Genomic DNA, 576,716 nt, shown 5'->3' with positions numbered 1-576,716 from the left:
TATCCACTAATTGGAGCTGGAAGGAAAAGTAGAGACATTTTTATACCTAACCCATATAACCCTCACTTGCGGCTAAGTGTTTAATTGAATTTCTTATTAACACAGGCTCTAGAAATCAATTAATCAGCATCCAAAGCAACTTTATTGTCTACAACAACTTCAATCCAATGCTCTCCCCCTCTTCTGAAACAAAATATCCAATTGCTCTTACAAACTCTCCATACTTTTTGCAAGCTCTCTTATACCTTTAAAAAAATTGTACTCAACATTTGAAATGTGGTCCCTTTAAACCAAAAAGGAAAAAATACCTTGATCTCTGAAACTAGATGTAGAGTCTCTAGAGTTATTTAATATCATTGCTATGTATCTATTGATTTTTGAAACTTTCCTTCAAAAGAACATGATTTCAGTTGTTTGTAATTTTGGCAAACTTCTACTCAGACAAGTTTTTTTTCTCTTGCTGGATATCATGCTCACATGAGCGTGTCAGAAAATTTCACACAAAAGAGTTTAGTAATTTCAAAGAAAAGAGAAACATGATTTTTCACCTGTTCATCCTTTCTGCAGCAGCTATACTTCCCACATGTTTCATAAATTTGGCATAACAATTCCCAGGCTGTCAAGACTCTCACTTCAGCATTTGCCCTGTGTTTCAACACTTGCTGCTTCTGCACCACTGCTGGAGCACAGTGCAGGTCAGAGTGCCTTGAGCAGGAGTATCACACCTTGTCCCTAGGGCAAATCACACGCAGAGACAAATTAGGACCAAGAACTGGTGAGGTCAGATGGAAGGAGGGAGAGAAACTGGGAAGTTGGCTGGGACATATAACACAGACTGGACACCAACATTAATCTTTCCCTTTATCTGTAGTCCTCTGGTCTTTTTGGTTACATAAATGGTAACTGGAGATAATTCCAAGATTTTTAGATTTGCTTTAGTACTAGATTATGAATTTCTAGATTTGCTTCAGTACTGAATTATGATGAATGGTCACACTCTCACTGTTTTGTGGAGTGAAATATTCTGATGTATTTAGATTCAAAAACATATCCATAACATGGAAATGTAATGCAAACCAATAGCATATTGTATTCACCTGAGTATATGCAAGTCAAGCAGGAACAAAGTAAAACATTTTAATATTGCTGGAACTGCATTTTCAACTGAAAATTGTTGTTGAACTGTTTTAATATGTCCCTATATAGAGGATCAAAATCTTCTTTTTGCAAATGATTCTCAAGTCTTCTGCCTTCAGCCTATTGTACTTAATACAGCCTCTGGCTTCTTTCACTCAGGTTGCAAAGTCCTTCCTCTAGCAGGATTTCCTATTCATATGCTAGAAGGCTTTTTGCCAGCTGGATGTTAACAGAGTTAACAGAGAAAGGAGCCAGACAATTCCTTACAATATTTGCTCTAATCTTTATTCCCTCTTTCATATTATTTCTTTTCCTTCTGTTCTCTGCCTCCACAGAATTCTAAATCTTCATACAGGTCTCACTGTATTGATAATGTGGAGTTATTATAAAGCACAAAATCCCCTTTCCCTAGCCTCATTCTCCAAAGGAAAAGATTGACTTAAAAACCCCTACACCTAAAAAAAAAAAACACAAACAAGCAAATAAAAAATAACCTTGAATTAACAAATGCATAAGAACTAGAGTATGGCTTTGGGGTTTTTTATTAGTCTGGATACATTTTTCCTTAAAATTTTTTTTCAGAGCTTTTAAGTCTGTATTGGTTTTATGTGGCAAGGTTTTGGTAGCGGGGGGGGTTACAGGGGTGGCTTCTGTAAGAAGCTGCTGGAAGCTTCCCCTGTGTTCGAGAGAGAGCGAGCCCATACCAGTCGGCTCTGAGACGGACTTGCCGCCGGCCAAGGCCGAGCCAATCAGTGATAGTGGTAACGCCTCTGTGATAACATTTTTAAGAAGGAAAAAAAGTTGGGAGAGGGAGAAACAGCCGCGGGAGAGAGGAGTGAGAACATGTAAGAGAAACAAGCCTGCGGACACCAAGGTCAGTGAAGAAGGAGGGGGAGGAGATGCTCCAGGCGCCAGAGCGAAGATTCCCCTGCAGCCCGTGGTGAAGACCCTGGTGAGGCAGGCTGTCCCCCTGCAGCCCAGGGAGGTCCACGGTGGAGCAGATCTCCACCTGCAGCCCGTGGAGGACCCCACACCGGAGCAGGTGGGTTCCCGAAGGAGGCTGTGACCCTGTGGGAACCCTGCACTGGAGCAGGTTCCTGGCAGGACCTGCGGATCTGCGGAGAGAGGAGCCCGTGGAGCAGGTTTTCTGGCAGGACTTGTGACCCCGTGGGGGACCCGCGCTGGAGCAGTGTGCTCCTGAAGGACTGCACACCGTGGAAAGGACCCATGCTGGAGCAGTTCGTGAAGAGCTGCAGCCCGTGGGAATGGCCCACGTTGGAGAAGTTCGTGGAGGACTGACCCCATGGGTGGGACCCCACGCTGGAGCGGGGGAAGAGTGTGATCAGCCCTCACCCTGAGGAGGTGAAGCGGCAGAAAATAACGTGTGATGACCGTAAACCCCATCCCTGTCCCCCTTGTGCCGCTGGGGGGGCTTGGTGGAGAAATCCAGGAGTGAAGTTGTGCCCGGGAAGAAGGGAGGGGTGGAGGGAAGGTGTTCTGAGATTTCGTTTTATTTTCTCATTACCTTACTCTGGCTGATTTGTAATAAATTGAGCTAATTTTCCCTAAGCTGAGTCTGTTTTGCCCGTGACGGTAATTAGTGAATGATCTCTCCTGTCCTTATCTCGACCCGCAAGTTTTTGTTATATTTTTCTCTCCCCTGTCCAGCTGAGGATGGGGGAGTGATAGAACGGCTTTGGTGGGCACCTGGCGTCCAGCCAGAGTCAACCCATCACAAAGTCATTTTCAAATTAGCCGTACCCAGAGAGTTCAGAAATTACTTCCTCTCTTCTTACTCCCACATCATGACTCACATTGTGAAGAACTGTAGCTTGGGGGGGAAAACAACAACACTGAACACTTTAAATCATTAGAATGTACAACAAAAGCTCACAAAATTGATCTGTGTGCTGTGTTTCATTTTCTGCAATTACCTATTTTTGTTGCTGTTGTCATTATCAAATATTTAGCACTTAAGTAGTGTCTTGCAAGTATTAGGAAAATAAGTAATATTAACATATTTTACATACTAGGAGTGGTTCAGAAGAAGACAGCCAGCTGAATATGAGCCAGCAATGTGCCCAGGTGGCCAAGAAGGCCAATAGCATCCTGGCCTGCATCAGAAATAATGTGGCCAGCAGGAGAAGGGGAGTGATTGTCTCCCTGTACGTGGCACTGGTGAGGTCGCACCTCAAATATTGTGTTCAGTTTTGGGCCCCTCACTACAAGAAAGACGTTGAGGTGCTGGAGCTCATCCAAAGAAGGGCAATGAAGCTGGTGAAGAGTCTAGAGCACAAGTCTTATGAGGAGCAGCTGAGGGAACTGGGGTTGTTTAGCCTGGAGAAAAGGAGGCTGAGGGGAGACCTTATTGCTCTCTACAACTACCTGAAAGGAGGTTGTAGCAGGTGGGTGTCAGTCTCTTCTCCCAGGTAACAAGTGATAGGAGAAAAGGAAACAGTCTCAAGTTGCACCAAGGGAGGTTTAGATTGTACATTAGGAAAAATTTCTTCACTGAAAGAGTTGTCAAGCATTGGAACAGGCTGCCCAGGGAAGTGGTGGAGTCACCATACCTGGAGGTATTTAAAAGACATGTAGATGTGGTGCTTAGGGACATGGTTTAAGGGTGGACTTGGCAGCATTACATTTATGGTTGAACTCAATGATCTTACAGGTCTTTTCCAACCTAAATGATTTTATCATTTTAAGAGCAAGTCATGTATGAGGGCTGCAGCTGGGATCAGTATTGCAGGCAGAACTAGAAGAGGAGTCAATTCACTACCTGCTTAGTCTCACTGTACTTCTTGGAGGGATGCAGCATCCCCTTCTGACACATCTGTCTCCAACCCTGAGCTTACCCCTGCACTGTAAATCCAACACCAAGCACATCTATCCACTACTCCAGAATAAACACCCTGGACATGCACAGGGAAGGAAGGGTAGATTTACCACACATAACCCATAGAGCCCAGTCTTTCCACACCTGTGACAGAGACTGTTTCTGAACAGACACAGTAAATCTGTCCTATTGCTCTTGCACACATAAAACAGGGCTTCTTACTTTCAACAGCCTCTGCTAATACTAGTACAAAGTAATAAATCTTTGAGGCTAGAACTTGTAGCCTCCAATGGTAAAAGTACCTACATCACAGGCAGCATTTTCAAATGAACTCAACTGGATCCACCTGAAAGTTTAGCCCTAGCACCTGTTGCTCTCCCAACAGGATATAAGAAGAGTTTGAAGAGTTATTAGCGTATTGGTTTCCTCATCTGTGGCTGAAAGAAATCAGTACTTTTAAAGGTAAGGAATTTATGTGGTTTTAGTAGTTGGGGGTGGGGAAAAAGGTAATGAATATCTTCCTGAGGAACTGTATAGATAAGGGTTGCTATCTACTTGGATGAGCACATTAGAAGATAATGATATTTTTTTATTAAGTTGTGGGGTTTTGTTGTTTTGTGGTTTTGTTTTTGGTTGGTTTGTTTGTTTGGTTTTTTAATAAAATAGTGTTACAAAAGACTTTAAGATTTACAAAAATCTCAGATTTTTCTCTTTTGAGAAAGATACAACTGGTAGCATGTAGCCGCTGTAAGCAGCTTCTCATGCTTTTTGTGGAACTCTGTATAAGGTAGGGAAAAAAAACTTGTGTGTTTTTTGATTTGTTTTTGGAATTGTGAGTTTCAAAGTTTTATGATGCAGAAGTTATTCTGTATGACTTATTTAAAGTTATGAGAGAAGCCCTTGTCATTTTTAGTTTTTCATATTAAGCACTGCTCCTTTCATGGTTTTTTTATCTGCCTATCCTTCAGGAAAAGGAAAGAGGATATAAAAATGAAAAACTGCTACCCAAAACTTGCAGAACAATAATGCTGTTCTGTGTTCATTTATTTTCGAATTCTTGATTATCTTTAAGTGTAAATTCCATTAAAAGTATGAAATTAGAACTATTTTTTTCTTATGTAATGCTTTAAACAGTAATTCTAGCTCCTTGTTCTTTCCTTTTTCCAAGGCATCCTTTCAGGTCTCCAGATGTTAGTTATTGTGAGATATGAAATCATTAGGGCAGCTCTAGTTGTAAAAAAACCCCTTTTTTAACATCTGAATTTAAGATTATGTAGACAATAAATAAACAATCAGATTGAGAGCGGGGAAACAAGGTAATGAGAGAAGGTTTAGAAAGGTGCATTTGCTAAAGCTAGTCACAAATGGCTATTAGTCTAATCAGTCCCATCTGGCAGAGATTTGTAGGTATAGCAGGAGAGTTGGGTTTTAAGGAAGGATTTAAAAGTGAATAAAGTGATATGATCTCCAGGATTATCAGTGACATGAAATAGGCAAGAATTTGAAGTGGAAGAGAAGTTTTTAAGTACTCTGTACCTTTAAGTCCAAGACGCACACTGAGAGATAACTGATTTGCGTTCTTCAGTAGTTTGGTGGGTATTGCATGGGTAGTAGGCTGGAGGGGGTTGGTGGTCTGGATATTTATGTGGATGCTTTATCTGTATAGTAATCTCCTGTTTAGGTGAAAAAAAAAAAAAAGTCTGAGCCTTAATAGTACAAGTTCAAGGCATGTGCTTGTCAGGCAAGCTTCTATCTGTGTGTAGGGGGTGGAGGGAAGGCTATCTTCTCCAACTATGCAAGACCTCATCTCTTGTTGGCCGGTGTATTTATCTGTTAAACTGTTATGTTTTATAAATGTTATGAAGTATGATAGCAAGTATTTTGACAAAGGAATGTTTCAACAGTGTTGTTCAACCTTGCTAGTTTGTTTTTCCATTTCCACCTGTTGCGGTTTAACCCCAGCTGGCAACTAAGCACCACACAGCTGCTAACTCACTCCCCTGCAGCGGGATGAGGGAGAGAGTCAGAAGGGTAAAAGTGAGAAAAATCATGGGTTGAGATAAAAACAGTTTAGTAGGTAAAGCAAAAGCCATGCAAGCTGCCCTGGTTTTGGCTGGGATAGAGTGTAATTTTCTTTCTAGTAGCTGGTATAGTGTTATGTTTTGGGTTCAGTATCAGAAGAATGTTGATAACACACTGATGTTTTCAGTTGTTGTTAAGCAGTGTTTAGACTAAGTCAAGGATTTTTCAGCTTCTCCTGCCCAGCCAGCAGGAAAGCTGGAGGGGCGCAAGAAGTTGGGAGGGCACACAGCCAGGACAGCTGACCCAAAGTGGCCAAAGGGGTATTCCATACCATGTGATGTCATGCCCAGTATATAAAGTGGGGGGATTTGACTGGTGGGAATCACTGCTTGGGAACTAAATGGACATCGGTCAGCAAGTGCTGAGCAATTGTATTGTGCATCACTTGTTTTGTATATTCCAATCCTTTTTTTATTATTACTGTCTATTATTATTGTTGTTGTTATTATTTTTCTTCCTTTCTTTTCTATTAAACTGCTCTCATCTCAACACATGAATTTTACCTTTTTCCTTCTGATTCTCTCCCCCATCCCACTGGGTGGGGGGGGAAGTAATGAGTGGCTGCGTGGTGCTTAGTTGCTGGCTGGGGTTAAACCATAACACAACCAAGGCAAAACAAGGGATTCATTCACTACTTTCCATGGGTAGGCAGGTGCTTGGGCATCTCCAGGAAAGCAGGGCTCCATCATGTGTATTTGTTACTTGGGAATACAAATGCCATCACTATGAATGTGTCCCCCATACCCCTTCTCCTTCTTCTCCTAGTTTTATATGCTAAGCATGATGTCATGTGGTATGCAATATCCCTTTGGTCAGTTGGGGTCAGCTGTCCCAGCTGTGTCCCCTCCCAACTCCTTGTGCAGCCCCAGCCTACTCACTAGTGGGGTGGGGTGAGAAGCAGAAAAGGCCTTGACTCTGTGTAAGCACTGCTCAGCAATAACAAAAACATCCCTGTGTTATCAACACTGTTTTTCAGCACAAATCCAGAAGTAGCCCCATACTAGCTACTATGGAGAAAATTAACTCTATCCCAGCCAAAACCAGCACACCACTCAATTCTTCACCCTGTTCAGAGCTGTAATAAATTAATCGTTTAGAAGGTGGATCTGTACAAAGAGGTTTGTGGCATAGAATGTGTCAGAAATGTAAGGTGGTTGTGCTTAAAACCCCGTATGTCAATACTGGTGCAGTAGGCAGCTGTCTCCGTGATCTATTTCAAAATATCTCCTATTCATGCATAGAATTTGAAAGTGGTGTGTTGGGTGTTTTTCTCTCTCCTTTTTTCTTTTTTCCTTTGCCCTCCCTCTTGCTGAGAACACAGCTCTTATGGTCCTTTGAGAAGTATCTTGTGGAGTTTAGTTTTCTCCAGAGTTTGTTGCAGAACACTGCCTTTGGAAGTAGTTTCTACAGAAGTAGATTTTTGGATTTAAAAAAAAGTGCAACAGAAGCATTCTTCAGAACAGGCTACAGAATTGAATGGTGTGCTTGAGGTAAGTGATACCATGAAAAAGTCCAGCATGCTAAGGAGACTTTGAAAACTGCTTAAGGGGAAAATGTCTGTAATGAAAACCTGGCTAATCCAAAAACATATTCTGCTTTCCCCCTTTATACATATGAACTGCAATAATTTGTTTGCTTTGGGCAACTTATATGCTGAAGAAGAGGAAACTGCATAACCAGACCTGCTGAAAGTGCAGCAGGGAGGGGTTGGATGGGGAAAGGTGGGCAAGACAGCTATTTTTAAAAGAAAACTAACATTCTTTAACAGTGGAGCCCTGCCTGCCAGCACAGTGTTCACCGCTGTTCCCTTCAGCTTCCATTTTTACTGGTTTTATACTGCCAGACCTGTCATGCCTCTCTTCTGCAGTTTTGCAATCTCACCCTTTAAACACCATTTTTGCAAGAAATTTCTGCAATGATTGTGTAATTGTGACCACAAAACACAGGTTAAATATTAGAGATACAGTAAGTAACATACTTGAAACCTATCTGAAATAAGGAAGATCACAGCTGGGGAAGTGTAATCATAAGTGTCTGACAATATACAAAATATTTCCATATAGGAATTGTGAACTATCCTTTGTTCTATTCTAATCAAAGAAACTGCTCCCTGCAAATGGTTTACAAGAGCTTTTCAAATTCCACATCTTTCCAAGGAGTTTTATATGGATTATGACTGCTTAATCAAGGCAAAGTAGTGAATAAAGCTAAATGTTAGTAACATCTCGCTCTATATGCTATTGAGAAAAGCTTGTATTAACTGGAGCTATTTAACACACGTTAGTATATATGGTACATATACCCATGTGTGGGTGTGTTATAAATATGTCTGTTAAACAACGTATTAAATGAAACTGTGCTTTTCCTAGTTTGAAAGCCAAGACTTGGTTATTAATGTGCCTTGACATTCACAGCAACACCTGGAATAGTTTCACTAATTGGGATCATAGAATTAGCCCAGGCTGGAAGGGAGCTCAAAAGATCATCTGGAAGAACCTTTTTTGGGAAAGGGAGGCTAGATGAGATTATCTAGCACCCTGTCCAGTCATATCTTGAAAACATCCAGTGACACAACTCTACCATGTCTCAGGGGAAGTTATTCCAGTGATTGCTCTCACTGTAAATAAATAAATTTCTTTCCTATACTGAGATGAAACCTCTTCTGGTGCAATTTGTACCTGTGGTCCCTTGTCTTCTCTGTGTAGCTCCCTGTGAAGAGACACAGCTCTGTCCTTTTTGTAGCTGCCCTTTAAGTACTGGAATACTGTGATGAGGTCCTGCCTGAGCCTTCTCTTCTCCAGGTAGACTTAACTCCTTCAGTCTTTACTCATAGGGCAGGTTCTTCTAGTCCTTTCATCATCAATAGGATGCTTGACTGGAATGGGATTACTCACAATACTCAAGATTAGTACTCTTAAAACTTTTTATATATATTCCTCTTAAAAAAGGATAATATGCAAATGCCTTTTGACTTACATTTCTGCATGATAGTTACCATTCAGTAAACTTTGGCACTCTTTCTTGATAGGTTCTTCATACTTAAGTGTGGCCTGCACCTCTGAGCTCTTAACACTACAAAGTCATGGCATGTCCCACTATCTCATAATTCTGAATTAAACTGATATTTTATATTATTATTATATATTTAAGTAATTAATATAAAAATGAAGAGAAAAGCCTACATTTCAAGTCCTTATGCTCTGGGTGAGTTCTGAAAACAAAAAGAATACTTGTTTCCAAATTTTTAAGTACCTCCAATATTTATTTTTTTTTTTTAAGGCACAAAACTATCATTTCCCCTTTTCATTTGCATGTTTAGCACTAAGGAGGTAACAGTGGAGAAAGTGATGCAGCTCACATGCAGCACCAGCATGGTCATCTACATTGAAGGCAATAGTTAGCCTTAGACTCGCACCTGTAAATTGCGAGCAATACCAACAATTCTGGGTATTGGTTTGTTTGGTTTCTGTAAACATGGTTATAGTGTTGTTATGGACTCCACACATTTGTGTGGTATGTGTGTTTGTGTTGGGATTTTTGTTGTTGTTGAAGTGCTGTGCTATGCCTCTTGGAGTAGAGAGATGCAAATAGACAGCACTCCTTTGCAGAAAGAAAGGTCTGTTCCTGTCCTTCTGTTCAAGTTGAGCCTGTTCAGGTAGGGCAGAAAGCTTCAAAAGTCTGTAGGGGCAGCTGGAAAAAGTCAAGGACATGGGGTCCTTTCAGCTTGGAGAGCCTGAAAAACAGCTGAGAAATGCAGAGTTTAGACAGCTAGGCCTCGGGTATAAGGGAAAGAAAAGCTTCCTAGGGCTTGAATGGGGTATTCTGTTTCTCACCACAGCTAAGCACTGGTGTGTTGTCTGACAGCAAGGTGGAAACAAGAACCTGCTGGCAAGGATAGAATAGGCAGAGCAAAGGACCATATATTTAAATTATGTATTTCTTTTATTTCTGGCCTAGTCACCTCAAAATGACCATCACCTTAAAACATCTGTCTTGTTCAAAGCTTAACAGAGCTTGGCTTTAACTTTAAAAGGATTTTGTCATCTTGAGAAGATGCCTATAGGAGGTAGTCTAAACAGATTTGTTCCAGGTTTCTTGCTAATTTGGGGCTGCAGCTATGATGGGGAAAGGTGGGGGGAAAAGGCACTTCTGTAACTATAATGCTTTTCCAGTTATCTCATGAGGAAATCAATAACTTGCCTACAACAAGCTGTAATTTTTTTATTTTTTTTTAAGCATACAGGATAAGATGGTAGGTGCTAACTTTCAAAAAGAGTAAGAGAATCTCTAGAGAAAGTTATTGCAAAGACAGCCCAAGATGGTCCAAAATCCTGTGACTGGCTTTAAAGGTAATTTAAAAAACAAAACAAACCTAATCTGAGGGAGGAGGAATCTCTTTACAAACTTACTGGCTTCTGAGCCTTTAGGATATATTTGGCTCATGCTTTCAAACTCTTCTCTACAACAAGGAAAGCTTGATTTCCTTTTAAAAAGGAAGATTAAAATTCTTCTTTGGGGGATCTTGGGCTTCAACTAACAGCTCAAATATCCACAGCCCACCAAAATCATGGTAGTTGGGGGTAATTCAGAGTGGTGTGTCTGGTTTGTGTTTTGTTTTGTTGTTGGTTTGGTTTTTCTTTTAACAAAAATAGACCCAACTCCTGAAGTAATTAGTAGGTTTACTTGACAATCATGGAAGGGATCATTTTTTATGTACAGATTTAGTGCTAAAGTGCCATGTACAGAGATTCATGCATTAGGGAATATAGTGTTAAGTCAAAGTATTTGTATATGCAAGCCTCAAAAACAATAAAAAAATAAAATCCAGGAGCACTTAAAAATACTAAGTTTGGTAGGAGTTCAGGCTTCCTTTTAGACTCTTGAACCTTTGCACTTGATGTTGTCAACCTTGCTGTTTACACACAGGGTATGTTTGAAATTTCCTCTTTTGAAAAAAAGGTTTCTGGGTTACTTGTATGACAACAGAAACTTGTGCTTTACGAAATATTAAATGAGTAATGATTCCATTACAGTTTGGGAAAACACTGGAGATGTACTACAAGATACAATAGGAAAAGTTTGAATTTCAATCTGGAAGTCCAGGCTTGGTTTTTATTAAGAGTACTGTTATAACTTTCTAGAATCTCCTAGATTCCCATCTCTGTATGGTGTCTTATTTAAGTGTACTGTTCTGAAGTTTTTCAAAGTATTGAACTTGCACTAAGAAGATAAATCTTGAATAGTCGCTCTTCCTGTGAAAAGAATTAGCAGGATGTAAAGTCTTGTTGAATGGACAAGTCTCTCAAGCTCCTGACCATCAGCAGCCTTAAAGCTTCAAGCATTAACAACGGTCCTGTCACCCTAAACAGCTTAATTTTTTAGCCTGGTTTGCTTGGGAAAAGAAGTCTGTAATCAAAGTATGTCTGTCTTTCTGGCTGCAAATCAGTCTTAAGTTACTTTTGACTGAGTTAGCAAATTCAGAACAAATCTGACAGGAGAATGAAAGCATTGAGTGCTCTTCTCTGTTTCCTGACAAGAGGTGGACAGGTGGTAGAAAGAGTGCCTGTTTAGCACTGTTAGGTAGGGGGAAGCTATGACCTAAAGCTTATGCTTTACTAAATATTGTGGAATACAAACGGAAGCTCAGCTTTGATGTTTGTTGTTTTTTTTCTCATTTCATCACTTGCAGAACTTTGTTTCACAAAATCTAGTGGTTTGGTTTGTTTCTTTGGGGTTTTTGTTTTGTTTTTATGGAAGCACTTGTAAATTATCATTGTCAGATGCTACATTACTGTGAAAGCATGGTCACATCTTCTGCAAAGCAGCACACTCGCCACGTTCTGCAAGACAAGTGTTAGACGGGTTTTCCCACTGTGTTTTCCTCTGGTAAATTGTGCAAAATAGAATGGAGTGTTATGCTTGGTGGTAGATGTGAGGTGTGGTGTCTTACGCAGTCCTACTCTTCCAGTTGCCTTATCTCAAGGTACTGTTGTAGCATACAACACAGCTTCAGTTTCCTTTTAAGGAAATCAAATCACATTGGAAAGGTGGACATCTAGATCTAGTGTGGTGCATACTTGGGTGCTCTTCCAAACCAAACTTGTTTACCTGTCTTGTAATGCAAGCAGAGTCAAAATGTGCCTGCAATACTGATAGTTATGTGAAATTACAGTTTACTTTTTGAGGCAAATTATAACCCAGATATCTAAAAAAATAGATGCCTGCTCCAAGTTGTTCTGAGTTTCCCTTTGGTTTCCCCTACAGTCAATGAGGGAAGATAATCAGCTCAAGACACAGGAGGAACCTAGATAACCTGCTTCAAGTAAATCATTTGCTCTAACTATCTAATTATCTTTGACAGCTAATTTTAGGAGATTTAGGTCTCTTCCTGCTTGTCTGACAATTGTACTGAGGGTTTAGCAGGTATTTTATAAACCTCTGAAAATCTAGTTACAAAAAATACCCCAAAACAAACAACCCCACCAAACCAAAGGGGCTGTGCAAGCCTTTCAAGGGGACTGCTATAACGGAATATATCTGAAACATATGGGGCTTGTAGACTGTTCCTCTGAGTGGTGCAGTCATACTTGTAGTACTACCCAGGACTGTGTTTAAGCTGCATGGCTGGGGTGGTGGTCTAAAAGGTGATGAGGTGAGAAGATGGCTTTTCATTCTCTCAGTTTACTGCTCTGCTCATTATCAGTCTCCAACTTCTTTGAGAAGGGGTAGCACAGGTACATAGAATTCATCTCCACTTTCACATATTGGGAAAGTAGCGTTTGGTATCCAGTTTTTGTGTTAGCAGCAGTAGGCTGCTGTAGTGCATATTTGTACCGGTAACTGTCTAGTGAAATATTCGAGTTGCAAAGGGGAGGAAAAATACAGTGGTCACTACTTTGTGGCATAAACCCTTATGTTCTAATACTTTCTAAACTAATTTTTCCTTGACTTGGTTATAAATGCACTTAAAACTAAAAACGTGTTTGAATTCTACTGTATCCTTTCCTGTCTCTGGACAGGAATACCAGCATGTCTAGCAGGGTTAATGAAGTGAATATACTTCCTTACTCACTGTGTGAGCATCATGGTTCTACCCTCATCAGAAGCAGCTTGCTTCCTATCCTACTCCTAGGATCTAAAGCTGGAAACAGTACCAAGCCAAAGAATGTTTCTGACTTCAGGGACTTCTCATGCAAGGCACTAGGGCTACATAGAAGCACTGTGCTTCTGAGGGTTTTCTGCTTTGAAATGTTCTGTCCTTTGCTCTACATGTGGTTTCAGTGTGGATCTGAACTGCTCCTGGCATCTTTTCCTAAAGCTCTTTAAGGGGAGTAGGGAGTGTATGTATGTACTTTGTCATTATGGTATAGTTCGTTGCTTTTTCATAGAAGCAAAGGCAAAGATAGAGGTGAAGAAAGCTGCAGAATCCTCATGTATACTGAAAACCTGCTGTTATATCTGTAGGTGAAATGGCAGGTGATCCCTTGAAAGCAACAGCTCTCTCTGCCCTGCTGCTGATCTGGTCTCTTATGTAGTGGAGGGAAAAAAACAGTAGCTAACAAGTATAGATGTGCAGTTTAAAGCAGCAACCTGCAATGCTTCATCCTCAGTTCTGCATTCCCACAGCATCTGGCTCTCATCAACAGATGCTTTTCACCAGCAGGCAGCTTCTTGTTGGGTGGGGAAACTGATAGTTGACAGAGGTGACTGAGGAAGTGTGAGAAGAAATGAATAAAAGGCATGCCTCTATTAAAGAAGGGAGAAGAGAATGTATTTGAAAAAGACAAAAGAGGCTGGGAAGCAAAAGTGAGAAAACTGTCACCCTTTAGCCACATATGAAATAAAAGAGCTCAAAGGCTTCAAGAGGTTCTGCAGCAAAGAACAATTCTTGCCAAAAAACAACTGCAATGTTAGAATTTGTGATAAGGGTAGTCCAAGCTATGTAAATTTTAATAATCCTTATATGTATGAATGAGATCTGTAGTCATCTGCATAATGTCAGCAAGGATTCTGGAATAAGGCCTTAAATGCAAGTATCTACTGTTCAGGGAAAGTATATTTGCAGTCACAGTGCACCAGCGTTAGCGGCAATACTTGCATCTGGGTTTTTTTTGTTGCTGTAGTTTTAATAGTTTGGGGTTTATATTGACAACATTCTCCTTGTTGCCTGCCCCAAGCCCTGCATATCATTGCATCTTTCCACTATGTCAGAGTCCTAACACAGAATTTTTTATTTCCAGAATAAGGAGTTAAAGGAACAAGAATAGCCTGCACGCTCACCAGCAACATAATAAAGTATTTAGCATGGAAGGAAGTGGTGGAAACAGTAAAAGACCTGTAGGAGTAAAACTACATAAAAGGACCTCAAATTTACCTCAAACCACTCTTCACTGGGGTGTGGATTTTCAGAAGAATATAAAATTAGCCTGTACAGTTGGCTTCCGAAGAAGACTGCTTAGCTACAGAGCTCAGTTCTAATGCGCAGTAGAGAGGAGGGGAAGAGGACAAAGACCTCAAGCAGAGGGCCAGGAGAAGGATAAGCTGATGAGCGAATGCTGCTTTGAAGAAATAGGCTAGCAAAAGGACATTGTCAAACTTTCTGTATGCTACAATTTTTTCTGCATTTCATGCACTGCATGCAGATTTTGCTAAAGCTCTTACTGCATACTTCTGTTTCTGTATGTCCTGTAACCTGCACCCTTACTCTTCTGAGAGAGAAGAGTGACTAGGGGTCATAGTCCTTGCTGGCATCAGCAGGTACAGCTTGCCTGGAGTCAGTGGAGCTGAACACCCACTCCTAGCAGCAGTAGCTTGTCCTTGTAGATATATTTTTTTCATAGCCGAATGACAACACTTCAAAGTGTTACTATTGAGAATATACATTCAGTAAAGATGATAATACAGTATGTAACAATCTGGATATGTTATTCACTTATTGTTGTGTAGATTACATTTATTACCTGAGATGGAATAATATACTTAAGGCAAAGAAAACCGTACTTTTTTTCCTCTCAGAAAATAATTTTCTAAATGTATTGGAAGAAGAGGCTTGCTTTCCTTCTGGGTAGAATAAACTTCTTTTTTGTCTGAATGAATCATTTTCATCTTCCCATTACTGTGATTTCAGCTCTGCAGAAGCAAGACTCCTGTGGATGGCAAGAGGGATTATCTAGTGATTATTGCATAGAGGTGCATGCATAGAATATTTCAACAGTACTTTGTCAAGTGCAGATGCTGCAGAAGCACAGCTTCTTACCTTTTTTTTTTTATCCCTCCTCCCTTTCCTTTCTTTCTTCCAAGCTATTGTCTGTATTGGGCTTACTAGTGACTGTATCCAGTGTAGATTGGTGGGTGTGAAATAGCCACAGAGAATAAAATCCTAAAGTAACTAAAAGACGATCCTCTCGGATATCTAATGCTGGCTGCCCCAGGCCTTTGAAGACTGTACCCCTAATGGTAAACATGGCTGATTCTTGAATTTTTGGGGGTATCTTGGGTTTGGGATATAGGTCTGTGGATTTTTGTGTTGTTTTTTTTTTCTTGGGGGGATGGGTGGTGTCTCTTTTTTTTTTCTTGAGTGGTTTCCATTCTTTCTTCTCTGTCCTGAGAAAGCAAAGACCCAGAGACCTGGTCAGAGAATGGCACGAAGATTTGGAGCAGGAAAGACAGAGAGGCTTTTGCAACAGGTACGAGAGGGAGGTATTGCCTGGAAAACAGCCTCTCTGAGCTTGCTCACACTCTCTCCCATGCTGTTGTTCTGAATAAATATTGCTGTGCTTATTTAAAGATGGGTGACACTATCTTAATTTTGGTCTTGGAGATGCTGCTGGCTAAAGACTTCTCGCCAGTATGGGCAATGCTGATATGTCTCAAGGATAGGAAAAAACTCAACTTTATGAAAAAACAAGAAAATAAGTTCTGGGAACAGCGAGGATGGTGGGATAGGGTCTGTGGGCACAAGGAAGAAGAGGCAGAAGGCTAGCAGGAGCTGTGAGACCTGAGCAGCTGGAGTTATAGAGGCTGCAGGTTGAGAATAAAGCAGAAAGGGGTTAGTGGGGATACTAATTTGCTGATGGAAAAAGAGTGGAGAGGGATAAGTGAGGCTAGAAATAGGGAAAGGAACTTCAGGGAAGAGAAGTGAGCAGTTCTGGCTGCACAGCCTTTAGAGGAACAGGCTGCTGGTTTTCCTCCTCTTTCTGAGCAACTCTGCTCATCCTGGGTTCTGTTCTATGGCAGTACAGGCACTGAGATAAACCTCTGGTACAAGATCAGTGCAGATGATCATCATGAACTGCAGATGTCTTGGGAATACTACAAGAAGTTTTGAGACTAACTGAAATGTCTGGAACTTAGGATGAGCAATGGAGTCTGGAAAATAAAACCCCACTCAAAGGGAATTAATAGCTTTGCTTTGTTTTGGGGGGGGTGGTTGTAACCTAGAATAGGTAATATCTTGGCATACAAGTCTTCTATGAGTATTTATCTAGCTCTTAAGAATATCAAGAGGAAAAAAACAAGATATAGTATGTGTGGGTTCAATGAGCTAAGAAAGGAAAAGAACTCAATCTTTTTCTTGCTTTCTCTGCTATCTAGAGACTTAGGGTTTTTTCTAGTAGAGAACATGGGGCATAAACAAGAGAGCTGAATGAAATGATGTGCAAGTAGAAATAGAACACAAATTCAAACTGTCAAAATATATATTTTAGTAAAATCAAATGTTCTGTTGGAGATCCAGTGATGGCAAATACTTATTACTCAAACTTATTTAAATGTCTGAATTCAACAAATGCTCACTTATTTGTCTACCAGGATAATAAAAATATTTGGTGTATACAAAAAATACATACACTTTTTTCTTCTATTACCTTGCATTTTTCACAAAGTCATTTTCAGAGAGGTAAAAATTATGGACAGTCTTCATGTTGTGGTGACTGTTAGTGCAGTAGCATGAAATTTCTTTCATCAAATGATAAATACACCATGTGTTCAGATTATAAAAATTCTACTGTACTGTTGTCTTAATTGTTCTGGGCAAGCCAAGAAAATTGAGCAATATGCTTTGATTTCAGATCAGGTAAGCTAGTTGAAACAATTAAAACAACTTATATCTGCATCGCAGTGAGGTCTGGCAGATAGAGATAGGCAGGTGACTCAGAGGTGGAAAAAGAGCCTGAAACTCCTATACCATACTGCCAAGTCTCAGATTAAGTCATAGCTCCTGTTAGGCATTTAAATTCTGGGAATGTGGAGGAAAAGAGGGAAGGATTTGTTCTGTCCTACCTGGCTGTAGCATTATACAATGGATATTTAAGTCTGAGTGAGCCATGCTGGGGTCCTGTTATGGGCAACAAACAAGTCTTCAAGGTGAGGCTCATCTCAGCCTATTTTAGCATTTTCATCTGAAATGATGTGAATCATGCCTGATATTCCTGTTTCTCTTCCCAAATTATATACCCTATATAAATTACAGATCTCCATGTATGAGTTAATGTATTGTCAGGCAGATGATTCCTAACCTATCATGGTCTAACTGGGCAACAGCAACTGTGATTTACCTGAGATTTGGCATCATGTCAAAGCTGTAAAAAAGGCTGATATTCCTAGGCTTAAGTTAGGGTGTTTCATGTCTGCAGGTTACTGTGGGTAAATCCCACAATGAAGTGAGCATGGAAAAATTCTCCCCTTTTTGCATGCTATTCGTCCAAGTAGCAGTTTCTATGTGCTGCTACAAAACAATATATCTATATATATTTGCTGTCACATAAGTCTTAGGCTTATAAACAATAGACTTTGCTTTAAGAAAACACCCCCCCCCAAAAAAAAAACCAAAAAAAACCCACAAAACATTAGAGTCCTTCCTGAACCAACAACAATATGCCGAAATTACCACAGCAGATAAAATAAACTAGATTTTCAAAGTTAAGGTGGTGGAATTGCAAGCATCCTTAACATGCAACACTGTTAATTTGGACATGTACAGTAAACACTTGCATTTGTAAATTAAACTTCCATAAATACCAACAAAAAGTTTGGATACTTAGAAGAAATGTGTTTCAGTTTTGTTTGAATTTTTTTTAATGAATCAGTTTAGGAGAGTTGGGAATCATCCTTTTAAACTCCAACACAAGTCATTCTGGAATGGTGATCTGTATTAGAACTGTCTGAAAAATTAAATAAGTGGGTTCAAGTACTCGTATCAAAGTGGAAAAACTTGTCAAGTGTTCTCCAGGGACTTGACCCCAAGCTATGTAAATCAGAGTTAAGACTCTTATTTATTTCAGTAGGATAGAATTAGTCATTTGCATATCATCATCATTATTGCTTTTGAGGTGGGAGGGGGATATAGTTTTAATGACATTCACAGCTTGTCACAAATTGAGAAAAGTTGGTAGTGCCAACTGAGAAGATGATAACAATGAAACTAACAGAAATTCAAACCAAGGGACTTAAATATAAACTAAAATGTACAAAGGAGGCAGGAGATAAAAATGTGCTTTAATAGAGAAGCAGAGTGGTGGTGGACAGTAAAGCTGGTTGAATACCAAAAATACTAATTCTTAAATAATTATCCCCTAAGGAAATGTCAGCACTTGCAGCTGGTTAACTATCTGGATGGTTCAAACAAGTAACAGATTAGAAATGCATTTGCCTTATGCTGTAGCCTCAAAAAATGGACTAAGTTTCAATATGGAGACTGCAGGTATCTATCACAGAAGTGGTCTGTCTTTCTAGAGCTCTGATGTACTAGGTACTGTGATACCTATCAATTAATGGAAGAGATTTGGATAAAAGTGATATAACAATCCCTGTAGAGTTGGGGGAATTTCTCAAAAGGGATTGAGTGATATGACCCAATTCTAAGTCCTTTGAGAGCAGTAGCTCCTAGCAATTTACTGAGAAGCGATGCAACCATTTCGAAGTTCCCAAAGAGATCGCTGTGGTTCACTGTCAAGCCCATACAAGGGACACTACTGTCATCAGCAAAAGGAATGCCTTAGCTGACACAGCAGCAAAGCTGCGGCTTGCCAACCTGCAGTAAAGATCACGGAAGTTGCTTCAGATGAGAGCTTGCGGCCTGATGTTGACCATCCAAGAAAATTCTTTCAATCAAATGTGACAAATGAAGAAAAAGAAGAGTGGACAAAATGGGAAGCATTAGAAGATGAAGCTGGAGTATCGACAATAGGGGGGAAAACCTGTCTTACCAAAAAAAAAAAAAAAAAAATACCTGATGACTATAACCAGATGGTTCCATGATAAAGCTCCTGGAGGGGTGGAAGCAGTTGCTTATCAAATACAGCAAGTATGGGTGGCATTGGGTGTCTATGCAGCTGCTAAAAGAATTATTAATGACTATTGTGCCCGTCAGAAATTCTCAAATATCAAACCTGAGCATGAATTGGGAAGTTGACCATGGGCTTCTTTCCCATTCCAAAGATTGCAAGTAGATTATGCTGATATGCCTGCAGTATGTGGGTAGACCAATTATCAGGATGGGTGATGGCTTTCCCAATAAGAAAAGCAGACACTGTTGGAGTAAAACAATATCCTTAAATTATTTCTATGGAATTTCTATGGAGTACCAGAATCTATTGAACTAGAGGGTTACATTTCACAGCAGATGTAATTGACTCACTTTATAAAAGTTTAGGAATAGAAAAAAAGACTGCAGACACCTTATTGTCCTCAAGCATCTGGGCAGGTAGAAAGGATGAATTGAACTATTAAGGAAAGTATAGCTAAAATTTGCATGCATACAGGCTTAAAATGGCCAAAAGCATTAAATTTACCCTTATGGGACATTTGAAATTCAGTAATACAAGCCTTAGGATGATTGACTGCTGAAGTCCTCTTTGAGAGACATTTAGCTATGCTAGGGTCTTATATCCCAGTCAAAACCAGCTTCTTGAATGGGGATGAGCATTTAACATACTATGTTCTAAATTTTCAAGGAAGCTTCAAAATTAAAAGGTATCTTGTGCAGTGGTACCAACCCACCCCTCTGGAGATACAGGTAAATGATGTGCAGACTGGGCATAGAGTTTTAATAAAAGTGTTTTCCATAAATCTAAATTGGAACCCAGGGTTGGAGGGCTATATACTGCCTTAAGTTCTTACTTCTATGTAAAAGTTACAGGAAAGGAAGCTTGGATCCATCAGTCACATGTTAAACAGTTGCCGGAGGATCATTCAGTGGATAAACAAAGACTGGTGGAAGAAGAATCTACTGTGGCTACTGTTTTAGATATTGAAACCATTTGCATTTCTTTTCCAGAGCTACTTGGACACCAGATTTCCAAGCACCTGAGGAAATGATAGAAATTCTATGGGTAAATTTAATAACCTTTGTCACGCTTATTATATAGGTAGTGGGAGTATCTAAATCCATACAACCGCATTATAAGGGGAGGGAAAAATCTCTATTTCAACCTATCACAAACCATAGTCCAATTTACTAATAAAACTAACTGTTGGATATGTACTCACTTTCCAAGCCACTCAGCTTCAAGCATTCCCCTGTTAGAGATCTCTATACCAAATAACATATCATGGATTCCCTTATGGACAAATATTACTTTTTATCAAGACTACATGGACTCACAGTTATGGGATGTGGTAATCCCAGAAGCAAAGAACAACTACGCAATGTGTGTAAAAGTCAACTTACGCTCCTCTGGACAACTTCAATGATTGCAACTAAACAGTGAAAGCAGGACTAATGGGAATACTTGGGGATTCTTCCAATACACCTTGGCCTAGACCTGAGGGGAAAAGGTTGTTTTGGATAGCTGGTAAAAGACCTTTCAAAACATTACCTGGAGATCTGTAGGGAACTTGCACCTTAGGAGCTGTTACTCCTAATAATTTTGTGTTCTCAAATTTAACTATGGAAACACAATCATGGTTATAAATATTTGTTCATAGGACCAAATGTAGTAATGCACTAGTAGAAAGGCTCAACTGCATTCTACTCCTTTGCTAGATGGTTTCTTCCCTGGTTGGGAGTGAGTGAATTAGAAGAGGCATTAGTTAACATTTCAGTGGCAAAAGAAATTCTTGGTAATAATCCTGCTGATTCAATTACAGCATTGTAAGAGGTTTCACAACTCTCCCAAATTACACTGCAAAATAGAATGGCATTACATACTTTATTAGCCTCACAAGGGGGAGTATGTGCAATTATTAATACCAGTTGTTGTGTGTATGTTGACCAGAGTGGGAGGATTTCAGCTGATGTTGCCGATGTCCGGAAGTTGTGGGAACAAGTAAAATTAATGCATAAAGTAAAATTGGATAGTACTTCAGCAGGATTCCACAAAGTATGGTCTTGGCTCACCTCCTAGATACCAGGTTTAGGAGCCTGGGCAAAATGAATTCTTTATGAGTTATTGATTTTTATAATAATCTTTGTAATAATGTTTGTATTCAATGTTGCAACATTTGCTGTACCCAACTGTGCTCATCTTAGAGGCTACAAATATTCTGCTCCTGTATAATAAATAACATGAGTGTTAATAAAAAAAAAGGCATGAGTGTTCTGGAAAGGACTGTTATATAGCTAAAACTTAGCAATAGTAGTTTAATGTTAGCAGGCAAAGCCTATAGGTCGTGGTACATGAACTGTAACAACCATATTACAACATGCCAAAGAGCTAACTACAAAGTCTGTTGAAACTGACTTAAGAGGATGTGAAATGGGATATATAAACACTGTATATTGCATAAAAAGATAACTGCCTAGTAACAAAGCAATGAACAAACCAAACCAGTAAGAAGAAAGAAGACCCTAGACCTTAATATTACTATTGATCCAAACTATTGTGTGAAGGGTGGGGTTCTTAGATTGTAAGGGTATAACTGCCCAGGGATTTCTTTGTTTGAGGTCCCTCTTCAGAAGCACTCAGCTTGAGCTGTAGAGCTATTAATAGAATTTGTCTCTCTTGGCTTGCTGACTCAGCAGAATCCTAGAGTTGAACCATGTTACCGTGGTTGGCATGGAACATTTCCATAGCATTAGGCAAGCCTCATGATGTCTGGTGGGCACGTAGACAGGTCAAGTGTCAAAAGGATTATGCAAGCACAAGTACTGGAATTAATAAAGGAAAACTTTTAAACTACTTTTTTAAAAATAAGTAACTAAATGGAAAAAAAACAACAAGGACAATCCCAAAATACTTGAATTGAATTTATCTTTCATTTCACTTGCTAGTTATACTCTAGAAGAGTAAACTCTCCACTGAGAAAAACAAGATCAAAACCCACATACCTCAAATCCATGATACCATTCCATATTTTTTAGTTATGTATTCAAGTATGTTAGATCCTGATTACAGATTTAATCAATAGCTGGATAGCTTAATTTCCTGCACTTTCAAAGTGGGAAATTAGGCTTTCTTTGTTTAGTTTCTGTGTTTTAGTAATAACTGTCTTGCTTGTGGTTTGGCGGTTGGGTTTTTTGTTGGTTTGGAGGTTTTTTTATTTTATTTTTGGAACTTACTAGTTGAACTGTCTTTGCAGGTATGGCATACTCTGTTGGGTTTTGAAGGTGATTAACCAAATCAAACTGTCCAGTAGGAGACCATGGCTTAGATGTATGCCTTTGCAATTCCAAATCTGAAAAACAAAGAAAACTAATGATTTGTGTGAACACATGGTTATTTAAAAAAAAAAAAAAGTACTTACATTGTTGTGCTATATATTCAGGGATATTTTTTTTTTAATCAGAAAAATATACATGTGAATTTAAGATAGACTGTAGAGGCCTCCTTACATAAGAACTCAGATTGTTTAAAGAATCTGTGAATCTACGTGCGTAAAAAATACATCTGTACAAATACACATGAAAGGCAAAACTTTAGCATGCAGTCTCTAATCCACTATGTAGCCCTATTTGAGTAAGGGTCAGATTTCCCTGGTCAGTTGAAAGAAGTAGTCTTCATTTCCCAGGCTGCAACTCTTCAGTGAGCTTTAGTATCTGTAGATTCTGTATCCAGCCTGACTCCTGATCTTGGACCTGAGGCGTTATTCCCTACTAGGGTGGTGGTGGGGGCAATCCATAATTTGTCTATTAGCACTTTTATTCTAAATCCACTCAGTGCTACACTTCCCACATCCACAAGTGATACTCTGTGCACTACTGAAGTGAACACAAAAGTTTTGCCATAACACATGCCATGCTTTTTTCCCCTTCCACAGAGCTCTGCTGAAACTTCCCTGCCTGTGTGACTTTTAAGAATATCAACTGATAGAGGTCAACTGATGAGAAAATGCATCAGTTGTAACATTGATATTGTATATGGACACAGTCTGAGGTTGCTGGTACATACACAGTCTGGTATTTAGGTTTTTTCCATACCAGCAAGCTGTCTGGGAAGGAAGCACTTACAATCTAATACGTATTCTCTACATGTGCATGCATCCTCTATATTTACAAGCAAGAACATGAATTTTCCACAGCCAGAAAAATTATCTTCTGGTTTGCTGTTCACAAAAGTCCTGAAGCAGTACGCACATTCACAGTGTCAGATACTAACCCAAACTAACCAAAGTTTATCTCGAGGATGATGTCTATGATGTCTACAGGCTGCTGTAGGCGGTGAGATGCTTAATGCAAGTTGCAGTATCTACTACTACTTTTAATATCAAGGTGAATCCAAGAAGCAAGCTGGGGAATATATATAGGTCTACTAAGGGTGAAGAACTAAATAAACTGACTTAAAACCAGTACTATACTGGAAGCATTTCATGTCCTTACACACTGCTTGAATTTTGCAGTTAACAGTCAACAAGCAGAATTTTACAGACCATTAGCCTATATGTGAATTATTGCCCCTGGGTGTTGTAGAAATGAAAAACACTGTTTCATTTTAGAAATGCTCTTTTCTGTGTAATTAAAATTTCATAATGATATTTAGGCACATCAGTTTAGGACATGTGCCTAGTAACTGGATCAGCTTTAAAGACTTTAACATTGCCTTTGGAACTGTTGGTCTCTGGATTTCTAACCCACAAAATGAAAGAATTTAGACAAAGGATAGGAGCTGCTATTGTCCATAGTAGTAAATGCTTTTATGTAATTGATAAGTTTATCAAAATACATACACTCAAGAGCCCTGAAGATTGTTTAAAGACTATGTTGCAAAACTCATGTTAACCAGTTAAATTGTAAATCTTTAAAAAATTCTCAGTATGAGTTCAACTATTATTGTCTGTCTGTCATCCAGGGAGGCTAGAATGGCTGCCACTGAATGTTTGTTTCACAACCTTTAGAGACTCTGTAAAGTACATTTTATATGTTAACGTTGGACAAAAGAGAAAAGCCACTCTCAGAGCATACAAACAAGGCAAACCACAAAAGCCAGAGCTTTCAAATTTAAATATGTAATTTAAAAGATGCTCTTGCTTTTGAATTTGCAGGGTTTTGTTAGCATGTATCTGAGCCATAATGCTATTTAAATGCAGGTTTTTGTCTGCATCAGGTTTCTGATTGAAACAAGATAAAAAGCTGTTTGAATTCATTGTTCATGTGGGTTTGTGGAGCAAAAAGCTATCCCACACAAGTGTCAAGCTAGATTTTTTTTGCCTTCTACTTGATTCATGAAACACAGGGATTGTGATTCCTTTTACATTTAAGACTGAAATATTCTTTCAATTGAAAATGACATTGTGAAGATATCTCTTTCTTAGCAGCTACTTAACAGCATGGTTTTGACTTTTTTTTTCAGAATATAAAGTTATTTCTAGAAAGAATATTCAAGTCAAGTATAGTAGAACTGATTTGTACCATTATCAAAATTATATGATGAAATATTATTATGTAAGCATATAACCTTTACTCAGAAAATTCTTCTAAAGAGGTAAATTCTTAACACACCTGTTCAGGCATATCCAGCAGGTATGCTTGTATTTCTGCTTGTTACGTATATAAATGCTGAAGAATTATTAAAAGTAGTGAAACCTAATTTGAAAATCTTATCTCTAAAACCAGGTGCTTCTTTGAGTCACTGATTTCTCACTACCATTTCAGATTGCCTCACAAACTGGACAAGCATGGTCTATGTTTCCCATCTTCAAAACATACTTGTCTCCTGTTGCAAAATAATAACTTCTCCTGTCTTTTTACTTCTGTCCTTTGGGTTCAATGCTTAAAGCATTTGCTTGAAGTTTTTCAGTCTCCATTCAACTTATCTACTCTTATACCCATTGCAAAACACTTTCTAACAGCCTTTTCCCAAAGCATGTGCTACACTATGTCCATACCTCCTCTGCTTGTGCAATTTTTGATGGCAGATTCCTTAAACTTACATTGCTGGCTCTTTCTGATTTTTTATTTTTTTTAATTTATTTCCCTTTACTCCCCTTTGTCCTGGTTTCAGCTGTGATAGAATTAACTGTCTTCCTAGTAGCTGGTACAGTGCTATGTTTTGAGTTCAGTATGTGAAGAATGCTGATAACACTGATGTTTTCAGTTGTTGCTCAGTAGTGTTTAGACTATGGTCAAGGATTTTTCAGCTTCTCATGCCCAGCCAGGGCACCTGACCCAAACTGGCCAACGGAGTATTCCATACCGTGTGACGTCCCATCTAGTTTAGGAACTGGGAAGGGGGGAGGCAGGGATTTCGCCGCTCGGGGACTGGCTGGGTGTCGGTCGGTGGGTGGTGAGCAATTGCCCTGCGCATCTTTTGTACATTCCAATCCTTTTATTACTACTGCTGTCATTTTATTAGTGTTATCATTATCATTATTAGTTTCTTCTTTTCTGTTCTATTAAACTGTTCTTATCTCAACCCAGGAGTTTTACTCCTTTTCCTGATTTTCTCCCCCATTCCACTGGATGGGGGGGGGAGTGAGTGAGCGGCTGCGTGGTGCTTAGTTGCTGGCTGGGGTTAAACCACGACACCCTTCAACTTCTCTAATAATTTTTTTTCTAGGTATGTTCTTGTAAATTATAAGGTTTCAGGTTCATGCTTCTTCCTTAATAATCTTTGCTGGAAATCTCATGTCCACATGTGGTATTACTTACTATATCTCTGTCAGTAACTTAGTGCTCTACTTCTGACCTCTGTCTCATTTCTTCAGTCCTATATCTCCTATATCCTGATGTTAGTCCTGTATAACTGACTGTCAGACTCAACTCATCAAAGATAAACCAAATGCACATATCTCTCTGGAACTGTTCAGTTCTTTACTTGCTCAGATTTCCTCATACACAGGGAAATAATGGGTGTCTCGGAGTGGGGGGGCATTGGTTGTGTGGGTATTTTTGGTTTTTTTTTCAAGCAGTGTCATGGGCTACTTAAGAGCAGTGAAGAGCACTTCCCATCTCTCATCTAAATACACAGATACATGTCTCTGAAGTAATCTACTTATTTTACAACAAAGGGTAAAATCAGGCTGTGTACTCATTTAACTAAAACCTTACAACACAAACGAATCCCCTCCCCCAACATACACACTTCTGTAAAGTGAAAGAATATTTCTTTCTCCTTCTGCCCTGGGAACAGGAGCTTGAACCCTGTAAGGGCCTTTTACATTTAGGTACTGCTCAGTGAGGTGCATTAAACTACAGTCTTATAAGAGTTATGTGGACATTCAATCCAAGAAAGCTCAAGAGCAACCAAGATGGGAGAGAAGGCTTAGGCTGGTGTTTGTATCATGTTGCCTTTTTTTTAATAAAGGCAACTACTGACACTTTGAAGTGTCATGAGGATTGTTTAAAGCTTTATGTTGATTCCACCAAATTACTTTCTGAAAACCCAGTGTGTAGCAGGAAACATGGCACTTCTTTAGAATGAGTTGTATCTGCAGATCCTTACTAACTGTATCTCTGAAGGACTTCAATTACTACAGGGTGATGATTTTAATGTGCTGTATTGAATGGTGCCCTCCAGGTTAACAAAATGTAATAAAGAATACACATAGTGTGAATAAAGTAAGGGGAAAAGGGCTTTGGGGGTTTTGTTCCCTCCCTTTAGTTCTTGGTTTTGGGGGTTAGAGTGGTAGTTGCTAGATAGAGAGCAGAACATGGTTAAGGAGAATGTTTTTTTTCCTGAATGGTTTGCTCTGTGGTGGACTAAATTTAGTTTAATTTTCTTTGCTTGCTTTCTCTTCTTTGTGTTACCAGTGCAATTATATTAAAAGTCTCTCATCTTAACTTCCTTAGGAGAATAGTCAGTGCCCAAATCCCAAACCTGGATTTTTCCTTAGTAACTTTGTTGATCAGAGGGAGAAACTTTTTTTTTTCCCCATTGAGTAACAAGAAATTATGCTTTAAAGCCTTAGAAATTCTAGAGGAAAATGTTACAAGGAGCCCTATTTTGCTTTTATTCAAGACTTCAAGTTGTGTTTATCAAGACTTCCTATCAGAGGAAAAGGCATACCTTTGAAGAATATTGAACATGACCTACTTGTATAGGTCTTAAGCTATTGCTATATCCATCCGGTATCTTCTTGCTAAAAACTGACACCAGAACTAAGGGAGACAAATGTAATATGTAGTCTGACGAGATATTGTGTCCCATATCCCCATGGCTCCCAACCCTTATGGGTCCCAATCTCCATTCCCCATGGCTCCTGCACCGCTCAGGGATGGGGCGGGGGGGGAGGGTGGGGGTAGAGGAGTTGAGGATGAAGGACTGAAGTTGAGCCTGGGAAGCAGGGGGGAAGATGTTTTAGTTTTTTTGCCTTCATTTCTTGCCATCCAATTATTTTTAATTGGCAATCAATTAAATTAGTTTTCCCCAAGTTGATCCTGTTTTGCCTCTAGTGGTAACTGGTAAGTACTCCCTGTCTTTATTTCAGTCCATGAGCTCTTCCATACTATTTTCTCCCCCTCTTGCCCTGTTGAGGAGGGGGAGTGAGAGAGCAGCTGAGTGAAGGGTTGGCAGTCAGACAAGGTCAACCCACCACAGTGTGAAAGCTTTGCTCAGTGAAGTTGAGGGAGATCAACATAAAGGGTACATCAGCAGCCATGAAAGAGGCATAACTAGGACAGCTGTTCTAATAAATTAAACTTTTCCCTAGGCAATTTCACACCCTCTTTTCTTAAGGTGGTAGTCACACCTTCCAGATGCATCCCTTCTAGCTCTCCTCCCCGTGGGATGAAGGACAAACAGTATAGCGGCAATATTATGTTGCTCCCTGTGTAGCTGTAAATGTCCTCAACAACCAGGGGACAAAGGGGAAGCTTGTGTAAAAAACCAGAATGACTTCCAAAGCTTTAGCTAGCATTATCAGGCCTGATATTTGAACATCATCATCAACACTAAACTGCCAGAATACATATAGTGATGGTACTCTATACGCTTTTTTTAATAACTTTAGGAAAGCTGGTTTGGGGAGGGGGGGGGGGGGTGTAATTTGGATTTAATGCTGAGGATGTGATACCAAAACTAGACTTTCTTAATTATGATTGCTCATCAAACCTCTGGCATCTGCAGGTTTTAGTCTGTCATTCTTTCTTATTTGGGCCAAGCACTATAGTGCCTCCAGTACATGTACTGCCACACTTGAGCTTTAAGCAATTCCTTTTATAGTCCATCCTTTTTTTTTTTTTTTTCCTTCTCCCTCTGATTCTCTAATAAGGTTGCAGTTATATCATGATGCTCCAGAAATATGTAGCAGCTATACCTCTCATTGCACTGGTCTTTATCTGTTAGCTTCCTTGTCTGCTAGCCTGCTGAGCTATCAAGCAAGCTTCTACTATGAAGATTCTGAAATGATACACTTTTGACAATAGAAGAACAATTTATTCCCATTACATGTAGCCTCAAGTATACACGTTATTCACACCAACACTGTCATTTATTGACAGTGTTTAACTGTCAGTGATCTAGTTAGCACAATTAAGTGCTGCAGCTTCAGTTGCTAGACAGAATGACATTTTGTTCATGGAGCTTGTTATTATATTTTGATTTTATACACTGGATTAAAGCCAAAACACAGGCTGGTTTACAAGAAAAAAATAAAAATCAATCTAGTTAACTATTTGCACAATGTTTCACAGAATTTGGAGATAGATCAGAGCTTGCACCAAACTGGGGAGTTGAATTCTGTGGGTGGGGTTTTTTGTTCTTTTAGAGAGGCTTACATCTATAAATGTGAAACTGTTGAATATTAATGAACTTCAACCTAATGGTTCAATTTAGATCATCTGACGGCCTGATGTTAGAATGGAGTACAAGGGGTTCATAAGAAGATTCTTCATTCTGAATTCAGAAGGTAATTCTGTAGAGATTTGTCAAAAATATGAAGAAGTAGGATGAATGCAATACAAATGGGAACGTGCAAATATGTGTTTAACAGGGGTTAAGAATGGAGTGTGTTGGTAATGGAGAATACCATTTCCAGGACACTGCTCCCAGGATGCTGTTCCTAGTAGTACAATGGAGAAATGTTGCCTGCATCAAGGTGAGAAAGTCTGCACCATGGTAGGACCATACTATAGGTGATTTGTCAGCAGTTAAAAGTAACTCAAGAAACATGGTGAGGATGTGACAGCTGTCTTTTTTTTTTTTTTTCCATGTTGTGTGTGTGAACCTGGCCAAACCATTCTGATGCATTTATTGGCACTTGTAAGTCCAGAAAGTCATCTTGATTAAAGATTTAAAACTAAAAAACCCTTTCCCCTTTATAAGACCATGCATTCAATTTTGTTATACTATTTTCTTGCAATTCCAAACTTTTAGGATTTTGATATTCCAGAAAGGCATGTTTGCTGACTGATTTTAATAAAATTCCTAGATTTTAGAAACTTTGAGAAAAACACACTTGACTTTTAACCGACTTCAGGTGTTTCGGTCCTGTTGTGGTTAGATTAAGGCAACTGTAAGTATTTTCAGTCTGTAGGACTCTAGTCCTACAGTAATTTACCAATGTAGTGTTCTGAATGTGAATTTCATGAAAAATGGGAGGAATGCCTTCTAAAATTAATCCTGACCTAAAAACCAACATCAGTACACTACATTCATTTGACATTTATGCTGAGTCTAGGCAAGTCAATTTATATTGAATACTTGTGCCACTGGCCTATGCAGTACTGGTTTAAAAAAAAAAGTATTATTCCCCACCTCAAAAGTTCAAAAAATTTTGAGTCAAGTCTCTAAAAGTACATTTGCTTTCTAAAAACAGGGTTCACTGTGTTAATTATCTGGTTTCAGAGTCTTTAGGATATATTTGGGTTGTGATTTTGTCACATCTATTAAACCCCTAGTTAGTAAAGTGCAATGTTCTTTTTTTTGATCTGAAAAGCAAGCTCTTCAGGGAAACACCAAATGCTGAAAGACAGATTGCACTTTCATGTAGGAGTGTAAAGCATCGATGCTTCTAAGTGCTAGAGAAGAGTCACTTTGAGCCTCTTGTTGCATTACTGAGGCTTGTGGCTTAGTCCATGAATAGAAGCTGAACACAGTGGTAATCACCATTCAAATTTAGAAAAATCTACATTTAGGTCTCTTTTCCTACCCTATCTTTTCAATAAATTTAGGCAAGTTAGAACAGTGCAGCCATTGTTTTCTGATGCCCCTGGAATTCTGTTGAGTGGTACACATCCAAGACTTATCCTGACTGTTTGGTGGGAAGGGACCTGAACACACACAATCCTCTCACATATGGACATGTTTGAACAAGAAGAATTTCCCATGATGTTTGCCATAGCCAATCATAAAGGCTAAATTTACTTGCCCTTTTTTCAGTGCATTTCAAGAAATTGCACAGGTGCAATAGGCAAAGAGTTTACAAGGATTTACGTAAGTGCAATGAGAAGCCTGTATAGTCTAATAAATATACCTTCATATCAGATCACCCTCTCTACACATGTAAGGGTTCACGCATAATTTAGGAGCAGACACATCAAGTAGGATGCTGAACTGGTGCTGCCTCAGCCTGTTCTTGGTACCATTTGTGCAGCCGTCTGTCTTCCAGACAGTGCCTTTTCAGCATAGGAGAGAGAGTCTCTCACCACAGATAGTATTGATTTAGCTGTGCAAGGATGGGAATACACAGATTTTAGATCTTTATTTAGGGGCAGTATCTTGGTTCTCTACTACCTTTAGCCATAAGGCATACAGCAGTACTTTCCCTGGAGTGGAATGGCTAACTCACTTGCTGTTTGTCTTCTCAAAACTGGCTTTGTCCTCCACTATCAATAATATAAATAAAAAAAAAGTAAAAAAAAAAACACAAACAAGCATCAGTACTTTCTGAAAACATATAAGAACTTTGTGAGAAACTAGATAGCAAAAAGTAAATAAGGGAGGGGAGAGAGAGGAATTAAGGAATTGGACAGGGTATTAATTCATAAATTTTAAGGTCTACTCAAGCCATGTCATTTACTATTCTTTTTCTCTATTTCCATGCAGATAATGCTCACTGTATGCCATCAGGACCTTTAAAGCTATAAGAAATGTTAAGAGATCGAGAAGCATAACAGACTATTTTTGGCAGGTTGTAATGTCATAATGTCCTTGGACATTACACACTTCTGTTCCTTCCAGTTTTATAACACATTAGGGATTTGTGCAAACTATATCTGTTCTGTAAAGCTACAGCATATCTGACAGCAACCCCCTTGTATTCTTCCGAAGTCTGTTTTCTGTGTTAGAGTGGGTTTTGCAGTTAGGAAAGGATGTTCTAACAGCATAGTCAACTTTCATAGAAATGTTTCCTGGCGTGCATTTCCATCAGCTGTCCCTTTAACACGGCAAAGTTAAGAAATTGCAGACATAAATTAGCCATCTGGTAGCTGGTGATTCATCTCTGTCCCTTAGAGATAGCAATTTTGCTTTGTTTTTCCTTAAAACCTGGGTTTGCTTGTGCTCACAAGAGAATAAATTTTCAGGGGATTCACTGAGCTCAGGACTACTGTCCTCCTCAACATACTCTCTCTTTTGCAAAAGCACTGGTAGTGACAGTTATTTCTAGGGCCAAATCATTTCTGCATGTGAGTGAAGCCATTGTGGGTTTAGGCAGCCATGGATTTCAAAGCATTCAGTCCTGGTCTCCTTGACATTCAAGTTATTAAATTATGCTGAAACAGAGCTGCCAAAAGTTCCCCTACCTGCCTGTACACACTTTCAAACACCCTGCTTATAGATAATGATGCTAACTCTTCCACTCTTCCTCAGCATTTTTTAATGAATAGGGGAAATCTTAAAACATTGCTGAAAAGGGTTTTGCTTAGTTACACTCTCTGCCCTGACCTGCCTGTTAATCCTAGAGAAAATTAAATGTGAATGAGGGAGGACTAGGAAAAGATCATTCTTCAGTCTCTAGAAGTCTTTATTTTACAGGAAAATGACCCCTTGTTATTTTAGCACTGTTAGCACACTTGCAGAAAAAAAAAAAAATCTTAAATGTTCTAGTTCTGCATCTATGGAGGAATGAACCTGATATTTGTATACTAAAAGGTGATAACTACTGAAGTTATAATTAGAATGTTTGGGAAGGGGGGAAAATGGTATCGTAATTAAGGTTGAGTTGTCCTTTAAATTCATCTCCATAACATTTAAATGCATTCATTAACTCAATACATAATTGGGAGGCATGCCATTAATGCAACAGTTCTGAATGTTTATCAAATTACTTCCAATCAGCGGTGTATCTTGATGGCACCTGGCAATCCGGTGTATGGACATCAATAAAATACTAATTATGAAATACTAATTGTAATCACTCCATAAGGTCTAAAAAGAAGCATCACTGTTTAAATTAAATTAAGTTAATTTTATTGACTTAATTATTGAAGGATGTGCTGTTCCAAGCTGTAAAATTCTGAACTGACATTTCAAATTACTTCCATACTTATAATTAATGCCAATTCTTCTAAAAGCAAAGACCACAAACCAATAGAAGTTGGGGATAATAGGTCATGCAAATTAACACACACTTGCTAACCAACTGTTGAAAATTTGTTTAAAAATAAGTTATACAATATTTTTTTCTTTTTAGTAGTGAAAAAAACAGAAGATCTATAATTTCAAGCTGGTATTTAAGTAAGACTGCTCTATTTGTCATGTAGTCAGATAAACTACAATTGCAGTAGGAAGTTTTTCTTAACAGCTAGGTAAAATATGTAGGTAACTCAAAACTTGATCTGATTTATTTATTTACTTATTTCTCCTTCCCTCTCTGCAATCTCATTTCCCAATGTCTGGACTCAAAGGTAACCCTAATGCAATGTACTTGATCATTAATCTTTTCATTCATAAAGTCTAGAGCATTAATAAAGTAGTGAATAGTCTGAGTTGAAGGAAATGATACTATCAAAACCTTACAAGTATTTAAATAATCCTAAATTTGTTTTCCACTGCATTAGGAGATATTTAACCCATGTTTGGCTTCCACTTGTAATAATTAAATAATTAATTATAGGCATGTTTATAAACTTTATCAGGATTTGTTCACAGTTAACTGATCGGTTTGTAAAATGATTACGCAAGAAAATACAGTTTTATATTCAGAGCTTTGTTTTGTCTTGTCCAACAAAATAACAGGGCAGTTTGGAGCGGATATGGTGGTGTGCTGGTTTTCTCCATAGTAGCTAGCATGGGGCTATGTTTGGATTTGTGCTGGAAAGTGTTGATAATTCAGGGATGTTTTTGTTATTGCTGAGCAGTGCTTACACAGAGCCAAGGCCTCTTCTGCTTCTCACCCCAACCCACCAGTGAGGAGGCTGGAGGTGCACAAGGAGTTGGGAGGGGACACAGCCAGGACAGCTGACCCCAACTGACCAAAGGGATATTCCAGACAATATGATGTCATGCTCAGCGTATAAAGCTGGGGGAAGAAGGAGGAAGGGGGGGACATTCGCAGTGATGGCGTTTGTTTTCCCAAGTAACCATTACGCGTGATGGAGCCCTGCTTTCCTGGATATGGCTGAACAGCTGCCTGCCCATGGGAAGTGGTGAATGAATTCCTTGGTTTGCTTTGCTTGTGTTCATGGCTTTTGCTTTACCTATTAAACTGTTTTTATCTCAGCCCACGATTTTTCTCACTTTTACCCTTCGCATTCTCTCCCCCATCCCAACACAGAACGACTGAGTGAGCGGCTGGGTGGTGCTTAATTGCCAGCTGGGGTTAAACCGGGAGGCACTACTATGTAGGTATGCTGGGGTTATGGCAAGGTTTTGGTGCCTTACAGAAGAAGTAAGGGCTGTTTGCTGGCTGCAGGCTACTTAAAAGGCACATTACTGTGTTTCTTTATGCTGCCAGAGATATTGCATCTGTGCATACGAGGATAATCTGACTGTTTTTCAGGTCAGGTCTTCTTTAGCACATAACTGAAAGCTAAGCTTTATTCTTAAAGACATACTAACTGGGACAAATGGGACAGAGCTAAGATATTTTAGGCAAGCTAAGATCTAGGTTTTGGCAGAATGTGTGTTGACATTAACTAAAACTGTACCTGTTCTGGAGTATTTCAGAGTTAAACTCCTATGAGTGTATAGCTTAAATCAGGTATCTCCAAATAGTCTCAGACATCTTTAAATCTGTATCAAATGTATTTCATGTTCTCCAGGTGTTCACCTATAATTATTAATAATTAATTGAAAGGAATGTGATTGAGTTTCCATTACTTTGAAATCATGAGGTGAAATTATATTATGAGAATGTTTTCCAGGTAAGGTGCAATCCATTATAAAGGTGAAAGTGAAGTCTTTCTTAACTCTTGGTATACTTTCATTTGGAGAGTATGACTTTGAACTATGGAAAATCATAAGGTATTCAGACCCCCTGATAAAATATCAAAAGCTTCAAAATCCGGTATTTCTAAGTGAAGTTAGTTAATTATGTTTACTGTAAAACCTATTCTGATAGGAGCGTACTCTTATGCAGAACCAGATGTGTACAGGTTCAAGCAATCAGCATTAAATTTTTACAGCCTTGTAATGAAATTAGAAGCTTCTTTAGGACAGGATCAAAAAACTAGATCAATGTCTGTTGACCACAGCAGACTCTCAGCACGGCCTTTACGTACAGAAATCTAATACCAGAAAGGATAACTGCAAAATACACAGCCATCAAAAAAGCAGAATTGTTATTCCTGCCTTTTTATTGGTGGTAGCTTATCAGAGTTGATGAAAAATTTCGCTTTTCTAGGTTTTCAAGAACTTTCTTGGGGCAATATCCTGTGAGGTGTTAGCCTTTAGATTTCCCTGTTGTTATATCATAATTACAAATGTTTGTGTAAATATGTAGCAACACATACTCTATGCAGGTGTTTGTTTAACTTTGTTCTCACACCCAACCTCATTTTTACAAGTAGTTATCGATTACTAGTGTTAGTAAGTTGTGCTTCTTTCCTTTCCCTGCCTCCCCCTCCAAAAGGCACATCACCTTGATATACTGCATTTCTGTTGGATTATTTACATTCCAAGACTTATTAATGGTTTAGACTGGGATGTTTCAGAAGCTGAGATCTAGTCTAAGAATTTTTAAATCTGCTTTCTTTTTTTTTTTCCTGTGTCATTTCATTCCTTTATTTGTGTTAGCAATGTTTTTAAACTGCCATTGAGCTATTCCAACAGAATTGATGGCATAGGATTGGAATCACAACGGTGATAGTCACCTTCTAATTGAACTCAGCACAAAATGTTTTTTTTGCAAAATATTTGATCTTTGACAAATTGGTCTAGGTTAACTCAATTACTTTATTAGAAAACTTCTGATCAAATCTACACAGAAGGCAGTGGACATCTTGGCCAGCCACCATGCTATGCAGAACTCAGTAACAGAATAAAAAGTATAAGCATTTGTTCTTGCTTTCATGCTGCTATGTTGCTGTTGATTTTTGCATGTACTATCTTTGGCCTTGTTCCGCCACTAGTAACAAGTAGTTAGGGTACTTAACATGATTGAGACCTCACTACTTGGTGACTTCAGTGGCCTCTGTCTTCCTAAAACATCTGCTACTGGGTTGTTTGATTCTTCAGTTGTTTTCTAGATGTGCAGAATAATTATTTTCCTCTGTGAACATAGGCACCTCTATGCTTGCCTTCAGCTGAAGTCTGAGGCATCTTCTCTGTAGACATCCTTCTCCCTGTGAGAGATTTTGTAATTTTATCACACTCTGATAAACAGATATTTTTTTTTTAAATGTCCCAGTGTATTATTTCAGAAGGCAGTCCTCCCAGGCTGGTATCACCTAGGCTGTAGGTAGAGTCTCTATTCCATCATCCAGATTATCAGTGATGAACACTGGACAGTTTCAAGGTCTCCACTGCCGTCTTCTATCAGACTGACTACAAAATGTGTGCAGATAACTTAAAGTAAACTTATACAAGTATTTGTGTGTCTACTAAATATAAATTTCAGCTTGACTGTGGATGTGTGAATCACCACAGCAGGGTGAAAAAAGTTTTTTTTTCTAGTGACTTTTTTAGAAAGTAACTTTTGCCACCCTGAAATTCTGAAGTCATCTCTGGTCATTGCACATCAGCAGGTCACAGATTCACTAACACTAATATAACATGGAGTAGAGGAAAATCATAAGTGGAGGGTTTTCAGAAAGGAACAGCTGGTTTTCCTAATGAAAAATTGAAACTTAGTGTTCAGTGGTTTCTGAATACAAGGGTTACTGATCTTAGTCCTGTTCTTCTGTCTGATTTAATTTTTCTTGTCTTCCTTGGTTAATGAAATCCTTTACTGAACATTTGGATAGATGAAAGGCCTATTTTGTTATAGCCAAAGTAGCTCTAAAATCACAGCTGGGTATGTTTGGAACACTAAGAGGGAAATGGAAATTTCTAATGGCTATGAAAATGCTGAGCAATGTCTACCTTGTCGTATAAGAGCTTACTGTATTTTCTATGGTGTGGCATATTATACTGTACATTTGCTGCAGAGATCTTGTCATGTTAAACTTTTCCTCTTAAAACACTATGCAATTGCAAATACTTTTTCTTTAATCCTCTGTGACAACATGTGAAAAATTTCTAATGAAACTTCATTCACTTCTTAGGAAAATTACTGCTTTAGAAAACAGTGGAGGTAATAATGATATTAGATGCACAAACTGTCAGTCAGAACAAGAAAAGGCAAAGCAAGCCAAATTTTGGATTGACACACTATAGACAAACAAAGCTGTTCAAATTTTATAGCAGTGAGAAGCACACATACAAGATTACATCTTGAAAAACCGGAAGATGAAGACTTACACCTACAGTAATTTTGTGCCTAGTGGAAACCCCTGAAGAACGGGGTGGGATTTTCAGAACTCATCGCTCTCCTGATCCTGGGTTATGAACCAGGCTTCTGGGCAAAAGCCTGTGGAGGGAGCTGTTGTTTTCAGAAAGCAGAGTTCACTATAGGATGAAGGATATAACTGGGTTCTGACAATGCTTGTAGTTGTGATGCTTGTAAAAATATTTCTTTAGCACAATCTCCAGCAAAATGATTGTCTTTGGCCTGGTTTTCCATAGTGCCCATCCTTCTCCTTTATCACTTGTCTGTCTCTTTCCTCACAGCAAGGCTCATCGTTTCTTCTTAGGTATAGACTGGGAGGTTGACCACTGAGGCTGACTGAACACTATTCCGACTAGCCCAGAGGTTTTTGGCCTTGGCTGTTAGCAGGATTCAACTTTATGTTCTCAGGTACGTTGATGAAATTTAAAAAGTTGTTATTGCACCTGTTTCAGTTTCCATGGGAACACCAATAAAATGTTTCACTTCTTCCATAAGCTCTTCTCATTATCTTCCAGAAGATAAGTAATCTGCTACTTAATTTTCTGGGCATCGAAGCACTTATTTCAAGTAATGTCTTTTTTTTTTTTCTTTATTAGAGAAAATTTGGGAGCTGCTTGTATGTCACTCATACAGTCTCACCACAACTGACTTTGTATGTCACTAGTTAGAACAAAGGGTGGACAGAAATCAGAGTTTGTGGGTAGAAGTTGTGAGATAAGGAAAAGTGGGACAGAATTAGGAAATAGAATCATAGAATAATTTAGGTTGGAGAATACTTTTAATAGTTTTAATAGGTTGGTATTCCTTCTACACTGGACTGGGAAGTGCTTCCATCAGAGATGTGGTATAAGCAACTGAAGGGAGGGGGTTGTTCATGCACTCAAAGGACAGAGAAGTAGCACCAAGGTCATGGTATGTCTTGTCATGGTATGCCCTAGGATGCTATGGGACCTCCAAGATCCCAAAATTGATAAAGAAGTATGAAATGTCACTGTTCCATTGCATTCAGACACCAGTGGATCAATTCTGTGTCTGAAGTTTTGTTTTATATGACAACACAAGGTGTACCACAGAAGTTCTGCAGTGGCAGTCCTGTATCTTAGGAGATAGTTGTCTTAATAAACTATTGTAAGTCAGGCAAGTATCTGAGAACCTTGATGTACTGATATTTCTCTGTCTGAGAGTAGCACTGAACCAAAGAATGAGAATAGACAAGAATAAGAATTAAGAATTTCTGAGAATACATTGTAAGCTAAAGTAACTTTTATATTGCTTTATTTTTATTGTATTATATAGCAAGAAATTTTTACATGAGAGTCTTTTCTTAGTTGTAACCAGCTAACCTTGGGTTTGACACTGGAGAAAAGTGGCTAAAGGAAGTTGACAATATAGGGAGAAATCTCAAATGGGTATATTGGGTTTACATAGTGTATTGGGTCTGGCTGAGAAGGAGTTAATTTTCCCCATAGCAGCTCTCATAGTGCTGTGCTTGGTATTGGTAGCTAGAAAGGTGTTGATAACACACCAGTGTTTTGGCTATGGCTGGGCAGTGCTAGCACAGCATCAAGTCTGTCTCTCCAACATTCCCCACTCACCAGTAGGCTAGGGGTGGGCAAGATCTTGGGAGGGGCCATAGCCAGGACAGCTGACCCAAACTGACCAAAGGGATAGTCCATACCATATGACATCTGTTTGGCAATAAAAGCTAAGAGAAAGGAGGGGGAAGGGGAGCATTTTTTATTATGATGTTCATCTTCCAGAGCAGTCTCTCTGTGTACTGAAGCTCTACTTCCCGGGAAGTGGCTAGACATCGCCTGCTCATGAGAAGTAGAGAATAAATCTTTTGTTTTCCTTTATTTCCATGCTGTCCTTTGCTTTTGCATTATCAAACTGCCTTTATCTTGACCCACGAATTTTCTTCCATCTTATTTTCTCCGCCCTCTGTCCTGCTGAGGTGGGGAGTGATAGAGCAGCTTGGTGGGCACCTGGCATCCAGCCAAAGTCAACCCACCACAGCCCTTTTCTGGCACCCAACCTGGGGCATGAGGAATTTGAGATAAGGATAGTGATTGGGAGAGATAATGGGCAAAACATAAACTGAACAATGTCAGAGAGTGGAATGATCATGGGCAATTATCGGTTGTTGTAATTGTGGTGAAGGAATGAGGGGTGGATTGTGTGTAAATTGTCCACTTTTGTTCAGTGTTGTGATGATGTTATTTTGATTTTGGTGTGGGGAATTCTTTTTTTTGATCATCTGAGTGAAGTTTGTGAAGATTGTGTGATGAATGTGGATTTTAATAATTCTTCAATAAGTGATTCACAGAGGTAAGGGGTAGAATGTATTGGGTTTGTGTGGCAAGGTTTTGGTAGTGGGGGGATTACAGGGATGGCTTCTGTGAGCAGCTGCTAGAAGCTTCCTCTATGTCCAATAGAACCAATGCCAGCCGGCTCCAGGATGGACCCACCGCTGGCCAAGCCTGAGCCTATCAGTGATGGTGGTAGTGCCTCTGGGATAACATATTTAAGAAGGGGAAAAAGTTGCTGTACAACAGAAACTGCAGGCAGAGAGAAGAGTGAGAATATGTGAGAGAAACAACTCTGCAGACATCCAGGTCAGTGAAGAAGAAGGAGGAGGAGGTGCTCCAGGAGCCAGAGCACAGATTTCCCTGCATCCCGTGGAGAAGACCATGGTGAAATAGATATTTCTGTATTGGAAATATTCTCCTATACGGGAGCATTTCTTAAAGAACTGCAGCCTGTGGGAAGGACCCACATTGGAGAAGTTTATGAAGGACTGTATCCTGTGGTAAGGACTCCATGCTGGAGCAGGGGAAAAGCATGAGGAGGAAGGAGAGACAGAGATGAAGTTTTATGAACTGACCACAGCTCACATTCCCCATCCCCCTGAGCTGCTTGGGAATCAGGAGGTAGAAGAGCAGGGAGTGCAGCTGAGCCTGGGAAGAACTGGGTGGTGTGGGGAGAAGGTGGGTTTAGTTTTGTTTTTATTTCTCACCATCCTATTCTGTTATTAACTGGCAATACATTAAATTAATTTCCCCAAAGTCAAGTCTGTTTTGCCCACGCCAGTAATTGGTAAGTGTTGTCTCTGTCTTTATCTCGACCTTCAAGCTTTTCCATTGTATTTTCTTCCTCTGCCCTGCTGAATAAGGACAGTGATAGAGCACTTGACAGGCATCTGGTGGCCAGCCAAGGTCAACCCACCACAATGGAGCAGAAATTGATATATTGAGAATGAAGACTTGTCTGCTGAAGAGTACGGAACTGTCAAAAGCTCTGGGTGCTCTGTTCTGCAGTAGGACTAATGTCCCATGATTGTAATTTTCAGCATATAGACAAAGCATTCAGAGTTTGAGGTCTTAGTCTCCAAATATCACCCCTGTCATATATATATATAGCTTACAAATGCCTTAATTTTATCTGTAATTAAATATCAATAAAGCAAACTCATTTCCAGCTGACTTTCCCATAACAAAGGACTACAGTCATCTTGGCTCTCTGCTAACAGTCTCTCAGGTGCCACCTTAGGCAGTGGTGAATGAAAGATCTGCCTAAGACACTGAGCCATGCCAGCACCCACTTTAAGTGCTATCCTGTAGAAAGTAAAGTTCATTGATGGCCTCTAGAAAAAGGATGTTATATCCCTATAATGCAGCCATCTAGAGTGCTGTCAGAGTAAAATAAGAGAAAAAAAACCCCACAAAACAGGACCCAAGTGTGTCTGAGATTCTTGCCATTGCTACATCGAGTACAGTCTAGAGTGTACCTTTTTTCCAGATTTGCTGCCATAGGCTTTTCTACTGTAGTGGCTGTTGTTATGCAAGTGTGTGCTTTTCTCTTCCCAGTGCATATTATGTTATTAAGGCACACGTCTCTTGGAAGGTGCAAAGGCAAATGCTCTACAATAAGCTTTGTCCTGTCAATTCCAGAGCAGAGTTACAGTATAAAATGCTGGAATAATACAGACAATGCAGGAAAGTAGTTGGAAGACTGCCAAGCTAGAACAAAAGGTATGCATGAACCTTAGTCATACTGAAATAACAGAAAGAACATAATTCATCTTAAAAGCCCGTTTGAGAATTTGTACCAACTGGCCAGTTAACTCAAAGTAGGGATTGTGCTATATGATCACAGGGTATTATAATTTGGAAGAAAAAAAAAAACACAAAACACAAACACCCAAGAGTTGATGAAAAATTAAATCTCTATCTAGATAAAGTCTTAAACATCTGTGACCTTCCAAACCTTGCCTTGACTTTGTAAGGAAAATATTGATAAATTAAATATAGAATAGGATATGTATTTTTTTTTATTAATGATAATATTCAACTCGGAAGGCATCTCTGAATATTTAAAAACACAGACTCTTTTGCTATTCCTACCCTCATTTATTTTTCTTTTTGTCATTAATCTTCAACAATTTTTTCTATAATATCTTAAAAGATCATTCATGCAAATGATCTATGGTATGGTATTACAGCTGTATGCAACCAAATATGTAACTCATATATGCATATTTGTATTTTGTTTGCCTTCCTATACTCAAATCTATAACTACCTTATTGTCTGCTATTCTCTCTACTTTTATCTTCCCCCCCCACCTCTTTTTCCCTGTTTATAGCTCCATGTACATGTGCAGAACTTCACAATGTTCACAAGTCCAGACAATTCACCCCTTGCCCCATTCTTCAAAAACATTAGCATTGGTAAATGCTGTGTTCCTTCCCTAGGAGTCTTATCTGGCAGGAATTCCTAGAGCACTTTTAGGCAATACTCACATCATCCAGCTTCAGAAGGCCAGTTTAGGTGCTTTGGACCTGGGAACATCTGCTTCTCTCTATTGACTACTTAAAAAAATAAGTAATTATAATAGAACAAAACCCATTTTTCACTCTAAAGTGTATATATGGTGTTTTTAACTGCAGAAAGTGAGTGTCATAAGTAGAACTGTGATTTCCACTATGTGGATATGGAGCCAAGGGATTATGCCGTTGTCTCACTCTATAAAATTCTACAAGTTAGATCAGTCGCATAAGACCTGGAACCATTTCATACAGCTTCTTTCCTTTTTGAGAGCTTAAATCCAATCCTTTCTTAGAAGTAGTTGGTAGTGGGATACATGCTAGGCTTCATGTTACTCTGGAGTGAGGTCTACCTTAGTCGCATCTATCAAAGTTGCTACATCTGGGAGGGTAGGTAGTCACTGAGCCAGAAAAAGTGCACAAAGGATTCAACGAAACTCCTTGTGCAGACATTAAGTGTTGCCTAATACATGGTTTGTACCTATTTCTATTGCTCACACCCACAAGAAAATAATAAATTGAAACTAGTAGATGGACTGAGTGATGTGATACTGCTTGTGGCACAGGAGCTGCTCATTATTGCTGTCAGTGGACCGGCAAAGATGGGGGTATGCTTTATTGACCTTAGTCCCTCTGAAAGGTATCATTATGGTAATGGAGGTCACATAAGTACCTTAACTTCACTTACATTTCAACTTTTTGTTACTTAAAGAAGTACAGGAAGTCATTTACAATCTCTGGTAGCATGTAGAAGTGTAACTCTAATTTTTTTTAATGTAGCTGAATTTCTATATTATTATATCGCAGATTATATCCACTATATCACCCCTTTTGACTAGCAGCAGCCTTTACTGTTAGATTGTTAAATCAGAACTCTAATTAAACCCTATATCTCAAGCATGTCATAGTTCTTTGTGATTAAAAAAAGGCCTTCTGGGTTTGGAAGGGGAAGATTAGTACTCAGAAGAAAGGGCTGGATTTTTAGTTTCTTTTGTAGTGTCTGTACTGGACAACAATAAATTAATCTGTGGAGCTATGATTTGGAGGTGGGTGCTATTTCATTTTTTAAAAATCTTCAGGCATACCCGTAAAATCATGCAAGCTGAGGAAAAAATAACTTCTACTACTAAGTGCAACCCTTAAATTTTGGATAAAAATTAAAGGCAAGCTCTTGTTGATTGCTGCTTTCTGTAAAAAGAGTTTTCATTTTTACATCCTAACCCAGCTGCAGATAAAATATCTACATATGCTGTTGCCTGCTGAGATTCTTGTGAATCATGGTTTAAGACAGACAGGAATTATATCGCGCAGGAGATAACTCTGTGTTTCAGTAGTGCAACGTCACAAGATGTCAAGTCACTCCCCACCTGATGCATACAATTTGTGTCAAGTTTTTATGCATGGAAACCCACAGGACAGCTACCCTTGGCCTTCCATGAATGAAAAGCAGGCCCCCTCAAGTGTCACCTCCCTTCCAAAGCATACAGGAGATGTGGGGCTCACATAGGAGTTGCTGTCAGAGCTTTGACCGCAGCAGCTTCAGCAAACCAAGACACCAACTCATTCAGAGCCATTGTGGCAATGTGTGGAGTGGGAATGCCACTGCTTTGACCAAAAAGGTCACTGCTTGACACCCATAGGTGGTGCTCCTCATGCCCAGGGTGGAGGTGATAGTAACGTAGCCAATCTTCTATTGATGTTGCTCCACAGAACCCAGAAAAGTCAGTGATCTCCCTGTACTGAAGATGTGCAAGGTCCCAAATAATGCAAATTCCCTTTCTCTGTTGTGAGATAAGGCATAATGTATGCAGACAGCTGAACTCTCTTATTCTATCACATGCAATAAAAACAGGGGTTTTTTTTAGACAGCGTATTGAGTATGTAATGATTATTTAACCCTAACATCATTCAGTTCTGGTGTTAAAATTTGCTTTATTTTTATATATGCTTTTCTACTGGTTGAATGATAAATTGGCAGTGAAATATTTCTATTTCAGCTGAGCAAGATATCTGTGCTCCAAACAATTTACAGAACACATGACACTAGATCCACTATGACTTTATGCAAAGAGCAAGACTGATCTTTCTGGGTGAATGTGCTAGTTTGCCTTCCTTGAGTGGATGCATTACTCTGTTATTATGGGCTATTTGATGCCTGAATGTTTCTAGAAGCTACTGCTGTTCACAAAAAGGCTGTAATATGGCGTCAAAGATTTGTAAGTCTAACAGAAAATATGAAGATAAACTAATGAGACTTTAAACAGCATACAGTTATCTGCAATGTAGACATATTGTTTCTAAACTGATACAGAAAATATTTTGCAAAGGTATTGAAGCTCAACTATCAAACAGTAGATGCAACTACATACGCAGGAAAGATTTTCTTACTTATGCTGTGTAGCTTAATCTAAAGTCCAAAAGCTGCATACAGATCAATCCTCCAAATTGCAACCAATTTCTTCTTGGCATCTCTCCAAGAGTCCTATAGACATCAGCAGTCATTAGCATTCATCACTCCCACGAGTTTTAGTTGTCTTTCCTGTGGATTTGACACATAGCTGGATGCATACTCCCCAGTCAATTGACAGAGATTTATCTCTGTCTTATGACTAGAACGTCAGTTCACATGAAGTACATACATCTTCTATATGCTTGATTCAGTGGTAGGAAGTGCCTGAGCTGGCTGGGCCTGAGCCCCACAGCTGCACCATGGGGAAGTAGTGAGGGATTGCAGTGGGAGACTCCATGCTGGGGAGGGATGGAGGTCACTGTCTGCTGACCCAGCCTGCTGTCCAGGAAATTTTGCTGCTTGCCAGGGACTCAGAGAGGACATCCCGGAGAGGCTGCTGAAGCTTGTTTGGCCCTTAGATGGTCCTCATAGGTATTTTGAAAAGCCACAAAGATACATCTGCCATATGAGGAAAGGCTGAGAGCTGGGACAGTTTAGCCTGGAAAAGAGAAGGCTCAGGGTGGCTCTCTAATCTATATAAATACCTGAAGGGAGGGTGCAGAAAAGATGAAGCCAGGCTGTTTTCATTGGTGCTCAGTGGCAGGACAAGAGGCAATGGGCACAAAACAAAACACAGGAGGCTCTGTATGAACATCAGGAAACATTTTTTTACTGTCAGGGTGACTGAGCACTGGAACAGGTTGCCCAGTGAGGTTGTAGAGTCTCCATCCTTGGTGATATTCAAAAGTCATCTGGACACTGTTCTGGGTAACTGGCTGTAGGTGGTCCTGCCTGAGTAGGGGTATTGGACCAGATGACCTCCAGAGGTTCCTTCCAACCTCAACCATTCTGTGATTCTGTCAGTCTACGACATGTCTTAATTGGTATAGTCAAGTAGATTCTGTATATAAGGCACCAGCATTATGGTCATGCAACTGAGTCAATATCTGAATAAAAATACTTTGCTTTTTATTTTTAAATGTAAAAATAACTTTTCTTTAATCTCAGTTTTTGGAACTGAAATATGTATTTTTATCTCCTAGCCTTCCCTCATGGATTTAAAAAAAAAAAAAAAAAAATCATTCTGATAAAAGTGTTTGCAGTCTGACAAAGGGCAGATTTGGTAAAGCATTATTGGCAGATCATTTAAGCAAATGAAAAATTTTAAACAAGTATGATAGGTATATGCTTTGAATGTTCGCAGACAAGTGCCAGAAAATGAATCCTTGTGGAAGATGTAGGCATATAAAAGTACATAACTTTGCATTCAAGAGCATGCCAGGAGTATACCTGTATGGAAATTTATCCCATTTGTACTGGCAGGGGACCTGGATATCGAAATACACTTAGAAAAATACAGGGGTTTTGGTCTTTTTTAAAATAATGGCTTAAAAAAAAAGTTAGATATAGAAAGATACTAGGTAGCTGTTCCTTCAAATTAAAGGGGTATTTCTAATAAGATATTGTTCTGAAAATTTGGCATAGTTGATTTTTTTTTTCCTTTGGTACTATTGATATTCTTAAAGTACTCCTGTAATATAACATATGTCATGAAATTTTCTTTATATAATTATCCATGGACACTGTACAATCATGAAATTACAGGAATACATTTCATCATTCTCAGCTCAGAAGAATAGCAGATGGTGTTTGCTCTTGGATTACCCTAGAGAACTCTTTTTTTTTTTTTTTTCCCCAGGCTTGAGTTTATATTTGAATTTATATAAATTCCACGATTCAATTTATATTAGAGAGAAAGAGACATATAAGCATGCAAGGCATAAAAGTGATAATGGCATTGACCTGTAAGTAACATGTTGCTTTAATAGCCTTAAATACTGTTATTCCAGTTGAGATGTCCTGTATCAAAAGTGAAGAGTAGTGGTAAGGTGTGGAGTTAGGGGAGCAATTAAGTGAAAAAGTTGGAAATAAAATTGAAAATGCAACAGAGGTAATTGAAAATATATTTTGGATGCCAGATTGCAAGTGCTCCTAGGAAAAGTATGGAGGTAGTGCCTCTAGGTTCCAGCTGTCCCTTGCCCTGGCAGCACAGCAGAGACTAATGTCAGTACAGGCACCTGAAGGAAAGGCCTTATTTCCATATTAGTTGCCTATTTCTGCAACAAGGTCCCTAGGGACCTTGTGATGATTAGGTTTAGGGCCAAAATGGTGTGGCTTATATCAGAGAGTGACAAATGCTTCAAGAGATGCCATCTCTTGTCCCATTATAAGGTTAATCCTCACAGTGCAAGGCTCTCTGAGGGAGGAATAACAAAGAGAACCCAATTCTCAGATCACACTCAGTGCCTCAGCTACATTTCCTAGGGAAACTGTCATGGTTTAGTAGTGGTTATGTTAATAATTCTGATATAATGGAAAATGAAAGGAATTGATTAATATCACAAGTAGTGGAGAAACCACTTTTGAAAAAAATTCTTTATTGCCTTAGATGCTATACAGAGAAGTACAAGTATATCTGAAATTTATCTTTAGATTATTATGGCTGTTTATTTTTTTTTCTGATGCTGCCTTTTACCTTTTTCCCATTGCCTGCTTTTCTTTTCTTCTCCTTTTTCCTATCTCTTTATATAAAATAGATAACACTTACCAAAATTGAATAGATATTTTTAAATAACTCTGAAATGGGAAAAAAGTCTGTATTTAAAAATAAATTAACCACAGTAGAATGTCTGAGGCTTTTTTTTTTTAACATGGGAAATAAATGTTGGTATTAATGAGTTAAACATGAGTAAGATTAGTGTCCTAGTTTAACCAGTATTTTGCCATTGGTAGTATCGTATTTCTCCATTTATTTGTGAAAGAGATGTGTCAATGTGACACATCACCAGTCTTGAATTCTGAATTAATGTAACTCCTTGCATATACAAGATATTAATGCATAGACTTATGCTGATTTACTTTGTTTTATTCATTTTTTTTTTTTAACTAAAAAGATCATAAAATTCTTAGGCATAATTTTGGTGTCTCCTTGTAACAACTGCCAATGACTCTATCCTGCTCTGTTTTAATTTTTCCTCGTTTTAATGTTTTCTTAGTCTACAGAACAGATTATCAAGTATAGCCTAAGTAGGAATGAACTTAGACTAGAATACATTATGACTGAAAATACAGTGGGGTTTTTTGAATATTCTTTCAAATATTTGTTAGCATTTTAATTTGTGCACCATCCACCTGTTAATAAACATCAGAAATTTTCATGAAACTTGCTTCTGCTTGCTTAATTTTTAACAAAATATAACCCAGCATGCAAATATTAAATAATTGAGGATCCAGGTCTGCTGTTTCCTACATGCCACTGAAAAAAGCTGGTGAGTTGAGCAGCATGTACTATAATGTATGAAATCAGCCTTCATCCTGTTTTGTGCCCATGTGACACAGAGCACCATGGTAAATGTGTGGTTCATGCCTTCTCTTTGTGTCTTAAGCACAAAAAACAGTGTGGAGCCCACTCACATATCAAGTTACTAATGAAAAGTATTTCTTCTTCTTTTCAGAGTGTTTTGGAATTTTCTGCCATCTGCAAGTTGTTTCTTCCCTGCAACATGCTGGAAAAAAAACAAATTCTGGAAAGAGGAAGACAAACATCTCTGTGTAGCTAGCTCTCAGTTCTGCGGACTCAGTCAATATGTTATGATGGAAATGGATGACACCACGAATTCCTCTAGTGTAGTCATATGTTTAAAAGAAAAGTGTAAGGTGAGCATCCAAACTGAAAGGAAAAATAGTAGTATGTGTTGAAGGGCAGGAACCGGTTTGGGATCTGAATTCCAGTTTTACATACGTCTGGGAGAGCAGAAGGGTTAATGATTAGTTCCTCCTCTTGGCTTTTCTGATTTGCCAATTTAATTCTCCATTGGTCAGTTGTTTATTTAGTTGGCTTTTTTCTTTTGTTTGGACTTGGGGTTTTTTAGGGTGTTTCCTCCTGGCTGTCCAAATTCTCTCCCCAAGAAATGAGGTAACTTGGCAATGTTTAATATTGCTTTGAGTATGTGTGTATCTAGGCTAAAAAACTTGCTCTGCTTGCTCTTAAAAATTAGCAAGTACAAAACTGGTATTTACTAGCTTGTTTAGCCTAGTGCCATTTGATAGTGCTTGACTTTTTTTGATAGATTGACTTTTTTTTTTTTTGCTGCTTATGGATGAAAATAAGATATATGTTAGAGAGCAAAGGGCTAGCTCTCAAGTCCATGAAATCAAATATACTGAATTGTTTAGAAGAATGTACTAGTTGAAGCATCTAAGAATGTACCTTTTTCAAGACCCAACCAAAACTGTAAATATACTCCTATTTATCTGATAGTGTACACAAACACAGATGTGGGCACTGGGATTTGAAAGGGGGGTTTTGGCAGTGGTCATCTGAATATGTCAATATGAAATAGAAGCTCCAACACAGCTAGCGGGAGGAGATCCTAGTTTCCTCAGTTTGCTTGTCATCAATCCAAAATGCAGTTCATGGGAAGTAGTTGTGGAAAGAGAGGGGAAACCATTCTTCTTCCTATTACTATGAACCCATTTCACTCATTTCATAGCTCCACTGGTTTCACCCAGAATGACCTTTGTGACCAGAATCAAGTCTGCAATAAAACAACATGACCCTGTGCACAGTCTGTCTTGGCTCTAGTTAATTGTCATCTGTTTTATTTCAACATTCTTACAAAGTTATATTGAAAACAGTTGTTCCTTGTGTTCACTTTTAGTTGAAACAAACCTCTGGTGTTTGTATGTTACTTTTGTATGTTACACACATGGGGAAACATGTCTAAAAATTGCATAATACCAGAAAGCCTTCTGAAGAACTGTAAACACAATTAGCAACAAGAATCACAGAGCGACCCGTTTAGGTGACTGCATATATAAATAAGGGACTAAAGTTAAAAGAAAGAAAATCACAACTAGATTATGCTTTAGAAGTAGAACTTAGCAGAGGAAAGGAAGGGAAAGTTGTGTTAAGGCTGTCCAGTACCAGGTGTTTTGCTGCCCATGCAGTCTTGCCATGGCAGCATACAGCACAGTGAAAGCTGCCCTGCTTTCCTTCTCAGGTAATGTAACATGCTTTGAAATCGTTTCAGAAGTTATTACACCTTGTCTCAAAATGATGATGATGTGAAAACAATTTAAATCCAGACACCATCACAACTGTTTTGCTGCCATTTCCGTTGCTTTTTGTATCCTAAACTTAGTACAAAACAAGAGCTGGAATCTTTGCAAGCAAAAATACAGTATTTTGAACAAAAATGCCTATCCAAGTAAGACAAATGTAAAAATACTGTGTCTGCCAGTCTCTTTGTTTATCTGCCCTGCATAAATAGTTTTGGATCCCATTGGAAAACATATCCAAGCCTAGACACCTCGGTTTTGTAGAGAATACAGTGCTTTGTGTATACTTTCTCTAAAGTTATTTATCAGTTATTATTAAAGCTTGATTTATCAGGAACTTAAATTTGCCAACCATTCACTTAGTTGTGTTAAGTCTTACACTTACGTAAATGACCATTCTGGCTAACAGGATATACTTTTTCTCTCAGCCTTTCTGAACCAGTAGTTGCTGGCATTTGGGTTGTACCTGGTATCCCAACCTGCATTATGTGATGTACTGAAACCTACTTTTTCTGTCTTGACCCTGTGCAGTCTAAATCCTTGGAGGTTTTCAAGACCTGGCTGGCTAAAGCCCTGAGCAGCCTGGTCTGACTCCAGAGCCAACACAGCTCTGGCCAGGAGGTTGAACCAGGGACTTCCTGAGGGCCCTTCCAACCTGAATCTCTTTATATAAGACAGTTTGAGAAGATGCAGTTTCCTAACTAGCTGTGAACAAGTGTTATTGAAGATATGAACTTAGAGAATGAAAATGGGAAACATAAGCCTAAAAACTAGATTCTGCCACACTAAGAGAAGTGTGCTAAACATTTTGCATTTCCAAAGGAACATGGAGTGAAGTTGGCAGGAGGAGGCTAGGAAAGAAGCTATTTTTTTTTTTTTTTTTTAGCCTGTAGTAAAAGGACTTGGCTTCAACTGGGATACACTGGAATTTAATTGTCAAAGTCCAAAATGTGGCCCTGAAATACCCTCTACAGCTTCATTAGGTTTTCCAAGTCATGTAATACAATGGCTCTGTCTGTCAGTCACTTTTCTTAATATCTGTGAACTCAAAGGAAAAAGAAGTATCACAAAAATTGAATATCCACAAATTTCATTTAAATAGAAAAAGTAAGTGTACAAGAAAAGCCTTGTAAGTGGATGTTTTCTCCCCCCACATGACATGGGAGTATCCTTCATTGGTTACTACGGAATTCATCCACACCAAGTGCTCTTAGAATTGCTCTTCATTCAGAATAAGCTCTGATCATAACTTGGACAGTTGTTAAAATCAATTGACTGCAAGACATAAATCAATAGAAATTATGATCTTTTTATTCTAGCACCCACTTAGAAGCTTATTTCATTGTTCCAGTAGATTTACAATGTCAGCTGTATTTGAACATTTTAAATGTTGCAAAAGCAGATTCCAGTACATGAGATCCTGTTGTAGCAGGAGAGAAGGCAAAAAAACCCACTGCGTACAGAGCTTCAATGGCAATTCTAATGCCAATAATTTATAATTTTGAGTTCTGTCCTGTGATTGCTATCATTTTTGTTGTTCAGCTTTATAAACATGTCTTTTTTCACAATTACTGAATATGTATTCTCCCTACAAAAAGTATCTGTGGTATATAAAATTTAAAGACAGGATTTATTTACTGTTCAAGGCGAATTGCCTGTAGAAATATGTTTTCTCTAATTAGTCTGTACATTTCAAATAGAAGACGAACAGATCAGATCATTAAAATTTTGCTTGGTATTTGTACATAACAACTGATCCCCTTTGCAGTCTTTCTTCAGGAGTGGTAGCTGTCTTTCAAGGCACTATTATTTCCAAAGATTCCCAGATACAGAACAAATCAATAGCTAAAAGTAAAGTTGAGGTTATTCAGTGAGAAGACATAGCTTGAAAAACTGAAGAATTACATAAGTAGATCTTTCTATCACCTTTGTTTAGAAGTTTGGAGGAAAATAGTTGAGGTTGGATGTGGTAACATATAAAATTACTCTTGTCAACAGTAGTGCTAGCTAGTATATAGGAATGTATTGCCAAAAGAAGGTTTTGAGATGGGAGTATATTGCCTGAAGTTCTGAGATGAATGAGTTATTTTTATTCCTTACCAACTTACTGCTGCCCTTGTTACATTGATATATTCTTCTGTATACCACATATTTGGCTTAAGCCTGCTTTTCCAAAATCCCCATCTCCTCTTGATTTCAACTGCATTGTAAAGATCCAGCCTATCTGGAAATCATGGCTGTAATTACTTCTATAGAGAAAATGTAGATGCTGAAAGCCCTTACACAATAAGAATATCACTTTAACTGCAGCATCTATCAGTCCTCAGAATTACTCAATTATTTTCCCAGTTCAGAAATCACAAAAGGGAAGGATACTTATTTTTCTCTTCTTATCTAGATATCAGTCAGGAGTATCTCAGTCTAGTTGATTTTTGGAAGAGATAAATCTAATCTAAATTCTGGATTATAACAAACATTGGTCATCCCCTGCAAAAATGGGAAGACAGTAGACATCAATAATATCAAATTTACTATACAGCATGCTAAAGAGGATGTTAGCATAAATGTCAGTAGGTTGTGTTTTTACATCACTTTGTCAGTAAGAGGAAATGCTGAAAGCATTAACCATAGAAAGATATGCCATCACTCTAATTCAGTAAGTTATATAGTTGTGACTTCAATAAAAAACACTCATGTAAAAAAAAATAAAGTGACAAATTGGAATAATGGAGCAATTTCTTTGGACTCTAAAGTAAACAAGTGTAATTTTTTTTTTCTGATCCTCTTGTTTCTTCTCCAGAATTGCAATTACTTACAACACAGAAGAAAGCATTTTCTGCGAAAATCTTAAGCAGCATTTCTGGAGGTGGAAATAAGAGAACAGAAAGGAATTATTTATTGTTTTGCCTAGTGCTGTGAGATGTTTTTCTGTATCTGTTTGTTTTACGTGCCACTCAAATACGTTCTCAAGCAAACTTATTTGACACTCTGATAGTGACAAATGGAACTTGCTTTTTACTTTTTTCATTCCTCTAAGTTGCAATAAAAATCTGCACTATAAATGACCTTTGAAATAAAACATCCACAGCAATGCTCTATAGCTCTCATAAAATGAAGTCTCTAATTAGCTGGATATTTTTTTCTGGAGGAATGTGTAAAAGGGCACACTAAGTAGAATTGTACTGCTGCTGCTCATTCAGGAGCCTAAGTTTTCAAAACCACAGAAAGCAAAGAGAGGCAGAATGTGGCACTCTGTACATGCAGCTCAGCCCTGTCTGGGTTTCTTAGTAAATACCCAGCTGGAAAGTACATTCTACAGCTCTTTTATAAGGTTTTAGGCCTTCACATGACTGCTAAATAAATCTACTGACAGGGAAAAAAATCAGTCCCCTGCTCCCGCCATTAAGACATATGGAAAAGGTTTGTTTGAAACTACTTTCATTCAGTTACATCTTCTGGAACAGTACAATCTGCAATATTTGTGATTAGGCAAAATATAAAACCCTGCTATACACCCCAAAGAAGTACCGAAGTGCCTGAGGTGTGTGGTGTAAGCAATCTTTTGTCCTTACTAACAGATTGCTTTTCTGTAGCCCTGGGGCTGCAGACTACAATTGCATAGCTTTTCTTGCTGTCTTTTTGTCAGCAGAGCTTTCAGGAAAGTGCAGACTGTGTACAGTAGTACAAAAGGTGTAGTGCACTGATCTGAGGAAGCCAGGAACGGACATGCAGATCAGATTAGTACTCGATCCTCTCCGGTGTCATTTTAGGAGTTATATTAATTCTGAAAGTTTGTATTATTATTGCTTCCATTATATCTGTTCTGTTCATAAATGTGGAGCTTTCTGTCAAGGTTTTCATTCCTAAACCTTTAGTAGATATGGAAGAGGCAAATTAATACAGATGGTAATAAGCAAAGATACATGTAAATGTTATATTTGACATAGACTACCAGCACATATTAGCAGCATTGGATTTCTAGCAGAATTTGGTTAGACTGTTCCGAGTTTCATGGGTTAGAGCTTTTTTGCGTTGATTTTTTGTTTGGTTTTTGTGGCCTTGTTTTGTTTTGCCATGAGGTTATAAAAGAAATTTTATGCTTTGAAGCATTTTTCCTAAAAAGATACCTTGTGTAACAGGCTAGTGTAAACAGTAAATTGTTTGGGTGGTAAAGTACTTTACTTCTGCCTTACAAGGAAAAATATGCTGACTGCCAGCCATCTCTGTTCTGCTAGGAGAGCTCTCAGAAACAGACCTCTCATCACAACTTGTTGCCACCAGTGGTTCTGGGGGTGCAAGTGTGTGGTGTCGATCTAAATGTTCTGATGCACGGTGACCTGTGCAGGTACCGGGCAGTATCGGTATTTCTTTCTCTTTAAATTACACCTGTATTTCTTTATTTCAAAACTCGTTTTTATGCAAGCCAGAGCTTGTTTTCAAGCAAGGTGGAAGAACAAACATGCACAGGCAGTTTCGATATGGACATTCCCTAAATTCTCAGATATTGGCTTTACAAAGCTGTTTTGGTACAGGGTATTTTTTGAGAGAGATGTTATTTCTTAGCATTCCAGATATAATCCGTATAGTGGAGTTACCTTTAACTGCATTTTTTTGGGTGGTTTTGGGGTTTTTTTTTTGGGGGGGGATATGAGTGTGCATTAAGAGGAAAACACACTTCTCACTGCCTTTACTTTGTTTTTAAAACTGGTCTAATTGATGCAACTGGAACCTTTTTATCATCATGTAGGAGACTTTTTCATAAAAGAAAAGGAGCTGAACTTTTCATAAAGATTAGTCTAAATGTCACGGTAGTGGCAGCTCAAAATAAAAGGTGCTATAAGTAGTGTATTTGTGCTGTCAGTAGTGTATTATGGGACTAATTTTTAGTTTTCTTCTAAAGTTAAGAGTTTATTTATCCTGTGAAATCTAGCCATTTCAAACTTTTTTCCAGTCCCACAGTGAAAAAGGTTGAGGACAGATATTCAAACATGAATATTCTGTGTCTTAGCTGAGGGGGTTTGATCACTATAGACTCAATCTCTGCTTTTGAAGAATAACTCCCAAGAGAGACTGAGATCCACAAGAGAATAGCAAATTAGCTAGTAGTTTCTCGCCCCTTTTTTTCCCTTCTCTCTCTCTTTTTGATCAGAAATTCCATCCTTGTCAAGAGACATTTTCTGAGTCAAAAGTTTTGATGAAATTAGTATGTTTTCAATGGACTAAAAGACAGATAATATTGTAAAAATTTTTCTGGAGAGCTATGCTTTTAACAAAACTCTTATTTTTAAATCCAGGAAAGATTAGATTGTTAAAATCAGTGAAATTCTCCAAATAATTTCAAATTTAATACAAATACACGTAACATTCTCTGTACACAAGGACATACATTGAAATTCTGAGTCTAATGACGTCAGTGGAAATAGTTTCTACATATTTTTCCATGGAGCCAAGATTTCATCCTTTTATACTTATAATCTTGTTTATGGGCAAAGAGGAAGCACACTTGTATGTAAGTGTCGTGGTTTAACCCCAGCCAGCAACTAAGCACCACGCAGCCGCTCACTCACTCCTCCCCCCCATCCAGTGGGATGGGGGAGAAAATCAGGAAAAGAAGTAAAACTCCTGGGTTGAGATAAGAACGGTTTAATAGAACAGAAAAGAAGAAACTAATAATGATAACACTAATAAAATGACAACAGTAAGTAATAAAAGGATTGAAATGTACAAATGATGCGCAGGGCAATTGCTCACCACCCGCTGACCGACACCCAGCCAGTCCCCGAGCAGCGAAATCCCTACCCCCCCACCCCTTCCCAGTTCCTGAACTAGATGGGACGTCACATGGTATGGAATACACCGTTGGCCAGTTTGGGTCAGGTGCCCTGGCTGGGCATGAGAAGCTGAAAAATCCCCGACCATAGTCTAAACACTACTGAGCAACAACTGAAAACATCAGTGTTATCAACATTCTTCACATACTGAACTCAAAACATAGCACTGTACCAGCTACTAGTAAGACAGTTAACTCCATCCCGGCTGAAACCAGGACAGTATGTAAAGCCAAGAATTTATTTTTAGTATAATTGAAATCTTAAGTTTTATCATTATTAGGCTAGATGTAATTGTTACAGAAAGAGAAAGAAACATAATGCAGTTAAAATTGTTAAACACACATGTCTTAGTTTCTGCCCATCTCCTGGAGCTATTCTCACCCTCCCACTGCTCCTCTGGATCCTGAGGTCAGGGGTTTCGTGCTAGTGCTGGGGGCGGGGGGTGGGGGGGATGTTATGGGGGTCCTGAGTATCTGGAGTCCTTTACTGGCAGGAGTATGATGCTGATGTTGATAGTTGCTTCTTCCTTGGACTAGGATCCACTTTGGGTTATTTTTTTAGGTTTGGTAACACACTTTTACACCTTTCTGCTTCTTCAGTGTCATAGCAGGACTGTGTTTCCCTACACCATGTCTTTGTGTTAGCTGTATATGTCTTGTTCAGCGCAGAGTAACTTGTTGCTGCTATCTATAAAAAACTGCAGTTGTATCACACAAAGATAAACAAAAGTAGGGCAAACTAGCCATTGACACCTGGTCAATTAGAGAAACTGCTGTCACAGCTAAACCAAGTAAAACAAAGCTGCAGACAAGTGAAGAGAAGTTCACACAGAGGAGGACTGAAAACCTCAGTGCTGAGGCCTTGTACAGTGTTTATGTCCCATTACTAGCAATGGCAATGCCATGCTACAGGATTACAATCCTTAGTGATAAGAACATGTGCCATAATTGTTATGAGATGGGACTATTCTGACAGTCTGCTGTAACATGTTTTCTGTGGTGCTAGGAGAAATAACTGATCAACCAAGGATGAGCTCAGGACACCTAACAGCCAATTCCGTGCACAGATCCTAGGGATACTCTGTGTTATAAGGATTGATTTTTAGGAAATTGCAAAGACCTTGTACATTACTCAAAAATAGATAAAAGACATGGAGCAGAAGCCAATAATGTTTTCCTTGCCTTTGACCTCCCTAGGGAGTTCAACAGTCGCCTTGTAATTAGTAGTAGATTGGACACAATTTTTGAAAACTACAAAGCAACTACAGACTCTGAGGCTTGCAGGCTCTTCCAGAAGAACTTTTGAATCTTGCAGTGTTGGAGAACAAGTCAAAAGTGGCTGAAACTTTCAAAAGTTTGATTAATTAACACTTACAGTCTTGATCCTTTTCCAGGTGAAAGACCACTAAGTAGCTGCTCTGTCTTCTAATTGAAATGAAGTAACAGTTACCATCCCTTGCGCGTGAAGGATGCCAAAGGCGAAAGCAATTAAAACCCTGTTACATTATACCTGTTGGCAAAGCTGATCATTCACAGGTAGCTTGCAACATGCAGCTTGAATAACAAGGTGTACAACATTTACAAGTCTGGGCAATTAAACTAATATGGCAGTAGTTCCATTCAGCTACTCTGTCTGAAGACGAGAAGTTTCATTAAATTACTGTTACATATAGTGCTACAACTGTGGGAAAACATGTGAATTGCTGAAACTACTGTATGGAATAACAATATGTAGGCATTTGTCTGAAAAAATATTTACATTCAGTGGTTCAGAGAAAATTTAGGTTTGTTTGATTTATGTAATCATTCTTAGTTTGTCAGAAAATCCTTTCGGATTTGATATGTAACTCTGTGGCTTCTCTGTTGGTGAGCTGAAATTTTGTCTGCTCATATCTTGCAGTAGATACTATGGTATTTGTAATAGGGAATGCAACCTATTAATTTTTTATTACAAGGTTTTGTTATGCATGAGATTGTCTGCTTTTACAGATTGGTATGTTGCACACTAACCCTAAATGACTGAGAAGTTTAGAAAACAAACTTTGCTAATCATGAAGACCCCAAATCTAGAGATGGGCATACAGATAAGTGCCGTAAGCTGAAGCTCTTCTCAGTAGTCATGCTGTCCTTGGCTCTATACTGGCTTTGTGAACAGAGAAGCACTTGATGCACTGTGAATCCTCACAGAAGGTTAAGTGAATTGTTTCTCCCTGTTTTTCCCATCTTGGTTACTTCTGACTACATTCTTACAGTTGAAGAAGAAAATTGCTGTAATTTCATTGCTTGATTTTTATATGAATGTAATATATATATATATTCATATATAAAATATATATGAATTTATTTTCTTTCTGCATTTTCTTCAGACCTCAACGTATTGGAAAAATTGACTGGCAGTGTATAACACTATTCAAAATAAATTTCACAGAGATAATATGCACACATATGAAATTATTAAGTACTGTACACAGAGAACAAAATCATTATTAAATTATCATAATAATTGCTATAGTTACAGTACCTGGTACTTTCTTGTAACCTCTAGGAAGGGACCCCAGTGTTTCCTTGACTTCTATACAGCTCCGGGTGTCAATAGATACTCTTATCCATCAGGGAAAATGATGGTCACAATTTGTAGGGATATTATCTCCTGACAATAACAATGTCCTTTATCTAACATGCATAAGCAAAGTGAAGTTGTGTGGTTTGAGGGAAAGGGAAGTCTTGCAGAATTAATATAACATATTTTTTTATCATAACTTGATGCTTTCTAAAGTACTTTCACATTACTTGGTACTTTCTCATTTTATAGATCATTATTATAATATTTTTCAACCCAAATATAATCCTAAATAATGTCTGCTCCAAACCCTCTTCTATTATTTACTTAAGAAAACCTATTTTTCTGAACTTGCTTTGACAGTGGCTGCTCACCTCCTATGAGATAAGCAGCGTTGCTCAAGCCTACCTCTAGAAAAACAAAACATTGGAAGACTGAAGTACTTTCTGACTGAGTTTTCTAGAACAGCTTCTAGAAAACTCTTATCCAAAGGCTCCAAGAAAAATAAAGCAATAAAAACTTAATGTCAGAGCAGTTACAACAGATTGGACTGAAAAGCCTTCCCCAGTGTAGTACAGAGTGGCTGGTCAGTGTGAGGGAGCCCCTAAGCTTTGATTTTACCTCCCTCCCTATTTATTCCTTTTGAGAATTTAGAGTGCCATTGATATCTGGCCTATCACTAGGTTGTTTTAAATCTATTAACAGTTGTAGTTTTCTTTTCTTTTTCTTCCTACCCTTGAGCATCCAGAAAGTGATTTTTGTTTATATTTATTTAATGATATGCAGGAAAATCATGTCAGGAAACCTATGTCAAAGTGTGTTTTCTACATTGTATCCTGAGAGCAGCAAGATTGCTGGTTGTTCTGGGCTCCAGTGCTAATGAGTTATCTTGGCGCGGATGTGACACTGACTAGCTTTTGCTAGGAATGCTTTATCCTAAGAGTCTACTGTCTGCAGTGAAAATTCAGTAGTGGGCGTGGAAAATTATAACATTGGCTTACCTGACAATAATAAGCTGATAAACTTCTAAAATCAATATTCAGATTTACCTAGTGTCTCTTGCCAAATCAAAATCATAATTGAAAATTTATGGCTGACTTATTTTACATGTTTTAAGACTTAGTTAGAATGGCCTCAAGCATTTTCTTTCCAGATTCAGATTACTATCAACTAGATATGCATCCACCAACATGTAATATGAAGGAAGTGATGATTCATTGTCAGAATCCAATGAAATAGAGTAACTCTATCTCCTTGAAAAACCCAGCTAATGTTTTCTTAGCTTGCATAAAGTATTATTACATTCTTACTAAGTCAGCTGATGGGAATTGAGATTCTGATGAGTGTATGACTATCAGCCACCTGAAATGGTACTTCTCAGACAGAAGCTGATGATATTCAAGGTAAGTTCTTGTCCAGCATTTTGCTTGCCCTTTTATCAGTTCAGATTTCTAAATAGGAAATAGGCAGGTATTTATGGTTTCCCTACATTTAATAAAAAATGTAGACACTTTTCTGGGGTTGGGTTAAAAAAAAAAAAAGACAGAGAATAGAAAAAGTATCTGTAGAACAGATATACAGCAAGATCTAGGGAAGGTCTTTTGGCTGAAAAAAAGCCAAGTGTGTTGCACTTAGTCATGTTTCCCTTTTTTCTGTCCTTTCACTTCTTTCTACTGGAAAAATTTCACCCCTCAAAAAAAGAAAAAGAAAAATCCCTTGGACCTTTCTGTGGTATTTATGGATGGTCTAAACCAGAAAGAAAATTTAGTGGCTTTAAGATCTCCAAGTCCTTAACCTTTTCAATGTTGAGAAGAAAGTAGTAATGAATGAGCTTTAATTGTAGTCTACAACTTACTGTAGCCATCTCTATCCAAAAACTTAAGGTGGCAGCTATCTAATGCTGTTATGCTTAAGATCCTGTCAACACTGGCATTGTAAATCCCATTTGACTGCTCTTTGGAACTTCACCATAAAAAACGTGCTTCAAATTGAGCCTTGCTGTGCACGGCTTTAGACTAACAGCTTTTCCCTTTTCTTCATACATATTTTAAATTAAATGGATTTTCAGTAAGCAAGAATAAAAGAAAGCTATACTTAAGAAAATAGGAGTTCTCATGGTAGTTCATTTATTTTGCCTTTATTGCTCAGACACTAAAGAAGAAATAGATGAGATAAAAGCATTAATTTTATTTCTTTCATATCCTGTTTCTCATTCGTATGGGTGTATTTATCACTACCATCATTCAGGCACACAGCATCTCTCCTTCTCTTTCCTACCTCCCGTCTGTTTCATCTGTATTTTTAGTTTGTTTCATTTTTTCAACACTTTCTCAAGCTTTTCTAGAGTCTTCCAAATAACTTCCTGGTTATATTCAGTTACAGTTATACTGCTGTCATAATGGAAAGCCTATGACAGATCTTTAACTGCTGCAACTGCCCCTTTCTTTCTTACCTATGTTTCTTTATTCCTTTAGTATTTCTCACTTAATCTGACTTTTACATTCTCACCTTTCTACTTTTCATTATCATTGCTAAGCCTGCTGATCGAAACATGAATGAGAAATGCTGGTGTCTTCAAATATCTAGCTACCTTTCTGTTTGTCTGTCTGTATATCTATTTATCTATCTGTCTATATCTTCTTGTGAGATGTAGATTAGCAGTGGTTGAAACAAAACTTTTCCTGTCTGTTTTTTGTTTGTTTTTTTTTTTTTTTCCTTTCTTTCATGGAACATTTCTTCCCATTTGTGATACACCATCTTCTTCTGTACAGGTCTAGTTCTGCACTGGAAGAAACCAAAACATCTCAGATAACAAGCATTAATAACTTCTTTTCCTTGTTTCTCCCAATAAAAGACCCAGCTCTCAAAGAGGTTCCAGCATACTTTTAAGAGCCTTTCCTAAAGACACCATTACAATCTGATGGAACACAAATCACACTGGGCAACAGATAAAAGAGGAAAATACATAAGACATTTTAGCAGAAAATAGAGAAATAAAACAGTAAAATTAAAATGACAATATAAAATCTATTTGTAGGTAAGGCAAATTTTTTTATTAGGTAATGACACAGTGAAAAATACCATAACACAGACAAATTGTTTTTGTCTGAGAATCCTTATATTTGACACAGGAATTAAAAGAAAAGGGGCACCAAAGATGAGATTTTCTTTAGTCAAATTAGGACTGATTAGTCACAGTATGCAATAGCACTGAGGCCTTTCATATCCTGTGTGCATGGTAGAGAGAAAACAAGTACAGAAATATGTCCAGAGTGACAATGATTGAGTATTACCATATTAGCACTGTGATATCACCAAAATCTTTGGGACCCATCAGTGAATTTTGCTGACTATAAATGAACTGCATATTCACAATTGCACATCTGGAAGGGAGAGGAAGAGTAGAGAATTTTAAAAAAAAAAAAAAAATAATCTAAAGCTCTGTAATCTTGAAAATATATCAATACCTAAGAAGATACAGGGGGGAAAGAATACTAAATTGAGTTGAGCCCTCTTCAGTAACTACATGCATTTGAACAACTTCATAGTGTATATAATATGGTTAACTCAATAAAAGTATTGTTAAGAAATCCTAATATTTAAAATTGTTTTGTTTATTCTTTGAATCCAAATGTACAATAGTATGCTTTTGCTCACTGTATTAATATTCAGGTATCCATGAGAAGGTTTTACATGGAAATCCAATCCCACCAATGACTTTCATAATGGTCAGTTGTTATTTTTACCACCTGTGTTTATAAAAGTTAGAAAGCTGAAGATATTTGTTGACTTGCCATTTACATCTACCATCCACAGTGTATTATCTTTATTGCTTTGCCCTATAAATACATTAACTGAATAACTGTTAGGTATTAATATTTAATCTGAAAAGTTTTTCACATTCTTACAATTTTATCTGTAAAATGTAGTAATTCTGACTACTGACAGGACCAGTTACTAACCTGATTTTTCAGAAACTAAATTTTATTTAAAATATTTCCCTAAGTGAGCTTTATTTCAATGATCATAAGCTTGGTATCTATGGTACACCTAAAGCATTTTGCTAACCAAAAGCTCCAGTTCTAGTGTCAATTGCTAGTAACAGTACAGTATATCATCACCACGAATTAATACTATCTGTCAATATGATAAGTATCAAGCTGGGTTTTTCAAACAGGCCAGCTTTTCTCTCATTAAAGTATGTGCAGAGAATAAGCTTTCTGAAAATGGAAGGAAGAGGCCAATTTCAGTAACATAGTTATCAGTACATCATGAATAAAAATGGCAGAACAGGATTCTGCCCCCAGCAGATAACATAATAGTATAATTAAAATCATGCACAAAGTCTGCCTCTATAGATTTTTTTTCCTCCTTTTAAAAATAACTATTGCTTAGAACTGTCACAATGCTTTTGTGTTTAGTAAAGGTCAGTTGTGCACCAGTCCACTTTCTTATGGTCACTGGATGGCCTTTCAAAAGTTACATTAGGTTTCTTTCCAATTTTGTCTGAAAACAGGGGAAAGCTACCTATTGGCAACCAACTGCTGTATCTATTGTTCTGCCTTATCAGAGGAGTGATTATTCTCAGCTGTAATGATGTAAAGAGATACTGCAACTAGGATGACCAGATATCTTTCTGCCAACATGTGCATTTGGTCTTGCTCTGGCAAATGCTCCATGGAAGGGACTATAAGGAGGATGTTTAGGTCTGGACCTGCTGTCTGTGCACACAACAGTTTCCTTTTTACTGTCTCTATTCTATTGAATCTAATACTCAAGATTCAGATTATAAAAGTAACAAGTAGCATCTTTGTCTCTGGAACTTTAATCCATGCCTGCCACGATGGTGGGTAACAGCTTTGCCCTGTGACACCAGACTTAGACTAACAGGCAAAAAAATGAAGTCGTTGTGCTTGAGAACCAAGTCAAGAACTCTTAAGTCATCCTTGTCCTCTATATTTGAAGAAATATCTGAGTTTTGCTTTTTCAAGTTAGGGCCAAAATAAAGCCTTAAAGTTGTTACATGATGTGCTGAAGGTTGTTTCTGAGTAACAAAATATATTAAACTCTCCTGCAATACTTTAGTATCACTATACTACCTTAAATAAATACATACTACAAAGAAAATAATTCCAATTTTTCCAAAAACCTAGTAAAAGATAGAAAAGGTCAAATATGGTTTCTTTAGGCTGGCTGCTAATGTGGGTGAAAATAGCTTCTGTCTCCATGTGGAGATAGAAAGCAAAAAAAATAAAGCACTTGGAGAAAGAGGGAGATTTCTTCAGACTCCTGCACTTGTCCCACAGCAACAAGCCAGAATAGAAGAGGAAAGCATGTAATATTCTTATCACAAGGCTGCATTGTGCAGGTCTTTGAAATGTGAAGGAGCTTTTTGCTTACTTGAAGTGACAATGTTGCCAAAACTGGTATTGTCAAATTAATTAAGTACAATATTTGCCAGTTGTGATGCCCAGACAGACACCTCCAAATTTTATGTAAAGGTGGAATAGGGAAATTGCCAAGATCTCAAAACATTTTTCTTCTTAACCTCATAAGCAATTGTCAGCTTGTGTCATATTTTTTTAACTAGTTTGCCATTTCATAGAAGAAATTATTAGTGATATCATGCATCATTAACTATGTGGCTGAAGTTTAAGCTGCAGACATAGTGAGCCAAATTAAGTTTTAGTGCAGAACTACTGACTCCAGAGTGTTACTTCTTGAGTCGGCAGAGGCTGAAATCACAGAGAAAGTATAAATTTTAGATCCCCTAAAAATGGTGCATCTCATGTAATTCAACTGTTATCACCTGCTGATTCATCAGAAATGCTTTTCAGGGAGTTCAGCCTTTCTTGGCAGAAGACACTTATTGATGTAGTGGTAATAACTTATCTAGGTATTTATAATGTACCCAGTACCATGTTACCTTAATGCTTGAATTTAATTACTAGCTAGAATTTTCTCTTTCTGTTCTTATTTCATAATCTGAAGCAAATGAAGATATTTGGATGGTCTATCTGTGAAGGCAATCAAGCTAAGTATTATACTAATACTGGGCAAAAAGCTTTTCTGTTTGTTTTTTTTTAAAATACTCATTTTTCTATTCTGAAATGTAAAGACATCCTGCCAAATGACAATGAATCTTCAAAATACTTTGGATTTGTCATTGTTCCAATTTTTATGCTGTTCTTTGAAACTTCTATTTTAATTTACAAACTTACAACTGACTTGTTAGGTCATTATTGGTTGAATCACATTATTTATCATTGAGTTAAGCCAGGTGAATAAAATAACCTGGAGATTCCATAATTCATGACTTTTCAGTAAAAAAATCCTCAGACTATTGAGACTGTGTGTGCAAACCAGCTCCTGTGAATTGTTCATTTGACTTACGTTTATAGTGTAGAGAAACAGGGGAACCAGGTTGAATCATTTATATGCATGACCATCATTTCTTTTTTTCTTTTTGGTTGGACCCATTATTACTCACTTCTATAAATTAGCTTAGGGTACAGTTCCCAATTGACTTCTTTTCTTTGAACAAAACTCCTCTAAACTCCTTGATACTCGTAGATGAAATAGCTAACTCTATGCTATAATGTCCTTGATTTTAATGATACATTAATTGTACTTTCCCGTTAATGATATCGCTATTATACCTCTCCATACTTTCTCCTTATTATCTTGTTATCCCCTTAAGTCACAGCTAATGTTAAGATAAGATCCCAAGGCTTCAACTGGAAAAATACCTCTAAAGCCAATTTCAGGAGTCCCAGACAAGCCAGAAGGCTCTCACTCAATGAGTTTAGCATTTTATAAGAAATTTGTATTTATCAGTTTAATAATTAAAGATTAAAATATAAACAAATACAAAATACAGCTTAAATGAAATTTGACTTAATTGAAGCAACACATTTCAATATTATTGAAATAATAGTATAAATGATTCAGTTTGTCTTCTCATAAGTGTTAACCTTACCATGGAACTTTCTGATAAGCTACACTTTGGTTGCATCATTGGCAATATATGTGTTAAACTGATATTCAGTTAGGTTAATATTCAAGTTTTACACTAAAGACTATGAAAGATTTCATTCAAATATTATTAAAAGGGAACAGAATTAAATAGATGTTTAATTAATTTCTAGCTTTTACTTTTCATTTTTATCCACAAACTATACATTTATTAAGCTGTTTGAAAGGTTATTCACTCCATGGTTGCTTTGTCCTACAACTTTATTTTCTTCTATACAGAGATTAAAGTATCTTAAATGCTTATACACTCTAACTTTCTGTGAATTGCTCTGTTAATGAGAACAAAATTTATTAACTGCAGGCACCTATGTTGCTGTTAGTAAGTTGCAAAACCCAAGAACAGTCAGAATGTTTTGTTAAAAATTCATGCAATGTTACTCTCATCAGTATTACATCAATTATGACTTATGTTGTACATGTCATCTAATAGCACCCACAACATTGTAAGTATTTTTCAAGACCCAAGCAAAGGTTCAGTCCTTACACAGAACAGCCTACAATCAAAAGCAAATTTGAACAACTCCAAGCAGTGGGGTGAGAACAGGTTGAGGTACAAGAAGTAAAGTGAGATGACATTGTCTCCCAGCTGCCCAGCCTATATATAAGTTCTATTCACATGTGTTTTCAAAACTGAAGTAGGATTTATAACTCATAACCTCCTGGGTGATGGGTGTTTAAAAAAAAAGTTCACAGAATTAGAGGGAGATGAATGCAGGGCAAGCTGGGGATTTTGATCTATTTCTAAATGTTGTGAATGCAAGGATGAAGAAGGAAAAAAGAACAACTTGCAAAGAGTAATGAACTGGTGCTTTGCTAATTAACTATTAGAAAGAACTTTTGGTTGCCTGATGAGTGCATTTAGCACAGTGGTGATGACAAATTGAAATTCTACTTTGGGGGGGTCTTAAAATTTGATAGCCTTTACGCCACTTCCATGTTTTGAGATGATATGGGGATACAGAGCTATAATGGGACTTTGGGGAGTGGGCCATGCAGTACCTTTGCTTCTCTGTATCTGCCATCAAGGGTTAGTCCCTTCCTTACAGACCTTACAGCTCCTAGGGTCACACATCTTTCACATCTTCTGGGCCTCTTCCACATGCCCCATATTCCCTTGCTTTCCCAGAGGAACCCAGACTGAACACCAACAGAACAATGAAGCAGCAACTCCATAAATGTAATTGAGATTTTAATTGGCCAGAGAAAAGCCTGAGCAGAGGTGACAAGTTTGTTCTTGGTGTAGTTGAAAGGATTAGATTGTGGAAGCTCCTGCACTCATGCCCTATTGATTTTACAGTTGTTGATGCGATATATGCATCTTTGTTTGCTGAAAGCATACCTACCAGTATTTAATTGGATTCTTTGCTTGCTTCCTATAAAGCTTTCTAGTAGATTCTTGCCTCCTGAGGAGTTTTAAGAACTGAGATTTGAAGTTGGGAATGAAGACTTTCAAATATGAAAGGCTATGGAGTATATTTGAAATGTAAATGCAAATGTGTTTTGCTACTTTTTATAAAATTTCCATGTCTGATTTTGTGCCGTTAAGCTGGTGCATGTAACTTGAGTTTTCAGCTGGACTAAGTGCATCTTCTCAATGAACTCTTCTGAAAAGTTATCATTTTGAGTCCTGTTCACTTGGAGTTATCACCAGGCTTGTTAGCAAATGAATATGGTGAGGACAGGGAAGAAGACAATGGGATGTAGAGAAACAAAAACCCAAATTTGAAAATCTCAGAAGCTCTTCCACTGTGAAAAGCTCTCCAATATAATTTTTAAAGCTACTTGGGAAATGCCTGCAAATGGTCACAGCATAAAAGTTGAAGTTGTCACCTATTTGATCAAATCCAGGTAATCTTAATAACAAACTTATAAGAGCATCTAAGGACAGACTAAGTTCAAAACTATCATAGCACAGATATCATGTTTTCAAACCCAATCTATTCTCCTTATAGAGTTGCTCATGTCATGGGAATATTTAATTGCCAGTTAATAATGGTCTATGATGATTTTTGCATCTCATGTTTGTTTGATGTAGTTGTGTTGTTACATGCCTACAGCAGCTGAAAAAAAAAAAAAAAGCCAAAGGACAATTTTAAAAGTACAAGACAAATCTGTAAGCATAAAATATTTCCATAGTGGACCCAGTAAAATATTTCTGAAAGGACATATATATCTTTGGAAATGGTTTCCTTTTCTTAAGGTAGAAACAATTAAAAAATGCATATTAATAACACTGAAAATCCAGTTACAGCCTAGGTAGATCTGTGTAGCCCAGGTACAGAGTCTAGGTATATATTATCCTTAGCAGTAGTTAATATGAAAAGAGGTTAAAGAATAATTTCTTTGTAAGTTTCTTAATTCTGTGTTTTGGTGCTTTTCTTTGTCTATCCCCCACCCACCCACAGCCCACAATTTATTTGGTGCTTCACTGGAAAGAGAAAAGACTGGCGGGTGGTGGTTGGAACCAACATCCTCCTGACGCATTCCTCCTTCCCACAGTCACAGCTTAGGTAAACTGGACTAAGCTAGAAAAATGGGCCTGCCATCATTTAATCAATGGAAACTGAATGAGTTTTCATAATGAAGAAATTGCTTTTTCTTTCTCATGTGCTGATTTTTCTTACAGTCTTGCTGATTTACATTTATGCATCTCTCATCAAGCTATTAAATGCCATAATAGATTTTCTTTTACTGTGAATCTGTACTGCTAACTTTGGAGAAGAAGATAATCCCTCTTTTCTAATTGATGCTGTAAAATATAGTAAACTGGAGGATGAATTAAACTTTCTGTGTAAAAGAAAGATCTTATTTATGAATAATGCATTAGGCTTTGTTTAAACCATATAGATTTTATTTGCATTTTATTAACTGACTACATTTGACACTGCTTCTTCTGCATTTCCCCACCCCTTCTCCCCTAAGAATGTCTTCTAATAAGGCATTTCATAAAGTGTATAATTTCTTTTTTTTATCTTAAGTAGCTCTAGATGCAAGGCAAACACTTTGTTATTGTAGAAGTAGCATGTTTACAACCCCTGGGTGGGAACTGTTTGCTATGGAACATTTTTAATTCATTTGTATCTATATCAAAGATCACCTCATTTTTAAAACTTTGGGCCTAACTTGTAAAACTCACTACTGTGCATCATATTTGCTGTATTCTGGCCCCCCTCTAGAGTTTTTTTAGGTACATATAGTCAATTATGCACACAGGTTTAATAAAAGGCGGGGGGAGGGGGCTGTCCCTTGTCACACATGCACCTATGACAATAGCTATTGTTATTTTCTATTTTTTTTTGTCCAGTAGTACATTGGTGTACTTGCGGTCTTTGACTCTCTCGAGCTAACCATTGTTAGACCTGTCTGTGCATTTGTCTATCTGTTGCTGCCTGAGCAGTTAAGTCTTGATCGATTTTACTGTCCCTATCTGCTGTGAAGATGGGATACGCTCCCTGAACTTTACAGGTATAATTTTTTATGAAGGTCACAGAGGCATGTGGTTGAGGCAAGAACTAAAATCTTTCTCCGACATTTTCAGTTCTGCACTGATGGCAGAACCACCTCCATTTAGGTATATAAACAACGTATAGTATGACATATATTAAGAATATATTGTAGCTATATGAACCATAGGAGGCTTCCTTCTGTTCAAGTCATACAACATACTCTTTGGAAGAAGCCAGCCTACTGCCTGTCAAAGGGGTATCAAGTTAAGGAAGGGTCACCCTGCTTTCAAAGTATTATTGCTTGTTAGACTGCGATTACCATTGTTCTAGTCCAGGCTTTCTCCATCAGAGTATTCTTCCTTTAGCAGCTATAGTCTACTTTACCTCTTCATTTGTCCCTGAATAAAGAGAACCCAAAAGCACCAGTGACAACCTTTGAACCTACTGTAACTCTTTACCTATGTTTCAGACTTTTTCTCTTATGTGTTAATATAGAATTGATCATGTGTTCATTTACTCTCTTAAATACCAATTAAATAGTCAGAAGGCTAAGCTAGTTTTTCTGAATTCCTCAATATCTGGATATTTCCATGTGTTCTTCACCAAATATTTTCATCACCAGGCCCGTAATGAAGATATGAATGTGGCAAATAAACAAATAAATACAACACAATTTAATGAGAAAACAAGAAAATCAAATCCCTAGGTCATGAAATAAATGTAGTACTAAATACATAATTGCACCAATTTCAGTAACATATTTCAGGGACCAGTATAGTATTTGGGCATAGTGTTTTTCATAGACTTGTGTTAGGTCAGACTTCACAGCTACTGGAATGAATAATTAAAAATGCATAGCTCATTGCATATGTTTAGCATACAATTTACTGACAACTTAGCAGCATTAGCTGCAACACAGATTGAAAAAATCCAAGTGCATAAGAAATGTGTTTTTGTGTTTTGCAGTGGCTGTCTAGATGGGACACAACTCAGTTGACCTAAACAAAATTACCAACATCTGTCTCTAAAGCTAGATGCCCTTGGTGTTCTTGTGTCCATGGAATAAACATACACTTCTGGGACACAACAGATATTGTATCATGCTTTAAGTGTCTCCTTCCTTCTGCTGATTATAAAGGTAGCCTATAGGTGATCAGTTCAGATATTGATGTCTACTTGGTTCTTTGATCCTAACACCTGTGTGCTTCAGGCTGATTGCCTTTAAGCAGAGTGTCTCCTTAAAGGTGGCAACTTGGTCCTTATTTGCTCCTGTGAAAAGCTAATTGTGTATCATATCTGCCAAAGCATTGCTTATTGTGTGGGATCAGCACACCCTCTTAAAAAAAGAATGGCAAACTGATTAGCTTTTTTTACTTAGTTTTGTATTCTTCATATTTATTTACATATATTTTAATTCGAATGATCTGCCAACCCAAATCTAATTTAAGAAAGAATATATATATTGTGAATATTTAGGTGGGGATTGGAAACACAGTAAGGGAATGAGAGAGAAATGTGAACATGTGCACATATAAACACCAATGCATTCATTTCTGTCACAGCACTGTATGGATAACATAGGAAATCTTCTTGCATTGCATGTTACCTGAACACAAAGAAGATGGAGTCATTTCAGACAGTTGTAGCCAAAGTTGTTGCAAGTGCTGCAGTCAGACCCAATGCTAGTTACACACAGGAAGAGTCTAACTCTTAACTCTTGCAACCTGCTTCAGTCATGTAAGGACACAGTAGTACCCAGCTGTAATATTGTTGCACCTCCCTTTAAAATTGTCTGTAAGTGTCCCTCACCTCTTCTCTTACTCCTCACTGCATACCTGCTCTCCTGTGTGTTTTGAACAGATTTACAGGAGACATAAAGCCATCTTCCTGCTATTGTGTTTCTAATTTTTATTTACTGACAGTGACTTTTTTCACTTCTCTCTATACTTCATCTCTCTTTGGTTTCAAGTATCTCCCTTTATCATCCCTTCTTCATTTTTGCCCCTTCAAGAAAGACTGGGCACTTACGTATATCGATCTGACGAGCAAGAGTGTAATCCTGGAGAAACCAGGAATGTCGGATACTAGTCAAAGCTCTGTAGCAGTAAGTATGCGATTTCTTGCCTTTCAAGCCAAGAAAATGTGCAAAGACTATAGGTACTAGACTATAATATAGACTGATAATGAGTTTCCAAAATCAAACCATGAGAACAAAGACAACTCTAAGTTTTAGTTCTGGGGTCTGGTTTGTTTTTTTTTTTTAAATTTCTAAGTTTTATTTTTCTTCCTTATAGGACAGAATAAGAAGAGAGAAAATGAAGGAAAAAAAGATAAAAAAGAGCAAGTAAGGGCAGGGGGGCAGGGGGAGTTGTTTCTGGTTAGGCAGATAGGAAAAGATCCCAGTTAGTGGCATCTTTTCTCCTAAAGTCACATAGCTCTCTGATGATAATGAGGTAGTTAGCAGTGCTTATCCATTATGTCTCAATAACCCAGGTAGGAACCAAACAAGCTAAAATACATTTTCAGTATTCCCTGAATTGATTTACACTTGCAGCTTGGTTTCATTTGTGTGTTTTTTTAATCCAAAAATAGCAGGAGTTATGCATTTAATTCTCTAAATGTAGGCTTTAGAGTGTACCTGAGGAAATGCATGTTTTATCTAATATATTAGTTAGAAAGCTGTCATTGCAATGATGAATTTGTTTTAGTTTTTTTCACGGCAGACTATAGCTGTTTTGTGCATCAGTGTCCAAAGTGCATAGGCACAGCAGCACCTTACACCTAGTTATTTTGAACATGATAATATCCTCACACACAGTAGTCAAAGATAAGTCATTACCCTTGCAGTGATGCTTAGAAAAAGATAATACTTCTTGGTCTAACATTTAATAATATAAACACATTTCCAATTCTTTTTTTTAGAGGGTTGTTAGTGCTGAATAATTTGTTTATAGAGTGATTTGCACCCTTAGACTTGTTCTCAGCCACATATTTCAGTGTAAAATCCACGACCAGAACAAACCTGAAAGGTTTATAATCGTACTTATTTGAAAGCATGTGAACCGAGACACAGAAAGGTTGTGACATGTCCAAGATTATGCAAGACAGTGTGAAGAGCAAAACCGGAACTCAGCAGTAACACAGTCAGCCCTGTATCTCATTTTCTTCCCTGCTGTGTTCCAGCTGTCCTAATATTTTAGATAAATTGGTGCCTGAAAGAAACCCAGGGAGTTCAAACTGAATGTGAGTCAGATGTGGGGGATATAGAGAAGGAAAATAGTTTGAGGAGCAAGCTGAAATTATGGATTTATTTTTAACTGAGGAGTGTCATCTTCTGAATCTTGAGAAAAGGTCTTAATTTTTCATTGTTTCTTTAAAGAACCAAAAGAAAGCATCTAGAGGAATACTTTTGTCAGCTCTTAGTTGACTGATGGAGCTTTGTCTTCTGGTTTTTTTCTGATAAGACTTTCATAAAGTCCACAGCTGGAAAAGCACCCAAAAGTGTCCTGAAGATTAGCAGGAAAGGCAAAATCTCTCTGCCTCATGTTACATTCCCTCTTCTCAGAGGACAGAGCTCTTTAATCATGCCTGCAGGAAGCCTCAGGAAAATGGATGCTCCACTGCAGCTTCACAGGAAAGCTGTTGTCATCACCTTCTTCATGAACAGCCATGGATCCAGCAAATCAGTCCTGCTTCTGGGACGTGCCCTGGGAGACGCGGGGTCTGAAAAGTTTTCTTTTTTTGCAGGGGGATTTGGTCTTTGCTTGTTTCTTTACCTACCTTGCCACCACTTTCTACCTCTGAGGGAAAGGAACTGGGTTTGTTTCTCCCAGCACTGTCTGGAGCTCTGCAGCTGGAAGCCTGCCCAGGTTATGGTCCACCAGTGCAGATTCTGAGCATTTTCTAAATCCAAGTAGTAGCCACAGCAGGTCTCACTAGCAAGGGACTCTGCCTCATCTCCTTGCTGAGGACCATAAGAAGCCTTACTTTCCTTGGAGTGCATATACGCTTATATACTGCTAGCAGTATATAAACCTGAGTCTTGACACTGCTTGCTTATCCCATGAGAGCTCTCCTTTGAATAAGCTTGTCCAAAGAAAACTGCCAAGCTGTCCAAAAAAAGCCTTATCTATCAATCCTGATGTTAACAGGAATTTTGCAGTGAGCTTCTCCTGGAATAACATCTGACTTCCAGCCCAAAAAATATGTGAGGCAGGTGTGCTCTGTAATGCACCCAGCAGTCTTGCTTCCAGAGGGTGCATCACAAGTCCATTCTTGCTGGGTCTGCAGTTCCTCTCCAACTGAAATAAAAAATGTGGAGGAAAATGAGGATGGAGTACAGTCCTCTGACAGGATGCAGTAAGGACACCCCTCAACGTGTGCCTGAACTCAGCAACTGGCAAGCGTTCCCATGTCCTGAAGTTTAGGAGTAACAAGAATGAAGAACCCAAGGGAGAAAATTCACAGAGAAACCTATAGTCTGAATTTATCAGGCACACTATTTATGATTTCAGCTGTGGACGTGAATTTTGAATAATACAGAGTAGGTTTTCATTCTTTCTCTGTATCCATGTGTATTGGTTTTGTGTGGCAAGGTTTTGGTAGTGGGGGGTGGGGGGTTACAGGGGTGGCTTCTGTGAGAAGCTGCTGGAAGCTTCCCCTGTGTCCGACAGAGCCAATACCAGCTGGCTCTAAGAAGGACCTGCTGCCGGCCAAGGCTGAGCCAATCAGCAATAGTGGTAGCACCTCTGTGATAACATATTTAAGAAGGAGAAAAAAGTTGCTGGGACAGACAGAAACGGCAGACGGAGAGAGGAGTGATAACATGTAAGAGAAACAACCCTGCAGACACCAAGGTCAGTGAAGAAGGAGGGGGAGGAGATGCTTCAGGCGCTGGAGCAGAGATTCCCCTGCAGCCCGTGGGGAAGACCCTGGTGAGGCAGGCTGTCCCCCTGCAGCCCAGGGAGGTCCACGGTGGAGCAGATATCCACCTGCAGCTCGTGGAGGACCCCACACAGGAGCAGGTGGGTTCCCGAAGGAGGCTGTGGCCCCGTGGGAACCCCGCGCTGGAGCAGGTTCCTGGCAGGACGTGGATCTGTGGAGAGAGGAGCCCACGCTGGAGCAGGTTTTCTGGCAGGACTTGTGACCCCGTGAGGGACCCACGCTGGAGCAGTTTGTGAAGAACTGCAGCCCGTGGGAAGGACCCACGTTGGAGAAGTTCATGGAGGACTGTCTCCCGTGCGTGGGACCCCACGCTGGAGCAGGGGAAGAGTGTGAGGAGCCCTCACCCTGAGGAGGATGAAGTGGCAGAGACAATGTGTGATGAACTGACCATAAACCCCATTCGCTGTTCCCCTGCGTCACTGCAGGGGATAGGTAGAGAATCCGGGAGTGAAGTTGTGCCCGGGAAGAAGGGAGGGGTGGAGGGAAGGTGTTCTGAGATTTGGGGTTTATTTCTCATTACCCTACTCTCATTGATTTGTAGTAAATTGAGTTCATTTTCCCCAAGTTCCGTCTGTTTTGCCCATGACAGTAAATGGTGAGTGATCTCTCCTGTCCTTATCTCGACCCACAAGCTCTTTGTTTTATTTTTTCTCCCCTGTCCAACTGAGGATGGGGAGTGATAGAACGGCTTTGGTGGGCACCTGGCGTTCAACCAGGGTCAACCCGCCACACCATGAAGCCTTCTTCTTGGATGTTATGATTTTCTATTGAAAACATAACATTAAATTAGTAGTCATTGTAAGTGGAGAGTAATAAATGTTCCTGATTCTGAGACCTGAAATCAGACTTCATTTGATAATATTGTAATTTAGATAATTTGCTGAAGTTCTGAATGCTCAAACTGGTAAGAAAAGAGGAATATATTGGTGATGAACTAGCAGTAATTTAGTCTTCTCTGAAGGTAATAGGTTTTAATGAAAATGAAGTAGTATGAACTGCCATAGTAGGGTTAAAACAGCTTTAAGAAGTACTACATAGAATTAGTAGAGACCTAATAGTGTGACTGCAACGGCCAGGACAGTATTATAAATAGAGAAAGCCAACAAGTCAAAATGCTGATAATACATCAGAGCTCTATAAATTGTTCTACTCAAAAAATAGATTGATTTGTTAAATAAAATACTATTATTACATCATCCCTGCTTCATCTTTGTTTTTTGTTCTTCCCACTTAGAAATTAATTGCTCTCTTGGGTTAAGATTTGTAGTGTCACTGACAAATGTAAAAAGTCATTGCAAAGACTGAGAAGAACTAGTAACAGGTGTTATGACCTAGCTTTTAAGAAATGTTTTCCTTCTCTGGTGCAATTAATCTTGCACAACCATTCTTTGTGCAGGGCCATGGGTTTTTCATTCAACTTTGATACCTGTAAAATTATTGTTTTAAAGCTCCTGTCATGTTAGAAAATAGTTATGCATGAGGAAAGCAACCATCTGTAGGCTGCAGATAAAAAGTAGTAATATGCAGGTAATGACAATGTTAAGCAGTCACACTATCCTGTCAAATACAGTCATACAATTGCAATTATAGTTGGAGTCATATTGCGATATACATTTGTTGTGTAGTTATGAGTTTAACTTCTACACAAGGTCTGTATTGGTGCACCCTCTTTGAATGCTACTGAAACCAAACCAGGATGTAATAAACTGTGGACAGTAGAATTAGAGCTTTGGAGAGGAGGAAAAGGAGATTCATCATCATTACTGTTGATTCATTTAACTGACAACTAGGAGAAAGAAAACACATTGAAGACTAGGGAGAAGCTATAACTACATGAGGGAATGTAGCTTTAGCTGGAAATTCAGGAGGAGGCTATGCTGTGAGGGCTTATACAGGTCTCTGAGAAAGAATCAGACAGTCAAAATGGAACTTAAAGAACAGTTTATTATGATCCATTAACATTACTTTGTTTTTACAAATATCACCACAGCTAATATAGTACTTTAAAACAAATTTAAGAGTATACTGTAAGTTGCTGACAAATGCAAGTAAGGTGAAATAGGACTGTTCAGGAATTGGTACAAAAATACAAAAACCATAATCTAGTTTTCTTGGTCAACAGAGATCTAGTTACATCACACAAACTCCATCAAACTTCCAAATGTATATACTAAGAGGGAAACAATTTTCTCCATAATGGTCTAATAGGGTATTCTTACCATTGCAAATAAAAAAAAAAAACAACCCACACTTTTTTTTAAAGAAATGTGTAATTTATTTTGTTTTTTATGAACAAAATTTCAGTTTTACAACTTCTTTTTTTTTTTGCTTTTTCAAGAAGGTTGAAGGAAAGGAAATACTTTTAAATAACAGTTTTACCCTTAGAATACATGAAGAATAGATGAACACTTAGTTTTATTGCTAAAGTGTAAGTTATAGCATTTAAGATTACCTTAATATTTATCAATTTTCTCAAGATGTAAACACCTGCATTTATTTTTCTAATAGATAGTATTTTCAGTATTTTTGCAGTTGGTTCAGTGGTGTACTGTTAGTTTTCAGTAAAAAAACATGGCATAATAAAGCCTTCTACATTATGTCATAATTTTTATTTGTTTTGTCAGCAATAAATTGGTTAGCATTACATGAGAGAGTAAAAAACTTTCCATACATGTACACACGTTCTCTCTACCTCTTTAATTCACTTTCACTCTTTTCTCCAGATAAAATTTTTGTCATCATATAGTTGAATTTTCAGAACTGGGAAATCAAACATATTTGATACCTGAGAGCTGTATGCAATGTAATTAAAGCCATTAGTAACTGGCATCCTTTGGAAAGGCATGCAGTTGGAAATGACATTTTGGTCATGGGATAACTTCTAAATTATTTCATGACTATGCAAACAGTAGTACACATCCCTTATGAAGATCTGTTTGTTTCTTTCTCATTTTTCCCCTTCTTAGGTTATTGTTGGGGTTTTTTTTGTTTTCAATTTGTCAACAGAAAAAAACTACCAGCATTTTTGCTTCACATTCCAAGGCAGGAGTAATGGAAATTTTTTAAGCAATGTGACTGAATTTCATTTCCAGTTTACCAAAAAAGCCATCATTGAGGTTATGGTCTTCCTCAGAACAAATTCTTTTACTGTTATTTTGTAACACTCCCAGTGAAACTGTAAATGACATGGAAGTCCTATGTCATATGTAGATTTAATAGGTGAAGCAAACCAGGCTGTACAGCTTGTCACATTAAGTTATATTCTGGATCAACAAACCCTTGCGTAATTGGACATTTGTATATTTGACATTTTTAAGGCTGAGTTTTCATATAAGTCTACATGTTCTATGGCATCTGAGTGGGAGGTGAAGTTTCACAAGGGACCTGGCATATACTTATTGGAAGGAACTGTGTAAAGCATTGAAATGACAGGTTCTGTTTGAGGGTGGTGAGGCAATATTAACAATAGAGTTAACAAAGGAAATACATGTGGTTTGCTAGCTCAGAACCTTATTAATAATAACAAATAATATATCATTTTACTTCTGTATGCTTGTATACAAATAGACAAATGTGCCTAGTCTTTCAGACAGACTAGGTTTGAGACGTCAAGAAAACCTTCTCAATAGGAACAGAATATAGGAAATTAATATTAGCTGTTAAAGCTTTTGGGAAAATAACACTTTTAAAAATATTTGCAGAAAGTTTTATCAAGTTTTGAAGTATACATAGCAAAAGGACAAGGCAACAACTGAGAACAGGCCTTGTGTTTTATCAGCAAGCATGCAATTAATACAGTTCATTCCTGCTTTGTAATAAGGTTCAAAGTATTTTGAGTTAAGTTTCTAGTGGAAGGTACCATGACCTGATGTGAGAAATAATTCGGACGAACTGGTCAGGTTAATCATTTAATATCAATGTAAACAGATTTTCTATTCACAGATCATTTATAAACAATATAATGATTTCAGAACTGTCAGCCTAAGGGGAGTGTGGCTAAGAGGGAGGAGGTGATGAGCTGTCATTTGGCTATTCAGTGTTTGCTATTGGCACATCATTATATACTGCCAGTCACCTAAATCTTGTCATTGTTCTGCTCACTAATTTATTGAGAAAAGAAGTTTTGCAACTAAAGCATGATAAAAACTCCTATTGCCATAGGGACAGTGTGTTTCATGTGGTACTATGGATACTTTTACTTAACAGCAGGCTTTTTTATTAAAACATTTGTGCAAACAGTAATGTATTCACTCAAATTCTTTCAAATAGCAAGAAATAGAAGTCATAAATAAATCAAACTGCCATGTGGTTATGAAAGGCGTTTTATTTTTCAGTGTTCTATTGTACTTAAGTGTTACTAATCCAAGTTTTGTAATTGATTTGTCCTGTGTCACTGATAATTTTTTATGACTCAAATTTCAGAAGTGCTGTGCAAACTAAACTACAGGTCCTATTGACTTGGGAAGCTGTATACACTCAGCTTCACTGACCCTCCCCCGTACCTAACTGTAGCTGTAAAATGAAGGTAATAATTTCTAACTTTCCTAGAGGCTGCCACAATGAATAAACTAGAAATATTATATACAGATATGAGAATGTGTAAATCTGCCTAGGCACCAGATTTTGCCAAGGAAAGGAAAAAAAATTCTCCAATCTAGTATCTCTTTAAATGTAAGTTCTTGGGTCAGTAGATAAGACACTACACAAAGTACTTCAGAGATACAGCAGAGTAATTGAGGTACAGAAGTACTTTGGTTTTGATATACTGAAAGTGTTCCAAATAGTGATATTAATGGTTTTGCTTGTCCCTTTTACTCTCTGTGCACACTGTCAAAAGCTGAAGAAAATCATTGTTTTCCTATGACAGAGAATGGGATAAAGCTGAGCCAAATACAGCTACCATACAAAACATTTTTTGTGGTCTTTACTGTATCTCTGGCTTCTAGTCCATGCTGTGCCTGCGGAAGGGTTGCTCAGACTATTTGACATGCAGATGAATCATGTATCAAGTGTGATAAAAACTCTGAACACACCATTGAACTTACACAAACTTGTTTCATTTGCTTAAATTTTAACCTATGTTTGAATTTTCTTAGGAAACTGGACTGTAGTATTTTGTCTTCTCAACTATACTTGGCATTTTTCTCTATTTGTCTAACTCATTGCTCAAACCATTCTTCAAGCACTTGTCAGAACTAGCAGTGCCTATAGTAACACTCATGCCTCCAAAGATGAATGGATTACAATTCAATAGTATGTATTCTTTCAGTGATGTAGCATGATGATATTAAGCAGTTATTGCACTTTCTGCTTCTGCTCTTTTCTTTTTTTTTTTAAATTGTAGTGATTATTAAGTCACCACAGGAAGTTGAGTCACTCACCTTGAATGGTGCTGGAGAAGTCTGTGGAGAGCTTGTGTTGTTTTGATAGAGCTAAATCAAGGAACAAAGAAGCACATATACCTAAGTTCTCACTGTCTCAATTTCTTACTGGATATAGACTGTCATATAGAATTTGTTCATATGAACAGGCATGTTGAGTTGTTGATTGATCCTTGAATAAAACACACTGTAAAATTTTGGCTGTTTACAGACAACCCAACTACTTTCTGTAGGGAAGAATAGACTTGTTACGGAGCTAGGTAACTACATAATTTCTGAATTTCAATTCCTCATTTTGTAAGCCAGTGAAATAACACTTCTTGAAGCTGTAGCGTGAAAAAGTTACTTGATATCTTTGTTTACTTAAATGAAGGTGATATGTAAGTCTGAGTCTATATGTTTCCTTGGTCTGATTTGTAAAAGACAGGTAGTTCTAACAAGTTCTGTCATGAGCTGGAGAACAAGGAGCTCCCAAAGGAGCCCAGTCCCCTGCTTTCTTGGCTGCTTTTGTGGTTTATTCCCTCCTGAGAACCATGGGATATGACTGTAGACATTGCTGCTGCTGCGCTCTCTTAGGGCAGTGCATCATCTGAGAAGGGACCCTGTGACCATGTCCTCCTAACATTTTCCTACTGAAAATCAGTCAACTGTCTTCTAACTTTCACACTGTAAACTCTAGTACAGATAGAATGATGGATGACTTCCCGTTACACAGACAATTAAATATTTTACCCTGAGGCAAATCTTCATGTTGACATTCTTAGTATAATTCAAGGTGTTTTTGTGACCTTTAAAGCTCTAGGTAGACCACAACCCTGTTACCGCAGCTAAAATAAGCTGGAAGAAAACTCATGTCTGTGTCTCAGTTTGAGCATGCCATTCAGAGGACTGCCTCTGGAATCTGCCTCCTTTGGCAGTTTATCAGAACTCAAGTCTAGTGACCTTCAGATTAAAAAGAATAAATCAAATGTTAAACATTAAAAAGAAAGCAAACCATATCTACTTTTTCTTCTGATTTTTTAGCTCAACTCTTGACTGCCATAACAAAGGCCAGAGCTGATATTAATATAAATACAAAGGGCCTCCTCCCTTTGGATTACTTGTTTTGCATGTCTTTCCAAAACTGAACTTGTTTCACAGAATAAGGTACCACAAAATATTTTCATTTCTCAACACGAGATAATGTTAATTAACTTGTTTTCTCAGTAGCTTTGTATTTTTCTTCCAGTGGCTGAATATGTTTATTCTCCTGTTTTCCCAGTAGGAGATTAGCACATATATTTTAATATATTGTATTATTAGTGCCATTCAGAAAGTCTGTCTTAAATAGCACTAGAGAAGACATTGTTCTTGTTTCCCCAGGGAATTAGGTTAGTGAATACTGCATGCCAATAATTAATGAATGACCAAGTTTCCTCATTTCTTCTGGGAATTTTGACAATTTCATTTGATTTTTCACTCCAAGATTATCATGTTTATTGCTAGAGTTTCAGTGGTCAAAAAAGTTTAAACATCAGAGAAAAGAAACATGAGACCACCACAACAAAGCTTATAGTAAATATTTGTAACATATGCTCTTTTGAAGACATACATCAAGTGCAGATAATACCATGTAAGTCTTAGGACCCAAAGGAGCTCTTATTCAAGCTGTTAAACTGTCAACTGCTTTGTGGCCCTCAGTTTGTATGCATGAAATGTTTTAAGGCTATTGGAAAAGGTCACAGTCCTTAAAAAAAAAACCAACAAACCAAACAGCAGATTTATCTCCTTCTTAGAAGAGTGGAAGCATGATAAAGGAGGGTTGCTTCTGTCCTTGGGGTTTTGGAAAAACTCTAAGGAAACAGCACATTTATAGCAATACAATCCTGAAGATTTTTATACAGTCAAATCACCTCTTGCCTTTGACAATGGTCCCTCAAAAGCTGCTTCAGCTTCCTCTGAGTCAGTGGAAAACCTTCTAGTGATTTCAAGAGAATTGGATACGTTTTTAAATGCAGTTATCCAGCTGCACAATTAACAGCCAGAAAAGCACATTCTATAAATTATTTTGCTATTTAGGGATACATTTAGCATGTCCTAGCAATATCAATTAACTGGGAGAAGAATGACTCATGCAAGCCTTCTCCAAATCCATTAAGTCAATATCTGACTCACTTTTTGTGGTATGAAATATGGTCTATTTGCTAAATTCACTCTGGATTTTTATCAGATCATCCAAACGGTATTAAACTGAACTGCAATTGAGGCAAAAAATTGTGGCCAAAACCTGCCAAGTTACAGTAGAAAAACAACAGGGGTTAATCTGCCATACTGCTAGGTTTTGCCATTTGGCTGAAGACGCCTTGGCCCTAAGCAGTGTGGGAGCTTCAGGAGGATCCCTAAGGGCCAGGTCGTGCAGCAGTGCCTGCATGGCACTGCTGCTGGAGATGCAGGATGCTTGTCCTCACAGCCAGACCCCTCAGCCCCTCTCCAACAGCCAGAGCAGATTCCTTGCAGTGATGGGCTTACAGGCCATTTCCAAATTCCTAGCAACAATGTTCTTGTGCTCCCTTTGAGGAATTTTTTATTTATTTTTTGTAACCTGTAAGAGCTGGGAGACATCCAGATGTTTTTTTCTTGCTCTTTGGATGAATAAAGAATAGCTTGTTGTCTTATGTCAGGGGGCTTCTGGGGATGAGTTTAAGAAAGCAAGCGGTCAGGGAGAACGAACTCCCTGCAGCAAGGCTTTTAGAGAAGGAACAACAGTGGAGGACACACTGGAGGCAAATGTTTAACACATGGCTTAGGAAAAAACTTTCAACACTGGTCCAACAAATACAGTTGGTTAAAACTTGAAATGCTTTCAGTACAATCCTTATCCTCCCAGTTTCATGTTATGCTTAGAGAATGTGACCACGGCTTGAATATATTTTACATTTTCAGTTACTGAATGCACAAACAACATTATATTGATGTCAAAACATGCAGAGGCACTTTTTTGTTGGTCAGCTGAAAGGTGATCGGTAAAGAGGTAGGTTTACATATCATAAGTCACTGAAATTAATCTATAAGGCAGCACTTTAATAAATTAAATGCATAGCCAAAGTGAAGTTCAGACTGAACAGTTATTCCAGTGAAGTTTTCTTGGGAAACTATTACAATTTTTTCCCCAAAGTATGCTGTGGTAATTCCTATGGTATCCCAGTTTAGCTAACTTTGCCCCTGAAACTATAAAGATGCTTATGCCTAAAATCATACATTAAGGACTATGATAATGCTCAGATAGGAGTCCTAACCATTTTTTTACTTAATCACAAACTCTTCTTAAGTCTAACTTATTTCAAAAAACAACACTTCTTCTTCAGTCCAAGTACAGATTTCATGTTACATGGGAAAATAATATCATACATGCTCTCATTTTCATTTGTAGTTCTTTCTTCCACAAAACTTTCCCACACTTATTATCTTCATTTCACTATGTAGAAGCTTTATCTTTTGTGATCATTTAGGTCTAATATTCTGTTTCAGCAACCGCCTTTTCACATATTCCTTAGAGAACTCTTTCCTTCCTATATGTACTAGAAAAAAATATATTTTATTCTCTACATTTGTGATTGTATGTGATCTTATTGAAGAATACTTTTATTTTTCTGATTTGATACAGCAGGCCACAGTCTTTGGCAAAGGCTGCTTGGCCCCGTTTTCAGATGTTGCTCTTGCTGGGCAATGATGTGTCTGTTTTCCTGTCCCCCTGGACTATTTACATCACTAATTATAGCACTTATATTTCCCTTCTATCAATAAGGGAAATACGAGAGTGACTTAGAAGAACAATGGTCTGAATAGTCAGAAAAGGCCATGGGCTGTTTTTGCTTTGTTTTGTTTTGATTTACTTTTGGAAATAAATAATACCTTAAGAAAGGGACATGTCTAGATCATAGGAAATCCGGGGACTAAGAACTCCAAAGGGACCCTTCTTGCTGCTGCAGCCCTTTCTTTCCTAGATAGGAAACAGAAGTTTTTCCAGCCTCTTCAAGAAAATCTTCAATGATATAGAGATTTTACACTCTTTCTGGGCAAAAATTCAGTGCTTTATTATCTAATCTTTACAAAGATTTTTCTGATGTCTAGCATCTTTTTTGCTGTAATTTCTCTATCATGGACATGAAGAACTGACTATTCCCTTCCTTGTGGAAGCAACCTTTGCACATCAGAAAACAGATATAATGTTTTCTCTCTTCTTTTTTCTCCTTTTAGCTAAGGAACCCCGCTTCAGTCGTTTGTTAATAGTATCTTTACTGTTTTCCTCTGAATTCATTCTAACGAGTCCAATTTTTCTTGGCCTTTGGAGACCAAAAGCCTACAACATTTTTATCTATTTCATGCTCTGAGATCCTACCAATGCAAAATAAAGTAGTATTAATACAAGTTTACATATCTGATAGCCTATGCTCTTTTTTATTGTCTCTAGTTCACCTTTTCCCAAGCAGCCTGAGATTGATGATGATGAATTACAACCACAAATCTTAGCTTCTCTGCTAGAAAGCTAGTAACTGACATGTTGTACTCAAGTACCATATCCTTTCAGCTGAACACTGAAACTTTTTTTTCGTACTTTCATTATTTTTTCTTTTCTTTACAGACCACTTCTTCAGTTTGCCAAGATCATCCTGAATTCTAATCCCAATCCCGAAAAGCTTGCAATCCCTGCGATGTCGTGTGCTCTGAGGTAGCTGGTATCTTGAAATCAATTTCATTCTATCTTGGTATGGAAAGCAGCATCCTCTCAAAATGCCACAGAATGTCCTGAAATTGAGGCCATAGTTTGTGTAATATGAAGATGAGGAAATTCATTCTTTGCCTTTGAGCAAAGCAATTTGCAGCCTGTCTAGCAGCAGCAGCATTATTCTCAGTCTGAGCATTAGCTGATCTATAATAACATGTAGTTCTGTATGCAGTTCATCTCCATCAGAAGCAGAACATGTATGTGTGAAGCATTATACATTTTTATGTGTGCTAATGTATTTATACACATGTACCTGTGTGTATGTGTGTTAATACACAGATTGGTCTCCTGCCATGTGTCAGACACTCCCAGTTCTCTTCAGCTCATTAAAACTCCATAGAAGCCTGCAGAGTAGCATTTTCCTGGGAGCCAGAATGAAGGTGGCACATGTCTTGGTCTGGCTGCCATTTTATTGTTTGGCAAGCAGAGAAATATGAATGTAAGCCATAAATTGGTCTGCTAACATTTCTATGAAAATAACCTCCAACTGCTTTGAAACAGATTCTGTTTGTAAACAGAACTTGCTACTCTTTGGATGCAGTCCATCCACTCCCCCTTCTTTCTCTGTTGTATTTCTTTGGTAAAGAACTGTGAGTGCTGAAACTCACAACCTACTTAAGCAACGCTTAAATGCCAGCCTTTCTGTATGTGCTATATTTTTCCTTACATAATGCAAACTATGAACACAGAAAATTCAGTACTGTACCAAATATCTTGGCCTTTAGTTTATCATAAAGTCAGTGAGTAATGCATCAAAACAAAACTAAATAATACTATTTCACTTCCTTTAACATAGATATTTTATATTCACTAAAAAGACCACACTAGCTCCTGAACTATGAATATAAATCATATTATAATAATTCTAATGTCTTGCCTTGCCAGGATTAAAGTACCAGCAAATTCCCATTCTGAATCAGTTTCAGAATTAAAAGAAAACTTTCAGGTTTAAATTGAGAACACTCTCATAATTTGATTTTTTTTAATCAAAAATCTAAATCTAAAATGCTTCCACTTGAGAAAATATAGGGTAAGAAAAATAATCCTTTGTCTTTAATCACCCACCCTTGGTTCCAAAATGGTGTTTTCAACATTTCTGGAAACTATTATGATACTTTTTTTTTCTTTTCTTTGTTGTTGTTGTTGTAATATATTGTAATTATTAGAGGAGGAGGATGTAAAAACTACTTGGAAAAATGTCTCCAGCAAAGATGTTTTAATCCAGCCGGAAGAGAAATCTGGTGCTATGCTTAGAGAATGAAACTTTTAAGTATCTTAAAAGAAAGTAGAATTGGATTTCTGTGATTAATGTTTGTTCTGCCCCCTTGTGGTTATGGAGTCCAGTAGGGCATAGGTATGATTGTCTATTTTTTAAATATTTGTGACTACTTAAAAAATAAGCCTTTTGTACAGTTCAAGCAATGTACTTTTTCCAGAATCTGTATAGACCAAGAACACAAGGAAAAAAATCCCGATAGTTACCAGACTTCACATATGAACAATGGATAGATGAATGTTTATAATTCAAAGTAGTTTTCCAAAAGGATATGTTTTTAGGTTGTGAAAGGAAGCTCAGTAACTTTAAATATAAGCAATAATTTACTCAGAATGTAATACTAATGGAAACAAGATAGAAATAAAGAATAATTTCAACTTTACGCACAGCTTTTCCACTGTGGTTTTAAGGATGAAACTCAGCAGCAGGGACGCTTTGCTTTTCCACAAGAAAAAAACAATTACCTTTGCAGTTTAACTCACCCAAAGCCAAAATTCATAATGTAATTCTATTATGTTTGTAAGAGTGCACATCTATATGCCAAGTTTTCATTTATATAGACAAATTCTGGAAATATTTCACATAATTTTGGAAAGGTCTTACAGTTAGTTTGTCAGAGATTAATTCTTAGACAGCAGGTCAGATTTTTAAATCAAGAGACAATGTAGTAGACAAAGTCAGTGACTCTCCTGTCAGTGATGACTTATTGTCCTTTAAAGACTAAGAATTAGCTGGCCATAAAGAGAAATTTTCTTATCTTTTTCTGGTTTCTGCTACACAGAGAATATTACTACTAGTAGCATTACTACTTAATTTACATTCAAACTTTCACTAGAAAATATATTAAAATACTTTACATTTATAGGGTAATCATTGTTCAATTCTAGTGTACAGAATTAATCATTAAATGGTATTCTTTAATTTTTATTTGAAGTAATAAAGTAAATATTTTTATTAGTCTTCAATTTTTCCAAAAACTCTGCCCCGTTGCCCCCCAAATCCACATTTTGTTTCAGAACAGCTTCAGAATAACTTAGTTTTAATCTTTTTTTGTTTTGTCTTTTTTTTTTTTTTAAATGGGGTTGTAAGTTCTATGATTCCATGTAAAAGGAGTTTCAATACATACAGAAAGTTAAGCCAAGCCTCTCTCATCCTTACGCACGCATCCACAGGGCATATAATATTAAAGTATGTATAACTGAATTTTTTATATGAGACATATATGTCTCTGTATAGTTTTTAATCCAAATCAAGTCCTGATCTGTACAACCATAAAAGGCACTGTAGCAACTGAACTATACAAGAAGCATTGGCTGGATAGGTATCACACCATAGTTTGTAACCTGACTAAGTTAAAACACCGACACGGAGTCTGTGCAAGCCATTATGTTTTCAGCTTGATTGCCATGACAAACATGTCCTCTAGGATCAAACTCTTTCCCTCTAGTGTCCCCTTCAACCCAAGTTATGAACCTATTGGCTTAATACAGTCACAGCTATCTGGAGGAAAAAGTTTTGAAGGTAATCAAATGTGTAAAAAATAGACAGCCTGAAAAAAGGAGAGATTTCTGTCAGTGTCATAATTTCAAGAAAAATTAAAACATGATCTAGCATGTCGTTAGACTACATAGTCAAAGTCTTGTTCAGTATGGATCAAGAAGTGAGATGCTGAACTTTAATCACAGAATATTCCTGTGACCTTGTATACAGAGTAGACCTCTTCAAGGTCCTTATTCCGGAAATGATTGCCCATGGTGACTGTACATGTGAAAAGACTGATTTTCAAAAAGTACCACTGTAATGGCCCTTGGAGGAAGCTTATGACATTGTGAGGCACCAAGGCTTTGGGGAGACTTGGAAATGTGTCTCTGTATCTTCTACTAATGATTTTTAATACACTGTCTAACATTAGTGAAATTTCATAAAGATAAGTAGCAGGCCAGCAAAGTAAACACAACTTGAAGAGTCACAAGTTCACTGTTAATAGCTTTTATTAGCTCAAATGCTAACCAGATATTTTGCATAACATCAAAGGAAGCCTGCTACTAATGGATATAGCACTCATATTGGCAGCAAAGTACTCTGTGGGAGATTATAAAGTACATGCAGCAAGAGCAAAAGATGTTAGTCCGTTCCAGTTAAATAGTTAATCATTTAGGAAATGCGAATCTGTTGGAAATCAGACCTCAACAGTGCTTTATCTCATGGAGGCTGTAATTTCATATCCATCATCTGCACCTCAGATAATTCATGCCTGTTAACATAGTGTTCCTTGGAATAAGTCTGCAGATAGATCACGTCATTGGGTGACTTGCAAAGAATTTGAAGTAAGGAGATCAGGGACTTTTGGAAAGAAGGGTTGTCTAGAGAGGTTTGTGTAACACAAACGCATTTATAGTAACTGCTGCTGAATTTGGGGTGGGGGGAGTAATTTATGGGTTATACATGTTACAATATGGTACTTTTTCCTCTTTCTCACAGAAAGTGATTTGACGTTAGGAGGTGTCATATCCACTGCAACTATTGGGCTGATGTGAGGCTTATGAAGCAGCTGTACAGTTTTCTTCTCTTTTCTAACTGCTCATCTGCCACCATAGAGCATAATGGTGCCAGGCTTTTTACAGAGCATTTAGTTATTTGTACAGTTTTGTATTCACCTAATATAATGCATTCCTAATGAACTCTTCACTGTGAAATTGGTACTTTCTTGAATATGAAAAGAGTAAATCCTTGGAATCCCTGCCTGCTTTTCAGACTAAACTGAGACCATGTGACATTAAACATTTGTATTCATGAATATTTAAGCCTATTTGTTCTTGTATTGGTTTTGTACAATGTCTTTGGCTGTTCCCTAGCAGGACTCCCTATGTAAACCTAAGTGAGTGACTTATAGGGACGCAGGGCTTGAGAAATCCAGAAATATGTATTTACCTAAGTAAAGGATATAGTCAGTGTGTTAACATTTCATTTCCTTGCTGTGCTTCCATTCTGTGTCAAAATCTTAATGTTAAACAAGCACTAGAGTTCTTTTCATGTTCTTGAACAGTCTGATCTACTCATAAAGATATCTAATGTTCTACACTGCATAAAATACATATTCTTCTTACTGTTTTAAAACCTCTCTTTCCAGGCTATCAGTGGGTTTTGTTTTTGTTGTGGTTTTTTTTTTCCCTTGAATCATTCATCTGCTATTTTTATTGTGCATTAACCTTGTAAGATGTTTTAACAGATGTCTGTACGATAGCAAATACTGTAGACTCCCAACTTGCTTGGCCAGAATGGGGGATTGGGGAGCAGCTTCTTCCACTCTAGTATCGAGATAAAGTTATGTAGCTAGCTCTGTGTTATGCTTCTCCTTTCATTTGGAATAGACAGATTATATTCATCTCTTCATTCTTATAAAGGATAACCTGATTATATTCCTATTCCTATTGAAAAGTTTTGCTGAAACATATAGTATTATTTATAGCTGTGAGATCACAAGAAATCCCAGGGCCTGTATGCTATGTGCATGTTGTAAGTGAACTAATTTACTAGCATTTTGTTTCATTTGGTTAACATGACCTCCAGTGATGTGCTAGGTGGATTCAGCAAAACCTTTTAACAGATGGTAAAATGGAGGGTTGCCCTCTGGTGTCACTGTATGTGATGAGTGCTTAGCTGCATCTTGGCATCACATAACACACACTCTATAAACAGCTGGCAAGAAAGAATCAGCAAAACAAAGAAACATTGCAATGCTATATGGCACTTTCTTGATTAGTAAGGGCCATTGGCATGCAGTATCCAGACGATGATATGTATTTAAGCACATCATTCTGAAGTCTCTGTCCTCTGCAGCATAAACTCAGATGGGACACAAAATAAGATAGCTCCACCAGCTCCATTTCTTGATAATAAAAGTGATGGAAATTATTTTTAGAAGGTTGAACTATCAGTGATGTCACCAGCTACCATAAACAATCTCTTCCAAAGCAGCATACCAGAAAATCTCTGAATTCAACTTTCTCTGCAAAGGTCTTCTGTCCTGTCTTACATATTGGAAAGATAACAGCTTACTTTTTCTTCTTGGGGTGAAAGACAATAGTCTTCACTACTGATGGAAAATATGGAACATTTTGGAAAACATGGATTTGTTTATTTTTTATTTTAATTGTTTATCAGCCTACACTGATATTACTGAGATGATTATGTTCAAAAAAGACACCAAGAGAATCAGATTCACATTTTAAACACTGAAGAAATCTGTTCAACTCTTTTTGCTAGAATACTCTGTTAAGAAATGTCATGTGATCTTTTCTCCAAGGAGTAGAAAATTATTCAGTGCAAGTTACATGAGTTTGAACAGTAATAAGCAAAGACTATCTTCATTTCCAAATACTTTCAGACCTTCCTTATCCTTGAAATCTAGCTGTTTCTTAACTAAAGTTTTAACAAGCAGAATTTGATATTACAGCACCTTCTATTGAAGAAGTGTCACTTTCACTGAATTTCCCGGGCCTAGTGCTGTGTTTATGTCTAATGATTGATGATCCAACTGTAGAGAAGCTCAAATTTTCTTAGCCAGTCATGAGAATCATATCCCTTATTTGAAATCGGTATTTTCTGAGCTATATTTGGAATGAGCTATCTTTGGAATACCACTTCACACTAACCACATTATGCTGCCACTAGAAGGTTAAGCAAGAGTCACAATTTATGACTTACACCCACCAACTCTTTTTAGATACAGCTATGACCCTTGAATGTCCAGTTCAACTCCTATTGAATTGTGATGATTCCGAAGTATGAGGCTGCCTGGTGCACAGCAGCTAAAGCATCTGATGACTATTTTAATCCTATCTGCAGCTAAGACAAAAATGATCCTTACCTCCTTAGATGCACATCATCTCTACCACTTAGTGAAATTTCATTACAGAATTTGCATAATTCCTCTCATTTCTTCTCCTTTCTTAATTGTTTCTCTCATGATAGTGCACTGTCCTTACTCAGATCATAAATGTATTATCATTTACAACAGAGCAACTGCATTTTTATTTTGAACTGTCAATGTTTTAACTGTAAATAAAACTCCCCAGAAAAGCTGGGAAGAGTGTTCCTTAAGGACTACATGCAGCACTAAATCTAGTGGGTATAGGTTGTCATCAGCTGATATTAGTGAATGATTTAACTCAATACATACAAACTGACTCAGTGCATTAATATTTGCAAATTCAGGGCCTTACATTTGAAAGGCTCCTGCAGATGTAGGATTGTGAAACTCTACTCCTTAGTTTCCTGAGAGCTTGAAACACGTTCACCTTCTATAATTTATTTTAAACTCCGTTAAAAATAAAGTGTTGTGAGCAACAGTTTAGGAAATACTTCTGCTTTGGCAGGGAGACTAGCAAAATAATCTAATAGACTTTCTTCATCAGTAATTTCTGTGATTCAGTTAACTGTGATAATATGGCTAAATATATTATTTTAAACTAATTAAACCTGTAAACATTCCTTTCTCAAAGGCTTACGTGCTTATGTACTCTCTGACAAATTAAACAGGCTACTGATAATAGAAAATGAACCAATTACTTAAGTAAAATCTATTCTCATATGTTTTGTTCCACCACTTTATCAGTAGTTCTTGAAATCAGTCAGAAATTTACATTAAAATTTCAGGTTTTGAAAAGAAGGACACTTTTTTTCTGTTTCTGAAGTTTCGGAGGGTTTTGCTTGCAGGAGAGGTATTGATGCCGTAAAGAAAAAAAATATATTTTTTGGGTTAGATATTGACACAGTATCTCAAAATCTAACACAGTATGTCATAATCTACAGAAGTGAGTAGATTATTTCCCTTAGCATATATCAAATATTTCAGCATACAAAGACTAAAAGGTTTAATAATTACAACTGGATAGAAAGCACATGTCCTTCCTAGAAAATTAATTGTAAATGAACTGCATCTGAGATGGATTTAGATGGACTGTATCACCCAGAAAACTCCTATGTTTAGCCCTTTAGGAAGAAATATCTGCCCATATTTGCCCATAGCCCATAGTTTTCTTGTTGAAAGAAACCAACAATAAATGGGGTGCTTTAAAGAAGTCCATACCATTTTCTTTACAATCTACACTACCTTCTAGACAGCTCTAATTTAGGATAAAATATGGTAAGATTTGAAATCCAGATGATTTGTAGGAAGGTCAATTTCCCAAAGCTGACTGTATTTTGGATATTAGTTTATAACTAATGTTTTGGTTTGGTTGCTTATTTGTTGCTTGTCTTCTATTGATATTTATATTGATTAAAGGTGATTTTATCTTTTTAGTACTATCTAAAAGGATAATTTTTGTGTAAATACTATTTTAAATATTTCTAAGTCCTTTAAATTTAAGTAATCTATAAGATTTATGGTCAAAAGTTAATTTATTATTTTATTTCACAAGATTATTTTAAGCAAATTTATGTTCACTCTAACTTTGTGTTACTCTAACATACTTCTTGATAATAAGTATCACACATCTAATGATTTGAAAGCTTCAAAGGCTTTCACAGAATATTTTTAAAGTGAATTTACAATGATTGTCAGTATTGAACATTTTAAATACAGAATCACAGAATGGTTGAGGCAGGAAAGCATCACCTAGTCCAACCACATGCTTAAAGCAGGGTTAGCCAGAGCAGGTTGCTTAGGATCATGTCCAGTCAGGTTGTGAACACCTAAGGATGGAGAGTCAAGAAATATTCTGGGCAACCTGCTACCGTGTTTGGTCACCCTCACAATAAGAGGTGGTTGTTAATTTTAAGTGGGATTTCCCGTATTTTAACTTGTGCCTATTGCCTTTTTCTTCTCACTGGGCACCACTGAGAACAGTCTGGTGGTACATGCACTAGACTTGGGTCCTCCTGAGTCTTTCTGCCCCAGGATGAACTATTCCAGCTTTCCTAGCCTCTCCTTGTATGGCAGATGCTCCAAGTTCTTAATCATCTCTGTGTCACTTCACTGGATTCACTCTAGTAGATCTCTGTCTCTTTTACTGGAGAGCCCAGAACTGAAAGGAGTACTCCAGATGAGTCTCACCAGGGCTGGGTAGAAGGGAAACACCTTCCTTAACTTGCTGGCAATAGTCTGCCTAAATGCAGCCCAGGAGGCTTGTTTTGCTGCACAGGAGCGTTGCTGGATCATGGTCTACTTGGTGCCAACCAGGACACCCTGGGTTTTCTCTGCAAAGCTGCTTTCCAGCCAGCGGACTATCGGCCTGTACTGGTTGTTCCTCCCCAGGTGCAGGACTTTGCGCGTCCCTTTGTTGAACACCACAACATTCCCACCAGACCATTTCTCCAGCCTGTCAGGTCCCTCTGAATGGTAGCACAACCCTTTCTTGTATCAGCCACTCCTCGCAGTTTTATATGATCTGATCACTCTGTCCCATCATCCAGGTTAATGAAGATATTAAACAGGATTGGCCACAGTATGTCCCAATCCAATGTCAGGGAAGGTTTCGATATGATCCCAAGAGCGAGATTAAGACACAAACGAGGTCAAATGCCGTATAGTCAAAATAGGTTTTATTATCAAAAGTGGAAAATGGTAGCGATAGGATAGAATGGAAGAAAAGGTAGAAATTAAGCAAGCAGTCAGGATAGGATTGCTAGGATAGTCACCACCACGGATCCAGCGGTGTCCCATTGGTCCTCAGGCAAGCAGTCAGTGGTGGGGATTGTAAGGACGGTCACCACCACGGATCCAGCGGTGTCCTGTTGGTCCTCAGTCTTCAATTCTTTGGTGGTGAAGAAGGCTGCCCACAGTTTGTCTCTGTGAGTTTTTTATAGGGCATATTTCAATGATGTCATGCGCTGCAGGTTTCGTCCATCACACGACCTTCGCGTGATCAACACCTGAAACCAGTATCTTATCAGCTCCAGCCCGGTTTCCTCCTCTGGATGCCTCAATGGCCTGGTAATCGTCCTTATCGACAGAGGAGTGTCCTGCTTAAACAGGCCATCTTAGAGACAAAGGGCTCAAGATAAGCAGTTCAGTTCCTTGAGATGATGGTCCAGTCCCCCACATCTGACAATCTTTGAGGCAAATGGTTCAGGATAAGAATTCAGTCTCTTACACAGTACTAACCCTTGGGGTACGTCACTAGGGACTGTCTTCCAGCTTGACTTTGTGCTGCTCATCACAGCCAATTTTCAATCCACCTTGCTGTCCACTTTTCTAGCCCATGCTTCATCAGCTTGTCTATGAGGATATTATGGAAGATAGTGTCAAAAGTCTTACTACGGTGAAGATAAATAACATCCACTTCTCTCCCCTCATCCACCAAACCAGTCATCTCACCAGAGAAACCTATCAGGTTTTTCATGCATCATTCTCCCTTCACAAATCCATGCTGACTACTCCCAGTCACCTTCTTGTCCTTCATGTGTTTGGAAATGGTTACCAGGATTATTTACTCCATCACCTTCCTGCAGACTGAGGTGTGGTCAACTAGCTTGCAGTTCCCTGGCCCTGCTCTTCTTGAAGATATAGGTGATATTTGCTTTCTTCCAGTCTTCAACAATGTATTGATTTTTTGTGGCAAGGTTTTTGGGGGAGTGGGGGGTTACAGGGGTGGCTTCTGTGAGAAGCTGCTGGAAGCTTCCCCTGTGTCCGACAGAGCCAATACCAGCCAGCTCTAAGACGGACCCGCTGCCAGCTAAGGCCAAGCTAATCAGTGATACTGGTAATGCCTCTGTGATAACATTTTGAAGAAGGAGAAAAAAGCTGCTGAGATGAAAACGGCAGCCGGAGAGAGGAGTGAGAACATGTAAGAGAACAACCCTGCAGACCCCCAGGTCAGTGAAGAAGGAGGGGGAGGAGATGCTCCAGGCGCCAGAGTGGAGATTCCCCTGCAGCCCGTGGGGAAGACCCTGGTGAGGCAGGCTGTCCCCCTGCAGTCCAGGGAGGTCCACGGTGGAACAGATCTCCACCTGCAGCCCGTGGAGGACCCCGCGCCAGAGCAGGTGGGTTCCCGAAGGAGGCTGTGACCCCGTGGGAACCCCGCGCTGGAGCAGGGTCCTGGCAGGACGTGGATCTGTGGAGAGAGGAGCCCACGCTGGAGCAGGTTTTCTGGCAGGACTTGTGACCCCGTGGGGGACCCACGCTGGAGCAGTGTGCTCCTGAAGGACTGCAAACCGTGGAAAGGACCCATGCTGGAGCAGTTTGTGAAGAACTGCAGCCCGTGGGAAGGACCAACATTGGAGAAGTTCATGGAGGACTGTCTCCCTTGGGTGGGACCCCACGCTGGAGCAGGGGAAGAGTGTGAGGAGTCCTGCCCCTGAGGAGGATGAAATGGCAGAAAATAACGTGTGATGAACTGACCATAAACCCCATTCCCCATCCCCCTGCGCCACTGGGGTGTTGGTAGAGAATCCGGGAGTGAAGTTGTGCCCGGGAAGAAGGGAGGGGTGGAGGGAAGGTGTTCTGAGATTTGGGGTTTATTTCTCATTACCCTACTCTCATTGATTTGTAATAAATTGAGTTAATTTTCCCCGAGCTGAGTCTGTTTTGCTTGTGATCGTAATTGGTGAGTGATCTCTCCTGTCCTTATCTCGACCCACAAGCTCTTTGTTTTATTTTTTTTCCCCTGTCCAGCTGAGGACGGGGAGTGATAGAACGGCTTTGGTGGGCACCTGGCATCCAGTCAGGGTCAACACACCACAAGTAACTTCCCCAGATTACCATAGCCTTTCACAGATAATTGCAAGTAGCCTCACAGTGTCATCAGCTAGTTCCCTCAGCACTTGTGAGTGCATCCCAATACACCTGAGAGACTTGGGTATGTTCAGTCAGTTTGTGTTCCATAACTTGATCCTTTTCCACAGATGGTAATTTTTCCTTGCTCCAGACTTTCCCACAAGTCTCAGGGCCTGGATTCAAGAAGACATTATTGAGTACCTCAGCCTTCTCCATGTCCTTTGTCACCAAGAGTCTGACCCATTCAGCAGTGGGCCCACATTGTCCCCAGTCTTCCTTTTTTTAACAATGTGCCTACAGAAGGCCTTCTTCTTTCTCTTTATTTCTTGATTACCTGTGTCAGGAAGTTCAAGGCATCTGTGTACTCCAGAAACCCATTCAAGGTATCAATACAATTCAGAAACCTCCTAGACTGCTCATGCTCTGCTGTGTTGCCCATCCAGCATGTATCAGGGTAGTTCAAAATCCCCGTGAGGGCTACGGCCTGTGAATGTGAAGTTTCTTCCAGTTGTCTGAAGAAGGTCTCAGCTGCTTCTTCCTGATCAGGCAGTCTGTAGCAGACACCCACCAGTGTCACCTATGTTGGTCTGCCCTATAAACCTGACCCATCAGCTCTCAGCTGGCTCATCACTCTTCCCAAGGCAGAGCTCAGTGCAACCCTGCTGCTCTCTCACATAAAAGGCAACTTCCTCTCCTCACCTCCCTGGCCCATCCTTCTTAAGGAGCCTATATCCATCAATGGCAGCACTCCATTTGTGTGAGCTATCCCACTATATTGCTGCCGTGCCAATGAGATGGTAGCCCTGCAGCTGCACATGCACCTCTAACTCCTCCTGTTTGTTCCCCACACTCCATCTGTGAGTGTACAGGCAGTTCAGAGAGGTGCCCAATTGCACCAATTTCCCAGAAAAGTCATGAGAACTTTCCCCATCATGCTGTCCCCTCAACACTTATTTATGTGCATATGCTTGGACAGGGTCCCTTTCAGCCCTGATTTGTTGTTTTCAAAGTCTCTCTTTTCCACATCATCTTGTTCCTTTCACTTGTCAGCCAGGGCTACCACTTCCCTACTTGAATGTGGGTGCTCATCTCCCACCCTCATAATTTCTAGGTTAAAGCTCTCCTAAGCAAGTTGGCAAGCCTGTTGCTAAAGATGCTTTGCCCCACTTGGTTGGTGAATCCCACTTCTCTCTCAGTCCTCCATTCCCAGAGAGGGTCCCATGGTCATAAAGGTGAAATCCCTGTCATCAAAACCATCTGCACACTGAAGCATTGACCTGCAAGATCTGTTCACTCCTCCTCAAGCCCCTCTGCCTCACCGGCAGGATCAAAGAGACACCACCTGTCACCCATGTCCTAGACGCTCTCCCCAGAGCTGTGCAGTTATACGTGATATACTCCAGGTCTCCCCTGGCCATATTGCTGGTGCCCACATGGGAGAGCAGTGGGAGTAACAAGACAAGGGCTGGACAAGCCTCAGCAGCCTCTCCATGATGTCCTGGCTCCAAGACCCTGGCAAGCAGCAAATCTCCCTGGAGACCCTGCTAGGTTGGCAGGTGGGGGCCTCTGTCCCCTCCAGAAGAGAGTCTCCTATCCCATTCCCTTGTCACATCCCCTGGTGCTGCCACTGCAAGCGCTCTGCTGGACACAGCTCCCAGCTCCTCATCTGCAACCCAGGGAGGGTTGGAGAGGTCCTGGTGCTAAAGCCCTCCAGCTTCTGCAATCAGGGGATCTCTCAACCCCATAAGCACAAGTGTACCCCCCTGTGTGGGTACACTTGGGAGTTGAGGCTTACCTCACACCTGTATATTCTCGAAGATGGGCCTCAGATGGTGGTCCGTCTCTTCTGTGCCACCCCTGGTGCTGTACAGGCTGCTGTCCTCCTCCTGCAGCCCCTCTGCTGGGGGACACGGACCCCTTGCCAGCAACCACCTTTTTCAGGCAAGGATGGATCTCCTCCAGGTGCAGTGGGAGGCCCCTGCTTGTTCCCACAGTCCCAAACCTACAGAGCTGCATCCTCTCTCAGAACTGGGTTGAGCCGATTCCCCCAACACACCAGGCAGCTGGGTACAGGGGTGCTGGAGGCTGTGCCCCACAGGGCCTCATCACCACTGCTGCATGCAGGGACATGGGGACACTGCCTTCAGCAGAGCTTCCTCCTCCTTTCCATGGCCCCTCCAGTGCACCCTGCTCCACAAACTGCTGCATCTTATGGCTGCCTCTGTTAGCAATACAATGCATTTTAAAGAACTGTATGGTTTGCTTGGATGTGATGTAAAAAGTGACTTCAGGTGTTAGCTCTTTTACACAAAACCTAAAAAAGTAGTTTACTTCTTCATACTAGTTTAAGCTATCTTGGATTCTAAAAGTCTTAATCATAATGCTATAAAGCTTCAGCAATGCGGCTTCATGAATACTTTTTTTTGCTACATTTTCATTCCAGTTGTCCACTAACATGTTTTGTTAGAAATATTTCAAAAGTAGTAGCAGAAACAGGTGAAGGCATGGTATTTTTTCTATGACATTGTAATGACAGAAAGGGATTCTGAGGGTCTCTTATTGAAGTGGAAAGTAAACCAAAAACTAAACAAAATCAGGACTAACTCCCATGTGCCTCACAGAATTGGATATATATATCCAATTTACAAATATTCCTGGAAGAAAAAAAAATATTTACCGAATGGTTCAAACTTGCCAAAATTATGTCTGATTCCAAAAATAGTTAATGGAGAAAGACAAAACAAAAAGTAGAATGTCTGAAAAGGGTGCTTACTATTCCCCTTTCATATGACAGTGGTTGAACCTTATGATATATGGCACTATACTCTTACAACTATGTAATATTTGCAAAATGCAAACAATCCTATTAGGAAAAAATCTACAAAGCCAATTTATTGCAGATAAGGGGAAAATACTTCCAAATTAATAGATTCTCCAACTCTTCATTTCTTCATTCCACCTAAACAAATAAATGTAATGTTGCCATAATCACTTGTTGTTGCAGATCAAAGAAATGCTTACTTTCTACATTTGCAAGATACCAGAAAACTGCAATAATGGTCAACTTACTGTCTTGACTTAGCGAAATGTCCACAATGTTTTGGACCAAACTACAGTCTTTATTACAAAAGTTACATTACTCACCTGCTAATTCCCCATAAAATAACTCTTCCTTGTCCTGAAAGAAATTAGCTTTGTATAACAATTTATTTTACTATTTAGATAGTCAGCCCTGATTTGATCTTTTGATCATGCATGAAATTACTTTGTCCTCACTACTAGAAAAGGTATGATTCCCAAACCATTGTAAACCTCAAAGTAGGTGATGATTATTTTTCAAAAAAAATTGGATTTTAAATATTATTTTAATACTTATTTCTTCATTTTTGTTGGTGAACTATATTTTAATAACATTTTCTGACTAGCTCTGGGCAAAAAAAAAAAAAAGCATTTTAATTGCATTTAAGTTGGTTTACTACTCAGGCTATTTTAAGTTAAATTGCTCTTCTTTGCAGTTTTTTTTTTAATTCCTGTCTTCCAACACTGTTCATTTTGCTTCCTTTTTGTATTTTGTGACTAAATAGAACATCCTTCTCTTGCCAAGCATAGTGAAAAGAGCAGGACCCAAAACTGATGTTTGCAGCATCGCACTTGTCACATATATCCATTTCTGCCTGTTTCTTCTCACTCATGCTGTTTGTCTTTACTCCTCAAGATAGCTCCTTATCCTTATAAACTGCATATATCTCCTGCAATACCAGATGACCTTGCTGAAAGTCATCTTTGGGTGGTCTTGTAATAGAGATTTCATAAGGTTTCTTTTAAGGCAGTACATTCTGTTCCAAATTTCTCTGACAAATCCTGTGTATTAATTGCTCGTATGTAACTGTTATGTTTGTCACCAAGAGCTTTTGTGAAACCATCCTGATAATCCTTAAACAATGTTGCTGTTTGTTAGTTCTCCGTTTTATCTTTACTCAGTATTGTCTTACTTGCTTTATGTTACTCCAGACTTGGATGTTTGTTTTGGGTTTTTTTAATTATTACTTCTAATTGGAAAGGCTATCACTATCTCATTTATTGTTTTTCACCATTTTATAATAGGACCTGTTGATTTTACTGTCTTTCTTAGATGCGTTTCTTTTTTCAAAATTGTTCTTTTTTTTCCCTTATGTAATGTTATGCTACTCCAGTTTTTCGCTCTTGTTCTGATTTGGTATAAGTATTTCCCTGTTTTTAGTTCTCTCCTCAGCCTTTTTTCCTCTTCAAGAATGCTGAAGCAACAAGTTTGTGTAAATAGCCAGCGGTGGCAGTCACCTTTTCCAATAAATTAGCCCTACTGTCTCTTAAAGGGTTACCCACTCCAAGACACTCCCTTTCTCCTTAATATTTCTGCAGTAATATTTCATTTTTTGTCTTCACATTTCTTTAAAATTGTTTTTCCATTCATTTGTTCTCATTCTATAAACTTCCCATTCTTTTCTGTGCTTGAAGTGTTTTATGGTTTACACTTCTTTTTTTTTTTATAGTATAATAATGCCCTTCCACTTCAGTAATGTGAAGACCTATATGCTTTATAATAACTAATGAGTTAAGCTTTGTTACGGAAATTACGCATGCCAGCCACCATAACAGGGTTTGACTCTAGGTTTCCACATAAGCTAAAAGATAGATTCCTTTCTGAAAATACTTTTTATTAATAGTGCTACAGCTTGAGCTGGGTGTCTCTGAAGAGGGACCCCGAACAAAGAAATCCCTGGGCAGTTATACCCTTACAATCTAAGCACCCCACCCCTCATGAGATAATTTGGACCAACAGTAATAGTAAGGTCTGGGGTCTTCTTGTTTTTATTGGTTTGATTTGTTTGCTGTTTCATTACTAAGCAGTTGCTAAGTGGTCATTCTCTTATACAATATCACATCCTCTTAGGTTGGTTTCAGCTGATTCTGTAGGTAGCTATTCGACATGTTTTAATATGGTTGTTACAGTTCATACACCATGTCTTTGTCTACTCTAGCTATTAATGTTTAAGCTGTTAGCTTTGTCTACTCTAGCTGTTACTAATGTTTAAGCTGCTAGCTCTAAGTTTTGACTAACTTTTTCTACAACAGTTCTCAGTACAGTGTAAGAAGTAATGTCTATTATTGCCATATTAGCAAAAGGAAACTGAGGCACTGGAGCAAGCCAACTGACTTCTTGGAGATAAATACTAAGTCTCAGTCAAGCTGTAAGAAATGTAATCTTGTTTCCTTGGGGTTTTTGGGGTGGGTGGTGGTTTGTCTGTGGTTTGGTTTTTTTTACTGCTCTGTTGATCACAATATGCTTCTCTCACAAATAAGGTATTTCTATAATTATCATTTCCTGTTCATTCACTGATAGTAGTCCCTGTGACTACTATATGGTTTGCCATTTAACCTCACAAACTTATCAGAAAAGAAAGAGAACAAAATTTTAAAAGCTCTTTCAAGCTCTTTATATTGTGACCTTTCTCATATTCAGCATAACAGCACCTCTAGTACAAGATACTCTTCTGAGTATTTATTGTGTTTATATATGTTTGCATACTTTAAAAACTCAAAATCTAGAAAAAAATAATTGATATAGTATTCCTTTCTGTGCATGTATGCATTACATTTGAATTCTTAATTACATGATGTCACTTACATTTCAAGGTTGTAATGCAGGCAGCACTGTCAGATTGATGTACAGCTAGTTACCCCTTAAATTGCTTGTTTTGATGTGTCTAATATAAATGTTTCTGAGTAGAGACCACCTTACTAAAACATTAATACAATTGATGCCTTTACACTAATATGTATGTTTTAACCTTGCAGTAATATATAGGGTTTTTTGTTTTCAACGGTTTTTAAATTGCTGTGTTCAGTGTTGTGTAATGCTATTTTGTGCTTCTTATGCTATGTGTCTGTGCTGGTTTTGACTGGGATAGGGTTAATTTTTTTCCATATTAGTTTGTATGGGACTATGTTTTGGATTTGTACTGAAAACAGTGTTGATAATTCAGGGATGTTTTTGTTATTGCTGAGCAGTGCTTACACAGAATCAAGGCCTTTTCTGCTTCTCACCCCACCCCACCAGTGAGTAGGCTGGGTGTGCACAAGAAGCCAGGAGGAGACACAGCCAGGACAGCTGACCCCAACTGACCAAAGGGATATTCCAGACCATATGACATCATGCTCAGCAATAAAAAGCTGGGGGAAGAAGAAGGAAAGGGGGGACACTTGGAGTTATGCTGTTTGTTTTCCTAAGTAACCATTACGCGTGATGAAGCCCTGCTTTCCTGGAGATGGCTGAACAGCTGCCTGCCCATGGGAAGTGGTGAATGAATTACTTGTTTTGTTTTGCTTGCCTATGCAGCTTTTGCTTTACCTATTAAACTGTCTTTTTCTCAACCCACGTGTTTTCTCACTTTTACTCTTCTGATTCTCTCCCGCACCCCCAATGCAGCAGGGGGCAGTAAGTGAGCAGCTGTGTGGTGCTTAGTTGCTGGCTGGGCTTAAACCACGACAGTATTATAGCAAATTTTCATCACTACCCTGGTCTCTTTACTGTCAGATATTGAGCAATGGAGATTTTACCCAATATGTAGTTTTTTCCCAAGATGCTTCCAATCCCTGCATGCTTTCACAAATGTCAGTTCTACCTAATTATAAAACATGATTCTATTTTCTGCCAATTCAGTGATGTCTTTGGAGAGCCATACTTCCACGCTCTTAATGTAGTCAATGCCTGCCTCCGCATCAAAAATAGTATGGGGACAAACATGAAGTACTGCATTGTGCAAATCTGAACTAGTCTTCTCAGTAATTCAGTTTATTTTTTTATTTGCCTGAGAAAACTGCCCTTCATTTTTGGCAAGGAATATTGTGCTCTCAAAATTGTTTTAAAGTGTTTCCTTTGGAGAAGAAAGGGTGAGGGAAAGAAAAGGAAAACAAGTTATGTTGTTGTTTGTGTGAGGAGTTCTCACAAAGCCTCACTATGGCACATCATGACATAAAACACCAAACAAAATATCAACCCCTGGCCCAAGGTGTATTTGGTTAGTAAATATCATAAAGGCTTGATTTTGTCATCCCTATGGAAGAGATTTTCACTTTCCTGCATTAAGAATCTAATCAAAACCCACATAAGTACAACTCTACTTCAGGATGAATTAGAGCAGCAAAATGTAACTCAGCTCTTTCATTTCCAGACAAAGTCCTTCTGAAAAGATGACAAGACAAAGAGAAGCAAATGCTGTCATGGAGAGGTATCTAATTTTAGCAGCTTATCTAACTGAATAGTCATCTCTAACTTTTATTTGAATTGGATTTATTTGAATTTGGATTCAGATGAAGTAAACGGACCGAGGTCTTCACAGCCTGATTATGGTATCCCCACTGTACCTCTGCAGCTGTAGATGCATACAGAGGATGTGAAGTGCACTGGATAATACATGTTATTGGTGTATACTTGCATAGTGAAGGCTTAAACATGTGCAGATACATTAAAACTTTAATGTGAGGGCTGCAAAAAGGGGAGAAACAAAAGTGGCAGCACTTAGTCTTCATATTCTTATCTAAACGAGCTTGCAATATTCCTCTATGCTTGAAAGGAAAATTGTAATAAACAGTATCTGCTATACAGCCAGAGGAAAAATACAATATCTTATAGAACAGAAAAAGAAGTATGAAATATAAAAGATAAAAAAACTTATTAATCTTTAATCATGTCCACTCTGAAAGAGTCAATACTTCTTCCTGATGCTGGAGTCGTCCTCTTCTCCACTAAACCCATTAACAGATTTCTTAAAGACAATGTAGAAGATCAAAATCTAAGGAAGGTCTGTAATCCACAGCTATGTTTTAATGTGGGTATAGTGTTTATACACTAAGGATAGATCTGATTGTGACCTTTGCTGCAGAAAATAGTTCAAGTTCTCTTATTTTGTCTGAGTTTGTTTCTTGGGCAAGAATCACATGCCATCGAATTCTCTGCCAGACTAGGGCAGAGGTTCTCCAAGGCCACCAAGCTTGACTAGCTTTTCACACCGAGCTCTTACTCTTGAATTATGAATGGGCTTTTTTTGCAGTGTGCCCCTTTGAGAATGGCTGTTTATATCTGGTATATTCAAAGAGCATTAGAGGCACTGTAAACTGGAGGTGCCATTGGCCCATTGGCTGCTTATTAACCTTTTCTCCCCTTCTAGTTGTTTTGCACCAGTGTCTCTCCTGTTACGGTTATCTTTCCTGAGTGAAAAAAACAAACAAACAACTTCTCTACATGCATCTTTGATCAAAACTGTTCCTAAAAAAACCTTTTCCTTTTAGTGAGAGTGCACCAGTCTTAGTAAAAATGTTCAATTTATGTTCTTCCCTTTGAGACTTAGAGGGATAGTATGGAGGAAATACTTCAGTTAGATGGCTAATACTAAAGCCAACTATTACCTTTTTATGCTGATGCTATGAAATAATAAAATGCACTAAGTTGTGCACTAAGTAGAGGTGGAGAAGAAAGTGATACTCAGTGTGTCTACTGAGGCGATATGAATTTTTGAAAATTTTGCAGGTGTGAACTGAACTTTAATGAGAAACTCTAAAAATCTAAACAAGTAATTGCAATATTCTTCTTTTAGTGCAGATGTCCCTACAGTTCTCCTAAAGGCTCTGTACATTAGTCCATTATACTTCAGTTTATATATTCTACAGCAAAGTTAATTTACATCACTTTCTAAACTATAAGACTAATTCACTCTGTTCCTGAGGAGCAGGAGAAGCAGTCTGCTTGTACCTGATTAGCAGCTATGCTGAAGGATGGGCATAATTCTGCTGCAGATTTTTTTCTAACTTGTAACTGGTCAAAGAAGGGTCTTCCCAATAAATCCACAATAAATCACCTAATTGCTTCCGGAATGCAGTCCATGTACAAACAGGGAGAAACAGCACTGACATGAATATATTCTTCCTTATATATGTACATATACCTATATAAATATGTATTTATGTATCATTTTTAAACATAAACCTGCACACACAATCATGGAGACACAAATATATGTGCATATTTCTGTCTACCTAAATAGATTAATGCTGAATAGATACAGGATTGAAATGTAGTGGTACAGCTGTGCACAGGTATCCTGTAAAGATAATTCTTCAGTAATAGAGGGAATAGGTTAATACAGCTTGTTTCTACTAAATGTTAAAAATTGTGTTTCTTGTGTCTAATGAAATATTGATATGCTACTCAAAATGAATCATTCTGTCCTGTAACAGATAAACACAAAAGAGTATCTAAACATGTCTTGTCTTCCTCTCACTATTCTATCCACTTTTTCTCAAACCAACTTCAATTCAGATTTTTACTGCCAAGAAGAAATTAAAGAAAATGTGATCTTCATGGAGTGCAGTTTCTCTTCCAATCAGTCAGTAAACACTTAGCTGCTTTTAATATTTTCACGCCTTTGGCAGCCACCTGTTTTGTTTGTGTGTTAAAGCCTAAGATAATTCTAAGAAATAAACATTCAGCACACAGTTCAGGGAATTCAACAGATCATTCCTATAACTGATAATTGAAGAGTGCCCTTAAAACAGGGTGCGAAAATTATGTGTGGTGGAAAACAGTGTTGCACTGAATGACCAGAGTACCTTCTTAAAAATGATCCCAGCAGTCACAGGTACACTTTTCTTATTCAGCCATTTAAGACCAAACACCTTGCAGCAGCTTCTTTTTCTCCTTCCCACCACCAGTAATCTGGGATTTGATTAAATTTATCACTTTATGTTTTATTAATCTCTTGGATTAGAGGAATATAGCAGAGCAGTAGAGTTACTCACGTGTACTGGTATGGACAGTTAACTTCAATTATAAGGCATGCAGTTCCTGATGAGCAGGCCAGACACAAACAGAAGAATCTGGGTTTAGTGGGCTATTTTATGTTTTCTTCTTGTTTTTTTTAATTTCAGAGAATAAAAACTGTCCTTGCAAATATAACCACAGTCTCTAGGCTGGAAGCTGAAGAAAAAGAGCTTCTTTTGTTCTTTATTAGAGTATTCCTCAGCAGAAAGGTAGTAAGGTACAAATTACAGCCCACCACACACACATAGAATTCTCCCAAAACTGTTCATTGCACAATCGTGTCAATTTTTAAACTCAAAACTTCATCTTTTCACTTGAAATTAATTAATATTCTGGGAACTTAGATAAGCACCCATTTGCACAAATCTCAGTAGGATAAAGGGCCATTGCTGGGTCAGACACAAGCAGTGAAATTATGTTGGGTTGCTATATTCTCAAGAATGGTGGGTACACTGCCCTTTTTGTTGCCTAAAACAAGACAGAAAGTTCCAGCTCTTCCATAGGCCAATCAGAAGGTTTTTGGTCAATGTGTGTGTTATAAACTTTTTACAGGTGTAAGGCCTGTAATTAATATAGTTAATTGAAATAAACTATTTTTATTTCATTTTTATATCTGTTTTAGTGTGTGCCAGGTGCACCTGCACTGACAAAGACTGTGGCTTTCCAGCTGTTGAAATATTGCAGCTATTGATTCTTTCTATGCCCTGACTTTTGCACCCTTATTTTCATGCCTATACAATAATTGGGGCCTTTAGCCAGTAAGACCTGACACGAACATATATGACCACAGGTCAGATTCGACTCGGGTGTAAAGAGAGTCCTGTTGGAGGGCAAATCGAGTCAGTCCTCCTTGGAGCAGCAGATCTGCAGTCGGGGACTCTCCCTTTGGGTTGGGAGGCTGCCCAAGGTAACTCCTGCAGGTTGAGAGCCCTCATCCTTTAGGTGAGTGATTGCGCATTTTGGGTCATCGTTTTAAAGCTTAGGAATTCTTAAGTCAGCTGTGTAGTATTAGTTTCATTTAAATAGCCATTGAAACCTGTAGTTTGTTAATGTCGTTGAAGTGCTAAACAATTTTTCTTAGAATAAATTTCATTTCCAGTATCTGCCTCATTTATTTTGAAAGACTCCATGACATAGTGAAACATCATTCTTAAGTCAATTTTTGGTTAAAGCTAATCCAATGTAAAGCATTTGCTAATAGGTTAATTCTTCCCCCCTTTATTTGTCAGCTATAAAAACCTTTTTCCTCCTTTAAAGAATTAAAAAATACCCTGGCTAAGACTTAGTTGCATTTTGAAAAAATCAGACTCTTTTTGTATAGTTGAAAAAAGTAGTTTTCTGTAATAGTAGATCTTCATATCATTGGAGAACTCATTCATAAAGGTACCAACAATTGATCATAAAAAAAGTATCTATCCTTACATGAGACACAAAGAAAATAATAGTTTTAGAACAACAGCAAAAATCAGAAACTTAGAGATGAAGACAGAAATCAAGACTAAGACTTAAAATTATGAGAAAAGAATAAATAGAAACAGACTTATAATAATATATCACTACTTCAACTATGTCAAGTTTGATCGAGTTGAAGCTACTGTCAGAATACCTTTTTTTCTCAAGAACTCCTGTCTGTGGATATGAATGTGGATGTGAATGCACTGAGGTCCTATGAGCTTCCTTTTTCTTTGCTTTTCAGCAGATATAGTGCCCAATGTCCTTCTGGTGCAGTATATGAAATCAGAAACAGACTATAACAGACTATCTAACCTTATGATACTTGAAACTGGGGAGATTGATCTGTATTCTAGCCTTTTTATGGCAGTCAAAGGGACAGGAGGTTGCAATTTCTTCTTTGACCAGAACTCTGGAGTGCTTGGTCATTCTGTTTTTCAGACTATTGCTCTCCCAGATACCCCCTAAGTAATCAGCCTTACTTAACGTAGTGCTGTTTGGTTTAGATATGATTATTTTATCATTAAGCATACCTTTCATTTTTCATAGATCAATTTACAGCCGCAGATACTTTCAGACAAGAGAAAGTATCTTGTCCTTGCATTGCTTAATATATACATTATGATGGAAGGCAGTGCAAATCATATCATGATACCATTTATATGTAGTAGAATAAGACATATGTAAATTCAGAATGAATAAAGAAAATACTTTGTTATACAACTTTGTCAAACTAGTTGCCATAAAGCTTTGCTAAAGATGGAAACTTAAAGAGATTTTTAAAATGAATGAATCTTTCATGTGAACAAGAATATCTGCAATTATCAGCTATTGCTTTTGGAAAGTATTAGACTTACACCAGATTATCTACTGCTGGTTTGGAGATTTTTTGAGCCATCCATTGAGTTGGCCGCCAATGCATAAATAACAGAGAACTAAATGGACAAATTTTCTGTTCTACTGTGGCAATTCCGATGTTCCTACACCAAACAAAGTTTTTAGAGGTATCTAAATTCACTGCTGTTTAAAAAAATAAAAAAAAAAACCCCACACCAAAAACTTCAAAAATGCTTTTCACATAATGCAGAGCACAGCAGCCGTGTCTGATTCTCTACTTAATAGACTACAATCCCATTAAATACCTATCTTGTATTTGCTACTCAGGAGAATGGCAGTCCCTCTGTAGCCTTCATAAGGCCCTGAGTAATCTAATTTAATTTTGAAATTATCCCTTTTTAAGTAGAAAAGGGAAGACTACATGACCACCATGCAACCTAATTGGTTTTTTTCTTTCATGATTTGCAATTGTATTCTAAACAAATCACAATTCTGTTGTCCAAGCTAAAAATGATCAAAGATACACTAAATGGAAATTTCTGATCAACTGGATCTAGACTATGGAACTCTGTATTCCAGGAATAAAACTCATAAAAAGGATGACAACAATTAGAATCAAATGCAAAATCCATGTCCTTGTTTAGCTGTTCAAGGGTACCTTCTTCCTAAGTGTGAACATACATGTACATCAGCACGTACATCTGTTAGTCTTCAAGGGGAAGTGTATCCCTTTTCCCAGCTGAGGGTTTTCAAACACTAAGATGGTAAGTACTTACATTCAGTCATTTAAGAATCATTTGCCTCTCAGCACATAACTAGTAGTACACACAGGGAAGTAAAATACTTGCTTTGCTTGAATTGTAGGCTCTTAAGTGAAAATATTGCAGCTGTTCTGAACATATATAAAAACTTAATTTTCCAGAGGACTTGACTCTCTATTTACTTTCATATTTTTGTGAAAATACTCTCTTTTCTAGATTAATATTTTTTCTTTTTTTGAATGCTGCATGTGCATAGATGATGGAATGGAGTATTTAAGATATTCTACCATTTTGGTATTTAAAGTGGTATAGCTATAAAAACATAGATGTATAGCTTTGCACTTCAACTGATTAGATAAAATGTTTTCAACACTAAAGTAAAAATAAAGGGTATCTGCTTGTATGCCCCGTCCTGCCTTTTTTATTTTATTTTTTTTTTAAAGAAGAAAATAAGTACCTTACAGAACACAGACAAAAAGGGAGACATTGTTTTACGTAGGAGTCTCAGTAACACATTATTGTAAACCTTCTGGGTGTTAAAGCCAAAGCAAAAGCAAAATCTCCAATATTTTCCCTCTCTTTTCCTTCAAAAGGCTTCTGAGGATTCAGGAGCCCTCAGAGAATGACTGCTCTGTTGACTTTTGTGGAAAGGGTCATCTATGAAAAGGCACCCTCTCAGCTCTGCAAATCTTATTTACTGTGAATAGGAAAAAAGACTGAAATCACATTGGATGCCACAGGAGGTTTTGCTTGATCACAGAAAGAAAAAAAACAGCTCCATATTTCCAAATCCCACTTAAACCACAATTAAAACACTGATACAAAAGAATTCCTGCAAGCTGACTCCCAAGTAGAAACGCTGCAAGCAAGAACAATAAAATAATCAGGAAAGGTTCAGTGGCATTATACAATATATTACTGGCTGTCGGGTTTGTGATTTCTGAGACAGTTTAAATAAATGACATGTGAGAAATAGAAAGTTTGGCTTCAAGTCATATGTACTCTTAATGAGATTTTGGCAAATACAGTCACAATATTTATTATAATATCTTGGCAAATGTTAATATTGTGGCCAATTAAGATTTCTAGAATTCTTTGCATGTTTTTTTATACTACAGATCTATCCCAACCTTTGAACTAGAGCTGTACTGTGCATCACTGTGCCATCTTCTATACACATTAGTTCAGTGACCTGCCTGTCCGTTCTTGTAACGGAGAGTAAGCACATACTTCTTGCATCCTCAGGCCATTAGAAAGTTTTTTAAAAATGCATGCTCCAGTTCAGTAGCCATGTTAGCACTGTGGATGATAACTTGGGGCAGAAAAATATTTTGAGTACCCAGCTAATGTGAAAGTCTGGCCAAAACATCATCTGCAGAAGTATAAAAATAAGGAGCAAACATGGACTGCAGTCACAAATAGCAGGCAAATTACATTTTTATGGGTATCAAAGGATGCTAAGGCAACAAAATTATATTAGGGACTATTAAAGGAAAATACCAAGAGAACAATTAACAACTCATCTAAAGAGCTTAAAAAAAAAAAAAAAAAGAGAGAGAAAATGGACGAGTAATGCACAGAAATAATAAGAGTGGACTGAGATATGGACATCAAGGGTCAAAGCTGAACATATCCATGTCATGGTTTAACCCCAGCCAGCAACTAAGCACCACGAAGCCACTCACTCACTTCTCCCCACCCGGTGGGATGGGGGAGAGAATTGGGAAAAAAAAAGTAAAACTTGTGGGTTCAGATAAGAACAGTTTAATAGAACAGAAAGGAAGAAACTAATAATGATAATAATAGCAATAATGAAATTACAATAATAATAATAAAAGAATTGGAATATACAAAACAAATGGTGTACAGTGCAATTGCTCACCACCTGCTGACCAATGCCCAGTTAGTTCCTGAGTAGCGATTCCCCCCTAGGCCAAGTCCCCCCAGTTTATATACTGGGCATGATGTCACATGGTATGGAATATGCCTTTGGCCAGTTTGGGTCACCTGTCCTCGCTGTGTCCCCTCCCAACTTCTTGTACCCCTCCAGCCTTTTTGCTGGCTGGGCATGAGAAGCTGGAAAATCCTTGACTTGCTATAAACACTACTGAGCAACAACTGAAAACATCAGTGTGTTATCAACATTCTTGTCTCTAAATCCAAGACATGACATTATACCAACTACTAGAAAGAAAATTAACTCTATCCCAGCTGAAACCAGGACAACCTATGAGCCCTTATAAAAGAATCACACTGAGAAGAGTTTTATTGTGCAGTAGCATGTATAACACAGGATGAGGCTGATTGCCCTATCCCTAAAAATGGGCTGAACCATTACTTTGGTTAAAGCCGTCTCATGACAGCAAACAAAAAGTATTGGATTGTGGTTCTGACACCTCATAATTCTCCATAAGACTCTCCCAAAATTATTTTACTACAACCTGAACTGTTAAGGGTAATTGTTTTTTTAAGTGACATTCCTAACACATAGTATTGTTCTCCTGAATCAGAGTCATTCCTTCTTCTTTACTATTTTTTTTAATAATTGCCAGTTTTCCTGGAGCTTATTAATAATTACTATTATTATTTAAATTCATCACACATATAAAATGCAACTCGAGTTCATACTGATCATTATTTACAACTGCTTGGAATTTCACAATGAGGATGCTATTAAGAAGAAAAAAGGGAAGAAATACTTTCATGCTTCTTGTGCTTAAATGTTTTCAAGTGGTGAATTAGTTGGCAATTAATGTAAATGAAAAACCATGAACACCTCTTGACACCCTCTATGGCTGCTATCTGTGGCAACACAGAAAACACTCAGTAGGAGGAAAGCTTCTTGAGGCAACCAGGATGCTAAGAGAAAGGAAAAGACTATAGAAAGTTTTAAAGAATTCTTTTTCTTGCAGCTTGGGAATCGTATGACAGAGTCACAGAATCACAGAAGGGCTGAGGCAGGAAGGTACCTCCTGAGATCTTCTAGTCCAACACCCTTGATCAAGCAGGGTCAGCCAAAGCAGGTTGACCAAGACTGTGTCCAGTCAGGTTTTGAGTATCGCCAAGGATACAGACTCAACAACTTCTCTAGGAAGCCATCCTCAAAGTAAGAGTTTTACCTTAATTTTAAATGGTACTTCCTGTATTTCAGTTTGTGCCCATTGTCTCTTGCCCTATCACTGGGCACCACTGAGAAGACTCCGGCTCCACCTTCCTTCCTGTTGTCCATCATGTATTTTTACACACGGATAAAATTCCCCCGAACTTTTGCTATTCCAGGCTGAATACTACTAGCTCCCTTAGCCTGCCCTCATGTATCAGATGTTCCAAGCCCTTAATCATCCTCATGGCACTGCACTGGACTCACTCCAGTACATCTCCTTCTCTCTGGTACTGGGGAACCCAGCATGGCACCCAGCACTCCACATGTGTCTCATTTATCATCCAATATGATCTCTTCTGCCAAAATGGATAGTCCCAAGTCAAAAAATAATTTTTACTTCAGCAAGTACCCTGGGTCCAAAGCAGGTAATGCCATGGAGGTACTACTTTTTTTTTTAACATACCCCTTCAATGGGTCTTGATCCTCTATATATCTGTAAGTAGAGGGAACAATCCAGTACTAAAACAGTTTTGAATTCTTTCTACAGGTTTTGTTTATGTTCTGCTGGGTTGCTAAATTAAACGAACAAACAGAAAATCCTCAAGAAAATATTCTTTTAAAATATTTTTTATTAATCCCTTATATAATATTTTTCCTTTTCTAACTCTCCTTCTGACAAATATTGATCCTTCCCAACCCTCCACCCTTTCTTTTTCCTATGAAGTAGAAGTCAGCACAGCAATATATACAGTATACTGATTTCTCTTGCTTGTCAAAAACATAACTGATGATTTAATCAGTGTTATTGGTACAGTTGTTGCAAAAAAGGTTTTCTTAGCTTGTTTTCCCTGACGATCTTGCTTCTTCTGCAGTAATGTAAATATTCTGCAGTGTCATGCTTTATCTGTGGCAACTGTGAGATTTTAAAATGTTCTTTTTATTTTCAAAGAATGTATCTAGAACTCAGAGGCTTCTACCTATGAAGTTGTGAGAGAGGTTTCTTATAATTTTAAAAATATTGTTAAATGCTGGGTCTAAGTTAAAGCAGAAATTGCCAGAAGGATGACCTGAGCTTAATTCTGAGTACTGATCTCATTTACTGTGCTTCCAGCTGTTCTGGGGCATAAATAAACTATCACTGTTGAATAGTCCAAGTTTAAAGAGCCTGAATACATGCATAGATATTGTGTGTACCTGAAAACAGGAATGGAAACACCTGGAAGCTAGATCTTTGAGGACCTTGTTTTATAAGTATTTCAGTAGAAAGAGATCTTTATGCTTTCACAGGGCCAGTCAGGCTCTCAGAAGGTTGAGGTCTGCTCACATAAAACAGGAAAAATTAGGCCTTCATATATTTTGAAATTTATTTCCCAGCTAGATTTTTCTCAAGTTTTCAGCTTGTTACACATAGATCTATAGAACAGGTTTCTCTGTATGATAAAATTCCCAAATAAAACCCCTCCCAAACCAACATATTAAATTAATTATTCATGTAATTTCAGAAATTCATTCAAATTTTAACTCTGTTAAAGTTGGTGTAAAAATTCTCTTTCAAATTTATTTTTCAGTCCTTGTTATTTAATTATAACTACATCTACACAGAAGAAATTAATCATAAAAAGGCATAAGCAAATGTATTGTAAAACCAACCATTATTATTTTAGATACATTTAATTTCAGTATGATTCTCACCAACATATCTAGGTACTGTTGGTTGTTTACTCCCCTATTTTAAATTAAATGTCTTTCCAAGTGAGTTTTTCCTTGCCCACAGAATTTTTAGTGCCCTACAAGATTTACTGCTCCATAACTATTGTTCTTGATTTACCATACTCTGTCAATGTGGATAAAAAAAAAAAATAAAAAAAAAATCTTGAATGGCTGAAAAAAACCTCTGGAAAATTATGTATCTCCAAAGCAAAATCCTATTTTATGTGTTTATGTACTTCAGATAACATAGATTTTCTTAACAGTACAAGATTCCCCCCCCTCCCCCCCCCTTTTTAAGAGAAATACCATAACATCCTGACATTTGCCAACTCAAATGGTTATTTATTAGAAAGCATTCATTATTTACATTGAAAGTCTGAACAAGAAAGAAAGGAGTTCCCTGTTCTACTTAAGGATCTTGGAAATTTATTTAAAAATTTTCTATAAAGATGATTTTTTTTTCCAAATTATGGAAGATATGATGTGCAGTATTGCAATCTGGCTTTGAAGTGAGTTGACAGGTGACTGAGGCAGTTGTTGTCAAAAAGACACTATCTGTGGCTGTAAAAATAATTCACTATAAATCAGGAGTTCATTCTCATCTGTAGTACTGTGCTTAATTCCTTACCTTACTAAGAGTCATAGCAGACATTGAAGGATAATGAAAAAGATAGAAAGATGGGAAGTAGGTGAGATAATGAATAAATTGGGATCATCCCATTTAAAGAAGATATAGGAGGATGTTTATTCTTACACAGTGTCTAGAGAAACCAAACAGAACTCTGATCTTTCAAAACTCATCAAATTTAAAATTAATGAAAGAAAATATTGTGTAATCAACATGGCTAACCTTTGAAACTGATTGCTGCATCAAGATGCTAGAAGATGTCGAAAGCTCAGAATATCTCAGTAAAGGAGCAGATGTCTCCTCATGAATAAGAACTTCAAAGTTGTGGGTCTGAAACTAAATTAAAGGTAAGTGTTGGTATAAACTATAAGGTTTAGATCACATGCCACTATCACAGTCTGGAGTTAAAATCCACATTCTTTTGAATCTTCCATCATTGTTTAGTTGATAATCTCTTTCTGAATTCACAGCTGAACACTTTCATCATCACCTTTCCTCCATGTTGAGAATTGGAGATGTGGACACAGTTCTTTTCTTACCTGGAGAAATCAATATACTCAAAATTATATGTGTTCCGTTTTCCCCAATCTTATTTATGTATATAAATAAAGACTTATTTCTAAGTCCACCATAAAGGTTTCACTGAACGTTGACATCCCTCATATCAGCCATCATACCTCCTTGCTCACTTGTATCACATATAAATCAACAATTTCCCAGTTCCAATGAAAACCGGGACAGTGATGTGGATTGGGGTAGTTGGGCGGCTCTGAATCTCAGATACTCTAATCTGGGCAGTGCTTAAAATGTGCAGCACATTTAGCACCACAATATAGAAATGTAACCCAAAGGTATCAATAAACTTTCTAATTTTCACTTTATGTCTAATTTTACATTCTATAGATAACTTTTCTTTCTTTGGTCTGGGGTTTTGTATGTTTTAGTCTTTGCTGTTAATGAAAGCCTGGATGGCTGAATAAGTGTGATTTACATTTTGTTCTGAATGTCTCTGAAATTCATCACAATTCAAAGCACTTCAGGGAACAAGTTTCACAGTCACAGAACAGCAGCTGAGAAAGGCCTATGTTTTGCACACACAACCACTTTAAAAACTTTTCTTCAAATTCTTATCATGTAGGAACCATTCTTTGCTATTCCGCATGCTGAAATAACTTCTGCACATCTTGGCTAATGCCAGTAAATGCTGTTGTCTCTTCTTCAGTGTTGCAGTAATAAAATATTCTTGAAGGTCCCTTCAACTAACTTAACTGATATTGCACCAAACCAGATATTAGTACTTGCATGATCTGGTAATACAGTTCATGGAGGAATAACTTTTATCTAGGAGATGGTAACAAATGGCTGGTGGGACTTCAGTAACCAAAAGCAGGTGTTTACAGTTGTCAGGCATGAAGATGACAGTTCTGATGAGCTAAGGAAATATAGTAATCTATGAAACATTGTTTGGTAGCATCCACGATATTCCCAGATTTAAAAAAAAAAAAAATAAAAATAAAAATTTGCTCTGGAAATTGTATGAAATAAAACGCTGCTAACTAATAGAAATGAAGGGTGCTAGCATGCAAAAAAGTTGCATGAGGGTGTTCATAAGCAGTCCATAAAAGAGGTACACAACTGCCATATTGCTGAGTATGTAGGCAGTTATATTTGAGCCAGCTGGAGCACCTTAGCTTTGGCAGTTTCATTCTCTGGTAAAATAATCAATGTGTCCATAATCCTGCCCAAATATCTGAAGCTGATAGTGACGGGATAGTAACTGTTGAGAGTTCATGTTTTTTGAGTAACTGATCTGAGAAGAGGAATAGAGTCACACATCTAGAAATGCAGTAACCTGGAAGATATGAAAATCTGACTCCAGAGTTCAGATGAGTTTCCTTGTCTCATCTCTCAAATGCTACTTTTGCTGCACTAGACAGAAGTGTACAATATTTCCTTCAGACATATAAATTCAGCTTATTGATTTCTTTTGTCAGCACAATGTTTTATATTGTAACCAAATTAGCACACTGTACTTCAAGCAACCTTGCTCTCCTCAAAAATTAAGCAGTCGTCTTTACCTGGACAAAATTATTTTACACATGCCCTTGTCACTATTTAGTTCCAGAAATGATACAGGAAATTATCCTCCCTACACAAAATCCATGAGTGTCTTCTTAGTATCTGAATAATTTCAAGATTGTTTTAAGTTTCTCTAACAGGAATGAGAGTTCTTTATTTAAAGTGACTTGAAACAGTTTTTGCCTCTTTCTCATAAAATGTTAATCCAAAATGATAGTAATTTTAGATCTTTATGAAAGTCTCTATAAGACATCAAGAACTTGAAACATAATAGTAGTGCAAACATTTATGAAACTGTCTTTTGTTTATTGTGCATCATTTCCTCAACACAATAATGTTGTTGTTCACTGTTGTACAATTTATCTTAGTGCCATTTTAATTGTGTTTTCAGTGTTCAAAGGAAAGCATCCTATCTGGGATAATTACTCACTTTGGAGATGATCAGCGATTTGGTTCATGAGCACCTCTGAAAATTACCCTGTCTGCAGAAGGCATTTTCCTGCAAGTGAAACATACTGGGTTTGCAAGAAGGGGTATTTTGTCTTTTCTCTTTTCCTATTCTTTCTCCTTTCCTGTCCCCCAAAATATTTGATAATCACTCTAGGATATGCCAATTTCCTTACATACTATCTCTCTGTGCTTTCTTTGTAACTGTGCCATTACCATAAGGTCCCCTAAATTTCTCAGTTAATTTTAAGGTGCTTCCTTAACATTTCAGTTTATGTAAGACAAGTAAGCAAATCCAGCTGGATCTCTTGGCAACTTGGGTGTCCACAGGGAAACATGTATTTCAGTATAAATATCCATTAAGAAATCATCACGAAGATTTAAGTTTCTATATTTAATTACATTTACATTCAACATGCAATCATAAATCAATTTAAAAATAAAGTGAACCTTGCAAAAACACCATGGAGATGTTTCTTGACAAACAAGTTTAGTCACAGCAAGTTTACATATCCTCAGTTCTTGTAAACTGACTTAAGTGCTGTGATGACAACTTATAATGGTTTTGCTGCCAGGCCTAATTATGCCACTTCCATTCATACTAGCTGATAGGCTACTTGTCATGGTTTAACCCCAGCCAGCAATTAAGCACCACGCAGCTGCTCACTCACTCCACCACCTCCCCCCCCCCCCCCATGGGATGGGGGACAAAATCAGGAAGAGAAGTAAAACTCGTGGGTTGAAATAAGAATGGTTTAATAGAACAGAAAAGAAGAAACTAATAATGGTAATGATAACACTAATAAAATGACAACGGTAATAATAAAAGGGTTGGAATATACAAATGATGCACAGTCCAATTGCTCACCACTTGCCAATCGATGCCCGGTCAGTCCCTGAGCGGCATTCCCCCCACACCCACTCCCCCCAGTTTATATTATATACTAAATGTGACATCACATGGTATGGAATACTCCGTTGGCCAGTTTGGGTCAGCTGCCCTGGCTCTGTCCTGTGCCAACTTCTTGTGCCCCTCCAGCTTTCTCGCTGGCTGGGCACAAGAAGCTGAAAAATCCTTGACTTTAGACTAAACATTACTTAGCAACAACTGAAAACATCAGTGTGTTATCAACATTCTTCTGATACTGAACTCAAAACACAGCACTGTACCAGCTCCTAGGAAGACAGTTAACTCTATCCCAGCTGAAACCAGGACACTACTTTATAAACAATCTCACTGAGTGAAACAAGTAAGTACATGGGGGAAAATTAATTCTTGCTATCTTTTTACTAACTCCACAGGTAGTAAAACTTTGTAGGAGAAAAGCTGCATGACAGCACAGTTGCGAAAGCTGGAGGCTATGGTGTGAAAGATAAAAGACAAGGAATTTACAGATATATCCACTTAGATTCTGAGTATGGTATCCCAAAATATCTAAGGTACTAATCAAACATGTATGTAATGTTAGGTACTATTTTTCCCTTCTTTTCCCTGAGATTTTTCTGGCAAGTTTTTTCAGTCACAGCAGTTGTATTTTAGTTGCTTCGAGAACATATCAAAGTTGATTTCCCCACCTTTGGAATAACTGCCCCAACAGAATGACGATTATACTTCTTGATGTTGCACCTCTTGGCCATTCACATGGGATAATACTCACTGTAGTTTATTTCTGGTCCTATTTTTAAAACTTACATACCATGAAAATGTGTTTGTTTTCTGCCAGCATATTTGTTATGCATGTGTTATTATCCAGAAATCATGTTTTCTAATTCCCTAGTCTAAGTACAGCCATTAAACTCCATGTCAGGCTTCCCCACAGTAAACAGCGCACTCAGCTTGTGTTCTATGCTATTTTTCTAATAGCATTGAAAAATGCTGTTAGCCAAAGAGTGGCAAATACTACAGGTGTGTTGTTACTAATACCGATTAGCATTTTACAGTACTTCAGAATGCTCATCTTTTGGTTCATGTAATGTATAGTCATAAACTCCAGAAGTCACACAGGTAAGATGGCAGAAAAGCTGAGCACTTTTTCTACATCTTTCTGATCTCTCTTTGCATGACCTCAGTGTGATATGCTGTTGTGGTTTACTATGATACACTTTTTTGCAGATATTTCTTCCATAAAAAATGAGTTGTTCCATAAGCAGCAGAAGCAATGAAGCCCTGCATACGTCTGTACTTTGTCCCCTCCTCTCCTCTCCATCCCTTCCACTGCATGGTCTCGGGAGCTGTGCATATACCTTTCAGGTGGTTTATGTGACAGTGTACGTGGAGCTACATGTCTACTGATGGACAAACCAGCGGCTGCCTTTTCCTTCAGTGAGGTCTCTGTATTTTACAGTAGTACTACAAGAATGTGATTATCTTTGAGATTTATATCCATCTTTTATTGTTCTACTCCACTGCTTCAGAGAGGGGAAGAGCGTGTTCATCTCTTCCTTGAGAAGCTGCACTAAAACCAGATTTCTCCAAATCCTGTAAGCAATATGGTGCTGACAGTCTACATGGTGGGCTCTGTTCACTGCCACAAACAAGTAATTAGGAAGACTTCTCAGGATAAGGAATTCTGTTTGGAAGCAAAGTGTCCTCATGCCATTTCAAAGGAGCAGGAACTAGCCACCGAGACCTGACACTGGTGATACTCTCATCATATGTAAGATTTGAAATAAGCAAACTTGGGATAGTAGCATTCTTTGTATTAGGTTTAGTTATTGTGGGGCAAGAGACTTCCTACTTGCTTCCATATTGTCTTGGTGGGGTGTCTGCTGTACATGGATTTCAGTCCTTGCATGTATGCACTTGTGCAGATCAAGGTGTTTCTGTACTACTTCTGGCCCTTAATTAAAGCAGACTATAATAGATGTTAAGGTATGTGCAGAAGTTATTTGGGTTTATTTATTAATACTGTTTTAATTGCTGGATGGTCATGCTCCAAACACCTTCAAACCAAAGATAAATTTGACAAATTTGGCACCCTCTCCGCTTCATACTGAGGGTTTCTTGCTTTTTGCCCAGTATGATTTATATTTCTTTTTTAAGGTTTTTATCTAATATTTGTTTTCATCGTCTTTCTGTATTAACCTATTAACGATGTCTATTTCTGTAGTTTGGTACTGGGGCTGACAGAACCTTTTTACCCGGGACAACTCCTTCATAAAAATACTGCCTTTTGTTGTGCTTTCCTGAATCCACACTAAAGGCCCCAGCCAAAAGTTTCTGCAATTAGGCATCTCTCCCGACATCCGGGAGCAGAACGGCTCCTAAATATAAATCCAGTTCTCACCTAAAAGGCTTTGCTGAAGGTGCCATATTTGGGATTTCCAAAACTGTATGAGGAATTACAGTTCCATTCCCACTTAAATATACACGAAAATGAATCTGTTCGTTTTATACTAGGTTACAAAAATCTTTAGTTTCAAGAGCAGGGCCATGTGATGTGTGGTCGAGCAATAAGGTTCTCATTTACGTGGTGTAGATTAACCACCCAATGGCACAAAATTCTCACTCTCTCCTGTACCAGCACTTCCTGTACATGTTCCCAAGTGTCCTAAAACATCATCTTCTGAGGAAAAACCTTCAGTTTTATCACCCATCTTGTTGTTCCCTGCAAGATCTGACTACATAATTTCTTCCTCCTATGTTTCATAATTTTGTAAGACTACTGTGTAGCAAGAGTCAAGCTGAAGATACCAATAGTGTCATTTGTATTAGTTTTCTGCAAAGGGACTTCTTGTCTCCCTCCTCCTCCCCAAGACCCAAATCCTCTTGAAAAGGGCAAAGAAAAGGTTGGAAAAATTATTAGGGATGTGTTAATTTGGATTAATCTTTTATTAACTACTGTCACTGCTGCTTCACGTTAATATAAATCTACTTCTATCTCCTTCCATCTATCATACAGGTGTTAAGGTGACAAATTTATAGAAGCTACTTTGGAGACCATAGCTTAATTAAAACAGCCCCCTCTCCCCCCCCCCCAATTACCTCTTTGAACTCCAGCTGGACAAAACCCCACCTCTTCTCTTTAGCACAGGTTTGTGGGTTTTTTCCTTACAAAGCAAGATCCTCAGTGAGACAGCACTGAGGCATCAAAAAGGTAAGCAATTTATTTTTTATCGGTTTTATTTCACGCAGTCATAAACAGCAAAGGTATTTTTCCCCTCTGTACTAATAACAAGTCACAACAAGTGAATTCCGAGACAGCTAAATGAGCACGTATAAACCCAACAGCATCAGCTGACGACGCCCCCTTACGCGAGGCTCGCAGCGCGCCCGCATCCCACCGACGCTGCAGCACGTTACCGCACGCGGGAGGAGCGCGCGAGTGGCCGGGACCCGCGCAGCCCGCGCGCCGCCCCCGGCCCCCTCCGCTCCGTTCCACTCCCGGGGCCGGCCGCTCCCGCGCACGGGCGCCTCGCGGCACCGGGCGGCACGCACCCACCGCCCCCTAACGGAGGCCTCACGGGCAGCCGCTGTGGGCGCAGCCGCTGTGGGCGCCGCCGCCGCGAGCCAGGGCATTACGGGGGGGCGGGGTGGTGGTGGGGGAGAAGCGGGTGCCAGAGCCACGCCAGCCCCCTTGGGGCGCCGCTCTCGGCTCTCCCTGCCAAGGAGGCTGGGGCTTCCCCCTAGGATTCTCCGTCGTCAAGCCGCCGCCTCTCCCTTTAGGCTGTCTCCCCTCAGGCGACGGCGGGGGGAAGCAGGCTCCGAGGGGCCGCGGTGCCGTGGCGGGGGAGTTGCCTCACGCACAACCCCCCGCCCTGGGAGGGGCTGCCGGCGGGCGAGGAGGGGGGAGAGGCTTCGAGCCTGCAGCCGTCTCTCAGAGCGGCGGAAGAACCTGCCGGCGCAGCCGTTCTTCGGTTGCGCGGAGGGATTCGCGCGGCCCTCCGTGTGCCCGCCTCCTGCGCGGCGGCCGCTGCCTCCTTGATATAGTGCGGCACGGGAAGGCGCTGGCAGTCACTTGGCGAGCGGCGCTCCGCGGCGCGGGGCTGTGCAGGCAGGCGCGGACGGCAGCGGGGTTTGCCTGGGCTGGTCGAGCACCTCCAACGTGGAACTGTCCACCGGCGCGAGCTCCTGAACATGAGCCTCCTGCCTCTCTACCTGTTCGGATTGCTCCTCAGTAGTGGGCAAGGTAGGAGCGGGACTACCTCCCCCCCTCCCCCCCCCAAATTATTATTCTTATTCTTACCTATGCTGTCTGCTCGCTCAGATTAACATATAACCGGAAAAGAAATGGAATAAAAAATAAAGCAATGTATCACCCTGGAACCAAATTAAAAAGGACCTAAAACTTGCTTCATCGTGTCCGTGTCCCCCCCCCCCCTCGTTTTTTTTTTAAGTCTTCAAGAGGTATCATTTATGAGGGAAAAGAAAAAAAAAGCTGGAAGGTGCTAAGTGCACTTGGCTGCTTTGTATGGGGTTTCGCCTTTTTTTGGGTGATAAATGTGGGCAGGAGATCAAGCAATTAAAAAAATGTATCTGTCGGGGATCGCGCTTTTAAATAAGCGTCCGTTTGAGGGGAAGGCAACGTGAGCTTCATTTTTTGGACCGGAGAGGAGTGCTGTCGGTAGAGCCAGTGAGAAATCTGACCTGAAATCTGCCTGTCGGGGTTTCTCCTCTTCCCAACACCGTTCCTCTCGCTCTGCGGAGACACCGAGCGCCGCGGCTCGTGGCGGCGGGGTGTGTGTGTGTGTGTGTGTGTACGGCCGCGGGCTTGTGCGCGGATGCAGAGACTTTTTGCAATGAAATAACGCCACGGAGGCAGGTGTGTGCGGAGACGGGGCGTGCTAGGGTTGCGCCTCTGGGCACTGTTCGTCTTTTGCGTATGTATGCGCATGTATACGTTTAGCGCTTCGTAAAACACGGACTTGGGGGCTGCGGTGTGGCTGGGTTCTTGGAGTTTGTTTTTATTTTTTTGATTGAAATTTTATTTACTTATTTATTTCGGATGTTAGCGGTGTGATTACTTGAGGATTTGTGCTACTTTAGGAGACAGGGAGGGGAAAGGCCGCCGGGAGCGCGTTCGTGCGTGGCGTGGCACGGGGAGGGTGCCCCTCGGTGAGGGATAATCGCTGTGTTTCGAAACTGTTCGGGCAAGTTTCTGGCGTTCCTTGGGGCCCGAACCGGGCTGCCGGTGCCTCCTGTGGGATGCCCCCTGCGAGACACGTGAAAGCGCTCCATTGCCTGCACCTGAGAGGGTGGGCGGGGGCTCACGCTCGGGGCCTTTTTAAGGAGGTTGGGGTGCTGATGGGGGAATAAAACCCCACCTGGGCCCGTGGAGGCGTGGGAGCGGTAGGGATCGGCTCTCGGCCCCTGGTGCTGCCGCCTTGCAGCAGGGGGCGGCAGAGCTCCACAGCGGCTGCCGGTGCACGGGCACTGCCCCGCGCCGGGACGGGGGCGGCTTCGCCCCCCGTCCTCCACGAATGCGGGCACCGAGGGGGCGCGCCGGGGGGCGGGTGGGTGCAGGCACCCGAGCTCTGGAGCGCCGGGGCTGAACGTCTCACCCAGATGCTACACGGTGTCTTGTGAGGTGGTAGTGAGATCTGTTGCGCTTGAGTCGGGGTGGGGGGATTATGCCTTGAGGTATTAAGACTGCAGCTCTGAAGGTCTCCTTCAATGCATTTATCGCTAAACGTCATACCATATAGACGTTTTGTCTCCGTGATAGGCAAAGAGCCACTAGATGTGCTCAATTTATATGGAAATCCTTCTGTGCTTTTGGCACGTCGGGATGAGCTCTGGAGGTCTCCCGATTAGCAGCGATTCAGAAACACTTCGGAGGCTTTTCGGCATAGCCAGCACTGGGATGGCAAAAGAGGAGGAGAACGGGAAAGCTTCCTTCGGGATTCGCGTTGATCTACCTAGGTGTAGTGCGTACAGAGATGTGGTCTGTGCTTCCTAACGGAGGAATGGTAGAAAGCTAGTTTGTGAAGTGTGACTACTGCAGCGTAGGAGGATTACATAGTTTTGGTATCTTACGAATGTCAGGAGATAAATAATGGAATGAAATTCTAGATGCTATTAAACTGAGTTTTAAAAATTAGAGGGGATACACGTGAGGGGGAGATGGAAAAAAGAGGAGGAAAGCAGACTAAATCTAATATTGATAGTAAGTTGTTTAGTCTCAATTTAAAAAAAAAAAACACAGCTGTTTGTTTTTTTTTAATAAAGGGAGTGAATTGTATTGGTGGGGGGGAAGAGTAAGATTTTTGAACTGGCTGTAGAAATAGCAGGAACATGCAGCCTCAATCCACAGCAGGGGATAGTAAATGGGAGTGGGAAAACACCTGCATATGGAACATATTACCATTTAGGTTGCTAGGGGAGAGGAAGACTCTACAGTGATTTTTTTATTTTATTTTAATAAACATCATTGTGGTGAAGGATTTATTATGCATTTTTTTGATGCCTCCTTGAAGTAAACTTGAGAACTTCTTGAAGTGATTCAAATATTTTGAGAGGCTATTCCAAAAAATCTCGGGATTTATCTTTTTTGGGGAATGCAGGGGCAGGGAACACTTAGATCATCAACTGAAGTCTGTGGTGTTTGTGAGGTGGTTTTTTTTGTTTGTTTGTTTTTAAGAAAACTGGTGTTATCTGAGTAATAAATTATGATTATTACTTTTTTGATGTTGAATTAGAGATAGAGTGTGGATGGTTAAGAAAAAACCCAGTAACTAGATTTGTATCATTCACTTTGGAAATATTGAAAGTCTTGGGTTAAGGATTTATATTTCTAAGAATATAGCTGCAGTAGATTTTATGAAGAATGACTGAAGCTTTTTCTTTCTGAAGTGCTGGTGTTTAAAACTGGGGAGAGGAAAATGTGAAATATTTGTTCCATTTCAGAAGATCAGAGCTGTTTGAAAACAAGTAGCAGACAGCAACCCCCTCCCCCAACCCCTTAAATTAAGAGCTTATGAATGTCATAATTATCTACCAGGGCCAAATATTCCCTCTCCTAATTTCATCACAAGGGAGGATTTTAACTGGCAATGTTATTAGGCTAAACCAAAAGGTTTCTTAACCTTTCAAAGCTGTCCAGACAATTCATCCAGAGTGAAAGGCTCAAATTTACTTAGCTTTGCTTTAATAAAAAATGAAACAAAACTCACACACAGACCCTCCACACCCCGAACCAACAAAATAGCCTATTCCACTCTGTAAATCTGCTTTTTAACATGGGTAGTAATACAATGCTTAGAAGAGAAGGCTTCATTGGTTTTTACCAGTGTGTGGGGACACCAACTTAAAGTGGATGAAATGGACATCTTCCCAGATTGCAAAATCCTATTTCTTTTACCACTCTGCATAATACACATTTCTTTAGGTTAGCAAATTTAAGTTGCAGTAGAAAACGTTTTGCTTGTAGAATTTAATCTATTTTGTGCTCAGGAGATTCATTGGAGTGAGTACTAGTTCAGTCATGGTGCTTTAACTTTCTTCTTTTCACTGCTTTGATACTGAGTTTGGTTTTGTTTTTCCTGAAGAGTTTCTCTTTACAGGTGCTTATAAGGGACTGCTTGTTTGTTAATAAGGAACATCCCCCCAAAAGACATGCCAGCATGTGTGTCTTATTCACCACAGTGCAGTCACTTTCTAGAATCTGGTTTCTTTTGGCTTTTTGCGTAGGGAATCCATGAAACTTTGAATTTTTGAAATCGGTGAGTTTGTCTACTGGATTAAGTGGAACTAATATTTTATTCCAGTTATATACCAAAATTTGAAACATATCCCGAGACTCCAGCTAACCATTTTTTTTCTGCTACCAGTTGATTTATACAACTGCTCTAAGATTAGAATACATCTACTATCTTCTCTTCTCCTTTTCACTGTTTAAAAAAAAAAAATTCAGACCAAAAGTAGTGTTGGATTTGCTGTTTTAGCCTATGAACCCCTCTTCAGATGAAGATGAGAATCAAAATAGCTGCCTGAAAATAAAACTTGACTGATGAGGTCTAAAAGATTGACTTAAGAATGGATGGTTGAGAAATACATATAGAGTTTTGTTTCATGCACTCCTATACAAAATGGAGTTAGAGATATTTTTATTGTTTGCAGTGGCTCTAAATAATGATATGTATGAAAGATAAAGTCATAGAGATAAAGCTTTAAAGTCTTTTCGAAGAGGTTGTATAGCATCATTTTGACTTTGTCTTTTACAGCACAGTTCATGTATTTATTTAGGTAACTCATTATTTTTATCTATAGGAATGTTATTGGAGTGTTATGACTAATTTATGTATGATTTGCCTTTCATGGCCTTCTTTTTTCAGCAAGTATTTTTGAGAACAAATACCATATTTGTTTGCCCTTTCATTGACCTTTTCTTTGAGGCACCTTTCCCAAGTGATTCATGTTTACTTACTGATTTTCTTCCAATTTACTTCAGTAATCCCCCTAGTTACATTCAGCACATGCCATTTGATTCCATCACAAGTGAGTCAAGTTAACATGACATTTTGGGAAACATGTTTTGACTACACTGTAATTTGTGGCTGTGAGTTGAAAATCCATTAATTAAAGAGTAGGACATAGACCTCTCCAGATAAAGAATCTGGATTATAACTGGTATTCATATTTTAAACAGTTTATACCAACTAATTCAGGCCAGATGTTTTATCTGGTTGGTTTGTTTGTTTTTTAGCATACACATTTGTTTTGTAAAATAAGGGCAGTATACTTGATGAAATGTATCCTGAAGTTTTACATGTCACAAGTCATTTGAATTTTATTTTTGATGGCTCTTGAATTTCAGAAGTGGGAGAAATGTGAGAGAAAACTTAAGGATATCCTGATGTATTCAAATCTGAAGGCTCATTGGAGTCTAATAGACTAGACCCAGGCCTACTGATATCTAATATATCTTATAATCACCTTTTGTTTTGACCTAATCCATTAATCATGACCTAATTCTGACCTAGTAATTATGTCTCATCCCTTCCCTTCCCCCCAACCCCCCTTAGTGTAACTGCTTTCTAGTTTAGGTATTTGACTACAGTAATTCAATTTTTGGTAACTAGTTTAAAACTGAGAATAATTTTGAATATTAAGTAGAGCATTCAGAGCACTACTTGCTGTTACTTCAAGAATCTGAGTATGTCCAGCTTCAGTAATACAATTCTGCATTCTTTCACAAAATATTTTTATTGCTTTTGTAGCTCAGATTCTCTTAATACCATGATTGTATGGATTTGGATATTTCTAAAGGATATCAGGAAAATGAAAAGAATTAGTTTAAAATAGCAAGGTACTCTTTAGATATCCTGTATTATGCTATAACATCTTGAATGCGGTACCTTAAAAAATAAAAGTACCAAGCTTCTTATTTTTGTTTTGTGGCTAAATTTTTATATTGGTTTTTATCATTTGACTGATGACATTGTTAATTGGAGAAGATATTTTCTGATTTGCTTTGCTGTAGATGAGCTCAGAATCTACCTCTTAATTTATTGAATGGAAAGAATAAAAGAGTTAAAGAATGTAAACAGGGAGAGTCATTTATCTGGCTACAGCTATTTGTGGTGACAGGTTATGATATTAAAATCTTTTTGTGCTGGAAAACAAATCCATTTAAAAATTATGTGGAAAGGAAACAAAGAACACATGTGCATACACAAGCGTACTTTTTAGTAAACCCTGTTTAACAAGACCCCTAAGCCTTTGAATAACCTGCATTTGAGCAGCTCCATAGAAGCACTGTTGGTTACATTAATCCAGAGGCTGTCACACTGAGCAGGAGTCAGTTGACTTCAGTGGTTTTTGGAGCTGTGGAGTATGTGAAAGCATCTTTTGAAATGGCAGGAGGTAAACAGATTTCATTTTTGAAATAGCATGAGATTGGACAATACTATCCATTTATGCTGCTGTTGTGATTTAGGAATGTCTGATTAACAGAAAATTTCTCTCTTTGCATCTGTGCATCGAAACCTAGATCATTAAATGACATGACATGGGAGCAGTGGCTTGGACTGCAAATATAAAGTAAGATCTACTGCAGTATGAGCTATTTATAATGTAGTTATTAAATATGACTATGAGCATTGTGGCCAAACTCTACGGATTCTAGTCAGAGGAGAATTTCCATTGACTTAAGTCTATGTTTGCGTGACAAACAAACAAGACCAGTTCTTTGAAAGCAATTATTTTACTGTCTCAATTAAGTTAATTTGTGAAGGAGGTAGACAGTGAAGTGTATAAACTAAAAATTCATTACATGGTTTCTGCGTATTTAAGAACACTACTACCATTTAAAAACCCAAGACCAAACACCTTTTGAAATGTTTTACCTGTTTTCTGCTCCTTTTAGAAAGGAAAAACAGTTGATTTCTTCTGTTCTTTAATACTATACACAGGGAGCATTGCAAATAGGATGAAGAGATCAAGTCTTTTAAATACCTGTTTGAACAAATAATTTTGGTAAGCCTGGAGATCTACTAACCAAGGCTGTCATTTGCCACCAGTTTCCGTGATCTAAATATAATCTTATCTGAAACAGCCAGTTTGTGGATGGACAATATCTGGATAAACTTGGGAAGCAACATTAAGTACTATTTAGTCATCTTCTTCATTGGTCTTGCCTATTATTACTGAAATAAATTTCCTCTTACCCAAGGACTATATAAGGTCCATCTAGAACTAGCTTTACATAAAAAGCATAAAACATTGACATGTTTATTTAAGATGTAGTGGAACTTTACAGAAAAAAAAAATGAAGAGGGGAGTAGAAGTGGCTCTTTTTTTCTTTGCCCAGTTATTTTTTTCCTCCTATCTTAATTTTTATTTTTACTTTAGAGGTGTACACTGGTTTTTATTTAGTGTTCTAATTACCCGAGTAGTATTGCTAAACAGCAGACAAAGTTTGATTCATAAAATTCATAATTCAGCAAAATCCAAAGTAATACATAATATTCCTGTAGCATATGAATAATTTATTAGCATATGAATGAAAATTCCCTTTTCAAAATTCCCGTTCCAATTAGCTAATATTAAACTGATTATTTTCATTGCAGTTGTAGCCTAAGTAACAATAGCAGTTGTTTGGCTATAAGCTGAAATTCATACTTAGAATTCATATATGAAATTCATACAAGGAGTTGCTGTCCTCATCACTTGGCCCAAGAGGTGCCATTTGCAGCATACGATGAATTCAGTTTAAAAACAAAGTCATTGCCATCAATTTTCTTGCTCCTAAAACACATTGTACCATATTCAAACTGCAAGCAATTTCAAACCCATTAACTTCACAGACCTTTGTACCACAGCTGAATTTGACATGTATCAAGTCAGGTCTATACTTAAAATAATGAAGTATTTAAAAAGAGAGAGACTTAAAGTATGGGGATCCTTGTGGCGTGTGTCACAGACATAAACACATAGGGACAGGTAATTCTGTCTCTTACTATGAATAGTTCTCTGTACTGACCATGCAAAATGAATTTTCTTCTTTATTATAACAGGAAAGATGTAATCAAAACTGAAATGTTATGTCAATATTATGTTGTCTTATCTTGATTAGTCAAAGCAAAATAAACTAAAGATCCAGGGTTTGGGTGAGAGGGTAGAAAGGTGGATGTGTTAAATGTACTGAAGACCAGGCAACAGGAATAACATAAAATAGCATTATTTTTTAAAGTTCTTGAACATCCCATATTCATAAACTAATGTGCTTACTGGATCAGAACAAAGTTCCATATACTCCAGTGACCCTGATCTGACAGAGGCTCAAGGCGAGAGTCATAAAGAAACAGAATAAGTACAGAACAAGAACAGTGTGATACCTCTGTCAGTGCACCCTACAACATTCAGGTATATGTCAGGTTATATCTATGTGATCTTCTGTAGTAATCTTGGCAAAACTTTGTTGCATGAATTTGTTCTTAAACCTGTCGATACTTTGATCTACTTGGTATGCTGTGTCAACAACTTGAACAAGGGAAAAGTGATGAAAGAAATCTAAAAAAACCCAAATGTTCAGTCCCTTAGTTGCAGTGTTGTAAGTAATGGAGTAATACTAATTCCTTGCTCAACTCTTCCATGATAGTCATGCATACCATAGAGAAGCTGCCCATCACTTGTGTGATGGGCTCTGAGCTACGTGTTAGATTCATGGACTTTTCAGCAATTTAATTACATTTTTTGTGGTGTTTCTTTCCTACCTTTTTTAGCATTTTATTTGTTTTCCTAGCCTTTTGGTAGTGGTTATCTTAATTTAACAAATGGTAATGTGAAGTACTTAAATTTTAAGCTGATCTGCATCAGGCCAATTGTAAAAAAACCCCTCATTGTTCTTAAGTATCTCTTTTGCACTGTAATCAGTGTTGCAAGTTCTGCTTTACAAGGCGGTGGATGCTAAAAGTGTTTGAGCAGTTACCCTGGCAAAATGAATTGTGAGAGAGATTTGTTTGCTAAGAAGATGACTCCCAGGGATGAACATACAGAGAGTGCAGAGGTACTTGAAAGCATGATATATGAGTAAATGGATATAAACTGGTTTAAAAAAAAACCCAACCAAACAAAAAAAAAACAACCCAAAACCAACTTCAGGATGAAAATTAATTTGTGGCCAAACAAGTAGGACTGTAGAGCATTATATGAGCAAGAGGGAAGATGTATGGTTGTTATTAAGATGGTTCTTTATTAATTTATGAAAGGATTATGTTTAATGGGTCCCCAGAATGTCCCAGGAGATCCCGTCAAATTATGTGCTTCTAAGACATTGTTCATATAAAGATTCTCAAGATGGGGGGAGGGGGGGGAGAGGGGGAAATAATTTTCAAATTACTGAATTATACTTTCTGGAAAATATAATTGAGTGTTTCTCATCCATTAATAGGTGTTACACAGCAGATATTACTTCTTGATGCAGTAAGAATTGCCAGAGTTTCTTTGGTAGCTATTGCAAATTCTGCTGGTGTCACTAGATGTTGTTCATACATTAAAATAAATAAATAAATAAATAAAATTGCTCTCCACAGTTGCTTCTGGGAAAACTTCAAAAAAACAGATGCTTGGGTGTCAGAAACTTTTTTTCTGTTTTTTATTGTCTCAAAATTTTTTCTCACTTGCTTACATCTCTGAAAGTGGAAGAAAACTGTTCTTAGAAAATGCAGCCTTAAATTATTTATTTGCATATATAACAATAATAGAGAATTACAAAGATAAAATTGCACAACTTTGAAACATTGTGTTTTTTTGCTAATCACCTGAATGATATTTTTTTTGTCAAACATCCATATTTCACAGTAGAAGGTTTGCTTTTGTTTCTTTGTTTGCTTTTTATTCCTGAATTCTAATTTTGTTAATCTTATCTGGGATTTGAAATTCAAGATGAATTATACCCAACTGGGCATTGCCATCAGTAATAAATAATGCAATAATTCACATACTCCTGTGCTTTCTGTGTTGGGGAATAATATCCGAACTTTAGATTCATGAAAAAACAAATGCTTACTTTGTCTAATGAAGACTGTCTATGGTGTAATACAAATGCTACATCTATCTCTAGCCTGTATAGTTTATTTTAAGAAAACCATGTTATGAGAGATGAGTTCTGCTGACAGAACTGTACACACCCTGCAGTCATGGAACTCCCACTGAAGTAGATGGGAGACTTGTGTGCCAAGAGTACTGTTTCAGGGGTTGTACTGATTGCAGCTTTCAGGGTCTGATTGAAGCTTTCAGGAGTTGTGTAACTCCCATATGAGTATGTGGGAATTTTGATTTAGCAAAGAATAGAAAATCAAGCTCTAACTTCTTGTATATTTAAGTAGTGGGCATGTTTATAAGTTAGGGCTGAGAAAGTGTGGGGCTAATCCAACAGCACAGAAGAACTAAGAACGAAAGGGAGGTTCTGGTGTGCTGGGTTCTGTTCAAGATAGTATGTGAGACAAAAAAAGATATTTTTGTCTGTTTTTTAATAATAAACGCAAACACATATTGTAGGTATTGTAAGCTACTGATTTCATTTCCTCTTTCTGGGAACATATGAGAAAGCTGAGCTTTGTAAAATTAATCATCACTTAGTTGTTGCAGCCCAGGTTGTAGCTGTGTTGGAGTTTACTATTCAGTATAAAAATTCATCATTTTGTTTTGTTTGTCGTTTGAGAGTTTTGATTTACTTGCTTGTTTTGGTCTGTGGCATTGCGACACTACTCAAAATTGTTCCTTAGATGTTCAGTATTCAGGTCATGCCTGTAGGTCTGTAAGCGTACTGTCTGAGTGATCAGATGTTAAATGGATTTGTGCCAGTTTATGGCCGTGCCACACATTGGGTTCAACAGCTTTTAACGTTTAGTCAAAAAAATCTTCCCCAGCACCTTTGCTGTGACAGTCTTTGGATTATACAGCCTGTGTACATACAGAATTTACATTGCTGGGTTTGAGAACTCTTTTATAGGTGATGTTTTCTATACAGTTCTCCTAAACTCGTGGTAGACTTATTCTGATTTTACCATTCTTAGAAGTAATTTAGAGATGTTTGTTTAATGTCATGGTAGTAGTTTTCAGTTCTGAGTGCACGATATGCTTACATGCTGCTAATTTTAAAATTAATTTTGATCTTACATTCACTTTTTCTGTATCATTTGCAAACATTAGTATAAATCAAAAGATTCCTAGGTGTGTTCTAAAATCTCAGGAATCATCTGCTTCATTCTGTGCAGCCCTTTATGTGCCACACTGATAGCCTTTTGGTTTTTTTTTGTCCTAGGTACATGAATGAACACTTTATCTGCTATATATAAGAGCAGATCTGGATGGGGAAGCTATTGTTTCCTGTAAAAATGTTGATGAAAACAAATACGCTTTCCTACGAATCATGTATTTTGCATTTTTAGCTACTCAGGATCTCATTTAAAAATCAACAACCAACCACAACTAATCAAAACCAATAAATAGTCCTTTTTCAAGAGAAAAGTCCTTTTGCTGTTACATGGAGTTCTGATATCTGTTCTTCTGTGCCCATTTTAAACCAGGAAAGACAACTGTAGCCATTGAATGGACTGAAAAATTAAAAGAGAGAGACTTTATTGTCATGTAAATATTACAAAAGCTATTCTAAAGAAATCTTACTTGATTTTTTTTTATTGTGATTAATGAATGTTACTATTGCTTTAATGCACCTTAAATGTGTTTGTGACTGTTTCCCAGGCTGAAGCCCACTGAATACAGTCCTGAAAGGTTTCTAGATAGTCTCTGTTTACACCCACGTCAATGAAAGTTAGCCCTGCAGAAAACCTTTTCTTGTTCATAATCACACTGAATCTATTACATGTGACCTGCAGGTAGTAAAGAAGTAACATCTCTATCTGACAACTTATAGAACAGTCTGTTCTGCAGTGATGTTATATTTTTACCTATGAAAATGGCTTAATGAATTTTTTAACTACATTTGTGAATGTTTGATCAGAAAAAACAGGGCTGTAATGGGGGGAAAAAAGAGGGGAAACTCAAGCAGCAGAAAGGAAGGAACACCTAATATTTATTGAAGGCGCATGTTTTCCTCAAAGAAGAGACGATTCTCTCTTTGCTTATTGTTGTTTTTCTTTTTGTTAGTGTTTCTTTTTAATTTTTTTTAGAAGGGGGGGCTGTTAAAAAATAAAAATCTGTTTTCATAGCCCAGGTTTGTTTTAAAGCATCACAGTTTCACATAATGGCTCTGAAAGATTTTATTCTTAAGACTGGAAGACAAGCCTTACTCAAAGGTATCTTCTGCATGACAGGCCTTTTGTGTTTAGCACTGAGTTGTGTTTTTTGTCTTAAGAACACTGAAGATGAACAAAGGTCAATTGGACTGTTTCCAGGAGACAGAGTGAACATTAAGAGCCATGTTTGTAGAAATCATGACACACAGTGTGGTGTCATTTTCTGTTTAAAATCTGATTGTATCTTTTTACATACTGTTGACTCTTAGCAAACCTTGATCACTTCTCTTGCAAATAGGGTATTGTGAGGTTTTTAAAATGTTGGGAAGAGGTAATCCAGGCATTCTCACTAGTGTTCATCAGGTTCGTAAAAACCTAGAATAGCTCTGCTGTTCATATTTCCATTTGAACATTTGCAAATATACGTGTTCCAAGTTTATTTTGCTTGAATTTTCAAATAAGTTTAAAAAGTAATATCTTAAAATTGTTACCTGAGGTTTTTCTGAAATTCATTCCTAAAAATAACTGCATGTGTCTATGACAAAGAATTACTAAAACAGCAAAAGTAAGACTATAAGCTTTTCTAAGCAGCTATTAGGAAAAAAAATGCACAGTGAAGCAAAAGCTTTTCACAGTAAACACTTTTAAACAAACAAAAAACCACATTTGTATTATAGGTCTGAGTTTAATTGTTCATGAAATATCTTTGTGTAAGGCTTAATTCCTAACTACGTGAAGAGGGGTTTTTTTTTTGTGTTGTTGGTTTTTTTTTTTTTTTTTTTTTTTTTTTTTTTTTTTTTTTTTTTTAGTTTTTAAATTGTAAAAATACTTTTTGGGTCCTGCTGTCTTACAAGAAGTAAAATGAGAGTGGAAACAGTTAGGCTTCTCAGATTCATTGAGTTAATGCTAAGCTTTGCCTTACATCTGTTTGGCAGAATTTCTCTTCTCTAGCAATGTTTCCATTCACTTGCATTGTGCAGTGTAACTGCATTATCTAAACTGAATTTTTGAGGTATGATATTAGGGAGGTAAAAATTTCTGTGGTATGTTGTGGTTTAACCCCAGCCAGCAACTAAGCACCATGCAGCTGCTCGCCCAATTGCCCCCCCCCCCCAGTAGGATGGGGTGGGGGGGGGGGGGCGACAAAAAACAAAAGGTAAAATTCTTGGGTTCAGATAAGAACAGTTTAATAGAACAGAAAGGAAGAAAATTGTAGTGATAATAACAACAAGATAATGACAATAATACTAATAAAAGGATTGGAATATACAAAACAAGTGATGCACAATGCAATTTCTCACCACCTGCTGACTGATGCCCAGTTAGTTCCCGAGCAGTGATCACCCCCAGGCCAAGTCCCCCCAGTTTATATACTAGGCATGATGTCACATGGTATGGAATATGCCTTTGGCCAGTTTGGATCACCTGTCCTGGCTGTGTCCCCTCCCAGCTTCTTGTGCCCCTCCAGCTTTCTTGCTGGCTTGGGCATGAGAAGCTGGAAAATCCTTGACTTGCTATAAACACTACTTAGCAACAACTGAAAACATCAGTGTGTTATCAACATCCTTCTCATACTAAATCTAAGACATAACACTATGCCAGCTACTAGAAGGAAAATTAACTCTATCCCAGCTGAAACCAGGACAGGTAAAACTTTTAATTCTGACCTCTTATATTTGGTAATGCAGATGGTCAGTTTACAACCTGGCAATAAAAAGGGCCGATTCAACTGAAAAATGAAGTACATGATTTGCTGGTAATGACAAGCAACAAGTTAAACATGTTTTTTTGTTATTAAAGTATAGTACCTGTCTTTTTTGAAGGTACATGGTCTGTCCATTCAATGTCTTATGTATAGATATTCACATAGCGAAGTCTATTATCATAACTGACACAAATGGCATCTTTGTTAACCTGAAGAGAGATGCTAAAGAAGGCTAAATAAGGATGGAGTCTTTTTTTTTTTTTCTTTACTTGAGAAATAGTTTCTGCAGATCAGAGAAGTGAAGAGCACTTTCTTGTTTCTGTAAGGTTCTCTACTAAATAATGTGTTTCCCATAATTATTTTTTCAGTATTATTGAAGTCTAAAATTGCTTCTATATACTTGTCTTTGGAACATGTATGCCACCCAGTATCAATAACACACTGAGGAATGTGCTAACCCTCACAACACCTCCAGCCTCACCATTGGAAAAGTAGGGAATTAAGTTAGCAGGTATGTCTACTTGTTCTCTTCTAGGCAGATGCAAATTCTTCTTGCACATGCTCTCAGTCAACTAAAGACAAACTAGCTCCAAAATGAAAACTGAAACTGCCATTTCTGTGACAGTGCTTGAACAAACTGCTGTTACAGCTTATTAACATTAGCATAGTGTTGTGGTAATTACAGATGCACAAATTGCCATTAGGTTGCATCTGGCCAACTCAGAGCATTCATCTGCCTGCCAAAGATTGTGTTGACATACCCACAGCAAGATAAAGGCAGGATGGTGCAAAGATCCTCAAGTTAAAGAAAACCTAAACCAGTAAATCTAAATGGCACAGTATCATCCTTATGGTACAGAGTACCCAGTCCTGTCAGGAACAGGAGAACTGGAGGAGGACTTCTGACTCCAAGGAAGTAGTTTCATTTGCCATAGGCTATGACCATGTTGATGTATGTATATTGTTTCCAGACTTGAGATGAGTTAAGGTGTCTCTGCATCAGACTTGCTCACATTTCTGATGCTGATGTCATAGGCACAGCTAGCTTGGTCCATAGCTGTGCATGTGTGACTTAAAAAGGGGAGATGTCACACAGTGCAATAAATTCAGTTCAGTCTCCTGAGTCTTTAAGGTGGTACCCTAAAGGTTGAACCATCCTTTTGGACACTCAGTGTTATTCCATAAATTCTAGGAAGCCATACTGACCTCTATTCTAACTTTATTAGGGGCACTTAATATGGCACATTGTTCTGAGAGTGCCCGTGCAGTTTATATTCATTAAGTAAGAGTCAAACAATATCCTTTTGGAAGTCAGTCCAGTACCAGATTCAAATTGGTGTAACTGAGGACATGAGCTACTAGTGAGAAAGGAAATCCTAGCTTTATTAAATCAGTAATCCTTGAAAGGTGTTTTAAATTTAAAAGTAATTATCTTCAATCAAACTGTATATTTTTGTTTTTCATACAAATAAAACCAGAGATTAGATCCAATAGATTGAATACCAACCATTTCTAGACAACAGAATAGATATCCATTTAAACAGAGAAGAACGATTTCATGAAGAAGTATGGGAGACTATAGTTTTCTTGTTAGAATGTTTCTAGCAGGCAGAAAACCTGGGTTCTCCCACTGTGAAGTTTTGTGACTTAATACAAATAAATTTATTTGTGCCTCAGGAATTTTACCTGTTGATGAATACCCTGAATTGGCTAATTCAGGCACCAGAAAGAAAAAAAAAAAAGTTAAAGTTGCTTCTTAGACAGGATTCCTTACTTAATGTGTTGGATTTTGGTTTAGTTCTGTCATAGTCTGAGAAACAGAAATACTTGAATTTTACTTCCTTGGTTTTGCTAAAATTTGTTTCTCTTCTTGCATTAAAGCCAGGATGTGAATGTGAAGTATTCCTTTACAAAATGAGAGAAGTCATGCCCCTGTGGATGCTTTTTTCTTTAATTGTGCTGAGATTCCCCATTTTATTGAAATGTGAAATGAAACATAAAGAAACTTGATCAAGGTCAGACAGAAAGTCTGTTGTGAATCTAGAACTGAACCAGCTGTCCTGATTTCATTCTAGTGCTTTAGCAGTCACCCTGCTTTTATTTTATGATAAGATATGGAGTCAAAACTGACATGAAAATACAATGTTTGTAAACTGATTCCACTTGTTGTTTAGGGTTGTGCACGCTGATTCCAGCAGCTCGGTCTTAAATGGGCTTTATCTGAGGCTAGAGTGTTTGGTGGGTGTGATGATTTAGCATTCCTTTAGGATCCTAAGGAGTATCCCAAAAATCCTTATTTAAATCTGCAGGTTAACAAGTGGAATGCTCGATTCTTCTTTTTAAGATGACAAGGAAACAAAATAGAAATGTGTTTTTTGCTGGCAAACTAGTTTTGGGGGGCGGGGGAGGGGGAAGGAAAACAAACAAAAAACCGCAACACAAAACCAAAAACCACCTTACAGATTCTGTAAGATCTGTATTTAAATGTTTTTTATGTTCCTCACTCACTATTCTGACACTGCATCAGAAAGTAATTTTTTGTAGCTTTGAAATAATAGCTGTCATCATTTATCTCTTTGAAGAATGAAAGTGAATAACCAAATTGTTTTCTTTCCATGGTCAAACAGGTTGTTTCAGTGTTCAAGGCTGGCTGTGAATGCTGGACTGGTAACACTTTAAGTAGATGAAATTGGGTGAGAAAGATGCTGTCAGTATTGATAGGCTCAGAATCTGACCAAACTTTTTTCTTTCTTGCAAACTCCACTTACTAAAATTGCCAGACTGGATATCTGTAGTGTTGGGTTTTTGTATCTGGTTTTGGGATGAAGATGGACCTACTTTTGTCTTCCTGAGTTTTATTTCCTTTTATTTAAAAGTGGGATGGTGTTACATAGCTGTTTTTATATGATCCTCAAACACATTGAAATACTAGTACAAAAGTGCTATATTAATTACTCATAATATTAGTTTCAAATATAGAAATAGCAAAATAATATCAATTCCATCATCTGTTAACATAGAAAAAAATAGGCAATAATGTTACTTATGCAAGTGTTTTGAGTGAACATTTTACAGGGCATGAAATGCTGTTACAACCTGTGTAGATTCTTTAATCCACACAGTAAAAATGGGGAGGGCTCTGAAATGCTGACTGGAACACACATTCCCTGATCCCCTAGCACAAACGAGAAAACAGAGTAGTTAGAGAAGCAAAATTTATGTGTTCCTTGCATTGTTTGTACACATAAGAGGTTATCTATTGCTGCAAATTGGATTAGCTGTATAAACAGCAGGATAATTTATTTAAAGTCAGGTCTCAAAGACTTGGAAAAGAATGGTGGAAGAACAAGAAGAGGATTGTAAAAAGAAGAGAGGTACAGAGAATGCAGCTGTACTTGTGTACAGGTAACTCATGTATAATTGAATGTATTTTAATACAGCAGAATTTCTTTGTGTTTTAACTATTGGCAATGTAGACAGTTTAAGACTCAACATTTCAGCGGGAGCTTTGAACCTATATGTAAGGGCTGTTGAAATTACATATTTAAACCCAATCATTTTTCATAAATTCATAAAATCAATCACCACCTCCTTCTGAGTATCTATGAATATTCATACTTGTACTTCTTCCCCAGATGACTTGCAGAAAGTGATGCGCCTTCTAAATGGATATATAATATATTTGGTTCTTTGAAGTCAATAACATAACTTCTATTTAACTTTTCTAGTGCTTGGATTTTGTTCAGTGTACTCTGACTTAGGTACTGAAAGGAACGTTTTGGGAAGCTTCCCTGCCTGCAGCCATGGTGATAGCATGAAACGCACAGACAGGTGGCTCTGCGCTAGTTCTGCAGAGATCCCTTAGCAGTCTGAGATGCACTGCTACTCCCCTAGGTTCCACAGGGCTAAGAAGAACAATGTGTTCCTTCGTTCCTGTAGGGACTACTCAGGTGAAGAAAAGTATAACCTATACTAACCCAAACAAGTTAAACTTGTTATTAATAATGGTAGCATTTACCTCCAGAATAACTCCATACAGAAAGGTAGTGCAACTTGGTCAGAGATACAAACACATTTTCTTTTTCTTTTTTTTTTTCTTTTTGAGAACACTTTTAATTTCTCTATTCAGTTGGATCTTTAATATATATTTTTTAATTTCTCTGGTCTTTAATTAGCATCTTCTTCAGTGGGGTTCATTATATTTTTTGGGAAACATGAAAACTGTAAATGCTTATAAGTTTGTGTATCACTTAAAAACTTCTTGAAAACGATGTGGGTATCTGAGTAAAAAGTATCCTTTTTGTTACTTAAATGAAAATGGTTTTGTGGTTTTTTGTTTGTTTTTTTTCTTTTTTTTTTTAATGTTTAAATAGGCTGCTTGACAAGAACAGTTATGATTTTCGTAGAAGTTACGATTTATTGCATGTAACATGTACTTTGATTTTCCAATCTTGATTGTTGAATTTACAGATGAAATCTGTCACTTCGGTAAACGAGATGTTTTATTTAATCTTCAGTCTTTAATGCAGCCTTCTAAAAGAGGGATCTTTTTGAGTGCAAAGTTCGTTGCCATGTTGCTAGTGTGTGTTTCTGACCAGAATGCAAAGTAGCTTTAATCCATACATTCTTTTTTTCCTGTACTGGGATAGCTGCCAAATCTATGTCAGCAATTAACTTCTGAATGAGTCAGCTGTAACAAATACAGTTCACTGTTTCTTGACTAGTTAACAGTTAGTTGAAAGGCAGGAACAGCTCAAATGAAAGGGAAGTACTGTACATTTTGTATTTAAAATATTCAGGCTATTAAAACTACTGAGAGAAAAAAAAAAATCAGTTCTAGGAGGGATTTTTAGGTAGACAAAAATACTTAGCAGATTCCTCAAATCAAATCATGCCAGATCACTGGATAATGAGGTTATCTGATGAAATTATGGCCAGTTAGAAGTAATTTTCAATAAAGGGTTATATAATTCAATATTAATACCTCTGTTTCACTCGTGTGAAAAGCAAAACACCACCCCCACCCCACATGCCCCCCAAAACCCCACAAACCCTACAAGAAATTTCTCTCAAACTGTTAGAATAATATCTGATGTTTTGGTTGTAAAAAGGACATCACAAGAAAGAAAAATACCTCAACTTATTTGGAGAATCTGAGAATATGAAAATTACTATCTAGAGCAAAGTGTAAAATCACAGTTTAGAGGGATGAATTAATGATACTCTTCCTCCTTACTGACATACATTTTCAGATTATTAATGTCTTTTTTGTTTGCAGACTGTTTGCACCAAGTCTTAACAATTTTATGTTTATGTTTTGCCTCTATTATTTGTGGCAAATTTTCCTCTGCAAATGAAATGTGAAGGGTTTGCTGTAAAATTTCTAAAACCACAGTGTATTTAATTAGTTCTTAAAGCTTCATGTAGACCTTCCTTTCCTAAATTTTATATCAACTATCCCAGCAGAAAAGTTTTGCAATTCAAACTGCAATTTTAGTATATGTAAAACTTTTTTTTTCTATAATTTTACCTTAAAAGGTGTATTTTTGTATATTCTGTCTTGTTGAGCTTAATGTGAAAATAGTGGTAGTAAATGAAGACAAAAGGATCTGTTGTAACAGGTGTCATATTGAATTTCTTGCATAAGAGAGCAGATTCAGTTGTTTTCTCACAATGATGAGAGGTGCTAGAACTCTGCAGAGATACAGAATTATTTTTGTTGACTAGCTCATTTGAGCCCTGTTATTTTTCAAGTTGCAGTAAGTGAAAGGTTTGAATGTCCTGTAAGCTAACAGGAAGCTATGCAATGAAATGTCAGTAATCTAATACAAGCAGAAAATTTATATGTTATATATACAAACAACAGCAACAAAAAAAAGCTCTCTGGAAAACACAAATTGGGATCATACTGAATGTTCTTTGAGTTAGAAGAGTAACTTCAGTGACTGACAGTGAACTATACTGCTGGGTGAATTTTTAAATGCAAGGAAACTTGTGAAAAAATCTATCATTTGCTTAGCTTTTATTTTAAAATAAAAGTTACATATTTTAAGAAAGTGAAGGAGGGAGGGAAAAATGGTCTTTGCATAGCTAGAAATCATAGACTCTCTGTATAGATTTATGGCATAAAATGTTACCTCTCAACTCAATTACAGTGGTGCAGCCAATGCAGAAAGCAGTATTTATACCTAACATACGGATTGTGAATCTACAGTCCCAGTCATTCAGCACTTACTCATCCTGCTCTGTGACACCCCCACCATCATCCCCCTAGTTTCCTTCTTACACAGAAGTACTGTTTCATTTAAAAAGGGACTCTAGACAGTGGTTTCCCCTATACATGAGTCAACGTTTTATATTTATAATGTGTAATTCTCCATATCTGTAGAATAGTGGTTGTGAGTCATGAGCAGGATTTGTCTGCCCTCAACTTACTTGGTGTACATGGTAGAAGACAGAAGTGGCACTCTCTCTTCTCCCCACTCCCCAACTTATGGTGGAAGATCTGTGAGCCTTAGGAGACAAAACAATTTGAGATACATAAATCAAGGTATCTAGTAATTCCTGTCTGATACACAAACTATCTTTGACTCAAGTTATCTACTTACAGCACAGTTCTTTCTGAAATCTCAACCACTTTCATCATCATTTCATACTGCTACTTTTTGTAACTCTTCTTGAGTATGCTGGTGACTGTGGAACACATCCTGAGGTATACCATGCATTCTTGAATCGAGGATCTTTGAAATTAGTTGTTGAAATACCAAGATTTTATAATGAGGGGAAGGAGGTATTAAAAAGGGCAAAGAGAAAATGAATGGGGGGAATAACGATTGGAAGATTTCTGCATTGCAAGTGGAAGCCAAAATTAATGAGTAAGTATTCTCTATCCTGTGATCTTGAATGAAACTGAAAGATTTAGTGGCAAATGCTGTACCTTTGTTTAAAAGGTAGGAGAAAGATGTCTGGCTTGCTGCCCTAACACAAATAGTGTGCAAGGCTGTATATATGTGTGTATGTAAATATATATATCTCATATAGTTTAAATATAAATAATTTTATTTATGTAGTTATGCAATTGTCCCAGGTTCCAATGAAATCTGTTCTTTTAATGTTGTATACAAGTCTGCTAATCCATTTTCAAGAATAATTTTTTGTGCAAGATGAGAAGGCATCAGAGCATGAGAGAAAATGGGCTTATTTACTTTAAAGTGGAGAGGGATATGTTTGGAGTGCCTGAAAATTCCAGAGTAGTAAAGTGGAAGGAAGGAGAGTTGTCCTTTAAGTTAAAGTACATGCTTGGTGCAGGAACAAATGGGTTTGAACTGACTGAACAATTTTAGTCTGAAAATGTAAAGATTACTTCCATCCATAGAGCAAGGAAAATGTGGAACAGCCTTTAAATTAATGGTTGTATAAAACTAAGTGATTTTAAGAAGGAGATAAAGGGAATTGAGGGTGAAGCTGTAATGCTGTGCTTACAGAAGGATACTAAATCTTTCACCTAAAAAGTGCTGTTCTCCTGCATTCTTGATTCAGTTGTTAAATACTGAAATTTCTCCTTTAAGTTTGTATTTAGTAAATAAAAAGTACATTGAAATGCACTATTTAATTATGTAATAACAGTTATTAATTTAAATAATCCATATTAAATAATAGCATATTTGTGTAAAATCTGTGCAGTGATTTACCATGCAATGAGAATTAATGCTGTTTTCACTCATGTCATGTTCTTGTTATGAATTAGCAATGATTTATTAAGTCCAAAATCTGAGATTAAAAATAGGCAGCATTTCATTAGTACCCTGAAGATATGGCTGTCGAGTCTTACACACCGAAAGAAATGCTTTCTAAATGCCTTGACTTCTCAAAATAAGTAGCAGTTCTTAAGCAATGGAAGTAATAGAAATTACGACCATTAGAAACACAAAAACATGATTTTTTTTCTGTGGAATTGACAAAAACTGCTCTGGGGGTGTTTAAAGAAGAATCTGGTATCTAGAGAAGTCATAGCCAAGTAAGCTTCACCAAGCTGTCACTGAAAACATGAAATCAAATGATCAGTATTTGTATTCTCTGCAGAGATGATCTAAGAAAGTGATTCATCTTGAAGACCAAGAATTTTACTTGTGACTTTTGTGTATGTTTTTAAACAATTAATGATAAGGTGCTGGAGAATCACTGTACTATCAGCAAAGAAATATTCAGAATTGCTGATTCCATTCATTAGTCATAAGAGGATTATAAAATATAAAATAACTTGGAACTGGCAAATTATTATGGGTGGAAGAATTGGAAAAAATAGCTGATTCTTCCTTTAATGTATTTTTACAATGTTTTTATAAAGGATGTCAGAATAGATGGCCTCCAATTTACAGGAATTATGAGAGTATAATAGAGTATAACAGAAAAATGCATTGATTAAGAAGACACCATAGATGGGCATATATCATAGAGATCTTGAAGTCTAGGCAGAGGTACCTGACAAGATAGTTTCCTGGACTATAAGAACTTTACAGCAAGTACTTAGTTGTGCGTGTGTGTTGGTTTTGGCTGGGATAGAGTTAGTTTTCTTTATAGTAGCTAGTATGGGGCTATGTTTTGGATTTGTGCTGAAAACAGTGTTGATAACACAGGGATGTTTTCGTTATTGCTGAGCAGTGCTTACACAGAGTCAAGGCCTTTTCTGCTTCTCACCCCACCCCACCAGTGAGTAGGCTGGGGGTGCACAAGAAGCCGGGAGGAGACACAGCCAGGACAGCTGACCCCAACTGACCAAAGGGATATTCCAGACCATATGACATTGTGCTCAGCAATAAAAAGCTGGGGGAAGAAGAAAAGGGGGGGAGTTACGGCATTTTTTCTTCCCAAGTAACTGGTATGCGTGATGGAGCCCTGCTTTCCTAGAGATGGCTGAACACCTGCCTGCCAATGGGAAGTGGTGACTGAATTCCTTGTTTTGCTTTGCTTGTGTGAGCAGCTTTTGCTTTACCTATTAAATTGTCTTTGTCTCAACCCACGAGTTTTCTCACTTTTACTCTTCTGATTCTCTCCCCCGTCCCAATGCAGGGGGAGAGAGCGAGCCACTATGTGGTGCTTAGCTGCTGGCTGGGCCTAAATCACGACAAGACAGTATTCACCAGAGATTCCTGGGAGAAGTCACAAATGACATAGCGCAATGAAATACAGAACAGTGGCCATTATAAGGGAGAATGAATTAATGTTATGTGTTGGCATTTAGGACTATGTCAGTTGTTTGTTGTGGTAAGCAGTCTACGGTTTCGTATTAGCGGCATGCATAACTAACCAGATTCTAACAATTTGTATTGGGAGGGTAGGATACAATTGCCAGAACTCAGACTTCCACATTTGACACATCACAAGTGCCAGACAAATTTCTGCATTCCCCCTATAGTAATGTCATTAATGTCTTCAATTTACCTATTTTTTCTGGCTTTCCCAGACAACACAGAAGCTTGGAACCACAGAAGATAGGTAAATATTCTGCTAAATTTGTTCTTTTTATAGTTTCAATTAATGCTATAGAAGCAACTTTGCCTAAGAAAAAAAGAATCATAGTGCCAGCAAGTAACTTACATTCAGCATGTCGAAGTCTAGTTCCATACACTCATTAAAAAGAAAGGACAAATTGAAAGATATGTTAGTCTGGAATGTTTCATATCCTGTCTTATGAAACATCAGTGTCCTTGGCAGGACATACTATCCAAATCTTGCAACTTAACAAACATTTCTTTCTTTTCATTTATAGGTACTCCACTCATGCAAATAAAAGATTTTTAGGCTTTAATTTAAAATTGCATTGCTTTGTCATTTAGATTTCAATAGTTAACCAAAAAATAATTCATACAATATTGGCCACGTTTTTCTAATCAGATACATCTGATTTGTATTACTGTAATAAATAGAGGAAAGAAATTGATGTCACTACTAATATTAAGTTCATATGATTTGGAAGTATATCAAACTATCTATGTATATGTCAAAGTACTGAAATTATTTGTAGTTATAGTTCGTGGCAGGCAATGTTTTCTTGTCTTTTTTCCCAATTCTGTTGAATCCTGTTCACCACCTAATAAATGCTTGAATGGATTTTTGTTTGAGTATTAATGTTAACCTTGGACCCTAGTATACCCAGATGAAAGTTTGTAATGTAGATGAGCTTTTCCAAGTTTAGAAAATGCTAATATGTTACTGCTTCCATGTAACTGCTCTTCACTTTGCAACCTTGTATACCTGTTATTCTAGTATTTAAGACAGACTGAGTGTTCTCAAGTTTCTGGAAACATCTGGTTTCTAGTCCTGGTTCATGTTCAAATGCTTTTCCAGGCTCACATTAAATCATTAAATGGCATCATAACTCCAATTTAATATGTTATTAGTTGATACATTTCATCAATGATTCCTTAATAGATCTGAATCTTTAGCTTTTTGCAAAGTACTAACCACAGGATTTCTACCTGTATTCTCTAAACACACTAGGCTAAATTTAATTCAGTGAGAGCCTTCCAATTTAGAAATAATGTGCTGCTTTTAAAAACACCTCTGAAACACATAATCTTCACTTTGATAGTTGATCCTTCATTTTATGACATATTAAAACTTGTGTCTAAGGAATACAGGGCAAATATTTTAAGTTAATTCATTTGTGTTTATTCTCTGCTTGTAATGTCATAATTCTATGTTTTTTTAAAAAGGTAACTAAGTATAATTAAAAAGACTTCATATCTCACATGATATCACTACATTTTGTATTGTGTTCTCTGCCCAAAGAGGAAATTACAAATTAAAGCAAAAAGAACACTTAAATACATACTAATGAAAGATTAATTTAAATGAAGAATGTAAAGCAGTGCTTTCAAGAGCAATTACATGTGAGGATGACTTTTTTTTAAGTCCTGAAGGACTAAACCAAAACAAAAGTGTAATGAAGAATAGGGAATGACATCCTAAATATGAAAAAAAGACTAATGCCCAATTTTAGTTTTTTTGTAGTATTAAATATCTGCAAAATTATGTAAGTCCACAGCTAGACATGTAAAATTAACAGGCATTTTTCATATGAGAAACTGTCTCCATCTTTGCTTTGCTATGCAATTTGTAGTAAAGCTAAATTGGAGGTTTGATGCTTTTAATTTTGTTTTGGCATGGAGCCTGTTGTGAACTTCACCACCAACCTAACTCCTTATAATCCTCCTGACAGCAAATCTTTTCTACTGGTGTCTGCCCTTGGAAAAGGGAGAAGTGTACAAAGAAGACGATGTGTTCTAGATACTACAGTGTCTTCAATTGGAAATCTCCAGAGGGCCAAATGCTGATATGGTGTCTTCCTTGTTTCTCAGCCTTCTTCGCCTTTTCTTCCTTGCTTTCATTACCTTTATCCAGCAAACACTTAATGATGAAAGAAATGCTTGCTCTTCCTTTCTGTTACCTAAAGCGGGGAGGTGCATATGAGTGGATTGTGCTGCTAGTGTAGATCATGAAAATGGTGAGGTGACTCTACTACATCATTCAGATGTTGTATTTGCTTATGTTTGTTTTCTAAAGCTGTTTGTATTCCCCCAAAGTACATACTGCATTGTGAAGCTATGCAGTACAAGTGCCATGACAGACCTTGAGGAAAACAATGTGCTGTTCCTCATGTAACACTGTAATCTGTCTCTGGGAAGAGAGCAGCCATGTATTGTCTTTGACAATTGGTTTTTTTTTTTTCCTGCTATCACTTAAAATATACACTTGCCTTGTTTCTATTGGATATTGTTGGAGAAGCAGCAATTGTCTAACCAGTCTCATGACTCAAATTGCTTTGTCTTGTGTTTCTGTTAATTCACATACACACGCCCTCCTTGAGGTGAAACAATATAATGCTGCAGGATTGCATTTGAACTGGTTCTCCAGTTTAATGACTGCTGCTGAGGCTTTATAATGAATTTATGTATGTTCTGAATTTTTAAGATAAAATCCTGAGATTTTCAGAATATTTTTTAATCAAGTTTTGGAGTCTATATGTGTTAATATTGGCAGCAAGTACAATGTATATGCCAGAGTTAAGTAGTTTAATTCAGGTTCATTTTCATTGATTGTTTCATTTACAGTAACAATTTGAGATTATGAAATTCCTCCCACAGTCTCTATACATAAATAGGTAGCTTCTTATTAAATTATCTCCACCTGGTGGCAGTATGTCATAGCCAGCAACAGAGTAACAAGCAAAACTGGAGCACTTTTTTTTTTTCCTTACAGAAATATAACATCAAAGCTAGTTAAATCAGACGAGTGATTTATTGCTGAAAAACTACTTTAGATATGCATGAAATATTTTAAAGCTGAACTGTGGTGTCTTGTATGTAATTCGATGCAAGCATGATATGGATCTTTAACTGATAAGTATCCAATGCAGAAGTGCCTTCAAAATGCAAATCAGTTGCCAAAAGTTCTGTTAGCATAACTGTACTAATGCCTGCATTACTTCACTTAAAACGAACAATGCAGGTATCTTGATGGGTAAAGTCAACACTCAAAAGTGTTTCACACATATATTCTGCTTATTTCTGTAGTTATAAAATATGGATTAGGTTGTGCAAAGTTTGCATAATGTGTTTTCTTCAAGCATATTTTTATAGTCAGTTGCAAAGAAATGCTCTTTGCTGAAGTGCTGAATTGCTAGTTTTCCTCAGTGAAGAAAAGAAACATTTTCAGAACAATAAGCACAGTATCAACCTATCTTATCAAAATATATTTTTAATAACTTACCTACAAGACTTTTCATATCATAGTTGTCAGAACAAAGTTTACATTTGAAGTTATACAAGCAATGCCATATTATTTGAGAAAAGTACTACACATGATTAAGATCTTTACAGAAAAATATAATTATTTGGTTATCCGCAGCTGAGTGGTTATTTTGTCTTACAAATAAAGTAATCTCTTAAATGTTACAATTTCAAGAGCACTCCAGAGTGATTCTGAGGGTTCAGTTGGAAAGGAAATTAGACATTATGCTGTATTTTCAAAAATTCCTATGACCAAAGGAAGCTACAGTATCCCTGGATCATGTAAAGTGCTAAGTGCTTTGACCAGCTTAATTACTGTATGAAAGTTTCCTTTAACATTGGGAGAAACTTTTATGGCAATGGTTATGTCTTTTCCTATGGAAAATACTTAGATTTTTTTTTCTTTTTTTTTTTGTCAAAAATACCAAACACAGTTTTAGTTACTATAGCCTGAAACTACAATGGTCATGAAAATATTTACTTTCTTGATATCCTCTTCCCTCGCCCCTAAGAAGTAAGTCAGTGTCAAAATGTTTCTGATCAAAGCTAATTAGCAGCTGAGAACTTGTAGAAAATCATGTTTTGTTGATTCAAAAGCTTTTAAATTTATTTGTTTATTCGTAGTATTATTTGTCATCTGACATAAACGTTAAATCAAATGCAACCAATATTTTTTAAATTTTTGTTTTTTTAAAATAGACCTCTACTTCCCTTAGGAAAAGTTAGCCTTTTTATTTTTGAATTTAGGTGGTAGCATACATTACCTTGTTGAACAGTCTTTATGCAGTGTAATTATTTTGATGTAGCTATTTACAAAGTATACTGGCTTGTGATGCATTCTTTATTGGTTTAAACACAATTGTGAAGAACTTACAGCTTGAGAATCTCATATGGGAAAGCTAAAAAGTGTTTTTTAAAGATGGGGAAGAAAAACCAAAGAAGAATAGACTGGCAGCAATCTAAAAGGAAGCTTGTATCTTTGTGGCAAAGTCCATGCTCTGTTCTCAGACCTTTACTTGATGTGTGCGTGTGTGTTGTTTGTTTTTTTTGTGTATAGATGAAATACTGCTTAAATCATCATTCTGGGTGAGAACTAAAGAATTCATCTTTGCTGAAGTCATTTTAGGCTTAATAGGCCACAGAAACTGTGGTCTGCAAGCACTTAATAGAGCAAGGGACACAAGATAGTTAATTACTCACTGAAAGCATCATTTATATGTGGTGAGACTTAAAACACTCACCTTCTTTTTCTGTAGGGTAAGGTGCATAAAACATGAACTCGGGGGAGAAAAAGGAAGGGCAAAGTATCCCAACCAAGCAAATAATATTTACATAGCAGAACAACCAATCTCCCTTACAAGCTATAAATATGGGAATGCTGTGTTGATTTGTCAAGCTGCACTCATCTAATGGAGTTGGCTGAGGCAAAGTTTCTATTAGGGTCTCTTTTTTTCTGTATATTAAGCTTTTGTGTGGAAAAAAGCTTCCATTTTTCTTTGATCCATCTAGGCTGATAATGTATTTCTGAATTTATCAATCTATTGCTAGTCATTACTTAAGAGCTATAAAAATGAAATTAATATTTAAAAAATATTAAATGCTAATTGTCAGCTTGCTTTCTTCATTTATATAGTAGTATATTTCAGCCTGCAGCTGTTGAACTGACCAGCTCTAACTAGATCAGGTAGTATCAGCTATAGGGTAGTTAATGTGATAGAAATATACTCGTTAATAAAAGTTATATTTAAGCAATAAAGAATTTCCTGCTTTATAGGTTGCAATTATTTTTATTATAAAAAGCTATCACTACTTTTAGCTTTTTTAATCTTACAAAAGTGATAAAATAAGAAACATTTAAGATTTGTTGAGGAGGATTTGATTTGCATGATAGAACTCTAGCTGGAAATTTAGGGCCCAAGTCCAGTAATATGATGTCTTCATACTGCTTCAGAAGTTCAGACCACCAGATCCCCAGTTGCCCATTTTCTCTCAGAAAATTATATCACTTGTAGGTCTGATGTTTTGCGTTGTCCTTCTGGGAAAGCAAGAAGGCTTCTGCTGTGGCCTGTTCATTCCTCTTTACTTGTATGGGGTGAAGGGACACAGCAGCCTTGTTAAGCCTGCTTTCTCCTTTCTCTTTCACTTTTTGTATACCTTCTCTCACAGAAGGCCTATGGGTGCCTTATTTCCTCTGTGCAGCTCCATATCTTGAGTCACATTCATGTGTTGGTGGTTGTGTGGTGTTGGTTGGTGTGCAGGGTTTTTTGTTGTTGTTTTGGGGTGTAGGGTTTTTTGTGTGTGTGTATTCACAATGCTGGAAGACACCAAGACTTTTTTGATTTAATTTTGCCACTTGCTATGTTGAGGAAAGAAAAACAAGGAGACTTTGAGGGGACAGTTGTCAAAATAGACAATAATAGACTTGATGAGATACTTGAAAATCTTATTAAAGTAAAACCAATACTTGAGCAAAAATGTTAGCAAATAAATACTTACTGTTAAGTACTTTTAAGTACTTAAAATTTATCTAGTTATACGTTCTATCAGTGTTGTAAGGATATCTGAAATAGTAGAATAAAACGTAGTATTTGAATTCATTTCTTTACCAGAGATAAGCAATTCATTCAAATAATGCGTATTTGGAGATTGTGAAGTTCTTACAAAACATAAAAAGATAAAATAAAACCCTACTGGAATTGGCTTGGGAATCTCATTATGTAATACTTCAATAGCTGTGTAATTTAATACTTTTCGCCACTTCTTTCTGACTCTTAACATCTGATTGCTCATAACTTGCACTGAATTCTGTGCTCTTTTCTTAGCAATTTTGTTAATGTTTAGAGTGAAAGAGATTCTTTTGCAAAGTCTTTTCATCCTGATTTTTCTCAAAGTACTATTTGCCCCCCCACCCCACCCCAAACTATTTTAACCTGAACTAGTCTGTGAAAAAGGGGCAGGCTTCTGAAAGCAAGCAATTTTTTAGAGTAAGAACAACAGAAATATAACCAAACAACTGTATTGCTTGAAGTCATGTTCTTGCTTCTCCCATAAAGGGTATATGCATTCAACTGAATTGGTAATGGACCTTATTCTGTATACTGACTTCTAAGCCCTAAAATAGTTGACTTTTGATGCTACAAGTAGGCTGTGAACTTATGGATACCCTTTGTAGATGTCTATTTAGAATGACATTTAATAAAAATTCTTGTGCTGTGGCATGGAATTTATAATTTCTTCTTACCACCATTCATTTTAATATTGAAGAAATTCAGCAAATCTAAACAGCTGAGTGTTTATAACTTGATGTACCTTTACCTATGCACTTGCTGCTACCTCCAAAAAGAACTGTGTAATCAAATTTTGTGGAAAATATCTTATGGTGATGTACCATATAGTTTAGGACTTACAGGATATCACCACATCCCTGTTGAGGTTTAAGGAGTTATTTCTAATTGTACAGTATTTAAGACTGGTTCATAGGCTTCTACTAATAAAGAAAAATTCTCCAAAATCTTAAGTACACTAACAAACTTTTTTCTCTTTTTTTTAAATTTTTTTGCTTTTTTTGCACTTCTTTTCAAAAGCATTGGAATATTTTGAGCTTTATTATCCTTCCAGTAAGAGTATAAACAAACTGAAATTCCCATGGCATATCCTTGTCTGTCACTCTGTGTACATCCTAGTATTTAATATCTTCTTACAGAGAAAAATCTTTATTCATAAATGTAAGGTTTTTAGAATAATCATGGTTATGCAGCACCATTTTAAATATATACTGCATTTTTCATACCTTTTTCTGGCCTCTAAGTCAAGACAGGAGAATGAGGTAAAATTTTACATTACTAGTTTTTTACTAAAGGAGTGAAACCAGGACTGGTAGTTTATTGCTGATGTTGCCAGGAAGTTTTCATTTGTGAGAGACTGAATCCATACTATGTCAGAAAGACAGATGAACTCTTAAACACTCAATTGCTTTTCTGGTGGTTCTCAATCTTGGAGTTCATCCAAGTGTATTTCATGGTGTGTGTCAATATAGTGCCTGGTGCTTTGGGCTGAAACAAACTTTAATAGCTGTGTTATTACAAGGAGTAATGTGAAGCATTGGGGTTTGTTTTTTTTGTTTTGTTTTTTTTGTGTGTGTTTTTTTTTTTTAACTTTCTAGTCTTAAAAAGGTATATAAACTTTTTTTGGTCAGGAATTCATTAAGAATATGTACAGTGTTGAAAATAAGTAGCTACACTATTTTAGAAAAGTACGTGTAAACATTTAATAAGACTGAAATTTCAACTGCCTAAGCCACTATGCACTTCTGGAAAAGTTAGAAACTGTTAGTAAGCTTTATTTTATAAGAAGTCAGTGATAGGTGCAGCTTCTCAATTTAAATGGATATTTGGGGGATTGTCCTGAATACCTAGGACTCATGTTTGCGTTCCATACTCACTCTGAAGTCATATCTATATTGCTTACATATGTAATGCTGCTGTTTATGATTTTGTTGCTCCTTTTGCTTCTGTGTACCATTAATAGCCATATTTGTGGCTAAACTAACAATGGTTTAAAATTAAAGCTGTAGCTCAGTCTACATTGTTTTATCACTTAGTAATCCATACGGAAATTCTGTGTTGTCTTGTGGCTTTTTTTTTTTTTTTTTTGGTTCTCAGCCCTGATCACCCCACCCCTGGCAAAATACTTAATAGTGCTATCTTGTTAATAAAAACAGAAGTCAGAATTCGTATTGTGTCCACCTGGCTGGGTTGCAAGGTACATAAAACAATAGAATTCTTCTACATTGTGGTGATTTGAAGATTTTGGAAACAAAATAATTGGTCTTTGGATCCTTTAATTGATTCCAACAGGAATGAGTTAATGGAAAAGTGTGGTACTGAGATCATCTGAAGATTCTGGTGTGCATGTATTGTAACACTCAGAGGGACCTCTTTTGTAATATTTGATGTGAACCATCATACAATCACACCTACATCCGGTAAGTAAAGCATATGATACTTTATATATCTGTGATATTAAGATAGCTACACTCTTGTTCCAGTTGGGGAAAAAACTAAATTGCTGAGTTCCAGCTGTCTGTAAGTTTTCACTGCATACAGAGGAAGAGAAAGAAGGAATCTTATCCTTACAAATAGCAGGAAATCATTAAACTTTCACTGTCCATGCATGATCAGTTTGGGGATTAAAAATACCCATATAACCATCTCTAGCTTCGAAATGAGCAGTAGTCAGTTCAATATTCTAACAAGATCTTTCTTTAACGTACTCAAAAGATTTTAACCTTCTGTCAGTCGCAATAGTGGAAAAACAGGACAAGTCTAAGAGGACGAAGTATGGTAGATTTTCATATCTCTGGATAGATTTGAGGGAATAGAGCTGAAAGATGTTTTGAGATTCAGCAGAAGCCTTTTCAGCACAGAAGATGTTACCTGTATGTGACTCATTGGGATTGACTGTACAGAAGACAAAGAAATTTGAGCAGCTCTGAAAATTTTCATGTCCCATTTCCCTGCCATGATGAAGGCTTAAGCCTTCATCCTTAGTTCTTATTGGCTCCTGAACCCCATGCACTACAATGTTGAACAATTACATGGGGAATGTGTGGCTTTTCTACCATGCCTGTCACTTTGGCATTCTTCTTGAATAAACTAGACTGGCTCAGCTCTGCCATTTGTGTTGGGAATATAGTGACCTTGGTCACCAGGGAACAAGTGATCCCAGTTATCAGACAACCTAGTGCATTTCAGTTGTTCTGGTAGGCTCTGTTTGCTCAACTGTTAAGCATTATAAAAGTGTGAATAGTTTTACATCCATTACCTCAAAAGAAAAAGATTTCTGTTATGTGAGTACTCAATATAGCTTGGTGATGCAGATTCTATTGACTGAGCACTACACAGATTTAATCCTTGCAGGTGTAAAATATGAGGAGGGAGGTAAGCAGTGGGGTTTATGATTAAGTCTCTACCTGAAATGTACCAAAATCCCCAGGATTAAGTAAGTTTTCTTTTAAAATGGAACAACTGACAAAAACTTTGAGAATAAATATATTTCTGAGAACTTTGACATCTTGTTCTTGTAGGTTGGGTGGGTTTTTTGTGTTGTTGTTTTCGTTTTTTAATTCCAATTATTTTCTTGCCATCGTATAGCATACCATTGATTTTTATTAGAAAAATGAAGTAATAATATACTTTTAAAATGTTCTATTCCAAGATAGGCTTGAATGTAGAACTGTGGTTTGGGACATCTGTGCCCAAAGCAGAAGAGAATTCTGTCCTTCAGTCCTTAGTTCTGTCCTTCACTACTTTAAATGTTGCCTGCTAGAAAAATTAGAGAAGGACTAGCATTAAACTGTGTCCTTTTACACTCAACATTTTGTTAAGGGCAAAAAGGAAACACCCTATGTGTGGAGTTAATTTATTATTACTCCCATTATGTTTACCAGTATAGTCAAAATGGTACAAACACCTGTTCTTATTAGGGTTGACAACTTCCATAGTCCTTAATACAAGTGGAAGGAAAGGGTTAGTCATCATCCCAAAGTCTTTGCCAGCAGAAGTGTGATGTCTGTGGTGGTGTTGTCTTCCTCAGTCTTGGGTCTACTTGGAGTATTTTTAATGTTTACTCTAAACCAGCTGCTTATGTACTTTTCCTTTGTGTTTTTTTATGTATTTTCTTTATTATTCCTAGGGCCACTAGCAGAATACCTACTTGTTATGAGTTGTTGGCTAACCATAGGATTATGATTGCGAGAAGATCAACTAAAGCTAAAATTAATATAGGAGAAAGTTACCTGACCACTAGATGACTGCTGTCACAGCTTTTGGGGCCCCACTTAGATCCAAACTCAGATTGAAGTACCTTCAATGCCATTAAAACTCTAACACCATTGTTGCACATCTGGATGTTGCTAGTTACAGCTGTAGAAGTGTTAGGACTTGAAAGATTTCTCCATCATACACAGCTGAGTCTCAATTTTACAGAGGTGATTTTATATGTTAATATATTTTTAATTATATTAAATTGGATATGTATATGCCTGAGCAGAAACAGTTAGGAGAGGGACTGAGAAAGAAATAGGTATGTCTCACTGTGGTGCATTTATGCAGTTCCTGTTCCTTGGTAATGTGGCAGGAGAAAGATTCCATACCAAGCACTCTGAAATTGTAATATTAGTGTCTGATTATATTAGTAATGTATACTAATTTGAAATCTAAATAAACTCAGTTAATGCTAATTCTAGTATTAAGCCTTGTTAAAGTGATTAACTGACCTCTCCAATTTTTCTGTTGCCTAACATCATTTCCATTTCTCCCACAGTCACTATTTCTGCTTTCTAATGACAAATGTCCAGTGTAGTAAAACATTTTTGCAGTTTTTCTGTACATGTCCGTACATATACAGACTCACAAAATTCTTAAATGTTTTTTATTTAACAAGGCAAACTCTATAATGGTACCCAAAATAGAAGCAATTTCTATGAGTTCGGATTTTCAATTTCTCAGACTGAATTAAAGAAATCAAACAAGCCAAATAAGTGCTTCTTAAGGCCATCCCACTAGATAAGAAAGTTTCTCTCCTCAGGAAAGGGGAACAGACTTTTTCTTTCTCATCCTCATATGGTCAGGAAAAAATTCTTAGTTGTTTAAGCTTCTGTATATTAACTATGAGATATCAGCCACTTCCTACAAGACTTCTGATAACTTGAAAAGGTCCTTGTTTTTCTTCCCTAGGAAGCATCTGCAATGGCAGGAGAACAGCTTTCCTAAATGTTAGTACCCTGCCATCTCTCACCCTAGTCTGACCACAACTAAACAGTAACTTGTATTTGGTGATATTTTTAGTGATAGCATCTCAGGGAAAGATAGAAATATTTTTCTCTTTCCCCCAGCCTCAGGGACTCTGTCAAATATTAGCTCAGATTCTGTGTGATTTTTTTGATGGAGAAAATCCAGCTGTGAATTCTGAAATGCTATCTAGTAGATAAATAAATTGAAATCAAATAACCGTCAACAGGGAGTAGAGGCATAAGGGAACACACATATTAAAGCTCCAGTGTGAAAAGATAGCTGCTGAGTGAAGATGTTACTTGGAAATAAAGTTAATTGACCATAATCTTACTAGAAATGCAGTGGAGAGCAGTAACATGGAGTAGGACCATTTTGGCTGAATTGTCTGTAAGAAACAGATGAGGCTTAGATGGGGAGATTTTTTCATTGACATTACTCAGTGACTGAGGAAGGATCTGAAAAAGAGAGAGCCTATATGGTAGATGGGATTAGAGTAGTGAACACTAGGCAGAACAGCAGTCTAATGAGAAACTGTATTAGCAACTCTTAAATCCTAAAACTGAAAAGAGTGATTTGCATAATAGTGTTTCTTATTTCTTTACTTTAAATCCTGGGCTCTAGAATGCCCTCTATGCTTTTACAGAGTTAAAAAAATAAGAATTAATTAAGGGTAAAGAGCATGGAAAAGATGTTTCAGTTTCTTACATGGCTGAAATTCAAGGCATTATGTCACAGTAAGTTATGAGGAAATCTCTACTTGCTCCGTTTTTTCACTGATGGGATAGTCCAGAGAAGTCTTGCCTTTTTTCTTTACATCTATTTTTCTGTGCACTGGTAGGATGGAGTAGCATCTGCCAGAGGAGTTCCCTCCCTGTTCTGCTTTAAGTGCTGCTGTAGAGACAGCCTTGCTTTCCATCTCTCAATAGAGTAGGAGGTCCAAATATAGAAGTACTAGTTTATTCTCATTCTAAAAAGTAATAAACCATTTTAATTTCATTGTCTCTCTAGTGTAATTAGTTACTATAACAACATCAAAAGGATTTATACTGGACTGCATGTTGTAGCTGAGAAAAATATAAACAAAAATAAGTTTAACTAGTCAAATATACTTAGAAAATCTTTAAGACCTGAGATAATTTGCATACCATAAGGTTCTTTCCATATGTCCAGAACAAGTATTTGTTTCTAAAATGTCAGGGCTTTATGCAATTTTTTTGTAGAACTTTTAATGTTCTGGTTGTTACAGTTTTTCTTTTGGATGCTGTTACTCAGCAAAGCTTAAAATGTAAGAAATACATTGTGCTCCCTTAAAGATTCTGCTCTGTGTTTTTATTTTTCTTAAATGAGCTACACATTCACAGGTATGGTGCACTTTCTGTTTTGCTCTTTTCAAATTTAAAGAATTTTGATGTAATCAGCAGAAGACTTGTATGGCATTCATAGAACCATAGTAATTTTTTTTTTCCAGATACTTTCTCAGCAAAAAGCTAAGTCCAATCAGAAGACATGATTTCAGTGACAGAAATTTGCTCTTTGAATTTAATATCTTGAAATGCAATTTTGTTTATCAAGCAAATGTCAGAACAAATAAAAGTTGCTTTCACTCTACTTTGACAGTAGTTTCAGAATAAATCTTGGAGACAAGTACACATTCTCACTCCAACTAATGCTGATATATGAAATTGAAAAAGTACATTCATTAATAACTCTTTTTTTATTTTGTGTTGCTGTAGAACATTAGTTGTAATAATAGGATCTTAAAATGCACAAAACAAGTTTTGCTATTCCCTTTTATGCTTCTGTGCGGAGCTGACTCAAAATGTGGATATAAGATTTAGATAATTAAGTGACACTAAACTGTGAGCATGATCTCAGCAGGATCAGACCAGCTGAATTACTGAATAGCATATTCTTTAAATTGTGTCTAATGCAGAAAAAAATTATGTCTCTTTGGTAATTTGACTTTTGTGATAATTTATTACACTTAAAAATTATAACAAGTTTTTGGATTTCATCTAAACCAATCTGCTACTGTATGTGCTGTATTATGAAATATTTTCAATATCTTTTATAAAAACAATGAAATTCAGTTCTCTATCTTTATTATTTGAGATTAACATCTGTACTTTATTTAATAGTCTGAATTTTGATATTTATAATTTGGACATTAAAAGGATTGTGGGAATGAAAAACAATAGCTTCTTTCTAAATACAAGTAGAAAATGCAGATTGAGCAAAGTGAACTTCCACAATTATCAGTATGAAAGAAGCAGGTCATGCTTATAAATTAATCTAAGAACATGCAAAGCAGGTTAAAACTGGATATCCTAGGTCTTTTGGTATTTCAATTCCTATATACTTCAATCTTTTCTTCTTTCTCTGTCAACTATTTGACTCTGTCATTTTTTTGAATGTGATTGTGCTGGTTGTGGCTGGGATAAAGTTAATTTTCTCCATAGTAGCTAGTATGGGGCTATGTTCTGGATCTGTTCTGAAAAAAGTGTTGATAACACAGGGATGTTTTCGTTACTGCTGAGCAGTGCTTACACAGAATCAAGGCCTTTTCTGCTTCTCACCCCACCCCACTAGTGAGTAGGCTGGGAGTGCAAAGGAGTTGGAAGGGGACACAGCTGGGACAGCTGACCCCAACTGATCAAAGGGACATTCCAGACCATACAATGTCGTGTGTATAAATGCATATAGAGCTGGGGGAAGAAGAAGGAGGAAAGGGGGTATGCTCAGAGTGATGGTGTTTTTTCTTCCCAAGTAACCATTATGCATGATGGAGCCCTGCTTTCCTGGAGATGGCTGAACAGTTGCCTGCCAATAGGAAACAGAGAATGAATTTCTTATTTTGCTTCGCTTGTGTGAGCAGCTTTTGCTTTACCTATTAGACTGTGTTTTTATCTCAACCCACGAGTTTTCTCACTTTTACTCGTCCGATTCTCTCCCCCATCGCAACACAGGGCGAGTGAGTGAGCAACTGCATGGTGCTTAGTTGCCTACTGGGGTTAAACGGTGATGGTGATGTAATCAGTCTTTAGTATTTAGCTTCATTCATCTGGAATGTTGGTTAGAAAATATCAAATATTAAATAAAATTAGACAGTTTTCTAGAGAATTCATCTATCCTATCAATGGACTGAAACTTACTGGTTGGGTGTATGAGGAAACCTGTTTGCAAAGGTAGTGGAATCCCCCTTCTTTACTTGGATCTTGTGGTCTGCTGATCTGTAGGAAACTTTTGCTCCTTACTAAGCCAGTCTCCTTGGCCACAGGATGAGGGGGGACACTGTCTGGGTCCCCAAGTTCCTTACCCAAGTATTTAGAGCTTGTAGTCACCCTCAGGGTCTCCCCTGTCAATGTCAAGAGTACCCGTGTGAATAAGCATCAGAGGGAAGTGGTCTTAGAAATGGATGAGCCTCAGCAGTCTCTGCCATGTCCAAGATCTCAGTTCTGGGTGAGCAAGCCCATTGTTCAGGTCAGAAGATGGGTAACTGCTACTCGCATGATTGGTACCCATTACTTCTGCATTGTAACACTTTTTGCTTCATTGATCAGATATGGCCAGCCCAAGTGCCTTCCAAACAGAACTTGTTCCAACTCTCCTGTTGCCAGGGCTGCTCCTGTACCTGGCCAATAACCAAAGTTGTGCAAGCGTCATCTTTGGCAAAGTGTTTTAGCCCACCTCAGTCCGTATTCTGATGTATCCTCTGGTGTTTTGTTTTGGGTTTTGTTTTTTTTTTGGTTGGGTTTTGTTTTTTTTTTGGTTGGGTTTTGTTTTTTTTTTGGTTGGGTTTTGTTTTTTTTTTGGTTGGGTTTTGTTTTTTTTTTGGTTGGGGTTTTTTTTTTTTGGTTGGGTTTTTTTTTTTTTGGTTGGGTTTTTCTTTTTTTTGGTTGGGTTTTTCTTTTTTTTGGTTGGGTTTTTTTGTTTTTTTCCACAAAGAGATTACATTATTGATTAAATATTTATTACTGAGATAAAAAATTTAATATAAACATTATGAAGTTATTTCATTTTATCTCGGAAAGGAGGCTTGTTGAGAGAAATTTCAGCCCATCTTTGCCACTATTAATGAGAAAGACATCTGAACTGATGAGTAAAACCACTTTTTTGAGGGTAGCATTATTTTTAACCTAATTAGAAATTTAATGTTTAAAACAGATTTTTTTTTATTAATATTTTATATGGGTGGATAGAATTGCTGTGCTGCATAGAAATGTTGGATTAGCCTGCTGATATGTAGCTAGTATTTGGAGCTATTGTGATGTCCTTAATTAACTGTAATTTTGCATAAGATACTATGCAATTAGTTAATACAACAAACACTCATTGAAATAATTATAACTGAGAGAAGAACTGGACCCTCAGTGCCTGAGAGACTTATCTGTTGTAAGAAATATCCTTCTTCTGCTCTGAGAGAGATGTTGCCAGAAAGGAGTTATGTTCCTGGTTTATCACTAAAATGGTCTCCAATATTTCCAAAAGTTTTACATGTGTAATGTATACATGTTGTAATAAGGGAAAGATGGCAATCTGACTTCTGAAAATTTTTGATTACTTGTTGGTGTTAGGAATTACCACTTCTTTAATTGAATTTAAATGTTTGTGATAGAAATAGTACCACTCTCTCACTTTTTTTTTTTTAAATAAAAAGGTAGGATGGAAATGTATCTTTGTGTTGAAAAATACTTGTAACTTAGTAGGCTGCATTACCATGTTTATTTTGCATCAGCCATTGTCTGTTGGAGAATACAATTCTCTGATGAATTTACTACTTCAGTGCTCAGTGACAAGTCTGAGCATTACCTGTTTTTCAGGTTTTAATTACAAACACATAATTTAATGACTTGAATACCTACCTAGGCAGTGATTTTACTGGCTATGCCAATTGGAAATATGCACAGTGAGTGAGATACGTTGACTGAAGCCTGGCAAATCTAATGGAAGGAGTTGACCCTTCACTACTTCTGGTCAGAGGGAGGGTATACAAAGTAAGTGTTGATTTGACTAAGAACATTCTTCCAATTTTACTATTATAATAGTTAATGAACTTGTTGGAACAAACTAATTGATGAAGGTTTGTGGTCTGGCAGTTTTGCAGGCTCCCATGCAATCCTAGGAGACTGTAATATATATTTTTTTTTAAGGCCAGGCAGTTGATTATCTCTCAAGATGTATAGTACAGTATCTTGCCTTGTGACACTAATGGGGGAAAAAATATATATGTTATGCAAAAACTGCTGGTATTAAAGAAACAGAAACAAATACCTGAAGATCCTGGGCAACTGGCTGTAGGTGGCCCTGCTTGAGCAAGGGGATTGGACCAGATGACCTCCAGAGGTCCTTTCCAGTTGCAACCATTCTGTAATTTTAAGGAAAAATGTCTTGAATATCAGTGGCAAATCCCCCCACACACACACACACACTTTTTTTGGTAAAAAAAACAACACAGTACTTCATTTCAAAGGAACCTACTTTCTTTTCAGATAATGCTTATGTTTTTATGCATTTGTCAACTTTTTGTGTTAAAATTAATATATTGTGATTATATGGTAGTCCTGCTCAGCAGCTATTTCTGGTGTCTTGAGAAATTGGTCTTGTAAATAGTAACATATTGTTAGAGATCGCAGAGATGTCAAGATGGTCCTTGGTTGTTTAAGTTTTAATTTGTACTTTTCCTAATTTGTTTATCACTGGTCATATTTTAAAAGTACGTAATGAGTACACAAGCCACCTGCGTAGGAAGACATAAAAGTTATTTTGCATTTTCCTTTCAGCTCGTTAACCTTTATCAAGAATAACAGTAGAAGTAAAAAAATAGCTTTCCCAGAAGAAAGCGTTTGTGTCAAATTACCTGAGCAAATAAGGGAGTAGATGGAAGTTTCTTGCACAGTCTGTTTCTGGGCTTTCTGAGTTGAATGTGATTGCCATGGTGTATTCTCAGACTGTGAAAAGGTTTAAAACTGGAACAGATAATTGTAGAAGCCATTTATAGGCTTTATTAACGTTGCATTGCAGCTTTATGAATGAAAGGTGCTATATAATGTAATGTATGAGACTGCAATGTATGAAAACTTGAAAGTATTAAAGCCTTTGGTCTGCACTCCTTTCTTGGAGACGGATTATATTTGATATAATGCCAAAAATTGGAGTTCAGCAGCTGTTCGTTATTGATGGACATAAAGGTGTTAAGAAAATGACCTCTTGCTTTTGTTCTGCTCTACAGATGAAACTGCAAAAGGTGAGAAGGGGAGAAGGAAAAAATGAAGGGCAGATTTTGATGCATCTGACAATACCAGAAGATGCTCTTAATGGCTTTTTTTTCCATCTTTATAGAAACTGCAGACTTCATAGGTCGTAAATAGAAAAGAAAGAATAGGGGGGTTGGAGCAGGGGAGGTTGATGCCTAGTGGTTGATATTCTGCTGTACAGTTAATGCTTATTCCTGTTTGCTTACACTCAAGTAGGGATGTACCACACTGTTTCTGTCCATAAAGCAAGGTATTCTGTAACCAGAAAATTTGGCACAACAGGTATATGTTTTGTTCCTGAAATTTGCAGTCTGCTTGACTATAGAAGTGTCCAGTAGGTTCCTGAAATTAATCTTAGTTTATTTATATTCACTAATGTTTCTTGTTTAAGAGATTGACCTGCTTCAAGAGTACTTCTTTGCTGTATTTTTTTTGTCAGATATGATAGAATTTAAAATTTAATGGCTTACACATAGTAGATAATAGGAGGTTAGTTAATTCATCTATCAGAAAATGAACTTACAATATTAACCCTTTCCACTGTATCTCTTTTTATCTTTTTATCGTATTAGTTAATGTAACATCAATATTTATGGGTAGGAGCATGTACATAATACAAGCACGTGTGTGATATATATCTGCATATCCAATACTTCTCAGATTATACAGCTATTGGCAGTTTAAACGTATCCAACAATGATTCCTGTGTGATTATAGTCTCACACTGAATTTTTTTTTTCCTAATTTTATTACCAGCAGAAATGGAATCATTTTTATAACTCAGTGAAATAGCAGCCTCAACATAAATATACATATTGTGTTAGTGTGCCCTAATGATGTATATTTGACAAATAAAAGCTAATTCTTCCAGAACAAGAAAGGATTGTGGGACAAGAGTGATGGAAAGAGGCTATCATCTTCTCCCTTAGTTTTCCTTCACTTGGAATGGTTTACAATCAATAAGCCCAAACTAAGCAAAACTCCAAAGTACCAGTATTCACAAATCCTTAGTACCATTTGAAAGAGAACACAAGCTAAATTATAAACCAATATGCATCAAATTGCAGAGAAGGGTACACTTGTAATCAGTAGCTTGTTTGAGAAATATGGGCTAAAGGAAGGGTAGGTTTTTCACAGACTTTCCTGGGTTTTTTGTACAGAGGATAACAATGGAATTAAGTGAAAGGTGTGAATTGGGTGATGACTAATAATCACATTATTCCATTTTTCTTGTTCATAGTATAACAGTTCAGTTTGTGGAAAAAAACCCTCTAAATGTGTTTAAATGTATAGACCTGAAAATTATTTTGGAAATACAGTGTGTAGTTGTGAACTTAGAATTATTTGCAAGACTTGGTAATATGACTAATGAAATAAAAATGAGTCATAACTCTGGAAATAAGTGTTTTGATGCGCTTGTCAAACAGGCTACCAAAATAAATAACAAAATATAAACCTTAAAATCAAAATCTAACTTTTAGTGTTTTCTGAGGTACACTAAAAATTGGAATAATTAAAAATCTGTGTTGTTTATTTGCAAAGATTATATTATGATTAAATTTTGTATTGTCTTAGCATAATAACTTTCTTAATTTTATTAAACAAGATGAAAAACTGAAGAGAAATTGTTAAAGAGCTGAGCATTCTCTCAAATCTTAGTGATTTTTTGGATAGTGTTGGTGATTGAGTAGTTATAAATCAGACAACTAATCTGACCACTCTAGAAACTCACCCAAATACTGACAATTTCCCATTAGAATTGCTATTTGAATGGAATAAGTTACAAAATAAATAGAACAAAAAAATTGCTTTCAGGTAATTTTTTTATTAAGAAACTGACTAAATTATTTTAGTTTCTCTCAAGAATATTTTACACTATTGTGCAAGCATCTTACAAGTCTAAATTACTGAATTTGTCTTATATTTCCTATGTGTAGACTTTCAGATCTTCTAAATAAGACAGTAGATGAGACCCATTGACTGACATTAATCAGCAGATTATTGTGTAATTTTTATTAGAGTATTTTGTAGATTACTTTTGCTTTGGAATTTTCTGATTGATGGGTCTATGATTACTTTTTCAGATCTTAGTGTTCTGCAGTCCCATGGAACATTCCAGTATCCCAATACATATTGAAAAGCAATACTAACTGTAAGGAGAACTCCTTAATGAATTCTTTTAAAAGTCCTTATTGCAAATTATCCAGATACGATGATGTTGAAACAGCCACTACAAAACAACTTCCTGAAGAGCGATAATTTAGAAAATATATTACTGCTACTGTTATCATGGTTTAACTACAATACCTATTCTGGCTATCTCCCTGTGATAATTTTATGAAGACTTGTGTGATTATTGATGGTTCTTTGGAAGTGAGTAGCCATTCTATGTTATTTTAGGATTCATTAAATGACTTTAAATTAATTTGTTGTGGTATGCAAAAAAACTACATAAAATGTAACAAAACTGAAGTATACGCTGTTATTTTACATGGATGATACTACAGGTTTGTGGTTTAACCCCAGTAAGCAGCTAAGCCCCACACAGCCACTTGCTCATTCCACCCCCCCAGCAGGAAGGGAGAGAGAATCGGACGAGTAAAAGTGAGAAAACTCGTGGGTTGAGATAAAAACACAGTCTAATAGGTAAAGCAAAAGCTGCTCATACAAGCGAAGCAAAATAAGAAATTCATTCTCTGTTTCCTATTGGCAGGCAACTGTTCAGCCATCTCCAGGAAAGCAGGGCTCCATCATGCATAATGGTTACTTGGGAAGAAAAAACACCATCACTCTGAGCATACCCCCTTTCCTCCTTCTTCTTCCTCCAGCTTTATATGCATTTATACACATGACATTGTATGGTCTGGAATGTCCCTTTGATCAGTTGGGGTCAGCTGTCCCAGCTGTGTCCCCTCTCAACTCCTTTGCACCCCCAGCCTACTCACTAGTGGGGTGGGGTGAGAAGCAGAAAAGGCCTTGACTCTGTGTAAGCACTGCTCAGCAGTAACGAAAACATCCCTGTGTTATCAACACTTTTTTCAGAACAGATCCAGAACATAGTCCCATACTAGCTTCTATGAACAAAATTAACTATCCCAGCTAAAACTAGCACATGGCTTGTCCTGACAACTTATTTGGAACAATTCAAAATTTTATTTCCTCAATACCTTCTTTTAAAACTTTCATTTCAGAGGAATTCTATGGCTACTTGCCTATATAATAGGATTGTAACACAGAGATCGTCCCAGACTGAACAGATCTTCAAGAACTCTTTTTTTTTTTTTTTTTTTTTCTTTTCTGCTGTAGCCTTGTCTTTTTCTGAATGTTCCTTCTCTACTGTGGTCATGTGTGCAGCCTCTGTCTGTACTCTTGACTGCTTAGGTAAAGGGGTATTGTTTGAATTCTTTCTTTTAAGTTGTTCTTCAGATTATTTTTTGTCTCTTGTGCTTTCATGCTTACCTTTCTGGAGGTTTTCCTTTTCTTTAAAAGAAAAGCAAAAGGAAAGTAATGTTGAGAGACAACTCAATTTTTTTGAAGCATTCCTGCTTATCTTTGAGCAAATCTCCATTGCCCTACAGTTCTGTCATTCTAGCCCAGAGATTCATGGAAACCACAGGGAAGCATTATAAAAATAAGGTAAAGAAAGCAACACATACAGTTAAGTGTGGGTACAATGCAGCACTCTTAATAGATAGTAGGTGGCATTGTTGTGGCAGCTGTAACCAATCATTAAATTTTTACCTTTTTCAAAAGAGATGTCCTGTTCTTCATTAGAATGCAATTTTTCTTTTTTTCTTATATCCTCAGTATTGTTTAAATTGTAGTAATTTAGTTGCTCACAACTGTGAACTGTAATACAGTATAATGACTAAACAGTTCTCAAATTGGCAACTTCCTTAGCAAAGCTGGATGTTTGACCAGAAATTATGGAAAGGGGGAGGGCAGGCGCCATTAAAAAGCAAACCAAAAAAACCCCAACCAAACAAAAAAAAACAAACGTAAAAACGAATCAAAGCCACCAGTGTTTTGGACTAAAAGGAAAATTTAAAAAAACCTAATACATAGGAATGTTTCTGCCAATATTTTTTTTTTTAAAGCAAGAGTGAGGTAACAAAATACTTCAGACTGTAAAGCTTTAACTAACTTTCTCAGAAAATCTTTATAAGCATTCTTTCCCATTGCATTGCTTCCTCCTTGTATGAAGCACTGACAAAATGCAACCCAGCTTCTCTGCTATCTGGGCAATATTAGGCCAAGTTCTTCCTTGGTATAATGTCACTCAAATACCTAGAATTGTAACATAAAAATCTTGGCTTTTCCAAGGGAGTTAGACTGTTCATCATACTTTATAAAATATTACTATTTCTAGTAATGCTATGAATGTTTTCCTTTAGATAAGTATCTTGATTATTCATAGAGAATTTGATCCTGAAGCTTTGCAGCAACTCTAAGAAAATTTGGGCAGCAATTTGTTTTATATAGATTGCTTTTGAATTTTTAATTTGCTTTGCTCTCAGATTGGTAGGGGAAAAAATGATTAAGAGAACCAAAGGAAACATTTTCCTTGACCTTATGAAGAAATAAATAATGCGGTGTGTATTATTCTAGAACTAAATCTCATGCTCCCAGAACAAGAAGTTTGCCTTGTAGGTTACTGAGAATGTTGTTCCTAGGTACCTCTTTTCTAGTTTTTTGTTTGTTTTTTTTTCATGAAATACAGATTATATCTGGGAATCCTTAATAACAATACTGATTTTGAGCATTCAAACAAGAATAAGAATTTATATAGCATTTGTTTAACACTATTTTCTTTCTGCTTTTGAGTTGCATGGTTGTCCAACAGTGTATGTTGTAGAAATGAATTTGGATGGAAAAAGAGAGAAATACCCATAACTTGTTCTTTTTTGTATCTGCTTCGTGTTTAGGAATTTTCTGTCCTTTAAAATGTTTCCTTTGTATTCCATGTTCTAGATCTTCCATTTTCAACTTTCTTACCTGCTTATGTTCCCTAGCTGCCTATCCTCTGCTTTGTCAATGGTAAATCAACAAAAAAAGTCACTCCTAAACAATATATCTTAGAAGAACTTTCAGCAATAATGTTTCTGAGGCTTCTGCATTGGTTTTGTTGTTGAGGTTTTGTTTTGAACTTTTTCATTTGTTTCCAGTGGGACTTCTAGCTTTCTTCCACACTCAGTTTCAGAGCTGCCACAGTTACCCACTTTTTACTCCTGATCTACCCGTCCAATGTGGAAGGCATATCCCTTTCATTATTTTCAGACTAGCTATGCCTGGTGTGTTTCTATAATATAATCAAAAGCAGCAGCACTGTGTTTTCTAGCTACAACAACTAAGAATAGTCTGATGGTATAAAAATAACTATAATAAGCTAATTTGAGAACTTAGCTATTTAAGGCACAAAAAATTTGCAACTTTTCTTAGTTCGTTGATGTTTTTTGAATCTGGTATGACACTAATATATAGTTCTGAATCTACTTCATGTTTCATGGAATTGCCACTAGTTGCTGTACATGCCAAATGTTATTTGATACTGAATTCTTTATCCACAAATAACCATGTTGGAAAACACATCTGAGAATGGAAATGGCCACATGTATCTTCTGGAGGGGCAAAGAGTTGAGGAGTTTCTTTGCTGTCTGATAGGAGGTATGGCTGGAGGATATGGATGAGCATGCAGAGCTTTGATTCATATCTGTACTTAATGGCACCTGCAGATAACCTGCATAAGTAGATAGACAGTGGTGGAAAATGGAAGATCTGGTGTGTGAACTCTTAAGGAAATACAGAAAGTTTAGAGAAGAAAAAGATCTATATATTGCAGCCGAGAGTGGTTGATTCAGATGTAAAATATGTGGGATAAACAATGGTATCATCCTCATTGCTGCTCTGAAACTGATACTATCAGCAATTCTCTTCCTGAAAAATACTGAGATCATTAGGTAGAAATTTTTACAGTGCAAACAATATGTTAATATGTACAGTACTGTGCAAGATTTACTTAAAGAATGCCTTACCTTGAGTCTAATATATTTAAGTCACTGTTTATCTCTTCTACTTAATTCCACAGAATCAAATTCTAGCATGAACACTGTGAATCTTGAATATGTTTCCTCTTTGTGCATCATTAATTTCCAGTAATACATATTAATGTTGTTATATCTGAATGGTAGTATCTGAAGTGAAAACGACCAAGGGAAAGAAAAATTCTTTTAGAAGAGAAACAAATATTCATCCACTGAACTTCACATTTGTTTAGAGAACTTTTAGTCTAAAGATGGGAACAGTAATGGGGCAGGTCTATAATGCAAATAGGAACGTGTTTTAGCTGATTTACTGACTTAAGCTGAATGCTGTAATATTAAAGGAACAATAATGATTTTTTGCCACTCTTCCACTTATAATGGCCAACAATACTATATTTTTTTTAAATAAAATTCACTTCCTATGGTATATCTGCATCTTCTGCTTATTTTGGGGAATAAGTAGAAAGGAATACTGTTGCTTGAAAACAGAACACTCCTCTAGAGAGTAAAAATGAGATGTGAAGAATAATTAATCAGTTGAGAAAAGAGTTCTACAATTTGTTTCTTATTGTCTTTTTCTGGGGAAGGATCAGGAGGCTTCTACATTATTTGGGGACAGTATAGGGAAGGCTGTTTGCTTCCCCTGATTGTTTCTTGGTTTATTGTTTTGTTGTTGTTGTTGTTGTTTTGGTTTTTTTGTTTGTTTGTTTTTTTGAATACACAGATGAGATCTTTCAGACTGATAGCTAAAATACCAAAACGCATGGTATTGATAATCTTTAATACCTAAACAGTTTTCAGAGGGCTGATCAACAGCACAAGGTTAATATTTTGAATTTCTATAAATGAAAACATTTTGGTGGTGAAAGGTAGAGAAATGAGCCTGAGATTTCCCAGAAATTCTCCCTTTCTCTATCTGCTTTCATTGCAGAGCTCAAGGAAGCACTTGAATAACATTCTGTAGGAGTTTTAGCGTTTTTTTTCCATTTTTCATATCTATGTTGCTTAATACTGTACATATTTCATAAAAGTGAGATCTTCCTGCTTTAGACAACATCTGCTTCTTTTGATTATTCTTTTCATGATAATTTGTCAGATTCTTTTAAATGCTATTTGTGTTCCAAAGAAAATACGCTGAACAGAAAGAAAAGGGCAAATATAAGTCACATATGGTGAAACTGGTTTCCTAAAACTGGAAGGTCTTTGGATGGATACCATAGAATTCTACTGTTTCTAAATAACTTAGTGGTGTTAATCCAGTTTTTAATAAATGTATGTCTCATAGTATTAGGACCCTTTGACTTCTGCTAAAAATAGTTCATGCCAGATCATGCATTATCAAGAGAACTTATGACTGTTTAGTCTGGTAATTAGGATACTTAACTGCTTAAGACTATCTTAAGTCTGGTCACTGATGCCAGGTTGGTTTTGTGCATTAAATATTGAACAGTCAAAGGTGAAAAATTAAATAATCCAGGGAGCAGAAACAACCATTGCATTTGTCCTCCAACCCCTCATTTCTGAGGTTGGTATTTTCTGTGGAAGTATGAGTTGTTCTGTAGTGGAATATACCGCTTTCTCACTGCTGCAGAAGCCTACTTAGTAGTTGTTATAGTGGGTATTGACACTGAGGTAGATGTTCAGGGTAGATTAATTCAATGATAAATTGTTAGGCGAGGGCCAGGTCTAATTTATTTGCAGCAATACTTTGTTTTATTCATAGCCGCCTTAGGACAAAAATGACAGTTGGATATAGCCACCCATTTTTAAAGCACTAAATTTAAGCTCTGATATGGTTCAAAGATATGATATTCAAACAAAATATCAAAAAAAACCATACAGGAATTTCTAGGTTATGTTTCAGTTTCTTTCAAAGTTGTATTTTGGAGGGATGAGAACTGTTACAGTCATGATGATTATGTGCCTGCTCCTGCTTCTTAACTGGTTTTGTATGTGGTCCTAATTAGCCGGCAGTTGTCGGAGATTTTCATGTTTACAGGCTGTCATCAGTAAAAAGATATACCTACTTTACATAGTGTTTCTAAATCACAATAGCTTCCACTTTGCTCTTGGATATGCTTTTTGGTTTTGTTTTTTTGGGGGGTCTTTTTGTTTGTTTTGCTTTAGCCTTGCTTCCTTGTTTTTATGCTAGAACTGTTGTTAAAAGCTTGTTACTCTTTTTTCCGGCTTCCAAAGTGGTTTTTTTTCATTGCACTGATAAAATTGTAACTCTCTAGAACTATTAATTTTTTGGATTTGTGAGACAACAAATGAATGAATGAGTGAATGAATGAATGTGAATGAGTGTGATAAAAGCAATTTCAATTGGTAGGGCTTATAATGTCAGTTTAGGATAAGACATATCAATTTTGGATTATATGCAAGTTTGAGACAACTGGAAACTACTGCAGTGACTTCGATGCATTTTTCTTTATTCCAGTGTATATGCAGTAGTTTCTAGGGTATAATGAAAGCAGCCAGAATGACGTTGGAAAGTGATTTTAATAGCCTAATACAGAGTACATTGATGAAACCCTTATGAATAAATATCTTAAACAGCTGAGAAATGTGATAAGAGCTGATAGTGAACTTACAATACATATCTTTTGGGAAATTATGCCCAAAATTATGCCCACTTGTGCTTATAACATTTTCCTAGTTTTTATAAGTACTTTCCATGTAAAATGAAGTTTGAATATATGTAGCTCAGCTAGGATATTCTGTAAACCTCCAACATAACTTTTCATAAACCAGAATTACATTGTTTTTTCTCTTAACTTCCATTTCCCAAATGCATGTTTTGTAGCCTTTTCTAACCATAAATTATATATTTGTATTTGTTAATCATATACATTATATGTGTACAAATTGCACTGCTCCAACTTTTGATGCAAAAGGCAATACAAAATACAAGATTCTATGTTCATTTTTGTTTTTCTTACAGAAATCTTTACAACTTTGAATGTGGAACTCAGAATTCAGACATTATATGGTTTGATAAAACTTTTTTTAATATTTTCAGATTGCATTGGAAGCCACTTCATTATTACACAAAACCGTTGATAATTGATTATGTTTTTTTAATGAGTGGGAAGTTATCTTTATGCAGTTTCTTTATACAATTTTTTTTCCATCAGATGGATGAAACTATTATATTTCTTAAAAAAAAGTTCTAGTTTTAATCTCTGTATTCTCATACCTGATTTTACTTAGTCTATCCCCAGCACTAAGGACTAACACGTAGGTCAAGCATGAATTGACACCTACCACCCATCTTTTCTCTTGTGTACTGGAAGTACAATCATCTAATACTATCCAAGCCAAGTTGTTCAATTCTGTTGTAGAATACGAGCATTGGGAGGTTACAGAGGAGAGGAAAAATACAAAAGTTCTGTTGTGTGTAGTATAAGGATACTAACTGCATATATCCCACTCTTGAGTGTCCTATTGAATCTAAGTCATTGATGTCTTTTCCATCAGGACTATGTGTATTTTTATAATTCAGATTACATCAAAATTTGGTAGTGGTAATTTGTTTTTGTTGTCAGTATTCCAGACATGTAAGTCTGATTAATCATCTCCTGACATACTGTAGATCCTTTTAGGACTTAACTTCTAAGATAGATCAGTATGATTTCTTCTGATAGCAAAATTGGCTACTCATGCTACTTGCATACAAGTGATTTATGCTACTAACAGCAAAGCATTTAATAAACACATCAGTCCCTGTATGACTAGTACAGTACACAAGAAAATACCTCCTATGAGAAAGTTTTCTCTAAGTCTCTTGTGAAATCTTCAGTTAAGAACACTTCTTATATAAAAATGGCAAAATGGAGTTAAAGTTGCTGAAGCTGCTGAAATTCTTTGTATAATTCCTTATAAACTTGGCTTTATTAGATATTTTCCAGCTTTGCAGCTGTGTTTGAGGTTTCTTAACTTTCAGTGCATCAAGTATGTCTGTCAAGCCAATTCAAGTTCAACCTTAAGCCAATAAGCTCTTGAAATGAAAGTTACTTACAGTAAAGCTTTGGTTACCTTGCTAAACTCTCTTTCATTCTGTAACTGGTCAGTTATATGCCAGATGTAGATATGCATTTCTGTTGCAGAGTATGAGCCGAGATTGATACCTAAAGTTGTACAATTTTGCACTCATAATGTTTTTACTATTGCTCTTTTTGAACAGTATGTATGAAAGACTTCATTGCTTTTGGAAAGATTCATTCAATATCTGGTAGTCATGTGCACTGACAGTTGTTTGATACCTACATTCAACTGTATTTAGAGCTTGACAAAAATCCTCCCCTTCCCTCTTTGTTGGGTGATGACGCATTTATTCACCCATAAAGCTACTAGTGAAAATATGTGAAATCTGTCAGATTTAGGCTCTTTAACTTTTATATATCATTGCAACATCTGCATCGTTGCTACTTACTAGGTTTGAGGTACTTTTGAGGGGAGAAGACCACACTTTGAGTATTATTTGGAAGTTCTTTGAGTTTTCTGAGTTTTTGTTGCCTTTTTATTCTTATAAATATCCTTAAATTCCTGTAGTTGGTACAAGATTGTCCTTACATAGAACTTATGTAGGGGAATGTTTTATCTAGCAACTACTAGTCAGATTCTTCCTGCTGAGAGTGGTAACAAAGGGCTGGTGAATATAGTAGTGTTTATTTAAGACAACATATAACCTTTACTTTCTAATGACAATAATTGTTTTTATATAATGAAAAGCCCTCATGGTTGCAATGAATCATTTTTTAGTAATGCTTTTATAGTGTTTTTTATTCATTTCATGTTCATTTGAAATAATAAGAGTTTCTTTTTTCTAACTAAAAACAGTTGGGGTGTGTATGGTGCTCTGCCATTTGGTGATTGTCTGAATCCCCTTAAGTGTTGCTGACTGTTATGACTTGATTTTTTGCTTTTTCAAAAATATGTATTAATTCTACCACGTGTTTTCTAGACAGAGTGGATTTTGGAAAAGTCCTTTCAAAGTAATCTAAACTGAGTCAAATGAGAGTCCAGAAAACACAAAACTCTATTAAACTATGTGGGATGGATACTCAGGTGCCGTTTCAGAAAAGATAGGATCATCTTGGCTAAATGGAGAACATCTAGTAGCACTTTGGGACCCTCTTAAGATATTAGTCATCCTTACAAGACCACAAGATATGATAGGGGACATGTAGGAGACCCATAGCCTTCTGAAGCGCCTCCTTGAGGCTGGGTGGGATATCCTAGGTCATTTAAAATGCTACATTTAGGTAAATGAATCCCGCTGTGTAGCACACTGAGGCCTATGTATATATAGACCCTAAAGAATTCTGGAACACGTTGCAAAAGCTGATGGTACCTATTAGAATAGGGGTGGGAAGGGAAAAGGAGGAATGTAACACTGGTCTTCTAGGAGTAATGGAAGAACAGAGCCAAACTGAACTGACATGCAATCTATATACATCTAAATAGATAACTTGATGCAGTTACAAAATGGTTTAACTAAACAGGAAGCACATAAAGTGTGCTTGTCTTAAGTTTGAAAGTAGTGGTGTCCTTGTTAGCTGAACAAATGTGAAAATAATATTTATGTAACTTAATTTATAATGGATTCAGTTGGCAAGAACCTATAATAGATTGTAATGCTTGCTGTGCTTGTAGTAGATTGCAGTTTGACCTTTTTCAGACTTTTACAGTAAGACATAGGAGGATATTCTGTACACCTAAACCATTTTGATCTCCACTTATAAGGTTGTAATCAAATTATTGATTTCCTCAAGGATTTACAATAATATAGTATCAGAATATTTTTATATATCTAATCTTACTGAATCTTGACACTGTGCAAGAGCAGCAGAGAGACATAAAGAATGCATAAGCAATGGAAAAAATAGTGTTGTGTCTCATAACGATGAAATATGGAGGAATAGAGATCCTGCATTAACTAATGTGATTCCCGGGCTTATTTCAGATCCTGTAAACTCCTTTAACTGTGACTTCTTATTGTAGCATATGCTGTATGAGGGGTGTAAAGAAACCCTTTGCTGCTTTTTTTTTCCAATGAACATTTTTTTTAATTATTATTCCTTTATTTACATTTTTAACAAATCTAATGACCTCATGAAACTTTCCCATTGAACTGAAAAGAAAGGCAGATTTCACCCACACCTGCCTTTTTTTATTATCCATATTTATTCAGATCAAAACTTATGATAGATCTGAACAACATTATCCTCTTTATACTTGAGGAATGATGACTGATGTTAATTGGAAAATAGATGCATTTTACTAACAATAAGCAGAATAATTTTCATTTTGGATAAATAGTACACAACTTTAGGAAAGCTTAAGCATGTAGAACAGTTTCAGTCCAAACAAGAGCAGAATTTGCAGCGAAATGGCTAATTTGATTCCTACTGACAGATAAAAATTGTACAGAAGTATCAGAGAGGGTCCATTTTCTATTAAAATAAGATTAAATATGCTGCTAAAATGTGTATTCATACATGCTCATGATTATTAATGAGTGACTGTCCTGGGTTCAGTTGGGATAGAGTTAATTTTCACAGGAACCTGGGAGGGGGTACAGCCAGGACAGCTGATCTGAACTAGATAAGGAGCTATTCCATACCATGTGACATCATGCTCAGTATATAAATGGGGAGCAGGCTGGGGGGAAGTGCTTGGCTTTTGGTGAGGGAAGTGGCAGATCGTCAGGTTCTGGGTGGTGAGCAGTTGCACTGTGCATCACTCATTTTGTATATTCTTTTATTAGTCCCGTTGTTGTTGTTGTAACATCTTTTTTTTTTGTGCTGTCCCAGTAAATTGTCTTTATCTCAACCCATGAGGTTGTATGGTCCTTTGTTACCGGCTGGGCTGAAACCATGATAGTCCTTTTTGGCTTTGTAGTGTGTCCCCCACAGCCCACTCTCCATTTATATACTGAGCATGATGTCACTTGGTAAGGAATAGCTCCTTGGCTAGTTCAGGTCAACTGTCCTAGCTGTGCCCTCTCCCAGGTTCTTGTGGAAATTAACTCTATCCCAGCTGAACCCAGGACAGTGACCAAAATTAAAAAGTGTTTTATTTCTATAATTATCAGGTAAAATATCTAACAGTTTTGTTGATTGTTCATGAGGAAAACTCCCAAATTTTTACAGTTACTTCTCCAAATTAATCCTTCACCCATATTTGACCTACAGTTTGTTTTATAGCAGTTAAATTGTTCATGTGTGTGAACTTTAAGAGCATTTTAATTCTTTTTAATGTTGGATCATATAAAAAGAAAATCATTTTAGAAGTAACACTGAATTAAAACTGATTCAGCCAGTGTTAAATATCTAATGTCACCATGAAACGTGATTCGTAATTTCTAAACTGAAAATGTGGTATGCTTAATCTATAATCTATTTAGCTATATATAGATAAACATTCAATTAAAGTACACAGAGGATTTATGTTACGAAAGGCTGTCATTAACTGATTTTCACTTTTTCCAGTCTTCCAATAAATAGCTTCTCTCTATGCTAAATCTACAGCTATACCTGAAGAGACTTTTACATTTCAAACTAATTTACTCAAATAAACCCTATTTCAAATGTATATTTACTGTCCTTCTGAGCATGTTTGGAAGTCTGAATGGTGAAAGTTATTTTAGGTTCCTGCTTTCTGCAGAGAAACTGAGAATGGGGAAGAACAGAAAGTAAATGCTATAATATTTTTCTTCTAGCTTGTTTTTGATGTTATCTGTTGTTTTTTAGATTGTTCAGAATGCTAAACATTCTGCTGATTGCTATGAGTAACCCCAAACACAGAATATGTGATAATGGGTGATATTTTAGGATACTCCCATTGATTTTAATGTTACTTCTTCCATATTGAGGTACACATAATGATGTCTAATTATATACTAACAGTGCTGTAATACAGGCTGAGCTCATATCTCTTTAGAATTAGTTTTCCTAAAGATGTCATCCATAGATCCTTGAAGTTCTGTTAGGGTATTTTTCAGTGAAACACAGAGGATGGGCAAAAATTAGTAATAAACAATAACAAAAGTGTGTGTATAAATTATGTGGTAAGGTTGTGATCACCTTAATAGTTCTTCCACATTTATGTTAGAAGCCTGGGCAGAGAGTGGCAATACATTGCTTTTATTTGTTTCTAATTAATCTCTAAGGGCCTCTGGTTTTGGCTCCTGTAGGCCAGAGTATGGAAAAGCTCTACCTAAAGTAATATATTATTTAAAGTATTATTATGAATCCTATAGTGCAATTATTCAATATTTGTTTGGGGTTTTTTTAACTAGATTCTCTCATGACCTTTATCTTTTTTGCTGCTTGGGGTCATTAAAGAAGGAAAAGTTGTTTAAATGTGAACATGAGAATATTTTTCAGTTCTTTCTTCCTTTGTTGAATTTTTTTTTTTTAGGTCTTCAGCTAGCATTTTTGTATTACAGGCTTTGGTCTATAAGCAGTATCTCAAAAAAAAAATCCTTTAAAAAGAATCATTAGCTGTATGTGCTGAGTTTTTGGTTAGCTCAAAATCTTTTCAAAGGCACTTTCAAAGAAGAAAGATTTTTAAAAAAATAGACTTCAAGAAGATTTCTGAAGATGAAAAGTAGCATACCATAGTATAAGAATGTGTTGGGTGTAGGTGGCAAATATTTCTGGTAGTGGAGGATGGGGCCTGTGGGAGTGGCTTTTGTGAGAAGAATGGCCAGCTACGCAATCAAGCCAGTGCAGAACACAGCTGAGCACATCGGTGAAGTTGGTGGTGCCTCTGTGAAAGTATATTTAAGAAAGGACAAAATGCTGCACAAGCAGTGAGGAAAGGGAAAAAGTGTGAGGAGCAATCCTGCAAACATCAAGGTCGGAGAAGGAGGGGGGAGGAGGTGCTCCAGGTGCTGGAGCAGAGATTCCCCCATGGCCCATGAAAGAGACCATGGTGCAGCACTTATCTCCCTGTGACGAGGGCCACACCAGTACAGAGATCCACACTGCAGTCCGTGGAGGACCCCATGCTGGAGCAGGTGGATATTCCCTGAAGGAACTGTAGCTTGTGGAGTACTTGCGCTGGAGCAGGTTCTCCTGAAAGGATCTGTGGCCCATGGAGGACCCATGCTGGAACAGGTTTGCTCTGAAGGACTTCTGCCTGTGGAAAGGACCCATGCTGGAGCAAGTTTGTCCTGAAAGACTGCAGCCTGTGGGAAGAACCAACACTGGATCAAGGGAAAAGTGGGAGGAGGAAGGAGCAGCAGAGAGGAGCTGTTATGGACTGACTAGAATGCATTTTGCACTATGCTGTGTACCACTCAGGGTAGGAGAGGAGGTAGAAAAGTCAGCAATGGAGGAGTGAAGTTGAACCTGGGACAAGGGAGGAAGGGGGAAATTTCTGTTTTCATTTTTGCCTTTGTTTCTCACCATCCAAATCTATCCGAATTGGCAATAAGTGAAATTAGTTTTCCTCAAGTTCAGTCTGGTTTGCTCTTGATAGTAATTGATGAGTCTTTTTCTAAACACACAAGCTTTTTTCATTTTGTTTTGTCCCCCTGTCCTGTTGGAGGAGGTGGAGTGAGAGGGTGGCTGAGGGGGGTAGCTGGCAGTCAGCCAAGGTCAACCCACCACAGAGAAACCATTCTTTTAAGAAAACACTTTTTTTTTTTTTTTACAGTGAGGGTGGTTTAACACCAAAACAAGTTGCCCAGAGAGGCTGTGGTCTCCATCCTTGGAAATATTAAAAACCTTACTGGTCACGGCCCTGAGGAGCCTGCTCTGTCTGACCCTGATCTGAGCAGAGGCTTGAATTCTGTGGTCTCTGGCGGTGCCTTCCTGCCTCAGCCAGCCTCTGACTGTGTTTCTGTGAAGTGCTCCCCCTGCCTAGCAGTGGGACTGAGCCCCATCATTACTTTTGTAACAGGTGAAAGTCTATTCCTTTTTCTTGACATGTACAAAGTTTCTATCAATATATGCTGTTATGTTTTGCATTCATCTTTTTGTTTCATTTTTCTGTTTTTCCTGTTGTGATGAGTTTTTTGATACATTTAGTGCAACACAAGTAGTTCACCAAGACCAAATGCTGTATGAAAAAATAGTTATATAATACCTTTCTCCATAACTCAGAAAAACTGCAGAATGTTACCAAGAGTGAGGGAGGACATGTCCACTCACAAACTTTGTGATCCTCAGTTCTTGCTGCAATTGTGGGTTTAGGTTTGGGGGGGGGGGGGCTGTTGTTTGGTTTTGGTTTGATCGGGGTGGGGGGGTGGTGGTGTGGTTGGAGTGGGTTGGGTTTGTTTTGGTTTGGTTTTTTTCCACTGTGTAGTGCTGACCCTTACTGTATATAGCAGGCAGTTCTACTTGAGTTTAGTGTGAAGCAAGACCATAAAAAATGGTCAAGGCCCATTCCTTGTAAATGGAACTTTTACTACCTTCATTGAGGCAGTATTAAAGTACAATTAACTTTTAAAGTTATGGTACAATGCTACTTTATTAGGTATTAAAAAAATGTAATCTTTTCCCTTATCTATTTTTAATGCTTTCTGTGTATTTCCTTCTATGTAGAAATTGCATCAGCTTAACATTTGGCAAGGGGAAGAGGTGGAAGATACTCCATATTTCCTATTTTGAACTTTTTTCCTGTGCCCTCATTACCAGTTGCTTCTGTAATCAAATACGTGCTCTATTAATAGTGCTTAGTCATGCTTTTGACAAATCATTTCAGTATATGTAAGTCAAAGGGAGCACCAGGTGCATATCTATGTATATATTTATCTATATGTATATTTTACACATATTTATATATTTTTTTATATATAAAAATTCTATGTTGTTGTGGTTTAAGCCCAGCTGGTAACAAAGCACCATGCAGCTGCTCGCTCACTCCCGTCCCCACCCCTGCTGGCCATGGTGGGGTGAGGAGAAATATAAAGGCAGGTTCGTGGGTCGAGACAAGGACGGGGAGGGATCACTCACCACTTATGGTCACGGGCAAAGGACAGGCTCCACTTGGGGAAGAAACAAGATCAATTTAATTTACTACAAATCAAAACAAAACAAGGATATTAGGAAGTAAACCCACACCTTAGAACACCTTCCCCCCAACCCTCCCTCTTTCCCGGCTCAACTCCACTCCCAGTTCTCTCTACCTCCTCCCTCTGGCAGCACAGGGGAACAGGGGATGGGGGTTGGGGTCAGCTCGCCACACCTTGTCTCTGCCACTCCTTCCTCCTCAGAGGGAGGACTCCTCACCTGTCCCCTGCTCCAGCAGGGGATCCCTCCCACGGGAGACAGTCCTTCACCAACTTCTCCAACGTGAGTCCTTTCCATGGGCTTCAGTTCTTCCCAAACTTCCATGGCATGGGTCCTTTCTGCAGGCTGATCTTCGGTCACAAACTGCTCCAGCGCGGGCCTTCCCATAGAGTCATGGCCATCTTCGGGGGCATCTGTTCCCCTGCTCGCCTCCATGGGCTGGGGCGGGACAGCCTGCCATCACACCATGGGCTGCAGGGCCATCCCCTCCTCCAGCACACCTCCTCCCCCTCCTTCCTCACTGACCTTGGTATCTGCACAGCTGTTCCTCTCACATCCCAGTCCCCTCTCCGCTGCAGGTTTCCCCCTTTTAAATTTGTTCTCCTAGAGGCGCTACCACTGTCACTGATGGGCTTGGCCTGGGCCAGAGGTGAGTCCGAGTTGGAGCTGGGGGAGCTTCTAGCAGCTTCTCACAGGAACCACCCCTGCGGTCCTTCCCCCACTACCAAAAAAAACCCCGCACCACACAAACCCATAACATATGTCAACGCAAGTACCATGACTTCAAGTTACAAAGCAGACAAAGGCTGAATCCTACTCCTTCCACTTGACCATAGAGAAAAGTTGATGTGGCCTTTGTAGGTCTACAAAATGCGTAGCCACCTTTTAGTTTGTTTTATGGGAATGTTATGTTACCTTTTCAACAAAAACATCAGTACTTGAACTTGGTCTTTCACTGATATCTTTCAACACAGCAGTTTTCCTGGGACAGTATCTATGATAAAACCTTGTAGTATGGTCAAGCATTAAGTATTTTAAATAATGTTTTAGTCTGTGAGGGGTCAATACCATTTACTACCTATTGCAGGGTCTTGCTTCTTAAGAGTTCTAATCTGTCATATGCTACATAAGATCCCTTCAAAAACCCAAGCATTTGTAAACAAAAAATGGGTTAGCTACAGGGCATATATAATAGATCAGATGCTTCTGTAATACCATCAGATACAGATTTTTGACATTTAGTCTAATAAAAGGCCATGCACTGCCTATTTCCTTATGGTCATTCTTCCTGCTTGTTGAGTATTTTTGGGGTTTTTTTCCCCTTGTCATTCCAGGCTTTAGTTCTTCTTCCAAGGCTGATATAAGTTTCCTTTATCCAGTGAACTATTTTCATATATCCAAGTCTAGTTGACATTGGATTTCAACCTGGAGACTAAGGAGCAGATTTTCTTGACCTGAGCAGCTTTGTTCTTTTTACAAGTTCAGTCTTGGTCATGCATGAATAGAAAAGGACACGTTAACACAAAACTGAAAATCTGTGTTTACTAGTGTGGTTATAAATGATTCAGATATGAAGAAAATAAAATAGTTTGAGAAACTGGAAAGCACTGATTTAGCAAATCAAATTTACTTTTAACTCCACATACCTCTGCTGTATTTGTATCATGAATCTTTTCCCTTATTTACAAAGTCTGAGACTTTCAAACTTGCTTTTTGTGTCCTAACTCGATATTTTATTCTGTATGACTAATAATTTTTTGTCATAATTTATCTTGTGTGAGTACCCACATATCATCTAATTGATTTGTTTTATACTGTCTCCAACCTTCACAAAATTAATGATACAATTGTAACATTAAGGGGAAAAGAAAAAGAACCTTTGTTTTTCTGTGATGTGTATTGAAAAGAAGCTATATATTCAAGCTTGTTATTTCATCAAACTACTTGGCTTGTTCTTTGCATCTTGCAGAGGAGGAAAATGTATGTGAAGTAGGCACAGTTAGAGTTGGCAGTGATGTACAAAAAATAGATTAACCATATCACCTTCAGCTTCCTTGTAAAAATTTCTCAAAATCATCTCTTTGAATAGGAGCATTACAGTGTATCTATCACCTAAAGCTTGTAGCTGGTGCCGTGTTTTTTCTGGTACACATGACTAAATGTACTTCCTAACTGCTAGATTTAATATTAGAAACACATTCTTATGAGTTTCATGTAATTATTACCGAATTCTATTTTCACATAGGCTCCAAAAATTAAAGTAGAATTTATCTGGAGGGCTATTAGACACACTAATATTACTGGATATAATACTAATACTTATTAATACTGAATATTACAAATACTGTTTTTTACAGTCACTTTTATTAAGATCAGGACTTAATTTGCTATGCATATTTGTGAGCAAGTAAGTTCTGAAAACTCAAAATTACTGGGATAATTTATTTGTCGCTATGCACCTTTGTCTCACTTTTTAAAAAAACTTTATATTTAGTAGCCTATTTCAGTTTCTGTTGCATAGCTCTTAGGCTGGTGATGAATCTATTATGAGAAACATTGTCAAGTGCTCCTTGAAAATCTAACTATACTGTATTCACTGAATTTTCTTTATTTTTCATAACAGTTATATTTTCAAAGAACTTCAGAAGGTTACTTAAGCATGACCTCCTCTGTCTGAATACATATTTGCTGCCATTAATCATACTACACTTTGCTGTGTGTTTTTTTTTCACCACATCACTAAAAATAATTTCTAAATTTATCGCTATGTGACATGATAAGTTTCCTAGTTTGCATCAATATGTCTTAAGATATTCTTTCTTTCTTTTTTAAATATATTCATGGTGGTGAGATCTGAGGAGTCATGCCTTTGACACATAAAGTCATATTCTTATGTGTATTTAGAAAAGTTAATTAAATCTGTTGGCCATACTCATGTCAGCACTTGTTTTCACTTACTGGCTGTGTGACCGGAATGCTTTTCCTTGTGAAAAAAGTGCTAGGTGTAAGTTGGATAAAAATGCCTGTAACTGGTTCTGTATGGGAGATTTCATGGAAAATGGGGGACATTTCTTTGAGCCTGATTATTTAGAGTTAGCATAAGTAGGCTGCAGTTAGAATGAGTGGGCCGAGTACGTGACAGCTGCAGTATGAACGGACTTTGAACTACCAGAAAAACAACGGACATGAGGAACTTGGACAGTGGAGCAATTAATAAACAAGATAACAGAACTGCAGAGGCAAGAAGTAGCTGCAAGAGCTTTAATGCAATTAAGAAAGCTGTCATTTCGGCTTACAGCATTTAGCTGCAGGATGGGGACTTAGGAGTTGATTTGTATCTTTGTTAAAAATTGTTTGTTTGTTTGTTTTTTATTCTTTGTATTTTATTAGGTATAATGTTGCTTTTACCATGTTTAATTAATTGTGTTCATAAATCTTTGCAAAGGGCAATACAGCAGGTGTTAATTGTCGAAAAACAAAAAAGGGGGAATTGTGGGGACATATTAGCTAACGGTCACAAGAGCATTCCAGACGCCTTTAGAAGACCTTGAACAGAAACAAGAAGACAAAAAAAGAAAGGTGCCAATTAGAAGAACACAGGTGCGCATTCCACAATAAAGGGAACTTGGCACAAAAGAACCTCAATTCAGCAGTTTATCTTGACCAATTAGCGAAGTTTCGCATGTTTTGGTTGGTATAACCAATTATGTCCTATGTTTATGTGCGTGTACAGAGTTGATATAACCAGTCATATTTTATGCTTGTGCACATGTACAATGACTTTGCAGAATATGTGATTATAAATATGTGTGTGTTTTAGCAATAAAAGTTGTCTGCTTTCAACTTTACAGGCATCCATTTATTTCTACCTCCTGCAGTTCTGAACGAACATTTTAGAAGCAGCTGTTCAGAAGGCACATTTCTGTGTTTGTAATTGCTTATTCTCATACTGTTACAACATTTCCTAAGCATTTTAGTACAAATGCCTGTATCCAAAATGCTACTTTCTCCTGATACAACTGCACTTTTTTTGCTATTAAGACTGTAGGTGCTACTTCAGACAGCACCTGTGCTACCAATTGCTCACTTGAGGAGGAATGTGCTGAGGAAGTGGCACTGTTTGTTTGCATAGTCTTTTCAGACCCTTGTTTCTTGTCATTTCTGAAGACAGGGTACTCTCTGTAGGTACTCTCACTGAAAAGAACCACTGTTATGTAGCTCATGACAACTCATAATGTATATCAGACTGGAGCACTCTGCTTTATACCCAAGGGTGAAAAATACTTCTTTACATTCTAGTTTATTTAGCATTCAACTGTAGCTCAGTAGAAGAAAAAGAAAAATGCTCAAGCCTTTGTGTGAGCACTACATAAATAATTGCTGATTAGTAGTATGGAAAAATAAATAATTTTGGAAAGGAACATTGTGTAAATCCATAACGTTCTAGGTATGATTTTTAGTTACGTTTTTATATCAGAGCAACATTTTCAGTTTATTATGTGAAACTGCAGCGCCATCTAGATAATTTTATTCGCTACCTGCTTATGGAAAACTGAGGTTAGGAAACTTAATATAGTGAATAATTAGACCATAAATTATGAGACTGTAGAAAGAGATACTTTTTTGCCTAATATTAATGTCTCCAGTGCTTTATAGAAGTCTATTAGAAACACTAATGTTTTGAGAGACAAAAGCTCTAGAAGTAATTTTTACAGTCTTATGATTAAAAATATTCAAGTATTTTGTGTGCCCAGTACTTTAGTGAAAGGCTTTGAAGGCTCTCTCTAATTCAGTCTGTCATCAGGGTTGTTGTTTTTTTTTTAACAGTGATTCTATACTATTTACTGACCGTCTGTAAATTAGCATTGATAATACTTCATTTGGAACCCTTGGCTCAAATCAAGCCCAGTCATCATGTTAAAGATATCTGATGGGTTTTAGAAGTTAGAACAGATGTAGAAGAGGAAAGTCACTAGAAAAAAGAGTAACAGAGAACGTGTCATATGAGAAAAGACTGAAGGAGTGTCTGTGTGAATGTCCTTAAATTGAGTGACTCCATGACATTTTATTAGCTCAGGCAGAACACTAGAATCAAATGTGCCTGTACCTTTTAGACCCCCCAACTTGATTCACATCCAACTGGAGGTAGTCATGGGGCCCTCGCCCACCCCAGCCCAACCAGTTATGTAATGGTTTTCGTTTTTTAGCTCAGCAAGATTAATGTTGTGTTTAAATACGATTCCTCCCTGTCACAGAAAAGAAGACAAAATTTAATAAAAGGGTTGCCAGTTCTCAAGAATTAATTTGGCTGGAAATTAGAAGGGAGGCTGCTAAGTGCCAACCAAGTCAGATTCTAAAAAAGGCTTTCAGTGAAAATATTACTGGTGGGTGAGGAGGGGGAAATAGATCTTGGCTAGTTTATGGTTACAGTTACATGAATGAGGAAATTTTCTGTGATAATGCAGAATGGCACTTCCATTTCTTTTGGTTAGAACCCAGTAACTTCTGAAAACATTCTTGTTGTTTTTTTACAAAACAGTTGACAATTTCAAAATGAATAAACTTAAATGGGAAGCATTTAGTCAGGATCATTATCATCACATCATGAAGTTTCTAAAAGATACTGCTGTAGGAGATAAAACAATATAAAAATATTACTTGTTTGCTTACAATCAAGGTATATACATCAACACAAAGAATTAACATGCATTGTTTGCTCTTCCTTCTGTACTTCTTGTATACTCATTGCAGATTGCTTTTTACCTCTATTATTCTACGCTGCTATAGAAATTTATTTTGCCTCTTTTGTAACGTCTACTTCCACTATCACCAGATTTCATCCGTTCTGTCTCTTCTTTCATACAGTCTTTTCTCTCCTGTTTTGATCTTTCTCCTAGCTCCAAGATATATGTTCCAGAAAGTAGGTTATTCTGGACTTCATCCCATCGTCTTGATTTTTATACTTTTAAAATATAAACTTTTCAAGCCAACCTGTGTGTACACTTCTGTAAGGAAATAATGAGACCTCTTGCTCACTTATGTTCTCTGAAAAGTGTACATTCAGGATTTTAAGTCCCTCATTGACTCCTATGTTCTATCCCAACAAGCCTGAAAGAAGTATTTTGTTAAATTTTGTTGACCCTTTTTTATAGAAGTGTACATTTGGTATTATATATTACATATTAATCTCATAATTATATAGCTGTAATATATTTTTAGGTGAGAGGCTGATCCTTTCTGAGTACCTAATATTTTCATTCTAACTTGAGACCATGTAATATTTCTGTGTATTGACCTTGAGAGTGAGAACAGAAGTATCTCTTCTTCCTCTGGAATCAGTTAGGAATGTAAACAGGCTTTGATCTGGCTCTGCCATCTCAGCCCTGTGTGAATGAAGAAGATGGGGAAGGGCAGACCAAAATTAATTTTTTGCTTGCTTTGGTAACTGGTGGCTGGACAGATATAATATAATGAGAGCATCTTATAGGTAACTGTGGCACCTGAATATGGCAATATTTTAATTCTAGATCATTAAATCACCACAGGATGTACAATAAATGTCTTCTGCATTTGTGTTAAGTCTGAATTTCTTAGGCTTTTTCATTTCCTTTATGTGTTTAGGAGTGCCTCTGTATTAGTGTCCACTGGGATTGTTGCATACAACTGCCATTACTGCTGATGGCAACTCACTGCATAAATTCTCATTCATGAGAATGAGGATATATTCCTTTTCATTGTTTCAGCAGACATCTGTGGAGCTTCTTTAAGAAATGTTTTAGGAAAAATTGAGTGCTAGTAATTTAGCAAATGAGCATAAGCTTTCAGAAATTACATTTAAGATGTTAACATGAAAAGTTAACAGTCTTGCTGGAAGTGCAGTGCCTTTAATTTTTTTTCTCCTAGTAAATTGCTGTTCAACTCAGCTTTAAGTTATAATAAAAGAATAGTTTTAGCTTTCTAGCCTTAAGACATCCGCAGAGAGAATAAATTTACCTCCCTTTTGTTCAGCACTAACTGCACTAGTTTGTTAGTGCTCCCCCTTGGAGCTAGTTGGAAGAAGGCATAAGGAGGCAGCAGGTTGCGCAAAGGCTTCACCTTGCTCTAAAAAGGTTAAAATAGGGAACATCCTCAGTTATGACAGAAAGGGCAACATTTGGTGGTCTCATGGGTTTAATTCCCCTTTAGACAAGCCTTTCTCTATTGTCTGTACAGGCAGTCTAAGAAGATTAACCATCTTATTTTCACTTCCTCCCTTTTCAAGCTGTGCTAATCACCAGAACGTGAGGAAGAGTATAGGTGAGTTTAGGTGACTTGCATAGTTTTCCCTGACATATGGGTGAGCAAAGTGTAGGTGCAAGGGTGTTGACTGTGACAAGTATTTCAAATGGCATCCAAAAAGAACTGAAGGTAAAGTTTTTCTAGGAATATGTGTTTTCAAAAGCAAACAATTTTACACACTGGGAGGCGTTTGCTTTGGAAGCTTGGTAAAGCAAAAAGTGAGCATGACTTTCTCATCTTTTTTATGAAAATTAGTTAGGAAGTTTATAAGAGAAGAATACTACAGAAGGTATAAAGCTTTTTATATGTCTCTGTCTTAAGAATGTTGTCATAGAACAGCATTTCTACGGAGGCTGCTTTGTACAGTACTGTGGTCCCACTGAAGACTTTTGAGTAAGTAGTCATAGCTGTTCATTCAAACCAAATAATTTATAATTTAAAAAGTTAATTAAAATCAGACTCTGCTGACTTCCCCCTGCCCCCCCCCCCCCAGCAAAATGGTATGATGCTGTAAAACTCTGCTGTCATTAAGAAATGTTTGCCATCAGGCAAAAGCAATATTTTATAAGAACTGGTCTGCAAATGGGAATTATTATTATCTTCTTTCATCTACCTTATAAACAATGATTTAGTGTATAGCCCATTCTATATAGGTTTTCAGAAGGAATAAATTTTTCCAGACTTGTATAGATTAGTAGTCATTATACCTCTCTCTCTTTATTCAGCAAAAATGCTTTAGTGCAAAAATATCAAGGAGATACGCTAAAAAATATTAACATTGTAAAGTTATTTCTTCTTACAATTTTTTTTCCTTAATATCGTTGTTATAGAGAAACAAGTCAAGGTTTTACTTTCTTTACTTTTTAAGAAAAGACTAAGTAGACTAAGTTTCCTGAATGCTTTTGAATATTCTGAAATGTTTTGAAAAATCAATCTTTGCAGATTTTGCAACTAATTTGAAAGAATGTTTGTTTGTTATTAAGGAACTGGTATTATTGCAGCTCATTCAGAAGTCATATATAAAATTTGACAAGGTAGAAGTTATTTGTTGCATGAATGGGCAAATAATTGAATTTTATCTACTAAAACCTGGTAATGCATCAGCAGAGGATAAGAAACAGCCTGGTTATATATTCTTAAAGGCTAACTTAGTATGCTTAGTCATTTATGGACATCTAAGGTGAGCAAATCTTAAAGGACTTGATTTTCCTTAAATCTGTGATTAAGAGTTTTCTGAGCGTCCCTTTAAGTTGTATCAGTTTGGACATCCAGTAGATGCATATCTATCATTTTATCATCTTAACTGTTTTCTTAAAAAGTAAGCATTTAAAAGTTTAGTACTAAAATCAATGTGAGCAGCATGCAGCTTTTTTTCTTGTTTCCAATCTGAAACTTAAATTATCTAAAGTTCACATAAGTGCATTATATACAAACAAACTAGAACTTGATGATTCCTGAAATTTTAGAGATGTACATTTAGCTGAATCTGATTTGTTATATTTGTGTTGGCCTAGGAGGTTCTGTCATTAATTTTAGACTAGCTTTTGCAGGTTTGTATTCTAGTGATAGATCCAAAGAAGCCTTTGGAACTAGAAAATTGTTTCATGACAAAAAATGATCTTGACAATTTGAAGATGTGTAAGGATTTGCAGAAATTGTTTTGAAATGGATATCACCAATCTAGGGAAGTCGCTCAAGGCATTGCAGTTTGTTTGAAGTCTAAAAAATAACACCAGAATGTTTTTACCTCTAACCCTTTGCAGAAGCGGGGCAGGGGATGAGAGGGGAAGGATGGTATCCATGCTATGTTACCAGGACTGAAATTAAACTTCATGAGCTTGAACAAAACACTTACTGTTCAGGGAGGAAGAGTAGACAAAGAAATGCAAAATTAGATCTACCCAAGCTTGAAGAGAGTTGCTAAGAGCGGAGAATAGTAATGTCCAATTAAGAAAGGAAATAGAATAATCTGGAAAATTTAGTGGACTTACATGTTTATTTAGCAGATCAGTAATGATAATTATGTCACGTTCCTTAAATCTAAAATGAGTTTATGGAGAAAGGCTTTACTAAACAGTTTCTCTTTGATTGCTAAAGTTGGTGTTTGTGTGGAAGGGGAAGATTATCGAGTTTGAGGGCTTTTTTTACCCTGGCCTAGTTCAAAATTTCTCTTCCTAAATTCATAACTTGTCTAGTTGCCTAACTTTGTTAGGTGTAATACAAGCTTGTGACTGGCAACTGAATGAAAACAAAGAGGGTTTTTTTGACTAAGGGGTTTTTTTAGGCCATAAGTAAGAAATGAGCCTGGTGATAGTCCCATAGTTGATACTGTCATACACATAAAGTGCAGGTTGTAATATGTCATATCCATTAATTTGTAGGTTGCATTCTGCTGTTTTATTTGGAGAATATACGTTCATTAAAATTGCTGATTACTATAGTAACTTGTTCTGCTGATGCAGCACATTATCTACATGTCTAAATATTTGGAACCTGTCAATAAGTGTTTCCAGCTAAAAGTGTCCCTTATGCAGTTCATGACCTTCTGTTGGCCACCAGAATAAACTGTTATGCTGTAAGAAGAAACTATATATGGGTATTAATTTTTTTTATGCTTCTCTGCACTTGCATAGTTTTGTGCTGTTTTGTGTTCTACTTTTGTCCTATGGACATTTAATAAATTAAAAAAAATACATATAGCCATGTTTTGATATTGATAAATGCTACTGAAATAAAAGACTAATTATTTTAAACTGATTCTGTTCAGTGTTGGAGAGCTGGAGATTAATGTGAAGGAAACTTTTTGCTAATACACTTCATAAATACTGGTAACAGTAATCTTTAGAACACTATAGAACAGGGCTACCTGGAAAGTACAAAGCAGTCCAGAAGGAAGTTATACTGTAGGAATTCAGCTTGTGTATTTACTTGCACTTGTTAATGTGACGGAAAAGGACTTAACTGCAAGGTTCAAGCAAACGACTTGAACTTCACTCACAGACTTAACTGCAAGGTTCAAGCAAACAACTTATTTGAACTTCACTTACAGACTTAACAGGCCACTATTGCAGGTTTTACAGATACAGTGGAGGAATGCACTATTGCAATTTTTGAAGGCAAGAGTAGTACATTATTACAACCACAAGTGATTCACAGACAACCACAAACGCATTTACAAACTTAAAGCGTAAACAATATTCACTTACCCCTCCAGGTAAGGGCTCTCAATCCCAGGGAAGTTACCTTGACCAGCATCCCAATCAAGGGGGAGGAAGGGTTTCCTTCGGAAGCCAACTGCATAGTTAGAGAAGTGACTCCCCCCATTTCCAACCTAAATCTTAGAGTTTTTATCCCCTGACTTGTGGAATGGTGTGTATGACCATGTCTGAGTGGATTATGGTATATGCCTAAATGGATTATGTATATCTGAGTGGAGTTTCCCCTTATCTTTCCTTCATTGGTCTGTGATTGTTTGAATACACAAGGTTGTCATTTGACACTGAAACCCTCTATTTTTGGGGTGTTTTTTTACCTTGCTTCCTCAGCAACTGGATAGTGGTTCGATTGAGACTCAGGGCATACTATTCGCTAAGGGATTTTGAGGCTCAGTTCAGGTTTTAGTTCTTTGAATGGTGCAGCCACTGCCCCCTTTTACTTCAGGGTTTACCAGACAACCCAGGGCTAAGCTGTCTACACAGCTCCCCATGAGTTGTCTCTGCAGAGAGACAGGGCCTCAAGGCAACCCAAGGCTGGGTCACTTTTGTAACCCGCCATGAGTAGCCTGTGTGCACTAGACATGGTGAAACTCGTTTCACCATGAGCTGGACAATCCACACACTTGTATGTGCTTGTTACGTGAATCAAAAGAGGGTGAAAATGCCCTGCAAATTTCCATGTCCTGACAGAGTTTAATGAAGTTATTTTATCCCTGTATCTTCCAGGAGGGAGTTACAGCATCATTAAAGTCAACTCATAACTATTGGTTAATGCTAACTGTTAAAACAGGAATCACAAAACTATTTTTCTTAGTAAGGCTGTTAAATTTCAGTTCAACTTTTGAACTATTTTATGCAAAAATTAAAATGTAATAGTCCACATATGGTCTTGAATATCTTTATGACAAATATGGGGATGTCTGTCCCCAGTGCTCTGTTGCCTGTTCCACAGAGATTGTTTAATTATTGTGTCCACTCCTCCATTCTTCAATTCAACTAACAAACCTTTCAGATATTTTGGTGTTAAACTCAGAATGTATGCAGCTGCCATCATGGGGAAAGGGAATGAATCTCTCCAAGTATGGCACTTGATTTCTATACTTAGACCAAGAGCATCTTTAGTACATAGAGAGTGGAATTTAAGAGATGTACAGAGAAAGGACTAGGGCATCTCCCCACCACCAAAAAAGGTTATTTCTATTCCTCTCTTTCCAGCTCTCCTTTCATATGTGACTAGAAAACTTGCGGAAAGCTGATGCTGTAGCTGTGAAATTGTATCCAAGTTATGACTTCATGGTCTGTAGTGGCACACAAACTAGATGGGTAAAAAAACTGGTTGGAAAATCAGGTTAAGAGGGTAGAGGTTAGTGAGTCATACTCTACCGGAGATCAGTAACAATTGTAGTGCTGTAGTGGTCTGTCCCGAGACCTCTCCTGTCATGATGGACTGGATGTAAGAGAACTTCTTCCTTGTGAGGACAGTCAAACAGGAGAACCAAGTGCCTAGAAAAATGCTGTTTACATCTTTGGTGTTTTTCAAGATTTGATGGGATAAAACCCTGAGCAATCTGATTTGTGTTCATATTTGACTTTGGAGCAGGAGGTTGGACTAGAGACCTCCTAAAGTCCCTTTCAACCTAGAGTACTCTACTATGCAATGATATGTCTTTGTCAGTAATCATGCTCCATCGCAAGCTCAGAATAATTCTTTCATTATGAAACAGAAGCTTGAATTTTAGATATGGCTTAAACTCATTCTGTACATGGGCAAAACAAAGGTTGAAAAAAGAGAACAGCTATCTCAAACTCTTGGATGAAAAAATGTACAGGGACACAAACATGAAATTCTCTTTTTGAAGTTAGGCCTCTTCCAAATGTACTATAAATTTTCAAACATACACCACAGAATTTGTTTTGTATACCTTTACTAAAAATGAATATTGATTTAACATTTAGTGCAAGTTTTAAACAAAATTGATAGATAATTCTGTTATATTCCACTGACACCATTCTTGCCTGTCTAAAGGACATAGGAATGTTTTGTAGCATAGCTGTATTTTTAATGAGAAAATTTGACTAAAACCCTAAATAAGTTTAAAACTTGATCCCAAACTTATTCAGAAATCAAAGGGAGTGAAAATGCTCGTTTCCATTGTCATGAACAGAAATAGGATTACAAAAAACTAACAGACACACTATTCAGTAACACTTCCATGTTAACCCCAAATTTTAATAGAACATGTTGGTTTTCTTCCAAAGTGAAATGTGGTTTAACTTTTGGTTTTATTTTGTTTAACAAAAAAATTACATAACAGTAATGGGAGTTTTGCTATAAACTTCCATGACTGAAATATTAAATTCAGAATTACAAGCTTCAAAGAAGTGCTTTCTTATGAAATAAAATTTTCATTGAAATGCTTCCATAGTAAAACAACTATTTTCAGATGTGAGCAGCAGTGAATGAGTGAACGTAGACTGCTCCAAGAACTGTTATCATGATCATTGTGTATCAAAAAAGCAATATATATTTGGAACTCAAACTGCCCCAAAGGCAAGAATTTCATAATAATTTCTACAACTTTCTGACATTTCATTTTACATATTATTTCAAGTTTATCCAGAATCCTTTCTGTAGATGATTTATGCTACACTGCTGTTTTTGAAAGGTATTCCAAAGTTATTCACTCCTCTAGTGATAAGCCTTCAAATTTCCTTCTCCTTTTGCTCTGGAATGGGTTGTATGTTTCAGCTTCCTTGTCCTTCTCTTCCTAACTACAGTGTACTGAAGGAGTGACTATACAGCACCACTGCACCATTATTTTTTTCATCTTTTCATGAGGTAGATGTCTATTCCCTAAGCATTCAAAAAGCCTTTCTCTGTAATTGTTAACATTTTTTTACTGTAAGTGATCAGAAAGTAAGCGTATTCCATATGAAGTTTTAGCGTTGCTTTGTTGAATTTCTACGTTAAACACTTCAAAAAGGAATAAGCAGGTGACCAGTGCTGGCACTTATAAGTGTTGTGACATTTAGATTAACATCTGTTAAAAAAGACAGTTTGGTTTTCCTTGCTACTACTTTCAATTTCTTTCTGCAAGCCAATGCTGGATCAGTTAGTTAAGCCATACTTTCGGTGTTTCTTTGCAACTGTAGCAAATTTATATAGAAAAAGAGGTTGAATAGCCAATATGGTTTCAAAACAGCATTGAATATGAAAGCGTTCATACAAATGAGATAGACTTTGAGAAATATCTCAAATGTCTCCGAGTCTGCCAGGAACTTTTCTGTTCTGTTTCCCCTGAGGAAAACACATTTGTACTTGCTAAATGAAGTATAATGATGTAAAATGTAACCATCGAATGAAAATCATTGTTAGCAACTAATTGATTAACACAGGAATAGAAAGAATAAAGATGTGCAACCAACAAAAAAAAAAAAAAAAATTTTGAGAAATTTTATGCAGTGTTATGATCTGTATTTTCTCCTTAAGTGGATTTTTTTTCCAGAATCTTTACAGTAGGGAACTTCACTAAATATGTTATTACTTATGTTGCTTCTTCAGTGTTGAATATAGATGATTTGGGGCTGCATCTCATTCTAATCCATAAGTGGAACATAGCACCCATAAAAGTAGTGAACTGCACCCTAAATTTCTGACTCGATTTCTGCTTGCAGACATTTAGTTGTGGGTATAAATCTGGTATTATGTGTAGGCACTAAGATGCCTGAGAGTATATTAACAGGATGGTAGTAGGTTTTAAATATTACTGCTAACGAGTGCTGTTCCCTACCAGTGCTGCCTGGTGTCAGCTTAATGTGACAGACATCAACAAAGAGTTGGACAGTTTGCCATACCTTTTTTCAGGCTTTCTAGAAACCCGGACAAGAACCATGTTAAGCTGAGTCACCTTTTAAATCCCTATTAACACCTGATAAAAAAAAAAGGTAACTCTTGTGTATTCTAGTACAATGCTAATTTACATATAAGTGCTGCTTGCCTGAGTACTCCCTATGTTAAACATTGAACTAAGTGATAACTTTCCATATTATGATGACAAAAGAGGCTGGAAATAGACATGTAATCTTAGCAACAAAGAAAACAACTGCTTTTGGCAAAAACCCATACCTTGAAGTGTAAACCAAGTGTGAACAATTTAATTTGAAAAGATAATTTTTTTTTTTATTAAATTTTTTAAATAAAAAGTTAGTGTAAAAATGGAAGCCTTTCACAGCTTGGCTGAAATAGAAATGAAATAACATATTTAGTTGACATTATGAAACATCATTTAACATAAGTGTTTAAAAAATCCAAGAGGAAAATAAGTAATTTTTTCAGTATCAAGCATCCAGATAATAGAAGACATTGCTCAAGTAACAGGTTTGGGGCAAGAATCATTCTAGTTCTAGGGACAGTTTCACAGAAGTTTTTAATCTTGGAAATAGTCGATCTGATACATGGAATATATTCATGAGAATTTATAATGTTGGGCAAAAACATGCCTTTCCATGATTGAAACAAACTCAAACATGGTTGGACCTTCAATGATTTATATATACACAGACTAGGATTTTTTTAAGAAATAATAGCATATCGTGTTATAAGGCTGAGAACTTGTAGAACATTGTCTTGATCTCATCATTTTTTTTGTGTAAGCACTCTGTATAAAGAGGTAGATTTTATTTTATTTTTAATTAAAAATATTTTCAAGGTGTTTGATATTCTTTCATCTGCATACTGCTTTTTTGCTTTGGCTTATTTACAGTTTTATTGTTCTCTTTGTAAACGCTGTTTGGATGGCAAGTAATGATTTATACACAAAAAGGTTTTGTTCCATAAACCTGGCACATCACCACTGTCTTCTCTTGAAATGATGTTGGTATGATGAGAACTATTGAGTGTTTCATTTATCTTTTTGAAGTATTAAGACTTAAAAGACAAAATTCTGTCTAATTTTTTTTTTTTTATAGGGGTGATGACAACGGCAATGATAATGAAATTTAAATTAAAAAAATGGAAAATAAATTCTGAAAATATTATGAAAATTCTTTATCAAGTCACTGTAGGATTTCAAGTTACAACTGATTGCTCTGAAAAATAATCAAAATAATATTTCCATTTCTAACAATTTTATGTAGGCTGCCTTATAAAAATATCTGTCTGAATGAAAGTACAGTATGGCAGCTATTTGTAGGAAGACTTGCACTCATTTCAAATTGTGTACTTCATTAAATTTTTTGATAGTAGTACAAACTTGAATCATTGCAACTGCAATTAAAAACTGATTAAATATATTTACCCATAGGATAGTGGTATTACAGTAAAGTTTAAGTGTGAAAAATAAATTGCAGATTTTATTATAGATATGTGAAGACAGTAAATACATTGATGCATATACTAGAGACAAGCTACCTATATATTTATGTTGTTTATTTTTTAAAAACTGTAGTAAGGGACATATTAAACAAAAGAGTCAATATCAAAACTTAAGGAAAAATACAGTTTTTAAATTACCTTTTAATTGGGATCACTCCAATGCATACTAGGGTTTTGTTGGAAACTCCCTTTTACAAATTTGTATGTATTATTAGATTTTCTTTAAAACCCCTTTAATTCTGGAAAGAATTTCTATTGTCTGTAAATAATAATAGATCAAAATTTAATTAAGTTATGTCAGAATAATATTATTGAATGTGATGCTGTTATTGATGTATTATTGATGTGCGGTCTCCAAGAATGATTGAGAGACTTAAAATGAGAACCATCTCCATAAATTTAACTGAGCCAAAGAAAAACATTCAGTTTTTTCTTCTCTTTCTGCCTGCCTGTGGGTTTTCTTCCCTTTGTACGGTCCTCTCTAAGAAATTTTTATTATGCTTTTTTCTTGTCAGGAGAGAAAGGAGAGAAAGGGAGAAGAGGGAATCCAAAATTTGACTTTTCTTTAAAGATAGGTTTTAAAAAAAGTTAATTATTTCTTGAGACCCTAGATCTTAGTTATTGAAATATCTTAGTCATACAAGCATTAAGTGGTGTGATCACTGAAAAGAACTGCAACTATTTAGACTAGTTCAATGTGCATTTTTAGTGTAGCATGCTTGGCATTAAGTACAACATTGATTGTTGTCCTCGTTTCAGCTGGGATAGAGTTAATTTTCATCCTAGTAGCTGGTATAGTGTTATATTTTAGATTTGGTATGAGAAGGATGTTGATAACACACTGATGTTTTCAGTTGTTGCTAAGCAGTGTTTATACTCAGTCAAGGATTTTTCAGCCTCTCACACCCAGCCAGCAAGAAGGCTGGAGGGGCACAAGAAGCTGGGAGGGGACACAGCCAGGACAGCTGACCCAAACTGGCCAAAGGGGTATTCCATACCATGTGATGTCATGCCTAGTATATAAACTGGGGGGAGTTGTCCAGGAGGTGGGAAATCGCTGCTTGGGAGCTAACTGGGCATGGGTCAGCAAGTGGTGAGCAATTGCATTATGGATCACTTGTTTTGTATATTCCAATTCTTTTTTTATTGTATTATTTTTATTATGTATTATCTTCCTTTCTGTTCAATTAAGCTGTTCTTATCTGAACCCAGGAGTTTTACTTTTTTTTTTTTATTCTCTTCCCCATCCCACTGGTGGGGGGGCAGTGAGCAAGCAGCTGCATGATGCTTAGTTGCTGGCTGGGGTTAAACCACAACACTTGTCTACCTTGCAAAGTTGTCAATTTTATGGTGTACTTGCCAGTCTTTTTATTTCACTTTAAAATTACAGATTGGTAATTACTGATTACTGATTTGTAGTCACTTACTATCACTAGGTATTTCTAGTATCTGGTAGCATAGCTAGTGTGCAGTACTGCTTTTATACAATGTATGGAGTTGGGAAATTGCTTTATAATAGGTTAGAAAGCTCTCTACTCTTAAAAATCAAGTATTTCTCTTTTAATCTTATTTTTTGCCAAGTACTTGGTAGTTACTTGTCAAAGTATATTGTGTGGGAATATAGTGAGTGAATGAAACATGATAAAATTAATAACAGAAGTTTACATTTATAATCTTAGTTGTGAAAAGAATAAGCAGCAAATAACATCATGTACAAGTACATGATTGCATTTATTTTGAGGGGAAGAAAACCAATTTAATGTAACTTTCAGAGTCCCTCTATATTCACAGCCAAGTCCCAATTGCAGCAGTTGTAACCATATAAGTAGTATAAAGTGTGTATGTGTATAGTAAAGGAGTGGTTTAGGTTTGTTTATTGCCGGGGGAGGGGAGAAATGTGTAGCACTTTCTTTCCTTCTTTGAAAACTTGTCCTTGACTTCAATTGACATGAGAAGCAAATAAATTGTGGGAGAACACAGAACAGGAAAATAAGAGATTTCAAAGCTCTATGCTGTCTTTCTTAACCTGCTCAACTTTCAAACAAGAAGAGAGAAAAAAAACAAAACCCACACTTGCTTAACATGTCAAGGCTATATGCATTTGAGAACTTGCTTCGATAGAAATTCTGCTACCAGATTGACTTTCCTTTCTGGCCAATTGACCGTGGTTTTTTTTTGTTGTTTTGTTGTTTTTTTGTTTTTGTTTTTCCTGGAAGCAGCTATTACTCTGTATACCCCTTTGAAAAAGAACCTCTAAGTAAGAGCCTGAGAATCATTGGAAGCTGGTTTTCCTACATGTTTCAGATTCATAGAATCATAGAATCATTTAGATTGGAAAAGGCCTTCAAGACCATCAAGTCCAACCATCAACCATGCCCACTAAACCATGTTATGGAGTACCCCGTCTATGCGCTTTTTGAATATCTCCAGGGATGGTGACTCAACCATTTCCCTGGGCAGCCTGTTCCAATACCTGACAACCCTTTCAGTAAAGAAATTTTTCCCTAATATCCAACCTAAATCTCCCTTGCTGCAACTTGAGGCCATTTCCTTTCGTCCTATCTCCAGCCACCTGACAGAAGAGACCAGCACCCACCTCACTACAACCCCCCTTCAGGTAGTTGTAGGAAGCTATAAGGTCTCCCCTCAGCCTCCTCTTCAGACTAAACAGCCCCAGCTCCCTCAGCCGCTCCTCATAAGACTTGTGCTTCAGGCCCCTCACCAACTTGGTTGCCTTTCTCTGAACACGCTCCAGCACCTCAATGTCTTTCCTGTAGTGAGGGGCCCAAAACTGAACACAGGACTCGAGATGTAGCCTCACCAGTGCCGAGTACAGGGGAGCAATCACCTCCCTGCTCCTGCTGGCCACACTATTTCTGATGCAGGCCAGGATGCCATTGGCCTTCTTGGCCACCTGGGCACACTGCTGGCTCATACTCAGCCGGCTGTCAACCAGCACCTCCAGGTCTTTTTCTGCTGGGCAGCTTTCCAGCCACTCTTCCCCAAGCCTGTAGTGCTGCGTGGGGTTGTTGTGACCCAAGTGCAGGATGCAGTGCTTCACCTTGTTGAACATCATACGATTGGCCTCAGCCCATCGATCCAGCCTGTCCAGATCTCTCTGTAGAGCCTCCCTACCCTCAAGCAGATCAACCCTCCCTCTCAACTTGGTGTCATCTGCAAGCTTGCTGAGGGTGCACCCGATTCCCTCATCCAGATCACTGATAAAGATATTAAACAGAACAGGGCCCAACACCCAGCCCTAGGGAACACCACTTGTGACCTGCCGCCAACTGGATTTCACTTCATTCACCACAACCCTCTGGGCTCATCCATCCAGCCAGTTTTTCACCCAACGAGGAGTATACTTGTCTAAGCCATGAGGTGCCAGCTTCTCAAGGAGTATGCCATGAGAGACAGCGTCAAAGGCCTTGCTGAAGTCCAGGTAGACAACATCCACAGCCTTTCCCTCATCCACTAGGTGGGTCACCTGGTCATAGAAGGAGATCAGGTTGGTCAAGCAGGACCTGTCTTTTGTAAACCCGTGCTGGTTGGGCCTGATCCCCAGGTTGTCCTGCACATGCCATGTGAGCGCACTCAAGACAAACTGTTCCATAGTTTTCCCCAGTACTGAGGTCAGGCTGACAGGCCTGTAGTTCCCTGGATCCTCCCTCTGACCCTTCTTGTAAATAGGCGTCACATTGGCAAGCCTCCAGTCTTCTGGGACCTTCCCTGTTGACCAGGATCGCCGATAGATGATGGAGAGTGGCTTGGTAAGGACCCCTGCTAGTTCCCTCAGTACTCTTGCATAGTTCCCATTGGGTCCCATAGATTTGTGAGTGTCCAGATGGCATAGTAGGTCCCTAACGATTTCCTCCTGGATATATTTCATCCTGAGTCTCCACCGATTAGTAGTAAGTGTTCTAAGATCATTAAACCGTGGCACACGAGTTGTTAACAGCAGCTGTCTTGTATGTTGGGGAAAGTGTTTTTCCTGTAGTTTGGGTTTTGCATTGGCAGATATTCTTTCTAAATTCTTTCTAGATTCTTCCTGAATAACACTGAAAAGAAAGCAGTAGATAACAACAACAACAACAACAACAACAATAATAATAATAATAATAATAGATTCTAAGCAATCTGAGAGTGTTTTGGTATAGTGGCTAGTGCTGCTAAAGCTATTCATGTCAGTTCAGAAAAAAATCAGAATGTGGCACATAAGAGAAGAAAATTAAATATTAGTTAAATAGCCTCAAAAAAAGTAAATCCTCAAAAGTTTCTTTTTTTTGTTTGTTGTGTTTATTTTTTAAGAAAAATTTAAGAAGTATTACAGGGAGGAATTAAAACAGAAAATGCATTTCTGAATAGAGTCTTCTAATGAATGAAAGAGACATTTTTAGGCATAACTTTTATATGTTCAATAAATACTTTCACTTGCATAAGCAACACTTAAATCTCTTCTCCAGTTCGGAATGTTTGTAAGCCTCTTTGTCAGAATGACTATTTTCAAAATAATATGAATAAGGTTCTTTTTGCTAGAGTTTAATGATGATTTCTGTTCTTACCTGATATATCAATAGATAGAATATATTTACTTTTTATATATATATATATATTTGGAAAAACAGCACCCTTTCTTTACCAGTTGGGAGAGTTGTTCAAATTCATCCAGAAAAAAATTCATTTTCATTCAAAATTCATTCAAATTCATTCCAACTTTCCCTTGTGATTTTCATCTGCTTTCAAACGCTTTCAGTTTCTGAGCTGTTATTTTATTTCTCTAATACCAGTAAGGTCATTTTCCAGGAGTGAAAGTTTTGGGTTTTTTTCCTCTCTCTCCCCTCGCTGTTCTTCCTCTCCTATACACACATTCCTCATGATGAAGAGTTTAGTTCTTTCTGTTCTTCTGACCTGACAATTTTCCAAGTGGTAATTGTTCTGTTCTCAAACAGCTTTCTTATAAATCAGTGATGAAATGTCTTTCAATTAAAAACTGAAACAAATTAAACTAGGTTGAAAAACAGGTAGGCTTCTGACAATAGGTTTCAGAGTTCTTTCTGGCCTGTAAAATCTGTGGTGTGGAGAAGGGCATTTGGGAGTCTGGAACCCAATGTGCAAGCCATGGCCCTGTAGAATTCTGATCTCTTCCTGCAGTAGAACTTTGTATGTCTGATCTCAGCATCTAACAGCTAAGTTGAGTTTGTGAGTGAGTTGCTCTAACAGACTAAAAACTTCTATGTGGATGAGTGGAAATTTTTTTCATGTCTAGATCTGAATCAGAAGAAAAGCTCCCATATCACCATTACACTTCCATAGTAAAAGACTATTTTTAAGGGTTTTTTTTAGGAATCACTCCATAATTTCCCTCTTCGGATACTTCTGGCACAAAAGATTATTATTCCAACTTTAAGAAGTGTGCTGGTACTTTACCTTTTGTAAAAAATATCTGACAAAATTTTGCAATAATGACTTAAACTGATAGTAACAAGCATTAAGCAATCAGTGATACTCTAATGCCTACCTGATATACTGGCTAACTTTAATTATTGATTGATCTTTTTAATGAGGAAGCATGTGCTATTGATCCATGCAGTGCCAAAGCCTGAAAACTCATGGGTGTGAAAGAACTAATGATGATCATCTAATGGTTCTTGTTTACTTTGACTGAAGAAGTTTCTAACCCTTCTTATACATAGATGCTCTACTCCAGTACTGTCTTGTTTTCTGAGATTTAAGTGTATATGTCCTTGTACTCTTTCATTTTGAATAGCATAGCAAAGCCTTTCTGTTGTTGCTGGGAAAAGATGCTGGTTTTTTTCCCTCAGAGATGAGCTTGAACCTAGTTTAAACTTTCCAAGCCCTTGAAGCCCGATTGATGCATGAACTCTGGCTATTGGGAAAAATGGTGGTCAAAATGGAATAAATTTGGGGTTCCATTAGTTGTTAAATCCACTGAACTTGCTGTAGTTCCCATTAAATTTTCTGACAAGAATATTGTTCAAAGATGAATCTAATCTATTATTTGATGTTTACAGCCAGTAATTTAGAATATGCTCATTTACCACCTCAGGCTCAATACCACTACTTCTGTTACATGAGTCTCATAAGTTTTCATGCTCTGCTCTACTTTCTTAACTTGAACTGATTTAAACTCACATGTGCATTAGTTAATTCAGCAGCCTCCAGTATTTTTTCATTAAAAATTCTCTGATGATGATTTAATATTAAGTGTGTCTCAACCTTTTGAATCATTCATAGGTATATTCTGCCTTTGATACAGCTGTCCATGAGCTCTGCATGATTCTTTTGAAACAATCTAGGTTTAACCTACTATTCTCATTTCTAGTTATTCTGAATATCTTGTGTGGTTGTTAAGCGACAGCCATATCACAGAGTTTACCTCTGACCGTGGTGAATGTCTCGATCTCTTCAGTTGTCAATAATCTAAGCATCTGCCAAATCAAGCCCATATTTTTTATTCTGTCATAAATGAATGCTTTTGAGCTTGCAATACCTTTTAAGGCAGACAAATTCAATAGCAAGATATGAGTAGTGCTTAACAATAAAATGATGAAACCTTGCCAGTTCATCAAGCTTGTGATTCTGCAATCACACTCCATGACTGTAGTTGATACATTTATCTCCAGTCAGAAACTGAACTGAAGATCCACTAAGAATACCGCAGTGAAAACTGGGCAGTTGTATTAACTTGTCTTTGTTTCTTGTTCAAGAAACAAACTACTTTTCTATGTTATTGTATGTACTATTGATTTCTCAAAAACAAAACAAAACAAAACCAGTCCTGCTGATAATCAGTGGGCTGTTGGGAAGAGTACGTTTTGCCAAGTATTCACTGCAAGTGACTTTTCAACACCTCCAATCATATTCCATTCATTTTCATAATGGTAAATATAATTTTAATCCTGGTACAGTATGGACAAGCTTTTCAACTCTAGAGATCCAAAGCTCTTAAATGCCTCAAACATACTTTTAAGAAGAGCAGGAATCATCAGCTTGACACAGATTTGCCTGGTTGACATCAATTTTCAGCTATGAACTTTAGCCAACATAAGCAGTTTCTTTTGGAGGTGCTAATAAATTAAGTGTATATGTAATATAAGAGAGGTGATTTATCCTGTTACTCAGTTGGATTCCTGACATAAAATCTCTCTGCAGCAGGTGACAATGGATGCTAGGAAAGTGTCTTGTATTCTTGATATAAAAAAAATTCAACATTTTCTCATTTTATTACAGCACTATTTTTTCAAGACCATTAGCTGACAGAAATTTCTGAAAAAGTCCAATTCTATTACACATCAGAGTTCTGGCCAGCTTTTCAAGTACTGGAGTAGACATTCATGTTAGTATTTATCCAAAAAGCACCCGATACTCTGAAATCGGCCTGTACTGAAAGGAAATGGATGCATTGAAGTCCTATTATTTGGGACTATTCCAAAATTATTTTTATAGCTCTAAGCCTGTTGTGAATAAGAAGCTTTATGATATGTGGGGTAAAGAACTGATGAACAGCTTGTCTGTGTTCTGAGGGTGGCACCATTACTTTCAGAGTACTAGTATCCTGATAAAAATGTTTATGTGTGACCAAGAGTCTGCATACCTTCATACCACCTTCAAACTCAGGGAATGGGAGATCGGTAACCATGTTTGGTTTCTTGGTTGTTTGGGTTTGTTGGGTTCTCCCCCCTGCCCCAGCATTAACTTACAACTAATTTCTCTGTTGCACACTGGGAAAAGTGCAGGGAAGGTTGGTAGTATGCTTCAAAGATGAGGCAGTTGAGTTAAATGTAGTCAGTTATTCTAAAATTTCCTCCACCCCTCCTCTAGTCTGGCTATCAGCAGAGTAGCCAATGATTCATTTCTGTTCATCTTGTTTGGTTGGTTTTGCCATGATATATTCATTTATTGAATGGTGACCATCCCCAACCACCATCAGTGTTTGAAAGAAAAACTTCTAATGTGATCACCATTAACATAAACAAATAATCAAAGTCAGCTGACCAGATCCTGCAACAGTACCTTTATACTTACTAAAAAACTACTGTCAAGGTGAAGGCTGTCTGTATTCAGGCTCAGTAACACTGCAAATTTTAATTCTTTCTATGCTGTTTTTTCATCTTTCTGCATCCGTTCTCCACCATGACCCTGTTGCTGCTGCTCTGGTTTGACAACTACAAAGAGATGAAAACCTGTCAGTGTGCCCAAGCTATGCATAAATATAACATTTATAACATAGAAGTTTTGGTGTTTGTGGGGAGTGGCTACTAGAAAAAATATTTTCTCTTTTTCCAGTCTTCTCACAATTTAATTACTCTTAGTTTTAAACAGTTTACTTTATTAACAGCCAGTAACATGTGCTCTGTGTCTGTTAGTCTGTTAAACTCCTCTTAGTATTTCATGTAATGTCCCTTAACTATGTTAACCAGCAGCCCCCAGGTAAGTCAGAAGCCTGCCTTTGCCAGGTAATATTCAGCACCTCTAAAAATTTGCAGTAGCTAAATTGTGAGGCTTAAAATTAAAGGAGAATTTGCATACACTGTAGATTGGGATGGCAGGCTCTATAATTAACCTTTGAATCTCATGTCCTAATGTGTCCAAAATTTTCTTCAAAAATTTTGATAAACCCAATGCAAAAGTGCCTGCAGTACTGCTATTTATCTAGGAGTGATGAGATGACTCCTTTAACTGCAGTCACATATTTGTAAGTGGCCAAATGGTACTGAACTTTTAGAAGTCACCAATCCATGAAATGTGAAAAATCCTGTGGCCCGTTCCTGAAACTACACTCACATCTGAGTCTTTAGATTCTGTATATCATATTCTTCAACTTGAATTTTAATGCTCTGCTGCTACAAACTGTGATCTCTGCACCAGGACTCTTGCATATTTCCTTTCTGTAAGGAATGCTAAAGCACATACAGTAATTCTGTTAAAATATCTGTGACATAAAATGCAGCATTTTACAACTACTTTAAGGTTGTAGTTTGGTACAGTAATGAAAGAATAAAAATATTACATAAAATTATCTCACAAAAAGCAGGAGGTAAAATTTTAAATGTTATAAAAATATGTATTAAAGCATTCATATACATCTTGTCTCTTCCATGTGATAAATAAAAAAATTATGATTAATGCCTAAGAAATCAGATTGTCTGGTTTTAAAACACTGATAGTTTTTGTTTGTTTTCATCTGTCATTCTTAAGGTAATTGCTACAAAACCAAGACAGGCCAAATTCTGGCCACATAAAATATTTCCTTATAAACCATTATCTGAGCTGAAAGCAATTTGGATTCACTCAGTTTTTTTAACAGCAAGAAAAAGAAATGTCTTGGAAGGAGTATTGTGAAATTCTTTGGGAAGATTTCACTGCTCAGCTTGTGATTAAAAAGGGGGGGGGGGATTCAACTATACAAATGGCCATCCTGAAGAAAATGTTTGAAATACTTCCTATATTTTGATTGTACAGTGCTTACTAAAATAACTGTATTCTTTTCTATATAGCACCTAACAAGATTGCAAAGTGCTCGGTATCGCCTTTGGAGACTGCTGACAAGCAGCTGAGGCTTTTACAGTTAATGTCTAAAGTTCACAAACGTTAGTCACCTTCATGGCTTGAGATTTTTAAAAGGCAAATTTTCAATTCGGTCAAAAATCTTAATTAACTGCTGTTAAATTTCTAGTTACTTAAGCTTTTAACAGTATGTGGTCATTTTAAGTGGAACTCATGTAAACTATAGTTCTATATTGTGATTTACATAATGTAAGGTAAAATGCAGATAGGGCCTTTGTAATGCTTTCTTGAAAGTGAGTGCTATTGTATTTAGTAATGTAATTCAGTTATTCTAACTTGTAGTGTAAGCATTGGTAGACTTTGACTTCCATAAGCCAATGTAGTGAAAGACAGCAACAACTGATCAACTGAAAACCCACCAAAGAAATAATGAGAAAGAAATTTCTTATAGTTTTTTTAAAAATTATTATTATTTGTATTTGTTATTAAAAAAATAGAAAGAAGAGCCTGTTTTGCTCTCTTCTTGGCATACAAGTTCTTAAAGAATGAAATGCATTCATGGGAAAAAGTGTCTAGTAATCAAAAAGATACAAATAAGCTACTAATAAATTTTAGTTTTAGCATTTGCTGGTAACATGGAAACAAAGGCAAGGTTGGATGGGGCTTTGAGCAACCTGGTCTAGTGGAAGGTGTCCCTGCCCATGGCAGGGGAGTTGGAACTAGAAGGTTCCTTCCAACCCAAACAATTCTATGATTCTATGAAAGCAAAGATTTACAGCTAGCATAATGGAAAATTAATAACAATTACTTTTATCCATTGAGTTTTCTGAGAAGTTATAGTATTATAACTTTACTGTTTTAATGTATTTGATAATTTTGTTTATTTTCAAATTATTTCCTTCTTAAATACTTGATAACTTGAGGCTCAATTTTCAAAATAATTCATACTTGGTTTTCTATGTAGTTTAAACTCAGTGCTATTAATAGAGGGCATGCAAGTAGCCAGTTAAATGTGGAAAACATGGTTAAATAGTATTTACATTATGTTACTATTTGTCACATCCTATTATATTATTGCATAGTGATTGTACTATATTATTACATAAAAAGTGCTATATGTTTTCTTCTTGTTTCCCTATGATTTTTTCTTAATATAGTCACTTAAATATATTTAATAGGAGGATGGAGTTCATACACAATGCAGTTTTGTAAAGATATTAATTTTTCTGCTGCATTGAAAATAGAATACAAATTAAAGTAACAAATAATAGAGTAATAATACAGAAATAATAGAGAAATAGAAATAATAAACAATAGAGTAATAAAAATTGTAAAAATAAACATAAGAAACATGGACCTATTGATCTCTGTTTGCATCAGACTAAGAAATTATAACTAAAATATAGAGGTAAAATTCTTTCCAGAATTCACTAATTCCCTTCTCCATAAGGATAGAATGTATGTATCAATTTTTAATAGTGTTGTTTGACTGCAGGAACACTGCTAATAAATCTCACTTACAGTGTACCAAGGGAGCCATCTGAAACAACAAAACCAGCATTTAACAATTCATATTGCAGACTCCTAATCAGATTTGAGGTATATTTGAAACAGAAGTCCACCTACTTTTCTTGTCAATTGTCAAAATCCTCATTAAAACTAAGATCATAAGCTACACATGAAAGATGGATTTTCGCCATTTGTGAATGAAAAGATGATGTTGGAGTCTGCATGTAAATTATGTTATTTGCATTTGCCTTTATCACAAGGACATTGAAATAATACATGTATAAAACATACATTCATTGTTCAGATTCTTTTATTTTGTTGTGGTCTAAAACATGTATCCTTTTCGTGTTCTCCACTTCTAACTCACTCTTCCCAAATAATTTTGTACCATTCCCCTGCACATACATTTCTGTCCATGTCCTTCAGAAAAGCCATTTCATCTAGCAGGGAAGAGGCATCAACAGGTACCGGTTGAACTAGAGTTGAATAAATAAGTAGTTAGCCCTTAGGATCAGAGAAATTCTTACTGCCCAACAAGCTGCATTTCTTGCCATTCCTTTGCCCCATTTTCACACCTTTGAGACTTGTTTTCTCAAATGATGTACTGCACGTGATTAGGAAAGGGTTGTGACCTCACTTGCTGTATATGCAAATAAATTAAAAAGTTTAAGCATGTTTAAACCCATTAAAGTATGAGTAAAATATGTTTGAAAGACATCTGGCTTTGTTATCAAATCGTTTACAAAATAGGTACATTTGTTAGCCAGCAATGGAGTGAATATGTTTATAAAATGTCTGGTAGAACTTATATGGCCTACATCTTTAGAAGGAGGAAAGCAAAAATGAAATGACTGATCAGACATGCAGTTATCTGTGCACAATGCAAGACTGATTTAGATTTGTTTCTAAACAAGTATCTAATAATTGCAAAATTATATGTACATCTTATATCCATGTTCTAGTCAACATTCAAATGAGTAGGGAGTTTACATGGTGTTTTTAAGAGGTCATTGGTGTCAACTAACATCTGGCACATTTTAAATTTAATCTGTTTGAAGTTTCAGCAATAACAACTCAAAAATGTTATAGGCATCTTTGTTCATGGAAATAATATTTAAAAGCTTTATGAAACAGTTATGTTGCAGATACTGATTATGTATGCCATTGCTTAACCATGTGAGGTCTAAAGAAAAAGCTTTAGAAAAACTTCCATGAGTCATATTAGACAAAGTATCTGGTATTAGATATTTTAGGTAGGTACCATAGATACAATTTTTGAGCAATTGTTTATAAAAAATAAAAGGGATTAAAATGATTACTGGTGTCTTTGTCCTTGTAGATTTTGTAGGAAGTTGCACAGCTTTGCTTGTCAAACTCTTGGGGAAAGCAATCTTTAGTTCAGCAAAGCTTGATACATGATTGACTATATTTTTAACAACATACCTCGCGCTCTGAAAACCACACAAAAAGTCTGGATATCTGAGTAAATGGAAGTAATGTTATGACAGTTTCTGTGAATGATACAGTTTAATTAGGAGAATTGACAAGGAAGTAATCTATGTTTTTTCTCCCCCCCCTCGGGTTTCCATTTTAATTATTCATTGTTGAAATTCTTTTAACAGTTTTAGAAATAAGCTGTAAAAATTACAAATATGTCATTATTGATAAATGTTCTACATGCAGTAATGAAATGTACACAGGTGTCTGCTTAAGACCAGTTTCTTTCCTGTTGTCTGATCCTGGAGGTACCTTTCTAGTGCTAGACATTGTGCCACTGACCACACCTGGAGCCCAGCAGCTTAGCCAGTTTTGAGCTGACCTCACTGTCCACTTATTTATCCCATGCTTCATCAGTTTGTCTACGAGGATGTTATGCATTCAGAATGTTCTGAATGGTTAAATATAATGGATTTATGTGCATAAATCCATGCTGACTACTCACCTTCTTGTCCTTCATATGTTTGGAAATAGTTTCTAGGATTATTTGTCCCATCACCTTCCCAGGGATCAAGGTAAGGCTGACTGACCTGTACTTTCCCAGATCCTCCTTCTGACCCTTCTTGAGGATGAGGGTGACATTTGCTTTCTTCTAGTCCTCAGGCATCTCTCCTGATCACCTCAGTCTTTCCAGGATGACCAAGAGTGGCCTCTCAATGACATTGGCCAGCTCACTTCACACTCATGGGAGCATCCCATCGGGCCCCATGGACTTGTGTATGTCCAGTCTGTTTAATTGGTCCCTTACCTGGTCATCCCCCACCAAGAGTAAGTCTTTCTTGATCCATACTTTTCTGGTGTCAGATGCCTCAGATTCCTGAGGGTGAATTTCCTCAGTAAAGACTGAGGTGAAGTCACTAAGTACCTCAGACTTTTCCATATCCTTCAACACCCGGTCCCCTGTCCCATTCAGTAGTGGGCCCACATTTTCCATGGTCTCCATTTTGCTACTTGTGAACCTGTAAAAGGCTGTTTTGTTGCTCTTCACGTCTCTTGCCAGATTCAGCTCCACATGGACTTTGGCTTTCCTAACTCTATCCCTACACACTCAGACAAGCATCTCTCTTTTTCTCACAGGTCATCTGATGGATCTCTTAAACGCCTTTTCTCTCTAGGACTGTATCTGATGGAATTCTTCCCCAACTTTGTTTTTCTGAGTATAAGATTATTTTTCCTCCATCCTTTTTTCACTCAGAGGTTTTCATGCATCTTCTGAAGCTGTTACTTTTGCATAAAAAAGTTTCTTCCAAAATTTAAAGAGCTGCAATAGTATCCTTCCCTTCAATCCTTGCTTCCTTTTACAATCTGCCAATATTTTGATACATTCAGGTGACTCCTATGCGATCTTGGTTAGTGTTTTCTAGTGCTGTCTTTTTCTGTTTACCAAGAATTTTCTTGCTACTTTTTGGACAATAAATTAGAGAAGCAAAAGAACCTTTTGAGTTTATTATGTACCACTAGGATAAAGGGAAAAAGAATAGTTACAAGGACAAGCTTAATGGAATACATTCTTAAGTTTACAAAAATAGGTAATCAAAGTACCTACGTTACAGGCAGTTCATTATAGCATGAATCCATGAATCTGCGTTCTTTAAAAAGGTAAGGAAAACCTGCATAATTTTAGTACACATTGCTTTTCCAGTGAAGTGATACATTCTTTGTCTTAATATACGATAATTAGAAAATATTGAAGGGATGATAATGAAAGATAATGGATAGATGTTAAAATGTTGTTGCTTGAATCTAGTCAGTTACTGTAACTGACCCCATGCACTAACTTCTTAACTTAATTTGGTAGTCCTTCTATGTGTCTTTTTTTTTTTTTCAAAAACAACTGTGAATCATTTCTATAAAGTCATCCTGCAATTTTAATTTTTTGTTCATGTGTTTTTAAGGGTTAACTGAAGACATAATTGCTCCAACCAATGACAAATTATTTCATATCCACTCAAGGACTGCAAGCTTTATGGACATGCTTTCACTGATACATGCATGCTGTTTTCTCTTCTGGGTATAGAAATCCCTAATTAGATTACCTGCTGTTTATACTTATTAAGTTTTTGGACTTGTCCACATGATTCAAGGTACTGATGTGCTGTCAATCCCTGATCTAGCTCCAGGGTGCTGGCACATTTACAGGGTTCAGTATGGTGCCCTGCAGAGATACCAACTCCAGTTTCAACATAGTATAATCATGTCTTCAGGAGGCAGAGATCAAACTACTAAGTCCCTCTGAGGAACACTTTTCTGATTCAAGTTCTAGAGCTGGCTTGGAGAATGCTAGTTTGAAGTCAAGAGTAAAGATGAGTTATTGACCAGGCTGGCAGATGGTGTTCAGTGGTGTTTCCTTAGCAGTTTAGTTAATCCGCTTTGTATTTCTTATAAGGAGTTGAAATCAGCAAAACTATCAAACTTGACATTTAACTTCAATTATGAATTGGGCTGCAAACTTACTATAAACATGGAAATACTTGAAATCAAATATGAGACACATCATTCTTCTGAACTGGCCATGGCTTAATCAATGGGAAAGAGAAGAAGGTATGAACTCATGCAGTAAAGGATTCTCTAGTGTCTGTGAAGGGAAAATATATGATCTAAATTCCAGTGAGTATGCCATAGTATTCAAGGAAAAAACAGATTTTATTGATACCCAACCAGAACTGGATTTTTTTCCAATCTACAGAAAGAAATATGTGGAAAAAAAAGTCTTTTTACCCTGTGGCTTTTATTATGGAAGTTAATATTTTTCTGGAGTATGGTAAAATAGAAGATGTTTCATTGTAGGAGAAGGAGTCCATCTGTAATCATAGAAAGCAGAAGATGTTTGGTTCAGCAGTACAAGTACTAATACATGTTATGCTCAAGCTAAGAGGCCTTTTATAGTATAGTATTGTGACATTGCTTAAAAATAAATTATTTGATTTGTTCCCTCTCTATTTCTGGAGTGAATACCTGGAGTTCACAAATACATTAGAGGAGGGAGCAGGGAGTAGGGGAAGGATAAGCAGGGAAATGTAGAGGACACCAGTTGACAACAATCAAAAGCAGAATATGTTTGTGTGGGTTTTTTTTTAACAGAAGTTACTGACTTCTTATGTAGTTTGTTATACATTCAGGAAAGATATTGTCCAGAATATGAAGAATTAACCTAACACAAATATGTTTTATTAAAGAAAATAAACAAAATTCTGAGATTAGATATGTTACCGAAATCCAGAATAAAACTCCTTAACAGCAATGAGAAGTTAAGAAGCAGGCACTCCTTTATTTCTGCACTGGGCACACAGGGGATCGCTCCACCTGTCGTGTGCACCTGTCTAGTCTAACTGTGCAGGTTAAATACACACCTGTTATACATATTCACTAAATTTCTGAAAAATGTTATACATAATCATTAACTTTCTGATAAATCATTAGCATATGTAAATGTCTCTTCACACAGGCACAGTGAAGGTCTCTGGTGGTCTTCAGAAGCCCTCTGATGGTCGTCCATAGTCTTCCTCACTTGTCTGCTTCTTGACCTCTCTTAGGTGATTCTCCACAGTACGTTTCTCACCATCATCTATATTAGTTTACATAAAAATGCATACTATGTCTATTCTTAAATTTAACCTTTCTAATAATTGATCCTTCAGTCACACCATCTTATTAATATTCTTATGTTAAAACAATCATTGGTTAATCTCACTTTACTGATTGGAATCCGTGATAATTAGATCGAGGTGGGAAGGGTAAGGGGTTTCCAAGCAGCAAACTGGTGTCCATAACAGTTTCCTTAGTTTCCTAAAACAAAACACTACAAATCAACAAATCTTTGTCAAAGTTTCTGTGGTTAACTGATTTTAGACAATACTTGAATTCTTATGGTTACACATAGTACATTTTCTAAAGTTCCTAACTTCCTGTGACTACATTTCAAACTTAACACTCCCATACCTATGCTTCACAATTTTCTACTTCTTAATCAAACCAAACTCTTTTATGTGATTAAATTTTGATTTCTTTACCAGAATATTTGCAACAGATACTTTCAAAACATATGAAGGACCCCCCCTCTTCACTTTAACCTGAAAAGTCTTAGTTGTGTTTTTATTTTGTGGAGGTTCTCCTTATGTGCTTTCTAGATTCACAGGTGCAGACCTCACTTTTATTCCAGACTCAGCTGCATATATTTAAATATTAAATGCCTTTGACAAAAGTCAAAGGTCTGTGGAAAGAAACTGCAGGAATAAAAATGCAAGATTCATTAAATGCCGTTGTTGTTATGAAAAGAATATATTCACAAAGTAAACCTTGCAGCTTTAAAATTGCTCTAGTACTCCCATTCCTGTATCTTCCCTGTTTGTATTTCCCATATGAATTATCTTCCGGGAACTATCTGAATTACAAAAGAATTTGAAATCTTTTAAAAAAGAGTCTGCATCATTGCATCATAATAATGTAGGAAACAAACAAAAATCCTTTACATGTTTTAGTAATTTTTCAATATTTCTCCACAAAATCTGACCTTAAAATAATACTACCCTTAGTTATCTGAAATGTATCTGTATTTTCCCCACTCTGTTTATTTCTTGCTCTTTCCATTGTTGCTTAGGGCTAGTAAAAGGTCTAACAAGTTATTAAAACAAGTATATTTGGATTCAGCTAGTGAATGAAGTGATATCATGATATAATTTCTCATAATTGTTTTATGGATAAAAGCAACATGAAAATTATTTTGTGAGCTTGTTTCCATTACTTGAAATAGGAAAAGGAGGAAGAGTTTTGTAAGCAGAAGGATGGAAGTAGCTAATGCCATTACTATCTCTGTAAATTAAGATCTGTTGTTTCCTAAAAATTTTTTATACGGCACTTAAGCCAGACTGAGACAGGATCTTCTTCAGTATGCCAGGCTGTCTTTCTTACTTTGAATCCTTATAATCTCTTACTTTTGGAAATGGTATCAAATGTATTATTTTAATCTTCTTGCTCTTCTTAATCTTCTCTAATCTACACCCCCACCCCTGTTTTATCTCTCAACAGCCCCAACTGAAAAGCTGCTATTAAAAAGGGTTGATTGTAGCTGACTGCTAGAGAAAAAACTGCTAGAGCACTTTGCCTGACTGGGGTTAGTATTAGGAATGACAGGAGAAATACTACTGGTATTTATCCTTACCATTACCTGGTCGTTGCCCAATGAATGAACTGTGAAAGGAATTAAATAGTGATTTAAACTCATAGTTCCCATTCTTTGTTCACAGTAGCTAGTTCTTTGTTCACAGTAACAATCTTGTAACAGCTGGGTGGTTAGGTGAAAATCTGAACCCCAGAATGGTTTCTTAACTTCCTTTAAGATGGTCAGAATTTGACTATTTTTTTTCAATAGTGTAGAATTTTTTTGTTGATTGTGGTGCTTCTAGCTATTTCCTTCTTCCTTACTCCATGTGCATATCCTTTTAGCCCATAAAATAGCTGTGAAACTATTCTGTTTGGTTATAGAGATGTAAAATGTGTATGTAATACATATACATCTGCAGACAAGTACTGTTGTTTATAGAAAACATATTATATTAAATTTAAAAAAATGTGTGAAAAGGTTCCCATACAATTTACAGAAATTCAGTTTCCCCACATGTTCTGAAATACTGGATAACTGTGGTTTTAGACAGACCAATTTTTCAGTGAATGTTTTACACATTTTTCAGTATATTTGGACATTTTTCAGCTAGGAAAGTGCTTATTTGCTATTATTTATTTATTCAATAGTGTATTTTAGTGACTCCTGTTATCCTTTGGATCTCCCTTCTCTTGAGTATGTTGAAGATACTCACGTTCAGTAGCTAATGCAGAAAAATGTAAAAGCTAGTTAGGACTGAGTTTTGGGTTTAATTCTGCTGAATAAGGCAAATTTTTTTCTACTTATCCCAGAAGAGGCTACTTATATTAAAATTAGAACCAGAAATATGTGCCTCAGGTTTTCTGAAATTTATCTGGAAGTTATAGTAATAGTAGGATTGCAGCAAGTATTTACTTTGTGCCTCAGGCCCAAATCATATGAGAGATACTAATAATTTAGATTATTTTAGATTATAAAAATTTTTCTAAGTATGCGTATGAAAGTGATGTTTTCCTATAGTAAGGATGAGGGGGTGTCAACATGGAAAAGTGCAAATAGCATATTATGTGTGTGTCACAGTTGAATGAATGGTTAAAAAAGTCATGTCTAGTAGGCAATTATCACTATAGTTATACAAATTTTTCAAGCAAGAGTTTTTAAAATTGATACCCTGTAATAAAGATAAGCTATTCTTCTGTAATTCAAATGTTGTACTAGTTAAGCACATGCTATGAACTACAAAAACCTTGTAGCTGCAGCCTCATATGAGGTCAAATCCAGCTGTTGCGTGAAGGATTGGGGATGAAATTGTTACCTGATGAGAAAGTTAACTCCTGAAACACACAAATATGTTTAGAGAGGAGATATTGCTTTATTCTGCGCAGGGTGCAAGGAGGCAGATTTCCACAAATCGAGCATACCTACTGAGGTTTCCAGTCCATACTTACACACTATAGTTAAAATACTATGCCTTTATAATACATATGTTCCTCTTAACTGTTGCATATTCATTATATTAGAGCAAGCATGATGTGATGTTCTCTTGAGCAACCATCCCAGAGTCTTCTACACCTGTGCGGGTGTCTCTGGTGGTCTTCCGTGGTCCCTTGGGGAAGAAATCCCCTGCTCCTTTTGTCCTTTTATGGGCATGTGTCATCTGAGGACACCAGGGTCTGTCTTTCTCTTGCCAACCCCTCGTTTCTCAATGAGAAGGAGGATGTATGTCCTTAATTAGCAAGTCTGTGACTCAGAAATGTCCATTATCTGGTACCTTGACTATTATCCAAACACTCCTTAAGCATCTGCTATTGTAAGCAGAATCTTAAACTAGATAAGCTTTACCTTGAGTACACATAATCTAAAGAGTCCTTGAATAGCAAGCATAACACACTTCTCATGTTTTAGTTTTTTTTCTTTAAGCTATCACCTCCTTCTTATTTGTTAATCGGTCTTTTGAAGGCTTGAGACAACAAACTGAGCCACAGAAAAGCTGTGGTTGTCACGACTCAACCACAGCAGCCAGTGTTAATGGAGAGAGAGAAAACTGGATGTACCAGTTGTCAGCATATATCCATAACTAAAAGTGGTGGGTGTTTATATATTTCCTAAGCCATTCCTTGTATTTGCTAACACAACTTTTCAATATTTCGTGGGTTAAGTTTCTATTAGGATTTTTTCTTCACCCAGAGATGTCTTGTCTGTGTCTCTCCTTCTGTGGCCTTTTCGTGTACGTGAGCAATGTTCCTCCAATGTTACAGGGAGCACATAGCTCAAGTCACTGATATTTTTCCCACTAAAATTGAAAATGATGCTATCTACATTAGTGTCTTGACATAGCTGCATTAACCCTAGAAGGCCTGAAATACCAAAAGATTGAGGTTTTGGCCTATAAAAAACCATACAAACACGTCTGCATACAGAAAATACCAATAGTAGAAATAGCTGATGCATAGTTCTGTGCAGGAAGATATGTAAAATATCTTACTAAAAAAAAAATCCTTGCATTTCAGCATGTTGATGTGACAGTGAAAGTTTGTATTGCTAAATGTCTTATAGTTCATATTACGTAGTTTTAATTATTGGTATCTGAGACATTGAAGCAAGGAAAAAACCAAAACAGATGCATATCCTGTATTACTTATACTGCAGTAAAGATTTGAATTCAAAGGTAAAAATATAATGCTTAACATTTTATGAAATTTTCAGATAGAACCCTTTATAAATTGTTCTCTGTGTGTTTAAATTATTAATATTCTCAATTTGGATAAGACAGCTGCTATTGTAACTCATTCAGCTCCTTTCAGTATGATTATGTCAGGAAAAAAAGTCTTCTACCTTAATTATGAGCCCCACCCTTAATTTTATGTTCATGCCAGATTTGATGGAAAATTAAATTATTTTGGTCTACTCATGGAAAAAAGTACATTAAGTTGGTAGAATTGACTCACAACATTAAGTCTTCTACTGTGTCTTAGGGCATTGATTGACTAGCTGAAATCAATTGGCCTCCCAGTGACAATGTTGTCCCAAAAGTGGGATCGTTTGCCCGGTGTGGGAAACACCAATATACACACAGAGCAGAGGTATTTTATTCCAATTCATGTTTGCGCAAAGATGGGGGCTAGGTGGTAATCCACAAAGTTAGCACACCTCATACCTAAATGGGCAAGCAATTTATACAGTTCACTTATACATATTTAATTTCCAAAGTTCTTCCCCAAAACTATTAGTGGTAGTTGCTGATCTACCACAGTTTCTATTGGGCTAAAGTCTTCCCCGCTTCGAATTAAAGGTACAGTGTTCTTTTATTCTACAGTACATGCTCAAGGAGAGTGTGGGGGGTGAGTCTTTTTAGTCTTGAATTGAGTCAGTGGTCACGATCTCTCCCTGCTGCCTTTACCTTTCCTCTAGTTATAGAAGATTTTTGCTGACTTCATGCCTGTTAGCAATTACTCAACTTTCAGTGCCTCCTGGGGTAGGATGTTCCTTTCTTATCAGTCTTTTAGTTCTTCTTCAGGGACACAGTCGTTAGCAAGGCATGCATTGGTTATACAAAAGGTATCTTGTTTCACACGACCTTTGTGGCTTTTTTTAAGGTGGCTTAAGTACGTCATTTCTTAAGTACATAAATAAGAACCCTAAATAAGCTTTTTAACTTGAGGTTTTTGTGGATATTAGAATAGCTAAAACTCAAAAAAGACAGTACACAGTCAATGTGTTTCTCAGTGTCTTCTCTTTTCTTATTTGAGTCAGATTTTTGCAAGTGTATACAATAGTTTGAGAGCCCTGTTCTCTTTGATTATTCAGTAGGATTGAGTATGTTATTTGAATCTGCCCATATAAACTCAACTTTCAAAAAACATCATAAACTTTATAGAGTGACTATTCAGTAGTGAAGATAGCTTTTATTTTTAGTGTTTAGCTTTTTCAGGCTTATTAAAATAATCGGACTTTTCTGGGAGTTTGTGAAATTGTCATATAGGTCGAGACGTTACTGAATTAGAGACTAGACTAATTTGAAAAAGTCTTTTCATAGCTGAAAGCTTTCAGCTAGTATAGACCTTCCATGAAGACTTCACGCTGTTTGAAATGAATGCACTGAGTTTAAGGTTGCAGCTGTGTCCAAGGTGTTCCTTGCAGAATGCTCAGAAAATTAGCATCATTCACTCACCTGGAAAATGCAGTCATTTTATATATGTAAACACCAATGTAGATTCTTACTAAGATAGCTAAGGCGTTAGAGTGAGGTAAAGCCAGTCCAATAGCAACTTGTGTTTAATAAGTTCATACAAATATTTTATAATGTTGTATCTAAAAACTGACACAATTCTTCCTGAACAATGTATTTGGAATATAAAATCTATTTGGTTACAGGACTATTAGACTGTATGGAAGCAAACATCAGTATAACATACTCTTTTTGTGGCCTAATTCCTCATCTGTAAACTGGAGATGCTAATCCTTCTTTCTTTCTTATTTGCCTTATTTCTTTAGACTGTCTAGGATCGCCTCTTGCCATGCAAATATCCTGATTTTTCTGTGACTGTAGTATAACTTTCATACTTCAAAATACAGTGTTTTATTAAAAATATGTAATTCATAAAATTTAATATGATTTGTGTATCTTACCGGTGTTATCAAAATTACTGTTTTGCTAGAGAAATTGTCATAAAAGTAAAAGACTACTTGAAAATAAGAATGTCTGAATGGGGTAGTGCTGTTGTCATGAAAGTCCCCCAAAAAATTCAAATTGCTGAATTCTTGCTTAAGAATAGCAGCCTTAAAATGCCTATTCCTGAGAAATTTAAATTTGAAGAAAAGTAATTAAGGACTTTCCCTTAGCTTCTTTTTTTTTTTTTTTCCTGGACATGAGTTTGATTTTGACTTGTAGATTTGTTTGTTAGTGTGGTGAAATAATTAACTTGGAGTGTCAGAAACCACTGGTATGGGAAAAAAAAACAAATATTCTTCATAGAAAAAAAAAAACAGAAGAAAACAAATGATTGTTTTTAGTAAGAGTTTTGCTGAGTGTTAGTGACCAAATACTGTAGCCATTTTTAATTATTTTTGATTTTTTATCTGCTGCTAATTAATCTGTCCAGTTGATTGATGCCTTAGTCACTTGTTATTTTCTTTGGAAATGGTGGAAGTTCACTTATTTCTAGAATGGTACATTTTCTTTTCTCCTTTTCTATCTTTTTTTTTCCTCCCCTCCTTGCCCCCCCGACACCTTAACTCTTAGAACAAGATACCTCCGTCGGTTTGACTAACTCTGTATATGAGCCTTTTAAAAATGTTCTTTTTGTAAATTTTAAATTAACATCAGTTCCATAGCACACCATTTTTTTCCTGCTCCCATGCAGGTTCTTGCAAGCATTTGTCAAAAAATAATTTTCTTTCAATGCTGTAAGAAAGATGTCAGCTAGTTTGAATGGTAATCATTTTATTGCTTTTTGTTTCACTTTTGAAGAAGGAAAACGCTTTTCCAAATTGCTGACTTCAAAGTACAGCTTGACTTGTATGATCAATTTAACTGTACCATGAAAAAAAGTGTATGTTTCATCTGAAAGATTAATTTTCACTCACAGAATTGCAGTTTAACCAGGCTTCCAGCCAAACAATTATTTTAAGTTTATACGTTTTATATGTCCATAGTCTCCAAAGAGATGTCGTTAAAGTCTGGTAATTGTTAGTCTTTTCAAAAGGACATGTAGTTATAAATAAATGCTTTAGCATTAATTTTTGAGGAACAGGCTAGGGGACTTAATTGTGTGGATTTCATTAATGGGATTTGCCCAATGAAAAATCCCTGTGCTTTACATTGTAAATAACATTTTTTGTGTTTACCATTTAATTTGTAGTGTTGCTCCCCCCTATGAGCTAAATAATGCAAAACTCTTGGAAGAAGATGAGATCGTTCCGCATTGTATGGGGTGCATATGCTGCAAAGCCAGAGTCATATTACCATGTCACAGGTCAGGAAAATGTTAAGCTGGGAGCTGGGGGGCAGCAAACAGCAAACAAACAAACAAAAATCTGTTCTTTGTTGTTAGAACAGATGGTGCTTCCACAAATTTTGGCCATAATATGAAAGTCCTACTGCAACAGCGTGCCCTTGGCTTGTAGCCCTTGATTGTTTTCCCTGGTGGTTTTACCAGGCATCCAAGGTTACATTCAAGAACAGCTGTTTTGCACAAATTGTAGCAAATTTGATGTCTGTCTTTCAGTTCCAGGAGAAATCCTGTAAGTCTTGTTGAGACATTAGGCTGCTCCAGGAGTGTCATAAACAAAACATACTGTGTGGTCCAGGACACATCACCATAAGTTAAATGTTCTTATTAGTTGATTGTTTAACCACCTTTTGCTGTTTCTGTCATTTTAAGTAGAGGTGCTGTTCTATTAAAATTCTCTCAGGAGTTCAGATGTAGATCATTTAAGATTTAGTGTTTGTTCTTGGTGTTGATCTCTATAGATTAATTCCTGTTAAAAAGAAAAAACAGAAGCAGTGGAAGTGCTTCCCTCAGATAATTGTGTCACTGCAGAGCATTCAAAATCATCACTAACTTTGTTCATCTTCCTGTTCCGTTCTTTTTTCTCATTTAATTCTGAAACGAATCTGAGAAGAATTTAGAACATGGAAAAGGTGTGACAAAACTGTAGCAACATGAGACACGCAAATGTGTTTAATGAAATTTAGTATGAGACCACTCAATTCATTTTTACTTAAGGCAGATTTGCATGAGAACCTTAAAACATGATACAAACTGGATAAGGTTTTACATTAAGGTCCTCTTAAGTTAAAAGTCTGGTGTGGCACATGCATAAAAAGAGTTTTGAGTGATATGGTCCTAAGTACATGTTTTAGAACAACCATTAAATTGAATCTATTCTAGAACATGTATGTAACAGAAGTTTTGGGAAAAACAAGTTAGCACAGTATGCTGACTTGTACATGTCAATACATTCTAATTTGCAGTTAATAACTATTTTTTATACTGCATTTTACAGTTAGTAATTAGCTGTCCTCACCAAGTTCTCTCAATTATAGATAACAGCTTTTGAAACGTTGTGTCTGAAGTATGAATCTCAGTGGAATTTATTCTAATTCTGAAATACCTTTATTCTGAAAATGGCTGTTCTCACAACTCTTGAGTTCTGTTTTGCTTTTCTCTCAGCATTCTAGGGGGTGCAAGTTTTAAAGGCCAATATCTGTCATACTTATTATTTTCTTTGTCTCAAAAAAATCACATTTAAGCGAGAGGAAATCGCATGAATCATTTTCTCAAATAAGAGCAGTGTGAAAACTGTTGTAAATGCTTCCTCCACAGGCAAGCTTACAGTTTGGTTGTGTATAGAAGTTCCCTACTTTAATTCATCTTACTGGATCCACATTATATTATCTTTGGGAGAGTTTGCAAGGCTGTTTAATTACTGTGTCCCTTCTACTAGTTGTTCTGCCACTAAGATTTGAAAATAGTTTCTGCTTTATAGATGTTATAAGCTATGTGCATCTGGACAGTTCCTACTTTGTTTCCAATATTCGTTGGTTTTCTAAAGCAAAGTGACTTAATAACTAATAAATCTAAATTAGTTTTCCTAAAATAAGTACTGTCTGCAGGATAGGACATATTAGTGGGTATTTGAAAATATTATATACCTCATGGCATACATTAAATATGATTATTGTCCTCTTTTGCCACTCCTGAATTACTAAGCAGTTTATGTATGGTGCTGGATGTTTATGCAGGATGCTTTAGAAAGGACATGAAGCTCTTCAGGATGAAGAATAGAGAAGTAATTTCGATGTTTATTGAAAAGGGAGATTCAAGATAATTATTTTAACTGATAAATTGCACCTGCTTCCTTTTTTGTTTCTCCTGTTTCTTTGCTGTATCTCTCTGTATCTAAACTTTTTAGAATTCATATTTTCTTTAATTTCTCAGATTTTCATGTTTTGTTAAAATGGTATGAAGATGCTTTTTGTTTCCTTTATGATAATCAATTGAATATAGCTAAGGCCAAACTTTGTATGTTTTAAATAATTGGTTCAGTATACTGATTGAGTCATATTCATAATCATCAGAGCAATGTGGGTTTTTTGGAATGAAACTTCTTCAAATGTACGGCATTTTTCAAATTTTAAAAGAATTTATGATTCTCAAAGCAAAGGTATCCATTGCAGTCTGGTCCTCTCATTTCATGCAGTTATTAGTGGAATAACTAAGCCTCAGAAAACATGGTGAAGAAACATGAAAGATGATGAAAAGGGGACACAGCAAAACATAGACAAGTCAAACACTGGCTAGTCATACCCTGGCTGCACTGTGGTGGGTAGAAAAGTTAATACGCAAAAGAACCTTATTGTCTAGTAGCTTAAACATGTTTTAAAATATTTGGCTGAGTGTTTCAGTAGGTTCAAGTTTGTATCCTAAGACCCATTTTAGCCGTCTTGTGACTACTTAGATTTCATAGTCAGTAGATCTTGTGTACTGCTATTTCATTGGTATACTTTTGAAAAATCCTAAAGCCATTAAAACAAATAAACAAATAAACCCTAGAAAGGACCCCAAACAAGTGAAGCCCAAACAACATTCCTTCCTCACAAGATCACACCATTCCTGCCTAACACACGCAGATCAACACATACAAGTCTAATGTCTAAAACATTATTTGTTTTTTAATGTCAAATTAAAAAATACAGGTTAAGTTTTATAAAGATTATTCCCCAATATGTTAAAAATCTAAAATTAAATTAATAATTACAGTTTCTATGCAATTGGACGTGTTTGCAGTTTTGAAAATTTTATTCCACTTTTCCTTGGATTTTCTATTTGGCTTTCTTTTATATATTATATTTTATACTCTTATCCCAGCCATGAAACAGGATTGTTCAATTGCTATGTGCTCAATTTCTAATCTTTGGTAGTTTTCTACAAAGTTGTAGATTTTTTTCTGGTTCTGACAGGGTGGACTGAGTATCGTGTATCTACATTTCCCGGTGATACTTTGAAAAATCCGGGGCATGAGGAAATAGAATCTTTGTGTTTAGAAAGGCTTGGAAAAGGAGTGACAGCTTTCAGCATGGTTGGGGACCTCAGGTCCAGCCTGGGCTGTGACTAGGTCACACCTTCATCACTGTGTAGAGCCCCCCAGCAGGGAACACTCTTTGGTAGTTGTGTCCCCCTAAACTGGCTTCAAGCACACAGGGTGGGGTGTGTGCTGGGACAGACTATCTTGCATAGCCTCACTAATCCATACAATTATAGGTACAGATTCCACTTGGGGAAAAAACAAATATCACAAATCCTTTTTTTCTCAAATGTTGCATTATAAAGTGTAATTCATGTCTGTACTTTTTCTTCAGTCATGAAGTAAAATTCTAACATTGGTTATTTTTTACACAACATTGTCTATTCTTTTCTCTTTGAGGCTGTCAGTGAAGAAGAAATTGGTACTTTAGAAAGATACTGATACCTGTTTAAGAAACCTGATATTTAGAACAAAATAATTAACTGTTCCTTAGGAGGTGGTGTTGCTAGAGAAATGCAGTGTAGCAATTTTTGATAACTTACTTAAATTCACATGCTAAAATTAAATAGCTCTTTAAATATGTCTATAGTACAGAGGAGGTAATAATACTGGACAACGCCTGAGGAATTGTTCAGTGCATTCAGCAATCAGCTCAATCTGTTAGTAGAAATAATATCTACATAACGAACTATTCAGTTAGGAAAAAATACTTTTTTCCTAATAATAAATATTGATGCTATACTTTATTAAAATCAGGTGTTATGAAACAAACAGCTCTGACTTGTTTAATTAAAAATAGCAGCAAATCTATCATATACAGAAGTCTTAAAATGCAAGGCTTCTCTTAAGATGGAATTTGTTTTCATAGCACTAAAACCACATACAGACTAAGTGACAAGAAAATTTTAAAAAATCATATATGGATTACAAAAATGTGTGAAAGTGCTTTGGCTAGTGAGGATGGGCAGTCTGACAAGGAAGCTACATTCGACTAAAATGGAAAAGGCTAGGAAAAAGAAATTGAGAACGGAATATGAAGGAACTAAGTCTTATTTTTTTAGGTGGAAAAAGGAAGATTCTTACTCTCTTGATTTTGCTAAGATTGTTGTTATTATCTGAATACGGAGTAACTAGCTGGCACAGTTTTTCTACTAGTCACTACTGGAATCAAGAGTGCTGTTGCCTGATTATAATTGCAAGCATTTTATTAAACCAAGTGAAGTATAGAGATGCAAAAGCATTCTTTTAGAGACATCCTGGGAGTAATCACACACACCCCCCCCCCTAGATTTTCTTTCTTTCTGTTTTATTCTTCCTTGAGTTCTTTTGTGAATAAAAATAAATAAATCCATGACCGATATTTAATCTGTTCATGGCTGTGATGGATTATTAGCAAGAGTAGCAAAATTCATCTTCATGCAGGAGATGATCACCGGGCTATGAACAACTTAAGAGATAACTGAGTGCCCTAATCTGTCTGCTGCAGGTAATACATAACTGTATGTGGGATTTCTGACAGAGGAGGAGAATAAATCCCCTTCACTTCTGAAAGAATGTTCATTACCGACAGGAAAGAAAGAAGGAAAAAAGGCAGAAGTAGAACAAAACCTAAACTAAGACACTGAAGATTCTTTAATAGTCAAAGCATAACTTATTTACTCAGTGACAAATTTAAAACAATAGGTTTTGTCTCTAAAAGACATTGCAGTGTTGGGTTTGGGGGATGAAAGAGAAAATAAAGAAGGAATTGATTGTTTAGTCTGTCCTTAGCTGTTATGATAATGTGAGCAATTACCACATGCCCTTTCCCTCTCTTTCATCTGTGGCACTGAACAATATTACCCATAATAGTCGTGTGATTTAACAGTGGTGAAAAAAACAAACAAAACCCATCATTTTTTTAATCACCACATTATGTTAAATTCACAGGTGTTATAAAATTAGCATGGATTGAAACGTAGCTGATTGTTTCACTGACTATGTTTTCTTGCTTGCTTTTAAGTTAATATATGTCAGCATTCGTCAAGTTTATTTCTCCCTAGGTTGATGTTTTTCAAACCTTGCTATTTACCTAAGTAATCATTCTGTTTTCATTTGCTGGTAAATGCAACTATATGAAAACAAGCAGATGAGACTACTGACCCATAACCAGCTATACTGCCATTTTTAAACCTTTTGTTTTCCAATTAGTCTTTCCTAATCATACTTGTATTTATTCTTAAGTTGCTGTGCACAGCTGAAGTCAAGAACAGAATGGTCCAATGGCTGATTGTAGGTTTGATTATCGACTGTACTGGGATTTTCTTATGCCCAAGAAATTAATGAGCTGAGATCCATCTAGCACCCTGATTACATTGCAGAGGTAGTCAGGGTACTTTTTGCATTCAGTGATGTTTATACCTCATGCAGGAAGGAATGAGACAGAAGAGAATTTTAAAAACATGTAACTTACTCCTGCAGTCCTTAGAAGAAAATTTCTTTGGCATGTATCATTGTTTTGCACAAACCCAAACATAACACCCTTGGTGAACTGAAATAAATAAGTAAATGTGTTTAGTTATAAATTATACATCACATTGTCCTCTCTACGTCTCCTCCAACAGTTGTTTCTTCATCTCATGCAAATCAAACCAAGTATATACCATCACAAAATCTGAATTTTAAAAATTAAGTTTCCTCAGCATGATGGAAACTGGCAATCATAAAATTTTGAACAGTACACAGGCATTTGTACATAGTTATCTTCTTCTCTTTGTAATAAATATGATCAGAGAAAATAAAGATTCAAAGCCTGTTATTTCTAGGTGGTTTCTGAGCAGCTGGTATTGAGGATTTGTAAGCCAAGCAAAATTCCTTTGAGTCCATAAACCGGTTTGTTCTTGGTAAATGTGAGAAAAATCCAGTCCTTCCTTCCAGAGCTAGGTAACCATCCCAGAGAGCTGAAGTTTCAACTGGTATATGTTGAAACTTGCCATTCTTTTATTTGGAGGTTTATCTTACTCCTTCTTTGTTTGTAGACTGCTTGCTTAGATTGCAGTTAGTCTACCTCAAAAGAGACCAAGCTCTTGTGCATGGAAATGGGATGGGTTTGTACTTACCTGTCAACCTGCTACAATCAATTATGCAGGTGCATGCACCTACTAGATATGTTGTAACTTAAAAACTTCCTAAATTATGTGTTTTGTGCACATCCAGACTAGTTCAGACTGTTTCCTGTCGAAGGCACAGTGGGATCTAGAACTGTTGTTAATGCTTAAGTCCCCCAGGTAGGCAAACCCCTAGGTGTGCCACAAGGCTGGGTATGCCTGTGTGCACACACTTGGGAGCACTCAGCCAAAAACCAACCAAAGTGTGACAGTTTTCTTTAGGGCACAAGTGAAGGCACAGATTTTAGTACCTCGCTTTTATATAACATCTTGGAGATTAGAACTCTCTCCAAGATGATAAAGACAGTGGGTTCAAATCAGTCCAAGAGAAATGCAAATGGTATCTTCTCCCCTTCAGCAGAGTTCAAAGAAAAACTGTCTTATCTGTCAGGATCTATGACTCCTTAGATATGTCAAGGATAATAACCATATATACATTGCTGAGATATTTACATGTACCTTGTGCATGCTGTAAGACTGGCAACACGGTATGAACTTTGTTCTATTGCTGTCAGAAGGTCTTGATTTAGTGTTGGTAGGTCAAACAAAAACAGTCTTTTCAGTTATAAAGTAGGTAAAAATGCATACTTAATTTCTAAATGTTAAGTTTATGCTTAGAATCGCAGCGTATAGAAAATGTTTTGAGTAGCAGTGTCTAAATACAGAATTGTAGTTCACAGGAAATTGTCCAATTACCATATGTTTTCAGACTGGCCCAACTGTATCCAATTATCACTTCTTTATGTATTTTTACCTTTATGTACATGTAAAAGATACTGAACTCAGCAAAAGGTAAATGAAAGACAACAGATCTTTTAGAAAAGAAAGGTCCTTTTTTAATATACTTCGCTTCTTGCAAAATAACTCTGGAAATTAAAGTCTTACACACACACTGAAAGTTTGTTTTGTTATGTTTGTCAAGATTAACCAAGCTTACCTCTTCAGTCCCTTTTATAGGAAGAGTCCTACTGAAGACAACTGGCTTCCCTCAGGGAGGGAAGAGGGGAGGGTTTTTTTGTACAGCTTTAGGATGAGCAAATATTGATTCTTAGTTTTATGCTTTTTTGGGACTGCCATTGAGGATTGTATCAGCAGTCATTATCAGGAAATACAGATGGCTAACACCAAGGTGGTTTTGGTTTTGTGCAAATGAAGAGTATTAGAGCTGGCACTACTTTATCAGAATTCAGAAAATAGGATTGTCAGCTTAACCGGGATGAGTGGCCAGGCGCTGATTACCTGGAATGCATTTAATAGCATTTAAATTCTATTTTATCAAGAGCTGTGAAACCTTGTGTTGGATTATAGGGACAGCTGTATGCTGACTTGGCAGGGTTCTTTAAAATATTCCATTAATACTGTGACCAGAATTAGAGATATAAAGAGAAAACTAAAGCTGTAGTAGTAAATTTTGGCAACTTTTTTGTGCATGTATCACAAAGTGGAACCATTACAAAGTGGGACATCAAGAGTTCTAGCTCACTGAAGTTCTAGCTTACTTAATAATTTGTCAGAAATATTTGATATGCTAGATGTCTTTAATATAGGAGGAATCTCTAATGAAAATAAAATAATTTTGTCCTTGGCCTGTGTGACTTCTAACAGAGAAGTTCTTTTGCTGCCTGAGAAATGAGACACATTCTGAAATGTCAGTGTAAGCAAGAGTTCCACATTTCCTAGCAACCCACTCTTCACCTACTTAAGCCAGGACTAACCCTACACACTGTTGTTTCTCCAACGTCGAGGCCCAGCAGACCATCTCTCCTCATTGGCCTGTCACTTGGGTCATGAAATTGTCTTTGATATTATGCAGGAACCCCCTGGATTGCTTACGCCCTGCTGTGGTGTCCCTCCAGCAGATAATGGGGTGAAGTCCCCCATGAGGACCAGGGCCAGTGAATATGAGACTGCTCCTAGGTGCCTGTAGAGGGCCTCATCCACTTGTTCTTCCTGGTCGGGTGGCCTGTAGCAGACACCAACTACGATGTCGCCTTTGCCTGTCTTCTCTTTAATCCTCACCCATAAACTCTCAGTTGGCTCATCATCCATCTTCAGGCTGAGCTCCATGTATTCCAGCTGTTCTCTCTTAGTATGTTAAGCATCCTTCCTCCCTCCTCTCCCCACCCTTGATTATCCAAGAGATGAGTAAATATTGAGTATATAAAATAATGTGTTGGGAAACATAGATGTATTGATAGAAAACTCTTATTGAAAAGACCTGTTACTTCTTTTGACATGTCAGTCACACAAGTTGATATATATTTTAAAAAGTGCTGCTAATCCAGCATACAAGGAATAAAACTAGAATAATTTCTGCAGTTCATAAGCATTTTGCAAGTTGTTAAAGGCTTGTTGGAGTTTGTGTAAAGGAGATGGGAGTTATACAGGTTTGACTATATATCTGGCAAGCCACAGGATCTAAAGAAAATACCAGCTTGCATTTTATGCATTTCTAAACCTTATACATGTGAGTCCAAAGAATAACCTTTTGGCTAGATGGCTTTTTGCTATAATTCCTGAAGTAAGAGTGGAATCATAGGATAAAGTCTGAAAAAGCTTTGATATGTTAGAAATGTTGCAAACCCTTTTGTCTCAGTTACTACTTTCTGATCAGATTGTCAGAAAAAAAATGCAGTTTTCAGTACCAAGTCTGAAACACTTGGAGGGTGGGGTTTATGTTGTTTTTTTAATTCTATCTTGTTGTGTGGTTTTTTTTGTTATTCTGAAGTCTTTGGGGTAGCCATACATACCTTGTCTTTCAAATTCTACTTTAGGAGACTTCCATTCCCTCTAAATTAAACTAGTGGATTTTAGTTTTAGAAGGGTTGGCTATTGCCGGTTAGAGTCTTTATTTCACATGGACTAGGGAAAGGAAGATTGATTTTCCTGGTGTGCATGAGGCGATGGCTATTTCTGGGAGCTATTTATTCAATTAGAGAGGCAGTTAGTCATGAAAATCAGGCTATTTATGTTGGTTTTTAGAGGCACTTGTCTCTACAGAAGGAAGAGTGTTAGGGGCTTTCTGTGTATGCATTCTTTCCCCATCTCCAGTACCTAGGGATATGTACTAGGTGGCTGCAAGTTTTTACAGCTGTGTTAGGCAGAAGAGAGAGAACACCAGTAAGTTTAAGAACAGTCTAAAGAGGAGTTGTCTGTTACAGAAAAGACAAAAGACATCCTATAATGGGAAGCTGGGATGAGACACACACATCCACATTCTTACCAAAATCTGTGGCTTCTGCAAAACCCTGCAAGAGCCAGTGCATTCTTGCAGAAAATAAATTCTGCCTAATTATCTAAGAAGAAGTCTTAAATTGGCTCTGAACCAAAATGAAAGCCAAAAGCCAGTTAGGAGGAAAAAGAGGTGAAAGAACTCGGGATAAATTACTTGCAAACTGCTTTTGGTCATTGTGTGTTAAGGTTATTTAAGCTCTGTTCCTTGCTCTGTCAAAAGTTCTATTGAGCTCTTGGACAAGATACTGTTCTTCTTTCTGCCTCAATTTACAAACTAAAATTGGAGATTCTTTTACTCCATTTTACCTTTTTTTAAAATCTTGTTCTATTTATAGTGTTCTTCACATGCATTCTCTGTACAGCTGTCTGTACAACTTCTCTATATAAGAAGTTCTGAGAGGAGGGAGTTGCTCACTATTAAGGGGATGCAAATAATAATAAAGTACCATTTGAAAATGTTAATGGCTTGATGTTGTAAACCTATGATTCTCTTTTGTAAAACTGTATGAGGATAGAATAATGAGAATAGAAAAAGTCAATGGGGCATAGAGTAGTATAACATTAGGTATGTTTCAGAAAGTATTACCTATTTAAACATTGTTGGTATAGTAAAATTTAGATTTATGAAAGTTCGATGGGAATTAGAAGGCTAATTGGATTTTTCTACTAGCTTTTTAAATGAGAGGGAGTTGTAAAGTACTAAGTAGGAAGTATTCAGGTTGTTGGAGTCTACCCAAACCCCTTCTCCAATGCTAACCCTAAAATCAACCTCACCCTTGATGTCTAAAAGTGATGCATGTTCTGGAGCAAAGAATGCCTAATACTTTTACCTAGTCTTTCCCATTTATACTCAGAAGTAGTCTGATTGCCTGTCCTGTTCCTTTTGTGTTTTGGAGACTTAAAAGAAATGCCTAATCTCTGTCTAGCCTCTGTTGAAGGTTTAACACAGAAATGACATTAATTCATTCAGACTACATCAAATTCAATGCAAGACTCACCACTTTCATTTCAGAACTCCAAGTGATTGGAGGGTGGGGAGAAGACCTATTTCAAAATTTGTTAATAATGTGAGTACTTGTTCAACAGAAAAAAATTCATTTTCTGTCCCTTGTTTTCTGGTTACTGCTTTGAGCCCAGACAGCCAGATGCATACTGGCATCAGGATGCTTCACAGACAGTTCAAGTGTGGCTATGTTACAGCTGAGAGTGAAATAGGTGGCCAAATGCAGTTACATGAGAATGAGTTTACCTCTTTTTCTAGTGGTGGTTGTGCGTTCACTTTCATTTTTATTAAGTGAAAAAAAAAAGCTTACATGGTCCTTCTAACAAGAACAGGGACAGTTTTACAGTTTTCTGATTTTGGTGTCTGCTTCCCTGTCTGAAGTAAGAGAAATATTTTCATAGAATCGTTTAGGTTGGAAAAGACCCTTAAGATCATCGAGTCCAACTGTTAACCTAACACTACCAAGACCACCACTAAACAATATCCTTAAGCACCACATTCATTATACATTGCATTAAAGGGAATAATTACTCATTCAGACTAAAAGTTTGGGAACACAGACAAGACCTTAAAGGGGTGCATATGGAAGTGGGTGGTGCTGTATTGGTGTAGGACAGTTGAGTTGCTTCACTGTTGAATTAGAATCTAATTTTGTGGTTAATTGCACGTATGTCTGGAGTCTCACATATTAACCAGATGCAGAAATTATTAAAGAATGGGGCAACAGTATTTCAACAGTAGTCCTGAGAGAATTGTCTGTGTATTGTGTACTCTGGTAATGAAACGAGAACTGTATTTTTAAGATACCATTCTACTAGACACCATTAATAAAACTATTGCTGTCTACCAAAGAAATAAATATTTTGTTGATCCTGACTAGGTCTCATTTGGAGTCCCATATTTATCCAGCATAGCAACTTAAAATGACAAATTGAAGCTTAAATAACAGTTCAGAAAATGAAGCCTATGAGAAAGCCTACAAGTGGAGAACCGTATACAGCCATCATAAAAGAAAACAAAAGGGAGAAATAAAATTGATAGTACAGAGAAAGGGAAAGATTTATAAATTGAGCGAGATCCAATAGTTGTTTGATAGTAGGAGCAGAGAAAGTAGGCAGTTATGGAAAGTAAGAGAGAAAATATTAACAGAGGAATGTATGAAAATGCTTAGTCTCTAGAATGAACAAAGCATATTCTACAGCTGCTTTTGCTACAGGAAGATGCTCTATCGAGGCAACCACCACCAAAGACTGATAAATAGAGACAATTTTTTTTAATTCATGTTTCATTAATGGGTTTATTATCAGTATGATTGTTCAAGTAATGCTGCATCATAAGCCTAGATGTTTATTTTGTGGTGTCCTATCAAATATGTATTATCCCATTCTAAATGGTATATTGAAGTAAAAATAAGAATTTGTATGGTTCTTAAGATACTGTTCTTCCATTGACTGTAGCAATTGTCAATTTCACTTTAAGGATAGTTAAAAGGTTCATGTTTACTGCTGCAGTGTCATGACTGTAGGTGCCAAAGATGTTCTCTCTGTCAGGGAGGACTGAAAATTTCTGGAAACGTATTTTGCAGTCATTCATTTGTGCTTTATTGATTTTTGAAATATTGGTAGGTAAGCAAAAAAGTTGACATCATCTAGTGTCAGAGATAATTTATTGGTTAGTTAATACCATGCTTTTCAAGTTTTCTGAAATAATGATCCCTTTGGGGAGTGGCATCTCTTTTGTATGCAATAAACTACCTTCAGTTTGGCAACTTGTTAATCTACTTAAGTGCGCCTTGAAAAGCATTTGAATCAGTACATTTCATGTCAAATGTGTCTTCTAATGCTCTGTTTTCAATCATGTTACCATGCAGATTAACTTGATTAGTGGACTTCTTTTTTGCTTTTAAGACATAATGGATAAGGTGACGAACATCATTTAACATAAGAAATACTTAATCCTCCCCTCTTGGTTGTGATTTTGCAAGCTAAGGAAGAGCGATTTATGTTAGAAGACTACCGATTAAGCAAATAGAGTCTCAAGAGACACTTCTGAGAATCCTGTGTGCATTCTTTCAGAGTGAACATTCAATTGGTTCTCTAGAGTAAGGTGTGCAAGGTCTAAATTGCTATAGAAGCCATGTTTTTGGGTATTCTTTTGAAAAGCTCTTGTCCCTGACAGTCACCACTATTAAAATATTGGGGCCTTTTCTGGGAGGTCAGTCTTGGGTCTTAAATAGATCTTTTTTTTTTTTTTTTAATAGGTACGGTGTACTTTATGTTTGAAATTCCTATTGTTGTTCAAGGTTAATTGCTGACATTTTTCTAATTAAAGTAATTTGGGCACACGGATTAGCTGTCTCTTCCTCATTACACTTTGGGGTAAAAAAAGATCTGAGAAAGTATATGTAGAAGCAAGTGCTTTAATGATGACAAATCTAGGAGAAAAAAACTCAAAACGAGATAAATCCAGAAACTGCAAATCTTTTGTGTATTTCAACATAGATATTAAATGAATTTCTGTTCCTTTTTCTGTATCTCCCAAGCGTTTTCATAGATTTGCCTGGCCAGAATGTTGATCAAATCTAAACACAATTTATGCCTAGGTATCTCTGTACTTGTACAGCAATACTCTTTCCCACAACAGTTTTCTACATGAAGTTCTTTCAAGTTCAAGATATTGCAGAGAGAAGATATTTAGTGAAAGAAATGGCTATGAAATAAATATAAAATTTAAGCAAAACAATACAGTGGTTTCATTCATCAGAGAGTGCAAGCAAAATCAAAAAGTAACCTTCCTAGTCCAGAGGAGAGTCAAAAGATTCATATAGTTACTTATAAGAATGTCCAGGCTATGTGTTACAAACATTAAGGATGGTTATGAAATTAAGTACAATGTCTATATAAATAAGCTTTTACATTTTATGTTTCTGCTCCAGATAGGAAAGCTGTAAGTGGACAAAAAATAGTTTAAGTGGAAATCAAAGGTATACAAATATAGGTATAGCCACCTATAACTCTCATTTGCATGAAGTTTGCCAAGAAGGGAGGGGGAAAAAAAAAGACAAATGAAATTATTAATATATTGCTTTCCTTATGTGAATTTCATGTGCTCTACTTGATCTCGTGGATATTCAAACATATACCAAGATGGATATTTCAGTTACATAAATGTCTAATAAGTTCCTGTTAAGTTACTGAGGTTTTTCTGCTCTTAGAAGTTGTTACTTCTAAAATTGTTTACATTTAATTGACATATTCAATCTTAATAGTCAATGTAAATTTATAAGCTGTATAATCTGTGAAAAAAACAGAATGTATGCTAAACTAAGATTACAAACTTCAGGGCATGCAGTTTCTATGGCCATTAGGTTAACTTTCTGGGGACTTGGAAACATAATGTTCTAGGCAAGGATCTGATACTTTCTCTGGATTCATGTGAGACCAGTTCCTCACCCAGTGTCCATGGAACTGTCAAGAAAATCATTGAAAGCAGAAGGGACTTTTATTTTTTGGGAGGTAGGGTATTTGGTGTGTGTGTGTGTGTCTTTTCATGTCTGCAGCATAAAATTGCTTTAATAAACTTTGCTGGAGGGGTGTGTATTGCAAACAGCAAGGTATACTCTTCTTGAGTATTCCTTTTTTTTTTTTTTTCTGCTTGACTGTTCTTGACTTCTCTGCTTCTTTTTTTCTGTTATAAGGATGAGGATGGATCAGTAGTAGACAAAAATTTGATAGACTTCTGTGAGAAATTCTGCTTTCTGCAGCTAGTACACCTCTATGATTAAGTACTTTATGAAGAACTATGTTCTTGAAGCAATACCCATGACATTTTTCATACTGTAAAACCTAGAGAAAAGAGTAGAGGCGTAGACAGATAGTTTGTGTTTCAGTAAACCAGTGATGTATTAAACTACTAATAACTGTAAGATTACTTTGGGAAAGGTAAATCTATGATGTTTTAAAGATTAGATCATTACAATTTGAAAATAAAACTAGACATCTTGAAAATTTTTTACAGGCTGAAACAGATTTATGAATGTGAGACCATGAATTTGGGATCCCAGGCTATCAAGAAGTCCTTAACTTGAGATGCATTTCTCCTTTGAATTATTAGTGCTTATGTTTTTGTTAGTCTACCTTTGAGGTTATTAAAGAGTTGGATGGTGAAATGGAAAGATTATTTTAGAAATTAATTTAATTTGACCCATCTTTGCAAATATTATTAACAAATTGACAAATTCCAACAAACTGCTTTGGAATGGTTTTGAAGCCTCAGATCTGGACTATACCATGTCATTTTCTGTAGACCAAGAGCTAAAGACCCAGTAATTGAAAATGTGAGCGTTGGAACTAAACTCACTGAAAATAGCATAAATTTGAGTGGAAATATTCTTGTGCCCTGTGTTGTCTGTTGGCTTCACTGTTGCTTTTCATGCAACGTGCAGTTTCTGGTTTAGAGCTTTTAAAATATTTAACAGTTATATTTTTCATTTTTAAAAATGTAAATATTGTAAAAATTGTTGCAAGCATTTGGAAATGTCTTTATGGCTTGGTGACTTAAACTAGAGTTTATTTTACAGAATACTTGGTACAGAAAAGATGTTAGTCTTGTGTAAAATCTAAGTATATGAATCGTTTTGATGTGTCATTACTTGTCATGTTTTTGAATCCTTAACTGAAAATTAGAACAAATCAAGATTTTAAAGATCAAGAGGCGTTGAAGTAGGAAACATTTCCTTATGAAAAAAAATTTTGGCTATTCATATACACCAAGAGTAGTGATGACTATGAATAATAATTTTGATTTTTCTTTTCTCTTTTTTTTTTTCATTAATGTATTTAAATTAACTGGCTTTGTTCATCTTTCATTGAATTGCAATATGGTTGATAATGTCCTGACTGTTACTGCAAATAGGTAAGTTAAAATTCTTTTTCTCTACTATAATATAGCTATTCTGTTGGATGTGAAGAATTAATAATTTTCCAATTCAATATGATTTTTTAGTCTGCTCACTAAACTTTGCATATGATTTTACTAATTAGAAGTTCAAAACAGATTTATGTGTTTTCTTTGCACAGCAGACAGAACAGGATGATCACGTCATTTCTGTTCCCTAGATATGCTGGTTTGGATTAAAAAGTGTTACCGTCATTGTTATTGTCATACAAAACAGCCATTTGGTTTCATGTTTTATATTGTCATTATTATTGCTGGGATCCTATCCTTTGTTTTCCCTCGTAATCCATTATATTACTACGATATTTTTTTTCCTCCACCTCTCCCTGCACAGCCAAAAAGAAAGGGGGGAAAAAAAAAAAAGGGAAAAATACCCTAATGGTTAAATTCTAAATTCTACTGCAGGAATTCTTTTCCTCACCAAAGAAGTTAATATGCAATACCAATGTAATGTGCTGATTTGACTTTAGGTAATATCTTAGAATTAGTATACAAAATCTCCCAGAACTACTTTTTTAAGAATTGATTTAACGATTTCCTCTACTTTAGTGGGCAAATTTATTTTCAGAGCAGCTTTTCTGCTGTTGCTATATTTAAGTAAGAGGAGCACAGATATGGACTGCTTTTGGGTTTTGGCACGAATACATTCACCATATAATTCACAAATACATATTCTTTAGAAAGCGAGTGCTATCTTTTAAAAAGAAATGCAAACGAGTTTGTAAATGACTGTTTTGTTCACTACTGCAACCTCAAAAAAAAGTTCATTTTTCTTTCCTTATTGTCACAGTTTATCTGTTGTTCAACACACTTGTGTTGATTGATTGTTAATATATAACATCACATGTAATATATAATAAATAAGATGAACTCTGATACTAAACAGTGCTTCAGAATTGCTGTAATACTAAATAGTGCATCATCTTCAAATAACTTAATTTCTGATTAGACAATTTTTTTTTTCCTCCACTTTACTGCAAGGTAAAACGATGCTAAATGCTTATTTAACTATAGATTATTACTTCCTTTTTTTTTTTTTCTTAATTACTGAATTGCTTCTTTGCAAAATAGATTATGATGGATGTTATAATTTAGTAGCTGTCTGTCAAATCATCATTTTTACTTCTGAAGGACTGTGTTTGTGGAGTTCTGATGACAAAAAGAAGCATTAGCATACTTCCCAAACCTATGGCTTAGTATTCAAGGTCCAATTTTTCCACAGCTTGAAACAATGTCTTTCATTAGCAATTTATTAGAGCCTGCCATGTACAGTCAAAAAAAGAAGGTAATAAATATCAGATAGGAAAGGCAAAAGTGTTCAGACTGTTAGGACAGATAATTTATCAATTATCTTTACAAGTTGAAATCCAAGGAAAGTGTGCTGTGAAATCTCATCTCTCAATTGCTTTTTCTAGTGATAGGTATTTCCATCCAAAGTACTTTTTATTGTCTTTAATGCAGCGTACAATTAATTTAAACAAATCTGAGCACATATAGTGGGATTAATTTGCTTGGTTTTAGACATCCGAATCTCAGCTCCTCTTATCAGCAATGAAGGGAAGTACTTTGAGAAACTCACTTGATTTATTTTTGTAAAGTACACACCTTCCCTGGAATGGAAGGGATTTGTACTGATGAATTTAGTCATTATAAGGACAAGGCATTAAATTCTCACTCTTAGTGCCAAATAAAGTTGCTCCTTTATTGTTATATTTGGAAAACACAGATAATCTGCATTATGTACCTTGAATTTTGTACCAGTAACTCATACTATCAGCCTCCTCTCTGATCTAACTATAATAAGTTTCTCTGTCTGAGATCCTAGACATCTGAGTTTCTGCAGCCCTTACCTGTATATGTTGATTTGACAGCAGTGCACTATTAAATGTCATTTTCTAGGCTTCCGTTTTAAAGTTAGTTCTTCAAGTTGTTACCCAGAATATAGCAATTTAAAAATGTCTGTACTTGTTCAACATAAGAAATTGATTTTAGTTTATTGATGTCCTACTTCTTTCCAAAAAATTTTAAAATGATGGGTTGTATTTGAAACTAAGTAGTGGTCAGCTGTACTTAAGTATGACTTTTCTAATGGCCTTTCTGTGGAACGAAGAATTTTAACATCAAGAGATGGTGCCTGTTAATGAAGTGATTGTCCTTTCAACAATAATACTCTATGTCATAGCCTGTGCTTTAATTACTTTTTAATTGTGGTGAACATGATGAAGGCAGTCTTGCTAAGATTCACCAAATGTATGTCTTAATCAAGCTATTAGGAGTGAATAATTGTTCCCATTAAAATTATTTAAAATAAAACATACAATCTATTCAAATTATTGACTTCTACCTATAATTACTGTTTGGAAAAGAATATCAACTGAAGTGGGTTTTTTGTTTTTGTTTTGTTTTGTTTTGTTGGGTTTCTTTTGTTTAAATATATATTTAGGTACACTTTAGTCTGAGATTTTCAGAGGGCTTGCCAAAATCAATTTTTTTCTATCTCAGAACCCCTCTTGCCTGTTCTTGCTTACTAGCAAATCTGTTCCTACAATCCTGAAACCTTAACATCTGCGTCACCAGATTTTGACGTATTCCATTTTCAATCAGAGGTTCTCAGAGCACTTATGAAACCTAGTGAGGCAGACAAAAGTGACTTGTCAGTTCTTTTTGGCCAATAATTCGCCTATGTGTAAGAAATCAGTTGTTGATACCTGTCACTGCCCATCATAAATATCATTTCTGGGTGACTGTCCCTCTAGTAAGTCTGAATGTGACAGTGTGAAAACTCCAAGCCCAACCTTCTTTCCTTTGTATGTGATGTGATTTTTTACATGTGCATATTTAGGATATTTGAAAGATGCAGGAGATGGGAAATATGAGGTAACTTTTGCCATTTCTTCATTTCGTTTCTGCATGGTTCATTAGTCTGAAATTTAGTGGGATTTATGTTTACTTAGATTTTCTGAATATAGCGAGCTTTTATGAACTTGGTTATAAATTTTTGAACTTGAAATGTTTGACTTTCCTTTTAAATGAAAAGGGTTCATCTGCCCTACTCACTAGGACTGTGAAATAACCTAGCAAAATGACAACTGCTTAACAATTATACAGTTTTGCTTTCAGACCAAAGTAACAAATGCATCTCGTAAGAGGGTTCTGGGTTTTTTATGATTTAAAAAAAAAAAAAAAAAAAAAGAAAAAAAGCCAGTGTTCCATTTATATAGTTGCAATGATTAAAGTTCTTCTTGAGCTCACCATGGCATTTTCAGCAATAAGAAAGAAAATTAAATGCTTCACATTTTAGGTCTGAAAGCTGTGGGGGCAGTGAGATGGCAGTTTTGCAAAATACAGATTTATTTATACACACAAAACTAAACCAGGCTATTACAGTATCTATTTTTAATATGTAATAATCCCATTAGCAGCACAGTGTTTCTTCTGTCATACACAGTATAAGTGTAACAGAAATGCCTGAGGCTTTCTACTTCCAGAAATTTAATTCCACATCTAGCCCAAAAAGATTCATCCATCATTGTGACAATAAATCCAGATCACCTTTATTTAAAGCTGAAGCCTCACTGTCTTCTGTCCTTGTAATCTCTTAGATTGCCTGTTACTTGGATCCTAGTTATGAAACTTGGATAAAGGTTGAGGGAAGGAGGGAGCAGGGTGCAGCAGAGTAAATGTGAATGAGCAGCTCAGCAGCTGACAGTTTAGGAAGAAGTAGTTCATCTTTATCCCCTATCTCTTCTGCTGGAGATACTGAGTCAATAATAGCAGTCCCAGGCTTTATAGTGGCATAGTTATTTACACTTTTACACATACCTGCACAGAAACATATATGCATTTATATACAGTGCCTATATTCACTATTCCCAGAATTAACTTTATATAATATGTGGCTTTCAAAGAGGAAAAATCCCATCAGGTCTGCTAGGAACAGAATATTATTGGACCTCCAACAACAGAGCAAATCAGGGAGGCTAGCTTTTCTGTACATGCTGGCATCTCTAAACAGAGAAAAATGATTTATTTGGGGGAGCCAGCTACAAAATGCATAAAGAAACAGAGCAAAGCAAAAGAAAAAGAAACTTCACTGTAATCTGTTTGCCACTTAGTCCTACTATAAGTTTCTAAAAACTTAATCTAGGTGTGGATAAGTATATACCTCCTTTAGTTTTTTTGTATATTTCTGTTCTCCCTCTCCCCTTCTCTCAAAATAAAGCACATGTTAAGCTCCTCCAAAAGCTCATCCACGTCTCTCTTTTTGCTCCTTCCCAGACAAGCTTTAAAGGCATATTTGTCAGGGCCCATCACAGGTGAGGGTGCCCGGGGCTGGCGGAGGCTGTGGGTCCAGCAGGGCGCTGGGGTGCCCTCCCTCCCCAGCCAGTCCGGGGAGCCGAGCTGGGCCGGGCCGGGCCAGCGATGGTGACCGAGGTCAGCCACAGCCTGGCCATCCCCAGGCGCTGCTGGGAAGGCAGCCCCTGGGTCAGGACAGGAGGGGTCCAGGGCAAGGCAGCCCCGGTGGCAGCAGCCATCCAAGGAGGCCTCTCCCTGCCCGGGAGCACTGCCACCCAGCCCCCGGGGCTGGCCCCCAGGCTGTGCCTGCTACCACAGGACTGCCTTCCTGTTCTATAAAGGGGGGGCACAGAGATTTCTGCTTATGGGGGATCTTTGCTGGGAAAAAAAAAGAGTAAACTCTATACATTTACTTTTCAAGCTGGAAAATGTGACCAATAATAATCATGCAGCTTAACTTGTTCATTAGGACGTTTACTTTGCTCATACAAATAAAGTAAAAAGATATTTCTTTCACAAGATAAGCCCATAATTCTGGATCATTTACCTATAAAGATCACAGGCAGCGTATATGATTGTAGGATTAACCATTGGTCCTGATATGATTGTTCCTTCTTTAGATTAACTGGAAAAATTCAAAACAGAGAGCAGCTTAACATTATAGTATTACATTTCACTTGAAGTCAGTGGTGCTTGTTTGCCTCTGAATACTAATATTTTGCTCCTTCTGCTAGTTCTTTAATGTGTCTGAGTTGACTCTTTCTAAATGGTGAATTTTAAATAAGGTCAGCTCTGATTTTCTCTGCCCTAGGAAAGTTAGCACTTGGAATGTGTCTTCCCACTGCTGTACATGGTATTCTTCTTTTGTATCCACTCCATGTATTCTTCCATGTAAACTTTACTTTTTCAGCATCCTGGCTAATTCTAATAATTTGATGGTCTAGATTAATTCTCAGTTGAGATGAGTCCATGTTGAAGGTCTGTCCGAGGAGAGAGGCACTGTCTGCAGTAAGAAAAAATGTTTTTCAAAAATTCATGCTATCTGAAAGCCAGTATAAGAATTGCATGAAAAACTACCAAATATTTCTGATGATATGTGCTTGTAGACTTTAAGATGATTGTGCAGCAAAGTCCAATAATAGATTCAAATAAAATGCATTTTCTTTTTAGAATATTTAATTCTGTTAATTTTAAACCCATTTATTCTGTTGAGGCTACATTTATAATAGACAAACTCTTCTGGTCATGTAGAATGAGGATTAGGAATGGAATATTTACAAATGAGTTCATGAGACTCTCAAGGAGAATAAAAATCTTTGAAAGCCAATGACAGTGGGCTTTTTCTACTTATGTGCAACTTAATCAGCTGTGGTGGCTTAGATTTAGATTCCTCTCTAGCTGATCTCAAGATCTTGGGTAACGTTACTAGAATGACACCTGTGCAAAATATAATTCCATAGGTGTGTTTTAGGTTTTCTCCTTCAGAAGAGCCTTTTCCTCCTCCTAGCTAGACATACAACTGTGGCTTTGCAGGCACTTCAGCTTGTGTTTGTGTGTGAGCATATGTGTGCAAGTCTGAACCAATCTATTTAAGTGCAGGCTAAAATAGGCTAAACTGTGTAGGATTATTCAACTTTTTGGCATGATGTAATGTTTTGGCCCTCATTTCACACTGTTGTAAAGAGAGATCATGTGCATCTGCTGAAAGAGGTGAAACTGTAGGAAACTGTATTCAACAGAAGAATTCATGTAAAGAAAATTAAATTGGCAGATATGTAAAAGCAATCCATTGGTATATAGTATGTTTTATTTACACTATACATATGTTTAAACTCAGAAGAACTGAGCAAACATCTTGAAATATTCTTCAAACAGCACTAAAGACAAGTCTAAATATTTGCAAATTTGATCTAATTATGCAGCTATCAGATACATTTTTCTGTAATTAGAGGGTAAGCAGAAGTTGTTGACTTTGTAATTACATGACAATTCTAAAGGAAGTTCCCCTTTAATTTTTCTTAGTAAATACCTCCAATGAAGTCAGATTTGAAATGCAACAAAGTTGTACTTCAACTCACAGGCCATAAGGCTAGTTAAGCTACAGGAAGAAAGATATGAGAGGACAGAATTTTCTGCCTTTAAGACATTTGTGTATTGCAAGAAGTTTTACTTAATTATCTGGAATTTTGTCCTACCAGATCTGAAGCAGTGATTCATTGACTTTCTCTGAGATATTCAGTGTGAAGGGGGAAAGGTATTAAAAAAAGAAAAAAGATATTAATTGCAGTGTGGAACTCAGGAGGAATGTAGATACTTGTTAAAATCTGGAGGGAAATGAGTGATGTGCAAACTAGAAAAATAAGTTGACCAGAAAGAATTGGGAATAACAGGAAATAAAAAGTACTTGCCTTACAAGCTGTGGCATTTTGAAACAAAACAAACAAGAGAAAAGATAATAAAAAAAAGTATACAAACAAAGTCAGTGTTGCTCTGAGAGAAAAATCTCAGTAAATTTTAAATGTGGAACAAATCTCCAAGGAATAGATACAGTGACAGGGTGGCTGAATTTTCAGTATTTTTTCTACATGAAATAGAAGAAAGAAATATAGAAACAATCAAGACTGTAATCTGGATGTAAAAATTTCTTAAATATTTCAGAAAGGAGAGCTAGAGGTCACTAGGTCAATTAGAATGGAATAATTTATCAGCAGAACCTATGGGAAAAAACTTTTAGATCAGTACAAAACAAACTAAGCAGAATACTAGGAAATATACTGAGACATATGTACTGCTGGATATCTGGATATCCTTCTGTATTTTTTCCTATGAACTAGAAGACTCTTCTGTCATGAGGCAAATGGAGAACACAGCCATTTTGCTATTTGTCCAACTGGCAAATGAATTGTCCAGCCTTGAAGGAGTTAAGTTAGAAGAACTAGAAATGACTAGTGAATAATTTTCCTGTCCATAGCATAGCCAAAGTATACTCACCTAAAGTGTTCTGTATTGATTTGATTAATTTTTGCAAAAATAAGTTACATAATTTATGCTAGTTTTGAAAGTGCAGTTAATATTATTTTCCATTTGTCAGTGATTTATCATCTTGAGATGTTCTTGCATTATACACACCCATACCTCTGAGATATTGGTAGATATGTTATATAATTTTGGCCAGAAACAGTGTCTCCATTTTCTATGAGAGAAAAAATGAAAGTTTGAAAGAATATGTAATTTGTAGATTAAGTGTTGTTGTATGATACAATCATACAGGTATAATTTCAAGACTTTTAAAAATTCTTTGCTGTTGAATGGGTGTCCACCACTGCATATGTCACAGGAGAATTGTATTATCTGAAATTAATTAACCTGAAGATGTCTAAGTGTGAGGCAAGAAAGGTAAACAAGAAGAATGTATGATTGCATGCAGAGAGAGCTGAAAATTGACAGACTTTGGGCTTGGTTCACCTGTCATCTTCCATACAAAGATTCTGGAAAAGAACCCATGTATGTGTGCATAACTCTGAACTCTCTTTTTACTTTCATTAATGAGTGAGAGCAATTCAGCTGAATAGAAAATTAATTCTTCCCCCTATGATTTCACTAGCATCAGATTTATTTTGTGTTATTAATTTCAATGTGCATGTCCAGTTATCCAGAGTAATGCAGTGGAGGCAGTGTATAGGTATGGCCCAAGCACATTTGTCTCAGAATCTTGAATTTGTGTTAATTTCATTAATTCAGTACTGTGAGGAAAGCTGGCTAAAGATTAGAGCTCTTTCATGCCTTATTGTTCTTAGAACTGATAGGACAGCTACAGTCAGTAAGCAAAGTTATAAGAAAGTTTTGGAAGCATTTTGGTATAAGTAAATCCCAGAAGTATGGTCAGAAAGACAGACTGAAGTATATGAAGAGGGGGTTCTTCAGTGGAGATTTGAATTGTTCACTTAGTAGCATTTTAAGCCATGCATGTATGTGTCCTGGTTTCAGCTGGGATAGAGTTAACTGTCGTCCTAGTAGCTGGTACAGTGCTATGTTTTGAGTTCAGTATGCAAAGAATGTTGATAACACTGATGTTTGCAGTTGTTGCTAAGTAGTGTTTAGACTAAAGTCAAGGATTTTTCAGCTTCTCATGCCCAGCCAGTGAGAAAGCTGGAGGGGCACGAGAAGTTGGCACAGGACAGAGCCAGGGCAGTTGACCCAAACTGGCCAACAGGGTATTCCATACCATGGGATGTCCCATCTAGTATAGGAACTGGAGAGTGGGGGAGGGGAATCACGGCTCAGGGACTAACTGGATGTCGGTTGGTGGGTGGTGAGCAATTGCATTGTGCATCACGTGTATATTCTAATCCTTTCATTGTTGCTGTTGTCATTTTATTAGTGTTATCATTATCAGTATTAGTTTCTTCTTTTCTGTTCTATTAAACCGTTCTTATATCAACCCACAAGTTTTACTTCTTTTCCAGATTCTCTCCCCCATCCCACTGGATGGGGGGGAGTGAGTGAGCGGCTGCGTGGTGCTTCGTTGCTGGCTGGGGTTAAACCAAGACAGTATGTAAGAAAATGAAACACTGAGAAAGTGAGGAGGATAGGGAAGGAAGATGGAAGGATGGAAATCAAAAACAAAAGTTTGTGAGCTCTGCTTATGAAAGTGAAAAAGAAGGAATGGAACACACCCAATCAACTATAAAAGATCACTTAAAAAACAACCAAACAAACAAAAAGAAAACAAACAAAAAACACCCAAAGAGAGTAGTTGGCATAGTGAAAAGCTTTACAGCAGGAGAGAATCCAAACAAGAGAGGATTTTGTGGGTATGGGCAAAAAGTGGAGTTGCTCAGTGTCCTGGTGTCCACGACACTCAGTTAAGAGAATGCCAGTATCCCCAAAAAGCAGAGAACTGTAGCTACAAAAGTCAGCATGATGCAGGCTTTCTCTTTCCAGCAATATGAGTGGGGGAAATGAACTGAGGATTAAGCCAGAACCATGGTATGCTTCAATCAGAGTGGACACAGAAGTGGGAGTAACAGATGTCTCTTGAGAAGAGAACTCATCTGTGCCATTGTACACTATTTCTTCGATATAGGACCAAAGAATTCTCTTAAGGACACAGATTTTGGCATCCAAAAGTTAAATTATGAGATCAGGACATATTTTAAGCTGTAGTTACAACTTCAACTATTGAAACATCTATCTAGTTTTAAGTACTACTGAGATAGAAGTAGGGTCTTTTGGAAAACACTATTTTTCTGTTCAGTAGATGTCTTCCCACCCATGTTATTATGCCTGTATTACAACTGTTAATTTAAAATCAGTCAGTAAGTCATGCTGGTATTTTCTAGCATGATTCTTGACATATTCTCAATCTGTCTTAAAGTGTGTTTATTCTGTATTTATTCATTAAGGTTGTTAATAGTATCTTCACATGATGCACAGTGTCATAATGTTCATTTATATCCTAACAGTATGAGGGAAAATGTATTACTGATTTGTAATAAGGCTGGCTTAGGTTCAGTTACAAAAGGTAAATAAAACTGAAGTTTTTAATGCTGGTCAGACTTCCAGAACAGTAACACATTTTGTGTATATTGGTCACTGGTAATCTAATTGAAACTGTAATTAAATTGTATTTTCTTTTAATAAAAAGACTGGTTGGGCAGCAACTGCCCCAAGGATTTCCTAAATAGGAGGAAAGTTGAGAAACAATTAATTTTGAATACCTCCTCACCTCACTAGCCTTTCTCTCTGCTACTCTGTGTATATATAGTTTTTGGCAGCAGCAGAAGCAGTCAGATTTCTTCCTACTCTCAACTCAGCTATACTATTAATGTGAATTCTTGCGGTAGTCAATGTACTAGGGCTTTTGAAGATTGCCCCCAAATCTCAAAGTTGTTCTCATTGTTCCGGTTTGCTGGATATGTGATAGGGTGACAGTTTGTTTGAAGTTGTGAGAGCATTTTAAAACCCAAACTTGTTACTACATAGGAAGAAAAGTGTTCTTTTTTTGTGTGTGTTGTATTGTATCTCTTTGATCGTCATAGTACCTCTTGTTACTGTCAACGGTAAGAGCTGTAACAGCATCCTAAAAAATAGGGCACATTTATGGACATGTGCATGTAGGAAATCCAAACTTCTGTCTAGTGGCTATGGAATACTATAATAATCACCAGCTACAAGTGACTATAGCAAAATACTCATAATAAAAATATAGCAAGATGATATTGCATCAACTTAATGAAAGTTCAGATTACATTCTGCAATTGGAGAAGGAATTTAGGTGGGAATGAAGTAAAGAAGAAGGAGGAGAACTATGTTCTAATACTTGAAAGACAATTTGGCTAAATTTTCAAGTTGATTTGTCTTGAAAACATCTTGACAAAATTGCTACACTTCACTTGTGCTATGCTCCTCAGCAGACGAGTTCTTAAAGCTTTTCTGAAATGACTATGCATTATTTTATCTACTTTCTATGAGGATGAACTAGAACTAGCTCCAGTGATTCTACAATACTTGAGAATATCCATTAGCCTTGCTGTGCAGTGGACTGCTGTACTTCTGTCAGCATTACACATTTCACCATTTTCAATTCCTACCAGCAAAATGTCACTGTGACTGCAGTTTTTATTCCAAACTATTTCTCTGGGTTGTCATACCTACAGTTTTCCACATAAATTTCCACTATTATTCACCTGTGGGGTTTTTTTCTACTGATAAATTCATCCTCACAGTGAAAAACTGTTTAAGTTCTTAAACTGATATCTGCTATACCTGAGTGCTTTTGTTTTGTGTAAGTCTAAAGTCATTGCAACATATCTTTTGGGACATGCTGCCTTCTTTGCTGTTGTTTTTCGCTTTGCAGCAGAAAGATCAAAGTTGTGGCACAAAAGGGAGAATAGTTAAATTTGGAATTATTTAATGAAGTACTGAACTTTCAGTCACTTTTTATGATTGTACATGAGTAATTTAGCCTGTTCCATGATTTAGGTTTTGGGTGGGGTTTTTGGTCATTAGGATTTATTTTATTTTATTTTATTTTATTTTATTTTATTTTATTTTATTTTTAAATCTCTAATTATATGCAACTTTTGGGCATAGTTATCTATTCATTAATTTGGGCACACAATATATGTGTGTATTATTTGCATAAAGAACATAGATATATTGGTGCACTTTGAAACAAGTGTAATTTTTAAGTGATTTTTTTTTTAAAGAATACCTCATAGCAATATGTTCCATATGCAAACACGAGATCTTAATCACCAGGTAAGCCCTCTTTCCTCACTACAAACTGGTATTTGCAGTGACACAGGCTTCCTTACAGCTGTGCATGACTAACTTAAGTGACAAGACCAGAAAAAAGTACTGCCATGTACTACTTACCAAAGATAGTAAGTTAATGAATTATTGCTTTCCTACACAGATCATGAGTACGTGGTATTTTATAATAGCTAAAGTGAAGCTGAACTGAAGCTATGTGGAAAAAAATTACATGTTCAGAATGCGGGTGTCCTGGTTTCAGCTGGGATAGAGTTAATTTTCTTCTTAGTAGCTGGTACAGTGTGTTTTGGATTTAGTGTGAGAATAATGTTGATCACACACTGATGTTTTAGTTGTTGCTAAGTAGTGCTTAACCTAAGTTAAGGATTTTTCAGTTTCCCATGCTCTGCCAGCAAGCAGATGTACAAGAAGCTGGGAGCGAGCATGGCCAGGACAGCTGGCCCGAACTAGCCAAAGGAATATTCCATACCACAGGGTGTCATGCCCAGTATATAAACTCGGGGGACTTGGCTGGGAGGGGCGGATTGCTGCTCAGGCATCAGTCAGTGGGTGGTGAGCAACTGCATTGTGCACCACTCGTTTTTCTTGGGGTTTATTTCTCTCTCTCTTTTTTTTTTTAGATATTCCTTTTCATTACCATTATTATTGTTGTTATTATTATTATAATATTTTTATTATTGTTATTATTATATTTTATTTTACTTTAGTTATTAAACTGTACTTATCTCAACCCACAGGTTTCACTTCTTTTTTTCGATTCTCCTCCCCATCCCACTGGGAGGGGAAGGAGTAAGCGAGCAGCTGCATGGTGCTTAGTTGCTGGCTGGGGTTAAATGGCAACAGAAGGGAAAAGATTTTTAAGTACATCTACTTTATAAGATGCATACGTTGAAGCTTTGCAAGTGCCAGCTTTACAAGGATGTGCAATGACTGATTGGCAGTCATTGCAATGGTGATTGATAAGTGACTCTCTTTTTTTTCTATTTCAAGGAGACTAGTTGAAAAGCTGAATTCCGAAATAAAGACTGTCCTTGAAACAAGAACTTTCCTAACTGCTGTCAGCAGAGTAGGATTTGAGGCATTATACTCCATATATATTTCCAACATTTGTTCTTTCTTTTAGAATAGCTAATGTCAACATCAAGCAAACTTTTTGTCTTTCTAATTAACAATTTTACCCTGTAAATGGCATGTTTTGTTCATTTTGTCGTTACACAGATACCATCCACAGCAATCAATGAAAACTTTGTCTGGGAGGAGATGGTTGGACAAGATCATTGTTTATGATTATATAGTCACAGAAACATAGAGATTTGTATCACACATCTGTTTATCTGTATGCGGGGGTGGTTTGGTTTTTTCATTGTGCTGCAGCTGAATATAGGAACTAGAACTGTTGACCATGACATTGCATGGCAGTAATAGTATATAGTAGTAGCACTCCATATATAGATAATAAAATAGTAGTGACTCCATAATAAGATAATAATAAGAAAGGGATAATAGGGCCTATGAGGTTATTTTATGTTTGTGTCAACAATTCATACAACCACTTAAAAATGTTGTTATTGTTACATTGTAAGGTTAATCCTGCCCATCTTCTGGTATTTAATAAAACCCATACTTGCAAATTGCCAGGAAATACAAAGTAACTGTTTCACCAAGTTGTAGCCTTAGATGGAAGGAAAAAGGCTTTACCATTTGTTTTGTGAGCCTGTGTGTACATATATATGTAGATGAACTAAGACAACAATTGAATTTTCTGAGCTGAAAATGTGCCATTCAAAGATACAAAGGCAGAATGCTATGGTAAAAAAAATGGGGAGAGATTTTTTTTTTTCCAATTTTACAGTGGAAGTAGTATTAATCAGTGACCAGATGATGTATCCAAGAATCAGATGGATAAAATTCTAGTTGTGTGGTTTAGGGTTTTTTAAAAATAAAAGCCTACTGGATAAAATTCACTGTGAGTTCATGTGTCATGACAAGCTCCAAAAGAAATTGTTTCCAAATTCTTGCATTAAAAGACTATTTTATGGAAACTTCTCTAGTTTAACTAGGACTATAAAAGATCATAAAATGGAGCATTTTTAGTGTTTAATTCATGCTATGAAATGGTGACACTAAGCAAAAAATACTTTTTATAGTAACTCCTTATTTTGATCTCAGTAAAAATACTTCATTTCCAAAAGTGCTACATTTCACAGGGAACAGGAGAAGTTCTGAAGTTTTTTATTGAGGATATTGAATATGTAAAACTGACTATAAAATGCATGGGATAACACTTGGCAGATTAGTCTACCACTTATCTGGTAAAACTTCTTGGCCTTATTATTCACGAAAAAGGACAGTGAACTGGAAGGTGAATATGTTCAAAACCAGGCAAAACTGACCCAGAATGTCTCTGACTATTTAGCTGTGTAATGTTTGCCTTTAAAAAGCTTTGGGAGAATTCAAGAGTGTACCCAGAAGAATGGCCACACTAAGGAAAAGCAAGGTCTATTTTCTCTTTGGCAATAAGCAGGGATAAGTCTTTTGTGGAAAAGTTTATAAATAAGCAGTGATATTTTCTGAGTTTCTGACAAAACGTCCCTTATGTCTCCAAATGCTATGTGTTTCTTGTGACTGAATGACTTTGTCATACATGTGTGATCAATAATCTTACATTTTCATTTTATTTTGTTGTATTTTGGTAGTTCTGATTATACACTGATATTATGCAATCTGGTGACCTTGCAGTTGCATACTGTGTTATCATTATCATCCGTCACGTTTGTTCTCTTTTTCTTTCCCTAGAGAAGTATGATGAGATTTTTTGTTTCTTTGTTTTCAATTATTTCTAGTTCATGTGCACACAGACACACATACTCATGTACCCTTATGTATGTATTTTTAGGAGAATCAAGGCCAGAGACATATATCTAGAGCTGAAAGCTAAGGAAATGGGATTTCTGGAGGCTCTTGTTTTCTGGTCTTGATCCAAGCTCATGAAGTCTGTTTGGTGCAGAGTCTCATGGTAATCTTACTATCAAAACTTTCATTGCCCAGAGGAGCAAGGCTGCGAACTGTAGACTTCACCTCGAGCTTTAAATCTGTCTGTCTTTTAGTTTGTAAACTTAGTGAGGACTGTTTTAAAGTGTGAGAAGTTTTACATGTTATTCAGTAATCACTGAAGAACAATTTTTAAATTGACAAAACTAAGGGAGTAAAATAATTATAACTTAACATAAGTTCAGGGCTTTAATGTGTCTGGGTTTGTTTTTTTTCCTAGTGCAGGCACTGTATTGGATTAATTACCTATCTTGGTGAATGGGCCAATCACCATCCAAAATTGGAAGAAAAAGTGAAACCATGTATGTTCAGCATCTGTAACAGTGGGAACTTTTGAGGAATTGCATAAGGAGCTTAGAAATATGGACTATCGTATGTACTCTGTTACTACCTGTGAAAAGGCAATATGTTGGCATAAAGTTTTGTAGACCATAACTAACACTAAAAGAAGTCAGAATTCTAGTGGAAGAAATATTTTGTAGAAAGAACATTAAGCAATAATTAAATCCATGGGTTATAATCCATGCATATGTGAGAGAGTACTTATTGCAGATTGATTATCAAACTATACTGGCTTTCTAATTTCATCTATTCTAAGTGGCAGACAACCAAATAATTGAAGAAATAATGTGGATGTAATTTCACAGTTGAAAAGAACAAGGATCCTTTTGTCTAAAAAAAAACCCCAAACAACCCATTTTTGTTGATTTGTTGGCCATGAGAGTAGTCATCACAAAACTGAGGCAGTGATACCTTGTATGTTATATCCCTGTCCTTGTCATAGTCAGTAGCCTCCTTTTCAGGAAGATATTCTGTTGGGACAAGAGGTGGGGAAATCCCACCCTCTGGTCAATTCCTTTGATTTCCAGTTGAAGCTATTCTAGCTTATATTAATATATAATACTAAAAATAAGCTACAGAGAGTTTCCAGCAGTGTTTTTTTCTCCTCTTGCTCTTCATATTCTTACAGTTTAGCACATTTTATTGCTGTTTGCTCTTGTTTGCTTTGGCAGTGAAAATTAAAAATCAGTTCATGCATAACTGGTAATTGTACATGAAATAGTCTCAACAATGATAGAGTCTCAACACTTCCAACCCCTCAGCACTCAGACTATGAAAAATAAATAGGCAGCATATCACTTTGAGGCTTTAAAATTATGCAGATTTCTTAATCTGAACAGGATGTTTATGGTTGTGAACATCACTATCAGAGATTACACAAGCCAGTAAAAAAAAAAGACAAAAACACACACAACCTAGGACTCAAGGAGAATATCATTATAAGAATTAAAAATTGATGTGTTTGACATAAGTTGCCATTTAAAATGGGAAGTGGAGGACACAGAAGCTGGCACTAGGATGAAAATCAATATGGGAACAGATGGGGTATCAGCTAGATAGAGAAGGATCTATAAGCTTGGAATATAAATAATTCTGATATATGTACAAAAGCGGTTTGCAATAAGAAGCTAAGAAATTGAAATTCCTTTTTAGAAAGTATTTGCATAACAGATCTGCTATATAACTCCAATGATCCAATTCCATACCTTTCCTTGAAAAGGGAAAAAAAAAAATGTTTAAACCTTATAATGTTTAGAAAGTGATAGAAAATACATAGAAAAAATAAAATGCTTTATAATAACAGTATTTGTGGCTTTAAACAATTCATGAATGCCTTATAAGAGAAAATGAAAGAGAAATTGTGATCTGATGTGCCTAGTTACCTGTGTGGAAGATCAAAAGAAATATTCTAATTCTCAGAGTTTAGGTAGAAGGAGCTTGTAATTTTAGGGCAAAGTATCCAAGGATTGGTTTGTGTGACTTGTGTATGAATTTGAGACAAAATCACATTCCATTGGCTTATGCAACTGAGTTTCAAAAGTTCCCGACTTTGAAACATGAATAATTTCTGGACTTTTGCAATTATTTACGCATGCTTGTTAAAAGTTGTGAAGCTGGGTTGAAACAATGGGGTAAGCAACAGCTTTACCACATAGGTGTTTTCATAGCAGAAAACAAAGTCTTCATTTTTTTATTATGAAAATAAAAGGCGCCACACAGAGTTGGAATAAGGAGTACCCATATATGTGTGATAGCTACATGAGTTGCTATTCTTTCCAAATTTTCATGTAGTGATGAAAAATCTGAGAATTTGTGCAGTTAAAGGAACTACAACTTTAAAAATAAATAAATAAATAAATTTATTTATTATTCCTTGTTGAGTCACATCTCTTTGACTGAAATTTGGTTTGTCTTTTTAGAACAACAATGGAATGTTTACTTTTTTATTTGTCCATGCTATTATATCATGAAGAATTTATGTCATTAGAATGTCATCATGTCATTGTATTATTAGAATAATGCCTGATTATTAGGTATTACCTAATTAATTTAAAGCACACTGGAGCCTGTTCCAAGAGAATCAAACCTTGGTGTAGTCACTGTCTTGTCTAAATACTAAATTAGCTAACATTTTTCTTCTTCTCCTTTCTTCTCCTTTCTCCTCCTTCTTTCTTATTCATATAAATAAATTTCTCTCTCAAACTGGCCTAGTCTGAAACCTGGTACTTTTTGGTATTTATCAGGAAAAAAGGAGAAATGTTAAGGATTGCTGCTCTTGGAAACTACAGCTGAAATTCAGTAGAACATTAAGCAATTAAGGAATTGCATTAAGCAGTTTTCTTAAAGTCCTGTTAACCTTCATTTTGCTGATTGCAGGGCTTTTTGCTAGCTCTCACATTGCACGAATCTAGTAATAAAGCTGCAATTGATTGTAATGACGCAAGGTGCCTAACTTGAGAAACAGTAAATGTAACTGGAAACTTGCATGCTTTTAAATGATTTTTGAATCCCAACTCCAAGCTACTTCTGAAGGCACTTTAGTATTAGTACTTTTATCTTCTGTTTATGTAAATCTAAATATGTCGCATCTCTCTGAGTATTTTTTTTACTACATATATATTTCATATTTACAGTGGTATTGTGGCTTAAACCCAGTAGGCAGCTAAGACCCACACAGCTTCTCACTCCCTGCCAGCAGCATGAAGGAGAGAATCGGAAGGGCAAAAGTAAGAAAACTCATCAATTGAGAGATAAAACCAATTTAATAAGTGAAGCAAAAGCTGTGTGTGCAAGCAAAACAATGTACGGCATTCATTCACTATTCCCCATTGACAGGCAGGTGTCTAGCCACTTCCAGGAAAGCAGGGCCTCAGCACACATTATGGTTACTTGGGAAGACACGTGCCATAACTGCAAATGACCCTTTTCCTGTCCTTGAGCTTTTATTGCTGAGCATGACATGATAGGCTATGGAACATCTCCGTGATCAGTTGAGGTCAACTGTCCCTGCTGTGTCCCCTCCCAACCCCTCGCCCACCTCCAGCCAACCCACTGCAGGAAAGAGAGAAAGCCTTGAGGCTGTGCAGGCACTGCTCAGCAACAGTCAAAACACTAGTGGGTTATCAACACTGCTTCAGCCACAAATGCAAAGCACAGCACCATACAGGTTGCTATGAAGTAAGTACAAACATTTATCTGTAATTTTATTAATTCTATATTTTATTGAACTGTCTGTTAATATGGCCAATACAGAAGTTAGGCTTTATCATTTTATTGTTTCCCAGTGTTTCTGGAACCCATTTTTGAAGATAGGTATAAAGTTTGCCACCTTTCAGTGCTTGGGTATCAAGGTAGGTTTGAGAAAGAGGTTATATACAGCAGTTATTAGTTGACCTGTTTCATCCCCGAGTTCCTTCTGAACTTGGTTGAGTAGTCCCCCTTTTGAGGTGATTCCTTTCTGCTCATTCTGTTGATTTGTTCCACAACTACTTCTTTCACTGGTGCTTTGATGTGAGACAAACCCTCTGGTGTGTCCTCCATAGAGAAGGCTTCTGATGTAAACATCTTCCATTGTATACACAGAAGCAAAAAATCTCTGTCACCTTAGCTTCTTAGAATGCTTTCTTTATCCTGTGATCACATACTGGTCCTATATATCCTTTGGCAGGCTTTCACTTCTGATGTGTTTTAGAAAGGACTTATTAATAGTTTTTATGTCTTTTCCAAGCTGTTCCTCAGGGAAGAGAGAAGTACAAATTTGCTCTGGTTTTGGTAGAGTTTGACTTAATAGTCTGCGTGCTAGTGCAAAAATATCAATTTCTTACACATCTTTTTAGCTTCTTTTTAACACACTTGGTTATTTTTCATTAGTCATGTTGTATTTCAGGCAATATAGAGTCTACTATGTATTGCAGCATTTCATGCAATTTCTATACTTTGAGGATACCAGATATGAAAGGATGAGACATTCATTTTTTTTTTTTAAGTGGAAAGGAGAAATCATCCATTTGGGAGAGGAGAGGAAGAAGGGAGTAGAGAAAGGATATTTGGAACAAAATTCATCCAGGAAGACTCTTGTTTCATTTTTGATGGGTTCCTTCTATAATGAAACTTTTGGATAACTCATGTAGACCAAATTACTCGAGTGAATTGCTTATTCCTTCCTTGTTTTTAAAGGCCCAAGGGAAAGCTGTCAAAAAAACTACTAAAATCTTTGTGTGCTTACTGCCACTTACTGTGAAAATGCCTTGCTAAGAAAATACTGTTACTTAACAACCTGTGTGTTCTGTACAAAGAAGCATCTAAATCTTTTTCCTCTACTCCACATCTGGCTAAAGTTCTGTATTTAAAATCAAAGTAATGCTACATTTCTTGAGATTTACACAAAACTTTAAAGTTAATATGGAAAACAATTAGATTTCAAGATTGTACTCTATTGTAAAAAAAGCTTTTCCTATTATAATATCTAAGTACTACAGATGTTTATAAGTATGTGAAATAGTTGTAGTTTGAGGACTTGCAGCTGTACAAAGTTAAAATGTTTGAACTTCTGGTGAAGACCCAGTGTCCTTACCTGATCAAAATTCCTGTTGACTGCAGTGTTTCTTTTCCTGAGCTGTTTCAGTAAAAGATCTAGAAAGCAAGACAAACTTCAGATTAAAACAAGGGAAAAATGAAAAATAAAGCCACTTGTGATTGTTTAAATATTAAATATTATTTTAATGACACTATACTACACCTTAGTTTTCCACATCCTGTTTAAAAATATGCTTGCATTAATACATAATTTTTAATGTTAAGAATGTTGCTCCCAAAGAGAAGAATACTACTGTGGTGGGTTGATCCTGGCTGGATGCCAGATGCCCACCAAAGCTGTTCTATCACTCCCCCTCCTCAGCTGGACAGGGGGGAGAAAATATAACAAAGAGCTTGTGGGTCGAGATAAGGACAGGAGAGATCACTCACTAATTACCGTGAAGGGCAAAACAGACTCAGCTTGGGGAAAATGAACTCAATTTATTACCAATCAACCAGAGTAGGGTAATGAGAAATAAACCCAAATCCCTCCACCCCTCCCTTCTTCCCAGGCACAACTTCACTCCCAGATTCTCTACCAACCCACCCCAGTGGCACAGGGGGACAGGGAATATGGTTTATGGTCAGTTCATCACACGTTATTTTCTGCCGCTTCATCCTCTTCAGGGGCAGGACTCATCACACTCTTCCCCCACTCCAGTGTGGGGTCCCACCCACGGGAGACAGTCCTCCATGAACTTCTCCAACGTGGGCCATTCCCACGGGCTGCAGTTCTTCACAAACTGCTCCAGCATGGGTCCTTTCCACAGTGTGCAGTCCTTCAGGAACACACTGCTCCAGCGTGGGTCCCCCACGGGGTCACAAGTCCTGCCAGAAAACCTGCTCCGTGGGCTCCTCTCCACAGATCTGCAGGTCCTGTCAGGAACCTGCTCCAGCGCGGGGTTCCCACGGGGTCACAGCCTCCTTTGGGCACCCACCTGCTCCGGCGTGGGGTCCTCCACGGGCTGCAGGTGGAGATCTGCTCCACCGTGGACCTCCCTGGGCTGCAGGGGGACAGCCTGCCTCACCAGGGTCTTCCCCATGGGCTGCAGGGGAATCTCTGCTCTGGCGCCTGGAGCACCTCCTCCCCCTCCTTCTTCACTGACCTGGGGGTCTGCAGGGTTGTTTGTCTTACATGTTCTCACTCCTCTCTCCAGCTGCCATTTTTGTCTGTCCCAACCTTTTTTCCTTCTTCAAAATGTTATCACAGAGGCGTTACCACTATGGCTGATTGGCTTGGCCTTGGCTGGTGGCGGGTCCGTCTCAGACCTGGCTGTTATTGGCTCTATCAGACACAGGGGAAGCTTCCAGCAGCTTCTTACAGACGCTACCCCTGTAACCCCCCCTGCTACCACAACCTTGCCACACAAAGCCAATACAACTACTTAATACTATATACTTTTTACAGGAATCTTCAAATTTCTAATGCCCTTTTATTATACTGTATTCTGGAAAAGTTTATTTTTGGTGATGAGGAGAGGGAAGATTCCAATAAATGTGATTTACTAGCTCAATATAGAAATGTGATGTGTGACCCACTACAATTTTCATAGTAAATCACCTGCCTAAATGCCATTTTCTGATTTTCAGCTTTAGGAGAATCCTTAAAATATGTATTTCTCATGTGTGATGTTTAAAAATATTACTGTAATAATAGTACAATTCTTAAACATTAAAAATTATTGAAAAAGTCTTTAAAATGAGATAATGAAAATTATTTTATCATGTTTCAAAACTTTTTCTAAATTGTGACAATATCAGGTATTGTAGCCACATTTCATTTTTATAGAAATTGAATGACACATCATGCCTTTATCTACTGTAGGTTCCAATAGTATGTAGATAACGACATATTGAAGTTTACCATTTTGATTCCAAGAACGCTTTACATCTATAAACCTACACACTGGTGTTTAATTATATGTGCTTATTGTACACATAACAAAACAGAGAGGTGTTTTCTATGTGTACCTTGCTTAATTATGAATCACTTCCAAAATAGGTATAAAATAGCACAGCTTCTTGGTAGGCATAGAAATGCACCAAAAAGATAGTACAACATAAATAATCCTGTTCTTGTACTGAAAGTAAGTTTGTTTTCCCCTCACACTGACAATCTGACTCTGAAAATTAAGCTTAACAGAATTTTGGAATGCTTTGTTCAAAATGGTGTAAGACACTTGCTGGTCTTTTTTCTTTTTTAATATTGGTTGATGCATAACACATTATACTGTCTTTTATTTTCTGCTAACACAGGGAATGTAAAACTGGATGGATATGTAGAGCTAGTTCTGTTTGAACTGTTGCAGACAAAGCACAATAAGGCATGGCAACATAATCTTTTTGCCTCCAATTCAGTCTTTCATGTGGTTAATCTGTAAGCTAATTGAGCAGTTCTGGATTGAGCTTCTGAATTTTTCTCTTCTCCATATATAAGAAATTAGTTATAATGAATAGATTAAATAATGAGCTAGGCAGCCAGGAAACCCGAGAAGGTACTGTTAGTTCTGGTAATGAGGCTGGTTTGGTAGTTCAGTTGCTGTGGTTTGCAGCTAGTTTTGTTCAGCAGAACTTTCATATAAACAGAAGGCTGAAAAGATGTAATTATTCTTGTTAGTTTGCTGTCATCATCAATCAGAATTTCAGTTTAAAAAAATGGGAAAAAATTGAAAGAAAAAGTCATTTATGAAATAGAATTTGTTGTCTGACACAGATGCAGAAGTCTGTTTATTTCAGAAATCATTTATAAGCAGAACATATTCTATTGCAGGTATTCTGTTACTGAAAATTTACCCATGAACATAGATATATTCTGAAAACTAATAAAAATGAGTAAAACTTATCTTATCATGGATATTTACTTAGAGCACAGAAAATGGTATGTTTTGAAATTATCTGTAATGCACTTAATCTACTTTGTACTTCATCAAAAGGGTGCTTCTGTAACTACCAAATACTGAATCTGTATGCATGATATAAAAAACCCACAATGATCAGGGGGATTAAATACGCTGACTATATAGCAAGGGATAAATAATGTAATCGACTGCATATACCATGTTCATGTTAGAGGAATATTAAAATCTGAAACATGTTGAGGATTAATATCTGTAAAGTCTTACATATATGAATCTTACATCATTGGTCCCCAGCTTCTTCTCCCAAACTGCTTTTCCATGTGAGGCGGGGAACTGCAGATGTTGTCTGGTCTGTGTGATATATGCCCTTTCTCCCACTGAAGAGAAAATCACTAGAAAAGTTTTTCCAAAACCTGAAACATTGCTTTGAATTCTTAAACATCACAGGACATCCCCACACACCTTCCACTCCAGTTCTCCCATTTTTCTTCAGGCCAGTCCTACCAAATGTGTTTGGTTTATAACTTGTTTGTTTCTTGTATGAAGAATTAGATGAGGACTTTCTTGTGGGTAGAGTTGGGGTCACAGCTCTTGACCTACATGGGGAATCTGAAGTAGTGATCAGGGAGCCTGAAGTTAGTGAAATCTCAGGTTTCTGGTGATTGTCAGGGATAAGATTCTCTGCATATCTAACAGGCACAATGCCTGCTTCAGTTCAGTTCCCTGTCAGGGAAAAAAATAGGTTAGCTGTAGTAACTTTCTGTTACTGTTAGGTAGCTGGTACTGTGCATGTATGTGCAATGATACAGCTTCATTTTCTGAGGGAGCGTTTCTTATGTTTTATGTGTGATGCCTTATGAGAACTTATTTATCAGTTTATGTGAATCACAGTTATACGTGTTGTGAAAACATACCTGAAATAACCCTGAAAGAAGCTGTGTTAGTCACAGGGGCAGTGTTGTATCAGTACAACGTAGCCAACAGCTTGGACCACAGCAGTAGCAATGATCTTTTATTCTGATCACCTTTCTTCCACCCTTGTATGTTAAAGGCATGCAGGTGAGAGCAAGAAGTTGCTTCAGAGTGAGAAGGTGAGCACTGAAACATTGTAATGCAGTGTTCAAAACAGGGGGCTAAGCAACAGAGTGAATTAGTGGTAAGCAAAATAGCTGTAGAAGGAAATGCACTCAAAAAGATCACAGCCAGGCAAGAGAGACTGCCAGAACACTCAGAATAATGCTCAGAATTATATTCAAATATAATCAAGAAAATAAAGCCAAATTTTCAAAGGCAATCATTGCAGAACAATGGAGAAGAGAGAGTTTAAGTGCTAAAGAATAGTGCTGATTTATACAACTAATAGTTCTTAAGTCCCTATTGCCATATTTTAAAACTGACTCACACATACAGTGTTCAGGCTGAAATTCATAAATGCACCTAACTTGAGAAAATAATCTTGTTTTACCAGGGCTTTGAACCCCTTCATTGTGTAGTTTTGACATCTTTTGCTAAGGAGTAGCTTCTTCAATGCTACATGTTGCTGTCACAGGAAGGTTTTCCATTTGCATCTATGTTGCCCACAGAATAGCTGTCTTTTAATTATAGGTCAAATTATCTCGGTAGGTACTGTTTGTACAAAATCCTCTCAGAGAAATAGCTGTGTAAATGTGGTTATAATTACTACATCTAATACACTGTTCCCTGTATGTTCCCTGAATCACACAAGTGGAAGAAAACAATTCTTGAGCAGACAGAACAAATATTTATTCCAACAAGAGTACAGAAATTCAGAAAAAAGGCTATGGTTTCACTAATGAAACTGTTCAAGGAACTATAAAGGCTTCTCAGTTTAGTTAATGGTTTTATTTTTTTCATTCTTCCAGAACAGTAACATATTTTCTTCTTGGGAAGCTAGGATTAATAGCAATCAGTTACTCAGGAATGAGAGATCAAAATCTGAAGTTACATAATATTATAAGTCATTCCTGTGATATAAACTATTATTCATCAGCATGGTCATTCCTCTGAGGCTGTTCATAAAAGAGCATACCTAACCCAAATTCCAGAGTAATGGCTCTGGCCGCTTTCAAAATAGAAGTGGTTAATAGGATTCCAGTGAATCCAGAATTTACCTGCAAATGAACTTGCTAAGTTTTCTTCATTGCTGTTAACTTGGAGAAAAAAAGATTCCTAAAGGTATCTGAAGTCATTATTCTGAAAGTGAGATTTTATTTTTTCACAAAGCAAAATGCTTTTACCAACATAGGAGACAATTGTGGATGTTGCTAAATGCTGAGGGAACTAGTGTAGTTTTCAAGTAGAAGAAAAATATTCTACATATCTATGTGTATGTATGCACACATTAAGTAAGATACATGTACACACACATATAAGCGTCTGTGCACACACTCAAGCTCTATGTAGAGTTTAGCCAATAAACTGAAACAGCTTTTTTCTGAGCTCCTGCTGTCACTAAGGATATCAGGCTTTAAAATTTTGCTTCATTTAGGTAAGATTTAGTGGAGGCTCTGCACAGATTCTATGCTGTAGAATATCAATCAGACTGAAAAGCCAGAGTTGTCACCAAACCTGGCTTTATGATAAAATCAGCTCTTTCGAAATGGGACTTGTTCTTGTCCTAGTATTACCTCTACTGATTGAAAGGTTTGTAGATGTGTAGCCCCTGTAATGCTGAACTGTTATGTATTAGCACATGCAGCATTTGACTACATGAGGAAAAACAGACCATGAGAGAAGTGATTACGTGCAAGTCTTATGTTTTACTTTATTTTTTAAATCTAAATTTAGCTTTTGTATATTTGTAATAAATTCTAGGTTAATTTCTGTATAGCGATGCTGAGTTGTTTTTGTTGTAACAGCAAAAGAGGGAGGAAGCTGACTGCTTTTTTTAACATGTTACTTGCATAAAGAAAAATAAGAGTGACATTGTAGGAGTCAACAGTTATTCTTGGAGTTGTTGCTCCTTCTATTCTTCACATATCAAAGGCCTGATACTGCTGTCCTGAAAACCCTACTAAAACCATTGGTAGTCCTGTAAAGTAAAGATTGGTAAGTTCATGGAGCAAGCACAAACAAGATTTTCCAGTTTCATCACTTTTGTTGCCCAGTTGTGTCTCTTGTGAGTTTACAAGAAGCTTAAATATCTTGAAGTACTGCAGCAAAAAGTAGAGAAGTACTTATCCATGAAGTTGATTTGTTTCCCACCAGGTGATGTGGGACTAATGTACACAGTGTCAGGCTGATGAAATAATCTTCTATACTTAATTAATGTAAAATCCTGAATACTCCTTTAGATACTTACAGCCTGTCAGGAGGGCACTTGTTCTTAACCAATCCTAGTTACAGTATCAGCTTTTAAAGCTATGAAATTAAACAAAGGTATTTTGGTTTAGGAAGGGGGGGAAATACTGCAGTTCTGTATGTGTGGTACAGATGTTTATAAAAAAAGATTCCTAAATGTAAAAGGAGGAAAGTGATTGTGGAAGTCTCCTTATCAGACCTGAATAAGTAATTTACACCGTAGAATTTAATTTCACTTAAAACATGTGGGTTGGGGATTACAATTACAAATAGTAAACATCACGCTAACAGTTCTTTGCTGGTTCAGTCAGTTGTCTTAGGAACAGATCTCTAATCTCTTTTAGTGATTTGGTTTATCAACAGTAAAATGTAAATACTGCTTTATTTTACAGATGTTTTCTATCAACTGCACCACTTCATAGGTCTATGTATTACTGAATTCACTAAGACAAGTTAAATGGCTGTGGACAGGTCTTAAAACCTTCTAAATGAATGTTCAGCACTACAATATTTGTATCAGAATATACATATTATACAAACTACTAATATACATAATATACAAATGTGATGGGTTAACCCTGGCTAGATGCCAGGTGCCCACCAAAGCTGGTCTATCACTCCCCCTCCTTAGCTGGACAGGGGAGAGAAAATATAACAAAAGGCTCAGGGGTTGAGATAAGACAGTTTAATAAAGCAAAAGCAAAGGTTGCACATGAAAGCAAAGGAAAACAAAAGATTTTATTCTCTACTTCCCATCAGCAGGTGATGTCTGGCCAGTTCCTGGGAAGCAGGACTTCAGTACATGTAGTGGTTGCTCTGGAAGACAAACATAAATAATGAATGCCCCCCCCTCCATCTCCCTTTACTTGGCTTTTATAGCTAAGCTGACATCATATGGTATGGAATATCCGTTTGGTCAGTTTGGGTCAGCTGTCCTGGCTATGTCCCCTCCCAAGATCTTGCTCAGCCCCAGCTTCCTGGTAAGGGTGAGGGAAATGTTAGAGAGATGGCCTTGATGCTGTGCAAGCACTGCTCAGCAGTAGCCAAAACATTGGTGTGTTATCAACACCTTTCTAGCTACCAATACAGAGCACGGCACTGAGGGCTGCTATGGGGAGAATTAACTCCATCACAGCCAGACCCAATACAACAAACTACTATATTTTGTATCAGAAATAGTGTGGCCAGCAGGACTAGGGAAATGATCATCCCCCTGTACTCAGCACTAGTGAGGACGCTCCTCAAATACTGTGTTCAGTTTGGGGCCCCTCACTACAGGAAAAACATTGAGATGCTGGAGCGTGTCCAGAGAAGGGCAACCAGGTTGGTGAGGGGCCTGGAGCACAAGTCTTATGAGGAGCGGCTGAGGGAACTGGGGCTGTTTAGTCTGGAGAAAAGGAGGCTGAGGGGAGACCTTATCGCTCTCTACAACTACTTGAAGGGGAGTTGTAGTGAGGTGGGTGCTGGTCTCTTCTGTCAGGTGGCTGGTGATAGGATGAGAGGAAATGGCCTCAGGTTGTGCCAGGGGAGGTTTAGATTGGATATTAGGAAAAATTTCTTTACTGAAAGGGTTGTCAGGTTGGAACAGGCTGCCCAGGGAAGTGGTTGAGTCACCATCCCTGGAGGTATTTAAAAGATGTGTAGATGTGGCACTTAGGGACCTGGTTTAGTGGTGGACTTGGCAGTGTTAGGTTTGCGGTCGGACTCTATGATCTTAAAAGGTCTTTTCCAACCTAAATGATTCTATGATTCTATGTAAGTAGTAAAGGAAAGCATTAAACTGCTGAGTAGAGGATCAGGGATTATGAAGTAGCAAAATGTGCTGCAGAGCAAATTATTAGTACAATCTCTCTAGGCACATAGAAATGTGTGTTGTGTTTGGGTGGCATGCCGAGAAGGTAAATTCCATTACTCCATATATTAATACTAAAATACTACTATACAGAATTAACAAATTAGCTTAGTGGTCAAGCTAGTCTAATAAAAAGTCTCTGGGTGCAAGTCAGAGCTGCTTCCAAGGGCAGTAAAACCTTCGCTATGAACAAATTGTCTTTTGTGCAGTGTCTAAAAAATTTTGAGAGATGCTGTAAACTTCTCTTTTTCATGAGCAGAAGATAACATAAGATAGAGGGAAACTGAGGCTGCTTAGCATGTCCTAGGCATACAGTGAATATCTACTGGAATGGAGAAATCATTTTCTCTGTGATTTGTGACTGTGGCAAAAACATTTTGGGATAGATAAGGACTTCCTTTGGAAACATATAGCATACAGTGTTCAATTAAGTATGTGTGTATGTATATGTTTTTAGTGAGTCTTCATTTCTTTCTTAGAAACTTAGAGTACCACTGCATGCTATGTGGAGGAAAACAACGTATGGAGAATTGTTTTAGGTGACTTTTGAGACTGCCCTGGAACACATGGAATAAATAAGGAAGTCCTAGGGGAGTTGACATGGATATCTTTGTAGGAAAAATATAGCCAGTCAGAGTATTTTGTGAGCTGTTGCGATTGAGATATGTAAGAAGAAACTGGGAGACTGACAGGATAAGCTGCTGTTGTAGTATTTTGTTACTTGATTGTTCCAACAGTATTGGTCACAAAAAGAAAGCATATTTAACAGGCTACAAAAAAGGTATATAAAAACATTGCCTGAATTTACAGTGATGCTGCTAGAAATGCCAAAGCTCAACTTGGATTAATAGTGGCAAATGACATCAATGGCAGCAAGAGCTTCCACAATTACATTACCAGTAGAAAGAAGAGGAAGAACGTGCAGGTATGCCAATGAACGAGCCATTTAACAACAAGCAGGTACAGCTAATGCTGAGGTAATCAATGCCTTCTTTGCCTTGATTTTCATTGACAAGGTCTCCTAGCCTGTACCTAATGACAGGGTTCAGGAAGGAGAGAATCTACAAGTAATGAAGGATGATCAAATAAGTAATCTTTTGAGATTGAGAAATCTTGACCAACAGAAATCCACAGGACCAGACAGGATGCATCTGAGGGTGATGAGAGAGGTCTGTTACATCATTGCAGGAGTACTCTCTATCAACTTTGAAAAGTCACGTACACTGTGGGAGAGTCTCAGTGAGTGGAGAAAGGCAGATGCTACAGCTGTCTTTAAAAAAAACACAAGAAAAATGATCTTGGGAATTATAAGCCATTCAGCCCCACTTTAGTCCCAGGAAATACCTTGGAGTGAGTTCCTTCAGAAGCCATTTCTAGGCTCATTAAGGAGAATAATTAAGTCATTCACTCAGCGGTGAGGCCAGCAGAGGCAATGGTAAGTCGCCGGCTAAGCGGTAGATGGAGGCAGACTGGGAGGTTCCCGAGGCCCAGGAGCCCCAGGGAAGAGCAGAGGGACCCGGCCAGAGCCGCGGCTCTCACAAGAGAGGCTGACGCGGCGTGGGCGTTGCCGGGGGCAACCGCGGGAGATTTAAACGGCCCTGAGGAGCGCCGGGGACCAGGGCGTGGCGGGGCAGTTTGCGAGGCTGCCCTGTCTCCCCAGCTGGAGAAGGCTACTCAAGCGGTGGGCGTCGGCCCAGAGGGAGACCCAGGTATGGTTGCCACTTGGGTGAAAGCCATTCTTAGGAAAAATATGGCAACGCAGACAGAGTTCCCGTGTAAACATGCAGCTGTCCAGGTCTCCGGCTGCAGGGAGTGCCTGAGTCTGTCACTGATGCCGGAGGGCAGCGGGGACACCTCTTGTGTGAGGTGTGACCAGGTGGGTGATCTGCTCAGCCTGGTGGCAGAGCTGAAGGAGGCAGTGGAAAGGTTGAGGAGCATCAGGGAGTGTGAGAGGGAGATAGATTGGTGGGCCCACACCCTGCCGTCCCTGAGGCAGAGGCAGCAGGTGGAGGCTCCGCAAGAAGCGGAGGTTCCCCTGTCCTCTTGCCACGAGGCAGGAGGGGACCTCAGAGATGGAGGGGAATGGATACAGGTCCCTGCTCAGGGAGGCACCCGAATCCACTCCCAGTCTCCCTCACCTTCCCAGTTGCCCCTACACAACAGGTATGGGGCTCTGGAACTTGAGGACCAGGCCAGTGAAGATCAGGGTGTAGATGAAGCCCTATCTAGGGAGGTGCCTAGGCCCAGTCGGGCAGCCCCACACATTCTCACATCCTCTGAAAAAAAGAAAAAGTAGGGTAATTGCCGTAGGTGACTCCCTTCTGAGGGGGACAGAGGGCCCAATATGCAGACCTGACCCATCCCACAGGGAAGTCTGCTGCCTCCCTGGGGCCCTGGTAAAAAACATTACCAGGAAACTCCCTGGTCTGGTTTGGACCTCTGATTATTACCTGCTATTAGTTGTGCAGGTTGGCAGTGATGAGATTGCAGAGAGAAATCCAAAGGCAATCAAAAGGGACTTCAAGGCACTGGGATGATTAGTGGAAGGATCAGGAGCACAGGTAGTGTTTTCCTCAATCCCTTCAGTGGCAGGGAAATACACTGAAAGGAACAGGAAAACACACCTGGTTAATATGTAGCTCAGAGGCTGGTGCCATCAGTGGCATTTGGGCTTTTTTGATCATGGGGAGATTTACACAGCACCGGCCTTGCTAGTGACAGATGGTATCCAGCTATCTCAAAGGGGTAAAAAGAATCCTCACTTGTGAGATGGTGGGGCTCATAGAAAGGGCTTTTAACTAGGTTTGAAGGGGGTAAGGGATAAAACTAGGTGCACCAGAGATGAGCCTGGGGGCAGTGTGCCAGTGTTAGGGGTGGATTTGATAGGCCAGCTCAAATGCATCTATGCCAGTGCATGCAGCATGCGCAATAAACAGGAGGAGCTGGAAGCCATCGTGCAGCAGGATAGATATGACTTAGTCACCATCATGGAAACATGGTGGGACAACTCCCATGACTGGAGTGCTGTAATGGATGGCTATAAGCTCTTCCGAAGGGATAGGCGAGGTAGAAGAGGTGGTGGGGTGGCTCTCTATGTTAGGGAAAGTTTTGACTGTACAAAGCTACACAATTCTGATGACAAGGTGGAGTGCTTATGGGTGAGGATGAGAAGGAAGGCCAATAAGGCAGATATTGTGCTGGGAGTCTGTTATAGACCACCCGACCAGGTTGAAGAGATGGATGAATCATTCTACAAGCAGCTGGCAGTAGTCTCAGAATTGTGTGCCCTTGTTCTCATGGGGGAATTTAACTTTCCAGACATCTGCTGGAAATATGACACAGCAGTGAGTAAACAATCTAGGAGGTTCCTGGAGTGTGTGGAAGATAACTTCCTGACACAGCTGGCAGGTGACCCAACCAGGGGAGGAGCCTTGCTAGATCTATTGTTTACGAACAGGGAAGGGTTGGTGGGAGGTGTGATGGTCGGAGGTCGTCTTGGGCTTAGTGACCATGAAATGACAGAATTCTCAATTCTTGGTGAGGCAAGAAAGGTGGTCAGCAAAACCACCAGTATGGACTTCCAGAGGGCAAACTTTGGCCTCTTTGAGACACTGGTTGAGAGAGTCCCTTGGGAGACAGTCCTGAAGGGCAAAGGGGTCCAGGAGGGATGGACATTATTTAAAAAGGAAAACTTAATGGCTCAGGACCAGGCTATTCCCATGTGCCGCAAGTCGAACTGCAGAGGAAAACGACCGGCCTGGCTGAATGGGGAGCTTTTGCTAGGACTTAATAAAAAAAGGAGAGTTTATCATCTCTGGAAGAAAGGGCAGGCAACTTGGGAAGGAGTACAGGGATCTTGTTAGATCATACAGAGAGGAAATTAGAAAGGCAAAAGCTCAGCTAGAACTAAATCTGGCCACTGTCGTAAGGGACAACAAAAAATGTTTTTACAAATTTGTCAACAGTAAAAAGAATCGCAAGGAGACTATCTATCCTTTAATGGATACAGAAGGGAACATTGCCACCAGAGATGAGGAAAAGGCTGAGGTACTTAATGCCTTTGCCTCAGTCTTTAGTAGGGAGACCAGTTATCCTCAGGGTACTCTGTCCCCTCAGCTGGAAGGCAAGGACGAAGAGCAGAATATACCCCCCATAATCCAGGACGAAATAGTTAGTGACCTACTATGCCATCTGGACACTCACAAATCTATGGGACCCGATGGAATCCATGCAAGAGTACTGAGGGAACTAGCGGAGGTCCTTACCAAGCCACTCTCCATCATCTATCGGCGATCCTGGTCAACAGGGAAGGTCCCAGAAGACTGGAGGCTTGCCAATGTGACGCCTATTTACAAGAAGGGTCAGAGGGAGGATCCAGGGAACTACAGGCCTGTCAGCCTGACCTCAGTACTGGGGAAAACTATGGAACAGTTTGTCTTGAGTGCGCTCACATGGCATGTGCAGGACAACCTGGGGATCAGGCCCAACCAGCACGGGTTTACAAAAGACAGGTCCTGCTTGACCAACCTGATCTCCTTCTATGACCAGGTGACCCACCTAGTGGATGAGGGAAAGGCTGTGGATGTTGTCTACCTGGACTTCAGCAAGGCCTTTGACGCTGTCTCTCATGGCATACTCCTTGAGAAGCTGGCACCTCATGGCTTAGACAAGTATACTCCTCGTTGGGTGAAAAACTGGCTGGATGGATGAGCCCAGAGGGTTGTGGTGAATGAAGTGAAATCCAGTTGGCGGCAGGTCACAAGTGGTGTTCCCTAGGGCTGGGTGTTGGGCCCTGTTCTGTTTAATATCTTTATCAGTGATCTGGATGAGGGAATCAGGTGCACCCTCAGCAAGCTTGCAGGTGACACCAAGTTGGGAGGCAGGGTTGATCTGCTCCAGGGTAGGGAGGCTCTACAGAAGGATCTGGACAGGCTGGATCGATGGGCTGAGGCCAATCGTATGATGTTCAACAAGGCCAAGTGCCGGGTCCTGCACTTCGGTCATGGCAACCCCATGCAGCACTACAGGCTTGGGGAAGAGTGGATGGAAAGCTGCCCGACAGAGAAAGATCTGTGGGTGCTGGTTGATAGCCAACTGAATATGAGCCAGCAGTGTGCCCAGGTGGCCAAGAAGGCCAATGGCATCCTGGCCTGCATCAGAAATAGTGTGGCCAGCAGGAGCAGGGAGGTGGTTGCTCCCCTGTACTCGGCACTGGTGAGGCTACACCTCGAGTACTGTGTTCAGTTTTGGGCCCCTCACTCCAGGAAAGACATTGAGGTGCTGGAGCGTGTTCAGAGGAGGGCAACCAAGTTGGTGAGGGGCCTGGAGCACAAGTCTTATGAAGAGCAGCTGAGGGAACTGGGGCTGTTTAGTCTGGAGAAAAGGAGGCTGAGGGGAGACCTTATAGCTTCCTACAACTACCTGAAGGGGGGTTGTAGTGAGGTGGGTGCTGGTCTCTTCTGTCAGGTGGCTGGTGATAGGATGAGAGGAAATGGCCTCAGGTTGTGCCAGGGGAGGTTTAGATTGGATATTAGGAAAAATTTCTTTACTGAAAGGGTTGTCAGGTTGGAACAGGCTGCCCAGGGAAGTGGTTGAGTCACCATCCCTGGAGGTATTAAAAAAGCAAGTGGACAGGGTACTTCAGGACCTCGTTTAGTGGGCATGGTTGATGGTTGGACTCAATGATCTTGAAGGTCTTTTCCAACCTAAATGATTCTATGATTCTATGATTCTTGTTCCTATGATGTGGATATATTGCTGAGACATCTATTTTTTTTCCTTGTTGGTCTCCCATCTGTTTTGATACAGGTGCTTGTGTTTGAAACCTCTCACGGTATCTATCATCATAAAGCTTTGATGGAAAAGCACAGAAGCCTGTCTTGGCACTGAATTCTCTGGGCAAAGAGCTGCAAAGGAGTTAATCACTTCAGCTTCAAAAGTCCACTTCCAGAAAACTGGCTGCTGATAACTCTGAAGAGGTCATTTGTTTTAATGACAGGTCCCATCACCAGATACTAAAAATAACATAAATAATTCATTTCTCTCACAAAAGTAATTGAGAAAAGCTGAAGCGATGACTGATACATGACTCTAATAGGTTCATGCTCCAAACGTGAGGGACAGGGAACATATGCTTCAACTGACAAGAAGTATGTATGTGCACAGCATGAGTGTACACATGACTTTAATTTGGTATTTGTTTTTTAAGTCAAAATCTCTGAAATATGTGTGAATACATATTCAGAAGTGTATATTTCAGAAGTATACAGAATTACACTTCTGAACACAGGCAAAGAATGGAATAGTGTACCAGCTGACAAAGTTTTTGGACCCTGTTTTTAGAGAGCTCTTCTTTAAAAGAAGATTGGTTTGTGCACAGGAGAGAGGAAGCAAGAGACTGTGCTACCATAAGGTTGAGATTTGCTTACGACACATTCTGTTGTCTTGGGAATGACCATACTAAAATCTTCATTGACCTTTCTGATGAAGCATGGACACTTCCAGAAAACTGAGTTGAAACACATGATTGTTATATGCATTGCATTAACTTCTTTCCAACTGACTCTCTAATTGTTCCTGCACTTTGCAGTACAAACACAAAAACCCTAAAGGGAATCTTCCTATGTGACATTGATTCAATTTTGGAAGCAGAACTGGCATCCTAAAATGCTTTAAATCCTAAACTGTGCTCTGCAATACCTGCTTCATAATGACAACAAGGCAAGGCTCCAGAAGATTTAGGAAAAGAAAGGGCAGTATAACAGATTAGCCACACCTATGCATATTGCAGGTTATCTTCGCAAAGTACAGCCTCACGTGACTTTTACTTGGAAGTCTGAAAGTGCAAATAAACAACTCTGAAACAAAGAACAGCGAAATCTAAACGTTAAAGATAAGCAAACACATTAAACAAGTTAATCTTTCCAATTTCATATTACTGCTGCTCAGTGCAACACCATTTATAATTTTTATAGATTTAATTTAGCTCATACTCTTGAATCCATGATGAAAACAAAGTGCAAAATATTAGATTTTGCTTGTTAATTAAATATTTTTAATTTCATTTCTTAGAATAAAATGAAAACACACTTATATTGTGCAAAAATAAACGTTAAAATGATTGAGGAACGTCCCTATAAATTATGTCTATAGAAGCTAAAATTATATTGAGGAACACATCTAAGGATTGTTTATCAAGTTGCCCTGATTTAATAGGCAAGTTTTATCGACTGCCTTCCAAAATGTTCACTATATACAAGCAGCTATGTTAAATTTACTACACTTTGAGCTAGTGAATCAACTCTATCTCCCTACAGAAATGAGACAAAAGCTGCTTCCGGCATTTATTCCACTTCACTTTTCTCTTCTCTTCTCTTCTCTTCTCTTCTCTTCTCTTCTCTTCTCTTCTCTTCTCTTCTCTTCTCTTCTCTTCTCTTCTCTTCTCTTCTCTTTTTCCTTAAATGAAAATTAATAAACAGACACTATATTATTAACAATGATTCATTTTCCAGATCATTGCAAAACACATACCATTAATCCTGCTTTTGTCCTTAATATCTCAGTAAATAAAGTAGCAATATTAAAACTACTTGAATTCTGAAAACACAAATTTGTGCAAATAATTTCCAAAAACTACTGTTACATGAAAAATTCCACTAATAAAAAAAAAAAGATAAGAAACTTCATAAACATCATTTGTTAAGTCCCTCAAGACTACTGTGAACTAGTCACTATCCTTGCTTTAATACTGCATTGTGCTTCACACTTTTTTTTTTATCTGAAGATATCAGTTTCTAATACTAGACAGGATTCTCTCTTGCTTCGAAGTGTGAGAAGTGGGAGAAAGACAATGAGAAGTTATCATCAACCATTTCATTTATCTGTCAAAAATTCCATACAAGTACATGTGGAGTGTTGTATTCTGTTTTCTTTGAAGTTTATCTGACCTTCATTCCTCCTACTCAGGCCTAATCCCAACCAGATTTTCTCCTCATCCATTTATTCCACCCATTTATTCTCCTGATGTCAGCATCCACTTCTTTCTCCCCTCCTGAACTATGTTTAGCTTGCTGTCCACCAGGACCCGCAAGATGTTTCATATGAAGCTTTCTGTCAAGGAATGTATGCATTTTTTATTTACCATTCCTCCAAAAAGTAGACACTATAAACACTATCTTGAGCCTCTCTTGGCAACGTACTAGATTTCCAGTGTTACTAAAGCATTCTGCAATGAATGATAGTGATATGGACACAGAAGTTTATCTTTCAGATTTGAAATTATCTGCTACATAGTGCTTCCTTTTATGCAAAACCTGGCACATTGGGCTTATGTAGTATTATATTTCTCTGATTTTATTTTTCAGGGGAAAAAAAAATACTTAGAGCAGATTACGTTGCAAGTACTGCTACAGAAGTCCGAAATGATAATCAATTTTCAGACTCTGATTAGGCTGTTTCATTTTCTAATATTAGTGCTGGCTTGCAAATCTAAACCACATTAGCAGTTTCTTTGAACCTTCAGTCTCCAAACCTAATTCAGTCTGCATAAATACAGATTAAATATCTTGGTTTATGTTGTAAAAAAAAATGAATTGGCTTAATGTGATGAGTCTTCTTGCTTATGCTACTTTTTTGTAAAGTACTGATGCTCTAGTAAAATGTCATAATCAGTGAAGTATATGTACACATTGTATCTTCTCCAAGCATGTAGTTTATGGGGAAAAGGCAGCTTTTATTGCTTTATATGGTAAATATATAATGGAAACGGAATGGAAAATGAATAATTTTCAGTTTGTTCACAGCCTTTTTATACAAATAACTGAGGTTGGTCAAACATCTGTTTTTCAGTGGATTAACAGTTAAGATAGTGTTGCTGCTTAGTCTTTGTTTAGGTTTTACTAGTTGATGCTTACAATGTGACTAAGACAAGTCTACAAAATTAAAGATGATGTACACCTGCCATTAGTTCAAGTGGTGATATTTTGTGAAGACAGACAATTAAGTGTTTATTATGTTGATTTTTTTCAGAAAATTAAATATGAAAGGAAACAGTACAGTCTTTTCAGTGAAATATTTTTACATAAATTTAGGCTTCAAGGAAATTCATTGACTTTGCTATATTTTATCACAATAATCTGGACAGTATTAACTTGTTTGTTTGATATCAAAGACCACATCTTTTCCTGATGTGATACCTCTAACTAAACTAGCTTAGACTATCTTATGTTTATAGGTTTTTGTTTTCATTATGCTTAGTACAAAGAAATAGTTTCAAAATGGATTTATAATTGAACACTAAAGTGACAAAAATCAGTTTTATTCATATCTTGTAACAATTATGTTTGATTTTTCATGGGGTTCTCTGCGTGGACTAGATTCTTCAAGTTGATCTTATATACTAAAGTGATTTTCCAATTGAATGACATGTGTATGATAAGGAAGATGGGAAGATACTTTTCCTACTCAGAGGAGCAACACTTGACGTGCATTACGCCATCTACAAGCTGTGTTAATACTGACTGGTTACTACAGAACTCGAACTCATTGTAAGAGTTGCTAGCCAGTCTCTTAGGAGGAGCAGGTTCCATTCAGGGTGTTAAAATGGTAACTCTGTCTTCTGACCTCCAGCCCTAGACAAGGAAGACTTACTTCTACCTCTTTTTCATAAGCTTTATTTCTTTTTGGTAAATCTTTTTCAGGGACAGTTTCACATATAAGCCCTATTTCTAAATTTGATATGGAAAAGTCTTCAGGGTTTTGCTAGTCCCTGCAGTCCCTTCCCTCATAGGTTTTTAATTCAGATTCTTTGTGGTTTACGATCTGCAACCAAGAATAAGCCATTTCCGAAACTTTTTTCCAACATTTCTGCTTCCTTCAGTTTTATGTATCAGTCAGAAGTGGAGCTGAAACTTAAGTCCCAGCCATTGCTATTAGTCACATTATTCCTGGAAAATATATATATTTTTTTTAAAAGAGTATATATTATTATATATGTGGACAATTAATTAATTAATGTCAGCAATTATTACACAACATATCCAAACTGTGGAAAGGAACAGTTACTCATTTAGCTGTCCCTGGATTTCCTCAGGCAATGAGCTGGAAAAAATGTTGTGGTTTATCATAATGGACTAGGTCAGTTGAGCAAAACTACAGATTATTTATTAATCTGTTAGTTCGGTAGGTAACATAAATATTCATAGAATTTGAAAGTATGTTTAAAGATCTATGGGAATTTCTGGGGGAATTCTTTATAATTAAGAAAACATTTGTATTTTATTTTATTTTATGGTATCTCTAATTTTAATTTTCATGTATTATACTAGAAAAGAACTCCAGTGTTTCTGGCTTTATATAGAAAAACAATCTGCATTTTTCCTTAGAGTGGTTTGAATGGGAGTTTTTAATATTACAAGCATTGGCCTCTGTTGCCTAAGCCGCTGGACCTTACCCTTTTCTATAAACCGTATGGCAGAGGAGATGTGAGAAACTCAGTACTGAGTTATATATAAAGGTATGATTTAGTAATTTAGCAGAAATTTAGTATTTAGCAGAAATATACCGAGTGAATATTGCTGGTCCCTACTTATGAACATGTGCAAAAAGCTAACAATTAGGCCTAAGTAATATTTAGTAAAGATGACTGTATTAATGAAATGGTGAGGAATCTAGCCAGGCAATATGTAATGTGTGAGAAATTAAAAAGCGAAAATCAGACAAACATGAATATAGATATGTGTGTGGATATAAGAACTATTACTTCATTCCTAATGCATTCAGTCATGAATAGAGCTTCATTTTCTAATGCAATGAAGGATTTTGCATGTTTCATCAAAATATACTGAAACATAGTCTCATTTTCAAATGTTGGATGTTCAGCACTTCTGTAAATTGGAACCTTTTAAGTTATCTCACAAATATATATCAAATATATATCAATGATCAATATATATCAAGAGTGAAATATATATGAAATGGATAACAAGATAGATATCACAAATATATAACAAGTATCTTGATATATTAGTTCTTGGGAGGTGTTAAGCCTATTCACGTTAGGTTCATTTTGCAGCTAATTAAAAAAAAAAAAAAAAGGGAACTTGGATGTTGTGAATCAACTGATACATTTTAGATACCTGTTTGAGGATACAATGAGTTGGCTCTAAAAGTGTTTATTTCCTTCTGCTGACTACATGTCATTTGTGATGTTACCTAAAATAGGTCATTTAAATTTGGCCATGTGACTGATACCCACAGCATTTCCAGTGCACTACAGTAATGTAGATAGCAGATCATTGTGATATGCAGACTGTGTTTTGGATAACTAAAAGTGATCCAAATAGTTTATAAAATTCAAACTAAGTTTTAATAATTTGTCTATTTTATTATCTGAGCTGATGGACAGAGATTACCTAAAAAGGAGCAAATAAGTTAGATTTTGTCTGCAAATATTCCTAGTATTTTTTTCTGTGTCAGAGCATGTGTCATTTTTGGGAAACTCTGCTGAGTCGTTGTCCTGGTTTTGGTTGGGATAGAGTTAATTTTCTTTCTAGTACCTGGTAGTATTGTGTTTTGGATTTAGTGTGAGAATAATGTTGATAACACACTGATGTTTTCAGCTGTTGCTAATTAATGTTTACACTAAGTCAAGGATTTTTCAGCTTCTCATGCCCAGCCAGCAAGAAAGCTGGAGGGGCACAAGAAGTTGGCACAGGACACAGCCAGGACAGCTGACCCAAACTGGCCAACGGGGTATCCCACACCATGTGATGTCAAGGCCAGTATATAAACTGGGGGGAGTTGGCCCCGGGGGGCATGGGTCACTGCTTGGGAAGTAACTGAGCATTGGTTGGCAAGTGGTAAGCAATTGCATTGTGTATCACTTGTTTTGTAAATTCCAGTCCTGTTGTTATTATTATTATTATCATTATTTTATTGTTGTTATTATTAATTATTGCTGTTATTATTATTGTTATTATTAATTTCTTCTTTTCTGTTCTATTAAACTGTCCTTATCTCAACCCATGTTTTTTACTTTTTTTTCCCCGATTTTCTCCCCCATCCCACTGGGGGGGGGGGAAGTGAGTGAGCAGCTGCATGGTACTTAGTTGCTGGCTGGAGTTAAACCATGACAGTCATACAGTGCTCAGGTCCTAGAGCTGTTTTCACTGATTTTGCTAGTAACAGGCAACAGTGATCTGTTCACCTCCTTTTCTCTGAGGGACATGCTTAGATAGAGCTGTCATATGGAAATACATAGCATGGGTCTGAGGGCTAATCAGAGAGCAATAAAATATCTGGCCACTGACCCCATAAAATAAAGGCTCATAAGGCAAGTAAGTAAAAATATCAATTCTGTCACTGCAAGAAATACTTACAATTTCCTGCAGCATAGAAAGGTTGAACACTTACAGAATCACATGACAAATTTATTGCTATTTCCATTTCATAAAGGAATAATTCATTACCCTACAGAACTTTCTGCCTCACCAGTACTTTCTTCTCAACAGTTATACAAGAAGTATACTAGGATTGACTGATATTAAGGAAGAATTTTGTAAAATCCCTTTTTTGTACATTTTCCCTTTATGAACTAAAACATTCAGAGTGAAAAAATTAAATGGTACGTTTTTCCTAAAGTTGTAAAGGGGTGTCATGTCACATCTGAACAAAATAACCATATATGTAGAGATAATTGCTATGAATTCTGCTTGTGAATTTCAGCCTGAAAGTGAGAATGGCTTTGTAGTATGTTAAGATATAAATGTAAAAGAGAGAACATGTGGCTTCCAGTTCCTGTTTAATTATTTATGCAAAACAAATAGCCTCAGGAGAGAGACTGAGAGCACTCCACTGCAAAGTATCCTGTAGGTTTGAGGTAGAGATTCTATCTTTAAAAATGAGTGGTCCAAATTCAGATCCCTTTGTGTGTTGACACTCAAAATCTTGTTATGGGCAAAAAGGACCATATTATATAAATGGCACCAAGAATTTATTATTAGTCCAGTTAAATTTTAACTTCTTTATAGTCCTAACTAATAAAAAAAATAAAAAACCTCAAAATTGTTATATGAAAAACCTTCTTAGTGTTTATCACTTTTTGATAGTTTACCCTCTGGGTCCTCAGGCTGACAACTTCAGTACTCAGGAAGGGGAGATGAGGGTGTTTATGACAAGTCATCTTGAGTCATCAGCATCTTGAGGTCTTTGTCAGGAGGAGTTCAGTACCCGCAGAGTGGGAGTTCATCCTGCTATTTCAAAAGGAGCATGAACTTGATGCTTTCTTCATACTCTTCCTACTCAGTCTTCAGTACACATCGATTTATTTTTATTTTCTTATCCCTACCTACTATGCCACTGGGAGGAAGGGGTGAAAGCTGCCTTTTGTCCGGCAGGGACTCCCTGGGGCTGTCAGCCCCTTCCCCGGTGGCACTCACAGAGCTGGAGCTCAGACAGGCTGGGCAATGGGCACTGGTAAACCCAGCTCAGCCCTGCTCAGGCCAAGGGCAGCCCAGCCACCCCCTGGGACCTGACATAGCCCGACACCTGCTCCCAGCAGTGGCAAATACATTTACTGGGCCACACAGGTGGAAAGAGACTGAATCTAAAAATTGTACATTCTGTGAGAGTGCATTCACTGAGCTTAAATAAGTCTTGAAAAAATAGGGAGCATGCAGAGCAAGACTCAAAACAGTAGCACATCCCACTTAACACATGCTAAGAGACACTTCTGATATTTCATAGGAAGTCTGGCAGTATTGTAATTTAACAATAAATACTTATTGAATGGATTGGCACAGTAGTTATTTTGGGGGTTTCTTTGCCACCATTATGTATTTACATTTTAAGTGACTGAGCAAACTGACCAAATGTAATTGAACTGCATAAAATTGCACACCTCAAAAATGAGGCTCATGCAATCATTTTTTTCTGTCATTTCCCTTAATAAGTATAGAATTCAATGGCCAATTTCAGCCAGACCTGACACAATCATAGAGGCCTTAAAGATACAGTTATGCTCCTGGGTTTCTTGGAAATATGCAGCAGGATATTTGCCTTTCTAAGGAAGAGCTCTTAGTTAAGGGATATGAGAAAGCATTGGGATAATATGTTAGAGGCTTAAGTGCTGGTAGTAAAAATTATTTTTGTGTGAGAGGTCATATAGGACAAAATGGAGGAAGATGGAATGGATGTTTGGGAAATGTCTTCAGAACAGGTGTGCTATTGATGGAGCAACGTAGTCTAATGACTTAGAACACCTTTTTGTTATGTAATTTGCACTGTCTGTAAAAACATTTTTTGTGTGTGTGTGTATATTAATTCCTGCTTGCTATTAAGGTTTAATTTTTTTCTTCAAGAGATAATTGTACATTCACATGCAAATGTACTGTACAGTATTGGGAGGTGATGGGTGAACTAATTTGCTTTCTGTGAAGAATGAACTAATGCCTTATGATTTGTTAGAAACATGACCTTTTAGTTCCTTTATCTTTCCCATCAACGAGTCCTTTACATACACAATTTTGGATGCTATAGGAAGTCCTATGAAATTCTCATATATTGTTTCACCTCAGTTTTTCTTAGGCAACTCTTTATTCTAGAGAAAAAAACAATTCAGCAGAATCATAGGAAGAAGTGGAACTGACTGTGAAAGATAATATCAATCAGATTGTTCTTTAAGGCTTGAATCAAAGAGATCAATTTATTTTTCTATGGAAGCAACATGTAACATGTAACCTGAAACAAGCTTCATAATTGTTTAATTTAGCATCAGTTACCCCTGCCACTGATATCAGTGGTCCTGCTTTGTGGTGCCCATTTTCTTTTACTGAAAGAAGGTAGGGTAGACTGTTTTGGGAAAGAGAAGGGACAATACTATTGAGAAGTTTGTTTGGAAATATTTACATGAGTGATTGCAGATAGAGGAAACAGTTTGAAATCAGTGCTAGAACAAAAAAGATATATAGATATATGAGTATACAGATATAAAAAAAAGATACGTAGTCCACAGTATGTTATCCATATATATGCAGATATTACAGTTCTGTATGTGTGGTCATCATCACATGATTTGTTGATCTGATTTGTTTATTTGGTTTTTAATAAGGTGTTTCTCTTAGGAAAAAAACCCAGATGAGTCAATGGTTGTTTTGCATTCTAAAGAATAGAATTTCATAGGTAACACATTTCCAAGTGGATTTTCTATTTAGAATATTGTAATGGATTATTTTTGCTAGTAACATGGAGAAAATTCTGAGAAACTAACGCCATTGGGGATGGGAGTAGGAAGAGAGATTTATCCTTGAGGAGTTATAAATCAAAAAAGTCTAGAACTGGAGATTTTTTTTTTTAAGTGTTACGTCACAGTACGTGATAAAGTATATTAATATTAGTACACAAAACTATTCAGTGATCAGCACAGCATCATTTGATACAGATTGTGTTCAGGGATTCAGTAGTGGAAGTAGAAATACAATCCTAATTTATATTCCTTTCATTCTGTAATTATTTATAATGAAGCGTGTTTCTTGGTGGTTGTAGCAAATACAAATTCTGTTTATTCCTTACATATTCCAAAGTAACATGACATAGGAAAAAAACTCCCAGTTACTTATGAAATATCTTCTTTAAAAATATAGTTGTCAAGCATACCTGGGAATTGCAATTCAACCTCCTTCTGACATTCTATCTCATGGTATGTTAGTTGAGAAGGCCTAACAAATTATAATGATCTGGCTGAGCATTGTGCTTCAGTTAGAGAAAAGACTGATTGTAGAATTCTATAAAATCAGGAGATAATGGAGGAAGGGAACAAAAAATTATATACATTGTTATACTCAGAATAGGAGAAGAAAGAAATGCTCAGTGAAAGAATATGACATCAATTGAAGAACAGGAATAACTTTTTGGAAAAGTATAATTAAATAATGTAATTAATTGTCAGCAGTTGTTGAGAAAGCCAGAAGTTTTAAGGGCTTAGATGGTACTGAAGATGCTGTAACAGGATACATCTTGCAGGGGATGTTAAAATTGAATGCTTGAAACAGACCTTTGAACACCAAATTGCCAGCACTTGGAGTGAAAAAAAAAAAAAAAAGGTACAAACTTGTGCTGATTCCTTGGATTGTCTTTTTTCACTGCTCTAAGAACTGCAGTACTGTCTAGTTAGACCTCTGACCTGACCTGTTTTATGGGTTTTAGTCTGAAATTCAGAGTTTATTTGTGCTTATATACCAAAAATACTTATAATCTTTAAACTAACTATAACTTGAGCTGTAAAAGATTTAATCAGAGGAATTATGGCAGCCTTAATAAATATGTATTTAATGTCATGAAAAGATTGATTTTTTTTAAAACTTATGATTATCTGGTATTTATGATTGTTTACTTATTATTTTTTCTGGCTAATTTCATATTAATTGCAACCCTGTTGGCTTTCAATTAGAAAGCTTTCAAAGCAATCCTTTGAGAGAAAATTAGTTTCCTAAATCAAGATAATTAAAGATGGGAACTTGCTAGTACCCGTACAATAACATTCAAAGATCAAAGAGCTTAAGGGTTAAAAGAAAGAGCTTGAAAATCCATTATGATTTCTTATGATCTCTGGCAGTGTCATTTATTTATAAGAATTTCCTTGAACTTTTAATTTTTTGAAACAGAAAGAATATTTATGCCAGAGACTGTTTTTATAATCCAGACAGGGCTCATGAGGCTTTTCTGACTTTTTTCCACAAGTCAAAGAGAATACTTTAACTGTATTAACAGCAATAATCTGGGTTTTATAATACCTTAATAGGCTGTAGTTCCTTTGAGGTGGATTAACTAAATTTTTAAGTGTTTTTTCTTGGTCAATAATACTTCCAATACCAGGTGATAACAATGTCTATTCTTTGCCTATTTTATTTAAGTTTTGAAGTTTCAGGTCATTTTCACAGAAGTATCGTAAAACTTTGCAAACATTTATCTCTTTTCAAGTAAACTGGTTCAGTGAAGGTATTTGAAACAAAAAATGTTTAAGATTGTGAAAAAAAAATTACAAATCCTAATTTATATTTCTAGACCTATGTAGTTCTCATTATTACAATTCTAATTCTTAAATTATAGGGTGACTCTAAATTAGCACTGGATCACCAGTGTGCTTTAGAAGTATATCTCCCAGATATCCATTCCTGCCATGTTTTGAGTCATGTTACAGAATGATCCCAAAGCAAGCAGGGTTCTTTTCTGTTGAAACTGAACTGAAACATATTTTCCTGAAATACATCTAAGGAACTCTTACCAACTGAAGGTCTTTCAGTTCACAGGACCAACCAAGTGCTAGTCCAGAATAAAAGTTCTGAAACTCATGCAGCATGGGCTTCAGGAGGTCAGTCCCAAAGGTTTTCTATTGTACTGTGCTGCTAGCTAATGCAGACACAGGCAAGGGACCTGCCCCTGCCAACATTCTCCAGTTCATAGGTCAAGGCTGCACATTTTCATTTATAGATAACCCCCTTATTAAAAAGATGAAGCCCTCTACTCAAGGAGGCCCAGTGAAAACTTTGCATTTGAGTGTAGAAAGGATACACTTCTGGCAATATCTCATAAATACTATAATTTTATCCAAAACTGAACAGAAATTGTAATTGTTGAGAAACTTGAAATTTACTTGATTCTGCATCTTCATCAAGGCTTATCATGTCCATAATTTGTGTGATTTCTAATACAACTTCTGGATCCTTTGATGGAAGGTATTGGAAACATTAAAAACTATTTTTAATTTAATAATTATAAGTAACATCCTCTGTAGCCTTTTTCTACAGGAATGTCCCCCATGCAGTATATGTGAGGCCAAGACAGTCATTTATTAAAACACATAGTTGATTATCTTTTCTCTGATAGGCATTCTGTTATCTGTGTGAAATTCAATATCTAAAGAGGTATTAGTATTCCCACCAAAGATAATCGATACTGTTAAAATCAAAATCCAGGAGGACTGACTTAATCATAGGACTAGTATCAGGATAATAGTTCCACAATGTATTATAGAGGCTCTTTAACCATAACTTTGTTCGCTGTTGTCTTAGTGGTGACTTAGCTGCATGGATCAAAGGCTAAAAATGATATATCATCGGTAGAAATCTCACATAATATATTGGGGAGAAGTCTGCAAAATTTTATTTAGTATTAACAAATAAACAGATTTTCTGTTGAGTACTTTCAGTGATATCTGTTGAATGTTCAGTTAAACAGCAGCAAAACTTGTTGCAACCAATAGCAGTTATGTCTCATGACATCTGTTTCCCAGATAACTGTTCTGTTTTCCTAGGTGATGTATTATTATAGTTAATTGCTGATTTTGAAGGCAGTAGTAATACTTGCATTGTTAGAAAACTTAAAGTGATAAAGCCATTTACTAGAAATCTACATTGCTTCCCAAAGTCAAGTAAGACCTATCTTCTGGTAGATCTAATGAATCTGTAAAATTTCTCTCTATCCTGACTTTTAAACATAATAATAAATATTCAAATGTGATTTGGAGTATAAAAACATACATGTAGTTTATACCCAAACACAGACAGTCATCTTGAATATAATTTTTAGATATCTAGAGTCTTATTTTCCAGAAGATTGGGAGGAATAATGAATAACAGTTTCTCTAGTGAGATTAAAGTCATTATAAATTAGCTCCCAAACAATTTAATTTTTAGACTTGGAAATACAGGAATGGTTGCTTAACAGTAGAAGTTGTATTTTCCCACATGAGGATTCAGTGTCAGATCATACACTTAAATCTGGTATTATCTTTCTGATTCCATGGGTATTGAAAGACTATAGCAGATATGGAAGAAAAACTTCATTAATTGATATGTAATATAAAACTTTTCTTTGTTGTAATGGAGTACTTTATGTATAAGAAATGTTTTTAACATTTATCCAAAGATCAAAAGCTTTATCATGTGGTTTGCACTTGAACTGCCTAGTTTTATGACAACAGGGAAACAGTGTAATTAGAAATCCAATCTTCATGTCTGCATTTGAAATTTTTATTATGTAATTGTCAGGAGGGTTCTCATTGATGTTAAAAAACTTACTTACATCAGCTGAAGATGTGGCCTTTTTTTTCAGATCAGTGTTACCGGAACAATATCTTTCAATTGTTCTCATCCTTCTTAGGACTGTGCTGCCTTAAGTAAATCAGTAAGGGTAACCTGATACATAGGCTTCCATCAGTTGTAGCTTTGATAACATGGTATTGGGATTGCACATTATGACAAATGCCTGATACTTGGTTCGTTCTGGTGATCCTTCTTATACAAACACTACCTCTACTTACAATGCTTTACAGATAGGAATGATAACTTTCTGTTACAGGAAGAGGAAAAAGACTAACATCAACATTAAATAAAAACACTTGATTTTTTTTCCTTAAATATGAAATGCATGTATACAACAGTTTTGGCTTGGCATAAACATTTTTGTATATTAGGATGTAATAGACTCTTCATATTCTGTCAGAGATACTTAATTCAGATTTGAGTAGCTTGTTAAATCAGTTTGTTTCTTGAGAGGTTTTCTCTGAGCTATTATCTGTCCAGATTATCAACTAGATTATCTATGCCTATTTCTTTCTTTGACAGGCAAAATGATTTTAATTTATCTTCCTGTTTCCTAACTTTTATGATATTTTTCTTAGAATCACAAGATTATTAAAATGTTCATTGGGAGGCATCCCTGGAGGTCATCTTTTCCAATCTCCTCTTTATAGCAAGACTGTCACAAGTACTCAATTGGATCATGTCTGTCTAGTCAACTCTCCAAGGATATAGACACCACAGGTTCTCTGTACAACCTTTTCTGATGCTACACTCTTCTTCTGGTGAATTTTTTTTCATGAGGTCCACAGTTTGTAGTCTTGCCAATTATTATGTTGTCCAACAACATACATACTGAGAAGACCTTAGCTTTGACATCTTTGTAACTGTTTCAGTAAGTTGTAGGCAGTTATTAGCTCAGTACTTAGCCTTCTATTTGCCAGAACAATCAAGCCAGTTTCCTTCAAAATTTCTTCATGAGATGTTTGCTCTGAGACCCTGATCATAGCCCTTTGCTGGACTCTTCCAGATTCTGTGTATCCCTCTTGAACTAGGGGCCCAAAACTGGATGCAGTACTCCAGATATGACCTCATCAGCATTGAATAGAGGGTTAGACAAGAATTCATTCAAAGTAGCTTGCCCACATGTAATTCAGAAATAATTATTTTACTTTCTCAGATAATTTTAAATAAATCAGAAAATTATCTTTTCATGTCATTCAGTATTTTTTCTGAGATACTTCTTTTTTTATGGCATAAATTTGCAATTAAATTGAATGTTAGTCCAGCTCATAAACAAATACTTTCAGCAAGTCCTGAATGAATTGACATAATTAGGGAAAGATTTTAAATTTTTAAAATTTCATCTCTATTCATTTTAGCTTCTAATGTAAGATTCTAAACTAACCCAGACATGAAAGAGAAATTTTCTTATTTGACCCAGGTAACTAATCTAAGTTTGGAAGCAAGCCTTGCTGTGAGTCAGAGATTGGATAAGATAACCTGTAGATGTCACCTCCAATGTAAATAATTCTATGATTTTATTTCAGTTCTTCAGAGATATAAAGAAAAAAATATCAAATTTCACAGCTCAATTAAACCATCCCAGATTTAGTCTGGGCATTTATGTAGATGACCAGTTTTATGCTGAATAAAAATAGTTACCTCTAAGGTAATCGAATTATTTCTGTGCATAGATTATCCTTTCTTTTTTATACTTTAATACACCTATCCTTTTAATATATTGGTCTACAAACTGAGGCAGCAAGACAAGTTCTTAAAGAAATCAAATATATTTTATGCAATGATAAACTGTTTGTTAAAAGTGGATTGGGAGCATTCTGGATTATGGAAGTTCTGTGCATAAAAATCTATCATCTTTGCAAAGGAGTGTGATGTTAACAGCCATAGAGAGAGACAAATACATTCTGCACACAACTGGTGTGATATCTCCAATCACACTTCTGTAACAATGATTTCTAAGCCTTTTTTGGATAGATATTAATTAGATCCAATTTCCTGTTTCTTCAGGATTTAACCATTCATGGTAAGACTTTGTGATGAAGGAATATTTTCCTAAAATATTTTCATTTTTATTGAATGTTGAATGTCTTGAGTTGATTACTAAGTAGAATAATCATCAACTTAAACACTGTCATCAGGCATCTTTTAGCATTGTTCAGGTAAATTATGATTTTTTCTTTATTTAAATGGGTTTTCAATAGTGACTGTAATAGTATCAAACTCATCACTGACTTATTTATAGTTTACAAATAGGATAATATTAAATTACAGATAAAAAAATCATACAACAATAATTCTAGGTTTGTGTGCCATTGAAATATGGTAATATTTTAGAAAGGTTTTCATGAAAGATAAAATGTATTTATACAAATAATTGTACATCGAGATGTTTCTGAATAAGGTTGTCCAAGTACTCTCTAAGTTATGTACTATAACGTTTTTTAATTACCTTTCTTGTAAATTCCAGAAGGAGAAAGTGAAGGAATATGTAGAGAAAACATGTATCAAAATGGCTACTTCTCCCTGCTATGCTTCCAATACCTTTCATTCTAAGCAGAATTTTCTTAGAGTAAGGAAGCTTAGAGGCTGATGCAGATATTATATCTATTCTTAGGATCAATCCCAGTTGATAATATTTTCAAGTCTTGGATACATTAGTAATAATGGAAAATGAGTACTGGATTGTGGACTCCTGCATTTCAAAATGTGGGTGCCAGTTTTTCAAGGACTTGATGGAAGGAAGAGAAAATAAAGAACATTGCTCAAAGTAAGCTATATGGAGTGAAATGATGACTCCATAAATTCAAATTCCAGCCAGTTTGGAGTGTCTTAGGAAACACCTACATTTTATAAGTAGTATGCAAGCACAGTAACTAGTACCAAGAGAAAGGCTGCAAGTTCTTAAATATTAATTTAGATACTACCTAGATCTCTATGCCTGGCAGCAGGAAGTCCCTGTAACCATTTCTCCATGCCCTCATGACATCCGTCCTCAACAGGACAGCAGATTTCAGAAATAGACTGTGAATGGGGCAATTCATTTCTCTTTGAGCTATTAATTCATTTTCTTTAGATGTCAAATAGACATCCTTGGGTCACATTTCCACAATCTCTTTGTCAACTCTTACAATTAAAAATGTGGGGTTTTGTTTAGTTGAAGTTGATATTCTGATTTCATTATGCAGTTTCAAGAAATGGGAATGAACTGCTTACACTTGTATTAAAGAAAATTCCTGACAGAGACTGTAACTGATTTTTGAGACATGAAATGTCTTTACTAGATCAGTCCTTTCTCTGAGACAGGTAATTTTTGGATGTGTTGCCTGTCACAAGAAAAAAAGACAAATCTGTGAGAAAAGCCAATGCAGTTTGTTGTTTAGAGGTTCTTGGAATCAGGGTTAAAATACTTCCTGTTCAGCTACAGAGACATTGATTAGTCAGTGTGTTTTATTCAAGATCTAATTAACTAAATACTGTTCTTTTTGTTGCTGACTTTAGTTTACATATTGTTATGTTTTAACTTATTTGCTGCCTACTGGTACATTTTATAGAAACTACTATATTTTTAGCACAGTTGCCAAAAGATGAGTTGTATGCAATTGCAATGGTTGCTGTATCTGGCCAACTACTTCTTTGTTAATCTCACCTAATAACTTTTGAACTCAAAGGCTAACTTAAGCATTTTTCTGGTGAGAATTGAGGGGAAGGGATTGAGTGTGCTTTTCGTTGCAAAGATCTTTTCTTCTTAAATCAGTCAAGATACACTGATTCCATAATAATGTGATCTGATTTCTTGACCTATCTTTATTAGAATACTGTCTTTTAGCAAGTATATTTTCTTCTTAGAAAATATCTGTTAATATATACTTTACATTAGAAACAAACATTATATGAGTAGCGTGTTCTTGAAGAAGACATTTTTGTGAAGATGGGTTGGTTGTGTATTGTTTAAGAATGGGCCAACTCTTAGTTCCTATCATGGGACATGGAGGAAACCATTCTTCATAATGTTTTCTACTGTTCATTAGAATTATAAGGAACATTGATTGGTTAACTGGTGTCTTGAAATGTACAGGCCTTAGGATAGAATTTTGAGATGATCTTGCAGAGTCTGCCAGACTCAGAAGAACCTTTCCGATGCTGTGTCTGTTGATACAGAAAGATGTTTCCAGTATTTTTTCTTTACTTTTCCTCTTTTTGTTAGATTAGTGATGTTGAATTAGTAGTATGGTCATTTGAAGGGTTACTGTGTTTGGCATTCAACAGAAACATTGCATACAACTTCTGAACTGAAGTTTGAAAAATGTGTTGTTTGGATTTAGATTATAAAGGCCAAGTAGTTAGAAAGAATGTTGGCTCAATCTAGTACCCCTTTGCAATTTGAAGGACCACTTGGGCTATTAGCTGTTTTGAAGAAAGAATTTTGGTAGTGATTCAGATTGGCTTTTTTTTTCTAACTCCTGGTCCCAGTATCACGTTTTCTGCTGCTGTTCAGAAGGCAGTATGAAGGTACTCTTCAATTAGGGTGTCCATATTCAGTTACTTTCTTGGCAGGTTATCAAACTTGTGCTGACTACCAAGCAACAGCACAAAAATGTCATTTTCAAAAGTTTCTACCTCAGCAAAACCAAAATTAAATATAATGAGGAAATATGAGGCACTCTTACAGAATGAGTCCTTCGTTTCAGCAACAGTTCTAAGGTTTGTGGCTTTAAGATAAAGTTTACAGGTTTGGATAAATGTCACTGTTATTTTTTTTTTTCTTTGTATTGTGTCTGATTTACTGTTCTATAATAAAAGACTGCCCAGTGGAGCAGAGGAGAAGCAAGGTAGATTTTTATGTTAGAAAGATCACACAGACTCATACAGACCAGCTGAGGCAGGAAGGTACTTTTGGAGATCACCTGGTCCAAGCCTCTGCTCAGAGCAGGGGCAGACAGAACAGGTTGCTAAGGGCTGTGTCCAGTCAGGTTTTTAATATCTTCAAGGATGGAGAATCAGCGACGTCTCTGGGCAACCAGTTCCAGTGTTTGACCACCCTCACAGTAAAAATGTATTTTCTTATGTTTAAACAGAATTTCCTGTATTTGAGTTTGTGCACATCGCCACTTGTCCCATTACTGGGCACCACTGAGAAGAGCCTGGCTCCCTCTTCTTTACTCCCCCCATCAGGTATTTATACATATGGATGAGATCCCCTCCTGAACCTTCTGTCCTCCAGGCTGAACAGTCCCAGCTCTCTCTGCCTCTCCCCATAGGTGAGAGATGTCTTCAAGTTGCACCACATCTGTGACACAGATACCGTATCCCTATGATACAGTTTATGAACTGCTTCTTGTGAAGGACTGTGCCAATGTTGCATAACAGTAGGTGAGAAGTTATATATTAAAATACACTTAAAATTCAAAGATTCAAAATATTCTTGTTCAACTAAATACTACCAGATGTACCATCAATGATTTCTGTTTATTAAGAGCAAAGTATTTTTTTTAAGGTTTTGTAGTCAGCTTTCATCTCTTTGCCTACAAGCTTTGAAGTTTTGCAAATTTTATTAAATCCATTTTAGATTAGATTAAAACAAACAAACAAACCAACCAAAAAAAAAAACAACACAAAGAACACCATAGAATCATTTAGGTTGGAAAAGACCTCTAGGGTCATCAAGTCCAACCATAAAGCTAACACTGCCAAGTCCACCAGTAAACCGTGTTCCTAAAAGCCACATCTATCCATCTTTTAAATATCTCCAGGGATGGTGACTCAACCACTTCCCTGGGCAGCCTGTTCTAATGCTTGACAACCCCTTCAGTGAAGAAATTTTTCCTAACATCCAATCTAAACCTCCCCTGGTGCAATATGAAGCAATTTCCTCTTGTCCTATCACTTGTTACTTGGGAAAGATATTTAATATCAAAAAAAACCCAAACTCACCAGCCAAGCATGCACCCAGCCTCCCACTTGTTCTACACCTCCCATCCTGGATTGCTGTTACTGAAAAACTATTACTTTGAAGAGGTCTGAATTTGTCAGGTTTATCTTCATTGAGGTACTTCTGGATTTTAGAAGATTCTACCTTGGGTGTAGGAGAAATTATAAAATTCACTGACTACATAAATTTCAGTTTGGGAAGTGTGTCTTTTAAAATTCATAATTTCCTGAAATATCTTTTCTTTCTGTTTATTGCTGCCAAAAAGAAACATTTTCAGATTGTGGAGATTTTGTTAAAGTAGTGTTAAGCTTTGATAAGCATAATTATCCTATTCTATATTATTTTTTCCCACATACCTATTTATTTATGTATGAGATCAATATATGATAAAGATTCCCCTGTATGTTTCTCTACAGTTAAAATAGCTTAATATTCTGGTAAGCAGTGAATTTTAAACCTCGCTGTTCTTTCCATTCATAAGAACAAGCTCTACTGACTTTAGCTAGAATAACTTAAATAGAATTAAATATCTGCATCATGTGATGCCTGACAGAACCCATTTCACAGCTAAAGTCCTCCAAAGTTCACGCCTTTCACTTACAGAAAGTCTTTCTTGCCAAAACCAGACTTTAAGTGAATAAAGTTAGATTTCTTGATTGGTTTTCTTTTTTAAGTTTGGTTATCTTTTAATCTTGATTTTCTGTTATAAGCTTCTAAGCCATAATTAGAAAATGTACATATGGATTAAATATTGATTAAATATTCTTTAAAATATCTGAATAAGGTTGGACATGTAAATCTATATTTAAATATTTACATCATTATCCGATCTCTTAAGTTTTGAGAGAACTGAGCTCCCAATGTCAGCCTACCTGGAAATCTCAAAAAAACTCACAATGTTTATGTTTATATGTTTATTTCTAAACTATAGTTTGCTTGAGTTGGGGGGGGGGGGCAGTAGTGAGTAACTTCTGTTTGAGATAAGTTCTGAATAAAGCTGTAACAAGCAGACTTTGTTTAAGCAATGTCCTCTTTTATTAGTTGTATACTGTCTCTGCTCAAATATTAATAGTTTATCTATTTTACTGTTTCTGCTGCAAGTGTAATAGAAGAGAATATTTAACAGAGGATATTCTAACTATGCTTCACTATTTGTGCCATTGTTGCACAAAACTGGTTCGTGTTGGTTCTCTTGCATCATGCATTTCACCCCTATAATATCTGTTATGCCCCAGAAGGCAGTTTGAACTTCTTGTGACTTCTAGTTCTTCTCATCAGGGAAAATGACATTTCAACAGATGTAGGAACTGAATTCATGATAACACAAAGACTGTTTTGTCTACTTAAAAATAAAAACCTCTGTATTCTGTAAGACAGAAATTCAACAAGGAATCCATAATGATTCCAATAAAACTTTAGAACTTTATATCAGGACTGTGTTTCCTACTGACAAATCCAAATTAATGCTAATGTGATGAAATGGAAAGCTCAGTTATACTGAACTACTTAATTAATCATGAAACTTGATATCAAGCAATTAAAAATATAACTAACATCTCTCAGTACTGTCATACCCTGCAGAAGTTATCCTTTATGATTTAGTAGTAGCCTGCTCACTACAAAGTTGAAAAATAACCAGCCTCCACAGAGTTTAAATTTTTGTTTATTGGCTTTGCAGATGCAGTTTTTCCTTCAGATATTTCTCCAAAAAAATTGGCAGGCAAGCATTCAAGGCCATTGAATGGAAGACAGGCTATCATTAGGCCAGTTAATATATATTTATTCTTAAGAAAAAAGAAAAAAAAAAAGACTATAATGTTATAGTGCTTAAAGGATGTTAGAATACTGTCTGAATAGAAAGCTTTACATAGTTCATTAAACTGCTAAAACAAATGGAGGAAAAAATCTAAAAGTATACTTAAATGATAAAATGTTGAGTGAGTTACATTTGAATAGGCTATTAGGATTAAATTTTCACTGTAGGTTCCCACACACAGAGAAAAAAAAATTATTCTTTAGCATTTTTTTTATTCCCAAAGGATTACAAATGTATTAGGTGTCTTTAAATACTGTAAGTCTCACAGACTTTACAAGCTCAACAAGAACATCATCTCTTTTTCAGTGGGTATGCAGATGATAAGATTTCTTCCCCATAGACAAATCACTTAAATAGAAAAGAGATGTGACAGTATGAGGTAAAATCCTATTTTTTTTCTGGCATTTTTTGTGGATTTTCTGTTTAATGATGATAATTTTAGTAATGATGTCATTACCTTTAATGGTCATCTTTTGTGTAACTTCTGACTGCATGCCATTCCTTCTTCAAAGGTCTACAGTGTTGGAGTCAACTTCATTGTCTATAGGAAAAAAAATAGTACCTTAGGTGATGTAAGATGTTTCTGAACATTATTTCCACTGGGTGATTCCATCTCTTGAGTGCAAACAGCTTAACAGACTTAATTCAGCTCTATTTTGTTCTGTTGTCTTAAGGGAATTCTTTAGGGCAGAGGTATATCGTTCCTGATTGATCACTCATGGAAATAGCTCAAATCAGAACTGTAACTTTATGGATTGTATAATGCTTTTGTATTTCTGACTTTGCTGACTTAATAGTTGAAATAAATTAACTGATTGAGATTTTTAAAAAGAACCTAAGAAAGCATTAGCCTTAAAATAAAATGCCCTTGAATTGTCTGACACTTCACAAGTTCAGTGTACATTTAATAATTTCTGTTTCCTCATTTCATCTTAGGAGTCCAAATAGATGTGACGTATAGTGTTTAAAAACAAAATAAAGCACCCTTTTTGGTGTTTCAAAGTATATTAAAACTAGAAAATACTGAAATTTCAGAGAGGATCTGTTTCTGTAAGGATTGTGTTAGTGTAATTTTCATTCAAAGCCCATTCACTTTTATCTGGGAATCAGTGGATTTAAACAGAATATTCTCAGAAGCCTGCATAATAAAGGGAAAAAAGATTAACTGGGTGAATAGTTATTCTGCGACTGAATTTGATACCAGTTAAAAACTTAGTAATTTATTCATGCTCAAGAATAACAAAGCCAACTTTTCTAAGCATATTAAATATTAAATACTGGTGTAATCATTACTGAAAGCAAAACCACATCACCCAAGTTTACTTGCTACATGAAGTCAAAGCATACAAACCATATAGCCTAGGCTATAACTATGGTCGGAGAACTTATGCTAAACAAAATTAGGACCTTCACAAAGAATACAGTCCTCTCGGCTATATCTTGCAATGTACTTGTTTTTCTTAGAAGCTGCTGCCAAAGCCATCCTAATTAGCTTCTGTAGCTATCACTCCTCTCCTTAGTTCCATGTCGATCCCAAGCCATGTCTTGTTTTATCTTCATAGCTGTATCCTTTCCTTTTTACTGCCTTCACGTTACCCTCTCCCTTTTGGTGAGTTTGAAGGCCAACAGATTTAGAAAGACCCCTCCACAATAGAGTGCTGTCTCATGGCTCAAAAGTAAATTCTAAAATGTATTCAGATCTATTGATGTAGAATAAAACTGTTCAATTGTTGTTCAACTATATTGTACAAAATTTACATTGTGGAAACTGGGGTAGAATATGCTATGGTTTTGGTATCTTCCTGATGTCGTACTTTTCAATAAAACCAAAAGGAAGCTTTTCAGGCTTTTTGAGTGTTTGTGTGCTTTTTTTAAGAAATTGAATTTTCAAGAAGTTGCTGGATGGAGTTACTAGTTGGAGCAGAGCTTTACCCAATATTTTTCAGATTTTTTTCAGATATTGTCTCTTTTTCCTTTGTAGTGTCTTATATATCTTATAAATATGTTTTAAATATCCATTTGTATAGTATACACATTTAACGTATTTTAATATATTGCTAAGTGACAATAGAAGTACATATGTGAGTGACTTACACTTTTTCTAAGCTCTGACTGATGACACCTCACTTCTGTAGCATTAGGTAATCATCTGTGTAGACAGAGCTAGGACAGTTTTGTGATGCTTGTTCTGAAATGTGAAGGATACTACTGCAAATGGGACTGAAATCAATTAGTCTACTAAATATTAGGTGTTATGAATACAGTCATCTGTCTCCATATTTAACAGAACAAATGGACCTCTTATTGCTTTTCTTACTTATCTTCCTAAGTGATTTTTAAACCCATTAAGGAATAACTCAACAGAATCCTTTGAGTGTAGTACAGCTGATAATAATTCTTTTATGATGACTATGATCAAAAGGGAAGGGATTGGTCATATCACCTAGTGCTGATAGTGCTTTTTTTGCTATAAAATTGCACATGTACTGAAGACTAAGTAAAGCCCTGGCTAACTTCACTTTTTCCCAGAACGGCTATACTACAGTAGCATTGCGCTCCACAGTCGTCTACCTGAAGAGATCTTTTAGATCTTGCCTTTTTTAAATTGTTTTGTTTTGTTTTAATTTATAGCTAGGCAGGTAATATTCTTGGAAACATGCAAAAAGGCAGTATTTTGTCAGATCTATCAAAAAGCTACTATTCATATCTGGGCTTGGTTTAACATAGCTAGACACAGCCTCTACTGACTTGAATTTTTGGAACTTCTTCACTGACCTGGTAAAATAAGCATTCACCTGTGTATTCAAAGACCTTCAAGCTGGTCTGGTACAAACATCTTCCTTTTATATTAATCCATTAGCTGTTAGTGTACAGCAATAACTTGAATTGCATGTGCATTGCATGCAGTCTTCATTGGAGCTTATAATAACCTAAGCATCTATGTAGTTCTTCTTGAAATAACTTTGGAATTAATGTAAAACTTTCTGGATGTATTGTCTCTTTGCAATATTTTACTTTCGGTAAGTAATGAGTGAACCTTTTCCTATCTTAATACTGGACTATTTGCCTGACTACCTAATAAGCACAGATTGCTAGATTAATCACTTGGGCAATATTTTTTTCATTCTAGCTTGCATAAAGCAATATTTTTCTATTTACATGAAGCAGAGCTAAGAAAATATAAGACTGGAAAAATTGGACAGATGGTCTTATATTTTTCTATTTTGTAAAAATTAAATTACCATATGTAGAAAATAAGATTTCTTTTTGGTTTCAGAGATGTAGCTAACATGTCTGCACAGAGTTTATAATTGCACTTATGCTAAGAATTTTAGATGGAGTTTGGCCCTTTGCCAAAACTGTGTTAGACTCAAATATCTATTTCATTGATGAAAGAAAAATATTCTCTGACTTTGCTTTTCACTTCTCACCGTGCAGTTCCTTACATTCTACCTGACATTTATTACTTAATCTATTGCATTTACATAGTTTAACATCAGTTATTACAGTTATTGGAACTAAGCAATGAAATTGTCCTTGAAGCAATACTGCTGAAATGCTGATGTATATATTTCTGAAGCATCTCTAACTACAAACTCTATAAAAAAATATTATACCAGAGCAGTGGTGGCATAGGACCTAAAAAGTGAGTCTACAATTTGAAATAAACATCTGGGCTCTAATCTCTTGAAATTCACCAACTTCTGAATTTATTAGTACCTCGATTTCCAGCCAGCAGTTATATGTCCTGCGGTTAAAGTGAAGCTTACCCTGACAGGTAAATAAAGAAGTAAGGCTTTGAATAGCCTTCTAGACGATTATTGCTCCTTGATGCTTATTGCAACAAAAATAAAACTTTGTCTGAAACTAATTTCCTTTTCTACACTTAAGCTTGTCCTTTGCTTCTGGTACCATGGATGTAAAGACCATAGATGAGAGTAAGCACATTAGTCTCTTTCTGTGTCAGTGCTATGCACGTGTTCTGAAGGAGTCTTCACTGTGTTCCTTGCTATTGCAGTGATGATGGTACTAGTAACTGCTCTGGTACTAGATTCAACATTTTTACAGTCCACTTCAGTTTCTTCCTGACCTCTAGGCAGTCATGCCCTCTTCCTGACAGTCTTCATGGACTGACAAGTTTTGATGTTAGCAAACAGAGTACACACAGATATTTAGTTTTGCCTGAAGTAGGATGTGTTCTTGGGGGCTTTTTGTGTTTTTTTTCTTCTTAGCTATTTTCTTATGGGGGACAGGGTATAAAATATTAATAATAATTTAAAAAAAACTCGTAAGTTCAATCATGATGATCTCCTCAGATAGAGTATCCACAATACAGGACATCTGATGAAAAATGTTATTTACCACACAGATATTTAAGTTTGTTTTGTTTTTTTTTTTTTTTTTTGGTACAAAATACCCAATTCTCTTAAATTGATTTTGGCAGACTGATACCGAAGTAATCTTTAGTTTTCCTTTTAATATGACTATTGAAAAAAATCAAATCTGGTCTAATTCTTGCTTATCCAGGCTGATTACATGAAAGTACATCAGTTAATAGCAAATCTATTTCATGATGGTTGTCTCTTAATTGTAATAATTGTCACATTAATATGTATGAAATACTACTTAGATAATTATTTTTTCTGTGCTCATCATTTTTTTTTAATTTTTACTATCAACAGAACCAAATCATTGTGGTTTTTAGCAGGTTTTAGAGTTCTAACATATACATGGGTAAAATTTCTCACACTAAAAGTTAGTTTGGAGTGTAATACTCCCCACCTCTAGAGATGTTTGTCTTGTTGGGCCTTCATACCAATTATATAAAAGGAGTCTACTGAGATTGGGACATTCAGTGTACCCTTGTTTTGCAGTTTTCAAAAAGGTGAAATATTTCCACATACACAGAATAGACCATAATTATTATATTTCAAGACTGAAACCACTAGACTGTTGGAACAATAATTTTTAACCTTCAGATACACCTCAGTTCCCTACTATGTAAATTACTGAATGAAAATTTAGATTACTTTCCTCTCTAAAAAATTAGTCCTTTTTTTGTCTGACTTTTTCTGTCTTGATTAGAGCTTGAAATTAACATGACTGACTTCATCCTTGTTATTGTCCAATCTTGTAAGGTAATGGATATTAAAGAGCTGCAGCTACTCAGGATGATGATAATGCTGGAATTGTGATTATTGAAGTGTACATAGTTATTTTGCAAAAATAAGCCCTTCATCAATAATACTGGCTGTGTTGGGTAGGTTATTCATGGGGTTGTGGGACAATAAGGTAGTTCAAGGTGGAAGGGGCTTAAGAAGGTCTCTAGTCCAACTTCCTGCTCAAAGCAGGGTCAGTTACAAAGATAGTCCAGATTGTTCAAGGCTTTATCCAGTGAGCTCTTGAAAACTGAAATAACCAAGACTGAATAATCTTTCTGGGCAATCTGCTCTACTGTCTGGCTGTCTGCATCATGAAAAAGTTTTTCCTTATGCTCAACCTGAACCTCTCTTGTTCCAACTTGTCTTTTGTCTGTCTGCCATACACCACTGTGAAAAGCCTGTCTCTATCTTCTTGATGAATTCCCCATAGGTGTGGGCGGGTGGCTGTTAGGTTCCGCTGCAGCTCTCTCTTCTGCAGATTGAACAAGCTTAGCTCCCCCCAGCCTCTTCTCACTGGTTGTATGACTCCCAACAGGTTATTCCCCCCCCAGGTGCAGAATTTAGCATGTATCATCATTGAATATTACGGTGTTTGTGTTGATAAATTCTTCCAGTGTCTTTAGGTCAATGACCTCCTTCATGTCATTCATAAAGGTATTAAATAGGACGGATCCCAGGACAGAATCCTACAGTACCCCACTGGTTACTGGTCTCCAGGTAGAGTATGACCCATTAGCCATTGCTCTCTAAGCCTAACCATCCAACAGGTTTTTTATCAGCCTAGCTGTCCACTCATCCAAACTGTAACACCCTGACTTGATGTGGTGGGTTGGGCCAAGCACTCACACAGCCACTTGCTCATTTGCCTCAAACCCCCAGCAAGACAGGGATGAAAATAGGAAGATTGGGAGTGAGAAAACTCATGGGTCAAGGTAAAGAGAGGAAAATCACTGGCAAATTACTGTTGTGGGCAAAACAGATTCTAGCTGGGGAATTTAACTTTATTTATCAACCATTAACATAAACATTTAATTACTGATTTAAGTAATGGGAAACAAAGAAAACAAGTACTTAAACACTTAGGGAAAACACCTTTCTTCCCCATTCTCAGTATCCAGATACCTCTCCTTCCCCGTTCCTAGTCTCCACTCCACTTTTTGTCATCATCAATGAAGGTGATGCTCAGTCCTTTCAGTGAGGTGATGGGTGATGCAGGAGGTTGGGGTGAGGACATAGGGGTTTCTTTCTGCCATTCATTCTTTCTCACTCTTTTCTTCCATTGCTCCTTCTGAGTAACTCATTTCCTCTGTTCTATTGTCGGTTATCCACAGGCCACAATCCTCTTGTGGGCGTAGTTGCTCTAGCAGGGGCTTATGCATGGGCCACAGTCCCTTCAGGGGTGTTACCAACTGTGCCATGGAGCACCTCCTATTGCTCTGGCCTTCTTGTTCCTCTGTCATGGTGTTCTAAGATGTGCCACAAACTCCTCCAACTGTCTTAGCTGCGTCCTGCAGTGGGCCCATTGTAGAGACAGCTAGAACTGGCTGTGTCCGTCACAGTGCCACCCCCACCTCCCTCCCACAGAAGTCACCCCTGTAACCATTCCCTGCTACCAAAACCTTGCTATTTACACCAAATACACTTGAATACGAGAATATTGTGGGAGGCAGTTTCAAGAACCTTGGTTAAGTCAAGGTAATTGCCACCCACTGTTCTTCCCTCATCCACAAAACTAATCATTTTATCCTAGAAGGCAGTGGGGTTGGTCAGGCATGATTTAACCTTGGTCAGTCTATGCTGAGTATTCCCAGTCACCTTATTCTGAGTTTTTGGTTTTATGTTCATGTGTATTTTTATGCCTTTTTCTTTCTTCCTTTAATTTTGTCATCAGTTTTAGCATATGAGGCTGTTATCCTTTGTGTAACATCTTTCATTTATTTTTATTGGTTTTTCCACCTCTATATATACTCCAGTTCAAAAGATACAATGCTTAGCTGAAACTTTTCAGATTTGTTCAAGAGGTTCTATAGTATAGGATAAGAAAATACAAAACCTGAAAATATAAAATTTAAACTGATAAATGCCAAAATGCATTCACAACCATCTTTATATTTTTCAGCTCTACTTCAAGTTACAATTTCACTTAGCAAAGTTGAGCTCAGTGTGGGTGAATCCAAGTTCTTCACATGCACAGGTATGTATTCATTTTACTTGTAGCTATGTATTTTTTATTACATTTTGAACCTTCTACATAATTTGAAACTGAATTAATTGATCACAAGATTAACTTAACTTAGCATATTTTTTGTATATTCACATTGACTTGTGAGAATTGCAATAAATAGTAGATTTTCACTGGCTTCACATTTCCAGTCTAGGAACTAGTCATTTCAGACTCTGAATCAATCAGTTTGATTTGTCTATATCAGTACAGGTAGTTTATATCTGTTAGGATGCTTCTTTAGTTAAAATATTTTCACTATATTCTAAACTAAGGAGTTAAATAAGATACTAGGCTAAGCTTTAGTATCCTCTCCAACCCAATGAGACATCCAAAGAGTCTTTTCTAGTGAAGCAGATACAAGTCAGGAGGAGAAGAGTTTGCATTTGCAGCTACCCGATGTGGATTCTTGATGTTGCTGAGTTGCCATCTTCCGTTGACAATGACACATGGCCTGACTATACTGATAACGCAACTGACTGATGACTTGAACTGTTGATCCAGTGGCTGCTGAACAGCCTGTTTCTTTCCTTTAAGACTTTATACCTTTCTGTGTTTAATTTTTTCCCTCTTGAACCCTTGAGCTACTAGTATGATTGTTGAGCCAGGATAACATCTGCCTGTAGTTTTACCTTGCTTGTCTTTCTACAGACTTTCTCACAACTCTCATAATTTAGCAATTCTCTGACATTGCATAGACATTGTGCACTGGGTAGGCATATATGTTGCATAATGTCTGCCTGAACTTCTAACGTTGAATTGGTTTTTGGTTTTGTTTCTAGCCATTGGTGAGCCTGACAACATAGATTGGTACAATCCACAAGGAGAGAAGATTGTTTCTAGTCAAAGAGTGGTTGTTCAGAAAGAAGGTGTTCGATCACGTCTAACCATTTATAATGCAGATATAGAAGATGCTGGTATATATCGGTGTCAAGCAACCGATGCTAAAGGACAAACTCAAGAAGCTACAGTTGTTTTAGAAATTTATCGTAAGTAAAATATTATCAATTAATAAATGAAAGACTATGTTTTAGAGCCTACTGCTATTGAGAAAGTAAAACCTATCAAAATATCTTCCTAGGCTCTGAATTTTATCTTCCAAATAATTGCAAGTCCTGGAATTTAGTTAATAGATATTATGACAAAGACTTAAATGAAATGCATGGCCACTTTGTAATATTGTAGATCACTTTTCCTTTGTATATTAGAATGCCATCTTATGAGGGTGCACTGTATGCCCCTTATGGAAAAGAGGAAATATGAAAAAAAGTTATGTCAGCCTAATTCTTTTACAAATACATCTACAACCTATTACAAATACGTGCATAAATAAAAGTCCAGGAAGTGTAATATATGTCATTAAAAAAAGTGGATTTTAGACTGAGTTAGTTATTTTTATGTCAGTCTTTTCCTATTCTTGGCCTTACAATGGAATTTTGTCATAAAGCATTTAAGCTTAATGTGATAAGCAACCAAAATTCATTTCAATTGCAAACAACTAATTGAGGAGTATATTTGAAAAGTAAATACATTCTATTGTGGTAAAAGATTCTCTGAGAGGTTGGTTTTTTTTTTTTTACATATTACTTTAATAACAATAACTTTTTACAATAACTTTACATTGTACTGTACTCTTTTAGATCAATCAAAAATGTCTACAAGCAATATATTAAACAAGTACACAGTGAATGTACAAGGCAAGGTCTTTATTGAAAGGGTGGTACACATGCTAGCAGCCTTTCAGCTGAGTTATTCTCTAATTTCATTGGAGAATAGTTTTTTAATATTCATTAAAAAATCTGTTGTGGATGGTCTGAGTACTGAGGAACTGCAATGAGACTGAAAATACAGAGTAGAATCATAAAGCACTGCTTCTGAAAGGTACAGACAACTCAGATAACAAAAGACATACAATTTAAAAAAATCTATTGATAAAACAACAATTAAAATGGTGATCGCAGTTACAAGAGATTACATGATGGCTTGAAAGCTGGCAGTTCAAAGGATTTCAAGTTTTGTGGAATTCATTTGTACGCTTAAAACTGCCAGTCACTCCATTAGCAGACTGCTGAGCAAAATTGAAACCTTTTGAAGTGCTTCCATGTGGTAATTATAATAATTCTGACGTTAGGTAAACCCAAAGACCTACACAAGAAATGTGAAGGTTTATGGGAACTGACATATAAAAGTTTCATTATTGGTATTTGTGATGTATTGTAAGGAAAAAGCATGATACACTGTACTCCTAGGGTCTGGTTCAGCACTCACTGATGTCTGTAAAAGTTTTTTTTCTGACTTACATATGGTCAAATACTTCAAACATTTTATACAAATATTTTGTAAAAGTATATTAGAGATGTATATAACATAAGTGTGGTCCCTTTGCTGTGGGAACTATGTGGATTATTTGAGTCTGTACTTGTATCAATACAAAAAGTTGGAGGTAGAGTTGCATCTCTGACTTATGTTCTCCAAAGTATCCTCTGAAGTGTAATTGGCAGTCTTTGATCCTAGAGAACCTAGATAGGTTTGTTTTTCTGTGTGCAAGAAATTCTTCCAGAATTTTTTGTCAGGCAATTGGTTTCTGCATTAGATCTTGTATGAGATCATGTATTAATGATATCTTGGACTTAAAACACTAAATTCTAATAATACTGAACTTACTGAACCCACTAACAAAATTAAACATCAAGTTTGGTTATTTGGGTTGGAAAAACTAAAAGCCTCATCAGGTCTAAAAAGATTTTGTTATTTCCTCAAAAAAATGCTACAATTTCTTATGACTTAATATTATTTAATTTTTCCCACATAGTTTCCCACTCACTTTTAAGATTTTGTGTTTTGCTCAGCTGATGTTTTTTCACAGTCAGTGAGGCTAAAGTTCCACCTTTTTAATAAGACATTTCCAAATAATATTGGTGGTTTTGATGGAAGTTTTGATGAAATAAAATCATGAGGTTTTAATTCAATAATAACAACATGAGGAATAAAACACACAAGAGAGTAAATAGACTATTAACATGAATATATAAACCTCTAAACACCTAGAGTTTCAAAACTGGGCTCTGGAACATTGAAAACAATGAAGAATATACTTATAAAACATGCTCAGTTTATATAAATAAAAGAAAGATTTTCATAATGCAAAATGATTGTAAAATTATTTCTACAGACAGAGTAGAAGTCATGTGTCCAGGACCATTTGAGTTTTATCTGGGAAAAATTTTTATGGAAATAATTCTGTATTATCACAATGAGAAGGCTTAATAGTCATCTTTATCTGATTTGGTGTCACATATAATTTTAATCCTAAGTGAATTGGAAGACACTTACTATATTCTGTTTTCTTCCTTTTCAGAAAAGCTCACTTTCCGAGACATAGTATCTCCACAAGAGTTCAGGCAGGGAGAAGATGCAGAAGTTGTTTGCCGTGTTACTAGTTCACCTGCTCCCATTGTCAGCTGGTTGTATCGGAATGAGGAAGTCACAACTATTGCTGACAGTTAGTATTTTGGTAACTCTTTAAGTTATACATTCTAATTAATTTTAAAATATTATTGCAAAAGAAGACTAATCACATTACAGTGGAGGATTGATTTTGATTAACCCATCAGCTTAAGTAGAATTTAACGAGGTTTTGTGGTCTATAGAGAACCCGTATGCAATGGTTTCCTTCATGCGTCATTTTTTCCAGTTGGGAATTTTGGCTAGATGTAACATGAGGGTCCAAATGACCAAAAGGTTGCTGGGAGCTCCTTCGCAGGAGCTCTTCCTGGGCTGCCATGTATGTAGGAGTTGAACACATTTTTAAAACACACAGAGGTAAACTTCTCTGTCCACACAAAGCTATGACACTGACCAAACACTGAATTGACTGTGGTATACTTGCACAGTAGCTCAGAGAATCCTGGATGGATAGGCTTTTTGCACTTTTGTGAAAGTTTACTTGTTATCTTACTCTAAGTTTACTGTAAGTTATCTTTTGAGTTACAAACAACTGGGGATATAGGTGATTTGCTTAGGCTAGATTTCCTAACAGCTAGGCTGATAAATTTATGTGAAGATGAATCTCACCTTCCCCACATGCAAGTTCTAAGCCTGTAGAAAGACAATTAATTAGGCATATAGAATTTATTTGTTTTACCCTGTCAAAAACTGTGAACCATTTTTTCATTGCTGTCTCAGTAGTCTTCTTTGCCTTTGTGGAAAACAGGACTTTCCACATTTTCTGGAAATGGAACTACCATTGTTGGTGAACCAGCTTATCCACCTTGTCATCAGTTTTTATCTCTGCATGTACTAAAACTCAAGGTTGTAGTGTATGCGCTTAAAATTCTGGTTCATTAGAAATTAAATATTTTTATTTCAAAATGAAAATGAAAAGTTATATTTGGTCTCTTATGCAATCACATAAACAAATGTGGAGCAATTGTTGGGGGCGGGGGGGGGAAGCTTGTTTGATGTTTCTGGACTCTGGCAGACTCCTCTCCCTTATGAAAGAAAGTTTTGATTAAACTTCTTTCTTATTTAGTATATCCTATCCCTTCTGTCATCTAGACACGAGGACTAAGAAGAAATAGCAAACTTCTACCCTTAGAAAAAATGGGTTGAAATTTTAATATATATCATTAAGCAGTGAATGTAGGTGAGACATAGAGGATTTCAAAAAATAAGAACTCTGAAAACAAAACAAGATTTGACAATGTAGCAAAAAGTCTTTTTCAAGGATGCAGCTCAGCTTGATGAAGTAAAACTGCCTCAAAGATCTCTCTCAAAATTTTTTATTATTGCCATTTTATTTGCTTTTCTAATCAATCTGGCTGCTGTAGGATTAGCAAAGGAAATAAAGCAACTATTCCTTTCTTTTTCAAAATCATACATTTTGAAAATTCTGAGGTTTTGAATTTCAATGCATGAACTTGTCTCATAATGCTTACAATGTGAAAAAGTACAATGATAGAAACAAGTTTTAATTTAAATAGCAGAATACCTTCCTTATGTTCTGATCTACAGTAGTATCCAAATAAGACTGCAGTCACGCATGGGAGGAAGCAACGTTTTAAATCATGTAAAAATAGGACATTGTGAACATTGTGAGTTTTGGCTATGTATATATAGCTTTATAATGCAGGCGGAAAAAGAGTATACCCAAAGTCTTGCAATTAAGAAATTTTTTTCATGCCTTGAGAAATCAAAAGACTTAGTCTCATGTTACATTTCCAGCTTCAAAATCTCCAATGAACAATCAGTACCTGTAACCTATTTGCATAATTTAAAATTAGATAACATCAGATTCTTCTGTCATATTTTAAATAGTACCTATTAAAAAAAGAAGTAACTATTCTTGTTGGGTTCTAGTTCATAGTAAGCTAAAATACTGAATAATTTCCTATCCAAACTGAATTGTATATTGTAGTTTATTTGGGGGCATGAGAAAGCAGCTTCTATTTTAAGCATTCTAGCATTGGCATAATAGGAAGAAATGAAATAATGTCATTGCTTTAATTTCGTGGCTTTTCTGTTATATTCTTGACCATTCTTCTGTTGTATGTGTTACAACTAGCAGGATTTTTGCAGTACAGGCTTTTGACTATTTCAGTTTTGGAAATTCTTGACAATTACTAGTATGTATATTTGTATGTTCCATTTGAACAGAAAGCTGATTTCTTCTCCCAGAAGGCCTGTGCACAAAATCAGAAGTGAATATTTAAAAATTTTTCCTGTGTAGTAAGTCCATAGCTGAAATAGCTATAGGTGAAATAGCCTCTCACCATTCTGAATTAGTTTCTGTATGTTCCCAAAACCTTATGTGCTCCATTGCTAGATCATCCTAGGATTTATATTCTCTTTTGGGTTCTACAAACAAAGATGTAAGAAAAAAACTGTGGGAGTGACTGTCCTTCATTCTTTGGCAAAATAAAAAACAAACAAAACAAACCTAGGTGAATAATGACCTCCAAAAGTCTGTCTGGTCTTATGTTAAGATTTAATAGGGCAATATATAAAGCATCATTTTCTGGGAATGTTCTAATCTTTTCTCTATTGTTATCAATAGCTGAATTGTCATGACTCATAATTCCATTGTATGGGAGTCAGGGACATTTTACTAGCTATAAAAGTGAATGGGATTGTTTTCACTGATCAGTTCTTATTTGGAGTTGTAAGTGACTCACTCTGGTTTTGCACAATTCTGGGGCTTCAAAGGACATTAAATATGACTCATTCCACATTGCTTAAAGCAAATATAGAAATTTTATGTACAGACATTTGTATATTAGTTTATGTTTGGAGTTGACTTCAGAAGAAGGTTAGCTGCCCCTTTTAATACAAATATGCTACATATATATTACCCACTGTCTGTATAAATATGCATGTTTTATTCTGTCACTGCTCAAATCATTAAAGTATGTCAGAATTCCACTATCAGATTAACAATTTTCTATAAACATAGCATAGGAGTAGTATGTAACTATAATGCATGTTGAAAAATGTCTCTTGTATACAACTGGATAGAAAGTATTGGGGACTGGTGCATCCTTCATGTTTCCTGTATGCTTTTGTATATTTTATCGTTTTATATTCTCAAGTATGCAATTCTATTAGGGTTTTTTTTCCCCTTGTAGCTATTTTTAGTTTGTAAAATTATTCTCTTCAAGACCACAATTTATATGAGACAAAAGGCTCTGGAAAACTTAGAATTTACTTTTTGAAAATCCATCTAGTTACAATTCTAGGGAACTGCATGTTATCTTATGATTGATCTGGTCCATAAAAAAGCATTTGCTCTTATTCTGAAAGATTAGATAAGACAGACTTCAAATGAGCCAGACTAACCCTCTAGATCACATTGGTTAGGCTGCGGCAATCCAGTTCTGCTGCTTCCTCAGTGTAGTATAGTTTCTGAGAGCTAGCTTTCCCACTTCAAGTCAGTAGTATGCACAGCTCTAAGTACAGTAGTGGAAAATGTGGTGCCGTTGTTCTACAGAGCTAATGTAGACCATTTAAATGTATTTGTGTAAACTGATGTGGAAAGGTGAGTGTTAGCTTTAAGGTGGTTAACATGCTGTGTTTACATTTGGTCTAGAAGAAAAAATTACAGTCCCCCCATAGAGAATGACTGGTTTAGTTTTATAAGGGACATATTTAATAGAAGTCTTGGTCTTCAGCTTTTGCCTAAAGTTTTGATTTTTTTTCTTCAACAGGCCTTTAGTCATGTCCTAGTCTTAGACAGAACAGCTGTGCCTAACCTTTTTTTAGACATTGTGGGTCATAGGCTGGTACATACCCTAGAACATATGAAAAATTGGAAACCATAAGCCAAAAATTCCTCAAGCTCAAATTATAAGGCACTGAAAAGACATAGGCGATCCCTCTTGCCATCCATACCACTGATTTGACTGAAGGTGGCATGACTGTTCTTCTGAATTAGGCATTTGAAGTTGAGTGAGCTGACTCCAGAAAATAGAGTGATGAACTGGAGGACTGTAATGCCCAGTCACTGTCCACATCCTCCAAATATAATCTGTTTAGGATAGGACACAATTTTTATTAGAATATCCATGGTACAATGAACTTTATCTGTGTGCACACCATCTCTAAGTATTATGTTGTATTACTAGTTTATTCTACTGCTCTGAACCTCCTGAGTGTTTGTCCTAGTTTAACCCCAGTTGGCAACTAAGCACCACCCAGCTGCTCACTCACTCCCCCTGTGTTGGGATTGGGGAGAGAATCGGAAGAGTAAAAGTGAGAAAACTTGTGGGTCAAGATAAAGACAATTTAATAAGTAAAGCAAAAGCCCTGCACACAAGCAAAGCAAACCAAGGAATTCATTCACCACTTCCCATTGGCAGGCAGGTGTTCGGTCATATCCAGGAAAGCAGAGCTCCATCACGCATAATGGTTACTTGGGAAGACAAACGCCATCACTCTGAACGTCCCCTCCTTCCTTCTTCTTCCCCCAGCTTTATATGCTGAGCATGATGTCATACGTTATGGAAAATCCCTTTGGTCAGTTGGGGTGAGCTGTCCCAGCTGTGTCCCCTCCCAACTCCTTGTGCACCCCCAGCCCCCTCACTGGTGGGGTGGGGTGAGAAGCAGAAAAGGCCTTGGCTCTGTGTAAGCACTGCTCAGCAATAACAAAAATAGCCCTTTGTTATCAACACTGTTTCCAGCACAAATCCAGAATGTAGCCCCATACTAGCTACTATGAAGAAAATTAACTCTATCCCAGCCAAAACCAACACAGTGTTCCATAGTACCTGTGTGTGAGCCAATGTAGGCAGGATGCAGGAACAACCACAAAACCACGGATGAAATGCAAAGAGTAAATTTATTCTCATTACCTTGCTAACCAGGAGATGTCCAAGGCAGCACCCAGGCAGAGGCACACAAGTGGGAATGCAGGTACCACAGAGCTCGGTCTTTGCTGGAGAGAGAGATTTCAAACCTGCTGCTTTCACCTGTATATCAGAGATTTTCACAGGCATAGTTTTCCACTGTCCTTTGATCTTTCCCACATTAGGGCAGGAATCTCAAGCTTGTTCGATAGGGTGCCTCTGAGTCTATCACAGGCCTATGTTATCTAAATACAGATGTTCTACTTGTTGTTTGGTCTTGTGTACTTGACAATTAGTATATATATGGGTTTTTTTGACACCCCAGCTGCATGTCACTTGAGCATGTTTACAATTCTCCTCGCCAATCTTCAGTTATTTTCCCACATGTGAGTCCATCACCAATGTCCTCGAGCAAAAGCAATCCCACGAATGAGTTTGCCTTTGCCTGAGGCAGGAGTGACCCAGACTGTCTTCCCTAACGTATTCTTTATGTGCACTACAGGGACTTTATCCCCTTCTACAGTGCGTAAAAGTTTTGATTGGGCAGGGCCAGCTTGATTGGTAGATCCCTCAGTGTTAACTAACCAGGTAGTCTTTGCTAAATATGTGCCCCAATGTTTGAACGTTCCACCCCCCATTGCTCTCAGTGTAGTCTTTAACAGTCCATTGTATCATTCAATTTTCCCAGAGGCTGGTGCATGACAGGGAATGTGATACACCCACTCAATGCCATGCTCTTTGGCCCAGGTGTCTATGAGGTTGTTTCGGAAATGATTCCCATTGTCTGACTCAATTCTTTCTGGGGTGCCATATGGCCACAACACCTGCTTCTCAAGGCCCAGGATAGTGTTCTGGGCAGTGGCGTGGGACACGGGATATGTTTTCAGGCATGTGGTAGTTGCTTCCACCATTGTAAGCACATGACGCTTGCCTTGGTGAGTTTGTGGGAGTGTGATATAGTCAATCTGCCAGGCTTCCCCATATTTATATTTCAGCCATTGTCCTCCATACCAAAAAGGCTTTAACTGCTTGGCTTGCTTGATTGCAGCACGTTTCACATTCATGGATAACTTGTGTAATTGTGTCCATGGTCAAGTCCACCCCTCGATCATGAGACTATCTATATGTTGCATATCTTCCCTGATGGCCTGAGGTGTCTGTCCTGGTTTCAGCTGGGACAGAGTTAACTGTCTTCCTAGTAGCTGGTACAGTGCTATGGTTTGAGTTCAGTATGTGAAGAATGTTGATAACACTGATGTTTTCAGTTGTTGCTCAGTAGTGTTTAGACTAAAGTCAAGGATTTTTCAGCTTCTCATGCCCAGCCAGGGCACCTGACCCAAACTGGCCAACAGTGTATTCCATACCATGTGACATCCCATCTAGTTTAGGAACTGGGAAGTGGGGGCGGGGGAATCGCCACTCGGGGACTGGCTGGGTGTCGGTCGGCGGGTGGTGAGCAATTGCCCTGTGCATCATTTGTATATTCCAATCCTTTTATTACTACTGTTGTCATTTTATTAGTGTTATCATTATCATTATTAGTTACTTCTTTTCTGTTCTATTAAACCGTTCTTATCTCAACCCAGGAGTTCTACTTCTTTTCCCGATTTTCTCCCCCATCCCACTGGATGGGGGGGAGTGAGTGAGCGGCTGCATGGTGCTTAGTTGCTGGCTGGGGTTAAACCACGACAGTGTCATGGACCCACGAAGCTATAAATAATTCACCCTTATGTTGCCAGTCCAGATCCACCTGAGCCAATTCAATCTTAGCAGACTGATCTATCTGCTGGTTGTTTTGATGTTCTTCAGTGGCCCAAATCTTTGATATGTGGACATCTACATGATGTACTTCTACAACTAGATTCTCTAGCTGGGATGCAGTATCTTGCCACAGTGCAGCAGCCCACATGGGTTTGCCTTTGCACTGCCAGTTGCTTTGCTTCCATTGCTGTAACCACCCCCACAGAGCATTTTCCACCATCCATGAGCCAGTGCAGAGATAGAGCACTGGCTGTGTTTCTTGATCAGCAATGTCTAGTGCTAGCTGGATGGCTTTCACCTCTGCAAACTCACTTGATTCACCTTCTCCTTCAGCGGTTTCTGCGACCCATTTTATAGGACTTCATACAGCAGCCTTCCACCTCTGATGCTTTCCCACAATGCGACAGGATCCGTCAGTGAACAGGGAGTATTGCTTCTCATTGTCTGAGTTTATTATACAGCGGGGCCTCTTTAGCACGTGTCACCTCCTCCTCTGGTGATATTCCAAAATCTTTGCCTTCTGGCCAGTCTGTGATAATTTCCCAAATTCCTGGGCAACTGTGGTTTCCTATTCAAGTTCGTTGTGTAATCAGTGTGGCCCACTTACTCCACGTGGCATCAGTTGCATGATGTATAGAGCAGACCTTCCTTTTGAACAATCGGCCCAGCGCCAGCAATCAGGTGCTAAGAGGAGCTGTGCTTCAGTACCAACTGCTTCTGAGGCACTTCTTAACTCCTTCGTATACTGCCAATATCTCTTTGTCAGTTGGAGTGTAGCGAGCCTCAGATCCTCTGTATCCCTGACTCCAAAACCCCAGGGGTCGGCCTCAGGTCTCCCCAGGTGCTTTCTGCCAGAGGCTCCAGGTAGGGCCATTCTCCCAGGCTGTGGTGTAGAGCACATTTTAACACCTTGTCCTGCCCAGACTGGCCCAAGGGCTACTGCATGAACAATGTCCCACTTAATTTGTTCAAAGGCTTGTTGTTGTTCAGGTCCCCATTTAAAATCATTCTTCAGGGTCACTGATAGACTGCAGGAAGTAATTCTTCTCAAAAGAGTCCATTAATATTGACTAGTTATGGTAGATTGACCTTGGCCAGCTTTCAGGTACCCACACAGCCACTCTCTTACTTACCCTTCTCAACAGGACAGGGGGAGAAAATGAGATGAAAAAGCTCGTGGGTTGAGATAAAGACAGGGAGATCACTCACCAATTACCAGCACAGCCAAAACGGATTTTAATTGGCAAATATTAGTTGAATTTATTGCCAGTTAAATGGAGTTGGATGATGAAACACAAAGACAAAATTAAAGCAACACCTCCCCCGTCCTTTTTCCCAGGCTCAACTTCACTCATTTATTGCCGACTTCTCTACCTTCCAAGCACTGCAGGGAGATGGGGAATGGAGGGTGTGGCCGGTCCATAACAGCTCCAGCGTGGGTCCTTCCCATGGGCTTCAGTTGTTCAGGATAAACTTGCTCCATCATGGGGTCTTCCCCAGACTGCAATGTGGATATCTGCTCCACTGTGCTGTCTCCTGGGACTGCAGGGAGATCTCTGCTCTGGTGCCTGTAGCACCTCCTCCCCTTTGGCCCTTCCTCACAGAGGCTGCCCCTGCAGCCCTCCAGCTGCCAACATCTTGCCACGTAAACCCAATACACTAGTTCAGACAGAAAGGAAAGAAAAATTAAATTCAGATTCAATTTACTCTTGCAGATTATAATTTTGCTGCTGCATGTGCAGGAAAGTATATGCACATTTGTTAAGAATCTGGTTTTTTCAATGAACTTAAGCTACTCAAAAAGTCTATTGAATTTCACTTTATGCTGGACTATGCAGAAGGTAGGGTGGTTTCTTAGATTATGTCTTCTCACCCTTCTATGACGTGTTAGACTGTGGTGAGATACATCATTGACTGAGTAATAGTGAATGAGCAAAGGAACAGGAGGAGGGAAGGAGAGCAAGCAAGCTGAGAAATTATTAAATGCCATAAAATGGGCACAAAGGCAGTTGGTTAATCTAGATAGAGAGGGAAGAAGCATTTTCTTACTTATTTTATTATAAATTGCTCAATTTGTCTTTTTTTCAATCTCTTCTATCTTTTTTATATTCTGTGTAGGTGTTCATGAATATTCCACTCATTTTGCAATAATTTATAAATTTAACTAGATTTGATGACTACTCAGAGTAAATAGGAAGTTATGGATGGAAAATCCAGATTGAATTTTAGGAAATGGCAATGTATTTTGGAGTGGGAAAAAAATAAATTTCTCATCTGACATTTTACTTTTAAATTGACAAATGTTTTGTCAATGAGCATTCTGATTGTACAGAGAAAGTAGATAAATATTACTCATTAAGTTAGTGTTCCTTGTGTTGTCTTGATTTACTAACACCACTTAATCTCTTACTTGCCTTTCTAGATCGATTTGCAGTATTAGCAAACAATAATCTCCAAATTCTTAACATCAATAAAAGTGATGAAGGAGTATACAGATGTGAAGGAAGAGTGGAAGCCAGAGGAGAAATTGACTTTCGGGACATAATTGTTATTGTGAATGGTAAGGAGTAAAAATTGTTGTATTGACTTCTTGCTTTACTTGATTATCATACTCTATTTTAAAATATATCAGCTTCTAAAAAATCCTGATTAAATTGGTTAATATAGTTGTCATGTCTGTTTAGTATTGTTTTCCTATAAATGTAATTGCTTAATATTTAAAAAAAACTACTATACTGTGTAAATAGAATCCATTGCATTTCATAGTATCAGTGTATATAAATATGTAAAGCTTGGATTATTGTTTTAAATCATTCACAGAACACTTACAATCACTGCAAGACTTGATTTTCACATTATAATATATAGTCGTTCAGTTCACCCTGTATTTTTCAGTGTTTTGTCATTTACTGTTAAAAAAACCACACTTGATTTTTCATATTCACCTTCATTGCATTAACACATTTTATTAACTGTCCCAAAAGTCACAGATACATTTTATTAAGATTAACAGTATTACTTAGAGATTTTTAACATTTTATTTCTATGAGGAGTAAAATATATAATGAGTTAACTGAAAAGTGGCATTATATATTTTATTAGTTTATAATAAACCTCAAGAAGGAATATGAATGGATTAAGACAAGTGGAGTATTTAGCTCAACCTCTCTCTTGAAGTCAGGGTTGACCTGTTGAAAAATAAATATCTTTTCATATATTGTCCAGAAAAGACACAGTTCATAAAGGGCTTTCTTTTTTCTATGCATTCTGTTTAACGTCAGTTTTTCAATGAAACTAATTCAATCATGTCTATAAGGTTCTGAGTTTTAAATGCTTTGTCCTTGACTGGTCCTTCTTGGCAAACCCCAGTTTACAGAAGTCATTATGTAAGTTCAATTCTCAGTCCATTTCAGGAGAAAGAGCAGATTTTGTCACAGATATTATTTAATCCATATAGTCAAGCAGCAATCTTTGAAGCAGAATTCTTTAGATTGTTGTAGATAGTATACAGACAGTGGCAAGCAAATAGGAGATTATTCTACGTATTGTGATAGAATATAACAGTACATGCCCTACGCACTGTGAAGCCCCCCCAACAAATTGCTTTCCTCTCTGTGCATCGTGGTGCTGCATTACCTTGACTTCTGGTTATGTATGGCTCCAACAGTGCATCTGATAACATTTAAAATGCTGAATGAGATTTTCTGCTGCTGCTATTTATGTTCATGGATATGAACCTACATTTTGAACACCTTTCGCTTCTATATGATACATATATGCAGTTGAGCTGAAAGAGCACCTGTATTTAACCTAAAACATCAAATTGCAAACTATGGTCTGACTTCGTATCATTTATTCGTGGATTATATCCACAAATTTGGTTCTTCATACGTTTATTATGACTCTAGACAAGAATGCTAACACTAACCTCTAAACTTCAGTTCACAGTGTTAGGAGGAGGAGGAGTTGCCAACTGAGTGATTCTGACACGGTTGCTCATGTAGTAGTATCAATTAAGTGCTATTTTCTGTTTCATTTATATGAATAAATAAGTTTTCCTGCACAAAGCTGAATGTACTAAACTTGGCCCAAAATAGCTTTTAAAGTAAAATTAAAAATCGGAAAGAAAAAAAAAAAAATTGTAGATCTCTCTGAAAAGGAAAACCTATGAAAGAATTGGATTCAGAAAAGAAGAGGAAAAAAAAAAAGAAAAAAGAAAAGACAGAGCAATCTGTAGGCTGCTAAATGCTACATGGCTGTATTTCCACCATGTTTCTTTTTCTAAAAAATAAGCAGTTATACTTACTTTGGAGGATAATCAAAGCTTGGTATAAAAAGAAAAAGTTATCATGATAGTATTTGTATGTAGAAACTGTGTGAATTTAGAACTTTACTGTTTATTTACTTATACTGTAATAGTACCTGCAGAATCTACAGAAAGATCTAAGATCTATACACATAGTAAGAAGCATACAAAGTCTCCAAAGCTGGATGAACTGCAGCTAAAGAACATAGAAATAGCAATAGTTCATGAGACCTGGCACACCACATAACACATAATTTTACAGTTTAAAGTTTTTAAGTTTTTGTGAGAGTTTGTAGGGAGACACAAATATAGAGAATTATGACATTAATAATTAATTCAATAATATTACTGCTTGCTCTTACATATGTTTTTAGGGTTTATAGTGGAAATACATTTCCAGGAGGAATATAGGGACTGAAATTGTTGTAGCTTTGCTGATGTATTTTGAGAATAGCAGAATTCTCCATGTATGATGTTTCTTTTCTGCAAACAGTATATGAGTATGTTGCTTTCTAAATGTCTTCTTTATTGTATAGCAAGAGTTGATAATGCTTATATTTCTGAAAATAACATCTGTTCCAAAGCTTATACATGCTATACTCAAAAATGTAAGCTATGGTAGAACTGTGTGAAATCCTGGATTCCCTTTTGCAAGAATAGTGATGAAGATTTGATTAAAAAGGAAACTATTAGCTATCCTTTTGCTCATTGCCCTCTAGTCAGAGTATTATCCATGGTGCTGGTGATCCATACATCCTCTGATTCAGGACGAAGATTTCAATTAAGATCACCTCTTCTGTGAACAAGGACTTTATTTGGTACTGTTTCTTTGCCTCTCTGTCCAACTAAAAAGGGAGGACAGACAGAGTGGAAAAACAGTTTGAGAGGTTGAGAGCACCCAAACATTACAGCAAACTGATGAAGACCAGCCTCTCAGAGGTACATGATATGGGGCCAAATCCTCTCAAGAAAAGGAGAAAATTAAACCTAGGACTAAACCTATGATACTCAAATTTAAGAACAAGAGGTAAGTTCCCTCTTGGGCTGTTTTGGTCATAAATGAGTCATCTCTGCCCATGTGGATGATACTTGCCTGTAGAATGGTTTCTTGTGGTGTGTGGAGGCAAGAAAAATGAATTACCACTAGAAGTATTACTATAAAGTGAAAGATTAGACCTTGCAACCACCAAAATAAAGTGATTAAAAGCCAATCTCCAAATTATTTAAGAGCATGTTGCAAAAGTTCATTATTTCTTTGCCTGAAGTTAGGTAGTTGTACCCATATTTAGGTACCTAAGTAAATAGAAGAAAGTTTCACAGTTGATGAAGCAGCATGTGCAGGTGATGTTGACTAAGTGGGAATGAATTGAACTTTTAAACTTAGATACCTGGATGGAATATTACTATTTTCCTTAGTAACAATGACTTCCTAAGAAGCTGAAATTAGGTGACTTTAAGCGAAGTATTGTTTTGTTTTTTTTTTATTAGTAGAGTCATAAATAGAATCAATTTCTTATAAATTCTTTACAATAAAAAGGAAAATTCTTGTTTGGTAATCATGATATGAATATAGTCTAGAATTTGGGGGAAAATACTGGGCTATAAGTGCACAGTATAAATACACATAAAGATAATGTTGTAGAGATGTACTTCATTTTGAAGATAAGGGATTAGAGAAGACAATGGTGTGTGTCTTAAATATTTCTTCCATTCTCTACTCCATCTGGATGCTAAGCTGGCTGACATAACATTGGCTAATTCACATCAGGGAGAGGTGTAAATAACAGAAAGTAGGGATGACATCGATAGCATTTCCATCAGACTATAGTAGAGTATGTTCTCTTCTATACTCAGTGTCCAAACTAGCTGATGATAGCAGCAGTTATGAGTCAAGCCACATGCACATAGTTTTAAAAACTGAAAGCTGTAAAAGAAACTATTTTGAAAGTGATATTCAGTGTTCTGGTTAGTGTTGCAAGACAGGGACTCTCTGCTGAGGAGTTTGATGGTGAAGGCCTGGAAATGCAACACAGATCCTCTCTCTACTAACTTATGGAAAAGAACAAAACAATAAATTTGCAGAGGAAGCGTTAAAATCTGTTTGCCTAGGTTATTGGCCCATGAATATAGAGGTTTGGTGTTCTGGGGACATGATATTTCCATATCCAATCTGTAGCCTGGGCAATTTCAGGTAGGAAAGAAGTGATATGTGTAACAGTCTTAACATAAAAAGGTGTGAAAGTAATGTAAGTAAATATATGTTAGAAGACCTCTTTAGTTTTAGCTGGATGTTCACTATAGTGGTTTTTTTGGTTTGGTTTTTTTTTTTTAATGTTTTAAAGATTACATATGAACAGAATGCAAATTTACTTAAAAATTGTTAAGATCTTGGAACAAAGTTTGATATATAAAATGTAGTTTCTAATGTACAGAAATCTTTGGGGGTTTATAATAGGTAATAAATTGATATACATTTGAGCTCGAATATCTCTGAAATCTAATGTTTAGGTATCTTTTTCTACTTTCAACACTGGAAATTTTATAGCATTTCTTCTCTACCCATATTTACAGTTAGGTCTAAATGTCAGGGGTTTTGTAAAAAAAAAAAAAAGGTTAACATGAAATAGAACAAAAGAATTCAAGTTCTCCTCCTGAAAACAAAAACTTCTTTTTTTGTTATTTTCTCTCTCTCTCTCTCTCTCTCTTCTTCTAATGGGCTTCTTAGATTTATTTCTTTAAGTTTTCTTTTCTGTTTGGGAAGGTCCATAAATGGGATACACATCCTGATCTCACTGACATAAATGAAAAAGAATTGTTTCCACTTAAATGTGACTGGATTTTGCCACTTTGCTTAAGTGTGAAATGTGAGAGACTTGCCAGTATAGCATCATTTGGCTTTTCCTCTTAGGTACATACTTTAGTTTCATCTTACGTACATATGGGAACAGAACCAAAGGTAAACAGATCTGTTGCCAGAAAGAATGATGAGAAAAATAAAATTTGACTTTTGAAAAGAAAAATAGTATTTCATTTCATTGTCATTGGAGTGTTTCTTGGAAGACTGAAGCACTAGTGCTGGACTGAGTCATAGTACTGTAGTTCTTAGTTGTCAGCAGTGAAGAACCTGCTACTTCTGGCAAAGAATTGCTTCATCCTTTCATGTTACTGAGTATATTTTCAGGTCTAGACATTGGAATGCACTGAAAAATGGCTAAAATGTATTAAACACTTTCTAAGTGACTTTTTTTATGGAAGATGGATAAATTGCTGTTGCACAACAGGAGGGTTTTGTATCCTGAGTAATGGCCCATGGAATTTCAGATAGGAAAGAAGTGACCCGTGAAACACAGATTTCAGCACACCATAAAAAAGTGTGAAAAATACATAACAACATTTACTTACTGATCACTGATAATTCTGATACATTATTTTTTAATAATTTGATATATTTAAGGTTTAGAAGCTGGAAAGGCTTCTGAAGTAGAATACTAAAGCTAAAATATTTGGTGCAAAGCAACAGAAGTTGATTCTCAACAGTTGTGAGAAAAACCTGTGGAAGTGCAATGGGAAGCCAAAAGCAAATTCGTTGGGATTGCCTGTTTCTCCTTTTCTTTAGTGTATGTTCAAGCTAAAAAGAATAACTGAGTCACACTGGTGACAGGACACTCTTGCTAGCAGAGACCTATATTTTATGAAGCTCTAATATTCTTTTACCTTTTCTCTCGCTTTCTCTGACATTCCTTCTTTTTCACATATCCTCTTCCTTCCAATCTGCTGGGATTGTTTTCATTTATTTGCTTGATAGTTAATGGAAACAGATTTAGGACAACTGTCTTAAAATTACCATATGAACAAAGATGTTAAATATCAGCCTGTGAGTTGTTCTGTCTTAAATATTATTGCTATTTTTTTCTGTTGGGTAGAGTTCTCTGCAAACTGTTACAATTTTAGTAATAACTTCATCCCATCAAGAGCAGACAAAAGTTGTCACTCTCAGAACAAATTACAGGTTTTGGAAATAAAATTTCCAAGAATAGATTGTATCCCTTGGGTTCTGTCACATTTCACCTTTTGAAGCTGCTGATACTCCTGCCGAGGAAATATGCAGGACTTAAGTAAAAAGAATTAAATATACATAATCAAGGCTACTACATACTGCACCTGTTTTAAAAGCACTGTCTGATGTTAATACATAGTTGTATGTCAGCTTTATAATTGAATGAAAGAGAAAAAAAGAGTAGAGATACATTTTCATTTGAGATAGTTAAATTACCACCCATCATAACTCTATTGTGTCTTATACATGCTAAGTGTGTAACTTCAGTCACTTTAAAATGTTCTGTAAGAAAAATGACGAACTGCTGAAAAAGACTTTTAAAAAAATAATTCTAGTGCAAAAAAAGGTTATAAATGTTCTGATAATATTAAAAATCTTGTGTTTAAGAAAAGTAAAGAAATACTAGGAACAGTGATTCATAATGTAACTTGATCCCTAAGTGTAACCATAAATTCCAAAATTAGCAAAGGACCCTATCCTGTGCTTTAAATTTCCCTGGAAGCACATAAAAGAATTTATTTTTCCATTAATAGGACATAATGTTTTATTTTTCAGTTCCCCCTGCAATTACTCTGCTACAGAAATCCTTTAATGCCACTGCAGATCGAGGAGAAGCAATAACTTTGTTCTGCAGAGCCACTGGATCACCTCCACCTGAAATCAGTTGGTATAGGTAAGTTCAGTTGAGGTCTGCACATCAGAGCATGCTGCTTTAATGTGTCATGATTTTCTATCACAGTCCATTAAACTGTGCAACCTTAATTTCTTTACTGAATTTTAAGATCATTTGCTGTCCATTTCTGTTCTAACTTCTAAAGCTAGATTCAGCATTAATAAGTGAATGAACTTGCACAAATTCAATTGCACTGAGGTTACAAGTAGGCGAGATAAATGTAAAAAGTAACTAAAATACCATATTGACATGATTTCTTCATATTTGAGCAGAAACAAATAAAGGTGAAGCAATGAGTCCATATCTCAAAAACAATACAAGCAAAAATCTCACAACAACTTTTGCATATCAATGCATGAGGTAAAAACATATGCAGTTGTGCATTACATAAATATCCAATACAGATCAGCAATATTGATAACAAAGATAACATTTTCCCCATCTGTAAAAATAGATTCTAACCCTAACTCTCCATTTCAATGAGATTCAGAAGGAGATATGGTTTTAGACACCCCTAGCATATGAGAATGTTTCATTGGATAAGATTCAAGGGTATCTTATGTAATTTTTAAAATGTAATATGTTTTGAAAATGGAACTGCTTTTAAAGTTCATGTGTGTTTTCTGATGATATCAGTGATATGAACATAGTATAGCTATGTCATTTGGCAACACTTACCATAGTACATTTGTAAAAATTTGAATACCCACATTTTGTATATTCTTTCAATTTTAACAAAGATACGCATCAGTCCTGGGATATAAAGTATCTCAGACACCTCATACCAGTGCACATTTCTGCTTTAGACCTGAATAATTTGTATCTATTTGTATTACTTCAGGTAAATTAAAAGGTCACTGCATTTTCAAAAATGGACATGGAAAGGATTTCCATCAATTCTTAATCTCTTTTGGAATCTTTGAACAATGTTAGATTCATTTTAAATATTAGCTTCCTTTGACTGACACCTTTATTTTAACATGCCATAACTCAAATATGGATTTCAATTTTTCTCTTGTGCAATTTGAATCTCAGGAGATGTAAATAAATAGAATGCAAAGTCAATTCCTTAATGTAGAATTCAAAATTTAGTGAAAAGGAGGAAAAAGAAAAACAAAATATGCAGAGCCCAAATTAAAGAACTGATACTAAATTCAAACTAAGGTTGAATATTTTGATTATTTAATCTCCTTGAAGTAGTTTTTTACAATGTCTGTCTTATCTGGCCAAAATTCTTAAGAGTTATCTGAAATCTGGTACCCTAAATAGCCTTGTTGTAAGACAACCAACATTAATGTTTTATATTCTTAAGAAATAATGCATAAATTTCCACAGTTTGTGGATATCTCTGTTTATAGTTGTGGGGGGGGGTCAGTATTTTATAAATACTACAGTATGTACACAGGCTAAGTGTCTTGGAGAGACACTTATTTCTGTCTCTACTGATTAGAACCTACTGAAGGATTTTCCTTTGTTTTGCCAGCCCCTGAGGCAACTGACTTTTTTAAACTATTCATTAAATATCTTTTCTAAAGATTTTACAAAAGCTTCACAGCCTTGTGTACTGGATACTGAATGTTAACTACAGAAGCTTCTGTTCTGTTTCTATTTCAGGAACTATCTCATAGTGAGGAATATTGGCTTATATGCCTCCCTTCCCTGTTGTTATTTCCACACACCCCCCCTCCTTCATTCACTTTTTATTTTGTCTTATTAGGCTATAAATTCTTGGCAGTAGAAAATATTCCTGCTTTTTTATTTGCCAACAGTGAGAGGTTGTAAAGTAGTAGGTAGAAAAGGCCCCTGGTATCTGTGACAGGATATTATTATTGATATACAAACAGGGAAAAAAGATGGGACGAGCTAAATTATTTTTTCTAGAGGAAGCAAATTTGATTCTAAATTGTATTCCAGTACTAAATTTCTGCATCAAATTTCTGAAATCTCTGTCCTGAACTGTTCAGGTCCCTTTTCACTCACATATAGGTAGCCAATTAAAAGGATTCAGAATCAGCTGATATTTTCTCCTTGTCCTTGGACTTATCTTGCAGATATGTCAAGATAAAGATCTTAGTTTTCTAGAATATTTCAGATGCTTTTTCTTTAGAAATTAGACTGAGCATAGGAAAACTAGAGCAACATAATCCATCTTGATTTTCAGAAAAATCTAGAAAGCATTGTCAGTGGTAGGAAAGTCTATCAAAACTGATTTATTTAATATTAATGTGCTTGTCATCCATTGAGAAACTAATTGAATCCATTTATCAGAATTAATGGCCAAGGTGTCATATTCCAAATTTCATCCTGTTTAGCATACTTTCTGACATTGAATGTTAAGTTGATATTAACCTCAGTTGTATGTGTTTCTTTTTCAATAAACAAGTGGAATTACATCCTGAATTTGATTAAGTGTTAATGCTGATTTTGGAAGGGTTACAACCTTTGGTTACAGCAAGTTATGGGATTCGTGTTCAGTTTTATTCCCAACTGTACTGTTTATCCATGTGAGTTCAGCTATTTTATTTAATTTGCCTCAGGTTAAGCATTTATAAAATGTGTATGTGTAATAAAGTGACTGAATGGAAGTCTGTTTTCTGAATACATAGCTATGCTAAGGAAAAAAGGCTAGTGAGATGCAAACTATTATAACAGAGAATTATGTTTCATTGTAAAACATTCAAAAGTATACTGAACATTCTGGAGAGCTGGGGAAAAGCTCTGATAAAAAAGGTGGGAATGATTTCTACTCCACTCTGCTGGAGGATTTTTGTTATATGGTATAGAAAGTATATCCATACCTGTTGAGAGCGTTCATCAAGATTAAGGACCTGTTTTATACACAGATCAGTGTTCTTGTGTCTTTGTTGACTTTTAAAATGGGCTCTGACACCAATTATTCTCTCATTCACTCTATTGAAGTTTCTTTAGCAAGGCCTGCATAATTTGGATCTATCATTGTGTAGTCTTACCTTCCTTACAATCCACTGATATTTTAGTCAATTAAAAAAGAAATTCTATTGATTTTCTTTTTTCTTGTTTCCTTCTCGGATTGCAATGAACTGATTTAACAGGTCAACTTCAGCTAGGGCATGAAAAATGGCTGTATTTTTTAAATCAAATGACAGTAGAATTAAGGTGGTTTTTATATCCCTCTGTGTTGACTGTAAGCAAGATGCTGGACAAAATAGTAGTTTCAAGCTTTAAACTCTTTAAGACAGAAGCTAATGTGGTAATAGCTTTAACTATTTACGTTGTCCCTTTTTCATTTCCAGGTGCTGACAATATTTGAGATTTTATCAATGTAAAATGGAGGCATCTGAACTAATGTGTCAATCTTTCTCAAAAAATGCTTTAGTTCACTTACAAATTAGTTTGAAATACCTAGTCAAGAAGAAAGGTTAACAAGGTTTAGTTGCTGCTCTATTTAATGTGCATATGTACTTTGTTGATATTTCATGGACTGAGAGAATCTAATTCTTTCACCACTTAACTGATATCTCTATTGAAGCTGATATTACATTAGTGTAAAGCATAACCTTCGGAGAAGCAATATGCTAATAGAATTAAATTAGCCAGGAATGAAAGATAAAGATCCAAATGTACAGGTTATGAACTGGAAATCTTTACTCATGTGAATAGTCCTACTGAAAACATGATGATTGTTTACATGTGTGGAGATAATTTACACTATTAAAGTTTAGCTGGATCAATCCCCTTATCTTTACTGACAGGATTTAGAATTATCTGACAAGAGAAATAATCTGGTTTTAATGTGTAATTCATGTTTTCCTGTTCTCCAATATCAGCATTAATCTGAATTTCTCCAGTTTGCTAAAGGGTCCAGAGAAATGCTCATAATCTCATTTCTGCTTAGAAATTGTCATAGATATAGGTGATGTTTGTGATAACAGGCATTTGGAAACTACTTCTGACCTTGAATATAGACTTTTATTTCCTAACAGAAATCACTAGGGTTGGTGTTTTTTTGGTTTTGGGGTTTTTTGTTTGTTTGTTTGTTTGTTTGTTTTTGTGAAACCACCTATGTGGAAAATAAGACCTTTTCTGTTCTGCAAAACGATTTCTAGGATTTGCTTTGGAAAGGAGATGAACAAGTATCACAATAATATCTTGCAGTGGACAGCTAAGTTGACTAGAGTTATTTACAAAAATATTACTAAAATGCAAGCTATATAGGTGCCAGGGGAAACCTATTAACAGATATTTATGCTCCCAAGAGAGAAGTATTCTCACTTTTAGGGCAAGTATTATTTTAGAAAATATGAAATATATGTAGTTATCAGCATTACATGAGAAGAAAGTGAAAATTGTTGTTGCTTAAATCTTGAAATAAAACTAGGTGTCCTAAACTAGGCATATTGAACAGAATATAATAGAATATTTCACTAATGCATATTGGTTTCATTTTACAAATTGTTTTCAGGAAGTTGGCATTGTCAGCAGGATTATCAATGCTTATGAAAATCAGGCAATTTTTATGTACATGTTTATGAGAAGGGGCTGTTGACAATTCAACAGAAATAAAATCAAAAGAAGCCTAGAGCAAAGTAGGCAGAATGAGAAGTAAAAAAAAAAAAAGAAGTTAAAATTGCACTCTTGAAAAAGAAGCTGTTTTGATAACTGTGTGTATGCCAAGGTGCTCAAATAGACCGGTCAAGCCTTGATCAGCCCTCAGAGTTGTTCACAGGTTTTATTATTTCTGTACCATTTGGTCAGAACACATTCTAACATCTGGAGACATGCCTGCTTAATAAGTTGTGGCTAGCCAACCACAACTGAGAGGAAACAATTTGGAAGGGTTCTTTATGTGCCAATGGGCTCTACGTGTATGTAGTTTAAAACATTTAAGTTGGTGCATTGTTATTAATGTGAACTGCAACAGTTACACTTAGAAAATATTCTTTTAAATGTTTCTCACATACACGTATTTGTCTAACTGATTTCCTTCTATCCTTCCCTGAGTGTAAGCCATATGTTAGAGTTCTATTCACAAGCATTTTTCTAACTTTGAGTCAATATTGAACATTTAAGAATAAAGATATTGTAGCATTTTTAATATATATATCTTTTAGAACCTGACAATAAAATTGTGAAGCTGGGGTCTGGAACATCAAAATGCAATTCAAAATGCTTTCCTTGTGTCTAGAATGTGCACATTCTTATGAAAAAACCACTCTGATCCTGCAGAACAATTTTTGTCATGCTAAAATCAACTCCCTGCTATACACACTGCCAATTTATGCCAAGTGAGTCAATGCATTTTTGAGGCTAGCATAATAGCAGTCTCTTCCGTCAAAGATTATTTTCAAGATATTGATGCTTCCATAGCACATTGTTTCAGAGTTTGGAACCTACTGGTTGATTTATACATCATTCTTATTTTTTTAGGAACGGTAAACTTATTGAAGAAAATGAAAAATATATGCTGAAAGGAAGCAATACAGAACTAACAATAAGCAATATAAAAAATATTGATGCAGGTACTTATACCTGTAATGCTAAAAACAAAGCAGGAAATGATAAAAAACAGACATACCTTCAAGTTTTTGGTAAGTACTGCATAGTGTGTTCCATCCTTCCGTTTTAAATGTAAACAGTAGGGAAATGAGGTCATAATTCACAATTTTCAGTGGAATACTGTTCCAACACTGCAAGATGTCTACTGATTCAGCAAACCACTCTCTGTATAATTTTACAGCTTTTTCCTCCCTGTTGGCTACTTTAACCTTTACAGCTGAATTTAATTTTGAAAAAGGCTATCTGGCATTTGCTTTTCTGCTATTCAGATGCAGTACAATGGAGTGTTAAATTCTTAATTGACTCTAGTTTTCCTTTAAAAGTTGGTTGCTTGCAAGAAAACCAAGAGGAGAAAGAAGGCAAAATTCTGAAAGGGGAAAAAAACAGGTTATTTGGACTTTCAAGCAGTGCTTTTTGGTGTTTTTTTTTTAGATAAGAAACCATGCAGAGGTGTTCCTGATTTTTAATTTGTTTTTCTTTCTTGATTTTTATTTTTTTGAGTGCATGATTCCAGATGTAGTCACAAAAATATTGTCTGATGTGAGTTTCAAAGGATAAAAGTAATAACATGAAAACTCTTATTTTTCTGTGCTCTACCACACAATCTTTGTTCATGATTCTCTTCTTTACATAGAACTGATAATTTCTTTGAAGTTTTGTATAGCTATAACCTAGTGAGAGTAGGCATCTGTGAGAATGTAGAAAACCTCCTTCAGAATCATTGTGCAGGATCAAGGCTGTAGCTTACTTAACGAAACACCTACAAAAAAAAGTCCTGTGTTGGGGCTTTTTACATTAACTTTAGCTTGTAGTAGAGAAAAAGACCATTTGTATTTGAATAGCTAAAGCACGTACTTAGGACCATGGGAAATTAAATTTAAGTCCCAGTTAAAACTAATAGTAATGTATACAAAGTGAAACAGTTCTAACAGGAGAGGGTAATCTGATAACTTGCACTAAAGGAGCAGAGCTGTTGGGTTGGATAATACTGTCATTTGGGATCTGGGAGCCTGAGGCTGAAGCCATGGTGTCAGGTTAACAGGTTAGCTGTGTCTGTGTGCTTTCCACCGTCTTTCATATTTGAGAAACTCTTCATAGCCCTCCATGCTGTGCTGTCTCAAGTGCTCCATACTCCAGATGGGGTGCCTAACCATTGGGCTACTTTGTTCTTCTGAGGTACTTGAAAGTTATTCTCAATTACTTTCCAAAGGAAAGAAGATTAAATACAATTCTAAATTTCATCCCAGCCTCAACATGTACAACATCTTGAACATTTTTGTGGAAAACAAAAACATTTAATTCAATTCTATAGCCAAAATTGAGAAAAAAAAAAATAATGAAAGAATAGAAAAGATTTGCTAGTTTTGATATGTGTTTAGGGAAGTTTCAGCAGAAATAATTTTGCATGTTATTTGAGTAACTTTAAGTATGGCTGAAATTTATGTAGTTTTTGCCTAGGGCAACATAACTTTTGAATGTAAGGTATAGGGAAAAAGATACCCCAGATGTAAGAGTAAGTATTTCCTGTATACATTCTTCCATCTTTTAACAACCACTATTCTGGGGACTCCCCAGAAAGCTAAATCCAAATGATTTAATAGATACCATGAATTTGTTTAATCTGTTTTGAAGCTACACATCCTTTTTTGTTTCTACAATATTGTAAACTCCTGAATTCCTTAAACTATTTCTTTCTTGCACAAAAAATTTCTTATGTTTAAGTTTGGAGCCTATTCATTTCTTTGACTGATAATTCCCATTTCAAGGTAAAAAGTGAAGAATAATTCCATATGTTCTTTACCTCAAATGTAGTTTTCTGTCTTACTAGTTCATTAATTTTCTAAGCTGCAAGGTTCCAGTCTATTTAGCTTCTCCTACTGTGGAAACTGTTATGAATCTCTGAACCATGTATTCCTGTACCTTTCTGGTTACAATTACCTGTTTGTGAAATGGCAAGGCAAGAATGGCATGCAAGATTCGCGTTGTGGGGGGATCCTGGCTGTTCAGCAGCACAGTGCTGCTGCTGCTGCTTCTGCTTTGATCTCAGTGCCTTCTCTCACATCCTGCTCGCCTCTCTGGCTCTTCCCAAGTACTGAACTGGTGTTTCCACAGAACTATCTACAGTGTCTCCCAGGTCTCTTTCCTGAGTGATTATAGCTAATTTAGAGCATATCATTGAGTATGTATATTTAGAGTTATTTTTCCTGTGTGCTTTACTATTGGATATATTTAAATTAGATTATAATAATCTGTGTACTGTTAGTTTGAGCTTAGGGAATAGTATCATAAGTTAAGCCTCTTACCTTATTTGTAATCTCTAAAGCTTAGTGTAATTTTAGTCTAATATTGCGTTTATAAAGTTCACCTTTAACTCTGAAATTGTGGAGCAGCATTGTATTTTCTCCTACGAAGAACTTCACTTTTTCTTTTGTCTCTTTCACACAGATTAAACTCCCAGTCATATACACAGACAACAAGTTACTATACTTTTCTTCCCCTTAAATGTATTCAGAAAACTGCAGTGTGAAAATGGCAAGGCAGGTGGCTGATTATTGTAGCTAAATAGTACACAAACAGCCAATTTGTGTTAAAATGACCTGTTAAATTACATTATTCTTTCCTACTCCTTTAGTTTGCTTGTCTCACATACCTGTTATCTTTAATTTTAATTTACAGTGCAAACTCCTTGGGGCAATGACTATTGTTTCTGCTACAACAGGGCTCTGGCAGGGTTGAAACTTGTAATAACAGTAATGTAACCATAATGCAATAAAAATAACAGTAACATTATAACGTTCAGCATTTAAAATTTCTAGTACTCTGCACTTTTGAATGGACGTGCCCATCTTAGTGCCATCTAACAGCTGCATATGTTTAGTTTTCATGCGTGACTTAAGATTTTTTTAATTAATTTTTTTTTGTTTCCAATATCAGTGTTAAAAAAGCTATTTTGTCCTCATATCAAATTCTTACTCTGACAGTTTTTCTGCAACACTAACACATCCATGGAAACCCATAGGCACACACCCTGCTCTCCCCAATTCTTCGTCTTTGTTAGTGCTCTTTATCTGCTTTACCAAATAAGACATAGAAGAGTAAAGAAAGCCCTGTTGCCCTCAGAGGATTTCTTACTGATCATGATTTGGTAATCTGCGTCTGTCATCCTATTACCTGCTATAGTTCTCTCTGTATCATTATCCATTACTACCTAAAAGATCTCACCCATATTAATGCTTAGGACTTGTACTGAGGTCTTTGAAACAAATTCATTTATGTTTAGTCCTTCCGAACAGCTTGAAACCATAGGTGTGCTTCCTTGAATTCTTTAAAAATATTTTTAGTATTTGTCTCTGCTTGTTAGCTAACTTTATATATCTCTTCACCCATACTATTCAGTTTCATTGTTTTCTTTGATTTGTTTTGTGATTTAATTAGTTATAAATATGTGTCTTTATATACATGTAATTAGCATTTTGAATTATGAAATACAACATTTTTACAGCAATAAGCACCCCAACAAAAATTTCCAAAATAACATAATTACAAGCAGTTGATTTAAAAGCAGTCAAGGAAAATTCAATAACTTAAAGCCTTCCTATACCATCTTACTTTCTCAGACCTAAACATTCATTTCTTCATCATTCCTTCTCCAGAGTGATGGCAGTACTGTTCATTTACTGTGTAATAAAAAATCTGATCAGGCTAAATGAAACAAAATTAGCTTTAATTAAAGACATATTCATGCTTTGTAAGAATAGTGCTTATATTTTGAGGATAGTTTTTATGTACTTATTTGGTTTGTTCTTTCTTCCAGTCCTTAATCACTCAAATGTTTGGTTCTGCCATTCGATGATGCATAAACAGTTGAGGTTTTCAACAAGTTTTCTCTCCTCTGTACATGTACCATAGAAAGAGACATTTCTGTGTCTAATAATTTCTATTTCTAGAAAGAGAAAAAGTATTTTTTCTTTAATCAAAACTGGTAGAAAAATTGGAATGAGTTCTAGCATAAGTTAATTTGAAGTTCTCTAGGTTTTAGGTGTTTTACCTACATAATCAATGAGAGGGTAGTCTGAGCTTATAAAAAATATTTAATTGGCATTTCAGTAGTTTCTGACAATTCATTTCATGAAAGTCAAATGAGGGAAAAATACCTCAAGAAGCATTACAAAACACCCTTTAATTATTGTATAGTTTAAGCACATACTATTTTTATTTTCTAGATGTGTTTTTAAGTATAATCTGAATCTCATATAGCAGGAAGGTTTTTGCAGCTGTGTTCAATGTAACTTTTACTGTTTATTGAGAAAAGTAAATGCTATTATTAATTTATTATCTGTCATCAGGCAGATGAGAGGAAATGTAATGGACCTATCCTGTCTTATCCCTCTTAGATGTGTTCCAAATGTTAAAATTCAAAATGTTTAAGTTAATTTAGGCCCTCAAAAGCCATACATCTTGGAACCAAAGACACCGCAGTGAGTCTATAATGAGATTGGTGTGAGAGGTTGCCTAAACTTTTCCATTATTTTCGGGCTTAATGACTGCATTCCTTTTGCATTTAGAGTGCCTGGAGCACATGTATTTAGTTTTCCTTTGAGCTTAATAAGTAGGTTAATATGTGTTTTGGTATGGTTTTTAGTTGTTGGTTTTGGTTTTTTTTTCCCTAAGGTACTATTCAACATGCATATGGCAGCTCTTTACTTAAATTCACCGATATCTCTAGAAAGGGTTTCCCATGGATCTGTGTATGGAACTATCTATGCCTGCTCATCCCAGATACTATGAAGTATACCAACTGCAGATTCACAAAGTGTAATTCCTCAATTAAAGATGTAGTGTCAAAAGTTCATACATTTTATATATTCCTTCTTCCTCCCTCTCACATCCTTACCTGTTTGGAGCACCTCTACTTTTTAGAATAAAAATGATGCAATCTATACAGGCAGTGATGCCAGTTCTCTCAGAAGACAAGTCTTAAATCCCTTTGAGTGTGAAGTAGTAATACCATTTTAACATGTACAAAGACTCAGGTTTATCATGCACTAAATCAAGTCAACACTTGTGTGTGTGAATCCTTATTATGTCAGGAATCAAGTTTCAGGTATCTGTTTCTTAGATATTTCCTTGTTGATCTCTAGCTCGTTTACTAAATCCAAATTGTACCAGCAGTTTCCAGGAGGACAGGGTTGCAGTTTTGCTATCTGATTCAAATGTGGGTGTGCAGGAAGATAGCATAAGAGTATGATTCCTCATGTGTCATATTAATCAAGAGATCCTGTCAGGTAGCAATACAGACATATACCTCGCCTCTCACCAGTAAATCCAGGTTTGTGTTAATAACAAGCTGTTTAAAGCAGTTCTTTTGATGAGACTATCTCAAGTTTTATATATGTGCCGCTTCCCAAGCCTGATGAAACTCTTTTGTCAAAGATATGGGTAGAACTCTGCGAATTCAATACATTGTATACCTTTTCCAGTAAATTGGTTGTAAGCAACCAATAACAAATCTAGACCCTTAGATTGCTATCCGTGTTCTTAAGCTTTTTGAGCAGTCTGTAGGTACACAGCAATGAACTTGGCCCTTGTCTGCGACAAATCCAGAAGAGACCAAGGAAGGAATCTGAAAGAAACTTGTTTATTGGGGAAGTGTTAGAGAACTTAACATGACCCTGCTCTGCTCAGGGAGCAAACTTTCCAACCAGTAAATGTTATTTCTTTATTTGACAGCATCACTGTGTTAATATTTAAAAAATGCATGTCTAGTAATAAGCAGTTTCTTACCTTCCAAATAAAATAATTTTAATGGAGCTTAAGCATAACTCCTTTCTATATTCAAGCCTTCTTTCATTTCAGTCTGGTCATTCAGTTTACAATTTTTTAAATACATTATGATACAAATATTTCAATATTTTTGACTGAACAAACAAACAAAAACCTGAAGGCTTCCTGGATCTACATTCCAAGACCCTGTATTTTCTTTTTTTTTTTTTCATATTTGCTAGGGCATGGCAAGCAAATACCAATTCAGTTTGAGAATGACCTTGTCAATTTAGAAAGAACAATTAAAGAATTGGGGATGGGGTGTGGGGGGTGGTGGGGAATCAACTGTTTCAGTATTTATGTCAATACTAGTCTTGGCATTCTCAAATAAATATTGTTAATTGCATGTACACAAAAGTATTTTAATATTTTCCAATGTCCAAAATGTCATTAAAAAAGTAGTCAAACAGTGTAAAAACTTCTGGTCAATTGCAAGTTATGACTTGTGACCTACAAAAATGAAGCAATTAAATGAAGCAACTAAATAATATCACCCATATGAGCTCTCTTCTTCGTAGTAGTAATAACAGTCAGCTAGATATATTTGGTGATTAATCAGTGCTTATTCCTTTAAATGTCAGCTGCTCATGTCTAAAATGTCAAGCAAAAACTTTTTGTCTTGTAGTGAATCATTTGAAGAAGGCCTTGAAGAAATTTAGACTATAAGTCTAAGATTAAAAATTAAGGAGTATCCGTTATATGTTTTAGAACATGCATCATCTTGAGCAGATCATATTGTTTGTCATGTTGTCCAGATAGGGAAATCCTCTTGTTCTGATGGAGATAATGTAATTTCAAATTTTGAAATTTTCTGCCATAAAATACGATGTGTGATGCTTTTTTTATGAGTGCCATAGCTCTTTCCTTGTTTCCAGGAATGATATTTTATCAAAGGAAAGAAAGGAAAGAACAAATTATATTGTAGCCAGGAGACATGGCTATAGAAATAGAGTACCTGAGTACCAAGGTAAAATATTTCATAGGCATTTGGATGATCCTGAAAGTGAGAGTAATAACTGAAGTTATTTTGAAGTTTAACATAGTTCTCTTTTATCTCAAATTCCTTTTTGTAGTTCTTTCAACTGACATCACTTGTTACACAACTGAGGAGAGTTTCAGCTTTTCTCAGCCAAATTGATGTCCTGCTGTAATGCTTTGCTTACTACCTTCTCCTGCATCCAATAAAAATGGATCTAGTTGACATTTCAAGGGCCCCTGATCACTCAGGGTATTCTCTTTCTGCACATGATGTCCCTCACCATAGATTATATCTTAATGAAGCAGGATATTAGTTCAGTGCTTTGTTAGGTAAAATATTACTTGTTTTTCATCTCTATGCAGTAAACACACAATAGTTTATTTGTAATAGTCAAGGGTGAACAGACAGTAGACAAGCAACAGAAGGACTGTGGAGATAAGAAATCAGAAGTGAGACCAAGAATGCTGTGGTAGAAATGGATAAAAGAGAGGTAGGTGATGTGTCTGGATATAGCAAGTTTGAACCTGGTTTTATTATTTTTCTTGGTGATGTTGAACGCAGCATCTCTGAGACAATGGTCATAAATGAAATAGTGGTCATAAAATGAAAAAGGAGACTAGACATAAGGAAAACATTCTTCACCGTGAGGACAGCCAGGCACTGCAACAGGCTGGTGAGAAAGGCTGTGCAGTCTCTGTTCTTGGCATTTTTCAAGATAATGCTCAACAAATCCCTGAGCAATCTTATTTGAACAGGGTCTGTTGACCCTGTTTTGATGAGAAGGCTGGTCAAGATGACCTCCTGGAGTCCCTTCCAACCTGAATGACCCTCTTTCCCCTTTTGATCCACTAACATAAGCCAATATTACTCTTCTGCATAGCCTATACTGTAGTAACCCCATTAGAAAATAGGTTACCTCTGTTTATTTTCTGCTTCATATAGAATATACTATAGTAGTGCTCCCTCAAAAGCAAAATGCAGGAAAACTGCATAGAAAATACATTATTTTCAATGAATGTACTTAATGTTGACAAAGTCAATGTTAAGAGCTGTCAAAATTTTATTCAGTCATGTAAACTTAATTCACCTCTTTTGGGTGTAAACATATTGAATCATATTCTTATTACATGATTACATGCTATGTTTTCCAGTGGGATGAGTATCTCATTCGATGTGTAAAGTGGATAGGTTCAGAGAAACTTATTAATGGTTATATATGAGTGAATATATAAGATTGAAACATTTTTTATGAAGATACTTGAACGTCATGGAAGAGAGTACTATTCTATGCATAGTTCTACAACAGAGTTCTTGTATGATACTGTACAGATAAGTTCTCTAAATAAAAGTGTTGACATGTAATCAGAAATCATATTGCATATGTAAATAACCTGACAAGGTACAGTATAGATTGAGAGCTGTAGTTGCTGTGTACTTGTGGCTATAAAGTGGAATGATTTGAAGAATGCAAACAATATCTGGAAATTTTTTAATGTATCTTACCACCAATTTACTCGGTAAGTAAGGATGAATAGCTTTCTATCAGAGGACTCTTCAGTTCTTAATAGTGTTAATACCAGTACAATATGTTTGTTATCAGGGGATTTTGTTAAATTCAGTAATTTATGTAAGGCAGTTAGATATTGCTAAAGATCAAAGTCCAAGAATATTAATAATTCTTTATTTTTTTTTCTAAAGAATTTGTATTTGAAGACAAGCACAGATTATCATAGAATCAAAGAGTGCCTGAGGCAGGAAGGCACCTCTGGAGACCATCTAGTCCAAGCCCCTGCTCAGAGCAGGGTCAGCCAGAGCAGGTGTCTCGGGACCATGTCAAGCTGGGTTTTTAATATTGTAAAGGGTGGAGAACTCAGTCTCCTGGGCAGTTTGTTCTGCTGTTCAGTCACACTCTCAGTACAAAAGGTTTTTCCTCTTCCTGTGTTTCAATTTGTGCCCATTGCCTCTTGTCCTGTCACCGGGCACCACTGAGAACATTCTGGCTCTATCTGCGCTCACCTCTATCAGGTATTTATACACATAGCTAAGATCCCAGGAGCCTTCTCTACTTAAGGGTTAATTGCTAGCTCATCGTCAACTTCTTGTCCACCAGAACCCTCTGGACCCTCTCTGCAGAGCTGCTTTCCAGCCAACTCAGCACCCAGCCTGCACTGGTTCATGGAGTTTTTCCTGCCCAGGTGCAGGATCATCATGGAATCATTGATTCTTTGCTTCATTCCTGAAGTGCCAAAGAGTAGTAAGTGCTGGCTGGTCCTTAAGGGACAGTGAGCCAGGTGCCAAACACGCGAACACAGCCACAAGGGCAGGGGCCTTGTCAGCCAGGACCCATCCCACACTAGCCCAGCAAGGCAGCAGGCAGCCTTGGGGGTGGCAGCCATGCCAAGCCAGGAGTCCAGGTCATCAGACGTACAGAAACAGTTGTTGTGCAACTTAGAAAAGTTGATTGTTTTTATAGATGGTAACATTAAACCTTTAGTTAATTCTAACTAAAAAACCATGAATGTGCTTTAACAACAACAACAAAAAAGTAGCTTAAAAGGTTTTGACATGACGTTCTTTGTGCAGGTTGAATAATGTAGTTTGTATTTTTAACAGTACAGCCTCAAATAATACAACTTAAAAATGAAACCACATTTGAGAATGGGAAAGCCACCCTCATCTGTGAAGCAGAAGGAGAACCTATCCCAGAGATTACTTGGAAAAGGGCCACTGATGGGATAACTTTCTCTGAAGGTGACAAGGTAAATCAGCCTTTAATATCTAAAATATGTAAATATGTATTGTCTGGCTAATCTTTTTGTAAGCAGAAAATTAATTTAGAGATATATTAATTCTAGATTCCTGTGGAATTGGAAGGAATTGCTACTTTCCAAGGTAATAAGAGAGAAACGGAAATTCTAAATTTTAAATTAAAAAAAAAAAACACTAAGAAAAAAACAATTAAAGTGCTGAAAGGTAATTCATCTCATCAGGCCTAAATTTTCATACATAATCCCTGCTAAAATTTTCAATTTTGTTTTGATCACAATGGCTGCCGGTAGCCCTTCTTGACTATATTTGGACTCTGTCCAGTATTTCTCAAAATGCAGTGGAGCTTGTAGAAATCTGAAATAAAAAATTTGAATACTTTGGAGTTCTTTCTTTCCCACTTCTAATGGCTTTTTTTTCCTATTTTTCTCTTTTCTTATATTTTTCCTCACATGGAGCAAGTAGTCTATAACTACAAATTGAGCCTATTTTCCCATTTTGTTTTCCCATTTTCATGTTTTATTACAATAGTAAGTTGAGTAGAGAAAGATTACAGTATGACAATGAAGGAAGTCAGTTACTGTGAGAACAAGAGCTGTAATTAGATGGAATAGTGAAAGCAAAAGGGAACAGTGTAATGTTATTCCTAACCATGCAGATAACAAGCTTTTTCTACAGAGCTCTTTTTTTGTTTGTTTTAAAATAGTTTTCTTTTAGTATTTGAACAAGTATTTTCTTCTCAATTTCCTTACATAAACTGCAGAATTTCTCTGTGCTGGTTAAAGTATGTAAGATACCATCTTTCTGGCTGGCTGATTCAGAATTTTTGCTCCAGATAATCAAATAGAGAAATACAGTCTTCCTGCAGATGTTTGCATATTCATAGCTGTTGCTTAAAAAAACAATTGACAACTCTATACAGTAATCATGCCACTGAGGGAATTAGTTACATAGTAAGTCACTCAGTTTGTAGGGAATTGCTGTATATTAGGGAATGATGTACTTCCATTATTTGTGTTCTGAAGGAGAATGTCTGGTCTGGTCTAGTCTCTGACTTTACCTTTCCTGGAATTGAGGCAGTTTACGTGAGGCTCTGTCTACCATTTTCCTGCTCTGTGATTTCCATTTTGGAGCAATATAACAGTATTTATATAATATTTTTTCTAATATTTTTTCATTAAAACAAAGCAGTTTCTCTCCTCCTTAAATATTTCAAGTCAAAGGTCATCTTTCTGACCCACAAAGAATACACCTGGTTCAAAATTTACAAATGTAGCCTTTCATTTATGTTTGGAATGTTCCTAAAATAACTTTATTATATCAGAAATTGAAAATGAAGGCAAATTGCAGAAACAAGCTAAAAAATGTTGGTGCAGTTGAAACCTTAAATTTATCCGGTGCTTATATAGGACAGTATTACATTCTTAGTTCAAACTGTACATGGTTAATCTGTCTAGTTGTGTTAGTAGCATTCTCTGACCTGTGGTTCAACTGAATAATACTGACAACCAAACTAAAACTTATATTCACATTCTACCAGTGTGCTGACATACAGTACATGGAAGATAAAAAGAATGAGAATAAATGCAGTTATATGGTTTCCTCTTGTTCTTGCCAATGAAAGAACTCTATGTGTATTGCTCCTGGGAGAGGTTTGCTGAATGTTGAATAAATGTTCTGAAATACGGTATATGATCTTGAGCTATAAAATACACTGTTGTGTTTGCCCAGTGGTCCTCCAGCTCTAGGATGCCAAAGCCTTGGCTTGTGCTTTCCTACCAAATCAGGTGAATAAAGAACAAAACTAGCAGTGATTAAATTATTGTATAATTGATGAATAATACAGCAATGTTTTGCACAATGAAAGAGAAGGAAAAGGTGAATTGAAGAAAATGTGGGGGGTGTAACATAGTTTTAAATTGAAATTTTTATTTTTATGTGATAACTTGTGAAGCCATGTCCAATCACCAGACATACTTGCATAAACATAAAAATTATCAGCTGCATTCAGTGAGTTCATCTTTTGAATTTTTTATCAGTTTTAAAACATTTCTTGATATAGACTGCACTTTGTTCCACAATTTTGTTGAATTAAGAATATCTTTAGGTGATGAATTTTTTCCATAGAAGATGGAAGAACTGCTCTAACTATAATATTAACATGATGATAACAAAAAAACACAAGAAGTGTTGTTCGTATTTTTTAATTATATTTTTGTTACTTGTAGCATGTAGCTCCTCAACCATGTTATTCTTGTTTTGCTAAAATGCAACCATACCTCATGTGGATAAGGAAGAGGGCTGAGTGTGAGACCATTCCTAGCCTGCATGGATTCAAAATATTTTCTTTCAAATGATAGATAGATCTTAAATCTAAGGACATAGGCTTTTTCAAGTTTTGGAATTGTTATGTCCAAAAGAATGGAAAATATGCACCAAAGTCACAGATCAAAGAAATAACCCTGCTGGGCTTGAGGAGGATAATGTTAATGAGCAAGAGGTCTATAATGATCGCTTAGGAAAATATAACTTTGATAAAGGATCTTCAGTACATCAGAAGTGTGTATTTGAAAGTTGAAGCCAAGTGAGTTCAAACAAGAAGCAAAGAAGCCTTTTCCTCTCTCCTTTTATCACTTAGCCTTTGGAACAATCTACCATACAGTGTGTGGTCCCTCTTTCATTGAAAATTTGAAATAAATGGGTCTTTCCACTTCCTCTGGCCTCTCTTGAAAGTTTAAATGAAAAGTTTTCCAGGAGGTCACATTAGATGACCTCTGTAATCCTTTTATGGCTTTAAAACCCATAAATACACGAGAGTGGGTAAGCCTGAGTAAATGAATGATTATGCATGAAAGAAGGTGTTTGGCTTATCCTTAAAGATTTGAAAATGGAAATGGAGGTTTAATCCAAGACCAGAGCTTCATCTGCTGTTGCAGTGTCAAGCCAAAACTCTCTCTTGGTGCATGTACTCTGCCTCTGTGCTTCTGGTCCCCGACTCCCCAGCATTGCACATCCTTTCACTAATGTGCCAACCTGGTCATGCCCCTTATGGCTGTGATTTGAAATGGGATGTTCCTACAGACCTCTGTGCATCCAGCAAGTCTGGCCCTTTTCCCATTAAAAAAAGGAGGCAGGAGAAGAGTTGCATTTTGTAGAACAAGAGGCAGGATAGTGATTGGATTTGATTTGCTGTAATCACTTATAAAATGGATTTTGGACATGCACATACATATCTACACACATCCCTGAAGGAGAGCATATCCTGATTCTCTGATACAAAAATGTCATTGACTCCTGTGCATACTGCAGAAGTGTGAGGGCAGAGTTTCATGCTCTACTTTCCTAGTACCTAATTCTAGCAGAAATATGAAAGCTGACCAATGTTTGCAATTAGCATTTCAAGCCCTGTTTTGGAATACAAATGACAATAACAGATGGGGCTTGATATGAGACAATAGCTCCACTGTATGCAGCATGAGTCCAAAGACACAATCTTTACCCTGAAGAATTTATGATCTAAACATGCAAAATGAATGAAAGAAGTCAGCACGGAGAGGCCACAGTCCAGTATCTGATACTCGGTTTTGATAATGCCTCATGTGTGGGGTAACTGGTTAACAAAAAAAAAAAAAAACAAAACCAAACAAACAAAAAATTTGCAACTTGGATGTTGAATTCAAGATATATGAAATGATACCGTATTTTGTATATATTTGATAGAGTTTCACTAAATGTCTTTGAAATAACTTATACTTTTCTTCTTGTATCCATAAATAAAAAAAATCTCTGATTTTTAACTTTCTAACGAGGACTACAGAGATAGCTTGAGTTCTACTTCCTTGCATCTACCTACCATTGCAATAATAATCTGGGTGTCCCTGTGAAATTTCCTGTGACATTGTTTCTAAATATTGCAGACCTCAGACCAATAATTAAATTCTTTTCCAAGTTTGAATTCACTTTATATTGGCATGCAATTCATAACTATTTGGAGCTTGTAGAGTTTTTCATAGTTTTAATGATCAGGCAATAGACAAAGGTAAAGAATTTGGGGTTTGGTTTGCCTTTTTCTTTGAGAGGTCAACTTTGCTTTTTCCCCAAGCCTGTTAACTCCACTTCACCTGTTACAAATGTCAATAAAAAGAAGGTGAAAAATGTTTTACTCCCTGTATATGCTATTGTTGCTGCAGAAAAAGGAGCAGTGTTACAGTGTCAGAGAATTGTGTTGCCTTTCTTTTGAGACAGTAATGAGAACTCTGTTACATTCTCGCTTATTGAGGATCAGGTCTTTATTTTAAGTGAATCACCCCAAAAGAGGAAACATAGATGTATCTAGGGAATTTTAATTGAGTCCAGGCAATTTCTTTCTTTTTCTGAGCTATACAAATCCCACTCTTTGTAAATTAATCTACTTACAATATCACAGAATATTTTTTCTGTTGTAATATTAGCAGAGGCCTAATGCTGCAATTGCATTTGATTATGCAATTAGGACACTCTGCAAACAATTCAATCAGGCGTCAAAGATTTTTTTATTTTGTTTTTAACCCCAAAATGAATCATGGTGGGCTTCACATGTTAAGGCTATGAAATAAAAGAGTAAGAATATTGTGACTGGAAGGAGAAGGTAAATGAATGGACTTGAGAGAGAGCAGAAAGCAGGAGGATGGCCTTAAATATTAGGTAATCAGTGCTGTTGAGATTATACATATTTATACCCTATGACGTATGCAAAACATGGAGCACATACAAGCACTGAATAGTATACTCTCACCAGTCATCTGACCCATACAAATCTGCATATGTTTTGGGGGTCCTTCATCTCTGTGGCATGTTCAGCTACACTCATGTGGACTTGGAACAAACTCTTCAATTAACTAGAAGGAGCTAAAAGCAGAGTGTACAGTTTTGGGGGGTGGCACTATTTTAGTAGGAAGATTGATTTTGGAGGGGTAAGATTGTATGCAGTTAGAAATACAGAGCAGCTTTCCTGGGTGAGCTGAGGAAGCATTACAGTAGGAAAGTTGCAAGCCAATGTGGATATTTCAAACTCCATAAGTAGTGCAATCATTCATCTGAATTCCACACACTCCTTTAGATAACAGTATCTGCAGTGATATGTAAATGAAGCCAAAACTGAAGATAGAAATTATTTTGATGTACCATAGCCTCTTCCCCAATGCAGGTTTAGTTGGTGGTTATATTGACAACTCAATACTAAATCTCTGCCACATGGCCAGAGGGCCCTTCAGATTTATTCATCTTTTAGGAGAGAAATTGAATGCTCTGTTACCCAGAGTAGACCCAAATGGCTTTACATACACATATCCATAAATGTATTCATGTTGCGTGTATGACTGTATTGGTATTACACTAGCTCAGAATTCTCTCATTTATGCAAATTTTTCCTTTCAGTAAAACTTTAAGGTCATTTTCCACTGGGACAAAGTTGTTGATTCTTTAAGGATGACAAAAAGCCAAGAAAATGTAAAATTTAATACCTCTTCTGTATTAAAAGCTTAAACAACCTAGGGAAAGAAGGATGTTTATTTAGGAACATCACTAATTTAATCAATTGTTTAACAATTAAATGCAACTTTTTTTATCCCTTCTGTAAATGGATAATCCTATTTCTACCTAATTTATACTTCAAACTTAAAAATTGTCTCCCATTTAATCCATTTTCTTATGTACTACCTATGCACAAAATAGATATTTTGGGGTACTTTCTGTGGGTTGTGGTGCTGCATTTACTGGCTGAAATAAAGCCATACAGGCTTGGAAATGGCATTTCTTTCCCTTCCAGTATTAGCTTTTTACATTTCGTCATCAGTGATGATATTCTATCTGTTACACTAATGAAGACTGAAATTATCAGGGAACTTTTTATGGACCAATATTTCCTACAATACCAATGCAGCTTGGACTTGAATATTCATTCAGTCCTTCCACTACACAAAAGATTGTTTCATGAGTTTCTGCCTAAGTATCAGTTGTACTATCTGCTAACAGTTTAATAACTTTCAAATAACTGTTACTTGTCTGATGAAATAGAGGTCCTGCATCTGATGATACATTAAAAGTGATACAGCCACACTTTATACACTGGAGTAATTTGGTAGTGTTCACTGATATACTATAGGACATTGTCCAGAGACTTTGGAAATGTTACATTTTCTACATACCATGGAAACTCATAGGAAATGAGCACAATCACTGGTACAATTGACAGTGTAATGCTGGAAAAATGTATTTCACACTATTAAAACCTGTCAGCAGTTTTCCTGACCTGAAAGGCAGTTTGAATACCTTTTTATATTAGGAGAAAATAAATATTTAGACTTTTGGCAAAACCAGTATGAAAGCAAGTGGCCTGGATTCTGTTTTTCGACTTGTTTTTTTTGTTTTGTTTTTTTAAACAAATTATCTAAACTCTGTGTAATAATTAGTTCTTAATAATTTGTTAATGTCCTTAGTATGCTGCTAAAAAAACATATTTTCCTATCACATTTTCACTATACTGTCTTCCCTGTGTGCATCTACTCATACACTATCTTCCTATTAATACCAGTTCTCAGATTTCAAACACAGTCAAATTTTGGCAGTTTAACATGACAATGCTAATGGACCAGTGTATGTCTATCACCTGTGATAGTTAGGAGGCTGTGCAAGTTAACATAAAGCATAATGCAAGAGTCTTATTTCTTTGCATTGGGAAAAATTAAGACTGTTTGCACCATCCCTTACTGACAGCTTCTGGAATTCAGGAAACAATATTTCTTAGGACTGCATAACTGAACCAAAGGTCTGAGCTCTAATTCATGGTCAAAATAACTCTCATCTATGCACAGACTCAACCTGTGTTATTAAAATTAATTTTAATTTAGATAATTATTAATTATCTAAATTAATAACATTAATTTAGAATGTTATTATAAATGTTACAATAACGTAAATAAGATGGTTTTTGTCTTTCTGTGAATTTCTGCTTGTATAAATCAAGTTGTGACATTTATGCCAAAGGTCAATGTATTAATAGCATGTGGTAATCTTCACCTTAATGCAAGCTGATCATCTAACATGCTTTAATGTATCTTATAGGTAGCTGATAAGTAATGTTAAAGCCCTCAGGGTTATATTACTTGCTAAAAATTGATTGAATTAACATAATACTCTATAAATGTTCCTCCTCTTAAAATACTATACAAAAATGGATATTTAATATAGAAATTTGCATTAAGAATACAGTTTTGTGAATATTTAGGGTTCCAAACTGAATAATACAATTTGCCAACACATTTCAGAAGCCTTATTTGGAGTTATGGTCTGTTGATCAAAATATATTTTCTGTTTTAATTTAGAAAATGTGAAAATAAGTACAGAATCTCAACAGGAACTACAGTGGCTTGTTTTAGAGCTTTTAACTGGGCGGGGGGGGAGAATTTGCATGTATTCTGATTAGACAAACATAATATTTACAGTATGAAACTTGCAATGTTATTTAGACCACAGTTATCAGTGCTTCCTTATCACAGATTCAAAGTGATTTCAGTACTACCAAAACTATAGTAATTTTTATTAAGATAGAAGTATCATTATCTCACCCAAATGCAATACTGTAGGGATTTTAAATTAAGACCTCTAAGATTCATGGATATTGTTTAAGAATTCCTGAACTCCCAGGTCATCGTATTTAGCAAATATGCCCTAATTATGTTCAGCATAATCTTTTATTTTTACGCGTACATATAAATAAACTTAGAAGTGTAAATAGAGAAACTCTATTGGATGATGCCAATTAAGTAAAATAACTTGAGAACAAATATTTCTATGCCCTTTCAGATATGTCCAGGTGAGCTCATTTTCTCCATTTTGCTGGCTAGTGCAATAATTTCCTGTTGTTTCTTCAGTTGCAAAAAGCCCTACAGAATTATTGTGGTTTGTGAGCAAAGACTTTTTGATCTGTGAGATCTGGATCTGTGTCCTCCTGCAGACAATTCCCCTGGTCCTCATGACTCAAGTGATGCATTTCTGGCTTTCTGTGCCTTTTCTTCCCCTAAGGAAGCGTTGTTGCTTGCTTATCCCCCTGCAGGGCTCCACTTCATCCCAGTTTCCAGACAGACTTCCTATCTGCTGTCTAGCCATAGTCATTTTAATAAAATATACATCACCTTTACAGAAAACTGGAAAGGATCCCAAACTGCATACAACTACTGAAAAAAACAGTAAGAGAAACTAAAATCATGATCCTTTTTTTCTTTTTTTTTTTTTTTGCTAAAGAAAGCACATGTTGTGCTGCTCTGTGTTATATAACTGCATACCTTCACCACGTCAGTTATTCCTGCAACTAAAGCTAGACTGTGTCATGGTTTGAACCTGAATTCTATGAAAATGAAATGAAAGTATATATAAATGCATTAAGCTTAGTTTGACATTCTTGGAGTAGTTGTCATTTTAAAGGTTATTTTATATTTTTACAGAAGAGTTTTGAGAGCAAGAGGGGGATACAACCAGTATTTATCCAAGAATTTATCAGTCCCACTTTAATCCAAGTTATGTAAGTAATACAGGGTAAAAAAATTAACATTACATTTAAAATTGTTATACAAAAGCTTCCTAGTTTTCTTTTCATTGTTATAGTCACCCTTCCAGTATTCCCCTGAGACCTGAGATTGACAGTGCTCATTTTCCTTTAGGAAAAAAAAAAAAAAGATAGAGAAGGGTTAACAATTCATCAGTATCCAAAATTCTTCTCCAGGGGAAAACACAAATGACTTAACCTCCTATGCCAGCCCCTTAAAAAGAAACCTAACCAAAACCATGCTTCCTTCCTTGCTTTGGGTCAACTTGAAGTTATTTTTGTCCATTTTGTACTGCAGTCAGCTTACATGCTTTGTCTTCATGGGTTTCCAGCTACAGGTTGTTTTGTTGTTTGGTTGGTTGGTTGGTTGGTTGGTTTTTTTACTGTTTTCACCTGTTAGTTACAAAAGTTACAGAACTGCCTCCTCCATTCCCAGTCAAGATAAAGAGCTAATGTTTGTTAGTTAGACCATTGCCATACATCATGCTTAGCACAGAGCTAAGCAGAAACAAATTCAGGTAGTTACCTGATGACTAGGGACTTGCAATCATAAACCAAACTGAAATCACCTCAGACTAAGGCAACTCCTGGCAAGTCCCAAGGCCCTGCACTGGAGCAGTGCAGAGCTTTTACTAGTAATAGGAGAATCATACTTACTGGGGTACACTCCCTGCCTGAATGAAAGCTGGGATCCTAATACTTGATGTTTCCTTGTTCTTTCACAGTTTTGTAACTCACTCTGTATTGGTAGTTAGGTGCAGTACAGTGGTTTAGTTTCACCATTTTAGTTCCATGTATAGTTTCACCATTTTCACCATGTAGTTATTTCTACAGCTGAAATAATATTTACTTCAGATTTGAATCAGCCTAAACAGAAACAGGACTAGGCTGAAGTTCCTAGTCAGAATAACCATACTCGTTGCTACTGATGCTATACATATTTAATAGTGATTATTCTTGTTCAGATGCACAGAGATTGAGTAATCATTGAAGAATAAGTTCTGGCGAATCACAGTTAGCAGTCCTAGATCCCATACTGGTACGTTTGGAGCCGTATGCTTATGCTAGAGTCTTCCTTTACTCGCCTTTTGCAGGAAGACCTTATGACTCCAATTTGCACTGAAGTTACAAAAGCTTCATAACCATTTTAAACCATTTACAAAGCTGGGGTATAATCACCTGTCTCATTCTCACTTATCCAAAGAATCAAGTTACAAGAAGATTTTATTGTCTAAAGTAAGATGTAATTGTATAGTAAAATCATTATTTTTAGTGGCTGTTTTGTGTGAGGTCTGTATTGAATGAGAATGTTGTACTTCTGGTCGTATTCCTGAGAATTTTGCTGGTCTGAATCTATCTGAGTCACCTGTGTTAATGGCATCATAGCAGTGTTTCAGTAGATTCAGATCAGCAAAATTCTTAGGAATAAAACCATTAAATACAGTATTTATGAGTGAATCAGAATTTCTAATTGCAAAGTACATATGTAATTATTACAGTTATAGTATTTCTGTTATACTTATAAACACTTATTTGTGGTTACTATTGTTATTTTTTATGGTCAAAACTAATGATTATTTTCCTCTACAAGCTTTTTTATGTGATGCTAATATTTTTTGCCATTAATAATCTTCAACCTTTTCTTTATTGTGATTTGCATCTTTAGCAGAAGTAATCTTGAATGGCTGATCATCATATTTTCTCTTTATTATTTTTCTTTCATACTCTTTTGTGAGTAAAAACCAATCAAGGAAAGAAGTTCAGTTTTCTGTTCTATGTCTTAGTAAGCGGGTTTGGTGTATCCCGTGTCATCTCATTACATAATAACTTAAGTTTGAAAGAAATGCCAGCACGAATCAATCAAATATCAGTTCATAATTTCTAAAAGATATATGAAGCTTTCAAGAATACATTTTTCCTGATATTGTACATGCTGTTAACAACCAGCATAGAACCCGCTACTATTTCCAATCTGAATTCTTTAGAAGTAACTGCTATGTCTGCAGATGAACAGAAAATCAAAACGACGATATTGTTTTCTTCAAGATTAGTTTTTTGTGACTTCCGTGGTGTTGCACTATAGATCTACAAACAGTAGGTTCTTCAATAATTTCTTCCTTATGGAGAAACAAATTCCTAAAAAATTCAGGAATTTTCAGCATGCTGACATATGTATTTAACAAGCTTGCAGTTCTAAAAGAATTACAAGGTCTCCTATAAAAATCACTGAAGTTCAAGACACTGCTGTAGCATTATTCTGATTCACTGGACATTAAGGCATATGCACGTAGCAATACTCTGGAATTTTCTGCTGTCTCCAACAGGTGCATGGATAGAATACATTTACCTGAAGAGAATGGGAAATATTGTGAATATACCATCCATAATCCAGAAGGGAGCTTCCATCAGCTTCTACACGATGATGGCTGTTGTGACTAACAGCCCTTTCTCATCACCAAAGGTAGATTTTCAGACTAGGAATTGCTGGTCACTTACATTTAATAGACTTCTGGAATTTTATCATCGTTTAGTATCAGCATGTCAGGTTGCAGAAGTTCTTATCTTTCATGCTGCTTCAAGAAACAGTTTCATGAGCAATTATGATCTGCTTAAATCTCACATATAAGAAACGTCAGCCTGAAGTATGTGATCTGAAATTTTCCTCTCATGTGGTTATCAACACAACTCAAAATCAGAAAGTTTCCTAAAAAAAATGTTACTCATGAAGTTCCAAAGATGATTCTGTTAATCAGTATTTGTTTTCTCCTTGAAAATTCAGTGATGCGTACTCAAACATGACCAAGACAACACAATGAGTTGGCAATTTTTGACAATTTGATCTGAAGAAGGAAGAGCTAGGCATAAAATATCTGAAGAAGGAAGAGCTAGGCATAAAATGAAAACCTTTTTTTTTTTTTTTTCCCCCTACCAATGTGAGGATCTTCTACCATGTACATCTGCAGCAGCTCCTTTGGAGCAACTTGAAAAAGTCCTGCAGTTTTTACTCAAGTTATATGTTCTCACAATGACTGTTCTTAGGTATGTTGCACTGTGTTTTACAAAAGAAACAAAACTCTTAATTCTAAGCCACTGGTTCTTAATCTTTTCTGTTGTTAAGACATGCAATGCACATCCAAAATAGCACTCAAGTACACAAGGTGTCAGAAGATGTTTGGTGAATACATGACAGGCAAAACTGACCTGCAGTGGTGTAACTATGGACAGCAATGGCACTTTGATCACAAATAAGCTTTAAACATTAGAAGAAAAACAAATAAAGGTATTTCAACTTGTCTAGATTTACCTGGAGGGATTTTTTGCTTGCATTTGGATTTCAAGGGATGAAGGAGTACTTTGTCAGCCAAACGGTGAATTCTGTAGGAGGGAAGATAATCAACACAGTTACAGCTGCTCTAACCATCCAAGTATTATTACCAAAATCCAGCTGCAAATGAGTCACCAATTTCTGCATCTGTTGTCACTTTCCACTCCTGCTTTCAGCCAACTCAAAATGCATGTTTTGGCGGTCATACAACTTCATCTCATTTGGTGCTACAGTTCCTCAGTGGGAGTTGGAGAAATGGTTTATAAATCAAACTTAACCACTAATCACACCATCCACCTCTCTCCAAGTACAGCTTTCTACAATTGAAAAAGAATGACAATATCTAAGCATCAGAATCAGCTAATTCTCCCATTCTGATAAATTACATTTATTTTTTTTTTTTACTACGGTGGCAAAGGAATTGTGCAGATTGAATACTCCATGATACCTGAATGAGTTATTCTGTCCCAGAAGCTGTTCTTGTCTCTTTGTGGATGTTGTCGTCTCATCCTTATTCTCTCTGCATGTGGATCCCTTCAAATACATGGTTATCATCATTCTGGTACTGCCTTGGGAGCTCTGGAACATGGTTTTGGAGCTGTGCATTGACCAGTTAGGTCAGCATCAGCCAGTCAGGACTTTGGGAATATTCATGTGTGGAACTACAAATCATGTGAGAAGTTTGGGAAGCAAAAGCATGACAGAAAAAGTCAGGTAGTAGAATAGCATATATAGAATGGCAAGAATTTTATCAAAATAGAAAATATTTATTTACTTTTACAGAGTCTGTAGAATTAATCTCAAGTGATAAAATACCTCCCATGTTATTATTAGTGTAGGATTCCTTTGGGTTGAGCTACATATTCTGATAAGAATATTGCAAGTGCAGAAAGTTCCTACTCCTTGGGTTTGGGGTTTTTTTGTTTTTTTTTCAGAAGGCCCTTTTTTATAATTCAGTGCTGTCATTATGGATAATTTTACTTGGAGGCCTGTGTAGAAGAGGGTTTTTTTCTTTGACAATGACAGATAACTAGATTGCTATAAGTATTCAAAATAAAAGGTGTTTTTCTGTGAAATGTTAAATTCTTAATTTAGGGAATATGTTTTTTATGTGGATAAAGTCACAAAGTCAACTTTACCTGAGTAAAACACTATCAAATTCTCTGCTGAAGATTTGTCATGTGTGTTTTAGCTTTATGCTGGTGATCAGGTTTTGGGGGGAAAAAACCACCCACAAAGCCCCCCCAAAACTCACTTTTATTTATAAATTCTATAAAATTATCTGATTAACATTAATGATGAAAAATATTTTGAATTATTAAGATTTTATTATGATTTCCAAAATGCTGTAAAAAGGCAACTTCCAAAGACCTTGTATGTCTTTACCATTTTCAGGACACACAATGGTCTGTTTATTGAAATTATCCTTCCAAAGTCTTAGAGTGTAAGTGCCTGTTAACATACTTGCTCATTGATCTTTCTAAAGAAATATGTATGTGTGTAGGGAATCGTGTTGACCACATATGTTTTTCAGACCTCGCTGATTATTCATGCTCCACAGTGATGCAGAGTAATTCAGTGAATGAGAAGAAATCATGAGTACTGAACCATAGAGACTGTTCTGGTTGTCTAGGGTTTTGTTTTGTCTATTTTTTATACTCATTATTAATACTAAGAAATAAAAGCACATGTACTTATTCAACCTAGCAGAAAACACCATAGTACGTATTGTACATCTTTCCCACTATAACATTTGAAAGGAAAAAAAGAATATTCCAATTTAGTAGGTGTCCATTATTATTTCAGGCAGACATGATTGTTACTGACATTTTTAATTTATAGAGATTATATCTGTATTTTGATTTGTCACCAGTGGCAGCTCCAATGTTTTTTTTCCTGGTGGAGATTTCTACTGAGGACTACTGGGGCAGGTGCAGTGTACATTGTGTTCCCATGTGTGCTGTCTCTTCCTCTTTCTGTTTTGTTGTGTTACAGTGCCAGATGTGGTGCTAATGTGTGCTCACCATACTTAATGCAGAAAGGAAATAAGCCTCAGAAAGATTTTACCAAGGGTTATAAAGTTCTGGTGGGTGCAGACCCCAATGTTAGTGCTGCCCCTGTTTGACGTTGTGTATTTGCTGTTCAAAGTTAAAAAAGAAGACTGATGTTATGGATCAGTATAAATGCAGACTTCTGCTTTGTTGGTATATTCTAGTTTTGCTAATGCCCTTTAGAAGAACAGGGAAATATAACTAACATGGCTTCAATTTTTGCTTCAGGCTAACACTGCCTATTCAATTTTTGTCCCAGCTTCTTCATTGCTCTTTGCTGTAGTCAGCTTCTGTGTCTCTGCTGCATTCCTAAAGTTTGTTCCTAGCTGTGCTTCAGCATGACTGCACTGTTATTGTGCTTTTTGTGTCATCACAATATGTCCTTGATTTATTTACCCAGATCTCTGTTAACTGACTTATACCATAGAATGATGTAATACAGCCACACTAGTATTTTTGAAGTCCTTGTGAAAATTCACCATACTATCTTGCATTTTTCATCTGCATGTGTTAATCTCCAGCATATTCTGGCAATCCTCTCTAGACATAGGCAACTGCTTAAAAAAATATTTATTTATTTATTTATTTATTTATTTATGGAATTTTCTTGGTCTGTATTTGCACTCTTGTTTTATGTATTTCTGTGTTCAGGAATGTCAGCCAAACAGTATATTTTTAATCAGGTATTGCACCCTGTTTGCAGAAAAATTAATGGAATTGTACACTAACCCATCTGCAGAATAGGACCAGATACAGGACTTCTTAAACTGTTCATGAAGAAGCCACAGTGTAATACGCATTCTGAGAAATGCAGCAGAAAACATCTTATTATATATTATGTTATTTTATAATCAATTTCAAAGAGACTATTGTAATAATTTTTAGACAATTTTGAAAGAGTAGAAATTAACTTTAGTAAATACATATTTTTATGATAATTTGGGCCAAATCTTCTTGCCTACAATTGTTACAGTTTTTATTTCTTTTTGTGGACTTTGCTTAACCTAATAGATCCCTCTCAAGATGCTTCTTACCGTATATTTGATGATGAGAATAGATGATGTGGTTATGCAAAAATCTCGTATCATTCAGAGTATTTATTAAGTTGGGTTTTGCCCTTACTATAAATCTAAATATATTACATCAACCATATCTGATCAAATTTTTTTTTTCTCATACATGAGAACATGGGAAAGCTATTTTGGTTGCAGACCAAATTTTTTTCCAGCAGTATTAGAAAAAAAATACAGAAACTAAAAACAAGATTGAGAAGTTATTGTAAAAGTTATTTCATTTTAAGGATCTTTGTGCTTATTTTCATTACCTTATTTTTCAAAAAAACCCCCATCAATTAGCACTTATATCTGTGCTTTGTAATGTATGGAATTAATTATATTGAAATATATAGTGAATTATACAGTGAATTATAGTATTTGAGATTAGTATTGAACTGATAATTTTTTTCTTTGTTATCAAGTACAAAATAGCACTGCAAATTTTATACTTCTGTAAAAATACCTTTAGTGATTTTAGTGAGGATTACAAATAATTTAACTCTTTTTACATGAATCCTGTTGACCATACTGCACAGAAGGTACAATTAGTACATATTTGTTTTTCAGGGAGTGAAGCATTGCCATTTGGAATATATATTTTTAGTGCCAATTTAATTCTTTTTTTCATATGTGCTTCTAATAACCTATTAGCTTCTAATAACCTATTACTGGAAACAGAAAATTGAGCTAGCTGAATAATCTCTGATCTAATTCAGAAAATGTTGGTGAAAGAACTTCAGTGAATGTGTTGTTACAGCTATAGATCAATATAATTATACAGACACTTCGTATTGTGCAAGGAGGAGGTACTAAGAAAGAATTTGGCTCCTCATTGTAGGTTTGTAATATACAATAAGGAAGGGCGAAGAAAGTGTTTTTCTCAAAATACCTGTTCTCTACTACTACTCTCTATTGTATAGAGCTACCTGAGTGCTTTAGGAGGGCAGCTTTTAATGAATCACTAATACAGTGTTTAGTACTGTATCTGTGATTCATAGTCACAGGTTGTTTCAGCATATGTCTTCTCACATTTTTAAATGTGACTTCTTGGGAAAATATTTGTAATCAAGGTAAAATAATAAATAAATCTGCTGAAGTGTATGTACATTTTAGGTAGGAATAATGTAGATTTACCATTTCATGACAGACATGATGTTTTAAAAAAAGGAGCAAATAATCCATAGGTAAATAATACTGTTATTAATTATGTCATAGAAAGTAGTTTGTATATTAGAAATTAGAAAACTATTTAATGTTTTACTTCAAGAACTTCAATTTAATTACCCCAAGAATTCCCTCCAAAACCTGTGACATTCAGTACTGTAGCATGTTTATTAGTAACTTCATAACTTCTCTCTTTCCTTTTTTAAAGGTAAATGAAAATAGAAGTTTCAGCATTAGAATTACATAAGAGATAACTAAGTGGTTTTAGTTACTAATTTTTACCAATCCCCAGAGGATTTTAGGTTTGTTCTTACATTAGAATTCCGTAACTTTAATTTATGTACCTATGCTGTGAGGTTTTCACAGGAAAAAAAATTCAGTGTTCTTGGATTCTGATGTGGGATCAGAATACTTTCCTTTCCATAGAAATTATGGTATACAGAATGCTTTATTTAACTGCTTTATGTCAAATATTTTAAGATATAAATTGCGTGCATTTTTCCTGTATTCAGTGAAGAAACAATTGTACAGAGTTAAAAGCTCAGTCACTTAAATATCAGCTGCCACTTCGTGAGTATTTAGTGTAAAAAGCAGTAAATTTGAGTGTATGTATTTATAGGATTGAACATTGAAGTATGTTTCAAGTTTAAATGTGATACAATGAAATACTTACTTGTTTTCCCTCCCTTTTCCACTTTCCTCAGTAATGAAGGTAGGTAAATATCAAGAGTTTTTATCAGCTTTTTTTTCCCTCAGATGAAAGAAGTGAAACAAAGAAGTAAAGCAAGTTTCCCAAAGCTACAAAACAAGTAAAGAGCAGAACCAGATTAAAAATAACTTCTTTTTCCTCAGGTATACTGCTCCATGAAGTTTGAAGTGTCAAGTGTCAAGAAAAGGATTTTTTTAAAAATTGCTTTATTTAGTTTTCCCTAATGTTTTTATACTCTTGAAATTCAAATAGTTTTGGGGGAGGGGATGGGGAGGTGTTATGGATAAGGATTTTTGTAAAGTTGCAAAATACAGAATTTATGTTCTAGAAGATGAGAAGCCAGCATTTATTTTTTCTCCCTTGCCCTTTTCCATGCAATGATGTGGAAATGAAATCCAGAAATTCCAGTTACATTTATGGATCCTATTTTTTAAAAAATTGTGAGCTTCTGACAAGAAAATGTGTATAATGAAAATAAATCTATAATTGGATTTGTGTTTTGATCATTGTTTGAGGGGTTATTTCTATTCAGTTTCACAGTTACATTTTTAAGGACAAGAGAGATAATGCTAACTCTAATCTAAGATACTATGATTTTACATGTATGCATTTTCATTAACTACAGCATCATAATAAATTGAGTGAGATCATAAACAGGTTTTGAGTATGCAGTTCACTATTCCAGTCATAAGTGGGTACATTTTGTGGTTTACCTTGACAGTGTTCCTTTAAGCATGTACTTATTTCCTTGATTATAATGCCTAGAAACAGAACATATTTTCTATTTTTTTTATTTATTTGAAAAATTTAGAAATTGTTTAGCTGTCAGTAATAACTTCACCATAGGTGAAGAGATGCTTTCAGTCATACTTATCAATGGTGTTTAATATATAAAGCATACATAAATATACATATATATAAAAAACCTTTCTTTTTCCTGAATCAATGTAAACAGAGCCCAGATGGCCGTATAGAAGTCAAAGGGCAGCATGGAAAATCGTCACTGCATATTAAAGATGTGAAGTTGTCAGATTCAGGGAGATATGACTGTGAAGCTGCAAGTAGAATTGGTGGGCACCAAAAGAGCATGTACCTTGATATTGAATGTAAGTTCTAATATTTTGTTTTCTCTCTTAAGTTTGTTTTAAAAGAAAAAAAGTACATTCTTAATGGAAGGTCAGTTTTTCCTGGTAATTGATGTTTAAACTTGCATAATTTAAGAAAACATGTCCTTCTGTAGTTAGTGATACTGAATTCTGTGGAGGAATCTTGTCTTTTCTGAAGTTGACAAGACCCTTGTTGGTGATTTAAGCAGGACAGGATTTCATCTGAAATCATATGCCAGTGGCATTACCCACTAACTTAAGGCTAAGCTTAATAACTTCAAATTTTCTGGCTAGTGAAGACTGCTGTGTGCGAAAAGTATTCAGTGGGATAAGGTAAGAACTGATTTGAGCAACAGCTCAGTCTTGATCTTAACCTTCTAAGATTCTACAAGGTCTTCTGTTTTTTTCCTATTTCTCTAATTTACTAATCCCCAACAACTCTCTAGCCCCTGTTGTAGTCCCTCCTGGAGTTCAAAAGTTCGTGACAATCTCTTTTACAGATTGTCTTTATTCAAAGCTCTTGAATTTTATCCAGGAGAAGAGGAGATTATTTTTGCTTAAAGAGTCTGATCCTTTAGAAGCCCATCAGAGGATATAAATTTGAAATATACAAAAATTCATCGGAAGATTGTCTCTTCAAACTGTTCTTCAAATTCATGAAGCAAAGGTCTTAAAAAAATAAAAAAACCCCCAAGAAAATCCTTCTTTTATATTTCATCATTGTTCTATTTTGCTAGAGATTTTCTAGATACATTTGTTCTACGTTGCCAATATAGCTTGAGTAAGCCTGTTTCAGATTGAGACTCTGAACAGCAAAAGTCTTTCCAGTAGGAAGATAGAAGTTGGAATGTGGCACAGAAAGATAAGTAACAGTTGCAGAGTGTTGAGTGATTTCCTGAGGAGTTCTGAAAGTGACTTCAGTATACAGTTGCATATTCCATCTTTTTGGCAGGCAAGCAATGCATTATGACATAGGAAATAAATCTGAAAGAAAAATAAGAAATGGTCAAAGTTGTAATTGGATGTTAGGAATGGAGAGATTTGCCAACCCAGAAGACCTAAGAAACAAATACAGTATTTATTAATAGTTTTAATATAGCTACTCTTTAATATGAAGGGATTTGAAATGTTGCAAAATATTATTATACATTTGGGAACATATTAATTTACTATATTTGTTGCTTTAATGAGTGCACTGGTGCACTGATAATTATTTATTTTATATGTATGAATATAAATGAAAAAAAAATTACTAGAGAAAAATGCAAGTTCGGTGAACTTCCTGTGAAATTTCTGTAAAATCATGCCCTACTCTACACAGTGATATGAAATATATTGTTTGATTAAGGCTAGCCATTGTGCTTTAAAATGAAATATTAATAACTTTTGTATTCAGAAGACAGAGATAGGATGCACCATATTTTATGAAACATGGGCAACTGAAATTTAAGAATTTATTAACAGCACAGAATTCATACTAAAGGGCATAACAAGATCTCTGGATTGATACAATATGTTATTATAGTCCAAGACACCTTTCAGAGTGAAAGTTCTAGAACAGATGCTAAGAATTTAAAAGTAACATTCTCACTATGGTATGGCAGACTTAATTTTGAATATGTGTGGGAACAATCAAATATAGTGTGTGAGAAAATGGAATAGCATATTGGTTTAAGTCTGAATTTATGCCTTGGTAGACACACTTTTTGATACAACATGAAACTTTCTACAGTTCAGAAATCATCTGAGAGAACACAAGTTTTAAAAGAACATAGAAATATTATTCTATCATCAGAGATATCAAACATTGTAATGACTATTTTTAATGTATAACACAAAATTTTTGTTTGGTGTAGCATAAAATTATAACATTTCTAAAACTGGAGTTTTCAGTTTTAAATATTTTAACTGATAATGAGATTTAAAACAAATATTGGTTTTTTTCCAGTACAGGTGTTCTTTGAATAACAGGAATACAACTTTCTCCATATCCTTTATGTGTCAGGTATTTTTATAATGCAAAGCAAATATTTTGGGGGTGATACAATATAAGTATGTCTCCATTCATATTCTGATTAACAAGTCAAATAAGTTTTTTCCTTGCCTTGGAAATAACTTTGCACTGGTATATGAACTGCAAGCATAGCTTATTTGTCTTGCCCAGGAAAGAAAACACTTGTGTAATGGTAAAGACTTCTGTTCTGTAAAACAGTGCCCCCAGGAGGAAGTGTCTTATTTCGAGCCTCATCTGCCACCAGTCTAGTCTCTGTCATAAACTTCTGTAATGAAACAGTCTCTTCAAATGATCTATCAGTACCTCATTACCACCATTTCCATACAATGCTGTGTTGCCGTTAGGTGCTAAGAGTCCTTTTTTCAACTGCAAATACGTTCTTTTATGAAGCAAGTGTCATCCTTCATTCCAGTTACTTCACTTTGTAAGCTGCAGGCTAGAGACTTTCAGCAAAAGGTACAGGTTCAAAAATTAAAGAACAAATTTGTATTCTTGTAGCAAAATGGGAAAACTGGCGGAAGTGTTATGAGATTCTGTGAACTCAGTATTGAATAAATGATTTGACTCTCCTTGTATTATTTTCCAAGTCATATTTTTTCACGATGTTAATTATAATTTCAAATGTTGCTATCAGGTTTTTTACATATTTTTGACAAATATTCATTTACCAAATTGTATAAAACCCTTAAATTTTTTTTTAATACTCATTTCAATTATTTTGATTTTTTTTCACTTCAAAACCAGTTTTGGGAAGAATTTTTTCAGGTATGGCTGGCTCTTTGCATAATCACTAGTGAGCCATTTTAGTAGAATTTTTATTATTTTTAATAATATTCTAGTATAAACCTCAATAACTATTTTTAAATTAAAATATAAATAAATAAGCAAGACTTAATTGTTTATATTGTTCCATAGTTCCTAGATAGGACTAATAAATGCACCTATGTCATTCTGTAAGTTAATAACAAAACTACAGCAGTTTTCTTTATATGTTTTAATGCATTTGACAGTTTGTATAGTCAGAAGAGGAGCATGCTCCCATCACATGCTTAAACATCAGTGCAATTAAACAGGCCTAATGGAGACACAGAGTGCGCTGGTGTCCCTGTCTCATCCTTTTACTTACTGACCCCTATCAGAGACTTTGACAGTAGGATTGCACAGAGGTTCTGTACTTTATCCTTGTTCTCTGTTGGGGTTGCTCTTGACGATAAGAGCAGTTCTTCGGGACAAGAAGAGATTATCAGGTTTGATAACAATTGAGCACAGTTAACCCTGCCTTTTATCTGAAGTAAATGCTAGGCAGACATGAATTGTAGGGAACCTAGAGGCATTTATAAGGATTTCCTCCTACAAAGTAATTTTTGTGTTTAGTTATATTTAGTTTTCCTTATATTAAGTATGAAAAATAAACCAAAATGACATGAAAAGAAAAATACCATTATAAATATTATTTACTAATGGATTTCATTAACTGCAAAATTTGATTATACATATGAAGCCTAGTGTGTATTGGTTAATAATAATAATAATAGAAATAACTGATTGAAAAGCTCCTGTGTGGTGGCATATATGTTGTATATTAGGTATTGGGTATTAAGATGTGTCTATAGTGATTATCTATATATTTATCATAGAGAAATAGCCATTTCTTTTTTTAATAAAAACTGTGATAGAAATAGGTGAAAAATAGATAAGCAGGAGATACTCTAAGACGAGGTTTTCAGAAGGGCTTGAGGAAGTTAAATGTATAAATCCTAGTGAATTACAACTCAATTTGTACATATAATCCTATCAGGTGCTTTTCAAAGTTAAGTTTTCCTATGCAGATGTTTACATTTCTGTATGGTATTTTTTGTCTTTTTAGCTGAGACATAATTACTCTGAAAAATATGTGCTAGGGCTATAAAGGAATCTTAAAAAGCATAATACAGACCTTACTAAAAGAAGAAAAATTCTGATGAGAAAACACATTATTTCTTGGGTTCCACAAATTATTCACTGCAATGACAGCATTAGAGAATGAAAAATCATAATCTTGACATGTTCGATATGCTGGATCATCTTCCTTCGTAGTACTGTTAGTTAGGACGCACTGATGGCATTACTAGGTTGGAAAGGATTTAAACAAGCCAGTAATGATCAGCAGTCTATGATCTTTAAAAGTGGCTCTCTACTTGCCCTTACAGTTTTCTGTTCATTCTGTTCAAACTGTCATTAACACAGTCAGAAGTATTCACAGCATTTAATTGCGTACCCCTAGGTTCACACATTGTGCAAGATGCTGGTCTTTCTGATTGCTCTCTATCACCAAGCAGAAATTCCTTTGGAGAATAGTCCCGTTACTGGAGAAAGTGTATTAAGCCATGTTCTTTCGAAAAGTCTCTGTTTTTTCCATATACTACCCAGGGAGCATCCTAACTTACAGTCTTTTGTAGCTGCAATTACCAGTTTTCACATCACTCTATTACAGTTAAAATTCCCCAATTTCAATATTAATACTGGAGTTGTTAGATACACTGGATGGTCCAAAAATGCCTACTTCCTCACTGTACACAAAGACTCAAGTTTTGTGATGTAATCAACTATAACAAACATAATACCTTCAGTAATATGGTACATTTTTGTATGAGATCAGCCATGTGAGTGGTTGACAAATATGATTTCTTAGAAAGTAATTTCTAAAAAAAAACCCCATTTAAATCATTTTAAGTGTCTTCCAAAAATGATAAGTTTTTCTTACTACTAGTTTTCCTCCAAACCTGAATTTTGTAGTTATATTCCACATTAGTTAAATACCAACATTCAGTACTACCAAAAAAAATTGTGCAACATGTTCAATATAGTCTTTACTTGTAAAGAAACCTGTGCAGTTTTTATTATACGGCTGTATTGCTTATCAAAACATTCTTTTTTCCTTTTTTTTTTCCCCACCACAATTTGAAATCAACCCCATTACTATTACAATATTGAACTTTGTTTCCCAAGTCGATTAGTCTTTTGGCTTTTCACTTTCTTTTACGTAAGCTGTATTGCACTGCGGTTAATGCAGATTCTTTGGATTAATGCTATTTCATTTTATAACTTTGCGAAAACATACAGCATTACTTAAAAGCAGGTTGAACAAATTGAGCTACAAATTCTATTTACCTTCAAGCAAGCAGGGCTTTGAATTGGTGAAAATAATACTACTGTGTGCAGGATGTCACAAATGTTGTGACAAATGTCACATGTTTCTGCTACCTACTGCTATCATAAATTATAATAAATGCAGACAGTTCATACTTTGGATTTGGTTTCTGTTAAAAGAAGTAAGTGTAGCAACATCCCATCACTACTCACAGAATCACAGAATGGTTAATATTGGAAGGGACCACCTCTTGTCCTGTCACTGGACGCCACTGAAAAGAGCCTGGCTTCATCTTCTTTATATCCTCCCTTCAGCTATTCATCATGAGGGCCAAGCCCTATCTTGTTATCACAGCCAGAAAACAAAACTGATAAAAGCAATCATATGGCCTAACAAAGACACAAATGACAGGAAAAGCAATCAAGAGAAACAAAATGTTGAAATATTCTGGAAAATTTTGCATCTTTGCTATTAAAATACTATTGGCTTTAGTTACATATCTTCCTGTCAAATTTATAGCTTAGGATGAGAAATCAAAGATGGAAAGTGTCAATCTTTACCATCATGAAATACATGTCAAATTGATGTGACTTTGGAGCTCATGAATGTCACTTGTAAGATTTAAAATTTTTGTTCTTTGACTACCTTGTGCAGTTGCATAGAAGCAAATTTGGTATACCATTGCAGTGGCTTAAAGGGGATAAGAATGTTGAATCTGAGCAAAAGATGAGGTTTATCACGTAAAGTCACTTTGCAGAAACTATTTCACCAAAACTCTCTGTACTGAAGCAGAGATGAATGCATCTGTTGTCTTTTTCTGATGTTGCAACAGTAAGTGTGGCAAAGTGGCTAAAATTGTACTTTATTCACCTGTGGAGTAAATCTACCTATTCCTTAGCCCAAAAGGGTATAAAAATATTTTAGAACAGGAATTCCATCTTAAAAACTTTTGTCCTATATGTCTTAATGACTTGTTAAAATGTGATTTTCATGTTAGGAATTTCTCTACATTTTTACCTAATAGAGCTCTCTACTGCATGGTTTTTTTGACCTTGCAATGAGCTTGATGTCATTTTAAGTAGATTTTTAATAACATGTTGGCTATTTTTCTTTTAATAGAAGAACACAATTTTGAATGAATAAAATATTTTAGGTTTTATTCTGTTTCTCTTCTAATAATATACTCATTCTATTATTAGGTATATATGCCTCAGCATCTTTTCAGATTACTGACATAATTTTTCACATAAACAACTGTGAAAAGTAAAGGTAAAAAAAAAAAAGCAAGAAAGAATTTTCTGATGCTTCCTTGAAGATGGTTCTACTTCATGAGTCAGTCTTACAGACTAAACATGTTAAATGTTTACATTGATAATTAATGCATAAATTTTAAACTGGTTTTCATACGTCCAAAATTCAACAGTTTTACAAGTCATTTCATACTATGTTAAGTGTAATTTATATTTTGCAATGATGACCTGTGAATGAAAAAAAGGCAACATGGCCTTTGTCCTTCCCTATACCTCCAAGATAGATCCAGCAGAGCAGAAGCAACGCATCTGAGAATTATGAAGAAAATAATCAGGTGGTATGATAAGTATGATGTTGAAACTTTGAAACTTGAACAAAATGAAATACCTTAAATTGACACTTGTAACCTCAACATTTTTTTTCTCAGTTAACTTCCCTTAACTGCAAAATACTTGCCATTAATTGAAGTTGGTATCTTTAAATAGTCTTCAGTTATGTTGGAGCATCCTGAAGCTGCTAGGTCAGCACATGCTTGAAAGAGAGACCTCCAGTATTGTTTACAGTAAACCTGAGACATGTAGCTTTGGTTGCAGCATCTGAGGCCAGGTCCCACTGCACCACAAAGCCTGCCTCTGAGCTGCTGTTGTCAGATGCACTGGAAGCAGCACAAGGCTAATGTAAAGAGGAAAATACTGCATGAGTTTGAGCACACTGTACTGGAGGTCTGAGGGATATAAAGTATAGGTTCAGGGGGACCACATGTTTTAAATGGATTTGGATATGCAAGGTATTTTCAGCAGTGCCCTTCCTTAAAGACTCTTAGAGAATTTTTGTTGTTGTTTTCTGGACAGCATTGTGCGTAAAAATTAACTAAGGAAATAATGAGGATGAGAGTCCTTGCTCCATACAGGAACAACAATTATGATTTGGGAATATAGGAGACAGATAGATAGATTAGGAGGCATATTGTGGAGGTGAGAATGACAGGTAGGAAAATACAGAAGGTAAAGATATGAAGCTGGATTTTGTTCTGAAAATGTGACAAGTAGGACAGGAAGAGAAATGGGGGTTAGAATCCTGGTTTGAGAAAGGCATTGTAGTTTCTCATTTTTGGCTATAAGAAAATTATGTAATCTAATATATGATATCAGAAGTCTAGCCATCCTAAATTACTCCAGTAATTCTGTCCTGGAACACATATAACAATTGAAATTTTGACACAAATTGGTGCCATCCAAAAATAATGTGTCAGTAATTGGCAATACCTGATCATTTTATTACTAAAATAAAAATTGCTGCTGTTGTGAGAGATCTGTAGGGGGAGTCTTCCTGTTCTAGTTCTGATGGTCAGTGTTCTTGGTGATTTACTGACTTAAAAATGACTGATAGATACATGCGGACAGTTTCTTTTAAATATCACTATTGATATACTTAGCTTATTTTACCTAGCTATGATTTCTTTATAATTTCTTCTCCTATTTTAGACAGGTTTAGATCATTTTAGACAGTTTTATAAGTTCACAGCAGTTATTTCTATGAAACTAAAATTTCTTGGGTTTTTTGTTTGTTTTGTTTTGTGGGTTTTGTTGGGTGGGTTTTTTTGTGTGTTTTTTTGTGTTTTTTTGGTTGTTTTTTTTTTACGTGATCAACCAAATACAATTCCTTAATGTCAAGTGGAACTAAAAGAAAAATAGATACATTGAATTTCTGTGAATCTGGCAGCACCAAGCACCAGGACTATGCATGTATTCATTGCTCATCATTTTTTACGGTTGAAGGTGCCATTATCAACAACATACTTTGCATCTAGAAGAAAGAGACCTTATCTTCATGATAACTAAGTTTAGTCTATGTTTATGGAAATGAAGAAATTAGTGTGGTGTTTGGATATTAAAAATAATATCATAGTCAAGGCTATCAGGGAATAGTACTGCTTGCCAGTAAGAGGAGGCTCTTACTCTTGCATAAACTGTCTAATTTGTAGATAGTCTATGATACTATCGAATAATAATGTTTTAATGTAATGCATTTTGAGAGGAACCAAGAGAATGGGGAGGGGGAAAGGAAACATTACTAAGAGTGGCGTTTCCTGTCACTTGCTGTAAAAGAAACATGTGCCTCTGCAAAAATGATGAGCTTGATTCTGAAAAAAACCCTCTGGTTTTAGCTAATAATCATGGTAATTTAAAACCTAGTATATGATAAATTTCATTTGCTTTTCTATTTGGAAACTTCACATGCAGATCTTGCACATTTTTCTTTGCAGCCACATGATCATGATAGTAGCAGTAAAATTGTAAAAGTTGGTAACCCTGAAGCTTTGTAGTTCCTATCTTCCTTTCAAGGACGGTTATATATTAAAATCTAATCACCTGGCCTCATTTGTTAAGTCTTTCTAATATTATTTCTTGTTACAAGGAATATGTGGCAATTATTGTACCTGTCTGGGAGGTTGTTCTACTTTATCAAAAAGGAAAAGCTATTCATTCCAAAATATTGACTATTGCGAAACAGGTATGAAGGAGAAAATACAAGAGAAAGATAAATGGCTGTTAACCAAATTGTGGCAGAGTTACAAAAAATTAAGGTACTTTTTAGAGGAGTGGTGGCAAAGAAATTACTGGATTTGCTAGAGGATGTGGTTTATTAAAGTCCTTGAAGATGGGAAACCAATGTCAGTATTAACCATCTAAGAGGGAGGCTTCCAGTAATATACTACACAAAATGTTCCAGTGTCATAAACCTGACAATATGTCATGTATTTTCATTTGTATGATCCAGGAAAACAAATTATTTGAGGAACAAATGTCCAAAAGTTTGAAAACCTTAAATTAAGAAGTGCAAATCTGATTCTGTAACACATCCTGAATGAGATCATTTGCCGTATCCAATTTTGTGTATAATGCTGAACATACTCCAGATCTGGATTTTTGAAGTCATTTATTGAATTACCTTCTGGATGAGATAGATGATGTATTAGCCTGTTCTTGAAATCAATGTTCTCAGATATTATACCTAAAAAGGATATCTAAATGCTAGAGACAGTTTTCAGGTCAGAGTTTGCTTCTCTTACTTAGTTGTCTTATGCAGGTTATCCAGAACCACTTCTCCTAATTGGAATGCTGACCTGTCAATTTCTTTCTTGTTTGGGAAAATGAACAGCTTGAGTTTAACTTATGTTAGTGACATAATATTAACTACTCTAAAATGCCATTCTAAAGTTATAATTGCTTATAGAATCCTACTCTCATAGAATAGTTTTGTTTAATTTTATACCTTTGTGATATAGTCTTTGTTCCTTTGAGGCATCTTTTTCATTTGGATTGCCTCATCTGTCCAAAATAATGCTCCATCTTTCACCATTCAAGCTTATAACACTACTTATGAACTTTATCGTATCCTGGGATGCATAAAGAGAAGCATCACCAGCAGGTTGAGGAAGGTAACAAAGCTGGTGAGGGGCCTGGAGGACAAGTCTTATCAGGAGCAGCTGAGGGAACTGAGGTCATTTAGTCTGGAGAAAAGGAGGCTGAGGGGAGATCTTATTGCTCTCTACAACTACCTGAAAGGAGGTTGTAGCGAGGTGGGTGTTGGTCTCTTTTCCCAGGTAACAAGCAATAGGACGAGAGGAAATGGCCTCAGATAGTGCCAGGGGAGGTTTAGATTGGATATTAGGAAAAATTTCTTTACTGAAGGGATTGTCAGGCATTGGAACAGGCTGCCCAGGAAAGTGGTGGTGTCACCATCCCTGGAAGTATTCAAAAAGTGTGTAGACAAGGCACTTGAAGACATGGTTTAGCGGGCATAGTTGATGGTTGGACTCGATGATCTTAAAGGTCTTTTCCAATCAAAATGATTCTATGATTCTAGGTGATTCTGCCCCTCTGCTCAGCTTTTGTGAGCTGTGTCCAGCTCTGGGGTCCCCAGCACAAGAAAGACATGGACCTGTTAGAATAGGTCCAGAGAAGGGCCACAAAAATGATCAGGGGGTCGAACACCTGTCCTAAGAAGAAAGGCTGAGACAGTTGGGATTCTTCAGCCTGGAGAAGAGAAGGCCCCAGGGAGACTTTATTGCAGCCTTTCAATATGTCAAGGAGGCTTATAAGATGGAGAGAGACTTTTTACCACGGCCTGTAGTGATAGGGCAAGGGGCAATGTTTTTAAACTAAAAGAAGGTCATTTCTGATTAGATATAAGGAAGAAGTTCTTCACTGTGAGGGTGGTGAGGCACTGTGATGTGTTGCCCAGACAGGTTGCAGATGCCCTATCCCTGGAAGTGTTCAAGGCCAGGTTGAATGGGCTTTGAGCAACTTGGTCTGGTGGAAAGTGTCCCTGCCTTTGGCAGGGGGGATGGAACTAAATGATCTTTAAGGTCCCTTCCAACGCAAACCATTCTATGATTCTATGATTTATTGTGTGCCTATACTGGCTAATATGAACAGTAGTGTTTGTACTTATTCTGCAGTTTGGTTGTTTTCTTTTTTCAGTAGAGCGCCATAAGATTCAGATGTAATAAATATTATCAGGGTTGCCTTTTTTAAAATGAAGTGTATTCAAGCTCCTAGTTCTGTATTTAGCTACTTAGAAATCCAGTATGTTGTCTTAACTGGTAGTACTTTACGTACAAAAGCTTAAAAAGAACAGTTCATTTACACTTTGAATTGATCTTTTTGTGAGGTGATAATTAATACTGAGTTACACAGAAGCTAAGCAGAGCATATTTTTATTTTTGAATGGTTTTAACTTTCTCACAAAGCGTTGAAGCTTTTTTCTTTTTATACAGTACATATATTGTATTTAAGTATCCTTAACGTATGTTAACATATGAGAAGGTCCACCTTCTCATTTTGACTTGGTTATACTTCATTTCCACTTGATAGAATTTCTTGATAAATGTTCTGTTTATTAACTTAATTTATTTCTTAGTTATTCTAGAAAACTGGAGGGATCAGATTTTGTAGACATATAAAATAGTCAACCTTATGTTTTCAAAGCCTTGGCTCTAGGGTTTGCTATTTTTTGATGTTTTATTTCATATTAAACATATTGTGTGTTTTGGTTTGATAAATACTAATTCTGTAACCATTTAAGCATAATATAATACAGTTAGTGATGAATAGCATACAAGAAAAAAAACCCAAAATATCTTTATAAACTGGTTATTCCCTTCCAACTCATTTTTTTCATTTTCTAAGAAATGTAAAATATCTTTTATTTGTACTGTAAAAAATGATTTCCAGAGTTATTTTTTTTGTGTGAAACATCACTCCAGGTTTCTTAATCTATTCCTGACTAGGAATCAAAAATCATCTGTCTGTCTTAAGACAGTTTTTCTGAATCAAGCCATTAGCACAGTCCTCTTCCTTTTGCTATATTGGAACTTTCAGCTGCTGGGGAAATGGCTGCAAAGCCTTTTTACCCAGACTTTCTGAGAGGGGAAATGTGAAGCTCTTTTTGTTTAGGAATGCTTTACATTTGGGAGTTGTTGATTTTGGGATATATATTTATTTGATGGACTTTTAGTCCCATTTCTGTTTTATGATGTTATAGCTGTCTGTTAGTATCTGTAGTCATGTATAGATGGCAGTCCATAACTCACCTATTCTTTTAAATTATAAATAATCAGATACTATAGGCATCCAAATCTAGCTTTAGAAGAAACAGCAGTCTGAACTGAAAGTGCCTTTTCTCCTAAATGCTTGTACCTGCAATAGAAAAGTGTATGCTACTTCTTCATTTGTAAGACTTTTTAAATAGGATATGAGTTTGCCACATGTGTATTTAAATCAACAGAGAGCATCAAACCACATGATGTTACCTAGGGAGGAAAGTTAGTCAGGTTTAGACAGGACATCTTTCCATCTTCCACGTTCATTAATGTTCATTAATGCAGTGAACTTATTCTGAGAAATTGTGCATTGGAAGAGAGTGCTTATCTAAAATTTGTTGTGAAGTAACCACATTTTGTGCCTCATGAACACTCTGATGAGATTTCTGACCCATATTTTGAACACATTAGGTGCAAAGACTGTCTGCCGGGCAGAAGTCAGTTTGTGCCGTCTTCCTTCAAGTGGCTCCCGCCACTAACTTCATTTCCAGAGGAGAAGCCAAGGCTCTGACTCTTGATATTCTGAGATTCTTGACCATACTTAACCATAAACCAGGCATATGCAGTTTGCTTTTTTCTTCATAGAGGTCCACTAGTGTAAGGTGTCCCATCCTGAAGACTCTTTGATAGTCCATTCTTTGCATTAAGATGTTTAGATGATGAAATATGTTTTTTTAAAGGTCTGTGAAAATCAAGAAGCAATAGAATTACTTATTAAAAGATTTGGAAAAGAAAGATGAGCTCCTGTATCTGGTAAATAAATTCATAGGAAGACATACTTTGCATATTTAGATGAAATCACTTGCTTTCCTACAAAAATAAGGGCTGAATAGTTATTTAAAAAAATGCTGCTGGCATTGAGCAATGTAGCAGCCTTGATCTGTGCTTTAAAACTTCTATTGATAACAGTTCTTTTTTGTCAAAGCCTATATGCATGTATGCAGCAGCAGCATAGTGTCACCAAAAGGTTATGCTTTTTGACAAAAGCGAACACAGAAAGAAGTTGAAAATGTGTACTTCAGAAACAATGAAGTAGTTTTAAACCGTTCCTGAAGCTAAATCTTACTACTTAGTTAGATGTGCTCAGTTCTGGTCTCTGATAGACCTATTAGCAATTTTCTAGCCTAAAGTTAAGCTGTTCGTGAGAAGACTAGAATAGAATTTCCAGAGACACATCTAGAAACATTTAGGAGCTATTTATCAAAAAAAACCCAAACATAAATATATTTTAAATATGAAAAAGAGATACCATGACACTAGCTGTAATTGATAATTCTCTTTTGGAATTAAAGTGCTAGAGAGTTTCCTTGACTTTCAGTAATATAAAGAATATTTTCTTGATACTCTTAAAATACAACAAGAGTGGGATTAAAAAAAAATAATTATTTACAAATAAATATTTGATAGACAAAAAATATGGTTTACCCAAGACATAAGTAGAAGAGCAGGGAAGGAGCTACTGCCTCTCATTTTCTTGCAATCATTAAACTGTTCCTGCTATCCAGAGAAATAGTGAGTAGAATAGAAAATTCTTGTTACTACTGGCATTGTGATCTGGAAATCATAGATAGTTCACAAACCAGCAGTTTCCTCTGTGTCAGACTCACTGTTTGGCTATATGTTTAATGTAGCCATTTATAGGCAGGTTTGTAAGGAAGATGCACCATCTTTTTGCTTGTCTGTAGCTTGATGATTTCATAAGGAACTGGTATAAAGTTTATCCTAAATAGTGTCTTGATAAACACAGTATTTTTTCTGAAGTAGGTAGAATAACATTACAACATTTTAGGTATTCTTTTATTATTCTTTTCTTCTAGGTTTATTCACACAACTAAATAGCTCTCTCTAGAAAGATTTCATAAAGTATAAGATAGTTCCAGTGAGAAATGGATGAAGCTCTTACACATCTATGAAAATTTGGACACTGAATGTAATTTCTCCATAGCAAAAGAAGACACTATAAAATCAGCAAATGAACAGGTTATATATATAAATTTTATAGGTCACCCCCCTTTTTCATACAAGGATCTGGCTGAAGAGTTTCTTATCTTCAGGAAGGAATGTTCTTTGTCATTTCTGAGATAATGGTGCCTGATGTTGCCTAATGCTAAATACAATTAGCAGGTATTCTATTCCTGAGAATTTCAGCTGAAACAGTTTCAGGAGAGGAGAAAACTACCAAAATAAAAGCTCAAGAAACTGAAGGCTGAATACTGATATTTTCATCTTCTGTTATAAATTGATACAGCAATCAATTGAAATTTCTATGTGAACATGAATGCTTGGATAGCAGTATATGGCTTGTTTTACTAAAACAGTTAATATATTTGTGTGTTACTTCCTTTCTCCAGATGCTCCGATGTTTGTGTCAAATCAAACCATGTATTACTCTTGGGAAGGCAATCCCATCAATATAAGCTGTGAAGTGTTAGCAAATCCATCTGCCTCAGTTCAGTGGAGAAGAGGAAAATTAGTTTTACCGGTAAAAAATACAACACATCTGAAGACCTACAGTACAGGGAGAAAGCTGATTCTAGAGGTAAGGCTTAAAATAGAAAACAATGTGGTGACATTAATTTCTTCCTCAGCTTGGTACCATTGCAAGTACTATAGAATGCATTTAAGGATAAGACTTACAATTTCATAACTAAAGCTCTTTTAAAAAAACCCAACTATTTATGAACTGATTTCTCTCCAGATTTCTTGTGAGCAGTGGGAACATAAACCTTATTTGTATGACTTGTGCTCAGTTTTTCATCTGCAGTGAACAAAAATGTAACTTGTGTTTCTTGCAAGTAAATAAATAAATATAAAACTAACCCATCAGGTTAATACTAAAAATGAAAGTGACTACCTGGTAGGTGCTTGGTATATACAAAAAGATTTGTGCAGTTTCAGTCAAGAACAAAGCAGAAGGGTAAAGTGATAATAAACTGCAATTGACTTTGATAACAACTGTGTCCTCACGGAGGCATTGGTAAAATAAGAACTGAACTTCCTTCTGTTATCTAAAAGGTACACGCGAGAACAAAACCTGAGAAAGGCAGAGGACAAAGAATGGACCTTAATTATGCGTTTACTTTATTAACTTGACTAAACAGTGAACGACTCAGCAATAGTGTATAGCAAATCATGGTCCTTAATTAATCATTTCACAACAAAGTGTAAGCAGTGTCTCCAGCCCTGGTCTCACCTGTTACAGGGATGACATACTGTCTTCCTCCACACGTGTGAATAATTTAATTTTCTCCATTTCTATCTAGTACCAGGCTTATGTCTGAGCATAAGCTTCTCAGTTGCCATAGGAAAAAAGGTTGAGAAGCTATAGAGCTAATCACAGTGGGGGACCTACTTCAGATCCCAAAAAAGAGGTGTACAGTCCACTGAAAAAAACTATGTTTTTTTTTCTTAAAGTCCAAACAAGTAGCTTCATTTCTTGTAGTAGAAGATATATATTTAAAGAGACTTACTCTTGTTTGGAGGTCATATTTAGGGTTTTTTTAAGTAAAGCTTAACAACTCAAAATATGCTTTATAGTCTGTGGTTCTCTAAGTGCTCTTCCATTCTACTGTCACCCAAACAGTGGGTCAAGCAACCTGAATTCCAACAAGACATTAGCTCCCTGTGGTATCTATTATCTGTTCTGTCTTAAATCCTTATTCACCTGAATTTACAGTTGAGTTACACCCCTTACATTGTATTTCCCCCCCGAATGTCTGGTGTATTGCAAATCCTGAAACAAGAAAAAGTAAAATATTATTTTTGCATCATCTATAGGAATCAGCATTTTTCAGACCTTTCATTGCTTATTTCAGTCAAAATAACAGTTTGTGCAAACAACATTGGTGAAAAAAATGTGGACTTTATTAGATTTTTTCTTGTTTAAGAGTGAAATTGTAAACATAAATTATTTTCCATTATTTCATTTCCTCATTTGAATTTGAGAAGGGGAAGACAAAAAAAGGGTGTATTTAGATCTGTATTTGGAGAACATACTGGATAGGCTGAATTAAGAATGCATTTGCATATTGGTTAAGGAGAATGTATTTGCATTTCTGATTTTTTTAAAGAACATCATTGATTAGAAACTAATATTTACAAACTATTCATTTTAAAGATTGCTCCCACATCTGACAGTGATTTTGGACGGTATAATTGTACAGCCACAAACAGAATAGGAACGAGATATCAGGAGTATACACTTGGTCAAGCTGGTAAGTTAAAAAGTTGTTTCCTTTTTGTTAAATATATTTTCTATTATAATCAAAATTAAGTTCAGACACACTTTTCTCTGTTTATTTTACTCCAATGGAATGTTTGCAATTGATTTTAATTCTCTGAAAGTTGAGTTGCAATATAAAGTAAAATAAACCAGTTCCCTCAGAATATGAATCTTTGGATTTAATTTTAAGGCTTTCTGAAATTTGAAAAAATGAAATTAGTCTAACTTCTTTTACTTTGCCCTTACTACATCCTACATTTATAACAGTGTGTTTTCATTATTTCAGTGGACAGACATATGATTTGCAGGTGGTAAAAATAAGAAAGAATTAGGAAAGTCTTTCTTTCCTTTTTTCTCCCTGGTATTTTCTTGATAAGCCAAGGATGACAAAAGGCTGAAATACTTCAGCAAAGAATTTCTATCTTCATTTGCACTTTTAGTTATTTAAAAACAGAATTTTACCCAGAGAGCTGGATGGAGTTAATTTAAGCTCTGAGGTGTTCTACAACCAATTGTTACAGAACTTCTGAATATTTTTAGGTCTGTCTATTGTTGTTTAGGCAAATACAAAAATATGACTGTATGTTTGTTCTTTGGCAGAAATAACTATTAACTGAGAGTAAATAAGAGTTTCTTAGGATTTCTTTCAATCACGTTTTCTTGTGGAATGGGCTAACGCTTGTTCAGCAAGCTTTGAGGTCTCTCAACATTTGGATCTACATACTTAGATGATGCAAATTGTTCAAGCTTTAATGACGTCTATGGAGTTATAAAGCAATTTACAGTACCAAAGGTACAGCCATACTGAAAGCTATACAAGCCTTGCAATGCATTGTTATGGACTATTTTCATCATGTAACTTTCAGGTCATACCATACTCCCAGGCTGGCTGATACATATTGAAAGGGACAGGTAGAAATAAGGTCTTGTATAATTTTTTTTTTTTTTTTTTTTTAAAGTAGGACTTGTCTATTTTTTATGATCTTGAATGTTTCAGCTGTAACTTTTGGTTATTTTTTTTTGTTTTTTTTTTTAATAAGCAAATAAACTCTTTGAAGCCTTATTAGAAGGGCTTTTGGAGGTGCATTGCTGAAATGTGCACATCCAGTCATAGGGAGGCTCTCTTACCTGGCCTGGTGTTTTAATTTGTATAGTTTTGCTCAATAGTGTAATTAGTTTCTTTTGGTGTCTCAGGAGTTATAAAAACCAGCTGTTTATTAAAAAATTTCTCAGAAGTTGTACACAGCATTGAAAGTTTTTCCCATTACCTCTGAAGGATAGATTACTAGCACACACTTTTACTGTGAATACTATACTAATTTTTTTGTCTTTGAACAGTTGTCAAAAGAGATGCGCTTCCTAAAATAGGCAAATGTGGGGTTTTATTGAGAAACCAACAGATTTCTATGTGACACAATTTTACATCATCCAGAAGATCCATTCCTCTTCATTTTACAACTTTTTGGGGGTATTAGCTGTGTTGCCAATCTGATCTTCCTTTGATAACTACATGCTATCATTCTTTACAATACATTCTTTACTTTCCACCTTACAAAACTCACCTCTTTTTGAGGATTCACACAATCTAATTCACACCTAAAATAATTTTATTTTTTGTGAAAAGAAATTCCAGACAAGAACAGTTTGTGGAATCTTCAGTCATGTTCATGACCATTTACCTGGTTGATCCCATTTATTTCAATGGAATTGAACAACTGAGTTTCTGTAATAGGGCTAAAATTATGAGTGTAGCAGCTCATCAGTGCTACCTGTGGCATTAAATATGAAAAAAGAATGCTCCCTGTGATGTTCAAAATTGAAGTAGTAATAAAAAAGCTCTAAACTTTAAGGAGGAACACAATTAATTTCTATACCAATTATTCTGTCTCTAATTAAGAAATCTCAAAACTTGCAGGAAGTTAGCATTGATCTTAATAGCTTTGAATAACTGTATCTATTATGTGTATATTACTTTTGCCATCATTTAATTAAGGAAGTAGATATAGCCCTCTAAAAAGCTCAGGACTTGACTTTCTAAATATTCATGACTGGCATAGGATTTGCAGAGTTACATTGAATTCATCAAACAAAAGGACTGCATGTAACCCTCTGATTTTAGTCAGTTACATCTATTTCTCTTCAGTAGCATTCTTTCTCTTTGGGGCAACACGTGCATCTGTTGATTCAACAGCAGCACTGGTTCTGCCTGGCCTGCTGGGCTAGGTGCTACACTTGTCTCTGGAGTATCATCTCTAAGATTTGTTACATGTGAGGATTCACTGGAAGGGAAAAGCAGTAGAAGTATAATGTGAAAGCTGCTAGAATAATTTCTCAATTTCTCTCAAAAACAGACTTGCCACTAGAATTCTTTCTTAAAGCCATGAACATAAATGATAAGAAAGGGAAGGAAAAATCCCACTTGAATCCTTCTGGTGTCTTACCTCTCAGGACAGGAAAAGATGAGAAAATAGAACAATTATGCCAATGAAAACAGAGGAACTCAGGTTGTGATTATTGCTGTGCACTGTTTTTTCATAAAGATGAATACACATATGAGTACAATTAAATAATTTTAATACAAAGTAATTCTAATTATTAATTGAAAAAGAACATGGTATTTTGATTATACATTGTATTTCAGCAAATTCTCACGAGAGCCCCTAGAAATGCAAGTGTGAGCAAATAACTCCATACAAGCTATAATCCTGTTTTGGTATTTTAATATGACTATATCACAGATATTACTGATGCCAGTTTTTTCAAACAGTTTACTATTTTCTATTTTTGCAACAGTTTGCGTAACATTTTTCAGTCAATTCTTCAGAAATATTGATGAACACTTAAAAAACTTAAGTATTGGAGATATAAACATAAAAAGGTAAATCAGGGTATATTTAGTGAATATGTAATAAATAAAGAATTATGGGAAGTTATTAGTAAAGCATGAGCTATATATGGACATTCTCCATAATGATATGAAATGGAGTAAATAGAACAAACTCAAATTTTGTAGTAATAATAATGAACAGGTATCCTTAACATAAGCCATTTGTAGTGTAGTATTTACATGTGCCTGGAAACACAGGGTTTGGGGGGTGTCAGGGCTCCATTATGCTAGGCACTACTTGCAGTAGTGTAATGCATAATATTCAGTATCCTGAAGGATTGATAATTTTAGCATTTTCATTTAAATAGACTTTTTTTGGGGAAAAAAACCAGCAAATAACAAGTGTAGTTCACTGTTAAAAGTTTTGCACTTAAACTAGCATCAGCTGGAAATGAAAAACAACCAGGGAAATGGAGGATAAAACTATCATAATAATTACAGGTATAAAATTTCAAATGGAGCTTTCTTCCGAGTTTTACCATCTCTGTTGCTTTACTTTGGTAGATAAGGAATCCCTAATGATTGATACTTTCCATATTAAAGCCTATTAATTTTTTTCATGCATTTCAATACAGCCTGGATTTCTTTCTGGCTTTGTAAATACTAATGCTGGGGTGTAGCATACTTTCACAATGGCTCTGTCAGGCAAAAATAAATACTATTTCTGGCTGGGAGACAGTATTAAGCAAACGCTGCTGCTAGGGTAAATTTTACAAATAATCATCATTTTACTGAATAATTTTCTCTTAAAATTCTGCAGAAATGACTTGTTGCTTCATGTTTTGTTCCATCTTTCTGCCTTGCTGGTTTTCAGCAGAATCAAACTACCTTTTTTTTTAATTTTACAGCTAGTTAAAACATGATCATACTGTCACAATGCCATTATCTTTATTTCTGTTGCCCTTCTTAAGAAATTAGACTTACTGATGATAGAAAAAGATTTCTTTCAGAATTTAGATGCAATTTGCAACCATACCATTTTGTAAGACAGGAGAACTATGCCTGTTCACTCAAATTATACAGAACTACTGAATCAGCCTGAATTCCAGACACTTTCATTTAAACCTTTCAAAACAGTTGAAGAACTGCAGCCTATTTAAGGTTTGACACTGAAATGTGCTGGCTGTTACTGTTAAATGCTGAGAAACTTCAGTGCTTTTTGAAAGCTTATTCAGATGTGCTCACCACCTGACTTGTGGTGATCAATTTTTAAAAATGCCACATGGTTGACATCCTCCTTTTTCATTGCTTAAGCATTTAAATTGCTGAGTAACATGTACAATGCAAAAAGAACCCCAGTCTTTTTTGTATCTTGCCACTGCAAATTAATTACTTCATGTCACAACCACAACTTTTATTTTAGAAGTCTACTTATACTCTGTTTTTTCTCTATGACAGGCTTAGGCTTTGGTAAGCCATATGAGCTTGGCAGATTGTCCCAATGGCTTTCAGAGCCTGAGGTGAGCACAGAAATTCCTAGATTTGCTGAGATCTAGTTCAGTCATAGTTTATGTGAAATATCAGTATGCAGGGAGGTGGTATGAACTAACAAAGCATTTTTCCTTTTTGTTGAGATCTTAGTGTAATTATTTTAAATGTTTTTGTATAGATAAATAGAAAATCGTATGGCCATTGGTAGTCTAGGACTATGTTGTTAGAATAGATAATTTATTATCTTAAAATGGTAAATGTTAAGGTTGTGACACAGAGAGTTAAACTGGATTTTTCAAATACATTTCTTTCTTTAAATATTAATGTGTATTTTGCACATAGCAGCGTACAGCTGGTCTGAATCCAGAGCCCCTAAAAAGTAAATCATGATTCACCTCTAAGACTCTCATGGCTTTACTCATCCTAGACATCCCTTTCCCTTCCTTTCTTCTATTCTGGGTTCGCAAAAGGGTTAAAAGTCCAGATAAATAGTCTGATTCACCTTTTTGCCTCAGTCTTTCTTTCAGCCTTGGCACCTAGAAGGATACTTTCATTTTTGGTGAAATTTGAGATTCTGATCTCATCACATCATGCCTGGAACTGCAGCTCAGCACAGAGACTTACAGTGACTAACTGTTAACAGGATCAACTGCTGGCAGAAACCATACCAATAGGCAGCGTACATAGTTTACAAATTAGCTACGTCATACAACTCTGATGATGAATTTCAAACGTGTCTTGGCAAATCGTCCCTATTATGTGTTTTGCACAGTATACTGTAGAACATCAAGGATTTTACAGCGTTTAGAGGTGGTGACATTTAAGAATACTTAAAGAGATGGGAGATGCTATATCTGTTTCCTTTCTAAAGCAAAATTACAGGGAATTAAAAAGCAAAATTAAAATACATCCTATGATGTCATTAGATATTGAGAATTCCCATGCTACTTTATTTAATTAAATGTATTTTAAGCATCCCATATACACAGGAAGTCAGTGAAGAGGGAGAATAATGACATCAAAAGCAAATGAAGCAAATTGAGCTTCACAGAAATTACATCTTGTAACCTGTTTTATGAAATCAGGTCATGCTCAAAATATTATAAGGTTGATAGATAACTGACAAGGACTACAACTTCAAATTTAATGGTTTGGTGCTGGCACTTTGGTGCTGGTTAATGGATGTTGTTGCTTTTTTCTCCAAATACATGTGTTTTCACACAGGCAAAATAAAATCAAAGAAATAGGACTTAATTTTCCCTGGAGAAAAATATAATAAAAAAGATAATAAAATTCTGTTCCAAGACAGTTTAATGGGATCTTATTGATTTATTTTTTAGGATTGTTAGATTACTTCTCTGTATAACTTTTCCCTTCCTGCTACCAAAATCCCATTTACCTCCAAAAAAATATGGACAGATCTAAAACATAGTTCTCTGTCCTAAAACTTGCCATGCACCTCATTAGCAGCATCAACTAAAAGATTTTTACTAAAAAAAAAAAGCAACAAAGTTTCAATAAGCATATGTGTGAAACTATCAACAAGTCAAAAGTGTTCTGCTTTGTGTGCTTGTATCTTATTTTCATTCATTATTTATGTATTTATATGCTAGCTGTGCTCCTGTTTCCTAATTAATTCCTTATTTTTCCAGAACTCCCACTGATTTAATAAGGTATCTATTGCAGTTTTCCCCAGGCAAGGACATCAAGGCAAAACTGAGCCTAACCTATAGATTTAATATTGACATTTTTCTCCATTCTAAGGATCATAGAATCATAGAATCATTTTGATTGGAAAAGACCTTTAAGATCATCGAATACAACTGTAACGCAACACCACCATGCTCACTAGACCATGTCCTGAAGTGCCTTGTCTACATGTTTTTTGAACACCTCCAGGGATGGTGACACCACCACTTCCCTGGGCAGCCTGTTCCAATACCTGACAACCCCTTCAGTAAAGAAATTTTTCCTAATATCCAATCTAAACCTCCCCTGGCACTACCTGAGGCCATTTCCTCTCGTCCTATTGCTTGTTACCTGGGAAAAGAGACCAACAGCCACCTCGCTACAACCCCCTTTCAGTAGTTGTAGGGAGCGATAAGGTCTCCCCTCAGCCTCCTCTTCTCCAGACTAAACAGCCCCAGCTCCCTCAGCTGCTCCTGATAAGACTTGTCTTCCAGGCCCCTCACCAACTTGGTTGCCCTTCTCTGGACACGTTCCAGCACCTCAATGTCTTTCCTGTAGTGAGGGACCCAAAACTGAACACAGTACTCGAGGTGCAGCCTCACCAGTGCCGAGTACAGGGGAGCAATCACCTCCCTGCTCCTGCTGACCACACTATTTCTGATGCAGGCCAGGATGCCATTGGCCTTCTTGGCCACCTGGGCACACTGCTGGCTCATACTCAGCCGGCTGTCAACCAGCACCTCCAGGTCTTTTTCTGCTGGGCAGCTTTCCAGCCACTCTTCCCCAAGCCTGTAGCGCTGCATGTGGTTGTTGTGACCCAAGTGCAGGATGCAGCACTTGGCCTTGTTGAACCTCATACAATTGGCCTTGGCCCATCGATCCAGCCTGTCCAGATCCTTCTGTAGAGCCTTGCTACCCTCGAGCAGATCGACTCTCCCTCCCAACTTGGTGTCATCCACAAACTTGCTGAGGGTGCACTCAATCCCCTCATCCAGATCATTGATAGACATTAAAGAGAACTGGCCCCAAAACTGAGCCCTAGGGAACACCACTTGTGACCCGCTGCCAATTGGATTTCACCCCATTCACCACAACCCTCTGGGCTCGTCCATCCAGCCAGTTATTTTTCCCAGCAAAGAGTACACTTGTCTAAGCCATGAGTTGCCAGCTTCTCAAGGAGTATGCCATGAGAGACAGTGTCAAAGGCCTTGCTGAAGTCCAGGTAGACAACATCCACAGCCTTTTCCTTCATCCACTAGGTGGGTCATCTGATCATAGAAGCTTGGTCAAGCACGACCTAACTTTTGTAAACCCATGCTGGCTGGGCCTGATCCCCTGGTTGTCCTGCACATGCCATGTGAGCGCTCTCAAGATGAACCGCTCCATAATCTTCCCCGGTACTGAGGTCAAGCTGACGGGCCTATAGTTCCCTGGATCCTCCCTCCGACCCTTCTTGTAAATGGGCATCACATTGGCAAGTCTCCAGTCTTCTGGGACCTCCCCTGTTGACCAGGACTGCTGATAAATGATGGAGAGTGACTTGGCAAGCTCCTCCGCCAGTTGCCTCAGTTCTCTTGGATGGATCTCATCTGGTCCCATAGACTTGTGAGTGTCCAGGTGGCATAGATGTACCAGCATGAACTATTTCATGGAGATCTTTGACTCTAAAGTCTTCTCCCCAGCCCCATCTCTTTCCCTGCCATGGTCCTGATACCACTTGTGTTCAGCATTTAGACATAGTTACTTTCAGTGAATATATATGCCACATATTCAGAGGCAAGAAAGCTGCAGAACTGCACTAGGAACATACTGACAGGAGACAAGAGCTAACTGGACGATAAATCTCTGACCCCACTACCTACTCTGACACCATTACTTCCTTTGCTTCATTTACACCAGGACTGCTAAATTCTCAGAAGGAAAATTATTCTCTTCCATAAAACTATTCAAAAAATAGCTTGAAAAGAAAATCCCCAGTGATAAATGGTTGTCATTTATTGAACAGGTTCGGTAATAATAGTCCTGGTTTTGGCAGGGATAGAGTTAATTTTCTTTCTAGTAGCTGGTATAGTGTTATGTTTTGGGTTCAGTGTGAGAAGAATGTTGATAACACACTGATGTTTTCAGTTGTTGCTAAGTAGTGCTTATGCCAAGTCAAGGATTTTTCAGCTTCTCATGCCCAGCCAGCAAGAAGGCTGGAGGTGCACAAGAAGTTGGGAGGGGGCACAACCAGGACAGCTGACTCAAACTGGCCAAAGGTATATTCCATACCATGTGACATCACACCCAGTATATAAACTGTGGGGGGAGCTGGCCAAGGGGGGTGCAGATCACTGCTTGGGAACTAACTGGGCATTGGTCACAAGTGTTGAGCAATTGCATTGTGCATCACTTGTTTTATTCCAATCCCTTTACTATTATTATTATTCTTATTATTATTGTCATTTTATTATTGTTACTGCTATCTTTATTATTTTCTTCCTTTCTGTCCTATTAAACTGTTCTTATATCCAGCTACAAGCCTTACCTTTTTTTCCTGATTCTCTCCCCCATCCCACTGGGTTAGGGGGAAGTGAGTGAACAGCTGTGTGGTGCTTAGTTGCTGGCTGGGGTTAAACCACGACAACTTGGGTTTTTTTAATGACTTGTTTTAATTTAAAGTCTGAACTTTTGGTAAACTATCACTTGTATAGATAGCAGTATAACAATAACAAAAACAGCAGTGGAACTTCTAAGAAAGTATACCAGAACCTGTGCTATCACTAAGTGATCTTTAGATCATAGAAGAGAAATCCCACACTTTTTCTACTATATAGTCTACCAACTTATGTCAGTAACAGTATATGAAAGAGTAATCACTGCCCATAGCTAAAGTCCTCTGAGATGCATTTGGTTCGTTGGATCTAAAAGCAAAAAGAACAAGAAGCATCCACAGTTCTATCCTTCCAGACGCAGACTTCAGAGTTCACAACTTTGCAAATTATTCTTCACTCCTGCTAAACATTGAGCCAAAAGCCTTGCAATTGTAACACGAAAATTATGGCAATGCTCCAAATAATTTCAGCTGACAGGGGACAGCTCAAATGCTAGGATGTTTAGCTAGATCAGGACCAGAGGGCTGTTTACCTTGCATGATCAAATTCATCCTCATTAGAGAACTACAGAATTAGATTCAGCTCATTATGCTGCTAATGATCTTCTTTGGGGAAAAAGATATAGATTTGCCTAGTCTGAAAGAGATAGTAGGTATTTTATTCTATCTTAATGGAATTGCTAGTATTTGTTTGTGATTTTGACTAGGAATGTGTCTCCTGTTATACTTTCTTCAGGTGATTCACTCTTTTCTTAAGAACTGATGTAGTTCAACTCTGAAAACTGCTTAAAAGTTACCTACACATGTGGTTGCTTGGACTGTGGGATGCATATTTAAAATAGTATTGTGGATGTAAGTCACACTTATATGAGTTTTAAACATGTTGCATTGTGCTAGTTATGCAAAATATTTTACTGGGTTTTCACAGGAGCTTCATTTTATTCTTATTACCAAATGGAATCATATCTTCGTTTGGCAGAAATTATACTTGAATTTGCAGTAGAGAACATAAGGTTCTTCCTGAAGGATTTCTTCTTCCCTATGCCATGTTTATTGTAGTTAATCATATACAGGCATAAACACAGAAGGAAAAGATATCTGCTTAACATTTTGAAAGTCAAGAATAGAGTGGATATGTAAATAACACACTTTTGTTTCATAACATCGACCAAATAATTGTTTTGATCCAGACTGAAGTAACAGTGAATTGCCTTACAGAAAGAGCATACAAAAGCTAACATAAAAACAGCCTGAGTGAAATTAAATATTCATTCAACCTTAAACAATTTTTTGTTTGTTTCATTTTGAACTCTTTTAACAACAGAAAAGGAATAAAAGTGTTTAGAAACCATTTGCAATATTGTAGGTATCCACAGCAGCTTTGAGCTTGCAATTAAATCCAAAGACCATTCGTCTTCAGTACTGCAGAGCTATATTCATCTTCCCAAGTGATTGGTATCCACATCACTCACATGGTGCCATGCTGCTTTACTTTGGCTATCCTGGATTGTTTTGCTGGCATTCTTATGTTGTATTTTTCCCACCCCTTTCAGAACAGTCATTTGAGCTAGGGAGGGAAGGAATCAGTAGACAGAATGGTGCTTGAGGTACTGTCACTATCAGGGAAAAAAAATAAAATGCTGCTCTCAGCTGTAATGAGAATCTGGAGGAGAAGGGTCACAAGCTGGTTCTAATTCTCAACCTCCTCTGATTTTGGGATCAATGCTTACTTTGCAAGCAACTTATATATCTAATTCTCCCATGTGATCACAGAAAGAAATCTGTATTGGTTTTCAAACATGTTTTCTTTTTTCTAAAAAATCCCAGCTTTTTGGTCAATTTAGAAAAAGATTCAAACACCAGGTCTGTGTTCTCCTGGATGCATAGCATACTGGTTACATTTGGTCACATTCTGTCTGACCATGAATCTTGTATTCCATTCTGCAGAGCAATACAGCTTCTCTAAGAGGGGTGAAAACTTCCTGCAACATCCCATATCCTGATGAAATTAATGTTTCCTGGAATAAGAAAGGATTCGAGGGTTTGAATCCCTCAAGCTGAGATTTGCATTCTACTCAAATCTTTAACGTCATGGATTCATATAGTTGTGTCTCTAAGTAAAAGATATTAAAATTGTTCCTCCATGTAAATAAATCTATGCTGGTTTTAACCCAATGAGCACCAAGCATTGGAGGTTTCAGGAGTCCTATATTCAGAAATGCTAACTGTAAGAATTTACAGAAGTATGATACTAGCATTAAGACACTCAACTCTGACAACTATCAGAGAATTTTTCTGAAAAATTTAGGTGCCTGATAATTAAAAAGTTATACAAATCATCCCCTTTAGAGCAGCTTTGGCAGGTGTTGCTTTCCTGAGAATTCGTGGCTGAATATGTCCTTAAACCCATTATTTAATATTTTATAGACATTTTTGGCTCATTTTCATTCAAGTACCAATATTGGGTGAAGCTCAGATTGACTCTCTTTTTGTTCCCAACTGCCTGACAGCCCTTGAATAAAGACAACATTTTATGTAAATGGTTCAGTACTCACTAACCAAATGATAGGCTTTGGCTCAAATTCTTGCATGTCCTTATAAAAGTATCTTTCATATCATGGAGACAAAAGCAATGTCAAATCTGTAAGCAGGTATGCAAATAATTGTCGGATGTATCAGAAGATAAATTCTTAATGTGTTTCAAATTGCTGTCCACAGAACTAAAATTCTTCCTAGTATTCTCAATACAGGGTTTTTTTGTAATTATAACACTTTAAAATGTAGGACAATTAGAAAATCATAGAATCATAGAATTGTTTGGGTTGGAAAAGACCTTTAAGATCATCGAATCCAACCGTCAATGCAACACCACCATGGCCACTAAAGCATGTCCTGAAAACTTAATCTTTTGTCTTCTATGTGTTAGTTTGGTCATACATTGTAAAAGTAACTTAATGTTTCTATTTTTAAAAATGTATTGACCCCAAGGTTAATTTTTTGGTTTTCTTTCATATCTAGCATCTCAACATCTACAGACACTTGCTTTATTTTTGTAGTTCTTTTCTACTTCAAAAGATATACACTTCTTTTTATTTCAGATAAAATGTTTCTTTCCACCTATTCTGCAAATTATTTCCGAAACTGAAAAGAGAATAGAAACCTTCCATTAATATTCCTTTCTAGTAGCTTGGAATCCAGTCTTTCAAAAAAAAAAAAAAAAGAAAAAAAAGATTCATGTTTTCAGCAGTATTTCAGAGTTTCATAAAAATGGCCAAATTATTTCTGCAATTTTTTGTCATAATCTCATTTAGAAGAATTCAGACTCTGAATGATCTATTTAGCTATAACTATTCCTCTTGTTAAATTTGATTTAAAGTTTGTTATTCTCTTTTATGTAATTATACAGTAAACAAAATAATCTCTTACATTTTCCTATGATGAAATTAGCTATTAAACAAGATCATATTATAAAAGAAAGGCAGAAATGGAAAAATTTTTTGCATTACCTCAGCATACAAGAAAATAAATGTGGTGTTCTTACAGCTCTGTATTAGAAAGCTTAATCTGTTTATCTAAGGCAAACATTATTACATCATATTCAATATTTATCTTTTATCCCTTCAAGATGCAAAGGAGACTTTTTGGAGTAGATTATCAACTGTTTACGTCTGTATAGTTGCTGCTGATTATTAAATTAATGTTTGTACTTTTTTAGATGTGCCATCAAATCCTTATGGAGTACGAGTTTTAGAGTTGTCACAAACCACTGCCAAGGTTTTGTTCAATAAGCCAGATTCACATGGAGGTGTGCCCATTCATCATTACCAAGTGGATGTAAAAGAGGTAGCCTCAGAAACCTGGAAAATAGTTCGCTCCCATGGAGTTCAAAGTAAGTATACAAAAAAATAAATGGAAGTATTTTAACTGAAAAAAATGTCAAGGGAAAAGAATGCAAGTACATTTTAACTGATTCTTTGTTTCTCCATTAGTCTTAGTCCAGTAACTGTGTTTTCAGTTAATTTTAATGCAGACCTCTTTACACCAATTAGAAATCTTACTGTAATCTTGTAAAAGTCAACCATTACTTTTTAGTTTTAAAAAAAGTTTGGTGAACAAATTTACAATTATTTTGCATTTTTCACTGCCCAGTCAAGTAGATATGAAAAATATTTTTGAAGATATTCATTTCAAAAAGATTAAAAATCACAGAGGAGTTAGTTTGAGAATGTGCATTATGTATGCAGTTAAATTAAAAATTTTAAGTAAGCTATTATGTGATATTTAATCCTGGGCATTAATTACTGATTTTGAGCTACTTAGTAACCTTTCTACATACCTGTTAATATTAATGACGTATGTTTCAAAAGCATGTCTATAAGAGTATTGTTCAACAAACATTAAATGCCTTCTTTGCACTTCTCTAAAGGCAGAAGAAAGTATAAACCTCCCCAAACAGACAAGAATTCTTTAAGTACATGCCAAGGTGGGGTGTTTATACATAGTAAAGTTGACAAAATATATTCAACAGATCAGTAAGCCCTTGCATCCATATTTACCCTTCGATATTTTTAACAGGTAGTACAAGTTAAAGTAGCCCCAACACTCTTCTGATTTATACAGGAGGTGAATGGTTTTGCAGCTATCACCACAGTGATGGGAGAAAAAAAGTAGCAAATGATGTAATGTGTGTTATCTCTTTCCCTTTCATATCCCATAATCCACACAGAAAAATTCTGCACTATGCAGAGCATGTTCCAAATTACAGCATTATTTCAAAGAAACATGTAATAAACATGTAATTAACATATATTCAAAGAAACATATAATGACTTTTTATCTTTTGTTTTTCTTAACGAAAAATAGTAACTGTGTGTATAAATGTAATACAGTAAATCATAGTAGCGTTCATTTTAGTCTGGTATAGCTTGTATTTCTTTCAGTACTAGAAGATCTAAAGAAGACAATGTGCTTCCTCTAATTGCAGGGCATGCACATTAATGGACATTAGTGTACCTCTTCCCTTCTTTTCATGTTATGTTTCAGACCCAGTTTGAGACTTTTTTTCCTCATAGCTACTTCCTTCAATGAATTTGCAATACATTTCTCTGAGGAGAACTGCAATGTACCAAATACTAAAACCTGAAGTGACCAGTCTGTGTAGTGGGGTGCAACGTACTCAAATGAGAACTAACCCAGTGACTACAGAGTGCAATCACACAGATGCTTAATTTAAACTTAAAGCCAGAACAAAAAAAAAAAGTCCTCAGTGTTAACTTTGTAGAACAGTGTATTTACCTTACTCCCCATAAAACTTTCTTTCCTATTATTTCTGTTAATGTGAAGTTTATGAAAACTTTAATTACATTAGGAAAGATGTATAACTTGACAGACCCTTGTTGTTATTAGAGTTGACTGGAGCTGCCTTTTTCAAAAGTTCACACTTTGATTTTGAAACATTCTTTCAGCATTACATGTTTTTAAGTTGCTGTATAAAGCTCATTTTGGAGATTTCTGTATAACATGAATTGATCTTATTAGAATTATTTTAGTACAATAGCTGTTTGAATTGTATGGTAATTTATTCTAAAAACAGAATAGAGTGGCAGGTACAAATACCTGCAGTCCTTATGAAGACAATACCACTGTGAAGTAGACTCTGAGTATTTAGGATCTCTGCTGCCATCCCTACTAAAATTGAATATTCAGCTTCTTTGAGAAAAAGGCTGTATTAGTTCCTACATGCTGTCATGTTATTTCCCCACATCTTCCTTTTGTGCAATTTACCTTACTTTTTTCAGTTTATTCTTCTTTCTCACTTGAAAGTTTTCAGGGGGTTTACCTTCTTTTAAACATCTATTTTCCTCTTCATTTCATTGTCCCCCAACTGTAATGCTGAGAGGTTTTGTTGAAAAAACATAATAGGTCACACTGGTTTTGGACATCTTAAAGGTATCTGTGGTGGGTTGTCCCTGGCTGGATGCCAAGTGCCCACCAAAGCCTTTCTATCAATCCCCCCATCTCAGCTGGACAGGGGAGAGAAAATGTAACAAAAAGCTTGTGGGTCGAGATAAGGACAGGAAGAGATCACCCACCAATTACCATCACAGGCAAAACAGACTCAGATTGGGGAAAATGAACTCAGTTTATTACCAATCAACCAGAGTAAAGTAATGAGAAATAAAACCAAATTTCAGAACACCTTCCCTCCACCCCTCCCTTCTTCCCAGGCACAACTTCACTCCCTGATTCTCTACCTACCCCCATCAGCAGCGCAGGGGGACAGGGAATGGGGTTTACGGTCAGTTCATCACACATTGTCTCTGCCATTTCATCCTCTTCAGGGGCAGGACTCCTCACACTCTTCCCCTGCTCCAGCATGGGGTCCCTCTCATGGGATACAGTCCTCCACAAACTTCTCCAATGTGGGTCCTTCCCTCAGGCTACAGTTCTTCACAAACTGCTCCAGCATGGATCCCTTCCATGGTGTGCAGTCCTTCAGGGTCAGACTGCTCCAGCATGGGTCCCCCGCGGGGTCACAAGTCCTGCCAGAAAACCTGCTCCAGCGTGGGCTCCTCTCTCCACAGATCTGCAGGTCCTGCCAGAAGCCTGCTCCAGTGCGGGATTCCCACAGGGTCACAGCCTCCTTCGGGCACCCACCTGCTCCGGCGTGGGGTCCTCCACGGGCTGCAGGTGGAGATCTGCTCCACCGTGGACCTCCCTGGGCTGCAGGGGGACAGCCTGCCTCACCAGGGTCTTCACCACGGGCTGCAGGGGAATCTCTGCTCCGGTGCCTGGAGCACCTCCTCCTACTCCTTCCTGACTGACCTTGGGGTCTTCAGGATTGTTTCTCTTACATGTTCTCAATCCTCTCTCCAGCTGCCGTTTCTGTCTGTCCCAGCAACTTTTCTTCCTTCTTAAAAATGTTATCACAGAGACGTTACCACTATCACTGATTGGCTCGGCCTTGGCCGGCGGCGGGTCCATCTTAGAGCCGGCTGGTATGGGCTCTCTCTCAAACACAGGGGAAGCTTCCAGCAGCTTCTTACAGAAGCCACCCCTGTAGCCCCCCCTACTACCAAAACCTTGCCACACAAAGCCAATATAGTACCTCTTAATAGCATTTATCATCAAAGACTACTCCAAGGGATGACAAAAACTAGTAAATATGAAAACAACCTGAAAAGTCATCTTAGTCTACAAATAGATATACTTAGTAAATAGACAAATATTGGGAAGGTAAACTTTACGGAGAAGACAGTGGACAATTTAAAAATTAATGCTAGGTCCATAATTAATTAATGCTGTTTTCTGAAATCTCTATTTGTATACCCCTGCATAGAATGATTGAGATTGTATATCCTATATTTCTCTGAATGTATCTCTGATCTACTTTAAAATCAAAAACTACTTCAGAATTTCAAATATTTACTAAGTGGGAGGCATCTTTTTGTAAATCTTGTTGTTGCTACACTGTGTAATTTGATAGGGAAATCAAAAGAAAACTGGTTGCTTTTATCGTAAGTTCTTGCAGATATTCCATAATGAGTTAAAAACTTGTTCTATTTGTGAGGTACTATAAGGCCAAACCAGAAAAATGAGATGTGTTACCAAAACACAGACTGAACAGCCCAGAACAGAAAAAGTCTTCTCAGATGGAGATGTCAAAAAATAATATCGATGTCATTTTTTTAAATGAAAATACTGCTAAATGTAACTGGAATCTTTCTGAAAAATTCAGCCTTTTCTTGTTTCCTAAGCATTCAGAAGGTTTCAGCAAGTTTTCTAAAACATCTGTTTAAACTTCATTTATATTTTAGCCTACTTAGAGAGTTATGATAGGATAATATTGAGATAGCCTCTTCTAAATCCCTATTTTCAGTTCCTGAAAGAATTTTTAAAGAAGCTTTACTGAGTGTGAAGGCTTTTATTTTTTTTTTTATTTTTTGAGACATTTGGGATACTTTTGAGTCTTTTGAATGATAAATTTGAAAAATAAATACATGTTTTTGAGACAGTTTCTCACTGTGCTTAAGTAACTAAGGATCACTTTCCTACCATGCCTCAACATCTTCTCAGCTGAGTGAGAAAGATGTTTAGACTACATACAGTTAGTATTCTCTATTATGATTTGTAGTTGGGTCATCATAATTTCCATACTTGGTCAATGTTCTTTAATGGAAACAAAATAACTTTTTTCCTCTGTTCACATTTTAGGGACAGGTTTCTGGCTAAGATTCAGATATAAATGCTGTTAACACAGGGACAGTTAACTGCTTGCACATGTCAAGTAAAGATGCATATATAATGCATGAGTCATGATTTTTTTCCCAGCAGCCAGTAATAAACTATGCTGAAGTTTTACAGGATGTTTTTTTATCAGACTGATTTAACTAAGGAATGATAAAACAGCACTACCGCCCTTTCTTGCCACAATGTAGGTAATGTGTAATTTCCAAGATCATCTTTTAAGGGAAAGAGCCAAAAAAAACTACATGCAGGAGAAAGTTAGTCTTCCAATACAGAGACTGTCAAGGCTAAACTGGGTCTTCTGGTCCCTCTCGACTATGATCAGAAGAGATAGTGTGGTTGTCTTCATACAGTTACAGAGAACAGCCATAAGCTCATAAAATGAATTGAAAATTGTATTATTAAATGAAATAAACATCGTGGAAATGTGCCTTCAGAAGTTAGTTTATAAATAAGTGTTAATAAATGATTAATAAATGCTTCCCAAAGTTGTTGAATGGAATTGCTACTAATGCTAACAAGTTGTTAATTTTTTTATGATTATAACCCAATAACTATGTATAAAACCTTCTACAAGTAGGATTATAATTGTCTGGTTTTATTTATGTGAAAAATACAATAGATGCTTACCAAAGTTATTAGTCATTCTTATGTAATCAATCATCCAGTAAATACAAATAAGTTTAATCAGAAAAAATAAGCAGTATGAAATGGATTCTGTGCAAATTATTCAAACAGCCTGCAATTCTCTTTATCTAGGAAGAACGCTGCTGGTTTCTTCAAAGAATCCCTCAAAAGGTAGCTTTTGTCTCCAACTGTACTAGTTTGAGCTGTTTTCAGATCAAATTAAGAAAGAAAACCCGGTGTCTTGGAGCTGTAGCCAAGAACATCTGTTTCCCTATTCCCTACCCTTTGTCTTTTATAATGAAGATTTCATCTGAAAGTCTGTGCTGACTACAGCTATTGAAGGAGAGCACAGAAAGTGAAGCAATCATTCTGATACACCAACTGCAGACTATTTAGGCATTTAAAAGTCATAATCAACACTATCATAGTTCACCAATAGATCAGTGAGCAAATGGTAGCCAGATTTTTCTGCACTTGTTAGGTGCTCTTCTAAATATGAAAAATGTTTTATTGCAGAATAGCTGCAATTCTCTGTATAGATTCACTTTACAGTCACAGTGCAGTGGGGGTCCCCATGGGCCAGAGCCCCGAGGGGAGGTGGGTGGCCAGGGACAGGCAGGGCTAACAGTGCTCTCAGGGTCCGGACATTTATGACCCTGTCAGTAGTGCAAAGAAGCCCACTAATCTTGAAGTAACAGAACTGCAGATAACATTGGCAAGATTCATTCTCCAAGGAGAGTTTGCATCCTTTCAGCCAGACAGCTGATAAATTCCAGAGTATGGGATATTGCCCATCCACCATCAACAAGGGGATAACAACCAGTGAAGAAAGAGCATTTGCCATGCTTTCCTTGGTAGACACAAAGAAACCAGTGAGAAGGTGTAAGATACCCACACTAGGAAAAATTGTCTTACCACAATTTTCTGTGCAATTTTATTTTTAAAAAAAGGACATTCACTGATCAGTTTCTGAGTAATCAGCAAAGACTTCATAACAAAAAGCCTGCGTTACTTTTCCCTTTCAGGCAGTATTGAGTTTTCCAAGGAAGAAACAGGATGGACTCAGAGACTGTGGGATTCAGTTCTTCAGGTCCCTTCAGTCCTTTAGAAAGCACCACTGGTACATCAAGGTCTTGTTTTGTCTTAATAGCATTATAAACACCAGTAATTCTGGTTCACAGGCAGCAAATAATGCATTTGTAATGAAAGGGACTTAGCTTATACACAACAAGAGTACAAAATACTTTATTCCGCAGTCTTAATTCAGCATGAGTAGTGCCACTAAAACTCTAGCAATTTTTAATTCCTTCTTCACATTTACGGATAGGTAGATAGATAAACAGAGAAACATGTGAATAGAGCTTTCTTTTCAAAGCATTAAATATTTATACCAGAATGTAATACCAAAGAAAACCAATCTCTGCATTTCTAGTGCCACTCAGTTTGCTGCTGATAGAGTAACATGAATACAGTAAAAAACCTAGTCCCATGTTAAGATTACTGTGTAAATTCACCTATGGGATATGTGGATGGTTGGCACCGTCATTTTAGACAAGAGGCATATGTTTGGCGATTTATGTAGCCAATAGTGTCTCTCCTCCCCCGACCCTTGGTTCCTCTGAACTGCAGTGTTATTACTCCCCTATCAGTTTCTATCATGAAAGGGAAAAAAATGCACTCTTCTATTAAGAGGTATTCTCAATGTTTTCTTTATGTCTTTTCATTAGATCAAGAGCCTTGTGATATGATATTCATCTCATACATATAGTGTATTTAATATGTGTGATTGTTCTAGTGTTTGGAAATTCTCAGATTTAAGATCAAATTTTTTTTTAATATTTTCAGCTATTGCCTTTTATTATTTTTTAGGAAAGATTTGGTAGAATTTGAAATTCTTGTATTTTTAGATTTTTTTAAAGTCAATTATTATTATTATTTTATATAAAAACTCTATCAATAGCAAAGACTTCCTAAAGAACAGGTAAAGGAAAGTCTACTCATTTCTTCAGTTTAGCGACTTTCTCTAGGTTCTGGGTTTTCTCAGTTTTTAAGGAAGCTGCTAAAGTAGTAATGCCTAGTTAATTTAGAATTTCTTATGTTGGTAACAAACTGTAGCATCAAACGACTTTGGAGAAATGCACATAACTGGGCTTACAGATGGTAAAGGTGAAACTTCTTTACAATTACACCTTGCGAAACAGATTATTACTAAAAACTTAAAAATAATAAAGGTGGATAAAATTGTAGTTTAGAAGGAAAAAGTGCTTTTCAATCATTCATGTTTTTCTTTAAAAGTATAAACTTCATAAAATAATGGTAGAAGAAAATACAGAATCTATTTTGAATAAATTTGAATTTTTACATAAGTTTTTTTTTTCCTTAAAGCTTTTGCCTACTGGTATATTAATATAAAATTAAGTGTAGTCATGTTAGAGAATGATGAATCTGAGGATGTTAATCTGTAGCAATGCCCTAAAAGTAACTTACTCAAAGAATGCCTATTCTGACATTGGTTTTAATGCACTAAGTTCAGGTAGCTACTCAACATGACAACCTTACAGTTTTCTTAACTTTGGATCTTAAAAAGTGAAAATGTCTTGTGTTGTATATTTTCTGAAAAACAAACAAACAAACAAACAACAGAAGACATCTGGTCTTTACTAGTGTCTCTAGGTCTTGGATTTTTTTTCAGGAGATATTCAATTCAGTTTCAAGTCTTTTAACCAAATTATTCCTGAACTTATAATTCAGCATTTGTAGGATACTAACATAAAATATTTTCTACAGTGGAAAAATTATATAAGCTAAAGTTATACATACATTTCCAAAAGCATGGGGTAGAAGAAAAAATATAGAAAATGAACAAGTTATAAAAGCTGTTTTTTTGAATATATTTGTGCTTTGAATTTTAATGGTCAAGGATGTTTTGTCTTTTGACATTGGAGATTGGATGGCAGAAAACAGAAGCTTTATGAAATAATGTGCCAAATATAATATGATGCTATAATGAATGTATTGCTTATAAATCTATTTCATGCAGTAATATCAAAACACACCAGAGATGCTTTATCAACATATGCTTATACTTTTTTATTGAATATTTTATTGAAGGAGACAATAATTTTCAAAGTCTTGTGGTAGCCTAATCAGGCTATGTACAAAAATCAGTTAAATATTTCTTTAAATATAAGTAGTTTTACAACTTTCCATTATAATGCAAAATGAAGGGATGAAAAATATTACATCCTAAGAAATGTTGAAATCTTTGTACAAGAAAAGGAAATCCGTTGACAGGTGGACTACAAGTGGTACTATGTTACACATCTGAAAAATAAGCATGACGTATAGAAAGAATCAAAGGCATTTTTCTTAAGAAAACAATACTAAGAAAGTTTGTAGATATCTTAATCTTATGCAAATTGAAGACCAATAAATTTATTATTTTGGTTTTAGCTATTAAGGAGTTCTCAAACTTCAAGCACTACTGCTAGTATTTGCTTTCAATATAACTTTTTGTTTTCTCTCTGGTTCTTGACAAGTTGGAGATCAAATTTGAAATAAATAATTCTTTGTAATTTCACATTCAAATCTCTGCAGGTTCAGTTCTTTTTTTTTTTCTTTTTTTTTTTTTTTAATCTAAGTGCATTAAATGTCATGTACTTCATGAAATCATAGAATAATTTAGAAAGTAAGGGACCTTGTGATCATCAGCTCCAAACCCCCCAGGTCGCAGCAGGGCCAGCTTCAAAGTTATGTTAGGGCTTTGTCCTGACCTTTCTATGAATGGAAATTCCGCATTGGTTTGTTTGTGAAATCAGGGATTTTTTAAACAAGGGACTGTCCGTACTATTTTTTCACATGCATTTAACTTTTTTTTAGGCACATTATAGTAGAGAAAGGATTTTCTGTTACCCAAGATCAGTTTTTAAACTGCTGTGCTGTTTGTTATGCTTGGTACTGATGCTCTTTTTACTACATGTATCCTTAAAGTTAGAGGAAGTTCTGTACATACCAGTGTTGATGCGGTAATTAAAACTTGAAGTCATCTGTCTCTGTGTTACATTTTTTACTCTTGAATTGGCTATACCAGTGAGAAAGCATGCATGTAAGTAGGCAAATCTTATTATAATCCTTCTAGTAAAAAATATTCAGTAAATTTAAAATAAGGTCATTCCATTTTCTCTTTTACTTTTTATAATATATATGATGTTCTAAGCAATGAAATAGTGATTTTTTTGTGTGTGTGCAGTTCAGGTTTTTTTGGGTGACACTACTGAACTTAATTTTCTGTCTTTAAACAAGACTTTTTGATAGTCATCACATGAACAGACATTCTTTCAGAAGACTTTAGAAGTTTATAGTGCATGGTTTTCCACCGAGATTTCAGAAACACCATTATGCAAAAAGATATTCTTTCTTATGGTAAAATATAGCAATTACTGTGTCTTGTTATTGTCATGGGGAGGAAGTCTAATAGGCAGATCAGTTAGAATTCTGATGTACCACATCTTAGGTTGTAGGTTTTGTACTTCCTGTTTCTTTTGTACTGAAGCATGAAAGTATGTACCCCATTGATTACTAAAACACTTTCCCAGTGTAACAATACTTCACCATTAAACTGGGAAGACTTTCAAATGGATTCCCGAGAGATATGAACCCCATATAATTCAATAATTTTCTTAATAAGTTTAATGATTAAGTAGAGTATATCTGTATAATTTGTAGATCAAACAGAAATAAATTGCAAGTATTTTGGTAGACTAGGTCAGCATTCAAAATTATTTTTATAGTTGCAAATCTTCAAGGCAGAATTCATTAATGTCTAGTGCAAGCTGCTAAAGCAGAAGGACAAATACATTCATTAACCCGTTTCAGTGGGAAAATACATTTTTAGTAAGTATTTCAGACATTGAATTCCTTGACCTATCTGCTAGATTTGGCTCCCTATGACATGAATTATGATAATATTCAGTTCTGAAATTATACTTGCTATTCCTGAGGAGTGTTTCTGCTTTTCTGGAATATCATGCATGTACTCCAGAAATTTAGAAGTACCAGAAGCGTTGGAGATTTTCATACATGTTAAATGATGTCACAAGTCATTCAGAAAACATTTCTTGGTTGTGAATTCAGCTTTAGAATCTGATTCTCCATTTAGCAGACTGTTAGGAAGACAGTTTAAGACCAGTGAAAACATGGATGAAGAAGACCTGTAAAACCAAACTCAAGAAATTTGTTGTTACTTTATACCCAACTTGTAACACAGCAATTGTTGCACAGTATGGAGAATCTTAAAATGTCACATGGATTGTCACATTGTCAAATTGGCTTAAATTAGTGGTTTAATTTAAGAAATGGTCTGTTGTCAATAGGCAATAATTGATAATATTGTAAAAAAAATTTTGTAGATCATTCCTGATATCCGGTAATATACTTACGATACTATTGCTAAGCCTAAACTCATGGAATTCCTTTTTCAAAAGAAACTAGATATTTAGCTATTTCAAAAATAGTTTTCTCAACTTAAAACCACTTTGAAATTACAAGAATGTGGGAGTTGCATATATATATATATGTTATTAAGCTATGGTGATGTAAGATGCAATACAAATAACACGAATAAAAAGTCTGTAATTGTAATAAATCTAAATTCTTGAGATAAAATCGCATGATAAAATTTGCAAGGTCATGCAATTAAAAAAAAAAAGTGAAAGAATGGATGCAATTTACAACCAATATAGATTACTATTAAATGGTAGGAAAAGGACCACTTTTTATCCAAATTAATTTCTGTGTATACCTGCACATGAGAAAGTTATTCAGCCCTCTAATTCTGTCTCTATACTATTCTTGGCCTCCATCCAGCTTAATCTTTGCTGTAAAAGTCTCATGTGGATGGAAAGATTGGACTGTAAATAAATATCTTAAACTAAATTACATGGATGGATTAGAGACACTGGAAAGTGAGGAGAAGTGTAAAGGGAAAGCTAGGTTTAAATATTTCAGGTTTTTATACAGACCTAAAACATTGGGAGAATGAAATGTACTTCTCACTTTCAAAGGTGAATAAAATGTCATGAGAAGTGAAGAAAACCCAGACAATTTACTTCACAGCATGAGTTCTTAAGTAAAAGCAACTGAGTGTTATGCAGATATAACACTGCCAATATCTGAGGTTACTCTTGTCTTCAATAGCTTGTAATTCTGTGTTTGCAATAGCATTTAGTCAAACAGTCAAAGCTTATTGCAAAACATGTTTTATGTTCAAATGTTGGGTTTTTCTTAAAGACACAGACTTGAAAAATCTGTAAGAACAAATGAAAGATACTTTGATTGCAAGAAGTATGTAGTAAATATTTTAATAAGCAATTAAATGGAGAATTAGTTATTCCAAATATATTTCACATGGTATTCCTCTGTTGTGATAACTCCTGGCTACTCCCTATTTAGACTTTTTCAGGCTTTTTATGATGGCACACTCTTAAGTAAATTTGCAGCGAACATGCTGATTTGATGTAAGGGTCTTGCTGATCTGGCTTGTAAGTGTAAATCTTGTTAAGTAAAGAGTGATGCAATGCAGTATTGGATATGGATAACTGATAAATGAGATGCATGGTGCAACTGCAAATTTTGCCTGTCAAATCTGTATTGTATTCATCTGCATTTATTTTACATTGCCAATTTGCTTACAAAAAGGTAAAGTACCTTTATGAAATATTTATGTGTATATAAACTTCTACTGCATTTTGTAATACAAAACAGAAAAGTGTTCCTGGAGGACAGAGTATTCTTTAAGTATTTTCAAGGCTATTGAATGACAGAGTTGTTATCAATGGAGTTTTCCATCTGCTACATACAACAATGAGCAATGGAGAGATAGCATAGCCCTATCCGTATTACATTTCATGATACCATTAAATGAATCTCCTTTTTATCACTTTTTTTTCTTTACTCTTTCATTTCTCCATTGGCAAGAAATAAAGTATAGTATGCAGGAGTAGGATGGGGATGAGGAAGAAAAAGTTATGAATGAAAATTAACTTTGCCTGTAAGAAGCAAAAGAACAGTTGTTGAAATTATCATTCATGTCAGCATTGAGGTCTTTGCTTTTTCACGGTAGTGAATGTCATAAAAGACACTTTTGGGATCATGTTTTTGTCCCTTTGCTTGTCACTGTGAGGATAGCCTCTTTGGTGATAGCAGTCACCAGGAGCTGGTTTGTTCTTACCTCAAATGGTGGTGGTTAGGTTTTTGCCAGCTCCTGCATTTGGTAACAGAGCAAGTAGAGCCTCTTTTTCTCACACTTTACATGCTCCAGAGTTGAAAATTGCATGGGTTAGAGGAATGAAAGAAGTCCTGTGTCATAACTTGTTTCCTAGGAAGCTCCAAGACTGCAGCAATATACCTTGGTCGTGGGACAATTAGTATTAATGAGAGCTTCCAGTTTAAAAAATCTGGTCAGTGATAATATACAATTCAAGAGAATTGCATAGGAGACTACTTTTGTTGGCATTCAGTCTAAGTGGCTTGTTTGGAACATAAAATTGAGCAAGTAAAATACATAATTTAGAAAAGAAAAAATCATGCATTTAATTTCTAATAATGAATTCAGTGGTAGGTTATAGTACCTAATTCTCTGTACATAGGTAAAACTGAGAGAAAAGATGTAGATTTTATATATGTTGTTCTGTTTATTACTATTAAAATGCAGAATTATAATAAAATTGAAAAGTGTTGGAATTTTAAATAGCGGTCTCAACTGATATGCAAGGCTTGCTAACTTACATTAATTTTCCTGTAAAAAAAAAATCTCTACTTCTCTGAGCACAGTACTAGAAATTTTCATTCTTTTGTGCTCCACAGATATTTCTTTGGCTTAACATTAAGAATTTCTGAATTCTTGACATCTATCTTGGAGCTTTGTAAGAATACTGATATATATGTAGCAATGAGTAAAGAGTAATTAATTGTCTTAGGTATTTGGGTCCATCTGCTTAAGAAAGGCCATCTCTTATTTGTATCTCTTACAGTGTGGTGTTGTAACACCATAAGAAAACTAGTGAATTGCATGATAGGTAAGAAAACTAGTGAATTACATGAAACATCTTAAATCTGTTGCTAAGTCTCAAAGGAACAAAAATATCATTGTAGCTCTGCAGAACTTGGCTGACAATAGGAAGAAGGTGCAGTTGTTAAAAGTGAACTGCTGTCATTTTCTTAGACTATGAAGGCACATGCTCTGAGGGCTTTTTACCTTTTTTTTTTTTGATAAAAGAGAAGATATTTGGACCAGTAATCAGTTATTAGTTTAGGATAAGTTGTTAGTTTAGATTTGAGTTATACCCTGCTCTATAAAAGTAGTCAGCAGGAGCTTGCTGAGTCTTACCAGCTTCAAACGACAGTTGTATGACACTGAAAGAAACCTGCCTGCTTAGCCTTTTGAAAAAAGATCTGAGCTCACTTTGTGAAGTCAGTCAAACAGAAACCAGCTCCAGCTAAAGCTGTGGACCTGGGCACAGTTCTGCCCTCAGATTGGCAAGCCCCATTTGCCAGTGACTATGGTGATGCAGAAGTGTGGAGTCAGCCTTGACTCAAATGGGAGGGCTCACAGACCCAAATGTCGATGTATTGCAAGAATGTCTCCCATACATGCCTTTCTCAAACAGTCATAAGGTCCTTACAACTATGGGGACTTGCTACACCATTAGCCAGCGTATACCCATTCGACCTAACATATTCCAGATGCACCATGGAAACTACTGTGGACTTCATGCTTAGAAGATACAAGGTTCATCTTCTATGAACTCAAGTGAGGCTTACCTCACCTTTTTTTCAAGATCTCTCAGTAACAAAGAACTCACAGATGGAGTTTTGTATGTGGGAAACCCTTTTCAACTCCAGCTTTGTGTTGCAAATTTCAAATGGGACATTAGTTCACAACAGGATCTCCATTGTAGGAACAGCAGAAAAATGGGCAGGAAAAACTGAAATACAAGTAATGCTTGCTGCCCTACAAGGCAGTGTAATTGATTCTAGATTCTGGGATATATGAGAGAGACTGAGATAGGATACAGTTTGATTTATACAGTTGAAGAATGAGAGAAAGTGGTGTAACTGTAGCAAGCATAAAAGAAAGGAAAGTATGCACTCATAGCTAGCCCCCAGTCTCCCCCCTCAAAATATACTCCCACCTTCAGTAATCCAGGGTGAATTCCAGACCTTGATATAAGACAGGGAATACATAGTGGCAGTAGCTAAAATCTAACAACCAGCATGTTCTTTGTAGTCTCCTAATAAATGGAATCTCTGTTCCCCTTAGAAGACCCCATTTTATTTTCTGGGTTGTCTCCCAGTAAGCATTGTTTTCAGCCTTGATGGGTGTTTAAAAAGAGAAAAAAAAAAAAGGGATAAATTAAACTTATTTTGCCCTTCTGCAATGAGATTAACACAGTTATTCCTTTACTACTTATTATAGTATTGTATATTCACTCGGTAATGTATTACTCCTTTAGAAGTCTTAATTCTATTGCCTCTATGTGTTCATATTGCCAACAGAATTTTAGGTGTATTCAGTGGCATAGAAATTTTTATTATAGGAGAATTTTAAAATTAATGTCTACAGAAAATAAATTTTATTTATGGAAAGGTTTAACTTCATCAGATTTTGTATTTAGCAGTGTAATTTGTACTATTAAAATTGGAGCAATTGTAGTCACATAAAAATTTAGCAATGAACCCTCATGGTGCTATGCTGAGAACATTAGTCATATGTTAGAAAGCATTTTGAACAACACCTTCTTTTTGCGCAATTGGGGGAATATCTGTTAGCAGTCCAAATCCCCATTGATTTTACTGTGTTGTTTTATTGTCTCATAAAAAGTTTTACGTGTAGCCCTTTTCAAGTGGCTGGCTGTTTCTTCAAGCAGTAGACTTTAAGATCCTTGCATTAAGAAGTGCACAATAGTTTTATAGCAGAGGAGAAAACGGGGTTGCAAGAACCAAGGTAGTATTCCCCTTTAATTTGTAGAATCTTAGAAAGATTGGTTGGAAGAAACATCTAGAGTTTATCTAGTTCAGCCTCCAGCTTGAAGCAGGACTGGTGCCAATCCTAGATCAGGTCAGGCATGGCTTTGTCTAACTCAGTCTCAACCCCCAAGGATGGAGATTCCTCACCCTCTTCTCTTGGCATTACTGTTTCAGTGCTTCATTTCTCTCCCAGTATATAAGTTTTCTAATATCTGATCTGAACATGCTTCAGTTGCAGCTTGTGACTGTTGCCCATGCTATGCTATTTGCCACTGTTGAGAAGAGTCTCACACCATTGTTTCTATCTTCACTGCACAGGGATGGTAGGTGACTGTTCAATCACCCCTTGGCATTCTCTTCATCAGACTAAATTAGCCTCGGCATCTGTGTATTGTTCATGTGCCCTAGGGTCGTCTTGGTAGCTCTCTGCTGGACCCTATTGGGTTTCTTTTTGTGCCTGGACACACAATCCCAGGTTTGTCCCTACCAGCACTAGCTGGATTGGGACAATAAACTTCTCTCAATCTGCGGGCTCCAAATACAGCCCAAGTAGGCAGTCTGCCATTCTGGTGGCATTGAGCTATGCAGCCTTGGCTGGATGTGTTGGCCTGCTGCATGCATCTGTTCCTATGCAAGCCTTTCAGCCTGACCAGAAAGACCCTTTCACCCTTGACCCAAAGGGCTACAGTTATCTTTGATCTAATCGAGGTTTCTATTGGGCATCTTCTTGGCGCCTGCATGGGTGAACATCGATGAATAGGGTTAGCCAGAGGAGACTCTGCAGTCTCTGATGCTGCAGCTATTTTTCCTTCAGTTGAATTACAGAACTGGGATTTGGGCTTGTGAGTTTTAACTACAAGAGTGTGATCAGTTCTTCTAAGGACTGAGCCAAACTTCACCAGTCTCCAGGAGATTCATTTCCATAATTTTGATTGACTTAAATTAATACTTCTAAATTTTAGGATAGCAAAAGATTAGCCATCAATAAATGTTGTTTAATTTATCATCAAATAAATTTCAATGCTTCAGAACATCCACAATCCTATGCACAAAAAAAATCTGAAAATAGTATTTCTTAGAAGCTGGTTCTAAAATAGTTATTTATTTAATAAGCAAAATGAAGGTCTAATAAGTACTCTGAGGAGACCTGATATTTTAAAGGTTAGGTTATTCAAAGAGCATTTGGTTTTGAAATGCATTTAAATTGTGTGGTTTTAAAGCTCAATATGTATTTCCATTTTAGCCTATTGAATTGTGTAAAGAATTGGTTAAGTATGCCTTTGTTTAGCTTAACAAGATCTTCTTACAGGCAGTATCAACTGTTTCAAGCACTCTGTTCCCCAAACTTTAAATATAGTGCTACCTAGGAAGTTTTTAATTGTCCATTCTTTCTTTCTCCTCTCCTTTTCCCCTTCCATTCCCTTCTCTCTCCTCCCTTTCCTATTCCTTCGCCTCCATTTTCCTTCCCTTTAAGATATACAATTACTTTTAATGGAAGTTAACTGCATTTTTAAAGATTTGGTATTGAGCAGTTGGCTGTGGTCATCATAAAGGTAGTATAGGAAATTTTAAAACTAAAACTTGGAAAAAGGGATAAGAAAGGGAGGGGTTTTGTTTGGGTTTTTTTTGTGGTTTTGTTGTTTGTTTTTTTTTTGTTTTGGTTTGGTTTGGTTTTTTTTTTCAAAAAAAAGATATAATCCCAATACTCAGTAAAGCTTTGAGTATCTGTGTATTTTAATGTGTTTTATTACAGTTGAGGGAAAGAAGCACATCTTATTAGCATGTTAAAAAACATGTTGGCTTTGTTCTCTGCTGCAAAAAATACAATTTTGTAATATACTTCTTACTGAAAACTAAACCAACACCTAATGTGTTTGTGTATGTTACATTTAAATAGAATGTAATCAAAATAGCAACATAAGACATTTATAAAACAACACAACAGAAACAATTGAATAAAAGCAGTATTGTGTCAAATCTGAAGAAAGGGAAGCTGACTTGTGAAGCAAAGTGTTGGGTTTTATAATAATACAACAAAATCAAAGGAATTCAAGAGAAAAGAAAATTAGGAAAATTCGCCTACATCAGTTTTAGTGCTGATATGAAAAATCAGGAAAGTTAGGACAAAATAGTATTATTTTATGGATAGTCAGTATATCCGTTACACACTCTTATAAATTCTCATTTTATACTCTTAGAAGGTTTCTATATGGAAAAGAAGAATAAGTTGGACTTAATAGTGATACCTCATGTGTTCACTGATACAATGATCCATCTCAGTAAATTGCTTTTGTTCCACGAATGTTTCTTCTAGGATTCTTTTTTTTTTCCTAAACTGTTTGCTATGCTGTGATTTAGATTAAATACAAGTTGAATTAAGGGTGCTTTTTAAATAAATAAACTAGAAAATGAACTTCTAAAGAAAACCTATTTATTGTTACATCCTAAGTATGTTAATGACAAAACCCATCTTCCGGAGTCATGACTATTCAATACGTTACAAAAGATGTTGTCAATCCCCAAATTTGCTCTTTTCTAAGGGCTTTGGATTACACATTTGCTTGCTCTATTTTCATTAATTTATAGCACTGTACATTTTGTGAGTATAATTGTCCCATACATTACTTAATCTTTTTTTATTAGTTTTATTTCAATAAAAATAGGTATCAGAGAGAATCCTCTGAAGGACTCTAGTGTGGGGATGCTACTTCAAGTTCCATTTGTATACTGACATCTCAGAATCCTACCCAATAAAAATAAAAATTACATATATGAAGAAAAGTAGATTAACAGGGTAATTGTGGTTTGGGGGCCGTACACAAAATATTAAAGCAATTTTTTCAAAGTGCATTTTTCATATCAACTACTGAAAAATATTTTATAAGGCAATTATTCATGTTAGTGAATATTATATTATATTAATTATACCTGATCTATCACACTATATATCTTTATTCACAGGTAATTGTTTATATTCACAGTTAATTAAGGCACTACAAGTTTTATTCAAAAATAATGCAATAATTATAAATTATAGTGCAAAGAATGGTGGAAATTCCTGACAGAGCCTTTCTCCCTGATTTTTAAAATGGTTGTGTTTGTTTCTGTGTGTACATTTTAGGGAATGACTTAAGCCTTGATATTGTCTCCATATATATTAATGAAAGTTATGCCCATGATTTCACTGGCAGTAGGATTCACTACCATTATGTTTTTTCATATAATGTGGAACTTGAAATATTTTCATTACCAAAGTTCATTTATTTGTGTTAGTTGAATTCTGACATTTATAGCCAGGTGCTTGAATCAGTATTTATGAAAGTAATAGTTACTTGGGCAAGGCAGACAGATGGAACTGAGACAGCATGGCTGTTTCTGCACATGAATAAACATTTTGCCTACTGAGTAGCAAAATCCTTTTTTATTTTTTTCCTGTGTTTCTCCTCCGTGGCAATTTCTAACTTCATTTTGTCAACACTTCTGTGAGCTAACTCTGTAAGGCTCAGCTAGAAAAAGAATTTTTATACTCTTCCTCCTACTGTGCAAACACATAGATTAAACAAAACAGTGTTGCTCACCCCAGGCAGACAGAGGTTTTGGGAGAAGTTCCTCGGATTGTGTGACATCTACAAAAGTCTAAGACATTTGTACAGAACCTTAATGCTATACTACCATAGGTCCCTCACAGCTCTGCTCACATGTCCTACTACCATAGGTTCCTCACTGCTCTCTTTCTGTGTCTTTTTCTTCTGTCCATAAAGAAACATGAGTCAGCATCGCAAAGTAAAACCTGTTTAAGCTTCATAAAAATGCTATTCATTTTTTCCTCTGAAAGAGATTCAATTATTTCCGGGGGGCTCAGTTTTTCCTTGAGAGTAGTAAAATAATAAGTAAAAGGTGCAGCAAAATACTGCTACATCAAAACACTCCACTTATTAACCTGCACTGTATTTGATCTGCATTCAGTCTGCGTAGTAATAGAGATTCAGACTAAAGGGAAAGAAATAGGAAAAAAAAAACATGCTAAAATTTGTAATGCTTGTTTGACAGAAATTTCACACTGTTGCCACTATCTCAAATATGTATGAGTGAAGAGGATATTTCAGCAATGATATGTCTCAGCTACTTTGTTTCAAAGTAAAATTATATCCTACTTAGATCTGACAAACTCAAGGGATTGAATTTGGAACTGGAAGAACATTGTTCTATACAACAGATAGCTCTCCAATGACAACAATGTATTGATGTGATATTTCTCTTAATTAACCTCATATAAGATTTACCTTGAGATTAATGTAGTGTAACTGTACTATTAGTTCCCCTAACCTTCCTTGCCTTGGTGATGGTTTATGTAATATATCACAGTCCTTAGAATATTTCTGAGGTAGATTTCTTTTGGTGAAAAGACAATTTAATATGCCAGACATTTCCCCTCTCATTCTACTGTAATAAGGTAATATAAACAACCTACCCTGGAACAAGAAAAGAGGCTGGGGATTTTTGTTTTGTTTTTACTGACTCAGTTTTATGGTACAATTTATTTCACAGCAAATCTTGTGTCAGATGTTTTCCTATGGTTCATCTTGACAGCAGTTAAAATTCTGCAATAATAAATTCAACTTTCTAGCTGAAATTCTTACACTCTGTATTTGAAATGGTTTTTGCATTTTTGTCTATCTATCTAACATATAACCTTTGTGGGTTTTTTTTCTGTACTGTGTTTATCCTTTAATGTTTTAGATTTGCTTGAAAATTAGAAGAATCTGTAAGATAGAAAATAAGGATTTTATTTTTAATGTTGCTTAAACTTTAGGATTCTTCCCACAGAATAGGTTAAGCTGAATTTTGCTATTAAGTAAGGTTTAATTTTTTTCAGGTTTTGTGTTTCTTTTTAAATTCTGGTCTACAAAATTAAAAAAAAACAAACAATGTTCCTTGCATACCCTTTCAAAAAAGTATTTACAAATTTGTTTTAAACTCTCTATACAGTATGTTAAACCAAAACCAAAATAACTGGTAACTTGTATCATGATCTCCTCTTCCAAGGGTACCATGTGACTTGCAGCCTCCCTGTTTATCTTCTTATAAGTGGAAAACACTAAGGTCTGAGCTGGTGTGCATCATGTTAATTGAGCCCAGCAATACCTGCAGAGTTCACACAAGAATCTTCTGTCTTTTCCTCTTTGGAGTAGTTCTTCAAAGTCTACTCCTCAATGTAAGCATTCACTATGTAAATAATTCCAGCAAAATTGATTAGTCTGCAAAATTGAATTCTTCAGATAAAGCATGCAGATATTGTGATTAGGAAGATAGTATAAAAACAGAAGCAGACAGGTAGTACAGGTAGAAAAAGGCTGAAAAATTTCAAATCATATTCTGAAAGAAATAAAGGAATTTCACTTCCAGTATATTTGGGACTTGATACATGCCAATGAATATACCAATGGCATAATTCACACATATGGTATGCAGTGGACCGATTTTTTCACATTCATATACTGAAAGTCCTATATTTCTTTCAGAATATTATTTGAAATTTTATAGCTAATTACGTCAGTGATCATTGAAAACTGTAATCAAAATATCCATTGTGGCCAGGGCTATGAGCTATGGACTCCTGCGTGCTGGTTTTGGCTGGGATAGAGTTAATTTTCTTCACAGTAGCTAGTATGGGGCTATGTTTTGGATTTGTGCTGAAAGTAGTGTTGATAACACAGGGATGTTTTTGTTATTGCTGAGCAGTGCTTACACAGAGCCAAGGCCTCTTCTGCTTCTCACCCCACCCCACCAGCGAGTAGGCTGGGGGTGCACAAGGAGTTGGGAGGGGACACAGCTGGGACAGCTGACCCCAACTGACCAAAGGGATATTCCAGACCATATGATGTCATGCTCAGCATATAAAGCTGGGGGAAGAGGGAATGTGGGGATGTTTGGAATGATGGCGATTGTCTTCCCAAGTAACCATTACATGTGATGGAGCCCTGCTTTCCTGGAGATGGCTGAACACCTGCCTGCTGATGGGAAGTAGTGAATGAATTCCTTGGTTTGTTTTGCTTGTGTCCGTGGCTTTTGCTTTACCTATTAAACTGTCTTTATCTCAGCCCACAAGTTTCTCACTTTGACCCTTCTGATTCTCTCCACCATCCCAAAGCAGGGGGAATGAGCAAGTGGCTGGGTGGTGCTTAGTTGCCGTCTGGGGTTAAACCACGACGCCTGCAAGAAGAGTTTCGTTTGTATACAGAAAGATGAATAAGCTGGTTTTATACTTAAATAACAGATATGTACCTTAAAAAAAATTAACTAGTTTATTAAGTATTTTCTTTCATCTTCAACATATTTCAAAAATGTAAAACATTTAGCAAGCAGTGAAAGTTTCACTACTCTTAAATTATTCTTAAGCCCTGCACTTTTGTGGCATACTGTGGGACAGTTCCTTAATCTTACTTAATTATTCTAAATATTCTTTTACAACTGCAGTATTTAAAGTATTCTGATCAAGAATGGTTCTTCTCTTTGTTTTCCAGGAAGACATAGTTATAATTTTTCTCTTGTGTATAAAATATATCCCCATCATACCACCACTGATACCAAGTGGTTCCAGTTTTTGAGGACATGTTATGTGATCAGATTTAGTTGGGTTAATACCATAAATGTATTTGTAAGAGTCATTGTATCTAGACATATAGTGCTCTGCAGGGGACTCTAAAGTAGATACTGATTCTTTAAATACTGCATATATTAGTAATTTTATTCATTTAGTTAGGTCTCAGGAGTCACTCAAGTGTTTATAGAATTACATCCTTAGGTTTTATGTAGTTAACACATTCGTGTTTTATAAAGTGTAGACTCCTAGTCATGCTTTTATGTTGTTTAAATTTTAAAAACATTTGCAGTAACACTAACTTTTAGTATACCCTAAGGTTTATTTTTGGTGAAATTATTCAGCCTTGGAGAGTAATCATGGCTGAAAGGCAAGTCAAACACTGCTACTGCTTGGTTTAGATTTTAAATTTCATCTTACCATAACTGAATGTTATTTATCATAATCCTTCTCTTCTCCAAATTCTGTTCTTATTCTCATGATGGTACTTTATTTTTTCCTGACATGGTTATATGTTATAGTTTGATATTTGTAAATCTCATGAAAATGATAAAGCTAAAATATGCTGGAAGACACATGATTCTACTGTTTTGTTTACAAGAAAACAGTTACCATGTTTCGATTGCAAATTCATGCAAAGTACTCATAATAGAGTGTGAAATGTAAAAGTTACTGTTTTTCCAAAATTCATTAAATCCCTTTAGCTCCACATGTAATGGGACCTCTGTCTGCTGCAGAAACTAAAGGAATAGAAATTCTAATAAATCTGGGCTCCAAAGAATAACAAAGAGTACTGACAAATAATTATACTTTCAGTAATACATAACTTGAAAAGCAAGCCCAAAGCAGCTATTAAAATACTCCTCTATAATGAAAAAACTAGACTCCCTAGAGACGGAGAAAGAGACTACTGGCTGCTTCTCAAGACATTACAATTCTATATCCTCTTGTAAGATAATACAGCCCCTGTTTCTCTAGGCAAGACAAATACTGATGTGCTCGAAGTAAAGTTCATCCAATTCATGTCCATTCCCCAGTATGAATCTGACATCTGGAGAGCTCAGCACAGAGCTTGCAAACAGCGAGCAGGCAATTGCTGTAGAGACAATAAAAGGAAGCTTTCTTGTAAAGGCGGGGTAATGGTCCAAGAACTCTGTGTGGATTGAAGTTTCCAAGTGTATATTCAACATTGATATTCATAATATACAGTACTATGGTAATATATAATACTGCATTCCCATAAAGGATCCTGGAATCCAACATTCTTTTCCTGGTTTTTGTGTCTAGATTTGTTGCTGTACATTACAACAACAATATTCTTAGTGCTGTAAAATATTCTTTTTGGCAAGCTCTTTTACCTGTTTTGTGCTTCTGATGGCATCTCCAGGTAGAATCATAGAGATAGGTTTAGGTTTAGGCTGTGTGAAAGATTGCTGCCAGAGATTCAGTCTTGATTTCTGAAAGCATGTCCTAAGTTCAAACCCATTTGCTTCCCAAATCAATTTTTTTTGTTGTTGTTATTACTTAACATGAATTTCCATACACCTCCTCTTAAATATGTGCAAACATGCCTAATTCACTTTCAGGTCCTTAGGATAACTAAGAACTCTTCCTTTGATCATCATAGCCATCTGTCATTTTAGGTCTTGAATACATTGTTGAACTGGCAGAGCATAGCACCAGTAATTCACCACTAATGTGCATGTTGCTGCATCTAGAAGTGTAGACCAAGGATGGTTGATACTGCTCTCCATGAGGGAAAAACGGAAGTTATGAACTGTATGAAGGTGGCTTGAACATGTATCAGATGCCCATTGCCAGCTAAGAGAAAGGAAACTTCCATATTTTTTTCCAGATTCATGTCTCCTGTTGTCACAATCCAAACATAAAATATCAATTGCCATCAAGGTCCTCAATTGTTGCCTATGGCTTCTGTAACACTGACATTAAATTCTTTCAGAAGCATAACTTGCTCAGTCACAACAATGATTTTATGCAGATGGAAAAAAAAAGGGGGCTATTAGCACTTAACAAGAAAGCTAAGTTTGGAACCACTCAACTATTAGAAAATGGGACCCGTAAGTTGCAAGTGAAGCAAACACATTATGAAATTGCCTGACTTTTTTTTTAAATTTATTGCTTCATCAAATTTTGTTCCCAAATTTTTTCTTTCCTTTCCTTTAGCAATGGTTGTTCTCAGCAATTTGGAACCAAATACAACATATGAAATCAAAGTAGCTGCTGTAAATGGAAAAGGGCAAGGAGAGTATAGCAAAATTGAGATCTTTCAGACCTTACCTGTCCGTGAGTAATACTTGTGCTATTAAATGAAAATGTAAATGATTATTAGAATATGTTATCTCCAGATCAGCTAATAATTTAAAGTATGATTCACTGTGGATAATATGTTTTATATTTATACACTACTTCCCAGTGTATAACATCAGTCTTTACATTGTTTATCAGAAATCATGTTTTGTTCCTCTTATTCCCCTCCACCAAGTAGTGTGAATGAACTTAAATTGGAGAATTTATCCCATTATCTATACTTTTGAGACTTAGACAAATCTTTGCTTTATATTCAAGAGCACAAACAATGGAAGAGATTAAGGACTTTTTCTCATTTATACTCAGGGTATTAGAGACATCTGTGAGAAATGAACTGGACCTTTCTAGAGACATTTCTTTAGCAAACTATGCTGCCACACGTTTTGCAATTATTAAGCCTCAGACAGAAATCTTAAGCTATGGAAAAATCATGAGAATAAATGTTTTTAACTACAATTACATGCAAATGATAAATGCTACAAAGCCAATTCTATATTTGTAGTAACCTCTATAGGCAAGAAATTCTGATTTAAATATTAAGGGCTCATGACAGATATTTTTCTCAAATTACTTTTCAATACAAAAATAATAAACAAACTAAACACAAAGGGAGAAATAAAATAACTACTAGATGGCACTGTATAGTACTTAAATAGATATACCAAAATACATCAGCAACTATTACTAGACTAATCTCTCATAAATCTGTTGCAACTGAACTGTTGTCTGAGAAGAGCGTTACTCAATATAGTTATCAATACTGGCCCTAATGGAATGAAAATAAAAGTCACACAACTACAAAGAACACAAAATATTCCTGTGTTACTATATTATGTTCTTATTGATACATTTCTTCTGTCCAAAACCAGTAACTTGGCAGGTTTCGAATTTCTTTTTGATTAAAGCATATGCATATTCTAAATATATTGCACAACAGATAAAATAATTTGCTGTTATTCATATGGAACATTATACCTGATAGAAAAGTGATAGAAACTGATAGAAATTATATATATGTTACCTGACAGAAAGCTAGGCAAATTCTATGTTGAGATCAAAGTCAGTTTGTCTTTACTTTGATAAGGGATAAAAACAAATATTACAAATATGTCTAAAGAACTGTATCTCTCTAGTTGAATGCAAATTTACACATATTTTGAAGGTAAGACACTTCAGAATGGCAACAAATGTTCATTTAGGATCTGATTTAAAACTATAATAGGCATTGTGTATAGAAATGATAATTAGTCTTAATTTCAATTAGCAAAGTGGCTTAAACTGGCTATTAACACTTGAATTGTATGTTTAAGATCATTTGTGTCCTTTCATTACAGAGAAAATTGGTTTTGCTTTTGGAAATGTTATTCTTAATATAGACTACTCTAAAAGTATCTAATTTTCCTTGACACATTTATTAAAGCATTAATTTACCTAATGTCTGTATTACAATTTAGATCTCGACATGGGACTAAAGGTCATGCTTGATGTTAAGGATGCTTTCCTGTAAGATAGTGTTACTCTTAAACTTCAGTGTGAGTAGCAGCTTACCAGCCTTGCTGAATTGATGGCTAAATAATTTCTGAAGTAAATTGCATCTGAAAGTGTCAAAACTTGGAAGGTCTCAAAGAAACAAATACTTCTTTCATACTGCACATAATTTTGTTTCCTTGTGTGAGATAATTAATCTACATTAGAACATACTTTAAGCAAAATATTTAACACACTTCTTAAGGGTGTTCTGCTGTGCTTGGAAGGATCATGTTGCTTTTAAAGATTTTGATTAATAATATTGTGGACAAGTTCCCAGCTGTAATTTAAGACTTATTTTATTGCTGAATTATTAATAGCTACTGTTTTTTCCTTGTTTAGGCGAGCCAAGCCCCCCTTCAATTCATGGACAACCAGGAAGTGGCAAGAGTTTTAAAATTAGCATAACTAAACAAGATGATGGAGGTGCCCCCATTTTGGAATATATTGTCAAATACAGAAGTGTAAGTATTTCAGTTAATCAAAATAGGTGGGTTTTGCTTAGCAATATCTGCTTTTAATGTGAAGAAGACTGCTGATATGATTTGAAATGTAAGAAAATGGTTTGCATACTACAAAAAGAAAAGAAGATACAGTATAGTAAGTTTTCTTTTTTGACTAGGTTGCTAATGTCAGATTGTAAAATAAATTAAAAAAAAAAGAAGCATCTGTATTGATAGATAGCATCCTAGAGATAGAAATCTATATTCTAGTGGTCCATATTAATTTTAATTACAGTAATTATCTGATCATGTTTCCTGTTTTCTATCTTCCTAGATTCCAAGGCTCAACTTACAAAAGCCAAATAATTGACAAATTATTAGCACTTTCATGAGTTTCAGTGTACATATCAGTTCTTTAACAGCCATTGTATAGAGTTTATTTGCCTTCTGTTACCTACAGTCTGATTTGGTGTTCTCTCATCAAATCTGGCAAGTTTAGAAAACAGGCTTTTCTGCAATGGATAATTATTTTTTTTAAAAAAAGATGAAACAAACAAAAACCCAACCAAAAACCCAACAACAAAATGTGGATTTTTAAAAAATTATTAAAGTAGCTAAAATATCTTTCCTTTCCTGATATACTATGTTTAGAAATGATTGGGTTGAAGAAGTAACTATAGATCTGGCAAAAGCAATGAATTTAATTAAGAAGTGTGTATTCTGTAATAACTTCTTTGTGTTCTTTTAGGAAGACTGTACAACTTTTATCTGACTAGACCCACTAAAAATACATTTTACATAGTGTAACAACAGATTTACATGTCTGTTTAGAGAGTCTAAAAGAGATTGGGAATGTAACATCAGATATTTTGACATGTTAATCAGAAGATAGTGAGGACTGTATTTAACAGAAATGAGCAATCTTTGAGAAATTAAATGCAGAAACTGTTTTAGTGTTCCCAAAAAGGAAAAGCCAGTTCCTTATTTTGTAATAGTTTTTGTCACATTTCCTGATGTTTCCTATAGTGTAACTTTTTTGCGATAGTTCTGGGATTATGCAAGTGCTAAACCTGGCATGTAAAATGATTTTCCTAAGCTAAGTATAACCAAAGAAGATTGGTAGGTCCAAATCAATTGAGAAAAATTTGCTAGAGCTTTTAAGAATAGCCTGAGGGAATAACCAGCAGTTATTCTGATATCACTGATCCTTAAATCTTAATTGACCTTCTTAAATGACTTTCAGTCTAGTGAGTACAGTTGGCATAAAAGAAAAGTAATTGTAAAGGAAAGAGAGGCTAGTAAAATATGCAACACAAGATACAATGCAGTTTTGTGGGACTGAGCTTCCTAGTTAGAATACAATGCCTCGAGGTATTTATAATTGACAAGATAAGAAAATAAACTGTTTGGATATAATATATACATGCAGTATATGGAATTCCATCTGTTTCTGTGATTTAAGTAAGCTAAATGATTTTGGATCTATCCTGAATATTTTTTGAAACCTGATTTTGATTTAGTGTTTTGACTGAGGTACAATATTATAGAAGAAAAGACCACTTATCATGTGTATTGTTGAAGGATAAATGTACAGTTTAAGCAGTAACTGGAAACTTAATAGGTTACTGAAGAAGATAGCTTTTACTTGGACCTCAAATCCATATCTCCTTCAGCTTCCAATTGAAAAAGCAATTTGACTAAATTAAAGGCCTTCCTACAACAAAAAACTACAATATATTTTTGGTGTTTTAATCAGAATGAATGGATGCTATTTAAAGTTCTTAATTATCTGTTGACTGCTTCTCTTCTATCTTCCCCATTGGTCATATTTAATTAGCTTTCCTAGAACTCTTGCCAGCCTCATTAGTAGCACCTGGACCAATGTATTTGCTTGCATGTTTAAAGAGCATATTAGATAACAGGCTATACATCAGTCGCTTTTTTCTTCTTTGTGTTTCACAACAGCTTATGTCTTATTAAGAGTCAGTTGCCTCATGTTTAAGTTTTATACAGTTGGGTATTTTGGTTTTTTGTTTTTTTTTGTTTTTGTTTTTCATTGGGAGAAGGACAGCCTTTAAGATATTATAGCAATATTATAGCCTGGATTAGGGCAATTGGTAAGTTTTATTTTTCTGGAAATCACGTGTTTCATTCTGTCAAATATTGCTTGCCTAACATCAGTTTATTCATATTATGGGCAGGAGTTACTAACTATAATGAGATAATAAGAAGCTTCACATTTTGTTCTGTATTCCAGAGAAGTAGGTACTATGCAATTTTTATGAGTAGCAGCCTCAAATTGATTTATGCTGTTGCACGAAGGAAGTCAAGACAGTCTTACAAAGCTTCACTGATGGAATCTGAAGCTGATAGCATACATTGATTTCAAAGTTACCTTAGGAAAGAAGAGGAGAAGAGAGAGAAAGACAAGGGAAAACTGTTCCCTGGTAGCCAGCTGGGAAGAGTGGTGATGGGGATTCCCTAGACATGTGTCCTGTCTGATGCAGGAGGTGACTGCCCAACCACATTTCTCATAGTAACTGTGTAATTTTAATGGGGACCAACTCAAGCTCCCCTTTGGCTGTTCCTGCTTATGGTGCTATTAAAGTTGATTGGGGCACATGTGATGAGGTGCTGGTATTGCACCATGGATGTTAAGCTTTATGTATGTGGAAATGTGTACTGAATTTGTAAATGCTGTTTTCTACTGTGTTATTTACCAAGTACTATAGTAATAGACTAAAAGCTAGAGGGGAGGGTTGAAGAGATTGTGCAGACCAAGGGGAAGGTGAGTTGATAAGGAAGGCCAGGAGGAAGGAGCACTTGGGATACAGGGGAAAGACTGCCACAGCAGCTCAGGGCAAGTGGGTGACCAGGCACAGACCTGCAAGAGAAAGGCAGGCTACAAAGCAGCCTTAACACATGTTAAGCTTAGCTCCAGAAACAGCATGCAAACAATGTGTGATCACCATACAGGAATAATCACTTACACATGACTCACATAGTCACAAACAAAAGTTTGTGCTTACCACTCAAGTGCATTTTGACCATGATGGATATTCTGTAGCTGCACATGTTGCCCATTGTTCTCTGTAAATATGTATCATTATTATCTTGAAGAGATTTGTTCCCAGCCTTCAGTTAAGATTTTGGTATCGTATCCTGAATTACTTCATAATACTTAAAAGCAAGTATTGAAATAGGCTTCTTAGTGATTGGAAAATAGAATTCTGTTTCTATACTTTTCGGTCACAGAATGATAATAGTAAGCTAGAAAAAAAAAGGGGGGGTAGGGTGTTGTTTTTGTTTTTCCCTGGCAGGCCAAGTTTCAGTAAAAATTTTAAATTAGAATGAAATAAGTAAAATATCTACTTTTACAGTTATAAACTTTTAGATAGAAGAAAGAAAAATTAATTAAAATCCTATTTTGAAAAAAAAACCCAGTATTTATTTTTTACTTTTACATCCACAATGATGTTTGGAGGAAATGTGAGAGGAGCAATTAGTTTTGCAGGCCAGAAAGTTGTTAACCATGTTGACCTGTGACAGTGTTAATATTAATGCTCTGAATTTTGGCATTGACAAGTGTTTGACTGATAGGTTATGTGTTTCATTCTTGTTTTACTATGTTGATGGAGGGCTGTGTTCATTTTGTTCCTTTATGATAGGTTCTATAACAAAACTCTGTAAATATGAATCATTTAAAAAGAGATACTTTCTCATTTACTCCCACTCTGATATACCTACCATAAAACAGTTAAATGTGTTTGCATCTCTAAGTTCCACTTTACCTGCCAAATCCTCGGACTTTCTATGCATTTTAACACTATGTACGTTATCAGCCATTTTGTGTTTTCTTCAGTATTTGTCCTGTATTACCCAGACCTACAAAGCACCATCCTAATGTAATGAATTCTTGTGAAGTCATTGCTTTAAACTATCAGGTTGTCTTCGTGAGGATTTCTTGATATTTTTTCCTGCAAGCTTTCAAGACAGTGTGGCATCTCCTGCCCTTTTTTTTATCACAGGGACTACCATAATAACAAGTCAGTTTGAGCTGAACTTTCAGCACAACAATTTAGGGAGGGTGGAGAATAAAGGAAAGTGTTAAAGGGGGTTAATCACTTTTCCTCACTTTTTATGAGCTCCCAGAGAAAGTGAACTTGGGTACAATGTAAAATGACCATTAAAGAGAGAGATGTTATTTTCTAGACTAGTAAATAGTTAGGTGCCTAAACAGTGGATTGGCTTTACTTCCACTGTTGTCAGATGTGCCCTCAGTTTTGAGAAGCAGCCAAGTCATGGTAGACTGGAGTTTCACACTGCTTTGTATACTCTTTTTTTTGTCAGGGTATTTAGGTGCTTAGGTTACTCACAGCTGTCTTACATATCTAGGTCTTAGACACTTCTGAGATTTGACTGGTGCCTATTTTTAAAGCCAATACACATGCAATTAAGAAATAATAATATTTTTTTTTTAGTGTCATTAGTCTGTGACATTGTGGTTTCAGCTGAAATGAAGTTAATTTTCTTCCTAGTAGCTGGTATAGTGTTATGTTTTGGATTCAGTATGAGAAGAATGTTGATAACACACTGATGGTTTCAGTTGTTGCTAAGTAGTGTTCATAATAAATCAAGGATTTTTCAGCTTCTCCTGGCCAGCCAAGAAGAAGGCTGGAGGGGCACAAGAAGCTGGGAGGGGACACAGCCAGTGCAGCTGACCCAAACTGGCCAAAGGAATATTCCATACCATATGACATCATGCTGAGTTTATAAACTGGGGGGAGTTGGCCTGAGGGGGATCACTTGGGAACTAACTGGGCATTGGTCAGCAAGTGGTGAGCAATTGCATTGTGCGTCACTTGTTTTGTATATTCCAATCCTTTTATTTTTATTATTCTAATTTTATTATTGTTGTTATTATTATCATTCTTAGTTTCTTCCTTTCTGTTCTATTAAACTGTTCTTATCTCAGCCCATGAGTTTTACCTGTTTCCCTCTGATTCTCTCCCCCATCCCACTGGGGGCAGGGCGAAGTTAGTGAGCAGCTGCACAGTGCTTAGTTGCTGCCTGGGGTTAAACCACAACAGTTTGTTTCAACCAAAGACTTATACTGGGAAGCAGCAAGATCCCCAGAAATTGCCCATCATTGGTTAGTCTCATAGCATCAATGACTTTCTGCAAAGGAGTATTTCCACATTATATGAAACAAAACGAAAGGCAAATAAAGGAACAGTTTAATCTCTGAGGTTGCAGATCTGATTGCAGTTCCTGAAAACGTGCATTTGTTGGTGGATATTAATGATACAACTGCTAATAATAAGTGATTATTGAAGACATTTGTATTGACTTACCCCTCAAATTAGATGGTAGTTTGTGATTTAGAAGTTGATTTCATTTGTTGTAGAACACTGTGCATATGTGGAGCTTTCTATAAATTTTAAGCAGTATTAATAATAGAACAGCCTAATAAAGTATGAATTGTTCTTTTGTAGTTCCATTTATTGCTCCTTAAGCCCCCAATTAAAGGGTCTTAGCATAAACAGGGAGATTCGTAGGAAGATTTAACTGACAAACTCTTGTTTTGGCTCTCTTTTCATTTCTACACTAATAGTAAAATAAATCTGGACACATTATTGAGCTCTACCTCGTAAAAAGTACTTGAAAATGCATGTGAAATAACACCTATAATGAAGGATATTGCAGTTCTTTTCTTTTTTTCTTTAAGATGCCAAAAGCAGACTGTATTCTGGAAGACTTAATCTGTTTATCTTTAGAAGAAGACAACTTGCTTTCCAGATACTTTCTTTATTCTTCTTCCTCCTAACTTGTGTTTGTCACTCTTCATAAAACATTTTGCTGCCTTTGAGCTCAGGGCTTGGACTTTGTTTCATTTATCTCAATCCACCCAGTTGGCTTTCCTTTCAACTAAACTTAGGGTGTCACTTCTCTGGCATAGCATGCAGGTATCCTGTTACATTTCAGCTCTTTCATTAGTCTTCACCTGACCAAACTGTGGTACAACTGCCTTTTCACTTATTCTTGCATCTGCAGAAGAGCAACCTCATATAGAAATCTGTATAGTTTTCCTTCCAAATTTTAAGCTCATTCTATTCATCACATATAATTCTACAGTTTGTTTTCAAAGTATAGTCGTATATCTGTTTGCAATGCTGTCTTTTCTACCTGCAGGAACCATATTAGCCTGAATTTTTATTTTCCAATTCAGTAATTTTTTTCTCCTTCTGTGATTCTGAATGTCTTTGGAATTCCCCAGTATATTCACACAGTTGTATGTGCACACACCACATTCATGTATGGATCTTCTGATTTCTCTCATGTTGATATTCTTTGGAATTGAGGTGTATTATTTTTTTCTCCCAAACCTCACTAGTTTAAACACCCATTAAAATATGGTGCTACATAACATTGCTATTCCTAATATTACTAAGGAGTATTTGCATATGCATATTGCAATCAGTATTAATGCCTTTTATTTTAGCAGTGCTATACAAAAATATATATTTTGTAAAAGTAGTTTGATATAGTGATAATATAAGTGGATTCACTCAGTGGAATGTAAATATGGGTGGATTCACTCAGTGGCATATCAGATGATTGCAACAGAAATTATCCACAAGGATATGGGAAAATTGCCTTGACAGATAATACCAGTTTCACTGTATGATGAGTAAACTACTTTTCCTCCAGTGTATTTAGGTTCTTTCATGATTTGTAATGTGACTACCATTCTGATGTTTTTCATTGGTCTTCTGCTGCACCAAGTAGGCACTTTTACCCTGCTGCAAATGTTCCTGCAAAGATGTTTTACTGTATTTTAATCGTTCCTAGGACTATCATGGGTCAGTACCAATGCCAGTGCTGAAGAAGCAAGAAAGAGTTTAACAAAAGGTGAAGTCAGGATGGAAAACCCATCACGCTCAGCACTGATAGTGAATAAGTTATTGCAGCTGTGCACATAAGGGAGTTTAGTCTGTCACTCTATTTTCTGAAGACTAAGGGAGTGCGAAACACACATAAGGAACATGACTGAGCCCTGAACTGTCTAATTTAGCTGCTATTTTCTTTGACAATTTTATCAGTCAAGAGCAAGATGCTTCAGCAAAGAGCCTAAATATAAGCTGCTGAGAAGTATGGTAGTCTGCAGAAAAAAGTTAAACTTCCCTGTGTTTGAAGGGTTTCTTTTTTTTCCCAGAAAGTTTATATCCACTGACTGTGTCTGTGTTGCTGTATGAGTTGGATGGCTAGGATTTGGCTCTCAGCATAATTTTTGCCACTTTATTGTACCTCAGTGTTTAGTAAGAATAGGACTGCATGGCTTCTTACTAACTGTTATTGATACTCCTTTGAACAAGATGGCTTTTGTGTTTGACAATATATATATTGTTTTATCCTTTTAGCTATTAGTTATTTTGTAATTCTCATTTCTATAAAGAATAATTAAATATATTATGCACTAAAAGGAGTGATTGCAAAGGTAAGCATTCCAATTTTATGAAATGCCAGAATTAAGATTGCATCTGAAGTCCTCATTTGTTCCCTTTGTATACTTGTCTTAGGTAATTGTCTGAATTGTGAGAACCCTTTTTTTCTCTAGAACACCGTCTTAATGATTTACTTGTATCCTCTCACCAGTAGACATAGGACTGCATACTTTCTCAATGGTGTTTATATTGTTGCATACAACCCGGTTTGCAAATTGTTACTATAGTAGCACATACAGCTACAGTTTGTGTATATTTTCATTATATAACTAATGTATGATATAAGTACAGCTTGCATTCATGAACAATTCAAGTATGGGTTTAATGGCAAGTTTCTTTAAAAAAAACACTGTTCAAAATGTAATTGGAACATCTTTATAAAATAAAACTTTTACAGAATTTATTCTTAACAGCATTTGTAAATAGTTATCCTGCTGTTCCCCAAGATAAACATCAGTATTTGAGCAAAGTGTAAATTGAAGCTAAAAGGTTAAAAGGGATTGCCTACAAAATCCCTAAATCCACATTGTGGAAACATGATTAGGAGTGGTCAAAATTACAAAATGCCTGAGTACTCAGAACTCCAAAATTAGATTATTTGAATGTTCATAACCTCTGTAAATGAAACTACATAGTTTCTGTGCATCATGTAGACTCATAGTTTAGACAAATAATACAAGAGATTCTGAGAATTTAAACTAATATTTACATCTTTACAGAAAGACAAGGAAGACCAGTGGCTAGAGAAAAAAGTACAGGGTAGTAGAGACCACATCATCTTAGAGCATCTTCAGTGGACTATGGGTTACGAAGTACAAATTACAGCTGCCAACAGATTGGGTTATTCTGAACCAACATTATATGAATTCAGCATGCCACCAAAGCCTAACATTATTACAGGTAAGTTGATTTTAGAATGTTTTCTTTCTATGAATTGTTTACTACTCTTAGTACACTGACATGTTTAGTTGAACATAAGGTAATAGAAGTCGTCTTTAACTGACAAAGCCTGAGGCCCCATACTCTATTATCAACAAAGACTTGATTCAAAACCCCTAAATAGGACCCCATTTCCTACTTTTCCCTTAATAATAGTCATTTGTAAGTACAAAACAAGTATTGAATCTTCAACCCAGAAGATGACAGTTAACAAGAAATATAGTATTTAAGAAATACCTCCTATACATTTTTAAAATGCCTTGTACTGCCTATTTGTCTGTTGTAAGCAACTTAGTTGTTAAAATTCCTCAGTCCCATCTCTACCTGTGCTTCAAGATACACATGTAATAAAGGTATTTATTTTAGTGTCTGATGAGGTTAAGACTTCAAATAGTCTTGTTTAGATACTGTCTTACTGATTCACCCTAACATGGTGAGCATACAGCCTTGTATTAGGCCTATTTACAAGCTTTGAAATCTATAGATATGTCGTTCATATTTTTAAGTGTGTAAACAGGAAGGTCTGGTATTTTTTTAAGGAAAACTGCATAATAGTTAAGAGTGAGTGTGTTCCATTAACTAATTTATCAAGTTTTAATGCTTCGTAATGTAAAGTTATATTTTGGTGCAACAATGCAAAATTATTTCATTCAGAATAAACCCAAAATATGGTAATTTCTGATGTATTATGGGTTATTTTAATTTTTATAAAGCAAATGTTATGAGGAAAAGATTTCAAACTTATCTAAATTATGAGCTGATATCTTTAATAATAAATTCCAAATTAGATCAGTGTCATCATTACCATTTTAAAATCAGGTGCTAAATCATCTAACATAGTATTTTCTGTATGCCGTAAATTAAACTATCAGAGTATTAGGATAAGATTAAAATCTTGCCAAATAAACATAATGGCCAATATATTAAAAGGTAAACCATATCAATACCTGTGTTTTAATAGGAGCATCTGACTAGCATTGATCTTGGTAAAGTGGCAATGAGTTTGAATGGGTCATAGACTACTGTGTCATCAGAAAAGTTTGAAATAACTGACTTGAAATTTTGTTTCTGTCTATTGCAAGTTTTCCTCAAATATATTGTCAGGGAAATTATCTCAAGATCTCTGCAACATTTTTTAATATTCCATAGCAATTTGTTGATATCAAAAGCTTTGTTATTTGCATTTATAGAAAGGAATAGGCATTTGTAATTCATTAATAGGTTCAGATCCAGTTTGAGTACAAATATTTGGTTTATGCACTTGAATTGCAGTAGTGAGAGTTGATTTGCATTTTGATTGAAATTCAGGGCCTCAATAGGCCATGTGTACTTGTTTTTAAACACATAAGGCTTTGTGATTGCCATCATTCAGAAATAAAATTTCACTACATGATTGAAAAAGAAAAGCGAAAAAGAAATGTAGGAAAGCTTATTGTCCCAAGGAAATAAAAATATTTATCAAGTAGAAAAATAAATAAAACCTTATTTGGGTAAATGGAAGGGATAAGCCATTTTTCAATTTTGTATATTTGAAACACAAATCTTACTTGTTTTGCAATGCAATCTAACTTTAACCTGTTATAATTATTTAAAGTATTCCATTTTATTGCCACAACTGCTGTAACTGAGAGAAATATGATATGCCTCCGTAAATTACAACATAGGTGGTCTCTAAACATTTAAGTAAAAAGCAGCTTAGTTAATTCAGTTTCAGAAGATAGATAGAATATTTTTCTCTGAACACAGTTTTATAGGTATCTGGGGACCTTTTCCTTTCAGTGCTCTCCCATAACCATAACTCCATAAGTAGTTGTAAGAAGTCTGTTACACTATTTAACATCAGATCTTCTTTATATGAATCATTATTGCAATTATGATTGTGGAACTGATTATTTTGTCAACTGTTTTTGCAAAGCCTGAAAAGAGGTTTTCATCTGTATGTGCCCAAGTCTATGGCACTTCAGCTGAACAGAGTGTTTCTGTCTTCCTCTAAATGTAATTAAAAACCAAGATATCTGTAGATACTATGTGTGCAATCTCATGGATATTACTTAACCCAAGAGAATTTTGGGATCCTCTAAGTATCGTGATGGTTAACTATACCTAACATACTATTCTGGTGAAAATGCATGCAAGCTAATGCAATTAATCAGAGAACTGGACAGAGATGGAGGCAAGGATACATTAATTGTCCTTTGATAGGTGCCTACCAGGGAAATGGGAGTTGTCACAAGAAATAAAACTTTAGTTCTGATTGCTGCAGAAGGAGCTTGTTTATGCTTTCAAGAGCCATTGGATATAAGGCAGAAGTAGTAATCCTTGAGGGCAGGGATTGGAAGCCAAAACCCTACTTACGTGAAGGCACAACTCCTATGGGCACTGAATCCACAACTTCTGCTTGCTAGGGAAGTGTAAGCAAGTACCAGCTCATGGCTGGCAGTCAAATTCTATAATAACAGAATATGATGATCTTCCATTAGCAGTCTTAGGTCTAGGAAGGAGCTTGAGGCTGCAGATTGCTGTCTGGCATCAGTGAGGAGTATAAATGAGACAGACATTCCTTTAAAATTTCACCTGGTTGGCCTCAGCAGCCTCCAACTCTAGATGGACTTGATTTTGTAATTCTGTTCCTAGGCCTGTAACATGGTCTCCATTCACTGAAACACTCAAATTTGTTATTAGTTCTTCAGAATTTGTAATCCTTTTAATGAAAGTTTCCTGGTTTTCTGAAGGGTTTATCAATGGAACCTCACACTGACTTTGAAAAACACTCAACAAACCAACTTCTTAAAACGCTTTGCCTTAAACAAATGTATGTATAAATATATTCATATATGTATATATGTGTATACATATATACATTACTGTATATTATATCTATGTATATATAATTTTACTTCTTACTTTCTTGAGTTATTTTTTCCAGTCAGCAATTCCATCTTTGTATTTCAGATTTTACTTAGGCGTATGAGCATGTATTTAAGAATCATGCTGTGAAGAAAGAGTGGCATAATCTTAAATGTAGTAATTTATATATTCCAAAATCTCACTAGGGATGTTAGCTGGCAGTACTTGTAGGCAGGTGCAATTCTAACATTGTTGTGCTTGCCTCTGAATGAAGTCTTTATCAGATTTTAATTACTCATTTGCGATATTTTTGAAAATTTTGTTCTGGCTTCTCTATAGTGTTAAGCTGCTTCTAGTGCTGTGAGAAAAAAAGGGGATTCTCAAAGGAGTTGTGTGCCTTAGCTCTTAGCTCTTTATCAGTGTTAGGACAGCATAGACTAACCTCTACAGCCATAACAAACCCTCTGACTAGGTGTCACTGGGAGCAGCCAAACTCCATCAGCTCCTGGAGCTGACATTACAGTGCCTTTGTATGGGTCCATTTACTCTTTCTCAGCAGGGCAGAGATATCCTGTCTTTGTACCTTGCAGCTGGTACAAAAGTGTCCAAATCAGCTGTCATTCTGAACCACTACTATTGTAACCTAAAAACACATCTACAGTTTTATATTGAATGAATCTTAAAAGAAGATGTTAAAAGAGGATACTTTCTGCAAGTGTTAGATATATTTTCAGAAATTAGTGGCAGAAGATTAATGCAGGTGCTGTCTTCCAAAGGCTTTTATCCAGTCAGTGCTGTTTGGAAGGCCAGAAGATATATTAAAAACGGCTGCAAGTTGTGTCTTATCATAAGTTTTTTCTTCTTAATAGTGGGAAAATGAGAAAAGCATTTGGGGATAATAAGAAGCCCTTAGACCTATTTTTCTCACTTTGCAATATTGGTTGGTTTGGGTTTTTTTAACTTCCAATACTGCATGGACTATTGGAATTATTTTTTTATTAACATCTCTGGAAAAGTTTTAGTCCCTTGTGCATCTGTTTTTTCAATGCATGTCTGTCACCAATGCTTAAAATCATATAGGTAAAGAGGGACAATTTAATGCATGATATTTTCACTCATCATCACTAGTAGCAAAGATTATATTCTTCATGCCAAACATGATTTTTATCAGTAGTTTTTACAAAAATGCAGCTTCTGCATCTCCAGTGGTGTCAAAGTGAATGAAAAATAAAAATAGCTCTTATCAATGCTTTGGGTATGTGTGTGTATATATATGTATTTGAATTTGTGTATGTACATTTTATGATGTATTACATAGATAAAATAGGGCTTTTGAACTATACAGAAAGTGTTTTATTAGACTAGAAGCTAGGATAATGAACTTTTTCATCTAAAGACTGAAAATTACTAAGTACAGAAAAATAGAAATGTCTCCCTCATGCTCACAATTTTCTCTAAAGGACAAGTCCTTTTCTTTAATTTTACTCTCAGTCAAGCAATTCATTGACTTTTTTGGGGTAGAAAAAAATTCTGTATGATCCCACCTGTGTAGCTGGTGTAGGTTTTTGTTCCTGTCACATCTTGCTGCCAAACAGCAGACTCTCTTGCTACAGGTGCTCTCTTTGTCTCTCACATCCCTTCAACCCTGACCCATAGGCTGCAAGAGTCTCCCTGGGGCACAGCCTCCCTAGCTCTGAAGGGAGGAGTAACCTCCCTTTTCTCTAGAAGCGTTGACTTGACCCTGACAAGGCATCAGCTAAGAGAAGCCAAGAAGCACCCTTCTTCATTCTTGTTCTGTACGCCACCACAAAAGTACATAACATTTGTTGACTTACTGTAACTATGAATAAACTTCCAATCTGAATAGTTCTTGTGTCCTTTGAAGCATTTTTCTTAGATTTCAAATAATTTCAGATCTGTTTGAAATTATATTTTACCTGATTACAACCAAGCCTCAACGTCAGGGTAACACCTAAAAGCGTGCTTGCATGACCAAGGCCTCTGCTCTCATTACCATTAGCCTTCCTTGCCACAAGAGCATGTTGCTGGCTCATGTTCAACTTGGTGTCCACCAGGACCCCCAGAGCCATTTCTGCAAAGCTGCTTTCCAGCTGGGTGGCCCCCAGCCATATACTGGTGTCTGGGGTTGTTCCCCCCCAGGGGCAGGAATTTGCACTTGCCCTTGTTGAACTTCACAAGGTTCCTGTCGGCCCATTTCTCCAGCCTGTCGAGGTCCCTCTGGATGGCAGCACAACCATCTGGTGTATCAGCCACTCCTCCAAGATTTGAGTCATCAGCAAACTTGCTGATGGTACGCTCTGCCCCATTGTCGAAATCATTGATGATGTTGAACAGGTTTGGACCCAGTATTGACCCCTGGGGTACACCGCTAGTCACTGGTCCCCAACTAGACTTCATACCATTGATCAACACTCTCTGGGCCCAGCCATTCAGCCAGTTTCCAATTCCACCTCACTGTCTGCTTGTCCAGCCTATGTATCAACAGTTTCTCTTCGAGGATCTTATGGGAGATAGTGTTGAAAGCCTTACTGAAGTCAACGCAGATAATATGCACAGCTCTCGCCTCACCTACTAAGCCAGTCATTTCATCATAGAAGGTTACCTTGGTGAAGCATGACTTTGCCTTTGTGAATCAATTCTGGCTACATCTGATGTAGTAGTTCTTCATGCCTGGGAACAGTTTCCAGGATTAGTTGCTCCATCACCTTCCCAGGGATTGAGGTGAGGCTGACTGGCCTGTAGATCCCTGAGCCCTCCTTCCTGCCCCTTCTAAAGGCAGAAGTGACATTTGCTTTCCCCTGTCCTCAGGGACCTCTCTTAATCTCCATGATCATTCAAAGATTATTGAGAATAGCCCTGCATTGACAGCTCCCTCAGCGCTTGTGGGTGCATCTCATCAGAGCTCATGGACTTACGTATATCCAGTTTTTTTAAGTATTCCCTGACCTGATCCTTGCTCAGAATTTCCTCAACTCTCCGGATCCTATCCTTACATTTTCAAAGGCAATGATATCTCTGTTATGTTTATTTTCTAGATTTCTCTTTACAGCTGTTCTTCCATAAAACCAAGCCAGATTTTTTTCTTCCTCGCTTTCACTTCAGTAGCAACAACAGCATTCTTCTGGCCAGGTTGGGTTTCAGTTATATTTGTGGTATTTTTTGTCTCAGTACATAATCAATAATCCTTGTGCTTTTGCAGATATAAACTGTCTGTTTTGTTAACTTTAATCAACAATTCTCTAGGTAATGAGCAAGGAAAAGCCTAAAGATATTCCCTCTTGAGCATTTTGCAGAACTGCTGGTAACCAAAATTAGTCATTAGTGACCATGTGTAGCTCAGCTGAAGAGAAGCCCTTTCCAGGTACAATGTGTTATTTCAGAGCAAGGCCACTTTCTGAGGCAGAGTTAGCTATTGGGTAATGTCAGCAGTTGGCTTCTGGTACTTAGTTCTAGGAAAAGTTATGTTGCATCATTAAAAGTTAAATTAGGAGAATCATGGAGATTTGTAGTCATCATCTTTTGTAGTCTCCTTCCATAGAAAAAGCTAAAATGGGTGCCAGTGGGTACTTGAGCCAGGACTAAAAGTCATGACTTGTGGCTTTTAAGTTGCCAGTTTAAATCTCCAGGAAAAGACTGCAGAATTATATTCTGTACTGATTCTTCTGTAATAACATTTTGGCCTGCTTTTCAGCCTATGGTTTGTGACCACACTGCCTATCCATTTATGTGTGTATGTATACCTGTAAAAAAATCCATCAATTTGTGTCTTCAGATAACTTTGAATGCAGTTGATGTTTTCACTAAAGTTGCCGGAGAACAGAGGCTTCAAAAATAATACATTCCTGTAAACTTTTTTTTTAAAAAATAGGTATCTGAGGGTGGAAGTAAAATTCTTTGTAGCTCAGTAAGGAAAATATTGTATTAGAAATTTACACACTTTTAGCAATCGGAATAATTTGGGAAAGAAGACTTGTAACTTTCCAACCCTTGATCCTTGCACTACCTTCGATAGCAACAATAAATTTAAACCAAGAAAGAAAAAGAAAAGCATGGAAGGAGTTTGAAGGTATTTCCAAAGGCAAAATTTCCATTCCAAGGATCAGAAATTTTAAGTCCATGATGGGTACCTCTTTTGTACAACTTTGTGCATTACAAGATTCCTTATTCTATCTCTGCCACTTTGACTAGTTAGGGTTTTAGTTTAATCTAAAATGAAGAACAAAATGCAGTAGTCAAAAAGGAAAGCCTTGAGGACGTTAGTCTCCTTGCAGCTCTGATCACATTCCCAAGGCAAGGAAGAGCTGCAGCATTACCCTTGTGAAATTACCTGCATCATTTTCTCATAGGCTGAAGGATATTGTTATTCCAAAATCAGAACTCAAAAATAAAGACTTTTGTCCGACTTTTGTTCAAATCATAATTCTGAGCTAAAAGTGTAAAGCAAAGTCTTCAGCATGTATTGCTGTATTGGAAGAATAATTTTTATATTTTATTTTCTGAAGAGGGTAGAGAGAAGAGATTAAATGTGCCTTTGAGATCTCATGCTTTGAGAATAGGAGTTGGTAGGAATCACACCAATCAGATAAATTAATATCCAAAACTTCAGAAAGATGACAGCCCCCACAAAACCTATTTGCTTTTGTTTTGCAAAGCAGTACTAGAATTTGCTGAGTAAGAGCCATTTCTCATCAAATCCTGGAGATGAGCATTGTTGTAAATGATAGGGTGTGTTCTTGCTGTAGGCTAAAACCAGCTCTGTTTGGTCCATTCCCTGCAAAGAGTAACTTTTTTACATGAAAAGGGATAGAAATCGCTTACTAAAATTGATAGAACTTATTTGATATGAATCAGAGACAAAAAGGCTTACACTCTCAGTATCATCAGCAGGGTTCATAGGCAAAAAAAAAAAAAGATATTTTTTATAAAATGTCACTCTTACAGTACAGCTATCACAGGAATTAACTAGCACTGAATACTAGAAAAGCAGTGGAACGCTAGAAAAAAACCCAAATAATAGTGAAAAAACTACTCTGTATTCACAGAACTTCTGCTTCAAAAGGAATTATTTTTTTTTTTGCCTTCTGAATTTAAGTTTGCTTATCTTTTTGAATGCTATGAGAAAAAAAGAAAATCATCATAGATGTTGAATGTTAACGTGCAAGGCTACACTTTATAAGTATGGTACTCTTATTCACCTAGAATATTTGTTATGAGTAATTGCTAGCATTATGTTGCTTTATAATTAAAAAAATGTAAGTGCCAATTAAAAGATTAAGTTGATAGATATATTATCTAAAAATACTTAAAATCTGTGCTATTAAAATAACTGTGGAAGTTTAATGTGTCAAAGAATTTTTTGCTATGAATATAAGGACCAAATTATTTAAGTCCAAATAAAAAGAACAGGTTGTGAATTTTGAACAGCTTGAACAGTCATAATTTCTTTAAAAATGTGTATCATTGAAAACACTGCAGTAGAAATATATGTGAGGATGAGGTAAAGTCCATAATAGCTCTTAGTTTATTTATATTGCTGTCTTTTCTACTTGATAGTTACCTACACTCAGATGTATATTTGTGCAAGAACAGGGTGTCCTGGTTTCAGCTGGGATAGAGTTAACTGTCTTCCTAGTAGCTGGTACGGTGCTATGTTTTGAGTTCAGTATGCGAAGAATGTTGATAACACACTCATGTTTTCAGTTGTTGCTCAGTAGTGTTTAGACTATAGTCAAGGATTTTTCAGCTTCTCGTGGCCAGCCAGTGAGAAAGCTGGAGGGGCACAAGAAGTTGGCACAGGACACAGCCAGGGCACCTGACCCAAACTGGCCAACAGTGTATTCCATACCATGGGACGTCCCATCTAGTATAGGAACTGGGGAGTGGGGGCAGGGAATCGCCGCTCGGGGACTGGCTGGGTGTCGGTCGGCGGGTGGTGAGCAATTGCCCTGTGCATCATTTGTACATTCCAATCCTTTTATTACTACTGCTGTCATTTTATTAGTGTTATCATTATCATTATTAGTTACTTCTTTTCTGTTCTATTAAACCGTTCTTATCTCAACCCACGAGTTTTACTTCTTTTCCTGATTTTCTCCCCCATCCCACTGGATGGGGGGGACTGAGTGAGCGGCTGCGTGGTGCTTAGTTGCTGGCTGGGGTTAAGCCACGACACAGGGACATATTCCTGTTATAAGAGGATAATGCATTGGTTAAACTTTATGCATCTATGTCCCAAAGGCAAGTTTCCCGCCAGAACATATTCATGAAACAACAGCTCTGTGATTTAAGCTAAATTTAAGGTGCGTTGCAAAAACCCCTAGAAGATTCAAATCCTAAAACCTAGAAATCCTTTGAGTTTGGGTAGCATTTAAATTCTGCATGTCTTGATCATATATTTGTGGAAAGAGAGAATGATTTTTTTCCACCACTTGCCTTTCTCTTCAGCCTGTGAGCTCTCTAGAGTAAGAGATATATCCCAATGTATTTGTGCTAAGATGTCACAAATCATCCTCTACACTGATTTAAAGCTTAAATAAATATAACAAGGGACTGATATAATACAGTTTAAATGCAAAATGCGGTGCTTAACTGTTTTCATCTACTTCCATTACAATTTCTTAAAATTCACTTTCTAAAGTAAGTAAATTAAGATGTAACCAAGGTTATTGTTTATACTACACAAGATTTTCTATATTTCAATTTCTTTTGAAGTCTATTTTGAAACAGTAGCCTAACACTGATATTAGTCACTATCCATATAATTACTGTGCCACTGTAGCTGAAAAAAAACCCCCTCAATATCCAGTCAAGATTAAGATGTTTAAACATACACTATATTGCATGAACTTGACTGTATTATCTGCCAAAAAGTGAACTTTCAATATAAATATTAGTAGAAAATATATATGCAAACTTCACATATTGCACTGGGTTACATCCAGACATACTGTGAGGACTCGAATGTCTGAGAAGTTGCATGTTTTGAAAAGCAACTTTGTTTTATTCCCACCCTAGTATTAAAGTCAGTATCTAATTACCCAGCTGCCTGTGCTAATTGCATTGGTCATTCATATTTCAAGTGGACTTATGTCCATATTATTGATGACAGTTTTGACAGTGGTCCATTCTGGTCTCCTACGATAATTCAGGAACAAGGTAAACTTACTAGCAAGAAGAAACAGCTAAACCAGTTTTTCTCTTCTTTATCCCCATGCATGATCAGAACCTTCATTTTATGTAATCATTGACTTTTTTTTACAGTTTCTTCTTTCAGCCTATGGGCTGATGTGTGTTGCTGCTTCAAATATTCACTATTTCTGATAGATGTTGCATTGTAGTTTCCTGAGTTCCATGTACCTCCAACATATGAAAGACACCTGAAAGGTAGTATTTAGGTTGGGCTTGGCTGAATGGTTTTGAATCTCAAGGCGAAACAAGAGAGTTGGTAGCATGCTTCAGGTTAAGTCCTTAAATAAATTGTTTTAAATTTAGACCAAAAAGTTTACCACTTTGGCTGCTGTTGAGAACCACATGTTGCTGCTATTAAGGTACACCTTTTCTAGGTTTTGAGTACTTTACTATCCAGATTTGTCCAGAGCACTTCAATGGTTACCATTTCATCCACACTTTAATCATAAATTGATGTTTCTGTTAGAGTAATGTCTTTCAAATGATTGTCTTTGGCACAATGTAAATATTAAATTAATTATTTTTTCTCTTTTTTTTTTTCCTTTCCTACTATCACTGTTTTCCTTTTGATACTTTATTTTTCATGTTTTATCAACTTTTTCACTTTTTTTTTTTCAAATTTACTTCTTCTTCACACTCTTGATTTCCTGTAACAATTCTTATCCGCACAGATAGATGCTGTGAAACTACTAGACGTGAAAATGGAGGCCAGTCCCTGCAGCTGAATGCTGCTGGTTTCTCTTTCATTGTATTCATAAGTTTCTGGTGCATGTTTTGATGCTGTTGATAAGGCAAGCAATATGTTTTCTTCCTTTCCCTCTGAATTTTATATTTACAGGAAAATAAACACAGGCCTGTATAAAAAATGGTACTTTTCTATAGCTCTTCTAAAGTTTCCATTCCTGGTTAAGATCCTAAATACTGTACATACTTCAGTCTGTACATGCAAAATTCTTCATCTGGCTTTTTGGAAACCTTGTAAGTTCTGTGACAAATTCAACAGATGATGCTTGGCTCTTCTGTTTGACAGAACTTGGAGAATCTGACTTATTTAATTTGTTCAATGTGATTTGATTTTATTTTCTCAACTATATTTTGATTATAAAAAAAAATCTATGCATAGACCTTACCATTGAAAGTCACATGGCTTTCTAGGTACACTATCAATTGGTCTTTCATGAGAGCATTTTGATTCTGTATTAATCCTTTTCACAGAGTTGTCCTTACACTAGCTCCTTCCATGATGTACTTTAAACTTATGCTTAATATCGATATGTTTTGTACTTTCTAGTGAATTTTAACAAACATTTCTTCCCTAATTTATGATCTCTGAATTGCTTTAGTTTATAATATTTAATTCCCTATACTTTTCCTGTGCCTCTGCAGCCATGCCTCAGCACATAAAATAGGTCCCTGCCCACCAAACACACTTCTTGTGACTCTAACAGTGACACATTTCATTTCATGGCCTTTGTTGGACTTGAAGCTCCAGGGGGCTCAGTGTTGACCTTTAGTAAAGAATGGGGAAAGTAGGTTTCCCTATTTTACACCTTAAGAGATTGGTTTACAAACTCTGCATCTAGAACAATGTATACAATACCTCAGAAAAAAGTTCATTTAGTAAGAGTTCACATAGACATTTTTCTGCATATTTGATTTTAGAATTTATGTATTTGACTAAGTTTATGGTTCATTCCTCTTCCATACAGAATAACACAAGAAAGCAATGCACTTTAAGAGCTAAGGCAGAATTAAATATCTATTTTTAGATACTTCCCGTCAAATTGTTACTAACCAAAACAAAGATAATAAATTAACAATACATGTTGATTTTTCCCCTCTTATAGTTCATTTCTTTGGAGATTTAATACCATTATCTTATAACTTTGAAATTAATTGGTCAAATTTAAGTTTTTATGTATCTTCACCTGTGTAAGGGATATTCTTATTTCTAAGAAATCGTTATTATGGTCAGTTTTGCCAGTTTCAATTTATTCTTGGAAGTATTTACTTTAAAACATCATTAACAAAACCTCTTCTCATCTAAAACAAATAACAATAATTTTAAAAGACTGGGCTGTCACAAGTAAGATGTCTTCAGAATGCATGTGTGTAAATCTGAAGACTTATTTATTGGCCAAAATACTTTTTTAAAAATTTCATATATTTAGTATAATGAAGTAGACGGAATTCAAGCAAATGTCATTCTAAAAATGTTAGCTTCATTGTGATCTGTAGAAAATCTCTCACCATGTTCAGTGGGGCCACTATTTCATTTGCAGCCCTTGCCACTATGTTATATCACTTTAACCTAATGCTCTGCCATTAATTTGAAATTAATTACATTGAGATGTGCCCGGCATAGTATGGTAAAGAAGTAGAATTTCTATTCTAATTTTGTAAAAGTCAAAACTTTGGGTTCCTAGTCAGAGTCAGTTGGGTGAAAGCCTAGTTTTCCATGCACAAACATTGTGAATACATGGATTAGTTTTATAAGTGTTATTGTTGTAACAAAAACTATGTATTTGTTTAATGCTTAAGGGCTTATTGAATCTACAGACAATAGTTAATGAAGGATAGGGATCTTAACATTAAGTTATCTTTTTTAATGAAAATTTTCTCTTTAACTGTAATACAGAGGATTTGGAATTGCTAGCTACATGTAACAGTTATCAAAAACTTTCAGGTGTGAGAACACGTTTTCAGTTCAGTATAACTCTGATAAGTGCTATTGCTTATGCTAAATTTTTTTTAGGGGAAGAATCACCTTGGGCAGGAACTTTTGCAGAAGGCTTTATTTGTTTCTAACCATTTCTAAAATCCAGATAGTGAAAATGTTTGTTGTTGTCATTATTGCCACTTTTTTCCTGTGGTAACAAAACAAAAAACTGCAAGTACATCTCTACTTATGATCAGAGAACTGACTTTTGGCAAATATGTAGTAAGTAGATGCTGCTTGTATTCCCAAGGGGGGAAAAACCCCAACCTGCCCAAGTCTGGCCTCATTAGAAGCCTCTGAAAATCTCAGTTCACAACTGGTCAACAGTGAATAGTTTGATCTCCACTGAGTGCGTCGGCACAAGCAGACCACAATCTGCTCCCAGGAGCTCTTTCTCAGTTTGCAGGAGCACAGTGGTGCACAAACACTGGGGCTCCTTCTCGGACCAGGGGAGCAGTGAATTCTTTTGAGAGGCTGTTGTCTGCAGTCATGTCCCTTCTGCCATTCTGGTCCCATTGTAAGATAGGGGCTGGATGCATATAAGGAAACAGAATTTTCTCTTATGGACACAACAGAGATAGAGTGCTGTTCTGAATAATAACAATCCCAACTAATGAGCATCTGCCACTGGATTAAAAGGTCTTGAGTAAAACTTAGATGGTTTTATAGAATTAAACGTAAAATAGGGTCTCATTAAGGTTGCACAGACAGTTTGATTCTGGTATTTCCTTGTTTTGCAGCATTTTCCTAATTTCCTAAAATTTGAAACATTTAAGCTGTTCTACTAAACATTTTCTTACATATTTTACCTGCCATCTACTTGTCTCTGTTCTTACTTTTTTTATAAAGCAAGACAGGAGACTACTACAGGTATGTATAAAAGTAGAAGAATTAAAATTTCTAAATAATTTTCTTACTCTGGTTAGACATTTGAAGTACTCTTTACCAGTTATAAATTTATTATCTTAGCAAGTCATTCTAACATTGCTGATGACAAGATAGGAATTAGGGCACAGGGAGTGATTGACTGTGAACTCTCCAAACATGTTGTGAAAGAGCTAATGAAAAGCCTTTAGAAATTTTAGAAGCTAAATATGCATTATAAATGACAAGTTGGCTTTTATCCTCAGTGTCACAATGCCAGTGGGATAAAGAGATAAAGTTGGATCACTTCCCCTGTTAAATGAGAAAAATTTTAGGTCTGCTCCAGTTTATATTCTTCTGCTTTATACATTCTGAGGTTATCAGGTAATTTAAATATGATCCTTTTCTTTTGGCCTTACTCTTCCCGTCAAAGTCCAAAGACGATGAGTTAAGCCAATATTATAGGGATTCTGTGACAGCAGAGCCAGACAGTTCTGGGCAGCGTCCCAAAACCTCTGTAATGAGAAAGAAAAAGAGGAAGACAATAATGTCTTCGGGTTGTCATGTATCTCCTGAGATGAATAACTAATACAGTTTTGTTTGTATTTCTCTTTAAGAATGTTTCATAATTCTTTCTTTAAAAACAATGACAGCAAGATTATTTTACAATATTTTGTGCAATCTGTGGGAAGATACAGAAGATTTTAAAATCTTGTCTTCCTACAGACAAGAATGAGGAAAAAGTGAGAAGAAACATTTGCAAATTAAATTATAATTGGTAGGTATAGGCTGAACAGCTTTAAAATTGCAGTTTAAACTGTATTACAATGATAAATATGTCTTCACAAATCAAATTAAATATTCTGCTGTCATTAGTACTTAAATGTTAGAGAAGTAAATTTGTTCCTTTAAATGTAGTAATCGTAAAAGGGATTTTAGGTCTTATGATTGACAGTGTAAAATGTTACCATTTTTCCAGCATTGTCACATATTTTGAAATGCTAATATTCAACTGCCTATTGGACTGAAGTCCTAAAATATTCTGCATTGAACTTATGCCTTAAATCCAAATTGGTGGCACAGAAACATAAAAAGGGTAATGATTATTCTGTGATATAGCAGTATATCTCTAAGGAACATTACTTTTTAAAATGTTTTAATTTACAACCTTTTGAGACTAAGGCTGGCTTCTTCCCTAATCAGGTTTTACTTGTTGTCTTTCTTGTTTCCAGAGTTTTAACAAGTTCCTAACAGTTGCAAATTATTCATGAATCAAAGTATTTGCATAATACAACTTCAAATGTGATCCTTCATTTATTACAGTAGGGTTATTAGAATATAAATTGCTGTCTAGCTAAATAGGAAAAACATTGCCCAGAAAAAGACATGTATGCTGCATACATCAGAAATAAAATATATCCATCTGTGTGGTTTTATGAGGTGTACAAAACATACCATCACCAAGCAACAAAATAACATTCCATTTAATTTTGTGATGGAAGTATAAGGCCAAGCACTGATGTAAAAAATATGATGTCCATATGAAAAATAGATATTTAAAAGATAAACAGATATAGTGGGTTAATTACATAAGTAACTGTATGACTAATACTTGGATTCCTGGGCCTTACCATGTATTATCTTTCCAGCATGCAAACCTCATTCACTAAATTTAGTAACTCTTTGTGTATGCAAATGTAAAGTTAACTAATTAAGCCTTACAAAACAATTTCATTTTTTTTTAAAGAGGTAATGGAGACTTATATACAATTTGTGATTGTGCTAATAGTCTCCAATCTTCTACCCATTGTCCAGTATCTTGATGATTTCTAATTGCTCATTTTTGGGGGATTTTTACAAGAGAAGGAAAAAAACCTCTTACTTTTAGGAAGTAGTTTGAACAATATCAAGGCAAATGCAGCTTCTGAGGTCTATAATGACATCACTGAAATCTTTGCTACATCTAGAGCTCATCTGAGCTTATCACATTGTACTTCATCCATCCCATTTCTCCAGGCGTATAAGGAATCTTAAGTTTTCCTTTGGTACACATTTATCAGGCTTAATGTATAAGTGATGGAAACTCACAGGGAAAATCCTATTCCTTGTAATGTCAATGACAGCGTCATAATAAAGCTAATGGTGTCAAATATCAAGTGTAGAGAATCTACCAACTTTGCCTCTTTAGAAAAAAGTAGCTGTATGGAAGCTGTGTGCTTGAGAGCTGTGTTAAGTTGTGATGTTTTACAAGAACTAGATCAAGCAACTGAGGTAGGAATATCCATTTTTGTTCATTTTTATATGTTCTAAAGTCCTGAGAAACTGTAGTAGTAATTCTTGCCACCATAGTCCCATTATGTTGTATGATATTCTTATTAATAGTTCTTTATATTTATTTTACATGTTTAACATTTTTGTAGTGGTAATTGCTAGTGAATATTTTATTTTCATATAATTTTAATTATAATGCATGTTAAGTGAGCTTAATACAAGCAAAGTAAATCTTACTGAGTGTATATTTCCAACAAAATTACATTTGAAAATATATACAATGTACTAAAAACTACTTCTGTGAAAAATATTGCAAGCACTGCAGTTTCTGTTTCCAAAAACATGAAAGGCAAGAAAAAAATCTGGATTTAAAGTAGTTTATTTTAATTTGTGAAACAATGGCTTTTTTTTTTTCATCTCATTCATGTTTCACTACCATTTTGCTCCACTGATTTCTTCCATACATGCAGTACTTGCTGTCATCTCTGCTTTCTTCCTGAAGAATGTGTGCATAGTGTAAAAGTGATGGCCCTCAGCATCTTTCCAAACACAGTGTCAAGAAATGTATGTAACCTTGTGCATCTTTCATCTGTTGTTCAAAGTCCATTTTAGTTTATGCAACTTGTCTTCATTTTTGTAATAAACTGACTTAAAGCATTTCTATCTGTATTTTCTTTATTACTGATAAATGCTGTTTTTCTTGTGTTATCTACATTATGTATTTTGTAACTGAAGAGGTTTTTAATCATTGTATCAATATTTTTGTTTCAACAGTAAACCTCAGTTTTTTATCCAGTAATGAATATTTACCCCCCCCCCACACAGAAAGCGCCCCCCCCCCCCCCAAATCATTACAATTAGAAGTCTTCAATTTTTAGTTTGGCTCATATTAGGTGGTTGCCATGCTACTCCACTAATGGAGCAAGTATGTGAAGTGTCTGTATAGATATATGGCCTGAGCGCTTGAACCATATAGATTTAATCTGCCTACTTGAAACAGTTGTATCCCAAAAGGCAGATGTTTTAATACTGGGAGAGACTATATTGGTACATGACACTTAAACCAAGTACAACTCTGCTGACACTTGCAGTTGTACCAGTGTAACTATTTCAAGTAAAAACATGCACCATATACTGGCTGCACCCATAATATTAAAGTTCTCTTTTTGTAGCTAATGCTATAAAATAATTATACATTTAAAATATTATTCCAAGTAATACATCTCAAAACTGTTGGTTTTGCATTTACATGTGTCTTAAAGAGCTAAAAGAAAGTGCTGTCAAACCTGAAATATTTTATCATTTCAAATACAATCCCAACATAGTTCAACATTTTTCAGGTCTCCTGACTATAGTACTCTGGTTACAGCTGTCATCCAGTATAAAGATGCAAAAATCTCTCAGGTCTTTGTGGTATGTGCACCGTGTGATTTTGAATTCCCCTAAAGAAAGCAATTAAAATAATTTATCCTTTTATGTAATAGCAGTACTGAAACCACACATAAGTGTATGTTTTCAATACCCATGTCAATCTTAATTAATCTGCACAGGTTCTTGGAAATTCCTCCAAGAGACATGTTCAGTAAATCTGCTGTCAATTTGAATGGAAGAAAGCAGGACACAGAAACTTAATTATTTCCCTAAGGCCTTCTGAAACCTGGGTGCCGAGCTGATGCCACAAACTCCACAAAAATGCCATCATTGCCCAACCTGTCCTCCCTCAATGCACAGGAGGGCTGGGATCTCTCTGCCCGCTTTTCTCTGGGGCTTCACATAGAAGTAGGCACTGGTAAAAAAATACTCTTTACTATGGTGACTGAGTAAATACATGAAAGAAGGGGCTGTAGCTACCTGATAACTCTTTAGACATGTTAGAAATGCTTTTGAAGGCTGCGTAGGGATAGTTTGATGATGCCAGGAATAATTTTTTAAAACTTTGCTTAAAAAATAATAAAGCAAAACTCCAAATATAATATTTTCACAAGCCAGCACACTTTTTCTAGTTAACACAGCCTTCTTTCCTTTCTCTTATCCCTTAGCGGACACAGACAAGACATTGTTGACAGGAACACTCAAGCTGCTGACTGCATTACAGCATTTGTTTTATTTAGCATTTATGTTTTGTTTAAGACACCTTCATAGGAAAAATGATGTAAAGGGACATTAGAGTAAATAAGAACTCAAGTCCTACTTACTCAGTACCCAGAAAGTGTCATAATAAAATAAATTTTCCTGTAAAATTTAGAGGGAAAAAGTAATTTCAGAAAACTTGTTGGCAAGAGGATCTCTGCCATAATAAAGAAAAGCTCCCTCACTCAGATAAGTATCAGAAAAGCATAACATTTCTGATAGATACCATTTTAGACATGCTCAATTTCGTAGCTCACATCTTTATAATTGATAACCCTGGTTGGTACCACAGACTCCCTTGGCTGTGAATGCCCATCCCTCCTGTGCGCCGTTGTCTATGGTATACAGCCCCTTCTTTATGGCTCCTCTTGCTGCCAGTGAAACCATTAAAACTCCACTGCAGTCGGGCTCAGATTTCATTGGAGACGGTAGACAAATGAAGGTATGTCATTTATGAGTAGAAGAAAGTTAGCAGAAACCATCTCTTCAGTCAGTTACATCGGGATCAATAATACTGTCCTCTTATTTTTCAAAGCTGTGTGTCAAGCATATCTGTCAGAACATATTAGTCAGTTGGGCAGTACAAAGCACATACCTCATGTGCTTGTACACTACCCTTCAGCAGTATCTGTCCTAGCAGAAAGTTATAGGAAAAATCACTGGGGAAGAAAAAACATTAAAATTAATGTTGATTATAGCCTTGGTAGCATCTTTTTGTATTAAGGAACAGGACAGAAAAGGATATTACTTACTGTCATGGTCTCTTTGCATCTCACATTCCCCCAGTAAATGTTGCACAGAATCATAATAATTTTTTAAAAGTTGATACTGCAACTGTATTGATTTGTTTATTTCATTTGAAGGTAGACATGTAGCTCCTGGCCAGTTACCTAGTTACCTGGCTCAAAAGCCAAGTTTTATTGGTTTAAATTGCTAAAAGCAGCTCATGCAGCTCTGGCTTTGGCAGACAAATTATTGGAGCTTGTTTGCATAGGGGGATCATTGGTTGTTTACTCCTTTTTGCCTGATGTGATTTTTTATCTCAGTAAGGAACAGGAGTGCTTAGTAATGGGAAGCTTTTGTACAAAGCTAAGAAATGGTTCCTCTTCTAATTAATATAGTCTTCCAGCATCATACCATTCTCAGTAAAAAAGCTGAATACATGCTACATTCACAGGCTACCCAAGATAGAGTTCATTCTAGGTACCTGTAACTTGTAAGATTTGCTATCCTTACCCACCCCACCCCCCCTACCCCCCCTTGCCAGATCTTTAGCTTGACAATGCTTGTTCTAGCAATGGTCTTAGCTTTCCACCATTATAGTATGAACTGGTAGAAAAACCATGTACAGTTGTTTAACTTTTTGGTACTACATTATGATTGTTTGGATGCTTGTCAATGGATACTGATTTTTAAGATCTATGTTTTCTATCTTTTTAGAGATTTTGAATAATATATACATCTTGTAAGCCTTTGGTTCTAAGAAAAGTTCCAGATCATATCTAAAATTCAAAGACAACATTCATAGGCAGTGGAGAAATACCATCATGATTGGACAGCCTTTTTTTAAGAGTCAATAGAGCAGAGCAGTTCAAGATGATAAATAAGAATGTGCTTTTTTTCTGCCACTACCCAGTGCAGTGTTTTCAAATTCATCCTCTAGCTCATAATTTCCAACTACTTTAGCTCGAGAGCAGTTCCTACTTGAGCTTCAGACTGACCTGAAAGAAAGGACAAACTTATGCATAGTATCCCTGCACACTCATTCTCATCCATTCAAATGTAGCTGCCAGGTGCTACCCTATGAGTGCAGGAAAGTGTTTAATAACATTACTTTTTTTCTTTAAAAATGTAAATTACTCTAAAAGGTTAAGGGCTATATAGAATCATCTATCTTTGATTTTTCCTTTAATCCATGCCTGCTAAGGAGGAGGGGACGAGAAGTAAGGCACAAAAAGGTGCTAACTTGCTTCTTTTTTTCAACAAAACTTAGAATCACTGAATGGTTGAGGTTGGAGGGGACCTCTGGAGGTCATCTTGTCCAAACCCCCTGCTCAAGCAGAGTACTTATTATAAAGCTTGCAATTATTATTTTATTGTACCAGCAGTTGAATATATACAATGTGATTCTGTAAGAGTATGGAGAAATTCTGTTACATCAAAGGACATACATTCATGTAACGTCAGTCCAAATGTCTTAATGTTGCATATTAAGTTCCTGTCTCTTTGTGCAGAAGCAAAAGCTTTTATTTTTCCACATACAAAGTATAACTGTATATTTTGTGTGCATATGTAGATGGTGGCTCTCTTTAGACCTGCTTCCCTTTAGAGTATCTGATATAGACTCCTTAAAGGAATTCAGTCTGAACTCACATTTGAGGGTCCAGAAAATTTATCTTTCCAGTTAGTTCTCTTCACTTTGAAATTCTGTTTTACTTGCCAAAGCTCTTCACTGCTCTTTCCCATTCAAATAATGATTTGTGCAAAAATGTTCAGTTATTTTATTAGAAGTTAGAAACACAACTTAATGAATAAGTGGGAACTTGTAAATTGCCAATACTTTCCATGCCTTTTATAGAAACTTGCTTCAATTTTTTAAATTGCATTTCTGAAAGTTTTGTAATCTTACTTCCTTAAGTATTAATTGATCACCACTGATTTGAGGAAGTGGATGAATGAAGTAACTTTGTTTAAAGTTGACGGTTTCCTTCATTATCATGGCAAGGTGTATTATATTATTTATGTCACATTCTATATAACAAAAAGCATATAATTTTAAATTTAGCATATTTTTGACAAATGATAATTGAAACTTACTCAGAACTATGGAACTTACTTGCACTTTTTTTTTTCAACCAGTGTTTTAAAAAGCTCCACTATGATTAGATTACTAAGTCAGGTATACAGTAAACCTTTTCACAAAATTGTTAAGAACTGATTGTCTCACATTAACATTTTTTTTTTTAAGATTTAAAATCATAAAAGTGTTTTTTTTCAACTAGGAAAAAAAGGCATATAATGTATAAATATTGTTAAAGAGCACAAAGAGGAACTAGTGTTTTGAGTCCATTTGGTACATACTGGAACATTGTTAAAAAAAAAAAAAAAATCATTGCCTTATAATGTGGGGGGTTTTTTTGTTGGTTTTTTTTTTATTGTTTAAGAATTGTTGCAGTAAAGCTATTCCCAATTTAATTTAGGGCAAAACTTTTTGATAACAAAGGTGGTTTTCAAAGTTGGTTGAAAGGCTATATGTAGTATAACATTAACATTTCATCCAGTCACAGAATTAATACTTCCTTTGATTTCATAAGATCTTAAGACAAAATTTCACATTGTTTTGATACCATAGATATATTAAGATATGATTTTTGAAAGCAGTCAGAACAGGCCTAAGTCTGCTTTAATAGAAATTTGCATTAGTTTTACAAGTGACTTTTGTGGGTGCAGATAGACCAGTACAAAGTCACAGCAATTTAAGAAAGAATAGAATTAAGCCAAAGATTAACTTTAAAAAAAAAATTATATATTTTCATTAATATTAAAAATAAACCATAACAAAGGTACTTTTAAAGCCTAAGACAGGTGAGAAGGCTGATGACAGCAGTGCTCCTCACCCCAGAGCAGGATGTGGACACATTCCTGTCACTCTTTGGGGTGTGGGAGATAAAGGAGACAAATGTTGGAAAAGTATTGGCAAACATAAAAAATCAGACTTTCAAATGTTGTGAAAAAGAAACCTGTATGGACAAATGGGTTGCAAGTAAGAAAAATAGGACTCGGGACAAGTAGGGCAGTAGTAAGGATGGGGAATACTGAACAAAAAGGAAATTATCAGTCATAAAGAGATAGAAAAATATGTAACAGTCAAATATTTAGGTCTCAGATGTCTCACCAATACCAAGAAGAAAAACAGTGAAAAACAAAGTCTTACCCACAACTATGGCAAATCAATCTGAATATCACTGTACGAAGGAGTAATATTGTTACTATAAATATTTCCTTCACTTGCCAGTGAAAATGTTGTGTAGGCTTTTGTGTCACTGAATCATTCGGGGCGCGGGGGGGGGAGGCTTGCCACATCACAATATCCCAGTGACACTGGAAATGCTGTTTACATCAGTGAAAATTTTATCTCCCCATGGTAAAGATTTCTTAACACTGCATTAAAAAAAGAAAAAAAAAATCCTAAAAATGCAACAGCAACAAAACAACCCCAAATCCCTTTAAAAATATGGAATAAAATACCCTAATTTTTTCTCCTCCACATTTTATTTAGTGGTTAAGAAGGTATAGAGAGGAAAACTTTGCTGTGTAAAAACTGTCTAAAACTGGACTGTATAGAATTTACGAGTATTATATCTGTTGAAACATATGAGCTTTTCAATAAACTGGAATTAAATATCTATTTATATCTTCCTGACAATTCAGACTGGTAAACATAAATGACTGGCATTTACAAAGGAAGTTTTGGAAGATGTATCAGAAATTATAATATTTAACTAGGAATGTTGATGTTGAAAAAAAAAGAATTCTTGTGAAATGTCAACTTCCAATATTGCTGATGGGGCTATACATAAATGATACATCATTTCATTAATGTGCCATTATTTTTGTTATTTATATGATGTTTTTTAAGTCTTTCTGAAGAAAGGAAAGTAACTTTGAAGTAATATCTGCCTGTTTATCTGCCTATCCATCCATGTAAATATATTCATTGAATTCTGGCTTATTGCATAATAACATTCTGAAGAACAGTTCTATAACAAAACAACCCATACAATAGACTATGAATCAATTACATAAGAAGTAAAATGTTCCCCTTCTTTTGAGAAAATTTTTCCATTTAAGAATTCTGTCACATAGACTAACAGAATATATATTTCTGTTAGTATGTATTGATTTAGAAGTCCTCAAGAAAGTAATTTTCAAATTGTTTGAAAGGGTAAATAGATACTTTCTTAAAAATTAGTTAAGCAGCAATACGAAAGCTTAAGTGATATTCTTAATCTGAAAACAGTCCACAATGTATCAGGGAGGTGGAAGAGAAAGAAGAGGAAGATGGTAATAGTAGCCCCATTAAAACATTTTTATTTTATTACATTATATTATGTTTTGGTGTCTGTTACAACAGTATTTGAGAGAAAAATCTTGCTCCTATTTTGGCAACAGGCACAGATACAGCTGCAAATGGAAATGTATCACTGCACTGCTGACTCATGCATCACTCCAAGGCATGGTAACACTAAGCAAGCAATGCTTATGTGCAACACCAACATGCAAAAAAAACAGTTCCACTCCCCTATGGAGTTTGCTCAGGACATAGCGTCACAAAACGCAATTGTCACTAGCCAATTTCTGAGACAGACTGGCACCTTCTTGATTTAGCTGGGTGCATGAACCATTACTGAGAAGACTTTTTTCCCCCTAGTTTATTGATCAGATACAAGTCCTATCCTTTATAAGGGTCATCTGAGTTCACAAACACAATAGTTCTTTTGAGAATCACACTATTCAAAACAGTCTGTAGCATTACTGTCTGTTATGGAAATGTCAACTGAGTCAAAATATGAAAATATTTTTTTCTGAGATTTGTAATGAAGTAAAATTAGCTAGGCATCAGCTTTCATAATACAAATAAAGAAAGCAAGATCAGGTGTGGTATATGTTTATTTTGAACTGTATGAATGTATTTTCAAGATACAAGACTTTATAAAATGAGTTCCTAACGCTATAATCATTTAATAATATACATAGTTTTCCTCGTACTAATTTATTTAAGACTAAGTGTGTGCAACTGTTTGCAGATTAAATAGCTTGAATTAACTTCTTTGAAGACTTGCAAGAATAAATACTGGTTTGGCACACTCTGAAACCTTTCAGTAACTCTGTGTAGCACCACTGCTAATTAATTATGTTGAACATTTAAAATGTTTTTCTTAGGCTGCATACTGATACTCTTAGTCTTGGAATGTTAAGATGTGATGTTATTTGTTATTAAATAATGTCATTTATGCTCTGTGACCATATTGGAATTTTGGCAATGGGAAAATATTATATAGAAAAGATGTGTTTTGTGATTTTTTTTTTAATCAGGTTGTAGACATGCTTAATCTTCAGGACAGTTTATTTCCATTAATTTCTTAATGATTCATTTCTAAACATCCTTTAGCCTCCTGGCCTACAGCTTAAAAGCTTTAGAAAATGCTATTCTTTGGGATGAATTTTATTAATAAATTTTAATTTTCTTTCCTTCAAGACACTCTTTTTAATGGTCTTGGACTGGGTGCTGTCATTGGCCTGGGAGTGGCAGCCCTTTTATTAATCCTGGTTGTGACTGATGTTAGCTGCTTCTTTGTACGACAATGTGGATTGCTAATGTGCATCACCAGGAGGATCTGTGGTAAAAAGAGTGGTTCAAGTGGAAAAAGTAAAGAACTGGAAGAAGGAAAGGCTGCTTACTTGTGAGTATTAATCACATATTTTGGAAACTTCATTAAAAGAGAAAGTTGGCTGTCCAACTTATATTAACTTTATGGCCATTTTGTGGTGTGACAAAGGGAATTAATAAAATATTTCTATTATTTGGAAAGGTGTTCCTCTGAAATGTATAAAATCGTTTGTTGTCAAATGTTGTCTTAAAAGGAAAATGGACACAAAAAAGGCATTTACCATACCTGACTTTAAGATGGCCTCTTTGTGCAGCTTGACACGAAGGGAATCAATCGTAATTCACTAACAGTTATAGGCACATCTTTGGTCCATGAGGAACAAGTAACAGATCAGTGCAACTCCATTTCTACAAATCCATATTTGAGCTCCTAATACCCAAAAACTCAGTGAATTTTTTTTCAGTGGAAAACAAATGCAAATGACTGATCATTTATGTGCAAATATGTTCTCTTAAATGATAGGAGTGGATAGTGAGATCTCTGCAGAACAGTTCAAGTACTGATTGCATAAAGTAATAGTACTTTAAAGACCCAATGTTTACAGGGTTTTCAAAAGATAAGCTCGAGAGAGGATTACTTATGGTCCCTCATTTTAGGCAGTTCAATATTTTTAATAAAAAAATGCTTAATTTCCTCATTATGTTCATCTGATAGCATGCATTGTAATATTTGTGAGAATGCTGTCTTTGTGTGTTTAAATAACATTTGCTGGTCCAATTCCTGTGTGCTGTAGCTCTTCCACTAGTCAGGCCTTGCAGTTCATTCTCCTGAAGCTTCCCAGATCCCATCCTTCCCCAGATGCCTCTAGAGCAGATCAGATTCTGCAGCCCTTATTATTCATAGCTGTATTGGGCTTCTTCGTTGTCGGTAGTGGAGGTGTAAGTGTCTTTTTTTGGTTTTAGTTCTGGCTATTGGGATTCAGAGACTGTGTCTTTCTTAGGTAACTTGATTACATTTCTTGGTTGGGTTCTCAACCCTTTTGGAAACAGCTCCATAGAACAAAACCGGTCATAAACAGGCACAGAGTATTTACATCAAATAAGGCTTCTGAATAGAAGTTATGCCATAAAATAGCTGTTTCCTAATTCTCCGCAGCTTACAGTAAGAGAAGGAATAACAGCATTTTTTCTATTATGTGAGGCCAGCATGTCCAGGTTAATAGAATCAAGATGTGAAGCATCTTGCTCTGACTCAGCTGTCCTTTCCTATTGAGCACAACAATCCAGTTTGTGATTTAATTTCCATTCAAGAAGTGACCAAGTATAAATTGGTGTACAAACCCTCCTGAATGGGAAGACCTTAGAGAGCAAAAGTTGCAAATGTCACTTGACAGCAGTTTATACCTTGCTATCAACATCTCATACCCAAATGCCATTCCGTGCTGTCCCAGAAAAGCATAAAGCTGGTCAGTTAATATTAATTCCTTCATGACAATTCTTTTGAAGAACAACTATCTTATTTAATTATATTTCTTTCCTTGTTGGGTGAACTTCAGTCAGTCAGATCTTAAGATATTTGGGACTGTTCTTATTTTAGCCTGTTCTCTGCATAAATAAACTGTCAGGCTAAAATTTCAAGACAGGATTGAAGAGTCAAAATTTTAACTTATTTCATGCTAGCTGCCATTCCCTAAAAGACATTGACATTTCCCTATTTTAAATTTGTCCATTCACATACTGGATTTTTGAGTGGGTTTATGGTACAGTTCTCTGTTACATTTTGATTGTAGCATATATATAGTCATTAATTATGTTCCATATGTAAAGAATGTAGATGATATGATGCATGTAACATACACGTAGCCACCTGGAACAGAAGTGACATAATGTGTTTCCTACAAATGACTTTCCCTTTTGTGGAATTTTTAATTGTTACACAGTTTGTACTTTCTGTACAGATCAATTTCTCATTCCTGTGTGAATGCTGTTCACAAATAACATCTTTCATAGGCTTTTGGTCATGCAATAATGTATGTTTGTCTGTAAGAATGTAGATGTACAGACAAACCAAGTAGAACTTACAATTCCCTCCACCAGTCCTGCTATGATCCGTAATCTTGTAACAGATATGAGGTAGCCATGACAGCTATGTGCATCATCTATAGAAATAAGTATTGTATTTATTTGTGTATCTTAAAGTAGAATTGCACTTGCAGAGGTGAATAACCATATGCATTTTTTTTTTTAAATAACGAGAATCTTTTAGACTTCTACCCATTAATTCTTCCTTAGTCAACTTGTTGGCTACACATTTATCTGTGCTACACTCTTATTAAACTGCGAAGATTTTCCTTGAGGATACCTACCAGAGGATGGTAGAGTTTTCCAGGTACTTTCTGAATAGATGGATTATTGTAGTTGTAACAGCCTGTTTAACAATTATCTTCCCAGGAACAATATGCAAATGTGAGACATGAATTAGACAAGGGTTTAACTAGGTTTTTGCTATGGCACATAGCAGTCTGACTGCTCTCCAGAATGTCACAGGTCCAGAAAATAATCTATTAAATATAAAAGTGATTGTGCATCTGTTACTCAGTTACCCTCTGTTTCCAGGCTGCAGCTGATGAAGTTCCATGATATAGTTCCTGATCTGATGACAGTAATAGGGGTGAAATATTTGCATGGAAAGAGGTTTTATTTTGGAAATATCAAATATGTCTTTGGTATCCTTTGATCTTCCTTTTGAGAGTAAAATTATATGCAAGTTAATTAGTACTAATATTGTTAATACTTTTGTAGCAGTGAGTAGCTATTTCCATACCATGGCCATATGATTGAGAACAGCCCTGTGGAGAAGGACTTGGGGGTATTTGTGGATGAAAAGCTGGACATGACCCAGCAATGTGCACTCACAGCCCAGAAAGCCAACTGTCTGCTGGGCTGCATAAAAAGAAGCGTGACCAGCAGTTCGGAAGAGGTGATTCTGCCCCTCTACTCCACTCTGGTGAGACCCCACCTGGAGTAGTGTCCAGCTCTGGAGTCCTCAGCACAAGAAAGACATGGACCTGTTGAGACACGTCCAGAGGAGGGTCACAAAGGTGTTCAGAGGGCTGGAACATCTCTCCTATGAAGAAAGGCTGAGAGAGGTGGGGTTGTTTAGCCTGGAGAAGAGAAGGCTGCAGGGAGACCTTACAGCAGCCTTTCAATACTTAAAGGGGGCTTATAAGAAAGATGGGAACAGACTTTTTAGTATGCTCTGTTGTGATAGGACAAGGGGTAATGGTTTTAAAGTAAAAGAAGGTAGATTCAGACTAGATATAAGGAAGAAATTTTTTACAATAAGGGTGGTGAAACACTGGAAGAGGTTGCCCAGAGAGGTGGTAGATGTCCCATCCCTGGAAACATTCAAGGTCAGGTTGGATGGGGCTCTGAGCAACCTGATCTAGCTGAAAATCTCCCTGCTCATTGCAGGGGGGTGGGACTGGATGACCTTTAAAGGTCCCTTCCAACCCAAACTCTTCTATGATTCTATGATTATCAACAAAAGCATGACAACAGTCACTACTCCATCTTCCTTCAATTCATTGTCCAATTAGCACAAAGATTATTCACTTACTTACATGTGAGTAAGAACTGGCATATGTTCCTAAAATGAGGAAATATGACATAGAAACAAAGAGTTTCTTCTACCGGTGCGAGCAGAAGGGGCTAGATTCTTACCACGCAAGGGCTCTTTACCCCGTTCTGGCAGCTGGGATTATCACAATCTCAGGAGATAAAGTACATTTCTGCAGTATGTATACTAACATAAATGCTCTTTACACTGCCAGAAAAGTTCAAACATAATTAGGCATCAAGTCCTATATTTATTGTACTAGGTTAGAAAATTTTACATCTATTCCCATGAAGAGGCCATCGTCTTATTATTTAGTCGTAAACAAAATGCTCTTTTGGGATGCTAATCCATGATGTTTGCAGAGTTAGGTAAGTAACCATGGATACAGGATGCTTTGAAGACTTCAAGGAATTGGGAACACACTGCTAAATGTGTCTCAGTGGTGTTAGTCACTGATAATTAGTTCTGCCTTTTCTTTGCCCACTTTTGAGAGAAGAGATCTTGGTAATTAGTTATGTGTAATGTATGTGGTTAATATGAAGATATAAGACTAAGACTCTTTTAATAATTTTTAGGAAAGACGGATCAAAAGAGCCAATAGTGGAAATGAGAACAGAGGATGAAAGAATTACTAATCATGAAGATGGGAGTCCAGTAAATGAGCCAAATGAGACAACTCCCCTCACAGAACCAGAGTAAGTAGCCTGACATTCCCCGCAGTTTCACACAAGCTCTTCCTGGCTGCGAGGACGGACTGGGCCTTCCTTCTCTCTGGGAGGGAGATAGACAGCATCACCAGAATGATGTGTTGTGACAATGCAATGTACAAGTGTGATTTTTTTTTTTTTACAGTAATTGATCTAAATCATGGTACCCCACAAACCAAAACTGAGGTTATGATTAGATATTTTCTCTTCTTTCTGTGACCCAGAGTACAACTACATTTAAGCATTATTCAGCCCTTGGTTGGCAATACTGCGATAGCGGCAATCCTGCAGCATATCTTTACACGACCACCCGTTTGGAGGTTAGCGAGTATCTGGGGAAATTTTCTGGCCTGCCCTGATGCCCTGACTCCTGAGGAGTTCCTCCTGTGCTCTTGGTGAAAACAGACCTTGTATCAGGGTGGGGAGGTGCAGGCAGCTCTGCCCTGCCCTCCTCAGCCCACTGGTCCCCCCTGCCCAGGAACCAGGAGCCCTATATCAGCTCCAGCCTCATCAGCAGCCTGTGCCCAGCCCTAGCCCCAATGGGACATGGACCCACATGCTGCTGCTGCCCCCAGCTCTGCTCGCTGCATTCAGGGGTTGGAGGGTGAGGGACAGGGTCTGCCTGCACTCTCTGGCTCTAGGCTGCACCAGAGCTTGCCCCTGGTGCTCCTCTGTCACTCCTGGCTAACCTCCAAACCCATGGGGAACCACGGCTGGCAGAGGCAGGTCACAGCCCTGCCACCTTCTCTCTCAGCCCCGGCACCTGCAGGCACCTCACCCCCACAGTCCTCCCGACCCTGCAGTGGTAGCTGAGCAGGAATAGGAGGATTTTTTTTGTTGGGTGCAGCTGATCTTTGCCAACTACCCAGCAGCTATCAACCACCCTGCAGGAATAATCTCCTGACTCTCAGGAATAGCCTTAGATTGAGTCACACACACATCCCCCCACACACCCTGTATGTAGTGCAGAATGATCCCATGCTCCAGAAACCCACCTCCTCACAGGGTAGTCCCTTCCTGCTTTCATTCACATAACTGAGAGCTTAGCTCAGTATTTAAGTCCACGTGGTCTAATTGGATTAATAGCACTGAAGGGCAGCCATTTTGCTGAGTTCCCTCCTGTCCCCTTCCCATCCCTGCAAGCTGCTCTCAGCACAGAAACTGCAGCAGTTCTCACCCGGGCTTGCAGGCTCTGGTGGCCTCCTGAGTCACAGGGACCAGCCGTGGCCTCAGGGATCCTGGACGCTGGTGGTCAGGTCCTCTCCTCCCTTTTGTGTGGCAGCCCCTGGAACAGATTCAACTGGGTAGAGAGGCTGGTGTTTGCACCTGAATAGCACTTTTCAAAACTTGTGTGGAGGGTAGAATAACATTTGTGATGGGGCACAAGCAAGCTGGTATTTTGCTAAGCTTACTATTACAAAGAGAGCCTCTGATATGATATATTTTTTTTTTAATTCTGAAAATTTAGTTTGAAGAGAAACTATTATTTCAACAGAAGTGATGACAGTGCCATTCCTTCTATTGAGAGCCCACCTAGTGGTGTTAAAAGACGTGAACTGATTGCTCAAGAGTTTCATCTCTGAGCTTCAAAAGTTGATTAATTTGAAATTATTAAAGAAAGCTCCAAGTTTCTTTGGCTTGAGCCCAAAGCTTTCCATGTGTTGTGAAAGTCTCCTACCTCATGAGATCTTAAAGCTGTCAGAGCTATGAAGACACTTCTGTAGTAAATATAGAAACTCACCTGTTGATTATTTGATGGTATCACAGTTGTTTTTTAAAAGGAGAGGATGTTCTTATAAACTTTTTCTCTTTCTGAAAATACAACAAAATTACCTTCCTTGCCATTATCTAGATCTGCAAAAGCCAGAACTTTTAATAAGAAAAAAGCTTGTGTTATTGGCTATCATTGGCATTTGTAGTAAATGGGGGGGGGGGGGTTGGGAGGGGGCAAGTATTAAGTAACTGCACATTAAGCTATATACTTCTTTAAAGAACCTGTACCTGAAGACTTCAAAATTGTGTTAATTAAATAATTATGGAATTTGTTGAATGACTACTGATATGTTTGCTCTTCATATTAGGATTTATAATGAGGGGCACTGTAGAGAACCCACAGTTATCTAAGGGGTCAGGGGAATGTAGCTGTAAACATTGTGCAAGTCCATCAGGCTTTGGATATGTTAGTGGGTAAGGCACCAGGGCCACATTTTTTCGTGCTTCAGGACTATTTGTAACACCAGATCTTGCAAATACAAATGAGATTCATCTACCAAGGGACATGATACCAGGAAAGATTAAGTTCCATTTTTTCCTGCTTGTCCCAATCATTAGAACAGCTGACAGGAGTGAAATATGAGAGTTAAAATAAAAAATGTTTTATTATCTTAGGGGATGGGGAAAGAATCAGTCACTGGTGTCATGAAAAAATAACTATATCATAGGAACAACTGATAAGGAGTTTGATGGGTATTATGTCCTTGGGAGAATAGGACTGCTAGGAGACATTAATAATTATGACAGTTTCCTTCTTGGTAATTTCTTCTCCCACAACCAATGGCAAAAGGCAGCAGTCCAAGGTACAGCTGGACAGAGGTCAGCTGAAGATTTGGAACCTTGTAATTTAGGAAACCAAAATGAATAGAGCATCATGCAATCAGGACATCTGAAGGGACACTGGTATAGGGGAACATGGAAACAACTTCTCCTCAGACACAGGTCATAACCGATGAAACAGAAGCAACATAAAGTACGGGTGAGACACCACTAAAGGAAAGGAGGACGCGGTAGGGTAGAACTAAGTCTCTCAGTAGGAATAACACAAAAACACATTGTCAGTAACAGGTGCTATCAGCCAGAAAGGCACATGCTGAACAGGGTGAGGATGACCAGTAGGGATCTTGGAGGGAAGAGCTTCGTTTGCAGAAAGGAAAATTTTCAAGGACATTCCAGGCAAGCAATGTTCATACAAGATGGGATTCATTCTGACTAATTATGGGTGTCTTAAAGGTATACAAGATAAGCCTTCAGTTTACTTCAGATGAAATATTTTGAATAATTAGTTTAATTATTTTGAATAATACCAAATTATACTCAGAACTTTAAATGCAATTTAAATGCATTTGTGGGAAATAATTAATAAAGACATGAGTTCCTTTTACAGTAATAGAGTATTTTCATTATATTCCTTAGCATATTATTTGGCAATCTACATTTTGATTCAGATGATTCTTGTTAAAGCCAAGTTTGAGATCCATGTATGACAGATGAGCACAAAGCACTTTTACCTGCAAGTCAACAAGTTTTAATAATGCTAGCAGGAAATCAGTTTAAGCTGTGCATTTCATGTTACATTTCTGTAATATAATTAAAATACCACATGAAATGTGGTACTATAATTACATTCCTAGTCTGACATTATTGTGATTCTCTTAAGTTTTTCTTAGTATTAATGAAGCTGAGTGAATTCCAGTATCAAAATGGCTAGAAGCCATTTTCCTATAAAATAGGAAAGTAAATATTCTAGTTAAAATTTTGTATGAGTAATATCAGCAGGCTATTGCAGTTAGGCCACATGCAGCGCTATAGGAAGTCAATATTATTAATGATTGATAACAGCCAGCATCTGATTAAAGCAAAAGAACCTTTTAATGTTCTATAGTCTTTTTTTTTTTCCTTCAAAAAAGCTTTTATTATAAAATACTGTAAGATTTGAAAGGATTGGTCTGCCCAGCTGAAAGATATAAAATTATTTCAAACAAATGTATCTAAAGAAAAAATAGGTGTAGGAAAATTGGTGTAATTAGAACTTTTAAACCTGATTTAGTTAATTAAAAGAGGAAAATTATGGAATCTGTTAATAGAGATTAAATATGAATTAATATTTGAATCAAATGGAGAGGAAATTTCTAAAATAAAAAAATGTTGTCAGAGTAAAAAAGGATAATGTCTAATGATAACTGAACTGATAACTTCACATCATATCCAAAAAACCTCTCAAGTTTTTAAAGGCAGTAAGGTCAAAGAATGGTGGATAGACTTTTTGATGAGGAAAACTTGTAAAATATTTTATTTGTTTTTCATTCTTTTTCTTTTTCCCTTGCTTGCATTGAAAGCAAGGCTAATTTTATCACAGTTTGCATGAGCATGGATTTCAGTAATATCTAGTATCCTTCAACAGGGTTTTAGCAAATCTTCCTATTTCAAATAATTTCTAATTATTTGTAACCTGTTCTTAATCCACTTCACCAAAACCAATTTATTTACATTTCCACACAGTGTATTCTGTCAATTGCCCAGTGTTTACTCTGACTAAATATTTCCTCCCTTTCAGCACCATCTTTTGAGAAATTACTCTGCCTTTATATAAAACTAGATTAAATGAGGTCTTTTTTTTAATAGCAGTTTAAGTGCTTTGCATTATCAGGCCTTTAACACGGGTGCCTGCTTACCTGAAATGCATCTCATGAGCCGTGCTTCCTCTGCCCCAGTGTTTTATCCTCTTTTAAAAATAGATTTGTGTCAATTCTGCTGCTTCCATTCTTTCAGGCGTCCTGTCATGGGCTGAAGTCTGTTTCCTTTGGGTGTGCCATGTGAAACAGACAATTAGCAGAGAACTCCCTCTGTGCTCAAAGCCAGACAGCTGATATATTTCTCACATATTTTACTGTAATAGAACAAGCTAGTCTCCTCTTTGTTTTCTCTGACTTAGATTGTGCTTGTTGTTTAACATCTAGATAAACAGCATCTTTCTTAGTTCATTTCAGACAGCCTAAATTTCATAAGACTGAGAATTTAGGTATTGCTTTGTTTGATTTGTTGTTATTAAACACCGTTATTACAAGACATTCCTAAGGGATACCTCAGACAGGTTTTGAACAGTATATTGCTCTTCGGGATATCAAAGCAATCACAGTGGAAATTTACTGAAACATTTAACAGTTATTATGAATAATAAAGGCATATGCATACTATTCCCTAGTTAAAAAACAGAAAGCAAACCCAAACTGGAATCATGATTAACAGATATTATGCCCAGGAGGCATTATTACAGGAACAGCTGAGTAAAACATACATATTTTTGACAGCTATATTTTTTGACAACTAACTACTGGCAGTAGGGAATCAATGTTTTTCAAGACCTTTTTTGTCGGGAAGAACGGCCGTAGTCAAGAATCACACTCAATATGAGTTAACATCTTGCTCGTTTACTGTTCAGACGTCTTGACATTTATACAAAACTGACTTGTCCACGCGCCTTATACAATACTCTAATTGGTACAATACCCCGTTTCACGCAACACTATCTTATTCTCTATTGGCTGTGCAAGCTTCTTCACGAGGCGTCCAGCAGTTACTTATCTCATTCTTCAGCATCCAGGTGTTGTTTGTCAGGCTCTTCTTATCTTCTTTTTTCCCAGCGTACAAGGACACAGCGTCCTTGTCTGCTCCAGTATTTTGTAAACTTATGCTTTGTTCCCACATAACGGCTGGATTGCTCACATGCCTTTGCCCAGCCAAGAAATCCTCAACACTTTTTGAATGAAATCAGTGTTTTGTCGTTCCTGTAAAATAAGGGTGGGAACTCTTTTGCCATTGGAATTAAGTATTATAAAACTCTTCAGTGTTTTCTCTAAGTTAGTCTTAAAAGAGCTATGTTATTAATGCAGCTAGATTGTGTGATCTGGCAAAAATAAATTGTAGAAGTTTTTAAATAATAAAATAATTTCCATTACCTCCTTGTGCTACAAGAATTTCTTTCCTTTACCTATGTCTTGGCATATCCTCCTGTGATAGATGTCCTCTTTCGTATACAATTGAATTTACATTTAGAAACAGGCATAAAAAAGGAGTATAATCTAGATTCAGCCGAAGGCTTGACTGTAAGTGTTTCATGGTATCCTAGGAAACACATACCTCTGTACTGTCTTGGGTCAAGTTGTTTGGCATTCTATTGTTTCTTTTGTCTTATTGAAGAAACTGCATTTTGGACAGCAGCAATGATCTTATCATGTGCCATTTAGCTTTGTCTGGCTTTATAGAAATTGAAAGAGTTAATATCAATTTCTCTAAAAGCAAAGAACCTCAGTGCTCATAATAAAATAGTTATACATTATTTTCAAATAATTATGGTTTTAGAAACACTATGAACTGTATAAGCAATACATATGTTGTAAACTTAAATTCCAGATTATGTGTTATTTATGTGTTACCATGATTCCTCTTTTCTTCTGACAGGAAGCTGCCACTAAAGGATGAAAATGGGAAAGAAGCTTTAAATCCAGAAACCATAGAAATCAAAGTTGCTAATGACATCATCCAGTCAAAAGAAGATGATAGCAAAGCATAATAAGATAAACTACAGCTGTCTGGATAATGCATTTGGATTAAGTAACCCTGTGACCAAAACTTTACAGCTGACCTTAATTCCTTGGGAAACTTAAGCTTGGAATAGTTAGTACATGTGTACATATGATGAAACAGTTTCTGTCTACAGTTCCTTTCTATTTTTTTTTTAATGGTTTTAGTATGTAGTTTTGCTGACACCAAGTCCCATGGTATAAATTTGAAAAAATCTGCAGAATAAGAACTGTAATTTATTATATGACAAAGTGTGTCTATTTAGAAGACTAGTTACAAAGCACCCCTAAACACAAACAACACATCAGGTCTCTCCAAATCTTACAGTGTAAGCTACATACATAAAGTGCCATATACTGCTGTATTTGTTTCCATTTATAATGAAGCAAAAGTTTAGGTTGCCTTCAAAAAAAAGAAAACCAGTCTCAGTATAATGTTTAAGACCTTAGTACTGGCAGACACTCAGTAGTCATTCCAGCTGTGCTTATCACTTGAAGCAAATAAAAAAAAACCCCACTCTTCAATATAGAGCCAGCTCCACCTGGAGTTTTACCTTAGGTCTTCAGTAAAATAAAAAGATAACCACAATGTACAGATTTAAATTGGCTAAATAATTTGTAGCAGTATATTGGCCTCATCCCAACTACATGAGTGTGACTCGGAAAGGCTCCAGGATTTTCAGTGCTTCATGTTTTCTCTACTAAAGTTTTGGAGGTTGCATGTGAACTAAAATGCAGCAAAGGTGTGAAAAGAAAACTCTATTTTGATCATAATCTTGGCTTCAAGCAAAACCTTACAATAAACACAAGCTCACATTATTTGTCCCAAAATATTTATACAAATACAGTATTCGTTCTTTTAGTTCTAATCATTTAGTCAAGGGTTAAAACTGCATTTTAGTGTAGTAGATACATTTTGTCCCCAAATCAGTACATGAAATATTAAAAGTTGGCCTTATTAAAGTAGCACTTGTTCCTTTATGATTTCATACACTTTGTCTTAACAAAAACCCCCATAAGAACAGATGGAAAGGAAGACTTTGGCTAAACAGTTAGGAACAGTTTTAAATTATTAATAGTATCTTGTATTAGACCAAATACATTTTTTTCCTGTCAAGCATTGCTTAAGATAATCCTTTTTATTATCTGGTTAACATGTTCCACTGAAATTTGACTGATTTATTTGATGCAAAATTAATTCCTATTTATTATGATCGATTTAATGGTGCCACTAACTGGAGCAATATATTTTTTTTCCATTCCAGCATAGTGTATCCACACCTAACAATCTCTTCAAAGTCTTGCTTTGGAAGAAGTAGATAAACTATATAGAAAACTAGACTGAAAAATTCTACTTGTCAGGAGTAAATTGTAAAGTACCTTGTGGATTTTCCACATCTATTCATACCTGAGGTTTAAGCATAGATTTACTCAGCAAATTACGTCCTTTCCATGCTATATCTGAATTTTGCTCATATTTGAAGTCTTTATACTTCCCAATTTCCCACAGAATGTCATCAACCCTTAGCTGATATTTTGTGGTCATGGCAAAGTGGTTAAATTCTGTGTAGTAAAGCCAAAAGTGAAATGTGAAAGAGTATCCTTAAATTTGAGGAAAATGGCAGGTTAACCTGCTTATTAACCCAAGCTTTAGTGCATTTGAGGCAGCTGAGGAGGATATATTTAATTCATAGATCTTTCTTATTTTTCAAAACCAAGTAATTTTATGGGTTTTCTTACAACTTTTCCTCACTTTGGGAAGTACCTACAGTGAACCAAGTAGTTGAGGACATACCAGTGGTGTGGCTAGGATAAGAGGCCAAGTTCCTACAAAACCAGTACCAAAGTGAAAAGAATGGGTAAGGAGGAGATAGATAGCAATGTGGGATGAAAGTTGTGAAAGAGAATAATTTAAAACTGCTGCAAATAAGTTTCTTTAAGTGCTAAGGCACTGCTTCTGGGTGAAGGGAAGATGAAGATATTCCTTTATGACCTCTCACTGCTGCTCCCACATACTGAGCAGACAGTACTACCAAATAGCTGCTTGTCTATTAAATTTCTGTCCTGTTTCTTTCTAAGTACACAGTGAGCAGGACTGCCCCCTAACCTATAATTAAAAGAACCAGTTGTCTCATTTATATATATATATATGAACATATATTCTTTCTACAAAGTATGTATTGCAACTGGGCTTCCTCCCTCTATCAAAATGTAAGGAAGGGGCCTGGAAAATTCCAGCAGTTGAGAGTAACATGGTTGGTGTGGCTTGGACATCTGCAACCCACATCATCTCATGCAGTATTTTTACCAGGATGAGGATGAAGATAGGAACCATCCTTTTCTCTTCTACCTGCCATCACAAAGTTAGGTGGTGCCATGCATATTCACGTAAGTCAAGCTTTGCTAGGCAAATGGTGCTTTTTCTGAAGCCACATGATCATTTGCACAACAAGGTTCCTATACAATGTGGGCAGAGCTAACAGTGTCCAGGCTCAACTGTAGACACATTTCAAATTTTAGTACTTCTTACTGAGACTTACACAAAACACCTTCGTGACCTAACAGCTAAATATTGGGGTTTTTGATTTTGTTTTTTGGTGGTTGTGGTTTGTTGGGTTCTTTTTCCTAATATGGCTTCTAATTACAATGTAAAGGGATTAAAGAATTTAAGAGGTCTTGTTAGCACATTTATTATTAATACAACTGTGCTACTCTTTACAAGTAAAATATCCTGCAAAATTATTTCAATATTGGAAGCAAAAACATTTTCCACTATATTGGATTACAAATCAAAAGCTATTTTCAGGAGTATTTATTTTCTTCCTGCTGTTAAGTCTCTTGCCAGTTGGGCTATGTGAGGGCTGAGAATTAAACAGTTCTAAATTACTCATGGACTGTTCCAAGCATACCTTTTGGTCTGTGGATTAATAGGTTCTCTCTTGTGCTTTGACTGCTGTGCAGGAGAAAGCCAAACTATAACTTAAATGCTTAAAAACACTGATATTTGCAAAAATTTCCAAATGAGGGACAGCACATAGTAATTTGTAAGATATGTGTAGAACTGGAATAACATAATTTCTTTATTTTCTTTTCCTATTCTAGACTAAAAAGAAAAAAAAACAGGTATCTGTATAAATGTCACTTTTACTGTCTAAAAGTAATTTTAAGTGTTAGTAAGAAGTGTCAGAAGAGTTGACAAAATATAACTATTTGTAAAAGTAATCTGAATTGTTATGCTAACATACTCCAGGGATGAGGGTGGGAGGGAGCCACTGAAATTATTAATGATACAGAATGTGGCAGTGACAATCTCTATTCAACAAAAAATAAGGAGTAAAATTAAGTAAAATGACTTAGAGCTTCTTGTTATTATTTTTTTTTTTTAGTAGACCTGAATTTTGGTTTGCCACAATAGTAACAAAATTTTTAATTAATGTTTTACTATTTAGTATACAAATGTACTCTGGAGAGTTTTTTCTGGTTTTGTTTATTTGTCTTTTTCAAATTATAAGATTTTTTTGTGGTTGCAGAAATATTTATTATTCTGGTGATGCTAATGCCTAATGTGACAAAGATTAATTTATTTAGGCCTCAGTCTTGCAAGAAATTTTGTGTGGCTGAACCCACCCCTCATCTGGCACCCCACTGACCTCAGTGGGGTCGATGTGAGCAGGAGGACAGATGTACTTTCATAGGTGAGCTTGCAGGATTGGGCCTACTTTCTATCTCTTCATAGATATATACAATGTAGTTACACAGTGACAGTCATCTACAAAGGCTGTTTGACAACAGTCCCTGGTATAGTAAATTCCATCTGCTGTCTTCAGCCTCTGCATTGATGTTCATCCAAAAAAGTGGCTTTCTTTTTATGATGATAACTACTTTGATTATTTATTTAGGTGCCAATCATCAAAGTGTAGTATAATAATCATGCCATTTTTCTGTTTCTTAGACTGGATAATGGAAATGTATTTGTGCCTTTTGATAGCATGCCACTCTGCTTTATTAAAGAAAAATCTTCAATAATTTGTCTACAAAGCCTGTTTAAAATATTTGAAAGCTTTACCATGACATACTTTTTCTGCTCAAATATGCTCAAATTCTCATATAAAGTAAACTGGAGATAGTATTCTCAAGTCACGTAAATATTTTAAACACAAAATTTGCAAAAATCTATTGAGATCACAATTCTAGTGAGGGTCATCGTGGGTATATTACTGCTGAAAAGATTCAAGTAGATGGAGCACATGGCGGGTGTGTACGGGTGTTTTGACCAATTTATCAAGTTGAAGAGTCAGATAGAAAGTCTCCTTAGTTCTATTTAGGTACTTAGACCTAAACCATTAAAACCTTTTCTCAAATCTGAAGGGTGATGTGGAGCATCTTCCCACCCTTTTACCTCTGGAGTAAAACTGGAGTGAATATTTGTTTCACAGTCATTTGTGGCCTCACCATCTCTGTGTAAGCTGTCATAGGAAGTAATAACTTTGTAGAGTAGTTGTTGTGTCTGTTGGGTGACATTCACTCCTGATTAAAGGGCCTCCAAAAAGACCATTTACTGGAAAAGCTCAAGACCCCTATTATGAATTGATCTATGGAGGGGTGCTGAGACCACTGCAAGAAGGGCCACAGTGGAATCTAGGTCTCACTGGACTTTAAGACACAAACTGACTTCAGTGGGGCCTGAATTTCATTCATCCATCTCAGTGAGGCTCTGCACGTCCTCAGCTGATCGAGTCGCTTTTGTGAATCGGAGTTCTAGATGTAAGTGGAACTTAAATGTCCTGCTAGGCTCCTGCTAACGTTTTGCACAGAGGAGGTTTTCCTATCAGGAGTTTGTACTGATCAGGAAACATTGATAAAAATATCTGATCACAGTTTTATCCCATACATTACTATACGCCCATAAATAAAAGAAATGAAACATCACTCTAAATAAATCATTGTGATTGCGATACTTCTTTAAGTGAAGATGAAAACACTCCAAGAAGTAATGTTTCTTCTTAAATCCCTTTGTTTAACTTCAGATACTTGTGCTGATCAATGCAAAGCTACTATGGTTAAATAAATCTTTTTTAAAAAGGCTCCATCCACTTTTCAGATTTTTTCATATCATCTCCTGGAGTACCCAATCCACTTGACAGCAGTTCTATAGTGGTGGAGGGAAACCACTCACTAAGTTTTAAGTGATCTTCAATATTTCCACTGAGCATAGAAATGTGTTCTTATATAATTTTATTTGAACTTGAGCTAAAAAGAAGCCATTCTATTACAAATTTGGCTTTGGATCAGGCTCTGAGAAATCACAGTTTACCAGTCTATCTTTCCTCTTAACAGGCATTGTAAGCCTCATGATGTTTGACTTTCAAACTTGAATATTGGCCATTTTTAGCCCAGAGAAATGAAATAAATATTTATTGCCAAATTTGTATTGGCAGCTTTTAAGTCACAGGTGAGATCGGGAGCAGGCGAGATGACCAGATGCTGTGCTGACAGAATTCAGGAAAGCCACTACTGGAGAGAACAGGTGCCAAAGAGTGAGCCGAGAGAGGGCTCGCATACTTGGAGCATCTCTCGCCTCTCATTAGCAGTGACAAGGGAAATGGGGAGCTACTGAAACAAGAGCGGCTCTGGAGGGCATTGCCAAAAGGCAGGGTACTGCAGCCAGTGAAAACCAGAGGAGGGGGAACATTAACCCTGCTGTATCCTTTAATTCTACCATGTAAGTAGGCTACATTTTAAATCCTAAAATACAGGGTTAGGGGAAGGGAAAACAAACCCTCAGAGTCTCTATACATCAAATATAGTGACAAATATATAAAGCAGTCAGACCCCCAGGAAGATAATTTTGTTGCTCATGGTGTAGAGTTCTCACTAAGAATTTTGAACTACTTAGACAAGGTTTTTTAAAAAAATAGCTTTCCTGCTACAATGAGCACTCAGTATGTATTTGTATGCTGTGTACAGTATAAGCTAAAACATACCATATATTGTTTTTGTTATTCCACACTTCAACAGCACACTTGCGATATATACCACCTGAATTATATAAGTTAGCTACCAATGGAGCTAGTTTGTTTATTGTTTAAAAATCTTATGTCCCTATGAAATGCTGTGTATATATATATCTCTCTATACTGTAAAAAGAAGTAATATCACAGATGCTGGTTTTGTATTTATGAAAGACATTGAAAGTATGGCTTAAAGTAAATCAATTATTTGTCACTCTTCACCATTTGTATATTAATAGTAAAGATACTTTTACTTTAATGAAGTGTTGTAGTTACATTTATTTTTGCTAAGTGTCTTTCTGTCAAGATGCCTGGTTCATTAGAAGTCTTATTGCCAAAGAGAAACATATCAATTATTTTTCCCCCATTATAGAAGTACTGAATAATGCTCAAGCAGCCCTGCAATTTATTGTTCTCTTTGCTGTCGAAACACATCAGTGCTATTAAAAACTGCTATTGTAGCATCCTGAGTCTTCAGCTGAGCTTGATGCCCATTATGATCAGCCACCTAAATATTAGTGTTGAAAGATAATCTTTTTTTTCCAAAGAATACGAATGCAATATTCTAAAGGTATTTAGTATATGCCAACAAAAGATATTATGAGCAGAAGCTAGCTTGTATTGCTAAACTTTGAGCCTTCCAAAAGTCTTGTAACTGTGTTAGCACCACCAGGAACTGGTGATAACAGGTCGGGCACAGTCTGCAATTAAATGGGCTTTTACTGCAGTGCTGGTTTGTATTCCACTAAGATGGAGGATGGGCAAAGCACACCCCAGACAATACAGCTCAGCCACTTTCTTGTAATGGCAGAGGAACATCTATAACCTCTGTTTTACCACCAACAAAATGAAGCCTACTAAGAGACTGAATTCCTGTGGAAACTTGCTGAATTGTGTATTCGTGCCTAAGCATCAGCTTTCTGAGTGCCATGTAAGCTCTAACAAACCACACCAGCCAAAGAAGGGAGGAGCTGTACATAGGAAAAAAGATAATGTTTCAACCAACAAAGTCTTCAGAGCTGTATCTTCTTCCTTCCACAGTTCCTTAAGCTCTGACCCTGCAGACGTTTTAGGCATGTGCTTCGCTAAATGTCAGTGGCAACATCAAGAATTACCAAAAAGGTCTTGTATTGAAAAACTGAGCCTGAGGGAACTGGTTCAGTGTTCTGTTAACATCAGTGCACCACTGAAAGGTTTTCATAAAGTCATGTCCCTTGGTCAGAAAAAGCCAGACTTCATCAAATGATGCATAAATTTAATTCAGGTATCTCGAGAGTCCATCAGTTCAGTGCACTGGCCGCAAGACAGGTCCCCCTTTAATTTACAGGTGAGCAGTAAATACAACTATTGCAAATTAATGATAATGTAAAGATAATGTATGATATCTTCAGAAACAGATTTAATAGCTTTTTAAAATTCATCCTTGCCACTATATATCATGCTCTGTAGTATTTCAGACATGTTACTCAAAATACAAGAAAAATTGTTTAGAAGTATATTCAGGTACCTTGATAAGGCCAATATATTTACCCATGTCATTGCTAAATTAGACAGAAAAAATATGTCACTTATACATTGCATTCTTGGCAAAAGATAACTATCTTTCTTATTTGAGCCCTAGCAGATCCTGATAAACTATATTTGTAAGCTCTTTCCTATGTGGAATATGCTTATATTTGGAGATACAGTTAAAACTTCATTGGTGATTTATTAAACACTTACTAAAAAAAATAAGTCTAAATTGAGTGTAGTGTCATACTTAAATTTCTGTAAAAATCCTTTACTTCACAAAAAGATGAAACTATCTTTCAGTCACATTGAACAAAACAATGAAACATATCCACAGTTGGTACCAATATAAAGCATTGTCAGTGGTATTGCTGAAGAAGCAGAATGAACCACATCTGGCAGCAGGGTGATCAGGTCAGACAATGAATTTCTAGAATTCATTCAGGCACTCTGATGAACAAAAAAGTTTTGAATTAAAAAGAAAAGCTTTTTCCACTAAGCAAATGCCATCTTTTAGGACTAAACTAGTGAGGAAGAAATAACATATTACTATTTTCAAATTTGAAAAGAAGTTTCATTGTCTTAGTCCATGACATGATGAACAAATTTTATTTTGGCACTTATTTTTATCACAGAGTGGGAAAAGATTAACCATTTACTTGTATTCGAAGGGCTAAATCATCTTTAACCACAAAAAATAGGAAGGTGCTATGTAATGCTATGACACTTTCCAAAGCAATAAAAAAAACAAACTGTGATTTTTTTTTTTAAAAAAGAATTGCTTTCAAATGGATTTGTGAATTACAGATACCTTTAAAAATAAAAGAATTTGGAGAATGTAATGACTCCTTGCACATAGTATATTGCAAGTTTAATTGACAGGGTGCTTGCAACAAAATTCGAACTACTATGTCATAAGTACGGCAGAATGAAAGTAGTGATGTATGTTAGAGGTTTCCTATGCAAAGCTTTTCATTACAGACGTGTTTTTTCATGACACTATTCCCTAATGGGACACAAGTGTTAATTGTTGCACTGGAGTAATAGTTCTGCCCTTCTTGGTATTCATGACATGCCCAGCTGCAGTGTTTTGTTCTGTCCTCTCTGTAAAGTATATATTCAGTAGAAAGTAGTATCTTTTGAAAAATTAAAGGCATTTATTCCGTAAAATACAATTTTTGCTGCTGTGAGTAAAGGAAAACAAATAAACACCACTTGCATAATCTGGTGATACAATACACAGCTATAATATCACTGCCATGTACACTGTCACTTGTGTTCTTCACCAAGGCAATATAAACTCCTTAAACTGAAACAATCTATAGCCATCTGAAGGATCCATGTTTTTGTCTTACGCTGAAGGATGGGGACCTGAAGATCCTGAATATGTGACCAAGGAAAGTGTTTGATTATTTTCTGTGAGTTTGACTCCAGCATCAGTCCAGGATTTCTGAAGATACCACTCTCTATCTGCTGGATACGGGCATGAGAGGGAAGCAGTAATGTAGACACATAAAAGTAATTGAAGCCCCACTATTGATTACTGATGAATTTACTGCTAACTCCACTAAGTAAAAAACAAAAACAAAAAACAAAAAACCACCAAAGCCACTAAAAGTTAGTATTCGGTTTCTCTGATGCTGCTGAAACATAGCCAGTGTCAAGGTGCCATGAGGGCTGGCAGCTCCCTGGTACCGGGGCACTGGGGGACCCATGTGGGGTCTGGGATGCTTTGGCAGCCAGGGTCTCTCCCACCACCGCCAGCCCAGGAGCAGGGCAGCCAGGGGGGCAACTGGGGCAGCCCCAGTCCCAGTGAGCCCATAGGGGTGAGGCAGGGCCAAAGTCAAGCCAGAAGGTCAGGATCAACCTGTTCTGTGGGTGCAGCTGAGATGGGGACAGGCCTAGGTAAAGTGCTGCTGGGTCAGAGGCTGCTGGCCCCAGGAGCCTGACATGGGGTCCTGGGTCGTGGGCAGGGTGGGGTGAGCTGCAGCGGTGGGCAGGGACAGTCAGGGCTTCCCAGACCTGGAGAGTGAGAGACAAAATTCACAGAGAGATAAGTTTATATATTCTCAGACTTAGGTTAAAGGTTTAGAAGTTAAAAAAAAAAATGGTTTTGGAGATGGGAATTGGGTAAGTGCCCATTGCTAATGTGTTAAAGCAATAAGATGTTGATCATTCAAGCAATTCAGGTTAAGCATGTTTCTCAGCTGAGAAAATTATAGTGCTACAAGTAGATTAATTGTACTCTTTGCAGATTGATTTTTTGTATTTTGTATGAGTTCCTTGGGAGATAAACTCCTTGTAGTCCATAATTTGTCTTAAGTGGGAGAGCAGAAGACTGACAGAGAGAAAGGCTGAAGCACTGGATTAGGGGTCAGAGGATCCAATTTCCATTTTGGGTGCCTGTTGCTTAGATTGAGCAAATCAATTGCCAAAAGAGAGTAACGTTTCTTTTCCTCTCCTTGTCTATTTTGTGCTAAAGATTTATGGACCCATTTATCTTACTGATTTCGGTGAGGCTACTCACAATAAATATAAGAACAAGAATAAACTGCTTGCAAGATTTAAACCCTAGATTAAAAGTGGGTTTTGTTGGGTCTTGTGGCAGAGGAATCTTTTTGCTGCTGCTTCATGAAGTGTTAGTACACTTGTGTTTTAATGTGTCAGAGCATTCAGTTCTTGCAATACAAATATTTCTGATCACACATTTAGTACTTGAGTTGTTACCACTCTCTGAGCATGAGGGCAATAGCCAAATCCTGGGCAGAGGATGAGTTCTCTGTATGATGCCCAAGTGGCAAGCCGGACAAAGCAGACCTATTATCAATAATCATGATATCATTAACTTTACCCCAAAGAATTCTGAATTCTTTATCAAATTATGAGAAACTGAATGTCTGTGCTTAGCATGAAAAACTTTTGCTGTCTTGACAGATTATGCTGTCTGTGGAGACATACTTCTCTGAAGTGCTGTCAGTTACTGCTATGTGAAAGGTCAACCATGAATTAGCTTATTGTTCAGAAAATTGAGACAATTTCTTCCCTATACCAGACCACCCAAATTTCCCTAGAAATACTTAAGTAACATAACAGACAACAAAGGAAACACTAACTTAGTAGCAGTATTTCCTAAAACATATTTTTTGAGAACATCCTTAACTATCTGTAACTGCAGAATCAACCTCTTCTAGGATTTTTTTTTCTTACTAGGCATTTTTGAGGGCAGCAGTATAACTTCAAAGGGGTTAAACAAATGCAGGTGTGACTATTTTGCAAATGGCTGGTGCTTTCAACTTCACTCCTTCCCAGAGGTAAGTATGTTTAGCTGTTGTTATAGCTTTCTTTTGCTTCTAAGAAAAGGAGTTATTGGTAGAGGGATTGTAACAGGCAAGCTTTTTGTTAAACAACAAGCTTTGCTGTTTCATTACTGCAGCTTGTATTGCTGGAGTATCTAAAAGCCCTGAGCAGGCTGAGGTGGTGTGGAAACAAATTACAGTCACAAAAAGTCAAGAGTCAAAAAAGAGAAAGCAGAGGAGAGGAAGGAGGGAAAGCTGACATAATAAATCAATAAGAAATCTGTACTGGGGGCAAGAATTATGGGTTTAATAATTTTTAATCACATTTTATTCTGAAGAGGAGTGGGAAGAGTGAGGGAATTAGCAGGACTTTGGTAAAATAGTGTAGAATTAGGCAAAAGATGTATTAGAAGGTTAGTGAGAGAAATAAGAATAAAAGAGAGTGAGAAAAGTTTAAGTGAAACCAAAAAAAGAAATTTGCTGGCAGAAAATAGGGATTTTTTTAAACAATGAAAAGCAAGTGATAGAGAGAGAAAGATCTATCATGCTGATGTAGAGAAGAGTGAAATGTTAGATGGATACCATAGGAAAACTTGTTGTGCTGCAGTGTTATGGGGAGTGGGCAGATGACTGTGTAAATGATTATTTTTAGAGGGTGTATAGACTTCCTGAACTGATACTATTCACTGATAACCCCAGCTAGTGACTAGAAGTTTACCCTAATTCTCGTAACTTTCTGGATATATTTTGTCACTCTATTCCTAATTTTGAGTGGGAATGGGAGGCTTTCATACAGTGGCTGTATTTTCTGCTTAGCTATTATGGTCTTCCTGAGTGCGTACATTGATGTTAGCCATCTCAAATTCTCAGTGAAGTCCTGGTCTTGCCTTACCTTGGCATGTTGGTGAAAACTGATGGACCTGCAGTGTGATTTATTAGAAACAGATTTCAGAAAAGAAGCAGAGGAGGGTAAACCCTGTTTCTCACCTTTTTCATTCTTCAGCCTTGATTAACGGTAAAGCCACTAAAAGGTATAATTGATGAATTCTACTAAACCAAGCTGTTCTTTGTGGAGTTCTTTCGTTTGGGTGGGTTTTTTGCTTATATCTTTCTGGTTTTGTTTGGTTTGGTTTTCCCAAATATTCCTTCAGGATTCTGACCTGCATATTGTGGGCCTATTCTTATAGTACAGAATACAAAACTGTCACTGAAACATTTTCTTTTTTCTGCAAGCAAGTAATTTCCTTCCTCTTAGGCTCTATTTCACTAATTTTAATGACAACCATGTAGCATCTAGCTGTGCTGCAAAGCCCTGCTTGAGGTGGAATTTTTGCAAAGTTCAGATAAATTATATTCCCTGCATCTTGTCTTTTTATAGACTTTTTTCGACTAGCCTTAGAGGTGGGTTAAGCTCAGTGTATGTAATTGGATGTTTATTCCACTATGGAAGTTTTCCTCTGTCAAACTTGAATTGTGAAGAAGACAAACACAAGAAGCATACTGCTGCTTCTTTCTTCCTCTCTTTGTGCACAGGCCCTTTCTTGGGGCCTTGGACCATTCATGGACCTATTAATTCATGGCCCGATTGCATGACTTCCAGTTCTTACCATACTTGTGGTTGTAACAGCTTGTCATGGTTTAATCCCAGCCAGCAACTAAGCACCACCCAGCTGCTTGCTCGCTCTCCCCACAGTGGCGTGTGGGAGAGAATTAGAAGGGCAAGAGTGCGATAAAGACAGTTTAATAGGTAAAACAAAAGCCGCACATGCAAGCAAAACAAAACAAGGAATTCATTCACTACTTCCCATCAGCAGGCAGGTGTTCAGCCATCTCCAGGAAAGCAGGGCTCCATCACATGTAATGGTTACTTGGGAAGATGAATACCATAACTCCGAATGTGCCCGCCTTCCTCCTTCTTCCCCAGCTTTATATGCTGAGTATTACGTCGTATGGTCTGGAATATCCCTTTGGTCAGTTGGGGTCAGCTGTCCCAGCTGTGTCCCCTCCCAACTCCTTGTGCACCCCCCAGCCTACTCGCTGGTGGGGTTGGGTGAGAAGCAGAAAAGGCCTTGGCTCTGTGTAAGCACTGCTCAGCAGTAACGAAAACATCCCTGTGTTATCAACACTGTTTTCAGCACAGATCCCAAACATAGCCCCATACCAGATAGTATTAAGACAGTTAACTCTATCCCAGCCAAAACCAGCACACAGCTCCATGGTTTCAGCTTCAAAAATGTGTCAGACAAGTCATGTTTGAAGTTGTATGTTCTACTTTGGTCATTTAGCTGAGCAAGTAGGCAGATTGTAGCAACATGCTGGACAACAGTGTATGCATCATTAAATTTTGGAGGTACATGGTTTTTTCTTAGCAGCTGCTGCCTCAGACAGGTGTGCCCTCTTAGTCTGGTGGACTTGGAGAGGACATGATGGTGGGCTGCCAGGCTTTGTAAACTTTTACTCAATTTGAATTTTTATGGAAGCAGTTTAAGACTACAATAAGTATATATACATGTTTAAGGGTATGGGCACAGTGACTCACAATGATAAGGTAAGTGAAGAGTCTCTCATACCCCTCTAAGGGCAACTAATTTTGTCTGGGTGCAACTGTGCTGTATAGCACTTAGTCAGCAGTGACCATGCAAGCTAATGGAGCGCTATTTTGAGTTTCTCTAATAATATGGATTAGGCCTCTAGTACACAGTGGGCTACTATTGTGATTACAGGAAACCATAATAAAGGGGTTAAAGGATTTAATTTGACTTACCATTTCTATTGGAACAAACTTATCTATTGGAATAGGGTTGATTTATTTTTAAAGTGATTTCCATTTACTTAACTCTTGCTAGACCTGCTTACAGAATGACCTTGTAATACACGTGTCTTAAAAATCTCTTTACTACTGTAAAATAACAGGTCCCTATTTAAAAAAATGGTTATTTTGTGGACCTTTGATTATTTGTACACTTTCTTTTGTTAACCGTCACCCATATCACTTCAAGTGAGTTCAAATCAGGCTGTGATTTTCTAGAAGCAAAATGGACTGTGAATATCTCCCAATATCTGAAAGCATTGCAGTAGGTAATACTGTTAAGATAGTAATGGAAGTTGCTGCCTCCCTGTAGCCAAGGGTGGTTAGAAAAAATCCGGTGTATTTAGTAATACAAAATACTCTCTAAAAATTAGTTCCAACTCACATCATTAAAATTAATTTCTGTCCTCTGTCTTCTTTACAACCAAATTGATCACTGTTAATTTATCTCTTACTAGGAGTCTGTGAACAAGAGGTTGTCAAACATGCTAATCAGGACTATATTAGAGTATAGCAGAAGCTTGCAATGACAGTTACAGTCTCTTCTCCTTACTACCTTTGTGCCACTGCACTAGTACAGAGCTGCCATCACATCATGCTGCATTTAGAAATGCAAGGAATGATAATTGCCTTTAAAAGAAATTTTTGCTTATCAGTGAAGATATACCATATATCTGGATTTCATAGGTCATTTTGGTTAAGCTTAAAATATAATAGCAGTATAATTTAATGTTTTATTAGATTTAAGTTGGGACGGATGTAGACTACTTACACATAGCCTCTAGGCACAGCTTCTCTTCTGTATTTTTATGTTCCACTACATGTTACTCTGTATCAAAAGACAGCATTTTCCCAAAGCAAAGGTTTTCAGCTTGTTAGATACAGGCAGATAGATATGGATTGTTTGTTTTAGTTTATTTTCATAACAGTTTAATTTCTTCAGTGAGAAAAATCTGTATTCGCACATGAATTAAGATAGATTCATCACTTGCTACAAAATATTTCAGAAATAAACATCATAATTGCTTCCTTTCATCACAATATTTTACCAGTTTGACTTCTTTTGCCAGCCAACCTCCTCAGTCCACGCAGAACTGCCAAAACATCTGAGATGATAATACACATTCAATTACAGTATTATAAAGAAGAACCATCTGTGCTAAGGTTTCCAGTGTTGAATGAGAATGAAAATAGGAATACGCAAAATCCCAGATAGGTTGTTGTAAGTCCCAACATGACATAAGTGAATTGAGCTGTCAGTCCCTAGCATTGTTAAATAGCCATCACAGATTTTACCACCTACAATTAAAACCAAAATTAGAAAGACTATGTCAGATATGCTGTGGAATCCACTGACAGTGAAGAGAAGTAAATTGCTTCAGTGCATTCAACGACTAGTAGTAATTTTATCAAAGCTTTGCTTTTCTAATGGAACCAAATTCAATCCACATTTAAGGAGTCTGGAAGCAGGCTTTCTTTCTGTTATGCCTTACTCCACAGGCATGAAAGCATAATGGACACTGTTCACTATTAATACTTATTCACCATACATATTTTCTCTTACATATTGCACTTAACTTCAGTAGATCTGTCTTTATACTGGTATAACCCATTCCTTATATTGCAATCTCTCTGAGGTTCCTCTTGCACTGATAGGAACAAAGCTGTGTGCAGAAGATGAAGAGCTGTATGCCCCACAGTTGGTGCTTTATATTCATTGATGGCTTATAAATAGGTCTACCCCTCACTGCAGGTCTTGCCTAAGATTTTTATCTACATATATTTTGAGCTAGGTGTGCTGTATTTGCTAAGCTAAAATAAATTCACTAGTATGCAAGAGTTAACATAGTTTGCTAATTTAAAGCCATTTAGTTTTTTTAATGGTCACTAGCATGATTTTTACCTTTTGTTAAAGATAATTAACATCTTCCATTTGTGCAGCAGCATGGGGGGGGCTGAATAGAGGCAGAAGAAAAGTTTTCACTGCCTAGTTAGTTATTATCCTAATGACATTCCCAATGACTTAAACAGAAATGTGGTGTATACAAAATGTTAGCTAGAGATATAAAGCAATTTCTGTTACATGCATACTGTGTTATGTAAAAAATGGAGCAGGAAAAAAATGGAGCAGGAAAGCAGAAAGAAAAGCTGGATAGTGAGCTGCTGGAAAGAGAGTTGTTCCATAAGAAAGAAGTTTTGGGGTTTGTTTTTTTTTTTCTTTCTTTTTCCAGTCAGAAAATAAATTCTTCTGTGATACAACATTAACCCATGTCAGGGTCTGTTCACCTGATGTGTGTGATTTCCCAAGTTAGCGAAGAGAGGATGATGAGATGCCACTGCCATTAGATCCATCCCTCTTTGTATGGATGAGGACTCTAGACACAAAGTGGGGGTGTCCCAGCTGCTCTCACTGGGTTTAGTTGGGAGCACAGCCGACCATCTCCAACTTCCTGAACCCACTGGCTACAAGGTAATCAACAGGAATTCCCTCTCTTCTCACCCATTTCTTCAACACAGCTGCTGCAGGAACTCCAGAGAGTACCAAGGTAAGTTCTTTACACTTGTTCACATTGCAGGGAAGGTGGTTGTTAACAACTTTATGTTGTCCTGTGATACCGCCTCTGAGCAGGAAAGACCCAGCCTCTGAAAAGGCTGCAGTGCTCAGTATAGTACAGGCTGAAACTGAAACAGCTGCTTCCCAATGTGCTGGGTGTTTAAGATGTATGTTCCTCTTTACACTGGGTACGTGTAAAGCTGGAGCACTGTGAAGCCTTGTCATGGTTTAAGCCCAGGCAGCAACTAAGCACCATGCAGCTGCTCACTCACTTCCCCCCCACCCAGTGGTATGGGGAAGAGACTCAGAAAAAAACCCTAAATTGTAGGTTGAGATAAATACAGTTTAAAAGGACAGAAAAGGAAGGGAAAATAGTACTACTAATAAAAGAATATACAAAACAAGTGATGCACAATGGAATCAGTCCCTGACCAATGCCCAGTTAGTCCCCAAGTGACAGTGTCCTTCAGTTTATATACTACGCATGATATAATATGGAATGGAACACCCCTTTGGCTCATTTGGGTCAGCTGTCCTGGCTGTGTCACCTCCCAGATTCTTGTGCACTCCCAGTGTCTGCTGGCAGGGCAGTATGAAAAGCTGAAAAGTCCTTGACTTAGTATAAACACTGCTTAGCAACAACTAAATCATCAGTGTATTATCAACATTATTCTCATACTAAATCCAAAACACAGGACTATCTATACCAGCTACTAAGAAGAAAAGTAACTTTATTCCAGCCAAAACCAGGACAAGCCTGTGTCTCAGATGTTTGTTTTCAGCCTGTTTCAAGGCAAGGCTTTCCTCTATCCTCATTTGTGATTTCAGCCCCTGAGAGGACATATAAGTTTGCAGGGTAGAGAGGTCTGTTTTGTGCCCTAACCAGATGATCAAGCTGCTGGTGTGTGCTGATACAGTCCCACACAAGTCAATCTAGATTGAGCTGACTGCCCCAAAAGGGTCATGCTTTTGCAAGTCTTAAAAGAGGCCTTCTACTCCTCTACCACAAAATTTGATACCTAACTTAGTCCTTCTCTTTCTTTATTGAAGAGAACATAATTTGAATTTTTCGTAGCTGACAAGCTGTCATGTATGAAAAGCTAGTTACAATGGTGATGAAGCACAAACTTCTTAAACTGACCTTATATTTGAAAAGGGCAGTCAATAATATCTTATATTTAATAAGGATTAAAAAGTACAGGAGAGAAAGCTTCAAAATAGCCTCTAAGCAAGTCACATGTTGACTCCACCATGTTAAAGCACAAGGATTCTGAATCATTTTATAATTCCTCACTGCTGTGAGACTGAAGGTGACAACAGAGGCATAGATCTGGACAAGGACTTAGAAACTTTAGTTCTATTTTATTGCCTTTTTTTTTTTTTTGTTATAAGGCAGTTCATTTAATCTCTTTTTTTCCTCTGTGCACTAAATACAACATAGTTGTTTGTTTTCTTAATGTCTTATCCTGGCCCTTGCCTATCATATCTAGTAAGATTGCAACTTTGGACTTCCAGCTCTTCTATTGTCTATGTGCAGAACCTAACACAATGGGACATGCAGATCATTTGAGCTATCCCACTATAGTTCAATAAAATAAACCAAGATGTACATAGTTCTAAGTTATTATTATAGACAAGAAAGAATACACCATATGCAAGAGAGGGAGAAACAAGAATTTATTGTTAACCTAATAAAAAATGGTAAGACCTAATCACAATATGACAGTTATTACTAGTCTAGCAATACAAACACAGTCCAAATTAGTACAGAAAAGCCTCATTAATAATAATGCCATTAAAGTTGTTAGATAAGATAACTTTATTTGGTGTTATTCTTGCCCCTCCAATAACTCACCAGGTCTGATGGTCACCTGTTTGAGCCTTTCCAAGCAAAGAGGTGGGGGCTGTCACAGCCACTTGTCAGTGTCTTCACCAGGATGAATGGGATATTCATGGTCCCTTCCTCCTCAGTGCAGGGGTACACTAGGATTTCTTTTTACACGTTTTCCCATCCCCACCTGCTCCTTTCCCCCTGGACTCCCAGGGAAGGGGTGAAAACTGTCCTGCAGACCCCTATGCCCCCAGGGACCATATGTCCAGCAGGGACTGCCTGCGGCTGTCAGCTCCTTCCCTGGCAGCACTCACAGAGCTGGAGCTCAGACAGGCTGGGCAATGGGCACTGGTAAACCCAGCTCAGACCTGCCCGGGCCAAGGGCAGCCCAGCCACTCCCTGGGACCTGGTCTATGATCAAGTGAACACAAAGCCTGTGGAATTTCACAACTAATCACAGAATTGTATTTATTGGGCTTAGATGTGAAGAAGAATGTTCCTGTCTGAGTTTATGAGGAGGGTATAACCCTTATTACTGCTGGTTTTAAATTGAATTGACTGACCCTTCTCTCTCATTTACTAAAATATTTTTGTAACGGTCATACCCACATGCTGCTGCTGACTTAGGAAGCTTTCAGAATGAGACAGTGAACCTGAATATTAAGATATTTTGAAAGGTGATTGAATCAGCAGTATAACCCTGAGATTTTCAGAGGCATACATCAACATGCAATGGTTAATACTAGTCTCTGAATCTGCATGCAAATCAAACATTGACTGATAGTTCAGGATAATAATCTACATTTATTACATTTAAATGTATATTTTGTGCTGAAACGAGGTTGACTGCTGAACCAAAGCTTCAGCATTGTAAAATTCACACATATTATGGTGTGATAGTAAATGCTGAGCTGAGCTGGTTACAAAGTTACTGTTTATTTAATGGGGAGTTTAGGGAGGTGGAAGCTGATACTCCATCAAATCATATCAGCTCTTTTTAGGAGTAATCAAATAGCACTAATATAAGTGATAACTGTAAGAGTTAAAATTTAATTTTTTGAGTTAAAATGAGTCCTCATTTTTTCTTAGGTAGTGTTTCCTATTTATGTTTAAGAAAGTACTGCTAATCTTTTTTTTTGTGTGTGTGTTGTTGCAGGTACACCCGCACCGATAAAGACCGAAACTTCTCAACTGCTGGAAGGAAAGGGTTAAACCAGAAGCCACGGTTGGGGATCGAGCTGCCCTACACAGAGTGCCCCAGGTCAGGTACCCCAATGACGGAGCACGCCAGAAACACCTCATTCAATGGAACACCACGGTTGAGAGAAGTATGGGGGTGACCATACATGACCACGAGCCCTGATCTGACCTAGGGTATAGATGGAGCCTGCCAGAAGACCCCCTTGTGCCAGTCTTCCTCCGCAATTAGAGACTCTCCGCTTCAATCAGGACACCATCTAAGGTTGAAAGCCTCACCTTTTTGGTGAGTGATGTGCACATTTTGAATCACCATACTCAGCTTAGATTTGGTCACAGTTCATGTAGTGATAATTCCCAACTGACGTCCTGAACCTGTAATGAGTTGTGTTTGTTGCAGTGTTTATGGCCTAATATTCCTGTTCAATCTGGTTGTTACATCTCAATACAACATAGCATTCCTGTTCAATTTGACTGCTGCATTCTGATATCACTAAAAGAAAATTGACTTTTGAAACATATCGCAGTCCTTCTAGTGTTTCTGCAACACTTGTCTCCTAACATACAAAAATTATTTCAAATTCTCTTTATTATTGTGCTGTTCTATAATTAATGATCTTGCTAAGATACTGGGCCTTTATTGTCATCCACGTATGAAATACGGGATATTTTACTGATATAATCTGAAACAGAAACCTAAACTTTTTTTTTTTTTTTAAGGTTTTGCATAGTAAGCCTAGTTGAGCTGGAGGCATTGGACTTTTGTGCTGGTTTTGGCTGGGATGGAGTTAATTTTCTTAATACTAGCTGGTATGGGTCTATGTTTGGGATTTGTGCTGAAAATAGTGTTGGTAACACAGGGATGTTTTTGTTACTGCTGAGCAGTGCTTACACAGAGCCAAGGCCTTTTCTGCTTCTCACTCCACCCCACCAGCGAGTAGGCTGGGGGTGCACAAGGAGTTGGGAGGAGACACAGCTGGGACAGCTGACCCCAACTGACCAAAGGGATATTCCAGACCATACGACGTAATGCTCAGCATATAAAGCTGAGGAAGAAGGAGGAAAGGGAGGATGTTCAGAGTTATGGTATTCATCTTCCCAAGTAACCATTACATGTGATGGAGCCCTGCTTTCCTGGAGATGGCTGAACACCTGCCTGCCAATAGGAAGTGGTAAATGAATTCCTCGTTTTGCTTTGTTTGCGTGTGCGGCTTTTGCTTTGCCTACTAAACTGTTTTTATCTCAGCCTATGAATTTTCTCACTTTTACCCCTCTGATTCTCTCCCACATCCCACTGGGGGAGAGTGAGTGAGCTGTGTGGTGCTCAGTTGCTAGCTGGGGTTAAACCATGACAACTCTCCATTTTCTTCTGTATGAATAACTAATATTTTGTATTTGTTGCAATACAAACTGTGGTACAGAAGAAATAACAGTAAATGAGTGCCTTTGTTCTGTTCATTAACCAGATTAATGAATTTATAGCCTCTTTCCAATTGCAAAAGAAACTCCATGCTAAACTCAGTCTTGTTTATACTTCTGTCTTTGGAATTGATTAACTCCTCACATACTAAGTCAACCTGAACTAAAAAATTTGAGCATGGAAGGGCATTTCTGTGCACTTTTGGGTGTACAGTTTCTGGGTATGTTTCTATGCATTTTTTTCACATGTCAGAAAAATGAGTTCCTCCTTCTCTCTGAACATACCTTTCCATTTCTTCCCCCAATGAAGTAAAGTGAAAGGGGAAAAGACTGTCTCTGCATGGCTCCCCCACAGTGGTAAGGTACCACAGAGAGGTGCAAGCAAGAAGTAGGCAAGGGTGCTGCTGCTAGGGGAAGAGGCAGGCGTGTAAGCCAGTGCTGCCATTGTGAGAAGCAGCTGTTGACCCGTATACTCAGACATCATCAGGATCCTTACTTTCCAAAGAGACGGTTCTCAGCGGGCAGCCTAAAGTTTAATGCTTAAAGCATTTCCAGAAATAATTCCATTCTGGAGAAATCTTTCATGTATATATGCCTATATAAACACATGCCAAGTGCCTGTATTCACTAACCATTCTGACTTTCTGGTGGGGCCCTTAGTCAAGATGACATGGATCCTTGTTCATGAAGGTGGAGAGGAGAATGGCAGGAGAATCTACAGGGATTTTATTGTATCTTTTTTACCCTCATGGCATAAATATTCTATTTTCTAGCTAGCACTCTCTGAAAATTACTTCATCTTTGTTTGTACACTTCAAGCAAACAAGTATTTTCAAAGTCAATCATCTCAAAAATTCAGTGCAAACTCAACCGTACAGGAATGTTTCCATACATTGTTTTTAAAGGTGAGATGAGCAGGCTTCATGTTATAAGCAGATTTTCTCATATGAAAATTATATTAATGGCAGCCCTGTAATTGTAGTAGGTCCAAGAAAAACTTGAACCCCTGGTCTCCAAGGGAAAAAGAGAGAAGTTAATGACTTTTTTTTACAATCTGTGTATGTCCATTGGGACTCCATGAAATCCTAAAGTGAAAACATCTGATAAAATACAAGGGAGGAGAGAAAAACATTAAAAACCTCCAAACAAATGAGCTTGAATTCAGGAACATCAAACTATCTTCTGTTTAGGTAGAGAGATCCATAAAGAGAATTAAGTGTTTTACCACATATGGAGGTGGATGGTTTTTCTGTTAAGTGGTTTTGGTCTACTGGAAGAAAAAGAATTCTCCAAGAATACAAAGAGAGAAAACGTGTATTAATATTAATTCATAGTGCATGTTGACAGGACTGTATTGTCAATTAAAAATGTTAGATTTCATATTTGTGGTGTGAACTCTTCCAATAAAATAATTTTGAAATTGGCTTACATTTAATGTTTTACTTATGTAATCTATTACTTTGCTTTCTTTGGTTTGAAAATTTTAGTTGATTCCTGTCTTATTTAGTATTATTTGGTTGTACTGCCAGCTGGCAGTCAGTGCTGACCATATAATCTGCTGTTAGCTCTGCTTTTTTTCCTCAGCTGAGTAGTAGTTCATCAGGAAGAAAGACCTGAGAAACTGTGTGTGCATATATATACACACACAAATGCATGTGTGTGTATGGACGTACATATATATGTATATATGTCTACATATATAGAATTATATAGTTTTTCTGTTTGCTCTCACTTAAAAATCCTGATCAGTAGTCACACCACAGAGGTCACACAGCAACAATTTGGCACAGTCTAAAAGTTTACTGGCTACTAATGAACTTTTATAATTTTTAATCTGCAGTATGAGGAAGATTAGATGAAAACGTATATTTGTACAGAATCTTAATGATGAAGTTTTCCTCTCTAGTTTTGGTTTACGATCATTCTAGAATATATAATATATAGTCTGAAATTTTGTGCAAATGCTATTCACAGTCTAGATCTTCTATCCCATTTTCCAAATGGCATGTTCAAATGTCATTGAAATAAAAGAATGCAGAAAGGAGCTTTTGTGTTTTTTGCTCTCCGTCTCATTTTTTTTTAAACAGGATAATTTAACCAATAGTAACTTCCAGAAAGAAAAATACTAGAATGAAGAGTATGTTATAAGGGAAATATACAAGTATGTAAGTAACCCTAAGCCAAGTGTATCCAGCTCTGTGGCTTAAAGTTCCCCATAATTTTGTAAAATACATAAACTCATCTTTTAATTTCAAGAGTTTCCAGAGACACTTTCAAAGTTTCAATGCACTTAGAAACTAGCCCTAAACATGTATATAGGGCCTCTACTGTTAGAACTTGCTGACTAATTTCTAAAGAATAATTTATTTGATGAATGTTTTCTCTTTTGGATTGACCAGGGGTAGAATATAAAATAACATCTATTTATTGTTCAAAATTATCATATTAATAGCTTGTGCTAATATACCTGGCTCTGAAATGGAGCGTTTGCCAACAATTTACAGGTATTTAATGATCTGGGCTTGGTAGTACAAACAGAACATATGTTGAAAGCTACTTATAAAATACCTTTTTTTTTTTTCTTTTTTAACCAGTAGACATTTTGCGAAACATCGTCTAAAATAAAAAGCTTTTTTAACTGGTTATTTTTTTCTTCCTTTCAAGATAAGAGATTGGTTTTATTGTTTTTTCTTTCTGTAGTTAGGAATAACAGCTTTTCAGGGAGAAAAATACAAGAATACAGGAGTTTATTTTAAATATCTCTTTAAAAATTATTTTTGTATTTTAAAACAAACTTTGTTTTAACTGCTGGGTTTCTTATTAGGTTGATAAATTGCTACAAATACTTGTTATATGGTTTGGATTTTTTTCCTTAACTTCCAAAATGCTCGTTTTGATGAAACAGATACTGTTAACTGCACCAAATCTCTCAGGAGGAATTAGCATGTAACACTTCTCCGGTATCTTAAGTTCCTGAATCCAGTTACATATTTTCACACATAGGTACAGAGATACAGTACTTCTTTCCTCCAAATGTGGATGATGTTGTTCTTTAATGGAATAGTGATAACCTGGGCTTATTTTCCAACCTTTAACATGTATAATTCAAAACTCATCTTTTATTCTCACATATTTGCAAGTTTTTTCAGTGTTCCAAGCTGCAAATAGATGCAGTAGAATTTATCAATAGCATATTGGTGTTATCCCCACCCCCCACCCCTGAGTCATTCACCTAGGCCTTTTTAGGAGCTGTGTTGACTATAAGGATTAAATCTAAAAAGTAATCACATGTATATACAGCTGCTTAGACCAAAGAAGTATAGACGAATATGATTGCAGTGATAACATACTTTGATGGTTTTCAAGGTCTCAACTTTCCATATGGCCACAATGACCACAATAACTATGAGAAATGACTCTTAATGATGGTTGTTTTACTGAGTCAATATCCTTATAAATAGTTTTGACTTTCACATAATATTTGATTCATATACTAAGACAGAGATGCTTTACTCAGTTTATACACAAGTTGCCTGTCTTATTCTATGCTATAGTTTTTGTTTCCAGCTCTTACCTTCTCTTGTTCTTTCTTCTACCTGTAGTTTATTTATTTCAACTAACCAGTTTCTTTTTCATCTTAAATTTTAATCCAAGTCTGTCATGTGAACAACTGTAGCCAAATTCTAGCTGGAGCCTCTGTTGTTATTGTGTAATTAAGAGAATTATACTACTGAAATTTCTACCATTTACTTGCATCTTTCTCATGTCTTTAGACTAAAATGTGGGAACATTTTGCTCCTGGCATTCAGTATCCCTTTTCCATATTTTTAATCTCTTTCATTCATTTGTTTATTTTTAATAGTGGTGGAGTAGATGATACACATTTTGAGGTCATGCCTATGTGGCACAACAGATACTCATGTCAGCTTTGAATGAAGTATGTTCTCTGAATTCTTAAATTTACTCTGTCCACAGGTGGAAATGATATAGGTGACAGAAATGCAATACTTTGGTGTTTAGATTTCACAACATCCAGTTTGAAAGCCATCTGGAGTCTGTCTTCAAAAGCGGCAGGGAAGGGACTCTGAAGAAGTGTTTGTCTTCTCCATGTCAATTTGCAGGTCTACACTAGCTGAAGTGTGTTATTTGACACAGTAACCTTGAGTCACTTACACAATTTTATTGACAACTGCAGCCCTTTGCCAAACTCTATTTTTACATAACTTCTGGCTGTCCTTGTTAGGCTACATTACTGTCAAACTGAGGAATGCTGATTAGGGAAGACAAGTCAGGTACCATACACAGGCTCACTCTCTCAGTCCCATTTAAATGAAGGTATAATGTCTTTTGGCTCTGTGGAGTAGATACAATTTTAGATGCCTTCTGCTTCTCCCTTCCTTCCCTCTTCCCCCACCCTGTTCTTTAATAAGCAATAGTTTGTTCAACTAAAGGTAATGGTGAAAATTAAATATCTGCCGAGGTTAAAAATAAATAAGTCTGCACAACTAGGCTTGGACTCAAAGCAGGACAGCAGAGAGGAATAAATAGACTTTGGAAACATGCAGTGACCTTGCTTTATGGGTATCTTGTACTCTGGAAGTTGAAGGAAAGCATAGCTTGTCATATAAACTGTCTTTTAGATGAAACCTGTATAATTACAGACAATTTCCTGAGTGAAAGGGGAATTAAAACAAAACAAACAAAAAAAACATGCAATATATGGAAACAGTAATTTCCACTACATTTATCAGGGAGGAGGTGTGAAGCTAGGGACACTAAGCTACATAGGTGGAATAGGCAGAAAAAGATGAGAGGCATCACATTAATGATAATTTTGTTATAATCCTGGACTGTAAGTAGGAATGGTAGGAATGTTTTTTCCTTCCCATTTATTGCTACATAGGGACTTCATTGAGGGCTCTATGAATGCTGGCAGAAGTGAGCATATATAATCACAGTATTGGAAGTGGACTAGTTATTGCAGTGCAGTTGAAATGTCAGTGAGTGATTTTCCAGAATCCAATGTTAGTTTGAGGATAGGTTGGAAAAGGATGCTGCCAAAAAAGCATCAGGAAAAAACCCAAAAGTATTCATGTAAAAAGTATGAGGAAAAGGTTGTAGTGGCAAAGATCCAGAATCTTTTAATAAAAATACACTAATGTTTAAAAAGTTTGGTAGAATAACAGGAATTCAAATTTGTGGATGTCATCAAACTAATGCTAGTATATGCAACTTCTTCCTCCTGTCCTGCCAAAGCTTATGCTGGTAAATTTTCTTAGGCTGAAAACCTCAAAAAGTGGATTTTGCAGTTCATTGTGTTTGGTGAAGGTATTCAATTTATTCCTTTCACACTCATGTTTTCTTTTTCCTTTTATAAATACGCCTGTTGGAGTGATTTATCCTGTGTGTTTAGCTGATATTAGTAATAAGTTAGCACTACATATCAAGTCATCAGCTCCTTCTAATGTTGATGGAATTCTGAAGTTCAGAGGCCTGCCAGCGGTTTATAGTTTTGTGTTGTTCTGCTGTATAAAATAGCTTAGCACAGAAACCATGCTTCTGAACAACCCATCTAAAGGTATTGATGCAGCTTTTTAGCTTTTCACCTTTTTTAAAAAAATACTATTCTAAAAGGATACAAGATGTTATTGAAAAATCAAACACCTGTAAATGATTGAGCATTATCTATATAATAGTAAAAAGCCCATTTACAGAATAACAGAGTGGTTGAGGTTGAAAGGCACCTCTGGAGGTCATCTGATCCAACCCTTCTGCTCAAGCAGGGCCACCCAGAGCCACCATGCCTAGGATCATGTTCAGACGGCTTTTGAATATCTTCAAGGAGGGAGACTCCAAAATCTCTCTGCGCAACCTGTGTCAGTGCTTGGTCACCCTCACAGTGAAGAAAGTGTTTCTCTGTGTTCAGACAGAGCCTCCTGTGTTTCAGTTTCTGCCCATTGCCTCTTGTCCTGTCACTGAGCACCACTGAAAAGAGTTTGGCTCCATCCTCTTTGCAGCTTTCCTTCGTCTATTTACATACATTGATAAGATCCCCCTGAGCCTTCTCTTCTCCACGCTGAACAGTCCCAGATATCTCAGCCTTTCCTCTTGGGAGAGATGGCTCTAGTTCCTTAATCATTGTGGCCCTTCACTGGACTCTCTCCAGTATGTCCATGTCTCTCTTGCAGTGGGGAGCCCAAAACTCGACACATCATGCCAGATTTGGCCTCACCAGTGCTGAGTGAAGCGAAGGATCACCTCATTCCACCTGCTGCTAATCCTTTGCATAATGCAGCCCAGGGTACCATTCACCACCTTTGCTGCAAGGAGATGTTTCTGGCTCATGTAAAAACCTTCACATGCCTTCTAGCTAGCTGCAGTTGCCACTTATTTCTTTTTCCTATCTACAAAATTGGAAAGAAAATCTGCCGGTTTTCTTACTTCTGAAGAATCAAAAGATATCTGAAAAATTATGAAGCTTAAACACTTACACTGACAAGACAGAAATCAAATATAAAATTTTGAAGAGGTTTGTTTCACTTTCTTTTCCATTAATAGAAGGCATATTACAAATAATACAATAACAAGAAGCCAGTGCAAAATGTTCAAATTACAAGAAACTTTCACGTGGTTTTAAAGCAAAACTAGGGGTGACATAACCAGACCTCAAAAATATTCTGAGAAATTAGTTCAGAAAAGCATCTGCGTTTGTACCTCTGCTCTTGAAATTCAGAAATTTAATGTTAATGGAACTATTGTAATGTTTGCCAGAAAATTAAATGGGGAAACAAGAAAATAAGAGAAAATTGCACTAACCTAATGGCAAAGTGAACAATAGTCACCTTCCAAATCAGTCTGTGCCAATGACATCTCAGTACTGAACTTCCCAGAGTAATTCAGACATAGCTTTTCAGGAGCATCTCAGTTGTAGATGAGATTATTTATTGCAACAGTGCTTCTGCAGATAATATGGACCACTGCAGAAAATAGCACTTCAGTGATCATGGCTTTGGTCCGGCTACTGTCTGCTTTGGTTTTGACAGAGTTGAGTTGCAAATGTGTTTGCTACTCAAGCAGTTTATTAGTTGTCAAAATATAAAAAACATCGGCATATACTTGAAAATACAGAGAAGATTTCCTTCCTTGCTGACTTAATATTTAGAACTCTAAATTGGCAACTGTCTACAGGTTGAGGCATAAATTACAAACTGACTAAGAATTATATCTGTTAGTATTCATTGGTAAGTAAAAAGTAAAAATAAGTTTGGGATTTTCCTGGCAGGATTCAGCTTTGCTTTTCAACAAAAACTGAGATGTATATTAGTTTAGAAGAGTTCTTATCTTCCTTCTTGTGGTTATGGTGGTAGTTTCAAACTCATTGTTACTTCTTGAATTCAGTATCTAGAGTTTAGGTCTTAAAAGGAGAAAGATTTTGATGCCACAGTCAAAAATTAATAACTTCTACTATTGTCATATGTTTGTGCTCTGGTAGTGCATGGAGGCTAGGTAAGCTATATTACAGGGCCCCATTGTATTAGACACTGTTTACACATGCCTCCAAAAAAAGGTCCACTTATTAAGGTCCACTTGGTCCAGTTTTGACAAGGTGTAATTGGGCATTTTATTGTTGTGTCTTCATCCATCCATTATTATTACTTGGGATTCAAGTTCAAAAATCTGTGAACTGGCTACTTTAAATTTTAAATTGTACATGGTCTTACGTGAAAAGGAGTTCATGCCCTTTTTTTAGCCCTAAGGGAGTTGTTGATACAAATCCTGATACTAGTGAGGTATGGCATCCCAGCAGGAATTTTATTAGAAATTATGGTAATTCCATGGTGCAATGTAACAAGTAATATTGCTGTCATGTTATATCCTGATAAATATATACAGTTAACTTGTGTAATTACAGTAAATAAACTTCATCAAACCTGGCATGAAGGAGAGAGATTATCTTTTTTTGTTGCTTTTCTGATCATTTGCACCTTAAAAATCTCATTTGTGTAAATTTCTGCTTAAGCAACTTTAAAAAGTAGTTCTCATTTTCAAATTGCATCTTCGGTCATTTTTTTGGTAAGACACAAATGGAAAAGAAAAAATATCTTTGCTCCTGCAGATCATATGCTGCTCAGCAGTCTAAACAAAGCAGATGATATAAAAAGAGATTTTGCAGAACAAATTGCTACTCCCCAACTAACGTGCCCCAGAGACCCTTCTAGCCTTGTATCTTGTTTACTTTGAAACTAGTTAGTTTGTTTTCCTTGATCTCAAATGTGGCAGTATCTCTGAAAAAGGTAAATGATATGATAAATACTGAGTGAATTGCATTTTTCTCCCCCATACATGACTTTAATTAAAAATAGATATTTATGTAGTGCTGCAGTTCTTCAAAGTTTTAATAACTTTGAGCTGACTTTCATGTCTGTTCAAGTAGGTTCATCATGGTAATAACATTTTATAGTCTTTCCAACTTTTCATTTTCACCTATTTTATGAACACCTTCATAACAATGTAAAGGGCTCTTCTTCTATGCCAAAATGCTAATCAAATACCTTTTCTATTACTAATAAAAAATGTAGGATTTTTTTCCCTTTAACTGAAACTTCTGTGTATATGTGTGTACATATAACACATTTCCTGATGAGACTATCAAGAAAAAGGATAGATGAGTTCACAAATCCTTCTACTAGCTTGTTAATTTAATATTTCAAAGAATGAGATCCATGCAACAAAGCACGTCGCATGTAAGTTTAAGCATGTGCTTATGTTCCTTTCTATTCAGCACAGTACTAAAATAATAAATTTAAAATTAAATATATATTTAAGAGTTTAAATAAGTGCTTAATCACTGTTCCCATTAGGGATACTATTTTAACAGGCAGGCTTTAATGATTAAACACCTTACTGAATTAGAGTCTTAAGCATCTGCCTAATTTAAGTAGTAAATCCTATTGAAGCCAATAGGATTTATCCTGATTAAGTCTCTTACTGAACTAGGGTGAAAGTGAGAGGCTGATAATCCTGAGCAACCTTAAAGTCTGGCAAGCAGGCACTGAAACTAGTTCAGACAGTGAAATATGAATTACAGCTCCCCAGCTAGTCATGTCTATAAGCACAAATTTCAAATGTTGCCAATCTCTTTATTTAGCAGATAAATCATACTGGAGAACATCTCTAGAATAAATCCGTTAAAGCAGTTAGCTATATGTAATCTAAAAGAGCAAAAATATGCCAAATTGATTTTATTCTCTACCTCTGTTCCATGCTTTCTTCTCCTGTGCTCTGGAGTTTGTCAGGATTCTGCTTATGTGTTTCTTTTTCCAGTCTTCTTTCCATTTGCCTTTCAACATTGTCACAAAATAAACCAGAGAAAATGAACAAATGAACAAAAGATAATACTATGCGTGCTTCCTGACACATGACACCGTATGAATCTCTCTAATGCCAGGCAAAATTCTCTTCCCTGATATCCTGCACCCAAAGAACAGGAAGTTAGTGGCCTTATACAGATAGGTAGAGGAAATATGACCAAAATGACTCCATCCCAACATAGCTTCAGGAGGTTCGTATTCTACCACCCAGTAAATATGGTATTGCCACTGGTCTTGGCAAATATCAGGCTGTGTGGGGTCCCAGGGGGTGGCTGGGCTGCCCTTGGACTGAGCAGGGCTGAGCTGGGTTTACCAGGCGCCCCTTGGCCAAGAGCCCATTGCCCAGCCTGTCTGAGCTCCAGCTCTGTGAGTGCTGCCAGGGAAGGGGCTGACAGGCCCAAGCAGTCCCTGCCAGACAAATGGTCCCTGGGGGTATTGGGGGGCTGCAGGACAGCTTTCACCCCTTTCCTGGGAGGAGGCCATGGTATGCAAATGTATGCAAAGAAACCCTGGCACTGAAAAGGAAGGGACCCCACCACCAGCATCACACCACTCCCAGTGAGAGCTGAGGACATTAATGAGTGTCTGTGACACCCCCCCCACCTCTCTGCTTGTGGAACATTGAAATTGTTGACCATTGAACCCAGATGGGCTTCAGGAGCATGAGCATAACATAGAAAGGAAGGACTAGGAAGGACTTTTTTAATATAGCCATACATAAATATATGTATAACAATTTTAATCACTACAACTTTTCTGTATTAGATAATTTGGACTAATAGAATGCCAAAACATTAACTAGACTGATAATAAATTCCTGGCTCCTGTAGTGGGTTTGTGTGGTGGGGTTTTGATAGCACGGGAGGGGCTGCAGGGGTGGCTCCTGTGAGAAGCTGCTAGAAGCTTCCCTGGCTCCAAGTCGGACCCGACTCTGGCCAAGGCCAAGCCCATCAGTGACGGCGGTAGCGCCTCTGGGACGACAGATTTAAGAAGGGAAACCAAGTAGTGAGTGGTGGGATTGGAATGTGAGAGGAACCCCTCTGCAGATACCGAGGTCAGTGAGGAAGGAGGGGGAGGAGGTGCACTGGAGGAGGGGATGCCCCTGCAGCCTGCAGTGGGATGGCAGGCTGTCTGCCCCCAGCCCATGGAGGGGAGTGGGGGAGCAGATGCCCACCTGCAGCCTGTGGAGGAGCCCGCACTGGAGCAGGTGGATGCCCCCGAAGATGGCTGTGACTCCATGAGAAAGCCCGAACTGGAGCAGTCTGTGACTGAAGATCAGCCAGCAGAAAGGACCCATGCCAGGGAAGTTTGTGAAGAGCTGCAGCCTATGGAAAGACCCATGTTGGAGAAGTTCATGAAGGACTGTCTCCCATGGGATGGACCCCATGCTGGAGCAGGGGAAGAGTGTAAGGAGTCCTCTACCTGAGGAGAAAGGAGCAGCAGAGACAAGGTGTGGCAAGCTGACCCCAACCCCCATTCCCAGTTCCCCTACATAAAAAGAACTGGGAGTGGGGCTGAGCTGGGCAGGAGGGAGGGGTGGGGGGAAGGTGTTCTAAGGTTTGGTTTTACTTTTACTTTCCATTATCCTGCTCTGATTTGATTGGTAGTAAATTAAATTGATTTGGGGTTTTTTTTCCCCAAGTTGAGTCTTTTTTGTCCATGACCATAATTGTTGAGTGACCGCTCCCTGTCGTTGTCTTGACCCATGAACTTTTCATTGTATTTTCTCCTCCCTGTCCCACTGGGGAAGAGGAGTGAGTGAGCAGCCTTGTGGTGCTTTGTTGCCGGCTGGGCTTAAACCACGATAGCTCCACATATATAATGTGCTCTCTTCTACCCAGAATGAGATTCTGAGTGTAACATTCCCTCCCAGCAAGTGCTGGAAATGCACATTTACTTTTTTGTAGTCATGTGTGAGAAGCACCTTATTCCCAACTGTGAGAGACTGAAAGAGTTAATGTCTCAAACATTGTGGTGGGGCAAGTTCTGCTTAATGAGGAATTCTGCATAACAAGGAACTCTGCCTAGCAAGGAACCCCAGGTGAAGAGGAGCCCATCAGCGCTCATCAGCAACAGGAGGGGGTGGGTGTGCAGGAGGGTGCACAGCTCCCTCTTCTGATGTGCTGAGCAGGGCAGCTCACCATGCAGGGAAGGGGAAGTTACTCCCCAAACGACCCCCAAGCCCAAAGGCTCACAAACCACTCATGACACCCAATTAGCCTAATGCCCACCCAAAGGAGGGGCAAGGAGATGATAAAAGGACACAAACTGAAGCCCCGGGTGCACAAGCCCACTGGAACTGGACCTCTTGGCTGACTGGACCAGCACCGGTGAAATCTTTGTCTTCTATCTCTCTTTCCCTTTTCCATAATCTCTACACCTCATCCCTTTAGACATAAACCATCAACCAAGTCTGGGACTAGGAGTGGATCCAGTCACCCCCAGGCTCCTCTCCTGAGAAGGACTTTAGGAAACCAAGGGGGGCTGCTCTGAACCTTGTGACCCAATGGGAGGGCTCTCCTTAATGGCTTCCCTGAACTGATTCCCGGATAAGCAAGGCCTGTAGTATATGTTTGGTGATGTATGGTTAGTACGTTACACAGTTTACTGACAAAGTTTCATGCCAATTTTTGTTGTGAGCATACCAATTCTGGTGGTGAGGATGCCAATTCTGGTTGTGAGTGAATAAAAGTTGAGTTTTTGTGATTTAAAGGATCCCTGTTGTTGTTTCACCTTAATCCTGACCTGGGAATCTGCAAACCTGAGTCACCATCCTGAGAAATTGGGATGTGACACCAATTCCCAGGGAAGATGGAGAGAAACCTTGCAAATTTGGTTTGAAGAACTTAAAACTGAGAAGGCTGTCCCACTGCCTGACATTGGCTCTCTTTGGCATTTAGGCCTCTTTCTTATTTGGTAAAAAAGAGTACACTTCATCTGAAAGATGTCAGGAGTCTAACTACCATCTGGAATAGCACTTTCAAGAGATGTTTTGTTGTCTATTTGGAGTTCCTAGGGAACTTAAGATGTAATTACAAGATACATGTTTTTAGCAGCTATCGCTCTTGTTTTTCTGTTCTGTTCTCAGAATGACATTGGCTGCTGCGATGTTTTTTTTTGTTGTTTTGTGAGGTTTGATTTTGAGGGGGGATATGGTGGTGTTCGTAAAATATCTGTGGGTGCTGCTCAGAGACCACTTTCACTTCAAATGATCTGGTTTAAGAGTGTTCAACCCTTTTGTATGTCTTCTTGCCTCCCCCCAACAGAGGAAATAGTGTCTGTTGGTCATGAAGATTATTTTAACAGAGATCTTCTTATTGACCTACTCCATAGTTTAGCCCCAGAAAGAGCTGGGGTGTCAGGAGCTTTCTGTATAGCAATGAAGGAACAGCTGTAGTCTTTTTTGGACTGTATATTATTTTTGCTCCTGTAATTTAGAGTATTTGGAAACGTCGTGGCTTAACCCCAGCCAGCAACTAAGCACCACACAGCCACTCACTCACTCCCACCCACCCAGTGGGATGCGGGAGAAATTCAGGAAAAGAAGTAAAACTCGTGGGTTGAGATAAGAATGGTTTAATAGAACAGAAAAGAAGAAACTAATAATGATAATGATAACACTAATAAAATGACAACAGTAATAATAAAAGGATTGGAATGTACAAATGATGCGCAGTGCAATTGCTCACCACCCACCGACCAACACCCAGCTAGTCCCCGAGCAGCGATTTCCCCCACCACCACTCCCCCCAGTTTATATACTAGATGTGACGTCACATGGTATGGAATACCCCGTTGGCCAGTTTGGGTCAGCTGCCCTGGTTCTGTCCTGTGACAACTTCTTGTGCCCCTCCAGCTTTCTCGCTGGTTGGGCATGAGAAGCTGAAAATCCTTGACTTTACTCTAAACACTACTGAGCAACAACTGAAAACATCAGTGATATCAACATTCTTTGCATACTGAACTCAAAACATAGCACTGTACCAGCTACTAGAAAGATAATTAACTCTATCCCAGGTGAAATCAGGACAGTATTTACCCCTTATTCTATAATATTGATGTCATGCTATGTTCCCATACCTTTAGTTACATCCTGGTCAATCATCATGACCTTTTCTGTACCTTTGAGACATATGAACAATGATTCCTTTAGTTTTTGGGTTATGTTCATAAAATGTTCGTTGAATTCATTTAGTTTCTGACTCTGGGCTCCACCTGTCATACCAGTCTTTCTGGGCAGGAGGGATGGTGCAAAGTCCTCTCAGTCGGTAGAGCAGGATTCGGCTTCAGTGCGGTATGACAAGCAGGTGACATTTGATGCAGCAGGAGGATGGTGTGCACCGTTGGATTGTTACATGCTGCAATCAGTTCTGGTTCCATCACTACTGCGCTTTGCTCAGTTTTATCACAGTTCTTTCTTGCTTGATCTAATTCTTACTATAGTACTATGGATATGGCATATAACAATTATAGTAATGATAACATACAGTAGCAGGGTTATATAGCAACTAATATCATACAGTTTAATTCTGGCTATTCTCACCTAAAATCAAATCCCCTTGAGGCACACATCAGACTTCTCCATCTTTTCGCATCACCCACCAAGTGCACCCAGGTCCTTGAGCAAAAGCAATCCCATGAATGGGTTTACCTTTGCCTGAGGCAGGAGTAACCCAGACTGTCTTCCATAACATATTTTTCATGTGCACTACAGGGACTTTATGCTATTCTACAGTACGTAAAAATTCTGATTGGGCAGGGCCACCCCAATTGGCAGATCCTCTGGTGTTGACTAACCAGGTGGCTTTTGCTAAATGTGTATCCCAATGTTTGAAAGTTCCACCCCCCATTGCTTTCAATGTAGTCTTTAACCGTCCATTGTATTGCTCAATTTTCCCAGAGGCTGGTGCATGATAGGGGATATGATACACCCACTCAATGCCATGATCTTTGGGCCAACTGTCTATGAGGTTGTTTCGGAAATGAGTCCCGTTGTCTGACTCAATTCTTTCTGGGGTGCCATGTCGCCACAAGACCTGCTTCTCAAGGCCCAGGATAGTGTTCCGGGCAGTGGCATGGGGTACAGAATATGTTTCCAGCCATCCGGTGGTTGCTTCCACCATTGTCAGCACATAGCGCTTGCCTTGGCGAGTTTGTGGGAGTGTGATATAGTCAATCTGCCAGGCTTCCCCGAATTTATATTTCAGCCATCGCCCTCCACACCACAGGGGCTTTAACTGCTTGGCTTGCTTAATTGCAGCACATGTTTCACATTCGTGGATAACCTGTGCGATAGTGTCCACGGTCAAGTCCACCCCTCGATCACGAGCCCACCTACATGTTGCATCTCTTCCCTGATGGCCTGAAGTATCATGGGCCCACTGAGCCATAAACAGCTCACCCTTATGTTGCCAGTCCAGGTCCACCTGAGCCACTTCAATCTTGGCAGCCTGATCCACCTGTTGGTTATTTCGATGTTCTTCAGTGGCCCGACCCTTGGGTACGTGAGCATCTACATGACATACTTTTACAACCAGATTCTCTAGCTGGGACGCAATATCTTGCCAGGGTGCAGCAGCCCAAATGGGTTTACCTCTGCACTGCCAGTTGCTCTGCTTCCATTGCCGTAACCACCCCCACAGGGCATTTGCCACCATCCGTGAGTCAGTATAGAGATAGAGCACTGGCCACTTTTATCTTTCAGCAAGGTCTAATGCTAGCTGGATGGCTTTCACCTCTGCAAACTCACTCGATTCACCTTCTCCTTCAGCAGTTTCTGCGACTTGTCGTGTACGACTCCATACAGCAGCCTTCCACCTCCGATGCTTTCCCACAATGCGACAGGATCCGTCAGTGAACAGGGTATATTGCTTCTCATTTTCTGGCAGTTTATTATACAGCGGGGCCTCTTCAGCCCGTGCCACCTCCTCCTCTGGCGACATTCCAAAATCTTTGCCTTCTGGCCAGTCCATGGCCGCCCACTTCTAAAATTCCTGGGCGACTGGGGTTTCCTATGCGAGCCCGTTGTGTGATCAGCGCAATCCACTTACTCCACGTGGCATCAGTCGCGTGATGTGTAGAGGAGACCCTCCCTTTGAACATCCAGCCCAGCAGTGGCAGTTGGGGTGCTAAGAGGAGCTGTGTCTCAGTACCAACCACTTCTGAGGCAGCTCGAACTCCTTCATATGCTGCCAATATCTCTTTTTCAGTTGGAGTATAGCGGGCCTCGGATCCTCGATATCCTCGACTCCAAAACCCCAGGGGTCGGCCTCGGGTCTCCCCAGGTGCTTTCTACCAGAGGCTTCAGGTAGGGCCATTCTCCCCAGCTGCAGTGTAGAGCACGTTTTTAACATCTTGTCCTGCCCGGACTGGCCCAAGGGCTACTGCACGAAAAAATCTCCCGTTTAATTTGTTCAAAGGCTTGTTGTTGCTCAGGGCACCATTTAAAATCATTCTTCTGCCGGGTCACTTGGTAGAAAGGGCTTACAATCAGACTGTAATTTGGAATATGCATTCTTCAAAACCCCATGGCACCTAAGAAGGCCTGTGTTTCCTTTCTATTAGTTGGTGGAGACATAGCTGCTATTTTGTTAATCATGTCCATTGGGATCTGACGACATCCATCTTGCCATTTTATTCCTAAAAACTGGATCTCCTGTGCAGGTCCCTTGGCCTTACTTTCTTTTATGGCAAAACCGGCTTTCAGAAGGATTTGGATTATTTTCTTCCCTTTCTCAAAGACTCTTTCTGCCGTGTTGCCCCATATGATGATGCCATCAATGTACTGCGGGTGTTCCAGAGCTTCACCTTTTTCCAGTGCAGTCTGGATTAGTCCATGGCAAATGGTGGGGCTGTGTTTCCACCCCAGGGCAATCGATTCCAAGTGTACTGGACACCCCTCCAAGTAAAGGCAAATTGTGGACGACATTCTGCTGCCAGAGGGATTGAGAAAAATGCATTAGCAATGTCAATTGTGGCATACCACTTGGCTGCCTTTGATTCTAGTTCGTATTGAAGTTCTAGCATATCTGGAACGGCAGCACTCAGCGGTGGCGTAACTTCATTCAGGCTACGATAGTCAGCTGTTAGTCTCCACTCCCCATTAGACTTCCGCACTGGCCATATGGGACTATTAAAGGGTGAGCGAGTTTTGCTGATCACTCCTTGGCTCTCCAGTTGACGGATCAACTTGTGGATGGGAATCGGAGAGTCTCAGTTGGTGTGATATTGCCACCAGTGCACCGTCATGGTAGCAATTGGCACTTGTTGTGCTTCAACCTTCAGCAACCCCACAATCAAAGAGTCTTGAGAGAGACCAGGCAGGGTAGACACCTGTTCAGTGCCCTCTGTCTCCAAGGCAGCTATACCAAAAGCCCATTGATACCCCTTTGGGTCCTTAAAATACCCTCTCCTGAGATAGTCTATGCCAAGGATAGACGGAGCCTCTGGAGCAGTCACAATGGGGTCTTTCTGCCACTCATTCACGGTTAGACTAATTTCAGCTTCCAATATGGTTAGCTCTTGGGATCTCCCTGTCACACGAGAAATACAAATGGGTTCTGCCCCTTTATAACTTGATGGCATTAGAGTGCACTGTGTGCCGGTGTCTACTAGAGCCTTACGCTCCTGTGGGTCTGTGGTGGGTTGACACTGGTCAGATGCCAGGTGCCCACCAAAGACATTCTACCACTCCCCCTCCTCAGCTGGACAGGGGAGAGAAAATATAACAAAGAGCTTGTGGGTCGAGATAAGGACAGGAGAGATCACTCACCAATTACCATCACAGGCAAAACAGACTCAGCTTGGTGAAAATTAACTCAATTTATTACAAATCAACCAGAGTAAGGTAATGAGAAATAAAACCAAATCTCAGAACACCTTCCCTCCACCCCTCCCTTCTTCCCAGGCACAACTTCACTCCCAGGTTCTCTACCAACCCACCCCAGCGGCACAGGGGGACAGGGAATGGGGTTTACGGTCATCACACGTTATTTTCTGCCGCTTCATCCTCCTCAGGGGGAGGGCTCATTACACCCTTCCCCTGCTCCAGCGTGGGGTCCCACCCATGGGAGACAGTCCTCCATGAACTTCTCCAACGTGGGTCCTTCCAATGGGCTGCAGTTCTTCACGAACTGCTCCAGCATGAGTCCTTCCCACGACATGCAGTCCTTCAGGACCACACTGCTCCAGTGTGGGTCCCCCACAGGGTCACAAGTCCTGCCAGAAAACCTGCTCCGTGGGCTCCTCTCTCCACAGATCCGCAGGTCCTGCCAGGAGCCTGCTCCGGCACGGGGTTCCCACGGGGTCACAGCCTCCTTCGGGAACCCACCTGCTCCAGCGTGGGGTCCTCCACGGGCTGCAGGTGGATATCTGCTCCACCATGGACCTCCCTGGGCTGCAGGGGGACAGCCTGCCTCACCATGGTCTTCACCACGGGCTGCAGGGGAATCTCTGCTCCAGTGCCTGGAGCATCTCCTCCCCCTCCTTCTTCACTGACCTTGGTGTCTGCAGGCTTGTTTCTCTTACATGTTCTCACTCCTCTCTCCAGCTGCCATTTCTGTCTGTCCCAGCAACTTTTTTTCCTTCTTAAAAATGTTATCACAGAGGCGTTACCACTATTGCTGATTGGCTCGGCCTTGGCCAGCGACGGGTCCGTCTTAGAGCCGGCTGGTATGGGCTCTCTCGAACACAGGGGAAGCTTCCAGCAGCTTCTTACAGAAGCCACCCCTGTAACCGCCCCCCCCCCCCGCTACCAAAACCTTGCCACACAAAGCCAATACAGGGTCTAACGTGCCAGGCCATGAAATCCTGACAGTCCAATAGACCTGATTATCCCTTTCCTCCACCTGGCCGGAGGCAGGACCCCTCTGATTCTGGTCAGAGTATCCAGTTTTCATTTCTCGTAAAATTGGCTCAGAATTCCCTTCAAGAAGATCAGAATTAAAATCAGCCTTTCTATTCTGTTTGGAAACTGGAGCAGCATTTTTCCTGGTAGAATCCCCTTTTGTGGTGGTTCTTCCTTGCAGCTCACGTACCTGTGCATTTAGGACCAAGGTAGGTTTTCCATCCCATTTCCTCATGTCCTCTCCATGATCACATAGGTAAAACCACAGGGCACCTCGCAGTGTGTACCTTCTATATTCTCTCTCTTGGGCAGAGGAGCGCTCACTCCTAATAGCTGAGACATTGTTCCTTACAGGTGGGGAATAGGACATATCCTCTTTGAATTGCTGGAAATCCTTGGACAGCTTCTCCACAGCCGAAATGCAGTCTTGTAGGAAGGAGGAGAGATTTTCTTCGTATTGACGGAGTTGGCGAGCCACTTCATCCACTGTTGGTGCCTCTTCATCTTTCCAGGTCATTATTGCCAGTGAGTTGGCATAGGACGATGGTGCACTCTGTGCAAACTTCTGCCACATGGGTCGTGTGCATTGGACTTCATCTGGATCTTTGGGTAATTGTGGGTTGTCCGGGCCATGATGAATTGTCTCTAGCACAGCTAATTCCCTCAGATATTGGATACCTTTTTCCATGGTTGTCCACTTACTTGATTGACATATAACATCTTCCTTAAAGGGGTAGCTTTCCTTCACACTTGACAGAAGTCACTTCCAGAGGCTGATGACTTGTGTCCCTTTTCCAATTGCCTTGTCAATGCCACCTTCCCTGGCAAGCGATCCCAGCTGCTTGCCTTCGCTACCTTCTAATTCCAAGCTATTAGCCCCATTGTCCCAGCATCAGAGGAGCCAGGTGATAATATGCTCACCTATACGGTGGCCAAAATCTTTTCGGAAATCCCGCAGCTCACTCAAGGATAGGGACCGGGCTATTACCTCTGGTTCTGCCTCTTCCTCCTGTTCCTGTGATGACCCTGGTTCACCTTCATCCTTCGCTAAGTGAACTGATGTTTTTGTATATTTCTTTTTCTGTACGGGGGCAACTCATACTGGTGCAGGTCGGTCCTCTTTTTCAGTTGCAGTACCGCTCGCTGGGTCTTGGAAAACCACAGTGTCTGTTGCCAAGGTTTGGGTAGCAGCAGTGCTCGTTGCTGGGGCTGGAGGGACCACAGTGCCTGCTGCTGAGGTTTGGGTAGCTGCCGTGCTCATTGCTGAGGCTGGAGGGGCTGCAGTGCCCGTTGCTGAGGTTTGGGTAGCCACAGTATTTGTTACCGGAGCTGGAGGGGCCTCAGTGCCCGTTGCCGAGGTTTGAGTGACTGCAGTGCTTATCTTTTCATTGTTAGGTCCAGAGACCTTCTCTTCCCCTTGAGGGTACTGAGTGGTGTTGAACAGGGCTCGATAGACATGGGCCAGGCCCCAGCATGTTGCAGTGATTTGTATCTCTCTGGAGCAGCCGGGGTGACAGCATTCTTTTTCCAAATATTTTACTAGTTCTTCTGGATTCTGCACTTGTTCAGGGGTAAATTTCCAAAACATTGGAGGTTCCCACTTCTCTAGGTACTTGCCCATACTACCACACACACCCTGCCACTCAGAACTATCCAGCCTTGGGGCAGATCTCTGGGTGATCTTCTTAAATAGTTGTTTAACCTTAAACAAGAGCTGAACCACATTCAGGACCATGCTAATTCCTAGCAGTAGGGCTAGGACCATGCTGGTCTCAACATCCCAAGAGTATTCAAATTTTTCAAAATTCTCAAACACCATTGTAACTGGACTGAAGGAGAAAGGAAAGGGGAAGAGAGGTACCCCACCCATAGAATGGTTTTCCAAGGAGGAAAGGTAAATGGTGTAATTATTAATAGTTTCCCACACATGGCTCCCGGACTATAGGGGTGACAATGCTGAGTGCAAGTACCGGATTAATCCCACAGCCGACGACTTTATCATACCATAAACCAGTGTTATACAATACATCAAAGCGAAAACCTTAATCCACCTCCCACGGATGATAAGCAGCAGAAGAGGGACTACACACAGCAAGTGAGGTGATACATAACAGAACTTTAAAAACCAGAGCAACAACTCTAAGGACACATAAATCAACATAGTGACCAGTGAGTATTAGACCAATATAATGAATGCTTATAACAAATTTGTTTTAACAAGCTGTGGTCAGGTTTGTCATTATCTCAACCCTTCGGGACCCACGTTGGGTGCCAAAAGGACTGTCGTGGTTTAACCCCAGCCAGCAACTAAGCACCACACAGCCACTCACTCACTCCCCCCCATCCAGTGGGATGTAAGAGAAAATCGGGAAAAGAAGTAAAACTCCTGGGTTGAGATAAGAACGGTTTAATAGAACAGAAAAGAAGAAACTAATAATGATAATGATAACACTAATAAAATGACAACAGTAGTAATAAAACGATTGGAATGTACAAATGATGTGCAGGGCAATTGCTCACCACCTGCTGACAAACACCCAGCTAGTCCCCGAGCGGCGATTCCCTGCCCCCACTTCCCAGTTCCAATACTAAATGGGACGTCACATGGTATGGAATATCCTGTTGGCCAGTTTGGGTCAGCTGCCCTGGCTCTGTCCTGTGACAACTTCTTGTGCCCCTCCAGCTTTCTTGTTGGCTGGGCAGGAGAAGCTGAAAAATCCTTGACTTTAGACTAAACACTACTTAGCAACAACTGAAAACATCAGTGTTATCAACATTCTTCACATACTGAACTCAAAACATAGCACTGTACCAGCTACTAGGAAGACAATTAACTCTATCCCAGCTGAAAACAGGACAGGAAATTTCTAAAAAACTTTAAAAACTGTCCCTTAGGATTTCTGTTGTTCCATCAAGAGAAGCAAAGGTCCCTCATAATCTGGACTCAGTTGCTTTACGAGAGATCACCTTCTATTCAATTTTCCTGCCTCAGTGTGTGATGCTTAATTGAATACCTGGAGGGACAGCATGTCCTTTCTTTCAGGTGCAGGTCGAGAACTTTTAGCTTGCTCCAAACAAAAAAACTTGACTTTCAAGTGTGTATGTACGTGCATGAGTTCTCCCCCATTTCCCTGACTGTTCCCTGACAATCAGTCAAACTAACTGATTGTTACTGTGTTTTACTTTTAATTAATTCCATGTTTCCCATCAGGCAAATTTAAAAGAGTAGGTCTGTTTCTATTTAAAGTTCAGTATGGGTATGAAGAGACAGGGGAGAAAAACATACAAACAAACAAAAAGCACAGAAAAAAATCATTAAATCTTTTGAGGAACGGTGAGGGAAGAATATCCTGGTAAAATCTTATTTGTGTGTGCTCCCAATAGGCCTCCTTGTGTAACAGAAATAACATCCTAAGCATTCAGGCTTGCAAAAGGTTCTTGTATAAGCTTGTTTTAGAATTTTATCATGGCCTAATACTTTCCCATTTTATTTTATATATGGTACTAAACTATGGAACTTGTTTAGTATTTGTTTCATTTTTGGCATGACAGAGTACAGGTGGAAGGTGGGGAAAAAACATTGGTTCCAAATTAGAGAATTCTGGTATTTTTCTGTCATAATTGCATATTGCAAGAGTCTCAAGACTAACTGAATTTAGGAAAAATAAGAACAAAAATACCACCAGGTTCTCAGGTCAAATGTAAAAACATCAATTCAATAGTTAGCTGTCAATTTGCCTTTCTTCAAAAACTGAATTCAGACATGTTGATATGCTTGTTTCCCACCTTGTAACCTGTTCAGTGGGAAAAAGAAAACAAAACTTCCTGAACTCAGCTCTTACTGGAGGCTCGTATTGTGATGTCTCACACTGCCCTTGTTTTCTTTGTGTCCCATGAAATCAAATACTATTTCCCAATTATGACATAAAGAGAACAGCTGAGCTACTGCAGGCTTTTCCTCTTGTTGGATTTAGTAAACAAGGTACTTGATGACTGTAGCAGATGTCTCTGATTTGAGCCTTTTACGTCTTTCCATGGAACAAATTCTAGGGATGATCAAAACCTGGAGGTGAGCCCACAGATACCAGGAACGGTGCATTAGCATGGCCAGCAGCCCTAGGAATTCAGCCATTATTCTCAGCAGCTTAATTTTCTGATCAACCATGCTGATCACATGTTCCTTTTTTTTTTAATAGCGTATTCTGCCATTTTCCCTCCCAGCCTGCTGCTCTCCCCTCTCTCAAAATTTATTCATTTATATTTGAATGCATCTTTCCCTCAGTCCCTGGCAGACTCGCCTGTACCCTCATGATCTTTGTCAAGGACATGGACAGTGGGATTGAGTGCTCCCTCAGCAAGTTTGCAGATGACACCAAGCCGAGTGGCATGGTTGATACTCTATAGGGAAGCGATACCAACCAGAGGGACCTTGACAGGCTTGAGGAGTGGGTGCGTGTGAACCTCACAAGGTTCAACCAGGCCAAGTACAAGGTCCTGCAGCTGCATTGGAGCCATCCCCAGTATCAATAAGACTGGGTGATGGATGGATTGAGAACAGCCCTGTGGAGAAGGACTTTGCGGTACTGGTGGATGAAAAGCTGGACATGAGCCAGTAATGTGTGCCTGTAGCCCAGAAAGCCAACCATATCCTGGGCTGCATCAAAAGAAGTGTAACCAGCAGGTGGAGGGAGGTGATTCTCTCCCTCTACTCTCATGAGACCCCACCTGGAGTACTGCGTCTGGATAAGAAAGACATGGACCTACTTGAGCAGGTCCAGAGGAAGGCCATGAAGGTGATCAGGGGCTGAAGCACCTCTGCTATGAGGCCAAGCTGAGAGAATTAGGGTTGTTTAGCCTAAGGAGAAGAAGGCTTCAGGGAGACCTTATAGCAGCCTTCCAGTACCTAAAGGGGGCCTACAGGAAAGATGGGGAGGGACTCTTTATCAGCAAGAATACTGATAGGATGAGGGGTTATGGTTTTAAACTGAAAGAGGGTAGATTTAGATTAGATGTAAGGAAGAAGTTCTTCACTGTGAGGGTGGTGAGGCACTGGAACAGGTTGCCCAGAGAAGCTGTGGATGCCCCATCCCTGGAAGTGGTCAAGGCCAGGTTGGATGGGGCTTTGAGCAACCTGATCTAGTGGAAGATGTCCCTCCCCATGGCAGGGGGGTTGGAACTAAATGATCTTTAAGGTCCCTTCCAACCCAAACCGTTCAATGATCCTATGACCCTGGTGCCTCTCTCAGTAACTCCACAGCATGGTGCCCACTCCTTGTGTGACAAACCAACCACAACAGAATGCCCTGTCAAGGCCACTTAAGTTGCACCTTATCAAGCCTCAGGATCAGTTTTGGGGCAGGGGGGAGGGGAGACTTTGGACTGGCCAGCATGGTGCCAAGCACAGGTGTGCTTGTGCTGTTCATGGGTGCCTGTTTCTTCCACTGCTGCTGCTGGTGTGGCAAGGGGAAGCACAGCTTGTACACAGTGCCTTGTAGCCCTGTGAGGGATATGGCGGCAGGAGGAAGTGGCCCTGGGGTGCTTGACCGTGAATTGTGTGGGGTGCATTTGCTCTTGGTTTGATGTCTTTTGCGAAAAGAAAAAAAAAAAAAGGTGAAAAGTTACACTTGCTACTACTGAGATTTGCTGCAACCTCGTTTCTGCTCCACCCTCCTTCCCCCTCTGCCCCAAAATCCACTGATTTGGTAGCTTTCCTGGTGTCAGGGGTCTCTATGCTGAGTGACAGCTGTGAGATGATAGGGCTTGTAGGGTTTAAGCAGTGTGGTGTTTGTGTTGTGGAGGTGGTGTGGTTTGCTTTTTTTGTTTGTTTTTCCTCTTGTAGATGTTATGCTTGGTCTAAGCTTTGGTGAGGTTGCTGTGCCAGTGTGGTGGTCAGCTGAGTGTAGTGAACTCCCAGATGTTTTAGCTGCTCAGTACTTTACTTGTGAGGCCTGGACTTCTGATCAGATAGAGATAGTGGTGGAGGGGAGGGAACATGGGACTGTGTAGATGGGGAAGAAGACAAGAAAGTGTAAGTGTGTGTTTGTGGCAATACATGAAAGTGAGAGGATGAAAGCATGACATTCAAGGTCAGTAAGTAGTCATGATGGGATCTGAGGTGGAAGGGCCAGATTTGCTGATTGAATTCAGTTTGATTGTGAGGAATTTGCATTTTATGGTGAAAAGCAGAAAGTGTAAGTACAAAATCAGAATTCATGAAGTGGCTAGGGCTGAAAGAAGCCAGTTATCAGAGGAGAGACACCAGTTTACATTCTCTAAGCCTTTCTTGCCAGGCCATAGAAATCTAATTGCAACCTATATCTGCTGTCTTTATTGATGTTTCAGTACTAACTGTTCTAGGTGCATGAAAGCAGAGCAGATAAACTCTTAATAAATTTGTAATGACTTTGAAATTCCTCCCCTCCCTGCTGTTGTGGTTCAGACATAGAATGGTGAGCAGTTATGGACTCAGCCTTACCTAAAACTACTAGCAGTTTTGAATGCATGATGAATTTTTGTCTTCCTTTCAAAGCAGGAAAACAAACTTCTGGTTTTACGGCTGATAATTGAAGTTGGGCTGAAGTTGGGCTAAATTTGACTCATGCTTCTGGTTAGGCTGCTGGGTTTTGTGCGAAAAATGCTGCCTTCCCTGCAAAAGAAAGTGGAGACAGAGGTTATAGCAACTAACAGTTGGCTAACATAGCCCCAGAAGTGGGTGGTGCTGGCAGGGGTGGGTATGTGTTTTGTGTGACTGGTTGACTGGAATGATTAAGGCTGTCTCTGCTCCAGCACAGACATTAAAGGCTTTTTTCTTCTAGTAGACCCTTCCGGAAATGTGACAATATCTATGTCTTAGTATCCACTGTTTACAAATTAATACACAACGTAAGCATACTAAGTTCTGGCAAGGCAACTTTTGTATGTCAAGTAGCACAAAGAGTCAGCTGCAGGGTTTTGGCTTTGTTGTGAGCTCGCACTGACTGCAGGCAGTTCACTGCCAATCTTCTTCTGGGCTTGGCAAGCTGGGATAGATGGAATATAAGGCTCAAATGCGTAAAGTGCTAAGTACTGTTTTGCAGTAAACTTTTTTTGCAGGTTTCCATTTTTTTATTAATGGTATTTGACTGGATGACATTAAAAATCTTGTTCCAGGTTTTTGTTCTGTACAACAGCCATTCCCTCAGTTGGTGTGCCCCTAGAGGAATCATAAATATACCACAGAAAACTGATGTGGGGAACACTTTTATATTTACAATACTGTATAAAGACATGTATGCCCATTTGAAGATTGCTTCCAATCTGGCTTCTCTGTATGATCTAAGCAGTATATTCTTTTTTTTCTGATCATCAGGCTTTTGAAGCATCAGACTTCCTGGTTAATAGTTATCAGTTGCCTCGAGGAATTTTTAGAGACATCATTTCTGTCATGTTCATAATCTTCTGTGGCTCCTTGGGGGGTATGTATTGGGTAAAAATAATCTAAGTGTATTACTCCTTCAAAGAGCAAGGATAATGAAAACTGTCCTGGTTTCAGCTAGGTCAGAGTTAACTTTCTTCCTAGTAGCTAGTACAGTGCTGTATTTTGGATTTAATATGAGAATAATGTTGATAACACACTGATGTTTTAGTTGTTGCTAAGTAGTGGTTATCCTAAGTCAAGGATTTTTCAGTTTCCCGTGCTCTGCAAGTGAGCAGGTGCACAAGAAGCTGGGAGGTAGCATGGCCAGGACAGCTGACACAAACTAGCCAAAGGCATATGCCATACCACAGGATGTCATGCTCAGTAAACTGGGAGGAGTTGGCCAGGAGAGGCGGATCACTGCTCGGGGACTGCCTGGGCATCAGTCAGCGAGTGGTGAGCAATTGCATTGTGCATCACTTGTTTTTCTTGGTTTTATTTCTCTCTCTTTTTGTTACCTTCCTTTTCATTACTATTATTATTATATTTTATTATTATTGTTGTTATTTTATTTTACTTTTGTTATGAAACCATTCTTATCTCAACCCATGAGTTTTACTTTTTTTATCTGATTCTCCTCCCCATCCCACCACAGTGGAGGTGAGGAGTGAGCGAGCTGCTGTGTGGTGCTTAGTTGCTGGCTGGGGTTAAACCACAACAAAAACATACCTTTTTCTTTTCTTCATTAATATCTTAATTTGTTTTTGTCCTCTTCCATTTTATTTACTCCTTGTTGACTTGTTAGTATTACTGTAGATCACTTTCAAACAGATAAGTGGGAGATTTAAGAGACAAAGAGGAAATGATACTAGTTATAAAAATAAAGCAGAGAATTGAATTGCAGCTCCTTTAAAGGAAATATTCTTTTTAAGGTTGTTAGAAATAGGATCATGTATGTGCTACTAAGTATGACTAAAATCGGGCAATGAAATCGGGCAAATGAAAGTGTTTGCTACCCAAACTCTTTTCCTATTCCTTTTTCCTATGCTTTTTTTCTGGTTTAGGATTCATGTTTTCTAGGTAAATCACATATGCTTAAAGAAGTCCATAATGGAATCCTGGAGCCTTGTATCTTTTCCATTTCCTAAATTTTGCATTGTGTTTGTTCCTATGTGTATACTGGGTGACAGTGGTGGTTGTACTGCATGTCTTAATTCAGGGATCATTCTAAAGCTCATTCTGAGTAGTATACATATCCATAAGAAAGCTTTTGCTTTCTTAACCTGCTTTTAAGATTCATGTTGTGTAACATCTAGCAGCATATTGGAATGGGAATGACCAGTGATACTGAATATGATCTTTAACTGGAGAGAACCTTGTACTAAACATGGCTAGCAGATGTCAGAGGGATCAGATGAAATAGCTGCCTGGTCTAGAGTGCAACTATAGTGTACTTTTAAGTTATGTGGCCCCTATACTATTGCTATTTTTTTCCCTGCTAACCAGAAGGTTGATCTGGAGATGCATTAGCTACTTTGCATAGTGCTTTTTTTAGGTAAAAAGGGAGGTGTTCCTACCTAACAAGCTGAGGTTTGAGGTGGCAATATTTTTTTCCACTGATTTTATCAGACTGCTGAGGATAAATGCTGAGCTAATTAGTGCTGTGAGGTTTCCCAAGCCTTTGTTTACAGAAGGGGACAGGTAGTGCCAACCCATTAGGCACTGAGTAGAAGGAAGGTGGCACATCATTTAGAATGCTTTTCTCTTTCCTCTTGAATCAGTTTGAGTCTGTCCAGAGATGATATGGGCTGAATTAATTCAGGAATTACTACATTTTCAAAAATAATGAGGAATGTGATTGGAAAGCGCCATATCATTGGCAGTAAAGAATGTTTTCTCCTTACTTGCTTCATTGGTCTGGGTGATGTTGAAGGTAAAGGGGAAGTAAAATATGTGTTTGAGTAACTTCTTGGGATGGTAATCTGGCGGAAAAAGGGAGGTTATAAATAGCAACTCACAGGGCTGCTTAGGTGAAGGAACACTGCTGTTTGCTTTTCTTTGCCATGCTCATGAGCTATGCATACGTGCAAATGCTATCTTGTCTCACATAGGTTGTCTTTAAAAATTGTGTCCATAGATGCATTTTCCAGAAACAAAAAATTGCCATGTTTAGTGCTGTCTCTGTGGTTTTTGAGGCTTGATGTAGTTAACACCAGCTTGTAAAGTTATTTCTCAGAAAACAAAACTGTTAATATTTTAAAGTATTCAAGGAACTGAAAGATTCTTTTTTTATTTTTTTTTTTGTGTGAATGGATAGTTACCATGTTCTTGGATATTCTGCTTATGTGAAGTATTGCATGGAGACACTTACAGACACTGACATATGAGTGGATGTGTGGGTTTTAAGGATGGGACTTAAGGATATCATTATCCAGAGAGATTAGGAAGTTTATTTGTCCAAACCTGGTTTTAATGAATTCCCTTTGGTCAATTTTTTGTCCTACTTCCATGCACTGAGCGAGGATATAGATATAGTTATATATATATATATATAGTTATATAGTTATATATATATTACTGTGTGTTCTGCTCATCAACTGTTCCTGAAACCACAGTTCATTTTAAGCCAAATTTAATGGAAGGCTTGAGGACACAAATTTAAGAAAATCTTGGAGGGAAACCAAAACTGAGGTTTTAACTGGTGGAAGGGCAATTACCAGTTGGGTCCTGCCTAGGAGTAAAAGCCAGCTGGCTCATGAGGGCATGTGACTTAACCAGTCAGTCAGCATACACAGAGCTCGGTGGTGTGCTTGCCTGCAATTGCCCAAACTTGTCCCAGCATGCAAGGACTTAGGCCTGAGTTGGCAATAGTGTTAATGGCTGAAGGAAGCATTAGTTGTTATGAATCCATAAGAACGGTCTTGATTAATCTTGCATCATACAAATGTCTTGCTTTATTGATGTTTGCTAGTGCAGAGATAGCTGGATCTATTTTGTAGATAATGACTTGAATATTTCTTATGGCTTCTGTGCTTCTGTGATCATTTTGCCTAAAGAGAGGATGAGGGGAAGTCTAGAAACATTATTTTCTTAATCTTGAACATTTCTGTTGGACGTCTTACAAAAAATTTAATTTTGTTATTCCAAAATCATGACTTCCATTAGTTATGGGTGCAATAATGAATAAGTTTAAAAATTAATGAATTTCCTAAATCCATGGCATGTAATGAAAGGAGATTCTTGTGCTGTAAGTGTAACAAAAATTGATGTTGGGAATATAATTCTATGGAAATGAATCATTCAGGGTATGTTGTGAAGGATGAAGATATTTCTACAACTTTCAAATCTAACATTGGAGCCCCCAAAAAGTTGATAGATAGTGAAAATGTACCATTTTTAAGAGCAAATGAATTAGGCTTTCTCTAACTCTAGCATGTTTGAAAAGGACAAAATAGAAACACCAGATAAAATACTAATGGTTGACATAAAAATGACTGATAGTAAAACTTGACTTGATAGTAAAACTTTTTTCTTCTCCTATGACAGGTTAACATAATTTGCAATAAAATGCATGTTTTCTCAGAAATTTTAGAGTTTTTTGTTTCAAAGCCAAAATAGAGGTGTTCAGAATACTTTTGCTTTGTGAGGAAAAATTGCACTCTTTCAAATGTCTTCACAACTGTGTGCTGCAATATGAGATGTTGATCTAGCATATATTAATACAATGAAAATGTAACACAATTGTGATGCTTCTTGTTTCCTCAAACTGTTGGTTGCAAAATAGAACTATATTATGGAGAAAAAAGTATTTGTTGACAAGGAGCTTTGTGGGGAAGAGGAACAGATTATAACAAAGGTGAAAATCAAAGAATAGAACTGTCTGTAATACTTTGAGGGGAAATTGTGCGTGTATGTGTATGTGTTCATATTTCTGAAAGAATAAAAAGTACAGTAAGAAAAGCAGGGGAGGGGCAAAGAGGTTGACGTGAAAAGGAAAGAAAGTATTAAGTTTCATGACTCCCTCACTTACTGTCTGTTAGAAATACTTCAAGTAAAGAGTGAATATCTTCAAAGGGAATTTTAGCTCCCACTGGCAGTGAATTTTTGTAAAGAGGCTTCTTATTTTCCCTGTGGAAACATATATGATTTTAATCACTCTGGTAAGCAATTGGTTTCTTTTATGGGCTTTAATTCAATATGGTTTATGAGTTTAAACCTTTCTTCCTCATGTGAGTTTTGGCTGAGTGAGGCGAGAGGAATTAGGCCCTAAAATACCATGATACTCAGTTTAACTCAGGGTGTACTAAATCATACAATAAAAGCATTTAGAGGTTCATGCTCTCCATGGCATGCATATGTAATTCCTGTAGACATTAAAGGAAATTCTTACCATTACTTTCAAGGTCAAGGGTGTATTAAATGCTGAGTTGGAGCCCTTAGAGTGTCTTTGCACTTCAGTGGTATCTCTGTGACACTTAAGTCAAAGGCAGTTGCTGGTAGCTTTTTTTTCCTGTGAAGGACAGAAAGTGTAAATACAAGGGTCAACTTGAGTGCTGGTGAATTAGGTTGTGTGTAGATTTTGCTTTTGGCCAGAGACCCTTTAGTCACTGCTGCCTACAGGAAAGTGAGAAAAGCTTATGACCATTCCCAGGGATATTCCTTTATTTATGAGGTTTTGGAGCTTTAAGGCAGCCTGTCTTTATGTAAGATAAGCTGCTCTTGTAGACCTTTCTGATACCAGGTGAATCTGCCTCTTAATTGCTGGTAATGAATTCAGTGCTTAGCTAGATCAAGAGTAAAAATTTGATGGTTATAAGCATTATGCTTGTGAAGAGAAAAAAAAATCCAGGAGCTGGTGCAGTGAAAGCGTTTATTTGGGACTTTTATCATGTGTGTTTTAAGGGAGAATCATGCAATGCTGTCAAGACCAGTGCTCTCAACCAAGCCCATAAACCATTTATCCCAGGTTTCTGGGATGACAAAGCAATGTGGGATATCTGCAGTTGTTGACATCCAGGCTGAACTTATTTATGCTACCTAAATATATTTTCAGAATTATTGCTAACTTTTGACTGGCATTACCAATTACACCCATACTGCTGAGGAGAGCTTTTATTATGTAATGAAAAACTATTGTACATTGCGTTGTTTCCCTTGGGCTCCTGAGACTAATACCACAATTCATAACGTAATGCAGAGAATATACTTATGCAGTCACAGCACTTTGGTTAGAGGTACAGAATGGAAAGCAGTGCCACTTCAGTGACAATGCTTCAATTTAACACTAGTGTTTGTGGAAAAAGTCATGTCTGTCCCCACCCCCACCCCCTCCTTCTGGCAAAAATAAATCCTAACAAAATCAGAATTGCATTTCATAGTTTATTTCCATAATTTTTATTGCACTTCAGCAGTTTCGGTAAAGTATAAATAAGGTTATTTTGGCAATAAACTAAGTGCCTTCCAGTAGCCAGTTAGGAAACCTAGGCATAACACTATGGTTAGTTACTTGTATGTATAACTCATCATAACACAATACTCAGGCTGGAAGGTAAACTAAAAATAATATTTCAGTATCTAGTATACTAAAGAATGAATTAAGACACTTGATATGCCATTGGCAAAAATGATCAACAATGTGTAATTATGAAAAAGACAGTTTAAAAAAAAATAAAATACATAAATCCCATCTCCCTGCCCCCTTGCATTATAGCATCTCCATGGTAATTGTCAAAAGGATTCTAGAGAACAGTTCAGGCATGAAGTGGGATGAAGGAATAAATGTTTGATTTATCAGAAAGTATCTAATTATACATGCTGCTGGTAAAGACCTTGATACTGAAGACTATAGACAGTATCACCATTAAAGTTATTGGTGCTATAGTAACTCACAGAATTAACTTGCAAAGTTGGCAAAACTTAACAAATTTTGAAATAGTTGGTATGAAGAAATGCATTACCTTGGAGATGCTGCTAAGTGATCATGTAAAGTTAAGATAAGTAGAGAATTAGAATATACGTGGTATGTAGAACCAAGAACATCTTATTCATTAGTGTCCTGGTTTCAGCTGGGATAGAGTTAATTGTCTTCCTAGTAGCTGGTACAGTGCTATGTTTTGAGTTCAGTATGCGAAGAATGTTGATAACACTGATGTTTTCAGTTGTTGCTAAGTAGTGTTTAGTGTAAAGTCAAAGATTTTTCAGCTTCTCATGCCCAGCCAGTGAGAAAGCTGGAGGGGCACAAGAAGTTGGCACAGGACAGAGCCAGGGCAACTGACCCAATCTGGCCAACAGGGTATTCCATACCATGTGACGTCATGTCTAGTATATAAACTGGGGGAGTGGGGGCAGGGAGGATTGCCACTCAGGGACTAACTGGGCGTCAATCGGCAGGTGGTGAGCAATTGCCCTGCGCATCATTTGTAAATTCCAATCCTTTTATCATTACTGTTGTCATTTTATTAGTGTTATTGTTATCATTACTAGTTTCTTCTTTTCTGTTCTATGAAACTTTTCTTATCTCAACCCACGAGTTTTACTTCTTTTCCTGACTTTCTCCCCCATCTGACTGGGTGGGGAGTGAGTGAGTGAATGAGTGGCTGCGTGGTGCTTAGTTGCTGGCTGGGGTGAAACCACGACAATTAGGAATAGCTAACAGTAGATTAGTCAATGCTGGATGAGAATCAAATAAAGACCCTGTCCTTGCCTTACCTTGCTTAATTTTAATACTAAAATCGACAACCATTTGTGCATAATAAGTACATAAATGTAAGACCACCTTAGCATAAGGAACTGGATAAGAGCATGTGTGGTCGGTTGACCCTGGCTGGACGGCAGGTGTCCACCAGAGCTGTTCTATCACTCCTCCCCACCCTGAGCTGGACAGGGGAGAGAAAAATACAACAAAGGGCTCATGGGTCAAGATAAGGACAGGAGAGATCACTCACCAATTACCGTCACAGGCAAAACAGACTCAGCTTGGGAAAAATGAACTCAATTTATTACAAATCAACCAGAGTAGGGTAATGAGAAATAAAACCAAATCTCAGAACACCTTCCCTCCACCCCTCCCTTCTTCCCAGGCACAACTTCACTCCCGGATTCTCTACCTACCCACCCCAGAGGCACAGGGAGACAGGGAATAGGGTTTACGGTCAGTTCATCACATGTTATCTCTGCTGCTTCATCCTCTTTGAGGGCAGGACTCATCACACTCTTCCCCTGCTTTAGCATGGGGTCCCTCTCATGGGATACAGTCCTCCACAAACTTCTCCAACGTGGGTCTTTCCCACAGGCTGCAGTTCTTCACGAACTGCTCCAGCATGGGTCCCTTCCACGACGTGCAGTCCTTTAGGCACAGACTGCTCCAGTGTGGGTCCCCCATGGGGTCACAAGTCCTGCCAGGAGCCTGCTCCAGCGCGGGCTTCCCACGGGGTCACAGCCTCCTTCGGGAACCCACCTGCTCTGGCGTGGGGTTCTCCCCGGGCTGCAGGTGGATATCTGCTCCACCATGGACCTCCCTGGACTGCATGGGGACAGCCTGCCTCACCATGGTCTTCACCACGGGCTGCAGGGGAATCTCTGCTCTGGCACCTGGAGCATCTCCTCCCACTCCTTCTTCACTGACCTGGGGGTCTGCAGGGTTGTTTCTCTTACATGTTCTCACTCCTCTCTCCAGCTGCCGTTTCTGTCTGTCCCAGCAACTTTTTTTCCTTCTTAAATATGTTATTACAGAGGTGCTACCACTGTCACTGATTGCCTCGGCCTTGGCCGGTGGCAGGTCCGTCTTAGAGCCAGCCACTATTGGCTCTGTAAGACACAGGGGAAGCTTCCAGCAGCTTCTCACAGACGCCACCCCTGTAGCCCCCCTGCAACCAAAACCTTGCCACACAAACCCTACACAGCATGACATGCGCAAAAGATCTTTTCATTATCTAAGTTTGTGTAGCCTATCGCAATTTTTGCTATATGTGTTTCCTTGTCACAAGTTTGTATAAAACCCTCAACCTTTCTTTTTAAAGGTGTGCAGGTATTTGGAGGCCTGGCACCCTATACTGCAGTATAGCAATAAAGACAAATATCTCAGCTCGATGAGTTGAGTGGCCTATTGCACACTGGATGAAAGAACCCAGCTTTTGGGATGACATCAGAAGGTTTGCCTTTGTAAGATCAGGAGAAATCTGTATCTTGATTTTTAAATTCTGTCTGTTGCAGTTAAGCCACTGCCATCAATGGCAGTATGAAAGTTGCACTGTACCTTCAGGAAGGTGCAATGTCCTTAATTCAATCTAGTTATAGGAGGTTGGCAATGTTTCACTCTTCAGCTCAGATCTATAATCAAGTACAGGAGCAGGAAACATGTTTGGCTTCAGGAGAGCCTGAATGTTTTTCAGATTTTGTGCAGAGCAGGGGAGATTATTTCTGTTAACGGTTTCAAATGGCGGTAAGCAAGTTTTACCCTTGCATTTCTCTTAGAGAAGAGTTAAGCATGTTTTGAAATATCCCATCTTAGTGATTCACATTCAGTGTAAATGACATAGATAAGATTAGTTAGTATTGCATGAGGTCCTGAAACATGACATATTCTGTGTGCAATGTGCTTTTAAATTTTTAAGCACTTACTCTGTATGCCAGATTCAGCTGCTTGAATTGCTTTTGTGCTGGGCACATATTTTAAAGCCTTGATTATATATAGGAAACCTAGCAAATAAAATGTTCTATGGTTCAGCTACAGCAGAAGCAGTATTACACTGCCTCAGTACCAGTGCTGTTGAATCCTGACAAGGCTTTTAAGTGCTGAGCCGCCAAAGTGTTCTTCTGAGCAGGATAAATGCAGATTGGGAAGGATAAATTAAATGGTGCAGTGCTTTAAATGTCAGTTGAAGAAAGCATTGCATATACCTTTTGGTTTGTAATGTTACTGTGACAATCTGGGAGAAGTATTTATGTACAGTATATGAATTTTGCTGGTGTTAGGGATTCTGGTGTCAGACTGCAAACTCCGATTTGAGCGTGCATTTTGTTTTCTGCCACGTCTGTCTTCTGTTTTCATATTGAGCTAAACTCACAGGAGGTGCCAGAACAAAATCTTGTACCTGGCATGGAGCTAACGATAGGGGATAGTCTAATTTTAGCTGTCTATTCAAATGAAATATGCTTTGGATAAAAAGATGATTATTGCCCTTCCTAGTTCCTGCACAGGGTAAAATTTCAGGTCTGAACTTGAAAATCAAGGTAAGCAAACAGTGTATCACCTGGAAGGAAGCTGTGATCTCTCTTGTCTAGCGAATTTCTGATCAGCTATGACAGGTCAACCAGAAAGTTTTCACAGCCATGTTTTAATAGGAAAATGAAGATATATTTAGATGTATATGCATTCTATCTTTAGCTTAGTTTGATTAGTGTAGGTAACAGATACACTGGACGTTACTGACAGACTTCAGTTTGTGCTAGCAGTCAGAATTCTTTGCATAATCACTGGAGAGCTGCTGCTGTGTACCAGTGAATGATAAGACATCTTATGACACTTCCTGTTTGATATTGACAGTGCTGTTGTGTGCTAATCTGTCCTTCAGGTACCCTTTTACTTCTCTTCATTGTTGTGGCTACAGAGATTACCTAAATTCCATTAAAGGAGAGAGATCCAGTGCTTTGTAGAGTGAACTTTGCACAGGGTCAAGGACTCTGACTTAAAGGACTAGCACTCAGAGGATGATTGGAAGTAGTATGTGAACTGAGGCAAGGAAATGCATTTGTATTTTTGCAAACCTTCTGACCTGAAGTTGTTTCGGGATTTGTTGCAGGTTTCTGTGCTTATTTGCTTTCATTGATGCATACCTCAAATGTTTGTAAGAGACAACTTGGGACAGTTAAGTGCCTGAGCAGTGAAGGATGTTGGGTGTTGGTGTTCTTGTGGATCTTTGACAGGTGGAAAGCCTGTGTCTAGGAAGGCACCTGGCAATCAAAGACAACAGAGAGGTTGCAGCCTGTTGAGATCGTGGAAACTAATCACACATAAGTCTCTGACTGAATTGTACTAACACTGGTAATGCTCACCACAAATACATTTGCAAGCATCCTGGTGTGGTTTTGGGAGGAGAAAAATCATTGTGCTCTGATGGATTTTTGTTCTTCTCTTTTTTCAATAAAGGTCAAACAGTCTGAAAATACTCCCTCAATGTTCAGAGAAGTGCAACAGCATTTTCAGTGAAACTGTAGGAAAGAATTTTTAAAACAATTCACTGAATGCCCTGAGTTTTCTGGTTATAGAAATCCCGGGGCGGGGGGGGGGGGGGGGGGGAGTAGGGGGAAGAGAACATCAAATGGACTAAATTATCCAGTCTTTTTATATACATGGAAGAAAACTAAAATATTCTGGTTGTTTAGATTCCTGTCATTGTTCCCTTTTAAGGTATTGATTAGATGAAAACATCTGTGGTTGTTATGTAAGAGAGCTAGGGAAGCTGTCAGGGGACATGCTGTTGAACAACAGAAGTGGTCTGACTAATGAATAATTGAAATGCATACTCCTGACTGTTGTAGAATGACCTTTGATTGGAGGCCTGACAAAAACTCTAAATGACAAAGTTGGATATGTTCTTATAAAATAATATAGTTACATCATCTGACTTGCCTGTGACTGTTGCTAGCATGTTTATTTTAAGATGTGCTTATAGTGATGTGATTGGATGCTCTCAGTTTTGCTTTTCAATTTTATCCCCTTCAGCTTTTACGTGGACTGCTGATCCATAAACAGTTTCTGTTTGAGCTTCCTGGCTCTTCTAATAAGGGCACTCAGGCAGATTGCCATCACCTGGATCACTAATAAGACTTGAAACGATCCAGCTGGACTTCAGTTTTTCTCACTGTTGGTCCTATGTCCCTGCTGCCCCCCCCCCGGAGGACTTCTCCTTCTGGCTTCCCATTTGAGAAAGCTATTTGTCTATGTAGCTAAGCAGTCATTTGATTTTTTTTGTGCAACTAATGCATCTCAAGGTGTTCAGAGAGGAGCTATGTGTAGCAGTGAGAAAATGCAGATCTGTCTTTCATCTGACTAGGGTAAGTACAACTTTACTGCTGACTGGCTTTAACATAATAGGCAAATGGTGTAAATTTTGAAATGGGGAAAGAATCCCACAGAAAAGTGTTTACACCTCAGGTTGTGGCTGGCCTTTTAGGGTAGCATACCAAACCTACCTATGTGTAAGGACATTCAGGGTCTGTTTTAAATACGTCCCAAGACCTGAGATTGTTGTATCCTGCTGGAGTTATGTCTTAGAGGTTCTTTCTGAGTCCAGTGAGCCTTGGGAATGAGGGTAGCCTTTTTCATGGTGGGATTCCAGACCCTGTCCTCGACAACTGCAGTGATTAAGGAAGACATAAACACAAAGTGCCCAACCTTCCTAAAAGCCATGGACGGATCATCTGTTGGACGAGAAAAATTGTCCAGTGTGTTATGCATGTGACTACTCATATTAGTTAAGGAGGAGGGGAAGCAGAGGACACTGTTTCAAACATCCTACTAAATTCTGGTACTTGAAAGGCCAGAGAAGGCCTGTTTTCCAGAACATAACATGTTTCAGTGAGCAGCACCTTATATGAGTTGAGTCTTCTGGTCTCCCACCTTCTTCCAGCCTGGGACATCCTGGGGAAAGTGGGGTCCCTGGCAGTCTATAGGGGTGTTCTATGCTCTGAATGGGTGGTGGAAATGGTCAGGTACAATGGCCAGGAATTTCTGCTTGGCAGTTAGGATTAGTAACAACACACATGATCACAACTGAGCAGTACTTTTCTAATATAATGTCATAAGACATGGTACCCTTCACAATTTTTTTCATATTGGACCAATCTATTGCTTCATTATTCTTCTACTTAACTATTTATTGATCCTGAGTAATTCTCTAAAGAGGCACCAACCTACCTACATTTTCACAGCAGAATTGTCTTTTAATGTATTCTGAATCTTTTCTCTTTGAGCAACTGTGGTATTCAGTGGTCATGTAAGAAGTATACGTTTACTTTGGATAAATTCAAATAACCTTTCATCAGTAAAACCATGCATTTCAAATACTGGTTATTTTGCCCAAGATCAATGTGTCTTGAAGACATATGTAAAGCTAAGTAGTCTCATGCATCAGAGTGAAACAAGCTGTACATGTTTCCGAATTTTCAAAGGCATCATCAGTTCTGTAACAAGAAAGAGTTTTTTAATGACACAAGTATAATTACTGAGGGGGGAGGGAGTAGGAATTGTCTAGAGGGAGAACTTGAATTTTTATTATTTTGAGGTAAATTGTTTTCATTTCCTCTGTATTTGCTACAGTAGCTGAAGAACGACAGCATATATTTTATGTATATAAAATGTAGGTATATGCCTGTGCACTTGTCCATGTATTTTGAAATACTGACTAAAAATTAGGAAGGATAAGCACATGAAAAAGTGGGGGCAGCAAGACTTTTTTTTTTATTTATGTTGCAGTAAAATTGTCACTGTCTTCCATAGGTTGTAAGTGTGTTTGAAGTCTGTTTTTCAGAGCTGCCTTCCTGGAAGGAGAAAAGAATAACACATTTCAGTTACCTGATGTATTTTCAAATGTATGTTTACAGATTAGCTGATCGTGTAGGCTTTGCCTGATCAGTGGAGAGTAAGAGAAACCTCTGATTGGAAGTGATTCATTCTATTCTTTGATAGGTATTTAAAGATAGGTAAGTTAGGTGAGATGAATTCTGCCCAAATAGTAGAAGTGATCAAACAAGATCTCTGGGTAGTTGTAATTTTTTAGTCCTTTATAAAGACTACTTTTTACTCTTACATCTGTAGTATGTTACAGGAGTTCAGAGCTTGCAGGAAAACAGAAATGGTGCCTTTGTGTTTGAAATAAAATAATATGATGTAAGTTAGCCCTGAGCTGGCATTTTAAATAAACCAGGATGTTAAGTAAGTTTCAGACCTATTGTGTTATGCTGTTTAAGACATGCAGTAAAAATATTTAAGTATTGTACTGGCAAAGACACAGGGATGCTTAGAGACATTTTTCTGTAGAAAAATGTCTGGGTTTATATGTTAGAATGGTTACCCCTTTTTCTTTTAAGACTTGTTCTTTACCTGTATTTTTGCATGTATTTGCGACATGTTTTGATGTGATTTAGTAAAATACCTGACTGTCATGTCTGATATGTATGCAATGTCACACTGATAATACTGGCTTTAAATTTTACACTTTCTTTCTAAGTGGAAATTACTACCTCTATAAGTCTGGAAATGCCTGTAATGCGCCAAAACGGAGCAATTACTCTCCATTCAAGCCCCTCTTGCATTGAGGTAGAGATAGTATTCAGACTTTCCTGTCAGAAAAGAACATGTGAAAATTCTCTAACCATCTTTGGCAGGCTCATACCAAGAGCACTGTGTCCTGCCATTTTCCTCTGTTTGTCTTCAAAGTTGGAGGGATGCTGGAGGTTGAAGGAAGCAAACCCAGTGCATACTATCTTCCAGTTTTCTTGAGCTGTCCTACTGGCTCCTGAGGGAAAAAAGTTGGCTTCACTTATAGCAAAAGAAGGGTTACTTTGAATTGCATCAGCATCACAGTTTCTTGAATGTTTACTGACAATGCAAACCTGCTTTATAGACACTGTTCAGGTAAGCTGGAGTTCTGGGAGATGTAGTCCTATCTTTAAATATTTGAAATAAAAAGAGAAATATTTTGTCACCAGTAAGATTGAAGTAGTCATCGCTGACCTGTCAAAGACTGGTGGAGGGCTATAGGAGTGACTTGTTTTCTGTGTTCTCAAAGGGCATTTGTTCTCACTCCACAGTTAAAGGTGAGGGGTTTTTTTATATGAATATAGGACAGGGAGACTTACGACAGAAGCAGAGCATTTACAGCATGTTTAGAAGTGAATTGTCAAATATCATACTGTTTCAAATGTTATCTTATGGTAGAGGGTTTTTTTGCTGGTGAGTAGTTTCTGGATTACTTAAATTCCTAATCAGTTGCATACATTACAACTTTAGCTTTTTTAACTTACTACATTTTAGTTGTTGCTCATAATATTTTTGATTAATTGTAAATAGTTTTTTTTATCACTTGTTTCTGAAGAACAGGGAGATCTGAGGTTTAAGAATCTGTAAAAATAATGCCATTTTATGTAGTATTCATAAGGAGGAGACTTCCTGGATAACATCAGCAAAAATGAATTTCATTGAATTTGCTCCCCCTAAATGCTATTTTAAAATGCAGTCTCCTGGTAAGATAAGAGGCTCTGATTCTTTCAGATAACCTGGCTTCATCATTTGGGAGAGCTAGACATTAGGTCCATCTGTTCCGTGAAATTCATTCTACTGATGTAGTGACCTTCATTTCTGTCCTCGTTTCAGCTGGGATAGAATTAATTGTCTTCCTAGTAGCTGGTACAGTGCTATGTTTTGAGTTCAGTATGCGAAGAATGTTGATAACACACTGATGTTTTCAGTTGTTGCTAAGTAGTGTTTAGTGTAAAGTCAAAGATTTTTCAGCTTCTCATGCCCAGCGGGAAAGCTGGAGGGGCACAAGAAGTTGTCACAGGACACAGCCAGGGCACCTGACCCAAAGTGGCCAACAGCGTATTCCATACCATGGGACGTCCCATCTAGTATAGGAACTGGGGGGAGTGGGGGCGGGGGGAATCGCTGCTCGGGGACTAGCTGGGTGTTGGTCGGTGGGTGGTGAGCAGTTGCACTGCGCATCGTTTGTACATTCCAATCCTTTTATCATTACTGTTGTCATCTTATTAGTGTTATCATTATTAGTTTCTTCTTTTCTGTTCTATTAAACCATTCTTTTCTCAACCCACGAGTTTTACTTCTTTTCCTGATTTTCTCTCCCATCCCACTGGGTGGGGGAGGGGGGGAAGTGAGTGAGTGGCTGCGTGGTGCTTAGTTGCTGGCTGGGGTTTAACCATGACAATTTCATTGCTAAACTATTAATTGATATACTACTTGGAAGCCTGTATGTTTTGAACCTTTTTGTAAGTAGCACAGATATGCATTGTGCTTTCACATATGTGTTGTTACACAATGACACCCCCTCCTCCCCTCTTATAAGCTCTGAATACATGTCAATTTGCTGAAGATAGGCTGGAAAATAGTAGAGTATGTACAATCTTGTATTATGCTCTTGAGAGTTTAGGAGAAATTAATGAAGCAGATGTGCAATAAAATGCAGGAGACCACAACAAATCAGGCAGTGTTAAGGATGATGGGTGAGAAAAATGGACTGTATACATCAAATTTGCAATGCCCTGAAAATGAAGAGCAACTTTAAACCAATTTCACAAGCTAACATTCTTGAAGTACTTCAGAATAGTATAAAGCAGCTGAAGTGTTGATATAACCTTAAAGAAAAGCTTAAATGAATAAAGGAAAATATATTTTGCTATTTTTGCCTGCATCACTGGCTATAATAGCTGCCTGCTGCAGCTCTTCAAGAGTTGACGCTAGTGTTGTTACATTCAACTTGCTGCAGCACAGCTAAAACACGGGATTGTTTTGTGTGCAAGCATGTGCAAGCAAGCATGGTCCTGAACACTCATAGAAGCCCCCAGCTGTGAAATATAGTGTGTGCCGTCATGGGCCACATGTTGCTGGGGCACCCGAGTGGTTTTCTTGTGAGCTGCCTGTTGGATGAGGGAGCATGCCATGTTTGCAGCTACCCCAGAGGCTGCTCGGAGGAGCTGATGAAGGAATGTCTTGTTGGTTTGTTGTTTGTTTTTTTTTTTTTTTAAAAAAAAATGTCTCCTTTTCTATTGCACTCATGGTTTACTGTTCACATGACAGGCTACTATATGTATTTTGGTAGGGTAGCATACATATTTTGACATATGTGACGCAGTGCTTAGCCTCTCCAGTCACATTACTTGTCGGTATTTATTTCTACCTTCTTTTTTGTTAAATTTCTTACAACAGTACATATTAAAAGCAATAACAAAGCTGTCAGTGAATAATGCTGCTTAAAAAAAAGTGACTCAAAGCTGAGGTAAAACTTAATGATCCCTTGTTGGCTCACTATTCTTGGATTGTTGTTTCTCATGCCCCCTGCAATATATGAAAGACCAGTTCTAAGAGCTTAAAGGCTGACAATATGAATTTTGTCATTTACTTGATATTAAACATTATTTCAATGTTCTTCAGAGAACAAATGCTGAAAGGATTTTAGCAAACTTTAAATTGTTCCTGTTAGCTACAAATGATCATCAGTGTGAAGGGTTGGTTTCTGAGATGCATTTCAAGTGATAGACAAACTGGTGATTACCTTCTGTTATATGACTACGTATATTCAAATATCTTATTTCAACTATATGAGTTAATGAAACTTAACAATGTTCTTACTGGGGATGCTTTTATCACAGTGGTCAGTATATGCATCTTTGATTAATAAAAGAATTGTTCTTCCCATTTCTGGAAAATGGGGGGACAAGAGGGCACGAAGTTAAGGACAAAATTAGAAATTCTGTGGAAAACAGGTGCTTTAAAAAAATGTTAATTTGAAACCCAAACCAACAACATATTTGACCAGTGATCTATGCAATACAGTTATCTAGTTAATAACACATATTTTCCTATTTTTAAACTACTTGAAAAAGTCTGGATTGCATGAAAGATGTCTTATTTTGGCTCTCTGTTTAACATCATGGTGGATCAATGTAAGTGTGAACAAAAACATTCACTGGTGTGTTATTGGGCATGAGGTTTTCATGAAGATTTGCAGCCCAGTGAAACTCACTGCAGGATCCCAAATAGCATTTGGGTGGGATTCTAACAACTGTAAAGATTTTATCATAATAATTAAAGCAAGGTATAGGCAAGGTAGAACTCTGTTCAAGCATGTACAGAAACTGTTGTTTCTGTTGCTCAGATAAAATGTGCAATTTGACTTGGGTAATTGTTTACATGACTCAGAATAAAGAAAGCAGAATGCTGCAGTAATACCTGCATTGATTATTGTTTTGGGAGTTCTGATCTGAGTAAGCTCATGCTTCTCTTACACCCCATGTGTAAGACTTTCTTAAGATGAAGTGGCTACACAATAACACATGCTGTGCTGTTTATAAGTTGTATAAAAAAAAAGCAGGAGCACCTGTTTCATCTGGATGATGATGTACCCATACATGAATAAAAATAAACTAGGCACTGATCACTCTCTTGAAGAAGCTGTTCTGTACCTTTATGCTGCAGTACCATGCAGGTTTCATGCAGTTTGCTTTTCACATGCTATTGTTCCTCTGCTTGGCTTGTTTTCCTAGTTACTGAGTTTTTGCTTGTTACCTTTATTATTACTTACCTTTGCTTGTTATCTTTGTTCAGTAAAACATTGTCATCAGCCAGATCAAGAAGTAGGTCTATAAAAGGTACATCTGAAAGCTGGTAGCTGCATAATAGAACCCAAAACCCAGACAACTACCTCACATGTATTCAAGAGCAGCTTTTTTTTAAAAAAAAAGATAACTTGCAATGGTTTAGGCAGATTTCAGGTGGTTTCCCTGATAACTTTTAAGTTCCTGGGAAGAAGTCTTGTAGACAATTTTCTCCTTTCTGTGTGAGGGTAGTGTCTGTAGTGTCTATGTGCTGCTGCTTGTGAGTGTGGTAATGTCAGATATTGGAAAACAGCAGTGAACTGTACTTCTTTCTAATTCTTCATTTGTGAAGATCATTTCTCATTTATGTATGCAGCATTGATGATCCTGAATATTTTCATTAGATTCCTGTGGCACTCTTGTAGTGTGGAATATCTTTTCAAATTGTCAATAGATACTAATAGATGTAAACAGAGCCTGATATTTTGTATATCTGTTTCAAGGCTCTATTAAAAAGGCATGTTTTTACCGTGTCCTGGATGTTTCTGTTTGTTTTTTTGTTTTTTTTTTTTAACATCTCACTTCTTTCTACTTGGAAGCATTTACACTTGATTACCAGAAACACTCGTATCTGAATCCCAAAGCTTTGCACGAGCTGTTATTTCCATCCTGTGTGGTATCAAGTTGTAGTCAAGCAGGATTTCTGTTGGTTTATCCATTCCTAGCTTTCTTTATTACACTGTGTATTGCATGAAACCCTGTGTAAGAAGTAATTTTCACAGGCATGTGTTTGGGTACTCATTGAAACACAGTCTGCAAAGCAGGAACATAGCTCAGTCCTGTGTTTTAGAGTTCACAGAATGACAGAATGGTTGAGGTTGGAAGGGACCTCTGGAGGTCATCTGATCTGCTCAAGCAGGGCCACCTAGAGTTACCATGCCCAGGACCATGTCCAGATGGCTTTTGAATAACTCCAAGGTGAAAGACTCCACAAACTCCTTGGGCGATCTGTGCCAGTGCTCAGTCACCTTCACAGTGAAAAAAAGTGTTTCCTTATGTTCAGATGGAGCCTCCTGTGTTTCAATGTCCTCTCACTGGGCACCACTGGGAAGAGCCTGGCTCTCCCATTTTTATTACCCTCCCTACAGGTATTTGTATCCATTGAGGTCCCCCCTGAGCTTTTACTTCTCTAGGCTGAGCAGTTCCAGCTCTCTCAGCCTTTACCCGTAAGAGAGATGCTCCAGTCCCTTAATCTTCTTAACAGCCCTTTACTGGACTCTCTGGTACGTCCATGTCTCTCTTGCAGTGGGGAGCCCAGAACTGGACCCAGCACTCCTAATTTGGCCTTATCACCAGTGCTTAGTAGAGGGGAAGGACCACCTCCACTGGTGGCCCCTCGACCTGCTGGCAACACTCCTTCTAATGCAGCCCAGGATATCATTAGCCTTGTTTGCTGCAAGGGCACATTTCTGGCTCATGTTCAACTTGGTGTCCACCAGGACCTCCAGGGCAAAGATGCCTTCCAGCTGGGTGACCCCCAGCCATATACTGGTGTCTGGGGTTGTTCCTCCCCAGGGGCAGGACTTTGCACATCCCCTTGTTGAACTTCACAAGGTGTCTGTTCGCCCATTTCTCCAGCCTGTCAAGGTCCCTCTGGATGGCAGCACAACCATCTAGTGTATCGGTCACTTAGAGTTGTAGTTGAGGAGACTCAAACCATTTTAGAACCTAAAGTGAAAACATGAAATGTCTTGCCCAGAAATTTGTTAATTGTCACAGCAGCTAGTCAGAGTGCATTGAGTAGGCTTGGCTCAGAAAGAAATGGGTCTAGTCTTTCAAGTATAGGTATCCAAATCCTTGGGTCCCAAATTAATTACTTATTTTCGAAAATTCAGGAATGCAGCCCCAATGATTTCCAAAAATTGCTGGTTTAAAACCACAGGAAAATAAATCCTCTGATTTATGTATTTGGGAACAGTTTTAGTTGTGTCAGGAAGCTAGGAAGTTTTGAAGTCCTATCCACAGAGCAGAAACAAAAAAAATAACTGCTCATACTAAGTGTCATAATTCTGTTTGTGAGCAGTTGTTACAGATTATGAACACAGTTTTCGCTCTGATTTTATTTTTTGGATTTTGCTGATAATTATTTACATAGCATTGTAATGTGTATGACTCTTTAAAATAATTAGAATAGGAGACAGGTACGAAAAAGAGCAGAAAGTGCTTCAAGCAACTTACAGGTAACCCCCAAAACTCAAAAGAGTAGGAGTAAGCTCAATAAAGAACAGATGCAGAATGATTAATGGTTAATGCTGGATTGTTTTTTTTAACAGATGGATTTTGAAGAGAGCAGGGAGTGTGGGGCTACTGGCACATTTTCTTTGGCAGGCAATTTGGAATTAAGGCCTAGATGGTCTCTGGCCAGTACGAGATTGTCCAGGGACATTCACATGAATAAAAACTTTTTTTTCTTTTCTGGCTTATGCTTGTTGGTCAAGGGAGAAGAATGATCATAACCCCTATGATTTGAGGTGTGGGAACATAAATTACTTATAGAAGAGACAAGAAAAGAAAGCAAAATAGCCTGATCATGATTTTTTACTCTTCAAGAACACAATTGCTCTATCAGTGAGGGACCTCTTGCTGATTATAAGAAACACTGGATTGAGTCAAGTAACTGATGTGGTTCACTGTATACCTGAATGTAAAATATTCCAGCAGCAATTTGTGCCCTTGTCTGTTCAGATGCAAAGTTCAAAGTAGAAGGAATTGGTAGAAACATCTGTATACTGAAAGTTAAAACTAAAGTACTTTGAGTTACATGTAAAGATAATTTGGTTTACAAATTTGATTGTAACAGTAAAGGGTAAAAATTTTAATTCACTTAAATCTACAAATATGCAAGAGTAGAAAAGATCAATTTTTTGTCTCAGATGCATTAGTCTGTTGGAAATTGAATTGACAAGGCACCCTTGAGAGCAAGGTTTGATAGACTTTGGAAAAAATTTTGACAGTGATGTTTCATAAAATCAGATGTTAATTCTATTATTAAAGATATTAATGTCTGTCTAAAGCTTTTAAAAAATTGTGGAGACCAATTTAAATATTTAAGTTAGTGACATTGACCCAACCATTATAGAAGTACACAAAGATAGTTATTTCTTCTAAATAAGGAACTTGTTCTCACATAAGACTCTAAAGCTCACTATCTCTGAAGAAAGATTGTATAGGATGTAAGTGTTAGAATGAAGTAAATAAAATTGAAATTACTGAACTTCTTGATCTAAATGCAGTGAATACTAAGTCTCTTGATGAATCATATTTTATCATAGTTCTGCCTCACTTTAGACAACCTTATCTTTGTCCTTAGAGACGTGTCATGAACAGTTTATTTTTTAGCATGACTACAGCTCTGTTAATCACACTAGTGCAGTATCTGGCAATCTACCACTGGGGTTGCTTCTTGCCATATGCAGAAACTGACTTTGTGTCTACAGCAATGACTCAAGCTGATTCTTCACCTTTTCTTTGTTAATCGGAGAGTGAGCATATAGTTAGAAATTGGAACGATGGTACCGCTGGCAATACTGCCCTTTGAAATTTATCTTTTTCAGGGAAAAGTACCTTCGTCCTCTGGCCTTTGTTGGAGGCAATGTCAGTCACTGTGAAGCTTTCTTCCAGCTGTGTGCTTGGTGAGAATGGAGAGAAAGAGCTTGTTCCCCACTGCTCTTTTTACTGGTACCTAATCAGCTTCCTGTAAGGATTTTTTTCTCTGTCTCTTAGGGCTGCTGCTCTTTGCTCTAGGCAATTCCGGGCTCCATGTGGGAATCTAGTGGCAGGCTTTTTCATTAGCTCTTTGTGGCTGCAGAATTTTGTCAAAAAGAGCTGTAGCTAGTGAGGCATGTATGTTATGTACACTCCTTGATGCACAGAAGGACAATGATGCACTTGAATCCTTGCAGCTAGGCTTCACCTTCTTTCTTTCTCCTGCCTAATGTAAGGAATCCTAGAAAGAGCGATGACTTTTGTTTTCTTTCAGTTGAACTCTGCTACACTTCAGAAATCTTTCTCTCCTGAGACTGCAGGTATTCCAGCCAGGCCAGCATAAAGTTGTCACTGTGTCCTAGGCAAGACAAAACATTAGTAGTTTTCTTTTTCATTGGCTACCTGCAGATGTATGCATGTTTTCTTGGATTACCTGTGCTTTGGGAACTCAGAATCAATATATTCTGGAAAAAAACCCACACTGTATCTTGATTTTTCTCATCAAGAAAGTTGAACACAGGGCCAGAAAATCTATATTATGTCTAAAATTCTGCACACTTTAAATTGCAATATTGATATAAATGGTATATGGCAATAGATTTTCTGGGCAGATCTGATAGTGGTGATGGGCAAACCCTATAGATGACATTATATGGGTAACAGCATTACAAAATGAACATAAATTACTGTATTCACTGAAGAAGTCCAATTAAAAACCACTGTGCAGTAACAATCAGCTGTAATAGCTCAAATTATCTACTGCCTAGAGAAAAACTTGCAATTTTGGTACCATATTATACATAAGTCTTACTCTGTGTACTAACAGAAACTTTCTGTAATCTGAAAGGAAAATATACAATACTTGGATTACTTGTGTGTGCAGTGGTAACAGAGTCTCTGATTAAGGTTCATTTTTTCTTTTAGAAGATGAGCTTCCCAAGGAACCTACAACTTCTTTGTAAAAATTATTTCTAACTGAAACTTCACGTGTAATGTATTAGCCTAGGAGCATATGTAATAAATTATGCTTACGTGAAAAAAAAAAAAAGAATATTTCTACTTTATGTTAATCTTTGCCTTCAGTAAATCCCATACAACATCAATTTGCAAATAGCTTGTGTAGTAGCTTTTGGCAGTTTTGTTGCATTGGGATTTTTTTTTTTGAAGGGTGGAGAGTGAAGGCAGTAGATAATGTTTAACTGAGGAAATTCATAGTGGCTTTTTTAATACTTCTCTGCAATTTTTAAATGTGGGGTTTCCTGATAAGGTGTGTAATTTCATTCTAACAGGTAACCAAGTAGGTCTTGTTAATGGTATGTACACACAAATTTATGTTTTAAATATATATTATATATATGCTTTGTATATAGTTTATATACATACTGTATATGGTTGAACTGCTGAACTAACTGGAAGATTTCTGCATGTGTATATAAAAGTATGTGTACACAACATGTAACATGAATATGTGCACACTTAAGCCAACATATGGAAAAAGTACTAGCAAAATGATATGTGTATTTTAAATGGATTTTTGGTACAAATTAGCTTGAAACAGTTGCATAGAAATTAGATTCAGACACACAGTGCTTGTCTGATGATATAAATATACAAGCATTCATTTTGTAAATGCTTGAGCTTTGTATTTCCATATCATTATTATTCTCATAGGAAGAGTATTCTAAGTGCTATTCATAAACCATATAGACACTCTTGACTCATCCAGTGTGCTGTATTTTTTGCTAGGCAGTAAGTTGAATATAGTTTGTTTAACCCTCAATCAATGCTCTTTGGCTACTACATTGAAAGTGGTTTTTCAGCATTTTTCATCATTTATTGTTTTATCCTTTTATATAGTGTTGTATATTGAATGCAACACATCTTCTAATACTCATACACATTTGTCCTAATTACATGAGATACTGACCAAAGTTATGGTGTGTTTTGGTTTTTTTTTTTGTAATATTTAATGGCCTGTGTAATCACTAGGGTACAACGTGGAGAAGCACTTCAGTTTGAAAATAACTTAAGTACTAACTCTGAAAAAGCTAATCATCTTTGTTTTGTTTTCTGTTGGCAAAACATGTTTTGAACCACCCTGATATCTGTGGAGGAGACAGTATAGCAGGGCACAGTGAGGGCATGGGTGATAACTTCCTGACACTGGTGATGGAGAAGCCAATGGGGGAAGATGCACTGCTAGAGCTGGCACTTAAAACCAAGGAAGGACTGCTTGAAGATATGGAGGTTGGGAGCAGTCTTGATGCAGTGACCATGAGATGGTGGAGTTCAGGATCCTGAAGAGCAGTAGCAAGGGAAATCATGCCTGATGAACCCATTAGGTTCACATGATGAGGTGACTGACTTGGTGAATGAGGGGAGAGCTGCGGATGTTGCTGGTTTCAGCACTGTCTCCCATCACATCATAACTGACACACTGACGGAATGTGGACTTAAGTAAATGGGCAGTGAGGTGGGACTGAAAGATGGCTAAACTGCTGGGCTGAAAGGGTTGCCATCGGTGGCAAAGTCCAGTCCTTAGCAGTGTCCTCTAGAGATCGATGCTGGGTCTAATATTGGTTAATATCCTCATTACTGAGCCGGATGATGGGACACAGTACACCCTCAGCAAGCTTTGTAGATAACCCCAAACTGGGATGATAGACCAAACAGATGGTTGTGCAGCCTTCCACAGGAGCCTTGATGAGCTGGAGAAATGGGTGGAAAGGAATGTTATGAAGTTCAACAACAGGAAACATGGAGTCCTGTACTTGGGGAGAAATAACCTGGTGCCCAGCTACAGGCTGGGGGTGGACAGGCTGGAAAGCAGTTTGGACAAGAAGGTATGGGAAGGGCACAGGATGGTGGTGGTGATATCCTGGTGGACCTCAAGTTGCCATGAGCAGCCAATGCACCAGTGTGGCAAAGAGGGGTTTTATCATCCTGGGAAATGCTCACAATTTAACTGGCTGTTGTCCTGGGCACCCTGCCTTGTGCGCCAGCTCTCTGAGACAGGGATTGGACTAAGCAAACTCCAGAGAGGCCTCCTAACCTCAGCCATTCTGTGAAGATCCTTAAGACTACAGGCTACCAGCTCTATTTTGGTGATAAGCAGGTTCCTAAATGCTTTCTGATAACTAAAGCCTTTGTTTCTGTGCTTTCTGTGTCAAAGATTGGAATAATGATTTTTCTTCTTTGGATGTTTCCTGTGAGGACAGATACATTCACATCTTTTAAGTATTCAGATGCATTAGTAGTGGTATCCATGGAAATACTTTAAATACAATGATTCTATGTGCTCTATTTCATTACAAGTTCTGTCTTAGTGCATCAAGCGTCAACATAGATTTCAAGTACTTGAAGGAAGACTCTGTTATGAATTATTAGCATATGTAAAAATTTGAATACATCATTATAATTACATAATTGCTGTACTATATTATTTTTTGTCTTTGAATAGTTCAAAATTATGCAATCAATAACATTAATTATAAAAGTTGGGGTTGACGTTATTTGTGTTGCAGTTGTGCTTAATAATCTGTGTCATGCATTGCACTACTTTATTTCTATCAATATTTTTTGTGTAACCAAGGGTAAACCATATATTGCTGCTTTGTCTCAGTTAAATTTTTTCTGTTGCATTTACTAGGAAGGGGAGAGCATTGCTTTTTTGTTTTCTTTAACAGGGGGAGTGATTAGGGATTCTGTGTTTGTTAGTTTAGCTCAGTGACATTACAGAAGTCTATGTGTGAATCATTGAGGAGCAAGGTGCAAAATTACTGGGAGATGAAGTATGAAACATGAATTTAGAGAGTAAATGACTGATACATCTGTGTAAGTACAGAGTAGTGACATTTCAACTGCTGAAGCTACTAAGCTGCTCAGTATATTGGCCAAATGTTTTTGAAGACATAAGTCATCCTGTACACTGAAGAACTGAGCTCATGCATAGTGTGATAGTGTTCTGTATTTCTATCCATGGTCTGTCACAAAGAAATAAGGGATAATAGTCACAAAATGCAGGGGTGGTCCCTGAAAGGGGTAATAAGAGCTGTAGGTTTTTGAGGCTTTGTGGAAGGAGGACAGATTTGAAGAGGAAATTGTCACCTGTTATTTCCAGCTTTACATTATTTTTAATGTTTTAATGTGTAGACAATTAGATGGAAGAGGAACAGAAAGATTCTCAGTGCCAAAACAGACAGCTGTAAGGTCTGTATCCTCCAGAAAGCCATGGTATACAATTAGCACTTGTCAGTGTGAGGAACAGTAATGCATTCTGTGAACTCATTCTGTGTATAGAAGCACAAAGGAAAAGTATGTGATATATGTCTGATATTTCAGGTGAGAAAAGCTTGCAGCACAATCTAAACTATCCCTTGTTTGATGATAATAGTGGTAGTTTAGAAGATATTTATACTTTTATTTTAAAGATAAGTGAGACAAAAAGGCTAATAGCAAATATTTCCTAGGTGTTTCACTAACATCACAACTTTGTTGAGTTTGTTCTCACTAAATTCCAGAAAAAGCCAGCAGAAGTTGTCAATTAACTCTAGTAAATTTTCAAACAGGGTTTTGTTTTTCTAACTGAGAATAATAGATAGATTTATATTCTCTGATATATTCTGTTTAAGTGTGGAGGTTTTTATCCGTGCATATAAATAATGCATGCATAAGTGAACATTTCCGGGAGGTGTTCAGTAATAAGCATTTTGACTGTAAATTGAAATAACATAAAATTCTTCCCAACATAATTCTAAATGGCCTTCTAAAAAATAACCTGAGTGATGGGCTTACTAATTAGTCGCCAATAAAACAAATGAGTGACTATCTGCCTGTCAGTATTCCCCACAGTAATTAGTCCCTAGTCTCCTTTGAAATTTTACATCTGAACCAAATACAAATTCCAAAGCACTATAAAATACCTTTTTTAGAAATATTTTATGTTGTAATCTCCTGTTTGTAAGTACTGCCTGAGTCATACTTTTTGAAGATGGATGGTTTGAGTTGTGTATGGACACAAGAGAATTTCAGAACCTTAGATGCAGTATTGTATACTATAATGTAAACCTTCTGTTCCCTGTGGGTACTGTGTTCAGGTTAGGTTTAAGATGGAGCAGCTATAGTGAATGAAATCAAAGGTGTAGTAAATCTGTTACCTTTGGAGTTGATCAGAAATGGTAGTCTTGAGGAGAATTGATAGAAAATCGCCACAGGAAAATCCAGGGTCAGTCGCCAGCCCACAACCAAGACACTTAGTGACCGAGAATCCAAGATTTTCTCACTAAGTGGGATGAGCAAAGCAGATGGATAGAAATTTTTGTTGTAGCACACCTCTCTCTTCCCCAGTAAAGTCTTCTGGTTCAGTTATACACAGCACCATGGATTCAGGGAAAGAGGACATTTACTTGATATCAGTAACGTGTCCACGTCCTGTCTGGTAGCCTGACTTTATGTTGCCACTAGACATTCCTCCTGCCCTGCTGAAATTAGCTGTTTTCATGCTTTGTTGCTTTCTAACTCAGATGGTTGACAAAAGTTGCCAACGGCATCATTGGTCATTTGACTTTGACTTTGCACTCACTTGACTTTGTTCATTTGCTTTACCATCACCTTCAGGCTTCTGCCCAAAGTATGTCATAAGGTTGTAAAATTATAAAGAGTTCATCTTTGCTGCTTTGTTTCTTTTCAATGCCTACCCTGCATACCAAAAGCAGAGCACCCAACATGTCCTAATTCTACTAGAATTCCCTCCTTTCTTTAATGTATACATAGAAAGATCTGAAAACATTGATAAGCAAAGCTAAAATATTATGATACTTCATCATGTTAGCTGACATAGCAACACATAATATTGCTAACTCTGTATTAAGTATACTTAACCCTAACTTCTGCAGCTACTGGAAGATGAAAACTCCTGGAATTTAAAGATAAATGAAACCTCCCCATAACAGTTATCTGTGCTTTGTGTATTTTCCCAGAGAATACCAAAGCCATCTACTGAGATTGAGCTACAATGGTGTATTGTCAAGGTCTCACTTAACTGAACAATACTTATGGGTAGCTATATAATGGTACTTTCCTTAGAATACTCCCTCCAACTTTCTGAAAGCTGTTGAAGGACTTTGAACTGTATTTTGAACTTAGCAAAGTTTCAACACTGAAGTGAGGATGTAATTCATGTTCACAATCAAGTGTTACTGAAATCTCATTAATTGTTTTCATTTCTAAAGAAGTTGATGGGTTTAGGGTTTGCATTTGATGTGGAACCCTAATCTGGGGATACGCTGTGCATATACGTATGTACAGTATTGCTAGAAACAAATACAGGTGTCTAGTCTATTTTATCCTAGATATTTGTGTGGGACCTTGGGGTTTTTTTTATCATGTCGGAATTATGTAATTAATATACAAAAATAAAGGATTTATTAAGTTGGAGGCTGCCTTTAAAAAAAATTCAATTTCTTAACAATAAGCAATCCCTCTCCCACAGTCAGAGCACTAAAGCATTATGCCTGGAGTACTACATCCAGTTCTGGAGTCCTCAGTTCAGGAAAGACAAGGACCTGTTGGAGCACATCCAAAGGAGGGCCAGAGAAATGATCAGAGAGATGGAACACCTATCCTATGAGGAAAGTCTGAGAGAGTTGGGGTTGTTTAGCCTGGAGAAGAGAAGCCTCTGGGAAGACCTTATTGCAGCCTTTCAATACTTAAATGGGACTTATAAGAAAGATGGGGACAGACATTTTAGTAGGGCCTGTTGCGATAGGACAAGGGGTAATGGTTTTAGTAAAGTGGTAAATACCAACGTCTTTAAGAATAGAAGATGGTATCACAGTCTTCATTAAATAAGTAGGAATAAAGGCAAGGTGTCCCAAAGTCATCTAGCAGACTAGTAGACTCAGTGTGATCACTTCAGGAAAGGGGGAGATCATCACAGAGCTGCCATGTGGCCCATATTCCGTTACTTTCTTTCCTCATTGCCTCATAGCCCTGTAATATTGTAAACCTAAGAAATGACATTGTTCAGAGGAGAAGAAAGGTGAGGAGAAACAAAGGACAGTACTGCTGAGATTTAGTTGTTGTGTCTGAGATTTTCTTAATGCTTTTCTTTTTCTTGGAGGTAGAGAAGGACTGTTCTCCATTTTAATTTATTTAATTATTCATGTATTCTACAAAACAAGAATTGAGGCATAAAGTAAAAAGTGAGTTGACTAAGGGAGCTGGGAATTTCAACCACAATTTCTTGCCCTTCCTTTGTACCTACATGAACTTGAGTAAGTCAAGGAATGTTTTCTGTTACTTTAGTACCGTTCTATGCTACCATAATTAAAGAAAATGCTTAGAAACTAATCCAGGCTTGCAGGTTGTGTCATTACCCAAATCCTGTGATAAAATGGATATGAATTGCAAAATGATTTTCAGACTGAGTGATTAGGTCTTGTATCCCCATTTGTGGAAAGTGAATGCATCTAGCAAAGACTGTTGCATCCTCAGCTGTAAGGTATCAGCTTTTTTATTTTTTCAGGGAGAAATTAGTGGGAGGTATTGCTGATGACAATTTGTTTTTTATTGGGTTTTTCTTATGAACAGGATGTCTACTGTTGAGTAAGTATTTCTGTCATTGTGCATGCTGCTGGCATTTATTTATACCTACTATTCTCCTTGGAGTATGGCTTTAGTTACACAATTTTCCTTCTGAGCCTCTAAAAAGATGTCGGTGTCATCTTTCATGGTGTGATTAAGACTACTTTCAGTGTATGTGTACATGCTTGGAAAATAAGATGAGAAAGATACAAAAAACATGGAGAGCATAGTGGAAAGGGAAACAAAGTGCATAAATTACTGAAAAGACCTTATGAAACAACTTCCAAAGAAAAGGCAGAAATGAATTCTTGCCCAACTTAGAAGTAATAATACTGGAACCTTTAGTGTTTATAGGTATAAATGTTGCAAGAACAGGTTCTAGTCATTCTTTCCTTCAGTGTGATGCAATATGAGGAACTGAGAGTGAGACTTTACTAACAATAGTTTCTGACAGAATTAAACAAAATAAAACAAGCCCCAGCTGTGTCTCATATGTTTAGCAGAGTCTGAAAAAATTACCTTGGAGAAGTGGCTGCAGGGGGAATGAACAGATGTGAAGTAATAAACTGTTAAGGTATGGCCCTAAGTATCAGTCGTTTTTTTTGTCGAGTTGTTCTTTTTTTTAATACCTAGTTTATGGTTAGGCTATGTCAGGGTCACTAGTTATTAGAACAAAATTCCTGGAATGCAGAAGATGAGTGCTGGCCTTCTGCAAAGGGAAAGCACTAATCCGAAGTCAGCACTCGTATCCAGGTATATGTTAAAATAGGAAATACCTATTTTATGAGTGTAGCACTTAAATAATAGGAATTTACTGTAAAAGGGTAAGACTTGTTTAGAGTGCAAGATGAGTGAGGAGATTAGAATTTATAGAAACACCCCTCATGTCATAACTTTTTCCCGTGGCATTAATTGGCTTTACTAGGAAGCTATGTACCTTCAAAAACACCGTCCTTGAAATACATAGTAAACATCTTCTGAGTAGCAGTGTACAAAAAGTATTTTTGTTCCCTATATATGAAGCTTTATGAAATCTGGAAGTAAAATGTGGGTACCACAAACAAGTTGTATTTAACCTATTGAACTGAAGGACTTGAAGTTTAAAGTTTCAGAATCACATCTTTTCGTGAGAGGGTGTGATACTGGAAACACTCAAGCATGTGAATTACCTTATGATAAAACAGTTTCAAATTTGGAGTCTTGGATTGTACGTTCTGTCCTGCGCTACGTGGTTCCTAGCAAAAGTTTTTTTCTTACACATTCAAAGGCTGATTGACCTTTAGCAGACCTTCACTATAACCTTTACTCTTGGAGTTGAGGTAATTATTTGTGAAAACAGTGAATAAAGCAAACTGAATGCATTCCAAATCTGAACACTTCCTTCTCAAAAGTTTTTGTAACAACAGCAAGTGTAAGTGTTTCTGAAACTAATAGCTTGTCACTTCACAACTCTAATCCTCATTTATGTGGTTGCTTTATGTAAGATCTTAGTCTGTTTTCATACTTTGTCTTCTGTTAAGCATTCCACAACTGTGGGCCTTGGACTTGCAGCAAGAGCTCTGACAGAATCTTGAAATTCCATGTCATAATGAGATATATATGTGATATTGTCCTTTTCCTCATTTTGGGGGCAGAAATTCATGGTTGGTGAAAGAGTTCTGATCACTTCTAATAGATCCTCTGCTCATGGAGCATGTACTGCAGAATGAGCCTTCACCATCATTTACATATTAATCCCCTCCCAAGCTCTGTATAATATTATTTATCAGTGTTTACTGATGGTCACTGTATTTCAGCATTCTCAAAGTAAGCATTGCACTTAAGCTACTTAGAGACACAGGCTAGATTGAATAAAGAATCTGTAGAAATAAGCATTCTTTACACCATCATTGGGCAAAAGTATATGGGAAATCATGCTAATTTTCCATTAGGTAGATGGCTATTATCTCTATTTTACAGAAGACCTCAATCCTGTGATTGAGGTAACCCTGTAATTCACATTTCACAGTCTCAGGATGTACTGTGGTAAAAAAAAAATAAATAAATCCAGGAAATCACTAATAATGTAGTTGACAGTTAACTTCTTTTTATGAAATATCCTCTGGCAGATCATGGCTTCCATAAAGCTATTTGTTACTCAAATCTATTTGAGGGTGGGTTGGTTTTTTTGTTGTTGTTTTTTTTTTGTTTTTTTTTTTTTTTTTTTTTTGTTTGGTTTGGTTGGGGGGTTTTGTTTTGGTTTTGTTTTGGTTTTGTTTTGGTTTTGTTTTTTTGTAGTTTAATTGATATCTGTTTGTACCAGTTCATTTCTGCATTAGTTTGGGCGTATGTTCACTATGGTCATTGCCATGTCCATAGTTGAATTTTAGTCACTACAGTCATGACCAAAAAGTACAAACAAGTGTGTGTACTCTGAAGTGGTACTAAGCACAGATAATACACTATTGTGGCTGTTTTTCCTGGGATCTGAGTAAGCTTACTCAGAAATGTCTTGGTTTCTCTTTACTGTGCCACTTTATCAAGTCCTCAAAATCAAAGTGGTTCTTGAAGTATGAAACTGGTTGTACTGTTTTAGCTGGGATAGAGTTAATTTTCTTTATAGTAGCCTGTGTGGGGCTATGGTTTGTATTTGTGCTGAAAACAGTGTTGATAACACTGGGTTGTTTTTGTTATTGCTGAGTAGTGCTTACACAGAGCAAAGGCCTTTTCTGCTTCTCATCCCACTCCATCAGTGAGTAGGCTGGGGGTGCACAAGGAGTTGGGAGGGGACACAGCTGGGACAGCTCACCCCAACTCACCGAAGGGATATTCCATACAGTATGATGTCATGCTCAGACTATAAAGCTGAGGGAAGAAGAAGAAAGTGGGATCATTTGGAGTTATGTGGTATCTGTCTTCCCAAGTAATCAGTATGTGTGATAGAGGCCTGCTTTCCTGGAGATGGCTGAACAGCTGCCTGCCCATGGGAAGTAGTGAATAAATTCCTTGTTTTGCTTAGCTTGTTTGCGCGGCTTTTGCTTTACCTAATGAACTGTCTTTATCTCAACCCGCGAATTTTTGCACTTTTATGCTTCTGATTCTCTTCCCCTTCCTGCTGTGGGGGAAGTGAGCAAGTGGCTGTGTGGTAATCAGCTGCCTACTGGGGTTAAACCACAACACTGGTGATTTCTTTTTCTTTTAAAATATATGCAGAACTTGAAAATATTCTCCAGTGCATGCATACTTTCCAAGGTGTTGAACGCTTGTCTTTGCATTAGGCTGAGTTACCTGACAGATGGCCAGCTCGTGCAATGGCATAGCTATTTAAAATTTTCCTGTTCATCAATTCAATATTGCCCTTTTGTCAGAGGAGTTACCACTCCCACTGTTCAATCAGTAGATCCACTTCTCTGTGTGTTCTCTTATTTCCTTCAGGCAGGTAAGCTTAAGTGGCTTAAACCAGTGATTTAAGCTAAACCAAAGTATTTATCAGAAGTAGAATAGAGAATGCTTACATCATTTTTTTCTGTCATCAGTGGAAGCATGTAGGTGGTGAGTGTGGTGGGGGAAGAAAGCATTTAATGTCTGCTGCTATGGTAAGAAGAGTTGTGCTGAAGTTGCATGCCTCTTACCTAGCTTTTCTGTAAGCAATATGCAGCTTCTCATCCTCACAGTCTTTGAACTCCTTCCATGTAAAATCAATGATAGTAGTTGACAATATTTTCATTCTTCATTCCCACAAATGGGATAATGTCATGCCATTAAGGTACAGAGAAATCTACTGATCTCTCAATCTTGTCTTAGTCCATATGGGTTTGGTCTGTTTTTATGACAGAATGTTAGTGGTTGAAGGTTACTTTAAACATGATTATTTTTTTTGTCTTGGGGGATGGGGAGGAATTACTACAAGCATAGTTATTTTATACTGAATGACTGTACCTAACATGGAATGTTATCTACTGTTTTATGATAAAACTAGTTATCCTGTAAATCACAAACATGCATGTCTGTCTGCATATGGGTAAGTGCTAATAATAAAGTTGGTGTGAAGTTATCACAGCCTCAGCTTTATCTTTCTGTTAAGATACACATGCTGTTCATTAGAAGCTTTGCCTATACTAGCAAATGTGGTTGTGGTAGGGTGTTGTTAGTATCAGTTTATTATTGCAACAGAAAAAAGGATTAAACATCCTCATTTGTGATTATATGTGTAAACTAGCGACTTTCCCTAGAGAGATACTCTGCCTCTCTGTACCTACCCAACTTGGTCTGAAATGGTTCCTATACTGTCTCTTCTGTGCTGTGCTATTCTGGGAATTTAGGCAGGAAAGTCAGGAAGGAATGAGTAAGCATGTGGAGTAAAAAAAACACAATAATGCAGATGCCTTAAGCCCATTTTGCCTGTACCTTTACAGCATGTTTCAGGTCCAGTAATGGAAAACTCAGTAATTTAAGAAGCTTTTAGTAATCTGTTTTATTCACTTCAATTAGTCCTCATTACACTTATCAGAAGTTTTCTGTTATAACCCTTTAAGACGTAGCAGTAAAAAGTTAAGGCACCAAGATTCAGGAAAACTGTGGTCCTTTTATCTAGTCAGGAAGGAGATGGGCAGTTGAGGGGAAACCCGTTGGCCTCCACAGTTTCTCTCAATCTCAGTGAATCCCATGACTGTGCAAATTGCCCATCATATCTTTGTTCTTGTGATACAAAGCACATCCAGGAAAGACTTAAAAGTAGATGTGTCTTTTTTGTACTTTGGCTATTTCAGTTAATCTCCTCAAAAGGTTCTTGAATATAAAGACTCTAAGACTAATTGAAGCAGGTATCAGACATCAAGTGCCCCCAAGGCAGTCATCATCATTCTGATAATGGCATTTTTATGGGGATGGTTCTTTGAATATACGGAAGGTGGTTTTCCACCCAGTCTGTAATTCCATTGGCATTGCTGCAAAGACACTTTTGCCGTCAGTAACCGTCTTCATGAGCTATTGTGGGCTCTTGGGGCTGACTTAGTATGCGTTCACCAGCCAGACAAGGTTTAGTTGCTATAAATAATTATTTTGTGTCTTGAAAAAAAAAAAATCATAACAAAGTGAAAAATGTATCAAACAACTAAATCTCTTGTTTCTCATGGCATACATTGTTTTGGTTTCATTTATAAGATTTTCTACTGCTGGTGGAAAAAGAAAAAACACCTTTGGTTATAAGCAAATTCACTACAGTGGTCCTGTCTCAAAAATCTTAATTTACCTCCTTTTTCTTAGTTAGTTGCACTTACTGCTCTGTGAACAAATGATGATGCCTTATTCCTTCTATTAGGGAAAACCTATCCTGCATCCTGTTCTCTTAACAGTATGGTAAAGGACCTCTCCTATGTTCTTGGTCAGTATAAGAAACCTTGGTGATCATCATCTTCTTGGCAAGACTTAGTCTTTTCATAGAAAAATATTTGTCTTCTGAATTTTTTACTGCTCCACAGTTACATTTATTTTATTTGATGCTATCAAACTATGCTGTAGTACTTTGAGTAACACAGATTAGGTTTTTGGAGATGCATGTGGGTAGAAGTTGAAATTAACTTTATAACTTTATTCTTTGTTTCTGCAAGACATTGGGGAATTTTAGATTGCGTTGAAGCTTCAGGTGTTACGGATGCATGACTAACCAAATCCAACAGGTGTTAAAACTCAGATTTATTCTTCAGCAAAAGTTAGTTAGAAGTCCAGTAACATTTTATAAAACCACAGGCCAATGATGTAAAGAGAATTAATAGTACATGGCCGACTCAAGAATCCCCAAGATTTAAAGTGATGGCTCAAAATGTGCATATCACTTACGTAAAAGCTGAGGGCTCTCTCTTTTGAGGAGTTACCTTGGGCAGTGCCCCAACCCAAGGGGGAGTCCTCAGCTGCAGACCTACTGCTCCCAGGAGGACTGCCCACATGTCCTCCGGCGGGACCCCATTTATACCCCTGTCGAATCTGACCTGTGGTCATTTAATTCTATTGGCTAGGAGGGTCACCTCAGTGAACCTGGCGCATCTCGATTGGCCAGTTCAAATTTCAACCTGCAGCCTCCAGGGTTTCCTTCCCCTTCTCCCTTCCTGGAGAAATTTTGTTTCCTGCTGGCAGGATGGAGGCGGGGGGCGGGGGAGAATGAACTGCCACATCAGGTGCCTCCAAAAGAAACAAAAAGACAAAGTTATTTAGAAAATAAACATAAGGGAAGAAAATATAAGAAAAATTAACATAGAATCCCTATAATTTTTTTCATATGCAACAATTTTTGCTTTGGGATATAATTGTCACATATCACCTTAATTTGGAATAACAATGAAAAGTAACACAGAAAATGTGCTGGCTTGTATTTCTTGAGGGTTAGTGTGGATAAAAACATTTCCTGCAGAAAGCAGATAATTTAAAAACGTTGACAGCTAGAGGTAATATTGTGTAAAGTAGAAATGCAGTGGAATGAGGAATGGTGTTGCTACATAAAAACTATATTTACTGTTTAAACTATTAGTGCTTTAACCTGTCACTGAAAGGTCAGTCTTCAAGACTAATGGAGAAACTATTGGACTGAAGGCTAGGAAATAAATTGCAAAGGATGTACTGTGAGTGCATTCCAGCTCTACCTTGTTCATAAGGTGATGATAAACTAGCAGCTAGATTTGTTCTTTTTTTCTTTTTTTTTTAATGATAAGTACGCATTAAGCATTTTCTGAATGTGTAATTTTCTCCAAAACCACTGGTGAGTTTTGGTGTTCCTACATGTCCTTATATGTTTTTAATTAACATCTTCCCATATTTTCTAATTTAATTCCATTAAAAAAAAAACACAGTAAGATTGGTTCTTTTCTTCTTTTGCTAACAGAGACAGCATGGATAACACCTGCTGAGTGGATGTTCCCAGTGCATGCCAGAACCAGAATTAAGAAATTTGGTCTTGGACAGGTGCTCAGCATAAAGCTGTGTCCTTCTGCTTATGATTTCTGTTGCCAGTATGCATTACATAAAGCCCACCCTACATGAGTAGTTCTGATCTACTCATATATCTACTCATTGATTTTTCTTCTATTCATTAAGGTCAGTTATTTTAGAGACTATTACATGAGTTTTCAATTTTTTCCACCAGACTTGTGTGTAGTCTTGATTGTCAGTACATATAGCTTCATGACTGTTGCTGATGTGAAGTGTCCAGCTTGTCAGTAATTGCATTAATGTCTCCAGAGATGTGGTAGGGACACCTCTGCATGAAACTTTGCAAACGTTCCTTTTATTTATTCCCTTAGCTGTAAGTGCACTAATGATCTCTGGGAGTGTTTTCCCCTCACCCAGCCTTAGGATTTGGCTGCTCATGCTCAAGGTCAGCTCTGGTATACTGTAGCTGTGTGACACTAAAAAAGTAACACAGCTTTTAAATGTGAAAGATTTGTCAATGTGTGTGAACATGCGGTGGGGTGGGGAGTAAAGCGACGAAGACAGACTTTTGTCAGTGGTTCTATGTGACATGACAGGAAAAGAGCCAATGGGCATGAAATGAAATCAGAAACCCCTTTTTTACTGTGATGGTGATTGAATAGCTGAACAGGTTGCCCTAAGGGCTATTTTCATCCTTGGAGATGTTTACAATCTGACTGGCCATTGTCCTCGGTACCCTGCCTCATGTGCTGGTTCTCTGAACAGAGGATTGGACTAGGTGATCTCCAGAGATGCCTTCCAGTTTTTAAATGCTCTGTGGTCTTCGGTCTGTGGATGCTAGGAAGCTGTCTGATCAATAGTTAGTATACAGTGAAAACATGACATAATAAATAAGTTCAGTCAAAGCAAGTGACAAATGCAAAGCTTTTTTTCCGTTAGCTTCCATTTAAACAAGAGAGGTGACAGTTGGAAAATAAGATGCACAGAAAAATCTAGTTCCTGTTTTTCAGATGAAGCATTTATCAAGACCAACCATCAGTTCATCAGTATTCAGCAATGTAATGTGAGTTTACTTAACATAATACTTAGCTTGCAGTTAAAAAAGATTTTCATTATGCATGTAATTTAGCAAACACTTAAAAGATCAGTAAAAAGACCAGGAACTAAGACCCTGCACTTTGTTCTGTATCCAGAGTGAGAACTTCAATGAAGAAATCTCCATTTTTGCAACTTCTGAAAACATTATGTCATTTCTCAGTATAATGAAATTTATTACATTACAATAGACATTTTAGACCTAGACCTATGGAATTCCATCCTTACAAGAGAAGGACATTACAAAGTCAAAATCATATACTACATAAATCAGTTCTAGTCCTAGAACTACTCCACAATTCTCTGACCAAAAATAAGAAGCCAAAAAAACTATAAATATGCAGAGAAAGTAACAATATCACAGAAAGAACAAAAAAAAAAAAGAAAAGAAAAAACAGATCCCAAAAGAAAAAAAATTTGCTTAAAACCTAAACATTTTAGTTGTATTTAAATGAATTCAGAACATAAAAATGCAGAATAATCTTCTGAAGAACAGGGCTAAATCATAACACATCATAATGCTACAAGCTTAACACTTTATATCATTGTTCGATTGGTTGATAGGGCAGGAAATGAGAAATTAGTATCAGTTAAATAGTTGAATGCCTTTGTTTCAGTTGTAGAAACAAAAAGGTTTGATAGAGTGGAAATGCTTTTCAAGTTTTGAGATGTCACATTTTGTGGCTGAAACTGTTTTACAGGAATCAGATTTCAGATTATAATCTCAGTAAATCTTTTCTAGATGTTTCTACACAAGAACTTCAGGGCCATATGAGCTGGCCTTGGGAAGCCTAACTGGAGTCTGGAAATACCCAGATACATTCAGCATTGTTGCTTCAGAGTTAAGCAGTCTTCAGTTAATACATTTGTTGTTTCAGACTAGTAGGCATCACGAATCTTTGTACCCCACTGAATACTTTAGTTAAAATTTCTTTAGCAACATTAGTGGATCAGCTGTCATATCTAGCTCGCTTTCTTGTTTATGATGGATAAAATCAAGTTTAACTTAACACAATGTGATCTTTGTTCCCTAAAGAGACCTTCTGCATTATATACTCTTGGAGTAAACATTTTGAATAAAAAAATTTCTGAAATGGCAGAAATAAGTCTGAAAGCTGCATCTTGGACCTGACAGAAGAAAAATTACTTAAATTCTGCATGAGGAGGAACTTTTGTACCTGTGAAACAGTGCAAGCCTGCTGACATAAAAGAAAATACACCCTGCACCATATGTTAACCTCCTTTAAGGAATCAAACATGGTTTTAAACCATAAAGCAAAAATATATGTAGGGATATAATATAATTTATTTGGATTCTAAGGTTCAAAACTTTATTGTTCAGCACTCTTCAGGAAGCTTTCCCTTTAGCCAAAAAAGAAGAAAAATCTTAAGTGTGAGTATTCACCTTTAAAAAATGCATAAATGATGCTAAATTTTGAAAATAGGGTACTTCTTTACTTAAAAAGTAAAGCTTTCTGCTTTTTAAAACCAATCACCAGTCCAAATAATTGAGTTGGGGGAAAAAAAACCACAAACAAACAAACACCAAACTGCATTGAGATAAGTAGGGTTTGTGACAATCTATCTGTTGTTGCTAATGCTCTGAGTTTGCATGTAATTTAAGTGTAAATTGTTACCTGAAGACTGCTTTACCTTCATGTAGTTCCAATAGTTAACTGTTTCCCAGAGATTACTGGGATGGATGGGTCTTTAGAGTCTGTTTTCTGGCTTCCATTCTACAAATGAACACCAAATGCAGGAACCTTAGTGTATGTCCTGAAAAATAAATGTTCTAAGTCTATTTTGGCAAGGATTAGAAGGTTTAGAAAAATCTGTTCCAGGAAACAAAATGTTCCTCAGTGAAACTTAATGATTTATAAAAGTTTAGCAGTATAAAAGCCAGTCATGACAGTGCCATGTGCTTTATATATATATATATGTGTGTGTGTGTGTGTGTGTATATATATGCATTTAACTTATCCTTTGTATATATTCTGCCCTAAATAATCAATGCAGGAAGAAGGGTAATTCCATATGTTTTGTCCGCATTGTTTCTAAATCCATTTTCACTTAAAATAGGGGATACAGGCTTCATCTTGTAGTTATGGGTTGCATATTGAAACCTGGGAAAAAGCTTAAGGCGTTCTTTCTTGAAAATGGCATTAAAAGTATCACATATATAATTTAATGAACAGAACAGTCTTATGTAACTGCAGTTGTCTTAAAAAAATCATTAAGGTGGATGTAGAGTGCATTTATGTAGATGGAGGGTGCTACAGCAGAACACACTTTTTAAGATTCAGAGCAGGGAAAGAGAATTATTAAAAACCTTATTGGAATTTTTTGCATACAGTCATTCATGTTAGAAAAATCTGGGGAAATGGTAGTTTGTTTTTGGCGGCATAGGGAACTACTTTGATACATAACACTAAAAAGAACCTAACCTGTATTTCTGATGAGGCTTTGTGTATTGGAGGAAAGAAACATGAACATGGAAATGCAAGTGCCTACTCTTGAAAACAGGTGCAGGATAAGTTTCATTGAAAATAAGATACTTATTTTTCTTCCTAAGAAAATTTACTTTTTAAAATCTAGACATCTTTCAATTCCTACCTCAGTGAAGTCTGCTAGGTGTGATGCTATGGATCTGTGTACCTACTGTGAAGTACAGCTCAAAGACTATGAGCTGTAGTCTCAGGCTATGCCCAAACTGTGAGATGGCTTCTAAGCGTGTGGTTTAGCCATCGCAAAAAAACCCAAGAACATGTCTGTTGTCTTTCTCAATACAGTATTTGCATGTTGAGGAACTGGTTTTTACTCTCCAAGTAAAAACAATTTAAATCGGAATAGTATGATATATTGTGTAATTTTTTGTTCATGTACATATAGATACTTGAAATCTTCAGACAGCAGAAAGATTATTTTAGTTTTTTCATTTTAAATGTACATACTATACTGTCTGCTTTCTGCTGTCCTCCAAATGACAGTGTTGTTTAGTTCTTTGTTCTCAAGTGCTGCATAATACTTGGACTAATACATTATTTTAGTGTACAGTGCACCAGTAACAAGTATATAAATATATCTATAAAGAACATGTATAGGATTGTAAACACTAGTGCTATCTATAATGCTACATGTTGCATACATGTCATTTTCTTAAGCTGCAAGTAGAAATATGTTCTGTTTTCACCCGAGACTTTTTTGACTAAACTGGTTTGAAACTGTTCATTAAGCTTTCCAAGTAACCGATAGAAATATTTTAGAGATTAATCTATATGCAGTATGTGAGGCTGTGTGACTCTCTGCAAGTCATGGTTAGTCTTTTCTTCAGTGAAATTTTCTAGCAAAATTGGTAACAGACTCAAACCTTCATAAATAAACCTTCTTTCATTTCATTGTATTTTAAATATGGTTGTTACGGATGCATGCGTAACCAAATCCAACAGGTGTTAAAACTCAGATTTATTCTTCAGTAAAAAGTTAGTTAGAAGTCCGGTAACATTTTATAAAACCACAGGCTCAATGATGTAAAGAGAATTAATAGTACATGGCTGACACAAGAATCCCCAAGATTTAAAGTGATGGCACCAAAACGCGCGTATCACTCACCTAAAAGCTGAGGGCTCTCTCCCTGGAGGAGTTACCTCGGGCAGTGCCCCGACCCAAGGGGATATCCCCAGCTGCAGACCCACTGCTCCGAGGACTGCCCACATGTCCTCCAGCAGGACCCCATTTATACCCCTGTCGAATCTGACCTGTGGTCATTTAATCCCTGAGGTGGCCAAGAAGGTCACCTCAGTGTACCTGGCACATCTCAATTGGCCAGTTCAAATTTCAACCTGTGGCCTCTAGGGTTTAGGATTTTTTTCCTCCCTGCCTGGACACTGCCACGATGGTTCAGCCTTTTTCCATCAAAGATTGTTCTGCTGCCCTATATACAACTAATAAGACTGAATTATAGAATGAATTAATTCATGTTAATCTATAATTTTGCACTGTTATATATCTTTCCTCAAAAAAATGCTAGCAGAATGTCACGGATCAGTCTGACCTACTTTTTATATAAAAAGCTGATAGCTAAAAACTACTGTCCTTAGTAACAGTGAACAGTATATTTCATAGAATCATAGAAACATTTAGGTTGGGAAAGACCTTCAGGATCATCAAGTCCAACCATCAACCATGCCCACTTAACCGTGTTATGGAGTACCCCATCTACGCGCTTTTTGAATACCCCAGGGATGGTGACTTCACCACTTCCCTGGGCAGCCTATTCCAATGTGTGACAACCATCTCAGTAAAGAAATTTTTCCTAATATCCAACCTAAATCTCCCTTGCTGCAGCTTGAGGCCATTTCCTCTCGTCCTATCTCTAGCCACCTGACAGGAGAGACCAGCACCCACCTCACTACAACCCCCCTTCAGGTAGTTGTAGAGAGCGATAAGGTCTCCCCTCAGCCTCCTCTTCTCCAGACTAAACAGCCCCAGCTCCCTCAGCCACTCCTCATAAGACTTATGCTCCAGCCCCCTGACCACCTTGGTTGCCCTTCTCTGAACACACTCCAGCACCTCAATGTCTTTCCTGTAGTGAGGGGCCCAAAACTGAAGTCCCAGAAGTTCACAGCCTACTGCGTAATACTTCTTAAATCTTCTATTAAGTGCCCCCTACTTCCAGTATTGCAGGATTTGGTTGTAACGGTTTTGCCTTTACACACATAAACAGCATCTTCATGGTTTTTGAAACATTATCCTATCCCTTTCAGCTTTTTGGTCTTCAAAATGAAAGGTTCCAGACCTTTCTAGCTTTTCCTCATGAGGCAGCTGCTCAAGCTGCATTTTGACATGGAGATCGCAACTGTCTGCAATGTGGGCTTCTGTTTTGTTTTCCTTGTATCCTTTCTAGTGATGCCCAATGTGTTGTTGGCTCTTTTGTCTACCACTATACCTTGATTGAAAGAATTCAGAGAACTGTTGGTGGTGACTCCAGAATCCAGAGTCGTCTGCTGGTTCAGAGTTCAGCATCACATAGGCACGCTTTAGATCATCTTTTCCTTTTGTTTACAACTTGCACCTGTTTACCCTGAAGCTCATCTGCCATCTGATGCTCACACACTCAGCTTAGTGAGGTGCTGACCTTTGTTATGGCATCTGTCTACCTGGAAAAGCTTAGTATTGTCAGTAGACTTGAAGATCTGACAGTGCACTTCTTTTTCTGTCATGAATGGTGAATAAAATGAGTCAACCAGATCACTGATGCCTGGAGGGCCCCAGGACTGACTTTCCTCTGCCCTTAAAAGGGAGCATTAAGCTCTTCCTCTGCTTCCTCTTTCTTAATCAGCTTTTTAATTTAGGGAAGGATCCCCAATCATGTGGCAGCTCAGTTTCTGTAGCAGTTTGTGTTGTGAAACCTTGTTAAAGGCTTCTTGAAAATCCAGATTTGTTATGTCTGCTGGATGTCCACGTGGTTATTGACCCCCTTCAAGAGCTCTGGCAGGCTGCTGGGCTAGGATATCCCTTCACAGAAAGCCAGACTGTCGCTTTCCAAATAGGCTGTTTATGTGTAGGCTCAGTGACTGACTGTATGTTTTACTGTAGACTCTCCACCTTACTAGATATGGAAATCAGACTCATCGGTCAGTAGTTCCTGGAACCCTCTGAAAATCCCTTTTGGCAGACAAGGGTTATCCTGGCAAGCCTAGTGTAGTCCCCTGGCACAGCAATACCTTACGCACCTTAGTGTCTGTAGTCTTGCAACTGCTGTGTGAGTTCCCTCAGAGCTCTTGTGAGAAGGCTGCTATTCCACATCTAATTCATTCATTTGATTTAATAATTACTTTTCCTTATAGAAGGAGAACAAACTGATATAGTTCCTCTGCTCTGTCTTCCTCAATCAGTGTATGGGGAATCTCCCCATTGTCCTGAGCTATTAACAGTAATGTATAACTTCTCTGCTTATGTCTTTAATGTTCCTGAGTACACCTTCTATACTTTTGACATAGGTAGTCCCGACAGATCCTGTCTGTCTGCTTTTGAAGTATTTAAAACATCTTAAAGTCACTTTTCAACTTCCTTGTTGCCATTACAAATTGGTCTATCTGTAGGTTAAGTTGATGTTGTTTCATGCTCAAATTTTTGAGGGAAATGTTAACCTCGGTACAACTGAATGGAGTGAGGCCAAGAGCATTAGACAGATATATGACATTAAGTCTAAGTATTGAAGCATCTGCAAGCTGCGAGAGCATACCACACTCCAGATCACTGCTGTTTTCCATTAGCAATTTAAACATGCCTGGTGGCTTTGAAGTACTGCAGATAATGGTCTAGAAAAAAATTAGTAAGCCTCTGGCATTTATGCTTTTCTTCTCTAAGGTGGAAGCTTTGGGAGAACTGAGTAAGCACTATAAGGACCATTAGATACAGAAAATACTCAGGACAGCTAGGAGAACCAGAAAAGCATAGGTTACTGATGTAATTTCAGCCTAAAGGATGAAAAGAAGATAAGTCATTAAAACCAGTTGATGGTATGCAATCTTTGTCATATTTTTACTGATTTTCATGGACAGCTTTTTACTTTATTCTGGAAAACAATTTTGGGTTTATATTAACAAAACCTTAAACACATTTTTTCAGTTAAAGACTCTAGCTGTCTTTTCCTGATTTGCTTTTTTCCTTCCATAAAAGTTTTGATTATCTGCAATTAGGGTAAATACAGGAAATTCAGATCAGTAATTCTATGAACAAACATTTGTCTTGAGCATTATTTAGGATGTTTTATCTTCAGTGTTTTCCATGCAGCTTTGTGAGACAGATGTTGATTTTTAAGTCCTTTAACAAGTTGCTTCTAAGCCTGAAGGAATTCAGACAGAGACCTTATGTTTGCTGGGAAATTGATGTTTCTGTTTCACTGCTCTGCTCCTAAATGTCACAAATGCACATTCTACATAGAAACAATATGAGCTATGAGCTCATATGAAACTTTCCAGAAATATAAATCCAATGGATCAATATCAATTTCATTTTATACAAGTTATTTCATCAGTTCCTTATCTTGGCAGTGAGGAGGAAAATTCAGAGCAGTTTTCTAAAGAGCAACTGTTTAATCACAGTAGGACTTCAGACAGTGGAGTCTGAGAAGCCTACATATATGGAGTAGTAGTACAGTACATTACTGTAGCTGTGCAGAAGTACTGTGTGAGACGCTTGTGGAGATATGTTTATCTGTTTTCTTTTGGTGTACTCAGGATTTCTAATTTACACTAGCTGATCTGTGATATCTTTCACCTGATATTCAGTATATATAGCTAGGTATCTACCTACTTGTCTGTGTCTCATCTTGTTGGAAAATTCAGGTAAATAGTGTCTTGGAGCAGTTGCAAAAAAAGTTTATTTAACCTTTCTTATATTTATTTTACTTAAAATTATCCTCTACTTTGTTATCTTTGATTTATTTTTTTCATATTTACAATCCAGAAAGGAAAGCTTTTTTTTGCCCTTAGAAATTCTGTACAGCTAGAGAAAGGCCAGCGCACTAAATCTGAGTAGTGGGTCTCCTATGGCAGTTGCAGATCCAAGCTGGAGTTGAGTTGAACACAAGGAGAAAATAAAATTTACCTGCATGAATTCTGATTTCTAGGAATGGCTTCTACGTTTGCTGAGCTGGCAGCTGTCACAGGCAAACACTGCTTGGTTAATATAGCTAACCAAATCAGGATCAAAAGGGTTTAATTAAGTTAGTGCTTTATTAATGATGCATAATTAGCTAGCAATCAGTGAAATACACATTTGGGATCAATATGACTAATACAACAGATGAAACAGAATACTAAAGACTTCTAAAGCATTAATAAACTTTACATACTCAAAGCATCCTTTTTCAACTAATCCTTGCAGTTACAGGCACCCCCGTCCCCTGGGTGATGTGGGTTACAAGTGTGCACATCCTTTCTGGGGCTGTGTTCACACACAGCTGTAGGAGATGTGGGCGCTCCAGCCTTATATGTAGTTGTGCTGCTCCCTATCATCTGCTTAAAAAAGAGAAAAAACCAAAACCAAAACCCAAACCAAACAAAAAAAACCAACCAAACAAACAAACAAAAAAAAAACCCAAAACCATGGTGCATAATTTTGACACTATTAAGAGGGTGGATTGGAGAAACACCAGAACAAGATTCCCGGTTCTGCTCAGGATTTGGATGGACAGCTTTATAGACATTGTACCATCTTGTAGAGAATAATAAAGGCTCCAAGCTAAGCTAAATCCTGCATCCTGAACAAGTTATAAGGGAAAACATTAGCTGTGATTGTGATACTTTTGCTCTTAAATCATTCATTTTACAAACCCATTTAAACTAATTGCAAAGTAACTTTACAGAAAACAGTGTCCAGCAGAATCTCATGATTCTGACGTGACTGTTGTTATCATTTACCCTCTTTGGTTTTGGCACTTGTTTCCTCCCATCTCGATAGCAATTTTGTGACCTTGTTAGGAACCAAGAACATCTGTAACTTAAATATAGCCTAACTGAATAGCTGAACTGTAGACAAATAAGTAACTTTTATAGGTCAGCAGAACTTTTTTATTTTTAGTCTAATTTAGACTGCTTGAAGTGCAAGTCTACTACTAATTAATCATTGTAAGTAGACATAATTATCTTTATAGACATTGTAAGTTAGACAAAATTACCTCAGTTTTTATAGTACCTGAAGTCTCAAGAAAAATATCAGATTGTTTTATTTAAAATATGTCTAGTGGTTCTACACCTATAAAAAGTATATTGCTTCGATATACTGTGCTTGGTTATAACTAGTAGAGATATTTTAAATTTATTTCTACCCTTTCATCTGTAGTGTCCTGTTGTTATTATAATAGCATATTAACACACATTTTCCTGCAATTACTACATTTAATTTTACATATGCCTTCTGATATTTTCTGCCTTCAGTACAAAATAACTTCAATTCATCTATTTGATTTCCTGACATGAAGTACACAAAACATATTGAATTTTCTTATCTGAACTTTTTCATTTATTTGCACATCAAATAAAACACCCTAAAAATGTGACTAGAATAACCCTGTTTGCTGAAGTGGGCAACAAAAACTTGAAGATGTTTGATGGGAAGTGAAGAATTGCATATCAAATGTCTAATCTAAATATTTCTAATGCTGGTATTTCTGATATCACACTGCTTAAAAGTTATTATATCTGCTATCCTTCATGCCAAGATAACTGGAGACAAACTATGAAGTGAAATGGAGTTTTCAGGATGCAATAGCATAGTTTTGGATGCATTTTAAAAAAAAAAGAACTGCAAAGTTTCTTTGGGCCCTTCAAGTAAAAATGATATAAACTCATAGATGACAGTTTAATGAGTTTAGGTAGGAAGATGAGGCTGTGGAAAATCAACATAGGTGGTACAGAAACCCACAGATGGATTAATCTGCTGACTCTAAAGATCAATAATGGCAATTGTGATGGTGACTTACTGGTAGAGATACATATTTTGGTATTATCGAGGGCTTATATAACAATGAATAGTCAGAAGATGGATTTAATTGACAGATGTGTTAGCCTACCAAGACAAGACTTACTGTAGTTATGTGAATAAAAGCTGTATTTTCTATCATTTCCTTTCCTTCTGAACTACTTGTGTGGATCAGTGTTTGGTTAACTAAGACTCATAATGGAGCTTTTAATAAAATTTGGGTGAAAAATATTCAGAATGTTTGTCTTCTGACCTGTGCGTGCTGGGGCTTGGTAGGATTAGAAGGAAAATGGTCTCAGCTTTGCTCAGACTGCCATGCCTGGGGTGAGTATGCAGAAGGAATTGCATAGTGCATAGTACTTTTAGTCACAAAATAGTGCAAGTCTCCTCAGTAGCCAGGAGCTAAGGTAGGCAGGCTCAGTAAGGCCATGCTTCTTCACTTGTGACAAATTGGAAGAATGTTTGTTTCCAAGATACTGATGTTTGTTTCACTGCTTCCTGAGATACAGGGGAAGGATTTTTAGGTGGTCATAGTCAAAATAGTACTAAAGATTGCAAGCAGTAATTTTTTAAAACCTTTATTATGAGACTCTTCAGTAATGTTAATGGTGTTGCTTGCCTTTTTAGATATTTAATTGCATCTTAATTTAACCCACTGAAGCACCTTCACAGATTTGCTGTATCTGGAGTAAATCAAGCCCTCTCTGAAGCCAGAGTTCTCTTCCAAACTTCAGTAGGACCAGATTTTCATTCTTGGAATTGAAAACAGAATAGGATATTTTTAACAGAATAGTTTTTGTTTTGGTTTGGTTTTTTTTCACAATACTCTGATTGTCTAATCTTTCAAGAAAGTTTTTGGGTTTGTTTTTGTTTTTTTTAAAGGACAGGGATTTAAGTTTTGGAATTAATTTTTATCTGCCCATTTTAACAAAATTACAAATTCTATGTCTTCTTCACATTTTATTAATTTGTCTGTTTCCAAGAAGATGATTCCATTAATTGGTAAGAGTGTACGGAGAACTTGAGATTTTGCAGAACAGGAATATAGTGGTCCATGGGTGGAACCGTTGAGCAACCAAGGGATTTGGGGAATTTGACCTTGTAGAGCTAACACAGCAGGAACCGCAATCAAGCGCCTGATCAGCCTTGCAACATCTTTGTTACCTACAAGGCGCCTGATCGGCACTTGAAGACTGGGGTACTGCTAGCCGCTGGTCTGGTGCATGCACAGCAGCCGTAGACTGACGGGAGATACGAATGTGGTGCATGCAGAATGCCTGGCCAGCAGGTGCATGCGCTGAGAGCACCATGTGTTGTGACACAAAGTTGGCAAGTGGGATGTGTTTTGACACGTTGGCCCCATGTGTCGAAACCATGCCTCTGTGGATGCATACAGGGAGCTTTCGGAAGAGCGATGGGCAGGCGTACGGCAAGGTCACCGTTGCCTCCATGGGGACGCCCACGTAAAGCTGGCACCTACTGATCCCTGAGCTCGCGACACAAGGATGTTCAGGTGGTCCGTCTCCCTCACAGTCCTTGGGTCAGTATGTTTTGTTTTCTTTATTGCTTTTTAGGACCTATTAGAGCAATACAGGCTTGTAGTTAATAAAACGGGGGGAGGTTTTTTGGCTTTAGACTTTGTGTGTGTGTGTGTGTGTGTCTGTCTACCTTCCAGGGAATCCTCGAAACCACCCTACTAAAGTAATACAGGGAAAAGTGCAGTTGTTATAATTATTGTTACATAACATAGTTATTGTTATTATAATTATTCTTATTATTGTAAGTATTATTATAGTATATAACACACTTGATTTGTTTCATTTTTATAGAATCATAGAATGGTTTGGCTTAAAAGGGACCTTTAAAGGTATTCCAGCCCAACCCCCATGCAATAAGCAGGGACATCTTTAACTGCATCAGGTTGCTCAGAGCCCCATCCAACCTGACCTTGAATGTTTCCAGGGATGGGACATCTACCATGTCTCTGGCCAACCTGTTCCAGTGTTTCACTGCCCTCATTGTAAAAAATTTCTTCCTTATATCTAGTCTGAATCTACCTTCTTTTACTTTAAAACCATTACTCCTTGTCCTATCACAACAGAGCCTACTAAAAAGTCTGTCCCCATCTGTCTTATAAGCCCTCTTTAAGTATTGAAAGGCTGCTAAGGCCTCCCCAGAGCCTTCTCTTCTCCAGGCTAAACAACCGCAACTCTCTCAGCCTTTTTTCATAGGAGAGGTGTTCCATCCCTCTGAACACCTTTGTGACCCTCCTCTGGACCTGCCTCAACAGGTCCATGTCTTTCCTGTGCTGAGGACCCCAGAGCTGGATGCAGTACTGCAGGTGGAGTCTCACCAGAGCAGAGTAGATGGGCAGAATCACCTCCCTCGATATGCTGGCCACACTTCTTTAGCTGCGGTGCAGGATACGGTTGGCCTTCTGGGCTGCGAGCACACATCGCCAGCTCATGTCCAGCTTTTCATCCACAAATACCCCAAGTCCTTCTCTGAAGGGCTGCTCTCAATTCATTCATCACCCAGTCTGTACTGATATTGGAGATTGCCCTAACCCATGGGCAGGACCTTGCACTTGGCCTTGTTGAACTTCATGAAGTTTGCATGGGCCCACTCCTCAAGCCTGTCAAGGTCCCTCTGGAGGGCATCCCTTCCCTCAAGCTTGGTGTCATCTGCAAACCTGCTGAGGGTACACTCAATCCCACTATGTTATTGATGACAATATTAAATAGTATTGGTCCCAGTACAGACCCCTGAGGGACACCACATATTACTGATTTCCACTTAGACATTGAGGCATTGAGTGTAAGTCTGCACTCTGTCATCCAGCCAATTCCTTATACGTCTGACAGCCCACTCATCAAACCCATATTTCTCCAATTTAGAGGTAAGAATGTTGTGGGGGACTGTATCAAAGTCCAGATAGATGACATCCGTAGCTCTTCCCTTTTCCATTGGTGTAGTCACTCCATAATAGAAGGTTACTAGGTTGGTCAGGCAAACGGGACAGTTCAGTTCTGTAGTTACATTTTTGCCAATATTACGTTAATTGAAAAGAATTGTGCATAATCCAGGGTTATTATTATGAAATGTAAGCAATCAGAGTTCAGTCTGCAACTTTTTCTGTCTGAGTCTTATATGTACACTAAAAGTCAAATTTTATAAATTTGTGAATGAGTAATGCTTTTTTGTGAGAGACTGGACAGAGTTAATGCCTTAAACACCTGTCGTGATGGATGGAGAATGGGACCTGGCTTTTGTGGTTGAGGGAAGGAACGGAACTTGCTTGCAAGGCACTGCAACAAGCTACATAGCAACATCACGTGTGAGGGACTGAAAGAGTTAATGTCTCAAACGTTGTGGTGGTGCAAATTCTCCACAATGAACCTGAAGAAGCTGGGCAAACAAAAGGCCATGCTGGAGGGTGCACAGGTCCCTGTTCTGCTGTGGTGTTCTGATGTGCTGAGCAGGGCAGCTCACCATGCATGACCAAAGATCACATCTGGAGGGAAGGGGAAGTTACTTCCCAAATGACCCCCAAGGCCACGGACCCATTTCCTGAAGGTTCTGGAAGCACAAAGCGCTCATGACACCTAGTTAGCCTAATGAGTTTGAGTGCTCGCCCGCAGGAGGGGCAAGAAGATGATAAAAGGACACAAACTGAAGACCCACGCATGCGCCCTCCAGAATTGGACCCCTCAGCTGACTGGAGCAATGCTGGACCCAGGACTGGTGAACACTCTCTCTCTCTCTCTCTCTCTCTCTCTCCTTTTGCATAATCCCTACACCTTATCCCTTTAGGCATAAAGTCATTGACCAAGTCTGGGACTAGGAGTCGATCCAGACGCCCCTGGGCTCCTTGCTGAGAAGGAGTCTAGAAAGCAAGGGGGCCTGCTTTGAACCTCCTGACCCAACGGGAGGGCTCTCCTTATTGTCTGCCCTGAATTGATAAATACAGTTACTGCGTGTTAGGCGGTTTACTGAGGTAGTTTCATTCCAATTCTTGTTGTGAGAAACCCCGCCACCTACTGTTAACATCACCCAAGTTCAGGTTGCTTCTGCCATAAATAAAATGTTCAACAGATTGTTTGGTATCGTTTCACCTTAATTAAGCCCGAGGGATTTCTGAACTCACCACAACCCCTCCCTGGTCTGTCCAGCACGGGTTGTGGTATTTGTGTAATAAAAAACCCAAACCAAACAGTGAAAAGAGTTGAAACCAAAGCTGTGCTGTTGCTCTGCCTTTGGGTTTTCTTTTGGGCATGGAACCAAAGTGATAAATTTCCTGTGCGTGGAGTCTAGGTGATTTGTGATGATGAGCTTTTAGGACTTTTCTTTACATTGAAAAAGAGTAGGTACTGAATATATATCCTGAAAATTGCTGCTAATATTAAAAGTTCTGTTCATTGCAAGTGCTTCATGTTTCAATATGTTAAAAAAAAAAAAAAAGTTACTGAACAACCATCTTTGATCTTCTGACCAAGGTTTTGATGAGTAGGAATAAAGGATATTAGAATACCTTCAAAAATGAGGATTAAATGTAACCTCTTAAATGTTACTCAGTGAATAAGAAGTTAAAAATTAGTCATTTTCAATAAATTATGCAAGAGAATGAAAAGTAAATTATTTATGTTGGGTTATGAGGCTCTCGATTAACTTCAGTGCTGGGACAAAGTGATGGACTGTTTCATCTGCTTTTGAGATTCTCCTGAGGGGAAAAAAAACAACAAAAAAACACCACCAAAACAAACCAACCCCACAGGAAAAAAAAACCCACAGTTGACTTAAAATACGAAGCCACAGGTTGAGTAATCTGGCTTGCTTGGAGTTAAGGTATACATTTATGGTATATCATGTATGTCACTATGAATAGTGTGTTTGAAATTAGGTACGATTGAACAAAGACGCTTTAATAAGTGGCTCTATGATGAGTTTATGTGTCTGAACTCCTAAAATATAATGCATCCTAAAAAGTAAGAGTAATAACTTCTTAAAAAGAAATGTAAATTTGATTGTTGATGTTGCAATTTTGTGTGGATCGATAGCTACGTACAAGTATTAGATCATGTGAAAATTAAAAAAAAAAATACCCTTTTCAGAAGGGCTTAGTTTGCTGTCCTTCATTGAAATCAAGAAGAATTAGGTGTCCAGACCCAAGTATCGTACACTATTTACTGACCTATGCTCAGATATAGGAAAGAAAATGATGCATCTGTGGTCACTTTCAGCAGAACCATCTGACTATATATAGCTAGAAAAAAGTCTGCTTATTCTTCTGTTTCTTCAGACACCAGTCCTTCTTCAACACTTTCATTTCCATTGTGCTGTGTACTCAGAAGCACCAGTGTTTGGGTAAAATACATTGCTTTATTTGAAATGTGCATAATCAGGTTTTCTACAGATAACTCTGACAGCTGTGTGGCTAGGCTAGACCTAAAACAAGGAAAAACTTTAGATTTTCATCCCTTTTTTACAACTGGGGGGTTTTGGGTTGTTTTTTCCTGCTTATTTCTGGAAAACTACCCTTAACTGTCAGGTGTCCCACTGGAGGGGTGGACCCTGATTAGTTTCTGGGCAGAGGGAATGAAGTATCATTCAAAACACCTTGGCTCTCATGGCTCTCCCAGTGGTGTTCATGCCTGACTGGGCCTCCTGCTTGCCTGTCTTCTTGCTTCCTTCCCTTGCAGCACATAGTCTCTTCATGGCAATGACAGTGGCCATTTCAAAATGAGCAAGACTTTGTGCAGTATAAAGCTATTAAAAAAAACAATGAGAAAAAACATAAATACATTTTTTAAATAGGATTGTGTTTTGTGTCAGCCATTTCAGTAATCCTATTAAAAAACATTTATAATGGTGAGATCAAGTCCCACATAATATTTCAGATAAATGGAGGAAGACAGAACACTGTTAAATCTGCTACTGCTTTTGCTTAAGAATAATCTGAAAATATCTTTTTCCCAAGTTTGCTAATATGTGTTTATATAAATTCTCTCAGCCTCGTGGGAATGTAACAGAATTAGTCTCCTTTTAATGGTTGTTTCATAAGGCAAGCTAAAACCAGCATGGTAAGTGTGTAAGTGTACCCAAAGCAACTAAACTAACCCTCATTAAGTAGTTGTATTGTAGGGGGATCTAAGGGGATGTAATGACTGGACTTCAAACCCAGCTAATCCAAGTACAAACTGGCTACTTGGCATAAAGTCTGAGGATTGAGACTTGTTTGGGGGTTGTAAATGATGATTGAATAAATTCCTTTAATTACAAGTAATTCTTGCAAAGGTGAAGAAATAGAATAAATCTATGTCTCAATGTACTCCTTTGTTAGCATTCAAAATTACATAGGCAAACTTCTACAGAGCCCTCAAACCTTTGCAAACTATGCATTTTCTCCTGATTCATATGGTTGTATTGCATTAATTTACTTTCATTAACATTACTTTCACACTTCAGTACTTTTTTTGAAGAGTTAGTAGATTGGCTTTGTGTGGCAAGGTTTTGGTAGTGGGGGAGGGGGTTACAGGGGTGGCTTCTGTAAGAAGCTGCTGGAAGCTTCCCCTGTGTTCAAGAGAGAGCCCATACCAGCCGGCTCTATGATGGACCCATCACTGGCCAAGGCCGAGCCAATCAGTGATAGTGGTAATGCCTCTGTGATAAAATTTTTAAGAAAGAAAAAAAGTTGGGACAGACGAAAACGGCAGCTGGAGAGAGGAGTGAGAACATGTAAGAGAAACAAGCCTGCGGACACCAAGGTCAGTGAAGAAGGAGGGGGAGGAGATGCTCCAGGCGCCGGAGCGGAGATTCCCCTGCAGCCCGTGGGGAAGACCCTGGTGAGGCAGGCTGTCCCCCTGCAGCCCAGGGAGGTCCATGGTGGAGCAGATCTCCACCTGCAGCCTGTGGAGGACCCCACGCCGGAGCAGGCGGGTTCCCGAAGGAGGCTGTGACCCCATGGGAACCCCGCGCTGGAGCAGGCTCCTGGCAGGACCTGCGGATCTATGGAGAGAGGAGCCCATGGAGCAGGTTTTCTGGCAGGACTTGTGACCCCATGGGGGACCCACGCTGGAGCAGTGTGCTCCTGAAGGACTGCACACCGTGGGAGGGACCCATGTTGGAGCAGTTCGTGAAGAACTGCAGCCCGTGGGAATGGCCAACATTGGAGAAGTTCGTGGAGGACTGTCTCCCATGGGTGGGACCCCACGCTGGAGCCGGGGAAGAGTGTGATGAGCCCTCCCCCTGAGGAGGATGAAGCGGCAGAAAATAACGTATGATGAACTGACCGTAAACCCCATCCCCGTCCCCCTGTGCCGCTGTGGGGGGGTTGGTAGAGAATCCGGGAGTGAAGTTGTGCCTGGGAAGAAGGGAGGGGTGGAGGGAAGGTGTTCTGAGATTTGGTTTTATTTCTCATTACCTTACTCTGGTTGATTTGTAATAAATTGAGTTAATTTTCCCCAAGCTGAGTCTGTTTTGCCTGTGATGGTAATTGGTGAGTGATCTCTCCTGTCCTTATCTCGACCCACAAGCTCTTTGTTATATTTTCTCTCCCCTGTCCAGCTGAGGAGGGGGAGTGATAGAATGTCTTTGGTGGGCACCTGGCATCCAGCCAGGGTTAACCCTTCACAGTTACCTAGAAACAAGATTCAAGAACCTGGAGGGCTTTTAACTGAACCTGCTGTTTGGTTATGTAATGTGTGAAAGTGGAAATGTATTGATACATTTGGGAGATAGAGCAGGTAATTCTAAAAAAAAAGGCCAGTGCAGTGCTTTCAGCTCATCAGCCTGTTCTCTGTGGATGAAGAGGAAAATATACAAATATAAAGTGCTTTCAAATTAGGAATAATAGCAGTATTTAGAGGATGCCAGAAGTTTTTTTCCTGAGTATCCAGAAAGGTATGGTGATGAGCAGTTTCGGTTTATTAACTATCTTTTTTTTTCATGATAATCAGTGTTCTAAAAATTTTTGGAATTGTGGCCCAAAAATGCCCAATATTTCAATGTTGGTTTCACTTAGCAAGACTTCAAAAATATTAGTTTTACTTATTCTAACGTTTTAGTAGGCAGTTTTTAACAAGCTAAGATGTGGTGATTCGTGACAATATTAATCAGTGAGCATTCAGAAACCCCAGTAATTTAAAGATTAAAAGGGTGCCATAGCTATGATATAGGGAATATGCAGGTTGGAAAGCAAGCAAACAACAGAAGGGCTAAAAACATAGCTTTCTCATCAGCCAGAATTAGGAAAGATTTGCAAGAAAACTCAGGTAAATATTTATGTGCAAGTAATACATTTTCTGTGCAGTACACTAATGAGGTCTGGAATCAAGCTGACCAAATAATAATTCATATGCTGTTACCACCAGTGATTAATTTCAAACATTCCGTCTTCCCTAAAAATGACGTTGTGTCTTAGTACAGTATGTTGTGTCAAATACAGTGTCTTAGCACTCTAATACAGTACAGTATTAGAGTACAAAATCCATTTCAAGAAGCATAGAATATTGTGAGGAGGATTTTCTACCCTTCACTCTAAGAAAAATTCATATAGGTTTACTGGTACACTTGTTTCCCCAAGACTACCAATTTATTTGGATATCCAAATGGAATAATATTAAGTGTATATATATTTTTAATAACAGGACTATGGAAAACTATTTACCATAGATGCCCAGATTAGGTGTCAGGAATGTAAAGGCTCAGCTTGTCCAAGGTGAAGATGGTGATGAGCAGTTTGTCATACAGGTGGCTAGGTCTGTGGAGTGCTGGTTTCCTCCTAACAGAGAGGAATAGTCACAAAGGTTAAGTTGCACTTATAGTGGGGTGTGAGTCCATTACGGTCTGAAAATAAATGGAAGGCTCGAACAGTGTTCAAAATACTGGTAGTGGAAAAGGGAAGAGTTAATGCTATTATTTTGGGTTCTTCCATTGCCTGGAGTCTTTGGGCTTTGGCTGTGTATAGTTTCAAGTACAGCAGTTTTGATGATTGTGGTGTTCTTTACTAAAATCTTCCAAGGGGAAATTACTGGTCTACAGCTACTAGGAAGATTTTAGCAATCCCATTAACAAGAAGTTATGTACTTTGTACAACGATCGTATCTATGAAGTCACGCATGCTTGTTCAAACTAGCTTTAAACAGTTCTTCAACACTACCTTAAAAGCTTCCTGATGCCTAGCCTAAATGAATCAATTTAAGTGTTGAGATTTTACTTTAGCATAATTCAGATGTATTTAAATTAGGTTTCTTTTAGCTATTTGCCAGAACTATTTTATCTCTATTCAGGAAAAAATATGAATATGAAATGTATTGTTCAGATGTACTTGTCAGTAAAGCACAACTGTCTCTTCTGTTTTCCTATTTTGATTTTAATGCAGTGCTAAATAGAACCAAGTACTTAATCACACCCAAACATTCTGTATTTATCTTAGCTTCCAAAACCCACTGGCATTTTCACTTTGTTAAAAGAAGTTATGTGGCTAAGGACCATGTAGTCTAACATAGCAGCATTTATTTTAATTCTCTTTTCAGATTTCTACTGTTTCTGCAGTGGTCTTTTTCTTAAGATTTCAGGTGCCTGGGAGGCTAGTCTGTCACCCGGTTCTGAGAATGGGCTCTACTGGAATGTGAGGCCATTGTAAAGGTAGCTCTTATTCTGAACTGTTACTATAAAATGTACCTGCTTTCATTGTTCAGAAGCACTGTAGGAAAGGAGTAAAGCTAAGCTACAAAGTAGGACTATGTACTATTTTTTATTGTGTATCTGAGCTACTTAAATTTTTGTGTATAGAGGACTCCTATAAAAATTTTGTCAGTTTATAGAGAATTTGAGGGAAAAAAATCAAAGAACAATAAAGTGAATTTTTCAAATAAGACATCCTTATTAGTTCTAATTTAACTGATTTTTGTACTTTAATAATAGGATTGGATAAATTACAGAGGAGTTTTGATTTCTTTGACAGAGTATGTCATCTCTGAGAAAAGAATGTGTGGGCTTTTACAGAAATTTTTGTGTGACTTTGGGGTTCCTTGGTTGAGTTGAACAAGAGTCTTGTAAGGCTACTGGAACGAGAATTGTGGAAGCACTTAAAGCAAGTCAGGTAAACATTAATAAGTGTGTTTATTATAGTGTTTATTACTTAAAGTGTAGTTAATTAAGGAATGACAAATATTTTCTTCTGTTAGTTACCATTGACAAACAGCATTAGGAATTTTTGCAGTGGGTGGTACTTGCTACCTGTGTAAGTGCTTCCTTAAGCCCAAACCCAAAACCTGTTTCATGTTAGTGGGTGACTTTACAAATGAATAAAATTTTGTGCAGCGTCCAAGTTCTATTGCGTTTGGTAAGAGAGGGGCCTTCATGCTCTAAGTCTTACATCTGTGTTTATATAAATGTGTTTTATATCTGCATTCTCCCAACACTTGCAGCTGACATGTCCGTAATATAGCTATACAGGGGTGCATGTGTTTTCAGTAACAGGTTTTTTTGGGGAAGAAAAACCTCAGATTAAAATGAGTCAAAGCATTGACCCAGAAGTGAAAACTTACTTGTCTGATTGCAATGCCAAGATGCTTCTTACTGCTGTGGCTATTCAATGTGGCATCCTGTTTTGCCCCATGGATGCAGAAGACCATTGGATAACTTGCTTTCAATGATTCATCAAAATCAGAATTATTCAGCCTGGCTAATTAAAATTTTGGTTATTGAAAACATGGATTCAGAGAACAATAGAGTTTAGGCTTTACATGGGAACCCTGAGAAAGGAGAGGGAAACACCTCCAAACCCTATTTTCTATGGAGTTCCATAGTATTGTGGTAAGAATATTTGAGGCTGGTTTCCAGTTTATACTTTGTCAATATATCATCATTCCAAGGTCATACAGTCTTATCAAGATCACTTTTATAATAAAAACAAACATAAGAAGTACTCCCATCCCCAAAAGTAATACGGAATAACGGAATGCTAATAAAAAGGAAGAAGTTTCAGGTATTGTATTCATGTGCAGAGTTTCGCAGTCTCAGCTTACAGCAATTCTAGGATTTCAATGATGGATTTGTGCTCTAATTTGTGGTCACTCTTTTAGCAGAGGATGAAAGGAAAAAAATCTCCCTTATGGATGTATTGAGTTAGATTCACCCCCGCCCCTTCTTTTACTGCACCCCAGTTCCTGCAGGTAATATACTACCTGAGGCTAGGAAAACATCTCTTATAGTGTATTATGCAATCATGACCTACCATTATCATATTTTAGAAAGATCATAACAGTAAAAGCCTTTACAATGTCATACGTCTATAGAGTTGTAACACTTGTATTTAGAGTACTCTTGCTGTTTTCTGGCAACTTTCTTAGTGATGGGGAACATGTCAGATCTAAATAGAATTTATCCCTTTTAGTTGCTGTTATTGATGTATTTTGCTGTTCCTTGAGGTATGCAGTAGCACTTTTATGGAAGCTTAAAATCAGTTCTGGCATAAAAGAGTAAGTGCATCATACATGCAGTGGTTTACATCTGGTGCATAGGCTTCATCAAAACATTCAGAGATCAAGAAAATTGAATAAGATGTTGCTCTGGCAGCTGCTTTTTAATACATTTCTTCTTCTAGAAGAAGTAATGTGTACAACTATGAAAATGTTTACTTTTCCTGGCATCTGAAGCCATGGAGACTTTATTTTCATGAGTGAGATACATGTAGCAAGTGCAAGGCTAGGAGAATTATTATCTAAGCTCCAGTTGCCAGCACAGTTTGTCTTCAGTGTTCTGTATTATTGAAGAAAACAAGTGTATAATTCTTAGCACTGACTCTAGCAGGAGTCCTTTGTTTTCTCTAGTAAGAGAGGGTAACCTCATGCTACTTTAGCCAGCTTCCTGAAAGTGTAACTTTCTCTGTAACCAGCACCACAGATGAAGAATTTGTTGATCATAAAAAAAAATACCAAAAACAATCCTGAGAAAAGCCCAACAGCTTTCTGAAGTTTACTGAACAGAAAAACATGATGGTCTTTAGCTAAATTCAGATTTGTCAAGTCAGCCTATCATGACTAATCACTTAAATCCTTTTGGGTCAGACACTATATCCAACTGGAATTTGAAGACTCCTTTGCAATGGGTCCATTTAACTGACACCAATTAGATTTATATTGTTAGCCATTGAATTATTTTCCAGTGTTCCAATTCTGTGCAAATTGGTATCAAATGATATAGTCTTTGTGGTGAATTTAAGACTGTCTTCTTTAGTGAAGCAATTTAATATTGCAACCCTGGGATAAACATGCTGAATTCTAAAAAGGAGGATTTCTATAAATTTATTTAAATAGATACACCTGTGGCTATATGTTTTTTCACAATTTGGAAGTTATACTGTTTAATGGAAACATTCAATTATAGTAGGATTTTTTTTTTTTTCCCCCGAGATCATACTGTAGAAATCTCTAAAGAAATCTTTAAATCTACAAAGGTGTCTGGCTTTTTTGGTTCATGAATGTATTGGCAGAATCAATAATGCTCTCAGCCTGCTTACCCCTGAATCAACTGTTATAGTGTCAGATTTGGCCTTTAAATATAAGGGCTACCATGGTTTCAAAATGAAAAACAAAAAGCCTCTTGACTTGATTGTTGATGTAGAATCTGTCCAGGTCTGCTTTTTACTTTGGGAGCTTGTAGGACTGAAGTTGCAGATTTTGTTACTGGCAAGGATCCAGATCTCTTGGCAGAACTTGACGGGATTTGATGGAACTGATAATTAGGACATCTAACCCTGCCACTTGGAGTGCTGTGAGTAGCATCTTGGGGCCAGCTCGAAATGTGGAGAAAGTCCCTATACAAGCAGGGCAGTTGTCCTAGCACCAAGTTCATCTACATAAATTTGAGGAGAAAAGAGAACACCTTTATATACTTAACATTGCAGTTTCACTGGTGATTAGTAGCCATTTATTTGTACATCTAAGGATTACCCCACTTCCACAAATCTTCTGAAGGTCTTTCAAACTAAATTTTTAAACTTATCCAATATACTTTTATTTCTCTATTTGCTTTTAAGCACTTTACCATCTCACACTACAAAGAGGAACAGATATTCATTAAACTGGACACAGGAAAATGTCTAAAGAATTAAGAAATAAACAGTGGAGCCCAAAACTACTGGTGATGGGCAAGAAGAATGCAATGGGACTAAACCATTGAAGATGTGACTGTCGAGTGTATTCTGTATTAGAAGATATCTACTTGGGGAATTTACCTTAAGGAAAAGGTTTTGCATTTGTGCTCTACCTCTAGTAGTGTTCATGTCTGGCTCCATAGCAGAAGAACTTCATCTGCTTTATTGGTAGTGGCAGGCAGTGTTTTAGTGTAAATTAATATTGAACTGTGGTATTTATCCTTGGATTTAGAAGAACATATGTGGATTCCACAGTGAACTCTCCTTCTGTCTTGATTGCAGGAGTCTTTTTCCCTTTTCTAGTCCTTGTTGATCAGAATTCCAGGTTTCTCTTCTGTCTACAGGTGAAGCTGTGGATAATACCCCTCCTTCATCACATGTTACACCATTTCAGAGAACTGATTCATTGTGTGTAGTTTATATGAGAAAACAAAGAGATTAATGACTGTAGATAAGAGGTAAATGTAACAGCATTCGTTTGATCATAAGAAAATGTATAATTGTATTTAAAATGAGCTAAGAGAAACACAGTTTTGTTTAACTGAAGGCTAGATACAGCTTTCATATCACATTAAATTCATTAGAAAACTGAAATTGGTTTATTATTTAAATTAGTGGTGGGAGTTCTTTAGTGCTCCATTTTCAGTTTGTCATCAGTTAAAGACAGTTCAATCTATTTATCGGTACATTAATCTCATGGTAATGAGGTTAACATAATGAGTAACCCAGCATTTCATTATATTATGTTTATTTGAATGCCCAACTTGAGTACATCATATTTAATTGAAACAGTAATTGGGGAAAGGTCATAGGTTAGAAATGAAAGTGCAAAGGGAGCTTCCATTGCATTGCATGTGCAGTTCCTGGTTTTGGTCATAGAAGAAATAAAGACAAATTCATCAGTTTAAATAGATTTTATTTTAGTCTTAAATATAAACATAACACCACCCCCAACCCCCAAACAGGCAGTGGTGCACCTCTACTGAAGCAGACAATACATCTGCTTTGATAAATGATTAGATTTCTAGCTTTGCAAGGAAAAAAAGGGTTTATGGTCCTGTAGTGAAGAGGATTGATATTTGGAAGTTGCTGGAGCAGCTGTATCTCAGACCCTAGAGATCCTACCTGCAACTTTCCTTCCTTAAGACCTTGCTTTCCTCACCTGATGGTCTTGTAGCCCAAGCAACAAGTACTGTGGTCTTCCAGAGAAGCAAGATCCTGCTACAGAGATAGCTGGGGTGTTTTGCACCCAATCCTGAATCAGCCATTTACTGTGTCTGCAGTGGGAAGCAGAAGTGCTGTGTCCATTCATATATTTTGAATGCAGACATCTGACTTGAGTACAGTGGTAAGATGCTTTTTGAACGTAACAGAAACAGAAAATGAGTATATGATGCTATGCCTGAGATTGCCCTTTTGAGCAACAAAATCTCTGCATTAATATTGAAGGCTACACTTCTGCTTAAACTGGCAATGCATTTGGCATCACTAAATGAAAGTTGTATGACTGAGGGGAAAACCCACACCTGATTCTGCAGCATCGTTGAACTATATAAAACACAGTATTAGTACATAAAACAGGTATGCTCACTTTGAAAACTTCTTGAGGGCCCTGTGTACAAAACCTGAATAGCTGCTGGATGGGGAATCAGTTGAGCTGAGAGCTGAAATACAAAGCTTTCACTTCTGTAGGTGGGCCTCTGCGTTACAGTAAGATACCATGATGGATTGCAGTAAGATGACTAACTGGAAAAACAAAGATGTTGTCCTGGTTTCAGCTGGGATAGAGTTAACTGTCTTCCTAGTAGCTGGTACGGTGCTATGTTTTGAGTTCAGTATGTGAAGAATGTTGATAACACTGATGTTTTCAGTTGTTGCTCAGTAGTGTTTAGACTAAAGTCAAGGATTTTTCAGCTTCTCATGCCCAGCCAGGGCACAAGAAGTTGGCACAGGACACAACCAGGGCACCTGACCCAAACGGGCCAACAGTGTATTCCATACCATGTGACATCCCATCTAGTATAGGAACTGGGAAGTGGGGGCAGGGAATCGCAGCTCGGACACTAGCTGGGTGTTGGTCGGCGGGTGGTGAGCAATTGCCCTGTGCATCATTTGTACATTTCAATCCTTTTATTAATACTGTTGTCATTTTATTAGTGTTATCATTATCATTATTAGTTTCTTTTTTTCTGTTCTATTAAACCGTTCTTATCTCAACCCACAAGTTTTACTTCTTTTCCTGATTTTCTCCCCCATCCCACTGGATGGGGGGGAGTGAGTGAGCGGCTGCATGGTGCTTAGTTGCTGGCTGGGGTTAAACCACGACAGATGTACAGATATGTTGTGAGAAATGTAAGCAATTCTTGCATGAAATTTGAAATGAGGAATTTGTGTGTACTTAAGGATGCTTACCTCTATTGCTGTCTTGCAGTAAATTGTACACGATCACAAGGATTTCTCTGCATAAAACTTATCGCAGAATTGAGATTTGACTGACCAAAATTTGTTTATGTCTTGGGTTCAGCTGGGATAGAGTTAATTTTCACAGGAACCTGGGAGGGGGCACAGCAGGGACAGCTGACCTGAACTAGCTAAGGAGCTATTCCATACCATGTGACATCATGCTCAGTATATAAATGTGGAGTGGGCTGGGGGGAGCGCTCGGCTTTTGGTGGGGGAAGTGGCGGAGCGTCGGGTTCCGGGTGGTGAGCAGTTGCACTGTGCATCACTCGTTTTGTATATTCTTTTATTAGTCCCGTTGTTGTATCTTCTCTTTTTGTGTTGTCCCAGTAAATTGTCCTTATCTCAACCCTCGAGGTTCCAAGTGTTTTTTGTTTTTTTTTCTTTTCTCCTGTCTGATTCTCCTCCCCATCCCACCGGAGGGGGGCGGGAGGAGTGAGCGAGCGGCTGCGTGATCCTTTGTTACCGGCTGGGCTGAAACCACAACAGTTTGGTAAGCCCATAATATTTCAGGGTAGTTCTGTGTCATTTAATGAATTGATAGGAAGATATTTTGTGTCAAATGACAGCTGTAATGACTGCCACTAAATTTTTCGTATCACCTGTGCCTCACAGTGACATCTGTGCTTGCCAATAATACAGGTTTTTTTATGATAAATATCTTGTAATGGCCAGCAAATACTGATTCTTGATAGGTTCTTCTGCACACCAGCCTGTTAAGGAGCACAGCAAAAATAACTAACTATGCTTGTCAAACACAAATTGATTTTCACACAACCTTATGAAGAAGCTAAATTCAATGAGAGTAATTTTACAAATAGGAAAGTGAGTTTAAAAAATATCTAAGAAACTGTCAAAGCACATTGGTAGTAGTGCCCCCAATAATGATCATGATCTGCATTTTCAGAAATAGATACTTATTAAAAATTTGTAGTGGTTCTGCTTTTTAAAAAGTGTCTGCTCAGCACTTTCTGGAGATTATGAAGTATTATGCCACTAAGAAAATGGAACCACCTGAAGTCACATCATGCTAAAACACCCAAACAATACAGCCCCTGCCCCCCCAGAACTGAGATATTCCAATTTGTTACTATGTACTATAACTACAAAAGCATTTTGTCTTTTCAAAATACTTAACAAGATGCTACAGACATTTAAGATTGCACTTAACTAGTGGTCTTAATAGTGAAACTTAAAAATGTAGTGTAATGTGAGTCATAGTGCTTATTTTTTATTTATTTGTTAGTGTTCTTGGTTTCTCCAATATTGACAATAGTGGTAAAGGGACAGCTTTCAAAAGTAAGGAAAAGATGCACATCAGAAAGTGGCAATGGCAAAGGTAGATTTGGGAAGAATTATGACACTAAATTAGAAAGATACAGATATGAGCATTCCTGCATTCATTTTATTTCAGCTTATCTTTTTGTAGAACATGTGGGAGAGAGATGCTCTAAGTTGGTAGTCTGTCCCAATCCAATATCGGGGAGGGTTCTTAAACAATCCCAAGAGTGAGATTAAGATACAAACAAGGTCAGATGCCGTACAACCTTACAAGTTTTATTTCCTATAACAACTGATAATAGCGACAGGACAGAGGGAAGAAGAAAAGAAAAAGAGGCAGGCCTAAACAAGAAAATGAGAGAGGTGCAGCAAGACTAGTTACCACCACTATGAAGCCAGCAACGTCCCGTTGACTCGGTCTCAGTGCAGGTGATGGGGGTCCAAGTTCCAGGTTGCAGCAGACAGACAATGACAAAGTCCCAGTTCCAAGCACTGATTTTCAATCCCTTGCAGTTCCTTTCAGTTCCTTTTTCCAGTCCCTTGCAGTTCCTTTTTCGAGGGAGGAGTATGCAGTTTTTCCGAAGAGTCCAGCCATTTCCGCAGAAACTGCTAGCTTCAGGTAGATATGGTGGTTTCTTCAGGGCCTTCAGCACATACTCCCCCACAGCAACAGAATGCTGAGGCTAGCAAATGGTCAGCAATGTGGAGACAAATATAGTCCAACGCAGTCTCTTACATAGTCCTACTCCAGGTTTTTGGAATGGAAACTTGTCAAGGGGGAAAGCCAAAGTGCATAAGTACTTCTGTTTAGTGAGTAGCTGACCTTTGAAATTGAGAGTCCCTGTTCTCCATTTTAAAGGAGCACATAATCATGAGAATTAAAGCAATTTGAGTTAGGCTATGGTCTTGCATATATAGCCAGTAGAGGAGGAAGAATAAACCAAATAATTTCAGAATTTGTTTACGTTACATTTTGTTTAGCATTTCTCCTTTTGCTTTGATAAGATAAGGTGAAGTTTAATACAGAAGTAGAAAAGAAGGATTTGTTTGCTGTTTTTTGCTTGTGGGTGGAATATATTGCAACCCTTGCCTATAAACTCTTTTATACAAACCTGTCACCAGTGTGAGGCCCACCCATGTCCTGCAATAGTGTGGAAAGATCCTTGACTAACCAGTCTTCTGCCTGGGAATCAGTTCAAAGATACTGTCATCCCTCAGTCCTCTGAAGTATGTGGTGCATATCCTTTTCGTGATATGAAGATGCTGGGTCATTTTCAAACATTGGGTCAGGACTAATCTTGCTTTAGAGAAGCATTTTGACTAAGTGTGGAATTTAGGCAATTTTTAGGAGAAAAAAAAAAAAAACATGCTGTTTTGGGAGTAATTATTGCTACTTGTATTGTAGTTGCTAGTTACACATGGCAAATATAAGCTATAGGTGTTTGATTTACCACACTGGAGTGTAGGTAAGACTGTTCTGTGGAAACCGTATGGCTAATAATTAATCCAATAATTTTTTGCTATTGTTTAGACTGTGGTTTGTGTTCTAAGATTGATTAAAGCAGATGGAGTATGAAAGAAGTGCTAGCTTCTGCATTTTTGGGTTCCCTCAATTTATCTACACTCCTTTGTTTAGCAGAGTAGAAGACTAAATGAGGATAGTGAAGTTGTAAGAAAACTTGGTGAAATCTCTGATGTCTCTTCTACAGTTATATCATCAACTACTGTGGGCTGTAATTTGTGATAAAATGTGATGTTTTAGTTTGAAATCCATAAAAACTCATTTATTTAAAAATTTCAGGAGAGATGTAGAAGGAGGTAAGCTAATGGAAGAATAATTCTTGAGAGAATGTGAACTTAAGGATATAAGTATCTCAAGACCTTAAGGTGATTATTGCAGGAAAGTACAAGTTACATCATCTCAAAAACCTATAGTTATCAAAAAAAGATTAATTCATCAGCAGCTTCCCTTAACACTCAGTGCCTTTGCCAGGGTTTATAGCATACATTGGCACATGTGCATCTTGTCAGCTTTCCTTTGAGACAGATCTAAAAGCGGATTTCATCACAGTGATGGAAGAGTGGAGTCCTGAAGGGTCTGTGTCCTTAAAGGATGGTTGCTGATGTTTGTTCTTTCCATCACAACTGGTCATCCTCATATTTTTATTTAAAAGAATGAGGGTATGCCATTGGGTGTTATTAACCTTTCTAAAAGTCAGCCTTCTACATTTAGCTCTGGGAAATAGAAAAACTTTCTTGTTTGAAATGTTTAAAAACCCTACAGTGAGATGTTTAACAGTCAGCTTCTGATTCTTTGCTGTTCCAGAAAATTTATCTTAAACCTTTCATTTGCAAGATAGTACTGAAAGTATCTCTATCAGTAATTTTTCTTTAAAATTACTTGTATTAATTCATGCTCTGAAATGTGACTACTGTAAACTTAAATGCACACTTACGTCTAATTTTAGCAACTTATTCTAAAGATCTAAAGATTAGCATTTCCTTTATGGAAACCATATGGGATTCTTCAGCTGTGAATTTCATCATGTACGGTCTGTAGAAGAGACTGGATTAATTTTTCATAATTGGTTTAGACCTGTATATCATATTAATAGCAGTTTGTCACTTCCATTTTTCTTGTATTGTTGATACACAAGCTGCTAGTGTTAAATTGAAATTGGAAGTTAATAGTGAATTAGATGCGGAAGACTAGTTCAAGACTTAGGGTTTTTGGTTTGGATTGTAAAAAACTTCGTTAAATGCTTTAGGGATTTGAAAATGCTGTCTTAACATTTGTTTTATTGTCTTGATTTTCTCAGTTATCAGTATGGTAAGCAGAAGATCTAGTTCCTACAGTTAATGGTTATTTCACTAGTTTAGTCAGTCTTACATGTTCTTGTATTCCAGTATCTGCAAAATGCCAGTCTTCCTTAGGTGATGCTACAGTTTTGAAGTTGTACTATTTGTATCACTGGATCCACTTGGCTTTATATCACTATGTCAGGATCTTCCCTGATCTCCACAAGCTTTGAAAGATGATAGAGTCACCTTGCAAGGACAATGGTGACTTCTCTAGCACGCTTCAATGTGTCTTATCTGATCCCACAGATTGGTATAGGTCAAGCTTTCTCAAATGATCCCTTACTCAATCCCCATCCATTGCTGGTACTCTCTTTCACTGAACTTTCACTAAACACAGAGGCCTAGGAGACCTTGTTGTTCAGGGCTGAGGCAAAGAAAACATTGAGTACCTTATCCTTAGTCTGCCTACTGTTAAATCACTTGCCCAATGTAGTAATGAACGTACAGGTTCCTTGCTCAGCCTTTTTGTACTTGTGTAGCAGTAGATGCTCTTCTTGTTGCCCTTAACGTCCATTGCGAGTCTCAGCTACAGAAGAGCTTTATTTTTGCTAACAGGATAACTAAATGCCTGAGCAGTCTTTCTGAATTCCTTCTGTGTAGTTGCTTTTTTGCACTAGATGTCTGTCACGAGTTCCCTGCTTTAGCCATACTAGTCTCCTAATTTGTCTGCTTGTTTTCTCCAGCATGAGGATGAACTGTTCCTTGTGCTTGGAGGTGTTTAAAGACCAGCCAGATTTCTTGAGCTCCTTTGCTGTTCAAAGCTGCCCATGGGATCCCATTTACCAACTCTCTCTGAATGTAGTGGTATCTGTTCTCTTGAAGTTGAGGTTCTGTGCTCTGCTACATGCCTTCAGTTGTGGAGATAGTTGCTAAGGTACTACCAAGATTACCACTGATTACCACATTCCCTACTAGTTTCTTTCTTGTTTAGTGAGTAGCAGATCCAGGTATGTATCATCCTTGGCTGTTCCATCCAGTAAATGTATCCCTGGGATATGATAATTATCCCCTAACGTCCTCCAGAAACCTTTGTGACTTCTTGTGTCCTGTCATGTTGCATTCCCAGCAGATGTCAGGGAGGTCAAAGCTGCCCATGTGAACGACAGTCTGTGATACAGAGACTTCCTCAAGTTCCTTACAGGTTTCATCTGCTTCCTCACCTTGATCAGGTAGTCTGTACCAGACTCCCACCAGGATGTTAACCTTACTGACCTCTTACCTTATCCTAACCCATGAGTTCTCAACAAGATTGTCTCCCATCCTGTAGAAAAACTCCCTGAATCTGAGCTGCTCTTTGGCACAGAGGGCAACTCCCTTCCCTGGTCCTCCTAGCCTTTCCCTCCTGAAGAGCTAGAGTCTGTCCATCACAGCTTTCTAGTCATGCAAACTCTTCCAACACATCTCAGTTATTCCCACAGTCAGAATTTTGTGACCCTAGTTGGAGCTCTAGTTCCTTCTGCTTGTCTCCCAGACTGTGTACATAAGTTTGAGGAAGGCAGACTTTTGCCTACTTCTATCCTTACTGAGGTCTTTTACCCATTGCCCCACACCATTTACTTTTAACTGTTCAGCTCCATTGCCTCTGTTAATTGTGGGTTGTAGTCTCCCTCTTCCTCCTGATAATTCCTCCTTTTGAAATCTATGTGCGCAGTGAAAGTCTTTTATAGAATCAAAATATGTTTTACATTTAGTAAAAAATAAAATTTGTTAAATACAGTTGGTTATTACTTAGATACATTGGAAAGCTCTTTGTGAGTGAAGTTCTCTGCTGACCTTTATTTCCCTCAGCTTATAAAGTAATTACTCTCTGGACTGCTGATCCTTAATCCAGAGATTGTGCGGGTTGTACGATGTATTGCTTTTGCAGTTGAATAGATGTTAACTGCAATTACTTTAATGCTTTATAAAAATATGTGTTAGATTTGAAAACAGAATAGTTCTTTAGTTGTTTTGATTTACTGAAGATGTATATTACATGTCTAGTAGTGGTCTTTTGTGATGTATAAATATTAATATTTGTACTATAGGCCCATAAAAGAAACATAATCTCTTGAATTAAAACCGTAAGAGTCATTAATAGAAAAACCTAAGTAGAATAGTCCTTCATAATATATGGAAATTATATTTTCCTTAATTGAGAGTATTTTTAATGACTCTGATAATGTTTGCACTTCCTTTAAGAAACTCTTACAGCCTACAATGATCCCCTGCTGTTTTTCTTTGTTCCACCTGTTGCTATTATCATGACAGTTGATTAGTGGTAGCTGCAATAGGAATATTGTTGTTGAGACACCACTAGTGGCTGCTCCAGGCAATGTAATTGTCAGGTTAGAAAATCCATGACTTCCTGTGTGGATAAGAGCTAAGTTACCCTGTAGGGGCACTCTTAACAGGTGCACTTTATTTTCAGAATAGTATCTGTTCAGTCTTTCTCCAAAGTGACTTAAATGTATTCAGCTGTTGAGCAGGCAGCAAAATTGCAGAGGTTTTTTGCTGTGCAACAACCTTTAAGGTCCAACTAAACTGGCCCAGGAGGTTAATCCCTTTAAAACTTTTCAGCAGGTGGAAAGATCTGGGCTTGTCACAAATAGTGCCTTATGCTTTCCTGTGATGGAGAGAGGGAGGGGATTGTGGAGAAGTATGTACAGCTACTCAGGTCTTCAGTGATTGGTGTTAGGGTAGGAAAACTAGTCCCTGGGGAAATCAGGGGTTGAGTGATTAAATAAAAGTAGAACCATAGTAAAAAAATAACTAAACCCTGAAATAAATATTTGAATTTTTACAAAGTCCTGGTTTAGCTATTTATACAACTAAATATGTAACTACATATACAGTTCTGACTTAAGTTTGCAAGTAGTTTTGTTGATTATGTTGTAATTACTTAGGTTGAAGTTGAATGTGTGTTAATATATCTGTTGATAGTAGAAGAAGAGTTATTTCTTCAAAAGAGTTACAAGATCTTTTGTTAATATCTCACTCCATGAATGCTTGTTTTAACAATGTTTTATTTTTTGCTTTCTTGGTTATAGCCAATAAATAGAACATTACTGTAAATACATCTCTGTTTAGTAAAACATAATTTAAGAGTGAATTGTTAGACTGAAATGTTCTGTGCTTCATACTGCATTATTTCCTACAAAATCACAAGTTGAAGATGGATGTGGTTTTTATAACTGAAGAGGGCTGATGAAGGCTATGGTGAGAATTTAAAATTCTGGAAAGCAAAGTTGAATTACCTGTATTTAATGTTTTCTGATCAACTGGGAAAATAAACAGGAAATTGAGAATAAGGAGTTACTTTATTATAAACAGACCTCGCTGAGTAACCTTTGTTACATGTATAAGGACTATAGAAGACTTTGCAATCTGCTTTACATCTCTGCCAGCCCTGCTGTTTCCAGTCTCTGCATAGAAAACAGTAACTCAAGTTTAGTAGCCCATCTGTGACAATTAATTCTGTAGCTACAGAATTGTGATCATTTAAGGCAGTTCTCAAATGTGGATTTATTAGCATTTCTATGAAATGTGTGTATGAATGGTAGTTGTTTCAGGTGCTGTAAATGGCAGTTTGGTGTAACTTTGTATAAACTCCATGGTATAACAGGGAAAGCAAGTCAAGTGAATCTGTCAGAGGGCATGAGTGTGTCCATTCCTGGCACTAGAGGATTTTTTAGAGTGTAAAACTTTTGTATTACTGAATTTGTTCTTAAAGGTTAGTGTAAAAATTGGGGATACTTACTTGTTCAATGCTTTCCTTATTTTTACTGATTATTCAATGACAAAACACAAATATCTGTATTTTGAGACAATACTGGATATTTAGTATCCACAATAGTGTTTGCATATTACCATGTCTATACTCTGAGAGATGCCTACTAATTTGAAGTCTAGTTAGGCTGGGATTACATGGCGGGAAGGGATTTTCCAGGTCATCAGATGATGTTACTTCCTGTTGCACCTACCATGTCATACAATCCCTTTCATAGACCTAGTCCTGCACGGAAAAGAAAATATGCAGTTTTGTGTGCATTATCTTCCTAGTCTGTTGACATGTTGTGAGAGACTGAAAGAGTTAATGTCTCAAGCATTGTGGTGTGGCAAGTTCTGCTTAACAACTAACCCTGCCTAGCAAGGAACCCCAGGTGAAAAGAAGCCCATCAGCACCCATCAGCAACAGGAGGGGGAGGTCGTGGAGGAGGGTGCACAGCTCCCTGTTCTGTTGTCCTAATCTGATATGCTGAGCAGGGCAGCTCACTGTGCATGGCCAAAGATCAAACAATGGTCACATCTGCAGGGAAGAAGTTATTCCCCAAACGACCTCCAAGGCCACTGACCCATTTCCTGAAGGTTCTGAAAGCACAAACTGTGCATGACACCTAATTAGCCTAATGAATTCAAGTGCCTGCCCAAAGGAGGGGCAAGGAGATGATAAAAGGACACAAACTGAAGCCCCAGGTGCACATGTGCCCTCTGGAACCGGACCCCACGGCTGACTGGAGCAATGCTGGACTGGTGAAATCTTTCTCTTCTCTCCTTTCTCTCCAACTCCCCCCACCTACACACCCCCCCCACCTCCTGTAATCCCTACACCTCACCCCTTTAGACATAAAACCGTTGACCAAGTCTGGGACTAGGAGTGGATCCAGATGCCCCCGGGGTCCTCTCTGAGGAGCCTGGAAAGCAAGGGGGTCTGCTCTGAACTTCCTGACCCAACAGGAGGGCTCTTATTGTCTTCCCTGAACTGATTCCCAGATAAGCAAGGCCTGTAGTATATGTTTGGTGATGTATGGTTAGCACATGTTACACAGTTTACTGATGTGGTTTCATGCTAATTCTTGTTGTGAGTGAATAAAAATTGAGTTTTGTGAGTTAAAGGATCCCTGGTGTCGTTTCACCTTAATCCTGACCTGGGAATCAGCAAACCTGAGTCATCGTCCTGAGAAATTGGGATGTGACACATGCCTTTTTTTAAGGGGTTTCTTCTTCTCAGGAGTGAAAATTCTAAAATACTGGAAGTTTCTTCCTTGAGGCAAAATTATGTAAGTACAGATAACACCAGGCTGTGCTGAAAGATGTCATGCTGAGTAAGCATTGTTAGGCTTCTCAGGTCTGTGACTGACTTATAGTTGTGACCCATAACTTTCGTGGGTGGAATTACTTATTTCTCCATATATGCCTGTCAGTGCACTTGTGACACTTCAGTCTGTGAAAAACTTATGCTTTGAGGTGTGTCCTCACCAGGACAACTGTGAGATGGATGTATGATTCAAGTAACTGAAATTGAAGGTGAGACTCCTCCCAAGTATCACTTCATTTCTCCTTACTATTGAAATAAGATGTCACTGTGCTATTAAAGACTAGCAGATTAAGTATGCAGGATGTTACCATGGGAAAATATGAAGGAGTCACCATTCTTATTTGAACCAGGCTGTTCTAGGATTCCCTTGGCATTAGTTTGTTATCGTTTTATAATATTCTTTTGAATTTATGCATTACACTTTTTGCATGACCTGACTCGTCATTAAAACTCTGTATATTCCTTGGAAAAATCTTACCATATGTAATCGTGCTACTACTGCTGCATGTCCAGGATAATGGATCAGTCTAATTTGGTCAAAGTTTAGTCTGTATATGTCTGTGTGCTCTATTCAAGTCAGAATCAATTACACAGTAAAAATCAGCAGAGCTCTTGAGGGAATAAGGTACAAACTGCTTGAAGGAAAGAGAATTGCTTATGGGAAACCTGCCTAATTTTCTCCCAGTCAGCTTGCAGGGGTGCTGGTAAATCTAGTGGCCCCTTCAGTGCTTGTGATCCAGGCTATACTAACTATCCTCAACCCAGGGAATGCTTTCGTCCTTGCAGAAAATGGGACAGTCTTCACGAATCAGGGCAAAAGCTTTCTGGGGAGAGGGGACAGAAAATCTTCCCTGTTGGGGAAAAATGTTTCAACTTTTGTTGTGAGCCAAAGTGGAATAATCTCCAAATGTTTACTATCCTGTGCAATGAACTTCAATCTCCTAACCAGCTATATTATCACAGGAATGTGTACCTGCTAAAAAAGCAGATCTCTAAATATTAGTGTAGCAAAACAAAAATTCCTGGGGGATGTTCAGCTATGAGGTGAATATATGGTACCTTTAGTGTCCTTAGTTTGTGTACTGCATTTTCTTAGATGGAAAAAATCCCAAGTGTTTTCTTTCATAAGGAGGAAAATAAATGTTTACTTTAATAAGAAGAGAATGTTTTCTGATTTATGCTGAGTGACACCAGTCCTCAAAGCAGCAGATGGTTAATTACAGGGTTCCTTGATGGGGGCTTACAGGAATAACTGTTATAACTTTGGTCAAGTTTTGAAGTTAGAGCAAGCTTTCTGGCAAACAGCTCGTGTTTTGAGGCATACATGCAGGATAGAAATAATTTGGAAGAGGCAGAAGGGGGTAGAAAAGAAGATGAGAAGGTGAGAAGGAAATATATGTCCCAGAGACTTTCAGTGGGAAGTGAAATGAAATAAAGATTATTTAGATGTTTATTTGCTCCCTGGTAATCTTATAATTGCTTAAAGGGTGGACATTTTTTAGAAACAAATGTTTACAAGGGAGTTTAAGATTAAGGTAGGTTTCGGCTGTATTGGTAGCATACAGAGTTTTATATCTAACTGCTTTTTTTCTCATTTGTTAAACTCGGCAGGGAGGTGTGAGCTATAAGAACAAAAAATTGTTTGATTACATGAAAATTATATATGCATGTGTACATACGTGAGACTTCACAGTAAGTTAGCACTAAAGGGTAAATGCACAAAATAACAGGTCACTTTTACTTTGGCCAAAATCAGGATTTCCAGAACAAACAAAAATTATTCCAGCATCCCATGTCCAGATAAACTTTGAATGAAGGTACTAAGAATCTGACTCTGTCTTGAAAAAAACCTAGCTTTTTGGGCTGAACCAAGACAGCAACTAAGCAGTCACCAGTCTCTTGCTGTCCCAAAACTCTAGTGGGATAGGGAAGAAAAAAGTCCATGACTTGGGCTCTGTCTGTTGTGGTGGTCATTTGATAGCGGAGACGTGATCTGTTGTGTTGAATTGTTGGGTGCAGAAGCCAGCTCGGGTTGGATCACTACTGCACTTAACAGCCTTACACGGCTGATCTTTTACTGGTTTGGATGGCTCCTGCTGTGGTAGATTTCAATGAAATACAGCTATGGTGACAACTCAAATCATGGGTTATTTTTCCTCCAAGGTGAGGTCTCATGGAGGTATGCATCAGATTTCTTCATCCTCCTGCATTAACCACCAAATACACCTGGGGCCTTGAGCAAAATCAATCCCATGAATGGCTTTGCCTCTTCCCAAGGAAGGAGTAACCTACACTTTCTTAACCAGTTCCCATGTGTGCCACAAGAGTTGTATCTCCTTCCACAGTATGTAGGGGTTTTGTTTGGGCAGGACCAGGTGTTTTAGCAGATCCTCTAGTGTTTACCACTGTGGTGAGTTGACCCTAGCTGAATGTCAGGGACCCACCAAAGCCGTTCTGTTGCTCCCCCTCCTCAGCTGGACAGGGGAGAGAAAATATAACAAAGGGTTCGTGGGTCGAGGTAAGGATAGGAGAGATCACTCACCAATTACCATCACAGGCAAAACAGACTCAACTTGGGGAAAATTAACTCAATTTATTATCAATCAACTAAAGTAGGGTAATGAGAAATAAAACCAAATCTCAGAACACCTTCCCTCCACCCCTCCCTTCTTCCCAGGCACAACTTTACTCCCGGATTCTCTACCTACCCACCCCAGTGGCACAGGGGGACAGGGAATGGGGTTTATGGTCAGTTCATCACATGTTATTTCTGTTGCTTCATCCCCTTCAGGGGCAGGACTCCTCACACTCTTCCCCTGCTCCAGCATGGGGTCCCACCCACAGAAGACAGTCCTCCATGAACTTCTCCAACGTGGGTCCTTCTCACAGGCTGCAGTTCTTCACAAACTGCTCCAGCATGGGTCCTTTCCACAGTGTGCAGTCCTTCAGGAGCACGCTGCTCCAGCGTGGGTCCCCCATGGGGTCACAAGTCCTGCCAGAAAACCTGCTCCATGGGCTCCTCTCTCCACAGATCTGCAGGTCCTGCCAGGAACCTGCTCCAGCGCGGGGTTCCCACGGGGTCACAGCCTCCTTCGGGAACCCACCTGCTCCGGTGTGGGGTCCTCCACGGGCTGCAGGTGGAGATCTGCTCCACCGTGGACCTCCATGGACTGCAGGGGGACAGCCTGCCTCACCATGGTCTTCACCACGGGCTGCAGGGGAATCTCTGCTCTGGCGCCTGGAGCATCTCCTCCCCCTCCTTCTTCACTGACCTTGGTGTCCGCAGGCTTGTTTCTCTTACATGTTCTCACTCCTCTCTCTGGCTGCCATTTCTGTCTGTCTCTGCAACTTTTTTTTTTCCTTCTTAAATATGTTATCACAGAGGTGCTACCACTATGGCTGATTGGCTTGGTCTTGGCCAGTGGCAGGTCTGTCTTAGAGCCATCTGCTATTGGCTCTGTTGGACACAGGGGAAGCTTCCAGCAGCTTCTTACAGAAGCCACCTCTGTAACCCTCGTCCCGCTACCAAAACCTTGCCACACAAAGCCGATACATTCAGACATGTGGCTTCTAGTAAATCTGCATCACAATACCCACTGCTCTCAGTGTAGTCTTTAACAGTCCATTGCATTGTTCAGTCTTCCTGGCAGCTGGTGCATGATAGGGGATGTATATACCCAGTCAATGCTGTGTTTCTTGGCCTGGATGTCTATGAATTGGCTTCAGAAATGAGTCCCATTGCCTGATTCAGTTATTTCTGGGTGTTATGTCATCATAAACCTTGTTTTTCAAAGTACAAGTTGTTTTGGGTGGTGATATTGGTTATAGGGTATGTTTCTAACCATCCTGTAGTTACCTGCACCACAGCAAGCACGTAATATTTGCATTGGCATGTTCATAGTAGTGTGATATCTTTCTGTTTTGGTATCTCAGCCACTGTCCTCTGTGTCAGAGAGAGGTGTTGCCTGTTTGGCTTGCTTGATTATGGCAACATGTTTTGCATTCGTGGATATCCTGTGTAGTTGAGTATACCCATTGATCATGAGACTGTCTGTATGTTGTGTCCCTTCCTAGATGTCCTGATGTTTTCTTGGGCCCACCAAGCTATGAGTAGCTCATCCTTACATTAGCAGTCCAGGTCCACATTGAGCCATTTCAATTCTAGCAGCCTGGTCCACCTGTTGCTTGTTCTGATGTTCAGTGGTTCTGGAGCACGTGAGCATCTGTGTAACAGACCTTTAAAACAAGATTGTCTACTTAGGCAGCAATGTCCTGCTACAACATAGCGGCCCAGACATGTTTACCACTGTGCTGCCAGTTGGATCCATGAGTCTGTGCAGAGGGAGAGCTCTGGCCATATTTCTCATTCAGTGATATCTAAAAGCAACTGGATAGTTTTCACCTCTGTAAATTGATTGATTTGTCTTTTCCTTTGATTTCTGTACTTGTGTGAGACTCCATACAGCAGCTTTCCACTTCAGTGGGTTCCCACAATGCGAGGGGACTCCTTGGTAAACACAGCATATTGCTTCTGACTTTCTGGTAAAATATTGTACACTAGGACCTTTTTGATGTGAGTCATCTCCTTGGGTAGTGCTCTGAAATCTCTGCCTTCTGGATAGTTCACAATGTCTACCAGGATTCCTGGGTAGTTGGGGTTCCCCATCAGAGTCCATTGCATGATCAATGCTACCCACTTACTCCATGTAGTGTCAGCTGCATGATGTGTGGAAGGGACATTTGAACATCCAGTACAGCACAGACATTTGTGGTGCCAAGAAGAGCAGTGCTTCTGTACCAACTACTTCTGAAGTAGCTTGAACCACTTTGTGTCCTACTAGTATCTCTTCTTCCGTTAGGGTGTAGTGGACCTCATATCCTCTGTACCCTGGCTCCAAAACCAATAGAGGCTGACCTTGAGTCTCTCCAGGTGCTCTCTCCCAGAGGGTCTAGTTGCAGTAATGTTTCCTGGCTGTGGTGTAGACCATGCTTCTAATATCTGGTCCAGTCCAACTGGCCTGAGGGCTACTGCACGAACTATCTCTTGTTTGTTCTCTTTAAAGGATTGTTGCTGCTCAGGGTCCTGATTGAAATACTTTGTGTCACTCAATGGAGAGGACTCCCAATCTGACTGAAACCAAGGATATGCATTATCTAGAAATCCACCATGCCTGTGTTTTCTTTCTGTTAGCTGGTGGGGACATGGCTGTTACTGTATTAATCACAATTACATCCATTATGATGTGGTAATACCTATATGTCATTTTATTTCCTAAGGCTAGGTCTGTTATGCAGGTCCTTTGACCTTGCTTTGTTTTGGGCAATATCAGCTTTTAAGGAAAGTACTAATCCAAATAATTCTTTTCAAACACTTCCTTTATTGTGTTGTCCCACATCATGATGTCATCAACATATTGCAAGTGTCGAGGGGCTTTACCCTGTTCCAGTGTAGTCTGTATCAGTCCATGGCAAATGGTAGGGCTGTGCTTCCACCCGTGGGGCAGCCAATTCCAGGTATTGGACACCCCTCCATGTGGAAGCAAACTGTGGCCTATGATCTGCTGCTAAAGGAATAGAGAAAAAAGCATTGATCACATCAGTTGCAGCATATCACCTGCCTGCCTTTGACTCCAGTTTGTATTGGAGTTCCCTTGTACCCATGACAGCAGCACTCAGTGGTAGGGTGTTTTTGTTCAGGCCACGACAGTCTACTGTTAGTCTCTGCCCTCCATCAGACTTTTTCACTGGCTGTATGGGGTTATTAAAGGGTGATTAAGTTTTGCTGATGACTTATTCATTCTCCATTTAATGAGTCAGCTTATGGATGGGAATCAGGGGGTCTCGTATGGTGTGGTATTGCCGCCAGTGTACCATCATGGTAGCAGTTGGCACCTGCTGTTCTTTGATACACAGCAGCCCCACAACAGAAGGATCATCTGAGAGGCCAGGCAAAGTAAACAGCTGTTTAATATTCTCTGTATCCATGGTGGTTACACCGAAGGCCCACGGGTACACTTTTGGGTCCTTGAAGTATCCTCTTCTGAGGTAGCCTACGCCAAGGATGCCCAGACCATCTGGGCTGGTCCACAATAGGGTGCTTCTGCCACTTGTTCCCTGTTAGGGTCACTTCAGTCTCCAACCAAGACACCGGTTGGAATTCACTGTCACTCCAGAAATCCAGATGGGTTCTGCCCCCACGTACCCTGATGGCATTATGTTACACTGTGCACCATTGTCCACCAAAGTGTTACGGCTCCCATGGGTCTGATGTGCCAGGCAATCTGTTCCATACACTCCAGTAAACCTAGTTGTCCCTTTCCTGTGCTTGGCTGGAGGTGGAGCCCCTCTATTGCTGGTCAGAGAATTCATTACCTGATTCCTGTAACTGCAAACCAGAAGTGCCTTCATCAGGATCAGAAGTGGAAGTGTCCTCAGACGTTCTGCTGCATCTGGGGGAGTAAACTTCCTGGACGTATACTTTTTGGCCACTGCTTTTCCTCATAATTCACCTACCTCCAACCTAGAAGTCCATGTCGGTGTACTACCCCTCTTTCTTATGCCATCCCAGTGGTCATGCAGGTAGAACCACAAGGTGGCACATGGCATGCATTCATGGCTCCCTTTGCCTTTGCCCTGACTCCCTATGGCACTTGTGGTAGTTGAGACACCAACCTGTAGGGAGAAGATGACTTTTTGAGTTGCTGGACCTGTTGGGACACTTTGTCCATAGCCAATTGTATACAGATGGGTTAAAAGATGGGATTTTGGTCTGTGGATGAACACTGGGGGAGAGTTAGATAGCTGAGGAAAACGCAGTCAGCACAGAAAATGAATGGTTTGTTGCCTGTTGCTTGGAATGCTGACCACAGAGATAAGAGAGCTGAGCAATAGCAGGGGAGGACGGGCAGCAGGCTGTTGCACAGCACAGCTGTGTGCATGATTGGCACGTGACTGCTGGATGATGACAATATGCCACATGTACAAAGCCCATGAACCAATAGACAGGGTGGCTATGGCTCATGCAGCGTGCCTGGTCAGCGAGCGCACGTGTCATAGGCTCCCTATGTTACAATCAAGGCGTGTTTTGGCACCTGCTGGCCACGTGTGCCGAAACCCGTTCCTCTGCAAATGTATAAATACCGGGATTTTTCCGAAGAGCATTGGGCTGGTGTATGGCGAGGCCACTGTTGCCTCCGTGGGGACACCCATGTAAAGCTGACACCTACTGATTGCTGGGCTGAGCTCACGGCAGAAGACAGCACAAGAATGTACGGATGGTCCATCTTCCTCACAGTCCTCGAGTCGGTACGTTAATTTGCTTTACAAGATACCCTTAGCATAACGCACATCTGTAGTTAATAAATGCTTGCTTTTTCTCCTTATAGTCAGCGTGTGTGTGTGTTTGCTTTTTTGGGAATCCTCAAAACCACCCTAAAACACCAAGACATGAGCTCATAGGGTTGGAGAGAAAGAGAGATTCTCCTCAGTTTACCAGGGCTGGCCAGCATATACACAGTTGTTGCTTCAGTGTCTGCCCAGTCTGTTATCATCAGGGTGCTGGCATTCCCAGCAGCTCCACTGAGAATACCAGGGTTGCTGCCAGTGTGTAAAGGCTGTGTCTACATTAGGAAGTAGTGTAGTACAACAGAAGTGAACTTACAAAAAAATAGTTTGTGGTTAAAGACCTGAAATCTGCATGTTTATGTATTTATGCATGTTTCAAGGGACTTAAACTGGCTCTACTCTGGTCTTGTCAACAGCAGTTGAAGATACAGATGTTTCTGAAGTACAATATCAGTTTACCTTAATTTGAAAGGGGTGCAATTTTGTCCTCTGAGACCATTCTGCAATGCAAACCAAGGCACTGTGAAAGGTGATAAGAGATGTTTGGTTCAAAAGTGTATTCCTGATCTAAACCAAAATGTTAATGCACTTAGTTAAGCATCCAATACTTTACTGTAACTTGCAAGAGCTCCACTGAAAATTAGCTGAAACAAATGGCATCATGCATAACTTACTGTTTTCCATATGTTCCAACAGTAAATACTTCTAATGCTGAGCATACTATGCCTGTGTTCCTGTAGTTCCTGTCTGGTTTAATTCATGTAAGCATGTATAACATACTGTACTCCATCTTCAAAAGATTCTTTTTTAAGCAACTCATAGGCTTACATTTATGCACATGAAGCTAAAATGAGATAAAAGAATGGAAACTGATTTCCTTTTAAAATTGAGCATGTTTTGGAAAGCTTTTTGTTTCTTCTGAGGTTCTTGCATTTCATTTTTAAATACATGAACTTAAATAGGGTTTCAAGAAAAATAATTTAGAATAAACAAACTGTTGGTGAACAAAATATATTTATGTAATAGAAAACAAAGTCTGTTGAGAGAAAGTGATGATGAAGAGATGTGTGAAACAATGCAAGGCTTCTATGGAAGATTCCTATGTCAGAATCACACATATGCTTTTCTTCATGTACGAGACAAGCATATTACCTGGGTTACATTTAATAATTTCTGACCTTTGACTTTTATGAGTCTGTGTAAGAAAGCCAGACTTTCTCTTAAGCTACTGGGAATTCTGAGTCGAAATTGATGAGATATAGCTGCTGTTATAACAGCTTAAGAAGTCTGATTGTTTCATCGAGCATAGTTGGTGTTGAACCTTCGATTTCCTTTTTTATCAAGTCAGTAACAAGAAAAATCTTTCGTTTGTTAGCGTTGTATAAAGATGTGAGTGAATATATTCCATGGGGGAAAACTAGACTACTGTATACTATTGATAGTAATGTGGGAAAACTTAACTCTGGTAAAACAACACTGGTAGTTTTAGAAACCAACACTAAAGGTCATGGTAAAAGCTATCCACAAAACTAAAAAGTATCTTATTTCCTTGTATTTAGCAGCAGAAAAATGCTTTGTACTATGTTTTAATTTCATATACTGTATGTGGATAAGAGCTGGAAGTAAATATATCTACATTAAGATCTGCTTTACTGTTGATTGAAAGAAAATAAATTTGGGACATATAAAACAGATAACTGAATGATTGTTTGACTCCTGTAATTGAAATTTCAGAAAATGCTCTTTCATTTTTTTTCTGACAAATTGTAGAAACCTTGCTACAGGAATTTTGGATAGTGTTATCACAACGCATATTCTTATCCTTTTGTCTTTGGGAAAATCTCAAATTACTTCCCACGGGCATTACCGAAGCCTGTAATTAGTGCTGTGTTGCTTCTGGGTGTTCAATGACAAAACTTGTAATTACTGTTTTTGAAATATGAAAAACAATGAATTGTAGTATAATAATTTTCTATGACTAAATGTGTATTTTTAAACTATAATGAATATTTTATTGACCTTAGTCTTCACTATTAGCTTTTAATATGTCACTTCTTATGTTGGTGCAGGGATGCAGAACTCCCCCACAGAAAACTGAGTGCAGTTTATGAACTTTTTGTCCAGCTGCTGTGTAGCCCAAGACATGTTTTGTACTTTAACAGCTGTGCTAAAAGCTAAGTAGGTGTCTGATTTCCATGGATTTCAAGAGGAGTTAGGCAAAATCTTGGGACTGCATTATCTTGCATTGTAGGATTTCAGGTAGCACAGCAGAGACTGAAGATTTTCTTTTTTTAACATGATGTTTTATTGTTCAGTGTCTGGGAAAAAAGTCTTACATTCTGAATATTACTCTTTTTTTCTGCTCTAAGTTAGGGAACAATCTACTTATCTTCTTGTGTTCTGCACTCCTTTTTAGCTCCTAAATGCTTAGTTTCAGATATTTAAGTATGGTTACTAATGTCTTTTAATGTTATAGTCTGGGATGAATGTTCTTTAAATAATAATTGTGTGTCTGGATTTGTCTTGCTGTCTGGACTAGAAACTTTAGAGCATGCTAGAAAAATAAAGTTGATGGTTTCCCCAGAAAAATTTGGAGAAAAATAGGAATGTAACAGTTAAAAAATACAGTTGAAAACATAGTAGCTGTGTAATACTACAGGAATATTCCATGTACATGTTAACACTTTTTTGGCAACCAGTGCAGATGCACAGTGTGCTTGCTTCTCACTTGTATTAATAAGCTGTGCCTATTTAACTGTTTTCAAGACAGCTGTGTTTACATTGGGTGGAAACTTAGAATGTTTGAATCTGTGTTTCTATATCAACAGAACTTAAGCAGAACAAAATTGAAATGCTTTAAGAAATACAATGTGATGTTAAAACACTGTAGAATACAAGTTGATTGGTAAAGGAGAGATGTCATTTAAAAAAAAAAAAAAAAAAAGAAAAGAAAAGACATCTGTCCATGGCTGTAAGTGCATAAGAGATGAATAGTCAGAACTCATTTGTGATCTATTTATTTCTGAAAAGAGTAGATGTAAATTTTTGCTACAGCTATTTAACTGTCTCCAATGAGGCTCCTCAGAGCTTTCCAGTGGGAGCCCATTTCTAGCTTGTATAAACTGTTTACTTTTATCTAGTTCTCAAACCATGGGCAAAGGCATGTTTTGTTGTGCTCCAAGGCTTCTGAGCATCTCCTGTACCACTGATGCACACCTATAATCTATCTTGCTCACTTAAAATTCTGTAGCTGTGCACAGTTGATGGGTGTGAACAGGTCAATAAAGTTACAGTCCAATAATATAGAAGGATGGAAAATAAGAGCAGTATGAAAACTATGTAGTCAAAATAAAAGTTCAAGTTAAACAGAATAATTCTGGTAGCTTGATCACTGAAAATATATGAATGTAGTCTCTGATATCTTACAAATTCAAAATGTATGTTTAACTTAGCATATAGCAATATGATGTTCTCAGAAGAAGGTTCAGTTACTTTTCCAAAAAAATGTATTACTTCAGAAGTTGCTTTCTAGAAATCAATGTTATCTGCGGAGTAAAGTAATGATGGGAGAACCTGCCTGTAGTTTTTTCATGCTAATTAATTCTGCACTGTCTTTTGAAAAATTACACGATTGTTTCTTTGGTTTATTTTTTAGGCTGATAGCTTAAAAACATTTGGTACATTTTATTTGAATAATTCTGTACCCCCATCAATACAATATTAGTCATTCTCCTTGCTCAAATACTGTACTGTTTTGAGATAAAAATGTATTTTACGGATCTGGTCCTTTTGTTCCATCAATGAAAGGAAATTATTTTGGTAGTATCAGTAATAATTTCAAGCTTTTTCATAGCAGACAGCACTCCTGATGTTTTTATAATTTAAGATAGAGATGGGTAATTCTTATGCTTTTGCATGTTACAGTTTGAAAACCAAAAACGTTTATGATTTTTTTTAAGTTACAGAGATATATTTTTAAAAGATTCATGGGCAACATGGGTTTCAGGGAAGGTCAGTCAAAACCCCCAAATAACTGCCTTTTACTTATGAAAACAAACATCTGCATGGCAGGGAAGTAATGCTGCCATGTTTTCAAGTTTAGTACAGTCAGCCTTCTGGCAGAGACATTAAAACCACCCAGATTTCTGGGGCCTGGGCATTCTACCTTTCGTATCACTCTTTTTACATCTGTGTGGCTTTCTACTGGAAGGGGGGGGGTGGGGGTGGGTGGGAATTCTATCCAAGGCATTCAAGTAAGTCCTTATGTCTAATAATCATAATTATACTCACTAGATTATTACCTTCAAGGAATATCTTGAGTTCTTGCATTCCTACTGTTCTTATGTCCACCAGATCATTTTGATGCTTTTTCAGTTTTCATAATATTAAGTATATCTACTGGTTGATATGGTAGATATAAAAAAACCCATTCATATTGCTTTATATAGTTGTGCATAAAGATGTTATACAAGTAAAAAGTACTTCTGATAGTTTATTTCCTCTAAGGAAAAAGAAGCTTTTCAACATGATAGTTTTTCATTTGCACTCACTTCCTGTGATTCTGGAAAAGCCTTACATGTGGTACTAGTACTATTTTGGCTTTAGAGGGCCAATTTACAGAAATTTTCTAGACCTCTGAGATTGTCTTGCAAAGATGATAAGTCTTGAGAGAAGAGAGTGATAAATTACATAAGATAAGGTAATCAGGCCTTTGCCTTTTTAATAAAATGTTTCCTAGTCCCACTAGATCTCTCATTTTTTGCAGTTTTTTGATATTTTGTTGATCTCAGAGGAAATAAATCATCAGCTTATCACACTACTTTTCCTCATGCACGGGTGCATCAGCATGCATTGCACATCTCAGTAAGAAAGCACACAAGGAATTCTCAATCAAGAAGCTTAAGATGCAATGTTTTACTACCTAGCATTTTGATTGATGGTGCCAGGGGTAGCATGGACTTCGTGTTTGCTGTCATCAAGCTCAATAAATTTAGAGTAGGCAACTGCAGTTTAACTGAGAAGTCTCTTGCCACCAAAAGTATGTCACCTTTTAAAAAAAACCAAACCAACAAACTAACAAACAAAACCACAAAAAACCCTCACAGAAAAACAAATAAAAGAACCCCCTGTCACTTTAGGTAAGCTGTTTGACCTCACTGTTTCTTCCAAGTTTTTTAAATGGATAGCTCAGGGTCCATTACACACTAAATTAGCAGAATGCCTCTTATTTTCTCTAGACTAGGTGTTAAAATTTTTCAAAACAAATGAAAAACAGATTTGGTTCTTTTTTGAAAGCTATTGCTTTCAGTTCCTACAGTTCATTTCTTAAATTAAACTATGCGCTCAAAAACACATTTAGTTATGACTGAAGCTTGCATGAGCTGGAAAGGTAAGAGGAAAGGATAAAAATTAGTTTAACTGTTTTCTTGATCAAGTGATTCTAACACTGCAGGTCTGAGGGATTGTTATGTCTAACGGAAAAGTTGTTCAGTGTAGTACAGGTCTGTTGTGCTGTCTTGAATATAAAGAATCTTAATACAGACAACCTTATGTGTTTGCTATTCTCCATTGATAATGTGATCTTTCCCATTGGTGTCATGAGGATCAAGATTATCATGCAGTCTTCTTGGTTGTAATTTAAATAGTAATAATAATAAGAGTTATAATTTCCTTTAAGCTTTAAGATTATAATGAGTTTGAGTTTGGGTGAATTTGGATCAGATGCATCTGTGTGTATTTGAAATCCCTGTACTATGAACATTCTTCAAATATGGTTAGACTTTTCAGTTCAGGGAAACTTAGGAAAACTGCTTTAAGGCATCAGGAAGCTGTCTTAGTATTTGCCTTCTACAGATTTGGAGTTCTTAGGATTTTTGCAGTGTATTATTTGAATTGTAGTTAATATTAAAAGACTAGAGATTAGAGTATCCGTTTTACTAACAAATTCTCAAAGATCTCTTTTGTTCTGAGTATTGTATAATCTTAGTCCATGAGACAGGCAAATAGAAGAAGAACTATTATTCCTGTTATGCTTGGAAGATGGGCCTCTTGAGAAATTAAATGGACCTCAGTTTAATACATGTGTGTTTACATACTGTGTAACACAAGTGAAGTGCGTCAGATTCAAGAGCTCAATCTAGACATTCTCAAATTCAATGCATTAGTTTAAAATATGCTGTCCTCTATTAGTTTATCTTACCAGCCTGTAGTCTGCCAGTTTGGAAGGTTTTAGTTTAGATCTATTGGAAACTTAAAGGTAAAATCTACTTATGCTTTTGAGTTGAACTCCCGTTTATTAAAAGCTCCTGTGAGTTCTAATATTCTGTAGAAAGTATTTGCCTTGTCAGGCAAAAGGTTCAGAGAAATGTGCTGTGGAGATTGTGCTACTTCAGAAGTTAAACTCTCCATGTTTCTTATTTTTGTATCACATTTGGAATTGTCTGTCACTTCAATTTCAGCAAAATATTCAATGAAGTCTGTATTCTGATGAAAATATTTCCATTACTATTTTCTAATTTAAAATCAGATTAAATAAGCAAGAACATGGCTATCCACAATTAAAAACTGTGGGTATTAAAAGCTGTAGTCACTCAGAGCTATGTAGTTCTGATAGTAGGCTTTAAAGCAGCACAGTTTTATTGCTGAAAAATAAGGACAGCTTTGGCATATAAACTGAAGGGTATCTAGAATGTCAAACAAGCATAACTCCCATTTGTTTAATTCTTTCACCTTAAGCCATAAAATGTCAACTAAACCCAGAAACTCTTTTACTGTTGTCAAATAGTCTTCATAGGTGTAGGGCTCAATCTCGTACAGTACACTGAGCTTTAAACATGAATTCATTTGTTGAAATTAACTCTGAAAAGCTAATGAAAACAGTGATATATCACATCATTACAATTGCTGCCTGTAAATTATTCTGCAATGTTTAATATGCTTCTGACTGGTTCTTTTTAGAAATTTCTTCAGCTCAATTTACTTCTAACATTTTACAGTCAAAGCCCTCGGGAATGCAGAATTTAATTTCACAAATGGATTTGGTGTAGATTTAGTGTGCTGCTTTTGCATGGGTTCAGTGTGACGTTGCATTAAAGGGATAGAAGTGTTCCTTTAGGCCTAGGTATCCTGAGTCATCTAGGCATTCAACACAACCCAGCGCGTCTGGACATTCCTCACTTTTTAAAATGGAGGGACTGATGAACTGTCCTGTAGAAAAAGTTGTGTCTATTCCTTGACTGTAGAAGTAGTCTGGAGTACCAGCCTGGCTAGATACAGTTGTAGCGTGAAAAGAAGGCTAAAAAGGTGTGTGCATCTCTCATGATGGTTTCCTTTTGCGATAAGAACTTT

The 576,716-nt window shown here is 37.2% G+C and overlaps 1 protein-coding gene across 1 annotated transcript; it reads left to right on the top strand.

Annotated features, from left to right (window-relative positions):
* Positions 1-120,438: 120,438 nt before the first annotated feature.
* On the top strand, positions 120,439-445,370 carry NCAM2 (neural cell adhesion molecule 2). The gene is made up of 18 exons (XM_075033906.1): positions 120,439-120,590; positions 294,278-294,352; positions 295,162-295,368; positions 297,738-297,881; positions 306,902-307,039; positions 313,398-313,515; positions 318,922-319,082; positions 328,466-328,611; positions 346,459-346,609; positions 360,964-361,151; positions 362,730-362,826; positions 375,150-375,323; positions 399,120-399,239; positions 401,133-401,254; positions 409,458-409,638; positions 433,977-434,181; positions 438,303-438,422; positions 444,669-445,370. Exons 1-18 carry the CDS (start codon positions 120,539-120,541, stop codon positions 444,778-444,780), a joined length of 2,511 nt encoding a protein of 836 aa, XP_074890007.1. The 5' UTR covers positions 120,439-120,538; the 3' UTR covers positions 444,781-445,370.
* The last annotated feature ends 131,346 nt before the right edge of the window (positions 445,371-576,716 follow it).

This window comes from Buteo buteo, chromosome 8 (genome assembly GCF_964188355.1).
Source record: "Buteo buteo chromosome 8, bButBut1.hap1.1, whole genome shotgun sequence".
NCBI classification, from domain to species: domain Eukaryota; kingdom Metazoa; phylum Chordata; class Aves; order Accipitriformes; family Accipitridae; genus Buteo; species Buteo buteo.
The sequence above is the reverse complement of the archived record's forward strand: the minus strand, read 5'-3'. Positions and strand labels throughout refer to the sequence as shown.

What these genes read in the sequence shown, in the direction of transcription:
- NCAM2 (XM_075033906.1), top strand. Translation starts at nt 120,539, where the DNA reads ATGAGCCTCCTGCCTCTCTACCTGTTCGGATTGCTCCTCAGTAGTGGG. An exon ending in AGTCACAACTATTGCTGACA is followed by an intron (nt 297,882 to 306,901) that starts GTTAGTATTTTG and finishes TTGCCTTTCTAG; the next exon opens with ATCGATTTGCAGTATTAGCA. An exon ending in ATATTGTCAAATACAGAAGT is followed by an intron (nt 401,255 to 409,457) that starts GTAAGTATTTCA and finishes ACATCTTTACAG; the next exon opens with AAAGACAAGGAAGACCAGTG.